The sequence below is a fragment of the Schistocerca cancellata genome, chromosome 6 (assembly GCF_023864275.1).
Source record: "Schistocerca cancellata isolate TAMUIC-IGC-003103 chromosome 6, iqSchCanc2.1, whole genome shotgun sequence".
NCBI classification, from domain to species: Eukaryota; Metazoa; Arthropoda; class Insecta; order Orthoptera; family Acrididae; genus Schistocerca; species Schistocerca cancellata.
The window spans coordinates 310,118,685-310,695,400 of record NC_064631.1 but is presented as its reverse complement, the minus strand read 5'-3'; the positions used below and the strand labels follow the sequence as shown (position 1 = coordinate 310,695,400).

Sequence of the window (576,716 nt, the reverse complement as noted above, 5' to 3'; positions counted from 1 at the left end):
CTCGCGCCCGCATCTCGTGCTCGTGCGGTAGCGTTCTCTCTTACCACGCCCGGGTTTCCGGGTTCGATTCCCGGCGGGGTCAGGAATTTTCTCTGCCTCGTGATGGCTGGGTGTTGTGTGCTGTCCTTAGGTTAGTTAGGTTTAAGTAGTTCTAAGTTCTAGGGGACTTATGACCACAGCAGTTGAGTCCCATAGTGCTCAGAGCCATTTGAACCATTTTGAACAGCGCTCGCTCAGTAACACATACAGACACATACACATACTTTGCACACACACACACACACACACACCACACACACACACAGTATTTTAATTTCTGAATGGGATTGCGTCCTCACTGAAGCACGACGTGCAGAGAGAAATTAATATGCTTCCAATCACCTATGTTTCGCCAGGTTTTCCTTGGTTGTAAAGTGTAAGCTGGAGCTACTGCCCCTCCCATTTGTTCCCAATTGTTATCGCCCATTTTCTCCAGTACCACCTTGTCTGATTATTGGCTGAATAAAACTGCAACTCTTTAATGGGCTGGGTATTAATATTATATATCGCTGATTTTCTGAGAGATGATCAAAAGTACAAACTAACAAATGCTTGTTACTTTCTGGCAGATTAAAACTGTGTGCCGGACCGAGACTGGAAATGCCGAGTTCGAGTCTCGGCCCGGCACACAGTTTTAATCTGCCAGGAAGTTTCATATCAGCGCACACTCCACTGCAGAGTGAATATCTCATTCTGGAAACAAATGATTACTACTTCAAAATAATTTGATCGTTTATTTAAAACAAAGAGTTCCATAAACTGAACAAGTCAGAAACGAATAGGTCCACCTCTGGCCCTTATGCAAACAGTTATTGGGCTTGGCATCAACTGATTGAGTTGATAGATGTCCTCCTGAGGGATATCGTACCGAATTCTGTCCATTTAGCACGTTAGAACTTCAAAATCCAAAGCTCGTTCGAGGGCTCTGTCTATAATGCCAAAAACGTTCTCAATTGGGAAGAGATCCAGAGACATCGCCGGCCAAAGAAGTGTTTGGCAAGCACGAAGACAATCAAATAGAAACTCTGGCTGCGTGCGGGTGGGCGTAATATTGCTGCAAAGTAAGCCCAGGATGGTTTACCATGAAGGACAACAGAACTGGGCTTAGAGTATCGTCGACATGCCGCTGTGCTGTAAGGGTGCCGCAAATGACAACCATACGGGTCCTGGTATAAAGTGAAATGTAATCCGAGACCCTCACTCATGATTAGCGAGCTGTATGGTTGGCGACAATGAGGGTTGTATCCCGCTTCTGTCTGGGTCGTCTCCAGATACATATTCGTCATGAAATCTCATTGACTGTAGTAGAACTGCCTTAATTGGTGAGTTCTGCTGATGAGTCCTGACAACCACCAAATTCCTGTCTGGAGACGCAAAATATCGATGATGGCGATGTACTGTATTACAAGTAATGATATCGTCGATATACACTACGTCATAAAAAGTATCCGGACACCTGGATGAAAATGACTGACAAGTTCGCGGCGTCCTCTACCGGTAATGCTGGAATTCAATATGGTGTTGCTCCATCCTTAGTCTTGATGACAGCTTCTACTCTCGATGGGTACATGTTCAATCAGGTGGTGGAAGGGTTCTTGGGGAATGGCATCCCATTTTCACGGAGCACTGCACTGAGAAGAAGTATCGATGTCGGTCTGTGAGGCCTGGCACGAAGTAGGCGTTCCGAAACACCGCAGAGGTGTTCTATAGGATTCAGGTCAGGACTCTGTGCAGGCCAGTCCATTACAGGGATGTTACTATCGTGTAACCACTCTGCCACAGGCCGTGCATTATGAACAAGTGCTCGATCATGTTGAAAGATGCTTTTCAACAGTGGAAAGCAAGAAGGGGATTAGAACATCAGTGTGGGCCTGCACTGTGATAGTGCCACGCAAAACAGCAAGGGGTGTAAGCCTCTTCCATGAAAAACACGACCACACTACATTACTATTGGCACTTCACATAGCGGCAGATGACGTTCACCGGGCATTCGCCATACCCGCACCCTGCCACCGGGTCCCCACATTGTGTACTGTGATTCATCACTCCACGCAAAGTGTTTCCACCGTTCAATCGTCCAATGTTTACGCTCCTTACACCGAGCAAAGCGTCGTTTTGCATTTGTCGACCTGATGTGTGGCTTACGAGCAGCCGCTCGACCATGACATCCACGTTTTCTCACCTCCTGCCTAACTGTCATCGTACTTGAATTGGATCCTGATGCAGTTTGGAATTCCTGTGAGTTGGTCTGGATAGATGCCTGGCTATTACTCATTAAGACCCTCTTCAACTGTCGGCGGTCTCTGTCAAAGACGAGGTAGGCCTGTACGCTTTTGTGCTATATGTGTCTCTTCACGTTTCCACTTGACTATCACATCGGGAACAGTGGACTTAGGGATGTTTAGGAGTGTGACAGTCTCGAGTACAGGCGTATGACACAAGTGATACTCCATCACCTGACCACGTTCGAAGTCCGTGAGTTCCGCGGAGAGCCCCATTCTGCTCTCTCACGATGCTTTATGACTACTGAGGTTGCTGATACGGAGTACATGGAAGTAGGTGGCAGCACAATGCACTTAATGTGAAAAACGTGAAAAACGTATGTTTTTGAGGTTGCCCTTTTGATCAAAAGGGTTCATATGGCTCTGAGCAATATGGGATTTAACATCTGTGGTCATCAGTCCCCTAGAACTTAGAACTAAGAAACGTAACTAACCGAAGGACATCATACACATCAATGCCCGAGGCAGGATTCGAACCTGCGACGTAGCGGTCGCGCGGTTCCAGACTGAAGCGCGTAGAATCGCTCGGCCACTGCGGCCGGCCATAATTTTGAATACGTAGTGTAGTGAAACTGGTTATCATCATTTGATGAACTAACGTTCCTTTTTAAATTGTATCTATGAAAGGTCGCTTTTCTTTATGTTTTGTCACGGCATTTGTTAAGTGTTATAGAAAAGTATCTTAAGACAATCAATCCAATTGAAGTGAAAAATAACTGCAACTAGTTTATTACCCTAAACTGGTGTTCAGTTTTTGATTTGAGACTTTAAAGAGCAAACAGCGGCGGTCATCGGCGTCCTATACACCATACAGACCCCCCCCCCCTCCCCCCAGGAAAGAAGAAGAGTACCCTATCCGTCTACGAGTAAATTCCGCATGAAAAGGTGGGTGAGCGTTTTAAATTGTTTGCGTTGCGTGTATCTGAGGTGGAACGTGAGAACTATCCGGTATTCACCTAGTGGGATGTGGGGACCTACGTAGAAACCACATTCAAAAGGTCGGCACGTAGTCCCATTGTTGGTCGTTTGCCGGGCGGATTCCGATTCGGGGCCGGTCGCGTTAACACGCGCGAATATCGGAGCGGGTCCGGTGGGTGTTAAGTCCAGTGTCAGAAGGAATAGCTCCATTAAAGTGAAAAACAGTATTCGGAAATAAATTACATTAACAATTTTTAGGTATGCTAAATGTCTGACTTCGTTACTGATTCAGATGAAAGACATTCAAAATTAGTTTAAATTTTTACTAAGCAAAAGCTATAACATTTATGAATAGATATGCCAAATGTCATGTAACGGGTTCTTCTAAAATAGAGAAGCTTTTTCTTGTTTTCAAAGAAGGTTCATCTTTATTTGTTATAAATGTGTTACGTCGTCATTGTGAATATTCTGTGACTTACACTGACAAATGGGATACGCTTACTCCTAGTGTATTTGAGGCCCTAACATAGAAAAGGGGGATTTGAAAAGATTGACAGACTGAGGTGAAAATAGCCTTTCAGTTGGGGTTGAGACGTATCAACATCCAAATACTAGCACAGGTGCTAGGAACGTTAACCGTACGTTATTGACAGTCACAGATAATGACACACAGATAAATGATTTTACTGATATCTCTTGAGTCAGGTGTTGCTATGCCTGAAGTTTTCAAAACATTGTTGCAATTTACATAGTTAGTACTTGGTACCAGGCTTTTTGTTCTGTTTTAAATGTCATAATACATTATTTTAAGGATTCCTGCCTCAACAGGACATTAGCCTGATAATTTCCAAAACGCTCAGTAAAGAATCAATAAAAATTTTAACAGGTCCTCTCATGATCTGCAAGCCAAACAACATTAAAACATCACACTTTAGTGTTGTGATCCAGTAGCCAGAATGGAGACGCTTCACGCAAATAAGATGCTTATCAACTTACTGCATTAAGATAGGCAGGAATTTACGGAATGAGCAGTTTCCAATAATTTGCAGACTAATAAGATCTTCCAGATTAATATAGAACGAAGGACACGAATGTTTGTGATACATGTAAATTAATAATTAAGAACACAGTTAATTATTCATGCATTGAGCTGTTACATGTTAACGTGATACTTGAAACAGACAATGAAGCATCCTTTTCCTAAGTTTATTTGACGGGATGTGCGAAACACCGTGGTTACTTACAGTCGATACCAATTAAAACTATATATAAAGCAATATTATGAAAATCTGATTCATCGGTGGAAAGGGAACGACATTGTCTATAAGTCTGGTACATCAATGTATCGTTATCATCTCTACATGAAAGAATACATTACATAACTCGCTGAAATACTGTGAGTGGATATCCTAAATCATTTAGAATCAAGCCCCGAAACAGAACATAGCCTTCGTCTCGAAAAGAGGAAGTGATAAAGTGGCAGTTTTTGTCCATTTACCATTCGCCTTTAGTGACACGACGAAGTATCACCCAGGATCACACCTTTCTGTTTGAGGATATGATATTCGACCCAGTAACTCTGTACTAAAAAGTGGTCAGCCATTCATGTGCATATGTCGTATTTACATTTTTAAAGCAACTGAAGCCATTTTATGGATTATGTGAATCACGTTTTGTTCACGAATAACAAAACAGAAAATTCTTCCAATCTCTCACTTTTAATCACTGCTGCGTCCCAGCGCCACCTCTTGAGGTAATTCTGTATTAGGCTTCATTACTGGCACACGACGCTGTGGCGCATTATGTTTACTACCTGAGCCCCCATCTTACTGTTAGTCGCTCCTGTGAACGGGAACGCGTTATGCAGATCTTGGTCCCTCTGGCGTCCATCTAGAAAACGTAATGATTTTACAGTTTTGTATTTCTAGTTTTTACTGAGTTTAACGAAGGCGATGTTGGCCTGATATATTCGACGATGCCCTTTGGTTACGCTGACTAATGGATTCTTCTAAGGAATACCAGATTAAGGTGTTTCCTCTTTCAATAGGTGATCTGTTTATACTTTCAATAGGTGATCTGTTTATATATGCTTATAGGTTATTCAAGTCTGCACAACGTGATCGCAATTCTTAAATAGATGTATTTGTTCTATTATCTATGTAGATAACTTGAAGATGCCTAAATAAAGTGAAATGCGTCGTTGAAAAATAAAAAGACTAAAATTGCAACCAAGACTGTTTTTAACCAATACTATCAACAGAAAATTGTTAAGGAAATCCAGTCGATCTCGAAAGAGTTTTGTGTTTCTTTTAAATCCCTCCCTCTTTACATTTAAAGCACTAATTGACAAGTTGACCATCTCACACTACAAAATGCGTTTATCCAAGTTACTGTCAGACGCGAAGCGTGTGAGGTGGGGTGGGGTGGTTTGAATGATTGGAGAAAGGGGGGGGGGGGATGTTGCTGTGCTTGCGTGTGTGTTTTCGAAAAATTTACGTTCATTCGTTCACCTTTTCCTTCGAACATTCATTCATTCTCTTCCGGAATGTCTCAAGAAGAACAATTCTGATTGCCGAGTCGCCGATAGTTGACAAAGAATAGCTGTTAGATATATTTAGTAAGAATGGAGACTTATTTACAATTAACACAAATTTAAAGTTAGTTATGGACCTATAAACCAATAATTTTGATCCGTTCACTGATTCGTAATTTAACTGCCATTATTGTGTTACCACTCCCCGAGTGCTGCAACACTACTAATTGTTTAAACGGTATCAACAACGGCTTCAAGTGCTAGGAATGGATAAGAGACATATGAACACTGGTGACGACTTGACGACTGTTGCTTTCAGGAGGAATGTTGAATACTTGAAAAATAAAATCACATAAATTATAGGAGTGGCAGATAAGATTACATTCAAAGCTTTTTTCTTTTTTTTTAATATGCTGAGATCCCCAGTTTTCAGTAAGATAAAATACGCTCAGAAATAAGCATGAAAACTCTAAGAATCTTTAAATAGCCTGTGCAAAGTGTGCAGTAGTTACCTATATTATAAAATATTATTTCTTGCTTTGTTCAGTAACTAAATAGTTTTCATTAGTAGCGTTGCTTCCAGTTCATTAAACAAGAAGAATAGAAACTAACTAAATAAAGTGACAGTCTCTTCTGTAAGTTTACAGACTTATTGTTTTAGCTGTGTCTTGATTATGTTTTAGCTTGCTATTCACCGGCACACAAAGGTATTTGAAACGTATAATTCCATTTATTGTATGGCAGTCAATGTATGTTTATGAGAATGATGATGCACTTAAGAAACGTAGTTAAGGTACAGTTTCTCGAAAAGCTCGCGGAAAAATGTTGTTTCCTCGTTAACTCTGTGACGTGATGTGCTTCTGATGCTGTGCGCCCGTTCTCTCTTGTCGACGTAAATGGAGAGCAGAATTCGTGTTATGGCAACACTGAGTACGGCGCTGCGAGCAAAGTGAGTGCTTTCGCATGCGCGTTTGAGAATTTGTGCAAATGTTTGTCGATCAGCCAGTGGCGTGATGGGGCCGGGATGAATTCATTTAATGTGTGGCACTGGTGAAAGCATTAGGCGGTTCTCCAACACCGTTCTCCACTACGCCTCAATTATCAACGCATCCCCTACGTTAAGCACTTCATTTCCAGTTCCAATTACGTGTAAGTTCTTTCACAGACATTTTGCTCTGTTTTTCCTTCCGTTAAGGACTAACTAACTGACCAGTATCTGCGCTAACTTTGTACTCTAGACACGGGTAAGTGTTTAAATACCTGACATCTGTAGCATCATTGTGACCGGTTTATTATATATTAATAAAATTGAGAAACACTTGAGGTTTCCAGGTCCAGAAATAATAAAGACAGGGAGTTCATGCTATGTTTATCCAGGCATTTTTCCTTAAAATTTGGACTACCTATTTTAAATAGAAATAGGTTCAGGTCAGAATTTTCAGTCGTTTACTGATGAATAGTTACGGTTAGTATCGTTACATTATATCATTACACGATATAATATGTAATTAGTTTCAGGTTCTGTTAACAGCCTAGCTTATGTTACGTAATCGAAAATTTTATTTTGGCGGCAAGGTTACTAGAAAATCTTGGACGGATAACAAAAACCTTTATTTTATAGAAATTTGAAAATGATTGCACGAAAAAGTCAAGATTATTTAATAATGCTATGATTTTCTTTTATTACAGTTCTTAAAGTAGCTTCGGCCCACAGTTAACTTGTAAGACTATTCTCTTGGTAGTTATTAATCTACCACGAAAAGACCAGAAAACATTATTTAGAAATAAGATCGGACTTCTAATACTAAACATTATTGCAGGTTCTAACTGATTTGATGATTAAATTAAAGCCACGAACAAAATCGTGAACCAAACGAGAAACTTCCGTATTCAAACTGTTCACTTTGACCAAAAGAAAAAAGAAAAAAAAAACACTTTTGTACAATTTTCAATGGAAAGAATCGTAATAACACGGAGTTATACCCAATAAAATATTTTGAGATTTTTTAATGTAAAACAATTAACCCACAACTCACATTGTCGTTAGAACAACAATAAAAGCAACAGCAGTCGCCACAGTCAAGAGATCAAAGATATTTTCATAACGGCATGGGTGTCACCAGCAATAAATTATTGTTGGAGGGGGTGGGGGGATTGAACAGTGACTCAGTAGATACGCTATAGATCTCGAAGGACCTAATCGGGAGATCCTCTTGAAAAGAGTTTAAGAAATTAGGTCCTAAATCCACTTTTTGGAGCATTTTGGATGCCTCAGAACATGTATTTCAGTGGCACTGGAAATTCTAAAGTGTGCCAGTTAAGCCCGAATTGAAAGGCATTTTGCGATTAAAAAACTAAACTCCGCACTAACGGGCCATGAATGGCCAGCAGTACCGACTGGCCGCCATGTCTTCCTCATTCCACAGGCACCACTGGATGAGGTTATGGAGGCACATGTGATCAGCACACCGCTCTCCCGGCCGTACGTCAGTTTACGAGACCGAAGCCGATACTTCTCAGTCAAGTAGCTCCTCATTTTGCCTCACAACGACTGAGTGTACCCCGCTTGCCAACAGCAATCGGCAGACCGGATGATCACCCATCCAAATGCTAGCCCAGCCCGACAGCGCTTAACTTCGGTCATCTGACAGAAACCGGTGTTACCACTGTGGCAAGGCCTTTAGCATTTTGCGGTTACCGAACATAAAAAGTTACATAATATTACCATATGAATTTATGTGTGTGTATTATTTTGATGTCATAAACAACTGCAGAAACTGTTCCTAAACAAATAGTTTTTCGGACTAAATTCCGCTTGATTTTTATTGAAAATGTAAATAAACACAGTATTACCTACTCGGTCTCATTTAATTTATTTTCCAAACGTTTAAATACATTCAAAACCACAAACGGAAAACTTTGAAAAGCACGAATAAAATTGTAAGTAGTCAAAAAGTCAGAAACGATGATTAAATACAACTTCCAGAGCGTAAGGTAAAGTAAACTATCAATTTTCATCCTCTACTGAACCACATACATTTCTCCTGTTGTTAAAATTGGATGTAAATATTCTAGCATCATTACTGATTTCTATTTGATCCAACAGCAGCTTGTGCTCGCTCCTGGCTGCTACATGATTGAGACTCTGCTGTGTCATCGTTGAACGCTGATAGTTCTTTAGTCGCCGTACAGCAATAAAACTGCATTCTGCTTCGCAGCTTGAAGCTATGCACACAAGTTTAAGTCTTAGAAATACTTCAACGTTAGCAAATAGTTTTCGAACCGAAACATCTTCTGTGTGTTTCATACACTTTCTTGTTTTCTGTATCTTGGATGAAGGAGTCCAAGTTTTGTTTTAAAAGTTTCAGTACCAGCTTCTGGGTACTGTGTTACCACATCATGTTCGTCCTTTCTCCAACGACACTTTTTCTTAAGAAAACGTCTTTCTTCATGCCAGGTTGGTGAGGTATCACATATAAAATCCTTGGACAGCCATATGAACGATTTCAAAACATTCCCGTCAGTAAAATACAACAGCTAAGAAATTCCTATTTTCCTTAAAAGTGTGGTGTGGTGTTCGACTGTTAGCCGTTCTGCCTCCTGACTGCATTCCTACTAACTTACAGCAAAACCAAGAAGATCTGTGCTTACCTACCCCGCTCCCTCATCGTCTGTGGTTATAACACAACAATTTATTTAAACTTGAAATACTCTCTTTTCAGTTACTAGTTTGACTTACTAGCACGTTAGTAATCCGGCAAACCATTAATTCTTACCACTCAAGAGCTTACAGCATGTGTAATTAGTTAAGCCTGGACATATTCGTTGAACGGTCTCATTTCTTGCCAACTAATTCTCAAAAAAATAGAAATTGCTTTCTCCCTCCCCAGCCGTGGCTTTCATGCATCTCGGTACCTGTATATTTAATCTACTGATAACAATATATTTGTATAGGGTTTTTGTCTTATCACTATAGATTACATACAGTGCAGAATTTCACAGCTGCTAATGCAAAATAAAATTTAATATTATTTCATTTATGCGTATTGTACGCGGTCATATAACGTATATTTTGAATGAGGTAAAATATTTCTTTTGGGTCCATCTCCGACGTCACATAAGCCTCCTTGAATGCTACCTCTGTATACAAACATGTATCTAAGATCAAGATTCTACTACAATATTATTTCACTTGGAACATAGAACACATACGGTTTGTCATTGGCAGTCTTTCTTGACAAGATATATTATGGCTCACATTTCATTACATTTGTTTGTCACAATCTCTGTTAGATACAGGTAATTTTTTAGAATTTCGTTTGTGAGGTGATTGATCACGGATCAAGGCAATTTAGTCTGTATCTTCAATTTTGACAATTATTCTCAATAATGATTGTTTCTGTCGCTTGATTGAGGTCTATGGTCTAAACTTGTGCCTAGAATGATTTTTGGTCGTAAACTATTTAGGGTCGGTCCACTGGAAAACAGAACAAACACGAGGAATCGACGGACAAGTCTCAGTGTTTGTTCGGTTCTTGTAGTTTCTCTAGACATTTTTAGGAGAATGTTACATATTTCAGGGAAACATTAAACCGATTTTATTAAATTTTTCTGACTTTGCGCTTTGAAATTTTTCATATTGTTTGGAAATCGTAGTCACATTCAAGTACCTTAACTCTTTTGTATAACTTTTTCACGATTTACATAAATCATTAAGTTCAACATTTCTTCACATTTTACTTTTCACTAAAACTTATATAGTTTGCTTTTAAGTAGCTGAAGGCACTATACTAATAACTGTTCTTTACCTTTCAATTTGAATGTTGTTAAAAATATTAGATATCAATTACACAAGTGAAAATGAGTCTAATGACGTTGAAAGTAGAATAGTAGCCTGAAAAAGTTCTGCCGAGCCGTCAGAGTGAACACGAATCACGACAAATCGCTGGATATGTTGTGGATCAAAGCCAGGAGTTTCGGATGTGAACAGGAAGACTATTGGGTTGGCCAAGATCTCGGCAGTGGTCGGCAGGGTATGGGACAGCCAGTCTGTGCTCTTCCAGAGGTCAGACATCTCACTGAATATAGGTACATGGAACATATCCATCTTGTATTAAAATGTAAATAATATGCCATGATGTTTCAGTTGCAAATATGTTCCAGAATTACAAATGCTTTACAAGGATGCATTTTTCATGTTCGTTTTATTGTCTGTGGTGAGAGATTCTAATTTCGATATGTTTCTTTAAATATATTTGCTTGAGTTGTCGTTTCTATCGGTGGCAGTGTTGCGCACTTTACCCAGCTTTCACTGTATTATATACACTATCGTTCGCGTTTTGGTTAATAGCCAATACTGGTCAAATATGATGACACCACACGCAGTTGTTGAGTGTCCTTTGTAGGGAAATCATGATTGACATTTCACTGTATTTAAAATACTGCACGATCACGTGACTGACATCCCACAGTGACAATCCGACGTCTAGTGTTTATCACTGACATCGACTAATGCTTTCATTTTGTCTGAAACGGTAGTTTGCTGCACACGCTGTGTTAGCCCGCGAGTGTAACTCGAATCCGGCACTACACCGTGGCTCTTTCCATACAAGAGCTGTTTCATAGAATGATGCACGCGCTCACATGATTCGACATATCACACTAGTATCGTCTTATAATTCAGTGTTCATTTCCTATACAGAGTCAGTGCACTTCCACTTTCCATGAAATTCTCTGATAATACTGACATCGACATTTACCTCCGTTCCTAACGATGTATCAATAAAGTCCTTTACTTATCTTGATGTAGTATCAAAACTACTCGCTTTATATAACGTCCAAAATAGCTCTTTCCGTGAGTTATGTTTAATTACTCACTGTATCATTTTGCTAAATAGTTCGTCTTCCATGCAATTCATCCATGTCATTAAAATACGTATATTATGTACAGTTTAATTCCTTGCCAGAACTCTCAATTTGCGCCTCAAATTTGTGTATAGCCTAGTTTAATTGAACTGTGTGCCTGTGCTTTACATATGTCTATCATAGGAAAAGTATGTAGCACCCAGTAAAATTCAATAATTCAAGGAAACCATTGTTCAAGAATTTTGTAAAATTGTTGCACATTTGAACAGTACAAATCACAAAAGAGAAGAAGACTAACTCCCTTATAACCATAAATCAATGTCCATCCCACCAAAATGTCCCTGACATAAATGCGCATTAATCAAATGAAAATCTCCAAAAGCTGATGACTCATACCCCTTGGTTTTCTAAATAAGATACATGCAAACTCACCAATTACTTAGACCTACAACTGGAAACTGGTTAATATTTCTACATACTTATACACTCCTGGAAATGGAAAAAAGAACACATTGACACCGGTGTGTCAGACCCACCATACTTGCTCCGGACACTGCGAGAGGGCTGTACAAGCAATGATCACACGCACGGCACAGCGGACACACCAGGAACCGCGGTGTTGGCCGTTGAATGGCGCTAGCTGCGCAGCATTTGTGCACCGCCGCCGTCAGTGTCAGCCAGTTTGCCGTGGCATACGGAGCTCCATCGCAGTCTTTAACACTGGTAGCATGCCGCGACAGCGTGGACGTGAACCGTATGTGCAGTTGACGGACTTTGAGCGAGGGCGTATAGTGGGCATGCGGGAGGCCGGGTGGACGTACCGCCGAATTGCTCAACACGTGGGGCGTGAGGTCTCCACAGTACATCGATGTTGTCGCCAGTGGTCGGCGGAAGGTGCACGTGCCCGTCGACCTGGGACCGGACCGCAGCGACGCACGGATGCACGCCAAGACCGTAGGATCCTACGCAGTGCCGTAGGGGACCGCACCGCCACTTCCCAGCAAATTAGGGACACTGTTGCTCCTGGGGTATCGGCGAGGACCATTCGCAACCGTCTCCATGAAGCTGGGCTACGGTCCCGCACACCGTTAGGCCGTCTTCCGCTCACGCCCCAACATCGTGCAGCCCGCCTCCAGTGGTGTCGCGACAGGCGTGAATGGAGGGACGAATGGAGACGTGTCGTCTTCAGCGATGAGAGTCGCTTCTGCCTTGGTGCCAATGATGGTCGTATGCGTGTTTGGCGCCGTGCAGATGAGCGCCACAATCAGGACTGCATACGACCGAGGCACACAGGGCCAACACCTGGCATCTTGGTGTGTGGAGCGATCTCCTACACTGGCCGTACACCACTGGTGATCGTCGAGGGGACACTGAATAGTGCATCCAAACCGTCATCGAACCCATCGTTCTACCATTCCTAGACCGGCAAGGGAACTTACGCTTCCAACAGGACAATGCACGTCCGCATGTATCCCGTGCCACCCAACGTGCTCTAGAAGGTGTAAGTCAACTACCCTGGCCAGCAAGATCTCCGGATCTGTCCCCCATTGAGCATGTTTGGGACTGGATGAAGCGTCGTCTCACGCGGTCTGCACGTCCAGCACGAACGCTGGTCCAACTGAGGCGCCAGGTGGAAATGGCATGGCAAGCCGTTCCACAGGACTACATCCAGCATCTCTACGATCGTCTCCATGGGAGAATAGCAGCCTGCATTGCTGCGAAAGGTGGATATACACTGTACTAGTGCCGACATTGTGCATGCTCTGTTGCCTGTGTCTATGTGCCTGTGGTTCTGTCAGTGTGATCATGTGATGTATCTGACCCCAGGAATGTGTCAATAAAGTTTCCCCTTCCTGGGACAATGAATTCACGGTGTTCTTATTTCAATTTCCAGGAGTGTATATATACTTTCCATTCTGCACAAGGTGCCTACGCAAAATGCTTCGAGACTCGCTTCTTGGCATTCATGCATTAACTTTAATAACTGACTTTTTATTCCTTACACTTTTATGTTTAGGTAGTTGTTGCTTTATTTACTATCCTACTTTCAATACTAAAGGAAAATGTAACCAAAGCAATTAATAAATACGCGCTCGTTATATTTCTGGTGTCAATAAAACTTACATACAATGGATTCTTTGACTTACAACTATTATGTACACTCTTTTTGCTTTGAGTATTACTGTGTCCCAAAACGCAATCTGAGTCGTTGATGCGCTTAATTTTCTACAGACTCAGAGGCAGATTATTCAATGAAGTTTTCTTTATCCAAGTTCTGAAAGCATTTTCAATACATATAGCAGTTCACTTCTAATATACTTGTATACATTCTTCAGTTATCTAATACACCTTTGAGTTCTCGTAGTTTAAATAGGTCATTCAGTGAAATATAATAACTGACAATACTTCCACATTTACACAAAAGAAACAACAAAATATATACCTTAATTCTACGAAATGAAGTATGAAAGCACAAGGAAAATCACATTGTTAGTTTACGTACTTCTTAAGCTTTTGTGAGGATATAATTCTCGTATTCTGTTTCACTCAGAGTACACTATTAGAAACCCTATGCCTAAAATTCTCCTGGCAGACAAATTATCAACGACCAGGAATATACTCTTAAATGCTCCATTACCTGTAATAACTTCTTCTTTACCTGTAGGTTGAATTCTTCGATTTGGCTCCAACAGCACCTATATTTCCACAGTTCAGATGAGTAATGTATGAGGAATATCGTCTCACATATTTATTTGTATAAGCTGTGTCTCATCACTTACACCTCGCCCTTCATTGTAGCAGATTAAATGGATTTGTTTTTCTGTCCTGTCTTCTACACAGTTCCCAACCACTATATAGTGGTATGATATGGTCGAATTCAGTTTGTTGTGTTATTGGCTGGTGAGTGTTTGTTCTCAATTACTCTTATTAACCTAACAGGGTGGTTTTAAGGCCTCCAGTTTGGAATATTATCGTTTGCTACTTACCTGTCTCTGGTTATAACTCTGTTGATCTACATTCTGTGGCATGGAATTTTGTTGCCAGTTATCCCATGAATTATGTCCCAAGTATTTGACATGTTATTGTCATTGTTCCCATAACCTGAGTTGCACCTGTTATAGTGTTTCCATTTCTTCTTGGATGGCGGCCAATTATCAACCTCATTGGCACGATTGCGATAGAAATTTTCTTGCAGGGTGACCACAGTGGCAATTATTATTGTGGTTGCGCACATGATTATTATTATGTTTACCGTAATGACGTTCATTACCTTTGTCCGTTTCGTTAACACTACCGTGGTTAAAGGTTTTCGTATCTTTGTAGAGCAAATCAGTTGAGTCTTTTATCGATGTAAGTTGCTTGACATCTATATCTGATCCACGTAATAACTTTCCCTTTATATATAGAGGCAGTTTCACTTTAAGTATACATAGTACTTCTATGCTTGGTATCGGTTCATACCAGTGTCGAGTCTTATTTATGTACTTTCAAAAACACGTATATAAGGTCCCTGTTTACTAATATTCTGGGTTGTATACCTCTTTTCTCAACCTTTCTTCTATACAGGCAGACTAGTATTAGGCCAGAATGGCTCCCTCAAACTGTTCATATGAAACACAGTGCAGCACGTGATTAGTCGAGTGGTCTAAGGCGCTGCTGTCCTGGACTGTGTGGCTGGTCCCGGCGGAGGTCCGAGTCCTCCCTCGGGCATGGTTGTGTGTTTGTCCTTAGGATAATTTAGGTTAAGTAGTGTGTAAGCTTAGGGCCTGATGACCTTAGAAGTTAAGTCCCATAAGATTTGACACACATTTGAACATCTGAATCACAGTGATCTATTATTTCAGATTCGCTAAGAGGTCAGTCAACCTGGTTGCGCGCTGCTACACATTAAATATTCCGTGTATGTACCAAGATCTAGGTAGTAACTTTATACAAATATCACAGGATGTGGACCTTTTTAGGGTACCATGCTTACGTCAGTAGAAACAGAACACTTGTGGGATCAATTTGTTGTCCATCTATCTGTCTGTCGAATTGTCGATTGTTCAACATGCCTTACGCTCAGGAACGCGTAGACGTAACAATTTAAAATTTATGTCACGTATGTAAACTTACTTCCTGCTCTTGGTGGTGTAAAAACGTTAAGCTTCTAAGTTGATACAATGAAGAGACATGTCCATTTATGTCACATATTTTGATACAAACTTACTCATCAAAACCTACGTGGTACTTCCCGTTGACCTAGAATCATAGTATTTGCCAAGAAGCAAGCTTTCACTCTACAACTAGAGGGAGAGATCCGAAAATTGTTAATCAAACATTATTTAACTAAAAAAAATTTCGGTCATTTGTTGTCGGACTGTTTCTCTCTCCATCAGTCTGTTGTTTTTCTAAGGAATGGGTAGACGTGCAACGTTGAAATTTATGTCACATACTGCGAACTTCAGTCCTTTGGTCTTGGAAAAATTTTAAGCTTCTAAATCAAAATCTATGGCCGCTTCTGTCACATATTTTGATACTCGCAAACTCACTCGCCAAAATCTAAAAGGTACTTCACGTAGAATCACGAAATCACAAATAATTGACACTACAAATAAAGGAAAAAATCCGGAAATTGTTAATTTGTAATTATATCACACGAAAAAATACCTCTTGTCATTCGTCATCCGACTTCAGATTTGGTATTAAACCAACCTCGAGAGTCTTGTAATCCCTGGGCCCGATATATTACCATTACATACGTCGATATCAGGCAAAAATCGTCGAGATCCTAGATTTCCAGAATAGATGAACCGTCTATATACATAATTAAGTTTGTACGGCACCCTCCGTGCGGCAGTCCTACTCGCACCTGTACAACTTTTTTTTTTTAGGTATGAAGACTTGGGGCTGCCGGTCCTTTAAATGGCTTTCTTGAATTAAATCACGACATAGCATTTGCAGCCCTCATCCCTCATTTCGAATAGTTTGCATATGGACTAACACTATGGCTTTCATCATGAAAAAACATTTCGGACTGCGACGAGGCAAGGTATTCATTGTTATTGCCACCGAACGAAGCAGATGTCTCACCCCGATTATTGTATACAGCTAATAATTCGTGTTCAGTTTGCTCATGCGAGCTACCACGCTCTCTTTTTAGTTAGGAACTTCGTCTATATGAACTGACTTAAGCACATACTCTGATTCAGTTCCTTTGCTACCTTCATTGTGATTAGAAGCAACATCTGTACTTACACTTTGCACTATGGCTCTTAGTTCATTCTTTAGACATTCGTTAACCTGTGTGTCTTTTTCGTGTAGCCAATGAACGAATACATTATTAATTTTGTTACTCTGAGTAGTTAGGCACTAACCTCTCATGTTTCTCATGCAGGCAGCTCATGAGCTCACTCTTCATTTGACTGCTCTGAGTAGTCAGTTGCTGTGCGGTGTTTTGTAGTTCTGAGTGAGAGTCTTTTATTTCCTTAGCATCTGACTTTAACTATATTACTGGCTCACGCAATCCCTTCCATGCATTCTTTAAATTCACTCTCTCTGTAGCTTTTTTTTCCTCTGGTGTGATAACCTCTTTATCTCAGAGCAGCACTTGCAACCTAAGTCCTCAATTATTTGCTGGATGTATTCAAATCTCTGTCTTCCTCCACAGTCTTTGCTCTCTACAGCTCCCTCTAGTACCATGGAAGTCATTCCCCGATTTATTCTTTACTTTAACTACTTCGTGACCATCAGTCCTGATGTTAAGATTCTCGCTGTTCCCATTTCTGATATTTCTCATTACTTTCGTCTTTCTTCGATTTACTCTCAGCCGATACTTTGTACTCATTAGATTGTCAGATTGTTCATTCCACTCATCAGTTCATGTAAGTCTACTTCACTTTCCATCAGGATAGCAATGTAATCCGCCAATCGTATCATTGACATCCTTTCACCTTCAATTTTAATTCCACTCCTGAACCTTTCTATATTTCCATTACCGCCTCTTCGATGTACTGACTGAACAGTATGGGCAAAAGACTACATCCCTGTCTTACACCCTTTGTAATCCGAGCATTTCGTTCTTGGTCATCCAGTCTTATTATTCCCTCCTGGTTCTTGTGCATATTGTACGAGAGTTGCCCAGAAAATAATTTACCACGTATTTTCAACAATTCTTTATTGAAGATAACAAAAATTACACATGCGAAATAAAGGTGTTTTATCTAGACACCCTATTTTTCCACCTAATATCCATCCCGTTCTATGCCCTTCCTACAACGCGAAACAAGGTCGTGCATGCTCTGTCGCCACCAGTCCTTGTCCTGGCGTCGGAGCCACGCTTCACTGTGCGAATCCCTTGCGGATTGACAAATGCCGTGCCAACTGCCGAGTCGTAATACGTCTGTCCTCGCGAATGACAACATCAGCTCGCAGCTACATGTCAGGTGGGACAGCTGTGGATGGTCTCCCCGACCGCTGCCAATCGTGGAGCTCCACCGAACCGCCATCTGATGACCTCACCCTCCGTGCCCACCGACTAACTGTACTTCTAGAGAACGTCAAATTAAACACCTTTCAGCCGTCAATTTTGAACCTTATTTTACTGGGCAACCTGTTTCAGCATTTTACTATGCCATCCTCAGGCTTTGTTATAGTGACCACTTCAACCATCACCTGTCGAATGTTACATCAGGAGACTTGGTGTACTGTACCTGTTAATGGGACAGTTCCTTAAATATGTTGCTAATAAAATCAAGCTAACGACGGGAACAACAGCAATCACATTCAACAAAATGTTTATCTAACATAAGCCAGGTGATGGTTGAAGTGGTCACTGTAACAAGGCTTGAAGAATGCGTAGTAAAACGCTGAAACTGGTTGCCAAATAAAATAGGGTAGAAAATTTACGGTTGATAGGTGTTTGACATCCTCTATCGAACAGCCGTGTCGCTAAAAAGATTGATATAGATATTGTACTTCTGTCGACAGCAGATACTCCATAGACTTTGCACAAGCATTTGTGAATATTCTACACAGTTTCTTTCTCCACAGAGAGAAATTCAATGACGGCACGTTGCTTGTAACGTACACCACCTACACACACCATTTTGGAACTGTCCTGTAGCTACGCTATCTGTCGGAAGTGAAGGAAACTTGGCTCCCACCCTCAGGAGGCTTCAGATACAGTAATACGTACGTTACGTTTCGCATACTTACCGTTGTTTCCGGCTGAGTTGTTTCCGCTTTTTCATGGTCGACAAACCCTATGAACGTTTCTTGATTTTTCTTTAGTCTTGCTTCTATTATCAACAAGAACGTCAGAACCGCCTCTCTGGTGCCTTTTTCTTTTCTAAGGCCGATCTAATCGTCATATAGTACATCCTCGACTTCGACTTTCTCTTCCATTCTTCTGTACGTTATTCTTGTCAGCAACTTGAGTGTATGAGCTCCTGAGCTGGTTGTGTGATGTTTCTCACACTTGTCAGCTACTGCAATCTTCGGAATTGTGTGGATGACATTTTTCCGAAAGTCAGATGTTATGTGCTCATACATTCTACACGCCAACGTGAATAGTCGTTTTGTTGCCAATCACCCAATTGATTTTAGAAGTACTGATGGAATGTTATCAATCCCTTCTGCCTTATTTGATCTTAAGTCCTCCAAATCTCTTTTAAATTCTGATTCTAATACTAGATCCCCTATCTCTTCTAACTCGACTCATGTTTCTTCTTCTAACACCTCAGACAAATCTTATCCCTCATAGCGACTTTCAATGCGTTCTTTCCATCTATTCGCTCTCTCCTCTGCATTTAACAGTGCAATTCCCGTTGCACTCTTAAGGTTATAGCCCCTGCTTTTAATGTCACCGAAGGTTGTTTTAAGTTTTCTGTTTGCTCAGTTTGTCCTTCCGACGATCATTTCTTTTTCAATGTCTTCACATTTTCCCTGCAACAATTTCGTCTTAGCTTCCCTGCACTTCCTATTTATTTCATTCCTCACCGACTTGTATATCTGTATTCCTGATCTGCCCGGGACATTTTTTATTTTCCTCCTTTCATCGATCGGCTGAAGTATTTCTTCTGTTACCCATGATTTTTTCGCAGTTATCTTCTTTGTAGCTATGTTTCTATGTCTAACTTTTGTGCCTGCCCCTTTTAGAGATGTCCATTCCTCTTCAACTGTACTGCATACTGAGCCAGTGCTTATTACTGTATATTACTTATAGCCTTAGAGAACTTCAAGCGTATCTTGTCATTTCTTAGTTTTCCGTATACCACTTCTTTGCGTGTTGATTCTTCCTGACTAATGTCTTGAACTTCAGCCCACTCTTCATCACTACTATATTGTGAGCTGAGTCAATATCTGCCGCTTAAAATCCAGTAGCTCTGACCGTGATGTAAAGTAACTGAAATCTTCCCTTTTCACCCGATCTTTTCCAAGTATATCACCTCCTCTTGCGATGCTTGAACAGAGTATTCGGTATTGCTAGCTGAAATTTATTACAGAGCTCAGCTAGTCTTTCTCCTCTCTTATTTCTCGTCCCAAGCCCATATTCTTCTCTAAACTTTTATTCTACTATTTCCCCTACGACTGTTTTTGATTCCCCAATGACTATTATATTTTCATCTCCATTTACGCAGTGTATTACCCTTTCAATATCCTCATATACTTTCTCTGTCTTTTCATCTTCAGCTTGCGACTTCGCGAAATATACCTGAAATTTCGTTGTCAGTGTTGATTTGCTGTCGTTTCTGATAAGAACATCCCTACCATTGAACTGTTCGCAGTTACACGCTCATTGCCCTACTTTTCCTATCATAACGAATCCTATTCCCGCTATACCATTTTCTGCTGCTGTTGATATTACCCTGTATTCATCTGACCATAAATACTTGTCTTCTTTCCATGTCTCTTCACTAACCGCTACTATATCTAGACTGAGACTGTGCATTTCCCTCTTCAGATTTTCTAGTTTCCCTACCACGTTCAAGCTTGTGACATTCCACCCCCGCCTCGTAGAACGATATCATTTCGTTGATCATTCATTTTTCTCATGGTCACCTCCGTCTTGTCAGTCCCCTATGTCGCTACTGATTCCAAACTCGCATCCATTCTGGCGAGCTGAGTGGATTGTTTATTCGATAAACTCTCGAAATCATTACTCATTTGCAGCTGAATGCTGGTCCTGATTAGTACCGTTAGCTCATTTCCTAAACGTTTAAAATATTCGTTGATTTGTACCGTTTGTTCTTCCGCGAGATTGACAAAATGTTGTTTAAACAACGATGCTAAACTTTGTGCAATTCATCAAATGGGACTGATGCGGGCTCAATTAATTTTCATCAAATCCTGCAGGTAATCCTATATTATTCGTGACAGAACTCGTACCCTGTGTCGGCCGATCTGGAATTTGCTACTGTACTTCACTTACTGCCAGATGCCCCATATCCGCTTCTTTCGGATTTTGGTGAATATTGTGTACGTTTCCTTTTCTGCATTAGGACTGAATGATTACGTTTGAATTCTACTATTATTCTCTCTACCAGATGTACCATACACTTGAAAAAAATTTAATTTTGTTAACATGAAAGAGAGAAACAACCTAGCTGTTCCTCACCAAGATGCTATACACCAAACAACACACCGCCAACTTATGTCGCACAGCTTTAACGGAAAATTTCTAACAATTAAGATCCGTTCATCTTTATTCAAACAGCTGACAAGGAAGGAGACACGTTGATCTAGTTTGCGTTTTCCCACTCCGGAGCACAAAGATTTTAGCTTGAACAGCGGTCTCCTTCCCTGAAGATTCGCGATCTGCAACCTCGCATAATTAGACTCCGATTTCATAATTTTTTGATATTATTTGAATTGGCTTTTTCTCCTGATATTCCATATTCGCATTTGCTGTTGTTTATTTTCGACTCATTTGGTGGCAGACACAAGAAGAAGAGAATACATGAAAAAATTATGGAACGTTAGCTTGCACAATATTTATACCATTTACATTTTATTGCAATGTCAGTTTTATTGGCAGTCCTCGTCTGCTATCGGTTTTTATAACATTATCGACCCTGTGTGATTTGACACAGAACTTAATCTCAGATTCTGCTAATAGTCTAGTTTGAAATTATACACCCTAAATAAACCATCGAATATTCTGTCTTTGGTGGCAACGTTGTAAGAAAAACTGAGGTCGAAAATAAAACTATTTGTTATCTAGTATTTCATAAGTGGTTGCATAAAAAAGTAAAAAACAATTATTGATGACGCTATGATTTTCTTCTGCCGCCCTTAATAAAGTAGCAACTTCCGACAGCTCGTTTGGAAGACGATTTGTGTGGTACTTTTTAATCGACGGCTAAAAGAAGTAACGTTTCTCATACGGAAAACATCATTTAGGAAAAATATAGGACGACGGAAAAGAAAATTGCAGGTTCTAACGGAGCTGATCATTAAATTACAGTCGCGCACCGAATTTCTCTTAAAAAGGTCGCGAACCACAGGAAAAGCCTCCGTATTTAAATTATTCGCTTTGAGCAAAAACAAACTTTTCTTTCTGCGAATTTCAATGAAGGGTATCGTAATAAGGAGGTGTCTTATCCAACAAAATGTTTAGATATATTTTAATGTAAAACGGTTAACACACAACAGACAATATTGCTCCAGCAACACTGATAGCAACAGCAGTGGCAACAGCCAAGGGATGAAACGTCTTTTTTTAGACGTATGTATAATCTACTGATAACATGATCTCTGTATAGAGATTTTATCTTGTTGTTTACAACAGCTTACATACATTTCAGAACTTAATAGCCGTTAACACAAAATAAAACTAAATATTACTTTGTTTATACTTATTAAACAGGGCCGTATAATATGTACTGTTCATGAAACAAGGGCAAAAAAAATTTTTTTTAAGTCCAGCTGTGATGTAACAGCCAGACCAAGATTAAACGCGCTTAAACTTAAAAACAATCAGTAAAAATACTAGTAATTGGGCAGCTATCATAGCAAGTAAGTGTTAAGTCCCCTTGATTACTAAGCCTCCTCCCTAAGACAGTCTTATTCCAAAATAGTGTAAAAGTTCTTCATTAAACATAATAAAATATTATGTCTTCTTCTGGGACGGAAAACTAAAAGATATTTACTAACTTTGGGGATTTCATTTGACTTATAAAGACATATTAATGGAATAGCGGTGGTGCAGCGCAGAATAACTCTTGCTCGCACTTGATAGCCTCAACAACAGTAGGAGAACAGCAAGTTCACTGCATACGGAGCGACCAGCGAGCGCCACGGCGAAGGTTAATTGCCTCGATCGCTCTTCACGTAGCTTAGTTGTGACATTGTGTGTTCATATTCATTCGGTCTACGAAGAAAAACATACGCTGACATAATAACAGTAATGTTTGGTGTAATGGGCAATGATATGAAAAAGAAACAGATGAAAAACGCAAGTAAACGGTTTATTATTACAAAGGTAATCGCTGGAGCTCTTAATACGTATATCCCACTGTGAGACAAGCGGCTCAGTGCCTTATACAAAAACGTTTACGGCTGCCTTCGTAACCACGACTGTAACCAGTCGTGAACTGTTTAGTCCGGAAGAAATAGACGGCCAGGAATGTCTACCTTCAGTGCACCAAAAATATGGAGATCAAGTGAAGAGAGATCTGGACTGTGTGGAGGATTTGTAATGGCTTCCCAACAAAACATCTGCTAGTTGGTTGAAACGACCTTGGAGACATGCCCATGAAGAGTTGACCGTCTTGTCTCACATTGGAATACACGTTTTAACGGATATCGCTATTACTTTTGAAATAATGATCACTTTACTTACTTTCTTTACACCTATGTCATTTGACTACTCTTCACGTATATGTTTATGATACACCATCTCATTGCCCCTTATTCCTCGCACTTATACAGTGAGGAGCCAAAGAATCTGCTACACCTGATTAATGTCGTGTAGGGCCCCCGAGAGCACGCACCAGGGCCCCAACACAACGCGGCATGAACTCGACTAACGTCTGAAGTAGTTCTGGAAGCAACTTGACACAATGAATCCTGCAGGGCTGTTCATAAATCCGTGAGAGTACGTGGGTGTGGAGATCTCTTAAGAAAAGCGCGTTTAAAGGTATCCCAGATATGCTCAAAATGTTAATGTCTGGGAAGTTTGGCGGCCAGTGGAAGTGTTTAAACTCAGCAAAGTGTTCCTGGAGCCACTGTGTAGCAATTCTGGACGTGTGGGGTGGCGCAGTTTCTGCTGGAATAGCCCAAGTCTGTCGGAATGAACAATAAACATGAATGGAAGTAGGCAATCAGGATGCTTACGGACGTGTCACCTGTCCGAGCAGTATCTAGACTTATCAAGTGTCCCAGATTACACCAACTGCAGACGCCCCACATCACCACAGAGAATTCACCAGCTTGAACAGTCCCCTACTGACATGCAGGGTCCATGAAATCATGAGGTTGTCTCCATACCCATACACGCCCCTCTGCTCGATACAATATGTAATGAGATTCCGACGAAGCAGTGTTTTTCCAGTTATAAACAATCGAATGTCGTTGTTGACATGTCCAGATTTGTGTGGTGCAGTCATCAAGGGTACACGAGTGAGTCTTTGGCTCCGAAAGCCAGTATCGATGATGTTTCGTTGAATGGTTCGGCGGTCACACTTGTTGATGGCCCATCATTGCAACCTGCAGCAATTCGCGAAAGGGTTGCACTTCCGTCACGTTGAACGATTCTCTTCAATCGTCGTTGGTCCCGTTCTTGCAGGATGTATTTCCGGCCGCAGCGATGTAGAAATTTTGATGTTTTACCGGCTTCCTGATATTCACGGTACACTCGTGAAACGGTCGTACGGGAAAAACCCCACTTCATTGCTACCTCAGAGATGGTGTGTTTTACCGTTTATGCGCCGACTATAACACCACGTTCAGACTCACTTAAATCTTGATAACTTGCCATTGTAGCAGCAGTAAACCAGCCAACAAGTACGCCACACACTTGTTGTCTTATACAGTCGTTACCGACCGCAGCGCCGTATTATGCCTATTTGCGTTTCTCTGTAATTGAATACGCATGCCTACAACAGTTTCTTTTGCTCTTCAGTGGACATTAGCTTGGAACGGTCCTTAGGAGCGCAATCCTCCCTCCATCGTTAAGAAGCCTAAGAAAAACCAGATAGGCTGCACTTGCGTATAAAGGCAGGACACGACCGTAAAGTGTGGGATATTTCCGGCTAGAGCCGGATACCTGAACACTCTAGATACGCTGCAACCATATAAATGTTAACACTAAATAGTACAGTATAGGGAGGTAAACCGTATTTTACATAGGGATTATTTAGTACACTGCATCAAAGTAGGCAGCAAGTAGTAATTATGGCTCAAATGGCTCTAAGCACTATGGAACTTAACTTCTGAGGTCATCAGTCTCCTAGAACTTAGAACTACTTAAACCTAACTAACATAAGGATATCAAACACAACCATGCCCGAGGCAGGATTCGAACCAGCGACCGTAGCGGTCGCGCGGTTCTAGATTGTAGCGCCTAGAACCACGCGGCTACAAAAGCCGGCAAGGTGTAATTACGTCTCTACGGACATACAAGTGAAAACGTTTTTCAAGGAAGCGATAAGCCTAGTCATTATGTTTTAACCGCTGCTTATTCTTGATACGCTACACAACATTAACATACACACATGTCCGCCGCTCGTGGTCTCGCGGTAGCGTTCTCGCTTCCCGAGCACGGGGTCCCGGGTTCGATTCCCGGCGGGGTCAGGGATTTTCACCTGCCTCGAGATGACTGGGTGTTTGTGTTGTCCTCATCATTTCATCATCAGCCAGGAAAGTGGCGAAATTGGACTGAGCAAAGATTGGGTAATTGTACGGGCGTTGATAACCACGCAGTTGAGCGCCCCACAAACCAAACATCATCATCATCACAACATCAACATCCACCTTCAGCAGTCAAAGAAATGCTACTTATGCTGACCGGAGAAAGTGAGGGAATTCGGCTACCTTCGAAATAATGTTATGTATGCCGACGAGGCAAGGTTGATATGAGGGACAGGCCGGCAGAGAAAGAAGGCATTAATCACTAAAGAATGTCTACCAGTCACGGAATTTTTCATAATTTCAGGGATACATTTTCGAAAATGCATTTCTGTAGCATAGCAATGGTTGGCAGTTTATAATCTGCTGTGCGAAAAACCGGAAAAAAGAAAATCTAAGCATTCAAATACATTACAGAAAGATGTCAGCAATTCAGTAGACTGATCATATAAGAAAAGAAGGGGTTCTACGTGGAATCGAAGCTGACAGGAATATGTGGAGAACACTCATAAGATGTGACAGGATGATGGAACATACATGAAGACATCAGGGAATAACTTTAGTGGAACAGCTGCTCTAGTGGTGACAGAGACTGAAATATATGCAGCAAAATACAGAGGGCCCGAGGTGTAAGAGTTTCTCTGAGATGAAGAGGGTGCCCAGGAGATAAAGTACTAGAAGGGAGCTACAAATTACTCACAAAACCCATCAGCCCAAATTGTAGTGAAGAAAGATGACATACCACTCTGCCCAAATTCTCAGTGCCATAATGCCAGATAACAAAGTGCTGCCTACATATTCAAAAAGCAGGCAAGTGTCATTCCCGCTGAGTCAAGGGGACTTTCTTCGTAAGTCTTCCGTTAGAAGCGGGCCATACTAGGTGACAAATCCTCTCGAAATCCCCATCTGCTGCTCAGAGAAATGGCCACTGAATAAAGTTGAACAACAAACATACTCCGAATTAACCTTGATGAATCCGACAGACGATAGCGGTTGAAGAGAGGGACATCATCAAAAGTTACTGCAATAACAGGGTCATCGAATTTCGTTTCCTCGGATCGACGTAAGAAATCTACTGAATTCCTGATACGATGTGCACAATACCCTAGTAGAGGGCGCAAGAGTGTGGCAGGGTGTTTTGCCGCACAACAGATCTGAGCACCTGTATAACTGAAGATAAGCCGAATCTAAAAATTACCATGCATATCGATCTCTTGCTGCATTCGTGTTTTGAAATGTGTAAAAGTGTTAATATGTCGAGGCATCGGCGTGTCTCAAGGACGCTACCAGACTGATTCTTGTGTATTATTTTAATTTTCAATATGTCAGGATATACTAAAATACCATTTTCCACCCCACGACAATATTCAACCGTTTACATCTCACCTTCTGTGTCCGTGTTCAGTTACCCCTCTACGTGACCGAAAAATGCTAATGTCATCCTCAGTCGAATTTTGTTGTTAAAGCAGATACAGTTTCACATTGATAATATTCGGTCAGCCAAGAATTTTCTTTCCTCTAGTAAAAATTACAAATATTTACCGAAGTATATGTCGCTTTAGAGAAAGTGTACCGGCGTTTTATTACAGTAGCTAACGCAGAGAGGATGAAAAAAAAAACAGCTAATTCTGAGTGTACCGTGTCGTCTGAGAAGCATATTAATTTTTGATGCTCATAAACAATGTAGAGAGCGTGTATAGCTTTCAAACCACATATACTTCGGTCTGCAGTTAATAACTCCAACCTTTACTACATTTACCACTAGGTTATTGTATGGAGGACACTGACTGACAGAACATGCCAGAGAAATGATCGATTAAATTTTACTGTCGAAAAATGTATTTCAAATAAGACATTAAACTTCAAGCCTATATACAGGCACAAAATCAAGCCTGTACACAGGCATATTAACTCTTTCTGTGTGGCACTCTGAAGAATGCGAATACCATAATTATAGCAAATCTGCATCCAATATTATGACTCGATGCGACGATCATAGTAAACTGGGGTGACGTAGATATTAATGCACGGAACTGGCATTTGGGACTGTCATACAAGTCCCAACCATCACTAGAGTAGGGGTGGTCCAACATAAAGTTCTTTATATTTTCTTGAACTCTACACTATTAATCACAAGGCTAACTGAACATATGTGTACCCATAAATATGTTTATTTTCTACATCAGTTCCAAACTCTTAGACGCTTTGTAGAATATTTTTGCCCTATAAGTGTAATTATGTCTTGGACCTTTTATTTTGGAAGACTACTTAAAGACTAACTAAACACTGGCACCGAAAAATGTCATTGAAGGAAACATTTATTGTGGAACTGTTGGGAGAATAGCATCTTAGCGGGAGAGATCTGGGTACAGTATTAAAGAATAAACACCAGATGAAGTTCTCACTAAGGAATCCTAATTATACTTCCGCCAAGAAAGCTATTACATTGCTTGTTAGTGAACGTAATATGCAAATTAAAGTCATTTGTCACGTGTGATAACAGCGTACTCTTGATGTTACTTTAGGACTACATACAAACTACAGCCTGACATATACTTCACAATGTTATTGCAGTGACACTATAGAAGTTCCACGTATTGTCCTGCTTTCGATCCACGGTTCACAAATGTCTGGGACAGGGGAGGGAGGAACTAGCACACAAATGGAAGTGAAATGCTGGGAACAACATCCAGCAAATATACTGACTAGCACTGTGGAAACATTCCATATATTGAAACTAATATTTGATTGGAAGAACACAAATGCAATTGATTTCTCAGATAATTGAGAGATTGCAGGGCACTCTCACTTCTGATTTGGTGTAGGGAATACGATCTATGGCGATTTGACTTCATACATTGTGATTAAATGGTGGGCAGCAGTTTATGGTCTTATTTGCATGCTCTAGGGAAAGAAATATGGTAAACCTTACCTGCGTTCAAAGGAACAGGGTGCCAACTTAAACGACTGCAGTAAAAGCACAGCATTGGTGTGGGGACAAAGCGCATTTTTTCTGGAGAACGATGAAGAGACATTTCCACACAGCCCCGTGCTGCGGCCATATTGTGCAGATACACATTAGCTTTGGCGCCAGACGTCCAGGTTTATGGCGTAGCACCGAAAAGTCGCCAACAGCGCATTGTAGGCAATGTTAGCGAGCAAGCGGCCAAAAGAAATGTAAACGTTCTGCAAATGTCCGTGAGACAGGGAAACAGACATTCAGACTCTTCTGTCAATGCGAGTTTATGGCCATTCTTTGCTAACTTTGAAATGGATGAAACAGGGGAGACAACAGGTTGTTTATGGAGGGCTGTGCTTCCACCCTGATTTGTGTTAGCAAAAGACACGGCAAACGTGTGGGGAAGAGGCATTGAAGCTGAATTTTTTCCCTTTTCTGCCAATTAACTTTGAGTCTCTGATTGGTCAAATCGGTTTGCAGTGCAAAGACCATTCATCGAACGTAGAATGCGGGGCTCCAGCTAGTGATTGGCTTGTGTGAGAATAGGAGAAGTCAAAAAAGAGAAATGTGCTTTTGCAACCGAGCTGATGAGGAAACGGAGAGAAAGAGAGATCGACAGTGTGGTACAACACTCTTGTACAAGTCTCTTGTACTGGCGCTTCGTTACTGAAGAACTGCAGGTCTCTACCTAAACAGTGAGACTTTTGTCCTTTGCTAGGGCGCGACTTAGAGACTGTGCCAGTCACCTTCTGAACCATCAGAGGTACAGCTTATATAATCACAGTCACAACGAGTGATGCGTGGGTGTACTTATTTGTCTTGAGTCGGCTACCTAAACATTTGACGTATTCCGACATGCACAGTCGTGGCACGGAATCAAATTGGTTTGGCAGACCAGCAAATGGGTCCACCTGCACACAGGAATCCGTCAGGGTTTCAGAGGCTGTTAGGGAAGTACCTGCGTTCTGAATTAACCGAATGCGAGACCGCGTCCTTGCATTTTTCGGTAACACGCATTTATTAACAGATTTCCGCCGTCCATGACTTCAGTCGCCGAACGCATCGTAGTGTGCCGCCTTGACCAGCAGGATGGTGAAGTATTCGCTGCTGCGACATAGGGCTATAATATCTATTTCTCAGCACCCTGTTTTTTGAAACCATATTTTTCCTTTTTTTGTAGAGTAAAGATATTTGTTGGTGACGTAGTTTGATGCCATAACCTGGATTCACGTGTATGAAGTGAGATAGAGGAAGTAGTGTTCGGGTTAGTGTCATTTGCCGATCCCCAGCAGATCACTTTGTCCACCACAGATCCCATTTTAGTAAGGCTTTTGTTAAATAAATATTTTTTGTATGATGTTTCTTCAATAATTTTGTTGTCGTGTCTTGTTTAAGATCAATAAATCGATTGCGAATTAGACTACAACTTCTCCCTGAGTTCTGATTAACAGTTCCTTCAAATTATTATGGCAGACTAGATCAGAAACATAAGGAGTAGTTTTTTCATTTGGTGTCAACTGTGTGGATCTTTTTCTTCATTAACAGTAATCATCCTTCACAATAATGACAGTAAATTTCTGCCTGCAGAGATCGCATTAACGGCGACGTCAGCATGTAAACATTCATCACATAGCTGATAGCTTTGTTTTAATAACTAATATTTTTTTGACAGTTATATAATTGGTTTTTGATTTGCCATTATCACTGTTCTTCCTCGATCTGACTTTTGACTATATTTTTAGACCTGAAGCCCGGCAGTGCTTCCTTTTCAAGGGAGCTTTGGGAAACATCCACGTAGACTGATGAGCCAAAGCTTTACTACCAAAGCTCACCTCAAGATTGAATGTCACCTGCTTGCGGTTCAGAAACATGGTGCTTGAAGGGAAGCGTGTCAGTGGAACAGAGAAGAATAGGGAATAATTCTATCCACGATACGGGCTGAAAATGGAGATCTTAATTGACCTCATATAGTTCATCAAAGGACAGGTCATTATGGCCTGGCGCATGAAAATGAGCATCGCAGCAATTCGTGTGTTAGTGTCGCGAGTATCTGTGGACGGTGATTTGAGGGTTATGAAACCCTGAGTAGGCGACTTGAACCCACATCACACAATGTGGTGGTCGGAGGCTTTCCTCCTCTGTAAAGCAAGATAGGTATAGAACTGTGGCGGATCTGATGACAGAATATTAGGTCTGTGCATGCGCATGTGTTTCAGGAGGCATCATTGAGCGCACAGTGGTGAACATTGAGTTCTGCAACAGACGACCTTTTATGTGGCCTCACCTTGGCCCAATGACATCGTCAGTTATGACTGTAGTAGGCAATGGATCATCGATACTGGAGCGTAAGTCAATCCAATCGTATCGTCTACTGGGATGAATCGCACCGGTTTTTTTTTTTTTCACCAGGTCTGTAGCCGTGTCTGGATGCGCCGTCATCCATGAGAACAGTTTACTCGGAGCATGCGCTACCCACGGACGCAGGCCCGTGAGTAGCCGTGTTGTAATATCGGAGACATTCACCTGGACTGCTAAGGGACCTGTGAGCGTGGACTTCGTGAAAGTTACTGGGGACTACCAGCACCAATTCTCGCTTCATGTCTTCCGTAGCGGCAGTTGCACCTTCCTGCGGGATATCTATCTCAAAAGATCAAAATCGTGTTAAAGTGGTCAGAGGAGTAAGGTAGTAAATTAATATTGACGTTATTGCCATGAAATTCGCCTGAAGAGGACTGCAGCAAGCCGGTCGAAACGTCGGCAAACTAGTTGCTTTAATGTTTTACAATGACGCGGCCTAATACCTAAAACTACTTCTATGTCCCGGTCTAAAGCAGTGCTTAGCTACAGGCCTCCACTTTTATTGGGAGTGTAGGCAGAAATTTTTTGCTCGAACACTTCTTTTACGACGCTTTTTCACAAATAATTCGTCCGGTTAATAACAGATGTCACGTCGAAAGGAATTACACGTCCGTTTTCCAGAGCATGTTCTGCTACCAATGACTTATCAGGATAGAGTACATGCAAACACAGGTTACACACAGCGCAGTTCATCAACACCCACAGTCTGTTCGACATAAAACTGCACACATACATTTGGTATTGTATTTGCCCCTGACATTCTGAGCTCTACATTACTTTTTGAATTGTGGGATTAATTGTTGGATATTTGCTGAAAGGAATGGCTGATGTTTCCTGTTACTAAGCCAAGGAACGGCGTGCTCGGTGGCTTTCTACTTACGTGTCTTTGGAGAAAGCGCAGCTCTAAAACCAGGATAACAGAAATCACACGACAACGGCCGAGGAGGATTCGGCCGAAGCGTTCATGGAGATTCAACCATTTGACGTGGCTGGAAGCTACACATCGCCGTGAAGACATGTATTCAGAATGTTTATGTTTTTGGAAGTTTTGCGCCCTGGCAAGCTAATTCTGCGAGTGAAGCAGTTGATATTTCAGAGAAGGTCTGTCGTACTACTCCTGCGTGAGCTTTTTGTGACCGTGTGCCGTTGCCTTTGTCGTCAGATAAGCAGTGCGATGTTTATTCACAGACTAATTTCTTTAATTAGCCGATAGGAACTCTAATGAGCTGTGCCAGAGCCACCAGTGACAAAGGGGAGGGGGAGGAAGAAGGGGGTGAAGGGGCGGGTGCGAAGGAAGGGAACGCGTTGACAGGTCACTGACACATCAGCAGAATGGGAGCTGCTCGACACAGACTTTACTATTCATGCACGAATAAGCACGTTTTGTAAAATTTAAATCCTTTGTTGATTATGAAACAGTGTTAATGAGCTGACAATTTTCGCGAAAATTTGACATGAGCAAGTACGTTTATACATTAAAATGCAGTGATCAGCGATAAATCGCGTGGAATGTAGCTGAATTTTTCTTCTAGTTGCATCGATTTACTATTTTTGCTATTAAAACTTATAAATAATGTGCTAGAGATGACAATTTGTCGATGACTGTTACACGCTCCGGCTGGCTCATACGTCTGCTTTACGTCTTACCAAGATACAAAACTGCTTGACCTTAATAAGCTCTAAACTTGATTACGTTAAGCGGTGTGTGTATGATAATGTCCAATGCAGTTGAAATTTTCTAATTTCAAAGTCTTGTTACGAGAATATGGTAGAACACCTAACAGAAAAAGATTATCTGCCCGTATCGAATATTCTGAGTAAAAAGTAGACTAGTGGCTCGCTTGATCATTCACCTTAACGCTTGCTCTCTGACATGAATTGTTGTTTACAGTCACTGAGTTGTCATCACTTGTTCCAGGTTATGAGTGTGCACATAATATGACGAACAGAGACTCCTGTTCTGAGAATTTCCCTGAGGAGCTCGCCCATATGCAAACAGCCTTCTGGGATGTGTATTCTCCGCCCTCGGGATTAATACGATATTTTTTTTTTTTTAGGTATGCTCCATTAAATGTCAGGTTGAGGTGGTACTCGTAGACCATATAGCACTGCAGACTTCGCTTCGGCGAAGAATGATTTATTTGGTGGAAGTTTGGAGTATGTAAAATACTTTACTAATAAAGTAACATTTACAGTAGTTTCTTATACTACTTTTCCTACACCTGTTTACTGATCTGAAGATGGTTGTAGAAAACATCCGAAACTTGACATCTGTCGCTGAAAATAGCAGTCTAGGCATAAGGCGCTTCTTTCTTTAAAACATTTACTATTTAATAAAACACATGTGATTAAAGTTGGAGGAACAGGCTGGCTAGTCCTTTCAGTGAATATACTGTCGGGCCAACAGCTCCTCCACTTCTCCAGTTCGGCGCTGTAATGCACTGTCATACATACACACCCGACTAAGAGCCATGTCTCGCCTTTTTCAGTATCCAGAGGGCCATCAAAATACCGATAACTTCAGTGTAATTATTGTCTTTGAATGAAAATGTTATTTCTGTTCATGTCATTGGGTGCTTCCTTCCGTTACCTTCCGCATTATCCTAAAGCACTTCCTCCGGTGTATGGTCGATCGAGCTATGATACTTGACAGTAATACAGCATGCGGAATTTACATTCGTCCTTAAGTTTAGCCCACCATTGCATGTGAGCTGTCTTTGTGGTAAACGAATCCCAGATAAACAATATAGTAATGGACAACAAGTGGATTTCCATTCAAATAACATATTATGCCAATTTTTTTTATCAGCTTCTCATTTCTGCCATGGATCTACTTGACATCTTGTGCGTGAGGGTCTGCGTAAAATGAACATATTTTACAACAAGAAGATTTTTAAAATCTGAAGAAGGCAGCAAAGCCTATTGTAACCTCTTGCCTTAAATAAAGAAACGTGTTATGCGAGCTTAGCTGTTGAATGGTTTTTAACAATTAAAACAAATCGCCCTTCACTCAAATTAAAACAAGTATGTGTCAGCAATACGTATGTGACATGGCATTTTGCACAATGTGCTTTGTGTTTTTAAATATATCAGCGGTGACAAATCTTTTATAATGTGCTGATTTTTTCCCAGTTGACATCTTGTGCTTCAGGTTTAGCGTAAAATGTACATGTTTTACAACAGAGAGGTTTTTAAGACCTGAAGATGACTGCAAAGTAAGTCGAAACAGGTTTCTTAAATAAAGTTATATTTTACTCGATCTTGGCCGTTTAATGGTTTTTAGGAATGAAAGGAAACTTATATGCTACATAAGGATTTTTTGTGGCACCAGAATACCGGTGCGCCTGTTCCGTCTGAAACAACAGGGCGACCGCAGACAGACGCGTGTCTGGAGGGCAGAGCGGCGCCAAAGTATACTCCGTCTCCACCGCCGCCCCCATCGATCGCAGTCGGAGGGCCTGGGGGAGCGCTCTCCTCTGAAAGCTGGCGGACCGCGCCACACACCATATAGCAGAAACACCCACAGGGTCCAAAATGTTCGGTCACATAAGTCCGAACTCACGAGAGCTGCACGTATGCAGAAAGAAATTCTCTGCAGAGAATAAAGGAAGCATAATATCTGTTCAAATATACGACCAGGCTCCAAAGTATGGGGTTGGACATCAGGTTAAAACGGTATCTAAAACAAATAACATGGCATAAAAATATCAAGAAATAATTAAAATTTTGAGTCGACAGGCTAGTACCAGTTTCCCAAATAACTAGCGATAAGAGTATCATATTCCACGAATCTGAATTCTTATTAAACGAGGGGTTTGTATCTACCATTCAATACTAATAATTCATTCCCACCTAAGGAATATGTTTTGAAAAATTAAATTTGAAAAGACAGCAACAAGTCCGTAATACTCAGTGATTTCATTTTTACTTATTGGTGTTCGAAGCATCAACCATCTTCATTGACTTACATTTTTTGTCTACATTTTTGAAGCTCTAAGAAAACTCTATCAATGGTTCAGAATGGAGAGCTTCGGCTGTTAAGAATAGCAAGTTTGTGGTGCTGTAATTAAATTACTATGATGTTGTGTAACGATGATTCTGTTGAGTAAGACGGAGAGGTACCAAGTGTAACTGCTTACAGTTAAAAGCGATTAGTTATTCCCATCGTACGCTGAGAATATCTCTTGGACTCGAGCCGTTGTATCACATTTTGTTTACATTTATGTTTACGAACAACTGCCAATTGAAGCACAGATTAAATAAAAATAAACTTGCCATGAGTGCTCACGTACGTTTATATGCGTTGCATATTCTTTTGTGAAATATCTCATTAACACTCACTTATACAAGAAACGTCTTAGTACTCTATCTGCAAATCGGATATATCAGAATAACGTAAATAAGACCCTACCTGTCTAGAAGAATTTGAGAAAGCGATTGTAAACGAAACCAGGAATCAAACCAACGGACCTCAGTTTTGTAAATTATAGGTAAAAGATAAAGGTAAACCGCTAATCTGCCTTTACTGTACATTCAACACCAGGCACACTAAATTTAGAGCTCAACCTGTTTTGAAAGTAAAGTACGCCGTGGATGTAATGAAACGCTTGCTTCCTCAACTCGATCAGTGCATGCACCAGACCAGAAGTATTGAAGTGTCGTACTGATAAATGGGCTCATACTGCTAAGGTCATATATAAATCACTACCCTCTCCAATCGGAAAGTTTGATTTTGCTTCGTCCTCAACATCTTGGTACTTAATTTATAATGAAGAAAATCTGATGCAATCATTCTGTTAATTTTACCATGTCATCTTTTCTTGGTTTTAGTTATTATGTTGAGAGATGCAAGACTGGTGCTCTAGTCGGATTGGGTGGACTATGAGCGTAACGTATTTCATCTACCTGGCGGTGCGTGTGGAGCGGGTCACCTGAAAGCACGTTCCTCTAGGTATGAAGAATAGTTTTGAACCCTGCCAAGCGTTAACAACAACGAATCTGATGGTCATTGAGCGTAGAACAATTATCGCAAGCAGTCTCCCAGTGAGAGTTTTAGTGCCTCCCATCTGGCTTAGTCGCTAAAAGGCCCACATAAGTAGGATTTCCCTCTTTTCATTCTGCAGACTACCACGGATCAGTTCCTTCATCTCTGAGCAGACAACTTGGTTTATTCATACAGCCATTCACATTACGTTTCTTAGCAATTTCGTTGCTGTTGCGTAACGTCCGTTTTCCGCTCTACTGGAAACATATATCTGTCAGTTTCACTGTAGGCATTGCTTCAGATATCGAGTGATGTTTAGTTTCACAGATATCTGCAGCTTACGTTCTCACGTTGACTTGTATATGTTTTAGAGTTTTAGAGACCTTCAGCCGTCTCCACTGTAAAAATATGTTCCCAGCAGGCCAGCATTCTGCATGCCCTTATGGTCTGTAAAAGTATCATCCAGTGACTTCCTCTCCCTCTCTCCTAGGCAAGATTACTGTCTTGTAGCACACTAATACTAGAGAAAGAAGGCCAAAATGTATGCCAGCAACCTTAACGCGCTCAACATTGAGCGATATTGGGTCTTATGCAGTTAGAGACGTATGACCTCTTATTATCGTGACATGATGGACCCGATATAATTATGGTTGCTTTCCGCAAGGATTCGCCAACTGCAGCAACCATTTTACGCTCAAGTTTCTCCTCCAATATGTCTAAGATGTTAGTTGTTCCGTATACCTTTAGTCGTTCATCACCAAATGCTGCTCTAGCTACAGTTCGTCATCGAAGTATGATGTTGACAACAAAAATCAAGGTTCCACTGGTGTCAGTGCAGACAGTGGAGTTACCCACCAAAAAACTCAAACACGCACACCTATAAAACTATTGAAATGACAACAATTCTGTCTAAAAAATATATATATGTATAAGTAGACTGTTTAGGTTTTTATGTTGGTAACACCACATAGCACTCTGTATGAAAATCACTGACTGTGCTGTGTGCCGTCTGTGGCTAGTTGGCATTGTTGAAATATTGGCTATTATAGTGTTGGGCAGTTGGAGGTGACCCGCCAGCAGTGGTGGATGTGTGGAGAGAGATGGCGGAGTTTTGAGAGTGGATGATCTGGACGTGTGTCCATCAGAAAGAGTAAATTTGTAAGACTTGATTTTATGAACTCATATATATATATATATATATATATATATATATATATATATATATATATATATAATGACTTTTGAACACTATTAAGGTAAATACATTGTTTGTTCTCTAACAAAATCTTTCATTTGCTAAATATGCCTATCAGTAGTTAGTGCCTTCAGTAGTTAGAATCCTTTATTTAGTTGGCAGTATTGGCGCTCACTGTATTGCAGTAGTTCGAGTAAAGAAGAGTTTTGTGAGGTAAGTAATTCGTGAGAGGTATAGGTGAATGTTAGTCAGGGCTATTCTTTTGCAGGGATTATTGAAAGTCAGATTGCGTTGCGCTAAAAATATTGTGTCAGTTAAGGACAGTCATTTATAATTTTTCTAAGAGGACGATGCATATGATCCTGGCAGGGTCGCCATATGTAATGTCCCCTCAGAAAAATTATAAATGACTGTGCTTAACTGACACACAATTTTTTAGCGCAACGCAATCTGACTTTCAATAATCCCTACAAAAGAATGGGCATGACTAACATTCACCTAAACCTTTCACGAATCGCTTACCTCACAAAAATCTTCGTTATTCGAACTACTGCGATACAGCGAGCGCCAATACTGCCAGCTGAATAATAGATTCTAACTACTGAAGGCACTAACTACTGATAGGCATAGTTAGCAAATGAAAGATTTTGATAATGAACAAACAATGTATTTACCTTCATAGTGTTCAAAAGTCATAATATATACAGGGTGTCCCAGCTATCTTGTCCACCCAAAATATCTCTGGAACAATGACAGCTATTGGAAAACGACTTTCACCGGTATCAATGTAGGGCTGGGGCCCATGAATGTACTTATTTGGAAACATTCTAAAACGAAAGCATATGTGTTTTTTAACACCAACTTATGTTTTTTTTTTAAATGGACGTCCTATATTTTTTCTTCAGCAATCCATAGCAAGACAAAACACATTCACAATGGCGTTGATTCCATCGCAATATTCCCATTACATCCCAAGATATTAAGACGCGAAGTTGACGCTTGAAACATCCGACATGCGCTGCTAGCGCACGTACTGAGGCGCGGGCGTGAACCCCATGCTGCCCGTAATCGCGATGTGATTGACATGTGTAATCACACCTCCATACTTATCAAGAGGTCCGAAACGAATAATACGGTCTGCTGACATCCTGCATTAACGTCGTACATTCCAGCAGGTATTTATCCCATAGGCTAGGGGTGATGCGGTTCTGTAACATATCTGTGTACCGCAACGTTAGTCACAAAGTTAACTTCGTTTATCGTTAATCAGTTACTAAAAAGGTAATGCCGTTCAACGTTAAAACTTTACTTTACTGTAGATCTAGCGCAAGTGACAGTTAATCATTCACTACTAATAATAAAATTCATGTTGATGGTTTTAGTGAAACGAGCAAGTGGACTAAAAGTTTTACCGTTGTTTAGGTAAAAATGTTTTGATTTGGGAAGTTCAGGTAGGACATAGAAGATGAATGTAAACGTGTTTAACCAATTAGTTTTGTTATTACATAATTATTAATGTTTTGTTTATCTAATGCGTTAAATGACAAATCGTAGCAAACAGATGTTTCTTAACATCACTAGGTGAAATGGCCCTTTGTGGAATCTTCCACTGTGATACCAGCACTACATACTAAACATAGCGTTCACATCTCATGCTCAAAGAGATGCCCATTGACTTGCATACATAGGATCACTCTGCGGATGAAGAATGCCCTACTTCGTGCTACTGTTTCCTCTTTGATGGCTGTACAAGCATCAATAATGCGTTGCTTCATGTCCTCTGGTGTTGTTGGTTCATGTTGGTAAACAGCATCCTTCACTGCTCCCCAAAGAAAATAATCCAGCACTGTAAGGTCCGGAGATCGGGCAGGCCACCTAACTGGGCCACCTCGTCCAATCCACCTACCAGGGAACTTACGGTTCAGAAGCCGTCGTGCTCGTAAGGCGTTATGTGCAGGGCATCCGTCATGCTGATACCACATGACCATTCTCCGGTTCAGAGGTACGGTGTCCAATAGAACAGGAAGATTTTGTCGTATAAATCTGGAGTATTGTCTGCCATTTTGGATGCCATTTATAAAGAAAGGTCCGATAATGGTATCTCCAATAATCCCACACCAAACATTAACTTTCCACGGACGTTGATGCTCTGCCTGACGGAGTCATTTTGGATTGTCTGCGTACCAATAATGCATATTCCTCATATTGACAATTCCTTTGTTGGAGAATGATGCCTCGTCGGTAAAGAGAACATCTGCAAAAAAAATTGGATTAGTCAGAAGATTTTGCTGAGCCCACCGACAAAATGTTACCCTGTAGCAGAAGTCATTTCCATGAAGATCCTGGTGTAAATGAACATGGTAAGGATGAAATTTATGACTTTTAAGAATACGCTGTGCACTTGATTTCCACACACGAACTTCACGTTCAATTTGACGTGTGCTGATTTGAGGATTCACAGCTATGGTAGAGAGCATAGCAACTTCAGCGCGTTCATCTGTGCGTGTTCTAGGACGATGTCGAGGTCTTGGATTTAAGCTTCCCGTTTAACGTAGACGAGATGTGAGACGACCAAACATCCGGCGCGAAGGCGATGGCTTGTCAGGGAATCGTCTTCTGTAGAGTCGTTCTGCCTGAACAGCATTTCGTCCACCTACAACGGGGTACAGTACAGGTATGTAGAGTAGGGTAGAAAACAGACATATTAACTTAATAATCACCATGTTCGCTAAAAGTACTATCAACAAACAAGCAATCTCATAACGTATTTCCCGTCAACGTACATTCTACATAGATCAGCAGTATTTCTACCATATCTTCATGTGTGTACACTATACTGTACAGTATAAGTTCCACAACACAACGTTTATTCACAATGTGTACTACCTCCGTGCCGTCACTAGATTACTCTGATGCACGACTACACTGGCAAGCGGTGTACTGCACGCCAAAGCAACATCAAATGGGATGCTCGGAGGGTGGTGGAGTACAGGAGTTTGCATGGGTCGCAAATCATAAACAAGGCGAAGTGGTAACTGTGGCAGTAGTGGGAACTACGTTGGACACTTGACTAGGTAGAGCCAGGCCCTGCGCGACAGGCACAATGGATCATATAACGCATTAGATAAAACTTATTTTGGGTGTGCAGGATAAATAAGACAACCTGACGGGTGTACACCGATCGGTACTGGTTCATATTGTGTACGTAGATACGTAAAACGTGCAAGAGGGAAACCATTATGTGCCTATGAGAGTTGATGGCAGCAGACCGTGTTATACGTTTCGGACCTCTTCATAAGTATGGAGGTGTGATTACACATTTCAATCACATCGCGATTACGGGCAGCCTGGGGTTCACGCCTGAGCCTCAGGACGTGCGCTAGCAGCGCATGTCGGATGTTTCAAGCGTCAAATTAGCGTCTTAATATCTCGGGATGTAATGGGAATATTGCGATGCAATCAACGCCATTGTGTATGTGCTTTGTCTTGCTATGGATTGCTGAAGAAAAAATATAGGACGTCCATTTAAAAAAACATAAGTTTGTGTTAAAAAACACATATGCTTTCGTTTTAGAATGTTTCCAAATATGTACATTCATGGGTCCCAGCTATACATTGATACCGGTGAAAGTCGTTTTCCAATAGCTGTTATTGTTACAGAGATATTTTGGGTGGACAAGATAGCTGGGACACCCTGTATATCACTTCATGACATCTAGTCTTCCAAACTTACTCATTCTGATGGGCACACGTCCAGATCATCCGCTCTCAATACTCCGCCAACTCTCTCCCCACATCCACCACTGCTGGCGGCTCACCTCCAACTGCTCAACACTACAACAGCGAATATCTCAACAATGCCAACCAGCCGCAGACTGCACACAGCACAGTCAGTGACTTTCATACAGAGCGCTACGTGGTGTTACCAACATAAAAATCTAAACAGCCTACTTACATATGATTTCAATGACACTTAAGTAATCCTTCTAGAGACCGTTGTATAGCATTTCTTGCCAGTGACAGTGTCGTACTGAGTCCAGATAGAACACTACGCGTTCCTGTAGCTTTCACACCTCAGATCAGGAGGTCAATGGGTGACGAGGTTGGATATATGTGTTTCAGTTACAAGTATCTGAGGCGAAGCTCTGAGAGCTGGTGAGTATTTCAATCTTACATCCGAGGGCGTCAGTGAAACTGTGGTGCCGGCCGGGGAAGCCGAGCGGTTCTAGGCGCTACAGTCTGGAACCGCGTGACCGCTACGGTCGCAGGTTCGGATCCTGCCTCGGGCATGGTTGTGTGTGATGTCCATAGGTTAGTTAGGTTTAAGTAGTTCTAAGTTATAGGGGACTAATGACGTCAGAAGTTAAGTCCCATACTGCTCAGAGCCATTTCAACGAATTTTTTGAAACTGTGGTATCTGTAATAATATTTTACTAACATCACTGGTACAATGAATACTGTCTTCTCCAGCGTGCAAGAAACGGGACTCGCTGCTCGCTAAGGCTTTCGTGAGGGATGCTAGGCAGTACCTTTGTGGCTCAAGTGGCTTGTGGTACGTGAAGCACGTTGTCGGACAGCCAGGCGAAGCTGGGTGCGGTGAAACTGGCTAGCGACGTGGCCCGGGGAACCGCCTCTGTAAATACGGTGGGTCTCAGTGGGCCGCGCTGGTTTAGCCGAGCGGTCTAAGCGTTGCCGTCATGGACTGTGCGACTGATCCCGGCGGAGGTTCGAGTTCTCCCTCGGGCTTGAGTGTGTGTGTTTGTCCTTAGGATAATTTAGGTTAAGTAGTGTGTAAGCTTAGGGACTGATGACCTTAGCAGTTAAGTCCCATAATGTTTCACATTTTTTGGCCTCAGTGGACTCGAAGATGTGCGCACGTTTCACCTTACTCACAGCAAATTCCGGCTGATGGCTGCCTTGAAGACGGAACCCTTAGGCTCCCTCAGCACACACAGCGTACAGCCAAGAAGGTGATACACCTACAGCATGGGAGGTGGCACTTAGGTGCCTCCCAGCATGCAGAAGACGGCAGCTAGCAGTCGGACGGTGTGGCTCTTCTCCAGAGGAAGGCCCAGTTGGTCCGTTTCCATCAGTCACTGCTTGTGACCCGTCAGTTGCACCTGTTTGGAGCTATGAAGTTCCACTGCAGCTGACAGGCTGCGGTCTTAATTGAAGTCTTGAAACACGAAGCTAGCATCACACCACAGTTCGCCAGCAAAGACTGGAGAGAGTGTCATTCCGACAGTAACAGTGATGCAGGTGGAACGACCGTTCACTGAGGAGGAGATGTCTGAAATAGGGATATTTAAAGACAAACATCACGTCATTGTAGCAAGTATGGCGGCCATTTGCCCTCATTTAACCAGAGGTGTCAGCGGTTCTATCTGCATCGTGGTGCCGCAGTTACGTTTGTTTTTCCTGTCTCTGCATTTCTCATCAGCACTAGAACGCATTTCAGCAGTAAAGGTTTGATTTTGACGTTATTTCTCAGTGTTACGAAGTTTATAGAACGACGTTCTTGATGCCACCATACCATTCCGTTTGTGGTAGTTGTGGCTTTACTCACTGTGTTGTAGTGAGTTACTAGTTTTTATCTGCTTTTGCCATATTGGCACTTTTTTCTTGATCTAAATTATGATTCTGTCACACGGTGTGAGTCGATCTAGGTTCTTTTGGATTCGGTGCCGAACAATGGCTTGGAAAATTTTTTATTGCATCAGGTTTTGTTTATTTTGTGTAGTTTTATGGTGCGATAACAAGTGACATCATAAGCGCCCATGTCGGAACCTTAGATCATCAAGAGGTAAAAGATCTTAAAAGCTACTATACGTTAAGCCCGATTGACGGAAGCAAAGCGAGCTAAGTAAAAGGACTTCCTCCCGGAGAAAAGTCCACAAAATAAGCTGAAGAGACAGCGGAGGTCGCGAACTAAAGATTAAATGTCCTTCACCATATTGCTATGAGGGATAAAAAGTAAAACGCCGTCAACAACACGCGCGTCGTTCGCAGATAACTTACACGGCATACATACATTAGAACGTAAGTGGTTAAAAAAAAGGGAATTCCGTCAAGTAATGGCGAACCGTCGAGGGTTGACGACGTGAACACAAAGTGGGGGTGGATGAACACTTAACAAATGGCGATGGCTAAAACGACAATGCTCTCAGCTTCAGGCGCAAGAATAGGTCGACAAAACCGCTAGGACAGCTTTAATTCCCTGGAGCTTGTTCCCGTGAAGACCTGTGGTGATACCAAAGTGACAAAACCTGCCGACAGATGGCACCACGGAGATCATCCGAAAGGGCGGAAGAGCTAGCGGACCGAAGGAGCAGGACTGCAGCCTTAGCAGCAGCGTCAGCAGCCTCATTCCCCATCAGACGGACGTGACAAGGGACGCACGTGAACATCACAGCGACTCTCTCAACAGTGAGGATGTGGGAGATTTCTTGGACCCGTTGCACTAAAGTACGAACTATGTCCAGCACGTAGAGTCTCTGAAGGGCACTCAGAGAATCGGAGCATACGACACAATTAAAAAGCCTGTGTCGCACGATAAACTGGGCGAGATAAAGGGCGAGGAGCTCTACTGCAAGTATTGAGCAGTGTTCCAGAAGCCTATACTTAGTATCGTCGGTGGCCGTGTCGAAGGCACACCGTCACCACTTTTAGTGCGAGAGCTAAGTTCCGTCCGAAGGTCTAGAGACCTACATCGATAGATCGAATCTGAAGTAGTTTCCTTAGGAAGCGAATGAAGTCCAAGGTGAACGCAGGTCGCCGCACGAACCCAAGGTCGTAAAGCGTTCACACTCATCGGGAAAGTGGAAGGTGGCGTGAAGTTAAGCTTCCGGAGCAATAGCCGAAAGTGAACTCCAGGAGGTAGCAGAGAAGAGGTATAAGCCACATATTGGCGGTCAAAGGAGTCATCGAAGGAGGAGGCTTAGGATGTGTGGTCGGGCATGGCAGACAAACGGTATGTGTACCCACTGAAGAGAACGTCACGCCGGTAAGATAGCGGTAGTTCGGCGGCTTCTGTATAGAGGCTCTCAACTGTGCTAGTGTAAAAGGCGCCAGAGACCAAACCGATTCCACGGTGGTGGACTGTATTTAGACAGCGTAAGATGGATGGACAGGCAGATGCATAAACGAAACATCCATAGTCTAGTTTCGAATGGACAAGAGATCGGGACAGACGGGGGAGGATGGTCAGATCTGCAGGAAATACGGCTTAGAACACGTAGGACACTGAGGGACCATGTGCAGAGGGCCCAGGAAGGCACATGGGAGGATCAAGAAAGTTTTCTGTCAAGCATGAGCCAAAGAAATTTCTTAGTTTCAGCGAACGGAAGAGCGACACGTCCAAGATTGAAAACGGTGAAAAAAAACTCATGGTGCAACCACAAATTAATACAAACAGTGGTGTCAGTGGAAAAGCGACAGCCATTGTCGATTCTCCATGCGTAAAGACGATCGAGACCTCGCTGAATATGCCACTCAACGAAACAAGTCCGTGGAGATTATGCCAGTACACCCACCGTCGTCGCGACTGCACAGATATCACTTCGCCGTTTTCCCCCAGGCAGTGGAGCTGATCTCAAAAGTTTGTGCATATATTGTCCCGGTTAGTTAAGAACCATTCCCTGCCGTGTGGGTCGGGCATAAAACATCTCTGAATCACGTTGAGAATCTAATCATGTGTACTAGCTGTTGAAGATTGATCGCGTTTTTCCAGAGGGATTTCATACACTTTCAAACACGACGGATCCAAAGATAGTTTTTATTTATTATTACCCTGGACTAAGATAATTGTGAGTATTTCGTATCGAGCAACGTAACCTCTTACCTGTGTTTACATTCCGCGCTGATCAGTTGCAGCTATAGCGGCGCATCGAAAGCTAAGTACTAATTAATTGTTTGTGTATAGTGGTTTATTTAGAACTTTAGTAGTGTTCAACAGGAGTTTTTCGTGTTTTGTGGTGAAATAATTTCAGAAGAACCTTTTGGGAACTGTTTTCAGCTTCGTTACTGTGTCATGAGACTTTGATTCTCTTTCTGTATTAGTTTTTTGTTATATTCACATTTGTTGTTTATTAATTCTGTTAATAATAGTGGTTACTTCCCTTGTAGAGTAAGTTTGTGATTATTGTACTGAGGTTTTTAACATCTTCTTATTGTAGTAGCGGAACTTAGTAAAAGTAAAATTTTACCATGAGCGAGAAGTGTGGGCTTTGCCGTAGGTTCGTGAGTAGAGGATTGCGGTGTGAGACTTGTTCGAAGTATTTTCACTGGGGGGAATGCAGTGGGGAAGCCAGTGGGCATTCTGGTGAGATCCTCTCCTGGAACTGCAGGTTATGTAGCAAGAGTAAGTTGATAGAGGAGCTGGAGCGTAAGATCTGTGCCCTTCAGGTGCAGTTGAAAAACGCACAGGAGAAGCTAGATACGATGAGGAGGGAGAAGGGGTTTGGGAATGGGAGCTGGCTGTTGGCAAGAGATCTGCTAGGAAAAGAAGATTTTCAGATAGTTTTACTATTGGTGTTTACAATAGATATGACCAACCGTCAGAGTCTAGTGGAGAGGAATCTCTAGTAGCTGTAGATGTAGGAAGTATGCAGCAGACCTCAGTAGTTACGGTGGCTAGAACAGTTGAAAAGTAGAAGAGGAAGAAGAAGGTTCTGCTGTTAGGTAATTCTCATGGCAGAGGTGTAGGCCAGCAGTTGCAGGAAGTGCTTGGGGAGTGAGTACCAGGTCACGAGCATTGTGAAGCCTAATGCAAGATTGGCTCAGGTGACTGTTAACATTGGGGGGTTATGTAGGGATTTTACTAAAGAGGAACAGGTAGTGATTGTGGGTGGGGCTGGTAATAGTATTGATAGGGATGGGGAGTATGACAAAGATGGTGACCTAGAAAAGATAGCCACTCAGACTGGCAACACGAATGTGCATTTCGTGGAACTGTTTCAGCGTTACGATCGGCCTCATCTTAATACAACCATCAGGCGTAATAACATGAGAGTTGGGGATGCGCTGATGACAGAAAGCATGGGTCACATTTCAGTGGTGTCGGTGGAGTCTATCAGCAGGACGGGTTTGACTTGACATGGCCTGCATCTCAACAGGTATGGGAAGGGGAGGTTGGCAAAGCTTATAGGTGACAGGATAGGTGGGGTGGGTGGGACCACTCATGGGAAAATTTCTACAGTAGTGGGTGTTACCAGCTGCACTTATTTTAGATTGAAGTCAGCTGATAGGTATTCCTGCTTAAGGGAAGTCTCTCTAACAAAGGAACCACTTTCGACAAGCTTAGGTATCCGAGTAATGAGGGAATTAGTATATTTCATCAAAATATACAAGTTATTAGAGATAAAGTTAGTGACCTGCTTATAGGTGTTGAATCTGAAATTATTGGTATATCTGAACACTTCTTAAATAAGGAGATAATTCAGAGGCTACCTTTACCAGGATACAGGTTGGCTGGCAGCTTTTCGAGGAGCTCTTTGCGGTGTGGGGGAGTAGCCATGTATGTGAAAAACGGCATCCCATTTGAGTCAATTGATGTTTCAAAGTACTGCACTGAAAAGTTGTTTGAATGTTGTGCAGGTGTGGTTAAATTTAACGGAGCTAAACTTCTAACTGTTGTTATTTATAGATCCCCAGACTCCGATTTCACAACATTTTTGCTAAAGCTAGAGGAGGTTCTTGGTTCACTTTATAGGAAATACAAAAAGTTAGTTATATGTTGTGACTTCAATATTAATTGTATAAGTGATTGTGCAAAGAAGAGGATGCTGGTACAACTCCTTAATTCATATAATCTTATGCAAACCGCATTCTTTCCAACGAGAGTGCAAGGGAGCTGTAGAACAACCATAGACTACATTTTTGTTCATTCCTCATTACTAGAAGGGCATTCTGTTAGCAAAAAGGTGAATGGCCTTTCAGATCATGATGCACAAATTTTAACTCTAAAAGATTTTTGTGCTGCAACACGTGTTAAATATAGTCATCAGCTGTTTAGGAAAGCTGATCCAGTTTCTGTAGAGACCTTTGTAAACCTTATCAAGGAACAAGAGTGGCAAGATGTTTATAGCGCTGATACAGTAGACGGTAAATATAATGCTTTTCTCACGACTTTTGTCGTGCTCTTTGAAAGTTGCTTTCCGTTAGAACGTTGAAAACAGGGTACTAGCACAAACAGGCAGCCTAGGTGGCTGACTAGAGGGATAAGAGTATCTTGTAGAACGAAGTGGCAATTATATCCAAATGTTATAAACAGTCAAAATCTAAACGCAGCAGATCATTACAAACAGTATTGTAAGGTGCTTAAAAATGTTATTAGGAAGGCAAAAAGTAAGTGGTATGCAGATAGAATAGCTAAGTCTCAGGATAAAATTAAAACCATATGGTCAGTCGTAAAGGAAGTGGCTGGTCTGCAGAGACCGGTCGAGGATATAGAATCAGTGCGTAGTGGAAATGTCCGTGTTACTGATAAGTCGTATATATGTACAGTATTTAATAATCACTTTCTGAATATAGCAGGTGAACTAAATAGAAACCTAGTCCCGACAGGGAATCATATAGCGCTCTTAGAAAAAAGTGTTCCGAGACTGTTACCTGAAATGCTCCTCCATGATACTGACAAGGGGGAGATTGAGTTAATAATTAAATCACTAAATACCAAGAACTCTCATGGATATGACGGGGTATCTAGCAGAATACTGAAATATTGTTCTATGTATGTTAGCCCAGTACTTAGACATATCTGTAATTTTTCCTTTAGGAGTGGCCGGTTTCCTGACCGATTAATGTACTCGGTAGTGAAGCCACTATATAAAAAGGGAGACATTGATAATGCTGACAATTTTAGACCTATTTCTATGCCATCGGCCATCGGTGTTTGCTAAAGTTATCGAGAAGGTTGTATATACAAGGTTACTGGAGCATTTAAATTCACATAATTTGCTGTCAAATGTTCAGTTTGGTTTTAGAAATGGTTTAACAACTGAAAATGCTATATTCTCTTTTCTCTGTGAGGTTTTGGACGGATTAAATAAAAGGTTGCGAATGCTAGGTGTTTTCTTTGATTTAACGAAAGCTTTTGACTGTGTTGACCACAAAATATTACTCCAGAAGTTGGACCATTATGGAGTAAGGGGACTAGCTTACAGTTGGTTCGCCTCTTACTTTAAGAACAGAAAGCAGAAGGTAATTCTCCGCAATATTGAGAGTGGTAGTGATGTTCAGTCCCAATGGGGCACTGTTAAGTGGGGCGTTCCCCAAGGGTTAGTGCTGGGGCCACTGCTTTTTCTTATTTATATAAATGATATGCCTTCTAGTGTTGCAGGTGATTCAAAAATATTTCTGTTTGCTGATGACACCAGCTTGATAGTGAAGGATCTTGTGTGTAATATTGGAACAGTATCAAATAACGTAGTTCATGAAATAAGTTCGTGGCTTGTGGAAAATAATTCGATGCTAAATCACAGTAAGACTCAGTGTTTACAGTTTCTAAGTCACAATTCAACAAGAACCGATATTTTGATCACACAGAATGCTTATATTATAAGCGAGACGGAACAGTTCAAGTTCCTAGGCGTTCGGATACATAATAAGCTGTTGTGGAAAGCCCATGTCCAGGATCTTGTTCAGAAACTAAATGCTGCTTTATTTACCATTAGAACAGTATCTGAAATAAGTGACACTTCAACACGAAAAGTAGTCTACTTCGCATATTTTCATACGCTTATGTCGTATGGTATTATTTTTTGGGGTAATTCTTCTGATTTAAAAAGGGTATTTTTGGCTCAAAAACGGGCTGTTCGAGCTATATGTGGTGTAAGTTCGAGAACCTCTAGTCGACCCCTATTCAATAGCCTGGGAATTCTGACATTGCCCTCACAGTATATATTTTCTTTAATGTCGTTTGTTGTTAGCAATATTTGCCTATTCTCAAGAGTTAGCAGCTTTCACTCAGTTAATACTAGGCAGAAATCCAATCTGCATGTGGAATGCACTTCCTTGACTCTTGTGCAGAAAGGAGTGCAGTATTCTGCTGCATCCATTTTCAATAAGCTACTACAAGAACTCAAAAATCTTAGCAGTAGCCCAAACTCTTTTAAGTCCGAACTGAAGATATTCCTCATGGCTCACTCCTTCTATTCTGTCGAGGAGCTCCTGGAAGAGCTAAAAAATGAAGCAAATTCCAGTGTTACATTGTTGATTTTCTTTATTTAAACTTACAACTTGTCACCTGAATATTTTTTTTTTTTTGTATTTCATTTTATCTGTTTCTAATATCGTGTTATAGTTTCATGTATTGACTCGTTCCATGACCATGGAGACTTTTCCTTATTTTGGTCCCACGGAACAATAAATAAATAAATAAATAAATAAAAATAAATAAATATCAGTTGAATTCCAGCCCATTTTTACTAATTAGGTTCCCTAGTAATTTGATTTAGTTACTTTAGCTGTCTGTATGCATTCGTTGAATCCGATTTAAATCTGCCTGTATAAAGGTTTATCAGCTTCCTTCAATCAACCTGAATGTTCACAGATATTATTGTCTATGTACTAGCTGACATGGAATTTAGCAAACACTCGAAATGTCTTCTATATTTCTGTTTTATTGACTCAATTAAGTTATCTACATTTATACTCCGCAAGCCACCCAACGGTGTGCTGCGGAGGGCACTTTACGTGCCACTGCATTACCTCCCTTTCCTGTTCCAGTCGCGTATGGTTCGCGGGAAGAACGACTGCTGGAAAGCCTCCGTGTGCGCTCGAACCTCTCTAATTTTACATTCGTGATCTCCTCGGGAGTTATAAGTAGGGGGAAGCAATATAATCGATACCTCATCGAGAAACGCACCCTCTCGAAACCTGGACAGCAAGCTACACCGCGATGTAGAGCGCCTCTCTTGCAGTCTGCCACTTGAGTTTGCTAAACATCTCCGTAACGCTATCACGCTTACCAAATAACCCTGTGACGAAACGCGCCGCTCTTCTTTGGATCTTCTCTATCTCCTCTGTCAACCCGATCTGGTACGGATACCACACTGATGAGCAATACTCACGTATAGGTCGAACGAGTGTTCTGTAAGCCAACTCCTTTGTTGATGGACTACATTTTCTAAAGACTCTCCAAATGAATCTCAACCTGGCACCCGCCCAACCAACAACTAATTTTATGTGATCATTCCACTTCAAATCGTTCCGTACGCATACTCCCAGATATTTTACAGAAGTAACTGCTACCAGTGTTTGTCCCGCTATCATATAATGATACAATAAAGGATCCTTCTTTCTATGTATTCTCAATACATTAGATTTATCTATGTTAAGGGTCAGTTACCACTCTCTGCACCCAGTGCCTATCCGCTGCAGATCTTCCTGCATTTCGCTGCAATTTTCTAATGCTGCATCTTCTCTGTACACTACGGCATCATCCGCGAAAAGCGGCATAGAACTTCCGACACTATCTACTACGTCTTTTATATATATTGTGAAAAGCAGTGCTCCCATAACACTCTCCTGTGGGACGCCAGAGGTTACTTTAACGTCTGTAGAAGTCTCTCCATTGAGAACAACATGCTGTGCTTGCCTTTAATTTAATGAGAGATGGCACGGGGGGATCAATGAAAGGAGAGTTGATCCTAGTGTGTATTTTTTCGGTATGATAACCGTCAGTCAGCATTACATTCCTTCGTGTACCTATCACCAAACGTAAGCTTTCCCATGAAACTGTCCTTTGCCATTAGTGTCGGATAACTTATAAATATGTCTCTGGGCCTTACACTGTCTAAGCTACTCAATTCTCACTACATGATAATAATTATGGGTTCGAATCCTTTCAATGTCTGTTCAGCACAGTTTAGTCTTTTAACGGGCACTATTTGTCACTTCTCGTTTATTAGCGGAATCACCTTGCAAACGAGCGGCAAAGATAGTGTGATAAGGTCAAAACTATACTCTTTAATAATTCGCAAACAGCGAATAAAGTACTAATTAAACATAAAGTTTCCATATTGTCAATAAATCTTTTCACAACCGTAATTATACGATCGTAGCGTTTCGTTTAACACATACAGTCACTGTCCACTTGAATATCAATGTTCGTACACCCAACTACCTCTAGTTGCCTCCGTCTCTGAATTTATCCCAAAATCATGTATTCTGCACCACTCCAGTGTCTAACCTAGTTCTAAGAATGCAATTCAATTAGCTTCTAGTCCCAAAATTCCAACTAGTACAGAAGAACTGCGAACACACTCGCCACCGCTGAAAACAAACACTCAAGAGACCTTACAACGCTGCACATTGGTTTATATATAACATTCAAAACAAAACGCTGCTCTGTTATGTCTTCCTTGGATTCCCTTTGTACTACTTTGCGTTACTCTTCGAATATCTACTCTACGTAAAATGTTAACCTTCACTTCGAAATACTACTACCTCTTTTTGGCTCTTAGGTCATTTGGTTTTACAGAATCTAATCTAATACTCGTTTCTGTATAACCAAAGTCGTCGACGAAAACGGAGTTGGAGATGGCTGGCTGGAGACAAGCCACAATAGTGTTCATGGCTATAACAAACAGGACAATATTCAGGACGGAAACTTGAGACATCCCGTTCTCCTGGATGAAGGTGTCCGGCAAGGTTGATCCCACACGATCTTTTAAAAATTCCTGAAGGAAACGGGGCAGGCGGCATCGGAATCCCCAGGTGTAGAGAGAACAGAGGATGCTAGACTTCCAGCAGGCGTTGTAGGCTTTATCCAAATCCAAAAACACGGTCACAGTGTGGCACTTCTGCAGAAAACCGTTCATGATGTTGGCTGACACAGTGACGAGATGGCCAGCTGCAGAACAGCGAACTCGAAATCCACCTTCTGCATCCGAGAATAGCGTTTCCGCCCAACGGTCGTCTACCTGGAATAGGTTCTGTGGAAAAGGGAAAACCTAACTCAGACAGGAGAGCTGCGACGACTAGAGCCGTGGCGGTGACTGCGACTGGAGACGAAACAGGCTCTAGCTGTAAACCTCGCTGGAATTCTGGAACAGACTGTCGAAGGCACTCTGCAGAAACTCCCTGCCGGTAAAGCTGCACAGCGCGACTTATGTAGTAACGGACAGTGACATCGACATCTACGTCTACACGGATACTTCGGAAATCACATTTAAGTGCGTGGCAGAGGGTTCATCAAACCACCTACACAATTCTCCATTATCCCCATCTCGTATAGCGCGCGGGAACAATGAACACATATATCTTTCCGTACGAGCTCTGATTTCCCTTATTTTGTCTTTGTGATCGTTCCTCCCTATGTAAGTCGATGTCAACAAAATATTTTCGCATTCGGAGGACAAAGTTGGTGTCTGGAATTTCGTGAGAAGATTCCGTCGCAACGAAAAACGCCTTTCTTTTAATGATGTCCATTCCAAATCCTGAACCATTTCTGTGACACTCTCACCCATATTTCGCCATAATACAAAACGTGCTGCCTTTCTTTGAACTTTTTCGATATACTCAGTCAGTCCTATCACACAAGGATCCCACACCGCGCAACAGCATTCTAAAAGAGGACGGACAAGCGTATTGTAGGCAGTCTCCTTAGTAGGTCTGTTACATTTTCTAAGTGTCCTGCCAATGAAACGCAGTCTTTGGTTAGCCTTCCCCACAACATTTTCTATGTAATCCTTCCAATTTAAATTGTTCGTAATTGTAGTTCCTAGGCATTTAGTTGAATTTATGGCTTTCAGATTAGTCTAATTTATCGTGTAACCGAAGTTTAACGTGTTCTTTTTAGCACTCATGCGGATGACCTCACACTTTTCGATATTTAAGGTCAACTGCCACTTTTCACACCATTTCGTTATTTCTTCTAAATCGTTTTGCAGTTTGTTTTGATCTTCTGATGACTTTATTAGTCGATAAATGTCTGCGTCATCTGCAAACAACAGAAGACGGCTGCTCAGATTGTCTCCCAGATCGTTTATATAGATAATGAACAGCAAAGGGCCTATAACAGTACCTGGGGAACTCCAGAAATCGCTTCTGTTTTACTCGATGACTTTCCGTCAATTACAACGAACTGTGACCTGTCTGACAGGTCATCACAGATCCAGTCACATAACTCAGACGATATTCCACAAGCACGCAATTTCACTACGAGCCGCTTGTGTGGTAACGTGTCAAAAGTCTTCCGGAAATCCAGAAATATGGAATCGATCTGAAATCCCTTATCAATAGTACTCTTTAATTCATATGAAAAAAGACCTGGTTGTGTTTCACAAGAACGATGTTTTCTAAACCCATGTTGACTGTGTGTCAATAGACCGTTGTCTTCGAGGCAATTCATTACCCTTCGAACACAATATGTGTTCTAAAATCCTGCTGCATAACGACGTTAACGATATGGGCCTGTAATTTAGTGGATTACACTAAGCTCCTCACTATTTTCCGATGTGTTGCTTGAAGTGAAAGGTTCCGCGCCGCTAATGACCTCTGAAGCAGGTCTCTAAAATTTCCTGGTGGACTCGCTTTTGCATGGATGTGCAAGCTGTCCCGTTCACTCTCCCTTGATGAAGGAAAGTCTGTCTTGCTAGGTTTGCGACTTGGTGTCACAACAATACCGTATCAGAAATTTCTGTGTTCAGGTTATGGGTGCAGTACACCGACAAAATTTGGGTTGCCATCCAGCCATATTTTCCAAGTCTCCAGTGTAGTAATAGAGTGGTTCAAATGGATCTGAGCACTATGGGACTTAACGTCTGAGGTCATCAGTCCCCTAGAACTTTGAACTACTTAAACCTAACTAATCTAAGGACTTCACACACATCCACGCCCGAGGCAGGATTCGAATCCGAACCCGTGACCGTATCGAACGCACGGTTCCGGACTGAAGCACCTAGAACAGCTCGGCCACCGCGGCCGGCGTAGTAATAGCGTAATTACGATCTAACCAGTATGTTACCCTATTATCTGTGAAGAAACTTTCACAATAGTAGAAAAAGTGTGTTAAGTGATCTGCAGTATGTGCCAAACTAATCACAAACTATTGCAACGATCTCCAGATGCAGTGCTTGCCGTGTGAGAGCTTGCCGTCGCTACGGTGGGGGGTCAATATATCGTCCTCGTGCCGCTGTTCCATTGCATGCAGCGAACCCATACACAAGGTGCATATCGGCCAACCCATCAACAGTTAAAAAATGTTCAAATGTGTGTGATTTCCTAAGGGACCAAACTGCTGAGGTCATCAGTCCCTAGACTTGCACACTACTCTAACTTACTCTAAGAGCACACCCATGCCCGAGGGAGAACTCGAACCTCCGGCGGGAGGCGCCGTGCAGTCCGTGACACGGCGCCTGAGACCGAGCTGCCACTCCGCGCGGTTTCAACAGTAAACGTAACCATACTGCTATAGAACTTAGAGTGTAGGACCAACATTTCCACGAAAACAAACCCGACATATTGCCGAGCAATAATAAATACGGGCTTGAGTGGAAAGAGTGGAGTGGACATAATGTTGTTAACAGCAAGTAAGATTCAAATGGTTCAAATGGCTCTGAGCACTATGGGACTCAACATCTTAGGTCATAAGTCCCCTAGAACTTAGAACTACTTAAACCTAACTAACCTAAGGACATCACACACACCCATTCCCGAGGCAGGATTCGAACCTGCGACCGTAGCAGTCCCGCGGTTCCGGACTGCATCGCCAGAACCGCTAGACCACCGCGGCCGGCAACAAGTTTCCTACAAGACACACATTGCATACACTCGACATTTTCAATTTTGTCCAGATATTTTCACTGATTTACCGACAAAAAGATATATAAATAAATGTCGTGTGACTAGGGCCTCCTGTCAGGTAGACAGTTCGCCGGGTGCAAGGCTTTCGGTTTGACGCCAGTTCGGCGACATGCGCGTCGATGAGGATGAAATGATGATGATTAAGACAGCACAACACCCAGTTCCTGAGCGGAGGAAATCTTCGACCTACCAGGGAATCGAACCCGGGCCCTTAGGATTGACATTATGTCGCGCTTACCATTCAGGTACAGGAGGAAGACACAGAGATAAATGAGGGTAAGAAATAACACGCAAGGAAATTGAAGACGTCGGGCCCCATATTCCAAAACAGAGAAAATCTCTCTGAATAAATTCGGAAATTTTGTATCAATGCTTGGTGTCTGTTGTTCGGGCATGACGGAAAGAAAAATCTCTCTGAACTACTTCCAAAATTTTATATCAATGCGTGGTGTCTGTTCTTTCGGACATGTGAGAAACAAGACACCACGCATTCACATAATTGATTCACCTAGACGAGCAATGGATCCACCTTTTTCGGTGCGGATGCGGAAGTAATCGTATGTCGGACCTCTTTGGGAAATCTCATAACAGCGACCATGGAGTAAATGGACAGGGACGGCGAATAGGTGGCACTCGGTGGGAATGTGGGTCCGCTGTGGGTCGTGTAGAGACAGCTTCCGCAGTTGCGCTAACACTGCGTCCCGCATGGCTCAGTGGTTAACGTATCTACCTAGTAACCAGGAAATGTCGGAATACATTTTCACTCGTCGGCGCTGATTCTGCGTAGTTTTTTGATGCAACTGACATCAGCAATCCCTTTCCTTTCCTTTGTGCCCCCTCACCCATCAACCCCACCTTCAATTTACACATAACTTCTAAATTTCGCCAGTGGAATTTTGGTTAACATTGTGTATGATGCAGTAACCTATTTCAGTTTAGACAGGTCCCTTACAAGAAGTAAGTTCAGTTTCGAATTGAACTGTTACCGATGAACAGAAAATTCCTTTCCAAAGTGACGTATAATAACGGTGTGGTATGTCTGTTTCTTCATTTGCAGAAGGAATCGTAAATAGACATTATGTCTACTTTTAAAAGCCCTATAAAATACGAGGTTTCGAACTTTACTAGCGGCAACTTTTTATTTACAGCTCGTACAAAATAGATACGAGTTTCAAGGTTTTTTGACTTTCAAAGTAGTCACCAGCATTATGTATAACCCGTTGCCAGCGATGCGGAAGTCTTAGGATACTCTTAGTAGTGCCAGTTGCATTGAAGTTCGAGCGGCTCGGTATATTTCCCGACGAATTTATAGCACTCCGTTCATTTTTGGAACACAATCTACGACCAGCTTAGATTTAGAAGTGATGACACTTTCTGCAGGACCTGACCATCATTTTGCAGGACAACGCTCAAGCGCGTACAGTGCAAGCTGTTACTGATTTGTTTGACTGATGGGGCTGCTAAGTTCTATACTACCTACTGCACTCCCCTGACTTAAGCCCTCCTAAGTTTAACTCGATTTCTAAACTGATGGAAACACTTCGCCACAATCACTTCAGAACTGCTACAAATTCTTCGTGCAGTAGACCACGCTGCTCGGACTGTCAACACAACTGGCACTGATAAGAGTATTCTACGACTTCCACACCGCTGGCAACAGGTTATACATAATGCTGGTGACTACTTCGAACTTCAGTAAAACTTTGAAACACGTATCTATTTTATACAAGCTGTAAATAAATAGTTGCTACTATTAAAGTTCCAGTCCTCGTATATTAGTCCCTATTTCAATGTCCATTTTTGAACAACAAATGTCGACTTAACAAGACAAAATTTTGTTGAGAGCAGTGATCTGTTTGCCAAGCCCAGTTACCGCACCTAACCGTAGCAATATCAACATTTATAAGTCTATTTATAACTTAAATTTTACTGTTCGTCTACTCATATTCTAGCCTTACCTTCACATTCTGGCTTCTGAAAGTTTCTGCAACAGAGGAAAGTCTGTCATTCACTTGCGATCGTCTAACGGCGTGCGTTACCAGCAAAAAAATTCCACTAGAGATTTATTTGTTCACAGAATCTTTATAAGTGCGCGTACATCATGGAGGCATCTGTAGCGATGAAAGAATACCCAGTTCGCTGCCAGAGCCGCAAGGTGACACACTCCAACCTCAGAATACTCCGTGCCTAAGCAGCATTTACGGGATGGATTCTAAGTGAACGAGCGGCCGAGTTAGCGTGTCGCGACAGTGAGCCCTCGCCCGTGGGCCGCGACCCCTCTTTGCGTCACTAATTGCTCATTAGTAGCCGCAGCGGAATGCGGAGGATCAGCAGCCACTGTGAGTGGAAGCCACGCCCATACGTTCAAACAAGGAACAAATCTGCGGGTCAATTCTGTTTCAGACCGGGCCACTGTACACTGAAAGAAGATACACCCTACGATGCTAACGACCGCAGAAACACACGGAGCATTCAAATCTGCTGGCATTCTCTTGTTAGCGTAAATCAATGTTTGGCTTGAATCTCAGATGTTGTATGCAGACATCGTAACTGGCGCCATTTTGGTGATTAGCGCACCGGCTTCCATGTTTACCCTTTGTATCACCAGGGCGAGCTGACCGGCAACCTCATAATTTATCATGTGTTCCACTGCTGATAGAAGTGGTTTACCAGCAACCAGAGCTGCAGATTTATTTATAAGAGATGTGACCTTTTTGCATTGACCCAAGGATATGTAGACAGCTCTGAGCAACTAACAACATGCCTTTTTTACCTTTTCTTCCACGACTTGGTGAACGTAACATTATCAATTCTTTCTTTGTTGTTTCGAATTTCTCTTGTAGTCTTTTATCTGCTTCCCATGTAGCATGTTTCTTTCACCTGTGTTTGCTGTTCGCAATTTCTTATTTCACCTGTCTCGAAAGCTCTCTACATTTAGTATTTCATTCTTAAAAAAGATTTATTTCTGTTACTTCTGATCCCTTGATTTGTTTCTTTCTAATTAATTGATTTCTGTAACCCAAGCTGCAATCGATTCATTTTCTCAGAAATACAGGAATATTTCTTTCGTTATCCTGTTCACATTCAGTTACTAGAGCTATACGAAAAGGACTAATCTTCACATTGCCGCTACTTCAGATATTTTCTCAACAATTTAATAAATCTCCTCATTACTCCTCATTTCCAAACCACTTGTAGTTTATATCGCACCCATTATTTTTTTGATGAACCGTTTTCATGTTTATCTAGTCCACCCACGTTATATATGGTTCATCGTTAAGCATTCACTGACATGCGAACGTTCCAGTCGCACCACTGATGTGTAGTGTTTTAGTTTTCATTTTGTAGACCTGCATTCCCTTTTAAAGAAAGGGATTTTGCATTTTATTAACTCATACATTTATTACTATTTTTTCAAGTCCAATCTGTTGTATGATTTTTCCAAAATGTTTAAATTTACCAATTAAGATTATTTTTTTTTTTACTTCTCATGACATTATTTCATTTGAAACTCAGAGACCTCTTGTTTCCATTATTGTTTCCAGAAGATTTGTTCAAGTAACTGCTATTGTCAGATTCTCTGAAAGTATTGCAAAATCTTTGGCAAAAGTCAGCGTGTTGGCCTTTGCTCAATTTGATTTGATTCCCTCAATTATTGTTTCAATCTACTCATTTCTGTCTACAAATTCCAGAGACTTACATTTTTCTTCGCAAATGCAGTTCAACAATAAAGGCGATAAGCAGTTCCCCTGTCTAACACAAGTTTTATTTCAAATGGCTGAGATATGCCTCCATGTATTTCACTATACATACCGAATTTTTAGAGTTGCTAATTTAGATTTAAGACAAATTATCTAATAACCTATTGCTCGTTTGTCTACAGAATTAAATACTTCCCTGATTTCAGTAAATGACACATTTATACCACATGCTGAAAGTACTGCTTCAGTTGTAAAAGCTTTTTTATTATCACACGACCGGTTTTCGGCTCATATAAGCCCATCTTTAGGTGACGTAACTTGGTGCTGTAACCCCCCAGCGCCACGGTGGACGTGCACTAGGCGCCGCGTGCTACCTACGAGCACAGAACAGGGAGTCCGAACGGGGACACTTTTACACATTTGCTGATAAACATTCTTTGATGAATAACTGATTGTAAGTTTAAAATCGGTTCTGTGCAGGATATTTCCTTTCTGCCAGTTGCTAATATAACACTGTCTTGAGCTGGTTCTTCAGGGTGATTTTTTATAATAGTTTCCATACCACTGGAAGAAGTGACATTCCTCTGTAACTGTTTTCGATTTAATTGTCTCCTTTTCTTGTCATTCAGTGCCTTAATATTATTTTATATTTATATTTTGACTAAAGTTCAGTCTTGATCACTCATGTATGTTTTAATGATACAGGTAATCGGTTTCGGTTCTTTCTACAGAACCATCATCAGACCTGTGGATAAATTTTAAGAAATACTAGATACCAATCTTTAAATAAAATGAAAGTGTCTAATGATGTTAAAATTTAACAAGATAAGATAAAATTAATTATACCCATGGCTCCCTTAGGATGGTAGGCGGAGCTCTCCTCGCTGCTACGCAGTTAACTGATGGTTTGAGTGCTGAGCACCAGCTTAAATATGCAGAGGCTCCGCCTACTTCCTTTCACACTACTTCACAACTGCCAATCAGCGTTCATAATATGACGCCATCGTCAAAGTATAAAAGTAGGATGTACACTAATAACATAAAATAGATTCATTTAAATGTCTGATTAAAAGATAGTTAGTATATCTACGGCTTATTTATATTTTGGATAAAAACAGTGAACTACGATGTGTAATAGTTGTGCCCTCTATGGGCAACCTTAGTACTATTACAGTGCCGGTTACATCATAGATGTGAAAGTCTTTGGCGTTGTGGTATATATCGATTATACCGAGTCACCTGCATCATAATTACATCTTTGTTGGATGTTGCATAATCGTCTTACTTTAACTGCAGTTTTTATAGCAATATTCTTTATAGTTGTAGGGTAGCAGCCAAGAGTACATTCCACATTATGTATATCTAAATAACTGATGAGACTGCTGATTAATTTTTTTTTTAAAAAACATCGATCTAAAAGTTCTTATAATAATCAATGTCAATTTAATATATTTTTTTTATGTTGTGCTGTATATTTTACATACATTGCTTTTGCCATGGGTATAACTAGTCTTATATTTTATAAAGAACAAAAGAGTAGATGCTTTTACTATAAAATTTCGTCAAAAAGGTCGTAATAATATTTTTCGCGAAAATCTAATTGTTCATTGAGCAGCACTGATGATTTGGTTTTCAAATGAGCATATATCTCGATTTCTTCTAGGATATTCATAAGTAATCCTTTATTTGCATAATGCAGAACTTGTAAATTCTGTTCTACTGTCCCCTCAGCATGATTATTGAATGCTATATGATGGCCAAATACAGACTTTGTTCGTGAGGTACCCGACGTATGTTCTTTGTACCTTACTGCAAAATTTCGACCTGTTTGGCCGATATATATTTTCTCACAGTCTCTACATTGGATCTTGTACACTCCTGATCTGGTAGATTTTCCATTGTCTTTACTTACTGTATGTCTTAATTTTTGTTGTAAAGTATTATCAGTTGTAAATGCTATTGTTATTCCATCAGTTAACTGCGTAGCAGCGAGGAGAGCTCCGCCTACCATCCTAAGGGAGCCATGGGTATAATTAATTTTATCTTATCTTGTTAAATTTTAACAACATTAGACACTTTCATTTTATTTAAAGATTGGTATCTAGTATTTCTTAAAATTTATCCACAGGTCTGATGATGGTTCTGTAGAAAGAACCGAAACCGATTACCTGTATCATTAAAACATACATGAGTGATCAAGACTGAACTTTAGTCAAAATATAATAATTAATTGATCACTGTTTCCAAAAATGTTTACCAAAATTTTATACTTCCTTGGAATCCTATCTCTGATCTAAATTTTCTGGAAAAGCTAGCGCAGATCACTTAAACATTTCTTTCTCACCGATTCTATAATCCTCTTTTGATAGAGTCTTCACAACTTGCTTTGTTGTGTTTGAATGGGTTCATGAATTTCTAGCTCAGTTGGTGGCAAACTTTGTGGAAGATTTTGTAATAATGCTAAAAACGATATTTCATGGTTGGAATTGAAGAGTTTCAGAGCCTGCAAAAACACGAATATTTCACAATTTTCTTTGTTATTAACTCATATTTTGCAATTTTAATCTTTGCAATAAATACTTAATGGTTGTTCGCCTTCTATATATCTTTGAGAGTCTGGCAAAAATTTCTAGTGTTATTTTGGTGAGATTTTCTTGTATTTCTATATTTCAAATTGTCTTTTAATTTCCAAACTATTTTTGATACGTCTGTTAAACAAGGTGTCCTCTTTTTGAACATGCTTCTTTACATTCCTCATTCCACCACGACAACGCCTTATTCTTGGCCATTTCTAACGATTTCTCTGTCATTTTAGCAATTTCTGTATAGAGTTCTAGCAAATTACATTTTTTAGTTGTGTCAGTTTCTTCTCTAAAATTTCCCTCACCACTTTTGGAATATGGCGTCTTCTAGAATTGTATCTCATTACAAATTGGTAAATGATTCAGATAATTGTATCTCTGAGGTTAGAGTATCAGTGATCTCGCCCAACTCATTGGAATGAAGACGTAGCTTCATACGCAGACTAAAATGTATATTGGTGCTGTGAGAAGGCAACAGAAGGCATGAAATAAATGAACATCTAATACACTAGGAAACTGGGAAACTGACTGTGGCTCCTAAAACCTAATGGTCTCCAGATTCATTTTACTACTCTCAGTCTTCAAAATGTGTATGTAACAAAAAGCAAACATAATATTTGCACAATAAATAAAAAGTGAACTTTGGGAGACGTTATATTACAATCATGGGGACAATAATTAACAACAAAAACGAAAGCTATGTATCTCTGACTGGCTATGGATATTACACTATTGTGGTAACATCAAATAAACATCTTAGCAAAAGCAAGAGGACTGTGACCTCTAAAAATAGTTAAAGGATGCATTAATGGTGTTTCAAACGAAAGATTTGTGCACACGCACAAGACTATCACTAAACAAGTTCTCGAACACTCAGCGTCTGTCTTGATAACTAAAAACAGTAAAAAATGTTATGCAGCACGGAAAGAAGACTTCTAAGAATAGCTACAAAATGTTGTGGACATACGCCACACGACGCTACAAACGAAATAGCCAAAATAAAATCTTTAAAATACCGGCTCATCGAGCTTGCTAGTGAAGTCTGACTGAACAGATACACTAACGGAGATCTACTTACAGACAAAATAATAACTTTTAAAATGTCAAGATATCAATATAGTTACCTGCTGCGTACACACAGGATGATACTACAACGCCTCAACGCGAAAAGAAAAATCAAGGAACAAGTTCATAAACAGAATCAGATTCATAATCAGAAGAGGACAGTAGACGATAAATTGAAAACTTTTGGTTGTGCTCATTTACAAGAAAGTGAGTCGAAACAGGACAACCAAAAAATATCTGAAGAAAGCTTAAACTCTTTCATCAGTTCACTCTCGTTCTTCAACAGAGAGAATGAAATAAAAAGTTCCGTGCCACCAGAGGCAAAGGTAACGTTAGAAGTGTCCCTGCAAATGAAACATATCTGGTCACTTTCCTTATGTGCATAAACGATGTATCACTTTTAGGTACGAGAAAGTGCCATCACTGTATTACTAGAGGCATATTCAGAATTGACCGGCTCTTTGGTGCGATGGCTGGCAACGGCTGCTTCAATTGAGATAAATATTAATTAATTAGGAAAGCTAGAAGAAACATTCTTCTGATATTCCACTACAGGACTGTTACTATTTATAACATACAATAGATGAAGCAGTGGATAGCGTCGGATGGTGCATGAACTTGTTTGCAGAGGATGCTGTTGTGTATACGCAGGTAGCAAGAACGGAAGACTGTAGCGATCTGCAGGAAGGATTTCACGGGATAGGTGAGCGGTGCAGTGACTGGCAGTTGACTTTGAACGTAAATAAATGTAACATAATCCGCGCACAAAGCAGAAGAAGTCGACTACTTTACAATGTCACTACCGGCGACAAATCGCTGGAAACAGTAACTATCGTAAAATACCGAGCAGTAAGCAATGTCCACATAAATCAAATAGTACGAAAAGCAGATACCAAACTGAGATAATAGGAAGAAGCTTAAAGAAAGAAGTTGGTTACGAAACACTTGTTTCCACGATTATTGGTCACTGGTCATCACTCTGGGAGTCTAGCAAAGTTGGATTAAGAGAACAGATAGGCAAGATCCTGCGAAGATTGGCACTTTTCGCCACGGGATTGTTAAGTCGCCGCGAGAGTGTTACGGAGATGATCTGCATATTTCCTCTTGCAGATGGTACAAAAAAAAAAATCATTTTGCATCACGTCAAGTTCACTACTGAAAATCCTAGACAGTTCGTTCCGAAAAGAGTACTACTTTCGGCCACAGGTTCTGACAAACGGACGACAACGAGAAAGTTCAAGACATTAGTGCTAACACAGAGGTTTAAGAGGTTTACTGGCAATCATTGTTCCGAAGCACCTTTGATATTTGTAACTGAAACGGGAAAAGGGAGTTCGGATTATGGTGCAAGAAGTACCCTCCGCCGCATACCGTAAGACGGAAAGCCGACAACAGATGTAGATGTAGCTGATAATTCTAGAAAGCTGCAGAAGCCACGGGTAATATGGAGAACAGCATATTGTTTTTTATTAACCTGATTTAACTGGCACAAGAAAATATCAGAAAAAAACAAAAGGCTCACATAACCAAACAGCTTATTAAATATTAATGGGACCAAGTAGGATAGCTCCTTCGAATCTAGTTTTTAAGCCGTAAGACGTTTTTCGTGGGGTTTTAGCCAAACGCGAATTCCACCGAACAAGGGGCACATTCTTCAATAACTAAAATAATACTTTATTGTTATGTAATGAGTTGTTTCGAACAAATAGTTTCTTGAATGAATCAAGAACATTTCATGAAGGTTGCAGTGTGCAACCGATAGCTTACCTATATATAGGGGCAATTGAGATATACCAGAAAATTGATTTTCAATACTACTTGAAAGAAATAAGTTTCCTGCACAGGATGCTACTCATTTTCGATTTTTGTTAACTTTTTGAGTGTGCTACCACGTTTCGGTTGTGTACAGCTGCTTTGTTCTTTGTTTTTTTTTTTGTTTTTTTTTTTTGTGTTGAGGCGGTGGAGTATCATGCTGTGTGTACGCAGCAGGTAACTATATTGATATCCTGACAACTTGATAGTTATTATTTTATCTGCGTGTATTTTGAAGCAATTGGCATGAAAGCTGCAACTGTGGTATTAGTTTCAGTACCAAGCAGCGCTCAGTCTACTCATTTATTAGTGCGCTACTCTTTGTGCTGTAACTAATACCATAGATATACTCTCAAGGGTAATGTATTAAAACAGCTGCACAGCCGAAACATCATAGTAGTACTAAAAAAAATAGTACAAAATCGTAAATACCCGTAATACGGGTAACTTATTTCTTTCGTAAAGTTTGTTAAGGCTGTGGACCCTTTTGCAATACATCTGCTGTTTGATACTTAACTGATAAGGTCATCAGTCCCTAAGCTTACACACTACTTAACGTAAATAATCCTAAGGAAAAACACACACACCCATTCCCGAGGGAGGACTCGAATCTCCTCCGGGACCAACCGCATAGTCCATGACTGCAGTGCCCTGGACCGCTCGGCTAATCGCGCGCGGGTTACGTGATATAATAAAGCTGACATATAATTACCTAAAGCTTTGTAGAAAGAAAAAGTAAACCGTAAAACTGATAGAATTTGCCATTTTAACACGCATGATAACATGACACAGTGCGCATAACTATTGACTATATAGGGGAAAGTCAGGTAAGATGACGACATTAAGGCATATTAATATTTTTCTGGCCCTTATGTAAAAATCAAATACTTTATTTACGGTAAAATGATTGCCCTTTAGATTGAATCCCTTGAAAATTTCCTAAAACTGAGGTTTTTCTAGATAGACCTTTTTTGTTAGTGATAGTACCGTACCTCAACTTACCCTACAAGGAGGGTATGATGACTTTGGGGTATGGGTAAGATGACGAAACAAAGACATTCTATTGAAACTTATCTACACTCCTGGAAATTGAAATAAGAACACCGTGAATTCATTGTCCCAGGAAGGGGAAACTTTATTGACACATTCCTGGGGTCAGATATATCACATGATCACACTGACAGAACCACAGGCGCATAGACACAGGCAACAGAGAATGCACAATGTCGGCACTAGTACAGTGTATATCCACCTTTCGCAGCAATGCAGGCTGCTATTCTCCCATGGAGACGATCGTAGACATGCTGGATGTAGTCCTGTGGAACGGCTTGCCATGCCATTTCCACCAGGCGCCTCAGTTGGACCAGCGTTCGTGCTGGACGTGCAGACCGCGTGAGACGACGCTTCATCCAGTCCCAAACATGCTCAATGGGGAACAGATCCGGAGATCTTGCTGGCCAGGGTAGTTGACTTACACCTTCTAGAGCATTGTCCTGTTGGAACAGCAAGTTCCCTTGCCGGTCTAGGAATGGTTGAACGATGGGTTCGATGACGGTTTGGATGTACCGTGCACTATTCAGTGTCCCCTCGACGATCACCAGTGGTGTACGGCCAGTGTAGGAGATCGCTCCCCACACCATGATGCCGGGTGTTGGCCCTGTGTGCCTCGGTCGTATGCAGTCCTGATTGTGGCGCTCACCTGCACGGCGCCAAACACGCATGCGACCATCATTGGCACCAAGGCAGAAGCGACTCTCATCGCTGAAGACGACACGTCTCCATTCGTCCCTCCATTCACGCCTGTCGCGACACCACTGGAGGCGGGCTGCACGATGTTGGGGCGTGAGAGGAAGACGGCCTAACGGTGTGCGGGACCGTAGCCCAGCTTCATGGAGACGGTTGCGAATGGTCCTCGCCGATACCCCAGGAGCAACAGTGTCCCTAATTTGCTGGGAAGTGGCGGTGCGGTCCCCTACGGCACTGCGTAGGATCCTACGGTCTTGGCGTGCATCCGTGCGTCGCTGCGGTCCGGTCCCAGGTCGACGGGCACGTGCACCTTCCGCCGACCACTGGCGACAACATCGATGTACTGTGGAGACCTCACGCCCCACGTGTTGAGCAATTCGGGGGTACGTCCACCCGGCCTCCCGCATGCCCACTATACGCCCTCGCTCAAGGTCCGTCAACTGCACATACGGTTAACGTCCACGCTGTCGCGGCATGCTACCAGTGTTTGCGATGGAGCTCCGTATGCCACGGCAAACTGGCTGACACTGACGGCGGCGGTGCACAAATGCTGCGCAGCTAGCGCCATTCGACGGCCAACACCGCGGTTCCTGGTGTGTCCGCTGTGCCGTGCGTGTGATCATTGCTTGTACAGCCCTCTCGCAGTGTCCGGAGCAAGTATGGTGGGTCTGACACACCGGTGTCAATGTGTTCTTTTTTCCATTTCCAGGAGTGTATTTATCTCAGAAGTCGCAAACATAGCATTTCTCCTTTGCTTCCCCGTAATTTAAGCCCATACACTGAGCATGAGTCCACTCTTGGCATCGAGAAAATTGATACCACATATCAGTCTTTCCAACTTCACCACAAAGGATACAGTCTCTTTCATCGACATAATCTGAGTCAATGTCGGCGTACTGCATCTTAAGGGATGAGTTCGCAGATGAGTCGCAGAAGGCCATTCCTTTGTCTCATTCCAGAACCTCCGGCGAACGCAAGTTTACGTATAGGACTTTTGTTCATTTTTATTGCCTCTGCATTCCCATTCGCTTTTAATTTTTTTATCTTTCTTCATTTTTCTGTCTTGTTTCTTCTTCTCTTTGTCCTATTGTCTTTGTCTCTTTTCTTCCAGAGCTATTTTGATGCTTATGCTTGTTATGTGTGGAGATGGAAACTTATTTTTTCGTTTTCTTGGACCTCCTTTAGGTGCAGCTTGAGGTAACGGAGGTGAAGCAGAGGTAGATCAGGAGTTAGTGGTGGATGAGGGCACTGATAATGCACGAAGTTCTGCATGGGGTAATGGAACTAAAGCAGAACAAGATGTAGGGTTAGATGACGGCCCTGGTAGAGATTCTATTTGGGGTAACGGGCGAAGTCGCAGAGTTAGATGAAGGACCCGGTAGTGCATCAAATTCTGGAGATGGGTTTGTGATCTCTCAGGTTGAGCATCTGTTTTGGGTGGAATTTCGTTGGCGTTGTTGTCTGTTGTTAGTGATGGCGCGAAGTCTTCATCACTAAATATCTGTGAATTTTATGGCTCGATTCCTGTGTCCATAAAACCCTTGGTGGCACTATTCACAGTCGCAGCTTTGCTAAAGGCAACGTTGAACAGTTTTGCAATGAATCGGCCTGGACGATTAGCAAGGTAGTCAGTACATTCTTTGCTGTAAGCGGTCTTCAGAGGTCCGTAAAGTGACACATCTAGCGGCTGCAATCTGTGGCTTGTGTGAGGTGGGAAACCTAGAAGAGTTATGAAATTATCTCTGCACAGAGTAATGGCTTTCAAAGTGAGATGTGAAGTATGATTACGCATAAACTAAAGGACTGGATTTCTTTCTGATGGTCTCACTTGTTTAATGAAGTGCTCCAACCTTTTTACAAAACTCTCGTCATTCATCCAGCCAGATTGATGTGCAACTCCAACAGATCCATGTGGTGCACCCTCAAGATATAGTGGCTGCATTCTAACCCTCGGGTAGATAAAAAATGCAGGTATAAACTGACCTTTGGCACTAACACAGCAAGCAACGGTGACGTTTGTTCCCCTCTCAGCAGAAGAAACCTTTATTACCCTTCTTTTACCAAAATGGCTCAGTACTGGAGATACCTTAGTGGGAACTGTAGAACATCCTGTCTCATCAACATTAAAAATCTGATGGGCCTCAAATTTGTATTTTGTTCTTATTTCTCTGTAAAGCTTAAAGAATTCCTATGTATTAACTGTATTAAATGTAGCCCATCTAGCTGCCGACGTAGGTTCTTGTTTACGAAAAGAAAACTTGAACCGTGTCATGAAATTTTCGATGAAATCTTTCCCTGCCATATTTTTAGCTTTGTTGAATCTGTGGTCTATATTCTTACATTCAGCATAATCGTAGACAATTCAAGCAAAATCAGACCTTGTCAATCCAAAAGCTCTTCTTTCCAAATCGATGATACATAACTGTTCATCATTAAATGTATTTTTAAATCTGCCTACATTTTGCGGCAAATCCTGAAATGAAATAAGGAGCGTGAATTGTTATGTTCACGATGAGATTTTTAAAAGATTAAATGACGAAGTTCATATTTTTAATGAAAAATAAACAACATAATATTAATTTAAAATAATATTTTCAAATATATTTAAATATGAATGAAAGAAGAGCTTACTTAATCCACATGTTTTTTACATAGCGACGTAAAGTAGCGTCAGAGAGGTTGAACTTCCTAGCAGCGGAATGAACAGGATTCCCATTTCTAACAAGCTGCATTGCCTCTTTCATTGATTCCTTGCTCCATTTATATATATTTTCCTTGCTCCATTTATATATATTTTCCTTGCTCCATTTATATATATTTTTCCCATGTTAATTACTTAGACTGTAATTAAAATGACACGACTATACAATAACAAAGGGAATAGAAGGGTAGCAACCGAGAGAGGCGGGTAAGATGACGAACTCGCCATCTTAGCCTCTGCATAATTCGTCATCTTAACCGGAGTTGACATTTTGGATACGAACTCTAAAGGTGCGTTTACACTGCCATTTGTATCGGCACATGTATGAGATACATGTGTATGCGACTTTGCGACATGTATCGCGACTTGTTTGAGTTGACAAGTATCAACCTCATACATGTATGAGTGTGAGTTTACACTGGTTGATATGTATCACTGTGCGATAGCTTTCGACGACGATTTGGAAGATTTCACATTTTTATGTGCTGGTACACTTGCTCTTTTGGAAGATGATAGGAAGAAAAGGCGGAGGAAGCGTAGATGGTGGCAGAGAGAGTTTCTCGCAACTTAACGCTAAAGGATGGTGCATATTTTAGAAATTATGTTAGGATGAGTATGGAGGATTTCCGCGGTTTGTTATCACTTGTGGCTCCTCTTGTGTCCAAAACCAACACAAACTTTCGGGAAGCGATTCCACCAGAGGATCAGTTGGCAGTAACACTCCGTTTTTTGGCCACTGGGGATTCCTCTTGAAACGAAGATTTCATTGCAAAACATTTGCATTGTCGCGCGATTGCTAATGCCAACGTCTCACACACGATTGTCGGCATCCGTTGTCAACATTATCACGCGAGGCCGCCGGAATAATAGCAAAAAATTGATATACGTGCCAGATGCATGAAAAAATTATAGAATGTATTACATACTCTGATATATATAAAACTTTTACCTTCACTTCTTGGAATAAAACTTGCACAATGGCCTCGCAAACACGAAGAATAATGTTGCCCATGGCACTTTTTGATGTTCTATGCAGATACATTAACGTCGAAACGATAGTCGGCACCTCCAAAACTCAAACAGCCGCCAAAAAGAGCCTGGTACTACGCATGCGCTAATCGTCAAAATAAGCGGCAGGCGACAAGACGATAGGAAATGATAGTACTACTGCGCATGTGCGAGTTCAAATGTCGCTCATACATGTCGCGTATATGGCCAAAAAGCGATATACAAAATGTATACGCGACATGTATGAGCTCGAGGGTCCGCATACATGTTCCGTGAATTTTTGTATGAGGTGATGTATCGCGACTGGACAAAGTCTCACAGAATACATTCATTAAACCATTATCAAAGCATCAATAAATCAATAAGGCGTAAGAGGAACCAACTATTACTCATTAAAATAAAAGTATTACTTACATGAAACTTATTAATACTGAAGGAAAAATTGTTACGAAAACAGCGTCCACTTCCAGGCCTCTTTTGTCAACGAAACAAAATGACGAAGCGGTTCTAGTTAGACAGGGATGCCTGCAGTGCGCGCTAAGGAAGCAATACCATAGTGCACGTAGCACCATCTGTTGAGTTAACGGATAAATTCTAAATTCGTTATCTTAGACTCCTCGTCAACTTACTCGACTCTCCCATATGCAGCGGTAGTTTCTGTTGCGATATGATGATAATTATGTTTGTGGTGACGGGTTTCTAAATCCATTACTGTAAGTAATTTAGACTCGGCTCCCCTCTCTTGGCGTCCCCCTTAGTGTGAGAGGTAAGCTGTCTCTGAGGGACGTAATTTCACGAGGAGATGAGCGGCAATTTACGTTGAACATTTAGAGGAAAGATCCAGAGGCAGAGTGTCTGAGCGCGCCGTTTCCATTAACTGTAGATGTCTCTGTAATCCTGAGAGAGAGAGATACAGTGCCTACGAGGACAGGGCTACAGTGAAATACGTCGCTACACCTAGAGTACAGGTAGTAAATTACGTCGCTATTTCCGTTAATCTTTCCAACAGACGACGTGCTTAGAAAGTCTATGCGAGTTCCTAACACCGATATATCGTCTGCAGCCGTAAGATGTATTGAAATTTTCTTAGCCGGTCGTAAAATGGAGATGTTACTAAGTCTCAAGGAAAATGCAGTGAGATTACAAGTAATAATTTATATTCACTGTGGAATTGCGTAGCTGACATATCGTATTCTGTGTAGTTCAGAGGTGCAGGAACAAACGATTATGAAATTTATAAACAAGGCTGTTGAACCTCGCGCGTCCATCACTATATATAATACACATTAAAGATGATGCGAGAATCATCTGAAGCGACACAGATGTGAAATTCTACAGTAAAATTTATGTTGAGAGTAATTCGAAACCTTGTATTTGTACGAGTCGTGTACGTAATGAACCAACCTTTTTCTTTTTGTTTCGATATGCGTTAAAACTAGCAGCCTTCAAAAGACTAGTAGCACAGATATCGATTACCTGGTTGGAATTCTGATGTTGACTTAATTTGGTGGGTGACTCAGGCCTTAAGGGAAAGTACTTCCCAGAAAGGCCGGCAAACAGAGATCAGTACAAAACAATTAAAAGAGAAGTGAAAATAATTGTTACCCAAGTTGAAGAGGAGTCCTGGGACAAGAAATGTGCCGATGTAGAACATTTAGTTGGTTACAATAGGGCTCAGAAGTTTGGTAATTTGTGCATCAAGTGAAACCTCCTGATAAAATTAGAAGAGGAACTAGAATGTCTGCCATTTCTGAGTGAAAAGCACAGTTTAAAAATCCCCCTTCAAAAATCCTGGAGGTACAGTACTGTAATTATTGAAGTACGAAGGACCTAAAGTGGTAGCAGCACTGTTTACCATTTTTAATGAAGTGATTCAAGGAGATAAAGTACTTCAACACTGGAAGATTTCGTACGTTACCACCATATATAAGAAATGGAGCAGGGGAGATCCGAACAGTTACAGGGGAATTAGTGTCGTGACTCCAGTGAGTAGATTGTTCAGTTGTTGTTGTTGTGGTGTTCAGTCGTGAGACTGGTTTGATGCAGCTCTCCATGCTACCCTATACTGTGCAAGCTTTTTCATCTCCCAGTACTTATTCCAACCTACGTCCTTCTGAATCTGCTTAGTGTATTCATCTCTTGGTCTCCCTCTACGATTTTTACTCTCCACGCTGCACTCCAATGGTAAATCTGTGATCCCTTGTTGCCTCAGGACATGTCCTACCAACCGGTCCCTTCTTCTTGTCAAATTGTGCCACAAACTCCTCTTCTCCCCAAATCTATTCAATACCTCCTCATTAGTTATGTGATATATCCATCTAATCTTCAGCATTCTTCTGTAGCACGACATTTTGAAGGCTTATATTCTCTTCTTGTCCAAACTATTTATCGTCCATGTTTTACTTCCATACATGGCTACACTCCATACAAATACTTTGAGAAACGACTTTCTGACACTTAAATCTATAATCGATGTTAACAAATTTCTCTTCTTCAGAAACGATTTCCTTGCCATTGCCAGTCTACATTTTATATCTTCTCTACTTCGACCATCAACAGTTATTTTGCTCCCCAAATAGAAAAAATCTTTTACTACTTTAAGTGTCTTATTTCCTATTCTAATTGCCTCAACACCTCCCGATTTAATTCGACTACATTCCATTACCCTCGTTTTGCTTTTATTGATGTTCATCTTATATCGTCCTTTCAAGACACTGTCCATGCCGTTCAGCTGCTCTTCCAAGTCGTTTGCTGTCTCTGACAGAATTACAATGTCATCGGCGAACCTCAAAGTTTTTATTTCTTCTCCATGGATTTTAATACCTACTCCGAATTTTTCTTTTGTTTCCTTTACTGCTTGCTCAATATACAGATTGAATAACATCGGGGAGAGGCTACAACCCTGTCTCACTCCCTTCCCTACCACTGCTTCATTTTCATGCCTCTCGACTCTTATAACTGCCATCTGGTTTCTGTACAAATTGTAAATAGCCTTTCGATCCCTGTATTTTACCCCTGCCACCTTTAGAATTTGAAAGAGAGTATTCCAATCAACATTGTCAAAAGCTTTCTCTAAGTCCGGCTTCTACCAGTTTTTCCTTTCGTCTGTAAAAAATTCGTGTTAGTATTTTGCAGCTGTGACTTATTAAACTGATTGTTAGTTCCATGTTTTTACCTACACTGTCACTTCGCTGAATGTGTATAAGGCTCTGTCGCATCATTCAAACACAGCCAAATTGTCGCACTAGCTGAGTATCTCTGACAAAATCGACGTTTGTCCTCACCTCGGTGGCGATTAAACACGTGACAGTTATCGTAACCCAAGTCCTAAATCTAGTCCCTTCTTCTCGTTACTATCCTAGTTACTTCTTTCCACGCCTATTCTGCAAAGAGCCTCGCCATTTCGTGTATCAATCCATGTAATTATTGTCATATTTCCGTATTTTTCAACCGAAACGTTTCCATTCGTTTAATCTGTTTATTTCCACAGACCATGATCCAGATTAACTCTGTATTCCAAACGAAAGTTCTCAGAAATTGAATTCTGAAGTGAAGATTTATTTGACACAGGAGGCCCCATTTGATCAGTGAGGCACCCTTTGCCAATGAAAATCTGTTTCTTATGTCCTCCGTGAGACATTTATGGTTCGTCAGATTTGCCTCTATGGTAGCAGAATTTCTTCACGTCGCCCGAGTTCCTCAAATTCTACACAAGGCTTGCTTCATGTACACTTCTCTATAATTCCATCTTTGGTATCACACAAACGGTGCCCAGCACACCTTTCTATTCAAAATAGCCTGCAGTTCTTCATCACATTCACAGAGGACAGCAGTGTCACCAGAACGACTTAACTGGTGTGTGAACCTTCATTAAGCCCCTATACCTCCCTCTTATTTCTATTTGGTGCATTTGATATGCCAACGTACTTGCCGCAGTCATCACACCGTTTCCCGTTAGATCGCCGAATTTAAGGACTGTCGGGCTTGGCTAGCACTTGAAGGGTCACCGTGCGGCTCTGTCGAGTGATGTGGGCAAGCGGGGTGCACACAGGCCTTGTGAGGCCAGTTGAGCAGCACCAGTCAGGAAAACGGACAACGGCCGGGAGAGGGGTGTGCTGAGCATATTCCCCTCCGTATCTGCTTCCTGTGATGCATGAGGGCTGAGGATGACACGGCGGCCGGTCGGTACCGTCAAGGCCTGTTCGAACGGTGTGTGTGTGTGTGTGTGTGTGTGTGTGTGTGTGTGTGTGTGTGCCTTCAATATAAAGGTTGCCTAGTAATGGGAGAAGATTGCATAGCTGGTTGAGTTGTTATTGAGCCGAAAGAAAATATCGCTGCCCGGCGATAAAGAAGAGGGCCGCCCGTAATTCGTTTCGGACAGCAGCGGAAATCTTGCAGATGTGTCAGCCAATTGTTGACTGGCCATCTGTATTAGCTTGCACAGCTGCAACACTTCCGATGTTGTCTGAAACGAATAACGGCGTGGTCCTCTTCTTTATCAAAGGGCAGCGATATTTTCTTTAGGCTCTTGTAGCGGCGTTTTGACGTACTGTGGAGAGGGGATTCAATGTGGATCACGATCACAGAAATGTAACTGCAAACAAATAAAAACTCAATTTCGTAACCTCATTTTTTTCGATGTATAAGTCTAATTAAATCGATGTGACGTCAGTGTGCAATGAACTCAGAGAACAACGAAAGGTATGCAGTTCTATTTACACTGCTGTTAATAGACGTCATGTTAAAAATAAATCATTTGACTGTGGCAGTTGACAGTAAAGACACCAGATGCATGCGATGTAAGCGTGTAGCTCTATGATCTGTCCAGGCAGCTACATAGTTCCTTGGCCCGTCGGGTACCTGCGTTCTGAACTCGATCAAAAGGGCTGAAGACGCACGTCATGTCTAACATTGGCTCGACTCTCAAGATGACTGCAAAAACAAGGCATCTTAACAAAAGAAAAAAAATGGTTCGAGTTGCTCTGAGCACTATGGCACTTAACATCGGAGGTCATCAGTCCCCTAGAACTTAGAACTACTTAAACCTAACTAACCTAAGGACATCACACACATCCATGCCTGAAGCAGGATTCGAACCTGCCACCGTAGCGGTCGCGCGTTTCCAGACTGAAGCGCCTAGAACCGCTCGGCCACACAGGTGGCATCTCTTAACAGGCGTGTGACTCTCCGATGTAGTTTATTGGCCGCAGCTGCAGAAGCATGCACTCTCACATGAGTAGACCGGAATGATCGCTAGTGCACACCAGTGCACGATGCGCAAGGTTTGCTGTTAATCCATATCAAAACGTTTTAGTTAGAAGAGATATAGCAACATTGCACCGGAAAATGTGTAAGCCCTCGGAGCTTTACTCTTAGTTTCGTGTTTACGTGCGTTCCTGTGTACATGCTACACTCTCACACAGTGAAATGTAATCATAATAAAAGTTTTTTGTAGAACGAAAAGCTATGTAGCTAGTTATTGCAGTTGAGAACTATGTAGTACTGTCATGTACTTCTATAGAAATACCTGAAAATGTCCTTAAGTTAATGTGTCATTTATCTCTAATTACAAACTTCTGTGTAGCAAACTGTCAATAAAGTTTTCTACTTAATAACATGTTTCTTTATGTGGATGCAGAGAATTCTGCCACTTTCAAAGCTTCGTCATCAGTAAACCATTTTAACGACTCGTAAGTAATAGCCATTTCCAGATAATGCATCTGATTTTAAAAAATAATTTTCCTTTCCACCATGAATGACTATTCATATCAAACAAAACGCACTATTTGTCTCGTTTAGAGTGTGTATGGAGTCTACTTTTGTTTAATGGAACACACGAAGTAATATAAATTATTGAAATGTTATTACGAGAATGAGAAATCTTCACATTGTTGCCGGCCATTGTGGCCGAGCGGTTCTAGGCGCTCCAGTCAGGAACCGCACTGCTGCTACGGTCGCAGGTTCGAATCCAGCCTCGGGCATGGATGTGTGTCATGTCCTTAGATTAGCTAGGTTTAAGTAGTTCTAAGTTCTAGGGGACTGACGACCTCAGATGTTAAGTCTCGTATTGCTCAGAGCCATTTGAACCATTTCGACTGTGGCATAACTGTTGCATCAGGAGGCGTTATCAGAACATCTTGTGGCTGGATTTCTTACGTCCTTTCTTGTTATACACTCTTTCCTACAGTTTCAGTGTCGTTGCTGAATATTCCTCGAGAAGGTCCTCTTTCTCTGCTATCTGCTCCAACTTGATTGCAGGCATTATTGTCAGCTCCTGCAGAAGCACCACCTTTGTCAGAAGATATGGCCTCTCCCATATTAAAAGAAAAATGTGGTTATAAAACATGAACTGACTGTGAAAGAACTATAAGACATTGTTATCATACGTGTAAGCTCAGCATCGCAGTCTATTAACTCATTAGTTATTTATCATTTGTCGAATGTACAAAGTAATTACTGGCTTACCTCGGCTAGAAAACTAATATTTCGATGCTTTACTTGCCATGACTTCAGAGGACTCACACATAAATCAGCTCTAATTAGAGCTCACACACCAAAAAAACTAAGCATGGAAACTGTGACAATGGGCATGTTCCCATTGTGTTCTGGACAACGGATTGCTTCATTTCATGCACAACAGTATCACCAGTCCTACAGCAGTTATTTATAATATCTCGACAAGAATATTTTATGCTCTGAAAGCAACATTGTAAGTCCAAAATGATCAGAAATGGACTCCATTTTATTGTGCCCTGGATGCTCCTAATATCAGTGGCATGTATGAGACATGGCTGGCTCTTGTTATGCTTTGCATTAAACATTGGTTGCTATTCTGTGATTAGTCTCCTGCGATTATCGTGATTATGCTGCTACCCTCTCTCTGTGCAAGTCGCAGCAGCAGCGTGTATCGATATTCGCACCCTTGTACTATCTTTGGCCTCACGCTTATAGTTTTCGGCTGTACCGTGTGTGGGCAGTCGGTCGGTTGCCGTGGAGCAGCGAGGAAGTCTCTGTGGCGCGTATCTGGCCGGGGCAGCTGGCGGCGTCCACGCACTGTCAGAGTGTGAGGGGCTGTTCCCATTGCTACGAGGTCCGTGGCTCACTGATCCTGTACACGAAAGTTAAGTCTTTACTTAATCTACCAGCCAGCCCCAAGTGTTCACATTGTGTCGTTTCAATTTCGTTGTGTTCTGTTGGGACATTCCCGCAAGCAACAACGTGTGTTTTCAAGAAGGAGAAATTTAAGGCACTGTCCTGTGGAGTTTAACTTAACTTGATTATTTTGGAATTGAAGTGCACCAGTTGAATCTTCTGCCATATGGCCATTAACGTTCTGGTTACCTGCCCTGGCCGCTAACGTAAAATCAGGCAGTGTATTTTCCTAGTTGTGTTGTGGCTGTCCAGCATCGCGTGTAATTTGACAGCTGAATGTGTAATTCGTCGTGAGCGCCGATACTTTCTACGTTGTTCCGTATAACTCCCTGTTGTGTTGGTCGGGTGGAGCAGAAGTTATCCTGTCGCTTGGTCCGTTGACTGTCTGTCGGTTAGCCTGCCATCGGATTGAGAATTGTTGGGCCGACTGCCTGTCTCACTAAGTGAGCGTAAGTGTCTGAATTCCAGGCCACCCTTGGAAACTTCTGTGTACTGTTTGATGTGCTGCCTTTCCTTATTTGTCTTTGTTGTTTATTCATGTATGCCTTCTAGCCGATTTTAAATTAAAGTTGTTTTGCTATTAAGGCGTGAGGTTGTTTGGGCCTTCCGCCTAATGTAGAGAAATGTTTTAAGATGAGGTCTTCTGTCCCTAAAAGTTCAAATTCTTGTTTTTAAATCTTAAGTGATTGGCCTTCTAACAATACCACCACTTGCAAAGTAGGTTAGAAATCAGATTAATGATGTTGCTCACGCAGCATATTTTCGCTTTATCGGGCAACAACTAAGTTATTGACTGTGGATGGTATCGTCAGAATGGACATAATGAAGTCACTGTAAAAAAAGTCATTAATTTTGGCACTTATCTTGAATGAATTCCCACGTAGATTTCGTCGAAGTTGTTATGGCTCATCTTGTTGACTCTAGGGTGATTCCACTTTGACTGCTAGAAGGTCCAGATCTGTATTGTAGCAATATCTGAAGACCTAACAAATGCATTTTTCAGGAAATTCTTAATGATGAAACAATCCCAGATCAGAACAATGATATGGTAGAAATAATTTTTGAATTGGAGTTCACGATCCGTATTTTTATTAAAATTCTTGTAAATTCACATACAGTTCTTCTTAATTGTCACAACATCAAGAAAACAGTTTTGTATCAATCTTCATATATTTAATTTCCACTTCAAGCAAACACAAGACTTCACCGTTATTTTACAAAGCGAAATACCAACTTAACTTCTGCAAAGTGAAACAAAGACTGCTGTGTGCACATTCGCGCCAAAACGGTTACAAGTAAGTCAAAGATTATGACAGTCTCACAGAAATGTATACACAAGAACCATATCACTTTAATATATGGATACATCGGAGTACCTATACATTACTAAAACCAAATGTGAATATTGTCACAAAGATATGTCTGTTACTGCGCAGAAAATTAGTACGATATTACTGGTATCGAGAACTGGAGTTGGTGTGCCGTAATAGTCACGTAATTAAAGAACCATTACAGCAATCAGCCGGTTTTAAATTAAAATTGTTTTGCCCTTGTGGCGTGATATTTAATGACGCATTTAGCCGGGAATTAAGTTCTAAAAGTAATGCTTGACTTTCTCTGTTTTTGATGTTTTCTTTACTCTTGAAATGTTTGTAAAATGAATAAAGTAGTATGTTTGAGTGCAACTGACAGCCACTCATTTGACCCCTTTCCACAAATTAAAATACGAGGGCTGTCGAGAAAGTAAGTTACGATTGATTGCGAAATGAAAATCATAGTGAAAATTAGAAGTGTTTCATTTGTAACAGTTAGCTACACCTTTCAGTTACTTCTCTACGTAGTCGCCGTTCTGACTCAGACATTCGTCGTAGCGTTGTACCAACTTTCCAATACCCTCATCATAGAAGGCAGTCGCCAGTGCTTTCCGCCAATTCTCTACGCTGGCCTAAAGCTCGTTGTCTGTGCCAAAATGTTGTGTTCATAGCCAGCGGTTCGTTTGAGCAGAGATGAAACTCAGTGGGAGACAATTACGGGCTGTATTGTGGGTAACCAATCATTTCCAATTGAAACGATGCAGGAACATCTTCATTGCCCCTGCAGAATGAGGCTGAGAATTGTCTTGAAGAAGAAAAAGCGCACGACAGTTATGTAATGTTGGATGCATAGCTTCAGAGGAAAACTCTCACCAGGCCCTCGTACCTGGCGGGAGACACTATTTTCTATAACATCATTACGCGCTCACTAAGAGCTCAGGAATGAAGAGAGCGACGTAATTCTACCTGGAGTCATATTACAGACTCTGCCCAACACATCTTTGCAAAGCTTTATCGGATTTTCATAGTCGTTTCCATTTCGCGACCGATCGTAACTTACTTTCTGGACAGCCCTCGTCTCTGTCCTGCCCTGCATGTATAGCAGGGGATTGGTTGGTTGGTTTTGGGGAAGGAGACCAGACAGCGAGGTCATCGGTCTCATCGGATTAGGGAAGGACGGGGAAGGAAGTCGGCCGTGCCCTTTGAAAGGAACCATCCCGGCATTTGCCTGGAGCGATTTAGGGAAATCACGGAAAACCAAAATCATATAGCAGGGGATCTCAATGTAAAATAAATAGGGTGTTTCAAAACAAACACTGCGCATTGCTTTCGGAGTGGCTCTCGCACCTTAGTCTTTTTTGTAGGAGGACAGTGAAGGTATCAGCAGAGCAGTTGCGGCAAACAGGATTCCCGTCCGCCTGCAGCTAAGCGGCGACCCCGGAGATGGGTTACCGATAAACTGCTGAGAACAGCGAGGCCCCCTCGGCGCGGCGCGGTTCTGCGGTGATCTGGAAGTTGCGCAGGGGGCGCCGCTGATGAGCGGATCGCGTGTCCGGCGGCCGTCCAGCACGGCTCATCGGCGGGACGGCCCACTCTGCGAAATCCGCACGCGAGGCGCCCCTATCGGGCGAGCTCGTTTGGCGAACGGCACGCCATCCTGTCAGGGGCGCACCCGCCCCACTCTGCGGCAGCCACGGCGCGGCCCCCTATTTCCAGCGGCGTACCTCGCCGGGATATTGCGCTCTGCACACGCGCAGAGGGGGCCATGAGATAAACCTAAAGTCCGAGGTGGTGTTTTCCAATAGGAAATTGGACTGCTGTTCTGCCACTACTGCAACCGCGCCGTAAAGCGTCACCGAACGGCGTTACTCAGAGGATGGTTATCGGAAAAACGCTCTCCCAGTCGCAAATACCGACAGTCGAAATCCGGGCAGGTGATAGTCCATCGCGCTCTCTAGACGCTCATGGGGAAGATAGTGGCAGTGGTAGAAACTAATTTTCTATTAATCTCCTTTAGCACATTAGGCTACCACAGTCATTCCAGTTGTACATTGAAACTAGCACTTTACAACGACCACCTTATGCCTGCATGCGACTAGAACGAATATATAGTGATATGTCCAACCTAATGACGTTGTAACAGATCCAGAAAACTATGCAGTGATTCATGTTGAAACTTCCCCTTGGGAAAATTATGTATTACTGTGCTGGTAAATCTCTTACGTCATTTGTTTTGAAACAGCTGAGCAAAACTGAACGTACTCAGACATTTCTCTCTTTACATATTCTGATCATCACTAAACTGACACACCATATTTTTAGCACAACGGAATCTGACTTTCAATAATCCCCACGAAAGAATGGCCCTGACTACCAATAACCTATACCTTTCATGAATCAATTACTCACAAAAATCTTGGGCACTCGAACTACTGCAATACAGCGAGCGCCAAAACTGCCAGCTAAATAAAAGATTATAACTACTGAAGGCACTTACTACTGATAGGCATAGTTAGCAAATGGAAGAGTCCGATGTAGAACAAACAATCTATTTACCTTAGTAGTGTTCAAAAGTCGTAATATATATATATATATATATATATATATCAGTTCACGACATCCGGTCTTACATATTTCCTTTTTTTTTTTTTTTGCGGACACATCTCCAGATCGTCCGCTCTCAAAACTCTGTCATCTCTCTTCCCACATCGACTACCGCTGGCCGTTCACCTCCAACTGCCCAACGCTATGCGCTGTTCACATCCAACTGCCCAACACTACAGTAGCGAATATTCCAACAATGCCAACCAGCCACTTACTGCACACAGCACAGTCAGTGATTTTCATACAGAGCGCGATGTGACGTTACCAACATAAAAACCTAAACAGCCTACTTACAATGCCAGCATGTCAGACCTGGTAGTCTAATGTAAGGCGCGTGACGAACGTACAGGAATTACGGCCAAAGTTTTAACTGGTTGTAAATCACGCTATGGAGAAATGTGGGCCGAGAAATAGTTTGAGTACGGAAAAAACACAGTGTTGTTTAATAAAAAAATTCGGAAAATACTCAGGAATCAGAGACTGTCTGTGTCCCGGTTAAAAGACCGCAGCTGTTTAGTCGTAAAAAGGCTAGTGAAAATTCGTGTGTCTGTAAGAAAATCGATGCACCAAGCATACAACTTCCAGCGTCATACCATGACAAAAAATATTCGCGAAAGCTCCAGAAAACACCCATGACAGCGATTACAAGTCATTTTTTATCTCCGTCGAGTAAGTGTGTGTGTGTGTGTGTGTGTGTGTGTGTGTGTGTGTGTGTGCTTTTTGTGATGATCATCAAGATGAGAGAAGGGAGAGGGTGAAACCCAGTGCCCGCACTTAGCATACTCCTCACGAATAGCACCGAGAGACCGCCAAGCTTAACGTCCCCATCCGACCGACAGATCACCGTCAACAGTGTCGCTGGCCTTCACTTCATGAGGCACTGCTAAGAGCTTAATGCCAGCACCTCTCCTCCAAATGCCGGCCAAATACTGGATTCGAACCGGTTTACCCCCAGATCGAGTACCACCATACAAGCGTGCGTTAGCGACCACAGTTTCCTCTTTTTTTATAAAAAAAAAGAAAAAGGAAAAACATCTACGCACCCAAAGAGAGGTGTGAGGGCAAAGTGAGCGGGGGTCACCACCCGCTACCAAATCCCGTTCCCTCCCCCAACAACCAAGGAAAGGTTAGGGCAGGTGGAGTACAGGTACACAGAACATAAATGATTTATTTCTTTAGTTAGCAATTTCCTTTGTTTTTTAAAGTTGATGTTTTCTTTTTCTTGTGTGAACATTCCAGTGACCAGAGAATAACTAGTACTAAGAGTGGGAATGACGCCGATCAACTTGTCATTGTGGTAATACCCCAGTCTGGGGTGGGTTAAGAAAGACACTACGAAGAAAGTTCGAGAAAAGTTGTCTGTATTTGGGATTGTTGACAACTAAACTATTGCATTCATAAAGGAAGCGCCAAAGAGGAAGGTTATTTTTCTCACAGTCAGTAGACATCTACTATACTACGTGTCCACAAATCTACTTCACAGACTTCGTATTTGCTTGCAGTCTTCCGCGTCCGGAAAGAGGAGCTCGTAAGGATTTATTTGACGTGGAGCCGTACGTGTAATTAGGGCCAGCATCAGTCACACCAAGAACCACACACCTATCGCCGATCCGCAACCAGGCGATGCTCGTCCTTATCCAGAACGTCACAGGCGACACTTAACGGGGTGTATGCAATGAGAATTCCATGAATGCGTGACTGGCATACTTGCTTCCCATTGACGTAAGGTACCTTATGACTGGATGTTAGCGGCAAGATAAGGAACCCACACCGATCGCCAGAACGCAAGTGAGTCGACGTGCAGATGCTTCCTGTCAACCGCATTCGATGACCTTTGCTGCAGAAGAAAGCCGTAGATGGCCTTCGCGGGTACCTACCGCGTTGGCATTATCGCAGTACGGACTTAGCTCAGTTCCAGGAAAAATTGGCGGAAGTAAAAGAAAGGTGTCTGAACGCCCGAAAGGATAGGTGCTGACAGAGAGTGTGTAAAAGACCTCCAGCAGCAAGCCGTTAAAGCTCGTAGGACAATGACGCCACAGCACCATGTAAGAGCTGACAAAAATGGCTACCGCCAAGTCAGGGATATAATACAGACCTATGCCGCACCTGCACCACGGGAGGGTGAGGATCTCATACTGTATCTTGAACAGCAAGTTGTGGCAAACATACGACTACAATGCCGCTAGCATGTGGTGGGTCATGGACCCAGAAAGAGAAGGTGTCCGCGCCATGTGGGGGATACGTAACGCCAAATGCACATTTATATATTGTGTCCGCTGCAGAAGATCGAGGGCTCGTAAACGTGATCTAGGAGCCCAGCTCGTAGTTGGGACACTAGATGCCGGCAGTTGAGAGCAATCGTGCTCCGAAATCGAGTCCTAAGCATCGAACTGTAGCAGGTATACGCAATAGAGCAGCGCTGTCTGCAGGAAGCCCTGCGTCTACACCGCATCTACAGCCATGGTGATCGGTTTGCAGACGTTAAGGCAGCTACCAGAAGCTTCGCCGTAGGTGGTAAACTATGCCAGTGACTCCCTGAGCTCTGCATCGCCACGAAGAATGATTACGACACCGTCCACATAAGCAGTGTAGCTGTAAACACGGTCACAGAGAGACATCCCAGACAGGCGTTGACAGAGGCTGCAGGGTAGTGGTTCCATGGCGAAAGCATACAACAGTGCAGAGAACGCCGGATCAAGATGAGAGGAATGATGTGACCATTGTAGAGAACACGGAACATAGCTCCACGAAGGAGACACATTACAACACCGACGATAGTATCAGGGTATCACATATACCGGAACCCCCCTTCGAGGTAGTCGTGGTCGAATCTCCTGGCTGAAGTCAAGAGCTGCCAAAAATCCAGGCATACGACGAGCATGAGCAGAGCCATTATGACCCGATGGTGTCAGAGGGCACTGCGGAGGTTATTGGCACCTCGCAGAGAAGTTTGATCAGGGGAACCTAGGTACCGGGATGGCCGTTGTAGCTGTACAGCCAACAGTTGGATAAAGATCTTTGTGTCGCTGTTGAGCAACTAAGAGGGGCCATAATGGCATATCCGCGAGGCTTGCGGATGGGATTGATGTGACCGACGAGGAAGTCGGAGCCATTAGGCTACGAAATGTCCGATAAATCTCCAGTGGGAGGCTATCAGGGCTAGGCGACATCTTCATAGAATCCACCTGGATAGCACCATGGACTTCGTCCTCTGTGCCGTTGAGAAGGAGATCCATCGTTGAATCAGTTAGAACCGAGTCGAAGCAGAGTCGGATGACCGCCACAATGCGGGCAAAGTGGCGACGTTGTGCAGAGTACGTCATAACATAATGTGCATAGCGGGCAGACCATATATTTCGTTGGGTATCTTACCGTCGCCCATCATCAGTCCTAAGAACATTAACTAAAGTCTTCCGTCGGTGGCACCGTTCCTTTATCACATGATACATAGATGGACGCTCTTGCGTTAACGCATCGTGTGTACGCGCCCTGACTGTAGCACCTCCAAGCTGACAGCAAGGTGGGAAGATACAAAAGGAAAGTGTGAGGAGGCAAGTGGAAAGGAGTAGGAACAGTGGGGCAATCTAGATGGAAGAGGGTGAAAGGATGTAGGCAGAAGAGGCAAAGTTTGTGATGTGGAAGAGAGAGTGTGAGTGGAAGTGGGCGTGGTTGTGAGGGCACGTGCAATGTGGACAGGTACTGTGGAGGAAGGTGGAAGATGAACTCTGAACAGAACAAAATAATGCTGAAGGAGGGATCCGGTTTATACATCAGAAAAGGCTTGAGAAGTATATAAGTTTAATTTAAAAGTGGCTAACATACATGGCAATAATATAAAGGGAGCACTAATTAAAGGAGCAATGTGCAGGAGTCATGGTTCTGGCTGATGCAGATAGGAACGTAGACTACAAAATGTTGGGGTAACTACAGGATGCAATTACGTATTAAGTACAGAAAGACTCCAGGATGCGATAAAATCAGTACAGGACTGATAAAATATCTATCAAATATTTCATTAATAAGAGAACTCCACTTTATGCATAGGCGCTGACAATGTAGTTATTGTATATACCGTATATACAGTGTTGCAACCAAGTAACTATCTGTCAGAATGAAAATCATCTACAGGAAGCTGTTTTTAATTTAAGTGCAATATCAAGAGGATACATTCTGTGCGATGAAAAAATCAATGGAATTTTTATGGCATCTGGCGAAGTGACTAAAGATCAAACTTATAGTAAGATCGGAATAAATTATCCCTGTTGAACTAATTCTATGAAATTATAAGCAGAACGATGGCCAATAAAGTTCACAGAGATACTCTACTGAAGTTCAATATCTTCATGCCTATAACTACATTGCTGCTTGGATGAGAAAAAAAGGACTGTTAAGAAAATATATGAAAAAAGAATTACGTATGTGCAATGAAATTATTTAAATACGTGGTTGGACGTACGTTAATGACTAAAAAACGAAATGACGACGTTAGAGCTTCACTGAATGTACAAATCATTATTGGTGCAATGAACTTATATCAGTTAAGTTGGAAAGAACACATTCCAGATGCAAGACTCACCAAAATAAAGATAACAAAGAGGCAAAAGATTTCTAGGAAGACCAACGAAGACGTGACTTGACCAATTTTGCAGACAGAATAGGCGAAATGATCTGACTCTTGACGTGGACGATAATGATACCTATAGCAGGTCACAGGAAAAGTTAAACATATTTGTTATTAGCCTACATAAGGGGCTATAGCCAATATGTTGAATTTGGTCTCTTTTCAATTTCTTTTGTGTTGTTAGGACGTTAAGTAGTACAGGTGGTTTTCTATTGAAGTAGAGGTATTCTTGCTCGGAGTTATGACGGGTGCCGTTTAATCTGTGTGAAAAACGGAACAAGCGTTTAATGGAACTGTTTGTTAGATTGATCAAGCTGCTTATTTAGATTGTAGTGAGAAAAACTGAGGGTGTGAATGTGCATTTCCATTTTCTCTAGGAGGACCATTTTCTTGCCTTTCGTAGTTATATGCAACATTGTAAGTCATCTTCAATGTTTCAAACAGAGTCACCTAGTTGATCCATATGTTTGGCAGTTGTATTACTTTAATTTTTTCCTCTAAAGGGATTCATGTGTTAACGGCATCTTTAAATGAAATGCCAGTCTGACCAAGATAAACTAGGGCAAGTGTCACAGACGATCTCGTCTGTTCCTGACATTGCAAGACCTAGGCTGAAAGTTTTGATACTATGAACTACATTCTGTTAAACAGGTATTGGCATGGTAACTTTTTCAATTCCTCCATCGTTTGAAATAACACTGTAACTTGTTATGAGTATGTGTGTCTCTTTGTGTGGGTGTGCATGTTTAGTCCCTCGCAATAAAGAAAAAAATCCGTCTACAGCCAAGCAGCTTATGAATGTGGCTTCTGAATGGAAGAAGTGCATGTAAATGTCGACACAATTTCTGACCGTTTCAAACCATATATAATTTCACAGATAACGTTTCTTTCTAGTCCTGGTAGACATAATGATAATGAAGTTCATCACCGAACAAGGTTGCGCAGTGGTTATAGAAATAATCTGTCTTAGTGAAGGATGATGAAATTAACAGTGTTATTGTAATGTATGAAAATGACTGTGTTGACAAAACTATGGAATTTTTCAACAGTAATAATATAACCGAAGTAGACTTTGAGACAAGTTCTGCGTTCCATGCCACAATTAAGGTAATACATAAGAACTGCCTCGTCCTGCTTATTATATGTGACGTGTGTGACTACATTTCTATGAACTCAAGTGCTCCCCTCTCCAGTCACAGCCTAAATGCATTAGAAAAATTGTTCCATCAGTTCCGTTGTGAATTCTAGGAATAGCACATCATATATATTAAATAGTAAACAACTAGCTCTTGTTAACACCAACTATACTTCCGAATACAGCTTCGCCACTATGGGTATATGTGCAATCATTGACAAAACGAGAGATGTGCATCTTTCAAAACTGTAAACTCTATAACAGCACGTTCTGTAGAGGACACTATAAGTACAATATTTAAAAAATACAAATACAGGAAACAGAGCTTGGCAGTAATATGTGAGCTCACTGAATTCATTACATTGATATTGTCATACAGATACTTTATTCTTAATAATAAAATATACAAACAGAAAAATGGTTTGGAAATAGGCACCTGCCTACCTGCCAAGGGAACGCGCGAATACAGCTCTGTGTTGCGATACGCAGTCGAGCTGCAACTCATAGAGCAGCACAGGGATGTCTCGCACAGAGAACATCCCAAAATGCTCCCTGTGACCTATAACACATAGAATCGCTTCTCGGCGTTTGGCAAGTGCTACGTGCACTTTTTTTGGGAGAGTCGTGCGGGAGGGGTGAATCAAGGTTCTTTATTAATGATAATATACAGTAAAACCGCACACATGATAATGTTCTTCCGAAAGTCAGTCTGTATATCGCCATATCCATACATGCTACACACCAACATGAATAGTCGTTCCGTTTCCACTTCCCCTAATGATACTAGATATTCTGATAGAATGTTATTACCCCTTCTGCCTTATTCGATCGTAAGTCTACCAAAGCTCTTTCAAATTCCGATTCTAATGCTAGATCCCCTATCTCTTGTGTACATATACTGATTCTTCTCTTATGCCCCCATCAGACAAGTCTTCACCATGACAGAAGTCTTCAGTGTACTGTTTCCTCCATTCCGCTTCCTCCGCTGTATTAAAAAGTGGAATTCCCGTTGCACTCTTAATGTTACCATCCTTGCGTTTAATTTCATCGAAGGTTATTTTGACTTTTCTATACGCTGAGTCAGTTCTTCCGACAATCATTTCTTTTTCGAATTGTTCACATTTTTCCTGGAGTAATTTCGCCGCACTACCCAAGACTTTGTTTCATTCGTAACTGACTTATGATTCTGTATTTCTGAATTTCCCAGAACATTTTTGTACTACCTTCTTTCCTCGACCATTTGAAGTATTTCTTGTGTTACCCACTGTTTCTTCGCAGCTTCCATCTTTGTACCTACGTTTTTATTTCCAAATTCTGTGATTGCTCTTTCTAGTGATGTCCATTCCACTTCAACAGAAATTCCAACTCAGCTATTCCTTGTAGCAGTATCTATAGCCTCAGAGAACTTCAAGCGTATCCCTCCATTCCTTAGTACTTCCATATCCCACTTTCGTGTGTTGAAACCGGTCATCTAGTAAACAGTATTTAAGCGATATTGGCTTTCGAATTATTTCTACAACAGAGTGATCGCCCCGCAACACACTATGTGTTCACTGTAAATGAAATGTATTGCAAAGCTCCATTAGTCTATCTACTCTCTCGTTTCTGGAACCAAGCCCATATTAACTCGTAACCCCTCCTTCTACTCTTTCCTTTATAACCGCAGTCCCTTCCTCGAGATCTGAATGCAGACTGGTCTGAAATCTTTTCCCAACGGAGCGATTACCATGACACATTTGGTTACGGGACACATGTCCTGTGGATATATAGTATGTGTCCTTAATGCAGTGGTTTCAATTGCCATCTGAATCCTCAAGCCTTTGGTCATTACTGACACTTCCGCCCTTAGGGGCTGTATCCCATCCCAAGGGAGAGAGAGTGCTCTGAACCTCTGTCCGCTATTCTCGCCTCCTTGACAAGGCCGTTGTCAGATTGCTGAAGGTACCTGGACGTAGAGTGTGGCAATCGTCATAACTTCTAAACGGTTTATGTTAAGACGTTCAAACTGCACCATTGGCCGCGAGGCTTGATGTGAATTAGTATGCGTTGTATGTTGTGGTTTAGCGATGAAGACCACATTCATTTGGATAGGTTCGTCAGTAAGCAAAATAGTCGCATTTGGGGGACTGAGAATCCGCATTTCGAGATCGAGAAGTCTCTTCACTCTCAACGGGTTACAGTGTGGTGTGCATTGTCCAATGACGGAATAATCGGTGCTACATTCCTTGATGGCACGGTAACTACCGAACGGCAGGTGAAGGTAATGGAAGATGATTTCATCCCCATTATCCAAAGTGATTCTGATTTTGACAGGATGTGGTTCATGCAAGACAGAGCTCGACCCCATCGAAGCAGAAGACTGTTTGATGTCATGCAGGAGCGCTTGGGGACCGTATTGTGGCAAGGCCACTGGCATGGACCACGATTGGCTGCCATATTCTGCGAATCTGAACACATGCAAGGACTTTTTGTGGGGCTGTATTAAAGACAAGTCGTACAGCAATAACACAGCTGAAAACGGCCATTAAGGAGGCCATTCAACAGGATCGATGTTTCGACACTTCAGCGGGCCATGCAGAATTTTGCGTTTCGTCTGCGCCACGTCACTGCTAATAATGGAAGACATATCGAACATGTCAGACCTCAATCCAAATATCTGCTGTGACGTTTACATATAGAATAATGTATGTACACGCCCTAGTTAGTAACTAATTTACGTTTTTCTTTTTCATATAATTCAATAACTGTCTCCCTGTATTTGGCCGCCATTGCCGTTGGTTTCTGTTCAAAATTCAACTAGTGGCGAAAGTCGACCCGAGAATGTGGAAGTTTTGTTTCGTAAACGAAGACGCTATCTCTAGACAACGGGTATGAAACGTTTATCCAGGCTCAATACGCTATGGTCAGAACTAGTGTACATTTCGTAACATGAGTGAGAATGTTATACAGCACTTTGTTACTGTTCTTATGACATTACCAGCTTTATATACGCTCATCCATGAGGAAAAACTCTTCGGTGTATATGTGATGCTCTACAGTACTAGCATATTTACATATCAAAAAGCGCTTCATGTACTTTTTTTCACTATTTCTTATCATGCAGCCTACAAAGCCACAAAATGACGAGGGAATTCCAACGTAAGAAACCCAAAACTAAAACAACTCTACTTTAAAGATTTGTTTGTATTGTTTCCAATCGTTATTAGGTACAGTTAGAGTTAAACAGGCCATTTCTCAGATTGCTTCCTGCTGTATAGTCCCCCATGGACTTTCGCCACAGGGGGAAAATAGCCGACAACTTACGTAAACAACAAATGTAATCTAAATGTTGACAGCTGTCTGGGGATGAACTTGTCGATTAGAAACCAACAACGGCGGTATTTGTGTAAATATATAGAACGGTTAACACCGGCTGGGTGATATTTCCTTCTTTGTAAGAATCAACTTGAAAACTGTACATAGCCATAATCTCAAAATGTAAGTTTTTGATAAAACAGCATAAAGATATAATTTTGAAAACACCTAAAATTTTCAGTATATTATAAATTAGAATACATGTCAATCATTTGCCCCTAAAACATCTGTGTATAATAAGTTCCAAATTTGGCACTGTCGGTTGTAGCTGTGTTAAATATTTCTAAGAACAACAAACGTCTATGGTATTTCCTATAACCTCATATAATTATACAATATTAGCAGTTGCATGAATGTGCAACATACATCATTAAAATGTAACGGCCATGCGTCAGTGACAAGGGTCATCCTAAAAGAACGTTTCAGTCTGACTGATAATTCTTCCTTCCTCCCCTCCCGACACCATGTCATAGAGATTCAGATTCATTAATGTCAATGTGACACTAAAAGCGAGCTGAAATGGTCGTGATCTGTTTATGTGCGCTATCCGAAAATGTATTACAAAATTAACAACTCCTCTGGGTGTGAGTTTCGAAATGTAATTCGTCTTCTGAATGGAAAAACAGTCCACCATTTCGAAATTTATAGACAGGTGACCGATGTTTATGGGAGTTGCCATAACGAATCTTCGGTTCGAAAACGGTACGTCATGTTTAGTGGCGAACGAAAAAATATTAGTGATTAAGAACCGTTAAGATAACTTTCAGTAGCAACTGACAAACCCAAATCAAGAACTGAGGCAAATTTTTATCAAGATGAACGTTTCAGTAACAATCGACCGTGTTTTGCTAAAATTTCTTGATAAATTCCTTGTCAAATAGGAGGCAGTGACTTGGGGTATAGAAAAGTGTATTTCAGATGGGTTCCTCGGCTTTTGACAGACGCGCACAAATAACAGCTACACTGATTTTTAAAACTCGGTATGACAAAGATGAAGAATAGTTTTTTTTTACCAAATTGTGGTGACGAGACCTTATTTTCACATACTAGGCGAGAAACAAACGCCAGCCAACGGAAATTCTGAGAACCAAAATGGTTACGGTTTGTTGTGCTACTTTTCGGTAAGCCAATAAATCGCCAACCGTGTGAACAACACTGTACTCGGACGTCGGGTAAACATATCTAAATATCACAGGCCTTGTGAAGGTCTTTCTCTGAGTACCTGCTATTCTTTGATTTAGTTGTTACATGGTCAGTACTTTTAAGCGAAAACATGGACACTGTACATTAGCATGCTATGCGTATCGAATTACGATTGGCATCCTTATTTTTTAAACAACGGTTTTACCGAGCGTAGTACTAAACTATGTTCACTGACTGCATCACAAACACTTCTCTAAGAAAGATCTTTTACTTAATAATGCGTAATCCACCGAAGAGTTCATATAGCGCACATGTAGTACTTCAGCACATACTTTTATTGATTGATAACGTTGTATTTTGGGTTACTAACGTCACTCCGTTTCGCTCATGCAAGTAAATCAACGTTAATCAAAATAGAGAGAGCTTTCGCAGATGTTGTATTAAAACAAATCTATTGATTCCAAGACTGTGTTAACTGAGGCTGCTGCAATCCTATAATGTGCACTTGAGTACTAACCACACGAACTGCGAAAGTAGCATGTTCATACTACTTCCGTAACAATGAAACGCTAACTCTGTACTGACAGCTTTTCTATTAGAAGATTGCAGGACCTTGCCACGCTATCGCCCCTACAGTCCCACTATTCCAGTGAGCGTGGCTACTTCCCTTTTAGCCTTTTCTGTGCTTAGCTTTCAAGATAAATTCCGCGTATATTGTGCTTCAGAACTTACACAGTTTGTCTAATAACTTCGTAAAAATTTTAAAAAATATTAACACACTACTGAAAAAAATTATGTGCTAGTAACTACTTTTGTAATCTAAAACCAGAATGTCGTGGGAAATTTTTCTCATAATGTTATACGTTCCAGACGAGTGAAATAATAATTTTACGATAATGTGATCTGTCAATGGAAATTTCCATCTACAGTTTCCCCCCATAAAGCCCATTTGGGGACAAAACAACTGAATAAACGCCAAACTTAAATGGCCATCACCTTCCAGGAAGGATTATATCCCTGTAGATTCATTTCACATAACTTACTGACCCGCGTATAACATATTCACAAAATCCTGCGCCAGTAACGTAATGCTCTACAATGAAGCAAGACAGATATTTTTATTCCAATGTTCAAACGGCAAATCAGTATTATATATATATATTCCCTCTTAAAGAGACCAAATCTTTTTTCGGAGGCCAGCGATGACTGTAATTACACGATAACTATGCAAGTCTTGTCAGACTGGTACCGATAATCTCATTCTTTGCTGCCATTATAAAATTTTTCGTAATTTTGAGTATTCTAAATATTATTTTCAGTTCATAAGAAGAAAATTATTCCTGATCTTCCATTCATAATTAATTTGCATTACTTTTCTGAATCTTATTGACAACTTTGCATCTTTTAGTAGTCAATAACACTTTTTTTATATCTCTTGTAACCTAAAGTTTTACGCTTGAAACCTCCGACGTTCAGTTGCGTGTTGTAACAAACACGGGCCACGGTCAGCGAGCAGCATCTGCAGGGACATGTTTACGATGACGACCGTGTTTACGAGTGTGGCTGTAGTGTACTGTTGTGGTTTGGTCTAGCTGTCGCAGTTTCCGCATGTAGCGCTTGCTGCTATTGTTATTCTGCATTCGTCTCCGTAAGGAGACCAACTGCAGTACACCGTGTTACCAGACGTCTGTGATAGTATAGTGTTGTAGGAACTGTGACCATGGTGTATTCGAACTCTGAAAAGGCGGAGATGACACTCATCTATGGCGAGTGTCGACGAAATGCAGCTGAAGCCTGCAGGGTGTATGCAGAACGGTACCCGGACAGAGAGCATCCAACGTGCCGCAAATTGCAAAACATCTACCGCGAACTGTATGCAACAGGTATGGTCGTAGCACGCAAACGGGTCCGTAACAGGCCCGTCACAGGAGAAGCGGGTGCAGTTGGTGTGTTAGCTGTTGTTGCCATGAACCCACACATGAGTACACGGGACATTGCGAGAGCCGTTGGACTGAGTCAAAGTAGTGTCATGTGCATACTGCATCGTCCCCGCTTTCACCCGTTTCATGTGTCGCTAGATCAGCAATTACATGGTGATGACTTTAATCATCGAATGCAATTCTGTCAATGGGCATTAACGGAGAATGCGTTGCAGTTCTACCTGTTTACCGATGAAGCGGGTTTCACAAACCACGGGGCAGTGAATCTACGGAACATGCATTACTGGTCCGTGGACAATCCTCGCTGGCCCAGACAGGTAGAGCGACAGCGACCGTGGACTGTAAATGTATGGTGCGGAATCATTGGCGACCACCTCATTGGTCCTCACTTCATTGCAGGGGCCCAAACAGCTGCAACATACATCGCGTTTCTACAGAATCATCTGCCAACGTTGCTCGAAAATGTCCCACTGGAAACGCGTCGACGTATGTAGTATCAGCATGACGGTGCACCTGCACATTCCGCAATTAACACTAGGCTGACCCTTGACAGGATGTTCGACGGGCGTTTCATAGGACGTGGAGGACGCATAAATTGGCCAGCCCGTTCTCTTGATCTTACACCTCTGGACTTCTTTCTGTGGGGTACGTTAAAGGAGAATGTGTATCGTGATGTGCCTACAACCCCAGAGGATATGAAACAACGTATTGTGGCAGCCTGCGGCGACATTACGCCAGATGTACTGCGGCGTATACGACATTCATTACGCCAGAGATTGCAATTTTGTGCAGCAAATGATGGCCACCACATTGAACATCTATTGGCCTGATATACCTGGACACACTCTATTCCACTCCATAATTGAAAACGGAAACCACGTGTGTACGTGTACCTCACCCCTCATGGTAATGTACATGTGCGTCAGCGAAAAAGACCAATAAAAAGGTGTTAGCATGTGGACGTAATGTGCTGTTCTAGTCTCTTCTGTACCTAAGGTCCATCACCGTTCCCTTTGGATCCCTACGTAATTCGGTGCTCTCCGATACACACGATCGAACAGCGGAGGAGTGGTGCTCAAGCGTCAACTTTAGGTTACAATATCTCCGGATGTAATTGAGATTTTACAATGCAACAAACGGCATTGATTACGTATTTGTTTATATGTTCAGATGTGCTAACAAAACTAACTGGGTTCCATTTAAAAAACGTAGGTTTGTGTTAAAAAACTTACTTCCGTGCATATTTTTATGGTTTGTATTAACCAATTACACTACCCGTCCTCACAGCTTTAATTCCGCCAGTACCCCGCCTCCTTCCTTCCAAACTTCGCAGAAGCTCTACTGCATAACTTGCAGAACTAGCACTACTGGAAGAAAGGATATTGCGGAGACACGGCTTAGCCACAGCCAAGGGGATGTTTCCAGAATGATATTTCCACTCTGCAGCGGAGTTTGCACTGATATGAAACTTCCTGGCAGATTAAAACTGTGTCCACTTGCACGAGGTCCCGAGTTCGAGTCTCTGTCGGGCACACAGTTTTAATCTGCCAGGAAGTTTCATTCTAGCTTCTGTTTACTAGGAATTCTTAAATTCTGTCGTACCATTGGTAGCATATTCTGCAAGTTCGTATTTTGTTCATTAGGCGGCAAAGTAGAACTGTGTCGAACGCCTGCCGGAACTCAAGTAACACGGCATTCAACCTTATCGGTCACTGTCGGCCTGTTGCAGGCGGAATGGCGTCGGCGCTGAGTGCGCGTGCAGCAGCGGCGGCGGCGCGGCCGGGCGGCGGCGGCGGCTGTGCGCGCGTGCTGTGAAGTGATGTGAGGGAGGCGACAGCCAGCCAGGCCGGCCGAGATGCGCTGCGGCCCGCTGCTGCTGGCGCTGCTGCAGTGGCTGCCGCCGCCCGCGGCCGCGCACGTCGCCTGGACGCCCATCTACGTCGACGGAAACAGTGAGTCGAGCACCTGCCTTCTCCTGCCCACTTCTCGCGCCTACTGTCTTTAGTCCAGCACCAGTAACTGCTGTGTCCTTTCAGAAGCCTTATAGATTGCGCCTGAGGAAGTGTCTGTGTTCGGACCAAATCTAATGAGTGTTTCAAGAGCGGTAGCAAAGATACGTCAGAGACTGAAGTATATGTAAGGCCTCATATCGTCAGATGAGAAAGTCTGTTCCACAAGGGTCTATGTTCGGACCAAATTTACCGTGTGTTTCAGAAGCAATAACAAAAATATTAGGAGAATATAGTATATGTAAAGCCTCACATTGTCCGATGAGGTAATCACAGGGATCTTTGCTACCTAAGATAAGGGTCCCTGATATCATCCCCACAGCCCTCTAGGAATTTCCAGTTTCCACTGTTGTTAACAAATGCTTAGCTGCGCATGCATGTGTGATACAATGCCATTACTTAGTTGAGAGTGTTTGTTGTGTGGAGCACATGTAACTTGCGTACAAGTGGGAATTAAATTTCCTATGTTGAGGTGAAGTCAAAGTAATAGCCAGCAGTTCCTAATGTGAGTCATGATTTGTGCTGAAATACTGGGCTGTATTTAGGTCGTGTGTTGTAGTTTATCGCGTGTAATCGCTGTAGCCAAGGACTTCGCCTATGTCGTTGTACCGTCGATTATGATCTGTGCATGGTCGTAATTTCGTCTCACTTGGGGTTGCTATTTTCGTCCTGGAGACAAAATTTGGAACTGTTATTAAAACTAAATTTTATTTCCTATTTATAAAGATTACTTAAATTTTTGATATGGTGTAACTCAAGGGGAGAGAAATGGATTAATTGCCGGGAATGCTTAATACGTGATCACGAAACATTCTCTTCATCTACACATACATAGAAATTCATATGCCGGACGTAGTGGCAGAGCGGCTCTAGGCGCTACAGTGTGGAACCGTGCGATCGCTACAGTCGCAGGTTCGAATCCTGCCTGGGGAATGGCTGTGTGTGTTGTCCTTAGGTTAGATAGGTTTAAGTAGCTCTAAGATCTAGGTGACTGATGACCTCAGAAGTTAAGTCCCATAGCGCTCAGAGCCATTTGAACTGGTTCGCAGGAGAGCTTCTGTAAAGTTTGGAAGGTAGGAGACGAGATACTGGCAGAAGTAAAGCTGTGAGTACCGGGCGTGAGTCGTGCTTCGGTAGCTCAGATGGTAGAGAACTTGCCCGCGAAAGGCAAAGGTCCCGAGTTCGAGTCTCGGTCGGGCACACAGTTTTAATCTGCCAGGAAGTTTCATATCAGCGCACACTCCGCTGCAGAGTGAAAATCTCATTCTGCACTATAGACTAATTGAAATAAAACATACAACATAACAGTGTTCAGTTTACATTGGTTATAGCGATACACCTGTTTACAGAGATAAGTTTCCATTTCGGGTGTAGGTGATGATGATAGGTTTACCATTTCTGTATTCAAGTATAAATTATAAAGTGTGTTTCAGCTTGAATTTTTCGACTTTGTTTGCGACTATAAGTTGTTCGCCAATTCTGCTGTATTGTTTAAGCATGCTTCACGTAACTACTAATACTGGCAGTGCCAACTGGTAATTTTGTAGTATTTTTGTACTGCTTTTGTAACGGATACATTACATTTGGATGCAGGGAATATGGAAAACGTCTTCCTAAGCGTATAGCACCAGACTCGAAAACTTATAGTACAGTGCCTAGCAAGCACATTTCATCTGAAAGTGCAAATAAACGGCAGGATGGGATAGCAGACATTAACCAATATGTGGAATATAATACTTCAACATCCACGTGAAAAATACCTACACGTACCAGCGTTTGTAAATAAGAACATGACGGCGTCCATCCTCACCATTTATAGGAGTTTCAACATTTTAGGCGTACAGATACAGGTTGACAGTTGCAATTTGGTCGTTGGCTAATTCAAAATTGCTGAGTAATGCCAATAACACTATTTACAGATGAGGTCAATTTCGCTAGTAAAAGCACCGATAACTTTCATAACTGGTGACCTGACAACACACCTTTGTGGACACACAATTTCAAGAACATTTCTCTGTATACGTGTGCTGCAGTATGATACTCATTCGATCGGACATGTGCAGCCGTGTCGCCTCACAGGGCTACGTTATCTACATTTTCTCGAAAACGGATTTCTAGCATTGTTGGAGAAGATTTCTTTGGCTACAAGGATGTTTCTCCAGCATGATTATGCTCCTGAACCTTCTAAAATACCTACTGTGGCACTTGAAACACCCTATTCTCTTCATATACCTGGCTGGCTATCATCAGCGATAGCACAGATGGCGACTGTGTATCACATGAGAGGACTGTAATACACAGATGCCCGTATACCGCACTGTTGCTAGCTGACCAATGGACAGACTTAGCCTGTATGGAGAACTGCCTTCAGATAAGAACGTGGATGATATCGCTTGTATCAAAGTAGGAGCAGGTCTATACCCTGTTTCCTGAAGGGGAACAGTCTAACTCTGGATCTGACAAATATTAAAGAAGAGTGGACTTCATATTTCACCTTTACGTCTTTGTCATACAGCGTGTAATGGGTATAAGTGAATATTTCTATTGGTGACTAAGGTTGGAGCACTGAACGACGAGCCGGCCGGTGTGGCCATGCGGTTAAAGGCGCTTCAGTCTGGAACCGCGTGCCCGTTCCGGTCGCAGGTTCGAATCCTACCTCGGGCATGGATGTGTGTGATGTTGTTAGGTTAGTTAGGTTTAAGTAGTTCTAAGTTCTAGGGGACTGATGACCACAGATGTTAATTCCCATAGTGCTCAGAGCCATTTGAACCATTTGAACTGAACGACGTTCAGTCAGTGTTTACGGCATTGGCAGATTAATAATTACATCCATTACAAGTCGTATATTTTTATGTTGGTTCCTATCTCCAAGTACATGCACCAAGAATAAATCAGTAATTCTTATTTTTGCCTGGGCTGCAGGTCTGGTGTTGAAGTATGGACATATGGATGCAAAGCAGTTAGTATAAACTGACAGGCGTGGTCCGCTTAGTGGAGAAGTTACAGCTGTGCAGAAAACATCAGGTCGTACGGTTTGTGAAGTTTTCTGGGAAGAATGATTTGTATACATATTAAGGCACCAAATGTAAAAATATCTGCAATTATATCAATTATACCCTGTATAATATTTGAGACAAGCATTAAGATGTCTGCACTGATGGTTTGAATCGAGGAGACTCACTTTGCTTTTTGGTCAAGTTCTATATGTGTCCTCAGGATTCGCCATTCCTATAAATAAACAGTATTTATCGCAGAGCTACCTGCAAATCCTGATGGCACTGGGGCAGAGAAGGCGTTTTCAGAAGAAAACGTTTCACATTAGCCCTCGACTGGAATTATCAATGGATAAAGACACAGAATATATTTGACGCTTGAAGAGCTGCATTTTAGCTACCAGCTGTACGAATTTCTCTTTATTCTTTACTAGTTTCTATATCAACGACCATAATAATATGAAGAAAATTCATTAAATCAGAGGGATAAGCAGTTCCTCAGCATTGCAAGTTATTTACTTAATCACGCGCAATTCACCATGACTCTGAACTGCATAAAGTTTGCCTCACAATTAGTCACAACCGAATACGAAAGAAATACCGTAAGGACTGATCTCAGTTTGATTGATGAACTACCTTTTTCTCCTGTGATGATGGTAGCTACGACCGAAACAATAAAGAACAAAACATAATTAGCAGAAATACTCAATAAAAAGCAGTCCTTCAAGTTCCTGACAGCTGTAGCAAGTCACTCACTAATATACTTGACACTTTTCTCCTTCCTCTTTGGAAGGGGATTCTGCTATGTATCAGAGGGGAAACAAAGAAGAAGACGTATCAGCGAAGGAAGCTTCCAGGGAACGTTGAATATGGTGCCATTCCCTGCAGGCCGTGAACTTTCTGTTGAGTCAAAGGGTCATGCAACTGTGAGAGAAGGAGTGGCTGGCGGTGAGAAGACTATCAGCTGCGGTCGGTGGAGCCAGCTCTCATACAGATCACGTGACTGCACACTCACGTGAGAGGACCTCCTGTTCGCCAGTCTTTGATGGCTGTGGTGCTAAATTTAGTGTGTACCGCTTGTTAATTAAGCGCATTTGATCATGAGAGGTCAGAAACAAATTTTAGTGGAGATCTGCACTCTGTTTTGAAGGTCAACGAAATGAATCTGGTAAACCAGCTAAAATTTTACGTGGTGTCGAGGCTAGAGTCCAGGCTTTTAGGCTCCAGCTTTTAAATTATTGCAGAATGACTGAGATGCTTTATTTATCCATTGAGTATCAACCCACTTCTGCATGTTGTACTATTTCTGTTGATTTCACTCATGTTCTCTTTTGCATACTGAGTTTTAAATTCACTAAATCGTGATTACCTCTCTCTCTTTTTCTGTGTGTGTGTGTGTGTGGCGTGGAGAGATTTTTGTTTTTCGATTTTTATTGGATTTTTACTATTTTGCCTCTTTTAGGCACCCTCATGTCATAAAAAAGTAGTACGGTAGCCAAATATAATCTCTTGCGATCCAGCCAACAGCCAGAAAATTATCATCAGCGAAAAGAGTTCATTTAAACATTATGCGTTTCCTAAGTGTAACTGTGAATAATGAACACTGGAATACAATTCCAGTGCACCTCCGAGAAAGGGGAACATCTGTTCAGATGTATAAATTAGCCACGGTGGGGCTGATAAGGCGTGAGGCTATTTTTCATTACAATGTCTGCGATTATATACAACAATGTAAGAACGCTAGATGCATGAACTTCGACTGCGCATAGATTAAGTTCTTTTTACTGACACATTTATGACGATCATCCAGGACAAGGGCTTATTAATATTACCTGTATAGGAAATTTCGAACAGTGCCGTGATAACAGCAAATCAGAAAACTTGGACAGTGATTTTTAACCGAGAATAAGTTTGTTATTGTGTATGAAGCTATTCACTGTGCAGACGACATGGAAGTGAATAATCGAAAAACATTGTACTAAACGTGCCGATTCAGTAAGCGATTCCCACTAAAATTAAACTGGTAAATTGAACAGAAAAAGTTAGTGTATCAAGAGATTGATGACCAGTTATTGTAATATTTCTTTTAACATAAATATAAAGTGATGTAAAATAATGTATCGATGGATCAAAAACGGTATGAACTTAAGTATCATATTGCTGAAGTAGTCATGCTTCTCATCTGATACATCCTGTCGAAGAGAAAGTTCGCTGTTGTTGGACTATTATAGGGAATTATGTCTGTCACAAGACAGTTGATGTGTATATTATTATCGCTTAAATTATCACATCGATCTAATTTTCATTCCAGTCAGTTATACACTTCCAAAGGTAAAATAAATATCGTCGTTTGAATAGTGAATAGTGAATTTTATCGATAACAGTATACTGATTTTTGATATTCAAAATCTTTAAATTGAACGTTACATTTCAACGTTGAACGTTATTATACTGAATATTTATCCAGATAATCGCTGAATAAAATTTGGTTCCTTGTGTTTGTCGTACAGTCAGTCCATGAATTCACTCTTGCAGATCCCATCCCTTAGTCGTTCCCAGAAAAAAAAAAAAAAATCCGCGCCCCGTTGCGATGAACTGCAGTGGGTTCTGGGAATCATTAAACGTCATAGCTTTCTAGCAATTCAGGAGCGCGGCTATCAATTGCCGGGCGAGGCTTGGTGTTGCGGCCTGCTGAAACGAGAAGAAATTTACATTTATGAGAAATACGCCGCATTTCTGGCATCATCCCTGCATAAATAGAGCCGTGGAAAATCGGGACGCTGAACTGCACTTGGCGATCGCGACGGAGCGGCGGGAGCGGAAAAAAATAATACGATGAGCAGCAGCTGAGCCCGCCGGCGCTCCTGATTCCGGCAGCGGTCGTGTTTTACGTCCGCAGGGCCCATAAGCTGAAGTAATGTGGCCTGCGCTGTTGTCGAGAGCACGCTCTATGGCCGGTGCAAGTTCTATGCTTAGAATAACAGCTCTATCCGGATCAGTGAAAAACTATATGAGAGTCATTGTCCTCTGGCAATAGCGTAGGGACTAACCGTTGACAAATGCTAATTCTAAATAATTTAGAGATCGAGTTTAATACGAGAAATAGTGGCACATACATTATTTGGGACACTGGTATACTATCACTGAAGTAATTCATTACACCGTGTAAAGAATGAGTTTAAATTCAGTGAGAAAGATTGTGCTATGCACGTTGGTTTTGTTACTGCCGTTCCGAGGGCTGTTTTAATGCAGTTCTCCAAGATGGTCGGTTATGTGACTCTCTCGGTTGAACGCAGCATGACTACTGCAACCTATATCTGTTTTAACTTGCTGATTGTTTCACAACATTTATAGCGCTCTACAACTTTTACCCCTCATATTGTCCTACATTAAGAAATTACCAGCTGGACTCGCATTCGGGAGGACGATGGTTCAATCCCGCGTCCGGCCATCCTGATTTACGTTTTCCGTGATTTCCTTAAATCGCTCCACGCAAATGCTGGGATGGTTCCTTTGCAAGGGCACGGCCGACTTCCTTCCCCATCCTTCCCTAGTCCGATGAGACCGATGACCTCGCTGTTTGGTCTCTTCCCACCAAACAACCAACCAACCAATTACCAGCTTTTTGAATTCTCAGTATGTTTTCCGTCACATCCTCCCATTTTCCTCTAGTCAAGTAATGTCATGTAGCTCCTTTATCCCCGATGTGATTCATTATCTCTTTGTTGGTAATCCATTCCACACATATAAATTACAGCATTATACTGTATCGCAATATTTCAAAAGTAAACATTTTGTTTTCTGTTTTTAAGGGAGAGCTTTGCACCTGGAGGACAGGTTTCCTGGTTTTCCTGGTCTGCTTTTCAGTCTAATGACAGATTTTAGAATCCCATCAAGGAACGCGCATTAGTAATCACCAAACGCAGTTTCCGTCAGATACTGCTGTTTTTGTTACTGTGAGACATGAGGTTGTGTTTTGTGCAGCGTTTGTGAATAGGTTGAAAATCAAAGGAACTAAAATCGAAATTAGTGTTATTTGCCAGTAGCTTCTATTACAAAAATTATTTAACTTGGAACTGGATTTTGATCATGCTTCTTCTTAACTTCGTTTCACTTTGGGTTGGTACATAAGTTCGTAGCGTTTTTCCATAAATTTAATAGATACACATAACACACACTTGGGGCGGCACGGTTCTTTCCGTCCCTTTACGACGAACCTGCTCCTAACTGTGAACATTGTCTCAGCAGATCATCAGTAGAAAAGCCGAGTGAAACCTACTGCACTTCGACGTGAACCAGGCTGCAATTAAAATCACTAATATACGTTTCGGGGGAAACACGAAATGAAAAGTTGGAAATTTTGTCCTCAATTAATATATTCTGAGACTTAGATGAACAAGTATCACTGACAAGCCCGTGCTAGTCTTAACACAATCACTCAAAATCCCTTTCACTCACGTTAGCAAGTTTATGGTGTTGAATTTCCCGAAAACGTAATAGCTACAAAAATACTAATTGTTTTTGATTGAGAACGCTCGCCAAATATTAAGTCTGTCGGTACCAAATGCGGTCACAGTTTTTAGCCACCGACCTGCTTAATACGCCACGCGGAATATATTTTTTTTCTCGTCACAAAATTCACTTAAAAATTCTGAAATTTCTACACACATATCGGAATAATTATTCCGTCACTTTCCAACACTTTTGATGTATGAAACACTGCTACATCCGGCAAATTATCATTTCCAGCGGAACTACTACTGCACATGTCCGATCTCTTTCATGGCTAGGCTTCGACCCTTCTCTAGAATACTCTAAGTCTTCTCTACCAGCAGAGAAATGCGCGCGAAGAATATTGCTTTGCCATTGATCAGTTTACTCAACATTCTCCCGCGTCAGTCCGCGCTTTTCATCAATAACCAACCGCAAAATAGTAAACCTAGCGACTGCATTTTTTACCGACTTAATTATCTAATATGCTGAAGTTTTGCTTATGAATTAAGTTATTTACTATTATTATTTATACCTGAATTAACTTTCCCTTTACCATGAACTTACTTTACAAATATATTCTACAAAAATCCCCTTTGTCCATATCCATACTTCTTCGAAATGTTCCCACACTAAATCGTACTACATAACTCGTTAAACAATTATCTTCATATTAACATTAATCCACGCTCACGCATCATTCATACTGCTAAAACACATTTATAACATTTTACATACACAAAAAGACATAATAATACTTTATGAAAATACCAGAACAGTTTATGAAAACCATTCTATTATTTTAGTGCACTCTACTGGGCACAATCGAAACTAAATCAGCCCCCTATCGAATACTGTCCTTTATCGGCTAAAACATAAACTATGTGTCCATTCAGTCTCGCGTCACCATCTGTCACTATCCAGCTCTGAGACACATCTCCCACTTAACCGCCTCCACGGCACGATCGGTATACGGCGCTACGCCTCAAACTCCAGCCACCAGTAACATATTCTCCAACACTATTTCCAACAGTCTCCCAACGCTGCGATAACTTTCCGATGTAAAAATCACGTGGTGGGGCAAACAAGCAATCGAGCTCAAGTTCGTTGAAGGTTCTTGGATAGACAGCGTAAAAGACGAAAATCTGAAGGTACAAGGTCAGGTGAATAACTTGGGTACGGGATGACTTCCCCACTCAACTCCTGTGTTGTGCTTTCTGTCACTATAGCACGATGCAGGCAAGCGTTATCATGGGCTAGCATCACTTCACGTAGTCTTCCTGATACTTGTTCTGGGACTGGGTCTGCAAGACGTCTCAGTTGTTGACAATAAATGTCAGCAGTGGTGGTTACATCTCAGGGAAGCAGTTCGTAATACACGATACACGACAACGTCGCTGTTTCACCAAATGCTTAATACTATTTTTTGTGGCTGTGCACTTCCATGTAACAATATACTCCAGACAAATACCTCCACAAAATAGTTGCTAAAATTTGAATTTATGCGCTATGAGAATATATTTCTATGTATCAGATTTTTTTTAATACTGTCAGTTTACACTTTCTATGTCCACTACTTCTGTCATATTCAGCTATTTTATGCCTAAACCTTGTCTACTAATTGTACTATCATATTTCATCGTCTAATTTTCTCATCATCTCTTGACGATTCGACTACACATCTTACACGTTCATCCCCATAACCTCTATTCATGACGCTATCCATTCCACTCAAATGATCTTCCAAGTACTTTGATGTTCCTGAAAAATATACCGCCCTCAGAATTTGTCAAATTTTTCATTTCTTATCTATGATCTTCAATACCGTTGCCAAATTTATCCGTTTCCGTTATTGCTAGCTTTATGCGCGGACTGAATTACATGAGGATTAGATTATGCGCTTGCTTCATTCCTTTAATACATACTGGAATTCCCTCAAGTCCTCCGCCTCTTATAAGTGCTTTCCTCTCCTGCCTTAATCGAAACTGAAGGAAAGTGTGATTATAGAACATGACTAAAGTGCTTGGATTCCCACTTCAAGTAGAAACTGACTGTAAGAAGAGCGCTTGGGTATCAGTGAAAGTGGATGCATCGTAAAATGTTCTTAAGCAACTCAAAGGCCCATCAATGCAAAGGTCCATCATTACATTTCCTTTGACACCAATACAAAGAATTAGTTGATAAGCCTTAATACCCACAACTGTTGTCTCTTATTTCCTTACTGGCAAAGAAAAGGTGGCAGATTTCATCAGGACATCAAAGCGGCGGATGACGGTAGAAGGGCCTCTGAAGAGCCAATGCAAATGTTGGTCACTTCACCGAGACATACAACAAGCCATTATTAATCGGAGGAAAAACAATATTAAATTTGTTAAGAAGAAAAGACAACGGAAATGTACGAGGATCGATATATAATTCCTGTGTAATAAAGTGGTGTACCTATAGTTGTTATCTAATGCTCTCAGTTGATCGCGGAAAGGACCTCGGTCTCTCTATATTTCATGCCTTGTCCACAGCAGATTTCTCTGGCTAACTTAGCCTACTGTAAAATCTACATCCATCGCTTCTGTTTCTAACGATGAGACATGTAAGGTCGATTTGTCTCACATGGGAAAGAAGCTTGTATACCCCGCCTCCTTAGGTCCCGACAAATTTTCAGAAATCCAGTAATTGTTGGTTTCGACCCACAACCGGTACGACAGCATTTTATTCACAAGCGGCGTATTATTTGACATCCCACTTAAATATTAATTGTTTTTCTTTGGGTTTTGGTGACACACTCAAAAATCCAACTAACGTGCCAGTGAATCATTTCTACTTTTACGTTAATTACTGCGTAGACATACCTTTGTAACAGAAATAAATATAAAATCACCGAGCGAGGTGGCGCAGTGGTTAGACACTGGACTCGCATTCGGGAGGACGACGGTTCAATCCCGCGTCCGGCCATCCTGATTTAGGTTTTCCGTGATTTCCCTAAATCACTCCAGGCAAATGCCGGGATGGTTCCTCTGAAAGGGCACGGCCGACTTCCTTCCCCATCCTTCCTTAATCCGATGAGACCGATGACCACGCTGTCTGGTCTCCTTCCCCAAACAACAACCAACTAAATATAAAATTCTAAATTGTATTATAGGGTTAAGTGTTATTGTTTCTGGTTAAGATAATTCCTCAGGTCTTTAAGACATTTCAGTGAAAAAAGCATTATTTGTACAGGGTAAATAAAAATTAATAGCAGAGATCGACAATATGCTAGTATATGGAAACAGAAGCAAATACTTTCCGATAAACATGGTTTTTCCGTTTGCGAGACAACTGTGAAATTGTGTTTACGAGCTGCCACTGGATTCTGTATGAAAAATTGTATGATTTAATACAAACATATTTGAAAATTAAATTCCGACGTAACTGGGTTAGCCGGCCGGAGTGGCCGAGCTGTTCTAGGCGCTACAGTCTGGAACCGCGCAACCGCTACGGTCGCAGGTTCGAATCCTGCCTCGGGCGTGGATGTGTGTGATGTCCTTAGGTTAGTTATGTTTAAGTAGTTCTAAGTTCTAGGGAACTGATGACCTCAAAAGTTAAGTCCCGTAGTGCTCAGAGCCATTTGAACCATTTTTGTAATTGGGCTCAAATTTCACACAAGCTCTGCCTTACCTCGCACAAAGTTGGGGATTTTGGTTTGTGGATGATCGGGGACAGGCGTATTTTTCTGCTGATATAAGATGACGTCTAACGCGCGTATGTGGTCCATGGTGGAGAGGTGAAACACAGCGTGTACCTTGGTCTCCAAGAACACCTGACCTCGATCCCTCTTTTGTTCTTGTGGTATCTCAAACGTGAAATGTACAGCTCTCCGTTGACACTGTTGAAGAAATGGAGCTCGAATATGAATTGTCTTTTCAGGATATACGATGTGACCCAGGGTTGTTCGAAAGAATTCATAACTCACTGCAGAGATGAATGCACTATGACCTCCAAATGTAAGGACAAAGCTTGGAACACATCCTTCAACAGACACGATTGTGTAGAGTCTTGTACTGTAAGGAAGCAAGGGAGAGGATGTTGTTAATGGTGGCCGGTCTCATCTTTCTACAACACAAATTCACACGTGGATTAATACTGTTCCTTTTTTACAAGTCGCTGCTTCTTAACTTGAACAGAGCCCATGTTCCTGGTACAAGCTCATCAGTAACAGTCCTCTTGCAGACATTATCGGTAATCTTCCTGTTGTCACAATTCTGTTCGCTGTGTACTATCGTAACCTGCGTTGAACTACACCCGCTCTGTGACTGAATTGACAGACGCAAAACTGGAGTTTGAGTCAGTGACAGTCAGTGCCAGCGACTTGATGAGGCCCTCCGGTAAGCGACGACACATATTGTCGAGAGGGTGTTGGCGACATGTTGTTTGTCGGTGTGTCTGTGCCCTCTCTCGTGACAGGCGCGCTTTATCCATGGCCTACCATCGATCTTCGCTGTACATCTTTACCGACCGGTGTGCTGGCGACATCTTACGCCAGCACATTCATCTCCCGCCGAAATGCTGCACCATTGTCGTGTAGGGAAGATAAAAACGACAACAGGGAGGGAAGAAGGTCGCTGGATGTAGACCTGAGCTGGTAGCGGTGACTGTGGATGACGGCGTACTCCCGACCATACCCCGCCATCTGGCTCGTGAGGCAACAGGAACATCTTCGGAAATACTGCAGCCACGGCACACATCCAGGCCTGAAGGTGCGTCCTGGGGCGATGACGGCGACGGCGGGTCCAAGTCATCGGGTGTGCGAGCAGGGACGGCAGAGGCGAGGGGACATGGTCCATCCGCTCCTCATGGGACGGCCTGGTGGCCCCAGCGGGGGGCTGCGAAGGCCGCGCGGTCCCGTGACTCCGTGAATCTGGGGGAAGAAAAGCAGCAGAATTGCGAGGCAAATGAAACGCATGAACTTGGTTCTCGTGGCGGCGCTGCGAACCATCGGGACCTGCAATCAATTGCATAAAAGAGCCAAGGCGTTCCTGGATCACACGTCTTTCCCAGAGCCCACAGTTGCCATAAACCCTGAAAAGAACGAGACCGCGCGGCGCAAAGCGATACTTGTTCACCACCTGCGGCGCTCGATTCTGCGGTGGGAGTAGCAAGTGTAGCAGCGTCCAAAGGCTTCGATGAAGAAGTTCCGCCGATTATGGTCCGTCTCGTGGGTAGGAGTGATAGGAGTCGAGGAAGAGTTACACCGCCTGTTCCCGTGCGTGGTTGGTGCGAAGCGTGGCCATCGGTTGTTTAAAAGTGCCTTTGCAGCGTTCTGCTTTTCCATTGGACTGGGGGTGAAACAGAGCACTCGTTAGATGACGATTGCCATTTCGTTCACAAAACTGTTCGAAAGCACATGAAGTGAACTGTGGTCCGTTGTCTGAGACAAGAACGTGTGGCAAACCTCCTATACAAAATATGGAAGACAATGCTTGAATTGAGCTATGTGATGCAATAGAGGCCATAGGCACCGCAAATGGGCACTTGCTGAAAGAGTCTACCACTGTGAGTAAACTAGTCTTCCAAAATAGTCCTACAAAGTCAATGTGCACTCGTTGCTATGGCGGTTGAGTCTTACGCCCACCTGAAAATACCTGTAGCGGAGCGGATTGGTTTTCCGCGCATGCGCGACGTTTTGAGATCATCTCTGCAACGTGGGCGACCATGCCCTGCCAAGTACAGTGCCGGCGCGTGAAGTGTTTAGTGCGAACAATTCCCCAATGTCGCAGGTGGAGCAATCGCAACACATAATGTAGATAGCATTTCCAGAGAAACACTGAAACCCCAAAACAAAAACACCTTACCTTACTAATACGGTGTAGGAAACCCATTGGCTTTCAACGCAGCTTCCAGTAGTATCGTAATGCATAAATACAAATTCTGTATGGTTTTAACTTCGTCATGTAAGGTTTTCAAAGAAAGTCTTCCTGCAAAACTGTGTCAAGTTATGTGATCAGAGTGGAGGTTGATAACGATCACGCACCCTGCTCCGCAAAGTAGACAAAAAGGACCAATAATATTGAAAACTGATGATTGTGGCGGCCAGAGGAGATGTGATAGTTCATCCTTTTCCTCAGAAAACCAGTCCTGCACGATGTGAATAGTGTTAACAAGAACCCTGTCTTCTTGGAACACAATATCACTATTGCGAAACGAACATTTTATCATGGGATGCACGTGGTTATCCAAAAGAGTAACATTATCCTTAGTAGTAAAGTGGTCCTGCTGAGTAACCGGATATGACTACTCAAATCATCACCGAAAACTCACCAAGTTTCAATATTTGGACATACACTCAGCCAGAATTCGGGAACAGGGTGCAGCGAGACTCATCCGACCAAGTGACGTTCTTCCGTTCCTCCATAGTTCAGGTTTTATGGCTTCGACACCCCGTTTTCCTGTTACGGGCATTTGCTTCATTCACTAGTGGTTCTGGAATTACAGATCACCCTGGGATGTGCATTAACATCTGCAGGTTTCTGTAGCTGTCTTCCTCTTATTTTTCGTCACAACCTTTTTCAGTGACTTTGCGCATGATGTTTATCCGTTTCATGTATGCGGTATAAGTCTTTGATACGGTGCCTCTTGAAATATGAAACGCTTCGGTTACCTTGAGTACAGAAGCATCCACCATACGAGAACCAGCAATTTTTTTCCCTTTGTTATTTACTTAGCTCCGTCATAATGCACCCTCAAATACTCAGGTCGCTGTCGATTGCCTCCAAGTCTTAACGTGATCAACCTTGATCTAGTCATACAAAAAAATTTGTGCTACTAGGAGATTAAATAAAATTTAAATTTGAAAAATCAATTTTTTTGCGGAATTTCTCACGACTAACATGTCGGCAAGAGTGAACATAGACATTGGTTTTTGTGGAATTTCATCGGCCGGTATAAAATACTGGGGCATTGAGAGAAATATTTATCGAGTCAGTCAAATATTTTCAAAAATACTTGTATTGTCGTATCTTAGTGAATAATCGACTATGCAGCAAAGTGTCGACCGCTTGACGAAATGCGGGAAGACGAAGTCTACCTATACACTTGAATGTTTTATTAGCAAGAAGTCGTGTATAATTAAAGCTAAGTTTCAGACGACTGCTGTTTTTCTTAAACCGAGCTGATTCTTTTAGAGAACTTTGTTCTTTCCCAGGAAACTCATTATTGACTAGAATATTCCTCAGGTGCCTGCAAGAGGCAGACTTCAGCAGTTCTGTGCATCCGATGTATTATCCTTTTCGTAAACCGGAGTGACATGTGGTCTCTTCCTGTCACTCGGTGCTATTCACCTCGCAGACCCGCACAATGCATCAGTCTTCCCAGTAGTTCTGTATGTTGGTTGGAACGGTACATCAGAGTGCGACTTGGACTCGCATCCCTCTTCTTCAGCTCAGAGATTTAGTGGAAGTAAGTGATGATTACTCATTTAGTAGGAAGTAAGTGATCCAGCCCACAGCCGGACCACAGGTGGCAGCGAAGCGAGCAGCGGTTTTCCCGGAGGAGCCAGGGATCAGTGGCGGCAAACGAGAAAACCGACTGTCATCAATCAATTACCGGCGTAACAGATTACGGCTCGCGGCCGCTGTCCGCCTCCATCTGATCCTGATGGATGGAGGCCTCTGGGATTCATTAGTCCACGGCCGGCCGCCTGCTTACGGGTTACCATCAACTCGGGCGACCTTTGTTCCCTACTGGTCTATCGTGGAACTGTGGGAAGGACGCTCAAGCGATGGACTTCCCTTGAGCTGCCGGTGTAATCAACTGAAGGAGTGCTGGCCGCGGACGGTGCCCTTTGTGCAGCTTGCTTTCTCCACTGGAGCGTACCACTCTCTGGCCAAAGGTTACGAAGCATACTCCGACGAATTCATTGTTTTGGCAGAACTCATCATAGTAGCACATTCTTTTGCAGAATCTAAAGTTAATTGAGTGACATACTATCTGGTCGTCTCAGCTTTCTTAAGGCTCTTAAAGTTTTTTCGTAACTGTACGGTTTGAAATTCAGTGCCTGGGCTTCAGTACCCCACAGCAGTACAATACGCATATATATATATATATATATATATATATATATATATACACCGTGAGTAGTTCGACGTAAACGGAAGTTGGCAGACCTTGTTAGGCGTGTTTCAGTAACTGAAAGATTATTCAAATTTCGCACCAGTTGCCTTTTGAGGATCTAAATTAGTTTTTTTTTAAATGCACGCTGTAACAGTTGTGAGTGTTAGTTGCCTTTGAGATTAGACGTGATCGGTTGACAGTAGTCAAGAAAGCGTTTAAGGCGACAAAGACGCCATTATGAACGCCTCACTGAGTTTGATCGAGGTCGTGTAATAGGGCTATGAGAAGTAGGACATCCCTTCTGCGAAGCTGCCGATAGGCTTAGCAATAATGTAGCCACCATACATGGTTGCTGGCAGAGGTCGTCAAGGAAATGAACGGACGCGAGAAGACCAGTGTCTAGATAGCCACGTGGCACAAGCGAGGGGGAAGATCATCGTGTTAGGCGTGTGAGACTGGTGCATCGTACTGCAGCAGTTGAAGCAGCATTGGCATCAGCGTAACGCAACAAACTATTACAAATCGGTTACATCAAGGGCTGTTCCGAGCCAGATGCACTATAGTCTACAATCCACTGACCCCACCAGCGCTGTTTGTGAATTCAGTGGTGTTAAGCGAGAGCTCATTACAGGGCAGGCGGTCCGTCTGTTCTGGTGTCAAGCGAGAGCGCATTACAGGGCAGGGTGTCCGTCGGTTCTGTTTCCTGTTGAAAGCTGGATCCGACTCGGTGCCGGTGATGGCCGTGTGTAGGTTGGAAGGAGGGCAGTTGAGATCCTGCAACCAACCTGTCTGCATGCTAGGGGCACTGGACTTACCCCTGGAATTATGATTTGCGGTGCGGATAGTATGATCGCAGGAGCTCTCTCGGCGTTATCTGACGCACCACGACTGCAAATTCTACATTAGTCCTGTGCTTCGACCTGTTGTCATGAGCAGCATTCCAGGGAGTGTTTTCCAGCGGGATTACACTCACCCACATACAGCTGTTGTAACCCAACGTGCTCTCCGGAGTGCCGGCGTGTTGCCTTAGGCTGCTCGCTCACCAGATGTGTCTCCAGTAGACCACATGTGGGACATCTCGGACGACAACTCCAGCGTCATCCACAAACAGCATCAACGGTCCCTGTATTGACTGACTAAGTACAACAGGCACGGAACTCCATCTCACTAACTCACATCCGATACTTGTACAATACACTACATTGACGTTTACAAGCTTGCATTAAACATTATGACGACTACCAGCATTTCACTTCTGCAGTGCCTTAACTCGCACTTACATTAACCTAAGATTATGCAATATTTAGCACTTAAATAAGTATCCTAAACAAATGTATTCGAGACATTTTATTAATTCACATTAATTATTTGTCGGAGTTGTGATGTTTCTTCCTAGAGCGTCTATATAAACAGGAAAAAATCGCCTTTGAAAATTAGATTTCTAAGCTCTTTTAAAGCCAGTCATTTGCCATTAGTCAATATATTCACCGATAGCTTCCCGCATTACTGCTTTTGGTTTTTAATTCCTTAGGTAAAAGCAATCTGAAGCATATATTACTAACGGTTGATTACGCCTTAACATTAGTAAAACTTTTTATTATATAAACAACATAGTTTTAGGGATCAGACACTGGTCTCAGTTCAAAAAAATTGTTCAAATGGATCTGAGCACCATGCGACTTAACATATGAGGGCATCAGTCCACTAGAACTTGAGCCTACTTGAACCTAACCATCCTAAGGACATCACACACGTCTATGCCCGAGACAGGATTCGAACCTGCATCGTAGCGGTCGCACGGTTCCAGACTGAAGCACCTAGAACCGCTCGGCCACATCGGCCGGATCTGGTCTCAGTTAGTGACTATTTCTCATAATTTTCATTATTTGAGATTAGGAAACAGAAAAGCGTATCAAGCGCTCTAATATGAAGAATGGGTTTGAAAGATACTTCAAAAAGCGTCAGAAAAATTCGGTGAACTATCTCAGGAAATAAAGAAGTTCTGAAACAAAATACGTTTACTGGCCTTCAAAGTAATCACCATCAGCTATCATACACCTCTGACAACGGCTGTAAGTCTGTTGGAAACCGTCAGGAAAAGGTTGTTGTAGAATCGCTGGGAGCACGATGCTCACACAGTCGTGGATGTCCGCAACGTCTGCGAAGCGTAAGCCTTTAAGTTCTAATTTAGGTTGGGGAAATGAAGTCTGCCGGTGCCAGCTAGAGAATAGGGAGAGTGCTGAAGAACAGTCCCTTGCGTTGAGCTAGAGAGTTCAGCACCCAGAATGCAGTGCACGGACGGCCGTTGTCGTGAAGAAAATTCCACTGTCCCCTCTGATGGAGTTCTGACAGAATCCGCTGGAAGTGTTCCAGGAGCCGTTTCAGAACTCCCTAGTAAAATGCCGCTTCGGAAAATTGAACCTCGGGTAGATATTTGGGATGATTAAACCTCTTGCTGTCGTAAGAGCCGATCAACATCGTCTTAATCTTGGATTTCGTCAGCCGAGAATTCTGGGATGCGGGGGAGACGATGAACACCATGCCATCGACTGACGTTTGGTGTTCAGATCGTATTTGTTGCACGTTCACGGTCGATCTGAATGCGGTTCATCCTCGACTCCGCCTTCTTTTGCTTATCTAAAGCGTGCAAACCACTCAAACATATACATTTCACTCACTGTTTCAACGTTTTACACTTGCACTCTAACATTCCATGAATATCTGTCCCAGTTTTGTTTCATTTGGAGCAAAACGTCCGATTAACGCTTTGATCCAAACAGGAATAACGCGTGTCCTCACACTGAATTCGTTAGCTTCGTCGCAGACTTCGGTGATTTGCACAAGGGGCGTACGCTTGCACGTCTCTCACAGCGTAAGCGCGCGGGCGCCCTATCCTAAGCAGCACAGTTTTCAAAATATGCGGCCATCCATCAACTTTTCAGACGCACCTTATACTTTGAAGCACAGCTCGTTCACTTTAACTATAGGTGTGTGGCAAACGAGCTTTCCTGTTGCAAAACCACTATTATGTATACTGTTTGTAGTCGCCTGCACCTCAGTTCAGTTTTTTTATTTGTCCAGTAAAAGGACGTTATGTCACCGTTTCGTAAAGAGTTAGATATCCGTAAGAGCAGATATAACATTTGCGAGATACACGTCAACTTTCGGTAAACTATAACACATTACTTATTTCAGTCGAAGTTGAACATTAATATGGGCGATTACCTGTATCGCCCTTAGCGATCATCGTCGGATATTTTTAACTTCATTTCAATGTAATACATCATCGCCGTTGTCACGAATGGCTGGCTAAAAATTAAACACTTTTCTTATGCTGAGACAGCAACATACGGTAATAGGGTTGACAGATAACACAGTAACAAAGCTACATAAAACTATGCTTAGAAGTTAGCATGCAAGGCAATGCTTCTGTCAATCTGAGTAGCAAACACTTTAATTTCCTTTCATATAAGCTTCTTCTTACTATCTTTGTTTATACACTCCTGGAAATTGAAATAAGAACACCGTGAATTCATTGTCCCAGGAAGGGGAAACTTTATTGACACATTCCTGGGGTCATATACATCACATGATCACACTGACAGAACCACAGGCACATAGACACAGGCAACAGAGCATGCACAATGTCGGCACTAGTACAGTGTATATCCACCTTTCGCAGCAATGCAGGCTGCTATTCTCCCATGGAGACGATCGTAGAGATGCTGGATGTAGTCCTGTGGAACGGTTTGCCATGCCATTTCCACCTGGCGCCTCAGTTGGACCAGCGTTCGTGCTGGACGTGCAGACCGCGTGAGACTACGCTTCATCCAGTCCCAAACATGCTCAATGGGGGACAGATCCGGAGATCTTGCTGGCCAGGGTAGTTGGCTTACACCTTCTAGAGCACGTTGGGTGGCACGGGATACATGCGGACGTGCATTGTCCTGTTGGAACAGCAAGTTCCCTTGCCGGTCTAGGAATGGTAGAACGATGGTTTCGATGACGGTTTGCATGTACCGTGCACTATTCAGTGTCCCCTCGACGATCACCAGTGGTGTACGGCCAGTGTAGGAGATCGCTCCCCACACCATGATGCCGGGTGTTGGCCCTGTGTGCCTCGGTCGTATGCAGTCCTGATTGTGGCGCTCACCTGCACGGCGCCAAACACGCATACGACCATCATTGGCACCAAGGCAGAAGCGACTCTCATCGCTGAAGACGACACGTCTCCATTCGTCCCTCCATTCACGCCTGTCGCGACACCACTGGAGGCGGGCTGCACGATGTTGGGGCGTGAGCGGAAGACGGCCTAACGGTGTGCGGGACCGTAGCCCAGCTTCATGGAGACGGTTGCGAATGGTCCTCGCCGATACCCCAGGAGCAACAGTGTCCCTAATTTACTGGGAAGTGGCGGTGCGGTCCCCTACGGCACTGCGTTGGATCCTACGGTCTTGGCGTGCATCCGTGCGTCGCTGCGGTCCGGTCCCAGGTCGACGGGCACGTGCACCTTCCGCCGACCACTGGCGACAACGTCGATGTACTGTGGAGACCTCACGCCCCACGTGTTGAGCAATTCGGCGGTACGTCCACCCGGCCTCCCGCATGCCCACTATATGCCCTCGCTCAAAGTCCGTCAACTGCACATACGGTTCACGTCCACGCTGTCGCGGCATGCTATCAGTGTTAAAGACTGCGATGGAGCTCCGTATGCCACGGCAAACTGGCTGACACTGACGGCGGCGGTGCACAAATGCTGCGCAGCTAGCGCCATTCGACGGCCAACACCGCGGTTCCTGGTGTGTCCGCTGTGCCGTGCGTGTGATCATTGCTTGTACAGCCCTCTCGCAGTGTCCGGAGCAAGTATGGTGGGTCTGACACACCGGTGTCAATGTGTTCTTTTTTCCATTTCCGGGAGTGTATATCGCTCACATTTTCTTATTTTTCATCAAATCGTAATATTCCTTGATCTAGCTCCGCCTGCAGTTCAACTCAATTTGCCTGTAAATAATATCATTTAGTTCTCTTAGACGCATAGCTAAACCCGCAGGACATGACCGGTAGTTTAAGTTGTGGATAGGGGCCAAAATTAGCGGCCGTCAGTTACACTCGAACATACAACCTTTTATTTAATGAAACATTACAAGAACAAAGAAAAATTTAAAAAAAAACACACAGCCTTATATTTGGAACTTAATCAGCTGCTGAATGCGCCGTACAATATCATGCTTTAAGGTCTAGATCAGTTTAATTTAAAAACGGTTGAAAGCCAATAACTTAAAGCTCAACCAAAATCAGAAATTTAAAAGGCAGAGCCTTTGCTTAAAACAGCTCCTTAATCAGGCTGAAGGCCCAAAGAATCCGATACTTTAACAGCAAACAATTTAAATTCAAAATTGACTGAAGGCGCAACACTTAAGACTCATTAATTTTAAAAATGCCAAAAGCTTTACATAAAACATTTCTTAAATTAGGCTGAAGGCCCAAACCAACTGACCGCACTCAGGCAGCGACTGTGCGTTGCTATGCCGGTAGCAGTCAGCGAAAGCCACAGCTGTGCTGTGGCCGCTGGAGTACTCGCTATTCTGCGAGTTTTACTGTCGTTGTTAACACATAGTGATACAGCGAACATCACACTACACTAATTTCGGACAAATTTACCAGATTGGTACATAATACCCAGTTTTAGAAACAATTTTTTTTTGTTACTGAAACATAACGACGCTGTCCGCCGACAATGGGCGTCGCATGATAGACGTGATTAGCAGTGTTTGCTTGGGGTGACTCCAGCTGAACGTTGCAAATATCTGCCGAAACATCGGAGATATTACTCCTTACAACTTTTAGGAGGGGCGTCCTCTGTATGATGAATAAAAGTGTTTGTATACAATTCCAGTTAACTTGGACCCAAAATCTGGGAAGCCAAGCTGTGTCTGTTACAAACCAGGACAAAATGGCAAGTAATAGAGAAGTAACACCTTTCTAAAATCCTTTCGTTCAGCTGCCCCAACTGGTAGTAAAATAGACTAAGTTCCAACGGTGGATAAAGCAGAGGAACTATCTTGAACCTGCAGTGTTTGTACCTCAGTTACCTCCGTGAGGCGGCTGCGAAAGGCGCCTATTCTCCAGAGGAGCGGTCTGTCGCTGATTCTTGTCAGCAAGTACAAAATACCTCCACGCAGTTGTTTCCATCACCTCAAATCAGTGCGGGTTTATCAAAGGAAGTGAAACCACAGATGGCACTCATTCCTCTCGGTTACTTATTGAGAATCAAGTTGAGAAGAACAAGGATATTCATACGTCATTCCTAGATTTGAAAAAGGCCTTCGACTGTGTCCCATATCATCTTATTTGGCATGCAATGCGATCTGACAATGTCCCTGAAGGCTATGTCCGATGGGTTCAACTGCTGCATCGAAATGTCTTCAGCAATTTCCGATGTGCAGTGGGAACATCAACCCCTTTTACTATCAACATCGGAGTACATCAGGGTTCAGCACTGTCAACTCTACTGTTTTGACATTGTGACATATGACCTACAGTCAACCCACCTTCTTCATCCCTATATTGCTTTACTGGCAAGTGAACATCGTGAAACCACCAGGAACAGACAAAGCATTAGACTCAACGACTTGGTAAACTTTGCCTCCAACTGAATATCAATAAGGCAGATTACACGGACTGTGGTTTTCAGACCGATGGAACCATCAAAGTCGGTGGAGAAGACCTGACGAAAATGGAACATTTCAAGAATCTAGGCTCACTCATAGGCAGTGATGGTAAAAGTCTAGCGGATTTCCGTGCCCGTGTTAACACAGCCTGAATGAAATGGTGTCAGGTAACCGGCACTTACGTGATTACCGCATGCCTTTACCACTTAAGTTAAAGGTTTGTAGGACTGTAGTGTGCCCAGTCGCACTTTATGGTTCATAGCGATGGACAACGACAACGAAGCATGAGCAGGCTGTACATTTGATGGAAATGCCTAAACTCCGATGATGCCTTACGCTTACCCGATTTGACAATGCAACAAACGACGACTCCGACTGCGACTTGGATAAACTATGGGAATACAGGTTACCATGTATCAACGTGAAGTGCACCAATATATACATTTTTTTAAATTCATTCTTTTTCTTTTCAAGATTGATACATAGATCAGTTATTGAATACATCTTAAGCTTGAGTGACAGCAACACTAATGTGAAGAACACGGAGATCAACACCAGTGATATCAGAAAGTGGAAGCTACTTGGTGCGTTCCAGACTGAATACTAGAGGTGTCATAAAATTCAAAACATTCCGTTCGCTATTTTAGACAGTCGGAAATACATAATTTGTTTAATTCAGGATAGTATGTGGCAATATGGGTGTACGTATACATATACACTAACTAATGAGACACCACTTGTCGGTCTGGGTGTTCCATATATTACAATCACCATAAACATTATGATATGGAACGTGCGAATAGTCATATTTTTAAAAAACGAAAACTATTTATATGGCTACACGCAAGCCATTTATAGGTTTTTCTTTGGTTGAACGGCTACTTCCATTCAAAAATTACTCTACGGTACAGAAGGAAGTATTAAGGATAAATATATCTGATTTACTTTTGAAAAGACGTACGTTCCGTCAGACACTTTACACTGAGGTGGCAGTAGTCAGCAGATATCTACATATAGAGACGGCGGTAGTATCACATACACTAGTTATAAAAGTCGAATGAATTGGTGGAGCTCAGATTTGTTGTGGAGCCAAGTTAAGGGATTTTCCGCGAGAAATAACAGGACATTTAAGCTTTGAGACGTAGTGGAACTTATAATAGAAGCTTTATCTCACGTTACTGACGAACTCTGGCGGAATACAAAACTGCGTTTCATAAAACAAGTGGAGGAAAGGTGGTGCTTCGTTGGCTTAATCGATTCTCTGTTTAATCGCGTCGTTATGAACGCAACAGGAGGCATTTCAAGTATTGAAATGTATTCCTGAGATTCGGATATGAAAGGAGTTCAGAGATTGTCATATGACTGAATTACTTTCAGTGGTTTCAACATTTAACAAGATCAACATCTACATCTACATCCATACTCCGCAAGCCACCTGACGGTGTGTGGCGGATGGTACCCTGAGTACCTCTATCGGTTCTCCCTTTTATTCCAGTCTCGTGTTGTTCGTGGAAAGAAGGATTGTCGGTATGCTTCTGTGTGGGCTCTAATCTCTCTGATTTTATGCTCATGGTCTCTTCTTCACGAGATATAAGTAGGAGGGAGCAATATACTGCTTGACTCTTCGGTGAAGGTATGTTCTCGAAACTTCAACAGAGGCACGTACCCAGCTACTGAGCGTCTCTCGTGCTGAGTTTTCGACTGAAGTTTATCTATCATCTCCGTAACGTTTTCGCGATTACTAAATGATCCTGTAACGAAGCGCGCTGCTCTCCGTTGGATCTTCTCTATCTCTTCTATCAACCGTATCTGGTATGGATCCTAAACTGCTGAGCAGTATTCAGCAGTGGGCGAACAAGCGTACTGTAACCTGCTCCCTTTGTTTTCGGACTGCATTTCCTTAGGATTCTTCCAGTGAATCTCAGTCTGGCATCTGCTTTACCAACGATCAACTTTATGTGATCATTCCATTTTAAATCACTCCTAATGCGTACTCCCAGTTAATTTATGGTATTAACTGCTTTCAGTTGCTGACCTGCTATATTGTAGCTAAATGATAAGGCATCTATCTTTCTATGTATTCACAGCACATTACACTTGTCTACATTGAGATTCAATTGCCATTCCCTGCACCATGCGTCAATTCGCTGCAGATCCTCCTGCACTTCAGTACAATTTTCCAATGTTACAACCTCTCGATATACCACAGCATCATCCGCAAAAAGCCTCAGTGAACTTCCGATGTCGTCCACAAGGTCATTTATGTATATTGTGGATGGCAACGGTCCTACGACACTCCGCTGCGGCTCATCAGAAATCACTCTTACTTCGGAAGACTTCCCTCCATTGAGAATGACATGCTGCGTTCTGTTACCTAGGAACTCTTCAATCCAACCACACAATTGGTCTGATAGTTCATATGCTCTTACTTTTTTCATTGAACGACTGTGGGGAACTGTATCGAACGCCTTGCGGAAGTCAAGAAACACGGCATCTACCTGTGAACCCGTGTCTATGTCCCTCTGAGTCTCGTGGACGAATAGCGCGAGTTGGGTTTCACACGACCATCTTTTTCGAAACCCATGCTGATTCCTACAGAGTAGATTTCTAGTCCCCAGAAAAGTCATTATACTAGAACATAATACGTGTTCCAAAATTCTACAACTGATCGACGTTAGAGATATAGGTCTATAGTTCTGCACATCTGTTGTAAGTAGGCTGTTTATGTTTTCTTATTGGCAACGTTACGTAGCGCTCTGTATGAAAATCACTGGCTGTGCTGTGTGCAGTCTGTGGCTAGTTAGCATTGTTGTCTGCCATTGTAGTGTTGGGCAGCGGCAGCTGGATGTGAACAGCGCGTAGCGTTGCGCAGTTGGAGGTGAGCCGCCAGCAGTGGTGGATGTGGGGAGAGAGGTGGCGGAGTTTTGAAATTTGTTATACTGGATATTATGAGCTGCTATGTATATTATGGTTTTTCAACACTATTAAGGTAAATACATTGTTTGTTCTCCATTAAAATCTTTCATTTGCTAACTATGCCTATCAGTAGTTAGTGCCTTCCGTAGTTTGAATCTTTTATTTAGCTGGCAGTATTGGCGTTCGCTGTATTGCAGTAGTTCGAGTAACGAAGATTTTTGGTGAGGTAAGTGATTTGTGAAAGGTACAAGTTAATGTTAGTCAGGGCCATTCCTTTGTAGGGATTTCTGAAAGTCCGATTGCGTTGCGCTAAAAAAATATTGTGTGTCAGTTTAAGCACAGTCTTGTATAAATGTTCAAAAGGGGACGTTTCACTGTTCGATGTGCCTTCTTGAAAACGGGGATAACCTGTGCCCTTTTCCAATCCTTTGGAACGCTACGCTCTTCTAGAGACCTATGGTACACCGCTGCAAGTAGGGGGGCAAGTTCCCTCGCGTACTCTGTGTAAAATCGAACTGGTATCCCATCAGGTTTAGCGGTCTTTCCTCTTTTGAGCGATTTTAATTGTTTCTCTATCCCTCTGTCGTTTATTTCGATATCTACCATTTTTTCATATGTGTGACAATCTAGAGAAGGAACTACAGTGCAGTCTTCCTCTGTGAAACAGCTTTGGAGAAAGACATTTAGTATTTCGGCCTTTAGTCTGTCATCCTCTGTTTCAGTACCAACGTCATGAAATCCCCTTAGTATGCTTTTACGTTACACATAACTCACGAAGAAAAATTACTCTGTGTTTAATTTAACCAATTTAGTCACTCTTATTATTTTTATTGTAATGCTATGTTATCTATGAACGGGAGCATGTTACGTTTTCCGTCCGATCCCCTAAGAAACGTATTCCGGAAGTTTTTCTCTTTTATTACATCATTATATTTAAAAATTAGATGATATTCGGATATATATTATCTCTCTGGTCGTCTCCCTTTACTTCTTGGCGGCAACTGTTCAAGTCACTGCGGGTTAATGGGACCAGCTGGCTGGCCAATGCTGTCCGAGATAAACATACCGTTGAAGTTGTTGCATCGTATATATTTGATACGATGTGCTGGTAACGCACAGTATAAAACGTGTGCTTACTATCCTATAAAAGAAATCCAGTGATATTCCAGCGAACGCGGAGGAATATGTGTGATGGTAGCGCACAGCATAAAACGTATCCTTATTATCCTACAAAAGAAATCCTATGAGATTGCAGCGAACGCGGAAAAACACATGGTGTAATGTTTACATTAGGTTTACTTTTATGACTAACGCAGGATAGCACGCGCACAATCCATGAGCTTGTAGACCTTCGTAAGTCATATGATTATCTATACAAAGGCTCTGGAAAGTATAACAGAACTCAAACGTAACTTACACTTTCAAGAGGTTTCTTCGGAATTTGTATACTGGTCATCAAGAAAGGAATTTATTGACTTCATGTCGTAGGGATTTCCTGTCAACAAGAGCTTGAATCAAGGATGTTGGGTGTGACCTACACTTTTTAAAACATACGTGGCAAATGCTCCAAATCAGTGGTCAGGATAATGGAGAAGAGTGTGAATAGATATGTGTGGTGTCACCGCCAGACACCACACTTGCTAGGTGGTAGCTTTTAAATCGGCCGCGGTGCGCTAGTATACGACGGACCCGCGTGTCGCCACTGTCATTAATTGCAGACCGAGCGCCACCACACGGCAGGTCTCTTGAGAGGTACTAGCACTCGTCCCAGTTGTACAGCCGACGTTGCTAGCCATGGTTCACTTAGAATTACGCTCTCATTTGCCGAGACGATAGTTAGCATAGCCTTCAGCTACATTTGCTACGACCTAGCAAGGCGCCGTATTCAATTGCTATAATACTTCTGTATCATCAAGAGCAATGTTCTACAAATGTGGATTAAAGTTAAGTATTCCAGAAGCTACGTATTTTTCTTTATAGCATTCATTACGTATCCTGTTTCAGACCTCACGCCAGCGTGCGTGAGCTTATAGCGTGCATTTCGGTCTCCTCCAACAAAACAGTGTTGGCACGTCTGCCGACACTTCAATATGGATGCAACCTACTTGTATACACGGAAATTTTCTAACGATCAAGTCCTGTCTGCCAACGAGAAACCTGATCTAGAACACATGGACGAAAACTACGAGAGGAATATAGACGATGCGTCTTTGCATGTAACATACGTAAAAGAAAAACAAAAGTCCTCCAAAAGGGCCACAATTATTCAACATCCACGTCAATATAAAGGAAACAGCAGATTGCAAATACCTAGGAGCAGAAATTTATACCACAGGTGAAGATCAAGATATTACAGAACGAATAATTCTGGCTAGAAAACTGACTCACTGCTTAACAGAATATTTTTGAGTACTGAAACAGGATAGGAGTTAAAACAAACTATCTGGAAACTCTAAGTTTCCTGTTGTGCGGGATAGAGCAAAGGATAGTTACAGAGACCAAAAATAGGAGACTGGAAGCCGGCAAAGTGGGTTTGTTGAGACAGTTACTGGGAATATCAAAAAGAAATAAATTACGTACCATACTAAGAGAGTTGAATGTGGATGGCAGTAGAATAATCATTAACATCTACCATCTAAGAGTCACAATTAACATGGCATGATCGTAATTAAAGGATGGATGAATGCTGGTTACGCCGGCCGAAGTGGCCGTGCGGTTAAAGGCGCTGCAGTCTGGAACCGCAAGACCGCTACGGTCGCAGGTTCGAATCCTGCCTCAGGCATGGATGTTTGTGATGTCCTTAGGTTATTTAGGTTTAACTAGTTCTAAGTTCTAGGGGACTAATGACCTCAGAAGTTGAGTCCCATAGTGCTCAGAGCCATTTGAACCAATGGTCGTTACATAAGAAGACAACGTTGTACGGATGCCACCGAAACGTAGAAACGAAGAAAACGGAAGAATTGGCGGGCAGAGGGCATTGTAAAGGCAATGGCATCACGAGATTTAGGATAAGGTCAGAAGGACGACAAAGAATCGTGGAAACCAAGCATCGGACAACGCCCGAAGCTTTTCTGAAAGTGACGTGCAGGATGATTATTTGATGTTCCAAATATTCGTTGATGGAGAAGAAGGGCCAACTTGAGGTTTGGGACAATAGTCCTGATGCGACCGCGCCGAAACTTATAAGCGAAAATCTTTCTGGTACTTCAAATAATTGAGATACTTGTGCCGTTACTGCTGCCGCTAAGATTGTGGGGTGGGGAATCCCGACAAATAAATCGCACTTGTTATTGTTCAACTTATCCGTTTTCAGCATCATAAAGTCCTCCCCTCAGATTGGACTGAGGGGTCGTAAAAACGTGGGTCAGACATTTCGTGAAAAGTGAATAGGCAGAGGACATTCTGTTTTGGGACCAGAAGGCTCACCTCCTCTCACGCCACTTGTTTTCTTCTTCTGGTGAAAAGTTAAGGGTACGAACAGCCTATCGCGACAGAACATGATGTCCTTGCAGTAATTCTAACTGCCTATGACACTGCTCAAATTACACCGGATGTACAGTGAACAGCCAAAGAAACTGGTGCACCTGTCTGATGTCGTGTAGGGCCCCCGAGAGCTGCACAAGTGCCGCAACACGACGTGGCATGGACGTGACTAATGACTGAAATAGTGCTGGAAGGAATTAACACCATGCATCCTGCAGTGCTGTTCATAAATCCGAAGAGTACGGGAGGTGGGGCGGGTGGTTGGGGGTGGAGAACTCTTCTGAACAGAACTTTAGAAGGCATCGCAGATATGCTCAATAATGTTCATGTCTGGGGAGTCTGGTAGCCATCGGAAGTGTTTAAACTCAGAAGAGAGTTCCTGGAGACACTCTATAGACTCTGTAGCGATTCTGCACGTAGGGGGTGTCGCATTGTAGTGCTGGAATTGCCCAAGTCCGTCGGAATGCACGATGTACATGTATGGATGCAGGTGATCAAGCAGGATGATTACGTACGTGTCAGCTGACAGAGTCGTATCTAAGCGTACCAGGGGTCCCATATCACTCCAACTGCACACACTCCACCCCATTAAAGAGCCTGCACCAGCCTGAAAAGTTCCCTGCTGACATGCAGGATCCACGGATTCATAAGGTTGTCTCCATACCCGTACACGTTTATCCGGTCGATACAATTTGAAACGAGATGCGTCCGACGAGGCTACATTATTCCATTCATCAACAGTCCAGTCTCGGTATTGACGGGGCCACGTGAGACGTAAAGCTTTGTGTCGTGCAGTCATCAAGAGTACTCGATTGGGCCTTCGGATTCGAAAGCCCGTATCGTTGATGTTTCGTTGAATGGTTCGAAAGATTACACTTGTTGATGGCCCAGCATTGAAATCTGCAGCAGTTTGCGGAAGGGTTGCACTCCTGTCTCGTTGAACGATTCTCTTCAGTAGTCGTTGGTCTAGTTCTTGCAGGATCATTTTCCGGCCGCAGAGATGTTGGGGGTTTAAGTTTTTACTGGCTTCTTGATATTCAACTGCGCACTCGTGAAAGGGTCGTACGGAAAATCCCCACTTCATCCCTAACTCGGAGATGCTTTGTGCCATCGCTCGTGCCCCGAGTCTAACACCGCGCTCAAACTCAGTTAAATGTTGATAGCCTGCCATTGTAGCAGCCGTAACCAATCTAACAATTGCCTCAGACACTTGTTGTCATATATATAGGGGTTGCCGACCGCAGCGCCGTATTCTGCCGGTTTCTATATCTCTCTATTTGAATACGCATGCCTACACCACTTCCATTGGCACTTCAGTGTATTGCAACGTGTACGATGACCACACATGGTGTAAGGGTAGCATCGTTGACTACTAATGAAAACTTTTTGGGACCCGAAATAGAACCGCGCCACTGCTTAAATTTTCAACAAAAATAATCAGCAAAGATGACCGAAGGCTTGCGGCACAGGAAGTTACCCTCGTTTTGCTAGAAGACTTGTCAAAGATGGAGGAGAAACGGACAGTTATTCAAGGAATTCTCTTACCAATCGGGTGGAAGAATCAGCAATGATCAACGACATGAGGATGCAGAATGCTGTGGAAACCAATCAATGAAAGTCACGTAATGCGTATACAATCGATATGCGGCCTGGAATTGCAAAAATTTCATCATGATCACTCCATCGGCGGAATATTTAGGGCTAGTCCACATTCGGATGTCTGGAAGGGAACTACCAAAAGGGAGATGACCATTAGAAAAAGATTGAATAACCAACAAAAGGGTAACGGTCTACAAGTTAGGGCGTGGAATGTCAGAAGATTTGAGTGCGCTAGGAAATCTAGAAAATCTCAAAATAGAAATGGTAACTTGCAATCTAGATGTAATGGTGGTCAGTGAAGTTAAATGGAAAGAAGACAAGTATTTCTGGTCGGACGAGTATAGGCTAATGTCAACTGCTGCAGTATAACGGGAATAGGCTTCGTTATGAATAGGAAGGTAGGGCAGAGAGTGTTACTGTGAACGGATCAATGATAGAACTGTTCTTGTCAAATTCAACATCAATCGAATTCAGTACACAAAGGGATATCAAATCTAGTATCAATGGGTGATTAGAATACTGTTGTAGGGAAAGGAGTAGGTGAAAGAGTCACCGGGATATGGTTAATTGAATTTAGGAGTAAATTTCAGCTAGTGATAGCGAACATTCTGTTCAAGAATCACAAGAAGAAGAGGTATACTTAGATAAGGCCGGGAGGTACGCGAAGATACCAATTAGATTACATCTTGGTCAGGCAGAGATTCGGAAATCAGATATTGGACTGTAGCTCAGCAGTTGAATTGAAGAGGAATTGGCAACTACAGAAGCTAGAAAGTAAAATACAAGTACAAGGAAGCACCAGAGAAGAAACCATGTGTAACGGAACAAGTATCTCAGCTGATCGACGGAAGAAGGATGTACAATCATGTTCAAGGAAATTCAGGTATACAGAAAACAAGTCGCTTACGAAAGAAATAAATAGTAAGTGCAGGGAATCTAAGGCGAAATAGCTGTTCGAAAAATGCGAAGAAAACGAAAAGGGATGATCATCGGAAAGGCATTATAAAACAGGCTGAGATATGTTTTCTCAAAATTTAAAGATAGTTCATTTGTGCATAACTGCGCTTGGTTTCACGACAATACTTGTATCATCCACAAACAAGACCAATTCTGCTTCCCGATTCGAAACAAATGGCAGACAATTGACTTAAAGGAAGGTCAGTACCCGGCCAATGGGACGAGCTCTTTGAGATGCCCATTTTAATATCCCCCCATGAATATGAATGACTTCCCTCTTTGTTATTACTCGAACAGTCAAGGATGAATTTTGGAAACGGCCTTGCCGCAGTGGATACACCGGTTCCCATCATATCACCGAAATTATGCGCTGTTGGTCTTAACCGGCACTTGGATGGGAGACCATCCGGGCCGCCATGCGCTGTTGTCATTTTTCGGAGTGCACTGAGCCTGGTGATGCCAATTGAGGAGCTGCTCGATCGAACAGTGGCGGCTCCAGTCAAAGAAAACCACCATAACGACCGGGAGAGCGGTGTGTTGACCACACGCCCCTCCTATCCGCATCATCAGCTGAGGATGTTACTGCGATCGGATAGTCCCGATGGGCCGCTTGCGGCCTGAAGACGGACTGCAAGGACAAATTTTTGCTTGTGATTCTTAAATAAGTACCAAATCAGACTTGTCTGAATTACATGTTCCATTAAACTTATTTTGTCTAATAGAATATTTTGATCGACGCAGTCGATAAAACACAGGAGACACGAAATGATGATATATATTTTATGCTTGGTAAATTTATAAAACGTTGTCTGAGAATAGTAGCATTTTTGAAATTCTAACTTTGGTTTGCGTTGTATCCCATCACTACATAGGACTAAAGTCGCGAGAATCTATGCGAGAATCTTGTAGGACGATGAAAGCATGAGTAGCGCTGAGCCTCCATGGCTCATCACAGAACTCAGAGACTTGCTCGCTCTCTGATGCAGTATAGGCGACGATCAGTGGCCGCTTTGGCGACAGAATATAATGCAGATGCAGTCACGATTTCTGAGCACATCTATCAGAGCGCGTTGTATAAGCGGGAATTCGGCAACAGACGACCCTTACGTGCTCCCGTCCTGACGATTGTAGTGAGCACGGTATCAGCGGTATTGGACACTGGATCAAAGGAAACCCGTCGCTTGGTCGATGGACCACGTTTCTTGATAGGCCAGGTGTACGGACAGGCCGTCATCTAGGTGAACGTCGGCTTGAATCATACACGATGCCAAAGACCGAGACTGGTGGTGGCAGTATTATTAAAAATTCACATATGCCGCCATCGGACGTGAGGTGGTAATCAGACACCATGACGGCTGTGGATTACGTGGACATTATTGTGGACCACCTGGATCACTGCTAGCTTGATGTCTTCTCTGACAGCAATGACAACTTCTATGAGGAGAACCGCCCGTGTCAGAGGGCCAGGAAGAGATTGGTAGTGGACTCATGTTGATAACCTGGTCACCAAATTCACCTGATATGAAATCGACGAAACAAATCTAGAACGCTATCGGGCTCCAGTTAAACGCCCACTAACCACCGGATATAAATTTACGGGAATTACGTGAGCTCTGCGTAAACTTCTGGTAAGAATTATGTCCGGAAACCTATCTAGGACTTGTTGAATCCATGCATTCACGCCACCACCTAGAGCCGCTGTGGTACTGCATTCCAGAACTGTGCTAAGACGCTACGATTTCAGTCATCTTATATATATATATATATATATATATATATGTGTGTGTGTGTGTGTGTGTGTGTGTGTGTAGCATAAGGTGTGTCGTGGTAGGTAAGACGAGTAATATTATCGACTTCTTCTTAATTATAAAAGCTTTGCTGGAATATCAAGTGATTAATTCTGTATATCCCTTATGAAGATTTGAAGGACGAACAGATGAACCGACTCTTAAGGGGAGTATAAATGGCCATTTTGTTGAAAAATTCGAATTTTTGCTTTTTATGTAGAAACATTATTTGGAATTTTCTAATAAAGTTGGTGTGTAATATATTAAATTTGGTTGACTGGAAGAATATTTAATTTAATCAGTCGCTAGGACATTTGTAGGATTTCATAAACTATTGCTCAGTTAAGAATTTATATCTGAAGAGTGTGGTATGATTTCAGTTCTAGTGGAAACCTTGCTGTGTAAGTTGTTGGGCCTGGCGTAACACTTGTGATTCATGCGATATCCTTGGTATAATTGGAAAGCGTAGCTGTTGAAAACACCACTATATGACGGCAGTAGTACTAGTAGTCGTCTGCTAGACAGTACCATCTCTCTACTATTAGAATACTGTGGTCACGCCATATGTACCAAATAAAATAACTGACATGTTATGAAAAAATCTGCGTAGACAACCTCTCTCAATAAAATATCAGTAGATGACGAGGCGATTCGCAACATTCGTTCGTGAGAGTAGTGTAAATATAAAAAAGCTGATTCATTGGTAACTTTAGATAAGATTATTCACTGTCACTCTTTACCTGAAGCCTCAGGCACAGAGATTTGGAAAATTCAGTTCTATTGAAGAAATGTCTGACAGGAAAAATGTAAAACGTGAATAACATTTAACAATGTAGTATGCGCAAAAGTATCTAATAAGGTATCTCTGGGGTTACATACATTGAAGCTTGTGTGTGTGACGCTGTCTTCACATTTAATGAGACCTTAGGTGGTAATCAAAGATACCATGAATGCTGTGGATTACGTGGACATTCTTATCGACCACCTTCATCCTTCGCGGCTTAATGTCTTTCCTGACTGCGAATAAATCTTCCTGAGGAGGATTATCCACACCAGAAGGCAAGGACCACGCTTCGGTGTAGTACTGGTAGAGCGAAAGTCTTGGAGGGGTTGAGAGTGAAAACTAGTTGGAATACGCGCACCATGGTGCGTGAACTGGACAAGCAGTGAGTCGACAGATCTGCGCTACAAGCTCAAAAAGTGTTCAAGGAGCCAAAGTCTTTGAAAAGTTGGCAGAGTATGCATTCAGTCAATGGAGAAGATGACGAACATTACAGTGCTGCTGCGTTTTATACGTTGTTTTTATTAAGGTTTGTGATTTTATTTAAATTAATTTGTAGTTACGATACCTGGAAAACTAAATTTTCTCAGGCAAACGCCCCGTTGTATCAGGTAGCATAGAAGATATACTCTTTACTGTTTTACGTTTAATTTAAGATACCATTTTGATGCTACACCTCTGGAATGGTAGAGGTCATCTGTGTGAAAAATCCAGCAAAATTAACAAAAATCAGAGAAAAATTGTAACAAAGAAGACACAAAAGAAAACATCCAGTGCTGTCCCCAAGAACTCTTAATTCAACCAAACTAGAACAATAAGTACATTAAGCTTGTATCAGTAACCTGGCATTAAGTAGTTCTTGAGAAAATCTATCATTAATTAGCAAATTTAACGCATTATAAACCATTCATACTCACCTTAAGCAAATCAACCATATGAAGAGATATGACTCTGTTCCATTTGGTCTATGATTCCAATAAAATATTTATAGTAGCTAATCGCCATTAAATTGTAAATGCCTTTGTGGTGTACAATGATTTGTACTAATAAACAATCGTCTGACAGTATAGTAGACTGTTGAGAAAAGACACCAAATGCATACGGGCGGCAGACTTCACCGGAAGCTCTGACAATTGAAAAAAAAAAGCAGTAAATCATTGTGACTATTCGCAAAACTGAAAACAGATTATCAGTATATTTCCTGTGTAAAATAAGTGTCTAAAGCGAAAAAGTGCCTTATCTTTGACACTGTACGTATCGATACAGCGAAGGTGCTCCGAGATCACATAAACGGCCGTTTTAAATTACATCGCTCACTCTTCAACTGCAGGAATTTTTAGTTTACATTTAAAACAGTGAGAAAATATCTTACCCGGCTGTGAATGTCTAGAATTTTTACAGGAATTCCATTGTAGATTTTAAGAAGAAAAGCGTATTTAGTGTCAATTATTTAAGCTGAAACGTAGATATTTGAAGGTTGTAAGCATTTAAATGAGAGATTTGTCCATTAGTAGAGAATTAATTGGGTCCGTTTCCAGCAACAGTTTTGTAAATCAGTATGCAAAACCTTAACTGTCTCACGGCGTAGCTATTACAGTAATTTGTGCGCATCTGTTTCGAACTGTAATCATCCTAGAGCAAATTTCCGCCGGCAACAGCTGCAAACATGTTAAACGGAACGATACGGTAAAAAATTCAATAGATTTAGAATAATTCTTGCGGTGTTTGGGATTGGAATAAAGCAAAAGCATTTATTTTTTTTTTTTAAAAAGGAGAAATACAGTACTGCAAAAATTTAAATGATTCTGTCGGACGTTAACTACCGAGAATTGCACTTATTTTTTTCCGATACCCTAATTCAATGGCTCTTTTGTACACAAGTTCATTATTATGGATTTAATTTCACGCACTGCTTCATTCAAAAAGCTGATCTGAAAGCGTGGGATTAAAATCTAATCCGACGCATCGAATAAATACTGAATTGAGCTCGAATGTCATCATAAATAATTTTTTAAATTGTTAAATCAGTGTAAATAAATTTTGACGTAGCTACACTGGATGTGAATATGAAAACTTTGGTGCGAAGTGGGTATCTGACCGAGCGAACGTTGCTGAGAAAATCTTGAGAGCAATTGAAAAGGTCCCCTGCTTCTCTTACCGCTTTCTTACTACTCCACTAAATCGAGTAATGGTTATTTTATTAGTGAAGTGTTATTTAAGAGGTTAAAAGTTTAATGCTCCAGTGTATATCATTAGCAAAAGTGATGACATATTATAAAACCCCTCAAATGACACGTTTCCCTCCACTAGTGTATAATATTGTAGTTCAGCATAAATATGGTCTAATGGAACTGTAGATGTGTTGTCATTTTATCAACGATTTTCATTATGCAGTGTCAAAACGTGGTTATTGTTACTCTACGCACAATATAACTCAAAACTCAACTGCGATACTTACAATACTTGATGGTCAGTTATAACTCTCGTCTCACACCGCGCCTCAAGTAATACATTAGCGAAGTTCGTGGAACCTAAAGAAAAGTAAACGACAATAAACTTCAAAATCTACTTCACGCTATTATTCCATTACCACAGTAACATAACTGGTCAGTACATGTACGATACAACTCAATAGGTCGCTCTGTACGCATTGTACTGGAGCTATCCCTAGTTTCTGGAGTCAAAGAGAAGTTCACTCATCTACTCCCAGAATTATTCCATATCCCATTTAAATATGCCACATTCCGGTAAAAGACCAAGAATTATAACTAGGGCGCTAACAAAGATAAGTATTTCACGCTCGATCAGGCCATCTTCTCAAGCTGAACCAATGTCAGACATGGTGGAAGGGTGAAAGGAAACTGCGTGGTATTCGAGAAGTAATGCAATATATGGGGAAATAACTAAGATACAAATGAAGCTGAAAGTAGCCTCGATTATGTGATTCACATAATTCAGAATGGAATTGTGTGTTATTAAACCCTTTTCACATCGATTACCATCCGCACTGCTGGAATAATGAGAGGGCGAATTCTGTATCTGGACAAGGAAATGTGGCCATAGCTTAAATCAGTGAGCCTAGTAATCCAAAATCCCCTCGAAACTACTTGTCCATAAAAACACTCACCCACCCACAGCTGTTGGCTGTATGAGCTGTGGTATTGTCATGACGAAATTGCTGCAACGTAACAAGTTCAGGTGTAGTGTTTGCGAACTGTTGCACCATCTGTATACAGCAAACAAATCTCACTACGTCACGAGAGATTATTTAATTTTTTTAAGGGACGTCATTTTCACCATTGATTAAAAATAATTATATTCCACAAATGCAGTTATGAAATAAATAATTTCTCCAACTTACAGCGATTATGATGTCCTTTAAGAAATTCTAGAGCACTGTGAACACAAACCATGAGAAGGTAATAGGGGAATGTGATGAGATTGGATAAGTGGCATTGCACACCAAACATTCGGTTCATATGCGTAAAAATAAGATTTGAATTTAGTACACTCATATATTCTTCAAGATGTAATTTATCTCGTTATACCTAAACCAGTCACCAGGATCTTCATCATCTCGCGTTACAGACGCCGTGAACCAATGAGAGGATGTAGAGTCTCGTAGCTTAACACTGAATAAATTTTTTCGATTTTCTACCCGCGTCGGGCTGCCAGTTGTGACGTGGTTGGTGACACACCGAATAATCCGCTTTAGCTGAGCGTACTCTAGGAAAAGGACAGTGGGTTAAATTTGACGAAACCTTGACAATGGCCAGGTAATGCTTGGTTGAAAATTCATGGCATTTAACCACCTGATGCGGCTAGGAACCAGAGATTATTTTGTTCAGGGGGCTACGCTTTTTCCATTGCCTTCTGGTGAAAATACAGCAAAAATTACTTTATATGGGTCTTCAAACAGCAGCACAGTACCGTATGGACCATACCTACAGCGAGCCCACATTTGACGTTAGAGTTCTTGATACTCAAAGGATATACAACGTGAAACATCCTGGCAGATTAAAACTGTGTGCCGGACCGAGACTCGAACTCGGGACCTTTGCCTTTCGAGGGCAAGCGCTCTACCGACTGAGCTACCCAAGCACGACTCACGCCCCGTCCTCAAGCTTTACTTCTGCCAGTACCTCGTCTCCTACCTTAGAAACTTTGCAGAAGCTCTCCTGCGAAACTTGCAGAACTAGCACTCCTGAAAGAAGGGGTATGCGGGGACATGGCTTTCAGGAGTGCTAGTTCTGCAAATCAAAAAATGGCTCTGAGCACTATGGGACTTAACATCTGTGGTCATCAGTCCCCTAGAACTTAGAACTACTTAAACCTAACTAACCTAAGAACATCACACACATCCATGCCCGAGGCAGGATTCGAACCTGCGACAGTAGCAGTCTCGCGGTTCCAGACCGAGCGCTAGAACCGCTAGACCACCGCGGCCTGCGCTAGTTCTGCAAGTTTCGCAGGAGAGCTTCTGTAAAGTTTGGAAGGTAGGAGACGAGGTATTGGCAGAAGTATAGCTTGAAGACGGGGCGTGAGTCGTGCTTGGGTAGCTCAGTCGGTAGAGCACTTGCCCACGACAGGCAAAGATCCCGAGTTCGAGTCTAGGTCCGGCACACAGTTTTAATCTGCCAGGAAGATTCATATCAGCGCACACTCCGCTGCAGAGTGAAAATCTCATTCTGGATATACAACGTGCACGTCGATATGTTTATAGTGTTACACGACCACTCTTAGCTTCAGCAGCCACATTTCCTGTCCTTTGGATCTTGTCATACTGTCACTAGTTAGTGGGTGGGTATGACACAAATGGTTCAAATGGCTCTGAGCACTATGGGACTCAACTTCTGAGGTCATCAGTCCCATAGAATTTAGAACTACTTGAACCTAACTAACCTAAGGACATCTCTCACATCCATGCCTGAGGCAGGATTCGAACCTGCGTCCGTAGCGGTCGCGCGGTTCCAGACTGTAGCGCCTAGAACCGCTAGGCCACCCTGGCCGGCGGGTATGACACATCCTCACCGTAATTTTTTAGTGAAGCCATTCAGAATCTCGGCACAGCTGGTACATTTGGTTGCGGGTAGCCTCACTTGCACTTCTGAGCCAGCCTGATCACGTCCGAGTAGCATTCAACTCACACACAAGGTAGGTTCGTTGATTCGGGGGAGAGGACCAAACACCGATGTCATAGATCCCTTAAGATAAGGGAAGGATAGGAAGGAAGTCGGCCGTGCCCTTTCAAACGAACCATGCCAGCATTTGCCTGAAGTGATTTAGGCATATCACGGAAAAACTAAATCAGGTTTGCTGGACACGAATTTAAAACGTCGTTGTCCTGAATGCAGTCCTGAATGCGTCATCTCGCTCGGTTACTCACAAGGAGCCCATTGAGTACGGGCCGGCCGGAGTGGCCGAGCGGTTCTAGGCGTAACAGTCTGGAACCGCGCGACCTCTACGGTCGCAGGTTCGAATCCTGCCTCGGGCATGGATATGTGTGATGTCTTTAGGTTAGTTAGGTCTAAGTAGTTTTAAGTTCTAGGGCACTGATGACCTCAGCAGTTAAGTCCCATAGTGCTCAGAGCCATTTGAACAATTTTGACCCATGAGTACGATGTCCTTATAGACCAATGACGCCTAAGGCAGTCGACGCCCCACATATCGTCTACCACGCAATCACAACACTCACTGCTGATGGTAACAGGGGCTGGACTGCAGGTATCCAGTGGTGAGCACAGCAGCATTATACCTACACCAATTGTTGCCGGTTTTAACTTTTCCTCAGAAATGAACCCAAGGAATTTCCAGGACTGAGAAAGAAGTGACAGATGAAATATTTACGTTTTTACAAGATGAGGCAATGGAACGCGTGGTGTCGTACACGCTCAACTGTGCGGACAACGCACATGAGGAGTACAATGATGACGATACGTGCTGAAAAAGAGAAAGCGACACTGAAAAAAGTGTCGAGCCACGTAGTTCACTATCTTTGTCACACAGAAAGCCACAAATCCTGCCTTCAGTGAAACTTAATAGAGGACAATCGTTGTCCATGGAGCGGGTACTGAACATAATTACATACATGGAAGATCATCCACAGCATAATAAAAAAACAATTACGAACAGTTTTCGAATAAGTCTTCAGCAGTATGAGCGTACATTGCTTAAGAAAAACTTCGGGTATTCAAGGCAGGACAAGGTGCATTTTTTACAAAAACTGGTGTCTGCGCATTTCAAGAGTGCTCAAGACAATTTAGAAGATGTGCATGGCACTGACCTTCTACGTAAAGTGCGCGGTGTGCATTACAGTGATTTCAAGGGAAACAGTGAATGGTTGCATAACTTCAACGAATGATACAGAGTTACAAGACGTAAGATAACAAAATATTCAACGAACTGTCACCTTGACGATGCACAGCAAACAGCGGATTTGGCCGAAAAATTTGTCGATGAGATAGGCAAACTTATCCAATCGTTCAGTAAGGAATTTGTTTTCAGCTCTGGCCAATCGGGATTTGAAGATGAAATGCGCATGAAAGAAACGCTAGAAATCAGAGGTGTCGATTAGAAATGTACTAAGGTCAACTAACATCAGTGCCTTAAGCCAATCGTATACAAATATACCGACTGTTACTTTGGCTATTTATTATGCTTAGAGGAGCTGTAGGTCCTCTGCTCCCTACAATTCATTCTCGTGTGTGCGTTCTTGCAAGGGCAGTAGGGAGTATTTATGTCACATCAAGCAAGAGTGTGAAAATGTGCTCAAGAGAAATACAACTATGGTATGAGCACCGCTTTTTGACAATAGCTGGTCAAATTAACTTGCTTTTCCTTGATTCCTGGTCTGCGCATAAAAATCATACTCCATTCGAGAAAACTATACCACCAGAAAATTGTGCGATATTACAGTTCATACCACTTGGAACCACTGGAAAAATTCAACATCTGGATGTCTGATTTGTCCGTGATTATAAAACATATTAGCACCCTGTCTGCAGCTACGCCTTAAAGAATAGCCACTTTCACAATAAGCTCTACGAGAGACTGTTTCACGTTCGGCTGCATGCCGTCACATTTCATCAGTCCTCATCACCCCGTTGCACCAATATGATTGCATATGCATTCTTTAAGAGTGGCGACCTAGCTGAACGTCCTGCAAGTTTTGTAACTCCAAATGAATTCACATTCGATCTTGATGGTGCGAACCTTTGTGATCAATGTGGTGTGCTATTTTTTATTCATGGTGGAAGTTAACAGTTTGTTTTTAATATTTCTTAAATGCCGACGAGGTCCATTTTATCAAGTGTAACACATACACCCCATAGAAGGCGGATCTCTGCATCTCCTGGACACTTATTTTCTTTCGCCCTCGTGATGCACAAGTTGAGTCAATTGCCGCTAATATTTATCCTGTCATTAACACAATACCTTCAAATAAGCATTACTAAAGATTGAACTTGGGATTTCGCAGTCAAGGGGTACTTTGTAAGTTATTTTTTGAATATATTGCAGTCCCCCTCTTTCCCTACAGTTTTTAGTCTCTGCAGCTCTATCTGGTACCACAGAAGCTATTGAGAATAGACTGAGACACAGCTGAAGCCTATCCCCGATGTTATTCAATCTGTATATTGAGCAAGCAGTAAAGGAGAAAAAGATAATTTCGGATAGGAATTAAAATGCAGGGAGAAAAAATAAAAACCTTAAGGTTTGCCAACGTCTTTGTAATTCTGTCACAGACAGCAAAGGATTTGGAAGAGCACCTGAACGAAATGGACAGTGTCTTGAAATGAGGATATGAGATGAACACCAAGAAAAGCAAAACGACTATATGGAATTTAGTAGAATGATATCAGGTGCAGCTGAGGGAATTAGATTAGGAAATGAGACGGTTAAAGTAGTAGATGAGTTTTGATATTTGGGGAGCAAAGTAGCTGATCTACATCTACATCATCTACATCTATACTCCGCGAGCCACCTTACGGTGTGTGGCGGAGGGTACTTATTGTACCACTATCTGATCCCCCCTTCCCTGTTCCATTCACGAATTGTGCGTGGGAAGAACGACTGCTTGTAAGTCTCCGTATTTGCTCTAATTTCTCGGATCTTTTCGTTGTGATCATTACGCGAGATATATGTGGGCGGTAGTAATATGTTGCCCATCTCTTCCCGGAATGTGCTCTCTCGTAATTTCGATAATAAACCTCTCCGTATTGCGTAACGCCTTTCTTGAAGTGTCCGCCACTGGAGCTTGTTCAGCATATCCGTAACGCTCTCGCGCTGACTAAATGTCCCCATGACGAATCGCGCTGCTTTTCGCTGGATGATGTCTATCTCTTCTATTAATCCAACCTGGTAAGGGTCCCATACTGATGAACAATACTCAAGAATCGGACGAACAAGCGTTTTGTAAGCTACTTCTTTCGTCGATGAGTCACATTTTCTTAGAATTCTTCCTATGAATCTCAACCTGGCGCCTGCTTTTCCCACTATTTGTTTTATGTGATCATTCCACTTCAGATCGCTCCGGATAGTAACTCCTAAGTATTTTACGGTCGTTACCGCTTCCAATGATTTACCACCTATGGCATAATCGTACTGGAATGGATTTCTGCCCCTATGTATGCGCATTATATTACATTTATCTACGTTTAGGGAAAGCTGCCAGCTGTCGCACCATGCATTAATCCTCTGCAGGTCTTCCTGGAGTACGTACGAGTCTTCTGATGTTGCTACTTTCTTGTAGACAACCGTGTCATCTGCAAATAGCCTCACGGAGCTACCGATGTTGTCAACTAAGTCATTTATGTATATTGTAAACAATAAAGGTCCTATCACGCTTCCTTGCGGTACTCCCGAAATTACCTCTACATCTGCAGATTTTGAACCGTTAAGAATGACATGTTGTGTTCTTTCTTCTAGGAAATCCTGAATCCAATCACAAACCTGGTCCGATATTCCGTAAGCTCGTATTTTTTTCACTAATCGTAAGTGCGGAACCGTATCAAATGCCTTCCTGAAGTCCAGGAATACGGCATCAATCTGCTCGCCAGTGTCTACGGCACTGTGAATTTCTTGGGCAAATAGGGCGAGCTGAGTTTCACATGATCTCTGTTTGCGGAATCCATGTTGGTTATGATGAAGGAGATTTGTATTATCTAAGAACGTCATAATACGAGAACACAAAACATGTTCCATTATTCTACAACAGATTGACGTAAGCGAAATAGGCCTATAATTATTCGCATCTGATTTATGACCCTTCTTGAAAATGGGAACGACCTGCGCTTTCTTCCAGTCGCTAGGTACTTTACGTTCTTCCAGCGATCTACGATAAATTGCTGATAGAAAGGGGGCAAGTTCTTTAGCATAATCACTGTAGAATCTTAAGGGTGTCTCGTCTGGTCCGGATGCTTTTCCGCTACTAAGTGATAGCAGTTGTTTTTCAATTCCGATATCGTTTATATCAATATTTTCCATTTTGGCGTCCGTGCGACGGCTGAAGTCAGGGACCGTGTTACGATTTTCCGCAGTGAAACAGTTTCGGAACACTGAATTCAGTATTTCTGCCTTTCTTCGGTCGTCCTCTGTTTCGGTGCCATCGTGGTCAACGAGTGACTGAATAGGGGATTTAGATCCGCTTACCGATTTTACATATGACCAAAACTTTTTAGGGTTCTTGTTTAGATTGTTTGCCAATGTTTTATGTTCGAATTCGTTGAATGCTTCTCTCATTGCTCTCTTTACGCTCTTTTTCACTTCGTTCAGCTTTTCCTTATCAGCTATGATTCGACTACTCTTAAACCTATGATGAAGCTTTCTTTGTTTCCGTAGTACCTTTCGTACATGATTGTTATACCACGGTGGATCTTTCCCCTCGCTTTGGACCTTAGTCGGTACGAACTTATCTAAGGCGTACTGGACGATGTTTCTGAATTTTTTCCATTTTTGTTCCACATCCTCTTCCTCAGAAATGAACGTTTGATGGTGGTCACTCAGATATTCTGCGATTTGTGCCCTATCACTCTTGTTAAGCAAATATATTTTCCTTCCTTTCTTGGCATTTCTTATTACACTTGTAGTCATTGATGCAACCACTGACTTATGATCACTGATACCCTCTTCTACATTCACGGAGTCGAAAAGTTCCGGTCTATTTGTTGCTATGAGGTCTAAAACGTTAGCTTCATGAGTTGGTTCTCTAACTATCTGCTCGAAGTAATTCTCGGACAAGGCAGTCAGGATAATGTCACAAGAGTCTCTGTCCCTGGCTCCAGTTCTGATTGTGTGACTATCCCATTCTATACCTGGTAGATTGAAGTCTCCCCCTATTACAATAGTATGATCACGAAACTTCTTCACGACGTTCTGCAGGTTCTCTCTGAGGCGCTCAACTACTACGGTTGCTGATGCAGGTGGTCTATAGAAGCATCCGACTATCATATCTGACCCACCTTTGATACTTAGCTTAACCCAGATTATTTCACATTCACATTCGCTAATAACTTCACTGGATATTATTGAATTCTTTACTGCTATAAATACTCCTCCACCATTGGCGTTTATCCTATCCTTGCGGTATATATTCCATTCTGTGTCTAGGATTTCGTTACTGTTCACTCGATGCTCGAAGTAGAGAGAATATAAAATGTAGACTGCCTGTCGCAAGAAAAGCGTTTCTAAAGAAGAGAAATTTGTTAACAGGAGCATAGATTTAGGGGTCAGGAATTATTTTCTAAAAGTATTTGTGTAGAGTGTAGCAATGTATGAAGTAAAATATGGACGCTGAATAGTTTAGATAAAAAGAGAATAGAAGCTTTTGAAATGTGGTACTGCAGAAGAATGGTGAAGGTTAAATGGGTAGATTACGTAACTAATGAGGAGGTACTGAATAGAACTGTGGAGAAGAGGAACTTGAATCACAACCTGACTAGAAGAATGGATCGGTTGATAAGACACATTATGCGGCATCAAGGGATCACCAGTTTAGTACTGGAGGGAGGCGTGGGGGTAAGAATCGTAGAGAGACCAAGAGATGAATACACTACGTAGATTCAGAAGGATGTAGGTTGCAGTAGCTACTCGGAGATGAAAAGCTTGCATAGGGTAGATTAGCAAATAGAGGTGCATGAATCCAGTCTTTGGACTGTAAGTCACCGCAACAACAACAAGAAAATTAAGATTAGTGATAATCTTAACAGGTCGTGCGGTAGCGTTCTCGCTTCCCACGCCCGGGTTCCCGGGTTCGATTCCCGGCGGGGTCAGGGATTTTCTCTGCCTCGTGATGACTGGGCGTTGTGTGCTGTCCTTAGGTTAGTTAGGTTTAAGTAGTAGTATGTTCTAGGGGACTGATGACCATAGCTGTTAAGTCCCATAGTGCTCAGAGCCATTTGAACCATTTGATAATCTTAACATAAAAAGTTGGACAGCGCGTAGCAGACGAAGTACAAAAACTCTACTTCCTTGGCAGCAATGTAAAGTGTGACGGACAAGTAAGGAGGATATTAGACTAGCACAGCCAAGAGGGCATTCTTTGAGTACATCAATCTACAACTATCGTAGATAGGCCTTAATTTGGTCCGGAGGACGAAATCGTGCGGTAGGGAAACATGAACTGCGAAATCAGTGAAAAAGAAATAGAATGAAGTGTTTGAGATTTGGTGCTGCAAAAGTATTTTGAAAACTAAAGCAGATAAGACATGAAACGAAGAGATATACTCTGGTTATCGAGGAAGGATATTTGCGGAAAATACTGACTGATTGAAGGTAAATGACGATAGGACATCTGTTACGACATCAGGAAACAGCTGCCACGGTGCTAGCGGAAGCTGTAGACGGCAAAAACTCGAGGGGAAGAGGGAGGTTGCTATATATATGCTGTCTGTTTCAACTAAATATCTCGAAAACGACGCATCGCAGGAAAAAGTGTGCTACATGAAAATATTACTAATCGGGAAATTGGCTGTCCTGTAACCGGCCACCTCCTAAACAGCCCTGCTGCGTCGGCATGGTCGACTTCGTATTTTAAAATGAGAGCCCCCCTCCATTATAGCATATTCGGACTCTATGCCAAAAAATATGTACTGTTTATTCGAACAGTTGTTTTCCATTCTTGCTAGGTTGTGCTGTAATCGAAAAATTTCAAGTGTGCGTGGTTTGTCAGTTAAGAATCGATGCATTTCATTCTACGTTCAGTTTATGAGGTAAATGTAAACCTTTGTGTTCTGACGGCTGATGCTGATGTTCAAACGTTTCCTGAGAAGTGCAAATGTTTTGTACAGTAAAAATTACATTGCCAGACATTGACATTTCTGACAAATAAACTACTTTTATGATGATGTAATTTTCTGTTCCCTACGGGATTTATATTAGCGAGTCTCCAAATCATCCGAATACTTGATTTACTTGGTCGCCCTCACATCGTTCCATCAAGTTGACTGATTTCTGTAAGTATTTCTGTGCAAAATGCCGTAACTCTAACCATAGTAATAAGGTAAAATGTTCATGAAGTGCTAGAGACAGACGCACCAGGTATGAATATTCACCAAGATCTAGCACCCCAGTGATGAAACGCAAGGGGACCTTAGCCATCTCAGTTTCGAGTGGCAAGGTGACTCACCCAAATGAACCACCACAATAGTGAGAGGCAAAGGGATTCACTTAAAGGAAACATCCCGATGGGATCATAAACTATTCCGTCTATGTTGTTGGCCCAGGATCACGATAAACGTAGTTCCTAAGCAGACAGTGAAAACATCTAACCATATTCTAATGTAAAATCAAATTATCAGCATTAAAGTAAATTAAGAGCGCAAATAACAACCGTCAGAACACTAAGGGCTACCATGTACACAGTAAATGGCATGTAGAATCAAATGTATCGGTTTCTTAATTCCAAATTCAGACACACTTGATATTTTTCGATTACAGCGGTATCTACCGCGAACAGAAAGCAATGTTTTTTGCTTAGAATCTGTATATGTTGTAAAAATGCGGCGTTCTCATTAGACAATACAATTTTCACATCGCCCACGCAAGAGATGACGGTGGGTTGTGACCAGATGTAGCACAGACAGATGTTCTCTTTGCTAATATTAACTTTTCAGCTAGAACAGTTTCTCCATACGAGGCGTCGCTTGCGAAGTATTTGGTTGTATAAAGCTGAAACAGGATGATGCTGCAAGTGCCCCATTGAGAGTTTGGCGGAGGAGAGGAAGAGCTGGCGAGCTCCATCAAACCAGTCAGAAGACTGCAATACTGCAGTGCCTGTTTTGTCCAGAAGTGCGATGCAATGTCCCTTCAGACAGGCGATCACTCGCGATAAGCAGAAAATCTGGGTTCGAATCCAGGACGGGCACAATTTTTCATTGTCTTCATTCCATTACATAGCTGATGCTTTTCCATATAAGGAACTTCGAAAACATTACATGTAGTCAGAACATGTTACGAACTCTCCCAAGAACGCCACGTGCAATGACGAGCACATGGATGGCTATACAAAGCCGGAAATAAAGCATGAGTTGAGAAGTAGTTAATGAATATTAAATCAAGGGATAGTTTCGAGACCTTTTGATGAGGAACAAACAGCTGCTGTATCCATAATTTTCGTGACAGTTTTTTTTTTTTTCGATGTACCTTAAAGCTGCATCGTGACCTAAATCAGCCAAATTATTACAGAAGGGAACCAAAGCTTATAATAATAATTGCCTACATACAGAGCAACCGAAATCTGTAAACATTTTGAGAGGAATTAATAATTGGTCCAGTAAGGTGAAAGCTGTTAAATAGCTTCAACTTTAAGTGAACCATCTTGTTGGCATTGAGAAACGCACGGATACAGAAAAACCCATCTCTTCAATGGCCGCGGCCGCTTCAAATTGGCAAACTTCTGGGGCAAAAAGAAAACGGGCAGTTCTGTGGCCCAGCAGGGGACAGCTATCCGCTTGACCAGCCACCAAATTGGCACCAGAACGACTTTTTCAGCCGAAGGCACACTAGCATGAGGTGGCGGGCAGCTAACAATACCCCTGACCGTCTTTACTCCAGCACATTCTGCTGCATCTTCTTGGAAGGACCATCAGCTGCCGTCTCACACGCGATCGTGTGTTGTCTGTAGGTACGCTCTGCCATGTTTCGATAAAGTTTAACAGCTCGTTACTTCAGCCAAGTCTAGTAATGACACTCGGATTCAATCGCTGTGTCGATCGTTTTGCGATCTCGAGCATTCTGTAATACAACGGCATAGCAGCGGAAGTGTCACCGAAGTCTGCCACCACCTTTTCGTTGCCTAAACCTTGTTCCCAAGATTCAGTATTCTCTCTCCTAAGAGTTCACAAAAACATGTGTAATTATAGCTCACTGACCTTCCTATACGTAGCTATGTGAGTGTTTTTGAGTCAATGGAAGCTGTCCTTGGTTGACAGGACACACCCCTGAACGAGCTGCATTTATAACATTATCTTCACCTTCATAAAGCAACTGATCTATAAATGAGAGACAGCTGAAAATTCATACCCACAGTTAGGGTAATTAGTCAAAACATTTTTCCCGAGGGCATGCAGCTTTACTGTATTATGAAATGATGATGGCGTCTTCTTGGGTAAAATATTCCGGAGGTAGAATAGTCCCCCATTCGGATCTCTGGGCGGGGACTACTCAAGAGGACGTTGTGATCAAGAGAAAGAAAACTTGCGTTCTACGGATCGGAGCGTGGAATGTCAGATCCCTTAATCGGGCAGGTAGGTTAGAAAATTTAAAAAGGGAAATGGATAGGTTAAAGTTAGATATAGTGGGAATTAGTGAAGTTCGGTGGCAGGAGGAGCAAGACATTTGGTCAGGTGAATACAGGGTTATAAATACAAAATCAAATAGGGTTAATGCAGGAGTAGGTTTAATAATGAATAAAAAAGTAGGAGTACGGGTAAGCTACTACAAACACCATAGTGAACGCGTTATTGTGGCCAAGATAAACACGAAGCACACGCCTACCACAGTAGTACAAGTTTATATGCCAACTAGTTCTGCAGATGACGAAGAAATTGATGAAATGTATGATGAGATAAAGAAATTATTCAGGTAGTGAAGGGAGACGGAAATTTAATAGTCATGGGTGATTGGAATTCGACAGTAGGAAAAGGAATTGAAGGAAACGTACTAGGTGAATATGGATTGGGGCTAAGAAATGAAAGAGGAAGCACCCTGGTAGAATTTTGCACAGAGCATAACTTAATCATACCTAACACTTGATTCAAGAATCATGAAAGAAAGTTGTATACATGGAAGAACCCTGGAGATACTAAAAGGATTCAGATAGATTATATAGGGTAAGACAGAAATTTAGGAACCAGATTTTAAATTATAAGACGTTTCCATGGGCAGATGTGGACTCTGACCACAATCTATTGGTTATGAACTGTAGATTAAAACTGAAGAAACTGCTAAAAGGTGGGAATTTAAGGAGATGGCACCTGGACAAACTGAAAGAATCAGAGGTTGTACAGAGTTTCAGGGATATCATAGGCGAACAATTGACAGGAATGGGGGAAAGAAATACAGTAGAAGAAGAAAGGGTAGCTTTGAGGAATGAAATAGTGAAGGCAGCAGAGGATCAAGTAGGTAAAAATACGAGGGCTGGTAGAAATCCTTCGCCAAAGGAGAATATACAAAAATGCAGTAAGTGAAACAGGCAAACGTCTCAAAAATGAGATCGACAGGAAGTGTAAAATGGCGAAGCAGGGATGGTTAGAGGACAGATGTAAGGATGTAGAAGCTTATCTCACGAGGGGTAAGATAGATACTGCCTACAGAAAAATTAAAGAGACCTTTAGAGAAAAGAGAACCACTTCCATGAATTTCAAGGGCTCAGATGAAAACCAAGTTCTAAGCAAAGAAGGGAAAGCGGAAAGGTGAAAGGAGTATATAGACGGTCTACACAGGGGCGATGTTTTTCAGGACACTATTATGGAAATGGAAGAGGAGGTAGATGAAGATGAAATGAAACATATGATACTGCGTGAAGAGTTTGACAGAGCACTGGAAGACCTAATTCGAAACAAGGCCCCGGGAGTAGACATCATTCCATTAGAACTACTGACAGCTTTGGGAGAGCCAGGCCTAACAAAACTCTACCATCTGGTGAGCAAGATGTATGAGAAAGGTGAAATTGCCTCAGACTTAAAGAAGAATATAGTAATTCCAATCCCAAAGAAAGCAGGTGTTGACAGATGTGAAAATTACCGAACTATCAGTTTAATAAGTCACAGCTGCAAAATACTAACGCGAATCCTTTACAGACGAATTGAAAAACTGGTAGAAGCTGACCTAGGGGAAGATCAGTTTGGATTCCGTAGAAATGTTGGAACACGTGAGGCAATACTGACCCTACGACTTATCTTAGAAAATAGATTAAGGAAAAGCAAACCCACGTTTCTAGCATTTGTAGACTTAGAGAAAGCTTATGACAATGTTAACTGGAATATTCTCTTTCAAATTCTAAAGGTGTCAGGGGTAAAATACAGGGAGCGAAAGGATATTTACAATTTGTACAGAAAGCAGATGGCAGTTATAAGAATCGAGGGACATGAAAGGGAAGCAGTTGTTGGGAAGGGAGTGAGACAGGGTTGTAGCCTCTCCCCGATGCTATTCAATCTGTATATTGAGCAAGCAGTAAAGGAAACAAAAGAAAAATTCGGAGTAGGTATTAAAATCCATGGAGAAGAAATAAAAAATTTGAGGTTGGTGATGACAGTGTAATTCTGTCAGAGACAGCAAAGGACTTGGAAGAGCAGTTGAACGGAATGGACAGTGTCTTGAAAGGAGGGTATAAGATGAACATCAACAAAATTAAAACGAGGGTAATGGAATGTAGTCCAATTAAATCGGTTGATGCTGAGGGAATTAGATTAGGAAATGAGACACTTAAAGTAGTAAAGGAGTTTTGCTATTTGGGTAGCAAAATAACTGATGATGGTCGAAGTAGAGTAGATATAAAATGTGGACTGGCAATGGCAAGGAAAGCGTTTCTGAAAAATAGAAATTTTTTAATACGGAGTATAGATTTAATTGTCAGGAAGTCGTTTCTGAAAGTATTTGTATGGAGTGTAGCCGTGTATGGAAGTGAAACATGGACGACAAATATTTTGGGCAAGAAGAGAATTGAAGCTTTCGAAATGTGTGCTACAGAAGAATGCTGAAGATTAGATGGGTAGATCACGTAACTAATGAAGAGGTACTGAACATGATTGGGGAGAAGAGAAGTTTGTGGCACACTTGACTAGAAGAAGGGATCGGTTGGTAGGACACGTTCTGAGGCATCAAGGGGTCACCAATTTCGTACTGGAGGGCAGCGTGGAGGGTAAAAATCGTAGAGGGAGACCAAGAGATGAATACACTAAGCAGATTCAGAAGGATGTTGGCTACAGTAGGTACTGGGAGATGAAGAAGCTTGCACAGGATAGAGTAGCGTCGAGAGCTGAATCAAACCAGTCTCAGGACTGAAGACCATAACAACAACAACAAAAAAAAAGTCAAAACATTTGCCAAATTGTTGAGATATTTATTATATTTTGGTATAGTCAACATATTTATAATAGTATAGAAAGCGGAACACTATTTCACTGCAGTACCATTTTCTTTGGAACCACTGACTGCACATCTTGGGAAAAGAGTCAGTGTACAAGAAACATTTTTATAAGTGTTTTATGCCTCCAGTTTCCCTGATACTGACCTGTAAAAAAACAAGTAATTCATTGTACTACAACAAAAATACTTAAAAAGGTAACTCAAACATAACCGACATCATCGAAATGTTATAAATTTTTCAGGAATAGTAGGCAAGCGAAGTAAAAGAGGACATTTCAAATATCTGTACTCATTTTTGTGAGTTTAACTTCAGTCATTTAGGAGAAAAGTGTAGCTGAATATTGAAAATTCAAGTTTCCAGTAACTCGCAAAACAATATTTACAGATTTATTAACTTACCACAGTGCTCGTTTAGAACATTCCAGCTGCATACTCCAGTTGTTCTACACTCTTTCTTTTCATTCTTTTCTTTATCCTTTACTCCTTGGTAGCAGCTTCTGTAGCTGTCACTGCTTCGGTTATACCCCGCTTATCAATAGCAGTTAGAGATGAAGCCATATTCCTTCCCTGTCTGGATGTTCAGTTTCTTTATAATCTTTAAATTGCAAGATCATTGAATGTTATTATGGCACCCATTACACCAATCCTCAGCACTGTCAGCACAGCAAATACAGTTTTGGGTATTCTCTCTCATATACAGCTGTTGAAACTTTGATTTGCATTCTGAGAGAGACCATGCACACAATTCCTAAGTAGATTCTTATTTGCCTGATCCCTATATATTGGCCTAATTGCCTCCGTTACAGCAGTTGGTAAGGAATGCTTGTGGGTATATTGTATGCCTGTAGCACAGCTCAACCAGTACTTGCACCACGAATCTTCCCCCTCCCCCCAACCCCCCCTCTCCCCAACCCCCCCTCCACCCTACGGGTCCCTGGGTTAGAATAGGCCCGGGGTATTCCTGCCTGTCGTAAGAGGCGACTGAAAGGAGTCTCACACTTTTCGGCCCAATGAGTTCAGGACCCATTTTATGGCTCGACTGCCAGTTTTTTTCAAAATTCTACAGATGTGTGGGCCATATGGGGAAGGCACCTTATGAGGTGCACGCGTTATCCTTAGTGCCCTTAGATTCCGTCTCTTGTCGTGGTTTTGCATCTCCACATGCAATTCAACTATTTGGGCGAAGACACTTCCCAGAGTATGTCTTCTTATTCCTTTGTCTCCTGTCCTCTTTAGCCCCCATGACAGTATTGGAGTTCTCTGCACCCACCATCCTGCACGGTAACCAGTCCGTTGTGGTGGGGCAGTCATGAACCCATTTGGTCGTAGCCCCCTGACACCACAGGGATCGCACTGCTGATGCCTGAGCTGTTAACTTCCCACGCATGGTAAGTAGTGGATGCCTGTCTTCCTGGGGGATCAGGATTCCAGGCAATGGGCATCATGCCAGTTGGCCTTTGCTGTGGCTGGGTGGCGCCCGTGGAGGGAGCCCCTGATCGGAATGGGTGGCATAAGAGCCGATGATCCGCAACGAAGCGGACTAAGTCATCTCTTGCTGGTAACCGTACGGCGCTAGCAGTCTGTAAGAAGGGCAAGATCGAATACAATGTTTACAGGTATGACCCTGAATCGTCTCCCTCCCTCGCTACACCATCGGAGGAACGTAAGGCGACAGAATGGAGAGAGCCATATTCGCCTCGATTTTTAGTCCGGCTGCGCAGTCTAGCCGCACGGTCTGGGGCGTCTTGTCACGGTCCTGGCGGCTCCCCCCGTCGGAGGTTTGAGTCCTCCCTCCGGCATGGGTGTGTCTTGTCCTTAGCGTAAGTTTATTAAGTAGTGCCTAAGCTTAGGAACTGATAACCTCAGCAGTTGTGTCCCATAAGTCCTCACTACAAGTTTCTAAATGTTTTAGTCTGTAGCAGAACTGATGAGCATTCCTTTCTACCTACGAAGCCTCAGTTTTTCGTTGAAAACATTGAGGATAAGTTTGGAGAAGTGACAGCACTGTGCAAGATGCGAAACGGCGCAGTCTTTATTCAGACAGCATCCCCAGCCCAGTTCCGAGCGCTACTCGTCTGTGACAAGCTGGGTGATATTCTTGTTTCCGTCAGTCCCTATAAAAACCTCAATATGGTCCAGGGGGTCATTTTCCATCGCAAACTCCACTTTCAGTCTGACGACGAGCTCCGCGCAAATTTAGAACGGCGGGGTGTTCATTTCATCCGGCGCGTTTACAGGAGACCCAAAGACAACAGGGTTGTTACCGCTGCCTTCATCTTGGCCTTTGAGGGTGATTCACTGCCTGAAAATGTCAAGGTGAGGTTAGACCGCTGTGACGCTAAACCATATGTCCCTCCCCTATGTGGTGCTTTAAGTGCTAGAAGCTGGGGCACATGTCTTACCGCTACATTTACAGTGCCACATGGCGAGACTACGGACGTCCACTGCACCCAGATACTCCATGTGCGCTTACTCTCACTTGCCGTACGGCTGTAATTAAACTGCAGCTACTCACAGAGGTCCAGTGTGTAGTGTAATTATCGTATCACATCGAAACTTAGTAGATATGCCAGTGACTTAATACGGAATCGATTTACGTTTGAAAAGAATCTGGCGTTGTAAATGGAAGAAACACATACGTTTCCATACGTAATGGATTAGGAGCAGGATGTGGGCAGGAAACGTCAAATAAGTAAGAAAGGCATAATTTTTCTTTTATTATTAACCGCTGGTTACACAAATTGTTCAATATGAGCACCAGAGAAGTCGGAGAGATGCTGTACAACACCAAAACTGTACCTGGTGACAAAAACTGGAACTATTTTTTTCAGCGTCAATCAGTTTCACATTAACGCATTAGCATATCAACCAAATTTCCCTCCCATATGACAACTCCAACATTGTACCTCCCTGAGCCGCTGCACTTTAATTGTAACCATCCGCTACGTTAGTAGGATACCGTCTGTTAGGAAGTCAGTGTGTCAGACCACTCCATCACGTAACAGTACCAAGTTCCAGGTCTCTTCAGTGAACAATGGCGGAAATGTGATTATCTTCAGCAGGGAGAGCGAGGCTGTTAACGTTTATGAGGAAGCAGTCCCCGTGCCGCGAGCTGTAATTACGGAGCCAGCGGCCGACGGCGGCGTCGCTGGGGCTGGCGGCGCCATCAATCTGGCCCCGTCTGGCGGCCCGCTAATGAGGGCGGCCGACCAGCCCACACGCGGCGACTGAATCCACTATGTCGCCATTAATAACGTCGCGAACTGTCCGGAAAAGAAGATTGTGCTAGAGAATTGTGAGTGTCATCACCTTTCTGGAGATACCAGGGGATTAAAAAACAAAGTAGATGAGCTTCTTCTTTGTATAGAAGATTTAGATACTGAGGGTGGAATAGATGTACTATGCCTGTCTGAACATCATATTGTCACAGGTATGGAAATGGTAAATGTAGGTCGATATAAGATTTCAGCAGATGTAAGTAAAGACACTGTGGAGAGAGAAGTCGCCATATATGTTAAAATCAGTCATAGTGTGAAAAATTTGGAAACTAAAGAATGTTGCGTAGAGCAACACATAGAAGCATGTGCATGTGAGCTTAAACTAAATAAAGGCACTTTTATAATTGTAGCCATGCATAGGTTCACATTGGGAAATTTTCAACTATTTTTGAAAAACTTGGATTCTTCGTTGTGCTACCTGTCAGACAAAGGAAAGCAAATTATCGTTTGTGGGGATTTCAACGCATATTTTCAGAAAGAGTCAGATAGAAAGCTTGACCTAGAAGTATTACTTGGGTCTTTAAATCTGACATCAGTTAGTGATTTTCCTACTTGGGTGGTACAGGAAAGCAGCACACTGATAGATAAAGTTTTTTATAGACCAAGATAAATTCAATCAAATAAAAACTTGTCCTGTTAAGAATGGTCTGTCTGATCACTATGCAAAGTTAGTTACAGTGTGTGATAAAGTTCCATACAGTAATACAAAACAGTCCTCCAAAGTAGTGCGTTCCATTAACGATTTAACACTTCAAAATTTTAGGGAAAGCTTGCAACAGTTATATTGGGATTCGGTGTACAATGAACATGATGCTAATTTAAAATGTAACATATTTCATGATACCTTTGTGAGTATATTTCAAAACAGTTTCCCTTAGAAAACAGTGGAATACAGTTATGAGAAAATACGTAAAAAGCCATGGCTTACGAAAGGGATGAAAATATCTTGTAAACAGAAAAGGAAAACACATCTTATAGCTAGTAGGAGTAATGATCCCGAAAAATTGAAACATTGTAAAAACTACTGCACTGTATTAAGAAAAGTTATTAAGTAGTACAGCAGTACGTGCATTATGTCTGAGATTAGCACATCTGATAATAAAGTTACAACATTTTGGAATATTGTGAAAAGGGGAAGAGGGCAACCGAAATCACAGGAAGACTGTATTTCTATCAAACACAATGAAAAGTTTGTTAAGAAAAAGTTACAACTAGAAAACAATTTCAGTTATCATTTTTAAGTATTGTAGAGAAAATAGGTTCCAGCTGCTCTTTAGAAATTACAATGCAGTATATGGAAGAGGCAGTACCTACGCATTTGGGAATATAATGATTTCACTCAAAAGTAAAAGCTCACATGGAATTGATGGCATTTCCAACAGAGTACTAATAGGTTGTTCCCAACAAATAAGTAGGATTCTCAGCGATATATGTAGTAGCTCACTGAAACAAGGAATTTTTCCAGACAGACTGAAACATGCTATTGTTAAACCATTGCATAAAAAAGGGGACAGATCTGATGTTAACAACTACACCCAATCTCACTTCTGACAGCTTTGTCCTAAATTCTTGAAAAATTAATATATTCAAGAGTAGCATCACATATTTGTAAAAACGAAGTACTACTAACAAAATGTCAATTTGGTTTTCAGAAAGGCTTTTCAACAGAAAATGCTATATATGCTTTCACCGATCAAATATTAAATGCAATGAATAACCCATTTGGATATTTTGTGATCTCTCAAAGGCTTTTGATTGTGTTCAAAAAATGGTTCAAATGGCTCTGAGCACTATGGGACTTAACATGTGAGGTCATCAGTCCCCTAGAACTTAGAACTACTTAAACATAACTAACCTAAGGACATCTCACACATCCATGCCAGATGCAGGATTCGAACCGGCGACCATAGCAGCAGTGCAGTTCCAGACTGAAGCGCCTAGAAACCCTCAGCCGTATCAGCCGGCCATTTTGATTGTGTGTATCATGAAATTCTTATATATAAGCTTATATAATGTCGTATGAGTGGGACAGTTCACAAATGGTTTAATTGGTTGGTTGGTTGTTTTGGGGAAGGAGACCAGACAGTGAGATCATCGGTCACATCGGATTAGGGAAGGACAGGGAAGGAAGTCGGCCGTGCCCTTTGAAAGGAACCATCCCGGCATTTGCCCGGAGCGATATAGGGAAATCACAGAAAACCTAAATCAGGATGGCCAGATGCGGGATTGAACCATCGTCCTCCCGAATGCGAGTCCAGTGTCTAACCACTGCGCCACCTCACTCGGTAAATGGTTTAATTCGTACTTAACTGGAAGAAAGCTGAAGGTTGAAATTCTCAGTACTGATAGTCCACAAAAGCCAGCAGAGTCCTCTAACTGGGGAGGTATCAAGAATGGTGTCCTACAGGGTTCAGTCTTTGGTCCCTAATTGTTCTTAATATACATTAACGACTTGCCACTCTATATTCATGAAGATACACCCAAGAAGCAAGAATAAAATTGAGAAAATGGCAAATAATGTCTTTCAGAAAATTATTAAGTGGTTCTGTACAAATGCGCTCCCACTACATTTTGAGAAAACACAGTTTATACAATTATGTACAGTAAATGGCATAACACCATTGATAAATATCGACTATGAACGGAAAACTGTTGCTAACGTAGAATATTCAAATTTTCTGGGTGTATACATCATGAGAAATTGACTTGGAAGGAACACATCGATGATTTGCTGAAACGGTTAGGCTCAGCTACATATGCTACAGGGTTATTGCTAATTTTGGTGATAAACATATCAGTAAATTAGCCTACTATGCCTATTTTCATTCACTGCTTTCATATGGAATCATATTTTCGGGCAATTCGTCATTAAGAGAGAAAGTATTCATTGTACAAAAGCGTGTAATGAGAATAATAGCTGGAGCCCACCCAAGATCACCTTGCAGACATTTATTTAAGGAACTCGGGATATTCACAGTACCTTCATCACCATCATTATCATCAGTGTTCTGCCAAAAGGCAGGTTTTCACATGGTAGTTCTCCAGGCTGTCTGGTCTTCTGCCATCATCTTCAGGTCCACCTTAAATATATTCACTTATGAAATTTGTCATTAATAACCCATCCCAATTCAAAAATTTCAGCGAAGTGCATAGCTACAACACTAGGATAAAGGACGATATTCACTATTCTGGATTAAATCACACTTTGGCACAGAATGGGTTGATTTATGCTGCCACCAAAACCTTTGGTCATTTGCTAAATAGAATTAAAAGTCTGACAGATAGCTAACCAACATTTAAAAGCAAATTAAAAGAATTTCTGAAAGACAACTCCTTCTGCTCAATAGATGAATTCTTTGATACGAAGTAGTAACTGTTAAAAAATTAATTAATTAATTACTTTCTGTAAAGGAAACTTATGTTAAAGTGACACATTCCACATAATTACGAAATGTCGTATTCGTGATTTATGGAATAAGGATTAATGTACACTACTGGCTATTAAAATTGCTACACCAAGAAGAAATGCAAATGATAAACTGATATTCATTGGACAATTATATTATACCAGAACTGACATGTGATTACATTTTCACGCTATTTCGGTGCATAGATCCTTAGAAATCAGTACCCAGAAAAACCACCTCTGGCCGTAATAACGGTCTTGATACGCCTGAGCATTGAGTCAAACAGAGCTTGGATTGCGTGTAGAGGTACACCTGCCCATGCAGCTTCAACACGATACCACAGTTCATCAAGAGTAGTGACTGGCGCATTGTGACGAGCCAGTTGCTCGGCCACCATTGACCAGACGTTTTCAATTGGTGAGAGATCTGGAGAATGTGCTGGCCAGCGCAGCAGTCGAACATTTTCTGTATCGAGAAAAGCCCATACAGGACCTGCAACATGCGGTCGTGCATTATCCTGCTGAAATGTAGGGTTTTGCAGGGATCGAATGAAGAGTACCGCCACGGGTTGTAACACACATGAAATGTAACGTCCACTGTTCAAAGTGCCGTCAATGCGAACAAGAGGGGACCAAGACGTGTAACCAATGACACCCCACACCATCACGCCAGGTGATACACCAGTACGGCGATGACGAATACACGCTTCCAATGAGCGTTCACCCCGATGTCACCGAACACGGATGCGACCATTATGATGCCGTAAACTGAACCTAGATTCATCGGAAAAAATGACGTTTTGCCATTCGTGCACCTAGGTTCATCGTTGAGTACACCATCGCAGGCGCTCCTGTCTGTGATGCAGCGTCAAGGGTAACCGCAGCCATGGTCTCCGAGCTGATAGTCCATGCTGCTGCAAACGTCATCGAACTGTTCTTGCAGATGGTTGTTGTCTTGCAAACGTCCCCATCTGTTGACTCAGGGATCGAGACGTGGTTGCACGATTCGTTACAGCCATGCAGATAAGATGCCTGTCATCTCGACTGCTAGTGATACGAGGCCGTTGGGATCCATCACGGCGTTCCGTATTAGCCCCCTGAACCCAGCGCTTCCATATTCTGCTAACAGTCATTTGATCTCGAACAACGCGAGCAGCGATGTCGCGATACGATAAACCGCAATAGGGATAGACTACAGTTCGACCTTTATCAAAGTCGGAAACGTGATGGTCCGCATTTCTGCTCCTCACACGAAGCTTCACAACAACGTTTCACCAGGCGACGCCGGTCAACTGCTGTTTGTGTATGAGAAATCGTTTGAAAACTTCCCTCATTTCAGCACGTTGTAGGTGTCGCCACCGGTGCCAACCTTGTGTGTATGCTGTGAAAAGCTAATCATTTGCGTATCACAGCATCTTCTTCCTGTCGGTTAAATCTCGCGGCTGTAGCAGGTCATCTTCGTGGTGTAGCTATTTTAATGTCCAGTAGTGTATGTATGTATGTATGTCTGTATGGAGACAACCGCCTCTACGCTGTTACCAGAATTACGACGGTTTAAGAAGAATTTTTACCAAAGAAAACAAAATTTTGCAGTTGCACGTTGTTCACTTAAATTTGCCATCACAAAAAACGAAACAATAAAAAGACAACGTTGGCCAACAAAATCACTGAAAATGAACAGAACAAGCCAGGTAGACAACAAAAACGTTCAAATGTGTGTGAAATGTTATGGTACTTAACTGCTGAAGTCATCAGTTCCTAAGCTTACACACTACTTAAACTAAATTATCCTAAGGACAAACACACACACACCCATGCCCGAGGGAGGACTCGTACCTCCGCCGGGACCAGCCGCACAGTCCATGACTGCAGCGCCCTAGACCGCTAGGCTAATCCCAAGCGGCGGTAGACAACACAGGCGGTACTGAACTGCCAGTGAGTTTTGCTATACACGCCTAGTGGCAGAATTTGTACTACAAAAGCTCCGCCCACAGCAATATTATTCCATGCAACTCAATTTTTATACTTTATGGCCACATAATAAAGAATATTAATGTCATTCGGGATGAAAGGGTTTGGGACCCGAAGAACATATTCAGCCGCATTATTGGGAAAGTTTGCCCCATTCGCGTGACCTCAGGCGCTGCAGCACATATCCGTCACGAAATATGAGAACTGTGTATTGATGCGTTTCCTTAACTGTAGATGAGTGTAACGGTGTGTACGAGTAGTGTAGTGCCGTGTTCGAAGTGGAGATAATGAAAGAAGGGAGACGGTGGAACTGCTGAGGTCATCAGTCCCCTAGAACATAGAACTACTTAAACCTAACTAACCTAAGGACGTCACACACATCCATGCCCGAGGCAGGATTCGAACCTGCGACCGTAGTGGTCGCGCGGTTCCAGACCGTAGTGCCTAGAAACACTCGGCGACTGCGGCCAGCAGTAGCACTAAAATAGTTCAAAACAAAGTATTAAATGATTTGATTTCCCTCTTGTTTGAAGAAACAGAGGTTGTTGGGGGTTTCAGAGAGAACAATCGGCAATGTCTATCTAAATCAAGCGAAAGGAAGACAATAGAAGACGAAATGGTGTCTTTAAGTGATGAAATAGCGAAGGCTGTGGAGGGTCGAATAGGTAAAGGACAAGGAGAAATCCTTGGATAACATAGGAAACATTGAATTTCATTGATGACAGAAGAAAATGCAAAAATTCAAATTCAGCAGATGAAGTAGGCGAAAGGGAATACCAATGTCTGAAAAATAAGATCGACGGGAACAGCAAAGTGGTTATGTGGTAATGGCTAGAGGATCAATGTAAGGATGTAGAAGCAGACCTCACTATGGGAAAGATAGATACTGCATACAGGAAAATTAAAGAGGCCTTTTGAAAAAAATGTGTATGACCATCAAGAGCTCAGATGGGAAACCAGTCCTAAGCAGAGAATGGAAGGCTGAATGCTGGAAAGATTATATAGAGGGTCAATCCAAGGGAGATGAACACGAAGGATATATTACAGAAATAGAAGAGGATTTACATGGTGAGGAGATGGAAGACATGATACTGAGAGGAGAATCTGACACTACACTAAAAAGGCGTAAGTCGAAACTAAGTCCCGGGACATAGTGCCCTCAAACTTCAAGAATAATGTAATAATTCCAGTTTCAAACAAATATAGTGCTGAAAAGTATGAATATTACCGAAAAAATGGTAAAAGTGGTAGAAAACGACCGCGAGGAAGATTAGTTTGAACACCGGAGAAAAGTGGGTACATGCGAGGAACTACTGACCTTATGAGTTATCTTAGAGGACAGGTTTAGATAAGGCAAACCTACGGTTATATCATATGTAGACGTAGGGAAAACTTTTGTCAATATTGAGTAGAATACCCTTTTTGAAATTCTGAAGGCAGTGGGTGATACATAAGGAGCTAAAGGCTGTCTGCAACTTTAACAGAAACGAGACGACACGTATAACAGACGAGGAGCACGAAAAAGAAACAATGATTGTAAAAGGAGTAAGACATGGTTGTAGCCTATCCTGGACGTACTCAACATACACATTGAGCAAGCAGTACAGGAAATAAAAGAAAAATTGGGAGTATTGGATGAGCTTTTCTGCTTCGACAGTAACATAATTGATGATGGCCGAGATAAACAGGAAATATAATTTCGACTGGAAAAGGCAAAAATGCATTTCTGAAGGGGAGATGTTTTTTTTTTTTAAATCGTATATAGATTTAAGTGTTAGGAAGCCTTTTCTGAAAGTACTTGTATGAAGTGTAGCAATGTATGAAATTGAAACATGGAAGATAAACAGTTTAGACAAGAAGACAATGGAAGCTTTTGAAATGTTGTGCTACAGAAGAATACTGACGATTAGATGGGTAGGTCACGTAATTAATGAGTAAGTACTGTAGAGAATCGGGAAGGAAAGGAATTTGTGGTACAGCCAGACTACAAGAAGGAATCCGGTAACAGGACACATTTTAAGACAACAAGTGTTGGCCAATTTAGTTTTGGAGGGAAGTGCGGGGGGTAAAAATCGTAGAGGGAGATGAAGATATCAATAGATTTAGAAGGATGCAGCTTTCAGTAGGGAGATGAAGAGGCTTGTTCTAGGTAGTTGCATGAAACCAGTCTTGGGACTGAAGACCATAACAGCAACAAAAACAAATAATCATATCTTTCGGTCTTTAGTGTAAACAACGTATTATGTAATTGAATAATTTTTATAACATTTTACGTAATTCATTGGGCCATAACCTAATAAATGCTATACATTGGGTTTTCGTATTGTCATATGATCACTAAATCCCTTTTCCTAGGTTACAGTTTTAATATTTTAAACGTGTTAAGCGATTTTAGTGTCGTTATTTTCACTCACCCCGCGCATACAAGTACTGCCTTCCCTCTTTCGTTAACCTAAGAGACATCGGCGCTACGTCAGCTCACTATTTACATTTGTGGACTACTGTCTGATGACGATCAGCATGATTTTGTGTGGTTCTACTGTTACGGAGGTGAATTTGGTCCTCCGTTGGTGCCTTATGGCTACAACGTTAACGCACCAGCATAACATTCTGTAATCAGTAAGTGCAAATACTTGTCGTTTGGTACTAAGTTGTTTTTCACGTTTTCTGTGTACCTATACTTTAGCAAGTATATAACGTTAACTACCGTAGGTGTAGCCATTGATCCTTCTGAAGATGCTTTTCAAAGACATCGAAACCTTGGTCAAAGAATTTGATAAGCCTTTCACTCCTGCAAGTGATCGGCTGTATTACACTTAATCCTCACTAAGTTTCCACTCCACAGTTGCTGCATCTAGCCACGTTCGAGATTTTAAACATTTTAAGTCACCTACACAGTTTAGATTTTGCGGCATGACATGTCACGAAAGTGACCACCTTATTTATGTATAAAAAGGACTGTTTTAGAGTCTTGTTCTCCTCCCCCTCCACCCCTCCCACTTCCCAGCGATATAAAATTTTTGCGGACGATGACGACCCCGTGAAAACTCGTAAGCCCTGTACCTCCACGAGACCCAGAGGAAAGCAAATTCCGGCACCAATTTTCTTTTACTTGTGGATGGCGTTCGACCCAGATCACACCGTCTTATCCAAATGTCTTCCTCAGCTCTTCCTGTCCCAGGCGACGAAGATGAATGGAGCTTTATCCATGCTTTGCGGGCCTGTATATATTAATAAACCGTAAGGAATTCAGATGAAGACCGCTCATGCTCTTTTGTATACTAAGTACATTATCAAATCACAGCGAACTACTATTTCATGTTCTTCAAGTAGGTGAAGCATACTTTCTTTCTTCTGTATGTGCATCTTCTCTAAATCGTCTTTTCTACTTTTTTTGGGTCATCAGTCTCATGGTCATGTTTGGCTATTACCGTTTCACTTTGAATGCTCAGTCTAAAAGGGTTCGCATGCTCTTTATAATTTATCGAAAATATTCGCTAGTGTGTCCCACATATTTCGCATCACACGACGCAATTGATATTTTATAAACATCTACCTGTTCTGATTTACTTATCCTATTTCCAACTTCAGACATTGTACGATATCTGATTAAGAGTTTTTTTTTCTTTTTTTATTTTGCTGTGGATGCGGACCAGGCAGTTTATGAACTAAAAATGTTTGCCATTTTCTCTGAAATTTTCCCAAGATATGGTAGAGTAACGATCTTGTTATCCTTAGCCATTTCTTCTATTTGATTCTTCTTGTCTTTGTGGATAAGACGATATACCATCTTAGATCATCCCCGTTATTTATTACTGACAATTAATAATATTTGCTTCATTTGACCTATATGCTGCCATCAGTGGCACATCAGTCCTCTGCTTACGAGGCTTCATGACGATGCCTTATTATAAATCTGTGGGAGGCAAGACTGCTTAGGAATCACAACAGTTGTAGTTGTTGGCATTTTAAACATCTTGAAGGCATGCGATTTCGTCTTGCCTCGTTATCTCCAATTCCCAAAACGAAATACTATTACTTTCAAATTATAAAGTGAAGTTTATTTTATAGTCAACCCATTAACTTTACTAACTAGTTCATGAATGTCACTACTATTTTCATTAAAAGATCATAAGACTGCTTACAAAGACATTTGTCATTATGTCCGAAATGCTCGATCGCATAGCCAGCCAATTTTCTGTATGTAAAATCTGTTTCTATCTAAGAAATAGTTCAAATCAGTGACAAGCCGCTGCAGCTCTATAAACCCAGTCATTTCCTATCTCGACAGTTTGTGCTATGGATGAATAAGTTATTTTTAATAACAGCGATCATCTGATGCACCGGAACGTTAGCATACATGTTTTTAATGTCCAGGAAGATTGTTGAGGGGTATTCAGCCATACTACTACTTCTTAAGTAGTTATTTAAAACATAATTTTCTCTAACGAAGCGGATGAGTTAACTCGTCAGTTTGTAAGCAGAAATTCCTCTCGGATTAACAATAGGCCTGACAGCGTTATTTGGTGCGTGAACTACAGGGTGTTTCAAAATGAATGTACCGTTTTTAATATTTTGTAGCATTTATTGTATTCTACTTAGAATTATAAATATCAGATCAAACGAACCAGCAGCTCAAACATTTTTGTTTGTAAACATGGAAGAAGCTCTAAAGCCTAAAGACTACGGCTTACATACGAACTCTGCAAACAAAATATTTGTGAGTGAAAATGGAGCTTTCCTGGATGCTGTCGTCTTCAGTGATGGCTCTACATTTGACCTAAGTGGACATGTGGACTCATGTAAGGTGCGCATCTGCAGGTCACCAAATCCCCACGAGATGGTACAGTTTCAAAGTGACTCCCCTGAATTAAATGTTTGCTGTGTCATATCCCAGCGCGAAGTTTAAGAGCCTTTCTCTTTCGGTGCAGCAACTGTAGTTGGTGCTTCTTATCGTGGTGTGTTAAAACTGTAGCTCTTTCTTTATACTGGAAGAAGCTGAACCAGACCTCTTTCATTTAATAAATTTTTATAATGAAGTGAGCTGAATGCAATTAATGCTACAAAGCCTCTAAACCGGTATGATCATTTTGAAACATCCAGTATAATTGGGATCTTAATTTACGTGCTGTGCGACCCATATGTAGATATTTATAGTTTCTAGTGACTGTAAAAAGGAAACACGTAAGATTGAGCGGTCTGTTAACTTCTTTTTTTAAATTCATCTACTTAATCTTTAAGTAATTCGGTAATGCTATTTTGAACAAAAATTCTTCAACTGTGTTCTGTATATTTTTAAGGTGAGCGTCAATAAGGCATATGCGAGCAGTTTTACCTAAGTAACAATTTATATGTTGTATCTTAACATCGCTGGAATGCTATGAAACGGCTGATGGCTCAGTGCGGTCTACTGGATCCATTAGTGTTTACTGTGATATCCAGTGCATGGAAAGGGAGCTGATTGGACTTGTAACAGATGTCACTGGTACTACCATTATACGAAAGGATGGGCGGGGGTATAGGTAGGCGCATCAAACAACCTGGCGCTCCCGTTTCTAACGTAGGACGAATAACTTTATATGTTTTAACTGATGATTCTGTGTGCTTTTTAAGCACACCTTTACGTAGGATTAGCACAGAAAGCTAGATGATGGGAGCGTGTCTCCGAAACGTGTTGCTGGGGATTGATTTCTAACAACAATGATTGCATGCTACATTAATCGTACCAGTAAAATTACTGACAAGTAGTCATCTAACGTAAATGTTACTGTGAACAAGGGAAAAAGGTTATCTATCACACAATATGTTTTACCTTCTGTGCAGGCCGTGTATTTACTTGTTTGGTTCCTCACATAATTTATTATCCTTCCATAGCGAATGTGAGTACAAAAAAGTAAACAAAAGTTTGCAGTACGTCAATAAATACCTTTCATTGTGCTAGGTTTTTCCTTAAGACTGACCCCTGTCATTCTAAGCCTTCACAACACGTCGGAAAATACGTAAGATAACAGAAACTAGAAAAATCCTCTGCACCACGTCTCAGGTGGGTTATATCTCCAAAAACCGCTTTCATCCTACACTCTGTACTATTTTCCCAATTTATTTGTCCAAATGAATAATTATGCTACGGCGAAAACACGCATGATAAAGAAACACTCACAAAGATGTTGATGTATACGTTTAATACACCGTTAAACGTTAGTTCTAAATCTGAAAGTAATAATGAAACTAATTATTAAGCTATAAATTAATACATTTACATACATATTAAAAAATGGACGTGAAATAAAGATTTTGATTTTCTTGTAATGTTCAAGGATGAGAAGCTGCTGCTACTTGAAAGCATATCAACAATCACTAAACAAAGGTAAAATAACATATTTTGTAAAATTTCCCCATCCCGGCTACATCTTTATCTATGAAAGAATCTTCTTATACACTCCTGGAAATGGAAAAAAGAACACATTGACACCGGTGTGTCAGACCCACCATACTTGCTCCGGACACTGCGATAGGGCTGTACAAGCAATGATCACACGCACGGCACAGCGGACACACCAGGAACCGCGGTGTTGGCCGTCGAATGGCGCTAGCTGCGCAGCATTTGTGCACCGCCGCCGTCAGTGTCAGCCAGTTTGCCGTGGCATACGGAGCTCCATCGCAGCCTTTAACACTGGTAGCATGCCGCGACAGCGTGGACGTGAACCGTATGTGCAGCTGACGGACTTTGAGCGAGGGCGTATAGTGGGCATGCGGGAGGCCGGGTGGACGTACCGCCGAATTTCTCAACACGTGGGGCGTGAGGTCTCCACAGTACATCGATGTTGTCGCCAGTGGTCGGCGGAAGGTGCACGTGCCCGTCGACCTGGGACCGGACCGCAGCGACGCACGGATGCACGCCAAGACCGTAGGATCCTACGCAGTGCCGTAGGGGACCGCACCGCCACTTCCCAGCAAATTAGGGACACTGTTGCTCCTGGGGTATCGGCGAGGACCATTCGCAACCGTCTCCATGAAGCTGGGCTACGGTCCCACACACCGTTAGGCCGTCTTCCGCTCACGCCCCAACATCGTGCAGCCCGCCTCCAGTGGTGTCGCGACAGGCGTGAATGGAGGGACGAATGGAGACGTGTCGTCTTCAGCGATGAGAGTCGCTTCTGCCTTGGTGCCAATGATGGTCGTATGTGTGTTTGGCGCCGTGCAGGTGAGCGCCACAATCAGGACTGCATACGACCGAGGCACACAGGGCCAACACCCGGCATCATGGTGTGGGGAGCGATCTCCTACACTGGCCGTACACCACTGGTGATCGTCGAGGGGACACTGAATAGTGCACAGTACATCCAAACCGTCATCGAACCCATCGTTCTACCATTCCTAGACCGGCAAGGGAACTTGCTGTTCCAACAGGACAATGCACGTCCGCATGTATCCCGTGCCACCCAACGTGCTCTAGAAGGTGTAATTCAACTACCCTGGCCGGCTAGATCTCCGGATCTGTCCCCCATTGAGCATGTTTGAGACTGGATGAAGCGTCGTCTCACGCGGTCTGCACGTCCAGCACGAACGCTGGTCCAACTGAGGCGCCAGGTGGAAATGGCATGGCAAGCCGTTCCACAGGACTTCATCCAGCATCTCTACGATCGTCTCCATGGGAGAATAGCAGCCTGCATTGTTGCGAAAGGTGGATATACACTGTACTAGTGCCGACATTGTGCATGCTCTGTTGCCTGTGTCTATGTGCCTGTGGTTCTGTCAGTGTGATCATGTGATGTATCTGACCCCAGGAATGTGTCAATAAAGTTTCCCCTTTCTGGGACAATGAATTCACGGTGTTCTTATTTCAATTTCCAGGAGTGTATATGTTAGAAAAGTTGGAAACGTATTAATCCATTTGTGACCAAATTCGTTATTTTTCATTATTTAGATTTATTGGTTTTACATTCTTTGCTACATAAAACCACCAGCGACTTTTACCTTTACAGTTTTAACACACTGTACTATATCATGTATGTAACATAAAGCACAATTGCGAGAAAACCTTACATTTGTATGAGAAAGTTAAACTATTTTGTAATGAATGAAATAAATAGAACAGGAGTAGAAATTCAAAATCAAAAAGAAGAACAAAGAATTAACTGGTGTGATAAATTGTAAAATATCCACCACAGAGTCCTACATTATATTTCTTGCACTAGGTACGTACTGATATCTTATAGTTTATTCTAACATCTGGTCTTCTTTTTTGAGTTCTTGCAATTTCACGATCATGTGCTTCATCCAATGAAACAGGAATTCAGCTGCTAAGTAATGGAGCGAAGGTTCCGTTCACACCCTTTCAGTCGCGTCGCGTGCTACCTTAAGCCAGCTGCACAGCTTCGTTCGAAAGTATGCATGAGAGATTGTTAATCCCATTTTTGCAGCAGAGTGTCGTAGCATTATGTACAGTGACGTTCAATAACCAACTGAAACGAGTCCAGTACTTACTATTTCTTGTTAAGGATATTTTTCCTATACTGATTCACATTTTGTTACATTTCATCAGTTCCACCTATGTTATTGTATTCTGTCAGAATGGGAGGTCGAAGAACTTTAATGTGTTTCCTCGAATACTGAAAAGATCTCTTAACGTTAGTTAGTGGGTTCACAGAAGTTTTATTTGATGCTGCAGAAACAACGAAGTTGTCACACCAGTTACACAGGAAAAGACCATTTTTGTTTCGCTTGGCAGAATGAATACTTTCTCTTTACCATTTCTCTATCTTCTTCATCTTGGAAGAGCGCTTTTGGAGGTACGATTTTCTCTCAGAGTTCTAGTGCACCCAATATCTTGTTCTCCAAGAAAAATTAGCAAATTAGAAACTGTAAACAAGTTATCAAAACAAAAGTTACAATTAATAAAGTGTTCTCATTAGTGCTTAGCGTTATTTTTACATAATGATGAAATATAGCTCGTGTCCAAGCGACAAAATAATTTTGCATCAGTTTCAATAAATGACATGTAAGTATTAGTTTAATAATGAACTATTTAGAAGTTTTCTTCAACTGAAAGATAAAATATTTTAATTATTACATTTTATCTAAATCCAAACACGGTGTAATGATACTCTGGCTGTAGTAGAAATGTTTAAATTATATAGTCATTGCTCCCAGTGGTCGACTGCTTCTGGAAAGTACTAAAACAAGACTGAAAGAACAGATGTGAAGCAGTTCTTCAGTAAGCGTAACAAGAATACAGTAGTTTCACTGTTGTCGAAAAACCAATAAAGTCCAGTCGTGTCACTTGTATCATTAATGTAACGTAGGACACTAACAGGTTAAATGATTTTAATGATGGGCTTTCGGGAGCACAGGATGTTGTTGATTCCAGTTTTCTGCACCCTATTTGGATGATCAATCCAGTTAGTCCACGTTAGATGCTGCCAGCTGTGTAATGTGTACTTGCTGCATTGACTTCACATAGAGCGAGTGCGCATGCCACTAAAACTCTCAGTATAGTAAGCAGACGTCAGGTCCTTGTAGAGTCTCATTGTATGTAAAGGAAATATTTGCGTCAGTCGTCGAAACATCGTGCAGAATCATTGAATCAAGAACTTGACTAAATCCCCAAAATAATAAGAATGGTAAATAATGCTTAGAAAACCTGAGAGATCGTATCATAAATAGAGACTTTGCACAGTGGTAGTATGGGTAGAGTGTTAGAGTAGTTAAGCTGTAATTAATTAATAAATTGTTTTTCTATATTGCAGTCAGCTTTTTGGCTAACTATATTTGATTCGCGTGTTCGCTTTCTAAATTTTACCGTGTTATCTGCATACCTGTAGCTAGCGAAACACTCTGGCTTTGATCAGGTAGCACTAACCTGTATATTATCTCTGGCTCGATGACTTGTTTGTAACATGCAGCTGTGTAGTCAAACCTTTCTCGTTAATGTGTCTGTTAGTGAAAACCGTATCAAAATCCTACAGATGTTTCTGGTATTAGCCTGCATATACAGAACGAACAACAGACAAGGGACTTTAATTAATAATATGTGTAGATATACACAAACCTCCTTCGTGCATATCTGTTAGCGAAAACAGTATCAAAATACTTACGATAATTTCTGAGATTAGCATTAACATGGGCGGAAAAGCGCAGCAGGGGACATTATGATACCTATAGATTCTCGTCATCCTTCGCTTCTCTCTGGAGTAGTAGCAGCTCTTACTTTACAGATTTTCGCGGCAAGTACCACTTCCTCTCTAGCTGACCATCCTGAAACCTCGTATTATTACAACGAGATTTCATACCAAACGCCAATTAAATATAGAACAGATCATAATGCATGTACTAAACAGTCACAATCACTATATTTAATAAATTATATACACAAATCTTCCTCATGGTACAGTGTATTAGGGAAAACTATCACGGTTGGCCATAACATACAGACATAAAAACGTGGCAGTGGAATTTAATTTACAATACGTATAGACAGTGAACATTAATGCATTACACTCCATCAGCATACAAAAGTCTCAAAAGCAATCATGTCAGAGGGGAAGTTAACGGCAACAAAGGTAAGCGGCTTTGTGGAGTTAACTAACATGGTGTTGTTATCGTATTGTGGTCTCCTCATCATGTGCAAAGGCAAGTCCGTAGGCCTTCCAACGGAAAGATAGCCAAACATAAGCGTTTGATTTGTTCATTATATTAAAATTAACATGAATAACAATAGTTATCCAAGGTTTTTTGGCTACACTTATTTGCGATGGTATTTGGTATGTTGCTACATTTAACATTTGCTAATGTTATGTACACTGCTGGAAAAAATTGTATAGCCCTTTAGAAGTTTCGAGTTCATTCAAGATTCATTGTTACAACAGCCCATACGGACTACACGAAATGATTACATTTACAGATAAATGTCACAAGAGGCTCTGAGGTATCAGGTATCGACCCATGCTGAAACCCCCATGTTGGTACATGATGTAGTTAGTCTCCATGGGTGATAATGCAGATGCTGACTCTGGCATCCACTCGATCGTACAGATGGCGAATACTGCCCTGGGGTACACGTTATGCCACTCCTGGTAGATCTCTTCTGCAGTAGCTGTTGGCTGACGAATCACAAGAGTCATTTCTCGCCCCATCATATCCCATATGTGCTCAACTGGCGTTAACTCCCGAGATCGTGCTGTCCAGAGAAGTTGCTGTACGTCTTGCAGAGTACGTTGAGTTTCACTGGCAATGTGTGGGAGAGCACTATCCTGTTGCAACGATGCAACACTTTCATGTTCCAAGAACGATAAAAGAAGTGGTCTACCAACATTCTTAACGTATCGAGCGTTGATTAGCGTCCCCCCAGAAACACCAGAGCTCAATCACAATTGTAGCTTATCCCACATACGACCATAAGGTCTAGGGTGTGGCTAGTGTGCCTTGCACTAATGCTTTCTACGACACAGCGCTCACCAGGTCTACGTCGTTTGTAATACACGAACATCATTTTCGTGCAGGCAGAATTTACTTTTATTGCTGAAGATCACAGAGCGCCATTCCACGTTCTAAGCGATCCTCTGATGGAATCAGTCGAGCCGCGCACGTCGATGCAGTCTGCATGTCGATGCAATGGCGTGAATGGAAGACAGGCTAGAGATGTGAGTGCTCATAGTCCGAATACTAATAAGTGGTTCACTACAGTTCATGTTGACACGTCTAGGCTCGCAAGCCGTTATCAGTGCTAAATCTGACACAGCACGTGCTGTTTGAGTGGTAATTTTCCAAAAGCACAACTCGACTCCTTTCAAACGCGCTCTGTTGATTGTAGGACGTACGAGTACTTCTCCATTGCTTGGTTGGCTGCCTGCTTCACAGGTTTGCACCACTGAGCCCTTCTGTCTGGGAGTATTCCCAATAAAAGGACCGACAGAGATGGCTCTCTAGTAGGTATGCCAATACACTGTTGTTATATGGCATTGAAACCATCATCAGTACATCTACTAGCGCACAGGTGACATGCACTCATCGGGTCAAGGTCGAAGTCGTCTTTTCAGGCGTACTAATTTTTTTCCAGCGTTGTGTTTTGCTTATGGTAGATCTGAAGGTGAAATTTAATTACATACCATCTACAAAACACCACAAAGCAGTCACTTTTCCGTTTCTGCTGTAGCATTGCGTATAGTAAGGAGTATCATGTCACATTTTAGGTGTTGTCTAGATCTAAATTTTAGTGCCTGACACGGTCGCCACTTTGCGCGTGCCGGCAGGCCAGGTGGACCTGTGGACGCAGAAGGCGAGCGGCTGCGCGTGCCCGTGGGACGACTCGGCGGCGGAGTGCGCGTGCTGCGTGCGCGAGGGCGCCTGCCACTGCGGCCGCGCCGCCCCCAACCGCTGCAGCCAGTGCGGGCTCGAGCAGCACTGCAACAACAGTGAGTACCCAGCAGCCACCCCCACTACTCTAAGTGCAAGGCCAGTCATTTTATTTAACACACCAAAGAACGTGACATGGTCGCCATGTTACTTCTTTCCGGCTTTGATTACCATTATTGGGCCACCTTGAACAATATTTTCTCACTTCCTGTTGCAGCAGTCATCGAATACCAGTAGTGGCCTCACTGCATCTGTTTGTAATATCTTGTTGTCCGAAGACTACAGAAAAATTTGTAACTTCTTTAGTATACTGAAAATTCTTGATCGTAGTGCCTCGTAGAACATGAATTATAGACACTAAAACTATTGCAGTTTCGTGTTACTTCCATTTTCTTATCTAGGAAAAGTTTTGAATTAAAGAATCACTTATTAAAATATATTCTAGTTATTCGACTTTGCTCAACCTGAAATTTTATTTCCTTCTTTAGTTACACGGAGAGCTAATGTTGATCGAATTAATATTCAGTAAATGGTATGCGGCCCCTTTAATACGACCTTGCACCAATCCATACAACTACTATTATCAGGACGGGAAACTGGATGGCGAATCATTGTTGGTAGTCGTACTTTGATTTAAACATACTTAATTTATTAACATAAGTTTCCTGCAGATTATTCCCCACAATCTTCACTACAAGCAGCAGTTACTTAGTATAAGTTCTTATTTAAACAAACTAGTATAACCATAAAATGCATGTAAAACAGTTCAGAAACAACTAGGAAACCCAGTATTTCCGTGGCTTCGCCACACTTAACAAAAGCTTACAAGTAACAGTTCAGTTACTATCAGAGTGGGCCAGCCACTTAATTGCATTTAAATACTACAAGGCCCAAACAAAACTTAAATCTTACATGGTTAGCCACAATTTGCTAGAGCATAGAGATGTAACAGAAGCAAGAAAGTCTTCCATTAAACAAACCCAAATTACATTTGGTTGCAGGTCTATCATCATGTAACCCAAAAAACATTTGTTTAAAAATCAGAAAATCACAAATTAAAAACGCGTTTTACCTGCCTTGGCGTAAGAAAAAGATACACTAATCTGTTTGTATGGGGTCTTTGCCCAAATCAATCCAGCCGTGGCAGGGTTACGTAAGCACAGCAGGACCCAGGCTGCGGGTTACACCTCACTCCTTGCCAAGGCGTTGGCGCTTACAACAGCTTTTGACAAACGCAGGACAATTGCAACTCCCTGAAACACACGCAAAATACAGGGCAGAATCCTTGCATCAGACATACGTGAATCAGTTTACAAAATGTTCCGTCCACAGCAATCACTACCCTTTAAAATGCTACCATTTAAAGGACGGTTCACGCATAATAATAATAATATCACTTAGCTGCAGTTTTCAATCACTTAATACAGTTATCACTAAGACTTCACTGCGAAGCCAACATTTAACCAGCTCACACGGAGCTTATCCACATACTTTTCGATTAACGGCTGTGTAAGTTCCACAATTATTTAGGGAGTCAAACGCCTCTCATCGCTTTCGCTTAGACACATACACAACGGCCAACTTACTTGATGTCTGCACACAGCACAACTCAGTGGCTCACGCAGCTTAACCACATTCCATCAGGGACCTTTCCTTTGATAGAAATCACGAATTTTGAATCTCCGAGCTGCCCCAAAACGCAGACTTCCCGACCAATACAATTGCGCGGTACATCACACGAATAGGGCACATCCCGTCGCAATCGACACTCCTTTCTCCGGAGACGTCCCACGTCTCTCCATGTTTACCTTTTGATAACTAACGGCCGGATTTTGAAGCCCACCAACCCGAAAGAAAGCCACACGATATGCAAAGACCTCATATACCCTCCAAAATCGATCGCAACGATATAACGAGCGTACCCGATGCTGGTGCCAGTCCGCCACGGCTCAGTAACCTTTCCAACAGGTAATGACTGCCAGTCGCTGTACAACTATCCACAAGCATTAGAGTTGAAACGTATACTGATTGTTCTAGATTATGCCAAATGATTAAGAATTTCCTTTTTTTCTGTCCACCACAACAGTCACTGTAAATCGGAGACCATTGTGGTAACATTGTAACATTGTATTGCTGTCGCCTTCAAAATGACTATGTGAATCCTCACCATTAACAATAGAATGGCATACAAAGTAGATTTCAAATTCTAAGCGCATTAATTTTTGTCCGCTTTCAGTGTGCAACATGACGATCGACTCGCGCTACCTGAGCGCGCGCTCCGGCAAGACGTTCGGCCAGATCAAGTCTCCGTCGCTGGAGGGCCCCGGCTTCTGCTGGTACCTGCTGCAGCCGGACTCGGGCCAGCGAGTCGAGATACAGGTCTACCGGCTCGTCAGCGTCGGACGCTTCAACGGCACCAGGTGAGCACCAAGTGGAACAGGTCGCGATGCCTCCCAAAACACGTTTCAACAGCAAATGTATGGTATCCTCATCTGAATGACAATGGACGAGGATGCACGCATCTTTATTTTCAATGTTTTTGAGCTACATCTAGATTCCTGGTACCCACCTTTACGGTAAAATATAAGCAATAGTTCATTTTATAAAACGATAATACTGTAACTAACAAGGAAACCCTCCATACTGTAAATCACGAATTTCAATATGTTCTAGAGACCTTTACGCTGAGTACGTGCTATCCGTTTTTAGCGACGGGCCTTGGTTTTTCAGAAAATCTATTTTGAGGTTCATTGCGCACTTCATATACCCGTACCTTTACATGTATTCTTAGTAAGTCAGCGTAGCGCAACGGTAAACGTTCAGTGCTACCGTGCTGGGGGCACCGAGTTCGATTCCTGCTCACGGAGTAGATTTTCGGCGTATTTAATGGCATTTGTGATTTCGCCATTTGATTCTTGGTTCAACTCCTTTACTTGTGGAGGTTCTTCTGGCTGCACTAGTGCAGAAACACTTGGTTCTTTCATTTCACAGAATTTTTCCAACACACGGCGCTAGAGACGCTTTGTGAGCAGCTGACGCCGTAGTTAGATGCGAACGTAAAGGAATGCAACTCGCATCCTCATTGGCCTAGAAGCTGGGGTTCCCGTTACGGCTAACGGTATTCACGGGAGAGGGGACGATAATGGGCGGAGATCGATTCCAGATAACACAAGAAGCGACCGTTGTACGAACATTTGGAACTCCAACTGCAAACCAAAAGCGAAACGAATATCTGAAAAAATTAATGACTGCATATATCTTTATAATTCTGCTCACCTTACACTGTTTGTTGATATTCTTTGAAATAAAATTGAAAAATTCGATCGATTTTGAAAAAAAAAGAAAACAGTACACGAGTAGGATTTGAACACGGTACCCCCAGCGCGGTAGCCGTGAACCATTACCACTGCGATACGCTGACATGATCGGAATATGAGTAATGTTACGTGTGTACAAAGTACGCAATGAACTTCAAAATCTATTTTCTCAAAAACCAAGGCCCGACGCTAAAAAGTCGGATAGCCAGGTACTCAGTGTCTCTACAACGTATTTCAAGCGCATCAAATCCGTGATTTATAGTATGGTGGGTCCCCTTGTAAGAGATATAAATAGTTACAAAAATTACATACTTGTTTTTGATGATGATTACTATGATATGATTACGGTCATAGGGTCATGGTGACGTTATAGACGGCGGTGGTAGTGGTAGTAGTGGTGGTGGTGACGATGGTAGTTATCCTAGTGCTGAAAGATGATCCATGCAGTGATATGTATGCTGGCAGTTTTTCTAACTTAACGACCTGCTCGCAGATGTGGTCATCATCATCATCTTGGACAGTTTCCAGCCTCCGGCCGGGTCTGTATGGAACATAGGCCTCTCCATCGTCTTCTGTCTCGCCACCATCTCTCCGTTTTCACCTTGGTCCAGTCTTCTCCTTTCTTCTGGACGCATTCCTCTACTCCTTTCAGCCATCTGCCTCTCGGTCTTCCTCTTCGATTCTTTCCTTCCAGTTTCACCTCATGTACCTTCCTGACTATCCTCTTCTCCTCCATTCTCTTAACGTGTCCATACCATCTCAGCCTTGATTTCTCTATCTCCACCTGTAATTGTTCCACCTTCATTAACTCTCTGCTCCTATCATTTCTTAACCTGTCTATCTTTGTCACTCCACTACTGTTTCTGAAGAATTTCATCTCACTAGCTTGCTCCCAAGTTTCTGATGCATATGTCAGGATCGGGACATAGTATGACTGTTATATAACCCTTTTACACAGCCGGGGTCCGTGGGCGAAATTGGGGCACTGATGAACCAAACCATTATGAACACTTGCTTCCAACTGCTTCGGTCGACATTTAGATCGCAGTGTTGCAGAGATACCATGTGGACTCCCGAGGTATGTGACACAAGATGTCTAGGCACCGATCTCGCAATTTCCGCATATTACGGGACTGAGATTTTTGTCCTCGGAGCTGCCACCCAGTAACGTCTTAGAATTGCTCCATAAGGAGAATTAGGTGGTCAAGACTTAAGGGTGAGTTAGCTACCATGCGTCTCTATCATCTTTAGCACGATTCTGGCCTAGTGACATAACTATCCATCAGGAAGATCCAGTCACCATCTGGAAGACATGAAACAGGAAGGGATGCAGGTGATGCACAGTATTGAGCACATAGGTCATAGCAATAAATGTTTATGTGATTACTACAACAACTCAATGGAATCCCAGGAGAGTATACCCCATAGCGTACTACTGTCGCCATGCGCCTACGTTCGTGTTGGGGTACATATTTCGAGCAGCTTGCGGCCGAACCTCTGAATCTTTCCATCAGTAAATGGGGTATGTTCTCCACTGACTCGGTTGTTTTAACCCCCTCCACTGATGGAATGACCCACTTCCCAATTCCATATGTATAAAACCAATACGGACTTGTAGCTGTCACGCCTTTGCGCTTACTGCTACGTATTTTAACTGTAAATAGCTCAGTCCCAATGGTAAGAGGCAGTAGCGAATTCACGTAGTTAATATTTGAATCCAGCACAGCTGCCACAAGCTCAGCTCACTTTTACTCCACTCCTACCCTCGCCATTGCACCACATTAACTAGGTGCTACGTGGACCTTGCTAAATTCACTTGCGTATACATTTTTGACCGTTACTCGCCAGTATTTACCTAATGAATAGTACACTCCTAACCGGACTATTTCCCTAAGAGCTGTGATGATTGAACGGGTTCGATCCAAGGCCTACAGTGCCCTACAGTTCACACGGTAACACTGCCTACCTGACCCACTTAACTTGGTAGTGAGCTTATGTATCCAATCACCACTGCTAGCAGCAGTGGATAATCCTATCAGCACGACGAGAGCAGCAGACTTACCATCGAATCCTCCTGAAAATACTTATAACTACGGTCGCCAGCTCTGAAGGAGCAAAAGAATAAATCAGTTTTTGGCTCGTTTCAAAGTGAAATGGCTTGAGTTGAATTTAAACTTAATTTTGAATATTACTATTTCTGATCATTCTAGATGATTCTACAAACCAAATACTCTCTCAATTTCTGTGAGTTGGCTTGGTAATTGCTACCAAGACAGTTTATGCAACTTCGGTTAACAAAATTCTATCCTTCAACTTATTTAATGATTTTGGATATTACTCTTTGGACCATTGATACAGAATTAGTTAAGTGACTTTACTTGAAAGGTTGCTCAGAAAAATTTAAGTAACTATAAATAGGCGACTCATTCTGGTGTGACCATTGCTCTTTTCAACATTCTTATACGCTAAAGTATTCTACAACCAAAAGAATTGTAAATGAAAGAGGCGATGGTGGCCTCAGTCTGATTTCACTATACTTAGTTTGAGGTTACTACACTTTACAATGAACAACATGCGTCGTAATTTTACTCATTACTATATTCTGTCCTCTGCACTTGCATAAAAGAAAACTGGTATTCTCCTTTTACATGTATACAAAGTTCGACTTAACAATTGCAAGCAGTCTTGCCTTGGGTAGACGTTCGGTGCTGGTGGTGAGATGCATGTGGATAACGCAGCTCTTCACGCCTCATGCCCTTAATGGCGGCTGGAACTATGAGCTGTAGCACTCGTATAAGATACTGCACGTCCGCCATAAAATCTGGGCACAGGAACTCTTACAATCAGCCCCAGTGGCATAGAGGCGGCTTCAACAACCATTCGTCGCGTTTTACTCCAAAAACGGCGACGATATTCGCCTCTTCGCTGTTGCACAATCACTTTTGCGTGAGCACAGTTACGCACGTCCGATCACGTCAACACTCCCCAGGCCATTCCATTGTTCAGTCCCTGTGTCTCCAGCTACCCCTAGCTACGCTCGTATCACCAAGAGTGGGGGCGTTCCCCTACCACCTTTTTACCAAAATCATTTAGTATTTAAGAATATTTATATTTACTACCCTGGAGTTCATACCAGTCATAATAATTTACTACTAGCGCTTTACAACATTAAATTATACAGTAATAACTTATAATTACCAAGAAAAAGAATACATTTGACTCCGAGAGCTTAGTGCATTGTCTGACAGGCAGCGCTAATTCCCAGTTTCGCCAATAGATGGCATCAGGGTGCACTCCCTGGCAGTCTCACACAAGCGCGCCCGTTTCCGACGCGCGGGCTCCATATTACTGTCAGCCCACCATCATTTCAGTTCTGTTACAAGCTGTACTCCGTCATGTCGGCGTCTCGAGAAGTGACCAGCGACCTTATATAACCATAAACGTGATTCTTCCGACTATCAGACGCGTTTCCACTGATACATGGCACACTCGTAAATGACGATGTCTTTGAGTCAATATGGGAACAGGTAACGCTCGTCTACTGCAGAGCGCTGAACGGTAAACCGGCCAAACGTTTGTGCCTGTACCAGCATTATACTTGTCATCAGGTGTGACAAGGATCAACATTTTTTCTCCGAGCATGATGCATCTGACTTACATGTCACGTTATAGGTTGAGACGTGAACGTCTGTTATCTTGTCGCCTACTGATTGTGTCACCATCCTTCAACTACTTGCTGTACATACGACTATAGTATGTGAACAGTCGAACACGTTATTCTGCTCCTAAATTTCCATATGAGGTGCTGGGCAATAATATTCTACCCCTAGGGAAAAGTCAGCAACATCTTTGGGAATTCACGAGTAGGACATTGAATATTTATGTTCTGTGTGCAGGCAAGTGGGTGGTTAATGCCAGTCTCGGATGCATAATAGCTGTGAGTTTGACTTCTCAGGTTTGCACTTGGAGAAAGGAATAGCTAACAGTAACAGTTATTTCCTACCGTCTTAATACCTTTTCAAGGTTTAGATAGAGTGATGAATAACCGAATAAACAGTAGCGTTAATTGAGCGTGAAGTATGATAACGAATCATTAGAAGGTAGGTATGGGGGTAGCGTCTTTGATTACTAATCAAAACGTCCTCGGTTCCGGATTCGAACCCACAACCGCTTGAATGTTGGGTAAAAATTTTCAGCAATGGTGGCCGAAGAGTTCCGGCTTAAGATGTTACCCTCGCTCAGCAAACGGCCTTGCAAAAGAGGGAGATGGAACGGATAGAGGTTCAGGACAGTCTCTTGTTGTTGGGGTTGGAAACTGCAAGTAAAGGGGGAAGAATAAGCAATCATCAACGGCATGAGGATGCAGAAGGCAATGGAAGCCACTGCACTAAAGACACCTAAAGTGAATTTGCAGGACATGTGCCATGTAATTGAGAAGTGTCAGGACGATCTCTCTACTGGGAAAAGGATCCGGACTAATCCCCCATTCGGATCTGCAGGAGTGGACTGCCAAGAGGGAAGTGACCGCGAGAAAAAGACTGTATAACCACCGAAAGAATAATGTTCTATGAGTCGAGGCATGAAATATCAGCAGCAGTAGGAAAGCTAGAAATTCTCGAAAGGGAAATGCTAAGACTAAGTTTGGATGTAGTGGAAATCAGTGATATGAAATGGAAAGGAGATATGGATTTCTGCTCACATAAGTGTTGGCTAATATCAACACCAGCAGAAAATGTTATAATGGGGATGGGATTTGTTACGAATAATAGGGGTGAGAGTGAGTTACTGTGAAAAGTACAATCATACGGTTGTTCTTATCAGAATCTACAGCAAACCAACATCGACAACGAAAGTTCGGGTGCACATGCCAACATCACAAGACGAAGATGAAGAGATAGAGGAAGTGTATGAGCATACTGAACGGGTAATTCTGCACGTGAAGGGAGTTGTAAAGCTAGTATTTGTAGGGGATTGGAAAGCGGTTGTAGGGCTAGTAATAGAAAAAAGACTCACGGGAAACTATGGGCTTAGTAGTAGGAATAATAAAGAAGAAACACTAATTCAGTTCTGCAATAAAATTCTGCTAGTAATGGTGAATATGCTGTTCAAGAATCCCAAGAGGAGGAGGTATACTTGGAAAATATCGGGAGATACGGAAAGATATCAGTTAAATTACATCTTCGTCAGCAGAATTTCAAAAGTCAGATACTGAATTGTAAGGCGTATCCAGGCTCAGATTTAGACACAGATCACAATTTAGTAGTGATGAAGACCGCGTTGAAGTTTAAAAGACTAGTGAGGAAGAGTCAATGAGCAAATTAGTGGCCTACGCTTGACGTTGACGCTTGACGTTCTCAGAGGCTACAGATTCTGCGACAAGATTCGCTCAGTTGTTACTTCAGTTGAAGAGGAATGGGCATCTCTAGAAACAGCAGCCACAGAAGCTGGAAAGAGAAACATACAAAATACAACAAAGGTAACTGTGATGAACCCATGGGTGGCAGAAGAAATACTTCGCTTGGTAGATGAAAGAAGGAAGTACTAAAATGTTCAGGGAAATACAGGAAAACTGAAATACAAGTCATTTACGAATGAAATAAATAGGAAACGCAGGAAAGCTAAGGCGAAATGGCTGTATGACTAACGTGAAGAAAGCTAAGAAGTAATGATTGTCGAAAGGCCTGACTCATCATACAGAAAGGTCAGAACACCATGATGAAATTAGAAGCAAGGGTGACAACATTAAGAGTGCAATGGGAATTCTACTGTTAAATGCAGAGGAGAGAGCGGGTGGTTAGAAATATTACATTAAAGGCCTCTATGAGAGGTAAGGCATGTTTGATAACATGATAGAAGCAGAAACAGGAGTCGGAATGGTAGAGACAGGAACACCCAGTATTAGAATCAGAAGATAAAGGAGCTATGGAGGACTTAAGATCGAATATGACAGAACGGGTTGCTAAAATTTCATTATAATGTCTTAAGTCGTCTAGGGAAGTGGCAACAAAACGACTGTTTACCCGGGTGTGTAGAGCGTATGAGTCTGATCACGTGGATTTTGGTAAAATACCATCCACACAATTCAAAAGACCCCAAAATATGACAAATGAGAGAAGTGGCACACCATCAGCTTAATAGCTGATGCATCCAAACAGCCTACAATAATTCCAGAATGAGATTTTCACTCTGCAAAGGAGTGTGCGCTGATATGAAACTTCCTGGCAGATTAAAACTGTGTGCCTGACCGAGACTCGAACTCGGGACCTTTGCCTTTCGCGGGCAAGTGCTCTACCAACTGAGCTACCGAAGCACGACTCACGTCCGGTAGTCACAGCTTTACTTCTGCCAGTACCTCGTCTCCTACCTTCCAAACTTTACAGAAGCTCTCCTGCGAACCTGCAGAACTAGCACTCCTGAAAGAAAAGATATTGCGGAGACATGACTTAGCCACAGCCTGGGGGATGTTTCCAGAATGAGATTTTCACTCTGCAGTGGAGTGTGCGCTGATATGAAACTTCCTGGCAGATTAAAACTGTGTGCCCGACCGAGACTCGAACTCGGGACCTTTGCCTTTCGCGGGCAAGTGCTCTACCAACTGAGCTACCGAAGCACGACTCACGTCCGGTAGTCACAGCTCTACTTCTGCCAGTACCTCGTCTCCTACCTTCCAAACTTTACAGAAGCTCTCCTGCGAACCTGCAGAACTAGCACTCCTGAAAGAAAGGGTATTGCGGAGACATGGCTTAGCCACAGCCTGGGGGATGTTTCCAGAATGAGATTTTCACTCTGCAGCGGAGTGTGCGCTGATATGAAACTTCCTGGCAGATTAAAACTGTGTGCCCGACCGAGACTCGAACTCGGGACCTTTGCCTTTCGCGGGCAAGTGCTCTACCAACTGAGCTACCGAAGCACGACTCACGTCCGGTAGTCACAGCTCTACTTCTGCCAGTACCTCGTCTCCTACCTTCCAAACTTTACAGAAGCTCTCCTGCGAACCTTGCAGAACTAGCACTCCTGAAAGAAAGGATATTGCGGAGACATGGCTTAGCCACAGCCTGGGGGATGTTTCCAGAATGAGATTTTCACTCTGCAGCGGAGTGTGCGCTGATATGAAACTTCCTGGCAGATTAAAACTGTGTGCCCGACCGAGACTCGAACTCGGGACCTTTGCCTTTCGCGGGCAAGTGCTCTACCAACTGAGCTACCGAAGCACGACTCACGTCCGGTAGTCACAGCTCTACTTCTGCCAGTACCTCGTCTCCTACCTTCCAAACTTTACAGAAGCTCTCCTGCGAACCTGCAGAACTAGCACTCCTGAAAGAAAGGGTATTGCGGAGACATGGCTTAGCCACAGCCTGGGGGATGTTTCCAGAATGAGATTTTCACTCTGCAGCGGAGTGTGCGCTGATATGAAACTTCCTGGCAGATTAAAACTGTGTGCCCGACCGAGACCCGAACTCGGGACCTTTGCCTTTCGCGGGCAAGTGCTCTACCATCTGAGCTACCGAAGCACGACTCACGTCCGGTAGTCACAGCTCTACTTCTGCCAGTACCTCGTCTCCTACCTTCCAAACTTTACAGAAGCTCTCCTGCGAACCTGCAGAACTAGCACTCCTGAAAGAAAGGGTATTGCGGAGACATGGCTTAGCCACAGCCTGGGGGATGTTTCCAGAATGAGATTTTCACTCTGCAGCGGAGTGTGCGCTGATATGAAACTTCCTGGCAGATTAAAACTGTGTGCCCGACAGAGACCCGAACTCGGGACCTTTGCCTTTCGCGGGCAAGTGCTCTACCAACTGAGCTACCGAAGCACGACTCACGTCCGGTAGTCACAGCTCTACTTCTGCCAGTACCTCGTCTCCTACCTTCCAAACTTTACAGAAGCTCTCCTGCGAACCTTGCAGAACTAGCACTCCTGAAAGAAAGGATATTGCGGAGACATGGCTTAGCCACAGCCTGGGGGATGTTTCCAGAATGAGATTTTCACTCTGCAGCGGAGTGTGCGCTGATATGAAACTTCCTGGCAGATTAAAACTGTGTGCCCGACCGAGACTCGAACTCGGGACCTTTGCCTTTCGCGGGCAAGTGCTCTACCAACTGAGCTACCGAAGCACGACTCACGTCCGGTAGTCACAGCTCTACTTCTGCCAGTACCTCGTCTCCTACCTTCCAAACTTTACAGAAGCTCTCCTGCGAACCTGCAGAACTAGCACTCCTGAAAGAAAGGGTATTGCGGAGACATGGCTTAGCCACAGCCTGGGGGATGTTTCCAGAATGAGATTTTCACTCTGCAGCGGAGTGTGCGCTGATATGAAACTTCCTGGCAGATTAAAACTGTGTGCCCGACCGAGACCCGAACTCGGGACCTTTGCCTTTCGCGGGCAAGTGCTCTACCATCTGAGCTACCGAAGCACGACTCACGTCCGGTAGTCACAGCTCTACTTCTGCCAGTACCTCGTCTCCTACCTTCCAAACTTTACAGAAGCTCTCCTGCGAACCTGCAGAACTAGCACTCCTGAAAGAAAGGGTATTGCGGAGACATGGCTTAGCCACAGCCTGGGGGATGTTTCCAGAATGAGATTTTCACTCTGCAGCGGAGTGTGCGCTGATATGAAACTTCCTGGCAGATTAAAACTGTGTGCCCGACCGAGACCCGAACTCGGGACCTTTGCCTTTCGCGGGCAAGTGCTCTACCAACTGAGCTACCGAAGCACGACTCACGTCCGGTAGTCACAGCTCTACTTCTGCCAGTACCTCGTCTCCTACCTTCCAAACTTTACAGAAGCTCTCCTGCGAACCTGCAGAACTAGCACTCCTGAAAGAAAGGGTATTGCGGAGACATGGCTTAGCCACAGTCTGGGGGATGTTTCCAGAATGAGATTTTCACTCTGCAGCGGAGTGTGCGCTGATATGAAACTTCCTGGCAGATTAAAACTGTGTGCCCGACCGAGACCCGAACTCGGGACCTTTGCCTTTCGCGGGCAAGTGCTCTACCAACTGAGCTACCGAAGCACGACTCACGTCCGGTAGTCACAGCTCTACTTCTGCCAGTACCTCGTCTCCTACCTTCCAAACTTTACAGAAGCTCTCCGGCGAACCTGCAGAACTAGCACTCCTGAAAGAAAGGGTATTGCGGAGACATGGCTTAGCCACAGCCTGGGGGATGTTTCCAGAATGAGATTTTCACTCTGCAGCGGAGTGTGCGCTGATATGAAACTTCCTGGCAGATTAAAACTGTGTGCCCGACCGAGACCCGAACTCGGGACCTTTGCCTTTCGCGGGCAAGTGCTCTACCAACTGAGCTACCGAAGCACGACTCACGTCCGGTAGTCACAGCTCTACTTCTGCCAGTACCTCGTCTCCTACCTTCCAAACTTTACAGAAGCTCTCCTGCGAACCTGCAGAACTAGCACTCCTGAAAGAAAGGGTATTGCGGAGACATGGCTTAGCCACAGCCTGGGGGATGTTTCCAGAATGAGATTTTCACTCTGCAGCGGAGTGTGCGCTGATATGAAACTTCCTGGCAGATTAAAACTGTGTGCCCGACCGAGACTCGAACTCGGGACCTTTGCCTTTCGCGGGCAAGTGCTCTACCAACTGAGCTACCGAAGCACGACTCACGTCCGGTAGTCACAGCTCTACTTCTGCCAGTACCTCGTCTCCTACCTTCCAAACTTTACAGAAGCTCTCCTGCGAACCTGCAGAACTAGCACTCCTGAAAGAAAGGGTATTGCGGAGACATGGCTTAGCCACAGCCTGGGGGATGTTTCCAGAATGAGATTTTCACTCTGCAGCGGAGTGTGCGCTGATATGAAACTTCCTGGCAGATTAAAACTGTGTGCCCGACCGAGACCCGAACTCGGGACCTTTGCCTTTCGCGGGCAAGTGCTCTACCATCTGAGCTACCGAAGCACGACTCACGTCCGGTAGTCACAGCTCTACTTCTGCCAGTACCTCGTCTCCTACCTTCCAAACTTTACAGAAGCTCTCCTGCGAACCTGCAGAACTAGCACTCCTGAAAGAAAGGGTATTGCGGAGACATGGCTTAGCCACAGCCTGGGGGATGTTTCCAGAATGAGATTTTCACTCTGCAGCGGAGTGTGCGCTGATATGAAACTTCCTGGCAGATTAAAACTGTGTGCCCGACCGAGACCCGAACTCGGGACCTTTGCCTTTTGCGGGCAAGTGCTCTACCAACTGAGCTACCGAAGCACGACTCACGTCCGGTAGTCACAGCTCTACTTCTGCCAGTACCTCGTCTCCTACCTTCCAAACTTTACAGAAGCTCTCCTGCGAACCTTGCAGAACTAGCACTCCTGAAAGAAAGGATATTGCGGAGACATGGCTTAGCCACAGCCTGGGGGATGTTTCCAGAATGAGATTTTCACTCTGCAGCGGAGTGTGCGCTGATATGAAACTTCCTGGCAGATTAAAACTGTGTGCCCGACCGAGACTCGAACTCGGGACCTTTGCCTTTCGCGGGCAAGTGCTCTACCAACTGAGCTACCGAAGCACGACTCACGTCCGGTAGTCACAGCTCTACTTCTGCCAGTACCTCGTCTCCTACCTTCCAAACTTTACAGAAGCTCTCCTGCGAACCTGCAGAACTAGCACTCCTGAAAGAAAGGGTATTGCGGAGACATGGCTTAGCCACAGCCTGGGGGATGTTTCCAGAATGAGATTTTCACTCTGCAGCGGAGTGTGCGCTGATATGAAACTTCCTGGCAGATTAAAACTGTGTGCCCGACCGAGACCCGAACTCGGGACCTTTGCCTTTCGCGGGCAAGTGCTCTACCATCTGAGCTACCGAAGCACGACTCACGTCCGGTAGTCACAGCTCTACTTCTGCCAGTACCTCGTCTCCTACCTTCCAAACTTTACAGAAGCTCTCCTGCGAACCTGCAGAACTAGCACTCCTGAAAGAAAGGGTATTGCGGAGACATGGCTTAGCCACAGCCTGGGGGATGTTTCCAGAATGAGATTTTCACTCTGCAGCGGAGTGTGCGCTGATATGAAACTTCCTGGCAGATTAAAACTGTTTGCCCGACCGAGACCCGAACTCGGGACCTTTGCCTTTCGCGGGCAAGTGCTCTACCAACTGAGCTACCGAAGCACGACTCACGTCCGGTAGTCACAGCTCTACTTCTGCCAGTACCTCGTCTCCTACCTTCCAAACTTTACAGAAGCTCTCCTGCGAACCTGCAGAACTAGCACTCCTGAAAGAAAGGGTATTGCGGAGACATGGCTTAGCCACAGCCTGGGGGATGTTTCCAGAATGAGATTTTCACTCTGCAGCGGAGTGTGCGCTGATATGAAACTTCCTGGCAGATTAAAACTGTGTGCCCGACCGAGACTCGAACTCGGCACCTTTGCCTTTCGCGGGCAAGTGCTCTACCAACTGAGCTACCGAAGCACGACTCACGTCCGGTAGTCACAGCTCTACTTCTGCCAGTACCTCGTCTCCTACCTTCCAAACTTTACAGAAGCTCTCCTGCGAACCTGCAGAACTAGCACTCCTGAAAGAAAGGGTATTGCGGAGACATGGCTTAGCCACAGCCTGGGGGATGTTTCCAGAATGAGATTTTCACTCTGCAGCGGAGTGTGCGCTGATATGAAACTTCCTGGCAGATTAAAACTGTGTGCCCGACCGAGACCCGAGCTCGGGACCTTTGCCTTTCGCGGGCAAGTGCTCTACCATCTGAGCTACCGAAGCACGACTCACGTCCGGTAGTCACAGCTCTACTTCTGCCAGTACCTCGTCTCCTACCTTCCAAACTTTACAGAAGCTCTCCTGCGAACCTGCAGAACTAGCACTCCTGAAAGAAAGGGTATTGCGGAGACATGGCTTAGCCACAGCCTGGGGGATGTTTCCAGAATGAGATTTTCACTCTGCAGCGGAGTGTGCGCTGATATGAAACTTCCTGGCAGATTAAAACTGTGTGCCCGACCGAGACCCGAACTCGGGACCTTTGCCTTTCGCGGGCAAGTGCTCTACCAACTGAGCTACCGAAGCACGACTCACGTCCGGTAGTCACAGCTCTACTTCTGCCAGTACCTCGTCTCCTACCTTCCAAACTTTACAGAAGCTCTCCTGCGAACCTGCAGAACTAGCACTCCTGAAAGAAAGGGTATTGCGGAGACATGGCTTAGCCACAGCCTGGGGGATGTTTCCAGAATGAGATTTTCACTCTGCAGCGGAGTGTGCGCTGATATGAAACTTCCTGGCAGATTAAAACTGTGTGCCCGACCGAGACCCGAACTCGGGACCTTTGCCTTTCGCGGGCAAGTGCTCTACCAACTGAGCTACCGAAGCACGACTCACGTCCGGTAGTCACAGCTCTACTTCTGCCAGTACCTCGTCTCCTACCTTCCAAACTTTACAGAAGCTCTCCTGCAAACCTGCAGAACTAGCACTCCTGAAAGAAAGGGTATTGCGGAGACATGGCTTAGCCACAGCCTGGGGGATGTTTCCAGAATGAGATTTTCACTCTGCAGCGGAGTGTGCGCTGATATGAAACTTCCTGGCAGATTAAAACTGTGTGCCCGACCGAGACTCGAACTCGGGACCTTTGCCTTTCGCGGGCAAGTGCTCTACCAACTGAGCTACCGAAGCACGACTCACGTCCGGTAGTCACAGCTCTACTTCTGCCAGTACCTCGTCTCCTACCTTCCAAACTTTACAGAAGCTCTCCTGCGAACCTGCAGAACTAGCACTCCTGAAAGAAAGGGTATTGCGGAGACATGGCTTAGCCACAGCCTGGGGGATGTTTCCAGAATGAGATTTTCACTCTGCAGCGGAGTGTGCGCTGATATGAAACTTCCTGGCAGATTAAAACTGTTTGCCCGACCGAGACCCGAACTCGGGACCTTTGCCTTTCGCGGGCAAGTGCTCTACCAACTGAGCTACCGAAGCACGACTCACGTCCGGTAGTCACAGCTCTACTTCTGCCAGTACCTCGTCTCCTACCTTCCAAACTTTACAGAAGCTCTCCTGCGAACCTGCAGAACTAGCACTCCTGAAAGAAAGGGTATTGCGGAGACATGGCTTAGCCACAGCCTGGGGGATGTTTCCAGAATGAGATTTTCACTCTGCAGCGGAGTGTGCGCTGATATGAAACTTCCTGGCAGATTAAAACTGTGTGCCCGACCGAGACTCGAACTCGGCACCTTTGCCTTTCGCGGGCAAGTGCTCTACCAACTGAGCTACCGAAGCACGACTCACGTCCGGTAGTCACAGCTCTACTTCTGCCAGTACCTCGTCTCCTACCTTCCAAACTTTACAGAAGCTCTCCTGCGAACCTGCAGAACTAGCACTCCTGAAAGAAAGGGTATTGCGGAGACATGGCTTAGCCACAGCCTGGGGGATGTTTCCAGAATGAGATTTTCACTCTGCAGCGGAGTGTGCGCTGATATGAAACTTCCTGGCAGATTAAAACTGTGTGCCCGACCGAGACCCGAACTCGGGACCTTTGCCTTTCGCGGGCAAGTGCTCTACCATCTGAGCTACCGAAGCACGACTCACGTCCGGTAGTCACAGCTCTACTTCTGCCAGTACCTCGTCTCCTACCTTCCAAACTTTACAGAAGCTCTCCTGCGAACCTGCAGAACTAGCACTCCTGAAAGAAAGGGTATTGCGGAGACATGGCTTAGCCACAGCCTGGGGGATGTTTCCAGAATGAGATTTTCACTCTGCAGCGGAGTGTGCGCTGATATGAAACTTCCTGGCAGATTAAAACTGTGTGCCCGACCGAGACCCGAACTCGGGACCTTTGCCTTTCGCGGGCAAGTGCTCTACCAACTGAGCTACCGAAGCACGACTCACGTCCGGTAGTCACAGCTCTACTTCTGCCAGTACCTCGTCTCCTACCTTCCAAACTTTACAGAAGCTCTCCTGCGAACCTGCAGAACTAGCACTCCTGAAAGAAAGGGTATTGCGGAGACATGGCTTAGCCACAGCCTGGGGGATGTTTCCAGAATGAGATTTTCACTCTGCAGCGGAGTGTGCGCTGATATGAAACTTCCTGGCAGATTAAAACTGTGTGCCCGACCGAGACTCGAACTCGGGACCTTTGCCTTTCGCGGGCAAGTGCTCTACAAACTGAGCTACCGAAGCACGACTCACGTCCGGTAGTCACAGCTCTACTTCTGCCAGTACCTCGTCTCCTACCTTCCAAACTTTACAGAAGCTCTCCTGCGAACCTGCAGAACTAGCACTCCTGAAAGAAAGGGTATTGCGGAGACATGGCTTAGCCACAGCCTGGGGGATGTTTCCAGAATGAGATTTTCACTCTGCAGCGGAGTGTGCGCTGATATGAAACTTCCTGGCAGATTAAAACTGTGTGCCCGACCGAGACTCGAACTCGGGACCTTTGCCTTTCGCGGGCAAGTGCTCTACCAACTGAGCTACCGAAGCACGACTCACGTCCGGTAGTCACAGCTCTACTTCTGCCAGTACCTCGTCTCCTACCTTCCAAACTTTACAGAAGCTCTCCTGCGAACCTGCAGAACTAGCACTCCTGAAAGAAAGGGTATTGCGGAGACATGGCTTAGCCACAGCCTGGGGGATGTTTCCAGAATGAGATTTTCACTCTGCAGCGGAGTGTGCGCTGATATGAAACTTCCTGGCAGATTAAAACTGTGTGCCCGACCGAGACCCGAGCTCGGGACCTTTGCCTTTCGCAGGCAAGTGCTCTACCATCTGAGCTACCGAAGCACGACTCACGTCCGGTAGTCACAGCTCTACTTCTGCCAGTACCTCGTCTCCTACCTTCCAAACTTTACAGAAGCTCTCCTGCGAACCTGCAGAACTAGCACTCCTGAAAGAAAGGGTATTGCGGAGACATGGCTTAGCCACAGCCTGGGGGATGTTTCCAGAATGAGATTTTCACTCTGCAGCGGAGTGTGCGCTGATATGAAACTTCCTGGCAGATTAAAACTGTGTGCCCGACCGAGACCCGAACTCGGGACCTTTGCCTTTCGCGGGCAAGTGCTCTACCATCTGAGCTACCGAAGCACGACTCACGTCCGGTAGTCACAGCTCTACTTCTGCCAGTACCTCGTCTCCTACCTTCCAAACTTTACAGAAGCTCTCCTGCGAACCAGGTTCGCAGGAGAGCTTCTGTAAAGTTTGGAAGGTAGGAGACGAGGTACTGGCAGAAGTAAAGCTGTGACTACCGGACGTGAGTCGTGCTTCGGTAGCTCAGTTGGTAGAGCACTTGCCCGCGAAAGGCAAAGGTCCCGAGTTCGAGTCTCGGTCGGGCACACAGTTTTAATCTGCCAGGAAGTTTCAGCCTACAATACTTAGTACAGAAGAATAGCAAAGAAAGTTGAGGATGTACTCGCTGGTCGTTAGGAAAGCCAATGGTACCAAAGAGGCCATTCTGACGTTGCGGTTGCTAACTGCGACAAGACTAAAGATAAAGCAAGACATGTTCGTAGGGTTTTTCGAACTGGAAAAAGCTTTCAACACTGTAAATTGGTGCAAGATGTTCGAAATTCCTACAAAGAAGGGGTTAGCTATAGCGAAAGACGGGTAATACACAATACGTGCAAGAGGCAAGGGGGAACAATAAGAGTAGAAGACCAAAAACGAAGCGCTTGCATTAACAATGGTGCAAGAGCGGGATGTAGTTTTTCGCCCCTACTCTTCAATCTAAACGTCCAAGAATCAATGACAGAAATAAAAGAAAGGTTCGAGAATGGAATAAAAATATGAGATGAAAGGATATGAATGATGAGAGTCGATGTTGACGTTACTATACTCAGTGAATGTGAATAATAATTACAGGATTTACTGGATGGAATGAAAAGTCTAATGACTACAGTGTACTAATTGAGAGTAAATCGAAGAAAGGCGAAAGTATTGAGAACCATCAGAAATGAGAACAGTGAGAAACTTAACACCAGGCTTGGTGATCACGAAGCAGATGGTGTTAAGGAATTCTACTGCTTAGACAGCAAAATAATCCATCACTGACAGAGCAAATAGGACATAAAAAGCAGACTAAAGGTGGTAAACGAGCATTCCTGTCTAAGAGAAGTCTACTAGTATCAAGCACAGGCCTTAGTCTGAGGAAGAAGTGTCTGAGAATGTACGTTTGGAGCACAGCACTATATGGTGGTGAAACATGCACTATGGGAAAATCGGAAAAGAAGAGAATCGACGCATTTGAGGTGTGGTGCTACAGAAAAATGTTGAAAGTTATGTGAACTAATAAGATAAAGAATGAGGAGGTTCTGTGGAGAATCGACGAGGAAGGGAATATATGGAAAACATTCACAAGAAAAAGGAACAGCATGATAGGACATTTCCCCTTAAGATATGACGGAATAACTTCCATGGTACTAGAGAGAGCTACAGAGGATAAAAGCTGCAGAGGGATGCAGAGACTGGGATACATCCAGAAAATAACTAAAAAAGCAGGTAGCATGTGCTACTCTGGGATGAAAATGTTGTCACAGTACATGAATCGTGTGCGGGCTGCATCAGCCTGTCAGGAGACTGGTGATTCAAACATATAAAATTATAAGTCTACATTTTCTCCGACATCAATCCCTTAAATTAACTATCAGTCTCAGAAAGAGAGGACGTAATTGTCGATGGTGGTATTTCACTTCTTATCCAATTTAATTGGAAAGTCCATGATTGTCATTGTCGTAAAACAAGACTGCAAATCGTCCGATCTTAGTTGGCGCGTGCTTGAATACGAACGGAGAGACAGTGAAGCTGTTTGTGAGCGGTGTATTAGACTCTAATTTGGGCTTAGCATTTGGCTAGCGAATTTAGTCCTAAGTTCTCATTAACAGTTTTGTTACACAGTTGGTTGATTTTTTCTGTGCATCCGTATATCAGTGTGTGTAGCTGTGCATTTTTTTTTCATTCGTCAGTCTTCTGACTTGTTTGTTGCGGCACACAAAAATTACTCGCCTGTACCAACCTTTTCATCTCAGAGCAGCAATTGCAGCCTACGTCCACAGTCATATGCTGGATTTATTCCAGTCTCTGTCTTTCTCTACAATTTTTACCCTCTGCAGTGTCCTCTAGGACCACAGAAGTATTTCCTTATGTCTTAAAAGATGTCCCACCATTCTGTTCCTTATTTATATTCGTGTTTCCCATGTAATGCTTCCCTCGCCGATTCTGCGGAGAACCTCCTCATTCCTTGCATTTCCAGTCCACCAAATTTTCAACATTCGTCACTTCTCAAAGGCTTCGCTTCTCTTCTTTTCCGACTTTCCCACCATGGGTAGCGATTTGGTTCTAATATCATTATTCAGAAAAAAGTTATAGTTGCGAATGAAAAGGAATCTGTCTTAACTGATTCTGATACGCAAGCTGCGTGCATTTTATGAGATTATGATCGCCATTACAGTTCAGAATGACAGTGTTCCACATAGAAGCACATAAAAATCAAGGTAGCATTTCATATCTCAGAACTTTGCCGAGAATAACACCGGATTTGTAGATGATATGAGTCTTTTAATCCACTGAGCTCGAATGCGATAGGTCAAACATAAAACAGTCACCTGGTGTTTCTGACGTTACGTCTCGTTCCCTTTTTCAACCCTGAGAACTGACATAGTTCAAGTGTTTCTTAGCTTCTTGGAGCGTTTGTTAACGGTAAGTTCACTGGAGGAGGGCGAAACAGGCGTTCATATACCTACATGGAAAAGGACCTTGGTATTGACTCCCATACTTTTGGATGAACATAAACCGACTTCTGATTCCACGACCCGGTACTTGTCGACCACTGACAATATTCCCTGCACATGACGATTGAAAGTTTCTTTGACCTTGAGCAACTCTAGAAATGAGTTCCACATTCAGCTAAACAGCACTTCAACGACAAAATTTGCACCGACCGCTTTGGCCGAGCGGTTCTAGGAACTTCAGTCCGGAACCGCGCTGCTGCTACGTCGCAGGTTCGAATCCTGCCTTGCGCATGGATGTGTATGATGTCCTTAGGTTAGTTAGGTTTAAGTAGTTCTAAGTCTAGGGGACTGATGACCTCAGATAGTAAGTCCCATAGCGCTTAGAGCCATTTGAACCTTTTTCGTCTTGTCCTTCTTCTTCTTGAATTAGTTACATTTATCTGCTTAGTGCTGCCTTTGGGGAGAAAATTCTTGACGGTTATAGCCACCCTGCGAACTTGAAAAGTCATGAGGAACATTCTGTTATGTGTAATCTTTCCAAAAACTTCCTCAAAGCCACATATATTCTATTGAAAGGAATCCACTCTGTTATACTGATGTCAGATTAAACATAACATGCACTTTAGAATTCCTCATCAGATGGATAAAAAAAGTGGGACTTCCCTAAGGTCAACAAAAGCGCATAATAATACTGGGTTTTACAAAATACGGGGCATTACAAAATATTCAGTGAAGTTAATCATACCAATCAGCATTAGGTTTTCATCTGCCACCGCAATGCACTCGTTTAGCAGATGAAATAGACATCAGGATAAAAATGAGCTACACACTGACATAAACACAGTACACCTTAAAATTACATTCACATTGAGACAAAAGCATACATACAACTAAACTGATACTAGTCAATATACACAGAATCATCGTCAAACACAGTTTTGGAATATAGGGGAAATCCGTAAGCACAATAGCAACCATTCACAACTATTTCAATCACTCACAGACTTACAAATATTAAAGTCTTATAAATACACTACGCAGACTTAACAGATTCTCCCCCCCCCCTCAGACACATACTCAATTGTACACATTAACTAAACACAATATCGAAATCATCAGACAGGATGGGTACCACATACGAGTAATAAGTGAGGTAAGCAACAAAATGAAAGAGCAAATTAAAGAGGCACAAACCACGGATAAATTACTGCCACAACAAAGAGCCAGGAACAACAACAAGTAACAGTCACAGAGAACACATGTAACAGGAACACATTTCAACAAACACTGCGTTGCAACTGTTAGCATACAGAAACATGAACGACATCATGGTGGGGAACACTCTGAAGAAACAAAGGCTACAGAGTATGATGTCACACGAACAACACAGTTCAGAAAAAAACTCAACACAAACAACACATCTACAGCCTCATCCAGCAAAGCTAGACTCTGTTAATTAACTTGACGTTTATGCCAGTCTGTTGAAATAGGTCAACAGTAAAGAATTTTTAGACAAGGTATTGTAAGTACCTCAAAATGAAATTGATAATGATCTGAAGGCTGGTTCCCTCTCTCTCTCTCTCTCTCTCTCTCTCTCTCTCTCTCACACACACACACACACACACACACACACACACACACACACACATTTCTTCCGTTTACTTTGCAGATGATACGCTGTCAAGGCACGAAAAGCCGTATTAGCAAGCCGAACTGAGCAAGTCCACTTGCAGCTGAACAATCAAAACAAAATTAAAACTGGACACAGTATAGTATTTAAGGCCACAACATAGGAAAACATATATGAATTTATTAATGGGGCTGCAGAAGGTTCCATATAGGTGTCGAAAACGAATGAATAAATAGACAAAAGGAACACATTGTGTTCTACAGTAAATGTACAAAAAAGTAAACAAAATTACAAAATGATTACCCGATTTTACAAGACTATTATCTCTTACATGAATGAAGATAGAAACTTGAGGTATATTTTAACCTCATATCGAAACTAAAAACTCATTCTTTAACGTTTAGTTTTTGTGGCATTCAACAGCCAGTAAGTAATTCGAAAAACGCATTTTAACCATCACTTGTTTTCAATTGAACCTTCTCATCTATCGACCTCGGTCGTGGACTATCTTCACACAATAGCTAACAGAAGGACAAAATAGAACAAGTAACGGACACGAAAAAATATAAAATGCAAAATTCATAATAGGTGCATAGGCATAATCTGTTCATGAATTTTTACATGGTGAAGTCGTAAGAATAAACTGTACATAAACACTTACGAGGCAAAAGCAGATCAGGTGAATACATAAATCATTTTCTTTTCTGACTGATAGAAAATCCAAATCGTCATAACAGGTAGAAGAAAAGGACACCACATGTTCCATCAAAGCCAAATAGAGATTTTTTCAAAGTAACAATAGTTAACGTAATGACGTACAAAAAGATAAGGATTTAAGAGGTAAGAGCTGTGCAGTGTACACTCTGTAAGTCAAGGACCATATTAAAACAGTCTGTCGACATGTATCAAAGTTCACATCTACACTCCTGGAAATTGAAATAAGAACACCGTGAATTCATTGTCCCAGGAAGGGGAAACTTTATTGACACATTCCTAGGGTCAGATACATCACATGATCACACTGACAGAACCACAGGCACATAGACACAGGCAACAGAGCATGCACAATGTCGGCACTAGTACAGTGTATATCCACCTTTCGCAGCAATGCAGGCTGCTATTCTCCCATGGAGACGATCGTAGAGATGCTGGATGTAGTCCTGTGGAACGGCTTGCCATGCCATTTCCACCTGGCGCCTCAGTTGGACCAGCGTTCGTGCTGGACGTGCAGACCGCGTGAGACGACGCTTCATCCAGTCCCAAACATGCTCAATGGGGGACAGATCCGGAGATCTTGCTGGACAGGGTAGTTGACTTACACCTTCTAGAGCACGTTGGGAGGCACAGGATACATGCGGACGTGCATTGTCCTGTTGGAACAGCAAGTTACCTTGCAGGTCGAGGAATGGTAGTACGATGGGTTCGATGACGGTTTGGATATACCGTGCACTATTCAGTGTCCCCTCGATGATCACCAGTGGTGTACGGCCAGTGTAGGAGATCGCTCCCCACACCATGATGCCGGGTGTTGGCCCTGTGTGCCTCGGTCGTATGCAGTCCTGATTGTGGCGCTCACCTGCACGGCGCCAAACACGCATACGACCATCATTGGCACCAAGGCAGAAGCGACTGTCATCGCTGAAGACGACACGTCTCCATTCGTCCCTCCATTCACGCCTGTCGCGACACCACTGGAGGCGGGCTGCACGATGTTGGGGCGTGAGCGGAAGACGGCCTAACGGTGTGCGGGACCGTAGCCCAGCTTCATGGAGACGGTTGCGAATGGTCCTCGCCGATACCCCAGGAGCAACAGTGTCCCTAATTTGCTGGGAAGTGGCGGTGCGGTCCCCTACGGCACTGCGTAGGATCCTACGGTCTTGGCGTGCATCCGTGCGTCGCTGCGGTCCGGTCCCAGGTCGACGGGCACGTGCACCTTCCGCCGACCACTAGCGACAACATCGATGTACTGTGGAGACCTCACGCCCCACGTGTTGAGCAATTCGGCGGTACGTCCACCCGGCCTCCCGCATGCCCACTATACGCCCTCGCTCAAAGTCCGTCAACTGCACATACGGTTCACGTCCACGCTGTCGCGGCATGCTACCAGTGTTAAAGACTGCGATGGAGCTCCGTATGCCACGGCAAACTGGCTGACACTGACGACGGCGGTGCGCAAATGCTGCGCAGCTAGCGCCATTCGACGGCCAACACCGCGGTTCCTGGTGTGTCCGCTGTGCCGCGCGTGTGATCATTGCTTGTACAGCCCTCTCGCAGTGTCCGTAGCAAGTATGGTGGGTCTGACACACCGGTGTCAATGTGTTCTTTTTTCCATTTCCAGGAGTGTATAATGAGCTGTCAACTGATAAGAGGTATGTTGAATGTCTTTGGCAGCCAACTTAGTCATTATAAGACACAAGCAAAAGTGAACGTGACGTCACATTTTAGAGACCGTCTTATATTTCACTTCCTACTTTGTTGGCGTTTCATGTCGAGTAATGTATCTTCCAGAAATATTCACTGTCAACTGTTCCTAGATATGAACTTTGACCACATGTCCACATATGGTTTTGATATGGTCCTTGGCTACACTGTACAACTCTTACCTTTTTCGCTTTACATCTTTTTATACATTAGGTTAACTGTTGTTACGTTGACCATGCTTATACTAGACGTTTGTGGAACTTGTGATGTTCTTTTCGTATATCTATTATGACAGTTTAGGGTTTCTGTCAGCAAGAAAAGAAATTGATTTATGTATTCAGCCGATCTGTTTTTGCCTCGTGCGTATACATGATCAGATTACGCCTGTGTACCTTTTACGAGGTCTGTATCTGTTCCATTTTGTACTGTTGGTAGATATCCTGTGAAGATGGTCCACGACCGAAACCGATAGATGTTAAGGTTCAAACTAAAATAGCTGATGGGTGAAATGCGTTTTAGTGAGCCTTTGTTTGCCCGTTGTACGTTGGCGGACCATGGAGTGCCTGTCTCACTCGCTCGTTCATTACCCAAAGTGCATCGAGTCGACTTGGCGTTAACACGGAAATAAATTGCGTTTTGCACTCTCCGTTTCAAACAATGCGTAATTCAGCTGTACCTGTACAGTTCGACATAAGTACAGCACTGCCCCTCCTGATACAAACGTATTAAACCACTAAGCAATGGTACCGTTAGTTTCAAGGTTGGCTCTTACGTATGGTCGCTTGATCTTACGGTATGGGGACGCCGTCTATGTAGCTCCTCTTCCAAAAATAATTGACCTTCAACACCTTATGCAAGTGGAAGCGAAGGCTGAAAAGCTGCAAACTGTATGTTCGTAAGAGTATAGGACAATTTTCAAAAATTTCGAATGTTCTCCATGGGATCGATGGAGTTAAATTCAACACTTGTGAAATATGAATCAAAAGCTTACCCCTAACGTAATTGTAAAGAGTATTACAAAGCTGCATGTACGTGCATACCCTTGCAAAGCGAGTGGTTCTCCTGCTGACGATACTTTTGTTGTCTGACCTCTTGACAGTGAGAATTAGAACGACTTGTTTGAGAACCTGAATTCAATCCACCCGAATATTAGTTTCACGATTTGGTGGAGGGAGGAAGGAACGGCTACCTTCACTTTTTGGATATGATCGTCAGGGAGAAATGTGTTTGTACGTTGGGTCATGGCGTTCATAGGAAACCTACTCAAACTGACTTGTTTCTACAGGCTGATATTTGGTCACCATCAGGTTCAGCGTGAAGGGAAACTTCATATATTGGTCCACAGTGCCCACGTCATTTCAGACCATGAGAGTCAGTCAGCTGAAAACCCATCTGGAGGTCACCTTTCGTCAGAAGGGATATAGTGGAAGATAAGAAGTGCGTTGCGCTATCGATCAACCGTGCACCGGGTGAGTAGTGATCATACCGATTGGCACCATGATTTGCAGCCTTCCTTCTGCCTTAGGCAGGGAACATTTACAACAAGACTGGTCGTGTGGAAATATAATGTGAATTGCGTTTTCTGGCTCCCTAAGATTACAGTCCTCCTAGGTTCCATTAAAGATAATCTAGATTTTCTTAAGGTTGGTGTCTATAGTATTTCTTGGAATTGGAGCATATCATATGTTGGTCAGACCATCAGGACTATGGCAGACCGGTGTAGTGAGCATAAGCGTCACACACGCTTTCATCAACCAAGGAGATCAGTTATTGCAGAACGTTCTCTTGGCACCGGTCACCTTGCGGAATATAACAACGCGGAGAGTCTAGCGAGCACATCCACTACTGGCTTAGTGTTATTTAGGAAGCATCTGAAATTAAATTATTAAGTAACCTCTTAAATAGTGAGGAAGGTTTTTCCTTAAATTACGTGTGAAATCCTATTGTCTCCCTTGTGGAAAAAAAAACAACAAAAAACAGGACGACAGAGTTAACGCTACCTGCCCCGTTGTGTACTAATTTCCACCATAACTTCCGGCGTCGATTATCTTTGGTTGTTTGGTGATGCTAGTGTTAAAAGCATGTGTGTGTGTGTGTGTGTGTGTGTGTGTGTGTGTGTGTGTGTGTTTTATCTTTCCCTAATTACTGAGCAAACCAATGTTTTAAATTCCCTTTCGCAGCGCTTACATGCTACAGTTTTGTCTTGAATATGGAGGGATGGTCACCTGTCGAAATATGTAAAAGAAAAGGCAATATTGCCTTAAAAATGACAGGGTGGCCACCTCTCAACCTGGTTGTGACGACGTCACCCTTCTGCATTCTCGTTACTTACCTAAACACTGTATATGGTGAAAGAAACTCAGGTTTCACGTTCTTCTACAAGCTCTATGTACATATTAAAATTTACTCCAAGTTTTTATCATTCTCGTGTAGAAAAAACTGTCTTATGAAACGTGATGATTATTTTTTTTTAAATTCTATGCAACTGTAACTTCTAAACGATAAGACAATCTGCCGCAATGTAGCACCTCCTGCATCTCTGCGAAGGAGGGGGAATACCGGGTGATCAAAAAGTCAGTACAAATTTGAAAACTTAATAAACCACGGAATAATGTAGACAGAGAGGTAAAAATTGACACACATGCTTGGAGTGACACGGGGTTTTATTAGAACCCAAAAAAAAAGCAAAGTTCACAAACTGTCCGACAGATGCGCGTCGTTTGGTGATGATCGAGTGCTTAGCAGCCACTTTCATCATGCTTGGCCTCGCAGGTCCCCAGACCTCAGTCCGGGCGATTATTGGCTTTGGGGTTACCTGAAGTCGCAAGTGTATCGTGATCGACCGACATCTCTAGGGATGCTGAAAGACAACGTCCGACGCCGATGCCTGACCATAACTCCGGACATGCTTTACAAGGCTGTTCACAACATTATTACTCGACTACAGCTATTGTTGAGGAATGATGGTAGACATATTGAGCATTTCCTGTACAGAAAATCATCCTTGCTTTGTCTTTCTATGTTATGCTAATTACTGCTTTTCTGATCAGATGAAGCGCCATGTGTTGGAAATTTTTTGAACTTTTGTAATTTTTAGGTTCTAATAAATTCCCATGTCATTCCAAGCATGTGTGTCAATTTGTACCACTCTATCTACATTATTTCGTGATTTATTCAGTTTTCAAGTTATACTGACTTCACCCGGTAGATACAGTTTCAACACAGTGGTTCGATCTCCTATGTACGTGATCCCTGTCAGAGCATGATTAATCCACATCGCCCCTCAGAACATAGAGTTAAGGCATATCAAGAGTGCAGCTGGTTTTGACTCTGGAGGCGCACCCGTCGTGTTGCAGCTGCGACGGCGGCTTCTTGCAGCTGGTGGATGGCCCGCGGCCGGTGCCCCGGGCGACGCACTCGCAGGTCTGCGGCGGCAACGAGCGCTTCACACCGCCCGTCGTCCTCTTCGCCGACAAGGGGCCTGCCTCGCTCATCTTCCAGTGAGTACCCCACACAGATCCTCACTAGCAATGTCTGCTCAAGGCATCTTTCAACAAAGAATAAATGTAGCCTCCAAGAAGTAGACGCGCGCTTCGGGACCGTACATTTTGTTGTTCTGGGAGCATCAAAAGAGCGGAAGCTACGCTGATTACTTCGATCCTTTTACCAAGAAACGTCACTGCTTGTGTATTCTGGGGTAAATCATATGAGGCAAGGTAGAACGGAATGAATTTTCACTCTATAGAAAAATGTACCCTGGGTTGAAACTACGTGGAAAATTAAAATTTTAAGCCGGCGTGGGACTTGAAATCGGGACCGCTGGCTTTCGTCGGCAAGTGCTCTACCGACTCAGTTCCCCAAGTGCGACTCACTACCCGTTCTTGGTATTTGTAGCAGAGTCAGAAGAGCAAGTGATCGCAAAAGAAAAAAGTCCCAAGCTCTAATATCCGTCGGGCACACAGTTTTAATCCACCAGGACGTTTCAAAACAGCGCACACTCCGCAGCACAGTAAAATGTAATTGCGTAGGCATTGTGCCAGGCTGTGGCTGATCCACTTCCATGAAATATCCTTTTTTCAGGAGTGTTAGTGCCTCAAGGTATGTAGGGGAACTTGTGAAGGTTGGAGGGCAGGAGTCGAGATACTGGCGGAAGTATACGTGTGGGGACTGGTCGTGAGTAGCACCTGGATATCTGGATCGTTAGAGCACTTCGCCACGACAGGCAGAGGTTCTAAATTCGAGTTCCGGCCATGAATACGGTTTTAATTTGCCAGAATGTTTCGAGGTGGAATAACTTATAAGGAGACGACGAGAAGTATGGAATTCACGAGTAGACCACAACAGCTAAAAGAACAGATCGTAACAAACGTGAATAACAAAGAATACAAAACTACGATTCATATCTAACGACAGCCTATCTTTTTACTCTGTTGGTCGACTTGTGTATGGATGAAACAATGAAATGAAGGAAAGTTACAGAACCGAGATTATAGCTCACGGTGAAAAGATATCAATGATAAAATTATCTGTTGAAATTGCCATTCTAAGTGAATGTGAGGCAGAATGACATGACATGTTTAACGGAATAAACAGTAGTCCATTGAACAGCAAATCATTTTTCTAGTACTCATGTGGAGGACCCAATACTTTTGCTGTTCACAGGTAGCAGTCAGTTTTCACTCCATGCATGCAATCGAACTCATTTTACAATTCATTTCGATCTTCTGATGACATTACTGACGATACGCGACATCATCGTCTATAAACAATATATGAGTGGTGCTAAGATACTCTCCTAAAAAGAAATTATTGATTAAGAACAACAAAGGGCGTAACATATCTGTGGAAGATACAATTTCGCTTTCACTAGCTGGCTTATCGTCAGATGTATGAACTGTGACCTTTCTGACAGGAAATCGCAAATGCAGTCGCCCAGCCGAAACGATACTCCAAAGGCACGCTGTTTCATGAGAAACCGCAAATGGCGAGCAGTATCATCAGGCTTCTGAAAATCTAGAAATATGCAATCAACTGGAGATTTCCTTTCGATAGCGTTCTTAAATAAATGGGAATTTTATGAGCCAGCTGCTTTAGGTTTCACTTGAAAATTTGTGACCGGATTGCGACTCAAACCAGCTTCTCTAGAACACTTGGCTCAACCACCTCGGCCACTTGGACACGCATCCCGTCGCACTCAAAATCCGATTTGCTGCTCCCCACTATGCTGTGAACCCATCCATTTTTCCCGTTCCTTGCAGATTCACAGAATTCACGCAGGGGCACGGACTGTGGTATGCATCCGCATTGAAATAGTCGTATGCCCGACAAAGCGTATATATACAATCACCTACATGGCGTCTATTCTTTCGGACATGAAACTCGATAGCAATCTTAATCTCATGTAAATTAAGACCTCTTTGTGTTACACAAGAACAATATTTTCTCATTACGTGCTGGTTATGCGTCTGTATATCGTTTTCTTTAAGTTATTTCGTGATGGTGGGACCGAAATCAGCGTCAGAGCTGCAAAATACTGAGCCATGTCAAGAACCAGAAGTAGGCCCCTACATAGTACAGGCACAGAGAACATCTCTCCCAAAAAGTAGTAGTCAGAAACACTTCAGAATTGCGGATGTGGAGTTCGTCACTGTACGGTAAAAACTGAACAGTATGCAAAACCTAAAAAGTAAAACTCAATGTTGAGCGACTTTTTGTATAAAGAGAGAAGCTTGCAAGATGAGTTGTTATAAAAGGGTGTTGAACTTACTTATAAGAATCAGGGACAAAAGGCATCTGCTGGAAGCACTAATTAAAAGAAAGGACAGCGTTAAATCTCCAAGAATTATCTTCTGCGGCGTTACAGGAGCCGCTGAGAATAAAATTGGTAGCAAACAAGATTGGAATATATACAACAAATAACCGAGGTTAAGAGATTATCAGAGACATTAAAAGTGAATTGAGGTGATACTCGTTGAGGTATACCAATTCACGAAATTTGTATCACAAAGTTTCTCCCCCAAATGCCTAAATTTTTTGGTTTCTCCCATCTACATATGTTTAAATGACCACTGTAAAAATTAAGAGACAATGAAGCCCACACCAAAAGAATGTGGATGCTGATTTTCCATTTGTGCTATTTTGGAGTACAACAATCGAAAAACTGAAAGTGGATCCACGAACCCTAATACAAATACCTAAGTGTGAATTGTTAAGTGATCATGTAGGTGTAGGAGCAGGCTACGAGAATTAGGCAGCCATACGCTGTAGGTTTTTCTTCCACTTCACAAGTGAAACTCCTGGATTTCCGTGGATTGCTTCCGTCCGCCATCCGCGCTGTGTGGCTCCCGCCATGCGCGTCGTTACTTCTCCTCACAGAGATCGAGCCCTTGCAACATTCATGTCGCGAGCGCTACTTCCCGTAGCAGTATGTGGATGTGCGTGACACACAGCAAGCGGCACTGCATAGTTCATTTTGTAATGGAATTTGTGAACACCTCAAAGGCGCCTACGGGACTCGGGAGGTCTCCAATATTCACCTCGCGCCGACTCGCCGCATTCCTCAGACACCGCTCCCTAGTCAGCGGGAGGGTCCGCGGAGGGCACACGTACGAAAAAGAAGGCCTTGTACCAGGTATTCCTCCGCAGCGTGTGCGCAAAGCAAACACGCGAGGAACGCCCCCGTCAGACGATGATCTGCAAACACGCCAACCCCGGCGCGCACCTCTTTTTCCCCTCGCCTCCCCCTTCTGAACGGTCTCACTCGCGCAAGTCACCTCTTTCTTTGTGACGCATACTTGCATTCCACACAGTCTTCCTGTTCGTACCCCTCGCAAGTATGTAACGCAAATTTCGTCAGCATATACACTGGCTCTTTGCAGTTGTACCTCGTTCTTTCCCCTTCTCCATCTATTTATTATGCATGCAACTCATTTACGTGGTGTACCGATGTACGTGAATATCGATATTTCACATTAACAAACTGCCTACATCTGCATACACTGACAAGGCAAAAGACAGCGGAAACTGATCTACTCCTGATGGTGTCACCAGCACGTGGCGTGCTAAGGGTAATAAACTATATGATCCTCAGTATCTGGATACCTATTAATGGACAAAAATGTAGGGTGTGGTAATGGTAGGGTGTGTTCATGGATTCAACTCTTCTAGAGACATTTCAAGTGAAGTGTTCAAATTTCTGTGGGGGCAGTCCATTCTTACTTAAGAACATAAACCACAGACGGTATTCACGTTGATCGCTTAGGTCCAAAGCGATGTCGACGTTCTAACTCAACATGGCGTTCTGACTCATTCCAGAGGAGCTCCATTTGGTTCAGGCTGGAACTCTGGGAAGACCATTCTGTTTTGGGATATTATTTACTACACTTCACTGACTCAGACACTGCGTCGACAGAGTGCTTTGTTATGTTGATACAACCATTATCGCTGAACTGTTCCTCTACTTCACGCAATATACTTTCCCAACGACAAAGAGGAAGTATATCCTCGAAATCTGACGTGACCAGCACTCCCAATAAAGTAACTCAGAATTAATGACAGAAAATTGAAACAAAAAATGTTCAGATGTGTGTGAATTCTTAAGGGACCAAACTGCTGAGGTCATCGTTCCCTAGACTTACACAGTACTTAAACTAACTTAAATTAACTTATGATATGAACAGCACACACACCCATGGCCAAGGAAGAAACGAACCTCCGACGGGAGGGGCTGCGCGATCCGTGACATAATGCCTCAAACCCCACGGCCACTCTGCGCTGCAAAACTGAAACAAAAACCTATATGTGCCAGTAACCTCCCTTCCACGTTCAGCCTTTTCTTTAGTGGAATAAGGAGCCACATCATATGCACATAAATCAGTGTCATACCGTAACATCAACTCCTCTATACTTCACTGACTATCAGCACGAAATGGGTGTGTGTATCTGTCCTTAGGATAATGCAGGTTAAGTAGTGTGTAAACTTAGGGACTGATGACCTTAGCAGTTAAGTCTCATAAGATTTCACGCACACATCAGCACGAATGTCACGTAAACTTTTCTAGGCATGCGCCAAACCCAAATCCTTCCACGGCGTAGGCTAATTCATCACTCATTCACCTGCTATCTGGTAGCGTCGCTCTGTAAAACTTTTAAAGCCACGTTTAGCACTGACAATGTGTGGCTTAAGAGGAGCTACTTCACCATTGTACTCCATTCTCTTTAACTCCCCACTCACGGTCATTGTTCTAGCTGGATTAGTAGTAGCACTTTGGAACTCTCAAGTGGTATCTTCTGTTGATTTCATGTAATTTTTTAGAACCATCCTCCGCAGCTCTAGAGGGTCCCTGTTAGCCTGTACATGAGATCTGCCTATTCTTGGTTTAGATATGGCTGTTCGTATTTGAGTTTTAGAGTCACATTACCGACAGTCAGCTTGGGCACGTTTGGAAGGGTTGAACTGTTCGTAAGGGGTTTATTACTAATGCAACAACCAAAGACCACTTTGTTTCAAAGTCACTGAGCTGTCCTGACCGATCCATTCTTCCGCCTCTCTACTTACAATACAATCATCCCGCCTCCGCCGACTGTCTTGACATCTAGTGGTCATTTCCGTATTAAATGCTATTGTCCGGATACTTTCGATCAGACAGTGTGTAAAGGTAGAGAAGAGACGAATGAGGATTCAGTCATAATTGTAACCACAAATTATTACCTGGTGCATGGGACTGAAATTTCGGAAACACTAAAACTGGTTGGTTGTTCGCGTGAGACGTCGATTCCATCAAAGAAATCTGGTTGATGGACAATGCACCCACGAGTAGCCGACAAAGTGTTGTACGTGACGCTTCATGCCCTGGTCGCAGGTTTCGACCGCTCTGTAAAGCGGAGTAGACGGCTATCGTTGGCAAATCTGAAGACAGAGTACAAAGCTGTTATAGACACAAGTGTTGCGGAGCAGACTCTTAGCTCCCGTCGTTAAACGTGGAGCTCTACGGGGATAGATCTCCTGCGTGTTCCCATTTTCACCTATTGATATTAACAGTTACTGTTGCATTGGGATCGGAATAATAGAGAGTGTAACGTTCCTTAATGAAGACGTGTCATTTCTTATTACACAAAGTCGATTCTCGCGTCAGATACGCCGTCAGTCAGGCGAACGCCTGCACGAAACATGCTATAAGGCTCCATACCAACTACGAAGTATATGAATATTATCTCAGACCACCCTTCGTGCTTGATATCTTCCCCCATGGCGATGGTATCTTGCAGCAGGAGCGGCTCGCTCCGTCGGAGGTTCGAGTCCTTCCTCGGGCATGGGTGTGCGTGTTGTCCTTAGTATAAGTTGGTTTCAGTTAGATTAAGTAGTGCGTAAGCCTAGGTAGCGATGAGCTCAGCAGTTTGGTCCCCTATTACTTACCACTAATTTCCAGATTTTTCCAGCAGGATAGCTGGTCGTTTCACAACGCCAGAATTGTGCTACGGTGATACGAGGCGCATGAAGTGAATACACGGTGACATCTTGGATACCAAATTTTACTAGTCTGAACCCGATAGAATACATCTGCGACGCTATTAGGCGACGGCTCCGCCCCCAGACACCTCTGGCCCTTTTGTGCCCGATAGCCCTGGGAACCTACCAAGAACTTTTCGAATCCATCCCACTATTAAGCAGATGGTCATAAGGTTTCGGCTCATCGGCATGTGTGTGTGTGTGTGTGTGTGTGTGTGTGTGTGTGTGTGTGTGTGTATGTGTGTGCGTGCGTGTGTGTGTGCACCCGCGCCCGCCCGCATGCGTTTTGCTTGGTGCCTGATTGGTTAGGATTCACACCGTAAATCATAAGGTTATTCAGTACTAGGGGTTTTTCCTGTTACTTACCGCTCCTTTCATCTATGACAGTGATTTGTATACATCAGCTCATCTTTATGTCAGTCATAAGGTGGGCCATTTGAAACGTCCGAGAAAGCAAAGCCGTCCACCTCTCGTGGAACCATATCTAGTAAGGTATTCTAGTATTCAGACTATTCATCGGGTTGAGCACTGATATCCCCGCATCGACATCAACATAATCTTTTGAAAGCCAGTCTACAGTCTATAGCGAGTGGGGTGGGCGGTAACTCTAACCAGTATTGGCGTTTTGTATCATAAGCGTATCATGAACGTACACGTTTAGCCGAGGCTGTAGACCATTTATTCCGGTGGCGGTTTTCTCTCAGATGGCGAAAGTCTAGCACGAATTTCGGCCCTGTTGTTTCGGAACGACAGTGTGGGTTAGGGGTGCGAGGCGCGTGGTTGCATTCGAAATGAAAGTCAACCAAGTAATTTCATACAGTTCACGACAGGTGAGATATAGAATAAGTCGAGTGAATGTAGATGATTTAATTTTCCGTAAAATTTTGTATTACAATGACATCGAGTACATAAAATTTGAGATGCAGCAAGCTGTTAAGAATAAGCCGAGTTTCAGTGGTTTTGATCAACATATTCATCAACGTGTGCACGCTTATCATGGCTGTACGGTGTTTTTTGAAGATATCTGGACCACTCACTGCCAAATTTTGCAACTGCAAGTGATAGGAACAGCAAACCAAACTCATTTCAAATTACCTTTGAGAGGACTTCTGGTCTGGTATCTCGAGTAACGGACCGCCCGTAGGAAGAGAACTGTGATATCGAGGCCGGGTGTGTGTGATTTAGAGGATTAATTCCAGAAATTATAAAATTTAATATTTCAACTGTTCTAATTTCAAGATTTGAGTTGAAGTAGTTGTACGTATTTTATAACAAGATATCTGATGGTGATCGTATTTGTTCATGAACAAAGTCATATTTGGCAACACATGCGATCTATGGATATGACCCACTACTGTACTATGTCCACCGTAAGAATGATTCATATAATGACGTAAACGTTACACTAAGTATTCTTCCGCATTTGCTGAAAGCTTGTTGGATTTCGTTTCACATTGAGTGGAAGCCAAGCTGTCTGGACCACTGTCAAGTAGGATTCCAAGAATCTGTCGTATGCTGTGCGTTACGGGCACATCGATTCATCGATAATACATGAACCAATTTTATTGGCTCCTTTAAATCAGACAGTACTTGCCAGCCAGGTGGTCCAGCTAACCTCCAGTTATAAGGATTGTTTTAAGTTAATACGTAAAAACATAACAACATTGCAGAGAACAATACAGCTTCGAATGACGTAAACATAATAAAATAATATATGGCAACACTCCAGCAATTCGCTTCTTAGGGGACCTGACGAAAAGCATTACATGCTGTCGTTCTTAGCTAACATAGTACTGTAATTAAAAACAAGAGTAATGAAAATCACTAACTTAAAAAAGATTCATTTTTCAGTGTATGCTATGTTTGACGTCAAAGCGTGTTGCAGGGCTTTCAATGTGTAGCTGAAGCCAACGAAGATATCAGTTACAGTCTGTCGTGTGATAAGCTCAGATTTACTTCCATATCCGAATGCGAGGAGTGCATTTCAGTTGTCATCTGCTACGTTGCTAACGAGGGAATGACAACAGAATCCACGAAGCCACCCAGTCGCCATGATTTCTCCTGTCCTTTTATGACGTGCTGTTCCGCATCCGGCCACCGTTCGGCAGTGATGTGTTACAAACCTCCAGCATGTCATTTCACGTGACATATCCCTTAACTTACCTTCAGGTCAATTTTATTAAAAATCACACCACTGTATCTTTCGGCTAATGGTACAGCAACCTCTTCAGATGTTCACGAAGGAAAATGCAGTCTCCGTTTCAAAGTGGTTTTTTATTTATTCAGTTTGTGACGCGATTCACTCTCAAAGGAGCATCATCAGGTATCGTGTAAAAACACTCGGGGACTACTCGAAAGTGTACAGAAAGTCCCGCAGTCACTTGCCCGTGATCCTCGAGAGCTTTTACTCGATGTCTGATGATGATCCTGTGAGACTGAAACGCGTGACAAATTAAATAAATGAAAAACCATTTTGTAGCCGAGACTGCCTATTCCTTTTCGATCAGATCTATAGGTTTCAGATTGCAGTTGTAGGGTAGGAACTGTAAAACTATTATTTTTACGGTGTGATCGATGCGGACAAAATTATTGTTTTCCATGTTTCCACGACCCTTATCACATTGGCTTGTGTAAAACCACATATGTTGTAATAAGGAATGGAAATAGCCCAAATAAAGACTTTATGAATTTTAGTCACAAAAGTTTAATTTATTACATTTTCTCAATTTAAACAATCTGTATTAACCATCTCTTATAAAGTGTCGATAATTGTAGACTTAGAGAAAGAGTTTGACAATGTTGGCTGGAATACTCTCTTTCAAGTTGTAAAGGTGGCAGGGGTAAAATACAGGGAGCAAAAGCCTATTTACAATATATACAGAAACCAGATGGCAGGTATAAGAGTCGAGGGACATGAAAGGAAAGCAGCGGTTGGGAATGGAGTGAGACAGGGCTGTAGCCTCTGTTATTCAATCTGTATATTGAGCAAGCAGTAATGGAAACAAAAGAAAAATTCGGAATAGGTACTAAAATCCATGTAGAAGAAATAAAAACTTGAGGTTCGCCGATGACATTGTAATTCTGTCAGAGATAGCAAAGGACTTGGAAAAGCAGTTGAACGGAATGGACAGTGTCTTGAAAGGAGGATATAAGATGAACATCAACAAAAGAAAAACTAGGATAATGGAATCTAGTCGAATTAAGTCGGGTGATGCTGAGGGAATTACATTAGGAAATGAGACACTTAAAGTAATAAAGGAGTTTTGCTATTTGGGGAGCATAATAACTGATGATGGTCGAAGTAGAGTCGGCCGCCGTGGCCATGCGGTTCTAGGCGCTCCAGTCCGGAACCGTGGGACTACTACGGTCGCAGGTTCGAATCCTGCCTCGGGCATGGATGTGTGTGATGTCCTTAGGTTAGTTAGGTTTAAGTAGTTCTAAGTTCTATGGGACTGATGACCTAAGATGTTAAGTCCCATAGTGCTCAGAGCCATTTGAACCATTTGTCGAAGTAGAGAGGATGTAAAATGTAGACTGGCAATGTCAAGGAAATGTTTCTGAAGAAGAGAAATTTGTTAACGTCGAGTATAGATTTAAGTGTCAGGTAGTCGTTTCTGAAAGTATTTGTATGGAGTGTAGCCTTGTTTGGAAGTGAAAAATGGATGATAAATAGTTTGGACAAGAAGAGAATAGAAGCTTTCGAAATGTGGTACTACAGAAGAATGCTGAAGATGAGATAGGTAGATCACGTAACTAATGAGGAGGTATTGAACAGAATTGGGGAGAGGAGGAATTTGTGGCACAACTTGACAAGAAGAAGGGACCGGTTGGTAGGACATGTTCTGAGGCATCAAGGGATCACAAATTTAGCATCGGAGGGCAGCGTGGAGGGTAAAAATCGTAGAGGGAGACCAAGAGATGAATACACTAAGGAGATTCAGAAGGATGTAGGCTGCAGTAGGTACCGGGAGATGAAAAAGCTTGCACAGGATAGAGTAGCATGGAGAGCTGCATCAAACCAGTCTCAGGATTGAAGACCACAACAACAACAACAACAATGGAAATTAGAAATAGTTGTGTGATATGCAACTAGAAACAAGAAGACACCGTTTTCACAAAAAATGGTGACAAGATATATATTAATTAGCATATATTTAATGATTTTTTAGTTTTAAGAGATGCGGCTATTTGAACTAAACTAGAAAAGAAAACAGGGTGATGTTCGAGCCAGTGATGCCAGAATACGCGAGTATCATTACCCAACATTACCGATTGAGACCGGGATCTCCTTTACAAAGTGTCCTTATCATTATGTAAGAGAAATAGTTCCTCGAAAAACTTCAAAGCCAATTAGCTCTCTAAACTAGCCAAAAACATTAAGAAGACGTTTTTCTCGCCATTTTGAACGGTGTTCAACGCAGTTGTTTCACAACGATGCAGGAAAAAGTGTGAGCTATTTTTACAGTATGTATCAACAGCGTGACTATCACATGCACCGCACAATAATAGCGTTCACCGACTCTGCAACTGCACACTGGATTTCAAATAAAAATTACGTAGCTATAGTATTTTTAAGAAATACATAGACGGCTGTTAACACATTAGAATATCTTCAGGTTTCATTTGCAGTCGCAAAAGTAATAAGATATCTAATACGTCTGTGGAACCTACTTCCGAGAACTTAAAAACACCAGTGTACGTGTGCTAAGGCTGCTGACCAAGCATCGCGTTTGTTTTTGCATACATCAGGTTATTCCTTTGATGACTGATGTTCTTTTTATACCCAGTCTGACAGACGTCTGTATATTAAGAAACTATAACATTACAAAGTTTTAAGGAGCTTACACTGCACTGTACCATTTGCATAAAAATTATTGTTCATATTTCTCTCGAACTATTTCCGTATGACCATTGGCTCAAAGCTGGTTTTATTTGTTGGTCTCATTTCTAATCGCTTCTTGCCGGCCCGTGTGGCCGTGTGGTTTTATGCGCTTCAGTCTGGAACCGTACCATTTAGCACTAATCTTGTAATCGGTTATTATCGGCTCTTCCTCTTGCATCTGTTCATGTTTAAAGAGCGGTCATAAATACCAACAGGTGGTAATTTCGTCCAACTCTCACTGTATTTTCTTACGATCTTTCTCTTATGACTGCATTTCGAAGTAATCATCAGCATCGTTAGCGAACCATCTAAAACTGATGTTGACAGTCTATTATAAGTAGTACATGTCTATTGACAACATCTGTAGCTCTGTTACGGTTCCATAGGGCACACCCGATTACTCTCACTGTGTGATGTAACGTACAGTGTTCTATGAGTCAAAAATTCATCAGGCCCGTCTCTTATCTTTGAAGATACTCTGTATAATGAGATATTTGTTGTCATAGTACACCGTGGTACAATGTCGAAAGCCTTTCGAAAATATAGATTTATGAAATGAGTGTCCACCTGTATTTACAGTTTGCTTTACTTACTACCTATTAATCAAATGTGTAGTTTGTGATGTCTTGTGGGATAACCACGGACCGTTTGTACTTATCAAACTTCGACTTTATCTCTTAAGGAAAACATACATGCATCCACTCTTAGATTTTTGACTACCTTTTTGCTCTCGGTTATCATAGTACATGCAAATACGTGCCGAGTAAGTGGATTAAGGACAGAAAAGACGCACTGCGGTTTAATAACAAAATTTAGTAAATGCTGGGAAAACAGACATTGTTGGACTCTCCGTTGAAAAATCTACAACAGAAATGTGGACAAACAAACGCTAGTAGAAATTCTTGCGTCAATAAGAAGGCCAATGCGCGAGACACACAAATTCCATCGTCACATTTTTGCGAAAGATCTAGTCGAGAGTCCTAAGAAACTCTGCTCCTATGTAGAATCGTGGACTGATTTAAGACGCTTTCAAAAACTCTTTCACGCAGGTGGATCGTACAGACATACCATCGGTTAAACGTCGCAGACTCGCACACGGAGGACCTAAAAGTAGGCATCCCTGGCGATGAAAATCATTAGAATAGGTCGTCAGGATTAGGTGGAATCCCAGTTTGGTTTTACACAGAGTAGTCTTCGGGTATGGCTCCATACTTACATTATACTTATCATGAACCTCTTGCCAAGCGAAAAGTACCAAATGGGTGGAAGAAAACGCATATAAATATGATACAAGAACGGATCCGCAAAGTTACAGACCGATATAGCTGCAACATTATTCAGCAAGTTCTAAATTCGAATACAATAAGTTTCTTTCACAGATAAAGGCTTCTATCCATAATTCAACGTGGATTTAGAAAGCATCGCTCCCGCGAACTCTTCTTGACGTTTTCTCACGTGATATCCTACCAACTACGGATGAATGGGAACAGATACGGTCCCTATTTCTAGATTCTCTAAAAGCGTTTTACAAAGTGCCACACTGCCGATTGTTAACTGAGGTCCGAGCATACTGAACAGGTGGGCTCGACGACTTCTTAACCAGCATAGCCCAGTACGTGGCTCGGGGTGGCAAATGTTCATGGGAGACGAAAGAGAGTCTGTAGTGCCCCAAGGCAGTGTGATAGGACCGCTTTTGTTCTCTACATACGAAAATGCTCAGACGGATGTGGTGAAGAGCGATCTGATACTGTTTGCTATAGTGTACAGGAAATTACCGTCTTTGAGTCACTGTAGAAGACTGGAAGTGCATTCGGACAGAATCTCTATCTAATGTTATGAATAACAATTTACTCTAAATGACGATAAATCAATTCACATGAGTAGGAAAACCATATATAATTTTCGAATTCACTGGTAGTGGTGCGCTTCTTACACATTCAAGTCGATTATATTTCCAGGCGTAACGTTGCAAAGGGACATGAAAGGGGACAAGAATATGAAGTCGGTTCTAGGGACGACTAGTAAGTGAAATTTAACGAGTTGAGGAGAGTGTAAGAACTGTCTCTGTGCACCTGGTAACGCGTTTGCCTGGGGAAAAATAGCCCTCACTCCGTGTTGCAGGATTTCGGACCAGACGCTGCGGTCGCAGTTCCTGGCATACTTCAGCTTCACGCCTTCCAACAGCGCACAAGCCGCCGGCTTTCAAGCTCGCGGTGGGCGCAGGATCGAGCACACCGGTGAGTACAGGTAGACATGTGTTCTCCACCCTCTTACGTCCTGCTGGTTTGTTGGCACGTTATAGAGAGCGATCCAAAATGCTTATGACTGGAATCGTTGTTCTAGCTGTCGTCATCAGTCCGAAGACGAGTTTGATGCAGTTGTCCCCGCTATGTTCCGTAAAAGCTTCTTCATCTACGAACAGCTACTGCAACCTTCATTCATTTCCAACTGCTTGTCGTAGCACTACGGTCGTAGGTTCGAATTCTGCCTCGGGCATGGATGTGTGTGGTGTCCTTTTGTTAGTTAGGTTTAAGTAGTTCTAAGTTCTAGGGGAATGATGACCTGAACCATTTTTTTTATTATTGTATTCGTCCTTTGTTCCCCATATGCAAATTTTACCTCCCACAGTACTACACCAAATTGACGTTTCATTCATGCCTTGTAATTTGTCCCGTGAAATTATACCCTGGTTAAGTCAAGCAGTGACTAACGTCATCCCTCCCACTCCTCCCACTTCGATTCCGTAACTCTTTATCGGTTAATCAATTTGCCCGTCTGATCATCCCCATACTTCTGTAGCACAAAGTTCCAAAAATTTCAACTCTCTTCTTGTCTGAATTGCTTATCATCCTCGTCTCACTTCCATACAATGCTACACTCCAAACTAATACTTCAATGGAAGACATAATTTTATATAAGATATTAGCAAATTACTCTTTTTAAGAAACGCCCTTCGTGATATCGATAGTCTGCATTCAGTGTTCCTCCTACTCCAGCCAACATCAATTATCTTACTGTCCGTATAGTAGCACTCATCCACTTCTCTTACTTTGTCATTTCCTAATTTTTATTTCCTTCAGAATATCCTGATTTAATTCAAGTACACTCCATTATCGTTATTTTACTTTTCTTGTTGTTAATCTTATAACCACTACTCAAGATGTAATCGTTCCGTTCAACTGCTTTCCCAAGTCCTTTACCATCTCTGAAAGAATTGCAGTGTCATCTATGTGCTTCTTTTTTAATTCTCATTCCAAATTTCTCTTTGGTTTCCTTTACTGCTTGTTCCATGTACAGACTGAACACTGTAGGGATTAAGCTACAACCCTGTGTCATTCCCCACCACTGCGCCGCTTCCGTGTCCCTCGAGACACATAACTTCAGTCTGGTTTCTGTCTTATATCTCTGCTACCTTCAGCGTATTCCCATCAACATCGTAACATTCCTTGTCTAAATATGGAAAAACGTTATAAACGTAGATGTGGCTTTCTTGTGCTGCTTCGCGTGTTCTTACAGCTCTCCAAAATCCAAACCGATCTTCCGCGAGGCTGCCGTCTACCAGCTTTTCCATTCTTCTGTAAATAATTTCTATCGATACTTTGCAGTTACCAATTATTATACGAATACTTAATAACATACGCACCTGTCAGCACCTACGTGCTTTGGAGTAGGAATTATTACAGCGTTCTTGGGGTCTAAGGGTATTTTGCCAGTTGGAATAGTTTCGTCACTGCTGCCTCTCCCTGGGATCTCAGTAATTCTCAGGGAATGTCACCTTCTCTATATGTCTTGTTCTATTCTCATGAGCAAAGTGGTCCAGGCAGTAAAACTGTAGATAAAGCTAGGTGCCACAAACTCAAAGGTTGGTCTCAGAATCAGGTTTTAATAAGTCTGATCCTATTCAGGATCCTGACTTGATCATTTTGCGTTAGAGAACGTGCGTTCTGAAACGGCGACTTCAGGCGGTGTGAGGTCCTGAGAGAACAATGCGCCTGAGGCACGTATTTATAACTGCTTATGTTTCACAACAAACAGCTGCCTGCCGCATCGGCGTTGGTGATTCTGCCTAGAGAAACAACATCCAACAGACTTTGAACCTAAACTGGTAGTTGGAGCTAGACCCATGGGACATTCTATTTCGGAAATTGTTGGGGAATTCAACATTCCGAAATATACAGTGTGAAGAGTGTGCTGAGAATGTCAGATTTCAGGCGTTGCGTCTCACCTCAGACAACGCGGTGATCGACGGCGTTCACTTAACGACTGAGACCAGCGGCGTTCACGTAGAGTTGTCAGTTAAACAACTGCAGAATTCAATGTGGGACGACCGAGCGAGGTGGCGCAGTGGTTAGCACACTGGACTCACATTCGGGAGGACGACGGTTCAATCCCGTCTCCGGCCATCCTAATTTAGGTTTTCCGTGATTTCCCTAAATCGCTTCAGGCGAATGCCGGGATGGTTCCTTTGAAAGGGCACCGCCGATTTCCTCCCCCATCCTTCCCTCACCCGAGCTTGCGCTCCGTCTCTAATGACGTCGTTGTCGACGGGACGTTAAACACTAATCTCCTCCTCCTCATCCTCAATGTGGGACGCATTAAGAACGAATCCGTTCGGACAGTGCTGGGAAATTTCACGTTAAGAGGCTATGGCGGCAGATGGCCGACGATGGTGCCTTTGCTACAGCATGACATCGCCTGCAGCGTACCTCATGGGCTCGCGAACATATCGGTTGATCCTGGGCGACTGAAAAACTGTGACCTGATCAGATGAGTCCAGATTTCAGTTGAGAAAAGATGATGGCAGGGTTCCAGTGTCGCGCAGACCCCATGAAGCCACAGACCTATGTTGCCAACAAGGCACTATGCCCCAATGGACTCTGGTCCAGCTGAACGAATCACTGACTGGAAATGGTTATGTTGAGCTAGTTGCAGACAGTTGGCAGCCAACGATGCGCCATGTCACAGGACAACTATGCGCGATTGATTTGAAGTGCATTGTGGACACTTAGAGCGAATGATCTGGGGATCCAGATCGCCCGTTATGAATCCTAGCGGGCATTTATAAGACATAATCGAGAGATCAGTTCGTGCACCAAATCCTGCACCGGCAACACTTTCGCAGTTATGGACGGCTATAGAGGCAACACTGTTCAATATTTCTGCAGATGACCTTAGATTATTTGTTGAGTCCATGCCACCTTGAGTTGCTGCAGATGGCCGGGAAAAGGATATCTGTCACAGGTATTAGCAGGCATCCCATGACTTTTGCCCCCTCAGCGTATGTTTTGAGCTGCCACCAGTTACTTTAAGCATTTACTCTGAAGTTTTTGTCATCTCGAATTTGAGCAACCGATATACCCCCGTCCTTTGTCTAATTCACGATATAATCATACAAACTGTCAACCAGATGTGTGTATGATTTTGTTCTGCATGGAAGATGGGAGTCTGGTCAACAGACAATCATGCCAGCGATGACGTCAGGGCACCCATTAAACGAGGTAGTGCTTGCCGGGTAGTAGCTGTGTACATAGTCACAGACGGTGCAGTACCGCACAGAGAATATGCCTACCAGATTCTCTGCGGTAGAGGGCCATAGAAAAAACGGAAGCAAGACGCTACCAAACTGATGTCGTCCGATAGTTAGGTGTGAATCGTTCTGTTGTTTGTCGGATATGGCGACAGTTTATAGAGACCGAAACTGTATCCCGAAGACCAGGGTAGAGCCGACCACGCGTCATTTCAGAATAGAGGACCGTCATTTAGCTGTAAATGCTCGACAGTATCGCCTTAGTATTTCACGGCAACTGGCATGTGAGGTCGCAGCACTGGACACACGAGGCATACTGTATGCAGAAGGCTTCGGCAGAGTGGCCTTTCTATTGATGAACGATAATGCTCGACTTTATAGGGCACAAGTGGTTAATGTTTTCTAGGAAACGGACAATATTGCACGTATGGCGTGGCCTGCTAGTTCTTTAGATTTTAATTCCATAGAGCATGTATAGGATGCACTAGGAGATGTCCACCTCTGAAGCGTCTTCACAGAGGGGAACATCTAGTCATCAACATGCTACCTGGGTGGTCGAACATTGGGCCGATGTTGTTGTCACAGGTAAGTCCCGATTTGGCATGGAGAGAGATTCTCGATGCATTGGCATCTGGAGGTAACGTGGAACATGTCTTTTGGACTTAAACTTTGTGGAAAGAGACCGATATCGAGGAGGATCCCAAACGGTGTGGGCAGGGATTATATTTACCATTCGAATCCCTATTCATGAAACCGAACAGGTAATTCGACAAGGTTTAACTGCTGTCAGGTATAGTGACGAGATATTGGGACCTCATTTGCGGTTGTTGCGAGGTGCTCAGATTTTCTATTGATGGACGATAATGCTCGACTTTATAGAGCACGAGTGGTTAATGTTTTCTTGGAAACGGACAATATTGCACGTATCACGTGTTCTGCTAGTTCTCCCGATTTTAATTCCCTATAGCATGTATAGGATGCACTAGGGAGACGGCTTGCATAACGTCAGCACCCACAACAATTCTCTAAGATTGCGAGCAGACTGATGACTTCAATCACAGCATACCCATCGTTGTCAGGCCTTTATTGCTGTCAGAAGTGGTAACACCCCCATATTGATCACATTAGACAGTTGTCGGAATGCGTGTGCAAATCCGTCAAGTTGAGAAAAAAGATGAACTTTTTAGTCTGCGTTATGCATGCTGCAGTTGTTTACGTTCTGAATTCTTTGCATTGTTTTTTCTTTGCTGTCAACTGTGTACATTACTTGGTGGTAAAATAAAAGCATCCTCGCAAAATTTTTGTTGTTGTTTTAATTTTGGTCTCCAGTGTATATAATGAAAAGGAGAAAAAGACAGAAAATTGGGGTTTAACATACATGAATGCTGAGGTCGTTAGGGACGGATAAAAATTTTGGAAGGACGACGACCGAAACGGACGATGGCCTTACCTAAACGAACCATTTTAATGTTTTGTTTATTTCGTTAGGAGCAGGCACATAAATACATATACCGATAGCCGAACGGAAATTTGAACCACTGTCCTCTAGAATACAAGTCTCGTCTTGGCATTCCTCCAACTCGCTCGGAATCAGGCTGTAGCAGAATAGTTTCCTCACCACCCTTTTGCTCTGTTTAGCTAACTTTACGCGTACAAATATTGTGACGAGAAAAGGAACGGGAACATCTTACGTACAGCACTGAATAAGTTCTTTGTTAACCCTTGATTTGGAACCGTGCACAAGAGTGATTCTCCGCGATATGGATTCGACAAATTATGGATAGATTTTATAGGTATGTGACTCCAGATGTCTAGGCGTAGGTCAAGCGACTTCGGTAAATTACAGATGGTGATACATGGTGCGATGCTACCGCTTGATAACGTAACAGATGTGCCGCACTGGGTTCATATCACGCAAATTCAGTTGCCACGACCTGAATGTGAGTTCACTATCATGGTCCTAAGAACATTATAGCACAAGTATGTCTTGCGACATAGACATTATCCTGCTGAAAAATGCCATCGCTCTCTGGGAAGACGTCAAGCACGAAATGATGCTGCTGGTATGGAATAAAGTTTATGTAATCCACAAACGCAATGGTACCTTCCATTATTACCACAGATTCCATGGACGCTCAGGTAAACAGCGCCCGTTTGAAGCAGCTGTTCATTTAGACAACGGCATATCACGTCACGAAGACCGACCCGATGTAACAGTTAACGTTATTCATACGACAAGGTGTCATGTTTTCACTGATCCACGGTCCAATCTAGAAGATCGCGTTCTCATTGCAATAGCGATTGACGATGTCGCTGGGTCAGAAAGAGAACAATTATGGGCCGTCTGACGCTGCGCCCCATGTTCGACATTGTTCGGTGAAAAACTTGCTTTGAGACACAGTGTCAGCAGTAGCACTGTTCTCTGCCGTCAGATCTGCACAAGATCGCCGCCTATGCTGCTTTACAGAAGGGATATTCCTCCGACTTAATGTTCGTTGATGAGGCGTGGATGTCAAACACCTTGTCACCCACACGTGGGTTCGTTATCCTTCAACTTCTTTCCATAGATGCGCAAAGCGGCAGCACGGAAAAAGACGAACAGATTGCCGTTTTTGAGATTCTCGTTCCCTGGTCTTGGGCTATAGCTATCTACCCTTATGATAGTGAACTTCCACATCTGCGACCCTTAGACTTATGTGAACGATTCACCATTCATCTCAGATCTGTTTATATATGGGGTCCGGGAAAAAGACCTCTCGTATTTCATAAGGTAGATTGAAACCAACAAAGTAAGGTACAGAGAAACTACTTTTATTTCTGACCAACAAATACTATACCATTTAATGTCTGTTCGTTTTAAAAATCATGCCTGGTAAATGGCGTACTCAATTGATGACATATTGTCGAAGTCCTTTCTAGAATTTATCCGTAGTTTTTCGTGTAATTTTCGCTGAAATGGCAGCCACTTCTTGGGCGATTACCTGCTTAAGTGCTTGCAGGGTTGTGGGGCGATGTTAATACACGAGAACCTTTAAGTGTCTCCAAAGAAAAAAAAAATCACAAGATAATGAAAGGGAGATCTCGGTGGCCCGCCGATGTCTCCTTGCGAAGAGAGAAGACGTCCAGAAATAACTACCTCAAAACTTCTAGAGATTGCCTAAACTTGTGAGCTGTGGCTACATCTTGTTGGAAGTAGACCTATCTCTTCATGGGCCCCCATAAACCGGTTTAACTTAGGTAGGAGGGAGGTCACTGTCATGTAATAGTAGTAATGTAACCATTACAGTTACCTCATCCGCCTCGTAAAAATACGGACCTCACGGATGAAATACTACGAAGACGTGTAAAAGTGTCTCACAGTGGGTCAAAGGGGACCTTGGTAAAGTTTGTAAGGGTTTTTTCTGCCCACTACAGGAAATTTTATTCAGTTACAGTATCTGATATGTGCAAGTGGACGTCATCAGAAGAAACTGAAACAGCGCCAGGGGGTATGTTCTGAAGTATTTCCTCAAGCACAACTCCATGAGTCAGAAAATCTCTCTCATTTAATTATTGGGTAACCCATATTTTGTATGGATTCAGGTGAAGATCTCTGAACAAGATTCTTCCTACATTCCTATCAGACAATCCAAGGGTATCTGTATGTTTACGTGCTGAACGCCTTGGAGATAGCTGATGGGACACTTCACACGTGCCATATTTTCCAGTGTTTTTTCAGTCCGAGGTTAGCCAACGGATTTTCTTTTCGGTGCGCAACCCAATGCTCTAAGGTTTGATACCCAAACTCGAATAGTTTTCTTCTCAGAAGCAGATGCACGTCAATCAAGCTTGAACTGAATGCGAAATGTTCGCTGAGTGTCAATCGCAGAACCACCATTAGAAACCTACTCCTCCACAACAGTTGCACGATGCTCACCCAACCCACCCCTTTCGCCTACTGACAATGGCACTTGCACCGCTATCGATCGATATTCTCTCCACATCAGTATCTCCAACACAACGCATTCAGCGACCTCTCCAAATACGGGAGGTCTATTTGCAGGACCCTATTCTTCCCCTCCATCCTCGGAAAATCACCAGGCAGCGATCAGTCTGGTGATGGGCAATGGTTTTGACTTATCATTCGTTTTAACTACTCATTCTAATAGCGTCCATAGATTCCTTTGGAAAAACAAAAAAGAAAAATCAAATGTCAGCATACAATCACTGAAGTATTTTGAAAAACTTATTCAGTAACCTTCTTTATACTGTAGAATACAACGGTAAACTGGGAATCAACCATCGAACAGTGGCTGCAATAAAACGGGTGTCTTCATATTCAGTATCCTCATGTTACGTTCTGACTAGTTATGTCAACTTAGTATCTGAATCGTATCGCCTGGATACGGTTCAGTTGACGTCTGCTCTTTAGTCCTTTGAGGGAGACTAATTCCCGCCCCTGGCACGTGATCCGGCGAGAGTATGAAAGGGCCCGCCGGGCGCACAGTTAACGTGACCGCGGTGGCTCGGGGCCAGCGACTCCACCCTTCTCCAGCCCTTCCTCGCGGCTATCAGGGAATGGCGGAGCCGGCCCTGGCTGCCGTCCAGGGCCCACGGCAGCTTTGCTCTCCGCCCCCACATCGCCATCCATCGAGCGCTCCTGCGCTGCAGACAGCCCCTTCTCGGACGCTGCGGTGCTGGCTGGCACACACACGCACACACACACACACACACGCACACCAACACACACACACACACACACACACACACACACATACACACAGTGAATCCTTTCTTCTTCCCTCATTTTGTGTTTGTACTTCTTTCTCTGTCCTTCATGGAGGAGACAGAATGCCTGTCCCGACTTAACATTCAGAGTTGTCCCCATTTTTTTCCTTGGTGTTCTAAAGTCTCTTCTTCCTGAAGGCATTTCATAGAGCCTTATATGCTTTGGCAATCTATCTTCATTCATTCCGTTAATACGTTCTTTCGACTATCTTCTGTAATCATTCACCTTTTCTCCAACGTTATAAAAATTATCATGTGTTCCCATGTCTTCCTTACGTATTATGTCTTCCCTTGAGCGTCCTTACGCTTTCTTAAAAATCTCATTTCTGTTACTTGGATGCCGGCCGGTGTGGCCGAGTGGTTATAGGCGCTTCAGTCTGGAAGCGTGCGGCCGCTATTGTTACTTGCATTGTGTACTTTGACTTTTATGACATCACATGGTCATGTGCACAAGATGCTGTCTGATTTTATATGTTTTATCTACGACAAACCTCTGTATAATGTGCTAAATTCTATTCACTAACATATCAACTTGACGTGATGTTCCGACTCAAAATAAACGAGTTTTATATCAAAAACTTTTGAAGACCTGTACATAACAAAAAAGTTTGTCGCTATCGGTTGTTGCAAATAAAGATATATTTATGTGATCTTGGCTTTAGAAAGTTTTTACCGAGGAGAACAGATTGTTTCCTCTGATTTCTCAACTTGCGAAAATTCAATCTGCACGTTAAAACTAGTATTGTCATTACTTTACAAATTTTAATTGCTATGTCCTTTCTAGTCTTGTTATGCAACGTTCTGTTCATAGCACCACACAAGTGTACTAAACGTTCAACTTTAGTTCCCATATTTCGATGTTTATTATAACTTATTTGCTCCTAGGCATCATAAATGGAAGATTACACCGGAATTTAACATTTTTCAATGTTTTATTCATATCCAGGATGCATTTCGGACCCTGGATCCAACTTCAGGTGCACATAGTCCTAATAGACAATTTAGTTCGGTTCTTGAGTGGCACAAAATGTATTTTCTTGTTATGAGTAGTTTAGACGTTGGGTTTTGTGTTTCGCGAAAATATGGTGAGAATCAGTGAAATATTTACCACACAATCAAGCAAGAACAGTTTTAACCTTTTCACTGCAGCAGCCGTTGGTTTATCATTTCGTCACGTCAGTGAAGCCCCCTATTTTGTATGACAAAAAAATTTATCACTTAGTGTCTACAAAATAACTATTAACAAATTGATATATATATAAGGAATAAATTAAAAATAAATCTTTAAAATTGCTTAAATAGTTATGTCTAGTGACATCTGTCTGTTCATTTACATAGATGCAGGCTTTTTGTGATTCTGTGGAGGTAGATTTCCAGTTGTTCTAAGATATTTAGCGTCTTGTCATTAACTTCAGTGTGTAGTACTACCAAATTGTTTTTGTTTTATTGATAATGCACTCGTTTTCATCGGATGTTGTTCAATACCTAATTTGGTAAAGCGGTCGAGTCTGAAAGAATTAAAGGTTTCTCGGAAAATAAATTTTGAAATTCTTCCTTGTTTTCTCTACATAGAAGTCAAGAGAACAGGGGCCTGTACTGTATTAACTCCACTGCTCTTGAATTTTTTGCAGTCTTTTTCTATTTTGCGGCTAGTAAGTGTACCAACTTACTGTTAGTCAAAAATTCAATTGTTCAACTGCTTTTCTTTAAACAGGTTAGAAACTTCTTTGTGATATGAGGCCTGGGCATAGGATGCAGGCAAATATTTTCTCCTCTTTCGGGGTGCGGCAATTTTTTATTTTATTTTTCGTGCATTTTAGCTTCTAAATTATCAACTGCTTTTGCTATGTAAGCAATGTTCGTGGAAGTTCGTCCTATTGTGTCCAATGCTATTCTGAGGCTATTTTCATGTGAGTCCAGTGAGTGTGCTCTGTGTATCATGCACCTAAGGCCAGCGTGTTAGTGTGAAGTGGCATTACTTGATGAATTATCTATTGTTATGTCTGTAAATGTCTTTTTTCTGTGCATGTTGAACTTTGTTGGAGATGGTGATTCTAAGATTCAAGAAATTTATCCTTTTTTTCACTCTACTGCGAATTCAATATTTTTTGGAAAGAATTAAGTAATGGAAGTACTTATTCAATCTTCTTTTTTGTTGCATCACGTTGATTTGGGGTTTTCTGTTAATAATTATCTTACAACCGACTGTGTATTTTCCCTGAAATGCCAAGACAACTAGAGCGCAGGGGAATGGTAGCGCAACAATAGACAACATTTTTGTTCTAAGTAGCAGGCAACAGGTTGACTGACTGATCGGATGGGGACATCATGTGCGAATCATGTCTTATTTATAGAAACAGTCATAATTCAGTTGCAGTAGCTCATCACGAACAGTATTCCAAGACGCTTAAAATGTTGTCAGGAAGACAAGTATGAGCCACGCAAACAGAACAGCTTATTCAAAGCATAAAATCCAGACAATATGGTCTGTTGTGTACAAAGTGTCTGGTAAACAGAGCAAGTACAAGAATATAAAGGTGTCAGTAAGGGTAGAGATAATATTTTTGTTACTGTTGAGGCAGGTATGTGTACAGTATTAATGTATGACTTCCTGAGTACAGGTGCTAAATTAAGGGAAAACTTAGTTCCTATAGGTAATAATGTAACTCTCTTAAAAGTGGGTTTCCAATACTACTATTTGAAATATATCTGATTGAAACTGACAGGAGGATGACTGATTTAACTGCTGAAGACTAAGGACTCAAAGGACTCTAATGGATATGATGGAATATCTAACAGAATATTAAAGCACTTGCAGCATACGTTAACTCAGTAAACGGCCACTTTTTTAACTTTTCCAACAGGAATGGTCAACTGCCTAAACGATGGACGTACACAACGGCGAAACGGGTTTATAGAAAAGGTGAAAGAGATAATGTAGACAGCAGAGACCTACTCCTATAGCATCTGCGTTGGCTAAAGTTATTAAAAAGACTACATATATAAGAGTAACTGATCGTTTCAATTCACATAACCTACTGTCACTCATACAGTTTGGCTTTAGACGAGATTTAACAGCTGCAGATGGTTTATTCTCTTTTCTCTGTGAGGTAGTGGACGGATTAAAAGACAAGTTGTGAACACTAGGAATCTTCTTTGATTTAACTATGGCGTTTTAGTTTGTTAATTACAAAATAGTACTGCGAAATAACAGGAGTGATTCACAATTTGTTCCTTTCATAGCCAATTCTCCACAGAAACGAGAACGGCTATGATGTGGATCCTGATTCGGCTACAGTTACGCTGGGAATGCCCAAACGGTCAATGCTGGGACCACTACCATTCCTCATATATATATATATATATATATATATATATATATATATATATATATATATATATATATATATATATATATATTGACATGCCGCCTGATATGATATTTCTGTTGGCTAGTGATGCTATCTTAGTAGTGAAGGCCGTGGAGTGAAACTTAGGCAATCTAAGAAATCGTGAAATTCAGTTATTATACTAAATCGCTGTAAGACCGAGCTTTCGCAGTTTCTGACACATAATGCAATTCAAACAGACATTTTGATAACACAGAATGGGAATATTATTAGTGAGCCTGATAATTAAAATTTCTAGATGTTCAATCAGATGGTAAGGTGTATGTGATGTTGTTCAAAACCTGAATGCTGCTATATTTGCTTTTAGAACATTGTCTCGTAATAAGCTATAGTGTGACGTGAAAATTATTGTACTTTGATTTTATCATTCGGTTATGACACAAGACTTTGTATTCTGGCGTAATTCGTCCCATTCACAAAAGGTTCTTTTGGCCCAGAAACGGGCAGTTCGAGCGATACATGGTGTAAGTTTATGAATCTCTTGACGATCCCTGTTCAAGAGGCTTGGAATTCTGACATTTAATTCTCTATATGTATTATCTTTAACGTCCATTGTTGTTAACAATGTGAGCTTATTCCCAAGAATTGGCAGCTTCCACTCAGTTAATGCAAAGCAGAAATCAGATCTGAATTGGGATTGTACCTCCCGATTGATGTGCAGTAATGCGTCCACTATTCTGCTTCACCCATTTTCAATACACTACTAAAAAGAATGAAAATAATCTTATCAGTATTCCACGCACTTTCAATCCCAGACTTAAGAATTTCCTGATTGCATACTTCTTCTAATCTGTTGGCGAATTCTTCGAAAATAATTAAGCAGTATTGTATTGTTTATTATGCTAGTAGGCCTATATACTCAGTAGGTTTTCTTAATCATAGGATTCGTGTCAATTTTATTTTCTCTGTTATTAGCCATTACGATTATTAATTCATGTACCGACTCATTCTATGATCATAGAGATTCATCGATGAGTTAGGTACAAGAAATAGATATGATAATATTTTATAGAATCTGTAGAACAAATAACTTTAATTTTCATACTTAAATAACTAACAGCCAAATGTAATGAATGAGAACGAACAGGGCATACAGCAGTCGTAGACCCAGAAAAGGCATATGACACAGTGAAAATAAATCAGTTGTGACAGAGCATGAAATTATATGGTATTTTATTACCATCCATTTATTCAGTTAAAGTCTTTACATGAGTGCTGCACAAGGTCAGTGAAAGTGAATTCCAAATTATCAAAGAACTTCAACAGGTCTTTCCTCTGCTGACTATGTTGTTTCCAGTTTATGTAAAAGTAGTGTTAAAGACACTGAAAAGGAAATGTAGCCTAATGGGAGAGCTAGTAGACGCTCTTTGATGGCCAGGTAAGCATTGCCAAACTTAACAACGACTTCGATTTTCTACTAAGCAAACTATTTATTGAATGAGACAATCTGAGCAAGAAAACGAACGCAAAGGGAACAGAGTGCACTTTAGAAATGAAAAAAGGTAATGCATTCCAAAGGAATTGGTAAATGTGATGTACATGTACAGACAAACTAATGATTATAAATCCAGAAAATTGGATGATTTATTCTAGAGAAGGGGCCTCACTAATTGAGGAAGTCGATAACAGAAAAGTCAACCCCTCGGCCTTATATAAGCAGATTTTCGGCTTGGGAATTATTGATTAGCTGGTCATCGCGGTTCAGTTCGAAGCGAGACACCCCATTGAAGACAACCCCACTGCAGTCAATAAAATTCCTGTCCAAATAATTTTTCGGAAACGCTTTGGACAGCACTAGGATAACAACCTGACTGCCGTGGACCATGCGACCCGACAACCAAGAGTGAAGGCCTGGGTGTCACTTCTTTTCACAGCAGGATCACTTTGGTTCTCATCCGCCGTACCCTTACAGAACAGCGGTACGTCGAAGATATTGTGTGCCCCGTTATGTTGCCCTTCACGTTAAGAGAACCTGGGCTTTAATTTCAGCAAGATAATGCCCGCCCGTACACAGCGAACGCTTCGGCTGCTTGCCTTCCTGCTTGCCTTGGCCATCAACGTCGCCGAACCTCTCCCTAACTGAGAACGTTAGCAGCATTATTTGCAGGGCCGTTCAACCATATCGGAATTCTGATGATCTAATGCAGAAATCGGAAAACATGTATCAAGATGTCTTTCAGGGGGACAAAGAAGCCGAATAGCTGCTTGGCCCAACGCTTTATTAACTTTCTAGAATTGTGGAGCTCATTCTCTCGAATAGATCATCCAATTTTTCTGATATCGTACCCGTTTGTTTGCCTGTACTATACATCAAATCTGTTGACGTGTGTCCCATTCGGAGAATTCCTTCGTCGTTCGTCGTTTTTTGTCGTAGAGTGAATGTAATGTTGTTGTCGACAAGAGTTAATATCCATCTAGATTTCCATCATGTTTTAAATGACCAGTTTCGGTTCAACATGAAACATCCTCAGAATAGACAATTGTGAAATAACTAATTAGTAAATAATCTACAAAATACGGAATGTTACCATACCATGCCTACAGCAAACATTAAATGCACCAGAAAGTACATGAATGTATCGGCCACAAGAGTAACCTATTTCCGTAGTAGGAGGTTTGCATGGGTTGGATAAAAAGTAGTGGCAACAGGGTTGTAATCCTTTCCATGCTTTTGTGACAGGCGTTCACTGTATTACTTCTCCTTAATATTATCGCCCCACATCTAGATCACCTGTCACTCCCCCGCAGGAGCTCCTTAACGGAGTTCATAGTGTAGCACCGTGCACTGTAGTGTCGGATGATGGGATGCAGTGTCAGAACCAAACATTGTTGAGCTCTCCACTCGAGTGTCACGTGAGTCTTGACCGACGCCCATTGCTTGTGTTTCCTAAAGATGCAGTTAGGGCGCTTGAACTGGCCTTCCGCTCCTTCAGACAGTACAGACAGCAACTGACCCAAACAGAGTCAAAAAATGGCTCCTAGAACTATGGGACTTAACATCTGAGGTCGTCATCCCCTAGACTTAGAACTACTTAAACCTAACTAACCTAAGGACATCACACACATCCATGCCCGAGGTAGGATTCGAACCAGCGACCGTAGCAGCAACGTGGTTCCGGACCGAAGCTCCTAGAACCGCTCATCCACAACGGCCGGCCCAAATACAGCCATCGACGCTGACTCTACTGCTTCAACTGACCTGCTGCTATCAGCTACGTACAACGGGCATGCTACGTGATGCATATCCTTCGTGTTACCTCAGAACTGGCAGTACTTTTTATCCAACCAATATATATGCTACCTAACACAATAAAACAGTGGTGCGGTACATTCCACGTTATTAAGGTAGCCCATGAGGCTATTGTCGACAGTTGGCGTCCGGTTCATTTGTCTCATTTGAAGAAACATAACAAACATATTGCATTAATACTAATTTGTGTTTCTTTGGTGAGAATACTGTTATTAGGAGTATTTTATTGGAATTATAATATGTGGTTTGTCAAAGTTAAAATACACTATAAAAATTGTAAAGTATTTGTAATTTAAAAGCCGTTGCTGTAGGTCTGCCTTCGTCGTGGTTTGCTTCCTCAAGCGATCCCTGTATTGGTGCTGTGCTGCTACCCGACCAGCTATCTGCTGACCACCGCTGTTGACAGATGACAGCACAGAAATGCACCTTCACGGATTTCGGGCGCAGTACACATGTTACAAACGTCCGGCTGCATATTTTCACTCCTCTATCACCCTGAACTTCCATATGCAACAATGATCGCCCAAGTAACTCGTCATAACGTTAAAATAGGCGTTATGATTCAGTTTCCTGTGCTTATTCAGGATCAGATTCGGATCTTGCTTTTCTGTTTCTGTGGAACTTTCTCAGTGTCGCTATTGTCGTCGTCGCATAATAAAATCGAATAATCGACATATTTCTTTTAATATATGATTACCGGATTATCGTCCAATGTTTTCTTTCCAAATAACTTTTATCCACTGCCAGTCCATCTATCAGTTGATAAATGGGAAAGAAAAGGAAGTTAACACCAGTGACGCAGCACATAAAATGAGTTCCGAACTCCTGAAAATAAAATTCAGTACGGGCTTCGAGGAGTGCAACCACATAAACTACTTTCAACTCACAGTGATGAAGAATGACGGAAGCCAGCAATTAAGGATACGTGTGTAGATGCTATTAACGCCACTCTGCACGATACAGGTGGGAATATTTTAATGTAGTGTTGTTTGGGGTATTAAGATTGCCAATAATTCGACAGGAAACGAATGAACGTTTTAAAGAAAGTGGCCGTGGTAAATAGGTGCGGGAGCAAGAACATGGTGAAAATTTATAATGAACGAATTAGAAGCAACTGAAACAAAAAATGGAAGTCACGTCGCAGCTAAGAACGATGAAACCATTTGTACATACCTTTCACATAAAATGCGAAGACATCCGTCAAAATTGCAACATGTTTTCGTATATCAAAGAGAAAAACTGGTTCTCGTATCAGTAACATATTAAATTTCGAACTCCATCATAACTTCTGTAGTAGTAAGTTTCAGTATACAGGTATGTACATGATGATATGCAGTGATTTCAGTGAAGAGTACGTAGGAAAAACGGAAAGAGGCTTCGAGACTAGATTCAGGAAGCATACTTCCTCTCGGAACAAAACAACGACTGGAACACGTACGGATAGCTTAAAGCTGTCAATCATGAACTTTGAGCAAACTGAGACGTCCTGCAGAGGGCTCAAAAACGACGATCCCTTAACATCCTGGAGGAACTTGAAATTTACACTCACAAAAAGCAAGATCCGAATCTAATCCTGAATGAGCAAAGCGAATTCAATCATACCGAATATTTTGACATTTACTACATCAGCCTAAGTGGCTGTGAGGTCATCGAGGCTGATGGCTAACCAAAGGAGGCGAGGCTCCATTCCCAGCCAGGTCGGAGATTTTCTCCGCTCGTGAATTTGGTGTTGTGTGGCTCTTACCTTTGTATCCTCATAATTGACACGAAAATCGCCTGCGTGGCGTCACATGGCAAGTCTTAGCGAATCTAACTTCGTACCAAGATGTGGGTTTGTCCTAATAAATGATCTGATTTATCGAACCACGAAAACAGCTGTGACAACTTATTAAGGTGTTGCTGTGATATTTGTGGCAAATAGATGTGAGAGAAAGTATGCGGTAGGACAGGTGAAACGTGTGTGTTGCGCCTGATATGCGTGAAGGGTCCACCCTGTGCAGTCGTCTGTCCATTGTCAGGAGATAGCTGGTCGGCTCGTGTCGCAGCACCAAAACAACAACCACATGAGAAAGAACGCAACGACAAAGGTAAGCCTGCAGCAACGCCTTACATACGAGCGCCGTCCGTCTCATAAATTACAAATATTTTATAACGTTTTATTATGTATTTTAACATTGACAGATCATGGATTTTAATTTTACTTAATATCTCCAAGAACAGTATTCAAAACAATCAGTCGCTCGAGTTAAATCAAAGAAAGTTCGTCATTTTCTCTGTTTTCCGTCTTTCTTAGTTGCTTTCAATTCGTGGAGTTATGTTCCATCTATGCAGCTAATTGAGAGCAGTTTGCTTATTGCCATATGCGTTTCACTTCTTTTATTTGGGAAGCATATTCAGTGGCAATCTAGAGCGCTGTTAACTGATGCATGTGTTTCTGAAGATGAGTTCGTTAGGTTCCACATCCAAGCCGGTCGATTTCTGGCGTTCTTTCACCCACATTTTTCACATGGCATATAGCACTTACACTTCCCATTTTTTGATTAACGTAGCGTGTGTAGGGATTAGTGAAGTCCGGTGATAGGAGGAACAGGACATCTGGTCACTTGAACACAGGGTTATAAATACAAAATGAAATAGGGATAACGCAGGAGTAGGTTTAATAATGAATAAGAAAATAGGAATGCATGTAAGCTACTATGAACAGCATAGTGAACACATTATCGTAGCCAAGATAGATACGAAGCCCTCACCCACCACAGTAATAAAGATATCTTCCAAATCAGTTCTGCGCGCTATAAAGATATTTAAGAAATGTATGATGAGGTAAAAGAAACTGCTCAGATAGTTACGGGCGGAGACCCTATAGAGATGGGGGCTTGAATTCGATAATAAGACGGGGAGGACAAGGAAAGATTTTAAGTAAATATAAACTGGGGTAAAGTAATGGAAGAGGAAGACGCACAAAGCATAATTTAACCACAGCTAACACTTGGTTAAAGATTATGAAAGAAGGCTGTATACATGGAAGAGATCTGGAGACACCCGAAGGGTTCAAATTGATTATATGGTCGTAAGAGAGAGATTTGGGAGCCAGATTTTAAATGTGCTAAACGTATAATAAATCTGTTCGAAAGCCAGTGACTTCAAATTAGTCCTCCTTGGTCATTATGTAATTTTTTGTAATGTTGCTGACTTTTTAAATACCCGAGAGTAACTACACCTGAGAAAAGAAATAATGTAGAAGAAATTAAATATAATTCTTGCCAAAATAACTTTGTTATTCAACAATAAACTTATTATTTAAAGCGATAAAGTAACAAATTAATAAATTGTTTATATAGAAAAATACACAAACATAAAGGTACACAAGTTAAATGGTTGTGAAATAACAGGGAGAAAGGAGTAATTGCTATCCATGCAAACGGATTACTCGTGACGAGGTACTAGAGTTTCACGATTGGACCACATTAGAAACGAAAAATGGGAAAAATAATGGAAACGGAAACATAATGGTAACTATTTCATGATACGCCATTTAGACTGAATCAATAATAATATAGAGGGCAAAACATGGAAAGAAGATGACTGACGGATGTTAAGTAAGTTATCATCGGTAGCAATTTCCGAGAAGGGAATCGTGAATACAACAAATTATGAAGGTTGGGAAGCGAGGAACGGCATTAACTGTTAACACATCGCGTATGAAGGGTTTTTCACTATTTTTATCACAGGCTTGTAGGTGTTGTCGGGGAGATTCGATAGATAAACTTTTGGTTACGGACCCATGTCTGCAAAAAAATGGGAAAAATAATGGAAACGGAAACATAATGGTAACTATTTCATGATACGCCATTTAGACTGAATCAATAATAATATAGAGGGCAAAACATGGAAAGAAGATGACTGACGGATGTTAAGTAAGTTATCATCGGTAGCAATTTCCGAGAAGGGAATCGTGAATACAACAAATTATGAAGGTTGGGAAGCGAGGAACGGCATTAACTGTTAACACATCGCGTATGAAGGGTTTTTCACTATTTTTATCACAGGCTTGTAGGTGTTGTCGGGGAGATTCGATAGATAAACTTTTGGTTACGGACCCATGTCTGCAAATGCACCGTTTGGATATAAAATAAGTTTGAAGATCAGATCAATTTCAGATCATCCGCTTTACAGTACGCACACAAACCTAGAAGAGACCACCATCATGAGTCCCTATTGCACCATACGAACGAGTAGGACAATGGCAGCGAGGAGCTGGTACGTTTGCTGCTACGACTGTACGGCCGCAGGGACGTGCTGCCCTTTCAACCTACCGAGAGAGGTGACGCAGCGGTTAGCACTCTGCTCTCGCATTCGGGAGGACGTAGATTCAAACCCGCATCCAGCCATCCTGATTAAGGTTTCCCGTTGTCTCCCTAAATGGCTGCAGGCGAATTCTGGGATGGTTCCTTTGAAAGGGCACGGCCAACTTCTTTCTCAAGTCTTTCCTAATTCGATGGGACACATGACCTCGCTGTTTGGTCCCCTTCCTTCAAACAAACCAACCAAACAACCAACCCTCTTGACTTTGAAGAGGACGTCCTTCTTCACGGAGAAGCAACCCGACGACGAGTTATCAAAACACATTCCATACCATGCCCAGAGCACGAAGATCAGAGCTCATTGTCTCCTCTACAATGAAGAGAGATATTAGAAAATGATACGATCGTCTTCTAACTTACTTTACTTCGAAAGTCTACATTCCTCGACAGGAATTCCCTATCGAAACTTTAAGCTGACACTACAGCTCCTTAAAACCTGTAATATCATGAAACAACTTGTATGTAACGTTATTAGTGCATTTTCATCCTCACTAGCATAATAAGTTACAAGAATAACTTTTTCATTCAAGCAGCATTATCCACATACATTCAAGTTCAGTACTGACACACACCCGTCAAAAATGCCCTATAGTCTCCGGTACATCACTATGTTACTGATATTTGTATACCGATCCGCACCAACCGACATGCAAAACTGAAAGAAAGCGTGATAGCCTAAATGATAGAGGACGAAATATTTCTGCTTACCCCTCCATTTATAATACTAAATTTTCACTATTTGTCACTGTTCACCTGTTATTCCTTTTATACCATTAAACTCGCTATATGCAAGCGCTCCTCACAGGAATTTTTTGAAGTGCCTGCACATACCGTCGTTATATCGGTTAGTGTTTTCTTGTTCTCTTACTAACCATTGTATTAATTTCTGCTAAACTATTCGTCTACGGGCCAAAACATACATACGACTTTTGCAGAAGTCTGTCGCAAAACATGAAGATAGATCCAAAAAACATAATGGTTACTCCGATGCCTTTTACTAGGGTGCCTGCTCATGACCAGCTGTCTCTTTTCTTTTCGTCAAACAGTCTCCATTCTGTTTGCTAAAACTTGCAGCATCGCACTGAATTTTACAAGAACAGATCTATGGGAAGATATCTCCCCCTCTCTAACTCTTGTTCTTACCGTCGTTCGCGAATTACTTTATGCAGTATTTCGGGGAATATGGTCTTAACTCTTCGATGTTGCTTCCTATGTATCCTCGGATAGTTAAAGACTTCTGCTTGATTTGGACTTACGGTAAGAATTTCACAGGAGCGGGTCGTGGTCACATGAATAATTTACTGTAGAAATGGAGAGAGATGCATGTGATAGTTGAGCGGAAGGCACGCGATCGTCTTGGTTATCCAGTGTATGGTAAACTATCCTAAGCCTATCGATATCCGAATGCAAATAGTTTTCACCGTTTTGTGCACAAAATGGAATCCTGAAAAAGTTCATACAGTTGAAAGAAGGTAATATCTGATGACGACCATCTATAATGTGAAGAGCAAAATCTGAAAATTAAAAAAAAAACTCCATCCGAACAGGACTTGGAAGGCCAAACGGTACCGACCGGCCGCCGAGTCATCCTCTGACTACAGGAGTCACAGCATTCGGATGTGGAGGGGCGTGTGGTCAGCACACCGCTCTCCCGAACGTATGTCAGTTTATGAGACCGCAGCCACTAATTTTCAGTCAAGTAGCTACTCAGTTTGCCTCATAAGGGTTGAGTGCAAACCGTTTGCCAGCGCTCGTCAGACCGTATGGTCACCCAGCCAAGTGCTAGCCCAGCCTGACAACGCCTAACTTCGGTGATCTGACGGATACCGTTGTTATCACAGCGGTAAGCCCGTTGGCCAGCAGTCGAGAATAGTGTTAAAAAAATGGGCTGTAGAGAAGCAAAAATTTCGAGCGCCTTCAAATACCACCCATCAGGACCGCTTCGGAAGAGAGCAGAACAGGCCAACTTGGCAGTAATTTTTCCTTACTGTCGCGCGATAACTAGCAAATTCCGGCGTTTTCGGTGAGAATGAGACCTATGCTGAAGCCTATCTTCAAATTCCTATAAAACATTATATCTCAGAAAAGTGGATAAGACAGGAAAGGAGATGGAGTGCACGGGAACCTCTTCGCTTGTTCCTACGTACCTAGGGTAGTTACACATTAGATGCTGATTCATCATCAACGAATCGAACGGCACAGATCTTCCGAAAGCTGGCGTCCTTCATACCATTGTTCCAAGCACAGTTTGCTTGTCTGATAAAGACTTTCCAGAATAACGTCATTCCAAGTAACAACGGAAAGTGTAAGCGTTTTCACACTTTTTTCAGGTCAAATGGGAAGAGCATTCTGAATAACTGAGGATCCAAACAAATTGGTACACTGCCTAATATCGTGTATTGCCCCCTCGAGCACGCGGAAGTGCCGCAACAGCAACATGAAGTGACAAGAGCTCGACTAATGTCTGAATTCTCTGTCGGTCCGTTATGGCCAGAGGACATCGACTGGTACGCATTTTTCAGTTCAATAAAATTTACCAACAGACGTACGCTTTAAAATATTTTATTTTGAACGCAGCCTGTTTCGGAAATTCATTTTGCCGTCTTCAGGCCCCATACGCATTTCTCGAATCAGCCAGATTATCGTATAGCGCCATAAAACTGGATATCGTGAATCCCAACTGTTATGCAGTTGATTCATTCGAAAGTGTGACAGCAGTTTTATGGCGCTATACGACAAGCTCGTTGATTCTATAAACACCTATGGGGCCTGAAGATGGCAAAATGAATTGTGAATTGCCGAAACTGGTGCGCGTTTGAAATAAAATATCTTAAAGTGTACAGCTGCTGATAAAGTTTATTGAATTGAAAAATATCTGAAGTAGTACTGGAAGGAATAGACACCATGAGTCGTGCAGGGCTGTCCACGGAGGGGTGGAGGTCACTTCTGAACAGCACGTTGCAAGGCATCCCAGATATACTCAATAACGTTCATGTCTGAGGAGTTTGGTGGCCAGCGGAGAGGGTTCCTCGAGCCACTCTGTAGCAATTCAGGAAGTGTGGGGTGTCGCATTGTTCTGCTGAAGCTGCCCAAGCTCGTCGGAATGCACAATGGACATGAATGGATCCAGGTGATCAGACAGGATGCTTAGCGTATCACCTGTCACAGCCGTATCAACATGTATCAGTGGTCCCACAACACTCCAACTGCACACGCCCCACACTATTACAGAGCCTTCATCAGCTTGAACAGACCCCTGCTGTCATGTAGGAGCCATGGATTCGTGAGATTGTCTCCATACTCTTACACATCCATCCGCTTTGTGCAATTTCAAACCAGGCAAAATGTTTCCAGTCATCAACAGTCCAATGTCGGTGTTGACGGGCCCATGCGAAGCATAAAAAGCTTTGTGTCGTGCAGTCATTAACGGAAAGCGAGTGGGCTTTCATCTCCGAATGTCCATATCGGTGATTGTTCGCACACTGACTCTTGTTAATAGCCCAGCATTGAAATCTGCAGCAATTTGCGGAAGGGTTGCACTTCTGTCACTTTCAACGCTTCTTTTCAGTCGTCGTTTGTCCCTTTCTTGTAGGACCTTTTTCCGGTATCAGGAGATTTGATGTTGTACCGGAGTAGTGATATTCACAGTACACTCGTGAAATGGTCGTACGGGAAAATCTCCACTTTATCGCTACCTTGAAGATGCTGTGTCCCATCGCTCGTTCACCGACTGTAACACCACGTTCAAACTCGCTTAAATCTTGAACATTATAGCAGCAGTAACCGTTCTAGCAACTGCGACAGACTCCGGTCTTATACAGGCGTTGCGGATTGCAACGCCGTATTCTGCCTGTTTACTTATCTCTTTATTTGAATACGCATGCCTATACCAGTTTCTTTGGCACATCAGAGTATTTATGTAGGGGAGTGGACATTGCAGCTATGCACTCAATGCAATTTAGCTTTTCAACTATTATTACTCCTAGGCTATTTGCTAAGGTAGAGAAGTTCATATTTATCCCATTTAAGATTAAAAATGGCGCTGAATGCCGATATTTATGGCTATCGAACCTAGAATAATAAACCAGTGTAGCTTGTATTTTGGTTGGGTTGAGCTTTAAGCCTATATTCTGTGCCCGTTTTGAAAGAGCACCAAGGTCAGCATAGAGATTCTCAATGGCTGTATTCAAGTTTATTGGTTTTGGAATTAGATGCAGCTGGATGTCATCAGCACTATGTGGTATTTACAGTAGAAGAAAACTGATGTGACAGCATTGATAAGCGTATGAAGTAATACCTAACGGGTGGTGGGTGGTGGGGGGGAGGGGATACCTGATGCTACGAGTTTTCATTGCGACTTTGTGTTGCCGCACATGATGCATTGTTGGAGAGACTCCAGGTACTATCGAAAACATTGCACTGCGCTTGAAGAAAAATTTAGGCTCTTAAATTTGGTTAGTAAACTGACCTGTTGTCTATCCTTGTTAGTTTTATTAAAGCAGTTGTTGGACGTCGATGTGTTGGAAAACCGATTGGTATTCATCTAGAAGGTTGTTTCTAGTTAAGAGTTGGCTAGCTATTCGTGGGCTATGTAATCTTGGATATTGTCAGAAGAATGAAAATAGGCCTATACTCACAGTGTTGGGTGACAACGTCCTTGTTAGGTAGTCCATATTTGCAGGCCAAGGGGTGGTTGAAAATATCTCTTCAAATGAACAATACTTGGTCAGCCACAGACTTCATTATTTGGATGCCACCATGTAGAAATGACGGTCTTCTAACACGCTTCATGAAATGTTTGGCAGAATTGCTAGTAAAATGCTGCAGACAGAATTTTTCTTGGGTAGCATCGTTTGTCCCCAGGAAGTAAACAAGTCTCCGTTTTGATTGCTGGTCCATTTTTGTTTTGTTCAAGTACCAGTTCAGCACAAAGGGATGAGCTGCACATTTTACTTTCCTGTATCAAGGATCAACAGGATTTTCAATACGATAGCTAATTTGTATCTCTTGTCATTTAATGCATGGACATGTCTGAGTGAAGCATTTCTCACACCTTCACTGATTCTGTTCCGCTTCTTTCCTCAATCCGTATTATTTCGGATTTATGACATAACATATATGTCCGATATGCATCCTCTCTTAGCTTCATTAATTGTTTTAGCTCATCAATAAGCCAAATTCCTGATTCCCTTCTCGGTGTTCCGTCATATAGGAGAGCGTGTTTGTCACGTTGAATAAGTTTGTTATTGTACCCAAGAACGTTTCGTTTATATCCTACAAAGTATTGAAAGTCGTCTATCCAATTAATTCCTACGCCTCAGCTGCAAGCTCAGGTACTTTGATGTGTTTGAAGTCTCTGTATGCAGCCAACAGTCATTCTATTATTGGACATTCTGTTGAGTACGTCAAGAAAATTATGTCATGGGAAGACATGCCAGGTGTATGTGTTTGAAAGATACAAATTACTCTGGAGATTTCGTTGCAAATATGCCTATGAGAGTGTAACTACTGGCTGTGTGATGGGTAGGTGGTATCTGAAGCAGCATCATATTTAAAGAAGAAGGTATAAGCTAGAATTTCTCATTCTAGCTGCTGTCCTAGAGAAAATTAATGCAATTGTAATAGGCGATTATTATATGTTTGTATGTCGATTCGACACTTGCAAGGGAACAATTGGAACAGGCCATTCAGCTCACATTATCAGCTTTTTTAGATGAAACAGATCAGTCACTTGCTGTTTAGGGATCTGATCTCTAAGAACATACATTCCATGCATTTATTTTCAGTATTGCTGGAGGTGTGCAGCACAGAGCGTTTATACGCTCCTAACCCACCCCCGAGGACTGTTATGTTTATTATGTGTTAGAAAGACATAACCGTGTAGATTTACAGAATTGGTAAGGTTGATCTCTTTCAGTCAGTTTTAAATGGATGTATATACACTGAAGAGCCAAAGAAACTGGTACACTGCCTAATATCGTGTAGGGCCCCCGCGAGCACGATGAAGTGCCGCATGGACTCGATTAATGTCTGAAGTAGTGATGGAAGGAAATGACACCATGAATCCTGCAGGACTGTCCACAAATCCGTAAGAGTACGAACGGGTGGAGGTCTCTTTTGAACAGTCGTTTCAAGGCATCCCAGATATGCTCAATAATGTTCATGTCTGAGGAGTTTGGTGGCAAGCCAAGTGTTTAAACACTGAGGAGTTTTTCTGGTGTCACTTCACTCTCTAGCAATTCTGAACATGTGTAGTGTCGCATTATCCTGCTGAAATTGTCCAAGACCGTCGGAATGCCCAATTGACATAAATGTATGCAGGTAATAAGACATGAAGCTTACGTACGAGTCACCTGTCAGAGCCGTATCTAGATGTATCACGGTTCCCATATCACTCCAAAAGCACACGCCTCACACCATTACAGAGCCTTCACCAGCTTGAACAGACCCCTGTTGACATGCAGCGTCCATGGATTCATAAGGTTGTCTCCATACCCGTAAACGTCTATCCGTTCGGTACAATTTCAAACGAGACTCGTCCGACCAGGCAACATGTTTCGAATTATAAACAGTCAAATGTCGGTGTTGACATGTCCAGGCGAGGCGTTAAGCTTTGTGTCGTGCAATCATCAACGGTACGCGATTGGGCCTTCGGCTCCGAAAGCCCATTTCGATGAGGTTTTGTTGAACGGTTTCCACACTGACTCTTTTTTGATGACCCAGCAATGAAATCTGCAGCAATTTTCGGAAGGATTACTGTTCTGTCACGTAGAAGGGTGCTTTTCAGTCGTCGATGGTCCCGTTCTTGCAGGATCTTTTTCCGGCCGCAGCGTTGTCGTGAAATGGTCGTAAGGGAAAATCCCCACTTCATCGCTATTGCGGAGTTGCTGTGTCCCACCGCTCGTGCGCCGACTATAACACCACGTTCAAACTCACTTAAATTTAGATACCGGCAATTGTAGCAGCAGTAACCGATCTAATAACTGCGCCAGATACTTGTTGTGTTATATAGGCGTTGCCGACCGCAGCGCCATATTCTGCCTGTTGACATATCTCTGTATTTGAATACTCATGCCTATACCATTTTCTTTGGCGTTTCATGATGTCTCGAAACACACAGTGGAATTCGGTGAGATGAACTGGCAGAGATTGGCCATATCCGTGTGCGATTTTGGGCATGGTGTGTTCAGGTGCAGCACGTGAGGGGATAACGCTGGTTGATACTACATTCTGCACTGGGTCAGCGCCCTCACGGGTACATAGCATGGGGAATGCGCTTTGTTGGGAAAGCGGAGGAAACAGAAGGCGAAAACGGCTAAGGTAATGACAGGGAGCAGGGTGGTATTTTTGTCTGTGTCAGCTTGGCTTGCAGCAGTTGTGGGAGCTACGTGGGCTTTCCGACCGTCGTGTTTTCGACCCTTTTGTACGTGCTGCAGTTACCGTGGAACTTTCAACGAAACAATTTAGCTCCGTGGGTTTTTGGACCAGAATCTCCCCTGCTGCTGATTTACGCCAATCGTTCACCAGTAGTTGACTTGTTGTCACCTTCACTTGGGCAGAGTTCACGCCGACGGCGTTGTTTCCGTATAGTTTCATAGATCTAAGTTATTTGAGTTCTATATGGTTCAAATGGCTCTGAGCACTATGGGACTCAACTGCTGAGGTCATTAGTCCCCTAGAACTTAGAACTAGTTAAACCTAACTAACCTAAGGACATCACAAACATCCATGCCCGAGGCAGGATTCGAACCTGCGACCGTAGCGGTCTTGCGGTTCCAGGCTGCAGCGCCTTTAACCGCACGGCCACTTCGGCCGGCTGAGTTCTATAGTCCGTGAGTAAAGGAAATAATTACATCAATGAAACGCGATCCGTATCTTTTCAAGAATGTTCATCGATACGATGTGAACAGAAAATGTGATGAGTGTACAAGAGGCTGTGCGTAAATCTGACATGACGTTTAAAAATTACTAGTAGCGGAATCATGGCTATACAGCAAAGTTCTTTCTTCCCTGTTGAACTGGATGCGCAGATTAGGATACGAAAGTATAACTGCATAAAAACAGTCCGCAAAGGAAAGACAGTGCCAGTTTACACATTTTTAAAGAGTATGCAAGACGTAGGTTTTGATTTCTTTGCAAATATGCCAGATTATGATAACTCCAAGAATGCATTGTGTAAAGCAAAAATGGAAGCTATTGTGACGACACAGTTTGTAGATTCTACTGAGCGAAGACATTTTGCAATTAACAGAAGATGATAGTGTTTCTGAAGATTGATGATGGGTCTTGCCTTTAGAAAAGTATTCTGATGTTCGTTTGTGAAGAGGTGTAGAACATCCCATGTGAAAATGGAGCTGTTCTTATGGCCGAGACATCTGGCAGTTGTTCGAAACAATTCAACACCATAATTGTCGACTTCAGAAGTATAATAGAAGAGACGGAGGTAGCTCCTGTTTTATTTGCTATGCACCCAGCAAAAGCCAAAATTTATATTAAATACTTTTTTCGGGACTAAAATATAAGATGCCTGGATGGTCACCGAACTGCTAGACTTTCAAGTGGCTACAATTAAAGCTATGTAAACGGTATTCCTCAAAATTTCTATTTCGGGTTCCCAGTTTTTTCTTCAGCTAGTGACTGTGGAAGAAATTAATATAAATGAGATTAATGGAAAAATACAGGGATAGAGTAGAAGCCGCTTGTTTCACCGTATGTGTGCTACAGTGGCACATCTTTCAATAATGTTGATTAACTGTGGATGGTAGTAGTGATGAAATGCAGGAAAGGTAATGAAATTCGCAGACCGTCTGGCCAATCAATGAATGGAAAATCCTAGCATGCCGACTGGAATGTGTAATATTTTTAACCAGCGACACCGTATTACAAATGCTGTCGAAGGATGGCATGGAAGACTAAGGTCCTCAGTAAATCAGAAAAATTCTAATAAGCTGAAGAAGGAAACTGTAACTGCTGTATCTGAAATTTACACGAAAATATCGGGTGATCAAACAGTCAGTATAAATTTGAAAACTTAATAAAACACGGAATACTGTAGGTAGAGAGGTAAAAATTGACACACTAGCTTGGAATGACATGGGGTTTTATTAGAACAAAAAAACAAAAACGCCCCATATTGCTAGACGCATGAAAGATCTCTTGCGCACGTCGTTTGGTGATGATCGTGTGCTCAGCCGCCACTTTTGTCTTGCTTGGCCTCCCAGGTGCTCAGACCTCAGTCTGTGCGATTATTGGCTTTGGAGGTACCTGAAGTCGCAAGTGTATTGTGATCGACCGACACCTCTAGGGATGCCGAAACACAACATCCGACGCCAATGCCTCACCATAACTCCGTACATGCTTTACAGTGCTGTTCACAACATTATTCCTCGACTACAGCCATTGTTGAGGAATGATGGTGGACATATTGAGCGTTTCCGGCAAAGAACATCATCTTTGCTTTGTCTTATTTTGTTATGCTAATTATTGCTATTCTAATCAGATGAAGCGCCATCTGTCGCAAATTTTTTGACCATTTGTATTTTTTTGGATCTAATAAAACCCCATGTCATTCCAAGCGTGTGTGTCAATTTGTACATCTCTATCTACATTATTCCGTGATTTATTCAGTTTTCAAAATTATACTGACTTTTTGATCACCCAATATATTTCATTGGCATGCCTCTTCCAAAAGGAATAAATGGATCCATAGATTTTGACAAACGGTCAAAAAACATTATAAGAACATGTGACATTTCGGAGAATTTAGTAAGATGTTGAAAAACCCTGTCTTGCTTAAAAATAATTGAGTGTGAAATTAAAGTTCTTAAAATAAGGCAAGAAGTTTAATCATGTGCCTTAGTGATGTGGAAAGAAAGAATGGTATAAATAAAATTAAAATAAAAAGTTAAAAGGAAAAGAATAAAAAAACTCCCTTAAATATGAGTATGTAATATGTGCATGGACAGTCCTATGCCTGGATAAAATGTGAAGCGATTTTCTTATTACAGAACAGTCGACAGAGCGTCAGAGCCGTGTGTTTGATCTTCTTCCAAGGTCTGTCGCCATCATTTGTCCAAACAACTTGTAGCCCAAATCTAGAATCCACCCTTCAAAACTTCATATTTGTGCAGAAATGCTACACTTAGGATGACTTAGGGCGAGACGCAGCAGCCTGCTAATAATGCGCCAACCGGGATGCATCCAAACCGACTGGGCTGAAAAGGCGGTTGGTTGCATACCATGTATGTACAAAAACCGTATTTGTAACAAAGCAGGCGGTCCGGAATGTCCTACAGACAGACAGTTACTTGAAAAACTGATCGCTAACACAGACTAATAAGATCAAAACTATGTCTACTAGGACCACGACATGTCAAGAGGACCTTAATTCCACATACCTCTACAGTGCATACGAAGACATTCACCACCAGAAACGCAAGTCTGCAGCTACCCGGGTGAGGCCATGGCGTCGCGCAGTTGCGTGGCGGCAGCAAATGGGATTCCTCCCAGGGACATTCGATGATACTAAAATCCTCCCGTCATTGGTTGGCAGCGACGTGCTCCAGCGTCTTTACTTACAGACAACGGAACACATCGACCTACTGTGCATGCAAGGTGCCATGGACTATGAGCTAGCCTAATCACCTACAACATGAAATGTACCAATGGGCTGCATGCAGACATGCTTATTGTTAGGAATAGAAGAAACCGAAATAGAATTACTAATGATCGTGGAAAGCGTAGACATCACAGACAAAAAACAACATGAAATTAATGAAGAAATGTGCACAAACAACCACACAGCTCACGAAACTTGCACATAAATCCAAGGATAAAAAATGGTTCAAATGGCTCTGAGCTCTGTCGGACTTAACTTCTGAGGTAGTCAGTCCCCTAGAACTTAGAACTACTTAAACCTAACTAACGTAAGGACATCACACACATCCATGCCCGCGGCAGGATTCGAACCTGGAACCGTAGCGATCACGCGCCTAGAACCGCTCGGCCACTTCGGCCGGCAATCCAAGGATACAACCAAAACACACACATATGCAACAGCACTGTGACATAACACAAACATGACACACTGAAACACAACGGGATATGCAACACCAAAAAGTACAAAACCTACATCAAACCAGTGAAGTTCATCTCAGGAGGGTTCACAAACACAAATAACACAGCACAAAATATCACAACGCTTGATGATCGTGTGCATGGAAGGAAAAAGTGAAAACTTAAAGATTGCAAAGGAACACAAACAAACAGACGACGCAACAGACCTTCAACCACATAGTCTCGAACGTAAACAAGGACACGACACAAAAAAAGGAAAAACAGACACCCACAACATACTCGCAGCCCGAGGAGACAGCGAGAAAACGATCAGACCCAGACAAAGAACTTGGGGAACAGACGACATTTTAAAGCTGAAAGAAAGTACAAGCCTTTCGAGACTAGAAAACAGAGACACCTTCTCAACAGCACAGCGGCATGTAACCAAAATTTGCAGCTCAAAAGGTGTCACTATCTGCTATCCGACGACCGAGCAGACAGATAGACTTTTGCTGAAATCAGCCAAGATACCGACAGACGTTAAATAAGTGACTGCTCTACTACACAAAGCCTGCACAAGAAGGGGGGAAAATCTCAATCTAGAAAACATGTACAAAGACCGTGCGAGTGCCCACGGACGAGTATACTTCGATTACAATGAAGAGGGATCTAAATGTTTTTCATATACCTGACATCCACGAAACTCTTGCAGCTGAATGTGAATAACCAAACATCAGTTAGTATGGAACTATCTAAACTAGTGGTCCGCTTGCAGGAATCCTAAACCAGGAACGGCAAATTAGTAGATGTTGATCACAAACAAATCATCGTAACAGGTACATCCAATGCGAAAACTGCGATAATTGTCACAAATCGAAACTTTACACAGTCAGAACCAGCGGCGCAGCTACATTGCGCCATCGAGAGCCAGCAGCAGGATTGACATAACAATGGCAAATGCAAATGCTCTGCCATATATAATGGAGTGGGAGGTCATGGATGGAGCTACTCACAGCGACCACAACGCTATTATCGTGAACACAAATAGACAGCACAAACATCAGACAGGCTAGGCAAAACAGACATATTATTGAGGCGTTCACCCTACAAGCACTTGAGGAGTCAGTGGACTATACAGCACATATTTTGATTTACTACAAAAAGCACAAAGGGCTATAATTTCGAGCATCGACATAGGACGTAAGCTAAACATACCATTGACTATAAGACTACCAACGTTGCGCAAAGAAGCAAGAAACAAACGATAATGATATCAAAGAGTGGCAACAGCAAGGGACAGACATGTCAGACTCATACAGTTCAAGGAAGCAAAATAACGTTGCAGACTACAGTTACGAAAAACTCGAGAAGAGCATTGGTACACACACGTGCAGAAACAGCTCCAAACCAACATTTAAGGGAACCTTTCAAAATATAAAGCGAGCGTCTGGAGCCGCCGTTAGTCTTAACAAGGTGAGACGAGATGACGGTGCCTTAACAGAAGGATGGAGAAGTTCTGTGGAATTCCTGCTAAAGAAAGTCCTCCCCGATGACGAGCAACAGTCGGATGAACAGATTCATATTGGACAGCGAACAGTAATGAACTTTTTCTATGAATATGGTGCCGTCGTTATTCCATCTTCAAGTGAGGATGTCGAGCTTGCGATTGCCAAGTACAAAACAAGCCTTTGTGCCACATGGTATCCATTCAGAGACACTGAAAATTATTGCTCCATAGATTGTTCCGTACCTGACGGATCTACGCAACGAAGCATTACGGCTGGAACGGGTATTTGCGATTTGGAAAACAGCAATTGCCCTCATAATTAAACAATTAGAGGTCAAGGATCCTTCAGATCCAAAAAACGTATAGACATATATGCTTAATTAACACCGTGGCCAAGGTCCAGAAACTACTTCCCAGCGATCGCTTGCAAACGCCCAGGTAGAGGCTTGGCCTTACTCCGCATCAATTCGGTTTCAGCGGCGGAAAATCTATAGATGACACACTAAATAAGGTACTAGCCATTCTTAATATCATAGAAAACAAATATTCAGTAGCTATTATTACAAACATTTTGCCGGTCCTTAGTAATCTCTGGCGCACCGCAATGTTTGCAACCCTCATAGAGATGCAGGTACCTAAGGCCGTGTGCGGTACCCTCTCGGCCTGCTCTAGAAACAGGATGGTTGAATGGCGCGCAAGAAATCAGAAAGCCATTAGAAGACTCACCGAAGGTTGCACGCAAGTATCAACGTGTTGCCCCGTCTTTTGTGATATCGCCTCTGAACCCCTCCTACATCAACTGGATGGGTATAACAATACGAACGGGACGACAGCGTCAGAAGATGACATTCTGGTGGTTGTCCCCGCGGAGTCAAGAGCGCACCAATCAACATACCTACTCACAAGCATCAGCCAGTGATCAAGCATAATAAACATCGGATGGATCTACACAAAATACACTACTGGTCACTAAAATTGCTACACTACGAAGATGACGTGCTACAGACGCGAAATGTAACCGACAAGAAGAAGATGCTGTGATATGCAAATCATTAGCTTCTCACAGGACTCACACAAGGTTGGCACCGGTGGTGACACCTACAATGTGCTGACATGAGGAAAGTTTCCAACAGATTTCTCATACACAAACAGCAGTTGACCGGCGTTGCCTGCAGAAAAGTTGTTGTGATGCCTCGTGTAAGGAGGAGAAATGCGTACCATTACGTTTCCGACTTTGATAAAGGTCGGATTGTAGCCTATCGCGATTGCGGTTTATCGTATCACGACACTGCCGCTCACGTTGGTCGAGATCCAATGACTGTTAGAAAATATGGAATCGGTGCGTTCAGGAGGATAATACCGAACCCCGTGCTGGATCCCAACGGCCTCGTATCACTAGCAGTCGAGATGACAGGCATCTTATCCGCATGGCTGTAACGGATCGTGCAGCCACGTCTCGATCCCTGAGTCAACAGATGGGGACGTTTGCAAGACAACAACCATATGCACGAACAGTTCGACGACGATTGCAGCAGCATGGACTATCAGCTCGGAGACCATGGCTGCGGTTACCCTCGACGCTGCATCACAGACAGGAGCGCCTGCGATGGTGTACTAAGCGACGAACCTGGGTGCACGAATGGCAAAATGTCTTTTTTTCCGATGAATCCAGGTTCTCTTTACAGCATCATGATGGTCGCATCCGTATTTGGCGACATCACGGTGAACGCACATTGGAAGCGTGTATTCGTCATCGCCATACTGGCTTATTACCCGGCGTGATTGTATGCGGTGCCATTGGTTACACGTCTCGGGCACCTCTTGTTCGCATTGACGGCACTTTGAAAAGTGGACGTTACATTTCGGATGTGTTACTACCAGTGGCGCTACCCTTCATTCGATCCCAGGAAACCCTTCATTTCAGCATGATAATGCACCACCGCATGTTGCAGGTCCTGTACGGGCCTTTGTGGGTACGGAAAATGTTCGACTACTGCCCTAGCCAGAACATTCTCCAGATCTCTCACCAATTGAAAACGTCTGGTCAATGGTGGCCGAGCAACTGGCTCGTCACAATACGCCAGTCACTACTCTTGATGAACTGTGGTATCGTGTTGAAGCTGCATGGGCATCTGTACTTGTACACGCCATCCAAGGTCTGTTTGACTCAATGGCCAGGCGTATCAAGGCCGTTATTACGGCCAGAGGTGGTTGTTCTGGGTACTGATTTCTTAGGATCTATGCACCCAAATTGTGTGAAAATGTAATCACATGTCAGATCCAGTATAATATATTTGTTCAATGAATACCCGTTTATTATCTGCATTTCTTCTTGTTGTAGCTATTTTATTGGCCAGTAGTGTAGTTTATACAGGCCTATTACGCAAAGTAACACTATAAAGTAACTCTACCATAAAACTACACGACATAGCGTACGCACTCACGGAAAACGCGATATCTTGGAGTGCAATTCGCCGAACGACTGTCATTTGACGAACACACCAGATCGACCGAGAAGGCTGCCAAGTTCACGCACAAGTTAGCTAGAGTCGAAATAACTAATTTCAGGGAGCCATTGCATACACTGAGAAGTTACCATTGTGGGATTTTTCAGTATGTAGTCTGTCCTGCAGCCAGTGCATGGGCCCACCGAGTACGTCTGGTGACCAATCGGAACATCGTGCGATGAGGGCAGAGAATGCCCTGGTAAGGCTGTCAGGAGCTTTCAACAAGACGACAATGGGGCTTGGAATCCCTCCCTATCGAAATAACCATTCGGTTTATAGCTGCGATGTACTGGCTCAGAAGGGGGTGACAGGAGAACGTAATCGTGATTGCCGGACAGGACGTTACGGAGAAGGGCCAGCTCGTAAAATGGCGGTGAATACCTGGCAAAGCTGTTGGGAGTTAAGCGATAAGGGCAGTAGCCTGCATCAGTTCTTCCCGGAGATCATGGAATGTCTGAGACTGAACCATATCAATCCCAGCCGCGGTATGGTCCACTTTCCGACAGGTCACGGTCCTCACCCTGCGCACTTACACAGCGTAGGCCGCAGCCAGAGTGCTGCTTGTACATGTGAGAAACATGTGTCCCCAGAAAACACACTTTTTCACTGTCACCAATACAGAGCAGAACACCAGACACCAACGCAGTACAACGGTGTCATGATACGGGCAATAAGAGACAAAGGCTAGAGGGAAATAGTAAATAAAATCGCTGATCATGTCTCAAGGACATTATACGACGAATACAGACAGACGCGGCCGTATAACAGAACACTGCAACACACACGAAACATGCAAGACAGCAGTTCTAATTCGAGCACCAACACACACAGCAGTAACGAAACACACACACTCAAATTACAAATACTTTCAGCAACACATTCCACAGACAACCTTAGACAACGTTTAAAATAATTAAACTGTATCAGAATAAACAGTGTAATGCAATCAACCCCGTAAACCAGTTCTAGCTTATGTATCAACAGCAGGCATATCCATCCCGCGGTCATTACACCGCTGTTGGGATGTAGCATTTGTAACTGAACACTTAGTATACAAGCTACGTAACTGGTAAATATCAAGACACATAATGTAGAAACTGAAGCTTAAATAATAACCCCAAGAAATAACATGCTGTACACTCACACACCACTACGCTTTCCACAATCTATATATAATAGTTGTATCCCGGGTTCGATTCCCGGCGGGGTCAGGGATTTTCTCTGCCTCGTGATGGCTGGCTGTTGTGTGCTGTCCTTAGGTTAGTTAGGTTTAAGTAGTTCTAACTTCTAGGGGACTGATGACCATAGATGTTAAGTCCCATAGTGCTCAGAGCCTATAATAGTTGTAGTGCCTTTGTAAACAGTGTTTAGAAATATTAATCCGTAAATTAAACTGTAGCGAACCGGAACTGCAAAACTCGAAGTAGTTCCGACGCTTTCAGACCAGGCTGGCTCACATAGAGTAACATATCTCTCTCTGTCTCTCTCTCTCTCTCTCTCTCTCTCTCTCTCTCTCTCTCTCTCTTACTATCCTAGTCTTTCCTATCATCTATCACCAAATCTTCTTGAAATCTCAATATTTTTGCGTTTTTTCTTTCAATTTCTAATGTGTTTTTAATTAATTATTACTTCCATTGTAATTTCTGAAAACTTTAATCACTACATGAAAAACTGTAAAATGTGTGACCTGTTATAAAATATGAGGCAACAGCTATCTAAATGAGCAATAAATCAAATCAAATGTTCAAAATGTTGAATCTTTCAGAGATGAGGTATTCGCGTATTGCCGGTCCTCCTTCAAGGGTTCCTTCATCGCTCTGTAGATTTCTGTTCTTTACCTGCACGACATGAACTCCACTGTTGCAGGTGATTATTTCGTAGAACCCTCTGCCAGGCACTTTATTGTGAATAGCAGAGCAATCATGTAGATGTAGATGTAGATGTATCCCAAGTCGCATTGCGTGACTACCGTCAACCTCACTGTCACCTACACCCCTAGCTTCTCTGAGCCAGGATTCACCACTAATTCATTTGTTCTATCTCTGCCGTACTTTAGAATCCCATAGAGTCTAGATTACCGCGTGTCTGATATTGTTCAAGACCATCCGATTTCACGATTAGCTTCTGTGCGAGCAACTGTGCTTATTCTCGGGATCTTTTAATGAGTTGTTCGGAGCACAGACCCAGCGTAGCTCGCTTTCATCTCTTGGCGTTTCCTGTATTTAGTCCATCACTGCTGCGGTGACAGCGCCAGTGATGGTCTGGACAAAGATGCCCAACAGTGTCTTCTTGTTGGAGTGTGGCTCTCTAACCTCACCTTCACTATCGCAGCGACGCGAGAGATGCTGGGCTGTGCAGTTTCAGCTCCCGATGCCTGCTCGCCCTCAATGCTCTCGCCAACTTGGTAGTTGACGGCGTTGCGCATTATTCGACGAATTTCCTTTTGAAATGCAGTTCCACCATAAATGTAATCAAAATTAATTGCAAATGCAACAATAAACACACATAACACTCGGTTCTAAATACACAGAGTGTTCAAAAATTTGGTTCCCAGTATGACAGGAGTGATACAGGAGACAAAAACCAAATATACCTCGTGAAGCAACCATCCTTTAACCCACGCTTGAGCCACTGAGGATCCGTAGGTAATACACGAGTGGAGCAGATAAAAGATGTTGCATCTAAAGTTGTTACACCAAATCTTAGTTTGAGATGTATAGTATGTTGTGATGTAATCTCCTTCCATACTGAGTCAGTAAACAGCGGATAACCCTAATGCCGGCATGGCTGTGGTAGTGTCAACAGGAGCGCTACATATGAGGCCAGCTGAGGGACATGCACTTTGTTTACGGTGTGGCTGAAGAACACAGTGGAAAGGCCCAGCGAATGTACCGCGAACGTTACCCCTCACGAAGATGTCCACATCATATTTGCCAGTACCTCTGTCATTCGGTGGATCGTCTGGGGAAGACCTGAACTTTTGACCTGCAAGATCTCTATACCTCACCCTATTATACATTTTTTTTGGGGGGGGGGGGGGACTACATGAAAGTCGAGGTGTATTCTATCCTGTTGACTTGCAGGCGGGATTGGTTGTAAGGATTCTTGCAGCAGCCACAGGAATACAGAACGCACCACTCATTTTCTAGCGAAGATGGGACTCCCTACCACGTCACTATCGGCTCTGCGTTTGAGGTTAATGATGCTCATTTTGAACATTTATTGTAATTTAATAGTGATTACAACAATAAAGAAATGATAAACATTTAACACATTTTTAGTGAGGCATAATTACCTCTTTCATACTCAGTACTCCAACAATGTGCATTCCGTCACATGGTTGCTGTACGAAATATGTTTTAGTTGTCTCTGTAATCATCTCTGTTAGTTTGAGCATTGAATTCTTTAACTGTGTATAACAATCAAACTGCATAATAACTCCTCCTCCTATCCAGTAAACTTTGCTAGCCAAATACGCATGTATCACTCACTGGCCGTCATGCTACTCATACGCTGAAAATAACATAGGATATGTCTTATGACTATCAGAATAATATGTGTGTAGATCGTGACAACCCGTCAGGGAATTGTAGGGGATCAGGGATAAAAAGACGACAGGTTCGCGAGGCTTCGACCTGAAACAGATCTACTGACAGGAACATTGCACAAGTTACTTGCCACCTCTCCTGACTTCTCTTCGCTTTTGGCTCATCCTGTGAGTTTACGGCATACATGAAAACTTGTAAAGATGATGACACCGTATATCGCAAGGGAAATTTCTGGAAGAACAGATTCCATTTCTCAGTTGGATCCGCAGGACGGACATAGAATAGGTTCAGAAACGAGGAATTCCAGTCTCTGCCGTATTCAGGCGACATTAGAATACATTGGCGACACAACTTGTACGAAGACCAAGGCTCGAACCCGGCTCTTCTGCTTATGAAGCAGATGCGTTAACCATCTACGCCACCGTGGCACAGTGTTTGGACACAACTTCACGTACTATTCAAGCACACCTCCCCCCTCAGTCCAAATTACCATCTGCCGCTCACTACCAAAGTAGCGTCTGCTATCCCTTTTTCCTTTGTTTGCTCGTCGCATCACACCGAGTCCTGAATGAGGTTGGGCAAAGAGTGAACACCATTGAGTGACCATACATGCCTTCACGGCGCTTGTGTATCCATATGGGTGGTGTCTATTCTTCCGGATATGTCACATTCGTTTAAGGAGAATTAATTTCTTTTCTTTTCCAGCAGAATATGTGATCCTGGTATTACGGGATAGAGACAGAGAAACGGGCAAGCCACGCATGTTAAGTTTTGTGTGTTCTTGTGTTTCCGAATTAGACAGTTTGTGATGGAGCGCTTGCATATATGAGTTGTCATTGCCCCCCTTCTAACAGCCGTGTACCGCAAGTATCTAGAGGAACGGAAGGTTCCAAATGATTGGAAAAGAGCACAGGTAGTCCCAGTCTTCAAGAAGGGTCGTCTAGCAGATGCGCAAAACTATAGACCTATATCTCTGACGTCGATCTGTTGTAGAATTTTAGAACATGTTTTTTGCTCGAGTACCATGTCGTTTTTGGAAACTCAGAATCTACTATGTAGGAATCAACATGGATTCCGGAAACAGCGATCGTGTGAGACCCAACTCGCTTTATTTGCTCATGAGACCCAGAAAATATTAGATACAGGCTCCCAGGTAGATGCTATTTTTCTTGACTTCCGGAAGGCGTTCGATACAGTTCCGCACTGTCGCCTGATAAACAAAGTAAGAGCCTACGGAATATCAGACCAGCTGTGTGGCTGGATTGAAGAGTTTTTAGCAAACAGAACACAGCATGTTGTTATCAACGGAGAGACGTCTACAGACGTTAAAGTAACCTCTGGCGTGCCACAGGGGAGTGTTATGGGACCATTGCTTTTCACAATATATATAAATGACCTAGTAGATAGTGTCGGAAGTTCCATGCGGCTTTTCGCGGATGATGCTGTAGTATACAGAGAAGTTGCAGCATTAGAAAATTGTAGCGAAATGCAGGAAGATCTGCAGCGGATAGGCAGTTGGCGCAGGGAGTGGCAACTGACCCTTAACATAGACAAATGTAATGTATTGCGAATACATAGAAAGAAGTATCCTTTATTGTATGATTATATGATAGCGGAACAAACACTGGTAGCAGTTATTTCTGTATAATATCTGGGAGTATGCGTGCGGAACGATTTGAAGTGGAATGATCATATAAAATTAATTGTTGGTAAGGCGGGTAGCAGGTTGAGATTCATTGGGAGAGTCCTTAGAAAATGTAGTCCATCAACAAAGGAGGTGGCTTACAAAACACTCGTTCGACCTATACTTGAGTATTGCTCATCAGTGTGGGATCCGTACCAGATCGGGTTGACGGTGGAGATAGAGAAGATCCAAAGAAGAGCGGCGCGTTTCGTCACAGGGTTATTTGGTAACCGTGATAGCGTTACGGAGATGTTTAACAAACTCAAGTGGCAGATTCTGCAAGAGAGGCGCTCTGCATCGCGGTGTAGCTTGCTCGCCAGGTTTCGAGAGGGTGCGTTTCTGGATGAGGTATCGAATATATTCCTTCCCCCTACTTATACCTCCCGAGGAGATCACGAATGTAAAATTAGAGAGATTAGAGCGCGCACAGAGGCTTTCAGACAGTCGTTCTGCCCGCGAACCATACGCGACTGGCACAGGAAAGGGAGGTAATGACAGTGGCACGTAAAGTGCCCTCCGCCACACACCGTTGGGTGGCTTGCGGAGTATAAATGTAGAAGTAGATGTAGATGTGAAGTTTGTGAATGCTTTGAGACGGACGGCGGTTTTCTGTTTGCATTGAGCAGAATGCGACTGGCTGTACCAGGACTTCTCGTGCGGGGACCCAGGATCGTGCGTCCTGGCTAGCCCCGGATACCCGGGCCTGTACCCGCCCAACAGGCGCTGCAAGTACCTCATCACAACCAGCTCCATACACACGCGCGTCCACATCAACTTCACCAACCTGCTGCTGCCACACAAGTAAGTAAATGGCTGTATTTCTCTTCGGTTTCTAGCCCCATATCTCTGCCTATATCTGTCTTTCACATCCACCCAACCACCTACACACACACACACACACACACACACACACACACACTCACACACACTCATACACACACACGTACACACATACGCACAAACTCAGGTAAGATTGTCATTATGTAAAAATAATCGCGACTTGCATAGGTCTTTACTCTCGCCGGCCGCTGTGGCCGAGCGGTTCTAGGCGCTTCAGTCCGGAACCGCGCTACTGCTAAGGTCGCAGGTTCGAATCCTGCCTCGGGCATTGATGAGTGTGATGTCCTTAGGTTAGTTAGGTTTAAGTATTTCTAAGTCTAGGGGACTCATGACCTCAGATATTAAGTCACATAGTGCTTAGAGCCATTTGAGCCACATGAGCCACTTTATGTTGTGTGCTCCAGGCTACTTTTGTCACGAGTGTCATTTTGCCCCCTCTCCCTTCCTTTAACAAGAGGCGCGTTGGATTAACGATTGTCGATAAAGCTCAGTATGGGAGGAAATAATATGTAGCCCTACTCTTCCTAGAACGCATTCTTTCGAAATATCACAATAGGATTCGCTGTCGATATTTCGAAAGCAAGCGTTCTAGGAGAGTCCGGCTACATGTTATTTCCTCCCATATACGTTTTGCGAAATGATCACAAAAAACAGTGAAATTAAATGTCATACAGCACTCTGTCGACAATCGTTCATCCAGCGTGCCTCTATTACGTCTACATTTGAGTTATTTGAGCATCTCCGTAATTCTCCCGTGCCGAGTAAATAACCCCGTGACAAAGCGCTCATCTCTTCGTTGGATGTTCTCTATCTGTTTTATTAATCCTCCTCGGTAATGGTCCCAGGCTGATGACCAGTATTCGAAGATTCTGTTGAACAAGTGTTTTGTAATCCACTCCTTTCGTGGATGAATTATATTTCCTTACGATTATGTTTAAATCTCGTACTGGTACATAGCATATATTTTAGATCAGTGGATTCTAGTTTGCATACTTATCTCGTGCAGTAGCTTCCGGGTAAGCAGGGTTTCTAGTAACATGTAACTGTACATACGTCCACTTCAGTAGAGATATTTATTTCTGCTTAAGAGTTTGCTGTCTCAAAGCATACTGAGAAATCTACCGATCAGTTTTTAGTGTTTCTTTATTCTCCTCGCTAAATTTTGCGTACATTCCAAACTCAGTAGTGCCATTTGAGGTCTTATATCTATTTTTACATACTGCGATATGGCTAGGAACTGTGGTCCTTGTGTACGAACACAAGGAGAATTGGCTGCTGTCCGTAAACATCTGGAAGCAGTATTGGCTACCGTCGACAAGCTTCTGGTTAATGTTCAAAGTTGCGGTGGCGTCGTCGGGGCACTGGAGCGAGACCTGCGAGGCTTTTGGTGCCATTGGAATTCCCTGGTGACCGTGGCTCGCTGCATCTTCTGATTCGCAGCGTCTGACCGGCCCTTCCAATCTACAGTGGGTGGCAGACGAGTGTCACTGGACTGAAGACGGAAGAGGGAGCAGGTCGCGCGGCTGGCTCCCTACGCCTTAGCAACAGCTTCGAGGTGCTACCCACTGTTGATGAAAACTCTGAGCCAGCACAGGATGCCTCTCCTGTTGAGCCAATCTTCCTGCCCAGTCAGGACAAGTGCAGTGGGTGGGTATTCCTGTCATTGGGAGCTCCAATGTTAGGCGGATGGTGGAGCCACTCAGGGAAATAGCAGGCAAGGCGGGAAAGAACGCCTGTGTGCACTCGGCATATTTGCCGGGGTGGGGGTTCTCGTCCGTGATGTGGAAGAGGCCTTGCCGGCAGCTGTCGACCTCACTGGATGCAACCGGCTGCTTATAGTGATGGCACATGTCCGCACGAGTGACGTCTGCCGCTTGGGTTCTGAGGACTTCCTCGGCTCCTTTCGACGGATGGCTAATTTGTTGAAGGCAACTAGAGTCGCACGCGGGGTGCAGCCTAAGATGACTATTTCCAGCATCGTTCCCAGGGTTGATCATGGACCTCTGGTTTGGTGCAGAATGGAAGGTCTAAACCAGAGGCTCAGACCACTCTGCGACGGTATAGGGTGCGATTTTCTCGACGTCTGCTATCGGATACAGAATTACAGAATTCCCTGTAATAGGCCAGGCGAGCACTATAATCATGAAGTGGATACTAGGGAAGCGTAGTACGTGTGGCATGCACATGCTCCTTTTTTTAAGTTAGAGAAACCCTCCCTCGTCGTCTTAGGCGATTTGCTTGATAAATTAGTCACGATGTCCTCAGAGAACGTTCGTCGTCGCAGATCAGAGATAGAAAAGTTAATATGACTTTAGTAAGCTGCAGTAGCATCCAAGGAAAGGTGCCAGAATTAGTATCGTTTTTTAAAGGTTGTAAAGCACAGATAGGAACAGAAATTTTGCTGAAATTGTACGTTAAAGACAACGAGACCCTGAGTTCAGATTAGAATATTTATTGTAAAGATAGGTTAGTCGCCAGTGGTGGCGGCATGTTCATTGCAGTAAAAATAAAACACAATCTAGCGAGGTTATCACGGATTCCGATTGCGAATTAATCTGGGTGAAGTTAGATATCAAGGATTTGTCAAAAATGGTAATCGGATGCTTTTAGAGATCACCTGGATCAGGGGCTCTAATGGTAGATCGCTTCAGACAAAATTTGCAGAAATTTTCCTGACCATGCTGTTGTATTAGGGGGTGACTTCAACTTGCCAGTATAGATTGGGTGTGTCATGGCACCAAACCTGGTGCAAAAGACAGGGATTCGTGTGACGTTGTTGTATATGTCTTCTCCGAAAATTACTTTCAGCAGACAGTCAGATAACAAAACCGTGAAGATAACGTCTTAGAACTCTTGGCAACAAACAGACCTGAACATTTTGAATCAGTTATGGCAGAGGAAGGTATCAGTGATCATAAGGCTGTGACAGCATATATGGCAATCGGTTTGAGGAAGAATTTTAAAAATTTGGGAAGATATTTTTGCTTAGCAAGAGTGACGGATCTTCGAGTCCTCCCTCGGGCATGGGTGTGTGTGTTTGTCCTTAGGATAATTTAGGTTAAGTAGTGTGTAAGCTTAGGGACTAACGACCTTAGCAGTTATATCCCATAAGATTTCACACACATATGAACATATATGAAGAGTGACGGGATACAACTTTCAGAGTGTCTGAGCAGTCAGCATTCGGTGATGAAGAAGAAGATGTGGAGAACAAATAGAAACAATTCAAAGGAATCGCGCAATATGCCCTAGGCAAATAGTTCCGAGTAAGGTCTTAAGGGATGGGAAAGACCCACCGTGGCATAACAGCCGTGTTAGAAAACTGCTAGCCGCGCAGGGTAGCCGCGCAGTCTACGGCGTCTTGCCACTGTTGTGTGGCTCATCCCCGTCGGAGGTTCGAGTCCTCCCTCGGGCATGGGTGTGTTGTCCTTAACGTAAGTTAGTTTAAGTTAGTGTAAGTAGTTTGTAAGCCTAATGACCGATTGCCTCAGCAGTTTGGTCCCACAGAACTTACCACAGATTTATAGAAATCTGCTACGTAAACAAAGAGAACTTCACCTCCGATTCAAGTGAACTGAAAACCTACCTGACAAACAAAAGCTGAAAGAAGGGAAGAAGAGCGTGAGGAGAGAAATGAGTGAAGCTTTCAATGAGTTTGAAAGTAAAACATTGTCAACCGATCTGAGTAAAAACCCTAAGAGACTTTGGCCGTATATAAAATCAGTAAGTAGGTCAAAATCATTTGTTCATTCACCCCGTGACCATACTGGCACCGTAAAGAAGATGACAGGGAGAAGGCCAAAATACTGAATTCGATCTTCAAAAATTCTGTCACCTCGGAAGATCGTAACACGGTCCCTCCTTCCAATGGTCGTACGAACGTCAATATGGGCGATACTGAAATAACCAATCGCGGAATAAAAAAAAAAAAAAACCTACAGTCGCTTGGTAGAAGGCGTCAGGGCCAGATGTGATACCTAAAATATTCTACGAAGGTTATGCGGAAGAGCTTGCTCCCTTTCTAGCAGTAATTTCTCGTACATCGGTTCAAAAACGAAAGATACGTAGCGACTGGAACAATGTGCAAATCATTTCCGTTTTTAAGAAGGGCCGTAGGACACATGAACGCATTTATAGACCTAATTAAGCACATCACTCCGTTTCAGGTCACAAGTGGTCCATCGGGCCTATCCGACCGCCGTGTCATCCTCAACTGAGGATGCGGATAGGAGGGCGTTTGGTCTGCACACGGCTCTCCTGGTCGTTATGATGGTTTTCTTTGACTGGGGGCGCCACTACTTGGCGAGTAGCTCCGCAATTGGCATCACGAGGCTGAGTGCACCCCGAAAAATGGCAAAAGCCCATGGCGGCACGTATGGTCAGAGCCACAGTGCCGTAGACACTGGCGCTCAGGTTACTGCCCTATTCCTTCACTTCAGGTAGGTATTTGACACCGTCCAGCACTGCCGTTTAGTGAAAAAAATGCGAGCTTACCGAGTATCGGAGCAGATTTGCTACTGAAATCATGACTTCCTTGCAGCGGAACTTAATACGTCGCTCTTAATGGAACAAAATCGACAGATGTAAAGATAATTTCCAGTATACCACAAGAAAGTGTGTCATGACCGTTACTGTTTACAATATGTGTAAAAGATCTAGTAGAAAGCGTCGGATGCTCCACAAAGCTGTTCGCAGTTAACGCGGTTCTCCATAACAAAGTAGCACCGCCAGAAGATAGTAATTATTTGTAGAACGACCTCCAGAGAATTGATTAATGGTGCAGGCTCTGGCAGTTGACCATGAACGTAAATAAATATAACGTACTGAGCTTACATAGGAAAAGAAGTCCACTATTGTATAGCTACACTATTGACGACAAAGCGCTGGAAACAGTATCTGCCGTAAAATATCTAGGAGTAGCCATACGAAGCGATCTTAAGTGGAATGACCATATTAAACAAATAGTTGGAGAAACAGATGGGAGACTCAGTTTTATAGGAAGAATTTTAAGGAAAGGTAACTCACCCACTTGTTCTACCCATTCTTGAGTGTTGTTCATCTATCTGTGATCACTACCAGATAGAACAGATTGAAGAGAAAGAGAAGATCCAACGAAGAGCGGCACATTTCGTCACGGGATCGTTTAGGCAGCACAAGAGCGATACGGAGATACTCTACGAACTGCACTGGCCGACGTTATAAGAGAGGCGTTGTGCTTCACGGAGAGATTCACTATTGAACCTTTCCGGGAAGAGTCCGACAGCGTATTACTTCCCCTACATACGTCTCGTGTAATGACCATGTGGACAAAATTCGACAAATTAGAGCCAATACAGAGCCTTACCAAAATTGTTCCTTCTTTCGCGCTATTCGAGAATGGAACAGGATTGGAAGGCTTAGTTAGTGGTACAAGAAGAATGTCCACCGCACGCTATTAGGTGGCTTGCGGAGTATGATGTAGATGTAGAAGATACTCTCAAATAAATCTCACTCAAGCATTTGGTTTACCTATTCTTACTTTTATTTGGTCGTTCCACTTCAGGTCGCTCCGGATGACTTCTCCTGGGTATTTTCCTTGTTGTCACTGCTTCCCACTGACTTGTCCACACTAGTGTTAACGTACTGAAGTAAATTCCTTCGCCTGTTTAAGCGAAATACGTTACGTGTGTTTACAATTAAGGCCAACTTACAGGCCTTTATGAATTTTGCCATGGTCTTCTGGTGATGTTTTTTTTTTTTTTTTTTTTTTTTTTTTTTTTTTTTTTTTTTTAATAGGCAACAGCAACGTCAGCGAACTTGGATTGAGGTGAGAGACGCGCGAGGGCAATCCGTGCGATTATGCAAAGCTACCATGTCAGGGTGGTGCAGTGGTTAGGGTATCAACCTATTGAGCAGGAGACCCGGTGTCGAATACCGGGCATGGTACAAATTTTCATTCATCGCTCCAATCTGCATATATACATGATAGTAAATGTGTCACACCTGGAAAGACTCTGTAGTAGAATGGTTGAATTTCATAAATTTATCTTTCTCACAGTTTTACCCCCATGTGTTTCCATATTTGTGTCTATTGTGGTTAATTCTTATTGACATAGCCGGCCGGTATCGCCGAGTGGTTCTAGGCACTTCCGTCTGGAACTGTGCGACCGCTACGGTCGCAGGTTCGAATCCTGCATCGGGCATGAATGTGTGTGATGTGCTTAATTAGTTACGTTTAAGTAGTTCTACGTTCTAGGGGACTGATGACCTCAGTGTTAGGTCCCATAGCGCTCAGAGCCATTTTAACCGTTTGAACCATCTTATTGACATACATACGTATTGGAGCCGCATCCCTAGAAATGCCTTTTTTGTTACTTAGTACGAGCTCATACTCCTCCCCTTCATATATGATGGAGAATATTCACTTAAGAAATTGATTACATGTTGAAAGTAACAACGGGCACAACTGAGTCCACGTGAGACCGTTTCAAATGTCTTCGTGCTGACATCGAGGCACTTGTGTGTAAGCCGTAACAGCAGCTGTCACTTCAATTCCAAGGGCGAGGATCAGAAATAAATTTTTGATTAGCTATACATAGCCTATTCAGGCGCAGTTGACGTTTTCACACACTTCCACATTCTTTTCATTTTTTTTCAGCTGCCCTTCGTGAAACAGCCCGCAAAGATTTCGCAGAAGCGTCTTTTATGAGTTTGAAACAGGGCAATTTCGACTATAACCGAGTGGATTTATTTATGAGTAGAGTCTCAAATTTACATCATCGTCAGAAAACAGACGAAGAATATACGGTCAGTCTGAAAGTGATGATTTCTATCGGTCGTTTTTGCATAGCAGAAAGTGTCACAGAAAATAGGTTTGCAGTTTTAAAAAAAATGCAGCTATGTAATAACTAGACGACTCTGCATTTAACTGCATTAGTGAATACATCAGTGATGTGTTCGCGCAGGAGAAAATGGAGTGTAATTGTGTGGACAATGGATACAAGTGACGATGTAATCCAGCACGTGGCCATCTGAATAATAAGAAAAGCGGCCTGTAATTACTAACGTACTCGGCTGCAATAGCAACGGATTAAACAAATAATGGTGTTTGATCTAGAGTTATTCTTTCTGATCGTATATCAGCTGCAGTTGTAGTGAAATTTACTGCCCCGAGAATAGATTAAACACGTGCTAAATGTATGAGAAAATAGCTAGATCTTCTGATGCTCCTCCATGGACGATCTAATTCGCCAGACTCCGCAGACACGTTTGCGTTTTTATTAAGGACGTTGTCACACGGTCTGGTCTTAAAAAACTATTCGCCGTTACTTCTCCTTCTCCTGGTGCCCAGAAAAGTTCGCACCCAAAATGAGATTCTAGAATCCAGAAAACCTCTGATTCCGACGTCATCCAATTCAGCAAGTGCTCATTACATCTTTTGGCTAAGGAAACGAGTAAGTTTTGCTACCGTAATTTAACAGTGAAACAGTTTGTAATTCTAAATGTAGATATTTTTAAAGAACTCCAGGTAATGGACAAATACTGATTGAGGAGAGGTAGAGTATCACAGTAGCTGTGTCACTGAAATCTAACCTGACGTTCTGGAAAATGGTTTCGCAACACCTAAAGAGAGAACATAAACGAAATAGTTATACGGTAAAAGGAGATGGTTTGTCTTCACTATCTGCTTTAACTGAAAAGTAGAGACATCCCAGGTACCCTTAAATGTCTCTTGAACCTGTAACCGGTACCAACGAAACTGAACCTATGGATAAAATCATTAGAAAAATCTTATTCGGAAATGTCATAGTTACAAATGAAAGTCGCTAAAGAAGTTTTGTCATTAGTGGAAACAAAATTGTAAAGGAAAAGAAATGGGAATATGATATAATTGGCAAAACTTTGACGGATATCAGATAGAGAGAAAAACTTTAAACTTTGTGTTCTGCCTTACGGCAGAGCTTGTCAAAGCGGAAATCTCGTCAGAGAGGTACACCGCATGAGCGTCTGAGGAAGTGATTCCCGTGGTGGTTTCCCGTTGCCTTCCACTGGTGGTGATGAAATGATAATGAGCACACCGCAAAATCGAGTCCCTGGGCGGAGAAAATCTCCCAACTTGCCGGTAATCGAACCCGGGCCCCTTGGCGTGACAGACCGCCGCGCTGACCATTCAGCTATTGGGTCGGTCAGAAAGAGAGAAAACAGTGATACAATAAGTCGTCAGTATCCAGCGGTCGTTCATAAGGAGCCAAAAAGAAAGATCGCCTTTTTAGGGAAGATAACACCAGTAGTATTATCACCTTCTCCCTAGGCGAAAGAGTCCGCATGTCAACAATAATGTCACCGTGCTTGTATTCATGTTTTAGAAACTGTAAACAAATAAAGTTATTCTCAAGTTAATACGACAATAAGTGTTTTACGTTACGTATAAGTAGCGAACTGCATGATTTCTTAATTAAATTAGCACAAGCTATGGCAAGGAAACGATTAGAGTGAACACGCTTTGTTTTACACCTGTTTGTTTTAGCATCGTGTTAATTCTTACTTATTTTTAGAGACATGATGAAAAGGTACATGTTGTTGTTGTGGTCTTCAGACCAGAGACTGGTTGGATGCAGCTCTCCATGCTACTCTATCCTGTGCAAGCTTCTTCATCTCCCATTACCTTCTGCAACCTACGTCCTTCTGAGTATGTTTAGTGTATTCATCTCTTGGTCTCCCTCTACGATTTTTACTCTCCACGTTGCCCTCCAATACTAACTTGGTGATCCCTTGATGCCTCAGAAGATGCCCCAACAACCGTTTCCTTCTTCTAGTCAAGTTGTGCCACAAATTTCCCTTCTCTCCAATTCTATTCAGTACATCCTCATTAGTAATGTGATCTACCCATCAAATCTCCAGCATTCTTCTCCAGCACCTTATTTCGAAAGCATCTCTTCTCTTCTTGTCTAAGTTATTTATCGTCCACCTTTCGCTTGCATACATGACTACACTCCATACAAATACTTTCAGAAACGAATTACTGACACTTAAATATATACTCGATGTTTACAAATTTCTCTTCTTTAGAAACGCTTTCCTTGCCATTGCTGGTCTACATTTTATATACTCTCTACTTCGACCATCATCAGTTATTTTGCTCCCCAGATAGCAAAACTCATTTACTACTTTATGCGTCTCATTTCCTAATGTGATTCAGGCAGAATCACCCGATTTAATTCGACTACATTCCATTATCCCCGTTTTTATTTGTTGATGTTCATCTTATATCCTCCCTTCAAGACACCATCCAATCCATTCAACTGCTCTTCCAAGTCCTTTGCTGTCTCTGACAGATTTACAATGTCATCGGTGAACCTCAAAATTTTTATTTCTTCTCAATGGATATTAATTCCTACTCCGAATTTTTCTTTTGTTTCCTTTACTGCTTGCTCAGTATACAGATTGAATAATATCGGGGACACGGTACAACCCTGTCTCACTCTCTTCCCAACCACTGCTTCCCTTTCATGTCCCTCGACTCTTATAACTGCCATCTGGTTTCTGTACAAATTTTAAATAGCCTTTCGCTCCTTGTATTTTACCGTGGCCCACCTTCAGAATTTGATTGAGAGTATTCCAGTCAACATTGTTAAAAGGTTTCTCTAAGTCTACAAATGCTAGAAACGTAGGTTTGCCTTACCTTAATCTATTTTCTAAGACAAGTCGTAGGGTTAGTATTGCCTCATATATTCCAACATTTCTACGTATCCAAACTGTTCTTCCCCGAGATCGGCTTCTACCAGTTTTTCCATTCGTCTGTAAAGAATTCGTGTTAGTATTTTGCAGCCGTGGCTTATTAAACTGATCATTCGGTAATTCTCACATCTGTCAACACCTGCTTTCTTTGGGATGGATTTATTATATTCTAATTGAAGTCTGAGAGTATTTCGCCTGTCTCATACATCTTGCTCACTAGATGGCAGAGTTTTGTTAGGCCTGGCTCTCCCAACGCTGTCAGTAGTTCTAATGGAATGTTGTCTACTCCCGGGGTCTTGTTTCGACTTAGGTCTTGAAGTGCTCTGTCAAACTCTTCACACAGTATCATATCTCCCATTTCATCGTCATAAATATTCTCTTCTATTTCTATAATATTGTCCTCAAGACAATCGCCCTAGTGTAGACCCTCTATATACTCCTTTCACCTTTCTGCTTTCCCTTCTTTGCTTAGAACTGGGTTTCCATCTGAGCTCTTGATATTCATGCAACTGGTTATCTTTTCTCCAAAGGTCTCTTTAATTTTACTGTAGGCATTATCTATCTTACCCCTCGTGAGATAAGCCTCTACATCCTTATATTTGTCCTCTAGCCATCCCTGCATAGCCACGTTGCACTTCCTATCGATCTCATTTTTGAGACGTTTGCATTCCTTTTTGCCTGCTTCATTTACTGCATTTTTATATTTTCTCCTTTGATCAGTTAAATTCAATATCTCTTCTGTTACCCGAGGATTTCTATTAGCCCTCGCCTTTTTACCTACTTGACCCTCTGAAACCCTCACTATTTCATCTCTCAAAGGTACCCATTCTTCTTGTACTGTTTTTCTTTCCCCCATTCTTGTCGATCGTTCCCTAATGCCTTCCCTGAAGCTCTCTACAACCTCTGGTTCTTTCAGTTTATCAAGGTCACATCTCCTCAAATACCCACGTTTACAGTTTCTTCAGTTTTAATCTACAGTTCAGAACTAATAGTTTGTGGTCAGAGTGCACATCTGCTCCTGGAAATGTCTTACAATTTAAAACGTGGTTCCTGAATCTCTGTCTTACCGTTATGTAATCTGTCAGAGACCTTCCAGCATCACCAGGCTTCTTCCATATATACAACCTTCTTTTATGATTCTTGAACCAAGTGTGAGCTATGATTAAGTTGTGCTCTGTGCAAAATTCTACCAGGTAGCTTCCTCTTTCGTTCCTTACTTCTATTCTTTATTCATCTGCTAAGTTTCCTCTTCCTTTTCGTACTATCGAGTTCCAGTCACCCATGACTATTAAAGTTTCGCGTCCCTTCACTATCTGAATAATTTCTTTTGTCTCGTCTTATATTTCATCAATCTCTTCGTCATCTGCGGAGCTAGTTGGCATATAAACTTGTACTACTGTGGTAGGTGTGGGCTTCGTATCTATCTTGGACACAATAATGCGTTCACTATGCTGTTTGTAGTAGCTTATCCTTATTCCTATTTTCCTATTCTTTATTAAACCTACTCCTGCATTCCTATATTTATTTTGTATTTATAACCCTGTATTCACCTGACTAGAGGTCTTGTTCCTCCTACCACCGAACTTCACTAATTCCCACTATATCTAACTTTAACCTATGCATTTCCCTTTTTAAATTTTCTAACGTCCCTGGCCGATTAAGGGAGCTGACATTCCACGTTCCGATCCGTAGAACACCAGTTTTCTTTCTCCTGATAACAACGTCCTCCTGAGTAGTCCCCGCCCGGAGATCCCAATGGGGACTATTTTACCTCCGGAATATTTTACTCAAGAGGACACCATCATCATTTAACAATACAGTAAAGCTGCATGCCCTGGGGAAAAATTACGGCTGTAGTTTCCCCTTGCTTTCAGCCGTTCGCAGTACCAGCAAAGTAAGACCGTTTTGGTTAGTGTTACAAGGCTAGATCTGTCAATCATCTAGACTGTTGCCCCTGCAACTACTGAAAAGGCTGCTGCCCGTCTTCAGGAACCACACGTTTCTCTGGCCTCTCAACAGATACCCCACCGTTGTGGTTACACCTATGGTGCGGCTATCTGTATCGCTGGGGAACGCAAGCCTCCCCACCAACGGCAAGGTCCAGGGTTTATGGTTTCTTGTTGTTTCCCTAATAACTGGGGCCTCAGATAAATATCTGTTTCTAAAGACTGTACACTTCATAAAGTCGGCAACATTTCTGACAGTGTACAGAAAAAATGTCTAGTCCCTCACATCAAACTGACAGTTGTACTGGCTCTTTGTCGTATGCTTTCCTCCAGCGTTCCTTCCCTATCCGTCTCTCTCCGGTTTTCTCTCCACCCCCCCTTTCTCTTTCTCTCTCTGGCATTCTTTCTTTATGTCTCACTACTCACTATTAGATTGTATGTATGTATGTGTGTGTGCGCGTGTGTGTGTATATATGTGTGCGTGTGTTCCAACGGTCGTTTGCTGGTGTAGGAGATATACACAACGAAAGAAAGAAGAGGGCGAGCTAGCCATTTTACCAGTCACGTTGTATTTGCCCGCAGTCACTGCGGCACGGACTACATCGCGGTGTACCAGGGTTCGACTCCGGCGAGCCCGCAGCTGACGACGCTCTGCTCCAACAGGAAAGCCGTCCTGCAGTACCCGGGACCCAACCTGCTGCTAGAATTCAGGTGAGCCTTACATCTACAGTGTAAGGTGGTGTTTCAGACAAAAGGAACGCTGTATGTGTGATTAGAACTTTCAAAAGAGATATCTGTATGAAAATCACGTACAAACATGTGACGTATGGAAAACGCTACAACAAAGAGCGTGTTGTGATCCACTTGTAACACAACCTATCAAATGTACCGGTACTGTTAACTAAAATAAGGACAGCATCCTATCTATAAGGATGATCGACTTAAAAAGGGAGACGTCGCAATTACAGGGCTGCCCGCAATTATTAGTGTGAATTAAGGTTCATTGTACTCGGTCTGGACGTTGAGTTTTAATGTTTTCGAATGTATTCTTCTTAAACACGGATATGAGGCAGTAGCCCCTCAGTCTCACAAAACTCATGTCGGTTTATTTCGTCATAGAACATACATGAGATACTGATCGTCACACTCCGCTCTTATTGCGCATATACATGGTGACCGACTTAAGAATCATCAGAAGCATTTTCACTAACGTTTCGGCAGATATTTGCAGTATCGTACTTGCAATGTGTAGCTGGAGTCAGGCTAAACATCTACTGCTCATCACGTCCTTCATGCGATGCCCAGTGTCGAAGGTAAACGTCGGTTTGTTTACCCGTTACAAATAAAATGATTTTTAAAGCAGAATTTTACGTTTCCATTCGATAGAGCGAGCACAAATTAGTGTAATGCCGTATTTGTTTTAGTGATACATATAATCAAGCTCAGTAAATCACGCGTTCCGTGCTGACTGATACCGCCATGCAGCAGCGTTGCTCGGTCGCTAATGCTGTGCTGGTCATTCTTCGTGTTTTAATGTCGCTAAAATGAATTTCGCACTACTCTAATCTGTGACAACTCTATCAAATGGGCACGTAAAATTATTGTTTAAATATCGTTTTGTCTACAGTCGAAAACAAATCGAAGCTTTTATCAACAATGCTCGTCTCCTGAAAGTCGTGATGAGGTGTATTTGTTTAGACTGACTCCAGTTACACGTTGGAAATACGATCTTGTAGACACCTACCAAAAGTAGAGAAAATACAGCTCTCGTCTCTTCAGAGGGATACCCAGTATATACAACACTTCAGTCCAAGATTCACTGCAATCACTGGACACCGAGAGAGGTGGAGCAGTGGTTAGCACACTGGATTCACATTCTGGAGAATGATGGTTCAAACCCTCGTCCAGTCATCCTGATTTGGTTTTTCCGTGTTTTCCCTAAATCTCTTCAGGCAAATACCGGCATGGTTCCTTTGAAAAAGGCACTGCCGACTTCCTTCCCCATCCTTCCCAAGTCCGATGGGGCTTATGATCCCTCCGTTTGGCCAACTCCTCCAAATTAACATACCAACCAACAGCAATCAGCATGACAGAACTGTAGTGGAGTTTGGTGAGGACAGACGATTTGCAAGTGTGTGTTTGCAGCTCAGGGCCTGCGGTGCCGCCCTACAACTACAACGGCTTCCTGGCGACGCTCGAGTTCTCCAAGGAGGTCGTCACGACGGAAGCGCCGTCTGCAGACGTGCACCGGACCACCGACGCCGCCGTCCTCAGTGAGTACCCGCAGCCGACGCTGGCCTGTATACCTTGCACTCTTGTGTCATATCCAGTTCGAGGCTACTGCCGAGGCAGCGACTTGCTCCTGATGATAATAAAGACCAAAGCTCACATACTGTTGCGTAGTAGTTAATGGAACATGCAGCAGCGTACACTAAGAAAATTTAGTTCCACCTCCAGTATTTTATAGATGTGCTCTCGCTTCCGTCGGCCGTCGTAATTTAATTTATTATTTATGTGTAATGATGATTGTTGCCGACTTATGTGGTGGGCATTCAGTTTTGATTTACAATTAAACGCTTTTGTGAAGTTCTCCTTTTTAACAATATTAATCTTAAATGATTTGTTACGGTAATGAATATTAGACTCGCTGAATCTTAAAATATGAGCATATAAGTTGAACAATGGAATAAACTTTTCATATTAATTTCCTCGGCTAGTCAGTTCACTTTGAAGCAAAAAGTCTTTAGTTATTAATTACAATTGCGGCCCAGTCACGCGCGAGCGTATTTTTCCTTACCTCCGTTGACCATTGAATTGTAGTCGGAGTCCTGGCTCTGGCTCTCGGCTGAAAGTAAGAATCTTAAAGCTACGTATTTTCTGCAGCGTCGGGCGGCTGTGGAGGAAAATGTATATTAAGTTAATAGCGGCCGAGTTTTCCGCTTCCGCTAATTTTTTATAAGTTAATATCGCCACGTAATGGCGTCGTTGGCTGCATCGGCCGCTGCGATTGTTGCACTGTAAATTACTCGAATGCAGGTTAATTCAAGGAAGGCGGATATGAAATCGGGATCACCTCTTACAAATTAAAAGTGAACAATAATATTAAATCAATATATTATCTGCTTAATTAGTACAAATATGCTTACATTTGCCAGCACTCGCAAGATATCCGTCTACACGCAACCAAGACGAGAGAAGAAGTGAAGACGACTAAAAAATTAACAAAAGAGCGTGTCTTGTCGTTTCTTTAGATCATTTTGTTATATTTCTTTGCCCTCGAAACTTACACAGAGAAATTATTATAATACGGATACACGAGAAAAATGTATATTATTCAATTTTTAAATGTCTCTTCGTTATAAATACTGTTTTTTAAGTCTTTTCTTATTATTTCGCTGGGGACGCTACAGTGCCCTCACAGCACGATAGCGTAGAACCTTGTTTGACTAAACTGACTTTGACACTATGTTTCCTTTCATCGTCAAGCAATTTTTTCTATACAAAACAGTTAGGTTTTCGTGCCCACTTGTTGACGTATTACTCGTGATCGTTGACCTTCGTCTCGGGATCTTCGACCGAAGTCAGAATAATAATTTTTGTGAGGTTGTTGCAGCACCAATGGCTGGCCAGTATTCACACTCAAATGGCTCTGAGCACTATGGGACTTAACATCTGTGGTCATCAGTCCCCTAGAACTTAGAACTACTTAAACCTAACTAACCTAAGGACATCACACACATCCATGCCCGAGGCAGGATTCGATCCTGCGACCGTAGCAGTCGCGCGGTTCCGGACTGCGCGCCTAGAACCGCTAGACCACCGCGGCCGGCATTCACACTCCATTGCTGATAGCGGACTGTAATCTAGACCGTGGCCAGACATTATGTGTACGAAGGGACTTTAGGAAGTAAGTTACACATGCAGTAACACACTAAGACCACTCAGCAACTAAAGTGGATGCTTATCAGAAGACAGTTCATGTTCAGGGTTTCCTGCAGGTACAGTTCTGCGCCGTTACGGATAGAGGGTCGACCCCAGGAAACAAAGAATTATTTACTTGTCTTTCTTTAAGTTAGTAAATGCAGTTAAACCTTAACTGTACGTTATTTTATTCGCGAATCAATTTTCTACCAACAATAGTTTGATACATTAGAGATTTATGCGCGCATGTTTATCGCGGGGTGCTATTAAAATTTAAATTTCTAGTTTCATCTTACTTTTTAGCACTTCAATATTTTTAGGCAACGATATAATTACTTTTTGAGCGATTTTTTCACAATCTATTAGCTCTGTGCCATAGTTAGTACACCGCAGTGAAACTTAGATTACATACTCGTCATTTTCTGGATAACCACTCCGATTCTATAGAAGTGCGCAGGGACACATACGTGAAATGCGCAGGGAGACGTGTGTCCCTATTAATCGAATTATTGATGTCAGATGTTTCCTAAAACATTATTTTCCCAGCACCACTGTTGTGTTGTTATGTTCCGTTGCAAATAAGACGTACATAAAAACCCTCTTTGCTTCTCCGATGTATATCATTCCTGTTGTTGGAACGTACAGGAAGTAAGAATATCAAATTTGCGTAAGTAACGGTTTTCCAACATGCTATATTTTGCAGCCCCGACTCTTACTTCGTTGTGTCAAAAGCCGAGTTCCACTTTAACCAAATTAGCTGTATTATTTTATTTTATGCCCGTTCTTCCATTATCAGCTATACCTTTTTATAAATACATCTGCTAGCAGATAACCACTACAATTGCTATAACTGCTCCGAAGTTTGCATTTGCAAAGTTACCAATGTAAACATATCAAAATTTCTCTTTTATCTTTCCTCAATTACATTTCGCTTAGACACCAACATAGTTTAGTTTCTTAAACGACGCCATGTTGGGTTTAAGCTTTGTCTATTTTCTTGCGCTATCAGAATTTCGCATTCTGTAAAATTTTCAAGCACCTAAAAAGACGTAATATAACTGTGGCGGTTCTAATTTTTTAATGGCACGAATGATTCGGTTTTACTGATTTATGTCTGACTTTCAGTTCCCGAGCGCTCAGTTCCACTAATCTGACTCCGGTGAACGGTCCATGAAAAGGGGACCAACACAAAAATCCCCCGTTACGTGCAACGGGTAAGTAGTTAGGGCCTATAGTCTTCTTGGGTCCCTAAATTCGCGTCTGACTGCCTAAACACACGTAATTCTTACAATAGTAAAAGTTCCGCCGCTCCAGGTGAATAATAATTTCGAGGAATAAACAGCGCAATCAAGGAATCATTCTCTCTGCACGTAACTGATCTCAGACTATAAATAAAATTTAAAATCACCTCTAATGAAAGAAATGGAAGGATACGTCACCACACTGTCACTGAAATACTTATATCACATGAAGGAAAACAATTAACTTCTGAATAAGGAGTCTTGAATATATTCTGAAACCATATGCTACAATCACAGCGCTTCGTAATATATGACTAACTTTCCTTAAGACAGTCAATTACGTTTAAGTTCAATTAGTTATTCTGGTATGGCACAGCTTAAGACGTGGATACAGTCGACATCAGCTAAAGAAGGAAACCCTTTACACTAGTTCGTGAAATCATCGCGCTTAATCCAAGCCGGTTGCAGCACAGTGTGTTCGGTAAAGGGGACTGAATTTAAAAATTCCTGACCAATCGATTTGAACTCTCTGATGCGTTACAAAACGGCAACATTTCGTCTTTTAAGTGACATAATTGTTTTATTCCCGTCATAATCTTAATGCAATTTAGGAGGAGGCTTTCTCCAAACGCGTTTTGCTTTTATTTGCTAATTTATATTTATGGGTTTCCTCATCTTAAGTTCACTGCCATTTAAAGGTAGTTTTTCACCATGAGCATTTTGAATAGTTTATAATTTACCACCTGTGGTCACTGGTATCTCTTCCTCTGGTTTACGCGATTTAAAGTCCTCTGTCTTTCCCTTCGTTGTCAGCGGTGGCTGGAGTCGGAAAGTATCATGTTTGTCCAAGTGCTGAGTCTAGAACATGTGAAACTACAGTTCAGATTCTACGAAAACAACTTCTATGAAATTTACAAAAGTTAAGTACACTGCAAGAATTCGCAATTACCACGACAGAAATAGCGAGTTTCTTACAAACCGAGAAATCAGAAATGGAAAATGTGCAACAGTATTTATTTTGTCTTCCATCTCAGCTAACAACTCAGAAAAAAGCACTGGAGTTCAAATCATGTAAACAAGAGGAAGAGACACCAGTGAACAAAGGAGATGCTTTGTAAATAAAAGTGAAATGCTTTTGATGGAAAACTTCTTTTCAGTTTCAGTAAGTATAAGACGGGGAAACACAATAATAATTAGAAATGATGAACTAATTGTTTTCATAGTTCTAATAGCCTCTCCATTCAAACGTCCCACTAGTTCAGGATGAGTAAGTCCGTTGTTATGAGAGAGTTACAACAGGTCTAGATAATAAATTTCGTGGAATTCACTGTATTCTGGTCAATAACTTCAAAGATTATCATGCATCGATTTACGGCTTATAAATAAAAATTCCATTGCTCTCGCTCGAATAGTTAGGAAGAGGGAATAAATTATTTTTTCTTAATTTTTACATTGTGGGAGATAAGAGAAATAATGAGTAGACTTCACCTGTTCTAATTATAGTTGAAATTTATAGTTTTATCACGTGTAATTTGGATAAAACAATGTTTATATGTTTATTCAATGCCTTCTTCATTACTGTAACAACTTTTACACTAGGGCTGGACATGAATCACGTATTTGTTACGGATCAGTGACAGATATTACAGTTCTCACAAAAAGTCCTTTACGGGAACAGGCTGCTATTTTAGTGATAAATAGGTCAAAAGTAGCAAGTAGATGTATATTTTAAGTATTATAATATTCAACAGTGTGCCCTCTGTTGACCGACACTCGCACTTCTTTCTAAGAACTTTGTGTCTCACGCTATGAATATGTAACCTAAATATGGTCAGAGAAATAACACATGAAACTAATTTGTTCTCAGAAAAGTCCTACATTTGATATTTTACCCGCCAGCACCACTAATATGTTTGACTAGAGTGTGAAGTGTGATATTGGATACGCGAACACTCAACCACCCACTCACACACACACACACACACACACACACACACACACACACACACACACACACACACACACACACACCGGGATATTTTGATTGTGCAGCATAGCCCGATGTCTATGTTAGGTTAAAATGTGATAACTCGCCTGATAATTGGTGAGGCCAACGTATGTGAATTCCTAATAAAGGTTGTGGGAACGGCCTGACCTATAGTGCCGGCAAATATTCACGTTCACACCATATTTGAACACACTGAAGCCACATAAACAGAAAATGCTAGGTGAAATCAGGAACCATTTCTTGATAATGCACGGATGAAATACACTTATGTCTACCTTCGGAAACGGAGACAAACGGATGTTAACTACAGTCTGCCATCTACCTTTTATAAAAGTAAGCTATTGATGTGCTCAAATACAAATTGTGCGCCATCTCGTGACAACGTCGAGAGCAACATCTACTGGTGCTTGTCAAACCTAAGGAGAGTAATGTGTTAACGAAATGGTGGTGAAAAAACTAATACTTACGCAGGTCGGTGTGGCCGAGCGGTTCTAGGCGTTTCAGTCTGGAACCGCGCGACCGCTACGGACGCAGGTTCGAATCCTGCCTCGGTCATGGATGTGTGTGATGTCCTTAGGTTAGTTAGGTTTAAGTAGTTCTAAGTTCTAGGGGACTGATGACCTCAGATGTTAAGTCGCATAGTGCTCAGAGCCATTAGAACCATTTTTTTGAACTAATACTTACCTAAAAATGGCATCTTACTTGAACTGCACTGGCCAAAAATTCAAGTGAGATATAAACATGTCCAACGTCTGAAGTGAAGCTTACAGACCTTACAGAAAGTTGCTTTTCAAAAATTAAATGGAAATTGTGATTGTTGGCGGTGTTATTTAATTCCTGTCAGAGTGCGGTCACTGTGGAAACATATGACAATCGACAAACTGAAGGTGTTTCTCTTGAAAATTACTAGGCACTCAGGCATGGAACTACCACCGCAGATTTTTCTGAGGCGATGGAGCATAAAAATACCAATGCAGTCCGTGGAAAAGTCATATTGATTTCAAGGAAGTGCGTAAACGACTCGATCTGCTGCTATAAGCTGCTGTGGACCTTACAATGCCGGTTTTCCGACATCTCTCCGACGCAAACCTTTCACAGTGGTGCCTCTGTTGTTGAACATGAATTCAAAATGAACATGCAAATAATGAAATGTGAGAAATAAATAAATAGGACACGTTGAGAACAGTATAATTGCTTTACATACAGGATATATCACCTAAAGCTTGCCCCGAAAATATTATGGAAATGGGAAGTGCTATTCATGTGCCATTTTGACAGAACTGAATCGAAGTCAGGGGCTCGTACTGTTAGCCAATACACAGATTGTAATAATACTTAGAAAGCGTACTTTTTGCATACATACAGTTTTTGAAATGGAATAATGCTTACTTTCATTAAAGAAGGTGCGGCAACTTAGAATGTCATTGGTGTTTGGTGCAAGATTCTAGTGCGAGTCGTTTACAACATATCTTATTTTGGAAAGTTCCAAAAGCGACACCTGTTTGTGTTATTTACCTTGTGTAGCTCCTAGGTAAGATATTGTTATGCTTGTTTACGGTGTGCTTGGTGTTTCTTGATGGCATTGCGACTTGGTAGTCAGTTACCATGTGGCAGTCGAAGCAGTAGGTTGTAAGTGGACGATAAGATTTACCTATGCAATGTAAGCTGACATGCTCGTGGTGTGTGGAGAGCGTAGGAAGAATGCAGTTCATTTTTGTATGGTGTATGTGGCAAGATATCGTAATAGACCTCAACGATTTCGTCAGCTGCCTATCGACATCTTCAACCTGTTACGTTAAAGTGGTAATGTAACACCTACACAACGTAATAGAAGGGAACAAGTGACGACAGGGGAGGCGGGAATTGATGTACTTGCTGCTGTTGCGGCTGATTCGCACGTTACGTTAGCTCCCGTGCAATGGCACGGTGAAGTGGCATGAGTCAGGCAAGTGTCCTACGCGCCCTTCATTGCTTCATTGATAGGTGCTCCATACCCAACAAGAACAGCATGGGAACGGTTGTGAGAATCTTGTTGACTTCTGTACATGCACATTAAGACAGGATTCCTCACACGTATCACGTATCTTGTGTAGTGATGAAGCCACATTTACCAATCGTGGCCAGGTAAACCGTCCAAACGTACACTACTGGTCTGTTGATAACAACCGTCGTCTTCTTCATGTGGAATACCAACTTCCATTGAGTGTAGACGTGTCGTGTGAGATAGTGAACCATCAGCTCACAGGCTCAATTTTCATAGACGAACATTGATCGCGAACAAATATCACAGTCACCTAAAAGAACATCATCCACGGATGGTAGAAGACATCGTTCTGCAGACTAGGAGAATTCTGTGGTACCAACATGATAGCTTTCCAGCCCATAGTGTACGAAGTACTACGGCATGTCTTCACAGATTATTTCCATATCGTTTGATTGGACGCTGAGGGCCTGTACTTCCCCCCCCCCCCCTCCCTCCTCCCACCCAACCTGACGTCTGTAGACTTTTATGCTATAGGGAAAGAGGAAAGACGCTGTCCACAAGGACATACCAACTACACCCGATGATACGCAATGACGTATTATTGCAGCATGCTTGGACATATCCGCTGAAATGCTAGCATGTGTGCAGTAGTCGTTTCATACCAGGCTGGAAGCGTGCATTGCCGCTGCCGGTGGTCATTTTAAACACAACCTGTAATGGTCAACTGTCTCGTTATTGGTCAGAATCCGCATAACTAGTGTATGCATTAGCGTTGTTCTTCAGTGTGTGCTACCATTGACATGTACAAGTGTCGGTGCGGGAACTTTTCAAAACACGGTATCTCGTAAACGAGTCACATCCTGCAATAAACACCACTGACATTCTAATTTACCAAACTTTTGGTTTGTTAATGCCAATAGGCAATGTTCCATCGGAAAAGTGTATGATTGCACAAAAAATACACTTCCTGAGTATTATTATAATCTGTTTATTGAATAACAATACGAGCCCCTGACAAGGAATCCGTCGGTCCGTGAAAACCGGACAAGAGTAGCACTTTCCATTTCAGCAGTATTTGGGGTACAAGTTTAAGAGGTTTCACTCTATAAAGTTAGTGTCCTGCTTGAGGATTCCGCAGGACACTCAGAGCAAATACAGTCTTGGGGAATGAACACACACACACACACACACACACACACACACACACACACACACACACACACACACGAGCGAACGAGCGCGTGTGCGTTCGCAGGCAAGCAAGAACGCATTTACAGTAAACACGCACAGAAACAGTCCATAGAAGCTATAGTAAAAGAAAGACATTAATTACTACAACTTGTGGTTTATGTAGCTACCAAAAACGTCTGTGTTTCTGTGTTTTAACTATTATTTCAAAGTCAATATTTTAATTCATACACAAAAACTGATAGTGTGAAGAAAACTACAACATTGCCTATTATGTGCTGCATACTAGCAGAAATATACCCTCGCAGCTATTTTTAAACAATTTAATAACGGAAAGTCTTGCACACAATTATTTTCAAACGGTTTAATTGTGTGGTGGTGAAGAAAGTGAAGGACACTTATATTTCCCTGCAATTCATACCCAGGAATTAAGACAGTGTGCAGAAGAAACTGATAAGATATACTTGTAACTTTTCACTCGTGTCTTCACCGATTTTTTTTATATTCGTGTGTCTTGACGGTATATGAATCCCTAGAAATAATAAAAAGTTCCTGTCTTTCCATTTTCTATTTCACCTCCTTATGCATTTTCTTTTTTGTGGAACTTTATCAACATTTTTAAAGAAAAGTAGTTAGCCTAGTTGTGCATTGTAAGATCAGAACTATTTTCCGCTTAGACTGTTATGCACTGAATTACTAACATGGATTTCGAACATAAGGTTGCTACAGATAGCGTAATTTATGGGAGATGTGCTAATTTGGCAGCTACTCGTAATTTAGTTACGGAATTTCTTGTCGCTTTTCACCAAGAAGCTTACTGAAAGCTTTTGCAGCAGAAACAGAACTAAATACTGCAGCTAGATCGACAAAATACTAAAGAGGGAATGTAGTGTCATGTTAACGTAAGGAAGCTAACGTTCTAGAAGAAGCATATGCATAATTTTCAATTAGAATGAACATAAACTGTACTCTTCGTCATTAAAATTTACCTCTCTTAACAACCGAAACAAAACAAAAACTCACCATAGTGCTTGAATAAGGAGTAAACTTATTTTTGTAAATTCTTGATAACGATCTTCCTCATTGCTTCATCCCACAGAAATTTAAATAAAGTAATTTTTGGGCCTCCGTCTTAATTTCTTCAGTAAGTCTACATAGAACAACGAAACTCTATTTTGGCAGTAAAGAATATCACACATCTATCGAACACACACAAATCCTCCAGAAAATAAACAAAAATAGCTCGCAGTCACGTAATAATTACTGCGTTCACAAACGAGCTCAGTTACGATAAATAATGGTAACCTTCCCCTCTTTCCTAGGTACGACTTCTTCTTGTGACGTCACCCAGTGGGTGTACAGGCTTTCATTTTGTAGGAGGTGCTGATACAAGTAAACGATTGGCACTAACGACTTCTTAGAAGACTTTCGCCCTGTTCATCCACAGTTCCTGAATACTATGTACTGGACTAGTCATTATGGTGTTACCGTCACTGCTCAAGCATGAACCGACCACATACTCCATCCCATGGCAGTTTGGAATACTGCCTGACGGCGCCGTACTCAACATGAAATATATTTCTAGAACAATTAATAAACATGGTTATCGCCTACCTGCAAGCCTAATTCCATCTCCCAGCAAATTTCTTTACTGCACTGAACTAGCGTTACTACTTTAAAAGGGAAAGTAAAAATATCGCACTCACGGCCGATGTAGACGGACCGTTACACCACCATGTTAAGAAAAGCATCCAATCTGAACAAGAGCATGTACAACAAATTTGCAATTTGTTAACATTCACATGCTTACAAGATTTATGTAGCAAAATTAGGTTAAAAATAACGTTCTTGTAGGATTGTCTCACTCTTCGTGGCAATATAGTCAGTGTTCGTTATCAGTGACACGATTAGATGAGTTATTTAAATGCTGGTTGAAGTCGGTCAGCATAGGATACAAATAACAATGCAAGACTTAAGTATGTACAGCAAAGGGTACCTGGTTTTATTACTGTAACTACCTACGAGTGTACTAAATGAGGACTTACAGTTGTTGCTTATATATGGGTGCATTCTGCACCGACTTGTTTGCACCTCATAGAAACTTTCGCTTTCATCACATTTGATTCTATAAGTTCCCGGTATCATAAATGGTTTTGTCCTGTCGGTGATGTACATGACTCTTTTCTCTCAATTGTTGTCCTTGCTGAACCCAACTCGCACATTCGGTTTACGAAAATTGTGGGCTATTCTATCTCCTAGGGCACCATATTAAGGTAATGTAATGTACATCGTTTATTTTGAGTACAGTTTCCGCAGCAGTGTCATATCGTTCTCTATTTTGCCGTTCTTTCTCTCTAATAGCATACATTTTACCTAAATTATTAGCATTGTAGCAGTTATTAGTTGCTACATGTGTTCACACGCAAAACTTAGATAATTTCGTTTTGTTCTAGAGGGAGCTTAACCATTCCGTTAATCATAAAGTTAAAAACGCTCCAAACGTGTCTCTTTGTGGAATGGATAAAGATGGATTTACAGTACATTACGAACTTATGGGTCCATCGTAAAGTCTGAAAAAGTTATGGAATACTACTTCATTAGTTCCACAGTAAAAGCAGTATTTGGATTCAGCAATCGTGTTCGTAATGAAAACAAGGGTATCGTCAAACTCTTGTAACCAACGATCTTGAGAGTCAAATTAGTAAATTTTTCGAAGAGCTTGTTCCCTATAGGATTTGCGAAAATATCTGCCGGAGTCCTAGAGAAACGACTTCCCATGGCGACACCGTTTGAATCTGAATATGTCTCACCTTGAAACCTAAAGTAATTGACGGACACGACTAATTCTACGAACGCGACAATCTGATAAGTGTGACTAATCGTTCTCATAATGACAGTGATTTCTATTGTCAGTTTGTTAGTCAACAGTTTAGTTTGTTAATCGTTAATGTACTGGACACGAAGCTTTTCACTAAACGTTTCTGAGCCAAATCCGCTTCATACTTATTTCAAAATTATGTTGATGATTCAAAATACACTTTCTGATTCTTTAAGGCCGGCCGCTGTGGCGAACGGTTCTATGCGCTTCAGTCCGGAAACGCGCTGCTGCTACGGTTGCAGGTTCGAATCCTGCCTCGGACATGGATGTGTGCAATGTCCTTAAGTTAGTTAGTTTTAGGTAGTTCTAACTCTAGAGGAGTGATGACCTCATGTTAAGTCCCATAGTGCTCAGAGCAATTTGAACCATTTTTTTTAATTCTTAAAGCTCCTGGAGCATTAGTGTAACTTAACTCAGCTGGTCATATAATTACGAACGAAAAATCTATTTCACTGATAGCAACTTCATTTTTCGTGTCGAATTTTCTTTCAGATCGTTTAGTACATACTACAATATATGTAGTGCTTTGACTTCTTCGTTTCATGCAACGCAATATCAGAATATTCTTCGATATATACAGTTATAACTCGTTTGTGTGGTGTGTGTGTTTGTGTGTAAGAGAGGGTTTCAGTCTGTGTGTGTGTGTGTGTGTATGTGTGTGCGCGCGCGCCCGCGCCTGTGTGTGTGTGTGTGTGTGTGTGTGTGTGTGTGTGTGTGTGTGTGTTCGTGTGTGAGTGTGTGTATGTGTGTGTGTGTCTGTGTGTGTGTTGTGTGTTTAAGACCAGTCGCGTCCTTATTAAATTAAGGACAGATTCCTTATCTAAATAGTCATATCGTACTACAGTTTTAAAGGAGGTAACTATAAAGAATTATAATTGCTTAAATTAGCAGGTACTGCACTGTGGTGTCGTACGTTCTTTCGCAGAACATTTTCTTCTGAAATCAACATCTATGTTCTTCAGTAGGTAAAATTAGAAAGAGCAGTGTTTTGTTTCCCATCACAGACAACCTTCTCAATAAAACAATAGATCGGGCACAAGCACTGTGGGAGTAAACGAAGAATGCTCGCTTTCATTTCGGTGTTATGTGTTCGGCCTTTCTGCGATGGAATGATAGGATGGCAGTTGTTCATCTCAGATGCTACCTCTCGTTCCGTAAAGACTCGGAATGGCGCACAGACCGTAAGCTTTGGACTTGACTTCGTGATTAAGAAGGACCTCGCTTCTGCTGCTTTACATTTTATTACTGTCCCAGTTACAAAATAAATAAGATGAAAAAAAGCAAGTACTAGCCATAAATAGTAACACGTGTAACATTGGTATATAGATCTATTTGATCTATTTACAGCGATATTACATGGTTTGGTCACCGCTGTAGACTTGTCTTTAGTTATCTGCATGCCTTTGTGCACTGACATTATTTTTCGTAATATTTATACCGACAGCTGACCTTTACAAATTCATCATTATGCTATATCTGGAATGTATTTGCATTGATAGTCAATCATAAATTCTTCCAAATTAACATTTCATTTCGTTGTTGTCTCTGTACATAAATTTCCAGCACTCCACATCGCTGCAGACTAACAGATTACACTGCACATTCCGTTGAAACTGGAAGAGAATTTAGAATGTTTCCAATGCTCAAATATGATTTGCATTGGTGACGTTATCTTTAGAAATTTGCGAAACACACGTATGCCCCTCCGAAATAATCTGCTGACGCGTCGAAACGGCTGATGGAAAATAAACAAGTAATATTAGTATATAAAACAATAACAAACAACACGCCATAAAACTGACCAGAAAACATTCGATTTGAAATGAAGTAGCGTTACAAACAACGATGTGGTGGGCAAACAAGTGAAATTCGCTTACGAAATAATCATGGAAATAACAAACACTCGAACAGATCGCTTTATGTGTATTTCCCTGTGCAGCGCTCCACACATATTGCTTTTCACTTTCGTGTAACATTCTGTAAAAGTTCTTTCGAACGTTGTTTCATGATTTACCTGAGCTGCGTTTGCTATGTAGTCCGGCGACAATAATTAAACCCTATCTATAATAACGTTACCTCTCAGAATTTCCTAAATTTCCTCACCAGCATCGTCAAACATGGTATTAAGCTGTTTCAGTTCGTCAAAATACTGGCGACTGAGCTTATTTGTACAAAAGCGTCATGTTACGTATGCTGATTGACAACAAAAGTTTCAGTACAATGACTCAAACTTGATTACCCGTTCACTCAATTTTTCCACAAACTTCAATAATGCTTAGTTTCTCTGCGTGATTTGCACTTTTGAAAGCTGAATCATCTTGTCATTATTGTGTTAGTGTCGTCAATCTTCTGGAGTCTGCCAAAACTTCCTCTCTACTCCCAACCTCTTCATCTCAGAGTGCCATTTCCATTCAACGTTGTTAGTTATTCGTTGAACGTATTCCGATCTTTGTCCTCTGCTACAGTTTTCACCGTCTATAGCGCCTTTTAACACGACAGAAGTTAATCCCTACTTCTTAAGACACGGTCCATTATTCTGTCCCTTTTCATTCTTGTTAACGATGTTCATCCAAATACTCCTGTATTTCTTCACTGCAGATTCTATGGAAAACATTATTTCTTACCAGTTCATATTCCTACCAGTTCATTTAACTTCAGTATCGTCTGTAACACCACGTCTCTATCACTTTTATCATCTTCCTTGCCGGCCGCTGTGGCCGAGAAGTTCTAGGCGCTTCAGTCCGGAACCGCGCTGCTGCCAGGTTTGAATCCTACCTCGGGCATGGATGTGTGTGACGTCCTTAGGCTAGTTAGGTTTAAGTAGTTGTAGGTCTAGGGGATTGATGACCTCAGATGTTAAGTCCCACATTGCTTAGAGCCATTTGAACCATACTCTTCCTTTTCGATCTTCCCATAGTACATTCAGTCCAGTGTTCTTGACGTACATTCTTAGAAATTACTTCCTCGAATTTAAGTCTATTCCCGATAATAGCACACTTCTTTTAGTAAGGAATGAACTCCTTCCAAGAGCTCATCTACTCTTATTTCCTCCTTGCTTCGTCTTTAACTAGCGGAGTTTATTCACTTCTTTAAGAAGTAGCCTAGCTGAACAACAAGTCAAACCAACTAACTGATGGATGGTTGTGAGGTCCAGACCCTTCTCACTGTAATCAGCACCTGCAACGAGACCTGTATGGAAGCTTTGAAAGAGACAACGCTGGTCTTTAGCACTTACCATCCCATGTGGTGCTTCCGTTATGTGGATGATATTTTCCTCTTACGTCCATTAGGAGAAAATTCACCAATTAGCTCCCTCAAGAATCTTCATCACCACCAATTAACGGCGTAAATCCAAAACTTACGCTGTGTGCCACAGCTCACTTCACGGAACATGGCCATAGCTCCAGGTGATCAACTAGAACGGATTCACAGTCTCATAACCTTCCAAATCATAAAAAACCCATGATTTATACATTAATGGTGTGACATCACAGAACCAGAAACCGTGATTCAGGAAACGAAAGATCTTAATCGCAGAAGCTACAAACTGATTCCCGGGCAAACTGATCCAGTCAGTAAACTGTTGACAAAAAGACAACGCTGGGGCCGTTAAAGTAAAGAGAGATTACAAATAAGTGCGTATTACAGATCGAGGTATCACAGTCTATATACTGGAATAATAATACAAACATATACCTACATTAAGTTACACTAAGGGTACGAACGGTAAAGGTTACGCCGCATGAGTTCTCGATCATAACTATGATTGCAGTCTAGCTTACATCAATGAGCTGGACGTCTCCTTAACACACCTATAAAAGAGTGTGAGCGTCTCCTACAATTAGAAAGACAAAGCACATTGTGGCTTTAAAAGTCGACAAATCCTCAACATTTAGACATGCGCGAAAGTCAATGTCAACATCTACAATGATGAGCACGATCTTTACAACCATCTGCTTAATGGTGTGTTTGTCCACATCTGGAGGGCAATACAGCGTGATGTAGGAGAATAAACAGAGTGCTAGGACAAGTTGCATTTTTGCAAAATTTATTCAAAATGGCCGTTCTGCCTAAGCGCTCCCATTCTCTCTCCATGGGGGAAAGATGTGGTAACACTGCACCGCACGTCCATCATTCCCCTCTTCACCTCTAATTCCTGTCCCCTCCACCACTTGTGAATTGGCGTGAAAAGACAGTCTGTGCTGAACTTCTGGAGAATAACGATGTAAGCTGCTGTCTTTATTCAGTTACTTTATTTACTCTGTTGTTGTTGTGGTCTTCAGTCCTAAGACTAGTCTGATACAACTCTCCATGCTACTGTATCCTGTGCAAGCTTTTTAATCTCTGAGTAAATACTGCAACCTACATCCTTCTGAATCTGCTCACTGTATTCATCTCTTGGTCTCCATTTACGATTTTTACCACCTCCCTCCAACCCCCACTTCCCTCCATTACTAAATTGGTCATCTCCTGATGTCAGAGAACGTGTCTTACCAACCGATTCCTTCTTCTAGTAGGGTTGTGTCACAAATTTCTTTCCTCCCCAATTCTGTTCAGTACCTGATCATTGTGCTATAGTTGCCTCTCCCCAACACCTGTAATTGGGGGGGGGGGGGGGTGTTGGGGGAGGATGGAGTTGAAAAGTACTGTAATTTTGATTGGAAATGTGTTCAATTGGTGAGACATTGGTGTTGGAGAGAGGAGTTTAATTAATGTATTATCGTAAGTAAGCAGCTGAGGACTGCATCCATAGTGTCCTACATGAGGAATGGAAGCGGTGATAATAGACAAGCATAACCGGAATGCTTTTCAGCAAATAGTGGTGATGCAGCAGGATGAATTGAAGATGACTTTTGCAACCCATAGAGACTATTGCCTGAGCTGGAGCTGTTCGTGTTTATTGATGAAATGGCCGGTAAATCCAGAGCGCAGGAGACAACTTCATCCTATTCCACTACCGCAGAATGAATGAAGAAGAGACTGTCTCCTTGGTGTACGGGGCTCGACTGTGGACGCTTGAAGCAGGTTTTGTTCACATTTATGATCACGTGTGTGCATATCTTCAACTTGATGTGTGCTGTAGTCCACAATACCAATCGAAACTGACAGGAAACTGTCCTACAGCCGCTGCTGGAATAACTACATCGAACGAGTCTACATGTGTGTAGGTGTTGACGAAGTTGTGTAGATATACGTGGTGTGAAGGGATAGGGCAGAAAACTATCACTGAAGTGTAGTAAGAGTTGGCTCCTACCATCTAGAAGTGTAAGGTGCATGAGGAAATTGTGCACTGATGTACGGTATGAAGCGATAGGGAAGTAAACTATTACTGAAATGTGGATAGAGTTGCCCCCTACTGACCTACAGGCTTAGAGGTGCTGAGAATCTTGAACTCAGATCCATGCTGAAGGAACAGGACAGCAAACCACTACCCACGTGTAGGAAGGGTTGTCTCCTATCGATTTGCAAGTATATAGCTACTGGGGAAATTGTTCACAGAGACGTGGTAAGAAGGGATAGGACAAGAAACTACACTCAGTTGTAGGAAGAGTTGCCTCCTACGAATCCAAATGTGCACAGCTGCTGAGGAACGTGTACACAGGCACATGGTAAGAAGGGACAGGGCAGCATACTGTCACTGAAGTGAAGGAAGGCCAATAGTGGTCACAAAGCAACTCACACACTGGGAACTGGGAAAAATAGTTATAACACAACTATCACAAAAACCGACCCAAACAAATCTAGCGAGGAGGCAGCTGCATGTGTGTTCATCTGGTAGCGTGGATACAAAGTATGCAGCTTAGAACCAATCTAACCTTCCCTCCTACTTTCCTTCTTCCCTTCCTCACCTCTCTCTCCCCACCCCCCACCCCTCCCCACTGTAGGTAAAGACACTGGTTTTCCAGGCCTGTTCTAATCTGTCACTGATGGTACACAAAGAGAGATAACTGCTGGCAGTGATATAATGTTTCCAGTCGGCAGAAATTACTCACAGGTGGTGTTAGTGGAGTAAGGGAGTGAGTGAGTGGTACGTCCAGCTTTGTGGATCCAAAACATAAAAAAGAGTAGCTGTGTCTGCTATGTGTCTAGTCACAACAGAATAATATCGAAATCCTGCCTCACTGCAGTATAACTTTTACATGCATGTGTGTTTTCGCGGTAGTTTGTAGATACCACGTTTGGTTGGGCGGCTATGAATCAGTGTTGGATGGTATAAATAGAAATATCAAACCACATCTGGTAAGCAATAAGTGTATATACATGTGGATAAATAACGTAATTATGCAAAACGCCATAATATCTAAAAATTCTACTACAAAATGTTCTTGCCATTTATACTTAGAATTTAGTGGAAACGTGTCTGTTCATAGTACGTGTAACTGCTTGGAATTTTACCTGTTGCACTGCATGTATGGGTTGTGAACGAAATCTTGTGTAGGTGCTGAGATGTTTGTACGCAGATACTTGGTAAGAAGCAGTAGGTCAGTTAATTATCACCAAAGTGTGGGGAGGTCATTAAGAAACACACACCCACGGAATTGAGAAAAATCGCTGCAATAACACAGTTATTGCAGAAACGGCCCCTAAAACATCTTGTCAGGGGAGAGTGGAGACAGTTGCATGAGTGTTGACCTCAATGTATGGGTACAGTCTATGCAACTTAAAACCGGTCTTACATCCCCTTCTCCTTCCCTTTCCTTCCATCCACAGATAGGGATACCGGTTTCTAAGGCCTTTTCCAATCTGTCGCTGATGGTACACAAAAATACCCATCTGCAGGCAGTGATACCCTGTTTAAGTCTGCGGAAATGAGTCACAGGTGCACGAAAGTGTCAGGAACAGGACACATCCTGCAAGCCATAAAACGTCTTTCTCGGAAAGACTGGCACCCCTGGAACAATAGCGAATTGTCCCAGTTGTCGTGGATGAAGAACTGTGCAGTCATCTGCGTCACGCTTTCAAACGCTCTGCATGTGCCAGCACAGTCTGAAATTGATCCACAGCTAAGTAAAATCGCTCTCATGTAGAGAAAATACGACCTGTGTGAATGTGATACACATTGATCTTTATACTAGTTGTCTAATTGTGCGCCGATCTGCCCGCTCTGCCCCCGGCTTGTGGGGAGCCGTGTTCGCACTCGGTACCCACCACTGCTTCATGTGGTTGTAAATTGCCACAACTTGCATTTATTCTACATCATACACTCTCTCCAAAGGCTATCAGATAGAGCTTTCAGACGCTCCACTGCACCGAATAACAGCTTTGCATGTATATCTATGTGGGTACTGTGGAAGAATGAGAAATTCCACCCACCTCATGGAATATCATTTGTATCTCTGTTAGCTAGGAACTTCCACCTCAGTAAAATACTTTGTTGACAATGCTCTAGGTACATCCATGGTTGATTGACACCTGCCACGGAAAGAAAACTCACACACAACCATTCCGGGATGTTGGTGGTAAAATAGAGGCATTCCTGCCCCCCACACGGTGGAGGAATAGATGGTGCAGGAATTTTTCACGGGTCCCTCGCCGCTCAAGGAGTAACACATTACTTGTCTGCTAGGAGTGTTGCCGTACTTGACAGCCCAACAGCTGTAGTGTCACCTCATTTATTTGTAAAAGTGATTTAATAAAGATGAACACTCATTTGCTGCATGAAGTATTACCATCATGTATTCTCTTTTTCCTATGCTTGCTACAACGATTATTGCAATGACAGACCTCACCTCACATCGTGTAAAGGGTGCAGTCTTACCCTTTTAAAATGAATACTGTGACGACAACTGTGCAGTTAGCGGATATAGTAGTAAAATCATGAAATCTCAAGCTAGATAGTCCGCAGCTCGTGGTCGTGCGGTAGCGTTCTCGCTTCCCACGCCCGGGTTCCCGGGTTCGAAATGGTTCAAATGGCTCTGAGCACTATGGGACTAAACATCTGTGGTCATCAGTCCCCGAGAACTTAGAACTACTTAAACCTAACTAATCTAAGGACATCACACACATCCATGCCCGAGGCAGGATTCGAACCTGCGACCGTAGCAGTCGCGCGGTTACGGACTGAGCGCCTATAACCGCTAGACCACCGCGGCCGGCCCGGGGTTCGATTCCCGGCGGGGTCAGGGATTTTCTCTGCCTCGTGATGACTGGGTGTTGTGTGCTGTCCATAGGTTAGTTAGGTTTAAGTAGTTCTAAGTTCTAGGGGCTGATGGCCATAGATGTTAAGTCCCATAGTGCTCAGAGCCAGAGCCTCAAGCTAAATAGGTGTAAACACACTCTCGTGGTTAGGCCTGCTACAATTAATATTGCACGAAGAACATTGTATCTTACATTGAGTACACTACAAAATAAGTACTTAACACCATCTAACAGTCTTCAAACATTCATTCAGGTAGTAAGTTCCCCAAACTATGGTGAGTAGAAGACTTCACCAATAACGTAATGCTGACAGGACCAAACAACAACCAAAATTTCTTCAATTCCATCATCTCGGCTGATACAGTAATCGGTGCAAAGTATGAGATAAAAGTACAGTCTTGGTTGAGGTGATCCCCCTCCCATTCCTAGGAAGTATGTCTTATGACCTAGCCAAGTTTTTTCGGGGTGCAAACGCACATATAGCTTTCACTGGTGGTACCAATAGACGACATCTACTTCTTCATAATGAACAGGCACAGGAAAATAATTTTGATAACTCAAGTATTTACAGTCTAGACTGTATCCAATGCAGCGCTGAATATGTTGGACAAATGGGAAGAATGTTTAAAATAAGGTTACAGGAACACGTGCTCACAAAAAGAGGGCTAATAAAACCACACTCGCCATTTGCAGAACATGTAAAGGTATCAGCCATTGGCTGCTTACTATGAACAATATGCAAATGTTGCATTTTGCCCATAATGGACGGGAACTCAGTTTACTTGAGTAATCTGAGATCGCTAAACGCACGTTCTTGGTGTTGATAGCCCCCTCAATGATCAGATGATCAGCAAGAATCAATCTAATGACCCTATTGTTGTGAAGTATGCTGGTTTATACTTTGTTATTTATTTCACTCCCTTATCTTTAAGACATAATTTTAACTTTATTATTGTATTTATGATGAACGTTTCGTAAGGTGTAATTATCTAACTGCTCAGATGCCAATTAACTATACTCTTATTTTTAGGACTGTTATTTTAGAAAGTATGATTTATAGGGCTAAATATGTTCTGTGTGTTAAAACGATCCTGTGCAGTCGCTAATATAACAGACTAGCCAATGCCCTTGAGGCATGGTTATCATACGTTTCCACAGTCTATGTTTGTCAGCAGTGCACTCTTAAGCGTTGTGCTCCTACTCCATGACGCTCAGCTGTGCATGTGTTCCGAGATTGTGCCGCGTTCTTTATACATGGCAAGGAGTAAGATAATTAAAGGATTTTTCGGTGTTCATTTTCACGATCTCCTTACTCGCCTTTTTAAAATCTACATACTTCCAGTATAAAAGAAAATTTTTTTTTGGCTGCAGTTTCTCATCGTTCAGGTTCCTCCCAGAAACCTTGTTGACATGTATCGTCGACTTTCAACATTTTGATATCCCAATCGCATTTTGTCGATACATTGACATCGTGTAATTATTTTCCAGATGGCGCGAGCCGTGACCAGTTTCTGTACGTTCAATGAAATCTTTTACCGTAGAGTACAGTTTTGCACAAGATGGGATGATTACGTTTGCTCATAGTTATTTTTATATATATATTTTTTTTGCTTTGTATATAATCTGAAGATGCTACCACAGGCGACAATAAAAACCAGCGGAACTAAGACTGGCCGGCCGCAGTGGCCATGCGGTTCTAGGCGCTCCAGTATGGAACCACGCGACCGTTACGGTCGCAGGTTCGAATCCTGCCTCGAGCATGGATGTGTGTGATGTCCTTAGGTTAGTTAGGTTTAAGTAGTTCTAAGTTCTAGGGGACTGATGACCTCAGATGTTAAGTCCCATAGTGCTCAGAACCATTTGAACCATGACTGTATTTTTATCAAACATGAAAACCAGCACAGAGCGAACATTTCCGAATGGACAGACCTGATTTCCTCGTGAGTAGCTCTAATGTGACTTAGTAGGAGAGAGGGAAAATCCCCTTATAAGCGAGCTACTATGTAAAAAAAAAAAAAAAAAATCTACAGAAATTATTATGTTACGCGATGAGTCCTCATGGGCTTGCTTCTAGAGGAAGATGAAACACTGTAATAACATCACACAATTGTTGGGAAAGAAACCTTCCACCGTAATAGTACATGTCTCTTCACCTATATACAGGGTGAGTCACCTAACATTACCGTTGGATATATTTCGTAAACCACATCAAATACTGACGAATTGATTCCACAGACCGAACGTGAGGAGAGGGGCTAGTGTAATTGGTTAATACAAACCATAAAAAAGTGCACGGAAGTATGTTTTTTAACACAAACCTACGTTTTTTTAAATGGAACCCCGTTAGTTTTGTTAGCACATCTGAACATATAAACAAATACGTAATCAGTTCCGTTTGCTGCATTGTAAAATGTTAATTACATCCGGAGACATTGTAACCTAAAGTTGACGCTTGAGTACCACTCCTCCGCTGATCGATCGTGTGTATCGGAGAGCACCGAATTACGTAGGGATCCAAAGGGAACGGTGATGGACCTTAGGTACAGAAGAGACTGGAACAGCACATTACGTACACATGCTAACACCTTTTTATTGGTCTTTTTCACTGACGTACATGTACATTACCATGAGGGATGAGGTACACGTACACACGTGGTTTCCGTTTTCACTTACGGAGTGGAATAGAGTGTGTCCCGACATGTCAGGACAATAGATGTTCAATGTGGTGGCCATCATTTGCTGCACACAAATGCAGTCTCTGGCGTAATGAATGTCGTAAACGCCGCAGTACATCTGGTGTAATGTCGCCGCAGGTTGCCACAATACGTTGTTTCATATCCTCTGGGGTTGTAGGCACATCACGGCACACATTGTTCTTTAGCGTACCCCACAGAAAGAAGTCCAAAGATGTAAGATCAGGAGAACAGGCTGGCCAATTTATGCGTTCTCCACGTCCTATGAAACGCCCGTCGAACGTCCTGTCAAGGGTCAGCCTAGTGTTAATTGCGGAATGTGCAGGTGCACCATTATGCTGATACCACATACGTCGACGCGTTTCCAGTGGGACATTTTCGAGCAACGTTGGCAGATCATTCTATAGAAACGCGATGTATGTTGCAGCTGTTAGGGCCCCTGCAATGGACCAATGAGGTGGTCGCCAATGATTCCGCACCATACATTTACAGTCCATGGTCGCTGTTGCTCTACCTGTCTGAGCCAACGAGGATTGTCCACGGATAAGTAATGCATGTTCCGTAGATTCACTGCCCCGTGGTTTGTGAAAACCGCTTCATCGGTAAACAGGTAGAACTGCAACGCATTCTCTGTTAATGCCCATTGACAGAATAGCACTCGATAATTAAAGGCATCACCATGTAATTGCTGATGTAGCGACACATGAAACGGGTGAAAGCGGTGACGATGCAGTATGCGCATGACACTACTTTGACTCAGTCCACCGGCTCTCGCAATGTCCCGTGTACTCATGCGTGGGTTCATGGCAACAGCAGCTAACACACCAACTGCACCCACTTCTCCTGTGACGGGCCTGTTACGGACCCGTTTGCGTGCTACGACCATACCTGTTGCATACAGTTGGCGGCAGATGTTTTGCAATGTGCGGCATGCTGGATGCTCACTGTCCGGGTACCGTTCTGCATACACCCTGCAGGCTTCAGCTGCATTTCGTCGACACTCGCCATAGATGAGTATCATCTCCGCCTTTTCAGAGTTCGAATACACCATGGTCACAGTTCCTACAACACTACACTATCACAGACGTCTGGTAACACGGTGTACTACAGTTAGTCTGCGTGCGGAGACGAATGCAGAATAACAATAGCAGCAAGCGCTACATGCGGTCACTGCGACAGCTAGACCAAACCACAACAGTGCACTGCAGCCACACCCGTAAACACGGTCGTCATCGTAAACATGTCCCTGCAGATGCTGCTCGCCGACCGTGGCCCGTGTTTGTAACAACACGCAACTGAACGTCGGAGGTTTCAAGCGTCAACTTTAGGTTACAATATCTCCGGATGTAATTAACATCTTACAATGCAACAAACGGAACTGATTACGTATTTGTTTATATGTGCAGAAGTGCTAACAAAACTAACGTGGTTCCATTTAAAAAAAACGTTGTTTTTTTTAAAAAACATACTTCCGTGCATTTTTGTATAGTTTGTATTAAACAATTACACTAGCCTCTCTCCTCACGTTCGATCTGTGGAATCGATTCGTCAGTATTTGATGCGGTTTACGAAATATATCCAGCGGTAACGTTAGGTGACTCACCCTGTATATGGATACGTACTAAGCATCTAAGAACCAATCTTACCACCCTCCCCTCCTACCTCACCCCCTCCCTTCCCCTCCTGGTTCTCCTGGCCTGTTTTAACTTGTTAACGGTACACAAATAGATCCATCCACTGATGGTGCTCCGCTTTGGTCAGTGTTGGGCTGATAATAATACCCTGTTTCTTGTGTGCTGCTGGGCCCTCCAGCAGGCAGAGTCACTGTTTTCCCATGACTGTTGTAACCTCTCAATGATACTTCACAAAGAAATCCGTCTGCTGACGATGCTCTGCATTTTTTTACCAACGGAAGTCCCCAAACAGCTGTATGTTTTGAGGAGTTATTTTATTTGGCATCTCAGTAATGCCTTCCTCAAGCCCCTATGCACTCCATGTATAGTACCGATCGATACGGCATATAGCCAGTTCCGCTTCGAGCTCCGAGTGGGAAGGTTCTTGTTTATTTCACCTGCCGCAGCGTCGCTTGTGTGAAGTTTTCCTCGTTAGTTCCTCGTTTGTTCTGTCCGCCGAGTGAGTCGTTGCGCCTCCGTTCCGCCTTACTGTCTGCTGGTTTTCGTATACTTGCAGCAGCGTCGGTCGCTCCGCTATGGCTACCACGTGTATTCCACGAAAAAGTACTGCAATCTTCACTTTCGACAAAGCAACGCGACATGTGCAGCCGGGGTCTCTAGATATTCAAGATTGGCTTGTCGATACAATTCATATGAACTCTGATCAGGTGCACACAGCTTATTTTGATGCAGACGAGTACGCGGTTTACGTGAAATTTCTGAACCCCGTTCGCGTTGATAGATTATTGTCGCGAAATGGTTCTCAAGTCCCGTGCAAGCATCGCGATATTTCCGTTAGTATGGTGTCACTCGCAGATGTTGAAATTGACTGTACCTATGTTCGAGTGTACAACCTCCCGCCGGAGGTTGATGACAAATTTCTAAAGGACATATTGACTCCTTATGGTAACGTGAATAACGTCCGTTGTGAACGGTGGTCTACTCAGCACAGAATACAGTGTTAAAGAGGAATTCGTTATGCGGAAATGCATGTCCAACAAACATTCCGTCACATTTACTGGTGTGTGGTTATCGCGTTCGTGTCAGGTATACTGCTCATGACGGAACCTGTTTTCTGTGTAATGAAAGTGGTCACGTTCGGTCTCATTGCCCGCGGAGTTTTTTTGTATTAAAGCCGTCATTAAAACAACGGTTGCTAATCTTGTTCCTTTCACTCCCGACGTCGGACCTGCTTCTGCCTCAGATCATAATGAATAAAAATTCATTTCTGATAATCGTGTAACTGAATTTCCGCCTTTACCTCTGCACAGGTTCAGAATCCTATTGCCCACAGGATGGAACCCGTACAAGTGACAAACAAGCGACGACGCACTCAAGATGGTAAGGATAAGGATTTGCCTGTGCCTGCCGGCCGCGGTGGTCTCGCGGTTCTAGGCGCTTCAGTCCGGAACCGCGCGACTGCTACGGTCGCAGGTTAGAATCCTGCCTCGGGCATGGATGTGTGTGATGTCCTTAGGTTAGTTAGGTTTAAGTAGTTCTAAGTTCTTGGGGACTGATGACCACAGCTGTTAAGTCCCATAGTGCTCAGAGCCATTTGAACCATTTTTGCATGTGCCTTCTGCCCCAACCTCCTCCACATCAGTTGTGTCCCCTGCTCCTCTCATTGCTACGATACATCCCACCCGTGGTACGGTGAGTGGCGAAGAAGTTATCTCCAGCATCCCTCCTGCTCGCGAAGTGGCTCCACTGAGCGGCCTGTGTGTGGAGAGGGAGCGGAGTTCCCCTCCCCCCCCCCCCCATTTTGTGTTCTCCCTTACAGTATGGGATAACACAAAGTCCTCCTGCTCCTTCGTCTTCAGTCTCTGACGGTTTCCCAAATTTGCCACCTCCAACAACTCCAATTAGCGACCAAGTATCACCTGCCGTATTGCTAGTTCAACAGAATGCTTCCGCCTTAGTGACTAGACCTGCAGCACGTGACCCTTGTTCTGAGGGATAGGCGGTTGTTCCTATAACCCACCCACACCTCCGTCTGCAGAGGTCGCCATGCCACGTAGCAGACAGAAACAGCGTATACGTCCTGACCGTACGGTGGCACGTAAGAAATCTAAGATAAAACGTTTTGATGTTGGGGCTTCTGGTCCACCGATGTCTGATTCATCTGTGGACTACACTGTGGACCTTGACGCTTGGCTGTCTACCTAATTCTGCTCAATACGTTGTGTTCATTTCTGTGTAGCTGTGATCAATGACCCAAGCCTGCACGTTCATTTCCTTAAATGTTAACCGTGTGGAATCAGAATTGCGATTGGCTTCGATGCGTAAGTTAATTTATGATTCATGTGAGGACATAGTCTTCTTGCAGGAACATTTAATAATTTCTCCTTACCCGGTTTTCGTATGATCTATAATGAAGCACCCGAATATTCTACGGAGACTGCCTTATTCTTTCGCGAAGGCATTCCAATTTCTGTGGTGGATACGCTGGATTCTGGCAGGGGCATAAGTTGTCAACTTTTTAATATTACCTTGGTACTTGTGTATGCCTCTTCTGGCACTGGTCGCTCAATGTATCGTACGCGTTTTTATAAAGAGGATATGGTTCATCTGTTGCGTAAGAGTCCTCGGGATATTCTGTTGGGTGGCGATTTTAACTGTGTTTTGCGTCCTGCAGTTCAATCTTCAAATTTTAATTTATCTCGTGAATTAAATGAACTGGCCCACTCCTTGCCCCTAAAAGACGTCGGGATATATAAAAACCAGACGTTAGTTAAATTTAGCCACTTTACTCCGACTGCTTTACTTATAAGACTGCCTGAGCGATAGTATTCTTCATGTTGAAGTTATCCCAGCTTCCTTCAAGGATCACTGTGCTGTGGCCACAACTCTGTCTTGCACAGCAACCAGTCAAATTATTTCACCCTCCGTGGATGTTAAACATCGACGGCCGTTGTGGCCGAGCGGTTCTAGGCGCTACTGCTTGGAACCGCGAGACCACTACGGTCGCAGATCCTCTTACTTTTTTCTTCTCTTTTCTGCCATGTCAGTCTGAAAAGAAGTATAAAGAAGAACTTAGAATTTAAGAACTGAAATTACTGCTGGCCGAAATTGAAAGACAATAGAGTGGCCGTAACTGCACGACGAACACGCAGTAGGATCAGTTCATATTTTATGTTTTTTTATAAAAGCTCTCATGAAACATTTGTTGCATGTTATTTAATGTGTAACACAGATAACTGTAATCTAGCAGCGAAATTAATCACATACCTTAAAAACGTTACTACAGGCTTCAGATTGTAAGGACGCACCGTCAGGCACTCAGAGAAGTCAAAGCACTGAAAAGAGGAGGAAGATATCCGAATCCAGTACACAAGGATAAACACACAGCGTTGCAGTTGCTTATTGTACACATCTGTCATCTGGAGGCGGAAAGAAAAATTACAATAATCGCTTGTACTGTAAGTGGTCTATACTGCAAAACTCTCCCCTACTTCTTCGATGTATAGTGCAGCAAATATGTAATGCTGATTGTGGGACAGATTTGACGTTTCAGCTTTACCTTTACTTTCACCTTTGACTTTGACCTTGACTACATTATGTAGTCATGCCCCTGATCTCTCGCTTCCTTCCCTCCTCTCAACCAGTAGAGGTTCAAGGCTCCACTGGGAGCTAAATAAGCAAGCATCTCCAGCTTTAACTCCCTCCCCTCGCCATTTAACCCTCTCATCCTGTATACAAAATGAGTTGGATTCCAGTAACACATAATATAGCAGCTGCAATGGCACGTCATAAGAAATCTGAGTAACGAGGGCTTCCTGTATAAGTAACCGAAGTATTGAGAGTTTTCGGTAAATTTCTTCCTGTTACATGCAGAATTTGTTAGAGGTTACTTCAATGATTTTGTTAGGATACTAACTTTTATATTATCTTCATATAATTAAAGTTTAATGTCTCATCATGTCCACGTTTTGATGGCTTGGAGACTATTATCAAGCTTTCTTACAAAGAAAGGCAACCTAAAAAAAAACACGAAATAAATAGTTAAACGTGACAAAACAGATAATTAAGCAGATTATATTATTGTAACACATCCACAACTAACACTAAATGTGATGCAGAGGGGAAACTTCGTTCCTTTAAAAATAAGCTAGCATTTGGGGTCACTTGTTTCTTGGTTTAAAGCATTTCCACAATAGTTCTCTTTTTGCTTTTTCTTAACAATGTACGTCACATGACTTTCTATAGTAAGATGTCCCGTAAAGAAAATGTCATTCCCAATTTCCAGCTTCTATCATGTTCAGAGAACCTGATTGCTACGGCTCTGACTGATTGACCAACATTACTTTCATAAACACAGAATGGTAGCTTAGTTTTAAGTCAGCGAACTCAGTTTATTTCTTCCACTCTAGTAAATAAAGCTATGGTTTCAGTCATAAAAATGAGATAAACTGTATTATCCATTTGTGAAATGTGACTTTTTCTGCCGTATTTTCTCTATTTAATGTTTTCGTTTGTAGGTACCCTAGTCTGTATCACTAACACCTCTTAACGTCACACCATTTTATGATTACGACATTCCCATTGGCATCTGATGAAGATGTAACAAGTCGAAAGCTGGTTTATGAGTTAATAAATGTCACAGAACATCAAAGTGTTGGTTTCAGGTCTTCTTCAGTTGCTGCGATAGATTTGTCTTGATGTGAGTTTCCACAAATTTTATGGCAGTAATGGTTTTTTACATAATTTTAATAAACCTATATAATTCATTTTACGAGTTTACTTTTTTCTCCCTAGCCTAGACAAAACATTACAACATTTCGAGCTGTTTTTACTTTTTTCTTACTAGCCAAGACAAAACATTTCATCCTGTTGCTTGGGTTCAGTCACCCAAGCAACGTGGCGTGACTAACTGTTAAACGGACGTTTATATAAGCATTAAACCTTTACTGAATTTTGTAATATTTCTGGCTTATTCAGCTAACATATTAGGCTCCAGGCAGCTATTCCCAGAGCAGTGAAGATGCAAGAAGCATAGAGATGACGCAATGTGGGATGAGCTACCGGTGACAGATGTTAGATTCGGTATTATTCCCGTGAGAAACACCGCCTGCATGATGCTGCAGCTCTGTGATTGGCTGCTGAGTTCGGCGGTAGGGCGCCCAATCGTTAAACTTTAGTTGCTATTATTAATTAAACTTGTCATCCAAATTACTTCATTTTTTAAATAAACATCTCTCAACAGCCAGCTATCAATCAGGCATTTCAAAATTATTAAAATGAAAGTATTACTAAAACAAAAGACTGACGATATTACTGCCGATGCACTTCGGTGGCGTTCGGGTCACGCCTTGCTGGCTTGGCGCGCGAAGTTTCTCGGGCAGTCCGGCTCTCCAGTTCTGACCGTTGGAGTAGACAGACATGTTGCCTGTTATAGCAGTATTTGTTTCATGCAATTTTATTTACTACAGTTCCGACCGTCGCTAGGTACAGACATGTTGTCTGCAATAGTAGTATTTGATTCATGTAATTTTATTCTCCAGTTCTGACGGTTCCAGTGGACAGACATGTTGTCTGTCGTAGGATGTATTTCATGTATTTTAGCCAGATATAATCACTGTGGAAAGATATGTTCAATTAGTTGTGATCAAGAATAGGTTCTCGTGTCTATATCAATAAAAACGCGAGTGGCATCCCAAATGAGTTATAGTTTATTCGTAGCAGTAGTTCCTTGCGAAGTTAATTTCAGCCTCAAGAAAAAGAATCCACGACCTGCGTGCTGTTTTCTGCGCTGGGGACACCATCATCAGCAGGTTATTGAAGTGTACAAGAACTTATGTATTTCACACATGGCAGTGGAAACAACTAGGCACCTCACGTGTACTGCACGCACAGTACAAATGTTCTCAGTGACACGTCATCTGCAGTAATGCAGAAGAGGTAAAGAAGGATGAAAGTATTAACACTATCTCACTTTTATTCCTTTTTCCTGCCTTAATATGTCCTCCGCAAATGGGTACCAAACGTCGCGTTTCTGAATAATTGCGACCGTTATGACTAAGTCAAGCAGGGAGCATGAACTATTGCGGCCCGTCGCGGTCTCTGCGCTGCGAGCTGTGCTGTGTGCAGTGGCACAGGCAGTCATGTCCTGTACCAGCAGCAGGTGGCAGCCGCGCTAGACCATTCTTCGTAGCAGGGGTGGCAGGTTTCAATTTTCTGTGTGCATCGTGACGGGAAAAGAGTGAGACAAACGTAAAATTTAGTCGCAGTTACGAATATGGATAAAATTCAGCTGTATAATGCGAGGACAATACTGTAATTTTGTGCCAAACCAGGAATAGAATTCGGATTCCCCGTCTTTCGCGAGCGCTCTCCTTAACCAATTCGGTTTTCCGAGGACGGTCACGTCTGCATTCAAAATTTTGAATGTCGTTGTCCATGTGTCTACAATTAACAAAAAGCTGAAATGATTGTAGAGACACGACACATCGAATCGTAAAATGCATCTAAAAGCCGGCAACATGAAAGTAAATAGACGCAAATCTGAATCTTAGGTAATTAAATAAACTGATGTATAAAATTAAATCAACAAACCACTATTTCCCCGTCCTGTGTTTAATTCACAATGCTCTGCAGACTAACACCTGAAGATGCTACATTTATTAGAAGACGCCACCAACCGTAAGCTTAGTCGTGATCCCACACAGGTCATTGGGCCATTGTCAGGAAGACGGGGAAGTTATTAAAGGATTCTGGTTTACCAGATGAAGAGGTGAAGAAATTAACTCCTCGTGCCGTCAGACCTCCCAGGCTTTATGGATTACCAAAGATAAACAAGGAAAGTGTTCCTCTGAGGCCCATTGTTAGTGCAATCAGTTCGCCCACCTACAGACTTCCTAAACATCCGTCAGGATTATTAGCACCAAAATAGCGACATCGTGAACACCATGTTGTCAACTCGCAGAAATTTTTTTTAGACACTCAAGAGAATGAAGATAGCCCCAACGACCTAATGGTTAGCCTCGACTTTGTGTCACTTTTTACGAGAGTGCCAATACAAGATACGCTGAATCTTTGGGCCCAACATTTTCCATCTGGAATCATTAAGTTGTACCGTCACGTCCTAGCGAGAACTAACTTTTTGAACTGCGATGAATATTATGAGATGACGGACGGCACAGCCATGGGATCACCACTGTCACCAGAGGTCGCAAATATCTTCATGGAGCACTTTGAGAGCAGCCTTTGTAAACTGCGACATTACGGCCGTCTTGCTTTCTACAATACGTTGATGACACCTTCCTGATATGTCCTTATGGTGAAGATACACTACAGCAGTTCGTCGATCACATGAATGGTGTCCATCCCAACATTAAATTTACCGTCGAGATGGAGAAGCACGGCAAGCTACCATTGTTGAATGCTTTGGGTGAGCGGAAGGCAGGGGGCCAGCTTGGTCATTCAGTGTACCGGAAACTAACACACACTGATCGGTACTTGAACGTCAATAGTTTCCACCACCCTGTAGACAAGAAAGCGGTCTTGGACACGTTGGTTCATATAGTCAAAATTATCTCTGACTACGACCAGTTACAGTCTGAACTGCAGAACTTAAAATGTGTTTTCGGGGAAAATAGATACAGCAAAAGAGACATGGCAAACGCTTTCAATGGCCGACGACGAAAGAAACCTGGTGAATCAGTAAAAGAGGCCACACTGACTGCATTCCTGCCATACTGTGGAGTAACTAGCAGCAGGTTAGGACGTCTGCTTCAGAAACATGATAAGATCAGAGATATGAGGCTCCTTGTTAAAGACGAAATTGATGTACCCTGTGAATGCGGCAGCATGTATATCGGACAAACAATTCGCACGGTTGCGGAGCGTTGTACTGAGCATTAGCGCCATATAAAAAACAAAGGGAGCTTGACAAGTCGGCCATAGAGGAGTATTGCCTAGAAAACGGACATAAAATACAATCGAAAATACAAAAGTGTTGGCTCATGCATCTGCATATTGGGACTCCGTTATAAAGGAAGCGGATGAGATTCGTTTGAACAACAACAATTTCAACGGACATCAGGGGTACACACTCAGCAGGGAATGGGAGCGGGCGTTGGACACTGAAAGAAAGCAAAAACATATGCGCGACGCGGGAGCGGCAGTTTCAGACGTGGCGTTTACATCTGTCACCACCTGACGTCACGAGTGCTGCCACGGCCAATAGTTCCGCTAGCTGCCTGGGTCGACCTACTCGCACGCGCCACATTGGATCTATCTTATTGGCTGTTGACGATGTCATCATGTCTATATAAGCGAGAAACCGTAGCAGCCCCGGCAGTCTGTGAACTCCTGACGACGATGGCGGAGATGGTCATCGAAAGCTGGAGGATTTTATTCGAACTGACGCCGCTTGGAAACCGAGAACATTTTATTCGATCATACAAAGTCAGATTCTCTGATGACATTGCTATCCTGAGTGAAAGTGAAAAAGAATTAAATGATCTGCTGAACGGAATGAACAGTCTAATGAGTACACGGTATGGTTTGAGAGTAAATCGGAGAAAGACGAAGGTAATGAGAAGTAGTATAAATGAGAACAGCGAGAAACTTAACATCAGGATTGAAGGTCACGAAGTCGATGAAGTTAAGGAATTCTGCTACCTAAGCAGTAAAATAATCAATGACGGACGGAGCAAGGAGGACATCAAAAGCAGACTCGCTATGGCAAAACAGGCATTTGTGGCCAAAAAAAGTCTACTAATATCAAATACAGGCCTTAATTTGAGGAAGAAATTTCTGAGGAACGTTTGGAGTACAGCATTGTATAGTAGTGAAACATGGACTGTGGGAAAACCGGAACAGAAGAGAATCAAAGCATTTGAGATGTGGTGCTATAGACGAATGTTGAAAATTAGGTGGACTGATAAGGTAAGGAATGAGGAGGTTCTATGCAGAATCGGAGAGGAAAGGAATATGTGGAAAACACTGATAAGGAGAAGGGACAGGATGATAGGACATCTGCTAAGACATGAGGAAATGACTTCCATGGTACTAGAGGGAGCTGTAGAGGGCAAAAACTGTAGAGAAAGACAGAGATTGGAATACGTCAAGCAAATAATTGAGGACGTAGGTTGCAAGTGCTACTCTGAGATAAAGAGGTCAGCACAGGAAATGAATTCGTGGCGGGCCGCATCAAACCAGTCAATAGACTGAAGACAAAAAAAAAAGAAACAAAAAAAACATTGTCAAGAGATGCCCGTGCGATCGTGTCCTGCACGGAAGATGGCATTCTGGTCAACGGACAACACGCCAACGTTGGGGATAGAGTTTGCCGGGTAGTCCCACATCCAAAACCACTGTGTACACATTCGCAGACGGTGTAGTATGGCACAGACGCCTAACAGACTCTCTGGGAAGAATGAGAATGGAAGCAGGACTGTCATATACTGACGTGGCACGATGGCTTAATGTGAAGCGTTCTGTTGTTTTACGGATGTGACGATAGTTTATAGAGATCGAAACTGTATCCCGGAGACCAGGAAAGGGCCGACTACGTGTGACATCAGGAAGAGTGGAACGCTATTTGGCTGTAAGGGCACGACGGTACCGCCTTAGTACTGCACCGCGACTGGCATCTGACTTCGCAATATCCGCTGGACGTGTAGTATCGAGGCAAACGGTGTGCAGAAGATTCCAGCAGAGTGGCCTTTATTGTTAGAGTCCTGCTGTCTGTTTATGTACGGCGTGTCTTCGCAGAAGGGAACGTCTAGAGAGAAGCCGTCAACATGCCACCTGGACGGTCGAACAGTGGGCTAATGTTCTTTTCACAGATGAGTCCCGATTTGGTCTGGACAGTGATTCTAGAAGGATTCGCACCTGGAGCGAACGGGGAACACGATTTTGGGATCCAGCAATTGTGGTAAGAGACTGATATCAAGGAAGATCCCTGATAGTGTGAGCAGGGATTATGTTGACCACATGAACACCTCTTCGTGAAACTATACGGTTAAATCAGCAGCGTTTAACTGCCGTCAGGTATTATGACGAGATATTGGGATCTCATGTGCGGCTGTTACGAGGTGCTGCGAGCGCAGACTTCATAATCCTGGACGATAATGCTCGACCTCATAGACCACGGGTGTTCGGTGTTTTCCTGTAAACGGTAGATACTGCACACATGACGTGGCCTGCTCGCTCTCTCGATTTGAATCCCATAGAGCCCGTCTGGGATGCACTAGGGATACGGGTTGCATCACGTCAGCATCCACCAAACACTCTCCAAAACTTGCGTGCAGCGCTACAAGAAGAAAGGGCATTGCTGCCTCAACATGAAGTTAATGACATCATTCACAACATACCCTGTCATTTGTCAGGCCTGTATTCCTGCCAGAGGATGTTACATCCCATATTGAGCGCATTAACCAGTTGTCGGAATGTGTGTGTAAATCCGTGAAGTTGGAAAAAAGGGAGGACATTTTTGTCTACCGCTATGCATGTTGTAGTTGTTTACGTTGTGAATTTTTTATATTGTTTCTTCTTTACCATCATCTGATTATATTCTTTTTTGGTAAAATGAACCTCACCTTGCAAAATTTCTGTTTGTGGCATTAGTTATGGATACAAATGTATATATGTGATAAATTTATCGGGTGACTCCGCTAAGCTGTTCACCTCAGTTATTTCTCGATCCGTTTAAGATATTGTAATTATGTTTTAATTTGTGCAAACGTCCTCACTACATATTGTGTAGTCTCTTTTAATAGCAATATTAGATACAACGACATGGGTAACAACATCGTGTTTTAAAAGAGGAAGTGCAGTAATTTCTCCTTCTACTTCCGTAGTTCAGAAAGAAAGGAATTCAACAACGGTATACACTTCAAAATCCGCTTTGGGTTTTCTTGTTGTGAACATCAAACCGGTCAACTCTTATATGGAAGGGGCTCCATGTGGTTGGACCGATACAGTAACTGAAAGGCGGAGGTGGCATCTAAGAACGGTTCACCAGTTAATTACGGTAATATTTCTGTTCTAGTTTCTCCCAAACATCGAAAAAAATAAGTGCGCCAAAAAAATTGAATCTATTTGTAAAACAGAAAATTTAAGTATGAAGATTGTTAAATATGACTTCCCCTCTGATTTTAATGTCAAGATACGTACTTACACAGGAAAATTTCTCAGCACTAGCAACAAGAAGGAAGGCTCAATAAATATGGTAATAAATCATTTGGCCGGCCGGTGTGGCCGAGCGATTCTAGGCACTACAGTCAAGAAACGCGCGACCGCTACGGTCGCAGGTTCGAATCCTGCCTCGGGCATGGATGTGTGTGATGTACCTAAATTGGTTAGGTCTAAGTAGTTCGAAGTTCTAGGGCACTAATGACCTCAGAAGTTAAGTCCCATAGTGCTCAGATCCATTTGAACAATAAATCATTTGTCACAATTCCTTATTTGTGAGTAAGTGTTTGAATTGCACCGAAATATAAGTTTTCAGCTGCTGGTGCAAAGACTTTTGGAAAGAAGGAAGGGATTCTTTCCACATGTACCTGCAATAAGATTTTTGAATTCTCTTGGGGCGTCGGAATTTATGCATACACTATGTCTTTCAGTTTATTCCAGAGAGAAATGTCCAGTGGCTTCATAGACTTTTGGAAAGAAGGAAGGGATTCTTTCCACATGTACCTGCAATAAGATTTTTGAATTCTCTTGGGGCGTCGGAATTTATGCATACACTATGTCTTTCAGTTTATTCCAGAGAGAAATGTCCAGTGGCTTCATAGACTTTTGGAAAGAAGGAAGGGATTCTTTCCACATGTACCTGCAATAAGATTTTTGAATTCTCTTGGGGCGTCGGAATTTATGCATACACTATGTCTTTCAGTTTATTCCAGAGAGAAATGTCCAGTGGCTTCATAGACTTTTGGAAAGAAGGAAGGGATTCTTTCCACATGTACCTGCAATAAGATTTTTGAATTCTCTTGGGGCGTCGGAATTTATGCATACACTATGTCTTTCAGTTTATTCCAGAGAGAAATGTCCAGTGGCTTCATAGACTTTTGGAAAGAAGGAAGGGATTCTTTCCACATGTACCTGCAATAAGATTTTTGAATTCTCTTGGGGCGTCGGAATTTATGCATACACTATGTCTTTCAGTTTATTCCAGAGAGAAATGTCCAGTGGCTTCATATCAGGACAACGTACAGGCCAAATAAAACTACTTGCATGTCCTATCCAGCGACCAGGAAAGAATTGGGTCAGTGCTTTCCTAGCTAATAATGAGCCAGGCACCCGTTGTGTTGGTATGGCATACTCCTATGAAATTCAAATGATAAGTCCTGTAGGGGAACCCGTACCACATTGGTCAGAATTTGAACTCCTTGAGCTTTCTTCACTGAATTAACGACGAATTACATAACCTACAGTAATCCTACACTAAACGTGCACACCCCATAGTATCCGATGTTAGATCTGCCTCAGCCAGTGTGAATTATCAGCAGCCGAATAACGCATATTTCTTACATTTGGCTTCCTGTGATTTGTAAAAATTGATTCATCAGTAAGAAAGAATTATTCGAAGAGAGAAACTACCGTTCCTATGTCGCATCAGAACCGGACGATGGAGTTCCATGAGCCTTCTGCAACGCTGATGGTCAGGTTCTCTTGAAGTAACACGACGATTATGAGCGGTAACTGCCAGAACGTCTCCGTTCGTTGCAGGCTAGCTACTTACTATCTACGTAGCATTCCCCTCCAATAACCATTTTATCCACTTTCGCTAAATTGTCATTCTTGTTGGACGGTCTCTGATGACGCATCTGTATGAATAAAACTCAAGTGGTCCCTTTGCCTGTATTCTCCTCAGGGAAGTCACACACCTTGTTTCTCCCGGTTTGTGAAAGACGTTTATTTTCTGAAACTGACCAGCACTCGACATCTACCTACACTCCAATCCGAATACAACATCACGTACACCAGCGTGCCACTGGTGGTCTAACTTTCAGGCTAGATCTGATTCTGCGCGGGCGTTTACACGCTAGCTCGATGATAACAGTACCAAGTAGCAAGCCCGCGCAACAATACATACAACGCGGTTTCGTTCCAATCGACGACGGGAGGTGCTGCGAGGAAGGGAGTATTTTTCTCCGCAAGTCACTTGCCAGAAAGGAGTCCGCCCTGTATACCTCCGCGTCGGCAGTACTTAAGCCGGCGCATGGCTTCTGAGGAGTGTCTCAATCAATCGCCTGATCTTCACTTGCTTATACAAGGGGTATTCCGAAAGAAAGTTCCTATCTGCCGAGAAATGCAAACCACTGTGAGAATCAAAACTGTTTTATTTGCATCAGTTAGCTACAGCCTCCAGCTACTGAACTACATAGTCGACGCTTCGACTATTGTCGTAGCGTTGTACCAAATTTCCAATATCCTCGTCACAGAATGCAGACGTCGGTACTTTTCGCCAATTCTCTACGCTGGTCTACAGCTCATTGTCTTCATAGCCAGTGGTTCTTGTGCGCAGAAGGAGACAATTACGGGCTGTAAACCAGGTCATCAAACACTTCCCATCTATGACGCTGCAGGAGCATCTTCATTGCAATTGCAGAATGCTGCTGATGATTGTCTTGAAGAAGAAGAGCCCGCATCTCGTGGTCGTGCGGTAGCGTTCTCGCTTCCCACGCCCGGGTTCCCGGGTTCGATTCCCGGCGGGGTCAGGGATTTTCTCTGCCTCGTGTTGGCTGGGTGTTGTGTGCTGTCCTTAGGTTAGTTAGGTTTAAGTAGTTCTAAGTTCTAGGGGACTGATGACCATAGATGTTAAGTCCCATAGTGCTCAGAGCCATTTGAACCATTTGAAGAAGAAGACACGTGAAAGTTATGTTATGTAGGCTATATACCTTCAGGCGAACTCACTCACCAGTCTCTCGTACTTGACGGTAGACGCTATTTTCTAGGCGTCTTTACATGATTACTGTGCCCTCAGAACCGAAAAAAGAGCGACTTGACGCGATCTGTGAGCGTACTAGAGACACTACCCAACGCATCTGTGCAAAGCTTCATCGAATTTTCACAGTGGTTTCCATTTCGCGACCGATCGGATCTTGCTTTCGAATAGCTCTCGTATCTTCCTGTAACCCACATAAGTTGTACATTTGCATGACTGTAATATTTTCGTAGCGGTATTTTGGATGAAAGTGTTATTATTTCCAGTCTTCTTGACTTTTGCTAGATATGTATATAACAGAACCTTGTCCACATCAGATATACTAGAATGACACAGAATGAAAGCTACATTACAACGGTGCCCCATTTAAACTGATACCGCTGTGGTACAACACTTCGTTTCCTCCTTATCCGACGTCATGTATTTCCTCATTATGTTACGGAATCACGAACTTCTACATAATACCACAATTGGATTTAATATTCAAAATAAGTAACTTTTAAGTGGCAAATATAGTGGTTACTCAGAATCTAGTAAACGGATTTTCAAAACTGAAAGGCATTTGTATTCGTCTCGTTTAGAACTCTGACATTAGCAGCTAAAATTACCACAGTTCCATTAGAAAAATTGTAGTTGATGCCGCTACCTCTATAATTAATACCGTTACCAAGTGAGGCTGTACGTGGATAAGTAAGGAATTTCTGAAACTTCGTGTGAATGGAAACATATTTATGAGATCTTAAACGCGTCTTGAAATTTTTTTAAGTGAACAGCTTAGCTGAATGACCCTGTTGATAGTTATATAAACACTCGGTTTTTATTGTATTAATCGTTGTAATGTCTCTGTCTCTGACTAGTAACACAATAAACCATTGAAACGATATAATTATGTTGTTCTCCCACGTAACAAACGAATCATGAAAAAGTAGATGGACACGGAAGGCCCAGCAGGATAGTTATCCGACAGAATACCACGCGCTCAGAAACAAGACCGAGTTTCCAACGGAATCAAAGACAGAGCATTACAACCAGTTCCTTAAGTATGGACTCACACGGCTTGGAGGACATCTTCACTTTGCAGTCTTGAATGTACTGGAAGAGCATCCACTACTGTTAAAATATACTTATCCATTTACAAGATTTCTTATTCGACAAAGACACACCGATTACACCACTGCTATAGTACTAGCTGAATTACGGTCTGGATTTTGGATTTTAGGGGGAATACAAACAATAAAGTATGTCTCACACATATGCCTCCCTTGTAAGATAGGCGTAAGCATCCACCGATGGGAGACAGAACCTCCTCAGCCACCTGATGGCATTAAATTCACTAACTCACTTTCGGTAACAAGTTTAGATTTTGCTAGACTACCTTTCGTAATACTCGGCAACATGTTGCAAAAGTGGATCATCGATTCTTTCTCGAAACAAGCTGAGTCTATGGACCGCCAGAAATATATAACTTACGTGTATTCACATGTGCTATACCAAGAGATCGTCACCTCGAACTCGCATTAGATATGAGCACCGATAAAGTTTTGAAGGCATTCAGAAGGTATACTGCAAGAAGAGGATTGCCAAACACTGTATATTCGGATCATGCTGAAACGTTTCAAATAGCAGATACGTTACTGAAGAACATCGATCATTTCTTTGGTGTCAGTATCAGCCAACACTTTGCAATCAAAGGTGTCTTGTGGAAATTTGTTACACCACGGGCGGCTTGAGAAGGGGGCAGGGAACATGGTGGGAACGCATGAATGGAGCAACGAAACGTTACATCAGGAAACTTGAACAAAATCGCTAGCAGATTAAGAAACCTTTAAGACTTTATTATTACAAATAGAAGCCACCATCAACTAAACTATCAGACATGGGAGATCGGAAACACTGACTCCAAGCCCTTTCTTAACGGGAATCTGTTAACTACATTACCCACCTTTCCCCTGTCGAGTACACAGAAAGATTTGCAAAGAGGAGTGAAAATTATTTCTACGATAAGATGGAACAAAGAATATTTGCTAGAATTGAGAAACATTCAAGAAGTCAGCAACCTAAGAATAAAATGGTCAAAAGCCGAGAGGAACATAACAGCAAAACACATGACAAAGGAGAAAGAGGCCTCGCATTACGGTAGCAAAGACCAGGGAGAGATGAAATGGTGCGTACCTTAATTCCTCTAACCCCGGAGTGAAGAAATAATATTTGGTCAGTATAAATGGATGACCCACTGGAGATAGAGCAAGGTGGGAAAGACCAGGGAGGGCAGGCTCTTGAAGGTTAAATTATTACTCTGTTTGTGTTGTACTAATCACTCTAAAATGTATAACTCAACTAAAGTGAGCGTCATTTACGACGACGGCCGAGTTTAGGTTCGTTCTGCGCATCTGACGTCACAAAACACAGTCAGCCAATGGACAGAAAACGACATTAGCAGAGCTCGACTGCAGTGCAGAGCACAGACGAGTGTCTTCAGTTACAGAAATGTTCAGTCATAAATAAAGTAACTGAACAAAAACAATGTCTTGATAGCAGACTTTCTTTTATAGAAAGTTTGTAAAAAGCATTCTTTATACCAATTGATTCATATTCTATTAATTAATTAAACCAAACCAGCAATAAGCCTCCTAATACAGGCGATAGCAAGGAAAGGTGTTTGTATCATTCTCACTAACCACTTTTTCGCAATAAAGAACAACGGTAATTATTTATTTCCTGTTGTACTTCGACGAAAGGTGAGTAATTCATAGACATACTGAAACGTCCCCTTAGAAAAATTATATATGACTGTGTTTAAACCGACATACAATATTTTTTAGCGCAACGCAATCTGACTTTCAATAATTCCTGCAAAAGAATGGCCCTGACTAACATTAACGTGTACCTTTCACAAATCACTTACCTCACAAAAATCTTCGTTACTCGAACTACTGCAATATAGCGAGCGCCACTACTACCAGCTAAATAAAAGATTCAGTCTACTGAAGGCACTAACTACTGATAGGCATAGTTAGCAAATGAAAGATTTTGATAGAGAACGATCAATGTATTTACGTTAATAGTGTTCAAAAGTCATAATATATATAGCAGTTCATGACATCCATTCTTACAAATGTACTGTTTCTGATGGACACACGTCCAGACCATCCGCTCTCAAAACTCTGCCATCTCTCTCCCCACATCCACCACTGCTGGCGGCTCACCTCCAACTGCACAACGCTACACGCTGTTAACATCCAGCTGCCCAACACTACAATAGCCAACAACAATGCAAACCAGCCACAGACTGCACACAGCACAGCCCGTGATTTTCATACAGAGCGGTATGTGGCGTTACCAATAAAAAAAACCATACAGCCTACTTACAATACCAACAGTGTTTGTCGGTATTTTACGTGATATTTTAAAGTCCTCAGGGAGGTCTATTGAAGGACGAGCTGCGTTAGTGTTATGGTTGAAGTGAATAGCTGCTAAGTGAAAAGTTCCGAGTTCAATCCTCGTTCAGTGCTTAATATTTTCTTTATTTAAAAACAATATCGAAGTGTCTTACTTCATGAATTTTATTCATTTGAATGTAATTTTTTGAAATTTCTAGTGGCAACTAAAATCGACCATACGGAACGTATATGCTATGGACGTTTACCTATGCAAATTCTTCAAAATTTCGTGCAATGATTTACTACATCTAACGCTGCACAATACCTGCGTTCAACATCGAAACAAAATTAAGTCATTTATGGGGGGGAGGTATCAGTCAAGAAGATGTGTAAAAATCAAATTTTTGGGCCAAATAGTTTTTGTGAAATCGAATGATAAAGAGTGTCAAAGCAGTCGAAACATCATGTGTCTGCACAGGCGAGCAGTGCAGTGATGACAAAATCGCGCACAGCACGGAATGCGGTGAGGACGTCTCTGTAGCAGCGAAAGGGTTAATGCGGTCGTGGTGGCTTTACTTCATAAACTGCGCTTCTCCCCCCCCCCCCTAAACGTAAATTTGCGAACTATACTATGGTGGTGCTTATCTTGGCGCGTACAACTGGCAACGCAGCAATCTCCCGCGTCTGGGCGGGCTTGCGCGAACCGCCAAGATAAAAGAATTGAACTATAGTAACATGAAAAAAGCTTTAAAATGATTTTATGATGTCCTGCCAGTTAATATACTGTATGTAACAAATCTATTACAGTACCACAAGAACACTGTGGCGTGAAACGCACTTCATTGCTATATTTATATGCTTGCACGAACATGGGGCCTACGCTATCATAACTGTTCCTATGCATAATACAGCTATTCCTATTAAGTGACAAGGTCTGCACACAGTAATGTAGGATCATGTAACATAATTCTGTGATGTCTATTTTCCCTTTTCGTCTTCTAACTGGATGATTAACGATGACCGTGTGAAGAAACGGGCTTCATAAAAGTACTGCTTGCAACCAATGTATAATTCACCATAGTCAGTAGTCTTTGTTTACCTCTAGTATCTCTAACAACTACTTCACTTCCTCGAAGCAAGTAAAAAAAAAAAGCGACATCGGGTTTGGTACTCGCACCTACGGCACAGCAACCGATCAACCTGCTGTGAGCGTCAGTCTACAACTGGATCACTGGGAAAAGAAAAACTAAGACCGTCTGAGTCAAATTTTATATTTATTTCACTTTGCAGTTCCGTCTCCTGACAGATGTCATATTAAGACCTAAATGTAATAAAAGAGGAGAAAGAGCTACGACAGTACAACGCTGATCGTGAAACAAGATTAAAATATACAGGGGAGACCGGGGGAACACTGCTCCCTTCAGAGATTTTTCTTTTTGTTTTCTATTCTGTCACTAGCATGATAAAATTTGTAGCATCCTCTACGACGCGGGAGTGTTAGACGTATAGCTGTAACAAAAAAATCGAAAAGTGTGGAATACTTTCTGAGATATATAAACATTTTCTCAAGTCTGCGACCTGTCAGTACTGCCCCGAGTGACTTTGTAGTACCGACATTCTTGCAGGGTAATATCGACAGTATGAAATACAGAAGGAATGAAATTCATGATCTAAGAAACTAACACATTTTATCATCTTAGTATATCTCAAAGTATGTACAGCATACGATTTTCGCAAATTGATTTAAATTGTAAAAAAATACATCAGTATCAGCTTTACTGGAACTTATAACTGTGTTGATACTTGTTGTTGATGGTTTTCTTAATCTTATTTTAAGATTTCTCTTCTTAAAACCAGAAACCCAGTCTTCTCCAGATATTTTGGTACTTTTATTGAAATTTTGCTTCCACAGTTTTTCGGCAAGGTAATAGGCATTTGTCGTAACTCAACCAGGAAGTGCCATAGTACAGTATAATGTGCCAATGTTGTCACACGGTTGACTAATTCTAGTTATTGTTCCGGAGAAAGAGCAAATATTAGCCAAAAGCAAAATTTCTTCTCTGTATTTGATGGTAATCAGTCATAATGTGTAATTTTCAGTACGGTCAGCGCCTCTGATACGTTGTTCAGGGCTCTTAGACACTTCACTAAACTTAATGCCTTTTTCAATGTTTCTATAGTTCATTCAACCCTCTTTGGTTTATTGATTGATTTATGTATTTTTTCTCCCTATAGAAAATTACATGTAATACATTACTTCCTGAAGTTTGGAGCCATGGTAAATATCGACGTGCAATCGACATTGTCCAATAGTCATCTGTCGATATTACCCCACTAAAACATTCTAGAGAAGACCAGACTTTAATAGCTTTACTAATGCCCTAAATGCTGCAAAACTCATGTTTAAAGACTCACAGATCAAACATACTATATACGTACGTTATAGTTGTTACCGCTAAAAATGGACTGAATTGCTTCCCTCAAAATAAGCATAAACCAAAATTTAAAGGAATAGTTTTTAACACCATAAAAAAACGGTCATTTACAAGTACTCACCGCCCTTGTGCCCTGCATCTTCCATCGTTCGCTATGTTGCAGCACTATCTCCCACTGGCAACAGCACTTTTCATCGGAGAATATTGTTGTGTCCGTATTGGCTGGTACGTCACTGTTTCCCCGGTCTCTCCTGCAGTGACAGCCTACAATGAAAACACAAAATATCAAATTAATTCAAACATAATTACAGCGACTCGGAGCTCAACATCAGGGAGCAGCCACATTCACAATAAATTAAAATTTTACAGTAAAAGCTGACCAAAATAAAAATTAAAATTACATGTGTTCCAATTATTACAATTAATGCAATTTAAATATAACTAGAACAATTAAAACACGCAGGTATAAAGAAGAACAAATACAGGTAACCTTTACTATATGACGGTACAGGATTATGGTGTCATCCACGTGACAATATGTATAGCAATTTGGATATTTAAATTTGCCCAGAGTCTGTACTTTTCGCTTCAACTTCGGTCAGATGACGTCTAGGTTCGTAGTACTAAGGTGTGATTTTCTCTATGTTTTATTTTTAATAGTCTATCCCGCTGCGTGTGTTGTCATATCGCAGTCCGATGAGCTTTGTACTGATGTACCCCTTTCACCTCTTATATTCGATATGGATCTGCAGTTGGCCTCTGGCAGTAGAGGAAACCGTTTATGCAACTAGTCATTAACAGTGGCAAGAACGGTGTTTGTCTTTCGGTATGAGACTGTACAGGGCGTGATTATTATAGGTACATACGAAAGGGGGAGTAAAGCATAGCGAATCAAGCACGTATTCGCAATAAACATAGATCCGGAATCCGATCATTTCCTCGATATGACACATGGACGAGTGCAGTCATAACAATGTTACGACACTGTTATTAACTAAGAATACGTTCATGTTGAAAATACGAGGGTTGGAACTTTAATAGTGACAGCTATTTATTTACAGCTCGTACAAAGTAGATACTTATTTCAAAGGTTTATTGACCTTCAAAGTAGTCACCAGCATTGTGCATAACCCATTGCCAGTGATGTGGAAGTAGGATACTCTTAGCAGTGAAAGTTGTGTTGACAGTTCAAGCTGCGCGGTCTATTGCCCGACGAATTTTTAACAGTTCTGAAGCGAATGCGGTGAAGTGTTTCCATCAGTTTAGAAATCGAGATGAACTCATTTTTGGAACACAACCTACTACCAGTTTGGAGACAGAAGTAATGACATTTTCTGCAGAACCTGACCATCGTTTCGCAGGACAATGATGAAGCACGTACAGTGCAAGCTGTTACTGATTTGTTTGACTGTTGGGGCTGCTAAGTGCTATACTACATACTGCACTCCCTTGACTTAAGCCCTCGTGAGTTCAACTCGATTTCTAAACTGAAGGAAATATTTCACGACACTCTCTTCAGAACTGCTACAAATTCGTCGGGTAATAGACCGCGGCGCTCGAACTGTTAATGGTTCAAATGGCTCTGAGCACTATGGGACGCAACAGCTTAGGTCATAAGTCCCCTAGAACTTAGAACTACTTAAACCTAACTAACATAAGGAGATCACACACACCCATGCCCGAGGCAGGATTCGAACCTGCGACCGTAGCAGCCCCGCGGTTCCGGACTGCAGCGCCAGAACCGCAGGGCCACCGCGGCCGGCGAACTGTTAATACAATTGGCACTGCTAAGACTATCCTACGACTTCCACATCGCTGACAACGGGTTATACACAACGCTGGTTACTACTTACAAGTTCAGTAAAACTTTGAAACACATATCTATTTTGTACGGACTCCGTCTTCAGCCCACGAGTGGCCTACCAGGACCATCCGACCGCCGTGTCATCCTCGTTGGAGAATGCGGTTATGGGGGAAGGGGGGGAGGCGTGGGGTCAGCACACCGCTCTCCCGGTCGTTATGATGGTATTCTTGACCGAAGCCGCTACTATTCTGTCGAGTAGCTCCTCAATTAGCATCACGAGGCTGAGTGCACCCCGAAAAATGGCAATAGCGCATGACGGTTTGGATGGTCACCCATCCAAGTGCCGACCACGCCCGACAGCGCTTAACTTCGGTGATCTCACGGGAATCGGTCTATCTTGTACGAGCTGTAAATAAATAGTTGGCACTATTAAAGTTCCAACCCTCGTATTTGGAGAATGTTTCTCATAACTGTTCACGGGCATAATTGTTCAGGAATATGTTGCACGAATATTCGACAATAAGTGTATCGGCCATGGCTCGCAAATGTGATGGCCTTCAAGGTTCCCTTACTTGAACCCATTAGATTTTTCTTTGTGTAGCGATATTTAAAATAGCTTTGGTGTATTCCAGACCTGTTGACAGTGTAAACGAATTCCGGCAACGCATTATGGATGGTTGTCAGTGCCCTCGGAACAAGACGGAGCGAGGTGGCGCAGTGGTTAGACACTGGACTTGCATTCGGGAGGACGACGGTTCAATGCCGCGTCCGGCCATCCTGATTTAGGTTTTCCGTGATTTCCCTAAATCACTCCAGGCCAATGCCGGGATGGTTCCTCTGAAAGGGCACGGCCGACTTCCTTCCCCATCCTTCCCTAATCCGATGAGACCGATGACCACGCTGTCTGGTCTCCTTCCCCAAACCAACCAACCAACCTCCGAACAAGGCCTGTGATTCTTGAACGAGTTTCGATAAGGATACATGCTGCTGCTGTCTTTCACATAAATGGTGACAATGTGGGACACGTGTTGTAATGGGTATGTCGTCTATTGCATATGCACAGTTCTGATCAGGGACTCTGTTATAAGGTTTTCACAGACAGTCGTACTATCTAGTATCGGGGAAAGCGACACAGGTGGCCATTCTGCATTTTGCTGAGCCTCTTCCGGTAGCGTTCTCGCTTCCCACGCCCGGGTTCACGGGTTCGATTCCCGGCGGGGTCAGGGACGTTCTCTGCCTCGTGATGACTGGGTGTTGTGTGACGTCATTAGGTTAGTTAGGTTTAAGTAGTTCTAAGTTATAGGGGACTGATGACTATAGATGTTAAGTCCCATGGTGCTCAGAGCCGTTTGAACCATGTTTTTTTTTTTTTTTTTTTTTTTGCTGGGCCTTGACGGCCTTGGAAATCTCATGTTTTACAATTAGCATAAACATACCGCCAATGATATCATCGTTCATGTGATGGGTACCTTAGCTTAGACAGGAGGGTCTTGGTTGCTGTTTTGCAGTGGACGGCACGAGCGCGCCGCGACCGCCGCCGCCGGCGCCACCGGCCGCTGCGCCGCAGCTGCCGGGCTGTGACGTCACGTACTCGGGGGCGGAGGTCCGCTCGGGCTACTTCGACACGCGCCAGCAGCCGTGGGGCGCCGCCTGCCGCGTCACCTTCGTCGGACGTCCCACGGACATCGTGCACGTCTCCTTCTTCAATTTCCTGCTCAGGTGCCTTATACCGTTCCAAAGACAACACCACTTATGTATAGAAGTTAATGTGCCTTTGTAAACTACATCACCCTACACCTACATACGGCTGGAGCAGACTGCCTAAGGGAATATCTCAATCATATTTATCAACAATAAAAATTTACTTAAATTGAAAGGGGCATAGCGTGGTGCTCATCACTTTTTCACAGTTGGAAGGGTACAGGAGATATGATAGTCAACTCTGTCATTTTAAATGGTTGACGTGTTATGTCATTTACTATTTAATAACACATCTGAAGACGCGTACAAATACATTAGGTTGAACAGTAATAATATTAGATCATATCATGGTTTTAACATTTTAAGAAAGCCCTGGCAAACGCGTACAATAAGATTAGAATGAAATGTACTGTAAGTAATTTAATGAGATCAGTTAATGTTGTTATAATACGTGTTCAAAATGGTGACCATTTCAGTCATACATGGTGCAAAAGTTTTAGATGTGGGCAACACAGTGGTTGAATTTCATTCGAAATGATAGCAGAAAAAGCTCGTGTAATATTAACTTTCATGTCTTCGCGAGTGGTTGAAATTTCATGGTAAATTCGTTAGCTAGTCAGTTACATGAACCAGGGATCATTCATCACGAAAGAGCGTAACGATGTGGTACGAGTCATTTGACATTCACATCTCAAATTAATTTGGACATACGGTTACATTCTGAACATTTCTAAGATATTTTTTTCCGAATGAAAGAAAGACATATACAGATTTGAGTTAGTAATTCCTACCCATCACCTTTTACACATTTCAGTAATAGGAGTTTTTCTACAGCGTAGGAGGAGATATGAAGAACAAACTTTCTCAAATTTTTTTTGTAATTTTTCTTTGCTGTCTGCTAGACATTTTATATTGGCGGGTAAGTGATCAAAAATCTTTGTTGCAGAATTGTGCGCCTCTTTTTCTTCTAAAGACAACCTTGCTGTGGAGTAATGAATGCCATTTTCCCTTCGGGCATTGTGATTACGTACACCATTGTTCTTTTTGAACTGTAGAGAATTATTTACAACAACCTTCATGAGGGAATGAATATACCGTGAAGCAGTAGTCAGGCTACCCAACTACTTAAATAGGTGTCTACAAGATGATCGTGAATCTGCACCACACGTTAGTCTACAGCAGGTTTTTGCACAATTAATACTTTCTTTCTTAAAGATGAGTTGCCCCAGATAATTAATCCATATGGGAGTATTGAATGAAAATATGAAGAATATGTCAACTTACTGATTTGTGACCCCAAGATTTCCTATTGTTTGAATCTGAATGTGAATAAACTAAGTTTTTTAGGAGTTCGTAAATGTGTTTTTTTTCCAGTTTAAATTTTCGTCGGTATTGCCACCTAAGAAATTGGAAGTTTATACAATATTTATTATTTCTCTACCAGACGTAACACTTACCATTATTGTAGCACCCCTAAATGTGCAAAACTGAATATGTTGCAGCCTTTTTAAAACTGAGGATGAGGTCAATCGCAGAAAACCAGTCAATGATACTTTTAAGAACTATGTTTACTATTTCTTCTCTTTGTGTAAAATCGTACTGTGAACATGATATTATCAGTATTTCAAATAGCACCACTATTAAGAATACAGGAACTCTGATTATGACTATAAGGGGGCTTTGACAGGCGGTAGCAGTTTCTATCATTTCCAACTAGTTTTGGGTAGTTAGTCTCTCTGTTATTCTATTGTTAGTGGAGAGTCTATCCACTTCTGCTCTGCCTTACTCGACTTCTGGTGGTCTGACAGTACTATCTGTGGACTTACAAAGGGCGTCGGAGTTTTTATTGTTAGCAGATTTGGTCAAACTGTGAACATATGCCTTTCCTGGCTAGAGTGGTCTCTGCAGGTGTTCATGTCGCAGACGTAATCGACGTAGGTATCCGTCACCTAACAAAATGGTGAGATCCTGTGTTACACATAGCTTGTAATTTCTAGCCTGTCCAGCAGTTATCATATTCTTAGTTTTCGTGCCAAATTTTCGTCCGTGAGTCAGCTGAGAAATACATATAGAGGTGGAATATAAATGCTTTTACTTCAAATGCCTATTTTTTGTTGGGTATGGGTCAGGACCTCAATGACATCTACTCTGATGCCTGCCTAATTAGCCGCTGCACAGCATGTGGACGAGAGAGACTGTACTACAGTATTGTCGATTTGCTGGCTTGTTACATTCGCTTGCAGAGTAAGAGAAAAATTGCTGTCAATATGCTTCTAAACGCTAAAGCTAATCTCTCTAGCTCTCATGATACCTACGCAAGTTACACGACAGGCCATATTAAATTTACCCACCAGTGTTTCGCGAGAACAGCGTCGTATTTGTTCCAAAGATTCCCAGTTAAGTTCCCGCTAATGCCTGCCACACTTTGGTATGCGGTTATGGCTTATACCGTTCTGGTACTATCCCGGCAGGGTATCTTCAATTTATTTCTGCCTCTATTTCCTTGCCTATTCGATAAGCCAGTTGTTCACAAGTTTTCTAAGACCATTACCCTCGAGTGGAATCATTATTAGCTAGTACCCATCACTATCACGAACATTAGCGCCTAACTAAACTGAAGAATGAAAACAAATGTTATTGGAACACACTTATTTCTTAAAAAGCCGAAAGATGAATGGTATTTACTTTTCAGTCGGTAAGTAATATTCCAAATCCATTCAGTTCCTTGTCTTTGTTTTCATTGCTATCATAGTCAAATATCTACTTTCACTTCATAAATATTGAATGCCACTCGCTTTTCTATGTGCTGTGTTCGAGTGGTGTGTGTATGTTAGAATGAATTATGAATCAATTCCCTATACATTGTGAGTGCTATCTAAAATTCCTTCTCAGAAAAGAAAGCTACCTACCCACAGTGGGGGTAGCCACGTGTTAGAAAAGCACGCTTCCTCTGCATTACTCCTGTTCCTAGCGACAGTTGCTTCACCACCCAGCCGGCCGAAGTGGCCGTGCGGTTAAAGGCGCTGCAGTCTGGAACCGCAAGACCGCTACGGTCGCAGGTTCGAATCCTGCCTCGGGCATGGATGTTTGTGATGTCCTTAGGTTAGTTAGGTTTAACTAGTTCTAAGTTCTAGGGGACTAATGACCTCAGAAGTTGAGTCCCATAGTGCTCAGAACCATTTGAACCAACCTTCACCACCCCTGCACCTCAATTTAAAATCTACAAAGTTAAAATGCCTGCAACAGATTTACAGTTTGTAAATTACGTGATTACAGGACTCCTTACTTATGAACTTGTGAACAGTGACGGCTAATGCTTTGGTCTGACTACTGATCATAGGAGCTATCTACAACTTCGAGATGAAATTTCCATGAAGTATTTAGCATTTGTTACTCGTCTCACTTTTATTATAGATGCACAGTACAAAGTACGTGTGTAATGAGTGGGTATTTGATGAAAATGGTGTTCATCCATTCGCTTCACTAGCTGCTGTATAATCTCCACTGCATCGTGTCATGCGTTAATGATAATATTTAAAAAGAATAATTAATCTACCTAATGTAATCAATATTAAAATCTTACAATATGTATGATGATAATAATAATAATAATAATAATAATGACTTTTCAAAAATAGTGATTGAGACACAAGAGAACCTTTGGTTGCTACCCCTAACATAAGTTAATATTACCCCTCAGTGGGCAACTGACCCCAGGATGAGAACCACTGCGATGAGGAGTCCTAACACTGGAACAATGGTCAAGTTATGAGGAAAATCATTTTGGGCATTATGCCGTATCATTACGAAGTTCTGAAACAAGTAAAATGCCAACGTTTCGACTGACTCTGCAGGAGATCTCTCCAGGTTAACTAACTGCTGGTTAGTTGAAGCGTCGGTACTTTAGTTGTTTCAGCGTTTCGTAATGACTCGACTTAAAGCCCAACTGGCTATGTAAGCATACGAACTTACAATACACTATGTTCTTGCATGAGACTTCCTTTGAAACTCATGCATTTTGCTTTAACTTTCCTACAGATGTGACATTCACTAAGACAATGGTTTGCATCTAAATACAGCTTGAGACCGGACCACTGGAATGTAGAAACTGAAGCAGCGGGCGCGCAACGGGAACATCCATACATTTTATAAAAGTGTATGTATGCATGCATGTACGTATGTTCCACATCTCTTCCTAATCCACTGGAATGGTATCAGTCAAACTTAGGACACATATCACTTATATTGTCTGGAAAGCATCACCTACCTCGCAAAGGATGGGGTGCGGGTGGAACAGAAGCGTATCTCACGACGCTGTAATAGCCAGACCATATTCACCCAATATTTGAGAATGAGACCACTTAGTGGGTTGCATCCTACTTCACATTATCTAAAACATTTACCAGGCTTTTTCCCGCTGACGAAATGATGAAAGGAAAATGGTTTCTCTGTTACTACAGCTTCGCTATCCATGCAGTAAAACTGTCGCATCAGGCATGACCTTTTAATTTATTGCTTCATTACTACTAACGCTATTTGCAACTCATTTGCAAACAGTATTCACATATACCACTGAATGTGCCTATAAGATTATATCATTGTATGACACACAGTTTAGGAGACATCACGTCATAAACATTGAGCTGCGTGAAATCAAACCTACAGGGCAAAATTCGCCACTCGGGAAAGTTCATGAGTGAAAAATTGCTCCTAATCCCTCGGATAGAGTCCAACTAAAGGCCTTTCTGTACATATTATTATCAGGAAAGAATTGCTTTTGGGGTAAGACAAGAAAACCTCCTACTGTGGTTGGGCTGGTAACCTGGTAAGGAAGGAAAGAGCAAATGGGCGGACAGAGAGAGGAAAGGAGGAGATGGGCACTGATGGTGGGAAGAGGAGGTGAACAGAAAGGGAAAAGGAGGACGCACATGGGGAGTTGCGAAGATGTACAGAGAGAGGGGCAGAAGATGGACTTACAAGGAATGAGGAAGAGGTAGGGAGGAGAAGATGGAAGTGGGAGGAGGATTTAATCTTACCCTTCCACACATCACTATTAAAATTCCCTTTCTTTGCACAACTTTTGAAAGCCTGGAGAGGGTTAAGATACACAAAAGAAGACCTTTTTACTTATCTTGATTATCTTGTTGTTGCTGCTGCTGGCTGCTAATCTTGTTGTGTCTAGGTGTACATCCTTGCTGCTGGAACTTTGATTAAACGTTCTGGGTTCCTGAAGAAGAGATATCTGATGAAGATTTGCCTCTTGCTATTAATATCTTTTTGTTTTATCCCACTCTTCTAAATCACAACGACTTTACAATTTTCACTTTTAACACATCAAAAATTTCATTGTTGTTGTATTCCAAAGACCTTAAAAAGCAAAAGAGCTTACAAAATTTCTTTACCAAAGAAGGATATTCGTTAAAATATATCTTTATTTTATAAATGAGACCAAAATTAAAAATTTATTAAGTAGCGTTAGATTGTCCAATTAGTAACGTGAATTTCAATTATATTTAAAAGAAGAGAAATTTTAACTGTTAGTACATACAGATTGTAACACATTAACTTCTTTTTATTTATTTTAGCCTGAAATATAACACTTCCTATACAAAATCATGTGAATTCTTTTAGTGAAACAGCTCAGATAATTTTAACCTACGCAAGAATCGATAGTATACATGGTATTGGTTATTCCTGTAAAAAAAAATAGGTAAGATAGAGGAGGATGACCCATTATAAGGAACAGGATAGAGAGTGGAAGAAGGATATTAACAAAGAGAAGCTGGAGAAGCAGGTAGAGGAGGAGATAGAAAAGAAGGATGAGAGCACTTCAGTGAGGGAGGAGGAGATGGACGGAGGGAAAAGGAGGATGTGGACGGAGATGAGGAGGAGACGATGAACAGAAAGATTAGGAGAAAAAATGGGCAGAGAAAAGAACAGGCGGAGGTCTAAAGAGTGCACTGGGGAAGGTTTAGGAGGTGAACGGACGGAGGGGGTAGGAAGAGATGGGCAAAATTAGATGTACAGAGAGAGGTGGAGAAGAGATGGACTGACAGAAGATTGAACTCTACACATATATGGGAAAATCCGGGCACTCAGCTAGTTACTATACATACGCTAGACTGAGCACTACTGACATAAAAAGTAGTAGCACTACTATATAAGGACGGCAACATCAATCACACGACAGTCACCACTTGGCAATAGCCGAGGAGCACTCGGCTGAAAGTTAGTGGACATTTAACCACTGTAGACAGCTGGAGGCTTGGGAATGTTATATCACCTTATTGTGCTTTCGATACTCGCTTGATACAACTGTTGCTCAGATGTATATTCACCTTCCTTAATTCTGCTAATTATTATATTTGAACCTCAAAAGTAGATTCACTGACTTAGTGTGATCATCCTGTTTCATATCGTTTCTTAGTATTACCTCTACTGACACAGTGCAGCTTGCCAAAGATATTCCCCACTTACGTTGTAATCTAATGCAACCGGCTCATTTCTCGTTGTTATAGGCATTGTCATTATTTATCCATATTTAAAAAGTCACATACCGACGATGATATTCCGTGTAGTAGTATCCACCTAACAGCATTAGCAAGGGGATATTGCGTGCACTAAAAGGCTCTCTGGCTACAAGCCACTGTGCAGTGTGTAGTGGAGGACGCACAGTGTCCCCTCCGTATGAGGCCGAAGTTCTCTAATTTTAGCGTTGTAAAACGCGAAGCATATTTCGAAGGAAACTGCATATTTGTTGACTATTTTCCAAAGGTGTGCTCCAGTAATTCCTTTGAAGCACGTCGTCTCTCTTGTAACGTCTCGCATTGTTGATTCCGTTTTATCTTTTCCGTGAATTTAATTTCGGAGCGACCCCAGATTGATGAACTATACAGTTAATAGAACGATGGTCTTGTAAACGAACGCTTCTTTCCGCAAATTACATTTTCTCTGAATTTCACCAATAAATCTAACTGTAGCCGTTGCATTCCATGTGGCTATTTTTGTGTGACTGTTCCCTCTTAAATCTCTCCCAATAGAAACTCCTACATACCGACGGTTGTGGGTGACACCATGGAATAGTCAAAAGTGTGCAAGTCCCTCAGCATTTCATAACACATTTATGTAGGCCCACATAACTGTCGTCAGTATGTAGTAGAATTATGGAACATATTTTATGCTTAAGATTACGACTTTTTCGAGAAGGAAAGTCTCGCCTATAAAAATTGCGAAGTTCAGCTCGCTCTGTTCCTCTATGAGATATATAGCGCTGCAGACAATAGTAATCAGATTTCCTCCGAGTTCCTTGATTTCTGGAAGGCATTTTACATCTTTCTACACAACCGTTTAGTGAGACGGTCACGAGCCTACCGAGTAGCGGACGGGATTTGCGACTGGATTCAAGACTTACTTGCAGACAGAACTCAACACTTCAATTTTACCGGAACAAAATCGATAGCTGTAAATGTAATTTCCAGAATACCGCAATGAAGTGTGATAGGACCTATATTATTTACAATGTATATACACTGGGGTGAGAAAAGTCAAGGGATACCGCCAATTATGGTATCGGGACTCCTTCTGCCCGGCGCAGTGGAGCAGTTCGACGTGGCATGAACTCAACAAGTCGTTTCAAGTCCCCTTTAGAAATATTGAGCCATGCTGCCTCTACAGCCCTTCATAATTGCGAAAGTGTTGCCGGTGCAGGAGTTCGTATACGAATAGTCCTCTCGATTACGTCACATAAATGTTCGATGTGATTCATGTTGGTTGATCCTAGTGGCCAAATCATTCACTAGAATGTTCTTCAGACCAGCCACGAAGAAGAGTGGCCCCGTGACATGCGCATCGTCACCCTTAAAAATTCCATCGTTGAGAACATGAAGTCCATGAACGACTACAGTGATCTTCAAGTAGCCAAACATAACCATCTCCAATCAGTTATCAGTTCAGTTGGACCAGAAGGCCCTGTCAACTCTATGTAAACACATCCCATACCCATTATGGAACCACCACCACCTTGCTCAAAGCCTTCCTTGTTGATAACTAGACTTCATGGCTTCGTGGGGCCTGCGCCACACTCGAAACCTGCCATCAACTCTTAAGGAATCGTGGTTCAGCTAACCAGATCACGGTTTCCCAGTTGTCTGTGGTCAAACCGATGCAATCACGAGCCCAGGAGAGGCGGTACAGGGGATGTCGTATTGTTAGCAAAGGAGATCACTTCGATCGTTTGCCGCCATAGCCCATTAACGCCAAATTTCGCCGCACTGCCCTAACGGACATGTTCGTCGCACGTCCCACATTGATCTCTGCGCTATTTTCGCACAGGATTGCTCGTCGGCTAGCACTGACAACTCTACACAAACGCCGCTCCTCTCGGTCGTTAGGTGAAGACCATTGGCCACTGCACTGTCCATGTTGAAAGGTAATACCTGAATTTGATATTCTGAGCACACTACTAACACTGTGGATTTCGAAATATCGAATTCCCTAACGTTCCGAAATGGAACGTTCTTTACGTCTAGCTCCAACTACCATTCCTTCTTAAATGTCTGCTAATTCCCGTCGCGCGGTCATCTTCACATCGGAAACTTTTTCACATGAATCACCTGAGTAAAAATGACAGGACCGCCACTGCATTGCCCTTTTGTCCATGTACACGCGACACTACTGTCATCTGTATATGTGTATATCGCTATTCCTCGATTTCTGCAACCTCAGTGTAAATGATCTAGTAGTAAACGTCGGAAGCTCTTTAACATTGTTCGCTGAGGATGCGTTCTCTATAAGAAAGTAACAACGCCAGAACGCTGTATCTGTTGTCATAATGACCTACAAAGGATTGTTGAATGAGGCAAGCTCTAGCAATTGACCCTGATCGTTAATGTTACTTGCGCATACGTAGGAAAAGAAATCCACTGACGAAAAGTAACTCATCCACGAAACAAGTCTGAGCTTATTCGACAGATTCCTGAGTATTGTTCATCAATCTGGGACGCTTAGGTGGTGAGACTGATAGAAGACATAGAGACGATCGAACGAAGAGTGTTGCGTTTCGTTACTGGATCGTTTGATCGGTTCATAGCATCACAGAAATGCTCAACAAACTTCAGTGGCAGACGATATAAAAGAGATGTTGTGCATCACGAAGAGGATTACTACTGAAATTTCGAGAGATTACTTTCCGGAAAGAGTCGGACAACGTATTACCTCCTTCGTCATCAATCTCAACGAGAAATTTCAAGAAATTAGAGCTAATAAAGAATTACTGACAAACCTTCTTCCCACACGCTATTAGCAAGTGGAACAGGGAAGGGGCGATCAGTTAGTGGTAACAGAAATACCATCCACCAGACACCGTCAGGTGACTTGCGGAGTACTGATGTACGTGTAGATTTCGCCCTATACGAAAGCTCATGAACTTCAGGATGAAACACAGTCCATATGCGTTACAAGAAAATTCCTACACTGATAGAAAAGTACCATCGCTACAGAATGTAGCCATTGTGGAAAGCAGGAAAAGCGACAAGAAAATTCCTACACTGATAGTCGTCCCAGAAAGCTGAAAAATAAATTATAATAATAGTCTGCTCCTACTATAGCACATCACTACGTTGCAATACAGACTTTGCCACAAAGGACTCTTTCAGCAAGATTGGCTGTGTTGCAAAGATTACCAGAGGTGAGCCATAAACAGTTGCTAACCCGCCAAGTGTCCTAGGGCCCACTCAGGCTGAAAAAAAACTATACATTCGCCGACGAACACGGGCCTTTGTATGGGGAGAACGCATAAAATGGGTCACCAAACCTGCAGGGTAATCACTCGAAGCAGGATGCACAGATTCTGAAGGGAGATGTGTCTCCCAGACCATGTCGTGAGGTCTCTAGCCAGGTCAGGTGGACTGAACTGGGTTCTTAACATAACGATTCGGGTGCAAAGGTGCAGCATGAGATAGACCTAGCCTGTACTGCTACTGAAGGTTTCTTCTCTCCTGGAATTTAGATCAAGTTCGTGGAATGGTCCTACAGGCACCATTCACCTCCGGGTCCAATTCTTACTGACAGTTAGTCGTGATCTAATTTACTAATTAGCTGATTACATACAGTTTCAGTATTTGTTTGGCTATGGCACATTGTTCTTCTTCGTAGATATGAAGAGATCTTACTTGTGTACATGAGTGTACCACTAAGACGACATAGGTAACTGATAAGCTGTATATTTTAGCAAGTCTGTTTTACACGCTCTTATAATAAACACGCTCTCTTTCAGGTCCCCTTCCTGCCAGTCTTCTGTGGACGTATATGATGGATTAGCCAACCCTGGCTCTAAGCCAATCAACAGGGTTTGCAGTCCCAACACTCGACATGCCAGAGATCCTAGTGGAAGGTACGTTCTTGATAAGGTCCGAGAAAACTGTATAAGCGGTTAGTAACACGAATTCGTCTCAGAGGTGTAGAGTTCCCATTTATGATCTACCTACATCACATTAAGGAAGATCAACACCATATTGACAGCAACAATTTTATTTTCACGAAAAGTATCACTTCGATCTGCAACAGAGGCACTATTATTACGAAATTCATGGCTCTCGAATGCGTCAAATCATTCCTACGACAGTTGAAATGAGTACACGAGTCACTGATTTTAGCAGGTTAGTTGTTAACAGCTTTTAATTGTTAACCAGCCGCTCGAACAAAATAATATCCAGCGTGGTTCTGTGATATTAAAAACTTTCAGGGACGGTTGACAAGAGTAAATGTAACGATTTTAGGTGAGGGACCCTGGTAAGGACACGACCTAGTTGGAAGTTGAAAATTGAAATCGTTCTGATACCTCTAACAGTAGACATCTTCTACTGCACGCTCCTTACTATCTGTACTTTCGGAGGAGGTCGCGTGGACCAAAGCAAAGGAAAAAAGTGCAGTAAACACCAGCCTTGATGTTCATACATTAAGAGAATGAGCTCTTGTTCATCTTTGCTGCTGTAAAACACATCTTTTCTAACGAACAAGTGCTAATAGCTCTCAGGTATGATATTTAGAGCCCACGTTTACTGGAAATTTCTTTCTTGTTACTGTAATTAAATCCGCCATAGTTGTAAAATACTTTTAATGGACGAAGCTTTAGACGACAGAAGTAGCTGTATACTACAACATTTTCGGTGTCTCAGGTGTATCTGAAATCTAAAGTAACACAATAATTGTAATCTACTCCATTAAACAATTAAAAATTTAAAGAAATTAAAACTTAGAAATTAATGGAATAGTTAAAAAATAGCCTAGTAGCACTAGTAGGATATCATGTTTGCCCACTAGTTGTTTCGGCCTGGACGTAACGTCCTCCTACTATTGGGTATACTAAGTTTTAATCATTTCATTGCCCGCCCTCGGTAGATGAGTGGTCAGCGCGGCAGACTGTCAATCCTAAAGGCCTGGGTTGCATTCCCGGCTGGGTCGGAGATTTTCTCCCCTCAGGGAATGGATGTTGTGTTGTCCTCATCATCATCATTTCATCCCCATCGACGCGAAAGTCGCCGAAGTGGCGTCAAATCGAAAGACTTGCACCAGGCAAGCGGTCTACCCGACGGGAGACCCTCGTCACAAGCCATTATTATTATCATTTCATTAGCTTGTAAATTTAAACTTTTTAAATATTTAATTGTTTAATGGAGTAGTTTACAGTTTTAGTTTTACTTTAGAGTTCAGATAAACCTGATGCTGGGCCTAAGACCCAGAAACAGTGGCAGTGAATAACGACTTCTGTAGTCTACGTCTTCGGTCAATAAGAGCGGATTACAGCTGTGGCAGATTTGTCTACAACGAACATATGGCAGAACAGTTGTAGATGCATTTTTCCTTGTGTTGGTTCACACTACCACCTCAAAAAATATGGAAAGCAAAGAGGTTGCAGAAGAAGAGCGCCACTTGGAGATATGAGAAAGATCTATGTTTGTATCTTTCCACTCGATCTTTTCCAGACCAAAGTTCCTCACCACAAGTTGATACATTTCACTTTCTGGATCGTTCTCTAAACCTTGTAATATAATCACGAAATCGCCTGTTCCAGTCCGAAACCGTCTTTCGTCAGATTACATATTTAACAGGGCACAACATGTTCGTTGGTAGTGGTAGTAACCTTTTGTAGTTCAGTTAGTTATACCAGATCTGCAAGTAAGCTGATGATGCCCGATCTCAGAACGAAACCATTTGTCTAACAAAGATTATTTTGGCTGAATGGCTGAGCTGTGCTACCATAACATAAAAAATACACACACTAAATTAAAAATCTATGAGCTTTTAGCACCCAGAAAAAGTCTCATCAATTTCATGTAGTCACTAGTTGCCATAAATTCATTTTACGAATGCTGTTGTCGTTATAATCATAAGTTATTCGTTCTCCACTAAGCACTTGTAATCTAATTCGTGATCAGAATGTCACTTATGACCGTATGACGGAATGTCAAGGCTAATCTGATTTGTCACAGGTTTCTGGACCAGCAGGCGTTTGTCTCGACGCAAAGCTCGCTGACGCTGGTCCTGAAGCGGCAGCTGCCAGCCGCGACAACCACAGAGAACGAGTTCGTTGACGGTGCCTTCCTCTTCCACGATGGTGAGTACCTAGCTGCATCCGCTCAGCATTACTTGCATTATCTTATAGCGTGTGGATGCGTTTCTAAACTAAGATACAAACTGATAAATTTTTGTCGAGCTTCCAGACAGCCACGTCTTCAAGCTTTCGGCTGGGTGCTAATAGGCCATTGTCAAGTGTCGACTGTCGTGAGATTGCAATGTCAGTTTAGCTGCGAATTTCTCAATTTATTGAGAGTGTTGTCAGAAATTTTTATGTCCATCACTTCTTCTAGAACCATATTCCTAAAACCATATATCTGTGTAACTAACAGATGCCTAGTGGCACGGGATTCAGAGTCCTCATTCATAAGCATCTTCTACTATTGATAATACCCTGGGATGCCAGACGTAGAAGAACGTCTTATGTTCTATACAGCGCCATTCAGTAATATGCACAGTCTGTCCGACATTAATAGTCATCTTTCCTGTCATTGAAGAACAGAACGGCAAAAATGCTAGCTCCGTTGTCTCCTCCTCGAGGGCCTTCTGCTTATGTGTCTTCGGTGAATTTACACTACTGCTCATTAAAATTGCTACACCACGAAGATGACGTGCTACAGGCGCGAAAATTAACCGACAGGAAGAAGATGCTGTGATATGCAAATGATACGCTTTTCAGAGCATTTACACGAGTTTGACGCCGGTGGCGACACCTACAACGTGCTGACACTAGGAAAGTTTCCAACCGATTTCTCATACACAAACAGCAGTTGACTGGCGTTGCCTGATGAAACATTATTGTGATGCCTCGTGTAAGGAGGAGAAATGCGTACCATCACGTTTCCGACTTTGATAAAGGTCGGATTGTAGCCTATCGCGATTGCGGTTTATCGTATCGCAACATTGCTGCTCGCCTTGGTCTAGATCCAATGACTGTTAGCAGAATATGTAATCGGTGGGTTCAGGAGGGTAATACGGAACGCCGTGCTGGATCCCAACGGCCTCGTATCACTAGCAGTCGAAATGACAGGCATCTTATCCGCATGGCTGTAACCGATCGTGCAGCCACGTTTCGATCCCTGAGTCAACAGTTAGGGACGTTTGCAAGACAACAACCATCTGCACGAACAGTTCGACGACGTTTGCAGCAGCATGGACTATCAGCTCGGAGACCATGGCTGCGCTTACCGTTGACGCTACATCACAGGCAGGAGCGCCTGCGATGGAGTACTCAACGACGAACCTGGGTGCACGAATACCAAAACGTCAATTTACGGATGAATCCAGGTTCTGTTTACAGCATTATGATGCTCGCATCAGTGTTTGGCGACATCGCGGTGAACGCACATTGGAAGCGTGTATTCGACATCGCCGAACTGGTGTATCACCCGGGGTGATGGTATGGGGTGCCATTGGTTACATGTCTCGGTCACCTCTTGTTATTTTGAAAAGTGGACGTTACATTTCAGATGTGTTACGACACGTGGGTCTACGCTTCATTCGATCCCTATGAAACCCTACATTTCAGCAGGATAATGCACGACCGCATGTTGCAGGTAATGTACGGACCTTTCTGGACACAAAATGTTCGACTGCTGCCCTGGACAGCAAATTCTCCAGATCTCTCACCAATTGAAAACGTCTGGTCAATGGTGGCTGAGCAACTGCCTCGACACAATACGCCAGTCACTACTCTTGATGAACTGTGGTATCGTGTTGAAGCTGCATTGGCAGCTGTACCTGTACATGCCATCCAAGCTCTGTTTGACTCAATGGCCAGGCGTATCAAGGCCGTTATTACGGCCAGAGGTGGTTGTTGTGGGTACTGATTTCTCAGGACCAATGCACCCAAATTGCCTGAAAAGGTAATCACATGTCAGTTCTAGTTTAATTTATTTGTCCAATGAATACCCGTTTATCATCTGCATTTCTTCTTAGTGTAGCAATTTTAATGGCCAGTAGTGTACTTGCGTGATCTGTCCGCTGTTGTCGCCGATGTTGAAGTTCATTGTTTTTAAAGGCTTTCGTTCGATTCACTAAGGTCCTCAGAAAGGAACGTTTTTGTGCTGGGTGGTGATAGCTGGTGTTGTACAGATACTGGCTCACGTGACTGGGTTTCAGATAAACAATGAGACTCCCACTCACATTTCGGCAGACAAGAACATTAATGAACGCAACGCATTACCCGTCAATGCCACAACCGTGAACTTGATGAGATCATGTTGTTTATGTGGTCCTAGAATCCTAGCAGCTTTTCACACGCACGGGACCAGACTTCAGAATTTATTACGATTCGGCAATAAATGCATCAACACTTTGCAGGAACCGTCTCCAAAGCGATGTTCTGATAGCACTTGGTAAAAAGGTTATCACTGTCTGGAATGAATGCGATTCCTATCGCGACACCCTCCATCTGGTTAAAATATTCTCCATCGTATAGAATGAAGCGACGTCAGAGTGTGCTTAAATAAATCGACAACAGAGTCATCAAAACTACAACACAGCCACAGCGCGTAACAGCAGAACGTACCGTTATCAACATGGTAGCGAGAAACATCGACGTGGATATCTGGAGAAATCAACGGTAGCATAACAGGCTCTGGAAAACGGATATCTAATTGCATTAGACGAGGTATGTATTAGTAAAAGGGAAAAATGTTTTCTGAGATAGCATTGTAAAAGAAGCGACCAAGGTAGAAACATCTGTCAACAGCCTCAATAAGAACTACGGTTTGCTGCTAACAACAGCTTGGGACTTCGGCACAGGAAAATAGGAAGGTTGAAGTGGACGCAGTGGATCCCAAACGAAAAACGGAAATCTTACCATATATGGTGTTGGAGAGATCGTCAGTGACGTCAGAGGCATTATCCCCGAGGCCCACGAGATATAGGGGCCCTGCAACGAACTTATGACGTAACACTAGTCAGCTTACCCCCACACTTCGCGAACGCTCGGCTCCGTGCAGAGCCCACGGGAAATCGGTGTTTAATTACAAAGGTAAACACTAAAGGTCTTAATTTTGTCGTATGCTGTCGTGATGAAGTGTCCCTCCTCACACAGATGATAAACTTAGACTGACTTCGAGATACATTAAGATGTTCTTTAAATCTAGTAGAGAATCTTCTGACTATTTGTACAGTATATCTCACAGAACAATAGCCGTACGTAATGCGGTAGATACCCTAGTATGTCATGAGGTATAAACAAGGTTGGTTGCATGGTGTTTTCTCGTAGTCGCGGCCCAACTTTCACCGAAATCTTATACATGTATGGGATACAGTGATAGGAGCGTCGTCACGCATCCAAGGTTCCACGTTAACCAAAGCGATTACGTGGTTCTTCTTTTCTCATAGATTAGAATTATTTCCTTTTATCATAACTTCTTTGTTAAATGTGTCGGTGAAGCTGGCTTCATAGCCACGAGAGAATGCAATGTACTGAATCAGCTGATGTTCTTTATCCCTAGCTCCCCTGAAAAAGGGAATGTTGAACATTATGCATAGTAATGCCATAAATGAGGCCATTTTATATGGCACGGGATGTTTAGATGAACTATGAACTACCAAATCTGTGGTGGTGAACTTCCTACAAATCTACTAATGGATATTGAATTGTACTGAAGTAATTATGAGGTCGAGAAAGGGTAAAGCTTCATAAACATTTTGTTGCATAGTAAACTGAATGTTATTACGGTAACTTGCATGCAAGGACAACGCTTCTTGTCACAGAATCCCATAAGTCATTATGGGCCGGCCGCTGTGGTCGAGCGGTTCTAGGCGCTTCTGTCTGGAAGCACGCGACCGCTAAGGTCACAGGTTCGAATCCTGCCTCGGGCATGGATGTGTCTGATGTCCTTAGGTAAGTTAGGTTTAAGTAGTTTTAAGTTCTAGGGGACTGATGACCTCAGATGTTAAGTCCCATAGTGCTCAGAGCTATTTGTACTGTCATTATGGATTCGGAGAAAATTGGACCAGAACTACGGGGAAAACATTATGCAACCAGCCTTTATTATACCACATTAAATCGGGAAGGAATATAGGCATAAAGGACGCTCTATCAATAGAATATACAATACTACAGGTATCTACAGCACTACGTAAGGTAACTGTCCTATGAGATACATTCAAAAACAGAAATTTCTGTGCGGATTCAAAGAACATCTTAATCCGTCTACCTCCAAGTCAGCCTGAAGTAACCAACTACGTGAGGAGTGACACGCCATTACAAATCTGCAAAATAATTTAACAATTCTTCACTGGGGAAGAACAGTACATAAACTCAACATTCTCAAAGAAATCGAGATATTAAGAGAGAACAAGTGTCTCCAATGCATGGAGTTGAATGATCACAACATTTTATCAAACTTTGACTGCTTAAAATGGATAATCTAGTACTTATATTCTGTCCACTATTTTAAACCATTTTTAAAAGGTGTTATTTGACATTTTTCCATGTAGTCACTATTGTCCCTCTAGCATTACCGAGATTGACGTCTACTATGTTAACAGCCATGAAATTCCTATAGCAGAATTTATGTATTTTCTTTGCCTAAAGAAGTTTTATTAAATTTCAACTTAATACTTTTCATTATAGTTTTATTTTATTAGGCATGGTTGTGCCCAGATCTACGTAATGAAAGAAGTTTTGTAAACAATGTTCTCCTGTCTATCACGGTAGAGGTATTTGTAAAGATTTTGGATAAAGTGATTTTGGGTATTGGGCAGTTCACTGAACCGCTCTGAAGAGACTGCAGCAGTTCTGTTGAAACACCGGCGGTTTAGTTGTTTTACAAGACGCGGCCAATACCCAGAATTATTTTATCCAAAATGACACCAACCATGGAAGGCTAAGAACTTATGTTTGTAAAAATGCTACCCAACTTTCCCTGCCATATTCTATGACTCTGTTCCTATGTCGCCACTAGCTGTGTAACTTCTTACGTGGTTCGGATTATTTATCGCTGCTGTCTTGCCGGCCTCTGCATGTTTCATGTGGTCACGACGATGTTACGTCTTTGGTGTGTCTATGTAACATTTTTGTTGTCCTTTCTCTCCAGTCTTTCTTATACTCAAAGACATTCTGCATCCATAACATGGCATGGTCGACAGTTGCTTGCAGCATATCCAATTACATGAAAGCGATACGTCATCGTACGCTATTCCTTCACATATACCCACAACCACCGTCAATTGGGTTTAGATCGGGGGATCTGGAAGATCACTCATTTTGAAATTGCGTGGAGATGAGTGGTTAATGAAGGCTTCTCGAAGCAAATCTTTCACCTGGGAAGATCTATAACATGGAGGTCGTTATAAGGTGCAGTTGTCACTATACACGCAACAGACCAACGAGGTGTCATCTCCTCGAAGAAAAATTGACCGAGAATGGAGGAGCTTGTGAAACCACACCAGAGTCACATACGATGAGTGCGGCAGATGTTCCTTAAAACACGTGGCGGAGTAGAACCCCGTATGCGACAGTTCTGTGCATTCACGTTTCCGTTCAAAGTAAAATATACCTCATCCTCCAAATAATATTCTCGTCACAGTGTTGTAGCATGTGTTACGATTTCATGAGTGCACATTCTGTATCTTGCAGGTATACCAATATGAATGCGATACAACTCGAGCACTAACTGCAGAATTTGAGGCATGTGCTGTACATTCGGCTATAGCTACAGAAATTTCAACAACTTCCATGGAGAATGAGTTGCCTACCACTCCCTGCTGCACCACGTAATTCAGCTGTTTCTTAGATATCTTGATCGTATGCTTCAGTCGATTTGTTTACAAGTGGCCTCTTCACAGCTGCTTCTGTAGTCGATATTTCCAAAATGCAGTGCTGCTGTTGCGGCCGTTCTGGTAAAACAACATTACCAGAAGTGCACGGTGTTTCTTCTCAATGGGACTGCGATTCGTACGGAAAATGTCGACCTTCCCAACGCTTTTTACTAGCTTCTCATCAACAGGTATCGCCAAGCGTCGAACAGCATACTGACGTCATAACAGTAAACATTACACATTCTGACTGCTTCAGCGCCACATTTCACCTGGTAACACCAAGTGGAACGTTTTGTTTTAAGCATACTCTGAGAGAACAGCGATTATTTAACACACCTGGGATAATTAACCATCCTGCGATGTTCACAGCACGCGCTGCGTCCTCGGAACAACGTCAATTTAATTACAACTACTCTGTATACCCAATATCATAATAATTTGCCTGCTGAGGAATGGACAACAAATAGGAAAATGTCAAGTGTGCGATTTAACAGTTCGGAATTCACTTGCTGTATATATGTTCTTAATTTTTTCAGTGTCGTTGCTATTTTGCACTGGACATTTATTTTACTATATACAGCAGCGTCTGTTGAAAACTTCCACACTTCGACCAACTTTGATGTCGTCTTCCAGTATAATAAAATTAAAGTGAACTGATGGGGTAAACTATAATTTTTTTAAGCTGTTTTTAGTTGCTGATGGTCACAAGCGCCACCTTTGTTTGGCCTGTCACGTGGTCAGCCGTGGCGATGTGGAGGGACACCATATGCAGAACTTTCTGGAATGGTGAAGAGAAAATAAAAAAAAAAGATAAAAAAATTCTCATAACGGAATAATGAGCCAGTCCTATCACATAAAACGCAGCCCTACTAGATGAAGTAAAACACGCAGCTGAACAATTATCTCTGTTGGTGTAAAGCGACAATGTGTAATAACGTAGGAAGACGATCCCATAAATATCCTGTTTGCGAGTTCACAAGAAAATAGGCGTATTCCATGTGAAACACTGCTGCATGCATTCTCTGTGTGTTAAAAGAAATGTTCAAATGTGTGTGAAATCTTATGGGACTTAACTGCCAAAGTCATCTCATCAGTCCCTAAGCTTACACACTACTTAACCTAAATTATTCTAAGGACAAGAACACACACCCATGCCCGAGGGAGGAATCGAACCTCCGCCAGGACCAGCCGCACAAACCGTGATTGCAACGCCTTAGACCGCTCGGCCTGTGTGTTCACCATCTCCCATAAAATAAACGTGCAAAGTATATCGTAACACTTGTTGCATGTGGTATGCTGAACTGACTCATACGCAGTACACGCAAAATTGTCAGGAGTTTATGAGGTGATCAGTGAAGAGAAGACAGTCGGCAAAGGCAGTAACATTTCTTAGCTTCATCTCAATATCTCTTGTGATTTTTACCTGGCTGGTTCGCTGAAGGTTTCATTGAACTCAGATAATCCCAACGCAGTAGAAGATCTGCAGTAGATAAATGAAAATACTGTCCGTGTCATTCTTCAGGCAGAGATCCTACGCTTGCCTCACGGTTTGATAAATCGCCGACAGAGCTGCATCGATTCGACTGCGGCCACTTACGGCATCTTCTGTAAAGAGCATGTCTCCTGTTTGCTGTGTAGGGTAATTTATTTTGTGTGAGGCTTGTAAACCTTTTCCCGAGGTAGTCTGTTATGGCTGCCTTCCGAGTCTTTGCCATCGCTGTAATATTAACATGCTCTGTGGAGAGTAAGAGTATAGGATAATAAGCACACACTTTCCTTTTTATCAACGACGTCATTATCGCCTTGGAGAAACCACATCTCTTTGTTCCTGAGGGCATTCGTGGTAGGTAGTGTCATGTGAGATGTCTGACTTGAAGGAGAAGCTTTTCAGAGATTCGCTAACGAGCCATCAAACAGCTCTCATGGCAATGGCCTTTCTGCGAGCTGCATAAGGACGCTAGCTAGCTTAACGGCAGCAACAAGAAACAAACAAAATGCGGCAGAGATATTGTTAGCAAATACAGACTTTCTTTCTGATCATCTCTGTATTTCGACCAGCGAAATTGCTTATCGTGACATTTCACAAAAGCCGGCCGGAGTGGCCGAGCGGTTCTAGGCGCTACAGTCTGAACCGCGCGACCGCTACGGTAGCAGGTTTGAATTCTGCCTCGGCCATGGATGTTTGTGATGTCCTTAGGTTAGTTAGTTTTAAGTAGTTCTAAGTTCTAGGGAACTGATGACCTCAGATGTTCAGTCCCATCGTGCTCAGAGCAATTTGAACCAATTTCAAAAGACAGAAATTGTTTTCGATCTCTGCATGCTATTAGTTTACAACACGGATCTTACCAAAGCTGCTGTATATTAGCTAAGAGGATGTATTCGACTTCGGAAGACCTGTGGCTCTAATACCGACCGCCCATGCAGCATTAGGATATCCGTTATCTTCCTAAACCATCGGGAGAAAATGCAGAGATGGTTCTTTCGAAAATGATTCAACCTCTTTCCCTTTCCCAGTCTTACCTAATGCTAGCTTGTGCTACGTCTTTCATTACCTAGTCCTCCAAAAGACGTTAACAACGAACCGTTCTTTCCTGACCAATATTCAAAACTGAGAACGGTCTCATGGAGCCACACCTTGAAAATATTTAGGGAAGACTGCTGTACTCATCTCAGATTTTAACTATCCGAAAAAAATTGCCACCTTGGCTCATGTTAATCAGTCTGTAGCAAGAAGTCTATGAAAGCAAGAAGAAATTTGGAAAAGTAATTACGGTTTACAGAGACGTAATAATGACCTAGAGATTGACTGATTAAATTCTAATTTTATCGGTTACGGAAAAATGGCTAAGAAGATGAGCTGAACAAAATGTACAGACGAGACATAACGTCGACAACAGTAAAGGAAGGGCGAATGAGTCAATTTCAGTTACATGTACTGATACTAAGGGAATTCGATAAGGAAACGACTCACTGAAAGTAACTGATGAATTCTGTAACTTTGCCAGAAAAATAACTGATGATGGCTAGGATGACATAAAATTCAGATTGGTAACATCTGGAAATTTGTTCGTGAAAAAATAGCAATATCGAATATAAAATGTTCTAATATACTTTCTAAAACTCAATGTTTGCCGTGTACCATTATATACAAGTGAAACGTTGACTGTAGTCAGAATGGACAAGAGGTGAATGGAAACTTTAAATACATCGTGTCACAGAAAAATGATGAGGTTTAATTGGGTAGATAGAGTAACTAATAAACTGGTACTGAATCGAATTGACGAGGAAAGAGGTTTGTGTCACAATTTGAATAAAAGACTGACAATACATTGAACCTTTAGGGTGCGTCACATCGATTTATTCAATATGATAATTGAGGCACACTTGGGGGTTAAAATTGAGGACTTAGATGACAGTCTGGGCTCAATAATCAGGTATACATTGATGTCAGTTGCAGTAGCTATGTAGAGGTGATGAAACTGGCATAGTGTGAACTTACGCTCAGAGCTGCATCTTCGTTCTGAGCAGTAACAACCAAAGTGGCTGTGTCTAGCTTCTGTAAGAGGTCATGCATAAGAGATAATAATTCTACAGTTGTTAAGCCCTTTTACTGAAGACATTTTCCTTGGGATTTGTGATTTTAGTTCACAGTGGTTGCCTGCAGGCGTAACTGAGCAATCGTAGCAAGATACATTCAGATGCGGTGCATTGTTTTTGAAACTCGAGCGAAATAGTCCGCTTCTGCTTGTTGTCTTAGGCTAGCGTTACCATCCCACGATTGAAGACTAGTGCACTTCTTCTTCAGTAGCGAATGTCAAAATACCACAAAGCCTTTCTCTCACTCACTTAAACTGTCGTCGCTTTTAACAATTTCTGTGGTCTCTCTCGCCAGTCCCAGTATCCGGCACTGAGAGATAGGACGTGGTTCCATATCAAAGTGAATCCTATGGTTTCCTCAAAGCTAAGTATGTTCCTCTGAGATAGTCTATTTCTACCCTTCGACGCCTTTATGCTCCCATTTTCGTTTCTCTACCATTCACTTGGTAGTGCTGACGTACACTTTTCTACAGATAAAACTATTCCGTTCACTGATGGGTTTCCCATCAATTGGTAGCCATCGTTGTATAGTTTTTAACATCCCTGTTCTTTTCTATGTAGATTTGTTAATCACACTGATACACAGTTATTTCAAGATATTTCTTATATGGTCAGTGACACCTTTCTTTAAGCATAAAAATATCTCTTATTATAAGATGACTGTGTGCTCTAATCACTTCTCCATGACCGCCGTAATGCCATTCATATGTCTAGCTACGAATAGACAATGATCTGATGTGATTTTAAATTTCTTCTCCAAAGAACTCTGGACGAGTTAGTGAAAGGGATAGGTAAAGCGCACTGGAGCACTCTTTGCAGTCAGTAAGCTACAGACTCAATTTGAAAAAAGTCACGTCCTGGAAATATAAAGTGGCGCTACATTTTGCCAAAAGGGGAACGAGCTATGTTGAATTCTATCTGGATTCTTGGGCAGAAAAAGAAATGCAACAGTTTTACACCGTGGGATGATAGCTGTAGGGCACTGCAGTAACCGGAAACAGCCATATACTCTTAAATTCCAAAAATAAGTGACATCCCAGTCTGGTGAGGATGTACCTCACTACGAAGTTCCAGTGAAGTCAGCAACATTTGATAACAGGGAAACGAAGCCACAACCTGCCACTGACTCAAGCCCCTTCTCTCTGCTGACGTCATTCGCAGGGGAAGACGAAACTTTGGGCTTAACTTGAACAAAACTAACCGGTCTGGATATTTTAATAACAGTAACATTGCTGGCAATGAAAGCTTACATTTTTCGATAACCACGCGAGAGTAAAGTGACAGCAATAACTTTGTGTACGAAACTCGATACGCAGAGTTTTGTAGGAACACAGCCGCCTTGTACTGATGAGTAGAACTATCATGACCATGTGCTTAATACCGTTGCTCCGCCTCTAGAACCCAATGCAGCAGCACAGCAATTATCCATGGCAGGGACACGGTGATTCCCTAACAGGTTTCCGGAGGTACCCAACATCAGATATCTGCACACAGGTTATGCAATTCCCGTTAATTACGAGCTGTTAATTTAAGAAAGCGGAGCTGGCGATCGGTATAATTTCCAGATGTGCACCATCAGGCCAATTCGGTGGCTACGACTTCAACTTTTTTTTTCAATTTTATGCTCCTCAAATCATTTTAGCACTCCTGTTGATTTGTGGCGCTGACATTTGTCGTAGTGGAAGAGGTCATCGCCATCGGAGAAGATGTGAGTTGTGAAGGATGCAGATGGTTTGCAGTAATGTTCAGTAGTCCAGAGGTATAATGATGCCGTCGATTAGTACCATTGGTTCCCTGGAAGCCCAGTTGAATGTCCGCGTAACAAAATACCGCCCCCACCGACGTGGGTCTGTGGCGCGGTGCATGTTTTCAACAGTCATTCGAGTGGATGGTGACGTGTTGTATTAAAAAACATTACTCATTCGACCAAGCGCACGTTGTATTGTTCCACGGCCCTATCCGAATGAGCCGTGCTCGACGCGGCTGTAACTAATGGTGCTGTTGGGTTAACAGTAAAAGGTAATTTCTGTGTGTTGGGGAAGCGCTTCCCCAACAACGTGAGCTAAACGATGTGTTTAGAAACACATGTCCCTGAACCAACATTGTAATATTCCTACAGACCTACCGGAGAACGGATCCTGTACAGCGTTCCAGAGTGGTCAAGCTTCCGAACTCCACGTCATGAGATGAGGTGTCTCTGTTGCCTACTTGTGGAATCGCTGCTTCTCAACCACTTTCCTTGTACTTTCGCGAGAGAACCATGAGAACACAGGACCAGCTTCGAAATTTCTTTGCTTCTCTTAGCCAGGCGCCAGGTCGCAACAATCAGCCCTCTGTCGTTGTCGCTTACGTCAGTTGATTTCCCCAGTTTCGGACCATATCATCGCAAGAATGATTCTACATTGGTGTCTTGGTGTCTCCCATTCTTTCTCGAGCGCTTATTTTCTTTCATGGTTTTTTTTTGGTCAGTCTTCTGACTGGTTTGACGTGGCCCGACACGAATTCCTCTCCTGTGCTAACCTCTTCATCTCAGATTATCTCTTGCAACCTACGTTCTCAATTATATGATGGATATATTCCAATCTCTGTCTCCCTCTACAGTTTAGGCCTCTAAAGCTCCCTCTAGTACCACGGAAGTCATTCCCTTATGTCTTAACAGATGTCCTATCATCCTGTCTCTCCTGGTTATCAGTGTTTGCCACATTCAATTCCTCTCCGATTCTGCGCAGTAACCTCCTCATTCCTTACCTTATCAGTCCACCTAATTTTCAACATTCGTCTGTAGCACCATATCTCAAATGCCTCGATTCTCTTCTGTTTACCTCGGGCATGGATGTGTGTGATGTCCTTAGGTTAGTTAGGTTTAATTAGTTCTAAGTTCTAGGCGACTGATGACCTCAGAAGTTAAGTCGCATAGTGCTCAGAGCCATTTGAACCATTTTTTCTCTTCTGTTTCAGTTTTCCCACAGTCAATGTTTCACTGCCATGCAATGCTGCACTCCACACGTACATTCGCAGAAACTTCTTCCTCGAATTTAGGCCGATATTTGATATTAGTATACTTGTCTTTTCCATAACTAGTCTGCTTTTGATGTCCTTCTTACTCCGTCAGTTATTGGTTATTTTACTGCCTAGGTAGCTGAATTCCTTAACTTCACCTACTACGTGACCATCAATCCTGATGTTAAGTTTCTCGCTGTTCTCATTACTACTACTTCTCATTACCTCCGGCTTCCTTCGATTTACACTCAGTCCGTATTCTGTACTCATTAGACTGTTCATTTCGTTCAGCATATCATGTAATTCTCCTTCACTTTCACTCGGGATAGCAATGTCATCAGCAAATCGTATCATTGATATACTTTCACCTTGAATTTTAATTCCACTACTGAGCTTTTATTTCCATCATTGCTTCCTCGATGTACAGATTGAACAGTACATACATTTTAATACGAGCTCTTCCTTCTTGGTCGTCCACTCTTATTATTCCCTCTTGGCTGTTGTACATATTGTATATCACCGTTGTCTCACTATAGATTACCCCCATTTTTTTTCAGATTTTCGAACATCTAGCTATTTTACATTGTCGAACGCTTTTTGCAGGTCGACGAATCCTATGAACGTGGCTTGATTTTTCTTTAGTCTTGCTTCCATTATTAACCGCAACATCAGAATTGCCTCCCTCGTGTGCTTACCTTTCCTAAAGTTTAACTGATCGTTATCTGGAGTATCCTCAATTTTCTTTTCCATTCTTCTGTTTATTATTCTTGTAAGCAACTTAGATGAATGAGTTGTTAAGCTGATTGTGCGATAATTCTCCCACTTGACAGCTCTTGCCGTCTTCGGAATTGTTTGGATGATGATACTGGTCCCCTATCTCTTCTAAATCGACTCCTGTTTCTTCTTCTATCACATCAGACAAATCTTCCACCTCATAGAAGCTTTCAGTGTATTCTTCCCACGTATCTCCTCTCTCCTCTGCATATAGCAGTGGAATTCCCGTTAATGATATCACCCTTGCTTTTAATGCCACCGAAGGTCGTTTTGACTTTCCTGTATGCCGAGTCTGTCCTTCCGACAATCATTTCTTTTTCGATGTCTTCACATTTTTCCTGTAGCAATTTCGTCTAAGCTTCCGTGCACTTCCTATTTATTTCATTCCTCAGTGACTCGTGTTTCTGTATTCCTCAATTTCCAGGAACATTTTTGTACTTCCTCCTTTCATCGATCAATTGAAGTATTTCTTGTTACCCATGGTTTCATCGCAGGTACCTTCTTTGTACCCATATATTCCTTCCCATCTTCTTCTGTGATGCCCTTTTTAGAGATGTCCATTCCTCTTCAACTGTACTGCCTACTGAGCTATTCCATATTGTTGTATCTATAGCCTTAGTGATCTTCAAGTGTATCTCGTCATTCCTTAGTACTTCCGTATCCCACTTCTTTGCGTATTGGTTCTTTCTGACTAATGTCTTAAAATTCAGCCTTCTCTTCATCATTTCGTCATTGTGATCTGAGTCTATATCTGGTCGTATGTACATCTTACTATCCAGTATCTGATTTCGGAATCTCTGTCTGACCATGATGTAATCTAATTGAATTCTTCTCGTATCACCTGGCTGTTTCCAAGTGTACCTCCTCCTCCTCCTGTGGCTCTTGAACAGAGTACTCGCTGTTACTAGCTGAAAGTTGTTACAGAACTCAATTAGTCTTTCTCCTCTCTGATTCCTCGTCTCAACCCTTATTCTCCTATAAACTTTTCTTCTGCTGCTTCCCCTACAACTGCAGTTCAGTCCCCCTTTATACAAGGTGTTACAAAAAGGTACGGCCAAACTTTCAGGAAACATTCCTCACACACAAATAAATAAAAGATGTTATGTGATCATGTGTCCGGAAACGTTTAATTTCCATGTTAGAGCTCATTTTAGTTTTGTCCACCTACGCTCAATGGAGCACGTTATCATGATTTCATACAAGATACTCAACGTGTGCTGCTAGAACACGTGCCTTTACAAGTACGCCACAACATGTGGTTCATGCACGATGGAGCTCCAGCACATTTCAGTCGAAGTGTTCGTACGCTTCCCAACAACATATTCGGTTACCGATTGATTGGTAGAGGCGGACCAATTCTATGGCCTCCACCCTCTCCTGACCTCAACCCTCTTGACTTTCATTTATGGGGGCATTTGAAAGCTCTTGTCTACGCAACCACGCTACCAAATGTAGAGACTCTTCGTGCTCGTATTGTGGACGGCTGTGATACAATACGCCATTCTCCAGGCATGCATCAGCGCATCAGGGATTCCATGCGACGGAGGGTGGATGCATGTATCCCCGCTAACGGAGGACATTTTGAACATTTCCTGTAACAAAGTGTTTGAAGTCACGCTGGTACGTTCTGTTGCTGTGTGTTTCCATTCCATGATTAATGTGATTTGAAGAGAAGTAATAAAATGAGCTCTAACATGGAAAGTAAGCGTTTCCGGACACATGTCCACATAATATATTTTCCCTCTTTGTGTGTGAGGAATGTTTCCTGAAAGTTTGGCCGTACCTTTTTGTAACACCCTGCATACTGTATTACTCTCTCAATATGCTCATACACTTTCCCTATCTCTTCATCTTCAGTTTGCGACGTCGGCATGTATACAGAGTGTTTCAAAAATGACCGGTATATTTGAAACGGCAATAAAAACCAAACGAGCAGCGATAGAAATACACCGTTTGTTGCAATATGCTTGCGACAACAGTACATTCTCAGGCAGACAAACTTTCGAAATTACAGTAGTTACAATTTTCAACAACAGATGGCGCTGCGGTCTGGGAAACTCTATAGTACGATATTTTCCACATATCCACCATGCGTAGCAATAATATGGCGTAGCCTCTGAATGAAATTACCCGAAACCTTTGACAACGTGTCTGGCGGAATGGCTTCACATGCAGATGAGATGTACTGCTTCAGCTGTTCAATTGTTTCTGGATTCTGGCGGTACACCTGGTCTTTCAATTGTCCCCACAGAAAGAAGTCACAGGGGTTCATGTCTGGCGAATAGGGAGGCCAATCCACGCCGCCTCCTGTATGTTTCGGATAGCCCAAAGCAATCACACGATCATCGAAATATTCATTCAGGAAATTAAAGACGTCGGCCGTGCGATGTGGCCGGGCACCATCTTGCATAAACCACGAGGTGTTCGCAGTGTCATCTAAGGCAGTTTGTAACGCCACAAATTCACGAAGAATGTCCAGATAGCGTGATGCAGTAATCGTTTCGGATCTGAAAAATGGGCCAATGATTCCTTTGGAAGAAATGGCGGCCCAGACCAGTACTTTTTGAGGATGCAGGGACGAGGGGACTGCAACATGGAGCTTTTCGGTTCCCCATATGCGCCAGTTCTGTTTATTGACGAAGCCGTCCAGGTAAAAATAAGCTTCGTCAGTAAACCTAATGCTGCCCACATGCATATCGCCGTCATCAATCCTGTGCACTATATCGTTAGCGAATGTCTGTCGTGCAGCAATGGTAGCGGCGCTGATGGGTTGCCGCGTTTGAATTTTGTATGGATAGAGGTGTAAACTCTGGCGCATGAGGCGATACGTGGACGTTGGCGTCATTTGGACCGCAGCTGCAACACGGCGAACGGAAACCCGAGGCCGCTGTTGGATCACCTGCTGCACTAGCTGCGCGTTGCCCTCTGTGGTTGTCATACGCGGTCGCCCTACCTTTCCAGCACGTTCATCCGTCACGTTCCCAGTCCGTTGAAATTTTTCAAACAGATCCTTTATTGTATCGCTTTTCGGTCCTTTGGTTACATTAAACCTCCGTTGAAAACTTCGTCTCGTTGCAACAACACTGTGTTCTAGGCGGTGGAATTCCAACACCAGGAAAATCCTCTGTTCTAAGGAATAAACCATGTTGTCTACAGCACACTTGCACGTTGTGAACAGCACACGCTTACAGCAGAAAGACGACGTACAGAATGGCGCACCCACAGACTGCGTTGTCTTCTATATCTTTCACATCACTTGCAGCGCCATCTGTTGTTGAAAATTGTAACTACTGTAATTTCGAAAGTTTGTCCGCCTGAAAATGTACTGTTGTCCCAAGCATATTGCAACTAACGGTGTATTTCTATCGCTGCTCGTTTAGTTTTTATTGCTGTTTCAAATATACTGGTCATTTTTGAAACACCCTGTACCTGAACTATCGTTATCGGCGTTGGTTTGCTATCGATTGTGATAAGAAAAAACCTGTCACTGAACTGTTCACAGTAACACACTCTCTTCTCTACCTTCATATTCATGACGAAACCTACTCCCGTTATGCCCTTTTCTGCTGCTGTTGACATTACCCTAGACACATCTTTTCACTTGACTTCACTGACCCCTACTACACCTAGATTGAGCCTTTGAATTTCCCTTTTCAGATTTTCTAGTTTCCGTACCACTTTCAGGCTCCTGACATTCCACGCCCCGACTCGTAGAGCGTTCAATAATCAATAACAATCGCCGTTGCATAGGTTTATTTCGAAGCAACCATTCATCGCAGAATGTTATTCTTTCGTTGATTATTCAATCTTTTTCTCATGATAACCTCCCCTTTGGCAGTCCTCTCCCGGAGATCCGAATGGGGGACTATACGGGAATCTTTTGCCAATGGAGAGATCATCATGACACTTCTTGAATTACACGCCAGATGTCCTGTGGATACACATTACGTGTCTTTAATGCAGTGGTTTACATTGCCTTCTGCATCCTCACGCCGTTGATCATTGCTTATTCTTCTGCCTTTAGGGGGTGTTTCCCACACCTAGGACATGAGAGTGCCTTGAACATCTGTCCGCTCCTCCGCCCTCCTTGACAAGGCCATAGGCAGAATGAGGTTGATTTCTTATGCCGGAAGTCTTCGGCCACCAATGCTGATTATCAAAATTAACGCAGCGGCATGATTTGAACGCGGGACGGAAGACGTTATGATTATGAACCACACTCGCTACCGCTACACCACGCTTGCATCTTCTGTAAGCGGTCATACTTGTTAGGATGTCAAAGTGTAATCTTTTATTACTTTCGTTCGTGACAGGATGCAAGGATGCCATTCCTGAGGCAGCAGTCTTAAGGGAAGGAAGTCGCGTGCGCCGTCTGACTGTAAAACGTGCGAATTTCGTTTTGTTTGTGGTGGTATTTTAGCTGTTCGTGTATTGTGATCTGCTAGGCGGAATTTCGGGAGCAGCCAAGCATTTGCCTAAAAGAGTGTTGGAAACTGCCTAAAAACCAGTGACAGACCGGTGTGTCACGCCACAGACGTTATTTCGTCGCACGGATTCGATCAGTATATGACTCACCTTCCTATTCCTCAAGACCGTGCCCTGCACGTTACGCTATATTTTGAAAACAGTTGAACTGAATTTCTTTGTGTACTGAAATACAATGAATGACAACGTCTTGCAAATATTGATACCTAGAGCAGGTATCCCCCCTTTCGTCTGCTCCGCTTACATACTATTCTTATCGCCTCATGTGTTAGCAACGCCATGCGGCATTCAGTGGTGCGGTGCGCAGTGGACAGATTCTGTTTACTGCTGGCGCTAGAGTACAATCTCTGATGTCCTACAAATGCCTGCTTGATGTGTGCAGAGCACGTGGAAGGCACGCTGCAGCCGGACTCGCTGTGCGACGTCGCGTACTACGGGCTGAGCAGCAGCCGGGAGGGCACCGTCACCAACCCGGGCAGCCAGCAGATCTTCTGGAACATCGAGGGCGCCCTCCGCTGCTCCCAGAGGTTCGTGCCGGCCGCCAACCAGAGCGTCACACTCACGGTGAGTTGAATTTCTGGTCTATATTACTCAACAAGTACCCAGTGTTCCTAAGCATTTGTACCAAAGTAACAGCCTGAATGCATTACACCAGTGTATCAGTCATGCGACAACCATGAACAGCGTTGCATTCATTTTATATAAACACTCCGACACCGACTTGCGGAACTCTTAAATGAAACCTGTTGAACATCTACACGAATGTAATGAATGTGGAGTGGAGTTCCATGTCGTTGATTTCTTTAAATTTCATATACCGGGTCATCAAAAAGTCAGTTTAAATTTGACAAAAAAAAAAAAAAAGATTGCTAGGCGCGTGAAAGCTATCTTGCGCGCTTGGTTTGGTGTTACCTGAAGTCGCAAGTGTATCGTGATCGACCGACATCTCTAGGGATGCTGAAAGACAACATCCGAAGCCAATGCCTCACCATAACTCCGAACATGCTTTACAGTGCTGTTCACAACATTATTCCTCGACTACAGCTGTTGTTGAGGAATGATGGTGGACATATGGAGCATTTACTGTAAAGAACATCATCTTTGCTTTGTCTTACTTTGTTATGCTAGTTATTGCTATTCTAATCAGATGAAGCGCCATCTGTCGGACATTTTTTGAGCTTTAGTGTTTTTTTTTTTTGTTCTAATAAAACCCCATCTCATTCCAAGCATGTGTGTCAGTTTGTACCTCTCTATCTACATTATTCCGTGATTTACTCAGTTTTCAAATTTATACTGACGTTTTGATCACCCGGTATATTTCATTGGTATATTCCAAAAGGAATAAAGGGATCCATCGATTTTGACAAACGGTCAAAAAACATTATAAGAACATGTGACATTTCGGAGAATTTAGTAAGATGTTGAAAGACTCTGTCTTGCTTAAAAATAATTGAGTAAGAAATTAAAGTTCTTAAAATAAGGCAATAAGTTTAATCATGTGACTTAGTGATGTAGAAAGGAAGAAAGGTATAAATAAAATTAAAATAAAAAGTTAAAAGGAAAAGAATAAAAAATACTCCCTTAAATATGAGTATGTAATATGTGCATGGACAGTCCTATGCCTGGATAAAATGTGAAGGGATTTTCTTATTACAGAACAGTCGACAGAGCGTCAGTTAACGTAGCGACTTCCTTTAACGGTCGGAGAACCAACGGCTAAAATATTTGTGATCGGAAACACCATACTGGCGATACGGATCGCAAAGCCAACAACAGGCTAAAATAATCCTCAAGCAGCTCAACCGGCCGTGTGTTTGATCTTCTTCCAAGGTCTGTCGCCATCACCCTGTATATCGCACAATATGACGTCCAGGACTGTTAGTTAATGTCGAGAAACGGAGCAGTTCATTGCTAAACAGTTTCTTGTATAATCGGTTTAATAAACTTTTGGGTGCAAAATTTTATTGAAACTTGTCGGATGTCGGCCAGTAATAACAAAATACAATGGAAATGCGTATTCAGACGGACTGAGCTAAAGACTGATTCGCATCAGTGGCTTACATCACCCAACGGTTCGTGGTTCAAAGACAATGAATGTACTAGCCTACAGATGCTCCTACTTTACATTAACGGGTCGATCTGAAAGATAAAAATGAAATAAAGAAGTCAGAGTCAAAGGAGAATTAACAGCAAAGAAAGAATAAGTATAGCCAGTACCAAAACATTGATATCAGTGACTAATAAGCCAAACCAAAATTAAACTTTTTTTGATGATTTATGTGGCAGGTTGTTCACGAGTTATGTCCCAAGAACGTTGATACACGAACATATCTGTACAGTAGGTCGCTACCTTTTTGCTCCTGGCGGTCAACGCCCGAAGTACACTATAAGCCAAAACTATGAGTCGGTTTTCACGTGACTACGCCATTATACTTTATTATGTTAGTTGATGAAGGTGCTGGATGCGTAGGCTATTGCTACACTCTTCCTTCTCATATGACTGCAAACGTGGCGTTATACATTCGGACGAAAACTCGGTTAATAAATAAGTACAATGTTTGTTTTTCTACATGTTACGTATGATGATTTCAGAATAATTTTTTACTTGCAGTGGAGTGTGTACAATTAAAACTGTGGGCCTGACCGAGACTCTAGCTCGGGACCTTAGCCTTCTGCTGGAAGTGCTCTACAGACCGAACTATGCAAGGATGACTCACAACCTCTCCTCAATGCTTCTGTTCCTCCAGTACATCATCTACAACCCCCCAAACTTCTCAGCAGATCTCCTGCATACCTAGCGAGACTGGCGTTCCTGGAATGTAGAGGATGAGGTTCTGGCGAAAGTGAAGCTCAGTCGACTGACAAATTTTCCTGGAAAATCAAATGTTCCATTATCGAATATCGGTCTGGCACACAATTTTAATCCCATCAGGCTGTTTCACTATCGTGAGCTATCCACTTAGCTGTTGATCAATTTAAGTTTATTTAAAGTTTACTCGTTGTTTACATGGTTTTAAATCTTTGACAATGGTGCCAACTTCGAACCCGGCCGGTAGCAAATGAGTTTAACATTTAAAAACCTGTAGCTAAGTAATTGTGTGGACCTCGACATAAGATGCATCGTCTTAGGAAGACGTTCTCATATAATTTCCGTAGATCGCAATCTATGTGCGCTGGCACTGTTCTCTGCGCTCTTTCCTATAGCGCGACATGTTGCTATCCGCATATTTTCCAGTGGCATAGTAACAACAAGAGTGAAGATCATTGGTACATTCAGCCATCTCTGTAGCATGGGTCATCCGTTAAGATCATCATGGAGAATGCCACACTACGTACAGATTTCCAACAGGTACTACTGAACAGCGATAAAAATACCAATGGTGACTGTTACGTAATTTTATGATACCGTTAAATCCAAATAAGCAAAACATACATAGGGGGATAATTATTTTGTTCAGTGCCTTTGATTCAATGTCTACGCGTTGATGGGGCCACATTCATAGTAACCCCTTTCCTTGCTTTCATTCTAGTAAGCCCTCAACTTTCTTTCAACTAATTATAAACACTCAGTACAAACTGAGCCAAGACCGATACCTCACTAAACGCGTGGGTGGTATTTAATTTATGGCGCCAGAAGTAAATTAAGAGATATGTTGAAAAGTGTACGAAGTTGACACGGCTTAAGCTTTTTTTCGAACAAAACGCTATCGACCAACTATGAATCGTGTGTCACAAAAATAGCGATATGACACCTACGTCTAAGGTCTCTTTCTTTTTTTGCCTTGAACAGGCAGCATTTCCTAGAGAATTGGTCGTATTATGCGGACACTGGCTGTGAAATATGTTTTCCGACAACCATCTAACATTAGGGTCATTTTAGAGCCTGTAAAGCATTATCTTAGTTCGCGTATGGCAATTGTTTTCGGTATCCTTAACAGCTGTTGCAGGACGCACTTACGTCAGACCATCAGCCATCTACATCTACATACATACTCGCTAGTCACCACCAGTGTGTGGCAGAGGGTACTGTTCGCGCCCAAGTCATATTTCTCAACCCCCCCTCCCGGTCCACTTCCGGATCGTGCGAGGGAAAAACGACTGTCTGAACGCCTCAGTACGATCTCTAATTTCCCTTACCTTTGAATGGTGATCATTGCGAGATATGAAAGTTGGTGGGAATTTAGTGCGCAGCCCCTTCCGTTTAGCGCGTCGTCTATCTGCAAGTGTGTCCCACATCGAACTTTCTGTGAGATTTGTGGCACTTTCGTGATGGCTAAGTGTACCAGACACGAATCTTGCCGCTCTTCTTTCGACTTTCTCAATCTCTTGAATCAGACCCAACTAGCCAGGGCCCGCTACAGACGAACAATACTCCAAGACTGGACGAACTGAAGTATTGTAATCAATTTCCTTTGTTGAAGGACTGCATCGCTTCAGTATTCTACCAATATAATGCAATCTAGAGTTGGTCTTACCCGTTACTTGCTTAATCTGATCAGGACCATGCAGGACTAATGTATCGAGTATAAGCGTCACATACGCTTCCGAAAGTCGAGCGTATCTGCCGATGCTTTCCTTCTAACCACATATAAGGCAACGGTTTCTTCTGAAGAAGGCGCCCCTAGCTGACGTTTAAAACTAGTTACAGAATTTTAAATTCTGTTTGCAACCGGTTGACTGGAAGTTTGTTCATATTGACTTTATCAGTCAATGGTAGGCCGAATAACTGCTTGTATAACGGCCAGAGATGGACCAATACGTCATTGTCTTGCTCAATTAGTGAAACTCTTACTCCTTAATAAATTACCAAATTTTTCTGGAATTGTAATAAATTGTTTGTTAGCACATGTACAGTAGCCATACCGATTCTGACAATTCCTACGTGGTCTTAGAGTGGATTTGAAGCAATTCATGTTACCACCATAATTTTCTTGTAGTTAATAATGCTCCTGTTCTCAACAGAACGAATGGTTTGAACAACTTGTACATTACCACAGCGGTACGAAATCTGAAATACATCGGGACTCCTTGGTCCCACACCACATCTAATGGAGCACAAAAGAGGATGAATCCTTCCGAAAAATCGAAGCCCATTTTTTGTGTTAAATTTCCGTAAAATTCCCCCAGTTTTTGCTGACATGCTCCCAGCCATTGTAGGAAGCAGCTCATGTACTACCGGTGATGGTCCGAATTCCACGGCAGGACGGCCTGCCCCTCCCAGAATCCGTTGCGGCTGAATACATACTTCAGATATTCAGTGTTGTGTGGTAAGCCTTCCGTATCAGATATCGTATACGCTCTTAAGATCTAGAACTTCAAGGCTTTGGTACGATGGATAACAGATAGTAGCATGCAAATACCGTTTAGTGTATGCAGGTTTGTGGTAAATTCTGTGCCCTAGAAAACCATCATTCCGTTCGTAGACGAGAAAACAAATAAATAAAAAAGTGAGGCTATCTATCAATATGCCCTTTCATTGTAAACTACGAAGAGCCGCGGAAACTTATGAAGTCACATCACTTTACATCTACACATGCAGAGAGATTCAGTTGCCCTGCCCATGGTTTTTATGCAACCCGAAACGCCTTCAAACACCACGAGCGAGATTTTCATATTCTATCGTTTCCTACATGCGAAGTACCTGCCCTGCAGGGAAAAAGAACAGGACCCTTTTGTAAGAAATTTAATATAGTTAATTTTTATACTGGAATGCATTTTCACTGGAGGCCGCGGATTTCGAGTTATTCAATAAAAACGCGTTTGATGTTCATTTTTGTACGTGTTTCTTGAATAATTCGAAAACCACGGCCTCCAAGTGAAGACGTATCCCTCTAAGAAATTAAAGCACCTTAAAATTCCTACGAAAATGTCCTGTATATTTTTGTTTTTAGGACTAATAGTTTGCCGATAGTGAGAAAGAGAACATGAAAATTTCCGCATGGCATCTGAAGGCGTTACGGGTTGCATAATACTCTTACGTAGGGGCACCTGAATCACCTTCTGTACTCCGCAAGCCACCGTGTGGTGTGTATTGGAGGGTACTTAGGTACCACTGCCACTTCCCCTTTTCTGTCCCTGTCGTGAATGGTCCCTCGGAACAACGATTGGTGGTAGGCCTCCGGGAGCGCTCGGGTCTCTCGAATGTTATCCTCATAATCTTTCCGCGTGATATACATAGGAGGAAGCAATATATTGCTCGGCTCTTCTAGGTACGTACGCTCTCGTAATTCTAATAATAAACTAAATAGTGATCCAGAAAGTCTTTCTCGCAACGCTTGCCACTGGAGTTGGGCGAGCACCTCCGTGACGTTTTCGCTTTCCCTAAGTGAACCTCTAACGAAAAGCGCTGTTGTTCTTTGAATATCCTCTGTGTATTACGGAGGTCCTTTCCGTGAAATCAGGAGCTTGAATCCACTTGTACACCTGCACCAACAATAGACTTCCTTTGCAAGCATTCGTCCGTTTGCCTCGACATACACTGTCGCGACACTGGCTGGCTTCTGTTGTCTTGCAGGTGAACTCGCTGGCGCGGCTGACGCAGGACCCGCACTGCCACACGCAATGCGGCGACGGCGGCTGCCGCTGCGTCACCAACTTGCTGCCGCTGGCGCAGATGGACCACCTGCTGCTGGCCACCGACGACGGGCAGTCGCTCGCCTGTCTCTGCGGCGACTTCCAGGTGGGCCTACCACACATTGTGTTACTGAAGACAATAAAGTGCTATTATGCTAACACATAGAAGTATTTCTTTAATTTAATCGTACGGCTAGGGCCCCCAATTTGGCAGTCCGTTCGCCGGGTGCTGGTCTTTCAATTTGACGCCACTTCGGCGACCTGCAGTCGATGAGGATGGTAGGATGATGATGAGAACACCACAACACCCACTCCCTGGGAGGAGAAAATTCCCCGACTCAGCCGGGAATCGAACCCGGGCCCAGAGGATTGACAATCCGTCACGCTGATCATTCAGCTACCAGGGGCGGACAACACATAGTAGTGAAGGGGTATAGTGAAGACATGACACATAACGGAAAGTGGCCACTTTTGAGGTTTTGTTTATTTAAGACTAAACATTAGGTTATAAAGTAGTTTAAACATCATCAGCTGTAGGATATTGTTCTTGTTACCTGAATTAAAAGAATAGAAACTCTGAGCAAAATATACCCACTATAGGATTAAGGTTCCCTGACTTGTACCAATATTATAAGCTGTATCCCTCAGCTTGAACATATTTAGAAGTCTACTCTTAAAGAAATTTTATATACAGGGTGTTTGAAAAAGAACTCCCTAATTCTAATGTGTCCTAGAATCTTCACAAAGTGACATACACTCTTCTAGTTTGTGGTGTTTGATTCATCAACCCTCCAAGTTTGGTTCGCCTGCAGTTGGCATATCTGCTTGACCTCGAGACGGCACCGGTGCTGTTTTTTCCCTCAGTTCAGTCCAGGCGTGTGTGCAGTGCAGTGCAGCTCAGCAACAATGTGTACTCTGCAACATAAAGTGCAATGCGTTATTTGGCTTGTGAAAACTGAGTCAGCTGTAACAGTGCAACGTAATTATAGATGTCAGTATGGTGGTGAAACACCTGCAGCAAAAATGTCGATCATTGGCTAAAGTCTTTCAAGGAAACCGGTAGTGTTTTAAAAAGCAGAATCACCAGGTAGGCCGACAACTTTTGAAGATATTGTTGAACAGATCCGTGTTTCGTGTGTTCGGACGTTGCCCGACGTAGTCTACAATTAGGAGTGTCTGAAGGTACTGTGTATGATGTTGGGAGTAAAATACTTAAGTTGCAACTGGTACATGAAATAAAATCCACTGATAAAGTATGAGTTTGTTGTTGACTTTCTACACAGACTTGATGATGATGTGCACACTGAAAAGATCAGAGACATCAATCAATTAAGGGAAAGAATCGTCGTGGCGGTTGGGACAGTTACACGTGAAATGTTGGTGAACTCCTGACGAATAGTGGAATATCGACTCGACGTGTGCAGGGAAACAAATGGATCCCACGTTGAAGTCTACTAACGTTAAACAAAACTTGAGGGAATTCTCTTTCATAATAAGTACTTACTATTGTAAGTTTTCATTAATTTCCCCACTAAATTTATAATTCAGACTAGGGATTTCTTTTTCAAACACACAATATTTTACTCCTGGCTTCCTATATTGCTGTCATTACAATGTACCTTTTCCACCCCCGCTCGCTTTACATCAGTCCACATTTTGCTCTTCAGGCATCTGATCATTCTTCCATTTGATTTTCCTTGCACAATATGCAATACCATTTCTTTGTTTTAACGTTGAGTTACTGTGGTGGCTTCTCTGCAGTCTCCAAAATACCTAATTTTCGCAGATGAAGATCTAATTGTAGTTGTCTTCTACTTTTCGTCGATCAACTGATTTTGTATAGGCTATTCGTCAGCTCACTGACTTCTTAAATGAGCCTTGAAGGTTTGCTTGGAGCTTTCATCATCTCCTTCGGATTCAGTGATATTTCTTAGATTGACACCTTTAGACCACTTTGTGCCTACTATGGTTTCTTCTGCAATGAAATTATAGGACAATCCATTTCTATCTGTAATGTCGAAATCAAGTTTTTACTTCCAACACGCATAAGCCGAACGCCATCTCTTGAAATTTGAAATATGCTCTTCCAGTTCCTTCTCATCTTTGGTGAAAACACTTTACGGCAACCAAAATTTTTTCCACCAACGTTTACTTTTCTGTTTTTACATACATCTTAATTATTGCCTAAGGCACATTAAGTGAGTGTATACATTCATTTATTCCATTTACAGGGCACAGTTAGAGCTAAATGCTATTCGTCTGTGGGTAACTTTCCATAACCCTCTCTGTTGCCTAACTTTAATACAAAATAATTATTTAGATAATAACTTTTAGTAACGAACACATTGAACTTCGCCTCATCGTTCTATTCATTATACTACACTTATTATTCTAAACGAATTTTTCAGTCTCACTATAGCAGCAAATTACTTAAACCGAACAGTTGCATTATCAGAAGCTTACAGCGGTACGTGATAGTGACCATTTTCCCTTTGTCAATTTCCTACAAGCGAATTACAATGAACACAGATTCGCGACAGTCTGAAAAAGATGATTGTTTCATTCGTATCCTACCATAGATATAAAAAAAAATAGTGTAAGCTCTTTCCTTGCTACAATAATTCACTTCAATCAGCGCTGTATTCACACGATCTGTTCCACAACACACATAACATAAGAGAGCTCCAAGCAACACGTAATTCACACTCACTTTTCTAAAAATGTCGTACAGTACCAGAGGTATGAATTTTATACTTGTGGTACAAATTAGGTTCTGGTACAATAATGTCAGTTGACCTCTACAGGAAAATTTATTTCTATAAAACCTTGCACGTAATTATAGTCACAGAATTATGCCTTTGGACTCATTGTCTTGGACAACACTGTCAGTTACACCCAGTGTCGTACTAACTTCTTTTTAGCAGTGGTGTGCCCCATTTGGCTTTGGCACCTCTAGCGGCACGCTGCGGTACTATGTGGTGGAAAATCAAACGTCTACCTGGACCGCTGACATGTAACTCGAAACAAATAAAAATTAATAATGCAATATTCGGTATTCGAGGAAAACTTACAGCTTTATGTCTAGCCTTTGTATGTACTCTAATTTATCAATGGACGTGCCATTTCATATTGTCTCGTATAGCGGCGTTTTATGGGACTGCAGCGCGGGGATTCCCCTGCGTACTAGGACTACGGACATGTACGCGGAAACACATACAAAACTAATTACGCAAATTTCTCCATCTTGCGCCAAAGCTACGTTCCAATTTCAATTCTGAATGCTTTGTTACTCTTTCCTTTCCTTCCAGTATTCCTTCTTTGCGATGGTGTCCATTCACTTTCCGAACTTTATCGCTTGAAAATCTCTTTCCAGCATTTGTTCTTCTGTTATGTTATTGCTTTCAAAGTCCTTCTTAATCTCCAGAATCCGGGTGGATTTTCATTTCTTTTCCGTAAGGTAATGAAAGATCTGCTGCGTGAGTTTATTGTCTCCATTCAGTAAATATGTCCAAAAGTTGTAATTTTCTACGCCTTTTTGTTTCTGATATATTTTATGTGTTCTTATAACATTCATCCCTGCTCTTGATTTCCACAATTCTGTAGTTTTCTGGAGAGATTTTATTTATTTTATAACGTTTCGGTCTAATATACGTAATATTTGGAACTTGTAATTTAAATGTAGGATTCCCTTAGGAAGCAGACATTCTGGTTTTACTACTGTGTTGTACTGCGTAATTTTAAGTTTTGTATACAAACATTTCCTGTCATAGGTTTCAGTAGTTGTACTATACACTTTTTCCACCTTGTGTATCCTTTCATATGAAGTAGGTCTTTGTAAACCGTTTTTTAGAATAACCTTTCATCCGCAACATTATTTTTTCGAGGTGACAATTTTAACTTTACGGTCAGTACTCGTAGAGACGATCACGCAGGAGTCATATGTCATTTAAGATTTCACAATACAGCCATTTCATGTCCCATGTACTCAAGGGATATTGCGGGTAATACAGCTAAACCAAATGCCACACATGCTCAGTGGATACAGATGCTGGCTGGGAGAGTTGACATCCACTGATCTGGTGCAAGAGTATAACTCCATGCCGCTGCAGGAATGGATGGTTCCTGTACAGTACAGTGGCCCTCAACGAGAACCGCAGGTGCAACGCCGCTGCCAGAGTGCGTGTCCTGAGCTCCGTTTCCGCTGGAGCGTAGTTTTACGACGGCTGAAAAGTGTGAGAAAGAGCAAAAGAGAAAGAGAAGAGGGAGGGTGACATAGCCCGGGGGGATGAGGATGAAGAAGAATTGGAGATGTTTGAAAGAAAATTATGAGGAGATGCGGATTGGACTATGTTAAGTGATATTTTTGTGAGGCCTTCCTCGTCCTGTAACGGAGTTGCTAGCGTCTTGTTCTCAGCTGCTAGACGGAGTTACTGCTGTTATGCCAAGTAAGACAAAACAACGTATATGTTAATAGTATGTTTTGCGTTTGTTGTTTTCTTTTTACGGTTAACACTGGTGAGCAATAAAATAATTAAAAGCGAATCGTGAATCTGTAGCAAGCGTTCCGACTATGGACTGCTTGTGTTCCGTGCTGCGAATGGTATCATATAAGCAAGAATTATAGAAATTATTGTCTCCATTGTAAACTTATGTTGATCTCAATAAACTAATCAACTGTTCAAGCGACAACGGGAATTAAATAGCAACAAGGAAAAAATTGTAAATTTGGAGATCGTCCAGAGAGCGATCTGGTGACTCTAGCTTAAATCAATTGTCCAGATCACAATATTATATTATTAGTGACCGGTTTCGACTTCATGTGGAATTCGTCTTCAGAAAATGAGCAACACCTGCCTGCTCCTGCTGGCGACACCTCGGACGCTCCCGGGGCAGCACGACCGTAAACTATTCAATTTAAAAATCGTGTTGCCGCGTGAGCATCCGAGGAGCTACCAACCGTATCCACATGGAGCTCATTTCCCGAAGATTACAAGCTACAAATTGTCACTATTAAAATGACTGCATACAAAAAAGTAGACTAAATGAAATCGAGGAAGACGTCAAGAAAAATAATACGAGAAATTTCTACAGACTATTCAGGGAAAATATCATGTTTTATCAGCCTTCAAATATCTGCTTCAGAAGAACAAACGGATCTCTAGAGACAAACAATTAAGAATATTGCAATAGTCTTAAAGGATATTTTGTGAGAAGCCCAAAGAAAAATTACACTTCACGAAAACACTACCAAACCCAGATTCGAAGCCGCCTACAACCACAGAGGTTGATTAGGTTATGAAACAACTAAAGAACAACAGAGCCCCAGGGGAAGAGTGCATTATCGCTGAAATCTGGAAACTCGCAGACCACAATATTACAAAGAAAATTCATAAAATTCTCTTGGAAATACTGAGCACTGAGAAAATTCCACGGGAATGGAAATCCGCTCTGACTCACCCACTCCACAAAAAGGGAGACACGACAGACCCTAATAATCACAGAGGGATCTCATTATTACTGTCACTCACAAAATTCTGTCCAAGGTGTTATTGAACAGACTGGAACCAAAAGTGGATACAAAGATAGGTGCATACCAGGCAGGGTTCAGAAAGGGAAGATCCTGTATTGAACAGATTCGGAACCTGCGAACGCTCTTGAAGGTCAGACGGGCGAACAACTCTGTAGTTACATTTGTGGACTTTAAGAAGGCCTAAGACTCCATTGACAGGCAGACTCTCTTTGACACACTGGAAGAATATGGCAGAGCCATTTGAGACACATACAAGGGACAGACATGGTGATGGTCTCTCACCACTTCCATTCAACATAGTCCTGGACAAAATTATGAAGCAGTGGAAAGAAAAAGTAGAAGGAATTCAGTTAGGAACAACACGTGCTAGCAATACAATCATAAAATGCCAAGCATTTGCAGATGACTTGGTAATACTCAGCAATAACAGAGAAGAAGCCCAAGAAGCCCTGGAATATTTACATGAAGTTGCTGCTACAACGGGGTTACACATATCGTACGAGGAAACACAATATATGGAAAGAAAGAACAACAATACACAAACCATGCACACAAAAGACGGATTGGTTAAAAAAATGAAAAACTTCAGGTATCTTGGGGAATACATACAAACAGGAGTATCAAACAAGGCCTCCAACACAGAACGAACAGACAAACTTCAGAAAGCGGACAATAAAAGAAGCATCTCAAGACAGGCGAAACTCAGGCACTACAGTACAACTGCACTACCATATGCCCTCTATGCAACAGAAACGACCACAATCGGGGCATCAAGCATCACACAGACAGGAAAAATAGAACGTAAAATCCTTTGAAAAAGTTTAGGAGCAGTACATAGAGATGGTGTATGGATGAAGAGACCAACCAAAGAACTGTACGAACATACAGGCAGACTTACAGACACAATCAGAAAACGTCGGTTAACATTCTTTGGGCACATACAAAGAATGAACAACACCAGACTCACAAAGAGGATTTTTGATGTAGTCAGCAGCTCAATCGAAAGAACCAACTGGTTTCATGAATTAGAAAAAGATCTAAAACAAGCAGGAGTCAATAAAGAAATGATAGAGGAACGAGACAAATTCAGAAAGAAAATTATGAACACGAAATTGAAAGTAAAAGAAAGGAAGAAACCGGGAAAAAAATGGACAGAACAAAGGAAACACGAACGCAGTGAAAGAATGAAGAGGTTTTGGGAAGACAGAAAGAAGAAGAAAACATAAAAACGGGAAGATTGAATAATCATGTATTATTCAAGTTCAGTCACTGTCTTAAGGACAAAAATGTATAGCAACATAATAATAAATGCCATCTAGTCCGTTGTTTCAATAGAAAGAAAGGGATATGTTAGATGGGCGGAAAGGACGGCGGAGACGGTGAAGGAAATATTTACTCCGGCTGAAGCGATCCTAGTTATGTCCTGTTATAGGTGTACGGCTGTTGCAGGTATATCTTTCCAGATTCTGTTCCTTAGAGTTGTAAAAGCGTGATGTTGTCTTGTTTAGCCTTTACTTTATTATTATTATTATTAGCCTATTATTGCTTCTATTGTTACTGTTATTATTACAATTACTTTTTCAAAAAAAAAAAAAAAAGAAAAGAAAAGAAAAGAGCCGCACAGAGGTACAGTGGCTTAAGTTTAAAAAGCTGGCATCCATAATGCTGTTGCAAACCACGCGTCTTTGTAAACACATTTCAGTGTAAACAAAAGGTGTCCTTAGTACTCACAATGCATCGGCGACTAGATTGATCCAAACCACTTTCACTCCGGTTCTCGGAACAAGACGACATGTGATATTTAATACTTAATTAACATAAAAGTAATAAATGTTCCAGATACATTCGGTTGGTTGTCACACTGCTTCGGACACCTTACTTTCGAATGTGAGATAAACTTACGCTTATAGCATTTGTAGACTCAGCGATAAAATAGAGTGAGAAAAATGATGCAAGCTCACCGTACAAATCGTTAGCCACCTCAGTGCGCATGCACAGATGGTTCGTTAAGCCTTCACAGATGGTGCAGTGATCGAATCACATGCTCAAACACGTGTGCACTGCCTCTGCGTGGGCATAAAATAATAGCGATCGATGAGACATTTATGTTTCTAGCCGATATTGAACGTAAACATGGGTAGATGTAGCGACGTGACAAATAGGAATAAGTGGCAGTCGTGTTTGGCTGCATCAGTGGCCATTCTGTATGTGAAGTTGCTATATTTGTTTGTGTTTCGCGGCGGACTGTTCAACATAACTGTGAGCAGTAACGTAAGGCACGTGGCCACGAAACACATCGCAATTATGGTCGAAGAAAGGACGTGACTGAGAGGGACCGGAGAGGCGTTTCATGGCTTTTGAGTTAAAATCTCTTCCAAACGCGACAGGAATTGCCACAGACAGTGAATGAATGTCCATCTGTATGTGTTAGTGAGAGAGTATTGAGGCAGAAACTGCATGCAGTGAACATTTTATCACCTCACATGAGGTCGTTACTGGTACAGGCACATAAAGACAGCAGCAAAGTTCATTGGGCTGGGAGAATTTGTGACTAGTTTTCTGGACACTTCCCCACCGTATTACATCCCGACTGTCCTGCCAAATCATTTGACTTGAACAATAGAAAATGAAATGAAATATCTGTGTGACGCCTTGGAACAGCGGATAAAACGCAGACAACAGCATCCACGCAATATGGTGGAGTTGCGTGATCAGATCGTCAGCGAGTGACTTAACTGGATACGACGTATCAGCACAATCTTGTAGACTAATTTCGTAATCGAATGCAGACGGGTATCAAGTCGAGGGTAGGGATTACACGGCATTAAAGGATGCTTCTAATGGTTTCCCGGTGGCTAACTAATTTTTTTTGTCTTGTAAACTTACTGTCTGTACAGAAATCAGACCTTTGGTGTAAGAATCAAAGTATATGGAAAGCAAGCAGTTGCAGAGATGTGAGTGCGGTTGTACTCCGTCTACCACGTTATTTGATCTGTTCGTGCAGCAAGCACTGATCTAGCGGGCCGGTTGAGGTGCGGTAGGACACCTAACTGTTGGTCAGACTAGGAACGTATGCACGCAGCCCTACATCCATGGCAGTTGCTACTCTGGTAGACGGAAGTGTACACATCAAACTCATTATGAACGTGTGGAAGAAAGAGCAACATTGGTGTTAGAAAGTACTGACATAAACATACAGGTTGTAATAACTCAAATGAGTGAGCCAAAGTTAGGGGACGAGGAACATCCCGAAATATCAGAGAACCTCTTATAGCCTGAACTACACCCTCTACACACGGCGGCTTATATACATCATTAGATCGTCGGTGCAATGAACATCCCACTTCATTTGACAGAAAGGCAATATCGCGACGTGACAGACCACACTATAGGAGTCCAGTCAGCAGCTCAAACGCTTTACCTTTGTCTGACAACATGATGGAAATTTACATGCTGCTGTGAACAGTGGCTTTTCGCGAGGTACCCGCCTTCAAATATTCACTGCATTGAGATCCTTTCCCTACATTCGCTCCGAAAAAGATTGGGATGAACCTGCATTTAATGTCAGTAGCAACTCGTTGTCGGCTTTGAAACCGATTGACAAGGTAAGGCACTCGTCTGAGCTTTCTGTTGTTATGCCGTGTAACATGGCTGCGACTGGTACGTCATTCCTTGTAGACTCTATCGACTGTATGCATTGATATACCAACAACACAGTAAAGTTCATTCACGGAACGCCAAAACGCGATAGTTAATTACATAAGTCAGTAATTCTGTGGCCGTTGTTATTCACCGTAAAATCTGACCATCTAGGTCGTCTCACTTACTTCTTAAAACTTTCTCAATGCTCGACTTCTAGATTGTTCCGCTGGGAACTTCTTCAGGATTCCACTGGTGCCCCTCGATCGCTGAACATTGTCGAGAGACAGTGTCGCGTTCACTTGTAAAAGGGTTTTTTCCTGCGATTCTTTGGAGAAGTGGAGTTATTTGGTAGACATCTTCAGTCTGTCATTCGTGGACCATCGCAGTTGGGAAAATGCTGCAAGCAGATAATGGGAAAGCGCAGGAAACGATAATATTATTGTTATTGTGTTTTCTCTGTTGTTTCTTGGCAGTTCTTTAAATTTCACGTTCCCCGTGACTGCGCTTTTTCTTTTTTTTCATAGCAGCATTACGAAGTTAGAAGCCTTTAGCGTCATCTCTGTGAAAATAGTACCGAGTCTTCGGTAATTCAACTACTTCACGGCCTTTCCCTCTATAAATACTGCGGGAGAGTGTGAAGTGACGTGTGGTTGTGGCAACGTAAGAGGTCGTGCTGGAAAGTAATGGCTCCGAATTTATTACATGAAAATTCGTGATGTTTTTTCAATAACTTCGTTAGCAATCTACATTTTTTCCTGTTGCTGTATATACATATATTCCTCACCATAGTCACACGGGAGACGAAAACGATTCTCCCTACGAGAGGCCGGTTTGTAGGTACCGCCACTGCAGAATGTTTTACTTTCTTGATGTAACAGCGCATCACCTCCGCTTGCCCTGTTTCATCACTATCATAGAGAAGTCCTCGAATGCATTCTCTTACATAAGGAAACAGATGAACATCGGATGTGATCAAGTCGGGACTATATGGAGAATGATTGGTGGTAGTGAACGCAAGGTGTCGCATTGTAGCAGATCTCGCAGTGCTCGCGTGTGGCCTGGCGTTGTGCTGAAGCAGAAGGGGCTTCATCTGTGGACAAACTCTTCTGCAGTTAGATAGTCATTTAAAGCACGCTATTTCTCACACACCGACATATTCACGTAACACACTGCTACGTTACATTCTACAATCCGAGCCGTGTAGTGGCCGAGGGTTGGAACTTGCGTCAAAACAGTGGGAAAGTCGATCGAGTGATGTGCAAGAAGTGTAATACCTCAACCGATATTGAGGAGTAAAAAATTCGGAGGCATTATTTTCCAGCACGTCGTCGCACATTTTGTCGAAACTCAAAGCAGTATAAAAGAATGAGTTAAAGAGGACGAACACCTCACACCCTTGACTCAGAATATAACATCAGTGATAGCAGATAGCGAAGAAGAATATTAATCAGAAGAAGCAATATCTATAGAAGTAGAGTCGGTGAAGCAGCTGAAAATGTCGAAGAATGGGTCGAATATCAATGGAGGTGACGGCACCATGCCTCCGGCTCCATGGCTACCCACTACCACAGAAGCATACGCGTAGCCACAGCGTGCGAGAGATATTAACGTGCACGAGACAATTAAGGCGGCACAACAGCCTCAATACTTAGTATTCCCCCCCCCCCTTTCAGTATCTGGCTTCAGCATTAACTGATTGTCGATGGTCCGCCAATGAGAGCCTGAAACCATTTCTCCCTACAACCCCAGTCCTCCGGAAATGTGCCAAAAATATCCTGTGACAAGTGAACGCGACACTGTCTTGCGACAGTGCTAACCCATTCAGGGACACCACTGCAATCCTGAAAAAAACCAGCAGAGGGTTATAAATGAAATAGTTTTTAGGGGAATATGATGCGGCTTAAAGAGTAAAAATATTTTTCATATGAATGTGTGGTGTCTGTTCTTTCGGACATGTCCGAAAGGACAGACACTACGGGGAATCTGCAGCTGTGATACATTATATGTAAGTTGAAGGTGGAGAGGAGAACAATAAAAGTAAAGGAAAGGGATTACCGATATAAGATGCATTGGGACATTATGTAGAATCAGCGATAACGAGTGAAAATGTGTACCAGACTCGAGATTTCCACCTGGCTACGCCGGTGCGTTAATCACTGCGGCACTAGGTACCCTGTGTTTATCAAAACTCTACAGACTATCTCGGCACACCTCACAACCGACCCACCCATCCATTCACCGTTCATTTCCACTATGGTCGCTACTCTCAGATCCCCTCAGGACGTCGGACGTATTTGCGCATCCGCACTGAAGAGGATGGGTCCATCGCCCATTTATGCGAATAATTTGTAATAATTCATGGCGGTGTCTGTGCTTTCGGACATGCCCCGTTGGAGCTTACATCAGTGATCATTTCGATTTCCTTTCCTTTCTCCCCTCTCAACCTTCAATTTATAAAAAGATTTTGCCATCAACTACAGCTCCTACTGCCATTCTTCGTGTCATCCAATGTGATTCCGTTGCATCTGTACAACCGATTTGCCCGTTCACATCACTTTACTACCAATACGTTGCTCAGCGTTTGATGGTCACGTGGCAGCCTTGTACCAGTTCTAGAAGCTCTAGAGCGTTTCAGAGTGACCTTTGTGCTCTTGTGATGGGGTGTCTAATATTTTGCACCATGTCTTGCAGTAGCTGCCTGGCGTTGAGCGGGCCTGTTGTGATGGTCGTGGCGTTTGTTTCAAGCAAGAGTGGCTCCCCGTGAGCGTGCGGTCGTGGTCGCCGCTGCGGCTCGTCTACTCGGTGCCGCACTACAGCTGGAGCCGCAAGGGCTTCTCCTTCGGAGCGCTCTACTCCTTCGTCAACGACGGCGTCTGCGGCCGGGCCGTGCTCAACAGGCCCTCAGGTGAGTGCTTCCTCACAATCAAATCGGCTCTCGCCGAAGTGAACAGTCTGCGAAAAAAAAATGTATAAAATTTTTACTCATACTCTCAGCCCTGCAACCTCACACACAAACTGCTCCGTAAATAACTCTTCTGGAAAGACGTGTGACCACTAAACTGTCTAGCTGCTGGTTGTCTAGGGAAGCGACCACACATGGCCGTACTCTGGTCAACTCAATGTCAAATTTTCTGGTTAAAGCACACCTGCGACTAACCAATTATAGCAAGTGGGAATCAACAATTCTGGCCGACACACAAGACTTTGTTTTAGTTCCGTTCAATAGCTCAAAGTCGGCAATGAATATTGACAATATACTCCACAGAATGGGCACATATCTAGACCACCATAACGTTGAGAAGGTGGGAAAGGGGGGAAGGGGGGGGGGGGTTGGGGCACATTTCAGATAAAGACAGAAGTCTTGTGCAAAGTAATTCCTCTGTTATTAGCACATTAAACGGAAGACAATCACTAAGTAACAACTAAAGTTCAAAGTAACGACTCTTTGCGTTAAATCACTAAAGTTCAGTGACACTGCGTGGCATTTATGCTAAATCCAGCGGGAAATTCCACATGAATAATTCAGAACTTCGTATTACTGGCCGCTCAGTTTTACTGTCTAAAGTTGTGCTTTTGCACCAGACCGACGAAGTTAACGCTTCGGCACTACAGCAGGCCACAAGCTAAATCTGTAACTACACTAAACTTCCCTACCGAAACAACATAATAAACCCACTCATCTAACCACTGGTTTACACACCGTCCCCTGCTCGGTGCTCCCAGACGCTACATACTCGCGTTCGCACTCCGCCTCCAAATTCCACAACTTTAGTGCCCAGATATAGAATAATGACGAAAAAAACTTAAATCCTACATTAAAAATACTGGCACCACACTGTGTATCCAGTAACAGCAAACATGGCGGTGTTTGCACCAACTGTTCGTCCTCAGCGTCCATTAAGATTTCACTTGTTATAAACTACCAAAATTTGCTTAATTTACAGTAAACATTAGAACAAAGAATTGAGTCCATTCAGTTCCAAAGGACTTTTGCCGCCCTTCCAACTCGTGATGCAAGTAAGTTCCTTACTAGGTCCCACTAAATAAAATGAACGACATTTTCCGACGAAAAAAAGTTAAGCACCCAGAAAGCATGGTAGAAATTCACTGTAACTTCGTACACGTAAACAGTAACAGCAGGTATGTAAATGACTGAAGTTTCAATTCTCTATGATAGGTAGAGCGGTAACCAGAGTGCATTACTGTTGTTCATGTTTCAAGTTTTTGCAAGCGTCTTAGGCTATGTAAGGGACATTAACATCGTCACATGATGGGCAGTCACTGTGCAAGAGATGCCGCATGCCCGTCTGAGACAGTATTACTAGCTCCCGACAGAATTTTAATAGGTCCTCACCTGGGCCACTATTTGGTCGGTTGGTGGAATCGTGGTAAGTTCAGATTTGTGGGGCATTGGGATGTGACAGTGGCTCCATGTTGAATTGGCTGGAGACGTGAAGGCAGTCATGCTCGTCATCAAGATAGCGGTAGGTCAGGTTGGTTCACCACAAGAGAAGATAGCCCTGTTGTGTATGAGTCAAACAGTTAAACCTTCACATCAGCCCCTCCCATCCGAGAACATGGACTCCGTGCAACATTCTGTGTTATTCCGCACCACTGGTCGAAGTCAAACTGCAGCCGAAGTAGGGAAATCCCGTATCATGCATAGGCTGCCACTAACACAACACAAATGATTGAGCTTGAAGAAGTGCAGTGACCTGTAAGGCTGGGCTGCTGATGAGTGGTGTCACACAGTGTTCTGCTCTGAGTCGCAGTTCTGCACTACCCCAGAGGACCATCACCAGAAAGCGCTGGAGCCACCCAGGGAGAGATCCTGGTCTTTGAATGTTTCGAGGCGTCATTGCGGTGTTACTCCTGGCGTTGTGGTATGAGGAAATCAATCCATATGACTTCTGGTCACACCTGGTAGTGACTGAGGGAACTTTAGCAGCAGAGGATACATCTCGACATCCAGCGTCCTTGTGCATGATCTCTCATGCCACACTATCATGGTGCCATTTTGCTTCCGCACATTACTTGTCCATACATGATACAAGTCTTCGTGAACTGTCTGCCTGATTCTGAGGTACTCCCGTGGCCAACAAGATTCCCAAATCTGTGCCTCATAGAACATGAGTAGTACCAGCTGGAATCTCAACTCCGTCCTAGTGCTAGTATAAAGCAAACAAAAAGCCAATTACAGCAGCTGTCTGACAGGTTGCCTCAGAAGAGGATATAAAGGCTTTCTGACACCCTTCCAAATTGAATCAGAGTATGCGTCTAGGCCAGATGTAATATAACTTTGTATTGGAAAGTTGGTATTGCAGGACAGTTCTTTATAATTTTAATTTGACTTTGTAGTCACTGAAATAACAAAACATACCTTCTCAACCCGTTTTGTAACATTTTCAGCTTCTAAGTGCCTCGTTTTTTTTTTTTTTTTTGTCAGGCAGTGTATACGTGCTGCGACAAGAATATACAGGGTCATTACAAATGATTGAAGCGATTTCACAGCTCTACAATAACTTTATTATTTGAGATATTTTCACAATGCTTTGAACACACATACAAAAACTCAAAAAGTTTTTTAGGCATTCACAAATGTTCGATATGTGCCCCTTTAGTGATTCGGCAGACATCAAGCCGATAATCAAGTTCCTCCCACACTCGGCGCAGCATGTCCCCATCAATGAGTTCGAAAGCATCGTTGATGCGAGCTCGCAGTTCTGGTACGTTTCTTGGTAGAGGAGGCTTAAACACTGAATCTTTCACATAACCCCACAGAAAGAAATCCATGGGGTTAAGTCGGGAGAGCATGGAGGCCATGACATGAATTGCTGATCATGAACTCCACCACGACCGATCCACCGGTTTTCCAATCTCCTGTTTTAGAAATGCCGAACATCATGATAGAAGTGCGGCGGAGCACCATCCTGTTGAAAGATGAAGTCGGCGCTGTCGGTCTCCAGTTGTGGCATGAGCCAATTTTCCAGGATGTCCAGATACACGTGTCCTGTAACGTTTTTTTCGCAGAAGAAAAAGGGGCCGTAAACTTTAAACCGTGAGATTGCACAAAACACGTAAACTTTTGGTGAATTGCAAATTTGCTGCACGAATGCGTGAGAATTCTCTACCGCCCAGTTTCGCACATTGTGTCTGTTCACTTCACCATTAAGAAAAAATGTTGCTTCATCACTGAAAACAAGTTTCGCACTGAACGCATCCTCTTCCATGAGCTGTTGCAACCGCACCGCAAATTCAAAGCGTTTGACTTTGTCATCGGGTGTCAGGGCTTGTAGCAATTGTAAACGGTAAGGCTTCTGCTTTAGCCTTTTCCGTAAGATTTTCCAAACCGTTGGCTGTGGTACGTTTAGCTCCCTGCTTGCTTTATTCGTCGACTTCCGCGGGCTACGCGTGAAACTTGCCCGCACGCGTTCAACCGTTTCTTCGCTCACTGCAGGCCGACCCGTTGATTTCCCCTTACAGAGGCATCCAGAAGCTTTAAACTGAGCATACTATCGCCGAATGGAGTTAGCAGTTAGTGGATCGTCGTTGAACTTCGTCCTGAAATGTCGTTCCACTGTTATGACTGACTGATGTGAGTGCATTTCAAGCACGACATACGCTTTCTCGGCTCCTGTCGCCATTTTGTCTCACTGGCGGCAGAAACCTGAAGTGCGGCTTCAGCCGAACTAAACTTTATGAGTTTTTCTACGTATCTGTAGTGTGTCGTGACCATATGTCAATGAATGGAGCTACAGTGATTTTATGAAATCGCTTCAATCATTTGTAATAGCCCTGTAATTAGTTGTAGGATAGATCTTCCTCAGTTCCTTAATGATACAGATGTGCAGAACTATAGACCTATATCTCTAACGTCGATCAGTTGTAGAATTTTGGAACATGTATTATGTTCGAGTATAACGACTTTTCTGGAGACTAGAAATCTACTCTGTAGGAATCAGCATGGGTTTCGAAACAGACGATCGTATGAAACAGCTCGCGCTATTCGTCTACGAGACTCAGATGGCCATAGACACGGGTTCCCAGGTAGATGCCGTGTTTCTTGACTTCCCGCAAGGCATTCGATACAGTTCCCCACAGTCGTTTAATGAAAAAAGTAAGAGCATATGGACTATCAGATAAATTGTGTGATTGGATTGAAGAGTTCCTAGATAACAGAACGCAGCATGTCATTCTCAATGGAGAGAAGTCTTCCGAAGTAAGAGTGATTTCAGGTGTGCCGCAAGGGAGTGTCGTAGGACCGTTGCTATTCACAATATACATAAATGACCTAGTGGATGACATCGGAGTTCACTAAGGCTTTTCGCGGATGATGCTGTGGTATATCGAGAGGTTTTAGCAATGGAAAATTGTACTGAAATGCAGGAGATCTGCAGCAAATTGACGCAGGGAATGGCAATTTAATCTCAATGTAGACAAGTGTAATGTGCTGCGAATACATAGAAAGAAAAAACCCTTATCATTTACATACAATAAAGCAAATCAGCAACTGGAAGCAGAGGGAGTACGCATTAGGAGTGATTTAAAATGGAATGATCATATAATGTTGATCGTCGGTAAAGCAGATGCCAGACTGAGATTCATTGGAAGAATCCTAAGGAAATGCAGTCCGAAAACAATGGAAGTAGGTTACAGTACGCTTGTTCGCCCACTGCTTGAATGCTGCTCAGCAGTGTGGGATCCGTACCAGATAGGGTTGATAGAAGAGATAGAGAAGATCCAACGGAGAGCAGCGCGCTTCGTCACAGGACCATCTAGTAATCGCGAAAGTGTTACGGAGATGATAGATAAACTCCAGTGGAAGACTCTGCAAGAGAGACGCTCAGTAGCTCGGTACGGACATTTGTTGATGTTTCGAGAACATACCTTCACCGAGGAATCAAGCAGTATATTGCTCCCTCCTACGTATATCTCGCGAAGAGACGATGAGGATAAAATCAGAGAGATTAGAGCCCACACAGAGGCATACCGACATTCCTTCTTTCCACGAACAATACGGGACTGGAATAGAAGGGAGAACCGATAGAGGTACTCAAGGTACCCTCCGCCACACACCGTCAGGTAGCTTGCGGAGTATGGATATTGATGCAGATGTAGATACCAACGTTTAATGTCACTATTCTCTGTGGCATTCTATAGTGTCCTGTTGTGATTCGTTGTTAGTTTACTCTTACCTCTGTAACTTAACTGTAACTATAATTACATCAAATAAACGCATTAATTTTAAATGTAAATCATGTATCATTCGTTGATAGATGAAGTGCATCTTCGAATGACCCCCTGATTAAAGCTGCTATAGTTTTTTTCTAAGAGCGTTGTTAATTTTGGTAGTAAAACGGAATTGCAGCAGACGCGCTAGCCCAGTGCCTGCATTTGTGTCCGCTGACTGGCCCGCACAGGGCTCTCACCAGCGACATTGACATTCGCTGCCACCTTGATGCGCTGGCCGTCAACTCTCGCCTATGCTCAGGCTCGCCTGTAGTTAATTCGTGATGCACGCCATTAGGTCATGTCTAATTCTTCCACGGCATCATTTATAGGTTAGCCACTCTAGGCCAGAAGTTGAACTAAACTCTTTCGAGTCATTCTTTTATCAAAATTTGTTCGTTCTTAAGTTTCTGTATCCCTAATTCCATTACGGGCAATGCCGTAATGTTACCTTGAAACGAACACAGTTCATTTCTTTGCACCTCGGTGTGCATTACTCCCGTGTCGCTAATGTCCTATTCGCTGATGGCTAAAAAATGGCTCTCAGCTCTATGGGACTTAACAGCTATGGTCATCAGTCCCCTAGAACTGAGAACTACTTAAACCTAACTAACCTAAGGACAACACACAACACCCAGTCATCACGAGGCAATTCGCTTATGGTACGTTAAATCATTGTACTGGACGTTTCAATAATATTCACCAGGTATCTCATGATATATCTCCTGAAGAGATAAAGAATGAATATTCATTTACCGATGGAAACTAAAACTTTACGTTGATGCGGTTTGTAATTCGCCAGTTCGGGCCGAGCTAAGTGACGCAGTGGTTAGCACACGGGACTCTCATTTGGGAGGACACTGTTTCAAATCGCCGTCCGGCCATCCAGATTTAGGTTTTCCGTGAATTGTCTAAATAGTTTCAAGAAAATAACGAGGTGGTTCCTCTGAAAGGCAAGACCGATTGCATTCGCCATTATTGACACAATCGAGATTTGTGCTCCGCTTCTAATGAACTCGTTGTCGACGTATTGTTAAACTCTAATCCTCCAATATCCATTTTGATAATTCGGTTCCACGTACCTGGATATGTTGGAATTTTCCACGGTTCTGAGAATATATTGAACATTTAACCTTTTAATACGCATGAGTGCCACCACACATTGACCTCTTCATCTACAGAAATTCCTAACCAATACGCAGCACCAACCATCTACACCTCCTGCTCAAGAAGATGAGATACCCAGAAGAGCAGGAGGAAACAATACGGAACTATACAGAATGAGAGGATAGGAGAGGTTATTTCAGTGATTACAAAATCAAATCAAATCCACAAATAACTTGGCTATACGACCAGCTTATCAGTACGAACTCATATCACATCTGGCCAAAATGTATGCACTGATTCGATTTGAGAGGGAAAGTCAAAGGACCTCCTTTTGTCCGGCGTAGTACAACCACTAGACGTGGCATGGACTCAACAAGTCATTGACAGTCCTTGCTACCTCTATAGAAATCCATAATTGCAAAAGTGTAGTCGGTGGAGGATTTTATAAACTAACTGACCTCTCAGTTATCTCCTATTGATGTTCGATAAGATTCATGTCGGACAACCTGGGTGACCAAATCGTTCCCTCAAATGGTCCAGAATCTTCTTAAAATCAAATGCCAACACTTGTGACCCAGTGATACGGGTCATTTTCATACATAAAAATTTTCCACCGCTGTTCGAGAACGTGACGTCCATGAATGGCTCCAAATGGCCTTCAACTAGGCGAAAATCACGAGGACCCAGTCCATTCCATGTAAACACTGCCCGTACCATTACTGAGCCACGACCACCATGCATAATGTTTTATTAACAACCTGGGTCCGTGGATTCGTGGGCTCTGTGCCACATTCGAACCCTACCATCAAGTCTTACCAACTGAAATCGGGACTCATTTACGCAGGTCATGGTTTTCCAGTAGTGTAAGGATGAAATGATATGGTCACGAGCCCAGAAGAGGCGCTACAGGTGTCGTAGTCCTGTTAGCAAAGGCACTCGCGTCGGTCTTCTCCTGCCATTCCACATTAATGCCAAATTTCGCCACACTGCCCTAACAGAGATGTTCGTCTACGTTCCACATTAATTTCTACTGTTATTTCACGCAGTGTTGCTTGTTTGTCAGCTCTGACAAGTCTATGCAAATTCCGCTGCTCTCGGTCGTTAAGTGAAGGCCGTCGAGCACTGCATTATCCGAGGGGAGAGGTATTGCCCTAAAGTTGGTATTCTCAGCAGACACTTGACATTGTGGATCGTGCAATATTGTATTCCCTAACGATTTTCGAAATGGAGTGATCCATCCGTCCAGCTCCAGCTACCATTCCATGTTCAAAGTATGTTAATTCCCGTCATGTGGACGTAATAATGTCGAAAATATTTTCACACGAATCGCGTGAGTACAAATTACAGCTCGGTCAATGCGTTAATCCTTCATACCTTATGTATGTTATACTTCTGCAATCTGTATTTGAGCGTATCGCCATCCCCTGACTTCTCAGTGAGTGTGCTTGATACTAGAACTGGGGCGAAGTGACGCACCCAGAAGGGCAGAAGTAAACAAAACAGAAAACTACGTGGATTGAGAGGCTATGAGGAATTTATGTGTCGTGACGTACCTTTAAGCAGCCAAAGTTCCCCAAGAACTTCTTTGGAGCAGCTACCAGCTCGAGCTTGTTCCACACGTGTTCTCTCGGGTACAGATCTGGGTGTGTTTATGGTGGGGAGTACCTCAGAATCACGCCGACAGTTCACACAGGCATTTGTAATGTGTGGAAAAGTAATGCGCCGTTGAAAATGGCAACACTATACTGTCGCAGTATTAAAAAACAGTCTTAATCGCGATTTTTTATTTATTTAGTGCGGACCGATTTCGCACTGATGGTATGAAGCCGGTCGGCGCTAAATAAATAAAAAATCACGATTAAGATTTTTTTCTTAATACTGTATTAATTTATAGCAATCGATGTTTCTCTACACCATGTTGTCCGAACAACTATACTGACGCATGAGAGATAATGCATGACGAGTTTGGTGTCTTGATGTACCTTTAAGAGACCAAAGGTCCCTCAGTCACTACCAACTGTGATCAGAAGTCGTGTACGATGATTCCCCACACCATGAAATCAGGAGTAAAACCTCTGTACCTCCCCGAACAACAGGAAGACTGGGACCTCTCCCCGAATCGCAGCCTTACTTGCTGACGATCGGCTTCCGAGATAGAGCGGAACTGAGATTCGTATCTGACCACAGTGTAACACCATTCATCAGCAATGTATGCTTCCCGGTAATGGCATCCCTTCAGACTGAAAGGTTTGTGTTGTGCCAACGACAGCATAACCATGGGACGGGAATTCCGTAATGCGGCTGCTGAGGGACTTCGGTCAATGGCGCAGGTTAATAGAGAATGTTGGAGGAAGTTCGTTACTTGTTCTCGGATGGCAGGTCCAGATGTGAAAGGAGTTAAGATTTGCTAGGTACACAATAAGCCGGCGAGTATTCCTGCCCTGATGTTCCTATGTACTCCAACATCGAGCCACTGTCACATTCGAATGCCCAACTTGTCTGGAAGTTACACGATTAGACCAGGCAGCTAAATGGACCCGCAATGAGACTCCTTTCTAATTCTGTCAGGTGCTTATAGTACTGCCTCACTCGAGTACGTGACACCCCTGCGTCTTTCACGGTAAATCACTCAAGGTCTGGCGTTGTTCACCACCATTTTGTACCCGACCAGGAATGTTAACAACTATAAACACGAATAACAGTGAAGCACTCTAGTTGCCGTTCTATATTTCGGGGAGGTACAGAGGTTTTACTCCTGATTTCATGGTGTGGGGAATCATCGTACACGACTTCTGATCACAGTTGGTAGTGACTGAGGGAACTTCGGTCTCTTAAAGGTACACGAATAACAGTGAAGCACTCTAGTTGCCGTTCTATCTGTCACAGAAAACTGCCGATAGCATGTACGTTTACGAAGTTCACATATGACCATTAGCTCCGGGTACTTGCTGCTGCTGCTCGTAGATGTCGACGTTATCGGTTCAGAGGACATGATGTGCTGTGCTCCAAATCACCCCCCTTATGTACTAAAATTCGAGTACAGCCGGTTAAAACAACTCCTGTTATCAACACGTGTCGGGCAACCTTTTGCTGGCGTGGGTGCTTGCTCAGATAATTGTCCTAAAAGGACAAATTATCTCGGCGGGACAGTGACGCCGCCATCGCGACCTTGGGACCTCGGGGGCCCCATTTTTTTATCAGTTTCTGACCCTCGAATCATGAAACGACGCATGCAGTCATGTTTCGATTCATGAGGGTCAGCAACTTATTTTTTCAGACAGTGTGTAAGTGATATTCTAGACGTATTGGCGGTCAACACAACGACCAAAACAATCATAAAAAATTGGTTTGCTTTGGTCTGTAGTCGCACTTTAATTTTTCCTAATGGCTACAGGTTACCACCATCGGGTTATCCTCAAAATATAGGCAGCCGTTTACACCTGACACACACTCGTCAAGTTGCTTACGCGGGTAGGTGTGTATTATACAAGACTGCCAAGTTAGTTCGATTTTTTCTGATGTATCAGGCTTACGGCTCCACATATTGCTTCTTTAGCCTCCGTGATGGTCTGGTCTCACGGTACATTTATTCATTTTGTTTATTTATTCATTGAATTTCATCAGATTATGCCTTCAGGCCCTCTCATATATTCGACCAGGGTTTTACACCTAAAAATTTTTCGTCTATCATAGTTACCTAAGAAGTAGCAGTAATTTTAATCTGAGGTATAGTTATAATGTAGTATCAATAGAAACAAAAAATATTTGAAGCTTCATACAGAAGTTGTGACAAATTAATACTGATTAAGAACTAATAAAGACTATGTTAACATTATTTCTACTACTGCTGCTTTTGTCGCCACTAACAATGGTAATAATAATAGTGATAGTGACATATACAAAATGTATCTATGGGTGCACGAAAGAGATAGTTTCTGGCATAGTAAGTTCAGAGGGAGTGTAATTTAAGTAGACTGTATCATCTAAGTAAAATGGGAAATGAGGAAGGTTTGAGGTAATCAATGCATACGGCGGATAGATGGTTGCATCGTTATAAATGTCATTAACTGTCTTTTGATGCTGGAGAAGCTATTCAGTTCACTCATAGACTGAGCGTGGTCCTTAAGGGGGCATGTTCCTGCTACTGAAAGGAATTCAGTAAAGCGGTTGACTAATGCGATGTGACATATATAATTTTTCTCTGTTCAGTTTTTTCTAGTGGTACTTTCCAAAAGACATCGTGTATTTAATTCACTTTATATATATTCATGTAAGAGATATATCCTCGTTAAGTTGGATGGTTTTTTTTTAATAAAAGCTTGTAGTCCCATCCGGTTGTTAAGATTCGCCCAAGATGGCTTCGTGTTTTATTTTATTTCACAGTAAATGGTTTCCATAGAATCTTGCTGTCACCATCGCATGTTCGAAAAAATCTTATTAACACGCATACATGCCACCACTACAGTGATGGTGCTTTCCACCCATAGGAAAACTCATCTCGTTGACTTGTCAAACAATGTACAAACAATGTATCAAATATACAATGTACGAGAGTTGACTGAAAAGTAATGCCCCCACCTTCGTAGCTCTTCAACAGCTGGTAGCATTGGTATGCGGCAGGTACTGGCTTGTTCCGTATCCTCTTCTCTGTAGCTCCAGTTGGTGGGAAGCCTTAGCATTGAACGGTTGTGTTGTTACAGTGTAAGGTATGGAACCCTGCTCAGACGGACGGTCGATGCGATTCAAGCAAGTTACAGTCATTGAATTCTGGACAGCGGAAGGTGTCACCCCAAAGCAGAGTCATCAGAGGGTGAAAGCAGTTTATGGTGACTGTGTTGATGTGACTACTGTGCGTCGTTGGGCGAGTAAGTTTAAAGATGTTGAGGAGGAATCATCTGACTTAAGCGACACACAAAGATTTAGACGTCCTCTGACAGCAACCACCGAATTTCACAAGCAGAATTTTGACAGATTGATTCAGGACGATCGTCGTATCACTCAGAGAGACACTGCAAGCACAACTGGTATTTCACAAGAACGTGTTGGTCACATTATTGCTTTCCTTGGCTTTCTTAAGATCTGTGCACGATGGGTACCCCGGATGCTGACTCCTGAAATGAGAGCGCACAGACCACCGTACAGCATCCTCATTACAGTCCATATTCAGTACCGCCTGACTTCCATCTGTTCCCGATAATGACAGACGATCTGCTGGGACATCATTATGCTTCTGGTGAAGATTTTGAGAGAACTGTGCGCCTGTTGTTGCAGAAACATATTGTCGACTTCTTCCGTGACGGCTTCAGAAAACTTGTTCATTGTTGGCAGAAATGTGTCCAACTGGCTGGTGATTATGTGGAAAAGTGAGTATTGGTAATTCTAAGGGTTATTTCTGCGTCTGATTTACTAAAATATTCCCATCCAAACCAAATTAACGACGGTGGAGGCTTTACTTTCCATTCACCCCTCGTATACAAAGATTTTTAAATGAAACAAACGTTATTAACATTCTTCATGTCTACATATTTGCAGCCCTCTTCCACTAGAGGACTCGGAACTGTAGTACGTAACATGGCGGTGTGTAACATAACCATGCTGGTGCGGGAGAAACAGCGTACTGTATACGAGTTTCGATTTCTAAGAGTTCGTCCACGCAAAGAGAACCCTCTACTTCAGCATGACATTGCCAGGCCACCCACGAGCTCTGCGACATCTGCAGCAATCCAACGCCCTGTTCAGCGTCCCTCAACGAAATCGAACATTCTAAAGTGACGGTATCCATGATCTGGTCCCTCGTTCGGCAAAAAAATTGTGTTTGTCACCAGGGTGACTATGTTGAGAGCCGGCCGGTGTGGCCGTGCGGTTCTAGGCGCTTCAGTTTGGAACCGCGTGACCGCTACGGTCACAGGTTCGAATCCTGCCTCGGGCATGGATGTGTGTGATGTCCTTAGGTTAGTTAGGTCTAAGTAGTTCTAAGTTCTAGGGGACTGATGAACTCAGCTGTTGAGTCCCATAGTGCTCGGAGCCATTTGAACCATTTGAACATAATTCTCGTACCAAGTGTATTGTCATCATCAGTGATGGAACGGAATAAAGCCAGGTATAGCCACACAACCAGTTCCTCTCCGATGGCTCCGAGGATTGCCCCTGGGATTACCTTCACGAATGTTATGTACTCTCATTTAATGAGAACCGCAGAATTTAGTCTATATCATGGGTGCAAAGTCTCACGCTCAGGAACTTTACACTATCAGCTCGCTTCCCCTTGTCGGTCAAATACAACAATTCCTTTATCTGACAGGATTCTAACAACCGATCTCGAATTCGACTGTTAGTGACCTCGACTATGGAGGAAGGTGGTATTGTTATGGACCTTATTGAATAGTAAGCTGATGAATATTTATCTTGTTCCAGACGAAAATGCATGTGGAAAACATGACGGTACCGTTTTCTGTTACGCAGGTATCAATCCAAGTCAAAATTGCACAGTTAAGAAACGAAAAAGTGTCGCAAGAATTGGTAACCGTAAGACTAGAGCTTATGCCTATTGATAGGCATCATATGCTTAAGATTATTACTACACCAGATCTGTACTAGTTTTAAAATGATGGTTGGTGGAATACCAATGTTGGCGTGTTAAAATGAGAGATTATTTTGGGAATTAGTTACTCTTACCTTTCAATGATTTCGCAGTAAAACTATCTCGCCAGAAATTATGATGAATGACGGCATCAGCTTTTATAGTTTATAAACTTCATTTCAATCATAAAATTAGTAACTTATTTAATATCACTGTTAACGGTTGTTTGGTGGCGCTATACTCGGAAATACTCATTTCGATTTCCAATGTTAGAAAAAAATCGACCAATAAGAAAAGAGATGCATAAAAAGCGTGATCAACTGAATTTGCGCCTTTGTTCTACGTTTGGTCAGAATCCTCTCACGTAGTGAGAGCTGGTTACACTTTACGGTGAGCTGCCCATCCGTTGGGTTGCTATTCGAAAGAATTTGCATCAGTGTAATTATCAAGCTCCACCCTCTTCCTTCTACCCAATCTCCATCAGCGGCCTAAGTCGACTGTTTTATACTATACTGAGAATCAGTGCACATTGTTTAGATACATTATGGACTCCTTTTGCCTTAATCTGTAATTGACTTTCGAATTTGAGGTTCAACAAGTAAAACACTGCTACAGTAGACGATACACACGGGAAATACGATATGTAATTCCCACTTTTGTAAGATAACAGATCGCAAATTACAGTTATATATTATAACGACGTGAGTAACGTTCTATAACTCCGTAGATAAGGAAGATGTCCGTAGATAAGGAAGATGTCCTACAGAGTGGAGCAAATAAAAGTTGCCCGGAGAACACTTACAAAATGCAGTACTAACCTAACTATAGCAGATGTTAAAAGTGACCACTACTCATTACTTGGCACTTTTGAGCCCTCGTCACCAAGAAGCTAAAGACGGATGGAAGCTGGACTACCGAAATTGCAGCAGCCTCATCCGAAATGCTCTCCTGTAGTTCTTGAAGACGTGAGGATTGTTGCGACACACCTCAGACTTGAGGGCTCCCCAAGCAAAGTAATCGCACACCGATACATCAGGTGTCGTGATTGGCCAGCTGAGGCCGCAACCAGGCTGAACTTAGCTAACATATCTGTCAGGCTTGAAGATTGGGTAAATGTACTCCACGGTTTGGCCGTCTGTATGGTCACTTGTTCCATCCTATTTAAAGTACCTGTAGGTCATTTATTCCTCCGTTAATGCCGCCACATATCGTATACGCTCGTTCGGGCCACGTTTATTTGCTCCATCCTGTATATGCGTGTGCAATGCTGCCCATTGTTGCAGTTTTTGGAGGCTGATTATATGAGCACGTGCGGAATGAAAACTAACATTGTGGCGAGATTTTAAACACCGTTTGATTCTGTTTCCTCTTCCTCAACGCTCATAATGTTTTCTTCGAACAGTTATGTACTTCTCATCGGGATAGAGTACCTCGTTTAAAATAAGTTACACTCAACACCTATCATATCAAAAAATGTAATATTCAGTTTCATTTTCAACTGAAAAAAGAACACAGCTGAAAGGAAAGACTTTTCGTACGGTAGTGTCACTAGGACCTGACAAGCTCATGGTGTTCCTGCATTTATGTTAGAGCCTGTTAAGTAAAATGTATGTGTTTGAAGCAGTGTTGTTATTTTCCACAGGTGAGATACACTCGCGCAATGTGTCGTCTCCGGGAGCAGGTCTCCGCCTTAACTTCTACTACCACCTGGAGTGTACGTGGATGCTGGACTCAAAGGTGGAACGCCAGCTCCTCATCGAGATGGCCACAGATCAGAGCCGTGAGTCTCACCCCGTTCTACTCTTCTTATCAATTACTCATTGCCTTAACTTCTTTAGTGTTAGTTGCGATTCATGCTAAGCTGTAAATACCTAGATATGCATATATGTTGTTAATGACAAATCAGTATTTGTGAACCTGAAATTACGTGCCATGAAACATAACTCATGGTGTCTACTACTTTTGGTGCTATTTTGAGCTCCTCTATTTGTTTTGCTCTTCTCGTGGTGACATTTCTGATACCCTCCTAACGCTCCTAGCTGTGTCGGATTGATTCAAGTGATCAGCATCGCTACGCCAACTCACAATTAGATTGCAACCTTTCAAACTCATCTAGACCTTGTACTGTGCTGCAGATCAATACGTCACCACATCTGAGACTTTGAATTCACACTCGTTTGCTTCGCCATCTCACAACCAAGCTGTCACCTCCTATTCTAACCTAGACTTCGGGATATGTTACAGTCAGTCTGTTACCTCGTCCTATTTCCCAACACTAATTTAGGCGTGGAAGCATTGTCAATGTAATTTTCTCTTACTGCTTGAGTACATATGCCGTCTCTCGCCACATCATCATTACTGTTCGTGAAAAGGCCGACATCGGGTATCGGTAGGTTCACTTGAGCACTTTTGTCTGCCGACAGGTCCGTGCGCGGCGTGGAACGTGAGCGTGCACTTGTACGACCCCACCAAGGACGGAGGCGTTGGGGAGGCATTGCACACGTTCTGCCCGAGGGACAGGACCAAGCAGTACTCTCTGCCCTGGAAGACGAACGCCGTGCTGCTCAGGTGAGCCACAGCACGGAACAAAGCGTAGTGCCTCGTCCACTAGTAATGTGTACATAACAGCTCTCACACTTACGATACATTGATTTTAATTATAGAAATAGTGATCACATTAACGGAAACGTAATAAACAGAGAACTTTCGAGGTATGCAGAGGTCTTCATTCACAAAAATTCGTATGGATCGCAGACATATTTACTGGCAAGCCAGTGACAATCAAAGACGGTAAGGCTAAAAGGTTGGCTGAATACTAAAAGGATCTATATCAGGGAAAAAACTTGAAGACAATGTTGTAGAAAGTCTAAATGAAGTAAATGAAGACTAGATTGGAGATATGAAACTAAGTGACGAATTTGACGGAGCTCTGAAAAACCTAAGGGGGAAAAGTCCCCTAGTATACACGAGTATCTCTTAGAGTTATTCAGACCTCTGGCAGAGCCAGACTTCACAAAACTGTAGCACTTTGTAAGGAAGGTGTAATAGACATGCGAAGCACACTCAGAATTCACGAAGACTGTAATATTTCTTATTTCATAGAGGGTAAGTGTTAATAATTCAGTAACCTTGGTTGTAAATTTCTGAAACAAATTACTTTCGGAAGAAAGGAACAACTGGTAGAAACCGACTTCGGGAATATCATCTTTTGTCCCGGAGAATGTTGGAACCCATAAGGCCGTATTGTCATTACGACTTATCTTAGAAGGCAGATTGACGAAAAGCAAATCTATGTTTATAGAATTTGTGTATTTAGAGAGAGCTCTGGAATACACTCTTTCAAAGAGTGGAAGTAACTGGGGTAAGATATAGGAGGGAAAATTACGTGCCACGTGAACGGAAACCAGATTGCAGTTACAAGAGTCAGTGGGCGTGAAACGGAAGCAGTGTTTTAGAAAGGAGTGAGGTGGGGCTACAGCCTCTCCCCAGTGTTAATCATTCTGTACATTGCGCAAGCAGTAGAGGAAACCAGCCATAAATTGGAAAAGTAATTAAAGTTCAGGTTTCGACGTTTGCCACTGACATTGTGATTCTATCAGACACGGCAAAGAACTAGGAAGAAGAATTGAACGTAGTGGACTGTGCCTTGAAAAGGGAGTACTAAATGAATATCAACAAAAGCAAAGCAACGCTTACTGAATGCAATGGAAGTAAATCAGGCGGTGGTAGTAGAATTAGATTAGGAACTGAGTCACTAAAAGAAGTAGATCGGTTTTGTTACTTGAGGAGCTAAACAACCAACGACGACCGAAGTAGGAAAGATATGAAAGGCAGATTGGCAATGGGAAAAAAAGCAATTAAGGAAAACATTAGCATAGGATGAAAATTTGAATGTAAAGAAAACTTCCGTGCAGGTGTTTTTATGGGGTGTAGCTTTGCACCGAAAGTGGCATGTGGACGATAACAGTTCAAAGTAGAAGAGAATATAATATTTCCAAAGATAGCGTTACAGAAGTACCCTGGAGGTTACATAGCTAGACTGTATCACTAATGGTAAGGTTATTTGGGCAGACAATATATTTATAGCACAATTCGACCAAAAAAGATTTGTGTTGATGGGGTACACCCTGGGGTATCCAGGAATAATGTGGTAATTTAAGGAAGTGTGTCAGTGTGTGGCAGAAGGGAGAGGGGGGGTTCAAGCCGTAAAGAGAGATATAGGTCTGAATTTAATAAGCAGGTCAAATGGACTTTGGTTCCAGTATTTATGCAGAGATAAAGAGGCTTAGACAGTTTAGTGTAGCGTGAGAAACAGCACCAAACCAGCTTTTGAATTGAAGACCACAACGACAACATTGATAAATCTAAGATATATTGTTAATTATCAGTTTTCCTTATCACTGTAATCATCATCAAGTGGGGTCCACAGTGGTTACGTACACATGTAGCAGTACATAAGGCCTTTTCGCAAGGAGGTTGTGCATCATGATGCAGAGAGCTGAAGTGAATCGTTTAATATTGTTACTCATGTGTCATTTCACACGATAGGTACAGACTAGTCCCTTTAGCTCACTGTAAATTGAGTATGGTTTATGAAGTAAATCACCGTCAGATTGATCTCTGTTCGTAGATTTACTCGGGGTTAGATGAAAATCTCTTTTAACAGCTACTAGGTCTGCGTTGTTACCACAGGGTGACTTTTGGTGATTTTTATGCATGTAACCATTTGGTAATGGTAATATTATTAAATATAACACGCTTCGCTCGTATGCTGCAAAATATTTCGGCTTGTTAGGCCATTCCTGGATGACAAATAAATTTAGGAGTTACAGGTAAGACAAGATGAAACTTACTCAGATGTTACTCACACAGATGTACAGGATGCATTAATTGAAAAGTTGTGGAGTGTATTTATTATTACTTCACGCAGAAATCGTAACATTTAATTGAAAATTAACACAGAAATTTGTATGTTTATATTGTTACACTGAATAACTGCTGAAAAATTAATGTTGAATTTAAACTATAATAGAATATTTGCATAGCTGAAACTTAATTTAACAACAGCATATGTAAATTATTATTCAATATTGAAGAAGAAATGAGATATTTGACACTGAGTCGTATGTATAAACTGATGTGCTAGCGCTGTGGAAATTTGTGTGATAGTCGATCATGCATACCTGTAGGACCTACTTGTAGTTTATCGGAACATGAGAGAATCTGGAGACTAGGAAAGACAGATTCAACCTCTGAGGAACATTTTTAACTGAAAATCACCTATACTATGTAGACTGTGAAGAAAAGCAGGAGGATGACTCTACTGCAAATACTTCATACCAATAAACATAAGACCATATTAAAAATGACTAGATACTATTTCCTCTTTACTTTCTTTGACTCTTCTATTAAATTAAGTTTCACAGAATGAAAGGAAACTGTATGCTGTTTTGATTGAGAAGTCAGTAAAGTGAACTTTACATGTTTAAGCAAATATAAGCTTGCTATATTCTACGTATATTCTACGAACTTTGATTAACATAACATTTGAAAGAAGTGCAGTTCTGATAATAAAACAGAAGATTTTTTAGATGATGGAGTTCCCAGAAAGATCGCAAAACTATAACATATTTTGTCAGTGTGTGTAACAACACGGAGTGTAACAACTTATCCCATCTATTGTAATAACATGCATGACAGTAAATAATAAGAAGTCAGTGAAATTCCAAATAGCTGAATATAATTCAAAATTATAAGTATATTATAATAGTGCTACATTATAAGGTACATCGCAGTAACATAGCTATAAAACTTTCTTGTACAAACATTACTGTAAAAACTGTAACAATAAGCCCCAGTCTCTCCTGCTATTAGCTCTCTTGTAACTAAAATGAATGCAGTGATTTGGAGATGTGTATAACCCAAAGGTAATGACTCAGTCATATATGAATCTTAATCAGTGAGATAAGTCTTGAAATGGTGTCGATACAAGAAGTTATTACAATGAATTGGCTGGCAGCAGATTATGAGAAATTGTGTAGCACTTGTCTTGTAAATTTATGGCCATGCAGTATAATTAGACGTTTGTGCTTCATACCTATGAATGTTACTTTCTCTTCTTTGACGAATTTCGATTTGCATCTACAGCAGCTAAAATGCAACAGTTTCGCTGTTATTAACAAGAAAATACTAGGAAACCGGAGAAGTAGGTCTAAAAGTACAGTTTATATCTTTGGGAAAATGTAAATGTAATTGGAACTAACGTTGTCAGAGTCATGTAACTCTTCCAATTTTTTTTTTTTATTTTCGACATCGCAGTTTTGGCAGAGACAGCAAAGGACTTGGAAGAGCAGTTGAATGGAATGGACAGTTACTTGAAAGAAGGATGCAAAATGAACATCAACAAAAGCAAAACGAGGATAATGGAATGTACTAAAATTAAATCAGATGTTGCTGAAGAAATTAGATTCGGAAATGAGACACTTATGGGAGTAAAAATGTTTTGCTATCTGGGAAGCAAAATAACTGATGATTGGCGAAGTAGGGAAGATACAAAATGCAGACTAGCAATGACAAGAAAAGTGTTTCTGAGGGAGAGAAATTTGTTATCGTCGAGTATAGACGTGGCAGAAAGCTCGTTCTGAAAGTATTTGTATGGAGTGTAGCTATATATAGAAGCGAAACATGGACGATAAATAGTTTCGACAATAAGATAACAGAAGCTTTTGAAATGTGGTGCTACAGGAGGATGCTGAAGACTAGATGGGTAGATCACGTAACTAATGAGGAGGTACTGAACAGAATTGGGGAGAAGGGAAATTTGTGGTACAGCCTGACCCAAAAGAAGGGATCGGTTGGAAGGACAGAGTCTCAGGCATCAAGGGATCACCAATTTAGTAATAGAGAGAAGCGTGTGGAGTAAAATCGTAGAGGGAGACCAAGACATGAATACAGTAAGCAGATTCAAAGGAATGTACGTTGCATTAGTTACTCGGACATGACGAGGCTTGCACAGGATGGAGTAGCGTGGAGAACTGCATCAGACTAGTCTTCGGACTGAAGACCACAACAACAACAGCAACAGCAATATGTGACTGCGACATTTAATGGTCACTCAGCGATGGCTCAAGAAGCTTAAAGCAGGTTCATGATCAAATAAGTAACACCATTATCATGTTCTGTCACGAACAGGTGGAAAATTCAGTTAATATTACTAGTAATATTACTCTTTATTCATTTTTTGCTGCATACAAACTAAACCTGCAGTTTTGTTGCCCTGAAAGATTAACTCATGCGTTTATAAATCATTTTTCGGTGTTGAACAAGTTTTCTGTGGCTACAATAATCCATCCTAAGACCACATCGTCTTACTTCTTGAAACTTTACTTGGGGCTCCCGTGAGTTTAATTACGTGTGCCATTTTATAAAGGAATTATAACCTGTATTTCTGGAACAATATGTGTGCTCTGGTATTTATAATCTTTACTCAGCCATTCAAGAAAATCTACGCACAACAACTCACTATGATTATAACCTACTTTACTACAATCTGACCAGTTCTGACAAACGTTACATTATTAAGGCCACGGGATGTCTTTCTGGAACGAAGTCTTTTTTCTCGTGTTCTGAGATGATTACCTTGTCACTTGGTAAGTATTCCTGGCATAACATCAGTGGCCCTGCAGCGTAAGAGTGGTGGAGTGCCAGTATCGAACATAGCACCGGATGCTCGACACCGCCCCTCTGCTATACTCACAAAAACTTTCGTTTTGTAGTTCTTTTGACACTGATCTTCCGTAGACACCTGACTGCTCGCATCGGTGGAAATGCCACATCTTCATCCTATCATAACTCCAAGCCATGTTCCTCCACCAGCAACGGTCTTCAAAAGTTGCTGGTCTGTAATTCCTAAAGAACTGTGTTGACTGCTACTGAATTCACTTTCCTGGTCTTGTTCAGCTTAGAGATATACTATTCAGCAGAGTGTATTGTAGTTGCTACTTTTCTACTTTATAGACTTTGCCCTATATACTATCAGATCTCGTGTCCACTGTTTACCTAAATTCAGTATATTGATCACGTTCACACAAAGTATGTTCAGGCGTGCCTACCTGTCTACAGTTGCACTCGAATGTCGTATTATCAATTCCGCATAAATACGCAACACATTGGCCATACCCGTCACAAAACATGTATCGTCCCTTTGGAGGGATTTATATAAGTCTGATGCTAGTAAAGAAACCCATGGACCAACCATACAATACTACCCCCGTTCCGTTTACGCTATCATTCTGCAAATATGTATGACACTAATTGTTTCTTGTCAGTGACTGGTCCGTAAAATCTTGTAGCCTACTTTTGTCAGATTGTCTGTGCGCAGCCAGCGACAGACTCCCAGCTATCGTACTTTTATATCTGTGGGGCAAATTACGAACAAGATCAGGAGTGCTTCGATAGGGGTTGTACTAAAACAGCAGTGAGCCTCGGGAATATTCCTCTCAGTTTGCGATGCATTCTGACTTCGACATGTTCATTTTGTAATTTAGTTCCCACACAGTTGCGGCGTAGTTACTATTACTGTCAAAATACCACTCTGACATATTTTAATCTCAGTTATTGGTAACCAGTAATCGTTTGTAAATAGTTCCACAGTCCTCTGCATTTCTTTGTTTCTCTCTGAATCATATCCATAGTATCGGCCAATAAATTACGCCTGTCGTCAAAAACGACCTCCAGATTTATAAATGGTTCACTTCCTCGAATGGAGAGGAGGAGGAGGAGATTAGTGTTTAACGTCCCATCGACAACGAGGTCATTAGAGACGGAGCATAAGCTCGGATTAGGGATGGATGCGGAAGGAAATCGTCTGTGCTCTTCCAAAGGAACAGCGCGACATTTGCCTGAAGCGATTCAGGAAAATAATGGAATACAGGAATCAGGTTGGCCGGACGTGGGTTTGAACCGTTGTCCTCGAATGTAGACACGGTCCTGATTTAAAGAGGGATTTCTAAGTAACTCAACTTTAAGTAAAATTTGTAATCGATCTGCGTCGTGTTCAGACTATTAGCGCATGTAAGAAGGACTACAGAAAACTGCCCTAATTAAAATGCCTTTCTGTATCTGTGAACATTGACACATGGAAGTATCTAACCTTATTTCAAGAAAAGTTAACACAGGTACCTACTTTGTGCGACGGTTAATCAATGGGTGTAAAAGAATAATTGAAAGCATTTCAATGAACCAACTTCTTGTCAATGAGTCCATCACATGATTCACAAAACGTTCAAAACGCTCCACCATATAGACTAAACATGCGCACTGAACATGCATGGCTCACAGATATAATTTGGACCCCCTTCAACGAAGAGACTGAAAGTACTGGATAATAATAGCACATTGGTCTTAACTTGATATTTCATTTGCTGCTCTGAAGATCATGAAGAAGACTTACCTCCTGGAACCTGAAAGAATCATATGAAAAATGCTGCTAGTAATTCTTATGTTAAATTGTGGTGTGTGTACTGTAAGACCTTTGGTATACACACCATCAGATTATTTGACTTGTCGCTCTAACGAAGTAGGCGAGTGTCAGCAATGTACACTCGTTATAATACTTCGAGCGTTCAGGTATCACTGGGCGAGTGTGATCCGCGAGGAGAAAAGGTTCTACGTTAGCAGCAATCTCATTGGCTGCGTTACATATTAATACGCGGATCGGCGGGAGCAGAACTTGGTCCGTCTGTAAGACAGCGCCATCTCATAGAACGGAGACGGACGAGCACTGCGCCTGCGCTGTTGTGCTTAGCGGGGCGCGCCCTATTGGGAAAGTTGTTTACGCCCTGACTACGCGGAACTGTGTACACAACATAAATTAAAGAGTGCAATTTGAGTACAGACATTCCCACTGAATAATACACTTGCGGAAAGCAAATGGTCATGGTAGAATCTCCACTACTGTATAATTCACTTGTATAAGTCTAACGATATGACTTGTTGAAAAGAAACGTTACATGAACTCTCTGAGTTTGGTAGGGGAAGGACCATGAATAAACCTAGAAAGATTATACATCGATTATTGATTATTTCAGTACAACAATATAGCATAAATTACATAGATGAACTGCGTTATGAATACATGAACCACGTAGTATCTACACCATTGTATAACGAAGACCTCCCTCTGAGAGTACTCATGATACCGACGAAAATATGATGAACTTATGTTCCTCACATACGATCAAATGCATAGGACACAGAAAACAAATTCTGAAGAAAATTAATCGAAATTGGGTGCCCGTAATAGACGTCATGTCGAATAGTGTCATAATAGCCGTACATTCCAAAATCATTTCTACAGTTAGCTATTGAGTGTTGTTTGTTTCTTAGCACTGACAACACTATAGAAACACCGATGCTCGTCGGCCACTGGATTGTCTGTGATGAGAGGTAATGCCTGAAATTTGGTGTTCTCGGCACAATCTTGACAATTTGTATCTCAGAATACTTAATTCCTTACCGATTTCCGAAACGGAACGTCCCATGCGTCTAGCTACAACTATCACTCCGCGTTCAGAATCGATTAATTCCCGTGGTGCGCCCATAACCACGTCGGAACCTTTTCATACGAATCAATTGAATGTAAATGACAGCTCCGCCAATGTAGTGCTGTTTTATACCTTGTGTGCGCCATGCTACAACTATATGTGTGTTTAGATATCTCTGTCCAATGGCTTTGGTCAGCTCACTGCACAGCACAATTACAATTAAAGTTCCACTTCGAAAACGCTGTAGAACACGAACCACAGTTGCGAATAACGTGTAATTTGAAATGAGTGTTGTCGAAGAAGGGGCAGAGGTTACAGAAACAAAAACTAGATGGCGCTGTAAATGGAAGAATATGACACCAGGCCATAGTCGTTCGCGATTCGTTTGAAGAGCATTCTAGACAATTCGAGCGAATGATGTGGTCATCCAGATCATCCGACATGAATTACATCGGACATTTATGGAACATGTAATGCATATATGCATTCCCTTCATGTGTTTAAGCCGAGTACTATGCATATTTATGCGACAGAGAATGGAATGCTCAGTAGCAAGCCAGGCTACATGTACATTTAACAATTAAGCATCAGCAAGGAGCATTAGTGATGAAATCGTAGGAGGCAATGTTGTGCAACCTTAGTAGCGACAAGATCCGACTATTCGGGAGTAGCATCTTGCAATCTCAGACAGTGTTCCGAGACAAACTTCAGTCGCAATGTCCGCAAACGTGACGTCAGATCCGCCTAGGAACAATGATCTGAACGCCCATTAGCTGAAGGTTTATATATATATATGCAGGATGTTACAAAAAGGTATGGCCAAACTTTCAGGAAACATTCCTCACACACAAATAAAGAAAAGATGTTATGTGGACATGTGTCCGGAATCGCTTGATTTCCATGTTAGAGCTCATTTTAGTTTCGTCAGTATGTTCTGTACTTCCTCGATTCACCACCAGTTGGCCCAAATGAAGGATGGTAATGTTGACGTCGGTGCTTGTGTTGACATGCGACTCATTGCTCTACAGTACTAGCATCAAGCACATCAGTACGTAGCATCAACAGGTTAGTGTTCATCACGAACGTGGTTTTTCAGTCAGTGCAGTGTTTACAAATGCGGAGTTGGCAGATGCCCATTTGATGTATGGATTAGCACGGGGCAATAGCCGTGGCGCGGAACGTTTGTATCGAGACAGATTTCCAGAACGAAGGTGTCCCGACAGGAAGACGTTCGAAGCAATTGATCGGCGTCTTAGGGAGCACGGAACATTCCGGCCTATGACTCGCGACTGGGGAAGACCTAGAACGACGAGGACGCCTGGAATGGACGAGGCAACTCTTCGTGCAGTTGACGATAACCCTAGTGTCAGCGTCAGACAAGTGGCTGCTGTAGAAGGTAACGTTGACCACGTCACTGTATGGAGAGTGCTACGGGAGAACCAGTTGTTTCCGTACCATGTACAGCGTGTGCAGGCACTATCAGCAGCTGATTGGCCTCCACGGGTACACTTCTGCGAATGGTTCAGTGCAAATGTTCTCTTTACGGATGAGGCTTCATTCCAACGTGATCAAATTGTAAATTTTCACAATCAACATGTGTGGCCTGACGAGAATCCGCACGCAATTGTGAAATCACGTCATCAACACAGATTTTCTGTGAACGTTTGGGCAGGCATTGTTGGTGATGTCTTGATTGGGCCCCATGTTCTTACACCTACGCTCGATGGAGCACGTTATCATGATTTCGTACGGGATACTCTACCTCTGCTGCTAGAACACGTGCCTTTACAAGTACGGCACAACATGTGGTTCATGCGCGATGGAGCTCCTGTACATTTCAGTCGAAGTGTTCGTACGCTTCTCAACCACAGATTCGGTGACCGATGGATTGGTAGAGGCGGACCAATTACATGGCCTCCACGCTCTCCTAACCTCAACCCTCTTGACTTTCATTTATGGGGGCATTTGAAAGCTTTTGTCTACGCAACCCCGGTACCAAACGTAGAGACTCTTCGTGCTCGTATTGTGGACGGCTGTGATACAATACGCCATTCTCCAGGACTGCGTCAGCGCATCAGGGATTCCATGCGACGGAGGGTGGATTCACGTATCCTCGCTAACGGAGGACATTTTGAACATTTCCTGTAACAAAGTGTTTGAAGTCTCGCTGGTACGTTCTGTTGCTGTGTGTTTCCATTCCATGATTAATGTGATTTGAAGAGAAGTAATGAAATGAGCTCTAACATGGAAATTAAGCGTTTCCGGACACATGTCCACATAACACATTTTCTTTCTTTGTGTGTGACGAATGTTTCCTGAAAGTTTGGCCGTACCTTTTTGTAACACCCTGTATATATGGGGAACGAGAGAAGTGTCCTTATTGGCTGAGGGAGAAAGGGGGGGGTCTCATGTGTCCTTCGGGAATACAGGGCGAGTTAGTCGCGAGGAGCCAAGGAAAACGTACGGACGAGTAACTGGGGCGTTTCTAAAAGAACGGTCGCGAGTGCATATTTCAGATGTGAAACAAGATATAAAGCGAAGTTATTAGTTATAAGAATGCCACGTGGCGTGGGCAGAGTCAATCGTTATGTAATATCAGAAAACGGGATTAATGTGTGTAAAGGGTCGAATATAATGGCGTAGTCCAGAGCCGCCATATTGAAAATGCTGATTTTGTGACGTGTGCGACAAAGCAATTTCTATATTAAAATAAGTACAGTACAAACATTGTTGGCAATTAACAACTGGCATCCCTAAGTACTCCACTTCAGTAGGATCACCACCTACATGGAACCTGGCGACTCAGCGCTACTTCTGTGCTACGAGGGACTTACCGAAGCAGCAAGACACCAGGTTAGTGATACCGCCCAAAAAAGCACTTCATTCTCGCTACAGTGCCCATGAGGGTGTTGTAAACATAATCAAGAGGCCAGTTCGTGCACAGAATTCTACAACAGTAACACTTTCGGATTACGGACGGCTATAGATGCTGCAGCATTGTTCAGTATTTCAGCATGGAACTTCCAACGGTTTGTTGAGTCCGTGGCACGTCGAGCTACTGCGATACGGCGGGAAAAGCAGCTCTAACACAGTCTTAGGATGTATCCCAAGGCTTATGTAAACTCAGTGTATCTTGTTTTCTACACCACTGGCCATTAAAATTGCTACAACAAGAAGCAATGCAGATGATAAACGGGTACTCATTGTACACATATACAGTATTATACTAGAACTGACATGCGATTACATTTGCACGCAATCCGGGAGCATAGATCCAGAGAAATCAGTATCCAGGACAACCACCTCTGGCCTTAGTAACGGCCTTGATACGCCTGGGCATTGATTCAAACAGAGCTTGGATGGCGTGTACAGGAACAGCTGCTCATGCGGCTTCAACACGATACCACAGTTCATCAAGAGTAGTGACTGGCGTATTGTGACGAGCCAGTTGCTCGGCCACCATTGACCAGATGTTTTCAATTGGTGAGAGATCTGGAGAATGTGCTGGACAGGGCAGCAGTCGAACATTTCATGTATCCAGAAAGGCCCGACCAGGACTTGAAACATGCGGTCGTGGATTATCCTGTTGAAATGTAGGGTTGGGCAGGGATCGAATGAAGGGTAGAGCCACGGGTCGTAACACATCTGAAATGTAACGTCCACTGTTCAAAGTGCCGTCAATGTGAACAAGAGGTGACCGAGACGTGTAAGCAATGGTAACCCATACATCACGCCGGGTGATACGCCAGTATGGCGATGACGAATACACGCTTCAAATGTGCGTTCACCTCGATGTCGCCAAACACGAATGCGACCATCATGATACTGTAAACAGAACCTGGATTCATCCGAAAAAGTGACGTTTTGCCATTCGTGCACCCAGGTTCGTCGTTGAGTACACCAACGCAGGCGCTCCTGCCTGTGATGCAGCGTCAAGGGTAACCGCAAGCATGGTCTCCGAGCTGATAGTCCATGCTGCTGCAAACGTCGTCGAACTGTTCGTGCAGATCGTTGTTGTCTTGCAAACGTTCCCATGTGTTGACTCAGAGATCGAGATGTGGCTACACGATCCGTTACAGCCATGCAGATAAGATGCCTGTCATCTCGACTGCTAGTGATACGAGGCCGTTGGAATCCAGCACGGCGTTCCGTACTACCCTCCTGAACCCATCGATTCCATATTCTGCTAACAGTTATTGGATCTCGACCAACGCGAGCAGCAGTGGCGCGATACGATAAACAGCAATCGCGATAGGCTACAACCCGACCTTTATCAAAGTCGGAAACGTGATGGTACGCATTTCTCCTCCTTACACGAGGCATCACAACAACGTTTCACCAGGCAACGCCGGTCAACTGCTGTTTGTGTATGAGAAATCGGTTGGAAACTTCCCTCATTTCAGCACGTTGTAGGTGTCGCCACCAGCGCCAACCTTGTGGCGATGCTCTGAACAGATAATCATTTGCATATCACAGCATTTTCATCCTGTCGGTTAAATTTCGCGTCTGTAGCACGTCATGTTCGTGGTGTAGCAACTTTAATGGCCAGTAGTGTATGTAGTAAAATTTTGCTTTCAGCATAGTTTTTGAATCAGAATGTGTGTCAGAGGCTAAGCTCTCCAGCTTATATCTCTGAAAGCGTGGGACATCGTCTCGATAATATCATCAGCATATTCTATAACGTCACCAGTCTACGCACTCTTGACGTATCTTTATCAATTGTTGTGTATGATATATCCAAAAAACTGGACCTCACACTGAACCCTGTGGACATCCTTTTGTCTTGTAAGTTGCTCCTTCTCTGTTTCCCATTGCTCTACTCTGCCTTGGCAGCAGTCAATAAAGTTGCCTTCCAGAAGAGCCATCTAGGAATATTCATTCAGTGCTACTGGCAGTGACAGTGACTGTTGATGACGTTTTCTTTGTACGGTGCGGCAGGTTGCGTGCCATGACGCGGACGCCGCCCGAGTACTCGGTGCGCTGGCGCTCGCAGGCGGTGCGCGCCAACACGCGTGTCTCGCCGCCCACGCAGTCGCCGGCGGCCGCCGGGCCCACCCCCGCCGCCCGCGCCGGCCTCCCGCTGCTGGCCGCCGCCGCCGCCCTCCTGGGCCGGCGCAAACCCTGAGGGCCGCAGGGCGCCACCCGGTACGGCCCTCCCAGACAGCTGCCGCCGGCAGCCACCCGGCGGCTGGCCGCGACGGTGGTCGTAGCTTGCAGCTGGCGTCGATACCGCGGGGCGGCCACTCGCCGACACTGGACAGCCGTTTCCCGTCGCAGACAGTGACCGTCCGTTCCTCGTTGCAGCCGCGCGCGACCGTTTGTAACCATTGTCTCCTCCGACACACGCTGGTGTCCTTCCTCGGTGCCTTGCAGTTGTTCGGATAGTGGTTTCGTAGTCTACGTCCTGTTGTACATAAACTTCTACAATGAACTTCTTCGCCACCAGGCGTCGTGTCAGAGCATTGGAATCCTCCTTACGAGATCACGTTTAAATAGGACTCAATTTTGTACATAAATGACACTCAAGTGTCCGGGAATTTTTTTCCAGAAACCACTGTTGTATATACAAAAAATATCACTGCTGCCCGACGCGATTAATTCACTTTCTTATTTGAAAAAATAGTGGCCATTGAAATATACAGGGTGTTCCAATAGAGGGAGGCAATATTTCCGGTGCTTTACCTTTTAAAAAGAAGAAGTTCGTCTAGATATATGCACTGTTTTCAAACGTTCCATAATTTACCGACGTAAAATTTGTCATTCTTTATTTTCAGAGTAAGCCATTATTTGATTGGCGACTCCATGGCGTGTTGTGTGCACCACGACCTAATTGTGGATAGAATTGGAAGTAAAATCAGCATTGGCCGTATTTTGTTGTTTTATTATGAGCAAAATCGATTTTCGGTCACTTAGTGACCATTCTCGGTGCTGTAATATACAATTAAAATTGGTAGGCTCTGGTATCAAGCGATAACCACAAGCTTAGAGCGATCACATAAACTCAATCTGACCGCTCTAAGCTTGTGGTTATCGCTTGATACCAGTGCCTACCAATTTTAATTGTATATTACAGCACTGTGGATGCTCACTGAGTGACCGAAAATCGATTTTTCTGACAATAAAACAACAAAATACGGCCAATGCTGATTTTCCTCCCAAGCCGTTACTTGTTTTTCAGGGTACAAACGATCAGCAGTACAACATAGTTTTCCAGTAGATCACAAAAAATTTACAGGTTTATAAAATCCTTAGGGGTCTCCAACACTTATTTGTATGTATCTTTTTCACTGACATCGTGTAGAGCAGCTTTAAAAGTAGCCAGTGTACGGGACATGTCCCAGTAACTCCTCCCACGTGTTAGTTCCTGCATTTGTCCGATCCTATAGACAGAAGTCAAAAAGTCTCGAGATCCTAGTGCCGAGGTGATAGAGGAGTTCCTCTACTCATGATCTTTCTTCATTACTTATTTACTTTCCTTACTTGCCACAAGTTTCTGGATCTTAGCCCCACTCCAAGGTAACACACCTCGCATCAGCCAAGCCATCATCGACAAGCATTGCTAATCCATGAACTAGGAAAAGTGTTGTTATGGTTTTGCACCACACATTATGATATAATGTGGTCTCTAACGTGGTGCAAGCACTTTGCAACCAAGTGGCCAAAGGAATGTCATCAGGCTGTGAAACTATATTCCATATAATGCTAGTAACTGTGACCTATAATTGTTGCTTTAAAAAGCAGTATACTCGTACGTTACACAGATTGTAACTCGGAAACCCTTGGAAACAGTGAATGTGACTATATGAACTCTTTAAAGTTATATGGCTAACTTTGTTCGCTCCTGAAATATTGACCTTTTTATTGAGACACTATGGCCGAGAGGAAACCCTAATGTAACAGCCATTGTTTGTAATCGCAACATCACCAGAAACGGATGCACCGTGAGCGTCAAACTTATAGCTATTTGAACAGCTTTAGATTTTCCCCTCACACCTCGCAAGCGCATCACATCAAGTTTCCTTCTTTCTTTTCGCTTTCGTTTCTGACAACGATCGACTTCATCTATCACATTTCACTGCACGCTGTAAATTACACTGGAACAAAATTGTGGGCAATAATTAGAGAGGTAAACGTGAGTCTGTAGATAGCGTAAGTGTGCACTAGTGTAGGAGACGTAGAGAAACTCGTTTTACACGGAAATAGGAAATTTGTAATCAAATGTATGCTCAGGGAGCGCCTAGAAGAATCGACAGGGTGATTGTACTGTGACGCTGAAGTGATAAAGAGAGGACAGTTTTTGATAAGAAGTGTACATAAATGAACGTTGTTCACTTGTTACAATAAAACGACACAGTGTGGGCAAGTGCTGGAAATGCAAGCGGAGCTTTTTTGCTGGAGCAGCGTACATACTGTCATAATGATTTTCTGCGTCAGTCAGTTTTATATCAGTTGATATATTGATAGACTATCGGTGAAGAGAATTTATATGAATTATATTGAGACCTGATACTGAATGGTGCATAACAGAATTGTAATAATGTTGGAAATAAAGACTTTGTTTCTCATGCGTTGGTACACATGACACGCTACAGTTTGTGAAAATTGCAACACCTGGAAGGAATGCTACGAAACGCTCCGAAATCGGCGGATTTATAGAACAGTTGAACCGTAATAAGGGATGAAGACTGCTGCGATATGGCGTGGATGTAGGCCGAGTAGCGTCCTCTTTTGAGTGCTGGGATACGTCAGTGGTACGCCATACCCATTCGGCAAAGAACCAACAAAGCGGAAACGTGCAAGCAAGTGCCGGTATACCTCATCGAAGTCAAAGGACCCATTTCAGCATCTGAGTGATACCAAATAGGGCAGAATGATTGGTCTCCCGGAAATAGGTTTGACGTGATGCTATATTGCGGCTCACACAAAGTCCGATGTTTTTGTCGAAACAGAGCATTGAAGAGTGTAATGCTCACCGACCAGCAAATACTAGACCACACGGTATGGCTACAGCAAGAGATGGCCGCCATATTGTAGACGTTGGCGTAACTGATAGAAATGCCTCCTCCACAGCGTTGAATAGGTGTAGGGGCACTGCAATGAGTATGGAGGGGTCTGCATCGACGGCTCGACGCATTCTGCTAATGAGTGGAGGACTGGACTGGTGACAAGCATGCCACTGCGTCCTCTTTCACTGTACAGAAACTACCAAAGCATAACAAGGTAAACTCGCCATGGCACTCAGGTTTAATGGTGAGAGAGCCCAGTGGACAGCCCGTAAAAATTGAACACAGGTAAGGCATGAAAACAGACAGAAGGTCTATTGAACTGTAGGAAAAAATCAAAATAGAAACAGTTAACGGTCCAAGAATAACAAGTTCAATATACAGGGTGAGTCATTAACTATTGCCACCTACAATAACTCCTAGAGTATGATAGTAGTTGAAACGTTTGTGGGACAAATTTAGCATGGGACAACGGGGACCATAATATGATGTTGGTTTTTTGTTGCTAGGTAAGGTCGCGTCAGTCATATGAAGGTCAACGTTGTTTTTTTTTTTTTAATGGGATGCTATAGTTTGGTATTTATTTTGAGATTGTGGTATCGAAACGAACCCAATGATGTGTAACAGTTAAATCTTTGAACGCCAACGAAGGTCAAAAAAGGTGGCATGAACGTGTATTTACAGAAGGTATTCCAGGTAATGACCATTGGTATCAATGCAGTGCTGCAATCTTCTTATCATGGATTGAGTGATATTCGTTATCACTTCGGCACTACTTACCGAAGCACATGATCTGACAGTTCTCTCTCGCATGTCGTGAAAAAAGTAAATATTAGCCGAATACGGCGTATCCATCTAAAGTGCCATTGACATGTAAACACCAATCGACGGTTTCGCAATATAACACTAATAGGAACAGAAGACTAGTATCGTCAAATCAAGTGAATGTGAATGATGGATTCCTTCGAAGAACGAGTCGATACGCTTCTCATTTATGGACAATGCCAATGAAATTCAGTGAGAGCTAGCGACTTCGTACATGTAAATATGTGTCTGATAAATTGAGAACAACCGGATCTTTAACTCACCGGAAACATATCCGGCAAAGGAAAGTTACTAACGAGGAAACGGAAATTCATACTCTCGTCACCGTGGTTTGAGATCCTTGTGTTAATTCGGGTCAAATCGCAAGGGAATATGGCATGAGCCGGAGTAGTGTTGTTCGTGTTCCGCATCGCCATAAATATTATCTTCATCATATCAGTCTCAATCAAGAATTTACTGGTACGGATTGTATGCGTCGCATTGAATTCTGTGAATGGGCTCAACTTCATATTCAGAGGAATGACACATTTATTAATTTGATTTTATTTACTGATGACGCTACATTCACGAACCGTGGAAATGTTTATTTGCGTAACATGCATTATTAGGCAACTGAAAATCCATGTTGGTTGCGGAAAGTGGAACACCAAAAACCGTGGTCGGTGAATGTATGGTGTGGGATTCTGGAGGACAGGATTATAGGCCACTATTTCATCGAAGGAAATCTTAATGGTTGAAAGTACACAGCAATCCTCCAAGAAACATTAGGTCTGTTACCGGAAGAAATACCTTTAGGAACAAGGAACAGAATGTGATATCAACACGATAGGTGTCCGGCACATTTTTCGCTGATGGCTAGAGATGAGTTTCCGAGAAAATTCCAAAATTGTTCGATTGTTCACGGAGGAGTTGTGTCGTGGCCGCTCATTCAACACACTTGATGCTTGTGGATTTTTTCTTGTGGGGATTCGTAAAAGACATTGTTTATAAAGACTTTCCGACTACGCCTGAAGATATGCGAGAGAGAATTGTCAGAGCATATGCATCTGTAAGTGCCGATGTGATAAAGAATACCACTCAATTCATGATAAGAAGATTCCAGAACTTCAATGATACCACTGGTCATCACTTCGAACACTTTCTGTAAATGGACGTTCATGCCACCTTTGTGACTTTCGTTGACCTTCAAAGACCTTACTGTTACACATCATTCGATTCGTCTCCACAGCCGCTATCAGAAAATAAGTATCAAACTATAGCATACCATTTAAAAAAACAAAGTTGACCTTCATGTCTCTGAATCAGCCCCACCTAGCAACAAAAAACCGACGTCATATTATGGCACCCCTTTGTCCCATGCAACTTTTCTCCCACAAACGTTTCATCTCCTATCATACTTTCGGAGTTATTCTTGGTGGTAATAGTTAACGATTCACCCTAAAGAGCAACCGGAAAGAGAAATGGCGTCGAGGTAAAAAGAATAAATAAACAACATTGGTTTTACGGTGTTGGACATCATACGGGTGAGCAGGGTTCTAATCTCAATCGTGCCATGTCTTTTTTCTTTCGCTGTTCGCTTGATTCAAGTTTGTTTAGGTGTGATGTAACGTCAATATGCAACAGAGAGGTGTAAATTAGGGACCTATAACGACAGTTGATTCTGCACAAATACTCTCTTAGCAGCCGAAAGGAAGTGGCTTTCGAATGGGAACCACAAACGTTTGCTGACAAGACGATAAGTCTGTTGAATCCTCCACCGGAAAACGAACCACTCAGGCCTTCTTTGATTCCGTACCACCACTTCTAGAGGCTCCGGTTTCAGAACGTGATGATTTCTCATTGAAAGAATTCTCATGGTCAAAGTGCACGTACAGTTCTCAGTTGTAATAAATATTATCGCTTCCTTAACCTCTGGAGGAAATTTCATTGTAATCTCGTTTCCTTCTTGGGTTGCAATTTTCACAACCAGTAGTGTACTTATATTTCATACCCATGTAGAATAGCTTTATTCCTAAATGATACCATAATTTTCTATATGTACAAAATATTACGTTTTAATTGAATGCAACAAAGAATATATCCTAGTAAATATCATGTAGTCGAGGATGACACATGGTTAGATTTCAAGAACTTACGACATCAGTTCTGAAATATGTGATGTGGTGTCATAACGTGTGTTAAACGCCCCTACGTCACTGGCTTTTCCTTTCTTCCAGATGGATCCGCTTTGACTACCAACGCGACGAGTGTCTAAGTGCTTCCACTTAGAAGTTTGAGTTCATTAAACTGTCATAGACAACATAGTTCAATAAATGATCTACTACGTTTCCTTTACAGCACAGCTGCTGAATCAGTGCTCCATATCCCTCCATTAAAGCTACGTAACTTAAGTAACTACATATACAGCAAATAATGTGATAAGCGTTAAGATGTATTCTTATTTTCCTCTAGAATGAAAGAAATTCGACTAAACAGCATGGAGACATAGTGATCATTTTGCAAATAGACACGACTATGACGCCCCAGAAAAGTAAAACAAGAAGTCATAACAATTTTAAACAAAAATTTGATAACACTATTGTGTCAGCTACACTAATTAACCGGTTAACGGAGAGATCGGCTAAGAATAGTCTAAACGAGAATAAGGATGCCAGCGGAACGTACATAAATATACAGTTCTAGGATAGCACGGATCTTTTGAATGATATGAAGGAAGTTACTGACCGGCCACTGTGGCCGCGCTGTTCTAGCCACTTCAGTCCGGAACCGCGCTGCTGCTACTGTTGCAGCTTCGAATCCTGCCTCGGCTATGGATATGTTTGATGTTCTTAGTTTAGTTACGTTCAATTAGTTCTACGTCTAGGCGACTGATTACCTCAGGTGTTAAGTCCCATAGTGGTCATAACCATCAGCCTGGTCTCTTCGTCCATAAAACCCGGAAGGTAGTAGACACCGGCGCCCAGATTGATGTTGTGTTCTTAGACCTAGGGAAGGCGTTCCGTGGAGCTCCTAATTGTCATGTAACGAGCTAATTACGAACGTACCGAGTATCAATCCAGCTTTGGGGCCGATTTCCAGAGGTACTAGCAAACAGAATACACCACGTAATTCTTAACAGAGATTTATAGAGGTGTATTAAAAGGTATCTTACAAAGAATGGAAGTTGGTAGGTCGGTACCTTGTAGCCGTATTGTGATACTAAATTTATGTTCGAAAACACTTCGTTTGCGTATTATCGTCTCTGAGATGTGAAGAAGAAAGTTGGCAGTTTGAACCACACAATCTAGGCAAAGTGGGCAAGTGACAATATATTTCACTGTCAGTAAAAACCAGTTTAATGCACTTACAGAACGTCCTCAAATATGATCGCCGCAAACTTCGATAAATTGTATGCATCGTCTAATGATGTACTGGTGAATATCTGGAGAGATGCTCGGCATATCATGAATTTCTCCAGCTGCGACTTGCATTCATGCCACAAGAACTTTGGTTATTCCAAGTATGTCTAACACACGAGAGCTCTTTTGTATCCCCAGTGTTGGTTCCAGGTCCAGTAAGCGAGGGATTGGGCCTCCACGTCCAGTTGCCAGAGGTGTTATTCAACTGGCCACGTAGCGCATTGTCGAGGCAAACTAAAGCGCCATCCTGCTGGAACCACATGACACGACGGACGTCGAAAGGCACCTCTCGTAAAAACCCGAACAAGACTTCTCACATAAATAAATGATAACTGGGACATCAACACACAAGGGAGTGATGTGCATGGTCACCGATGAGACCTGCCGACAAAAAACTCGACGTTAGAGGCCTAAGATACACAGGCGTGAAGACTTTCTTCCATATAAATATGTTTCTGGTGGTGAACATGCCGTCCGTCATAACGGCACACATCAGAAAACAGGATACGCCTTAGGAAGTGATGGTCCTACGCACTTTGTTCTAGCAGCAGTCGGAAAAAAATGACACGACGAGGAAAATCATCTTGAGACATGCAAGAGTTTTCTGGATTTTGTAGGGATGAAGGCGCTCATCGTGCAATGCATGTCAGACTAGCAGGTAGTTCACAACAATGGTGTGTGGTACAGTTCGGGTACTTGTACAAGACTGCTCTGCAAAATGCTGAAGTACAGCTTGTTGCGGCGTGACCATTGGGATGTATGCTGCCTGTATTACGTAAGCACTTCTTCAGTATTGAAAAATGGTGTGGGCTAGATGAGTCTCTCTTGCATTCGTTTGCGCCTCCACGTTCATGAGAAAAGTGTCGGAGTACTATAATGCCCTGGGACAGTATCACCGGCAGACTTAAAAAAATAGTCCACGTTCTACCGTGGCAGCTTCCAGAAGCCGATACATCTGAGTCAATGACCAGCAGGCTGCTAGCTAGGGAGAAATGCTGAACGACTTGCAGCAAACATGGAAGCTATCGCAACATGGGGGAACAACTGAGCGCCCAAGTCTGCACGTGAATCGTAATGACATCATGGAACCCAAGAGAAACTAAAGACAAAGCAGCATTTCATAAGGAAGGCTAGTTCCAACGCAGCAATAAGTATTCAGGTGTTGAGGCACCAGAAAAGAGGTTCTGAAAGGTGAAGCTGCAAAAATCAGACGTTGCTGATGAGGACACTATTTCATAGTCATCCCCACCGCCACAGAGCGCACGGGAAGTGCGAACATTAACACTCCATCCTCTTAACGAATGTTTGATTTCTGACTGACGAGTGCTCATTGCCGACTGCCAAGTGCATGGTCTCAGCCCTTGTGTCAGTTGCATCTGTCCAGTGAGAGGGAAGGGTGTGGAGGTCGACCCTCAACACGCCAGTCTCCTGCCGTCTATGGAACCACAACTCTGGCTGGATGGACACTGCTGTTGCCAGCCACACCGCCAGGGCCACAGTCATGGGGCGCGGAAGTCGCCACTACCCTGCAGGACTGTTGGAGACTTGACCTGCGTAACCTCAACTCCGTCCTTCATCCGCCTTTGAGTAGGTGGGCACCACTGCTGCCCGTACCATCCCTGTGGCAGTGGCAGGTACCGACGCTGCCGGCTGCTGTTTCCTATACGGGAGCCGAGAGCCAACATCTGCCTGCCAGCGAGTACTTCAAATGAATATAGGTCGAGCCTCCTCGGTGCAAATCTTCGACATCGAAAAGAGCTCTTTGAAGATCGACACGCTGAGCTGGAGGCCACCACATTCCGCGGTCGACGACCGTCTGTGACATAGCAGCCAGCATTTGATGTTTCACCGTACTGCCGATACTGCGATTCGAGTGTCTGCCAGCCTTCCACAGCTGACGTGGCGGTACCCCGGCAGACGCCTGTGACACAGAGTTTAGAAGACAGTCATGTATTACTGCCTAATAAATGTATTATTTTCAGTGATATTTCCTTGGCGCACTCACGCGTAATTAGCTCAATACCACTGTATTCTACCCGGCTCTCTCCTGACGACTATAGGAGTCTGGGACAAGACCCCTATTGTACTCTGCGTCTGTGTACATCTCTACCATTTTTCATTCCCCTTTTACGGCTGCAAATATAATCACTGAAAACTATGTACTGTATGAAACTACAGAACTTAAGATATTACTGTACTTTACCTTTGCTTATATAAGACAGTGCGGATGGCCAAGCGGTTCTAGGCGCTACAGTCTGGAACCGCGCGACAGCTACGGTCGCAGGTTCGAATCCTGCCTCGGGCATGGATGTGTGTGAAGTCCTTAGGTTAGTTAGGCTTAAGTAGTTCTAAATTCTAGGGGACTCAGGACCTCAGAAGTTAAGTCCCATAGTGCTCAGAGCCATTTGAGCCATTTGAAGTTCTGTGTGTGTGATGTAACAAATAAAGCATTACCACTGGTAAACATTCCGACTCACGGTACACATTATGCCATTGTTAATTTGTTTACCTGGAGTTCCGCTTCTGAGGCCATAGCAGGTCAACAGTGTCTGAGTGATTGTAGTTTACACTGCCTCGTTTACTCCTTGCCTTGCTTGTGTGGTCAAAACAGCCTATGTCCTCTTCCACATTTCAGAGACGCTAACACGGGAACGAAAGCGTATTTGATGGTATTTTTATTAATGACGTGCTAACTCCCTCCAGCGACCTACCAGACCCCCATTGCTTCCATACCACGGCACGTCGCTGCTGTTATCCGTAGCAAAGGTGCACATACCGACTATTACATAGCTACCGAGCGAGGTGGCGCAGTGGTTAGCACACTGGACTCGCATTCTGGAGAACGAAGGATCAAACTCGTCTTTGGCCGTCCAGATACAGGTTTTTCGTGATCTCCCTAAATCGTTGCAGACAAACGCCGGTATCTTTCCTTTGAAAGGACGCGGCCGATTTTCTTCACCGTGCTTGGCACAATCCGAGCTTGAGCTGCGTCACCGATGACCTCGATGTTGACGGGTCTTGAAACCAAATGTTCATTCCCACCCTTTTTATTGGATAGGTGGTAATAACGCTATGGCTGATTAGTGTATATATTGCATGATTTTTAGATATGACCTTTACATAAGTTTCTAATCAATTTTTCATATTACTTTTTTAATTCAAAAAATATCTTTAGTTTACTTACTTGTTAACGTTTATCAGAATACTGGTTTTACTTGAGTGACAACAGAAAACATAAATAGATGCAGGGTACGTTGTTGTGCTACCACCTCGCCTATGTTTCCCCCCACCCCCTCTCCCTCTTATTCCTCTCTTCCATATTCCGGTACAGGGTGATCAAAAAATTGCAAAGGTGGGTCTTTGTAGGCGTAGTGACATGACGATAGCGTAATCACTTCATACAGCATGAAACAAGTGCGATATCAGTCCTCGGACCAGCTTATCTACCACGTGAGATTCTAGTCTCACTACCTGTAGCCAAATCAGACTTGCAGCATCAGGGTAACGCCACTGCTATCGATAAATATTGTAGGCGGAGATACTAAATGAGGAGCTCAAATTCGACGAGAAATTTCGAAAGATCATAAACACAAGGCTATCCGATGTTTTGCCATTAGCTGCAGTCGGTATGGAATGTATGTATTGTAATCCTTCTGCCCTGTGTATTTGCATGGTGAATGTCTGACATAATTTGGTTGACCCGAATCAGAGTAAATTATTTTGCTATTTCACCACAGCCATCCATTCCGCACATGGCTAGGCTCCATACCTTCAAGACATGAAACAACTAAGTGAATTGGACTCTAACACGTGCGTCAGTGCTACTTTATACCCACATCTAGAAACTGCCGTCGCAAAAGATGATTGCCTCACAAACCACAGGCAGTATCCTTCTAAGATGGAACAAGGTATGAAAACAATCAGAATAAACATCCATGTTAAATATCTTATACAAATGCAGCAAAACTACCACATCCAATAAGCCACTGCGAGAGCAAACATGTGATAAATGAGTAAATACAGTAATTATGAAACAATACATACTCTCTACTAAATTTAATAAATGAAACGATAAGGTAAAAATCATGCACTTGTAAGTGCAGACACATTAATATAAATACATAAACCCTCTCCCTCTCCCTCCCTCCCTCTCCCTCTCCCTCTCTCTCTCTCTCTCGCTCTCTTTCCCTCTCTCTCTCTATTTATCTATCTATCTATCTATCTATCTCGTGGCGTGCGCACACACACACACAGCCACACACGCTCAAAGAGAGAGAGAGAGAGAGGGGGGGAGTGAGAGAGGTGGTCACAAGTATCACAAAAACACATTCAGTAGTTGGCAGTAACATTGTAATTTTGGCCATAACATTCGACAGTAGGCAACACCAATGGAAACACATCAGTTTCTAGCGCTGCAAAGTCTGAAAAACAAAATTTCAAATGGCACTCATAAGAACAGCGTTAAAAGCAAAGAAAATATCATGTACGACAATATCTGCGAAAGCTGTAAGTAGGATTATAAATTATTAATATATCATAGAAAACAAAACTGCTAGAACTGTTTATATATATATATATATATATATATATATATATATATATATATATATATATAACGTCCAAGATGTAAAAAAATATTATAGACAAAAATTTTTACATCGTTCAGGTCACTGACGATGTCTTCGAAAGACATATAAATATATATATATATATAACGTCCAAAATGTAAAAAAATATTATACACAATAATTTGTACACCGTTCAGGTCACTGACGATGTCTTTGAAAGAATAAAGGAAAATGCATGTGGCACAAAACTTTTTTTTCATTAAGTTGTAATGAGACAGTCCAAAACTAAAAGTTATCAACATACCGTAATGTGGCTTAGAAGATTCTTTCTTAGAAGACTCTGTCTTTAAAATGTCTTCTAATGCAACAGATTATGGGAAATCACGTTGCTGAAATAATATGCAGACATTAGTCACATCTTAATTAGTAGTAACAGTGAACATCGAAGACAGCTTCATCACATGATTAGCTTCAGTTTAAGTTTAGACTTGTAAATGTATTCGGAAAAGCCTCGTTAATGAAATGTAACACCATTTAAAAGACAGTCAAAGTTTAGTAAAATAAGCAATGCACCTTTAAAACTCACGCACTAAGGGGAAATATATACATAAATACATTAAACATTAAGTTTAAAAGAGTTAGGTAATGTAGGATTAAATATACTGGGTGTCTCTTCTAAGAGTCATCAGGCTCATATTTTCTGCTGTTTCGGCTGGTATTTGCAACTTCATTTCTGCAACATGTAGATGGAGTGAGCTCAAACATGTACTGCTCAACAAATGTTTCATGCGATACACAACGCCAATGGAAAACATCGGTTTGTTTCCAGTTACAATGAAAATGGTTCTTAAAGCGGAATTTTACTTACCCTTAGTGCGATATTCTTGTTATTGTCAAGGATTAACAGAAACAACAAAACGCGAAGAATGATCAGTTCTACAGCAACGACTGAGGAGCGCTACTGCATGCTGGTGGTATTGCTGTTTCTGTCGCTGCTGGAGTAGTGGTACTTCATAATGTGTTAACTGTCGCTGTTAATACATACCGACAAAAAGGACCCCCCTTAAGACTAATTTGTGACCACTCTTACGAATCGGCACATAAAACTGAACGTAAGAAATTGTTATGTTTGTAACAGGAAACAAACCGGCGGGTTTCACTGACACTAGCGACACGTGATAAGCAGTATTTGTTGGGGAACACTCCAGCTACGTATAGGAATAATTAAATATCAGATATCTGACAAAATACAGGAGAAAATGCTGCTGATGACTAAGAAGTGGCGCACGTTATTGTCCGTACATTTGGAATAAGGTTGATATTTGGTGACGAAGCAAGTGTAATGTTAAATTACAAAGTCTATTTGCGAAGAAAATAAGTCGCGGGTCCAGATGGAATCCCAATTTGGTTTTACAGGAAGTAGTCTACGGCATTGGCCCCTTATCTTGACCGAGCGAGGTGGCCCAGTGGTTAGACACTGGAGTCGCATTCGGGAGGACGACGGTTCAATCCCGCGTCCGGCCATCCTGATTTAGGTTTTCCGTGATTTCCCTAAATCGCTCCAGGCAAATGCCGGGATGGTTCCTTTCAAAGGGCACGGCCGACTTCCTTCCACGTCCTTCAATAATCCGATAAGACCGATGACCTCGCTGTCTAGTCTCCTTCCCCAAACCAACCAACCAACCTTATCCTGCTTCCATTTATCGCGAATATCTCGCCCAGCGCAAAGTCACAAGCGCTGGAAAAGAAGCGCAGATGAGTCTTGTATATAAGAAGAGCAAAAGAATGAATCAGCAAAATTAAACACCAATATCCCTGCCTTCACCCGCCACCAGGTCTCCAGGCATTTCATCAGTTAGAGTAACTTCAGGACTTTTTTTTCATGGAGTATTTATGTCTGATGCCTTACGGTTAGAAAAGACCGATAAAACAAAATGATAAGCCATTTAGTGAGGCCAGCCGCGGTTGCCGAGCGGTTCTAGGCGCTTCAGTCCGGACCCGAGCGACTGCTACGGTCGCAGGTTCGAATCCTGTCTCGGGCATGGATGTGTGTGATGTCCTTAGGTTAGTTAGGTTTAAGTAGTTCTAAGTTCTAGGGGACTGATGACCTCCGATGTTGAGTCCTATAGTGCTCAGTGCCATTTCATTTAGTGACTTTAGCGCAGACGTTAAATTCAGGCGTATAAGGCAGATCTATACGGATTAATAGCCGTCGGTACCTTACACACAGATAGTTTGGATACAGTAGCCTAGAGTTATATGGCCTACACGAACTTACTATGGACGTCAATGCTTCGACAGCGCATACATGTTTGCGGCTTTGTTACTAGTGTGCTTGGTTCCTAAGATAAACGTTTTTGACGTATTTATAAAGACAGTATTTTCAGTAACAAAAATTATATCACAGGTAGGAACATACACCTCTTGTTCTCAAAAGTAAGTAGAACGAGGTGTTTGAACATATGATATCGCGGATGTGGCTGAACAAACGCTTCTTAGCCTTCCAGCAACGTCAAATACTTATCTATCCTTGACCCAAAGTTTCCTTCTCAGACTACGGGAGGCAGTAACAGGCATCCATGCGAAACGTCTTGGCAAATTAAAACTGTGTTCCGTTCCGAAACTCAAACTCGGGTCGTTTGGCTTTCACAGGCAAGTACTCTTCGTCTGACATATCCCAAGCAAGAGGCATCCTTATGATTGTTGACCTCCTCGTTATATAGCTGTGATACTGGCCGTGATGTCACCGGTGCTCAGTCCATTGCGATGTAAGACAATGTTCACGTAGCGCGACGGCCGCTCACGCAGTAGCCTTGCCGTTGCCGGGTTCCAGAACCCATTCAGCTGAAAATCATCGTCCTTGTCGGTGGGGCTAACAGGTATCTTGGTCTCTATAGCCTTGTTTACTCTATCACTGAGGCTGTGATCCTACATGATTGTTTGTTTTGTTTTTCTTGAAGGCGCAAGAAACAGCCACGGCCAAAGGCACCCAAGTCAGAACTAATCATGCATGATGTTAATAGTGTTGTTGATTACAGTTATATGTCAATTTTCCACTGTTAAATTACCGCCGATTTCCCTGGACAACACAGTTGCTGACAATCCGGCATTGTTACATCGTGAGATCAAACTTCCAGACGTAATGCTGTCCACATTCAACGGGATATTCTGCGAATGTCGGGAGTTCTGAAGCCTACATTATTTTTCATTGTTTTTCCTGGACGTCAGGACTTGCCTCAACTTAGCTGGAGGCTTCAAGAGAGACCTGATATTATCTTTCTGGAGATGTAGGGTAATTATCCCTGCCTCTGAGCTACGGAATGACAAAATGCACAATCTTTTACGCTCTTCACCAGCGGTGCTTATCTTGCGAATAACTTTTGAGATTACTTGATGTATTTGTTTGTTGTGCAGCCATTCTGAAGAAAGATTATGCGTTAGTTGTGTTGTTTTCGGTATCGGAGGAAGCTTTCGCCCTATGGACTGATGTCTATAGCACAGTGCTGTTATGGGCCGAGTGATAGTATCTTAGTGCATGCTGGAAGTTTGTTACTTACACTATTAGGTTTTCTACAGACGAAGACTTCGAGACAGTATGACGCACCTTCTTCTTCAGTCTCCATCTCAAACATGTTTTGCTCATGTATGTTTCTCAGGTGTTCCACGGACTCTACCAGAATTTTACGCAGGCGTAACGATTGTGCGATCGACAGCGGAAAGAAAGCAACGGCTTTACGACCGCCCTGTCCAAGCCTAGATTCTCAAAGGACTTCATGTACAGATTAGTTGTGCTTGTAGCTAACAGATCCTTTCACAAAACCATTCATTGTATCAGATTACTCTTTGTAAAAAAAAAATAAATAAATAAGTAAATAAGACGATGTCATTGTGTGCTGTTAGTGAACTAAGAGGGCGGATCTATCGAGTCTTTGACAGGATAATATGAATAATCTGATCATTTCCAGTTGGCCATAATAAAGCGTACTCCAGTAGCAACACCAGGCACTCGGTTAACAAATACGTCCATATTTCTTATGTCACGAGCGCATGATGCACGCGCTAAGTAAGTAGACTGGCAAAACGTTTCGCCAGTATGTACATCGGGTGTTGTGATGTAGATTACCGCGGACTGAGAACAGCCTCTTTAACTAGTACCAAAACGCTGTGGGTACTGCGGTCGATACGTCACTGCTTAAATTCTGAAAGAAATCCTGTAAAACGAGTCATCCTTTTCTAGAAATGGCAATTTCAAAGAGATCGGAGGAGCAGACATAGGCTAAGCGCACCCTCTTGCCCTTGTGGTGGAAAATTTCCCCCGTAAGGTGAAAGAATTAGTAACGACTTGATATGACGAAGCAAAAGATAAAGGAAACCGCAGCATTCAAGAAACATAATGTGTATCCACAGGACACGTGAAACCTAAGTGAAGAAGTCGAAGAGGTGTTCGTTAGAAGTCTGATTGCGTTATTGGTGTAACAGGAATGGTATTGGTCACGAATACGAAGGTAGTTCAGAGAGAGAGTTGTTCCAAACTGCTCAGTGATAGGATTATTCTCATCAGAATCGACTGAAGACTAATGCCAACAACAATAGTACTAGAATGAGATTTTCACTCTGCAGCGGAGTGTGCGCTGATATGAAACTTCCTGGCAGATCAAAACTGTGTGCCGGACTGAGACTCGAACTCGGGACATTTGCCTTTCGCGGGCAAGTGCTCTATTAAGTACTACCCGAGCACGACTCAAGCCCCGTCCTCACAGCTTTACTTCTGCCCGCGAAAGGCAAAGGTCCCGAGTTCGAGTCTCAGTCCGGCACACAGTTTTGATCTGCCAAGAAGTAACAATAGTACTGGTATACATGCCGACGACACATGTTGAATATGAAGAGAAAATTCGGTATGTAAGGAAAATCGATAATCTAAAAATGTCAGAGGATAGGAACACGATTCCAAGGGAAGCTACAGAAGATAAGAGTTACGGGAAATATGAGTACGGTAATGAGAATGACAGATTAGAAAGACTAACTATGTTTTGAAATACATTTCCGTCGCTAATAGTGAATACTCTGTTCAAAAATCACAGGAAGAGAAGCTGTGCTTGGTAAAATCCTGGAGACAAGTGAGTATTCCAGTGGGATTACACCACTTCCTGACAGATTCAGTGACATGATACGATGATGATGTTGGTATTCTCAGTGAAAGTGAGGAAGAATTGCGGGACCTTTTAAATGGAATGAACGGCCTGACAAACACACGTTATGGACTAACGGTAAAACGAAGAAAGATAAAGGTGTGAAAAGCGGCGCAATTGAGATTAGAGATAAGTATACCATCATAATTGCAGGCCACGAAAGGGACGAAGTGAAGCGCTTCAACTACCTTGGGAGAAACATTACGCACGAAACAAGGAAGATAAAAAGGAACAGGCTAGCACAAACAATAATGTCATAAGCTGGACAGAAGAGATCTACTGGTGTCAAACATCGTCATGAATTTCAAGAAGAAATTTCTTATAGTGTACATTTGGAGCTCAACGTCAGATGTGAGTGAATCATGGACCGTATAAAAACCAGAAGGGAAGAGAATCGAAGCCTTTGGAATGTGATACAAAAGGATGTGGAAATTTAAGTGCATTCATAAGAAACAACAAGGATCTCCGCAGAGCCGGCAGTGATAGACACATGTAAAAGGCACTGTCAAGAAGAATGGACAGGAAGATACACGTGTTATCACAGAATAACTTACATTCTACCTGAAGGTGCTGTAGAGGGTAAGAACTTCAGGAGATAAAAGAGACCGGAATACAGCCAACAAATAACTCAGGACTTTTTTAGATGCAGGTGCTCTCTGTGATGTCGGCAAGGGAGAGGAATTCCTTTCGGGCCGTGCCAAACCTGTCAACAGACCGATGACACAAACGAAAACAAAACAAAAGAAAACAAAATAGTTAGTCCATGTGTCTGAAAAAGAAGATTCTTCATAATATTCTCTCCCATTGACGACCATTTTAATACTTCACTCTTTTTTCTGATAATTCTTGTGGTTATTTCCTATGGCACTTTTTGATATTTGTCGTCTTACACCACCAACGGCATACTCGCGTCGTAGTTTCCTACAAAATCACGCCATCAATGGCCTTGCCAGCTGGTAGGACAACGGTGAGATGATCTTTAGAAAGTGGGGAGCACGATGGTTCCGATTTTCAACGGACCAGACTCATTTCACGGATAATTTAATCGGCCGTCACAATGGCCACTCTGAAAATCGATTCAGTTGAATCAGAGGACCCCAGTCTATTCCGCGTATACACAGCTCTCACTACCACGGAGCCACCGCCAGCTTGCAAAGTGCCTTGGTGAAAATCTGGGTCGATGGTTTGTGAGGTCTGCACCACTCAAACCATACCGTCAGCTCTTACCAACTGAAATCCAGATTCATCTCAATAGGCAACGGTTTTCCAGTCTTCTAGTGTACAACCGATTTGATCACGAGACCTGGAGAGATGCTGGACGCGATGTCGTGCTGTTAACAAAGGCACTTGCCTCGATCGTCTGCTGTCACAGCCCATTAACGCCAAATTTCACCGCACGTTCCAAGGATAAGTTCGTCGTGCGTCTCACATTGATTTCTGTTGTTATTTCACGCATTGTTGCTTGTCTGTTACCAGTGACAACTCTACACAAACACCGTTGCTCTCGGTCGTTAAGTGAAGGAAATAAGCCACTGCGTTGTCCATGGTGACAAGTAATGCCTGAAATATATTATTCTCGGGACACTCTTGACACTGTGGGTCTCGCAATATTTCGATTTCCGAAATGGAATACCCCCTGCATCTAGCTCCAACTACCATCGGCGTCCAAAGTCTGTTAACTTCCGTCGTGAGGCCACAATCGCATCGGAAACGTCTTCACATGAATCATTCCCTGAGTACAAATGACAGCTCCGCCAATGCCTGCACCTTTATACTTTGTGTAAGCGTTACTACCGCTTCATATCGTTATCCACACTTTTGCCACCTCTATATGCATAGTTTTAATACCATTCAGAAACGTAAACTCTGAGTGCAGAAAGTTTATTGATAATTATGTGCGTAACGAAAGGACGAATATATACTTTTTTTTAATCTTGATACTGACTTTCTCTAAATGTGTCCTGTACTACCAGGCTGTCGTACGAACAAACCATAATCTCTAAGTTAATGTAAGGGAGTCGCTATGATGACGGAATTCATTGTGAGATGTTAAATAATATATAAAGCGAATAGATATTTGTCTATTTCAATTTATATTTCTAAATGTCAAACAATGCACTACTGAAATAGGCACAAAAATTGAAGCTTCACATTACACAGCCACTGAAAATCGTTCTCTTAATAATTTATGTTTTATCTCCGCAGTCCACTACCACTGCCGGCCGGAGTGGACGAACGGTTCTAGGCAGTACGGTCTGGAGTCACGTGATCGCTACGGTCGCAGGTTCGAATCCTGCCTCGGACATGGATGTGTGTGATGTCCTTAGGTTAGTTAGGTTTAAGTAGTTCTCAGTTCTAGGGGACTGATGGCCTCAGCAGTTAAGTCCCATAGTGCTCAGAGCCATTTGAACCATCTGAACCAGCACCACTGGAGGTACCAAGTGTTGACTAATGCTGTACAAGGATACCTGCTGCTCCTTACTCGGCGACGTCGGCATTGTCAGATGTTGGGAGGGAACCCCTTTGGCATTCGTACTCCACGGCGGAGAGAATGGCGTATTCAGGCTGACAGTTGACGTTTCAGCAAGAGCACACAAACTTATCGTTGTCTCCACCCTTTAACCGTCTTCCACCCCCACCCCTCCCCTCTCTCCCCCGTTCAGCTTTTTATGTCACTCGTTCTGGGTTATGGGTTATTTACAGGAAGCGTTTACTGAGTTGACTACAGTCTACTACAATATTTCTTTAGTAATATTGCCAACGGAACATAAACATACGGACCATTTCATTGTACTGCCTAGGCTGTTACATAAAATTGTCGCAAATAAAGTGTTTATATGAAAACTATGGCCAAAGCGTGGATAGTCCTACAAAACGGTGGATCATTAAGAACCTCCTGAGTGAGAATTCAGTATAATCAGTATTACAAGCTCTACCTTAAATACTCGTAGGTATTGGACGCGGACTACTCGTCCACCAAAAAACTCTATCGTGCTGTATTGTAGTTAGTATTATGTGCTTCTATTTATTTGGCGTTTGAAATCACCCCAACTGTCACCACAACAGTTTCTGGTAGTGCACTTACATCCTTCTTCCACTCATACATACTATCTCAACTAGTACATCACGCCGTAGGTTATTTGGTGCTCCATTATAGTCACATTTCATCGGCTCGTTTCTTAACAGAGCTTTCTCAATCGAACTTTAACTACAGTATCCATGTCTGTACCCATTTTTCTCTATGGATATCATCTGCGGCTTAGGGAAGCTGCCAGTTCAGAATTAAAGTTCATTAGTGATTTTAAGATATTACTTAATTTTTGACACATTGTCATTGGTTTCAGTTCATCTTCGAGTACCTGCACATTCAAATCTTTCAAGAATGAATACAATTGTGCTCTATTTTCAGTGACATCATTTCGGTTCCCAAAGCTACCGGAATAAGAGCTTAACATCTGGGAAACTCGGGGCCGAGAATCCATTTACTTTCCTCCTTCGCTGGTTCTATCGGTCTTGGAAATATTTGTGCCGAACAGTACATTTACATTTATTCAAGCATAAAGGTAGTTTCTGAAACACTTGATTTTTGAACAGTCAGCTATGTATTTAGTAACATTTGGATTCACACTTCTTATTTTAGAAAAACAGATATATTCTACATTTTAATGGTGCAGTGATATATAATGTTTGCAAAGGAATTGAAACGCACACAACTTTGTGTTTTTCATACAGATGCATTATCTTTAAATGTCACATACCTATGGGAATAACAGTAACTGTGGCTGATGTTGTGTGAACTGTATGTACAGTCTGAAGCCCACTGAAGGTTGTCAACAGAGCTGAAAGTCTGTTCATAATGAAATATCAAATATATGCTATTATGGACCATTAATAGTGTATATTCCAGTTTTTAATGTGCAGTTACACAGAGTGATTCAAAAAGAAGGAACAGAATACCACTGTTTATTACAGTCAAACAGTAAAAGATTGAAACGCATTCCGTATGTCACCTGACTGAGGAAGATTCAAAGTTTTATGTTCGCACAGGCACTACACCATATATTCAGCATGAGCTCCATGCGTTGTACGAGATACACCAAAACGGTAGTCCATTTCATTCTACACACGTGTAAGCTGCTCCTTGTTTACTAAATTGACTGTTTGAACAATTCGATTTCCCAGATTTTCATGAGTAGCCGTCATAGGTAGGACAAGGACTATGTCCTTTATGTATAACCACACAAAAATCCGCAAGGTGTGAGATATGGTGACTTGGGAGGCTCAACACAATGATCAAGATAGTTTCCACGTGTTCCAGCCAATGTTGTTGAATGGTGTTGTTAACATAGCTGGAAGTGAGGCGGAGCCCCGTCATACATAAAAATTAAGTACTTGGACTTTTCATGAAGTTGAGGAAACAAACGATTTTGCGGCATGTCCAGGTGTGAGATTCCTGTCACAGTTTTTTCCACATGGAGGAAAGGTCCACAGACTCTGTGAACAGACACGCTGAGACCTTTCATGTTCGACAAGGCCAGGATTTTGTGACCACGAAATACTTACATCATGGTGGTTTAATTCACCCACACTTAAAACATCGGTTTGACCGAAAAGATGAGTGGTTATTCTGCGACACCCTAGAGAATCGAAATGCAAGATACGAACTTTCTTTTACAGCCGCCGGAACGGAATTTCTGCAGTAACTGCAACTTGTGAGGCTTCATATGCAAGCGTCGTTTCAGAACCGCTGTTTGAAGAAGTTGAGGTTCTTGCTCTCTTCGTCTTGGGGACTTCTGAGTCTTCATATAAACTGATCTCGGATAAACCAGACATTTGCAGGAGATGTGCATGACCGACCAGTGCTATTCCTCTGTGTATGCAACCAGCTTCCAAAAAATTTTTACGCCAGACATAAATCTGTTTGTGCGGAGGCGACTTCTTGCTGTATCGACGGCGGAATACACTTGCACTTGGACAGTGTATTAGCTCCGCTCAAATTCCTAGACACCAAATGATTTCTCTTGTAGTGTAGTCGCCACGTTGCTACAAACAAGCAATAATGCAGTTGTGTCAAATCTTTGAACCTTTCTCTATCTAGTGACATGCACAATGTGTTCCCAAGTTTTATAGTTTTTCTTTAATAAACAACGAAGTTCGTTCTTTCTTTTGGCTTCAGCCGGTATTAAAAAGCCAGGCAGTTGCGAGTAGGCCCTGCATCTGAGGGTTGCATACAAACTTCGTTATGTACACGGGTAGTTAATCCATAGGTTTTGATGAATGAGTTCGCAAATATCAAATTGTGTGATATAAATGGCAGTATGTCTTAACTGCTTTGACTTAGAAGCTCAAATAGTCTACACAGCCTGGAGGCTGTAAACACACACCTTCAACTTGATATCTATGCCTGTCACTGAACAAATAAGGCCTTAATAGTCGGATAAACACATGGACAACAACGTCATCCTAAAGGATTCCATTTTTGCCGATTTTGGTACGGTACCCTAGAAAGCAAAAACGATGAAATTATTAGGCAATTATTAATGCTAAGAAATGTTTTACACATCAGGAAATTCACCAGTCTTTGCTACAAAGCAGCGAAAACTACAATCGCATATACACTCCTGGAAATTGGAATAAGAACACCGTGAATTCATTGTCCCAGGAAGGGGAAACTTTATTGACACATTCCTGGGGTCAGATACATCACATGATCACACTGACAGAACCACAGGCACATAGACACAGGCAACAGAGCATGCACAATGTCGGCACTAGTACAGTGTATATCCACCTTTCGCAGCAATGCAGGCTGCTATTCTCCCATGGAGACGATCGTAGAGATGCTGGATGTAGTCCTGTGGAACGGCTTGCCATGCCATTTCCACCTGGCGCCTCAGCTGGACCAGCGTTCGTGCTGGACGTGCAGACCGCATGAGACGACGCTTCATCCAGTCCCAAACATGCTCAATGGGGGACAGATCCGGAGATCTTGCTGGCCAGGGTAGTTGACTTACACCTTCTAGAGCACGTTGGGTGGCACGGGATACATGCAGACGTGCATTGTCCTGTTGGAACAGCAAGTTCCCTTGCCGGTCTAGGAATGGTAGAACGATGGGTTCGATGACGGTTTGGATGTACCGTGCACTATTCAGTGTCCCCTCGACGATCACCAGTGGTGTACGGCCAGTGTAGGAGATCGCTCCCCACACCATGATGCCGGGTGTTGGCCCCGTGTGCCTCGATCGTATGCAGTCCTGATTGTGGCGCTCACCTGCACAGCGCCAAACACGCATACGACCATCATTGGCACCAAGGCAGAAGCGACTCTCATCGCTGAAGACGACACGTCTCCATTCGTCCCTCCATTCACGCCTGTCGCGACACCACTGGAGGCGGGCTGCACGATGTTGGGGCGTGAGCGGAAGACGGCCTAACGGTGTGCGGGACCGTAGCCCAGCTTCATGGAGACGGTTGCGAATGTTCCTCGCCGATAGCCCAGGAGCAACAGTGTCCCTAATTTGCTGGGAAGTGGCGGTGCGGTCCCCTACGGCACTGCGTAGGATCCTACGGTCTTGGCGTGCATCCGTGCGTCGCTGCGGTCCGGTCCCAGGTCGACGGGCACGTGCACCTTCCGCCGACCACTGGCGACAACATCGATGTACTGTGGAGACCTCACTTCCACGTGTTGAGCAATTCGACGGTACGTCCACCCGGCCTCCCGCATGCCCACTATACGCCCTCGCTCAAAGTCCGTCAACTGCACATACGGTTCACGTCCACGCTGTCGCGGCATGCTACCAGTGTTAAAGACTGCGATGGAGCTCCGTATGCCACGGCAAACTGGCTGACACTGACGGCGGCGGTGCACAAATGCTGCGCAGCTAGCGCCATTCGACGGCCAAAACCGCGGTTCCTGGTGTGTCCGCTGTGCCGTGCGTGTGATCATTGCTTGTACAGCCCTCTCGCAGTGTCCGGAGCAAGTATGGTGGGTCTGACACACCGGTGTCAATGTGTTCTTTTTTCCATTTCCAGGAGTGTACATTGATGAAAAAATATTGCAACACCAAAAATTGATTAATGTAGTGTAGTGAAATTTCGGGAACATTCCATGATCACGAGTTAATGTAAGCACGATATAAGCCATTGCAAATGAGAAATGATGGCACATTAATAACCGTTGCAACCGCCACACAGTTGTATGCAAGCAGGGAAACGTGCATGCATTGTGTTCCTCAGGCATCGGATGTCAGTTTTTGGGATGCATTTTCAAGTCTGTAGCACTTGGTCGTACAATACAGGAACGGTTAATGCTCTTTGTGGTTGCGGCTGGAGTTGTCGTCCGAGGAATCCCCATATGTGTCGACTGGAGACAGATTTGGTGATCGACCAGGCCAAGGCAACATGTCGACAGTCTGGAGGCCACATTGGGTTACAACAGCGGTATATGGGCGAGAGTTATCTTGTTGGAAAATACCCCTTGGAATGTTGCTCATGAATGGCAGCCCACAAGTCGCATCAGCCGATGATTCAATTTTGCAGTGATAATCTTTGGGATAACCATGAGGATGCTCCTGTTGTTACACGAAATCGCACCCGACACTATAACTCCAGGCGTAGGTCCCGTGTGTCTAGCATGCCCAAAGGTTACACGCTGACTGTCAACAGGTCTTCTTCTAACGAACACACGGCTAGTATTCGCTCCGAGGCAGAACCAGCTCTCGCCAGAAAACGCAATTGATCCCCAGTTTGCCAGTCTCTCACTTTGCAATACTAAAGTCGTAAATGGCGTCGGTTTAGGAGCGGTAGAATGCATGCATCATGGGGTCAGGAATGGAGCTGTCCTTGAAGAAACACATTTGCAACAGTTCGTTAAGAGTATAGGGTAATGTCAACATCAGCAGAAAGAGGTATAACTTGAGGAGGATTCGTTATGAACAAGAAGGTAGGGCGAAGAGTGTTGCCATGAAGTGTCCAGTAATACGATTGCTCTTACCAGAACCGACAGCAAACCAACACCGACAACGATAGTTCAGGCATACATTCCGACATCGCAAGCGGAAGATGAAGAGATAGAGAAAGTATATGAGGATGCTAAAAGGCTATTCAGTACGTAAAGCGAGATGAAAATCTAATGGCCATGGGGCACTGGAATGCAGAAGTAGGGCAAGTAGTAGAAGAAAAGCTTATAGTACAATATTGCCTTGGGACAAGGAATGAGATAGGAGAAAGACTGAGTTCTGCAATAAATTTCAACTTGTAACAACGAATACTCTGTTCAAGAATCGCCATAGGTATACTTTGTAAATGTTCGAGTGATACGGGAAGATTTCGGTTAGATTACATCATGGTCAGACATAGATTCCGAAATCAGATACTGGTTTGTAGGGTGTACCCAGGAGCAGTAACAGACTCAGATCACAATGTAGTAGTGATGAAGGGTAGGCTGAAGTTTAAGAGAATAGTGGGAAGAATCAAAACGAATTAAGTGCGATACGGAAGTACGAAGGAATGACGAGGTATGCTTGAAGTTCCCTAAGGGTATAGGTACAGCACTAAGGAGTAGCTCATTGGGCAGTATAGTTGAAGAGGTATGGACATCTCTAAAGAGGGCGATCACAGAAGTTGGAAAGAAACACATAGGTGAAAAGAAGGTAATTGTATAGAAATGATGGGTAACAGAAGAAACACTTCAGTTGAAACATCTTGGAATATTAAAACTGTGTGCTGGACCGAGACTCGAACTCGGGACTTTTGGCTTTCGCGGGAAAGTGCTCTACCATCTTAGCTACCCAAGAGCGACACACGAGCTGTCCTCGCTGGTTCACTTCCGCCAGTATCTCGTCTCCTACCTTCCAAGCTTCATAGAAGCTCTCTTGCTAGATATACAGAACTAATACTCCTGGAAGAAAGGATACTGAGGATACATGACTTAGCCACGGCCTGGGGGATGTTTCCAGAATGAAATTTTCACCCAGCAGCTGAGTATGCTCTGATATGAAACTTCCTGGCAGATTAAATCTATGCGCAGAAGAGCTTCTGGGAAGTTTGGAAGGTAGGAGACGAGGTACTGCCGAAAGTGAAGCTGTGAGGACAGGTTGTGAGTCGTGCGTGGGTAGCTCAGATGATAAGCAATGCCCGCTAAAGGCAAAAGTCCCGAGTTCGAGTCTCGGTCCGGGACACAGTTTTAATCTCCCAGGAGGTTTCATATCAGCGCACACTCGGTGGCAGAGTGAAAATTTCAATCTGGAATACTTCAGTTGATCGATGAGAGAAGGACATACGAAAATGTTCTGTCAAAATCAGGAATTCAAAAACATAAGTCGCTGAGAAACGAAATAAATAGTGTGGCCGAGCGATTCTAGGCGCTACAGTCTGGAACCGCACGAACTCTACCATCGCAGGTTCGAATCCTGCTTCGGGCATGGATGTGTGTGAAGTCCTTAGGTTAGATAGGTTTAAGTAGTTCTAAGTTCTAGGGGACTGATGACCTCAGAAGTTAAGTCCCATAGTGCTCAGAGCCATTTGAACCATTTTGAAATTAATAGCAACTGCATGGAAGCTAAGACAAAATGGTTCCATAAAAATGTGAAGAAATCGAAAAAAACAGGAATGTAAGAAGGACTGACCTAGATATAACAAAGCCAAAACAACCACAGTTAAAATTAAAAGCAAGGGTAGTAATATTGAGATTGAACGAGAATTGCTCTTTTTAATGCAGTAGAGAAAGCTGATAGGTGGAAAGAGCACATTGAAGGCATGAATGAGGGGAAGATTTGTCGGAAGTGATAGAAGGAGAGCTTTGGAGGACTTAACATCAAATACGGCACAGAGGATACATAATATTTCATCAGAATTTCTAAAATCTGTGGGGGAAGTGGCAACAAAACGATTATTCAAGCAGGTGTGTAAAATGTATGTGGCTGAGGACATACCAACTTAGTTTTGGAGAAGTATTACCAACACAGTTCCGAAGACTGCAAGAGCTGACAAGTGCTAGAACTACGGTACAGTCAGCTCAACAGCTCTTGCAAGTTGCTGACAAGTATAGTAAACAGATGAATGGAAAAGAAAACTTGATACTTGTTAGACGACGATCAGTTTGCCTTTAGGAAAGGTAAAGGCGCCATGGAGGCAATTCTGCCGATGCGGCTGATAATGGAAGCAAGACTAAAGAAAAATCAACATACGTTCATAGGATATGTCGACCTGGGAAAAGCGTCTGATAATGTATAATGTGGCAAGATGTTCGAAATTCTGAGAAAAATTGAGGAAAGATATAGAGAGAGGAAGGTAATATATACGAGGTGCATTCAAGTTCTAAGGCCTCCGATTTTTTTTGTAATTAACTACTCACCCGAAATCGATGAAACTGGCGTTACCTCTAGACGTAATCGCCCTGCAGACGTACACATTTTTCACAACGCTGACGCCATGATTCCCTGGCAGCGGCGAAAGCTTCTTTAGGAGTTTGTTTTGACCACTGGAAAATCGCTGAGGCAATAGCAGCACGGCTGGTGAATGTGCGGCCACGGAGAGTGTCTTTCATTGTTGGAAAAAGCCAAAAGTCACTAGGAGCCAGGTCAGGTGAGTAGGGAGCATGAGGAATTTTTTCAAAGTTGTTATCACGAAGAAACTATTGCGTAATGTTAGCTCGATGTGCGGGTGCGTTGTCTTGGTGAAACAGCACACGCGCAGCCCTTCCCGGACGTTTTTGTTGCAGTGCAGGAAGAAATTTGTTCTTCAAAACATTTTCGTAGGATGCACCTGTTACCGTAGTGCCCTTTGGAACGCAATGGGTAAGGATTACGCCCTCGCTGTCCCAGAACATTGACACCATCATTTTTTCAGCACTGGCGGTTACCCGAAATTTTTTTGGTGGCGGTGAATCTGTGTGCTTCCATTGAGCTGACTGACGCTTTGTTTCTGGATTGAAAAATGGCATCCACGTCTCATCCATTGTCACAACCGACGAAAAGAAAGTCCCATTCATGCTGTCATTGCGCGTCAACATTGCTTGGCAACATGCCACACGGGCAGCCTTGTGGTCGTCCGTCAGCATTCGTGGCACTCACCTGGATGACACTCTTCGCATTTTCAGAACGTCATGCAGGATTGTGTGCACAGAACCCACAGAAATGCCAACTCTGGAGGCGATCTGTTGAACAGTCATTCGGCGATCCCCCAAAACAATTCTCTCCACTTTCTCGATCATGTCGACAGACCGGCTTGTGCGAGCCCAAGGTTGTTTCGGTTTGTTGTCACACGATGTTCTGCCTTCATTAAACTGTCGCACCCACGAACGCACTTTCGACACATCCATAACTCCATCAACACATGTCTCCTTCAACTGTCGATGAATTTCAGTTGGTTTCACACCACGCAAATTCAGAAAACGAATGATTGCACGCTGTTCAAGTAAGGAAAACGTCGCCATTTTAAGTATTTAAAACAGTTCTCATTCTCGTCGCTGGCGGTAAAATTCCATCTGCCGTACGTTGCTGCCATCTCTGGGACGTATTGAAAATGAACGCGGCCTCATTTTAAAACAATGCGCATGTTTCTATCTCTTTCCAGTCCGGAGAAAAAAAATCGGAGGCCTTAGAACTTGAATGCACCTCGTAATATGTACAAGGACTAAGAGGGAATAATAAGAGTGGACGAACAAGAACGAAGTGCTCGGATTAAAGAGGGGTTTGCGATAGCGATGTAGTCTTTCTCTAATACTGGTCTATCTGTATATCGAAGAAGCAATGATAGAAATATTAGAAAGGTTCAGGGGTGGAATTAAAATTCAAGGTGAAACGATATCAATAATACAATTCACTGATGACATTGCTATCCGGAGTAAAAATGAAGAAGATTTACATTATGTGTTGAAAGGCATGAAGAGTCTAATGTGTACAGAATATGGATTGAGAGTAAATCGAAGAAAGACGAAAGTAATGAGAATTAGCAGAAAAGGGAACAGCGATAAATTTAACATAAGGATCGATGGTCACTAAGTAGATGAAGTTATAGAATTCTGCTACCTAGGCAGCAAAATAACCAATGACAGATGGAACAAGGAGGACATCAAAAGCAGATTAGTCTTGGAAAAGGGCATTCCTGGCCAAGAGAAGTCGGCTAGTACAAACATATACCTTAGTTTGAGGAAGAAAATTCTGAGAATGTACGTTTTAAGTACAGCATTGTATATTAGTGAAACATGAACTGTGGGAAAACCGCAACAGAAGAGAATCGAGGCATTTGAGGTGTGATGCTATAGACGAATGTTGCAAATAAGGTGATCTAATAAAGCAAGGAATGAGGAGGTTCTGCACAGAATCGGAGAGGAAAGGATAATGTGAAAAACACTGACAAGGAGAAGGGACAGGATGATAGGACATCTGCTGAGAAAGCAGTGAATGACTTCCATGGCATAGAGGGAGCAGTAGAGGGCAAACATTGCAGAGGAAGACATAAGTTGGAATGCATCCAGCAAATAATTGAGGACGTAGGTTGGCAATGTTACTTTGAGATAAAGAGGTTGACACAGGAGCGGAATTCGTGGTGGGCCGCATCAAACCAATCAGAAGACAGAAGAGCACTTGCCCGCGAAAGGCAAAGGTCCCGAGTTCGAGTCTCGGTCGGGCACACAGTTTTAATCTGCCAGGAAGTTTCAATCAGAAGACAGATGACTCAAAAAAAGTCACGCTGGTGCCAACAGCTGCTCAAATTGCTGCTGTAGATGCAGTACGACGCACGAGACCCATACCCCGAACGGAAAGGTCTTTCGACTGTGTAGTGTCACTTGGGCGTCCGGAGCTGCGACCGAACATTCTCCTGACCACCGCTGGCAGCAGTCATGTAGAGTGGCTACATTCGTGCCAAGTTTTTCTACAGTATCACAGAGGGAATATTCACTTTCTTGTAGCTCTACTACACGACCTCGTTCAAAGTCAGTGAGTTGTTTGTCGCTTTAAAGTTCTCTTGTCCACCATCAACTCACCTCCTCCATTGTCAAAGATAACAAATGCTCAGGACTGTTACAGCGTGTATCTAAAGCGAATCTTATATGCATCCTCATAGTGGTGCTACTAGCGTCAATTACGCTACTTTCGCGATACTTGAATTGGCATAATCCCTCAGGTGTAGAATCACGGCTACCAACTTTCGTTTACGTCGTGCAACACCTTCTTGGCGCTATAGTTTTTGTTTCGTCAGTGTATTTAGTGGTGCTGTATTTATTTAGGGCGTTGTCCCTTGTAACGTATTAGTGGATAACACAGACAGTCAGAGGAGAATCAACGTTGACACAAGACGAGGGAGTTTAGCCTGCGGAGAGAGTGTGGTCAGCTGAGACGCGCCCGCTGCTGCTGCTGCTGGTAGCTGGGAACCGAGCTGGCCCGCGCCTGGACGTCAGTACGGGGCGCCTGCTCCTTCGCTCCTCACTCAGCCAAGTTTGCCCGCCTGCCACAGCCGCCGCCGACGCCGCCGCCGCCACCACCGCTGCCGCTTTCATTATTCACACAGGCCGGCCGCAGTGGGGACCGGCGTGTTGTGCCGCTTCTGGCCACCTCCTTCAGCGGCAGCACTGCTCTGTACTACACGTGGCAAGCTGGCAACTACTGCGGAGTTAGCGCGCTCTGCTTCTGCATGTCCGTGCGCAAATTGTGGAGAGCTCTGGAGAAGTTGCTCACGTCACTTCTAGTGATGAGACTACATCTGCTTATTTAATGGTTTAGCGTCTCTGCCCTTTGACCATAGTGACTATACGGTTAGGCATGATTCCGGCATAGAATCACGTGGCTATAGGAAAAACATCGGTAGAAGCTCAAATCATTACTTTTCCCCATGATTGCTTATAGTGTTAAATTTATCCTGAATTAACGGAAAAGTAGAGATAAACTGAAGGGACTGAGAGTGCTAACTCTTAGTTTAGTAAGGGATTATGGTTCAAATGGTTCTGAGCACTATGGGACTTAACATCGGAGGTCATCAGTCCCCTAGAACTTAGAACTACTTAAACCTAACTAACCTAAGGACATCACGCACATCCATGCCCGAGGCATGGTAGTAATCGCACGGTTCCAGACTGAATCGCCTAGAACCGCTCGGCCACACCGGCCGGCGTAAGGGATTATGTTTTCGAATGCACCACATACTGGTAAGAAATGCTTTCCTATATATCGGTAGAAAATATGTTCTGCTATATTCATTTTCTGATATCATCTGTTATATTCATTTTCTGTTTTGTTGTTTTTAGTGTTCCGTACACCAGTTGGTAAAAACGGAAATCTTACAGGATCACTTTGTGGTCCGTTTGTCTACCTATCTGTCTGTCTGTCTGTCTGCCTCTTCGGCGTATCAAGTTGAAATTTATGTCACATACTGAGGTTTGCCGTTCCCTGTCGGTGTAAAACACCGGAGCTTCTAAGTCAACACAATCAAAAGATACGGGCATTTATGTCACATATTCTAGTACTCGTAAACTCACTCATCGAAAACTATATGGTACTCCCCGTTGGTCTAGAATTATGAAAGTTGGCAAGAAGCAAGGTTTCACAGTATACGTCAAGGAAAACACCCAAAAATTTTCATTCTGTAGTCACGTCCCACGATAAATGTCCTTTCTTTTGTCATTTGTTGCGTGACGTCAAAATTGAAATTAACATATTTAGAAATTCTGCATTCAGACCCCTACTGGGTCACAAAGGTAAAAGTCGAACATCACGCATGGAATGACTTTCCTCTTTATATGACGCGTTTCGAAATTTATCCATCATCACTTATCCAGGAGCGATTACTGCACGTGGATATGGAGTTTGCACTTCTATGTGAAAGAATGCGCGGGTAGTAATCGCACCTCTCCAATATTTACGAGTACTTACTTTTTTTAAAAGAAAAATTTACCTGTGTGGGCTCTCCTACGCTTCGTCAGGTGCGTTTGCTCTGGTGTTTCAGCAGTTTCGTTTTCCGAACGTGTGGCTGGAGTTCAACGAAACCCTGCTGATACCGCCTTCATACGACGTCCAATGTTGACAGAAAGCGTGGGTTGGTTTTCTGTTACAAACTAAATGAATTCTTTTGTGGACATTCGATAGAACAGTCTCTAATTAGTCTAGCACGATATTCGTTTTACTGACATACACTCCTGGAAATTGAAAAAAGAACACATTGACACCGGTGTGTCAGACCCACCATACTTGCTCCGGACACTGCGACAGGGCTGAACAAGCAATGATCACACGCACGGCACAGCGGACACACCAGGAACCGCGGTGTTGGCCGTCGAATGGCGCTAGCTGCGCAGCATTTGTGCACCGCCGCCGTCAGTGTCAGCCAGTTTGCCGTGGCATACGGAGCTCCATCGCAGTCTTTAACACTGGTAGCATGCCGCGACAGCGTGGACGTGAACCGTATGTGCAGTTGACGGCCTTTGAGCGAGGGCGTATAGTGGGCATGCGGGAGGCCGGGTGGACGTACCGCCGAATTGCTCAACACGTGGGGCGTGAGGTCTCCACAGTACATCGATGTTGTCGCCAGTGGTCGGCGGAAGGTGCACGTGCCCGTCGACCTGGGACCGGACCGCAGTGACGCACGGATGCACGCCAAGACCGTAGGATCCTACGCAGTGCCGTAGGGGACCGCACCGCCACTTCCCAGCAAATTAGGGACACTGTTGCTCCTGGGGTATCGGCGAGGACCATTCGCAACCGTCTCCATGGAGCTGGGCTACGGTCCCGCACACCGTTAGGCCGTCTTCCGCTCACGCCCCAACATCGTGCAGCCCGCCTCCAGTGGTGTCGCGACAGGCGTGAATGGAGGGACGAATGGAGACGTGTCGTCTTCAGCGATGAGAGTCGCTTCTGCCTTGGTGCCAATGATGGTCGTATGCGTGTTTGGCGCCGTGCAGGTGAGCGCCACAATCAGGACTGCATACGACCGAGGCACACAGGGCCAACACCCGGCATCATGGTGTGGGGAGCGATCTCCTACACTGGCCATACACCACTGGTGATCGTCGAGGGGACACTGAATAGTGCACGGTACATCCAAACCGTCATCGAATCCATCGTTCTACCATTCCTAGACCGGCAAGGGAACTTGCTGTTCCTTCGGGACAATGCACGTCCGCATGTATCCCGTGCCACCCAACGTGCTCTAGAAGGTGTAAGTCAACTACCCTGGCCAGCAAGATCTCCGGATCTGTCCCCCATTGAGCATGTTTGGGACTGGATGAAGCGTCGTCGCACGCGGTCTGCACGTCCAGCACGAACGCTGGTCCAACTGAGGCGCCAGGTGGAAATGGCATGGCAAGCCGTTCCACAGGACTACATCCAGCATCTCTACGATCGTCTCCATGGGAGAACAGCAGCCTGCATTGCTGCGAAAGGTGGATATACACTGTACTAGTGCCGACATTGTGCATGCTCTGTTGCCTGTGTCTATGTGCCTGTGGTTCTGTCAGTGTGATCATGTGATGTATCTGACCCAAGGAATGTGTCAATAAAGTTTCCCCTTCCTGGGACAATGAATTCACGGTGTTCTTATTTCAATTTCCAGGTGTGTATTTTAATAAATGACGGGATGAGCCAGTATTTCTCCAGTAAGGATACATGGTAGGGCCGTATCATAAATCGACGTTCAAAACATGTAAACACTTACGAAAGCTTACATTGGGCAATTTCCGTCGCATATTTTATTTCTTTTAGACAACAGATACAATAATTACCAATGGGTACCTTCACTACCTCTTTTGATAATACACAATCAATGTTCAGAATCCCTCACCTGACTGTGATATAAAAACGAAAAGAGCATTGTATATAGGCAGAAAATTGACTTGCTACATTCTCCTTTTAATACTATGCAATTGTGTCTAAAGGAGGTAATAAGCTACACAATGTATGAAGGAATCTGACGTAGTTTTAGGTGTAAATTTAGCCTTATATGCATGTTAGCTTATTCTGAGTTCGCTAACGCGGTTACAACATTAGATAATATTTTTTCTTCTGATAATATCGCTATTCTTAGTGTACGAGGGTTTTTCGGAAAGTAAGGAACAATCGGTCCCGAAATGGAAACCATAGTGAACATCAGACGAAGTTTTGCACAGTTGTGTTGGGCATGTGTCTAATATGCACGTCGATCGCATTATGTCATTCTTTTTAGTTCTGAGCACACAAGGAGCACATAAAGATACCTAGAATAAAAGTGTCTACCGCCAAGTACTACGGCCTGATGAGAAATTTCGCCTGAAGCTACGCAGCCAACATTACGCAACTGTTGTGCGGTTTCTTCTTCGAGACAACTCTCAGCCGCATTCTATAGTGGCAATGAAGGTGCTCCTGAATCGATTTCATTTAGAAATGTTTGATTACCCACAAAACAGCCGTAATGGTCTCCATCTGAATTTCATCTCTGCTCACATCTACCGCTGGCTATGCATGCAACATTTTGTCACACACAGCGGGCTTCAGGACAACTTAGAGAATTGAGGGAAAGCACTGGCGGCTGTCTTCTATAACGAGGGTATTAGAAAGTTGGTCCAACGCTACGACAGACGTCTAAGTCGGATCGGAGACATTGGAGATAAGTAACTGGAAGTTGTAGCTAACTGTTGCAAGTAAAACCGTTTTGATTTTCACTTGGTTTCCATTTCGCGCCCTTTCATTCCTTACTTTGCGAACAGCCCTCGTAATACAAGCCGCAGATGTAGAATTCGTGAGAAAGCAAATGTACAGCTCTTGGTCAACTTGATCCATGCCAAAGCAGTACACAAATATTATAATTCCTCAGACATATTAATTTTTAACTGCAACCAGGGAATGCTGAACACGGAATTATTGAGTTTTAAACTCGTTAATAAACCTCTTTTAGAATAGTACGAAGTATAGTATTATGGGTGCAGTAGTTGAAATGTTCTGTAGCATAAATATGACGTCCGCGTGCGATGGTATACCTAAACATTCACCAGTTCTATTGACTAGTTGAATTTCGTTCTTTGTATCCCCAAGAGCATCATAGTTTTTCCTACTCACGGGCATGAATCAAGAATTCGGTTAGTTTAACTATGGGAGTCCAGGTGAAGAGGAAAGGCCATAACACAGTTATAATACTGACAGAGCCCAATTCTGACTAGGCGGTTGAAATATAAAGGGTGAAGTAAAAGTGCCGCACTGGGTGGTCGGCATGCGATTCCTCGCCACAGTTCAAAACAAAAGTATATTTAGGAAAACTTAGTCTCGTCAATATTTAATAGAAAAGCAGTTTAAGAAACTAGGCTCTGGCAACGCTGTAACTGTTCGCAGCCTGATCAAGAAGAGATACCATGAACTCTGTGTGCTGCGGGAGCTGTCCCACTGGTTCACTCAGACGAGGCGATGCCGAAATGAATTGATACGCAGACTCACCGATGTTCGTGTCGCGTTCTCGCTAAACATTTTTCCTTAAGCTAAAGAATTAAACGGTATCCAATAAACACCTCCACAATGCTTAATCTTGAGCATTTCTGTCTGGTAAAATTACCTTTATTTAAATATTAAGACATAACATAAACTTCCTAAGACCTTATTGGATATAGTAAAATCGCAGCCTACAGTAGATTGCAAGTTATGCAAAGCACAACAATTCCATTCTGTACGTTTAACGTCCATGCTTAGCATCATAGAGCCGGTACGTACAGGTACGAGCAACGTTCACTTTAAAGAAGATATGCAAGGCGACCAACTTGCATTTGCAAACACTTCCCCACTCTCCGGATCACTGACCGCTATACAACTCACCTGCATCCACTGTTGCTTAAACGGCATACACAAGACCTATTAGGTAGTGTACATCAATGGGTGGACTATGATAAACCTTTTTCTTTGGAAGGATAATCAGCCATTTGAACATTACTGTATTCATCTTCTGTACTATCTTGATTTCGGATTTTATGCCATTATCGAGTAAAATGCTGTAAGTTCTTTGATCATTAACATCTGGTAAAGTCAGTCCAAAGCAGGTAAACGAGATTAGCACATGCCTTCAAGATGAACTAGTAAAGCGCTGAGTACAAACGTGTTCCTTAAAGCGTCTCCACAAATCAAAATGTAGTAGAATAAGATCCAGGGATCTTGGAGGCCAGAACATTGGACTACCAGGAACATTCCCTTTTCCTGGATACGCTTCATTTAAATAGTGCCACGAGGTACCATCATGCTGAAATCATAGTTGTTGCCGAAAACCAAGTGGAACGTTTTCTACTGCTTCACGCAAAAGACTGCCAAGAAACGATGACACAGTGGCGCATTCCTCTAGTCCGGCAGTAGGTAAGGGTTCCTTACATTATTCCGGTCCATTGTTTAATTCAAATCTGTGCCTGAAAGCCACGTTCGCAAGCGACTTATGTTTTGCATTTCGAACAATAATGGCTGTTGAGGAGGTTGAAAATACCTTCACGAGTAAAGTCCATCTCACATGATTCAAAAATTATCAGTTATCTTCCACTTGGTGCAAAACTGTACTCGTCGAATGCAGTCTTCTGGCTCTTGGTGTTAACACGTACTGATATGGATGCAGTACCTCGTCGTGCAACACGTTAACATCCAGTCTCTGAAATAATAGGAACTGCCTTGCAATATGACAGGTAACTCGGCCAGGTGGTTGGCCTACTTTTTGAAGAATAGTGTCCTCTGTTGTGGAGTACGTCTAGACCTTGGGAGACCTCCGTCCATTACTTTTGTATGAAGATTATTTGTTTCCCGAAGGCGTTGCACCAAATGCCGAAATACAGTCTTATCTGGATGGTGTAGTGCAGAAAATGCAAAAACAGCGCTAGTACTTCGGTTATTGTATGTTTAGAACACCAAAAGCATGTCGACATATTCATCCTTTGTTTACATCCATCAGAAAGTGCTCGAGAAGTTCACAGGACCACTTAGGGTTGTGAATATGTACCTTTCAGACACATGCATGCAATTTAATGGATCCCACTGTCATCTCATAGGCTGTTGTCGCTTGACAAAATGATGTTCTACTTATTAACGGACGTCAAAAAAATATAAAAGGAAGATGACAAGTCTTCGAACCCTAATTCCGTGGCGAACATGGGTTTCATGTACCAGCAGTCTACTTTCTTTTTTTTTAAGTATCAACAGGAACTGCTTCGTGAATTAAAAAACATTAGTGAACAGCACCCGTATTCGTGGCTACGTTCCTCGTCGATACCACCGTACCTATGCCAGGCACGTCTTCGCATTTTCTTTATTTTGTTCTTTTTTTACAGTTCAAACATAGGAGATAAATCAAAACACTCTGAAAAAGAAATGACTCGTTGTATTATCGTGGAATAGGGGAGAGAGTGTCACTTAAAATGATATAGGATTTGGGTTGAACATCATTAAAACAAAGACGTTTTTCGTTGCGGCAGAATCTTCTCATGACATTTCAATCGGCCGGCCGGAGTGGCCGAGCGGTTAAAGGCGCTACAGTCTGGAACCGCACGACCGCTACGGTCGCAGGTTCGAATCCTGCCTCGGGTATGGATGTGTGTGATGTCCTTAGGTTAGTTAGGTTTAAGTAGTTCTAAGTTCTAGGGGACTTATGACCACAGCAGTTGAGTCCCATAGTGCCCAGAGCCATTTGAACCATTTGACATTTTAATCACGAAATTTCTCCTCCGGATGCGAAAATATTTTGGTGACGCCGAACTACACAGGGATAAATGATCAGCATAATAAAATAAGGGAAAAGAGAGCTCGCACAGAAAGATATACGTGTTCGCCTTTTCCGCGCTCTGTACGAGATGGGAATAATAGAAAATTATTGTGAAGGTGGTTCGAAGAACCCTCTGCCAGGCACTTGAATGTGATTTTCAGAGTATTTATGTAAGCGCAGGTACACCTTTATTTTAGTTAACAACGACATCATCCACTGGGCGCTCTTCACTATGGAATAAAAAGAGAGGAAAAGGGAAACGAAGTGAAATCCTCTGCTGATGGGTTAGTACAAGATGGATCCTCTCTGACGCTTCTGCCTCCGGGCACGTCACCTCGTAGAACAGAAGGAGATAACCGTTTCGTCATGGTCCTTGTATCTTCAACATCTGTTTTCCGTACCCGAGACATTCGAGCTGCTCGCAGGATCTCATAACACACTCCCCAGGAAATATGAAAAATGTTATTGCTATTTTGAGTTGCACACAATTGCCGTGCGTCGTTTAAGCCATTAATTCCCTAAGTCCAACACATTCTACGGGCCGTCTCGAATCAGTTAAATTACCGCTTGCGCTCGTATCTATGTCACCGCTTTCGTCTTGGCTCGTGGCTAGAAAATTCTCTCCGAAAAAAAACAGTCGTAGGGTCAATGACTTGTTGTTCTACACGAGGAACGAAGGTATTCATCTTCGTCATTATAGGCCACACTTCCACAGCGGGGCCGGACATAAGATGGTGAGCACCATCGTCTCTATTCTGACACTCTTGACATAACGGGTAGCTTAGCATATTGATGGTGTAGAGACGGGATCCGGTGACTTGTTTACCGTTAACTACCAGGTACCACGTTGTTCGCGTTCCTGTGTGAAGAGTGGTATGATGAATTGTCCGCCGTATCACCGGATAGCGGATTGTGGGGTGCCGTGCTTCCACTGGGTTGCCGGGGCGCCTGCTCTTGAGTATTCGATAAGATGCCTCGCACTGTCGGCGGTCTATTGGCCGACAGATCTGTCTAAAGTGGCTGTATTCAAGAAAAAAATGTCTGATATGATGAAATAGTTGGGAAATGTACTTCAAAACCACCGGCGTAATTCGAGAAGCTAGTGCCATTTCGTCTATCAAAGTCCCGACAGACTCGACTGTTTCCAGAATGAGATTTTTACTCTGCAGCGCAGTGTGCGCTGATATGAAACTTCCTGGAAGATGAAAACTGTATGCCCGATCGAGACACGAACTCGGGACCTTTGCCTTTCGCGGGCAAGTGCTCTACCATCTGAGCTACCGAAGCACGACTCACGCCCGGTCCTCACAGCTTTACTTCTGCCAGTATCTCGTCTCCTACCTTCCAAACTTTACAGAAGTACAGAAGCTCTCCTGCGAACCTTGCAGAACTAGCACTCCAAAAAGAAAGGATACTGCGGAGAATAGACTTTTCCCGGTTGAAAATACAGTATAACTTGGGTGAACGTTCATTTTTTCAGTGGAAATTGACAACCGACTTTCCTTCGGATCTGCAAAACTTGTCAAGCTTCTGAATGATAAAGGTTTTATACATTGGCATAGAAGTTCCCGGCAGTTTAGACACAAAAGCTGAGAAAAAAACATTGCGTTCTAGAAACGTCTTTGGTGCTTGGCAAGATGTACACTGCATATTTTCGTATTTTGAAAGCTTAAATACGAATTCCACCAAATGCAGGTGGATAGCTTCTGAAGTAGTGAACTCGATGCGCTTTTGTCAGTCAGCCACAGCTCATGTCACGTCATCTCGCCAGACAATGACAGCAAATATTCCCAGTATAGGCACGTGATGAATTCAGCCAGTAACAACATCATCGCTTAAGTAGCACGAACACATACGTACAGTGTAGCTACAATAAAAACTAACCTTTCACATGTAACATATGTCGTCAAAAAATTTATGCTGTTTTCTACCGAGGATCCTAAGAGCAAAGCTTAAATTGCAGCAGCTGTATATTTCAGAAAAGCACCACTATAAATTTCATTGCTGTGCATCGATCATTTCGCTGTTAACCTGGCTGAATACAAGTTCTATCGCGCACTTGGTCTTTTCCATAGAAAAGCAAAGTACGTATGAAATTATTCAAGAACCCACCTCACTCTTTTTCTTAACGATAATTATATTTCTGTCATCGTCATCGTGTAATTTATAATCTATGAAATTACTAAAATACCTATGAAAAACTAACCCTAAAGGCTTTCTTATTTTATTTTTATTTATTTATTTATTTATTTTGCTCAAGTTACCATTCAAGATATATGAAACACAAACGTGCGGGCTAAATTTTTAAAAATGGGATAAATGCGAGGTGTTTGTGGACCGTAATTTTTCGAAGTGACTTGACCTCAAGGTGTTCGATTTTTGAATAAGAACTAAATGCTCAGTGATTTAAGAAATTCATCACACTTTCTCATTGTGCGTAAAACGAAATTTACTTAGAATTCTCAAACCACCATTCGCAATACTTTCCCGCGACCTGTCAGAAACGTAAAAAGCTATGACGTCATGCTGTCCTAGCTTTGTTGTTAGGAAGTACTGCATAGTGAACGTCCTAAAGCCTTTGGCATGTTTTGCTGTCGGCACTCGCTTGTGTGTGGACTGGGTTTTGTTGTTGTAAATGGCGAATTTTCTTTGCAACTACATTTTATGTTGGTGCTATTCTCTCGTTTTCTTTATTGGTACAGTATTATTCTGTAGTAGGGTCCTTAGGTAAAACCCTTTCTTAGAGTATCGCTACTCAAAACTTGAAAATATAAAAATTCAACTGATAACTTAAAATAGAAGAATTCCCGTAATTATAAGTATGTCTCGGGTTTTTACCGGATTTTTCTGGATGAAAAAAATCCTCCATTTTTCTCAAATTTCCCTGTTGCTCCGGGGCGTATATAATCCCATATTACGGTGATGATTTTATTGCTGAAGGTGGTCCGGAGAACCGAAATACATTGTAAAATGTAAGCAGTTCACTTAACACCTGTCAGGGGTGCCTTTCATACAGTAGTCATGCCACTTACCAGAAATAACATCCTCGGCTGTTAAGGTAGGACGTAAGGAGTATTTTGGCATAGTAGAGGTTTTATTTTGTTGACAGCCCTACATTGCGGTTCGTCCAGTGTTACCATTCTGGCACAATATACTACATAGTGGAGTGCCCGGTAATGCTTATGTCTACCATTTCGTAAGATTGTTGATAGTCATATAACAGAATCAAAATTCAAAGTTACATTATGGCATCTACCCGTATTTACCTCCTTACACTGGCAGCGAATGTTCGCTCTGAAGCACACCGCGAGTCAATGCAGCCACTATATCAGAGGTCCGCTCTTGGTGGCACGGAAATGCAGATGGCAGCACGCAGTAGAGCGGTCCTACCTGCAGGTTCTGCTGTAATTTCCGTCATAGATAATCCCGCGTCCGCTTCCTCTGAACAATGCTGCAGTCGGAAGCAGCACTGTAGACGGCGAACTTCTGCGGGAGGCGGCGCGTATCACAAAGCCTCCCTAGTTTCACAAATATCCACGCAATGGCGTCGTACAAACTCATTTGTGATGGAAAATTTACGACCTAAGTAAGACACAAACGACCGTCATCCACTTGTATGGGAGGCGAACACTATTGTTCTTGGCAGTGCGTTATTCATCCCAGACAGGCAGTAACCTTGCTACAAGGAGTTAACATTGAATCTGGAGGAACAGTAGAACGAAACTTGAGCTGTCGTCAACAACAGGGGCGCTCGCTGAGTGCTTTCAGATTCTTCACTACTGTTTGCTTTCGGAAATTCATAATTATCTATTGTTCGCCGGATATCAGCTACATTGGTTCCAGTCCCAGTCTAGGATGAACATTGTCTTGTCACAGATATTTAGTGCAACATACTCAATACTCACTAAAGGTTATAACTATGTCATCTCTGCGAGGCTGTATCATTTCAATCTGCGTGAGGTAATTGTCTTAAATTACCACTAATTATATGAACAGAAACATACAATTTACTGGTTACTTCATAAAAATAACAGAATATCGCTAAACGAAGATGTTGCCTTCGAATTACAGATAACTGTTACGATTGTAATGAGTAGATTTTTGTTTAACAAACTGTTGAATTAGCCTAACTCACTTATGGAATTACAAAACATATTTCACTAATAATTACATATTTCATCTTTCGTGAAAGAAAATTCTGTCACCTTTACCAACATATATTTTGGAACTAGACGAAAAAAGAGCTGGAACGCAACAGTATATTCTATGTCCTATAATAGCTCCAACAAATTTTTTATGTTATTGACGTTAAATATCGATATAAAGAGACAGCCTTGTTACAGAACTCGTTTTCCATCTCCCTTTAATGATTGTTTATATAGGAAATACTATCATTTTAGATCAAGTGAAATTATTCTGCCAAATTTACATCAAAACGTCAGGTTTATTATTTTGTTAACATTTACTGAAAAGTTTAGTTTAAAATTGGAAATAACCACCAAGATAGCAAGATTAGTTAAAACAGGATTATAAAGTTAAAACTCGTGTACTTTAAAACTCTGAAATGTCGATGAAGCACATCATTTCATATGACAAGAAGAAAAAGTTATGTAAACGGCGAACGAATGCAAACCAATTCTCTAACGAAGTTAGAGAAGTATACATGTAACATTTTGTTCTAAATATTATATCGGCACCAAATTATCAGAGGTACGAGCCGCAGCCGTCAATACGTAGCATGAGGCCAAAGTAAGAGATCCTCAGGCAGTGAGACAAAGTCTATCATTTGTATCGATTGCAATATGTGAAGTTAACTGGTTTATGATTCCCTCACTAGGACACCCACAAGTGCTGCACAAATTATTCATGTTTCATACCATCCACATACAGTAATTCTATTTAACTTTATTTCCAATAAAAGGAAACTACAGCCATGTTTCAGGACGACAGACCCATATTGAGGTGCACCTGAAAAGTTACAGTTAAATGCGACGGCTATATACAGGGTGTAACGGATATAAAAGCAGATATTAATGTTTGTGGTACATTAATATGTACACACATCAGTGTACTAGTTGTTTTTTTCTCTGCATCGGACAGCATCCCAGCAGACACATCTCAAAAATTTCCTTACTTACCTGATGTTTTATGCATGGTCGTAGCTGCACCACTAAGTGTACTACCCCTGCCCGTATAGTTTGACCATCCTCACTGAAACACCTGACACACTGCTGAAGTGAAAATAAACATTAACTGCTCGCCATTGTCACATGTACTTGGAGGTACTACCTAACGTAAGAACAGACGACTTCTAATAGCTACATATATTGGGCTCCAAATGACGTAAATACTCATGTAATGTAGTTCACCACAACGACCTCAGACATCAAGGGAGATACCTAGATTTGTATCCGTAGCATCCTGTATATGGCCAAACTCTAAGATGACCAATAAAACTTGTGATACTATTATAATGAAGATACCACAATACATACAGAATATCAATACAAGTCGACTAAAAGGGGTTGTTATAATGATTCTCTGGCATTTGGTATCCAAGCAGAAAATTTATCTTACATAATCCATGACCACAGAGTAAAAATGGGACTGAATAAAACAAAATACATCCTCATGTATAAAAGAACATAAATTAAATGGAGACAGAAGTCGATAACGGTAGAATAACCCGTAAGCCGGTACCAGATTACGAAGGTACAGACAAAAGCTCTTCACTAACACGCGCCCAAATAAAGTGATTAGATTTTCACACACACAAGAGACTCTGACTGACGAATACCGCACACACGTCCCTGGAGTACCGTACCAACCGGACAACGATTTAAAATGCCAGGTGGCGGGCTGGGTAGTTGTGTCACGTTAGTGAGTACGCCGCAAGGGCAATCTCACGGTTAGCTCTAGCCTATCAGTATATCAATGACGTAAAATTTTATTTTTGGTGGTCCAAAGCCTCACCGAGTTTTGAGAATCTAAACATTGTCCAAGGAGGCTGTATTAATTTTACCATCTGTGCGAGCCGCCAGTTTCAAACTTAGGTCATTTTCATGCACATATCTTAAGCTTCTAGGTTCACTTATAACGTAAAATGCAGCTGGAAGCTTAAGATAAAGTATGTGCTTGAAAATGAGCCAAATGAAATTGGCCGATCGCACAGATAATAAAATAATATAGTCTACTTGGACCATATGTTTATTCTCGTAATACTAATACTTATGGGTGTGATTACTTGCATGCGGCTATGAAGATCTACAAATAGCCTTTGATGAATAACGTAAAGCTTACATAGCAGCTCCCCGAAGCGTTGCTCTGCAACGGCATACACGAACCTGAGTTGCATATCGTTACTCTATATAAATGTAAATCCACCCATCTAAGCAGAACTGAGGATATCGAGGAAATACTGAGTAATACAAGGGTTCAGCCACTAAGATGCAGACGAACGAGCGGAATCAGACTCTTTCTTCAATAGTGGCAACCAAAGTTTAATGTCTATTTTTCTGCCAGGCGATGAGTTTGCCACGCATCTAATACCGTGAGGAACCCGCAATAATATTACAGCGGGCGGTATAGTAAAGTGCGTTGCGATATCAGACTACAGTAAAACGTTGTTCCTGTAACTGGAGGAGGCATTAAGCAACAAAAATTATGGACGTAATTTTAGTAGAACACTACTGAGATGATTAGTATCATTTACATCTACATGTAAGTGACTGGAATTAATTGAAGTGTATGGCAAAGGTATATAGAACCATTTCCAAACTATTTACCTACCCTTGCACACTCGAATAGCACGTGGGAAAAAATTATCAACTAAAGTTTTTCATGTGAATTGTTATTCCCCTTATTTGGTCTCTGTTCGGGTTGGTGGTATTTTACTACACTGTTGATTGAGATGATGGTGAAACTTCTGTAGATCTCCCTTTCTTTTTGGCCAGCTGCCAAAGGTATCATCAACGTATCGAAGCCCGCAATCAGGGCGCAACTGCGCGGACTTAAGAGCTGTTTCTTCAAATGCCTCCATGAAGATGTCTGCGAGAGAGAGTACATCGTCCGTCTGTTCATAAAATTCCCCTAGCCACCAGAAGTAGGTAGTCGTTAAACAGTGGCGCGCTAGTTTGCAGATGTCAGGTGCCACACATTCCTCTAAGATGTTCATCGTGCCTGCCATTCGTGAATAGAGACTTCACGTATAAACTAACCATCAGATCCGTAGCTAAGACACACTTTTCTTTTGAAAGGTCACAAAATAAGTGGAGTCTTTCACTTACGAATGTGTGTGGCTCACTAGTTGTCGAAGTTTCGTGCCAGTTGTTTTGCTAGTTTGGGGGTCGGTGAATTAATACTATCCACTATGGGCCTTAAAGGAAAATCCTCTTTGTGGACCTTCGCTACCCCGTATGTCTTCGTGCCCATATGATGAAGATCATTCCAGTTCGCTTCAGCAGCGCTTGTGTCGATTTTATTATCTTGACCGTCGGATCAGCCTTAAGTTTCCTTTAAATAGGTTCTGCAAGGCGATCCTTCATTCGTTTGGTGTAGTCTGTTGTGTCCACTACCACGGTGCGTTACACTTGTCTGCCTGTATCACTACTAAGTGAGGGTTCTTCAGTTCCGCAATAGCATGGCGTTCCTCCCTTCTGATGATTTGTTTGCGTGGCTTCGCGTGAGTCAGGACTCGAATCGCTGCTTCTCGGATCTTCTCCGCTTCCTCTTGTGGTAGATGACGTACCGAACTCTCAACAGATTCTACGATTTCTTCTTTCTAAACTTGTTTTGCTGCGGGTGTGAAGTTCATCCCCTTAGACAGAATTTGTGTGGATGCGTCGCTTAAGATGTTGCCGGAAGAGGGTGACCCCTGTCCGTCACCGACTCTTCACCGTCGTTTGCGGTAGCAGTTCGGTGAACTCCCTCATCTGTCGGTCAGTTATACAATCGCTCGATGTTGTGGCTTGCTCAAGGGTTAACCTGTCGACCTCCTCCCAGTCCTCCATGTCCAGCATTTTTTGTAGAGAAGAGATGCAATTCACATAGTTTCCTAAGTACGCTAATGGCCATTTAAATTACTACACAACGATGATGACGTGCTACAGACACGAAATTTAATCGACTGGAAGAAGAAGCTGTGATATTAAATGATTAGCTTTTCAGAACATTCACACAAGGTTGGCGCCAGTGGCGACACCTACAACGTGCTGACATGAGGAAAGTTTCCAACCGATTTCTCATACAAAAACAGCAGTTGACCGGCGTTGCCTGGTGAAATGTTGTTGTGATGCCTCGTGTAAGGAGGAGAAATGCGTACCATCACTTTTCCTACTTTGATAAAGGTCCGATTGTAGCCTAGCGCGATTCCGGTTTATCGTATCACGACATTGCTGCTCGAGCTGGTCGAGATCCAATGACTGTTGGCAAGATATGGAATCGATGGCTTCAGGAGGGTAATACGGAACGCCGTGCTGGATCGCAACGGCCTCGTATCACTAGCATTCTAGATGACAGGCATCTTATCTGCATGGCTGTAACGGATCGTGCAGCCACGTATCGATCCCTGAGTCAACAGATGGGGACGTTTTGCAAGACAAGTATCTGCTCGAACAGTTCGAAGACGTTTGCAGCAGCATGGACTATCAGCTCGTAGATCATGGTTGCGGTTACCCTTGACGCTGCATCACAGACAGGAGCGCCTGCGATGGTGTGATCAACGACGAACCTGGGTGCACGAATGGCAAAACGTCATTTTTTCGGATGAACTTAGGTTCTGTTTACAGCATCATGATGGTCGCATTCGTGTTTGGCGACATCGCGGTGAACGCACATTGGAAGCGTGTATTCGTCATCGCATGCTGGCGTATCACCCGCCGTGATGGTATGGGGTGCCATTGGTTACACGTCTGTGTCACCTCTTGTTCGCATTGACAGCACTTTGAACAGTGGACGTTACATTTAAGATATGTTACGACCCGTGGCTCTACCACTCATTCGATCCCTGCGAAACGCTACGTTTCAGCAGGATAACGCACGACCACATGTTTCAGGTCCTGTACGGGCCTTTCTGGATACAGAAAATGTTCGACTGCTGCCCTGTCCAGCACATTCTCCAGATCTCACACCAATTTAAAACGTCTGGTCAATGGTGGCCGAGCAACTAGCTCTTGATGAACTGTGGTATCGTGTAGAAGCTGCATGGGCAGCTGTAGCTGTACACGCCATCCAAGCTCTCTTTGACTCAATGACCAGGCATATCAAGGCCGTTATTACGGCCAGAGGTGGTTGGTTTGGGTACTGATTTCTGAGGATCTATGAACCCAAATTGCGTGAAAATGTAATGACATGTTAGTTCTAGTATAATATATTTGTCCAATGAATACCCGTTTATCATCTGTATTTCTTCTTGGCGTAGCAATTTTAATGCCCTGTAGTGTATTTTTCTGTTCGTGTTGCGACATGAGATGGTGTAACCATGTAAGCCCTATGCCCCAATACCTTACGAGGAGGAAAGTTCTGCAGACTAATCACCGTTAAGCAGAGCCTGTACGAACAACAGAAAGAGTAAACCATGCTTGACCGTGTTTCAGTTCCACACCGGTCAAGGAAAAATCAACACTAGTGCCATAGAACATAGTTTCATGTTTTGATCGTGAATCATATAGGCTGAAAATTTTCTACACGCTCAGTACCTACTCATTGCAGTTTCACTAACACATTTTCTTCTTCTCGTACTTCTTCTTCTGCTTCTTCTGCTTCTACTTCTTCTTCTTCTACTTCTACTTCTTCTTCCTTACTGCCTTGCCCCAACGACTGTGTGGTCGATATTTTTGTATGAGTTGAAACAATAATGACACTGGTCGACCTGATGCCCTTCTTAATGGTACCCCTCAAAAATGGTTCAAGTGGTTCAAATGGCTCTGAACACTCTGGGACTCAACATCTGAGGTCATCAGTGCCCTAGAACTCAGAACTACTTAAACCTAACTAACCTAAGGACATCACACACACCCATGCCCGATGCACGATTCGAACCTGCGACCGTAGCGGTCACGCGGTTCCAGACTGTAGCGCCTATAACCGCACGGCCACTCCGGCCGGCGGTACCCCTCACAACTGTTCGAATTTGTGTACCTGTCTGTCTGTGTCTATAATAAAGCACATATTCAAGTGGAATATCGTTTTATAAATATTTGCCCATCGTGGATGTGAGGGAGGGACGTGGTAATCAGTCCGCTTTTACCTCGTCGGATTAACGAAACCGCCTAACAACGAAACCCAGGCTGGCTGGGATAACCACCCTAGTCGTTAGCCCGCCGGGCGGTTTCTACCCTTGATTGACAAGGCTCCCTGAATTTCGGAAACGGCAGGTTAACACGTTTTCGTATCTTTTTGTTTTTGTTATTTTTCTGATTTTTTAAGGGGAACGTAAGACGAAATATAAATTTTATTTCCAAAAAAAAAAGGATGTTAAATGAGCAGATAACGTCAGAAAGTGCTGATGAGAAAACTGACGGTTTCTTGTAAGCATATGGAGAGTAGGGATTACGGTAGATGTGCACGTCTGCGGCGACACCAGCTCAATGGGAGGCCGGGGGTGGGGTAGGCAGGGGCTGACCATATGAGGCCGGCCACGGTGTCCATAAGTCGGAAGTCGACAAGAAGGAACAGTCAAGGAAGGAGATATGTAGTTGTAATAATGAAATTCCAGGGTGTGACACAGCAGTAGTAGTAGGAATGGGAGAGGGGAAATGGAAAACGAGGACACTGCGTTGTCAGAGGCTGCGCCCGCCAGGAGCTTGAAGCAACGGGAACGGGAGGTATTGATTGTTGGTAGTGCACCTCGACAGCAGTCGAGCCAACCGCGCCAGGGTAATCCAAGCTGAGCAAAAAAGACACGGAAGCGTTGACGTCGTTCAGTCACTGCTTGTTCATCATGCAAGTATGTCCAAAGACCGACTCACGATTTTAACCTAATTCCGTAAAGTTAGGAGGTCGTCATCCCCTGATAGAGGCTGTCGCATGAGTTTTGGCTGCATGGAAGTACGTGTCCTCTGGGACAATGACAGCGTGCGGCTCTACCAAGAATGAAGGGACGTGAAGGAAGCAAGCGGCCATTGGCCGCCCCAATGTACAGACTTCTCGAACACTCGACTATCTGGACGTGTCAGCTTCCGTAACCATTTCGCTTTTATTTTATAACAAACGGAATTAATCGACAAAATCGTTTTATAATCGCATTTTCCCCGCAAACCAGTTGTTGTTGTTTTGTACAGTGGCTTTGAAAACCGATTACAAGATAAATTTGGTATGAAAGACCTGTCTCTGTATAACCAGTTAACATCTAGCAATCTGATAATTTTCTGATACCAATTCCCTGTTTGTGACGTGGAGGAACTGTGGTCTTCACTTGTTAGTGGAGCTTAAACTCACTCCTTGTCACCATAGATCCGATGATCATTACATTTACTGGTCCGAAGCTGTTATGGAAATGTTTTCTTTTCCGACAGATCTCTTAGTTCGTGGAATGTTACTGCAGAATTCAAGTCACCATAAAGTTCGAGTTTTGTTGTTATAATTGTCGTAATTACCATTTTTTCTTCAGATTCTGCTATAGTAGTGCTCTTAAAAAGCATGTGATGCTTTTACTTCAATTTTGGAAGTGACTGCCCATAAAAGTAAATATTCAGTAATATCCTCATCTATGGAATACGTTATTGGCACACATGGTTTAGTGGTAGCGTCTTTGATCAGTACCCAAAATGTCCTCGGTTCCGGGTTCAAAACACCGCCCTCCACCAACCAGCGCTTATACTTTGATTAACAATCAGCATACGGCCTTATCAAAGAGGACAGAGAAGCGGACAGAAATTTAGGGCTCTATCTTGTCCTGGCGATGAGAAACTGCCCTTGAAGGAAGAATCAGTAATGATCAGCAGCATGAGGATGCAGAAGGCAGTAGAAACCACTTTATCAAAGACACATCTACAAATACATGGTTACTCAGCAATTCACACATTAGGTGTGTCTCCTTTACATGTGGCCTGTAATTGAAGAAGTGTCATGATGATCTCTCTGTTGGCGAAAGACTCCATTATAGTCCTCCAATCGGATCTCCGATAAGGGACTGCCAATGGGGAGGTGACCATGAGAAAAGGCATGAATAACCAGCGAATGGATAATGTTCGACGAGACGGGGCATGGAATGTCAGAAGCTTGAACGTGGTAGGGAAGCTAAAAAATCTGAAAAGGGAAATGCAAAGGCTCGGTCAGATATAGTAGAGGTAGTAAAGTGAAATGGAAAGAAGACAAGAATTCCTCGTCAGATGAGAACAGGGTAATATCAACAACAGCAGAAAATGGCATAACGGGAGTATGATTTGTTATGAATAGGTAGGTAGAGCAGAGGGTGTGTTACTGTGAGCAGTTCAGTGATAGAGTTGCTCTTATCAGAATCGACAGCTAACCAATACCGACAACGACAGTTCAGCTATACGTGATGACGTCGCAAGCTGAAGATGAAGTGGTACAGAAAGTATATGAGGATACTGAAGGGTAATACAGTACGCGAAGGGAGATGAAAATCTAATAGACATTAGAGGCCGGAATGCAGTTGTCGGCAAAGGAGGAGAAGAATAAGTTACAGGATAAAATTGTCTTGGGACAAGGAATGAGAGTGGAGAAAGACTAACTGAGTTTTGTAAGAAATTTCAGCTCGTAATAGCGAATACTTTGTTGAACAATCATAATTGGAGGAGGTATACTTGGAAGAGGAGATTTCAGTTGGATTACACCAGGGTCAGGCAGAGATTCCGAAATCAGATACTGGATAGTAAGGCGTACCCAGGAGCAGATATATACTGACATCACAATGTAGTAGTGATGGAGAGTAGGCTGAAGTTTAAGAGATTAGTCAGGAAGAATCAATACGCAAAGAAGTGGAATACGAAAGCACTAAGGAATGACGAGATAAATTTGAAGTTCTCTAAGGCTGTCGATACAGCAATAAAGAATTGCCCAGTAGTCGAAGAGGAATGGAAATCTCTAAAAAAGGACAATCACGGAAGTTGGAAATGAAAACATACATACAAAGAATGTAATTGCGAAGAAGCCCTAGGTAACAGAAGAAATATTTGATAGATGAAGGAAGAAAATGCAAAAACGTTCAGGGGAATTCAGGAATACAGAAATACAAGTCGCTGAGGAATAAAATAAGTAGAAAGTACAGGGAAGCTAAGACGAGATGGCAGCATGAAGAATGTGAAGATATCGAAAAAGAGACGATTATTGGTACGACTGACTCAGTATACAGAAAAGTCAAAACTACCTTCGGTGAAATTAGAAGCAAGCGTGGTAACGTTAAGAGTTCAACGGGAAATCCATTGTTAAATGCAGAAGAGAAAGCGGATAGGTGGAGAGAGTACATTGAGGGCCTCAGTAGTCGGAAAACTTGTTTGATGTGATAGAAGACTGGCTCTGAGGACTATGGGACTTAACATCTATGGTCATCAGTCCCCTAGAACTTAGAACTACTTAAACCTAACTAACCTACGGACATCACACAACACCCAGTCATCACGAGGCAGAGAAAATCCCTGACCCCGCCGGGAATCGAACCCGGAAACCCGGGCGCGGGAAGCGAGAACGCTACCGCCTGACCACGAGTTGCGGACTGTGATAGAAGAAGATACACAAGTCCATTTAGAATATATACTGGATCCAGTGTTCGAATCAGAATTTAAGAGAGCTTTGGAGGTTTTAAGATCAAATAAGGCAGAGAAGATATAACATTCCACCAGAATTTCTAAAATCGTGGGGTGAAGTGGTAACAAAACGACTGTTTATGTTGGTGTGTAGATTATATAAGTCTGACTACATACAATTTGACTTTCGGAAAAAAATCATCCACACAATTCCTAAGAACGCAAGAGCCGAGAAGTGCGGGCATTGTCACACGATCAGCTTAACAGCTCATGCATCCAAAAGCTTATAAGAATAATGTAAAGAAGAGTGGAAAAGAAAATAGATTATGCGTTAGATGACGATCAGTTCGGAAGGGTAAAGGCACGAGAAAAGCAATTCTGACGTTGCTGTTGATAATGGAAGTAAGACTGAAGAAGAATCAAGACAAGTTCATAGCAGCTGTTTACCTGGAAAATGCGTTCGACAAAGTAACTTGCTGCAAGACGTTCGAAATTCTCATAAAAATAGGACGAAGCAATAGGGAGAGACTGGTAATATTCTATATGTACAAGAGCCAAGAGGAAATAATAAGACTGGAGGGCCAAGGTCGAAGTGCTCGGATTAAAATGGCTGTAAGATAGGGATGTTGTCTTTCGTCCCTACTGTTCAACAAGTATATCGATGAAGCAACAATGGAAATAAAAGGAAGGTTCAGGAGTGGAATTAAAATTCAAGGGGAAAGAATACCAATGATACGATTCGCTGATGACATTGCTATGCTGAGTGAAAGTGACGAAGAAATACATGATCTGCCGACTGGAATTAGATGAAGGAATTTTACTACTTACGCAGAAAAATAGTCAGTGCCGACGGAGCAAGGAGTACATCTAAATCAGACTAGCACTGGCACAAAGTGCATTCCTGGCCAAGAGAAGTCTATTATTACCAAAAACAGACTTTCAGAGAATCGAAGCATTTGAGATGTGATGCTACAGACGGACGTTGAAATTTAGGTAGACTGATAAGGTGAGGAAAGACAAGGTTCTGCACAGAATCAAAGAGGGAACGAATAAGTGAAAACAGTGACAAGGTGAAGGTACAGGTTAATAGGACGTCTGTTAAGACGTCAGCGAACGAATTCTATGATATTAGAGGGATCTGCAGAAGGCAAAAACTGTAGAGGAAGAGAGAGATTGGAATGCATCCAGCAAATAATTGAGGAAGTAGGTTGCAATTGCTGTTCTGAGGTGAAGAGTTTGACACAAGAGAGGAATTCGTGGCGGGCCGCATCAAACTAGAGAGAAGACTGATGAATAATAATAAAAAAAAGGAATGGAATACATCAGACATCAATCACTCAAAAAAAGGTATAAATGTTACACGGTATCATTGGCTGGGTTGTCCCATTTGCTGGTTTCAGCCACCTGTAGGAAAATTTGCTCTTTCTCCACACACACTGGCCTATTTACTAGAGGACATGTTGGAGTTGTGTCGCAAGTGCATTTTTGGAGCGTGGGTGAGTGTAACGGGCGCGTGTGTACTATAATGTTATGTATGTGTTGTTTGATCATGGTGGAGAAGGTCTGGCACAAGAGCGCTGCCGTGGTTAACGTCTCCATCTGACGGATCGATCACCATCAACAATGTCGCATGCCTTCATTGCACGAGAGGCTGAGGAGAGGTCTGCGATTTAATCCAATTTCTACTGGTGACTAGGCAACGAAAATTTCGTCTGCTACTAGGTTTCGAACCAGCTCAGCTCCGAACAGAGCAAAACCACAAAGGCATATTTTAGGGACAACAGTAGATAGGACGTTGCTTTATAACATACATTACTTAGAATCAATTCATTTACTTACCAAACAAAATGGCTATGATGTAAAGTCTTTCGTTAAATCTTGTGGCCATTGTTGCCAGAATGTTCACTATAATCAATTCCAAGTACTGTACTGAAACAAAATTATCTTTTCTCGTTGTAATTTAAATGCACCACTTGGTTCAATGTTAGAAACATGGAGGGGGAAAACATTCACCACTGTCGCAGAAAGTTGACTCCTGCGGTCCCTCGAATTACAGAAAATATTACAGTTTTTGGTGGAATCTGTTTCCACCTCAATAATGTAGAAAAATTACGCACATATCGAGGAATGTGTTTCCACAATTGGTGTGTTTATAGAATAGGCTCGCACACGCGGAGAACATTTTCCATTTAAAAGACAAGGCATTATATATGCGGCTCTCTTCTTCTTTCTGTCCGAGCGTAGTGGAAACTGAAACGCTTTTTCACCAAACATGATTCAAAAAATTGTCATTACTCAGGGATATGACAGGAACGATCAGCTGAAGCAAGAAGCTTCATGTGGACATATGCCCTGTACCGAATTATTTCTGAGACATATCACATTTGAAGTACGTCACTATTTATTTTATGTATTATTCAGTACATTTTCGTTGTTTACAGCGTACCACGGTAGTGTACTGGAAGTCCAGACGAACCTTTTGATAAACAACCAAGGCTATCTGATACATAGAAGTTAAAAATACTGCTTCAAACGCTTTACGTTTTTAGTAATAACCTCTCACTAAAATGACACTACGATGTACCTGAGTCGGTTAGACCTATTACCAATCCACATGGAGCAAGATTTGCCCAACTGACATTGCCAAGCCCTAAACAAACATGTCCGTGAATGAAACAATTGATATAATTAAGGATAGTCTTCTCACCCACAAAACATCATCACAGGGTGCTGTAGTGGAGCTTACGGAATTATCACTACAATTACTTTTCCTTGAACAACAAAATTTTTTGCGGAGAGAATGACTAGCGACGGGCTCTCCTCCTGATGGTACGATCGCCAAAACATTTATCAGTCATTGAAAACTAGTTCTTCAGTAAGCATTTACAAGAGGCAAAGAAACTGATTTATATTCAAAGATTTGTAGATCACATTCATTTTTGTATTTAGGATCTAAGGATGACACTGATCTGTTGGCTCATAAGATGAGCGAGCCTCATTCTAATATTCATTTTATTTTTCAATATCAGCAACATATGTCAGTTAATTTTTCGGATATATACATACCTAACGTTGACCAGAGCCATTCATTTAGTATCCATCATAAGCATACAATAACTACTGTCTTTATATTAAAAAGTCGTGCCACCCAGAGCGGCAAAAAAGCATTTTTCCAAGCCATAATATACTGATTACTTAGATTACTCCTTAATATTAGGTTGGTACATAAGCTTTTAGCTTTTTCCAGAAGTTTAGAAAAAACAACAGGTACACATAACACAGACTTAATCGTCAATAATATATTCTCATTCACTATTTACAAAAGTCTGCCTGCGCTGAGACCACTTTCCGATAACACGAATGTAGAAATCAGGGGGTTTTGAAGCGATGAACTCGTATTTTTATCCGTAGGTGGAGTTCCCTGAAGGTTGTCCGATAGAGAGCAGAAAAAAGGGAAAATCTGAGGGCGTAAAATCAGGTAAACAAGGCGCGTGCAGTTTGACGTCCCAATCCAATTCCTGTATAGTGTTTTAGTCGGTGTATCAGAACACGGGCGGGCGTGGAGTAGCCTCACTTTACGCAGTCTTTATGGTCGTTGTTCTCCGATTGCGTCTTCTAGATGGCTTTTTATTGAGAATAAGCGTCAGCATTTCTTAGTGCAGCGGACTGTAGCTGTCTAACACATGCGTAACATTATCTTTCTTGGAAGCCGTTCTAAATGTATTTGATATACTTTAATGTAATGTATTGTACCGCTCTTACGTCTTTTTACATATTATGGCAGGCCCATTTGTTTGCAAACACCAGACCAGGCTCAGTTCCGTATAGCTACATGTCGTATTAACATTTAGTTTGCATGCAGAGATTTCTTTTGCTTCTTCGTTTACAATCGTTGGTTCCCAGATAGACATCTCGTTCATCACAGGATTTCTAAGAGTCGTCTTCTATGCTTTCTTGCTTCGTAATAATACTTTCTGCACATATTTTTATTATTCATCGCAGTCAGTTATTTAATTCTCAGATGTTTTGTATTTTATTTAACTTTTAAAACATTTTCTCAGCTTTTCCATATCACTTGCTTCTCCCTCTTCAATCACTTGTCCCTACAGGCGCTACTTGTAACGTGTCTCTCTCCTATTTAAGTACAATAACTGGCACACCTCAGCAGTCATCCTACGCCCCCTCAGAATACAGAAGGGCAGAGGACGAAAGCAGAGGACAAATCTGCCTTTGTTTCTCACTTAGTTTCAAAACAACACAATGTCACTACTATTGCTAAGAACCTCACTATCTTCCATAAAATGGAGAAAGGTATCCGTATGGACATTTTGAAGCAAAGGAAATCGACAATCGTTTGGAAGACTGTAACAGACTTCCTACAATTTTTATGTCCTTTCTACGATGTTTATTGACAACTTGTCTTTCAACACTATTTAGGTTACGTAAAACACATCCATTTAGTAGTATACAGACTTCTTACTATTTTTATGTTATTATGGTATATTTATGATGTTTTTTGAAAAGCTATCTTTAAACGTTATTTAATTTACGTAATTTATTTGCATTTTAACTGTAGACGAGTTCTCACTACATTACGTCAGTTTGCTGCTTTTATGAAGCGTTTTGAACATTTTTGTATTTAGACTGTTGTTGACGATGCTTATTGGCGTCATTTGACTCAATTTGTTGAACTTTGCTGTTTGATACTATTTAGATATCATTAGATAATGGCCTGGGGGGCCAGAACCGGTCGTGATTTTAAATGAAAATAAAAGTGCACTGGTCGAGATATTTTCTTCAGAAATTTCATATAGGACAGTTGTGGTCTCTAAACTCAGGAGCCGGTCTTTGTGGCCGTAGGCGCTTCAGTCCGGAACCGCGCGACCGCTACGGTTGCAGGTTCGAATCCTGCCTCGGGCATGGATGTGTGAGATGTCCTTAGGTTAGTTAGGTTTAAGTAGTTCTTAGTTCTAGGGGACTGATGACCTCAGATGATAAGTCCCATAGTGCTCAGAGCCAGCCAACTAAGGAAACTATCTCAGACTGGCGTACAGAAATCATTAGTGCATGAAAGTAGCGCGAGATTTTCAATATTTTCTCTCCCGTCGGGCAAGCTTTTAGTTCTAAAGAAAAGATGGATGGAAGCCTTTTTTCAAGGAAATTTTGTGTAATTTAGTTTTGTGCTGCGATACGTTTTCACTAGAAGTTGCGGGTTCCCCGTTGTTTAAAAGAAACGTAGAATAGTGACATTAAATGTGTTCTGCTCGAAGACGATTATGATATAGAGCATTCGTCCACATGAAGTTCTTTTGCATCGAACGGGCATGCCTGTCAGCATTCCTCCTGGGAGACCCTGTACATTACGAGCTGGTGTCTCATCTTTTGATTCAAATGGTTGAAATGGCTATGAGTTCTAAGGGACTTAGCATCTGAGGTCATCAGTCCCCTAGAACTTAGAACTACTTAAACCTAACTAACCTAAGGACATCACACCCATCCATGCCCGAGGCAGCATTCGAATCTGCGACCGTAGCAGCAGCGCAGTTCCGGACTGAAGCGCCTAGAACTGCACGGCCACAGAGACCGGCTCATCTTTCGATCATTATATACTTAAAAATAATATTTCTTAATAAACTACTCTTTGGCACTATCCCCAAAACAAAGAAACACAAATGAAATGGCCACAATGCAGTGTTGCTTTCAGAACACGAACATCCACAGCTAAGGCCAAGGCCTTATCTTAAAACAGTTCTTTAATCAGACTGAAGGCCCAAACAATCTGACACCTTAAGAGCAACACAACTTCCATTTAAAAATCGGCTGAAGGCACATCGCTTAAGACTCAAACCAAAATAAATTTTTAATAGGCCAAAAGCCATCAATTAAAACTGTTCCTTAATTAGGGTGAAGGCCCAAACTATCTGACACCTTAAGAGCAAAACAACTTTAATTTAACATCGGCTGAAGGCCCATCACTTAAGACTCAAACAAAATTAAATTTTTAAAAAGACCAAAGGCCTTTCGGCTGAAGGCCCATCACTTAAGACTCAAACAAAATTAAATTTTTAAAAAGACCAAAGGCCTTTCAACAGTTCTTTAAATTAGGCTGAAGGCCCAACAATCTAACGCCTTAGCGGTAAAACAACCTTAATTTAAAATTCGTCTGGAAGCCATACAAATACAAACAACAAGAACAAATATGAAAAAGCAGTACACCCAACGGCGCTCAGAAGTTTCCGAGGGTCAGCCTGGAATTCAAACACTAACGCTCACTTAAGGTGATGCAGGCAGTCGGCCCAACCACTGACGATCCGACGACAACCCAACCGACAGACAGTCAACGGACCCACCGACAAGACAGACCAGCACACAACAGGGAGTTCAGTGGAACTACCAAGAAGGTGTCGGCGCCCACAACCAATTATACATTGAGCTGTCAAACTACACAATGTGCTGGGCAGCGACAACATGATGATGAAAATACACTGCCTGAATTTACGTCAACATCCAGGGCAGGTAACCGGAACGTTAACGGTCACAAGGCAGAGGATTCCGCTGGTGCACTTGAATTCAAAATAACCAATTACAGTTAAATCCACTAGAGGATGGCTAAAATTTGCCAACTTCAAAACTAACGTGGTTGCTCGCGGGAATGTCTCAACAGCCGACAACGAAATCCAAACGACACATTGTAAACAGTCGTGACTTGCTTGTAGATTAAGTCAAAACTCAACTTTCATGTCCAGGATCGGTGAGCCATGGACCTCGTAACGCTGGGAACAGCACCACACATTCCGACCGCGACTGGTCGCCGCCAGCGGCCTCGGCCAAACTACGTGCCGCGGAGATTTCCTCGCTGCTCCACGCCAACCGACCAACTGCTCGCACACTACAAGCGCCAGGCCAAAGATAGTACAAGGTGAGAATATAGATACACACCGATGCTGCCACTCACCGAGAGAGAGGCTAACAGCATAATCAAGGTTTAATCCAACGCATAACATGAGCTAGCCACGGCTCAACAAGCTAATTAGTGGGCCTTTTAATTGATAATTAACAATCGCAGCTTCATACTTACATAAGTGCTGTTACTATGGACAAGGTTAGCATGTTTAATATTCTACTCTACAAGTATACAAAAGTTGTAATATCTGCATTGTTACAGGTGTGCCAGAAGACCTTATAAACCTATAGTTACTGGCCTCCCCACCGAGCTAATCCCAGATGTCGTGCGCCTGGCATTGGGCTGGGCCCAATTACTTGAACTCACTGGTGTCAATACCGTTTTAATGATTGCTAATTGGTGTCTATATTCTATTCTAAACACTACTAGTACCTAGTAACTAATATATAAATGCTTGTTGTCAGATCGGTGTTGGTGACACACCTGCTTCGGTAATCCAGGAAACCGGTGGATCTCTACAGTAACGGCGATCAGCCATTCCTCTCCCGGCGGTACTGGGCAGGTGGATCTCAGTCTTAGTCGGTTCTTCTCATTCAGCGACCATTGTGGTCCCTAGAATCTCCCTCAGAATCTTTTGTGATAGCTCTTTTTCAAAGGTAATAAGTGTCTGAAAGGTATCGTCGCGTCTTAATAAGGGAAAGGTGTCACGGTATGGTAGTTGTCTTAGTTGCCACTTCGTTGGATATCGAGCACTCATGGATCACATGATTAGGAGTGCCTTTTTCAGTGACATAGCCACAGTCGGGTGTAGCCCGTTTCCCAAAACGACATACATATGTCGGATATGGTCCATTCCCTGTAAGGAGGCGCAGCAGACCCCTGCTCGGCTTAAAGTAACCCAACTGTAACCTTTCCCTAACGTCAGGCAACAGTAGAATAACCTTCCGACACGTTTTCTCATTTTCCCATGACTCTTGCCATAATTCCCCCCATTTTCTTCTGATTAGGAATTTCTTTCCCATCCGTACACGCATTATCTCCATACTCTTTTCAATTTATCCCTTGGTTACCCATTACCATGCTGCCTTTTCGCTGATTGTAATTTCTAGAGGACATAGCCCTATCAACACCAGCTAAGCCTTCCCACCCCCTCCCTCCCCAGGAACCGTTCTGTACGCGGCAACTGAGCGTAACACCATATTTCGCCGCACCCTCCTCACAGTAATGGCAGGCATCACCCTCGTGAGCCTGTCGCCAAACTCCTACCCCGTAATCTACTATAGATTTTAATGTGCTGTTGTGGTAAAGTCTGATAAAGTCGGGCGGCAAATGGAATCTTTTGTGCCTAATGTTATAATATTATTTAAAACTTCTAATGATCGTCTACCTACGGCATCTATGTGGACTGTATAGTTCCATTTCTCATCTATAATTACCGCTAAATATCGATCCTCGTGGCGCCGAAGAAGTGGTGTACGACCTGTCCTCACAGTGGGATTCATAATTAGGCAACCTTTGAGCAGCAAATATTTTGACTTATTTGGTACAGTTTTCATTTTGGGTTTGTGACACCATTCAGCAAGTTATGTCATGGCCTGTTCCACTTTAGGCTCTAGTCTTCACGGCCACAGCAAACGACCAGCAGGATGAGGTCGTCCGCGTAGGCTTTCACGTCTAGCACGTCCTCAGTGAGTCGTAGTTTTTCCAGCGAGGCCTCCATACTTTATCCCAGAAAAGTGGTCCCGGGAAAGAGCCCTTTGCTAATCGTTTTACTTATTTTTCCGCTAGGTGATGATAACGAAACCTCCCTCTCCTCACAATAGTTCCTCAGAGACCCGTAGAGCGGCCCTCGACACTCCTCCCGTAAGCAGGAGAAGGGCGGTGGCCACTATAGATTGTCAAAGGCGCCACCATGATGCCCACTACATAATTGTGCTGGGCTGAGCTGCAGACCTCGGCCGCGAGGGCGATTGCGTCAGACGCCGATCGCCCCGGCCGAAAGGCAAACTTTCTGTCGCTCATCCCGCACAGCACCCTGTGTGCCGCCAGTTTGTCAGTTTTCCCAAAACGTCTAGAAGACATATTGGCCCATATGTCTTGGCTTCCATTGGATCTTTATCTTCTCTCTTCATTATGATGACAACATTTGCCTTCCTCCTGATATTTGGAAATTTGCTAACGCTCAGGGATTCGTTATAGAGGCTAGTAAGAGGTGCAGTTAGCGGAGGGGCGAGGAACTCCACCACCTCCGCTACAATACCGTCTGGCCCCGGACCATCCCAAATTTATGGATTTTAACGTGTGCCGCTACTTCTTCCTCAGAGAAGGGAGTAAACCACGGTGTCGTTGGTGTATTCAGCAAGATCATCCCTGCGGATTTGACGCCGCATTTCCGCATCCTCATGCTCGTCATCATTTGGCAGCAGAGTCTGAAGGAGGAGCTCAGCAGTCTTCTGCCAGGACTCTGTCACCCAGCTGTCGTCCCTGATGGTCGACAGAAGCGTAGGAGATCTTATTTCTTCCCTGACCAGCTTTAGGGAACTCCCAAAGGGTCAGTAGCTAACTGATGCAGCACATATTTTTCCCACCTCTTGATTCTTACTTCCTTTAGTTCCTTCCCTGACGTCACGACACCTTTGTAGCCAGGACTGCTTTTCCTGCCAGACAACGCTGATAGTACCTCCTCACTCTTCTTACAGACTGACGCATACGTGCGAGGTCGGCAAACCATGGGGATCGGGAGGCTACAACGGCTCTCCTCCTGGTTGATACTGCAGCGTTCACCGCTCTAAGTATTGATCCCACCAGCTCTTCGGCGTATCTGTCCATATTTTCGTGTCCTTCTGGCAATGGAGGAACTTCACACTCCCGAGCTACGCGTTCCCAAATGGTTTTATTAAAAGTAAATATTACCTCCCACCCCATGTTCCAGCGGCACTCCTCATTTCTTAGGGAGAACACAATCCGGTTGTGGGCACTTGTTGTGACCTGATCAAGGACTCTCCAATTTCTAATATTACCAATCATACTGGGCGTCGATAGAGTTCCATCTATGTTGGTTCCCAGGCCTATTTGCAACGACTAGTTGTGAGGCCACTATTATTTCTTCACCTCTATCGCCATATGCATCTCGAGTGCCACTGAACCATAGGGGGGATTTAGCATTCATGTCAGATGTTATAATAACCTTGAGCTCCCTCAACACGATGCTGACTTATGTCAGGTGATCTAGATGACCTTGAAAATTACCTCCATATTGCAAGTACATATTTACGATGCAGACCATTCGAACAGGTGACCGAAGCTCCACGACACTGCAGTGCTATCTGACGACTGTGACGGGGCTGTGACACGTAATGCCCTATTGATAACAAATAGTGCTGCTTTAGCTCATCCCTAACGCTTATTACCTGCAAAGTGGCAGCCATGAAGTAAATTTGTCCAGCTTGGGAGTATGTCTCCAGCAGGCAAATTACATCCAGCCACCACTTCTCCGCCACTCTTCGCAGCTCCTGCATCGCCAAACGACAGTTGTTTGTATTTATTTGTCCAATGTTTATTTCGGGATACATTACGTGAAATAGGTATGTACATTGCACCCAGGCCAGTTCTTTTTCCAGTCTAGCGCAGTGCGCACATTAGATGCTATGGACTGTATGTAAATTTCATCTAAGTCACTGGGGAGATAATCAACTTTAATTGTATTCTGTCCACAGCCTCAGTTGTCGAGAAGGTGACTTTTCTTCCGTACTTTGTCCTACGTGACCGACATGTCTTAGGGCAGTTCTGAGGACAGCCGGCTGCTCCAAGCGCGATAACTGCATGGCGTGCTCTAAATTGGGGTATACACTCCTTGGGTCTGCACCTGGAGCTCACAATTCCTGTATTGGCGTCGTGCTGGTTACAGTCCTATCTTCAGTTCGTTGCTGTGGCTGTTCCATGTGTGTAGTTAGGGTACTGTTGATTGATCGAGAGCTGTTGTCTAATATTTCGCTTCCCTGAATTACCACTAAGCATTTGGCAGTAAGCTTATGATGGAAACCAAAATAGCAATAACAGCTTCATCTATCTGAACATGAAGCTGATTTGAATTGGGTGGCGTAGTTTGCTCTTAATTTATTTCTTGACGGTCTCAAATTAGCAACACTTCTAGGCTATCGGAATATTTAAATGGCAGCTAGTGAGGAATAATCGTTGCTACACGAAATGGTAATTAGTAAAATAATGTTTCACTTACTCTGCTAAAGAGCTGAATGCCATCAAGTCTTTAACATTGCTACGAGTGGTATTTGTTTACAAGCAGCGTCCCGGACAGATAGCAGGGATGGGAATTCGACGTACAGATGGGCATTAGGCGCTGTAATTTATGTGAGTCATTATCCCGAAAGCCAACCGTCATATAACAGCAGTCGCTGTCAGCCAAATTACAGCCAAATATCTGCCGTGAAAGATTTACCCAGCAGTGTTTGCAGAGCAACACTTCTGTGCTCACACTCAATAGAAGCCAGTCATATGCTAGTTAAACACAACGTTATGCCCTATGCTATACATATACGCATACCATATTCTTCCACCAACAGCAGGCTGTCATCTCGTTCCGGATGCACTACAACTCCGTACATCTACACCCCACCTTTTCCCCCCATTCCGCCACACCCCACCCACACAAAAACCGTGAACTTCTCATACCTTTTGATCAGGTTCCTGAATACATAATGGGTGATTCTTCAGCTCCTATCCAAGGTACCCCGACTCCGTTGCGGGTATATAAGCATCGTCATGTAGGCAAGAGATTAGTTTGAATCTGTGTCTTTCCGACGTATGTGCGGGAAATTCGAGTCGTGAGCTATGGCGATGTTATTACCACTTGCGTCCAAACGGAACCAACGTGCTGTTTTTCTTTTCTTGGCTGCAAAAGGAGAATCACATGCAAAAATCTATCATGTACTCAAAAATGTATATAGGACAGCATGTCTGCCGACAACCACCATTGTGAAATGGTGTAGTGTTGCGCGATAACGGGTGATGATGATGATGTACGTCCCCACATCACAAATGTCGTACCACAGAAGTTAGGCCAACTCAAGAGGGAGGTACTCGAGCACCCACCCTACAATCCTGATCTCATCCCACACAATTATCACTCCTTCAGACCCTAAAAAGGACAACACGATGTTTCACCAACGGATATCTTCAACCTGGTGCGCCGGTAAGGTGAGTGCCTCAACGATCAGGGTTATTTTCCCTGAGTGCCATACCGATTCTGGACCGCACGGCCTTCGAACGGGAACTTCTTGATCGCCTCTTACTGTTCTCCGCTCCAGCCAAAGGCCTTTGGTAAAAAGATACGGCCAGGAGGCTTGTCACTGATACATTAACGAAACTTTTTGATTCCAACTCTTGAAGTGTTCCACATGTTCAGTAGCAGTCAAAAACTAGCATCATGACTAAATAAATTATAGTTCGGTAATAATTACTCCTGTCAACACCTGCGTTCTTTGAAGGTACTTCGTTACAATGCTTTACTTGTCCATGTGTAGAGTGTTAGGTGTATAAGTGCGGAGCTTGTGATCATTGGTACTTTAATACATATTCACTTCAGTGTGTTAATTGGTTTCTTCTCTGCATCTAACAGTCCTCCTGCAAATTTGTCACATCATCTGCTACCTGATAATTTCTACACAATCGTGCCTGCACCATTACGTGGAGTACGTTTTTCGGTACAGGCTAACCGTTTTGCATCCACGAGTTCACCCTTCAGGGCTTACCTCCTACCCAAGAAAATATTAATGGCTCGGTCTTGCCACTTGTACCTGCCAATGCTAACCAACCTAAAAACCATACAACTCCTAATAACTGTACTTATCAGTTTGCACATGATGTAACTACTGATGCAACTTTGTTCATTATCATGTTCTCCGTCACCTGCAAAAATATCTGTACCTATACCGATGACAACCTACATTTTCCAACAGTATTATAAAATGTGCTGTGCTGGGATCCGACTTTTCATATGCCTACTGAAGCAAATCTGCGTGTAAACAGTGTTAGATGAGCTTCCCTTTTTTTTCATTGTGTAATCTAATTCAGGAAATATTCATCGTATCACTGTTCTAGTCGAAAGCTGTAATAAGCAGTAGAGCACAGAGAGCTGAATCTAGGCAAAGCCAACTTAATTTAAGCGTTATATCGGTTAGAATTATGGAGTCATAAATGCGTTGAGCACTCTCTCTCATCTGAGCGGAATTAGTTTACCGTTCTAACGACAAAAAAAAAATGCAATCCACCGGAACCTGCTTCGCAGCGTAGTGGTTGCAGATGGCTTCGTTTACTGCGTGCTTGGTTTGCCTGAGGGCAGGACTCGGCGGGTTGCCGGGACATATGCCAGAGGCAATCAGGATTCGTTTAAATTTCCATCAGAAAACTGGGGAGGGGTGACGCTGGGCCAAAGGCGGAGAGCCTCTTTCAAACGCCTCCACCACGGTCGCCATCCGAATCAATAGCTAGACTCGTTTACCTTCCAAATGCAGCAGTGACACAAGTCTACTGTGTCAAAGAAACAAAAAGCGACGTACACTGCATCACAAAGGCTGGTATAAAAGCTCTACGTGCATTTTATTCTCGATTTATGTACTGCCCTTTTGCATTCATGACCCGTATACTTATTCGACTACAGTTAACCATCATGTAACTGTCAATCGACTAACATTCAAAAGCCATATACGGTAACTACTAGATACTTTTATAATTCTGCCGCACGGAGTTTCTGTACACAATATGCAACTTTAATCTGCTGTATTAATATGCACCACAAGTATTTTTAAGTCTCATCTCACAGAATGGGAGTAACTTAGTACCACCATCTTCAATATTAGGATATTGTTGTAATCTGTTTTCTGTTTTTTTGTTTGTGAAGAGTGTTTCATTATGAGACTTTAACCACGAAACAGGTTGCTATGGTATAAACAAATTAGATAAAATTGGTTCTCTTTCATGCAGCGCGCCTGGTACAGCAACCAATTATGAATTTCTTGAAATTAATTCTGGTTTCAAATTGCTTTATCTATTTACTGGCAATGATGCGTCATTGCCAACAAACAGATAAAGCAATGTGCAACCAAGGTTGTCATATTTCAAGAAAAATTTAGGTAGTCGACTGCAGCAGTGAAGATTAACCGCTTTTAATCTTATTGCTTCCCATACTGCTTCGAGGCAATCGCAGTGATCGTCATTTTGTAAATATATTAATTTTTATTTATCAATCACAATCGTGTTTTATTAGTGTCACACCAGTTTCGCCACTAAAAGTCTGCCTAATGACTGGAGTAATTATCGAATATCTAGCAGTTAACTATAATTGTATTACTTTAATGGATGTACGATTTTCTCTAATTTTAACTGTGGACAGGAAACAATAAATTGCTTGACCCTTCTGTGAACGTACGGTCTCGAAATTTCATTTCCACGTGTTTACTGAACGAACCTTTGACGAAGTAAGATCTTTGGATCTTCTCTATTTACTCTGTGAATCCAATGTATTACTGGTGCCATAGTGTAAGTAGGCTGTTTATGTTTTCTTATTGGCAACGTTACGTAGCGCTCTGTGTGCTAGTTTGCTTTGTTGTCTGCCATTGTAGTGTTGGGCAGCGGCAGCTGGATGTGAACAGCGCGTAGCGTTGCGCAGTTGGAGGTGAGCCGCCAGCAGTGGTGGATGTGGGAAATGAGATAGCGGATTTTTTAGTACAGAATGGATGTCATGAACTGCTATGTATATTATGGTTTTTCAACACTATTAAGGTAAATACATTGTTTGTTCTCTATTAAAATCTTTCATTTGCTAACTATGCTTATCAGTAGTTAGTGCCTTTCGTAGTTTGAATCTTTTATTTAGCTGGCAGTAGTGGCGCTCGCTGTATTGCAGTAGTTCGAGTAATGAAGATTTTTGTGAGGTAAGTGATCTGTGAAAAGTATAGTTTAATGTTAGTCAGGGCCATTCTTTTGTAGGGATTTTTTATAGTCAGATTGCGTTGCGCTAAAAATATTATGTGTCAGTTTAAGTACAGTCGTGTATAATTGTTCTAAGGGGACGTTTCATATGTCGACCCTTAGCCGAGGATACCTCACTGGAATCTTCTGATTTTTCCTTGTAGTTTGTGTAGTTAGTGTAGATTTTGTTTATTGCTATTGCGTAATTGTAGAGAGAATCTCCTTTGTAGTTGCAGTCTTTCATTGTTGTACAGTAAAACAGTTGTGGCATGCATGTAGATTTGCACCAAGTATTTCGCAGCTACGCTTGCACTTAACTAGATATTATTTTCAGTGCTATGTTAATGTGTTCTCCTATTTTTGCTCTTCAAATTGTGTTTTTCTGTGTTATCGTGTGGAATATTGTGACAATAATGGCGTGTGAAAAACGTAACACTAGGCTCCAAAGTAAACTGAGAAATAATAGTGACGACGAGCGTAGCTTATCAGCACCACTGTGTAATGAAGTAACAGATATTCAAAGTAGTAATTTGGTAATTGTGCATAGGGAAATGGAGCGGGCGGCAAATAATGGTGTAGACAGTGAAACAAGTAATGAACAGGGAAGTATTATCGATCGATCGGTCGGCAACAGCTCGCCTCAGGAATCCGAAATGACAGAACACAATATTGCAACTACTGTAGACTCAGGTTTTGGGTTCTCACCGTTTTCTCAAATAAGTCAAGACACATTTTTTGATCGTCAAAATGTAAATGTTGCCGGTGCAAATGCACGGCCGAAAAGCATAGAGGAACAGATTCCAGACACTAATACATTACTATTGCAATTAATGCAGCAAATGAAACAAAATCAGAGACAAACACAGCAACAGTTAGACACAATGGAACAAAATCAGAGACAAACACAGCAACAGCTTCAAAAGTTAGACTCACTGGAACAAACTCTTGAACAAACACGTGATGATATAATTACTGAGTTACATAACATTGAATCGAAATGTCAAAAAGTCTGTAATGACGTAAAAACTCAAATTTGTGAGCATTTTCAACCTATTTTTTCGCGGCATGAAAATGCGTTACAGAATCACGAAGCAGCGATAAAAGAACTGCAAACTATTGTTCATGAAAATCATGAGACCTTGCAAGCTAAAACTGACTCAGTTGCATCTACCGATTCGGTTACGCAACTTGCAAAAACTCAGGAAAACTTAAAGGACACAGTAGATATTTTGAAAATTGGTTCAGAAAGACACATGGAGGAAATTAGTTCACTATCAGAGAAAGTAATCGAACTTTCGGATCAGCTAAATAATTTATCTACGAAGGTAGATGATAATCTGAATGACGCAAGACCTGTAGCCATCACTGGCACAGAAGAGTGCGAACAAATTAGGAAATTCAAACAAAATCAGAATCAAATTAATACACAACACCAAAGAGAAATCCGAGAAGTACAAGATCAGCTGACACAGGTAATACAAGAATTACGTATTTCAGAGGACACTCGCGCTCCAACACGGGAAGAGGAACTTAGAAATATGGAAAAGCCACAAAATAATAACACAGGGCATTTCGGAAATTATGAAAGAAATTGGCAAGATGCACCGAATTTTGAGATGGAACCGCCGACATGACGTAACAATGACCGATATGCTACTCGACGACACGATGATTTTGACTATAAGCTGTTCAGTACTACACGTAAATTCAAAACGTTTAAGAATTCTGGCAACGACATTCTTCCACAAGCATAGCTCCATCAATTCTCTCATTATTTTCCTCCCAACTGCTCATTAGAACACAGATTAGAATTTATGTGTGGCTACTTAGAGAACGAACCAGCTGTAAGGATGCGATAGGTCTTTCATGATTGCCACAGTGAAGGAGAATTTTGTCTCTCAGCATATTGGTCTCAAGCTACACAAGATCGAGTAAAACATAGCATCATGATGATGAAACGCTTTGAACAATCTGAATTTTCCAGTCTTGTCACATATTTTGAAGACATGTTGCATAAGAATCAATATCTTTCAAACCCGTACAGCCCTTCAGAACTCATCCGCATTTGTTTAATGAAATTGCCTGAACATTTAAGAAATATTATTTTGGCAGGACGTTGCAAAGACGACATTGAAGCTTTTCAGGGACTCTTACAAGAATTAGAAATTGACACAGACAGTCGCGGGATGCAAAAACAGGAAAACAATCACTACAGGTCACATCCGTCACAATTCCGTGACAAAGGAAGCAATAACTGGACACGACAAGTCTATTCTTACAACGCAAATCGTAACCAAAACAGACACCACCCATATGACAACCACTGGCAGAGTAATAATAGTTACAGAGAAAGATCGCATTTCTGTAGTAATGAATATGACAGAGATTACCTTAGAAACAAACAATATGGGAACCAAAACAATTATTATCAAGGGAGACAGAATAACTTTAGACGCAACGGTCCAGTGCGCAGCTACGACTCAGGAAGAAATTTTCCATCACATGACCGACAAGAAAGAAATTATGAAATCTACCGACATGACGACAGGCGAGGTAATCATAACGACAGACCTGAATTTCATCAGAACTGGCGGGATTGAAACAGAGCAGGGCACTTTCGACAACGTGAATTTGTAGAAGTTAGGTCTCCTAATCCCAATAACGACACGCGCCAACAAAGGAACAGACAATGACTCGCACCGCAGGCTGCCGCGAGCGCCGGCTGGCTCAGAGAAAAATAACATAGACGCTAACCTTGAGAAAAATTCCAGTATTCTTTCCCGACGGATACCACATGATAATTGCGTTAAAGTTGAAACTCTGCGTACTAGGAAGAGCAAAGGGTTACACCACATTTCACATGTGAAACCATTTATTGAGAGATAATCTGCTTTTTAACTTTGTCTTTCCCATAAAACACATTTCTAGTATGCTTTTTCAGAATTAGAATCTGTTACCATGCAACAATGTTTGAAGTTAAATATCCAGTCAAGAACCTAGAGAACTTATTTAAACAGAAATTACGAATGCATTGTTATTGCGAACAGACGACACAGTGTTATTGTGTGTGTACATTCTTGCTTGTTAGTTGCACGACTACGTAACGACTATAAGGCTCACATACTTCGAACATTTACCAGTACTGCAAATGAGATTTTAATGCAACATTTTGGTGTACTTGAAAATACATTCTGAATTAAAGTACTTTCTGAGAGATACCAGATGACACAGTGGTTAGTTTATGTGACAGCTACACGATTATATCACGACGTTACTAATGAGTGACAATTTACAATGTTGCTTTTGCGGTGTTTCTGTTTTATATCTGCACAGTTTTTCTGAATTATTCTGGAAAGTAAAACATGTTTTAGTAGTAATTTTTGTAGTATAGCTACAAGGAGACAGCCTTTTCTGTAGCACAACAATACGTTACAGCACAGTACTTTCTTCATCACGGCAATAAGCGTAATAACTAAGATATCTATACGCAAATCATTTCACTTTTGTTTATCATGAGGTAAGTACATTGGCTTCTGCAGAACTTAGCTTTCGGAGGACGATAACTACGACACTTCCACAGAGATTATCTTACAGCAAGACGCACATTTAGCGCTACAGGACACGTATTTGAGTGATTAATTTTGTACATAAATCATTTATTTTTAAAGACATTTGAAGTACAATGATACAAAGGTTTTCCGTAATACATTTCATTCCATTCTTGTAATCTGTAACACCTGAGGGTATAATTACATTCATGCTCAGAGGGTTACACGCTTACTTTGTGAACCATGTGTTTGGCAAGCCAAAGGAGCCCTAGCTAATATGGTATTTGCTTATACAACTTTACACATCGGTACCATATTTATCTAACACACAAATTACACAGCTATCTGATCATTTAACAGAGAAACAAACATCTTTTTACTACGTCAGTGACACATGTTTGCGTAATTACACCGTTGGATAACTTCACACTTATGAAGCAGTATTTTGTATGTACTTTGTGAACTGTTCATATTTTTTCGGAACCATTGTGATACTATGAGAGCTTTGAATGATGTATTTGGTATGAGATCATGATTTTTAAAGTACGTTTGAGGTAGATGACACTACTGAAATGAGCAGAGAATTTCTTTAGGTTTTGAAATTATTGCAGGAAGCTACGACGTTTTTGAGATTTGACTGAGGTGTTATGATGTTATTATTATTACATTGACGATGTGTATTATGCTGTTGAGGAATGTTTATTATGATAGGTATTTATTATGATGAATTGTTGAAGACGTGTTGATGAATATGTATATGTGTAATAAGGTAAGGAATAAGGAGTAGTGGTTAGGGACTCTGACTTGTGAAAAAGGATGTTGGAAACCGAGAATCGTAATTTAAGAGTTATGAAATGTGTGTAAATGCGTGAATGTATCACAATGCAGGCGAAAATTTTTAGGACACTGTTATATTTATAGGATTTTGTTTCTACAGATTTGCAATGCAAATTCTTGACCTGTGAAATATTTTGATATGAGACTGTCACTGTAGTGGAAACTGCTGTTGTAAACATTTCCGTAAGAAAGTTAAGTGACCACCTGCAAGTAATGCGTCATGGGCACCCAGCTGCGCGACAGACGCCTGGAAAAAAGCCATTAGTGCCTTTCAGAGGCACATGAAAAAAAAAGGAGGCCATTATCCTCGCTATTGACATTTCTTTGTAGAAAGCATCGCATATACGACATGCTCATTGCTTGGAAACATGATTACTCGTACTTTGTGCTACTTACTGAAATGCTTATGAATTGATGCGGAATATTCTTACATCTGCACACCTGATTATGACAAGTGACTTTCTATGAGAGTTGAGAGAATTTCTACTAACTTATGAAATGCCACATGACTATTGAATGATATTTTTATGCTATGCTTTTCATAGTTGCTTATTTCATTTGATATCTAGTTTCTAGCTGTACCGCAGCATTGGTTAAAATAAAATTTAATAGATGTACTAATATAGATATTTGATGCCTACAGATCCAGTAAATAACCGTTTTGTAATCTACTTCAAAAAAACGAGGGAGCACAAAAAGACTTTTCCCTTTACAGGAATTGCATACATAATTTTTGTCAGTGACTGGGTAACTTATTTAGTAGTGTAAGTTAAGGTGATGCATCACCCTAGTGTTAAGATGTGACATAGGTATTAAACATAGCCATTTTTACTGTAATATTTTTTCTGCTTGAGATTTGTCATGTTTGCTGCTGCTGTTTGCCAGGCATAGTGTTACTGAATTTGACTTTGTGTTACTCTGCTAAGCCAGTTTACTACTGATTTATTTTTCTTGTTTGCTGCTCATTGCCTTATATTAGTTGTAATATTGTTGCTTACTTTGCCAATTTGAATTTTTTTGTCATTGTTGTTCGTGTTAATTGTTTTATGCTGCTGCATTGCCTTGTCCCTTAGTTTAGCACCTGAGCTCAGTAGATTTAAGTTAGCTTAAGAGGGGGTAGCCTATAAGAGAATGTGTTGCGATGAATTTGACGAAATGCACTGAGAGGTTATACGAGAAAAATACAGAGAGCATGCTTGGATAGGATTTTTTTGGTGGAGCAAATATCGAAATAAGACGAACGATCTATGGAATGAAGTTTTTGGTTGGACTGCAGTACCAAATGTTACACTGAAAACGAACCCTGTCCTTTCCTTTTGTGTTATCCCACTACCCTTGTGTATTTGTTTTCTTCCTGTCTCTCTGTACTGTTTCATAGAATTTTTTTTTGCTCTTCTAATACTAAGCTACATTCACTATGATGAGGAATACTGTTATCCTCCAATATAACTGGCATTAATAATATGTTATTTAGTTTGTAAAGATGTTTAGACATTATTCATTCTGTTTTGTTTTAATGCTCATGTGTGAAGTTGATGTTTCAAAATTTATTCTGATTTTTTATGTATTTACTTATGTCATAATTCCTGTAACACTGATGTATATGTTGATTTCTGTTCTTTTGTAAAGCCTGTATTACTACAAATGTTATCTGTATTGGTATGTTTCTAATGATGTATTTTGTACTTTTGTTATTGTATTCTTATGTTATAAAATTGTAATTGACACCAGTTCATCAAATTAAGTAACTTGTAAGCATTCATTTCACTGCACACATTTCAGTTGGTCATAGTAATGGACAATATGTGAGAAGTAGGGACTGATAGTGTTTGCACATGTGTTAATAATTCAGCAAGGGACTGGATAACAGCATTGCTGGTTCTAAGGACAATTCCAAACACTTTGTGAGTGCACAAGTGGTGGTTATGGACTTGCTCTATTATCCGCAAGACTCTTCGATGGTGATTGGGCACCTGCACAGTCGCAGCAGATGGCTGCTGGCCATCTCTACAAGGACTACAGTGGGTCTACACCTCTGGTGGCCCACCAATACCGTAATCCCTACCAGGACTACAGTGGGTCTACTCAGTGATGACCTACCTACCAATATTCTACAAAATTTCGACTGACTCTGCTGTGGGTTTGCTCTGTTGTGGCCCATTACCTGTCAGACTGTCAAGAGTCAGCACTGTCTTTCTGTTGGAAGGACAACACTACTTCTTCAACACTGCATGGACATCCACTACTTCCGTGTGCATTGTGTTTTACTGCTCAGACTTTGAGAAAAGAAACGGCAGTTTTACTGTGATGAATGATCAGGACTGTCTTTATGGACTGTGAGAAAATTTTAGCTTTTGACCAACATTGTATTAATAAGTGTGTGCATTGGATATCTTTGTTATTGTAATTATGAAAAATTTTATCAAATCATTATTGGTCACTGCCCGAAACAATTTGTAAATTTTTTTGTGGGGAGCATGGGGGCTATGTAAGTAGGCTGTATATGTTTTCTTATTGGCAACGTTACGTAGCGCTCTGTGTGCTAGTTTGCATTGTTGTCTGCCATTGTAGTGTTTGGCAGCGGCAGCTGGATGTGAACAGCGCGTAGCGTTGCGCAGTTGGAGGTGAGCGCCAGCAGTGGTGGATGTGGGAAATGAGATGGCGGATTTTTTAGTACAGAATGGATGTCGTGAACTGCTATGTATATTATGGTTTTTCAACACTATTAAGGTAAATACATTGTTTGTTCTCTATTAAAATCTGTCATTTGCTAACTATGCTTATCAGTAGTTAGTGCCTTCCATAGTTTGAATCTTTTATTTAGCTGGCAGTAGTGGCGCTCGCTGTATTGCAGTAGTTCGAGTAATGAAGATTTTTGTGAGGTAAGTGATTTGTGAAAGGTATAGTTTAATGTTAGTCAGGGCCATTCTTTTGTAGGGATTTTTGATAGTCAGATTGCGTTGCGCTAAAAATATTGTGTGTCAGTTTAAGTACAGTCGTGTATAATTGTTCTAAGGGGACGTTTCAATAGGACCGATCGAAAGAAGACTTTGCAAGCTATTTCCTTCTATAGCTTTGATTAACAGCTAAATCCAGCAACGAACAATTTTTTTTAAAGGGCTCAGCAGAAAATGTAGATTGATACAAAAACAATTATTATTTGCTCAAAGCATTTATGTGATTTTCAGTATTCTGTATTTCGAATAAATACTGTACTTTTACTACTAACATCAAAAAGTTTAGCATCAGCCCGGTTCCAAGAACTCCTGAAGATAGACGTTGACTGTGAATATTGTATCACAGACACGGTCCCTTTGACTGATTAGAGGTGTCACTAACCCTCCCCCCCCCCCCAAAGATATAAACAACCAAGCATGAGCAGCGCTTTTAGAAAGAGGGGGTCCGACTACCGATCAGTTCCAGTCATTCCACCAGGAAGGAGATACACGGCTCGTGTTGTTTGTAGTTCAACCATGCCTAGACGGTCAATAACGCAGTTCGAAGGTCCAAAAGCATTCGCATTCCTACTTAGTGCCAGGGAAGGCTCTGAACAAGAGAAGTGTCCAGGCGTCTCGGAGTGTACCAAAGCATCTACATCTATATCTACATCTACATCTATACTCCGCAAGCCACCTGACGATGTGTGGCGGAGGGTACCATGAGTACCTCTATCGGTTCTCCCTTCTATTCCAGTCTCGTATTGTTCGTGGAAAGAAGGATTGTCGGTATGCCTCTGTGTGGGCTCTAATCTCTCTGATTTTACCCTCATGGGCTCTTCGCGAGATATACGTAGGAGGGAGCAATATACTGCTTGACTCTTCGGTGAAGGTATGTTCTCGAAACCTTGACAAAATCCCGTACCGAGCTACTGAGCGTCTCTCCTGCAGAGTCTTCCACTGGAGTTTATCTATCATCTCCGTAACGCTTTCGCGATTACTAAATGATCCTGTAACGAAGCGCGCTGCTCTCCGTTGGATCTTCTCTATATCTTCTATCAGCCCTATCTGGTACGGATCCCACACTGCTGAGCAGTATTCAAGCATTGGGCGAACAAGCGTACTGTAACCTACTTTCTTTGTTTTCGGATTGCATTTCCTTAGGATTCTTCCAATGAATCTCAGTCTGGCATCTGCTTTACCGACGATCAACATTATATGATCATTCCATTTTAAATCACTCCTAATGCGTACTCCCAGATAATTTATGGTATTAAATGCTTCCAGTTGCTGACCTGCTATTTTGTAGCTAAATGATAAAGGATCTATCTTTCTGTGTATTCGCAGCACATTACATTTGTCTACATTGAGATTCAATTGCCATTCCCTGCACCATGCGTCAATTCGCTGCAGATCCTCCTGCATTTCAGTACAATTTTCCATTGTTACAACCTCTCGATACACCACAGCATCATCTGCAAAATGTTGTTCGGACATGGAGGAGATACAGAGAGACAGGAACTGCAGTGGATGACCGTTATCTAAGGATTAAGGCTCGGAGGAACCCTGATATCAACGCCAACATGTTGAATAATGCTTTTCGTGCAGCCACAGACGTCGTGTTGTGACGCAAACTGTGCGCAATAGGCTCCATGATGCGGTACTTCACTCCCGACGTTAATGGCGGGCTCAATCTTCGCAACCACGACACCATGCAGCGCGGTATAGATGGGCCCAACAACATGCTGAATGGACCGTTCAGGATTGGCATCATTTTCTCTTCACCGATGAGCGTGCATATGCCTTCAACCAGACAATAGTCTGAGATGTGTTTGGAGGCAAGCCCGGTAAGGATGAACGCCTTAGACACACTTTCCACTCAGAGCAGAAACGTGGAGGTTCCCTGCTGTTTTGGGGTGGCATTCTGTGGGGCCGACGTACGCCGCTGGTCGTAATTGAAGGCGCCTTAACTGCTGTACCAAACGCGAATGAGATCCTCCGACCGATAGTGCAACCATTCGACAGCATATTGGCAAGGCATTCGTCTTCATGGACGACAATTCGCGGCCCCATCGTGCACATCTTGTGAATGGCTTCCTTCAGGATTAGGACATCGCTCGACTAGAGTGGCCTCCATGTTCTCCAGACATGAACCCTATCGAACATGCCGGGGATAGACTGAAAAGGGTTCTTTATGGACGACGTGACCCACCAACCATTCTGGGGGATCCACACCGAATCGTCGTTGAGGACGGCCGCTGTGTTAGAGCGGTTCTAGGCGCTTCAGTCCGGAACCACGCCGCTGCTACGGTCTCAGGTTCGAATCCTGCCTCCGACCTGGATGTGTGTGATGTCCTTAGGTTAGTTAGGTTTAAGTAGTTCTAAGTCTAGTCGACTGATGACCTCAGATGTAAAGTTTCATAGTGCTTAGAGCCTTTGAACCATTTTTTTCGCCGTTGAGGAGTGGGATAATCGGGACCAACCGTGCCTTGATGAACTTGTGGATAGTATGCAACAACGAATACAGGTATGCATAAATGCAAGAGGACGTGCTACTGGGTATTAGAGATACCAGTGTGTACAGCAATCTGGACCACCACCTCTGAAAGTCTCGCAGTACAGCCGTACAACATGCAATATTTGGTTTTCATGGGCCACAAAAAGGGCGGAAATGGTGTTTACGTTGATCTCATTCCAATTTATGTACAGGTACCGGAACCCTCGGATCCGATGTGATGCAAAACTTTCTTTGATGTGTGTGTATTGAAGGTATTATATGTGAGACCCGAGTTTCCCAGTGCGTATACAACGTTTAAATAACCTACGGAAATGCAGCCGGGTGAGGTCTTCGACAACCGCTGATATTTCAATGGGTGACCACCAAGTTACTTTCAAGTCAAAACTGCAGGAAGTGCAAGATATTTTAAGATCTCGGTTTGCTGAGCAAGTTCTAGTAAATAAAGCACATACACACACACACACACACACACACACACACACACACACACACACACACACACACAAACACACACATACACACACACACACACACATACTCATACACACACTGTAAACACTGGCGCCTCCACACAATCAAAAATGACCGACGCCAGAAATTATCGAAAGTGAAACTTACGGAACAACGGGATGAGCCAACATTAACTCTGTCACTCTGTTTTTTGACAAGTGAGAATTCTCGATTCCACGCAGAATTTACGAAGTAACAATCTCTCTACTTACTAATTTAATTTCAACTCGGCGTTCGCAGTTCCGTGCCGCGTGTCGTGCGGTTAGAGGCGCCATGTCGCGAATTGCGCGGCCCCTCCCGTCGGAGATTCGAGTTCTCCCTCGGACATGGGTGTGTGTGTTGTCCTTAGCGTTAGTTCGTTTAATTTAGTTTAAAATAGTGCGTTAGTCTACGGACCGATGACCTCAGCAGTTGGGTCCCTTAGAATTCACAAATATTTGAACATTTGAATTTCAACGCCTTGCTTAATAACACTACCCCAGTAGCTGGAAGTGCATGCCAGAATCTCCGCCTTGTTATATTCCATAGGGTGACCGATGCTAAGCCAATGTTCTGCTGTAGCCGATTTGCTCAGCTGCTGCATGCGTGTGTGACGTATGAGCTCAGTACACCGGTCCTCCATGCTCGTGGTAATGTGGCCAATGTATGACGTGCCACAACTGCAAGGAATACGATAGACACACGCCTTGTGCGAACGAAGATCATCCTTAACCGAAGCTAAAATAACCTTAATCCTAACACATCAAATTTCTGCATAACACGACCAACCATGCGGGAGATGGTGCCAACCAGGTATTATCATCACTCACCCGGTGTATGGTTGGTCGACAGCGCAACGATCACCTGATCTGTCTTTCACCATATGCATTCTACGAAAGGTGAGTTAACTCAGCTGACGAACACACAAGTCTGAAATGACGTTGGTCCTGTGAACAAAAGTACGAAGTACACTGAACTGGATGGTGTTAACTATCAGTCTGTAGATGCAAATCATGCTGTTCATGGCAAACAAAGTGGAAGTGACATTTATCTACAGCCTCATAATTGTCACCATCCGGCTCGGTGTGAATAGGTAGCTCGTACAGACCAGAAGTTGTTTGCTCTATCGACAAACCATGCAGAGGATGAATGACAGCAATACCGAGTTGACAGCCTGTCTATGGTCTTTCTGCATTACCCAGGGAGCATCTCCAACAAGTTTGGCCGTATTTTGCGGAAATATGATGCAAAATCCGTTTTCCGACTTCTATCTAAGATCAGGGTCCTTTTAGCTTACTTTAAGGATGATGTCGATTTGCGTAAGGCGCTTGTCTACCGTATTCCTAGGACGTTTATCAATGTCTTGTCACATATAGATCAGACTACAACGACCGTGGAGGTCGGGTGTACTGACAGCGAAAATAAGCGTCCCACTTTCAGTAGCTGAGCAAATCGACTATAGCAGAACATTGTCTTGGCATCGGTCATCCTATGGAACATAACAACCGGGAGATTATGGGGCGCATTTCTAGCTATTGGTCTAGTTTTATTAAGGAAACAGTTGAAATTAAATTAGCAAGTAATCTTGTAGAAGGAAATGGTGGTTTTTGTATAAGTTGTGCGTGGTATCCTGCTTTCTCCCTTGCAAAAGAACAGAGCGACAGGGTTAATGCTACCTCACTCGTAGTCCAATAATTTTGACTCATTGTAACTTCTGGTATCCGTCATCTTTTGCTGTGTGGAGGGCTATAGTTTGTAGCGCGTTTGTGTGTGTGTGTCATCTTTTATGAACTGCTCTGCAAACCGAGGTTTTAAATTATCTTTCACACCGCTTTTTTGCTAGTGTTTTGCTTTGAAACTGTAGTGGTGGTCACATGTTGAAATATCGGCGATTATCGACGACATCACCCGGCTGCATTCCGGTAACTTATTTCAACAGTTTTGCATATTTTCAGTGACATAAAAACAGTTCCAGAACTTGTAGGCTAACCAACTAAAAGCTAGACATTTATGTTATGTAAATATTTTGTTCACGTACGTACGATTATGATCTTAGTCTATGTGTGCACCAAAATTTGGAATTTTGTAATACCCTAGCCGAGCAGCGCAAATAAGCATCTAGCAGCTTTAGAACAGAATTAAGCCAATGTAATATTCCAGCGGGCAGTAAGTAGCCAAAGCTACGCCCCAGGACCGGGGAGATTATAAGCGTTGCCATTGTCCTCGCATAAATCGCACACGATTACGGAAAGTCTTTGTGAACAAACTTCTAGCTTAAGCTCTCTGGGGCCCACACGCTGTCCACGCATCCGCTGCAGAGTCAAATATTACCGCCACGACTGTTTCTTGAGGTTTACACACCTGAAGCTTTGTTCCCCTTTACATTGAGATCCAAAGACATACCTTCTGAATTTTTTGTCGAGCTTTTTACATTCATGCAATATAAGCCGGTTCTATATTAAACTTATTGATAGTTCGTAGAATATTATTGAATCTATGTGTGAAACAAGTCTGCTGGCTAACCTGGTAAACAGTGTAATTATTGTAATCACAGTGGATATTCTTTCCACGTTATTTAGGAAGTTTATCAGTCTCTTAGCTTTTATTTCTTTAACAAAAATCTGAAACAGAAACAAAAAAGTATTGCTCTCCTCCATGCATTTGCTTTACAACGGTAGTTCGATGAAAATGTCACCAGAGATATGCGACGTAGGATACATATTTTCATCGAAACATACTGCGAATGAATTTGGCACGAACAACAGTAAAATAAGACAGATTTTTATAGAAGTCCATCGTGAAACCACAAAGTCTGTTTCGGTAAAGCGGTTGTCTTCGAAAATACAAATGATTTAAGGGACGATCCTTGGCATCAGACATACAGTTTCAGCATCTGTGATATGAATCGTCGTCTACATCGGTGCTTCGCAAGCCACCTTGCGATGTGTGGCGGGTGGGTTTTAGGTGCTATGCTTGCTTCCCCCTCTTTCCCTGTTCCAGTCGCGAATGGTTCTTGGGGAGAAAATCTATAAGTAAATCACCGTGCGTGTTCGTATATCTCTGATTTTGCCTTCATGCTCTTGGAAATCTACACAGGAGAGTCAATAAAATCGTACTGGTTGATTTCTCTACATACATATGCGTTCGTAATTTAACAGTGAACCATACCTTATCTTAGAACGCCTAATGTGTAGCGTCAGCCGGTGGAGTTAGCTGCGAATATCCATGATGCCTTCGTACTTACTCAGTGAATCTGAAATGAAAAACACAGGTATTTTTTGGATCTATTTTGTATACCAATATTCAATCTGCCAGCGACCCCATACTCACAAGAAATAATCAAGTATTGGTCGAACGAGGGTTTTATAAGATGCCACCTTTATGAGTGGACGTCGCTTTTTGCGGATTTTTTCCCTGAATGTCAGTCTGGCGCTCCTAACCTGCGATTAGTTTTATGTGTTTTTTTTCACTTTAAATCGCGCAATCCTTATATTCTCAGATATTTAGTGAACATGGCTTCTTCCGGTAGCTGTTGTCCAATAGTATAATGTGCTTTTCTATCAATTCATGTTTAATAAAATGTTCAAATGTGTGTGAAATTTTATGGGACTTAACTGCTAAGGTCATCAGTCCCTAAGCTCACACACTACTTAACCAAAATTATCCAAAGGACAAACACACACACCCATGCCCGAGGGAGGACTCAAACCTCCGCCGGGACCAGCCGCGCAGTCCGTGACTGCAGCGCCTTTAGACCGCTCGGCTAATCCCGCGCGGCTCATGTTCAATACATTACATTTATTTATGTTGAGAAAAAACTACAAGTCCCCTCAAAAAATCGATTGCCTGAGGTCTTGCAGGTTTTCGCCACATTTTTTTAGTGTTGCGAATTATCTGTGTGCAACAGCATCATTCGCGAAAAGCCTCACTAAAGTTCCAACGTAATCCGGTAGGTTGGTTGGTTGGATGATTTTGGGATGGGGACCAAACAGCGAGGTCATCGATCTCATCGGATTAGAGGAGGATGGTGAAGGAAGTCGGTCGGTCCTTTCAGCGGAATCCAGTAGGTCATTTATATATATAGCGAATAGTAATGTTTCTATAACTCCCCCTCGAGCCACATCCGAAGATTTCGTCTGACGATTCCTCTCCGTTAAGAACGAGATACTGTGTCCTGCTTTCAAGGAATTCTTCAATCCAGTCAGACTTTTGTTCTTAGAGCCCAATTGGTCGTATTTTGCCTGTCAGGCGGGAGTTCGGAATTGAATCGGACGCCTTTAACAAGTAAGGAACGCGGCATTAGTATGGATGCCTGTATCCGCTGGTTTATGGCTGCTGTGGACAACCAGAGTGAGATGGATTTCACGTGATCGTTGTTTGTGGAAAGCATGTTCCTCTGCAGGAGAATGTCTGTCTCTAAAAATATTACAATATGCAAGCATAAAACACGTTCCACAGTGCTGTAACAAACCGGCGTCAGCGATACCTATGTATAGTTTTGTGTGTCTATTCTACGATACTTATTAGAAACGGAAGTGACCTGCGCTCTTTCAGACCAACATGAATGCTTCGCCCTTCCAACGACGTAACTCACGTCAAGTCCAGAGTCCTTTACTCTGCTGAGTGATTTCAGTATATACGTCTATTATATCGTCAGTATTGTACCAATAATCTGGTGATAGAAAACAAATAGCAGACGCATGTTTATGTATTTCACAACAAGGAATTTTCGTTGAAACTAGGTATAGTGTAAATCTATGACATGGTGATGGTTGCCAGAGTGAAACTAATTGTCAGGAAATACACATTACTGACAAACCCTGTATTTCCTAGGTATTAATTTTTCCCATTTTTTTTAAAAAAACGAAAAAAATGAATAGTCTTTGTAGTGATCAAAAAAATTTCATTTCCATTTATTAGTGAAAACGTCTTTGAAATCATGAAACATCCATCACAAAATATGCATAATATAAACGTGCGTAAGTACACTATCCAAATTAAGAAACATGATCTGGGACAGTTTCTGCACGCTGCGAGCAACTATCTCGCGTGTCTATAACGCTCTCTAGACGGCTGTCGTTTTCGCCTACAGTCGTTTGCCTTCAACGATTAAACCTGGCCGACCGTTGGTGGCCGAGCGGTTCTAGGCGCTTCAGTCTGGAACCACGCGACCCCTACGGTCACAGGTTCGAATCCTACCTCGGGCATGGATGTGTATGATGTACTTAGGTTAGTTAGGTTTAAGTAGTTCTAAGTTCTAGGGGACTGATGACCTGAGATGTTGAGCCACATAGTGCTCAGAGCCATTTGAATTTTTGACTAAACCTGTCAACAACACTGCCAGATGTCAGGGATTTACGTAGGTTGATTCGACTGTAGAAGTGTCTTAGTAGTAGAGAGCAAATGAATTACAGCTTCATGCGTGATATGGCATTTTTATTGTACCTGTATTTATATCGTCATACCTTTAGAACTGTGTTTCATAGAATGATATATTAGTGTAGGTACATTGGGCGACATATTTGAACTCTGTCTGAGAAATATGTTGCGAATAGAATGACGAGCAAAGACGTAATAAATTTAAACCCCAAGCACAATTTGACAGTTTGTCACGCATCTCAATGTTTATGACGTCATATCTCCTGAACTTTGCGCTATACCATGATATAATTTTATGGGTTCATTTAGCGTCATGCGTGGATACTATCTGCAGAATTTATTGCAAATGCACTTGGTAGCACAGAAGTAATAAAATTAAATATCATGCACGATGTGTCAGTTTTTCATGTATTTCTTTATTTATGATATATATCCTGATATGATATTATAGGTAGGTAGTTCTTACGGAGACTGAGACTTTTGTTTGATGATAAGGGACATTGGTACCAAGTTTTGTTCAAATCGGTTCAGTGGTTTACGAGGAAATGTGGAACACACAAACTTCTATTTTTATAATACTACGTAAGGATTTTGGTGTTTCTCAGTGTCGCTCTTTGGATGCTATTCAACTCTGTCTACAGAAAGGAAGTAACAAATTTCATGAGCTTATAGCCTCTTCGTATTTGCATACCATGGATATCTCCATATGTCTTTGGTCGGCTCACGAACAATGTCGCTTGTCTACTTGTCTACAGCATAGTTTAGACACTTTCATCCTACGTCACCTGACGATGCCGGTATCAGTAACTACAACGTGTGCTGGACGGGAAAGTTCTGTTAGGGTCAACGCTGAAATAAGCTTTCAAGCACTCGTACATGAGGAAACTTTCTTTTTCGACAATTCGATGTGCGAATGCATTCAAACAGCATAGTCTCCAGTACTTGATGCTAATTCGAATTTTGTTTTAAACGGGAAGGGGAATAGCAAAAAGTTCATTTCTGGATTCTCACCGAAACTCCACTTGTACAGTTTCTCTTTTAGAAAAACATAGAATCCTTAACGGCACAACCACTATTGTCTCTGTATTCACACTGAGATAATATTTATGAATTACGCTGTCATAATAATTTTGGGTTTCAACAGAAGATGATGATGTAAATTTTGTGTAATTTAATCTTGAGTAGAAAAGCAAGAAAACGGGTGGATTCAGCACTTACTGGCGATTTCGACTATCAGACATCCCAAATATTCTTTGAATCTGACACACATTTGCAGGTCTAGTGGGTAAGAAACTGGAAAGTTTCTTGTTTAATATTTTAAAGTGATGTCACGTACTTGTGGTTTCTATGAATGTTTAATATACAGCTTCTAGAAGGATGATCGCGTTACTATTTGTGAGTGGGTTTTGCATCAGGTTATATCGAATACATTCTCATGGCTATGGCGCTGATGTGACATGCTTTCGATCTCTTATCAGCGACTGTAAAGTGTTTCCTACATGTCCAATATGACGCGCTACAATCCATTCACTTAAAGAATGACTATAATCGAAGAATATCTCGTGAACAATTATTCCTCCTAGTAAACTCGAAGCTTTTACACTATGTACGTTAATCAGAGAAGAGTTATTGGCGGTCTATCTGCTTTACAGTCGGAGCACAGTGAGTTGGATGAACTGCCGGTTAATGAACAGATGTGGCACAATCATATCCTCAGAAAATAAAACTGGGGAACATTTCGCCTTTCTTACTATTGACCCTTTCTCTTAACTCTCATAATATTGATGAACAACTTCGTTTCCTATTTACAAACTCCATCGAACCATGAGGCGTTAAATTACTTGTAATTCAGGTACACGGGACAGGAAAGGACAGTGGCCACCAAATAATCGAAAATTAATGGTCTTAAGTTGCGTTAATAAATACAGCAACCTTATCTGCAATAAAAGAGACACAGCTGTAGGCATGCACAGCTCTAATAAATTGTACCCAAAAGTTAGCGGTGACGCGGATGGTATGACGAAAAATAACCAATTAAGTCTCAAGTTGACACATCGCATAGTAGATTCAATGATATTAGGGGAGATACTTCGTGGAAAAGTTCCTGCAACAAGCAACTCAGAAAAGGGTAACCAACGATATCTGGAGAAAAACAACGCGTTGTTTCTGTTTGGTGGAAGAACGGTCACGATCTACTATTATTTGAGGTGATTTAATTAAGCTTAATTGGTTTTGAGTAGAATCTTTGTCGTTGAAGAAGCAGAAATACAACATGGTTAATATACACAGCATAGTAACATTAATGTGACCATCTACCATAATCCTGAATGACCTCCGACACGGTTTATATACCCTCAACTGGTAGTGCAGCGCAGAAGTGCATGACGAAAAGCAGATACCGACAGAGATGTGGAGCTATGGAAATGAAATGGAAATGAGCGTTTGGCGTCATTGGCCGGGAGGCCCCTCGCGGGGCAGGTCCGGCCGCCTTGGCGCAGGTCTTATTACATTCGGCGCCACATTGGGCGACCTGCACGCCGGATGGGGATGAAATGATGATGAACACAACACAACACCCAGTCCCTGAGCGGAGAAAATCTCCGACCCAGCCGGGAATCGAACCCGGGCCCGGAGGACGGCAATCCGTCACGCTGACCACTCAGCTACTGGGGCGGACTGTGGAGCTATGCCGACTCTAGTGCCGTCAACAGTTGTGCAAGATTCTCGACTGAGGATCCATGGCGCGAGCAGCCCGATAGCGGTGGTCCCACAGACTCTCGATTACATTTAAATCCGGGGAGTTCGGTGGTCAGGGTAGTACGGTAAACACATTCTGATGCTCCTAGAAACACACACGTACGCAGTGGGCTGTGTGACATATGTCATTGCCCTGTTGGTAGACGAAAGGTGCCGAGGAAACCGCTGTGGTCGAGCGGTTCTAGGCGATTCAGTCAGGAACCGCACGGCTGATGCGGTCGCAGGTTCGAATGCAGCTTTGGGCATGGATGTGTGTGATATACTTAGGTTAGTTAGGTTTACGTAGTTCTATGTCTAGGTTGTTGATGACCTCAGATGTTACGTCCCATACTGTTTGGAGGCATTTGAACCATTTTTGAACCGAGGAAACAGGAAACTGCATGTTGCACTACACATGGTGCCCTAAGATAGATGCATACCTCTGTTGGTCGTTGTACCTTCCACAATGACGATATAACCTAGGGAATGCGAAAAATACATTCCACATACCTTAACGTTCCCGCCTCCGGCGGGACCCTTCCAGTGATTGTTGCGGCACCATACGTGCCAAATGCCAATTGTCGATGGAGTATAAAACGTGATTCATCTGAAAAAGTTACCTTTCATCACTCAGTGGAGGTCCAGTTCGGGTACTGTAGTGCCAATTCTAGCACTGGGCTCCGAATGAATAGCTGTCAGCATGAACCAGGCGCCTGCTGCGAAGTTCCATGTGCAGTAAAATTCGCTGAACGGTCGTTGAGGAGTCTCTGTTGTTAGCCCCTTGGTTAATCTGGGCAGCCAGTTACAGAACAGCTGCACGTCTGTTTTCGCATGCACATATCGCAGCTATTGTTCACCCCTATCATCCACCGTCCATGGTGCACCGAAGTTGCCTCAGCGTCTGTTTAGCACAGCGTCATTTTGCTATGCTCGGTATATATAAACCATGGTGGCAAAGAAGTAGTTTCCACTCTTGGTCCGAAAGCATGCCCTTTTCAGCACTCCGTCTTCAGGCCACAAGTGGCCCATCGGGACCATCCGACCGCCGTGTCATCCTCAGATGTAGATGCGGATAGGAAGGGCGTGTGATAGCACACCGCTCTCTCGATCGTTACGATGGATTTCCTTGACCGAAGCCGCAACTAGTCGGTTGAGTACCTCCTCAATTGGCTTCACGAGGCTGAGTGCACTCCGGAAAATGGCAACAGCGCATGGTGGCCCGGATGGTCACCCATCCAAGTGCCGGCCACGCCCGACAGCGCTTAACTTCGGTGATCTGACGGGAACCGGTGTATCCACTGCCGCAAGGCCGTTTCTCCATGCCCTTTTGAAGGTCAGATAAATGTCTCCGTTTCCTTATTATGACAACGATTAACGACTTTACTGTTTTCTGCGGCCTGCGACACGATTTACATACCCTCTACTGTTAGTGCTGCCTCTTGCCGCCTGGGGATGGTTAGTGCACGTGGACGTCGAGCATAAGCGGTGGTCACAATAACGTGACTGGAATTTCCCATTTGGTACCGTGATCTCGAATGCGAACCATTCTTGCACGTACTGACGACGAGTCAGCATCGTCTCAACAATTGCCAAATGATTCCTGTTTTCACATCGAGCAGCTCCCAAATTTGGAAGCCCTGAGTTGGAGAAGTGCGTCTCTTAAAGACTGCCGATGTTTGTGATCGCCTATGGTCACCTTAGCGTCTCTCTGAGCCCCAAAACCAGAAGCGAGACTCGCCACTGAACATAGCAGAACGCCATTTAATGTTCTAGCCCACTGTGGTTCCACACCATGCTAATGTCTGTCGTCTGTGGTATGGTGTCAGAGGTGCGTGGTGACTCGAGATCCAAGCCTAGTTTCCAGTTATCTCTTCGCGGCGTGGAGTGGCCGCGCGGTTAGAGGCGTCATGTCACGGATTGCGCTGCCCCTCCTACCGGAGGTTCGAGTCCTACCTCGGGCGTGGGTGTGTGCGTTGTTCTTAGTGTAAGTTAGTTTAAGTAGTGTGGAAGTCTGGGGAACAATGACATCAGCCGTTTGGTCCCTTAGGAATTCACACACCTTTGAGTTATCTCTTCCGACGGCTTCTGGTGATACTCTGCCCGTAACATTTGCCTAGATTTCAGCTGCTGGCTTCAGTCTGTGTCCGAGTCAATCGAGTAATCTTACGGTCTCTTCATGGTGTTGTCCTCCTGGATGGGCATGTGCCTATGCATGATGTCAAACCGCTGTCCTAAGTCCATCCTGTCCACACTAGTTCCGTAGTCACTGCACTACCAGCCGAATGTCTGTGCGCTCCGCAAATAAGATGCTGCTATGTCTCTCATGTCAACGATTTCTTTCTTAACATCCGAACGACTTCGATAAGCCGCACAAGCCCCTACTCTGGGCATTGTGATATCTACTTCAAAAGTTACAGCAACAGTAGACACACCCAACAGACTTCGTAGTAACATTTCGAAAGGTCTAAATTTTAGTCAATACATCCCATAAGCGTAAATATACTGGAGGGTCAACTGGATAACAAAGTATATCATAGTGTAAACTTTTCATTTCCGTCAGTGTATTAGTCAATTTCAAATAATTTCGAAGGTTATCAATAACATGTGATTCTCATTCTGATTAGGAGACTCTTGCCTCAAAATAAAACGGACGTGTTGTAGAACATATACCTAACACAGAGAGTGCATTAATAGCAAATTAATTCAAGCCGACTGAAAACCAAAAACTGAAATAATTTGAATTATATATTAATACGTTCAGCTGAAGACGGGCATTGATATATATCAACGGGGACAGGTGAAAATGTGTGCCCCCACCGGGACTCGAACCCGAGATCTCATGCTTACATGGCAGACACTCTATCCATTTTTCCACATAAGGAGCAGGACGACGGGTAGGGCAGGGGTCGACTCCCGAGGCCTGGCCTCCCGCCGCCACGTCCAAGCAACGTGTTCGAGGATCGAAGAATCAGGAAGAGGTTGTAGCGGGTTTGTCTCCCTTGTTTTATTTATTTATTTCTTTAATTTTTAAAACTTTTTAATTTTTTTATTTTTATTTTGTATTGTATTTATGAAATTATTTTTGTTTCATTAAAAAAAAAGATCCTTCAACTGCTGTAGCCGTGCGTCCGAGTCGTCTTCTCGTCTGTTGGTAGGGGTTCCCCCCTATTCCGTCCGTAGAGGAACAAAATGCTCGAGGATTCTTCATCATTTTCAGCGTCTCATACCCGGAACGCCCCAGTGATCAGGAGGATCCGCAAATAATGAAACTAAATAATTTGTGAAACGGGTTCTGTACTTCGGGTGGCGGCTGAAAGCTGCATGTGTCGTCATCAGTAGGGACCAAAAGTCGATTGTGCCTTTGTGAGCATCGCAAAATATGTAGTAAAAGGCCATGCCCTTTAGCCATTTAACGGCGTTAGTCCTGGTTGATGGAAAGTTTACGCCGTCCGGGCGCAATATATCATCAGGGGAGATAGACTCCGGCAATCGCCGCAAGAGTAATACCAGCATGCGCTGCGTCAGTAGCCAGCACTCGCTAGTCGCGGCACAAGTCAGGCGATGTGCATCCGAGTCAACGACTGAGCATGTCGCACACAAGGGGTCGTCTGTCAGATGAATGGAATGTAGCCTCTGACGAATAGCGAACTTCCCATTCACAACCACGTACCACGTACCACAATGAACGCACCGTCGTAGGCAGAAAAGGCGTGTGTACCGCTCGCCACACCGTGTTCCAGGCAACTTCAGGGTGTCTGTGGGCGACCGTATTTGTAGATTGCTGCTGTTGAGACAGTCGATAATAGTCTTCCGTGCTGGGCATCCATGTCGTCGGAATGTCTGACCGTAAGTAGCTGAAGTCAATCAAGAACTCTCATATGTGGGTGAGTGCCTGTGAAATGTGTCCTACAGAAACGGGAGATGCAGAGAGTGTGGTGCCACTTCCGCTATCAGGGTGCCCATCAGAATGGCGTGGCATGGCGTGCGACGCATAGTGTTGAGATAAAGCGATTGCGCACGGTTATATACATGAATTAAACCGATACCGCCCGCCCACTGCGGCAGTCTCAGGGTGGCGTATCGGACTTTAAAAACAAGGCCGGCGCTTACGAAATGTCCATATGCTCCTTGAAATCTGTAGGCCATCGTAGCCGTCAAGCGAAAGACATGCCCAAAATAGTTTGTAGACGAGATAGGAGCTGAAAATAAAGGTTTCTGAGCACTATCGCACTTAATATCTGAGGTCATCAGTCCACTAGAACTTAGAACTACTTAAACCTAACTAACCTAAGGACATCACACACATCCATGCCCGAGGCAGGATTCGAACCTGCGACTGTAGTGGTTGCGCGGTTCCACACAGAAGCGCCTAGAACCTCTCGGCCACACCGGCCGGCGATAAGTGTTGACATACCGTGTTCTGAGGAGCATGTCCATGCGACACAAATTGTTGTCCTGCAACAGAGCACGTGTCTGGTGTAGGAGTCGGCGGTACGTAGCCGCCGCCGTGCGGCGAACATTGCTATAGAACTGCACTCCTAAACGTTTGAGTACGGGCACCTTGTCAGAGGGTACCGCTGTTGCTTGGGAAAGCCCCCCTCCGACATCCATGTATTTTGTCTCCTTCACGTTGATGACGCTCCGAAAGACCGCCCCATACTGGCGTAGCCACTGATGCGCCATATGCATTTCATCCTCTGATCTGGCCAGGAGCACCACGTCATCGGCGAATCCACCCCAACAAAAGGTCACGCCCCGCATGGAAATGTCTGTTAATTGTTGCCGTAGACCATGTAAATCTGGTTCAAGTGCTGCAGCAAATACCATACCCGGCAAGGGCACCCTTGTCGCACTGACCGTCCAACAACAATGTGACCAGACTGGTAACCGTTGACCATCATGCGAGAACGCGCTCCGTGGACCGGTCGAAGGACCACTTGTGCAGACATAGGAGAGAGGCCTATGTATTGCAAAACTAAGCGTTGGGACCCGTGGTCGACGCGCTCGAATGCATGGTCAAAATCGACCGCGACAAGAGCGCCTCGTATTTTGCAGGCTGCCGTCAAAGCAATTACGTCGCGATATGCTCCTAACGCTGTATGAATTTTGCTGACACCACCTAAACGTGTCTGATCGGTGTGGATGGCTTTCCCGATAGCGGTGTGGAGACGCGCGCGGAGGATGCGGGAGAAGATCTTGTAGTCGTTGTTGCGGAGCGTGAGTGGCCGAAAGTCCTGCCACCTACGACCACAATTCTGTTCCCGTACTGGGATCAAGATGCCGCCTGTGTATTCCGTGGGGACAGTGAAATCAGGGCGGATCAGCTCTTGAGACATTGGGAGCCACTTTTCGCCCATAAGGTCGTAAAACGTGCGGTAGAATTCCAGTGTTAAACCATCCGGCCCAGTCGATTTGTTCGGTGCTCCACGTGCTAGGGCCGATGTCACCTCGTCGGATGTAATGGGCAACAGCGGAGTATCATCGTGTGCCACGTACCTAGGGGCGGAAAAATCGTGCAACAGCTCGTCATAATCACCTACGTTTCGCAGATATTCCATGTACAAGATCTCATAGTGTCAGGCGAAAGTGTGCGCTATGTCCGTTGGCGTCACCGCGCTGTCGCCCTCCTCCGTCTTTCCCACCATGATGAGCTGACGTTTGCGGTGGCGCCTCTCGCGCACAATATGATACACTGATGTCGTTTCGTTGGGGATACAGTCTTGCACTCGTCCACGGATGCGGACACCTTCTAATTACGCTGCCCTGATGCGAAGTAGACGAGCTTTGATGCGTTGTACAGACATCTGACGTGCGGGAGATGACGGTTACGTCGCCAGCTCACGTAATGCTGTATAGTAAAATTCTGATGTTGTCTTTGCCAGTTCGATCTGTCATGCCTGTAGGCCATCAGGGTCTTTCGGAGTGCAGGTTTGACACATCCCAGCCACCATAGAAAAGTGGAAGCATACGTGGGCAGGCGCCTGAAACAACGGCGCCACGTGTCAGTAACTGCTTGCCGACACGCTTCCTCGCGGAGGAGGGAGACGTTCAGCGTCCACGGGCCTGTGCTGCATCTTGTCAGTTCTCGGGTTAAAGTGATAATGCATATATACGCGAGATGATTCGTGAAGGCCGTCGAACAGAGTTCTGCATCAGGGGTTGCTTTGCGGAGGGCAAGCGAGACGTATATTCGGTCCAGACGACTGAGAGTGGCTGGTAAAGTGCATATATCCATGCTGGGTCCCATTATGTAAGAGCCATGTGTCGTGGAGCTCGAGGTAACGTGTCAGTGCTTGTAGAGCCGAGCATGGGACGTAATGCGATATCTGGTCCTCGGTCCGCAGAACAATGATAAAATTGCCGCCCACTATATAATGGTCCATATTTCGTTCCAAAATTGGGGCAACCTCCTCCGAATAGAAGACTTGCCTCTCATCGCGGTGCGAATTACCGGAGGGAGCGTAGAAGTTAACGAGGCGGACTGCGCCAAATGTGAGAGCGATGCCTCGCCAGTTCTGCAAGTATGTCACGTCAGTCCCATCTATGCCAACTCGGAGAAAGATGGCCGTTCGTCCTGCGCCATTACCAGAGGGTAGGCTATAGGTGGTATAGCCATATAGGTCTAAACGCAGCTCTGGACGGACCTCCTAGAGAGGGGCAATGTGTCTGCCGCTCTGGTCGTGTCGTGTTACATTCGGGTATTGACAGTGGAGTGGACACCATTGAGATTGACTGTTCCCACACTGTATAACTGAGGCATATCAAGTGGTGGAGGTAGTCTGCTGGTGGAATCCCACCGTGATCTCGCACACCAAACAGTCCTCAGGCCGCATGCTGTGCATTACTGTGCCATATGATCCCCTGACTGACACGGTCACGATCATCGGGAATCCCTGTGTCCGATCCCGACAGTGACGGCGGCTGGGTGCACACAGCGTCGTGGTGGGCTGAGGCTGCAGGAACCTCTGCACCCTTTGGCTGCGGCGTCGTCGTCGTCGTCGCCGGCGGCGGCGGCGGCGCTGACTCTCCAACGGAGATAGCACGTTTTGATCATCCATCACATCATGTCGTACCTCTTCCACATACGTTAGCGGGAGAGAAGTCATCGTGGGTCGTTGGGGAGGTTCAATGCGGTGCACATGAAGGAAGCGGCGCTGCAGACACTAAGTTCTAACATGGCCCTCCTGGCCGCAGCCCCAGCATGTCCTCGGCTGGCCATCATATATAACAATTGCACGGCAGCCACCAAGGGAAACATATGATGGAACGTGCTTCTTAAGTTCTACGCCCACTTGTCGTACTCCGTTAAGGACAGGGTACGTTTCGAATGTGTTCCATTTCTCCTCTGCGTGGCTCAGAACTGTGCCGTATGGTCGCAGCGCGTCAACTACAAGGTTGGCAGGAACTTCGAACGGTAGATCGAAGACACGCACCGTACGCACCCTCAGACCCATATGGTCAACCGCTGGTTGCAGGTTTGTTGCGTTCCGTTTTTTTTTTTTTTTTAAGTTAACTCTGGTTCAGAACCCACTGGGTTCATGGTTCAGAACAAACGTTCCGCCAGTTTTCATGAATTTTAATGAAGAGTCAGTACATGAAAGTCCTGTATACTGTCCTTCCTGACCGCAAAATATTTCGCAATGTACACTATTGCTAAACTGAACCACAGATCACGTTCTGCTTAGGATGTATTCTTACATAATGTTTTCAATCTAATGTCCTCTTTCTTGAGGGTGACAAGTGCATGCAGTTTCCGGTTTAATGCTGTGTCATTTTTTGTTGTATAGACCAAGCTACAAACTTATACACCAACGGAAAAAATCGCGGCGCCAAGGAGGAGTTGTGGGACATACACGGAAGTTGGTAAGCGTCTTTCTACACCATAAAAATGATGTCTTTTCTAATTTCGTGCCTGTCGCATAAGAGTGGCGCTAGTACATGACTCCTGGCAGTAATGGTCATGGGAATGTACGGTCAGAAAAAGACGGCCACGGGGAACCATCTAGAAGGAAGATAATCCTGTTCGGCGGATGGCTTCGGCACATCGTTGGCACCACAATGGCACAACTAACTGTTACGAAACGTTTCTTCAAGTACAACTCCGAACCAGACGTCCTGTAGCGCGCATTCCAATCGCTACAAACTACCGACATTTGCGACTTCAGTGCTTTCAAGCGAGAGCTCATTGGGTGGCAGAGTGGAGGTCTGGTGTGTTTTCTGATGAAAGCTGGTTCTGTTCCAAGTTGAGGGCCTGCAACCAACCTGTCTGCGTGCTAGGCGCATTGGATCTGCACCTGGAGCTATTGTCTGGAGTGCGTTTTCGTATGACAGCAGGAACACCGTCGTGGTTATCCCAAGCACCCTGACTGCAAACTTCTACGTAAGTCAGCTGATCCGACCTGTTGCGCTGCCATTCATAAACAGCATTTCAGGGGTGTTTTCTAAATGGATAACGTTCGCGTACATACCGATGTTGTAACCAACATGCTCTACAAAGTGTCGATATATAGTCTTGGCCTGCTTGATATCCAGATCTGTCTGTAATCGAGCACATATGGGACGTCATCAGACGACAATTCCAACGTCATCGACAACCAGCATTAGCTGTCCCTATGTGACCGACCAAGTGCAACATGCATGCAGCTTCATCTCATAAACTGACGTCCAGCGGCTGTACAACATAAAACACGCCAGTTCGCATGCTTGAATTCAACATTCTGGCGATAACACCCGTTGTTAATGTACCAGCACTTTACATTTGCAATGGCTCATCGTCAGTTCACATCAACTTGACATCTTGCAGTGTGTATCACTTAAATATGTTACCTACAAAAATATATTTTCGAAATTTCATTGCTCTACATCAGTTACTTTTTGGTGTTGCAATTTATTTCCGTCAGTCTATTTACTGCTTTCAGCAGTAAAGCAATTATGCCAATTCACTCGCCGTTTAGTCACATTACTATGTTGCATATGAAGCCCTAGACGACTTCAAAACTTTAGAGGAGCCCATTTGAGACAAACTACAAGAATGTATAGTAATCCATAATTATGTGCATAGATTTTTTGTAAAAAATTGCTTTTGTTCTTCTATAGGTGCTAAATAATTACGAAACATGGCTGCACTTCAAGAAAGAGTTCTGTGCCTGGCGTGATATGTGTAAACGAAATCGCTCATTGTTATGCAAAGGCACCAAACGTTAAGACTACTGAGGCTCGTTGTGTCAAATGAGAAGTCACTGTGAGCGTAAACAGGCTCCGGCATAAAAATCACATCTAATCAAATGGCAGAGGAAAATAAGAGACGCCTTCGGAAGAATCTTATCAAAGTTAGCTCACCGAGCGTCACGAGAGGTAAATATCCTCTTCTCAGCAGTTCACAAGGTGCTACATAAACAACTTCGAACTGCACGCTTACGAAGTTCAGACAGTGCAAGCCCTGTAGCGAAGTGTCTTTCAGCTTCGTTACGGTTTATTTTTTAAGATACTGGACTGAATCTGGCAAAACAAAATCTATGTAGCGAATGTTTTTCCTAAGAAACAACTTTCCTTACATGTGGGAAGGTTAATAGGAACAATATTGTCTTACTGGGTTTGGAAAACTCCCACTTTTCAGTATCATGTCAGAGACAACGTAAATGTTAAAGTGTTATGTACGCTGATGAAAGTCAGCATAATAGGACCATTTTTCTCAGTCGAGGAAACTGTTACATGAACCATTTATCTGAAACAGTTTATTGTCCCTCAGGTTCTTCATCATCAGTCAAATGGGGTTTTCGAGTACGATGGTGCCTCAAAGAACTGCAGTTTAGATACTTTTGACTTTCTAGACATAGCATATCCAGTCCAATGTTTACGACATGACAGACCAGCCATGTGGCCACCGCGATCTCTGAACATGTCCGCTCTCGATTTTTTCCTGAAGGGTTACGTGAAAGACTTTTGTATGATTAGCGCGTATGTGACACTGACGACCCCGCAGAAGAAATGGCGATGGAATTGCCTCCATCCATTCTGACATATTTCTACGCACGTGAATTGACAAAGTATTGTCCACGTATTTTACAGGTTCCGAAAGGAACCCATGTAGATATGTATTAATTTCATGTAAAAAAACATTATGAGTTACTTTACATGTTCCCGAAAATCGCAAGTATATATGTCTCATATTTCTTTCATTGCAGTTTGAAATCATGACGCTGTCATGTGGACATCTTGTAAAAATGTAGAGCACCAAGATGAGACAAAAAAGTCAACCACCTAGAGAGGGAAGATGAAACAAAATATCTTGTTATTGCAGTGATTACAAAACTGAGTGAAATTTACAAAATTTTGTCTGTAAGAACCCACTCGTAAGAGCACGTTGCACCTCCCACCCCCTCCGGCCTGGTTGTAGGCACGTGTTCGGTCGGGAAAGCTCCCATAAAACCGCTGTACCGTCTCCTGAGGCAAGCTGTCTCACAACTGTCTTCACTGGTCCTTAATATCGTGAATACTGGTTCTGGAACACAGTTGGCATACGAGCTAGTCCAACACATATTCCATGGGGGAAAGATCTGAGAATCCAGATGACCACTGGAGTGAACATCTCGCATTCAGGTCATAGGGAAAAGTGGCATACGAGAACGATGGTTGTTCTTCTCATCGTACAATACGTACGAAGTAATGTAACATCCAACCTTGTCTTCTGGGTGCTTCACCTTCGGATCAGGTTCATCAGTCTTCTGACTGGTTTGATGTGGCCCATCATTAATTCCTCTCCTGTACCAACCTCTCCATCTCAGAGCAGCACTTGCAACCAAAGTCCTCACTTATTTATTGGATGTTTTCCTGTATCTGTATTTTTTTTTTTTTTTTTGCATCCACTGTAGGTCCCCGAAGTACTAGTGAAGTTGTTCCATGATGCTTCAACATAGGCTCCAACATTCTGTCACCCCTTCTTGTTAGCGTCCCTTTATCCGCCTCCTCATCTTTCGTCTTATCAGTCTACTTAACTTTCAAAATCCCTGTATAGGACCCCATTTCAAACGCTTCGATTCTCTTTTTTCCTTTTTTCCCATCGTCTTTGATTCAGTTCCACATAATGTTGGACTCTAAATGTAGGTTCTCAAAACTTTTTTCTCCAAATTAAGAGCAGTGACACTAGTAACGTGCCATAGTTGCTTCATCTACTTTCTTTTTCCAAATTTTGATCTTAAGTTGGTCACTAATGCAGTTTAGTTATTCTTTACCACTTTATCTACAGTGTGTACTCATTAGACTGTTCATTCCATTCAACGCGACCCATAGTATCGCCTCACTTCTATTGATCAGCAAATTTTATGAAGGTAATCCTTTCTGCCTTAATTTCAATCCCACTTCTGAACCTTTCCTCTCTTTCCGTCATTACTTCTCCATTGTACGAACTGAACAGTAAGGGCGAACAACTAGATACCCATTCCATTTCGAACATTTTGTTTTTGATTTCCCATTGCCATTTATCCCTCGTCGTTCTTTAGCATAATACACTCCTGGAAATGGAAAAAAGAACACATTGACACCGGTGTGTCAGACCCACCATACTTGCTCCGAACACTGCGAGAGGGCTGTACAAGCAATGATCACACGCACGGCACAGCGGACACACCAGGAACCGCGGTGTTGGCCGTCGAATGGCGCTAGCTGCGCAGCATTTGTGCACCGCCGCCGTCAGTGTCAGCCAGTTTGCCGTGGCATACGGAGCTCCATCGCAGTCTTTAACACTGGTAGCATGCCGCGACAGTGTGGACGTGAACCGTATGTGCAGTTGACGGACTTTGAGCGAAGGCGTATAGTGGGCATGCGGGTGGCCGGGTGGACGTACCGTCGAATTGCTCAACACGTGGGGCGTGAGGTCTCCACAGTACATCGATGTTACTCGGGCGTGGATGTGTGTGATGCCCTTAGGTTGTTGTTGTTGTTGTTGTTGTTGTGGTCTTCAGTCCTGAGACTGGTTTGATGCAGCTCTCCATGCTGCTCTATTCTGTGCCAGCTTCTTCATTTCCCAGTACCTACTGCAACCTACATCCTTCTGTATCTGTTTAGTGTATTCATCTCTTGGTCTCCCTCTACGATTTTTACTCTCCACGCTGCCCTCCAATACTAAATTGGTGATCCCTTGATGCCTCAGAACATGTCCTACGAACCGATCCCTTCTTCTCGTCAAGTTGTGCCACAAACTTCTCTTCTCCCCAATACTATTCAATTCCTCCGCATTAGTTATATGATTCACCCATCTAATCTTCAGCATTCTTCTGTAGCACCACATTTCGAAAGCTTCTATTTCCTTCTTGTCCAAACTAGTTATCGTCCATGTTTCACTTCCACACATGGCTACACTCCATACAAATCCTTTCAGAAACGACTTCCTGACACTTAAATTTATACTCGATGTTAACAAATTTCTCTTCTTCAGAAATGCTTACCTTGCCATTGCCAGTCTACATTTTATATCCTCTCTACTTCGACCATCATCAGTTATTTTGCTCCCCAAATAGCAAAACTCCTTTACTACTTTAAGCATCTCATTTCCTAATCAAATTCCCTCAGCATCACCCGACTTAATTCGATTACACTCCATTATCCTCGTTTTGCTTTTGTTGATGTTTATCTTATATCCTCCTTTCAAGACACTATCCATTCCGTCCTTAGGTTCGTTAGGTTTAAGTAGTTCTACGTTCTAGCGGACTGATGACCTTCGATGTTAAGTCCCTTAGTGCTCAGAGCCATTTTTTGAACCATTTTTTTTTAACTGCTGCGGCATAGAAAAGAAGCTAACTGAAAGAAGCCACCACGATGCATTGTGCTTCCATGGACATTACAAAAAATGGCTCTGGGCACTATGGGACTTAACATCTGAGGTCATCAGTCCCCTAGAACTTAGAACTCCTTAAACCTAACTAACCTAAGGACACCACATACATTCATGCCCGAGGCAGGATTCGAACCTGCGACCGTAGCGGTCGCGCGGTTCCAGACTGAAAGGCCAAGAACCACTCGGCCACATCGGCAGGCTGAACATTACAAAAAGCACACCATGGATCTTGTGGACGGCAGTGCATGCTCCCAGGGTGCTCCCATGGCGGCTACAATGTTGCTAAGTAGTTCTTGTGTTGGCGCCTTCCATTCCTCCACCAGCGCTGTTGACAACAGCTGTACGGTCTTTGGTGCTTGTGCTCCGTAGGATCAAAGTCACGGGGAGGGAGGAGTGATGGGGGGGAAAGGGCAGGCCAGTCAGTACATTGAATGTCCTCTCTCTCCAAAAGCTACTCGTCCGCACTGTTCGACGCGGACGCACATTGTCATCCATAAGAATGAAGTCAGGGCCGAATGCAGCAATCAGTTGACGCACATGGGGCAGGAGCACAATGTAGCTATAACGTTGACCTGTGAGTGTACCGCTTTCATAGATGCGGAGGTCGTTGCATGTTTAAGTAACATTCGTACTCTACAGTAGTAGCTATATCTGTGCATTATCAAACTTCCCAGAGCTAAATTACTTGGCAGTGACACATCATGCATAAGTCGGTTTCGTCCATCAGTTTTGCTGCCACCGTCTGGTAGCTTTGCGGGTGCACAACATGGCGAGGAAGGTCAAACAGCGAAGCAGAGCGAATGGGGAGATATACTAGCGACGATACAGGACACAAATACGGAAATCCACTAACGTCAGGAATTTGGACAAATGGTAGATCGTTATGGGCGGTAACCTGGGCACGAACATCTCGGAGAAGCCGAAACTGCCTCCCTGTTCCTGTTCTACAGTCGTGAGCATCTATGAGAAGCGAGGGACGATGAAGGTGCTGAACGTGCAGACTTCATGACAGAATGTTGAGGTTCGATGTTTTCCCGCTCTGTGAAGCACGATAGGCTGTAATCTGTGGCAGATTTCACTTTGTAGTAAAGTGCTGTTGCAGGAACGTTTGATTCGGAGCTCACCATTCTGCGCTCAATGTCGCACATGGTCTCTGCTCCTAGGTGTTCCATGTTGACAGAACAACATCGTCTGTCATGATTGCAGTTACCACAGGTTCGTCGATATCAGACTGTAAATACAAGCATACGTATTAGCTAATCGGATGGATCTCATTTATTGTCACATTGCGTCAACGTTCGTGTCTAGACACTCCATCAGACAGCTGAAGAGCTGCGCGGAACAAGCACTGCCACAGACACAGGCCAATGGTGGCAGTATTGTGCTTTGCGGAGGGGGGGGGGATCTGTTTTAGGAATTGAAGGCACCTTGTTAACCGTGATCAGCGTGAACCTCATTTCAGACCACTAGTATCCTTACGCCCAATGTCTATACCAACGACTATGGTATATTTAAGCAGAATAACTGTGTAGCAGAGTCAAAAGGGCATTTAGGGCAACAGAGTGAACTATGAGTAGTCTTATGCTGCCAAATACTCCTGGAAACTATCAGAGGCTTACCAAATGCTCGCCTCGTAGACTGGCCGCTGTATTGCGTTCCTAATGAGGACTAACGCGCTATTAAGCGGGTACTACCCGACCACGATATTACTGCACTCGGTCTGCTGTAGCCATTATCGGAATTACGCGATGATATTGCAGTAAACAAGCATATCAGTGGCTAAGAAACAGCATCACATTGTGAATGATATCATGATAGTTGTGCATGTACTTTCAATTGGGTTAACATGTCCTCGTGAAATATCACGATTACAACTCACGATAAGCGGAGCGAAGCGCCCTCACACCCAGCTGCAATAATACTGTGGTCTACTAATATTTATAATATTCGGTCTCGTCAGTGTATATTCCCACGGGGAAGACAAAACAATAAGTCAACTACATTTTTCCTGATGTTCTCCATAAATAGTCACACAAAGCTGTTAGGAGGTAAAGTATAAAAGAACTCCTCATTACCTATATGGGAGTGCAGGTTGTGTATTTCTTGTAGCACTATGGTCTGTTCTCCGCATTTTCCAATATTTTAGACGTCCATCAATAGTAGCTTATTCATGGAATCTTGAGTTTACGGCAGTTCTGCAACCGTGTGTCTATGACACTGTGTTCAGACGCATTTTAAGGTTACCATCCTTGGTATTTATTATAGCTAACATTCCTTTTCAATGCATAAAATTTTCTCATAAAATTTTCACTTGCTGCGTCAGATTCGAATAAAATTCCAAGTTTTCAGTGATATCCTCAATGTAAGTTTCCCTCTTTTATGCCCCAGAACGACATCGGATTGGCTAGTTTACGTCATGACGGCGCGTAAGAGGTGGTGCGCTCTTCGTTCATAGATATGAGGGTATGAATGAGGGAAACCTGCTAGCTCACGACAATCAGTTTTAGTCTCTGATGAAGATGATGGTGGATATCATCGAAAGCTAAGGCAGCAAGTGAACAGACAAATTTTTATGCAAGGACTACGTCGCGAAAAGCTACGTAGCCATACCCCTTCATTCTTCACCTCTATACAGGGTGTTTTTATCAACGTCTTCAAGCCTTAAAAGTGGTGCAGATGACGCTGCGACAAATAATTTAATATGAGACGCACTGGGTCGTAAACATCGAAAAACAGCCCAAAAAAAGAGGATGGGAAATGTTGAACATGTGATGTCACCAGATAACGTACCTCGCTGCACATGCGGTGGTTGAGCCCGTCGGTCTGTCGCTCCTGGCCATTCGAACCCAAGTACTCACGTCTGTGTGGCTCTGTACTTTAGCGCGTTGAACTGATGTTTCGTGTGTGTACAAGGGGGTAAGATTTACTATATATTATCTATCGGTACAATATTCTGCATTCCCTCGTTACCAGTAAATGACCTACGTGTCCTTTACTAAATAATGTCTGTAAGAAAGGAAAGAAGAGGAAAAAAATCAATCAGAAAATAAGAACAGCTTCCACTTTGTTATAGTGTGGACAATAATTTTGTAACTTCTATGTTCACAACACATCACGTTCACAAAATGTGTTCGAAATTGGCACCGTTTTCTCGAATTCATGTACTGCTACGCTCAATCATCGATTTTCCATTGATTTCGTACGACGAACAATTAGAGCTAACTGAAGTGGTCTCACGTTGTGGGTGTACAATTTTTTCTTGAAGTACCTTCTGTCTCCAGTATTTCACAGCTTCAACTTTTTCTAAAAAAAGAAAACGCTATTAGCTTCAGCCAAAGGCTGCATTATTGTCTACTTTATTTGTCGAAAGCGTTGTCATTGACATGATCATCTCCAGCAGACGCAGCTTCCGCTTTTCAGCAAGGCTAACGAGGATATCCACTTGTACCCTTCGTTAATTTGGTAAGATCTCGTCCACTGAAGATAATCATGTGACTGAAACCGGTTTCGACGGAACAAAGTAGAAAGAAAGTAAGGTTGGTTTTGGTGAAATACAATGCAGTTTTTAAAATCTGTCATTAGTTCACCATAAGGATCTTGGAGGGTCACACCTTAGTAAGATATAGATCTATCACTGAAAAATATCCCTGAATGAAATGGTAATAATAGGTGCGTATACTGTTTTGATTAGCTGCAGTATACGTTGGAGACGTTCTTGGTTAAAATGGTTAATGTGGCTCTAAGCACCATGGGACTTAACATCTGAGGTCATCAGTCCCCTAGAAGTAGGAATACTTAAACCTAACTAACCTAAGGACATCACACACATCCATGCCCGAGGCAGGATTCGAACCTGCGACTGTGGCAGTAACGCGGTTCCAGACTGAAGCGCTTAGAACCGCTAGACCACAGCGGCCGGTGGAGGCGTTCTTGTTTCAAGGTATTCTCTGCGCCAGAAGGTAATATGGAGCGTTGACTGGGTATCAAAAGGTAGACTGACACTTTCAGATTTGCATTAAAACTAAACATTCACTAGTGATTTGAAATTATTAAATTAATACTCACAATATTGCTTTCTGGGTAAGCCTTTTGCAGCCTAGGTGTCCCAGTGTGTATTTAGCAAATAACTTTCAATTAAATAATGCACTAGTACTCGCAAGTAAATAGAACTACTTCCTTTTAACATTTTAATTTACTTGAAATTACTTAATCCGTAAAGTATAATCACCATTTAAACACTTAATGTACTTGAAACTACATGAGATGGGAAAACCGTAGTAGTATAACTATTCACACAACTTAGAATAACGGGTACAATTTTTTACTACCCTTGAAGTAATAATTAAAGAACTTTGTAGAGTTTATGTCTATGCCCCCACACCAGGCAATGAAAGTATTTCCCCATTGTCACAATGAAGTAGCATTAACTACCCCTTAGGTCACATTACATTACCAACACTTGACAAGGTTTAGTAAATTTCTTTTGACCGCAGCTTGATTGACAACGCTGCTGCCCCTGTAGCTACGTAGACAACGGCCAAGCAGCATACAGAAGCAAATGGCGCCTCATTAGTATTACTGGCAATATCCACTGGAGATCCACGAACTTTACTTTATATCATAATCTGAAAACAACAGTAATTAGTTCCTGGGAACCAGTATCACAAATGATAGATACCCATGGGATTTTACCAAGGTGAGAGAAATCTGCAGTGATAGCACTGAGAGAATACAGACAAATTTTTTCAAACAATAACGCAGTGGTCAAACCTTATAATTTAGCACTAGAACTTTACAAAAGTCTCAGATACCCCTGGACACAAAATTAGCTCCGATATTGTTTACTAACAACATAAGTAACACAAGCAACCCTTTTTTTAAAAATACATTAAGGACACCTCTTCTGCGTTCTTAAATACCAGTTTCTACGTCCACGTATAGCTGAATGTTTATCACTGTAATGTGAACCTTAATAACTTCTCTTCTTATAACACACAGAAATACCCCATTCCACATCCGTTTGTCTTGGCGTGGCATATATCAAACATATAATCAGATATTTCATGGCGAAATGAGAAACGGCTCGATATAACAAACGAATTACAACTGCTCCTAAGGGAGTCACTTTATGACGTAATCGCAACCGTAATGTAGCAGAAAAATGTCACAGAATACTGATTCGTCACCACTAGCATACATAATTGTTGTGTAACCATGGTGGCATGTGTGATAAATCAGAAATACAATAGAAGCCACGATTAGATTTACTGCCTTATTCTTTATCTGTCCATAGGTCACCCAGCATACAACTGTCGTACAAATTCGAACACTCTGTGCCTCAGGCGACAGTTGCATGACGTGTCGGTATGCATAGCCTACTGTGAAACGTGGATAATTACTTATCTTCCCCAATACATAATGAGCGTGTCCAGGAGGCCCCGGCTGTCTCCTCGTGCCAGCTACTGATGCCAGTCTGCGCCTTTAGCTCCGCTTTCCGGCACTGGAGTGCGCCACCGTCAAGCATCAAAGGCTCTGCCCATCAGAAATGTGCCACTTCGCAGCACATACTCACCCCAGTAATCATAGAGCGCGCCCTCCACCATGGCCCACTACTATTGAGAAGTCTTTAACTACCAGCTTTACCTGGGAGAGATGAAACTTATGGTCGATTTACTTCTAGCATCAAAGAGTAACAAGGTGACAGGTGTAATGAACTCCAAAATCTCCCAGGGCCCATGATATCAAGGTAGTAGCTTTTCGGTGACTTTGTCAATATGCTTACCCAGAAACTGTAGCATAATCTTATCGCCAGTTTAGTAAGGATTAAACCACCGGCCGTATTTACACTTTCATATATCGCGACTATGAGCACGTCTGATGCTATTGCTTGCTCTCCTTCGTTGTATAACCCTTTGCTCTTGCGAAACTTTGTCAGGTAACAAGTCCCCAGTGGACCACTGGTTGCTTCGTGAAGTAGTAGCTTTCAGCACGAAAAACAGGTCACCAGGTATGGCCCAGTGGCATTACCCGTGACAGAGATGCCACGGCAGAGATTGGTACCACGAGGTTTGGTCGCGACTGTGGTAAGCGATTAAGGCTGAACGCAAATTCATATTAATTCGTTATGCATAGGACGTCGTTATCAGGAGAAAGAAATCTGGAGTTCTACGGATCGGAGCGTGGAATGTCAGATCACTTAATCGGGCAGGTAGGTTAGAAATTTAAAAAGGGAAATGGATAGGTTAAAGTTAGATAGAGTGGGAATTAGGAAAGTTCGGTGGCAGGAGGAACAAGATTTTTGGTCAGGTGAATACAGGGCTATAAGTACAAAAATCAAATTGGTATAATGCAGGATTAGGTTTAATAATGAATAAAAAAAATTTGAGTACGTGTAAGCTACTACAAACAGCATAGTGAACGCATTATTGTGGCCAAGATAGACACGAAGCCCACGCATATTACAGTAGTACAAGTTTATAAGCTAACTAGCTCTGCAGATGCTGAAGAAATTGATGAAATGTATGATGAGATAAAAGAAATTATTCAGGTAGTGAGCCCGGGTTCCCGGGTTCGATTCCCGGCGGGGTCAGGGATTTTCTCTGCCTCGTGATGGCTGGGTGTTGTGTGCTGTCCTTAGGTTAGTTAGGTTTAAGTAGTTCTAACTTCTAGGGGACTGATGACCATAGCTGTTAAGTCCCATAGTGCTCAGAGCCATTTGAGCCAGTCAGGTAGTGAAGGGAGACGAAAATTTAATAGTCATGGGTGCCTGAAATTCGACAGTAGGAAAAGGAAGAGAAAGAAACGTAGTAAGTGAATATGGATTGGGGGTAAGAAATGAAAGAGGAAGCCGCCTGGTAGAATTTTGCACAGAGCTTAACTTAATCATAGCTAACACTTGGTTCAAGAACCATGAAAGAAGGCTGCATACATGGAAGAAACCTGGAGATGCTAGAAGGTTTAAGATAGATTATATAACGGAATGACAGAGATTTAGGAACCATTTTTTAAATTTGAAGACATTTCCAGAGGCACATGTGGACTCTGACCACAATCTATCGGTTATGAACTGCAGATTAAAACTGAAGAAACTGCAAAAAGTTGGGAATTTAAGGAGGTGGGACTAGGATAAACTGAAAGAACCAGAGGTTGTACAGAGTTTCAGGTAGATGATAAGGGAATAATTGACAGGAATGGGGGAATGAAATACAGTAGAAGAAGAAGGGGTAGCTTTGAGGAATGAAATAGTGAAGGCAGCAGAGGATCAAGTTGGTAAAATCACGATGGCTAGTAGAAATCCTTGGGTAACAGAAGAGATACTGAATTTAATTGATGAAAGGAGAAAATATAAAAATGCAGTAAGTGAAGCAGGCAAAAAGGAATACAAACGTCTCAAAAATGAGATCGACAGAAAGTGCAAAATAGCTAAGCAGGAATGTGTAGAGGACAAATCTAAGGATATAGAGGCTTATCTCACGAGGGGTAAGATAGCTACTGCCTACAGATAATATTAAAGAGACCATAGGAGAAAGCCGGCCGGAGTGGCTGAGCGGTTAAAGGCGCTACAGTCTGGAACCGCACGACCGCTACGGTCGCAGGTTCGAATCCTGCCTCGGGCATGGATGTGTGTGATGTCCTTAGGTTAGTTAGGTTTAAGTAGTTCTAAGTTCTAGGGGACTTATGAGCACAGCAGTTGAGTCCCATAGTGCTCAGAGCCCTTAGGAGAAAAGAGAACCACTTGCATGAATATCAAGAGCTCAGAAGGAAACCCAGTTCTGAGCAAAGAAGGTTCAAAAATGGTTCATATGGCTCAGAGCACAATGCGACTTAACTTTGGATGTTATGAGTCGCGCCGGCCAGTGTGGCCGAGCGGTTCTAGGCGGTACAGTCTGGAACCGCGCGACCGCTACGGTCGCAGGTTCGAATCCTGACTCGGGCATGGATGTGTGTGATATCCTTAGGTTAGTTAGGTTTAAGTAGATCTAAGTTCCAGGGGCTGATGACCTCAGAAGTTAAGTTCCATAGTACTCAGAGCCATTTGAACAATTTTTGTTATCAGTCACCTACAACTTAGGACTAATTAAACCTAACTAACCTAAGGACATCGCACACATCCATGTCCGAGGCAGGATTCGAACATGCGACCGTAGCAGTCGCTTGGTTCCAGACTGTAGCGCCTAGAACCGCACGGCCACTCCGGCCGGCAAGCCAAGAAGGGAAAGCAGAAAGGTGGAACGAATATATAGACGGTCTATACAGTGCGATGTTCTAGAGGACAATATTATGGAAATGGAAGAGGATGTAGGTGAAGATGAAATGGGAGATATGATAGTGCGTGAAGAGTTTGACAGAGCACTGACAGACCTAAGTCGGAACAAGGCCCCGGTAGTAGACAACATTAAATTAGAACTACTGACAGCCTTGGGAGAGCCAGTCCTGACAAAGCTCTACCATCTGGTGAGCAAGATGTATGAGACAGGCGAAATTCCCTCGAACTTCAAGTAGAATATAATAATTCCAACCCCAAAGAAATCAGGTGTCAACAGATGTGAAAATTACCGAACTGTCAGTTTAATAAGTCACAGTTGCAAAATACTAACGCGAATTCTTTACAGACGAATGGAAAAAATGGTAGAAACCGACCACGGGGAAGATCAGATTGGATTCCGTAGAAATGATATAACACGTGAGGCAATACTGACCCTACGACTTATCTTAGAAGAAAGATTAAGGAAAGGGAAACCTACGTTTCTAGCATCTGTAGACTTAGAGAAAGCTTTTGACAATGTTGACGGGAATACTCTCTTTCAAATTCTGAAGGTGGCAGGGGTAAAATACAGGGAGCGAAAGGCTATTTACAATTTGTACAGAAAGCAGATGGCAGTTATAAGAGTCGAGGGACATGAAAGGGAAGCAGTGGTTGGGAAGGGATTGAGACAGGGTTGTAGCCTCTCCGCGATGCTATTCAATGTGTATATTAAGCATGCAGTAAAGGAAACAAAAGAAAAATTCGTAGTAGATACTATAATCCATGGAGAAGAAATAAAAACTCTGAGGTTCGCCGATGACATTGTCAGAGACAGCAAAGGACTTGGAAGAGAAGTTGAACGGAATGGACAGTGTCTTGAAAGGAGGGTATAAGATGAACATCAACAAAAGCAAAACAAGGATAATGGTATGTAGTCGAATTAAGTCGGGTGATGCTGAGGGATTAGATTAGGAAGTGAGACACTTAAAGTAGTAAAGGAGTTTTGCTGTTTGGGGAGCAAAATAACTGATGATGGTCGAAGGAGAGAGGATATAAAATGTAGACTGGCAATGGCAAGGAAAACGTTTCAGAAGAAGAGAAATTTGTTAACATCGAGTACTGATTTAAGTGTCATGAAGTCGTTTCTGTAAGTACACTCCTGGAAATTGAAATAAGAACACCGTGAATTCATTGTCCCAGGAAAGGAAAACTTTATTGACACATTCCTGGGGTCAGATACATCACATGATCACACTGACAGAACCACAGGCACATAGACACAGGCAACAGAGCATGCACAATGTCGGCACTAGTACAGTGTATATCCACCTTTCGCAGCAATGCAGGCTGCTATTCTCCCATGGAGACGATCGTAGAGATGCTGGATGTAGTCCTGTGGAACGGCTTGCCATGCCATTTCCACCTGGCGCCTCAGTTGGACCAGCGTTCGTGCTGGACGTGCAGACCGCGTGAGACGACGCTTCATCCAGTCCCAAACATGCTCAGTGGGGGACAGATCCGGAGATCTTGCTGGCCAGGGTAGTTGACTTACACCTTCTAGAGCACGTTGGGTGGCACGGGATACATGCGGACGTGCATTGTCCTGTTGGAACAGCAAGTTCCCTTGCCGGTCTAGGAATGGTAGAACGATGGGTTCGATGACGGTTTGGATGTACCGTGCACTATTCAGTGTCCCCTCGACGATCACCAGTGGTGTACGGCCAGTGTAGGAGATCGCTCCCCACACCATGATGCCGGGTGTTGGCCCTGTGTGCCTCGGTCGTATGCAGTCCTGATTGTGGCGCTCACCTGCACGGCGCAAAACACGCATACGACCATCATTGGCACCAAGGCAGAAGCGACTCTCATCGCTGAAGACGACACGTCTCCATTCGTCCCTCCATTCACGCCTGTCGCGACACCACTGGAGGCGGGCTGCACGATGTTGGGGCGTGAGCGGAAGACGGCCTAACGGTGTGCGGGACCGTAGCCCAGCTTCATGGAGACGGTTGCGAATGGTCCTCGCCGATACCCCAGGAGCAACAGTGTCCCTAATTTGCTGGGAAGTGGCGGTGCGGTCCCCTCCGGCACTGCGTATGATCCTACGGTCTTGGCGTGCATCCGTGCGTCGCTGCGGTCCGGTCCCAGGTCGACGGGCACGTGCACCTTCCGCCGACCACTGGCGACAACATCGATGTACTGTGGAGACCTCACGCCCCACGTGTTGAGCAATTCGGCGGTTCGTCCACCCGGCCTCCCGCATGCCCACTATACGCCCTCGCTCAAAGTCCGTCAGCTGCACATACGGTTCACGTCCACGCTGTCGCGGCATGCTACCAGTGTTAAAGACTGCGATGGAGCTCCGTATGCGACGGCAAACTGGCTGACACTGACGGCGGCGGTGCACAAATGCTGCGCAGCTAGCGCCATTCGACGGCCAACACCGCGGTTCCTGGTGTGTCCGCTGTGCCGTGCGTGTGATCATTGCTTGTACAGCCCTCTCGCAGTGTCCGGAGCAAGTATGGTGGGTCTGACACACCGGTGTCAATGTGTTCTTTTTTCCATTTCCAGGAGTGTATTTGTATGGAGTTTATCCATGTATGGAAGTGAAACATGGACTATAAATAGTTTAGACAAGAAGAGAATAGAAGGTTTCGAAATGTGGTGCTGCAGAAGAATGCTGAAGATTTGATGGGTAGATCACATAACAAATGACGAGGTATTGAATAGGATTGGGGAGAAGAGAAGTTTGTGGCACAACTTGACGAGAAGGAGGGTTCGGTTGGTAGGACATGTTCTGAGGCATCAAGGGATCACCAATTTAGTATTGGAAGGCAGCGTGGAGAGTAAAGATCGTAGAGGGAGGCCAAGAGATGAATACACTAAACAGATACAGAAGGATGTAGGTTGCAGTAGGTACTGGGAGATGAAGAAGCTTGCACAGGATAGAGTAGCATGGAGAGCTGCATCAAGCCAGTCTCAGGACTGAAGACCACAACAAGAAGAGGATGGATTGGGTAGTAGGGGGTGAATTGTTATCATATCCCTAGTCCCACACAAAAGTTGTTAAACATAAATGATGTAAAAGATGTAGCACTATCCATAATTGACGTCCATGGCATACCTCACACAGAAAATCAGCTCTTCAATTCGTGAATCATTTCCGTGTTGGTAGCTACCTTGATATAAAGGAACCTCGTAAATCGTGAGAATGCATACAGGTATTGCCCTCCTTGGACCGTGGTAGTAACCAGACAAATCCGATATAAATCTTATCCCATACCTTTTCCATGAGTAGAGAGTCAAGCAGTCCTGCCATAGTGTTCTGAGCAGACTTGCTTTCTGCACATGGGCTACAAATAGCATTTCTGTTCTTTGTATCCTTGGCCATGTTGTGGCATGTAAATTTATCTGTCATCTAATTTCCTGTCTAAAACACTCGCAAAAGACTGCCAATCGGTGAATCACGGCAGTTCTAAAATTTTTATGGAATTAGTTCCGTTTTTATCATAAGTTGCAATACAACAAAGTACAGCCTTCTGTAATAAATAAAGTTTACTCACTTCACCGTTTTCATTTTTTCCTTAAAACCACGAATTTCCATGCCCTTATCCTGATACTCTTCGGTTCCTTTAAACAACTGAGACTCATCAGTTAACATAAAATTAATACTTGTAGACTATCGTAATGTTTATCCGTTTTCCGTCTTTCCCTTAGTTGCTCTAAATTCGTGGCGGTATGTACCGTGTAAGCAACTAAATGAAGGCATATTGTTTGTTGCCATACGCGTTTCGCTTCATTTATTTGGGAAGTGTCATCAGCGTCGATTCCCAGCGCTGTTAACACATGTTTGTGTTCCGGGGGATGTATTTGTTGGTTTTCATACTCCAGCTGGCCGATTTCTGGCATTGTTTCAGACACACTTGTCACATCGCATGTTTCACTTTCACTTCCATCTGGTGATCAACATATGTGTGTTTTCGAAAATACAAACAAACTGTCTTCAATTTAGTTGCATAGACGGTACATACATCCACGAATTGTTGTCTTCCGCTCCTCCAACACACGGTATGTTTCTGACGTCCTATAGAAGGTATGAGCTATCACATTATCAATTCCACGAATACTGAAGGAATCAAATTTAAGTGTGAATACCCATACATGCCATCTTCCTATACGCCCCGATTTTGTGGGTCTACCGAAGACACAGCTAAGTGCCTGGTCGTCTGTCTCCAGAGCAAAATGAGTATCTTACAAGTAGTATAGAAATTTTTCTAGGCCCAATACAACTGCTAATGCTTTTAGTTAATAGGCGAAATATTTATTTTCCTGATCGTTGAGGGCCGTAGAAGCATAATCTATTGGCCGACGTTAATCGGTTGGTTTGTTGGTTTGGTGGAGGGGACTTAACAGTGACGTCATCAGTCTCATCGGATCAGGGTTCAAATGGTTCAAAGGCTCTGAGCACTATGGGACTTAACATCAGAAGTCATCAGTCCCCTAGAACTAAGAACTACTTAAACCTAAGTAACCTAAGGACACCACACACATCCATGCCCGAGGCAGGATTCGAACCTGCGACCGTTGCAGTCATGCGGTTCCGGACTGAAGTGCCTAGAACCGCACGGCCACCGCGGCCGGCTTCGGATCAGGGAAGAAAGGGGAATGAAATCGACTGTGCCCTTTCAAAGGAACCATCCAAGCATTTCCCTGAAAGATATAGGGAAATCACGGAAAACCTAAAGCAGGATGGTGAGACGCAGATTTCAACCGTCATCCTCCCGAATGTGACTCCAGTGTGCTGACCACTGCGCCATCTCGGTCGGTTTGGTCGACGTCGTTCCTCACTATCTTGTCGAAAGACTTGTCTGATTCCTCCCATCTGTACATCTGTTGGTGAAATGAATTGTTTATTGAACTCAGGAAGCATCAAAATTGGAGCCGTACTCAGTATCCATTTTATGTCCTGAAATGTTGCACTTTTCGTTCTTCCCCCGTCTTACTCTATCTTTCACCAATTTTTACGTAGTTCATGCGTCGGAGCTACTCTGTTACCAAAGCCTGAAGTAAATTGTCGGAAAAAAGTCCCCATTTCGATGAAACGAGCCACCCCTTTAATATTCTTGGAACGAAGAAAATCTAGGGTAATTCTGTTTCTTCAAATGGTTCAAATGGCTCTAAGCACTATGGGACTCGATATCTGAGGTCATCAGTCCCCTAGACTTAGAACTACTAAACCTAACTAAGCTCAGGACATCACACACATCCATGCCCGATGCAGGATTCCAATCTGCGACCGTAGCAGCAGTGCGGTTCCCGACTGAAGCGCCTAGAACCTCTCAGCCACAGCAGCCGGCAATTCTGTTTCTTTTCAGGTCTATATTTACACCTCTGGGGGCAAGTGTTCCAGAAACTTCATGGTAGAAAATGCTAGCTTTATATTTTATGAATTTACGGTGGACGTGGTTTGTCGTAAACGAAAAAATACTTCATTCAAATATAGCAAATGCGCCTCAATTTCTGTACTGTAGATAACTACATCATGCAACAGTTTTACACATAGCTAAATTTTATATTTGGTATGAGGTACATCAATTGCGGAAGCACTTCAGCCGCTGTGGGTACATGAAATGGTGTTTCAATAAATTCGTACAATTTCCAGCCACTACTCTGCTTTCGCCGTTAGGCTTTGGTACCAAAAGTATAGGTGCTGCGTGGATTTAGACGGTCTAATGACATCTTTTGCTAACATTTTTTGAATTAATTGATACATATACTTTCATACTGGTTTGCGCCTTCATCTATAAGGTGGTCTTCGTTATGGGATACTGTCTATTAAATGAATCGTATATTCAATCAAGGATGTAACACCCAATTTGGTTTTGAGTACATCCAGAATGTGAGGGCGCAACTCTATAGGTTTACGTTCAACGTCTACTTGCAAATGACTAAACTGTCCTTTTTCTGGTGTGACATACTATCTACATGTTTGTAAGGTTTCTCTTCTTTGCTAGGAGCCCCGATACGTTTCCTTTATTAGGTTGACAGAAGGTGATTTTATAAGTAGCCGTAAATCTAAGGCGAAATCTGAAATAAGCCTAATCTTCCCAAATGGTCAAATGTTGAAACGCACGAAATTGCGAGCCCCTTAATGGTTCTCACCTTTCTTTTCCATATGTCCATGTGTATGGTCATACCTTAAGTTTTAACTTTGTACATCCCATTAGAACCATTCTAATTTTATTGGCTGCCGTATATGTTTCCGGTTCCTTATACACACACACACACACACACACACACACACACACACACACACGTCAGGCCGCTTACAGTGTGCACTAGGTGTCATAAAAATTTTTCGTCACAGCTGTTTGCGAACTTTCTGAATCAACTAAAGCACACGCGGGCTCCTTATTAATAGCACAACATACAAAAGGTACATTGCTTTGTTCTCTGTTAGCAGTTCCCTGTATGAATTTGATTTGAAGGTCACGTTGGATATTATTCCTAACGGTCCTCGTTTGCCACCAAAGAAAACACCAATGAAAGCTCTCTTGCCGTTCATTTATAGTCATTCAACTTTTCTCCGTATGAATGTGTAATTTCTATTCCGCCGCTCTATTATAACTTAGCATTATGTGTCCGATAAAAGCCTGTACCGCATTTTTAGTAATAGTGTTATCCTTATTCCACAGTCTCCTTTCATCTACATATGAGACAGCTAGTATGTGGCGAACTAGGTTGCTGATTAATGAGAGAGTGTTGAGAAAACTGGTGTCTTTCTGTCTTGTGGGTTAATACCATCAACAATGTATCTAATTACTTCTATTCCCCTGTAGAGGAGGCATAATGCCTTTACTGTCTTGTGTATTATAGTTAGGTATGCGTCAATGGATTCATCCCATCCTCGCTCCTTCCCACATCGTGCACATACTAATTGCTTACAGGCCCATATTATTATAGATGATCCTTAGAAGATCGTCAGTTCTTTGCTTGTATTCAAATCCTTATTACCCACTCCCTGATGTTTCCTTCCAAATTAACGGTTCATACTCTTAACAATTCTGTCTCCGACAAGACCATTACAAGTCCCCGTTCTCGGACATCTACTAATAATTCTAGAAATTCTCTTCTATTACGGGAACGAAGTTACCCGAGAAACTTTTACACCTCAGAATACAGTCCTGTAACTGAAATGAGATTTTCACTCTGCAGCGGAGTGAGCGCTGATATGAAACTTCCTGGCAGATTAAAACTGTGTGCCAGACCGAGACGCGAACTCGGGACCTTTGCCTTTCGCAGGAGAGCTTCTGTAAAGTTTGGAAGGTAGGAGACGAGATAGTGGCAGAAGTAAAGCTGTGAGGACGGGGCGTGAGTCGTGCTTGGGTAGCTCAGTTGGACGCCGGCACGGTAGCTCAGCGTGTTCGGTCAGAGGTTAGCTGCCCTCTGTAATAAAAAAAAACTGAGTTAATCGATCAACAGCGAACTTAAACGGATATCATACGACGTCCGCCCCGAGCATATTCAACGAACAAACGCGAACAAAATGAGATTAAAAAATAAATAAATAAATAAAGTTGGTAGAGCACTTGCCCGCCAAAGGCAAAGGTCCCGAGTTCGAGTCTCGGTCTGGCACACAGTTTTAATCTGCCAGGAAGTTTCACTCCTGTAACTGATTAGATAACTTAGTAAAATTATTCATGTCTTCCTCCTGATCCTTCGACAAACTTTCCGTCTCAGTTTTTTGTATTAGGGAACTTTGATACACACCTATCCAGTTAACCGTTGGCCAGTGATTCGTGGATGTAAACTGGAATTATCATCGTTCACCACGCCCACCAAATCCGCTAACCTGTCTTTATAATGTTCAAATCGTGCTTGTAATAGCATGAGTTGGCCAACAATATATCTCGTTTCGCAAAAGAAATCTTAATGTACTTCAAATTCCTGAAGAGCTGTCTGCAATGCATCGATGGCCTGCCTTACCACATCTTGGCGGAACTTCATTCCGACAGGGTTTTCCAACATTTTGTCGTATTTACTTCACTGATTCATCCACCGTTCCTTGAAGATCCACACCTCTCTTTCTAATTACATTTCTCTGCAACCATGTAGCGTCTCTCACTCTCGCCATGGCCCCATTGAAACAGCAGACAAAGAACAGTAACCTGAACAGCAATATGTCAATTCCCCTATCTCACCAGACCTCCTTTGTCTGAAACCATTTATGAACCAGAATGTAATATGGAGCAAGCACTGGCTGTTAAAAGGCGGACTTACACTATCAAAACTTTAATTAAACTAAGCGTTCACCTGTGATTACAAATTATTGAGCTATTAATCGCAATCTTGGTTTTTTGTTACAGATTCTGTGGATTATACTACATCCCAGCGGATATTCAGCAAGTAAGTTTCAATTAAATAATTCACGGAAACTCGTATCTAACTAGAAGTATTTCATTTTAAAATTTTAATTTACTTGAAATTACTTAACCAAAGAACTGTAAAACATAATGACAATTTATGCAATTAAAACTCACCTGAAATTGCTCGACTAGGAGAACTGAAAGAATAATAATTATTTACGTAAGTACTATAACCGGCAGCGCTTTCTACCAACCATAAAATAGTAATCAAAGAATTTCTTACAATTTACGTCGATGGCTCGTACAGCAGCCAACGAAAGCATTTTACGAACTGACACAACGAGGTCGCATTTACAATTATTAAGGTTACATTAAATTACGAACACTCGACAAGGATTTGTAAATTTGTTTTCAGTTCAGCTTTGCCGATAGCTCAGGCGCCCCAGTAGATTCATACCCACTACGTAAACAACCGCCACGAAGCATACAGCGGCAAATGGTACCGCGTCAGTGATACTGGCAATATTTACTGGAGATCCACGGACGTTACATTGTGTCAGATTTCTCATCAGGAAATATGGATACAACTACAGTTAATTAGTTCCTAGAAAAAATATCACCAAGGGAAAAAACCACAGAATTTCATCAAATTACAGCACTCAGGGACTGTTCACCTCCAGGTATTTTTTTTTCAAACAAAATCACTGTGGTCAGATATAATTTAGTAAGTCATACAGCACCAGAACTTTACACAAGTCTCAGATACCACAGGCACCCTCAATTTTATTAAGAATACGCCTCCAGCATTGATACTTAAATACTAGCTTCTACATACATGTATGCCAGAATTTTTGTCTCTATAATGCGAACCTCTTATGTCACTCTGCTTATATTACACAGAAATACGTCATTCCACATCCGTCTACCAAGGTGTGGCATATAACAAACATACACTACTGGCCATTAAAATTCCTACACCACGAAGATGACACGCTAGAGACGCGAAAATTAACCGACAGGAAGAAGATGCTGTGATATGCAAATGATAAGCTTTTCAGAGCATTCACACAAGTTTGGCACCGGTGGCGACACCTACAACGAGCTGACATGAGGAAAGTTTCCAACCGATTTCTCATACACAAACAGCAGTTGACCGGCGTTGCCTGGTGAAACGTTGTTGTGATGCCTCGTATAAGGAGGAGAAATGCGTACGATCACGTTTCCGACTTTGATAAAGGTCGGATTGTAGCCTAACGCGATTGCGGTTTATCGTATCGCGACACTGCTGGTCGCATTGGTCGAGATCCAATGACTGTTAGCAGAATATGGAATCGGTGGGTTCAGGAGCGTAATACGGAACGCCGTGCTGGATCCCAACGGCCTCGTATCACTAGCATTCTGGATGACAGGCATCTTATCTGCATGGCTGTAACGGATCGTGCAGCCACGCTCGATCCCTGAGTCAACAGATGGGGACGTTTGCAAGACAACAACCATCTGCACGAACAATTCGACGACATTTGCAGCAGCAAGGACTATCAGCTGCGGTTACCCTTGACGCTGCATGACAGACAGGAGCACCTGCAATGGTGTACTCAACGATGAACCTGGGTGCACGAATGGCAAAACGTCATTTTCTCGGATGAATCCAGATTCGGTTTACAGCATCATGATGGTCGCATCCGTGTTTGGAGACATCCGGGTGAACGCACATTGGAAGCGTGTATTCGTCCTCGCCATACTGGCATATCACCCGGCGTGATGGTATGGGGTGCCATCGGTTACACATCACGGTCACCTCTTGTTCGCATTGACGGCACTTTGAACAGTGGACGTTACATTTCAGATGTGTTACGACCCGTTGCTCTACCGTTCATTTGATCCCTGCGAAAGCTTACATTTCAGCAGGATAATGCACGACCGCATGTTGTAGGTTCTGTACGGGCCTTTCTGGATACAGAAAATGTTCGACGGCTGCCCTGCCCAGCATATTCTCCAGATCTCTCACCACTTGAAAACGTCTGGTCAATGGTGGCCGAGCAACTGGGTCGTCACAATACGCCAGTCACTACTCTTGATGAACTATGGTATCGTGTAGAAGCCGCATGGGTAGCTGTACCTGCTCTGGTTCACTCAATGCCCAATCGTATCAAGGCCGATATTACGGCCAGAGGTGGTTGTTCTGGGTACTGATTTCTCAGGATCTATGCATCCAAATTGCGTGAAAATGTAATCACATGTCAGTGCTAGTTTATTTGTCCAATGAATACCCGTTTATCATCTGCATTTCTTCTTGGTGTAGCAGTTTTAATTGCCAGTAATTTATAATCAGAAAGGATATGGCGAAGTGACAAACTGCTGTGTCTCACATACATATTACAACTGCTCCTAAGAAAATCTATTGTGTGATGTAATCACAACTGTTAGCTGAATCAGATATGTAGATACTCGTTATGCACCTGATATAAAGGGGTGGAGCACACGATTAGACGCACTGCGTTAATACTTCGCTGTCCATAGGCTTCCAGCATACTACTGTCGTACAAAATCGAACCATCTCTGCCTCAGGTTACAGTAGCACGACATCTCCATATGCAAACCCGACCGGAAGATTGAGACAAACATTGATTTTGCCCAATGTCCACTGAGTGCATTTGGGCGGAAAAGTACGCACGCATGCGGCCGGAGTGGCCTAGCGGTTCTAGGCGCTACAGTCTGGAACCGCGCGACCGCTACGGTCGCAGGTTCGAATCCTGCCTCGGGCATGGATGTGTGTGCTCAGAGCCATACGCACGCATTCCGTACTAGCGTGACCAGGATGAACTAGCCGTCTCCTCGTGCCAAGTCTAACCGACTGCTACATTACATATCGACCAGGGTAGCACACTGGTTATCAAAGTCGACTCGCATTAGGGAGGACGACGGTTCAAACCTGTGTCCAGCCATCCTGATTTAGGTTTTCCGTGATTTCCTTCAATCGCCAAAGGCAAATGCCGGTATGCTTTGATCGAATGGGCACGGCCGCTTTCCTTCTACATCGTTCCCTAATCTGTGCTTCATTTCTAAGTACCTCGTCGTCGAGTGGACGTTAAACACCAATCTCTTCCTACTGCTCCTGCTGTCTACACCGTTAGCTCCGATTTCCGGCCCAGGGTGGCACAACCGCCAAGGCTCAGAAATGCTGGCCATCACAAATGTGGCACTCCCTGCTACATCTCTTGGTACTAATAATTTGGCCTTTAATTTTCTAAGAAGAGTTTTGCCACTTCGATATTTGATGCTCATGACTGTGATATCAAACTGTTGTATTTTTGTCTGCTCCTGTAGCTTTAAATATAATTTCATCCAGGCTACATCAGTTGCTCAATAGCTGCTTATCCCACTAAAGTTTTATAAATAATTTTTTTGTCCTTTACTAACGTATTCAGAATAAAAACGTGTGCTACACGAATTGACAAAAATTTTGGGTTTTGACATCCTACAGTGATCAGCCTATTAATTATTTCATGTTACACAAACTCGTAATGAGTAACATTATAGAGCCCCCAATGCTTTTCAGGGCAGCTGTGAGCTGGGATAGAGCAAGTGGGTGGTGGAGACGGGACGGAGCACCAGAGAGAGAGGGCTGCAAACGTAACAGTATCTTTATCGCCCCACCCGTGCTGCTTGCTACGCCGGGTGAGTGGCTGGTTGGCCACTGAATACTACTGCGTTGGCCGCCTGCACGCCCCACGATGATGACGCAGATACGACACTCATTAGGGACTCTTGAGGGCGATGTCCCAAGTTCAGAATACAATAAGGCCAATTTTTTTGAAAGTGTTTCTGCTAATCACTGACCATGTGCATCAAAAGGGCGACATTAAATGAGTGTCCACGAGCTGCAGAAATGAAGCTTATATGGGATTCACAAAATGGACATCGTTGACATTCATGAAATGTTGAGAACAAACCGGTAACTTGCACCATGAACACCAAATGAAAACTGGCAAGGCACAGTAATCACAACTGTTCGAGCAATCAAGATCGAAGGGGAACTCCTTGAGAGTTAACAATCAAACAAAACGGTAAGTAGGTATCCACTCTTAAATAATGCGCATTGAATTATGTTGGTGTAACGGGGCGCCGAAAACTAGTGGAATGTGATGGCATACAACCTAATACGATGGTGTAGCTTGAGGTAGTGCGATAAAATGTTTAATAGGTTCAGAAAAAACTAAACATTCAAAGTGTGAATTTGTCCAGTGGTTCCAGGTGGTGTAGACTGCAATGTCGCACACTTTTTCAGAAGGCACAGTCTGCTCCAAAGGAGTATGATTTCTATACGCATACTAGGAATCAAGCAAAAGCAAGTTATTTTGACTAGCTATTCGCCAAAAGCAGTGCTCATACTCTAGTTGTAGTTCTCTCAGCCCATTTTCCCCCTCTTGCTTGCTTTGACGTTAATATTCCCTACTATCCTTAAAAGATCACGCACACAAGAAACATTGGGGGGCTGAGCATTTCCAGGTTCTCACAGCACAGAAATAACTTTCCAGCTAATTTACTATTCTACAAATTCAGTTTGGTCAGAGTTGAAAACATACTCCTTACTTAACGGAAGGATAACTTTGTTTATCTCATCTACAAATGTTTGGGCCTATTACACAATTTGCTGTGCATCGTCAAGTTGGCGCTTTGTTTGAAATTTCGTTGAAATTTCGTTATCTTACGTCTTTCATATGTGTAGCAGTGTTGAAATTTGTGCATCCATCTAATGCTTCACTTGAAATCGCAGTAATGCACGTGGTGCTCAATTTGATGTGTATGAAGTTGTAGGTTATATCAGGTATCTCGTGCAAACTGTATCTTGCATCCTTGAAACACGCAAACAACAGGTCTTGTAACTAGTGCACCTTGTCCTCCCTTGAGTATCGGTGGTTTTTCGTGTGCTCAGCGCGGTCTTATTGCTGCGGATTTATTTGAAATTGATCATAATTGTTTCCTTACTGTGCTGCAGATGATTTTCCATGTACGTAATTATGTTTTGAATCCGTTCCTTGGACAGCGGTTGCCCTTTACTACGTTTGACGGGAGGCGGGATTTGTGGCTTCCTGTTCAACGAGAACGATAAAGTGCATGGTTCGACACCAGTTTCAATATCACTTTCACATCAGTATACTTCTTACGTGCATTGTCCACACTGTAGAGCGTATGCGGTACCACACATTCTACTCACTCGTTCTGCAGAAACGCTCATATTTCATCAGCCACTTCTTTTTCACTCTGTGAAATTCCTTGTGTTCCTTTCTGACGAAATATCAGCTTCAGTAACTGCTGTGAATGTTTACTTTGTTGATCGTCGTAATTGCTCTGCTTTGGATCAACGCCTTCAGCACAGTAGCACTCCATAACCCCATGCTTTGCTCACCATTGGTTTCCTCCATTCCTTCAACCTGCACCCATTAGCAGTCAACACTGTGGTTGCGTGGTGGTTAGTATATGGGGCGTCGAATGCCATAAACTCTACTGCCCTTTCGCAACCTCGTACTCTAGGGGTACCTTGTAAGAGTGGGCATCCTCATGAGATAAGCCGGCTGTGGGGCCCCCATGCCAGCAGCGTGTATTCGATGAATTTATATCTGCTACGCCCCAGGTGACAGCCAGCTGCGTCACTGTCAGGGTATGCCTACGACACTTCTGTTCGTCCGGCGACGATGGGCTTCTTGCATGCATGGGCTGCGACATGCTACCCACTGAATGGGAGTCAGCCTTGCCACTGGTGATGGCATGGGGTGGAAACTGTGCCAAGGCGGTAAGTTGGTGAAGGACCTAGTGTGTAGGGCTGATGCTCTGCTGTGGCCTTGAACAGGTAACTTCTTCCGATCGGTTAAAGTTACGTCGCCGTCCGACACAGGCCCACTGAGCTGTCCAGTAGTTATAGTCGGCAGTGGGTTGCTTGTTGGGCGTATGCGCCATCACCAGTCATATACCCAAAACACTACATCCACTCCCATTGTGGAAATCTACTTTGCCTCTTCCTGCACCAGTCTGTGCAGTAATGCTGAGTTTGCTGTTTTAGCAAAGTAACCTGCTTCACGGCACTGATTTGCCTTGTAGAATTATTACAGTGACATCAACCCCGTGCTCATATGCCGTCGATGCTGCTATAATACACAGCTCAGGTTCTCAGTTATATGCCCATATACAGGGTGTTACAAAAAGGTAAGGCCAAACTTTCAGGAAACAATCCTCACACACAAATAAAGAAAAGATGTTATGTGGACATGTGTCCGGAAACGCTTAATTTCCATGTTAAACCTCATTATAGTTTCGTCAGTATGTACTGTACTTCCTCGATTCACCACCAGTTGGCCCAATTGAAGGAAGGTAATGTTGACTTCGGTGCTTGTGTTGACATGCGACTCATTGCTCTAGAGTACTAGCATCAAGCACATCAGTACGTAGCATCAACAGGTTAGTGTTCATCACGAACGTGGTTTTGCAGTCAGTGCAATGTTTACAAATGCGGATTTGGCAGATGCCCATTTGATGTATCGATTAGCACAGGGCAATACCCGTGGCGCGGTACGTTTGTATCGAGACAGATTTCCAGAACGAAGGTGTCCCGACAGGAAGACGTTCGAAGCAATTGATCGGCGTCTTAGCGAGCACGGAACATTCCAGCATATGACTCGCTACTGGGGAAGGCCTAGAACGACGAGGACACCTGCAATTGAAGAGGCAATTCTTCGTGCAGCTGACTATAACCCTAATGTCAGCGTCAGAGAAGTTGCTGCTGTACAAGGTAACGTTGACCACGTCACTGTATGGAGAGTGCTACGGGAGAACCAGTTGTTTCCGTACCATGTACAGCGTGTGCTGGCACTATCAGCAGGTGATTGGCCTCCACGGGTACCCTCCTGCGAATGGTTCATCCAACAATGTGTCAATCCTCATTCCAGTGCAAATGTTTATTTACGGATGAGGCTTCATTCCAACGTGATCAAATTGAAAATTTTCACAATCAACATGTGTGGGCTGACGAGAATCCGCACGCAATTGCGTAATCACGTCATCAACACAGATTTTCTGTGAACGTTTGGGCTGGCATTGTTGGTGATATCTTGATTGGGCCCCATGTTCCTCCACATACGCACAATGGAGCACGTTATCATGATTCCATACGGGTTACTCTACCTGTGCTGCTAGAACATGTGCCTTCACAAGTACGACACAACATGTGGTTCATGCACGATGGAGCTCCTGCACATTTCAGTCGAAGTGTTCGTACGCTTCTCAACAACAGATTCGGTGACCGATGGATTGGTAGAGGCGGACGAATTCCATGGCCTCCACGCTTTCCTGACCTCAACCCTCTTGACTCTCATTTATGGGGGCATTTGAAAGCTCTTGTCTACGCAACTCCGGTACCAAATGTAGAGACTCTTCGTGCTCGTATTGTAGACGGCTGTATACAATACGCCATTCTCCAGGGCTGCATCAGCGCATCAGGGTTTCCATGCGATGGCGGGTGGATGCATGTATCCTCGCTAACGGAGGACATTTTGAACATTTCCCGTAACAAAGTGTTTGAAGTCACGCTGGTACGTTCTGTTGCTGTGTGTTTCAATTCCATGATTAATGTGATTTGAAGAGAAGTAACAAAATGAGCTCTAAAATGGGACGTAAGCGTTTCCGGACACATGTCCACATAAGATATTTTCTTTCTTTGTGTGTGAGACATGTTTCCTGAAATTTTGGCCATACCTTTTTGTAACACCCTGCATATCAGTGCATTACCCCCCACCCCCTCCCCCCTCTCTAGAAAGAAGACCCAGCCCCTTTGGGTGACGATAAAAGCTGTTCCATATTACACTACAAGTCCGTGGAAAATATTGAGAAATTTGTAACCAAACCAACTGACATCTTACGCACATTCAGTCGTACTTACTATGCTGCTTATATTGCTTTATTTATGATTCTGTTTATCATTTTTGTCTTGTGCTTCTGGCAATTCAACCTTCATGGCTTCTCCAGTTCCTTCCCTTTCTCTTAAACCTACATCTACATCTCTTCTGCCTTCACATTACAAGGTTACACTCACTCCCTTATGCTCTAGGGATCCGACCAATGAGGTGGTCGCCAATGATTCCGCACCATACATTTACAGTCCATGGTCGCTGTCGCTCTACCTGTCTGAGCCAGCGAGGATTGTCCACGGACCAGTAATGCATGTTCCGTAGATTCACTGCCCCGTGGTTTGTGAAACCCGCTTCATCGGTAAACAGGTAGAACTGCAACGCATTCTCTGTTAATGCCCATTGACAGAATGGCACTCGATGATTAAAGTCATCACCATGTAATTGCTGATGTAGCGACACATGAAACGGGTGAAAGCGGTGACGATGCACTATGCGCATGACACTACTTTGACTCAGTCCACCTGCTCTCGGAATGTCCCGTTTACTCATGTGTGGGTTCATGGCAACAGCAGCTAACACAACTGCACCCGCTTCTCCTGTGACGGGCCTGTTACGGACCCGTTTGCGTGCTACGACCATACCTGTTGCATACAGTTGGCGGTAGATGTTTTGCAATGTGCGGCACCTTGAATGCTCTCTGTCCGGGTACCGTTCTGCATACACCCTGCAGGCTTCAGCTGCATTTCGTCGACACTCGCCATAGATGAGTATCATCTCCGCCTTTTCAGAGTTCGAATACACCATGGTCACAGTTCCTACAATACTACACTATCACAGACGTCTGGAAACACGGTGTACTACAGTTGGTCTGCGTGCGGAGACGAATGCAGAATAGCAATAGCAGCAAGCGCTACATGCGGACACTGCGACAGCTAGACCAAACCACAACAGTGCACTACAGCCAAACTCGTAAACACGATCGTCATCGTAAACATGTCCCTGCAGATGCTGCCCGCCGACCGTGGCCCGTGTTTGTTACAACACGCAACTGAACGTCGGAGGTTTCAAGCGTCAACTTTAGGTTACAATATCTCGGGATGTAATTAACATTTTACAATGCAACAAACGGCACTGATTACGTATTTGTTTATATGTTCAGATGTGCTAACAAAACTAACGTGGTTCCATTTAAAAAAACGTAGGTTTGTGTTAAAAAACATAGTTCCGTGCATTTTTGTATGTTTTGTATTAAACAAATACACTAGCCCCTCTCCTCACGTTCGGTCAGTGAAATCGGTTCGTCAGTATTTGATGTGGTATACGAAATATATCCAGCGGTAACGTTAGGTGACTCACCCTGTATACGCCGGCTGGCAGTGCTGGGGTTTCCGCGGAAGTGGCTTAGGGGTGGGCGCGCCTGCGCTGTTAAGCGACGGTGGGCTGAAAGTTGTTTGATTCCTGTCCGCGAAACGCTCTGCACCACAGTGCGGTCATTGATGATACTGCAGCTGCTAACTTCTGAAGTTAATAACACCCCTCATATACCCACATGCACCAATTTTCCAAGAACTCCCCACTTCAGTTAGTAAATGTGAATGGCTTAACGCTGAAACTATACACGTCTCCTTTTTACAGGGAGTCGAATTAGATTATACGATCGTTCTCGTCGGTCGTCACTTCTGCTGACTGTACGTGGTACTAGAAGTGTAGGTTTCGTCTACTGCACTCAACAGATAGGAGTAACTCGGGTGGCAGCTCGCTCCTTGCTTTCTGTAACCCCAACGATTATTGTTCAGGTGACAAGGTGCAATACTGCTTTAACTTCCATTCTTCCCCTTGGCATATTGCAACCTGAAGACGGGTCAAATGACACCATTTCTCTCTCCTCAGTAGTGTACTGTCTACTAAGCCCACTCAGAAACAACAAAGTAACAGAAAAAATCTCTGTACTAACGTAATTTATTCAGTGCAATGCTATACAAATGAAAACATATACAAAAAAGAAGTATTTTATCTTGATATTAAACCAGGTCGTATTTCGTGTACAGCCTCAACCACATCCTCTCGCCTCTTCTGCTGATTCCTCCCCCTTGTATACTTCTCTGGCTCCATCCTAGAAACTCAAAAAGTCGTAGACTTCCAACTTGTACTATGGTCGTTATTTTTGGCAATTAAAGCTTCACTTTGACTGTAGAAGTAGTCTCCTTCACTTGAAGGGGTCCTAGATGCTGATTAACACCTTCACCTTCTTTTTTGGCATATATGGTCCTGATAACATCACCACTGCCCTTCATCCATCAACAAACTTACCATGCATTTCACTAATTATTCCTGCTCCCCCAACGCCTTTGTAGTCGCCTTCTGTACTCGTTTCCATACCTCTCATAGTGTTTTTGTAAACTCGCGTGCTGAATCTCCAACTTTATCTTTGCCTTTATCAAATCAAACGGTGATGGCATTTTCTGACAATACACTACTTCATATGGGGAAAACCCAGTAGTTTTGTGTACTTTCGAATTATATACTGACACGACATACCTAAGGTAAGTACAACAGTCAATGTAATGTTTATTCACATAGTAACTTAACATTTCCAAATTATTCTTTGTACCTGATCTGTTCTACCATTAGCCTATGGATGATGAGAACTAGTTCTTAACTCCTTCACGCGCAATAATCAACACAGCTCCTTCAATAAGTCCAACATAAAATTTATAACCTGGCCTTTAATTACCATATCTGGTACTCCGAAGTTCATTGTCCATCTACTAACCATTGAAGTACATCATCTTTACGCCAGTGACTGTTATAAGGTTTTTATTACACACTATTGCAATTTCAGCCTTAGGCCATTATCGAGTGATATTACGGCTCAAAGCCATGTAAACGTAATGCAAGCTGACACATTTGCATGTCGTTGTCAGTCCTGTAATGACATGCAAATATGTCAGCTTACATTACGTTGACATGGCTTAAAGCCGTAATATCACTCGATAATGGCCTAAGGCCGAAATTGCAGTAGTATGTAATAAAAACTTATAGCAGTCACTGGCGTAAAGGTTATGCCCTTTAAAAAGTTTTTTATGACTGTGAATCCCAGCTACAACAAGTGTTAACCATTGCTTGTGTGACTGTCACTCCCTACGGGTTTGGGTTAGCAGTCATCTACATTTACCAGGAAAAGTATTCTATTATTGTTGATATGAATCAGTTTCCTGAGGGTTTACTATCGACTGATCCCAACACATAAATCCCACTGTGCTCCTTTCACTTGTCTCCTGTGTTATCCTGTCTGTTTGATAAAATATTCCATAATAAGCAGCAAAGACTAAGGAATTCACTATGGTTTCTGATACAATGGAACTTTGTACACTATTGATATTCGGTATTCGGTGTTGAGGCACAGGCATTGCTGTCAATGGACCCCATGGAAAAACAGGAAATCCTCAAAATATGGTTTCGCTTCTCCCACTAGTTGCAGTTTTGTATTCGCAACAATTGACTGTCAGTCCTAGCACCCAGCTCTGCCAATGACTTAACGTCCTCTAAGAAGAACCACATTTCCTCAGATGATTTACCAGAAAGAAAAAAAAATCAAATCTGAAACAGCTGAATCCATATGATTTTGTGGTACCTGAAGCAGTGCTGTTTGTCCTTAGCTGCCAAACAGCATAGCTGCATAATATCCACTGTCAGCCATACTATCATTTGTAAAAATATCTATACTGCTTACAGCTCGAGAAAACCTTTCATCTCTGACTATGCCACTGCAACACACATTACTATCAAAACAAATTACAACTCCAAAGGATCATCACAGATAAGTGGTTCCATCATATCGTGGGTAACCTATACTGCCTTGAAATATGACCATACCGACGTCTTGTATAACAAGTTAGAGGCGCTGACTTGACTCTTCACATGGGACCTTACGCCCAAGTACGTTACATGGTTACATCTGAGAGACACCAAATATACTCAGATAAGACACCTCTGGTCAGAACAAGGTAACCTTCCAGTTAGGACGACAGTCACACTTCACTTCCATGTCTATTATAGCCTCCAAAACATAACCAAATGGTTCCTCACTCACAACACCATGCTGAGACTGTAGGTCATGTTCCAGAAGCCGTGCTGTGTGAAGACGATACCACGACTTCTGACTCCTGGCTTTAGTGGCCCCACTGTAGAGTGGAACAGCTATGTGCCAAGATGGAGCGACAGGTGGTGGGAGTGAATTGTGAACACAAGAGGCTCCAGAGAAAGGCAGCTGCAAATGTATGGCGTGGTTCAAATGGCTCTGAGCACTATGGGACTTAACTTCTGAGGTCATCAGTACCCTCGAACTTAGAACAACTTAAACCTAACTAACCTAAGGACATCACACACATCCACGCCCGAGGCAGGATTCGAACCTGCGACTTTAGCGGTCGCGCGGATCCAGACTGAAGCGCCTAGAACCGCTCGGCCATTCCGGCCAGCGTGCAAATGAAAAAAGTTCTTTATTGAGATGCGTCTGCACTGGTCACTGAATTTTGATGGGCTAGCTACCTAAAAGCCCGATAATGCTCATGTCGATACTCCATCAAGCACCGAGGGCCCCTTACATTAGCTGTAGGTGCAGTCCCCATGCCAGCAGCACGTGCTCGCCGATGGAGTACCTGCTACAGCTGTGGGCGATGTCAAGTGGCATCACGGCGAAAGATGCCCATCATGCTGAAACGCCAATCCAATGATGGTGGATGTCGGTTGGTGTGCCCATGGTATGAACTGCCGCTGCCGGGCAGGAGTGGGACTTGCTGCTGGAGATGACAAGGGATGGCCTGCTGCGGCATATCACTCTGTCAAGGGATGGACTTAGTGTGAGAGCTGTTGCTCTGCTATGGCCTCGAACTTATGATTTTCTACTGGCAGGACCCTGTGGCGTCCTCGTCCGGCACAGTCCTACTCTCCACATAGGGCTGCAAGTATAAGAATTCCTTTATAATAAAGCCCAATAGTTACATTCTGCACCAGCGTGCTTGTAGTGCCTATGTACCACTTACAGTCATGTGATGTAAAACTGCACTGCCACACTGTCAGCGTGGCAGCGGTGTGACTTGCTGGACTAGTCTGTTTAGCACCTCTGAGTTCGCTGTTTCAGTAAGCTAATATGTACTGTAACACTGCAATGGCCTCATTGAATTGTTACAGCGACAACAGCCCACTTTTGCATGCTGTCAATGGCACTGCAATGCACTGCTCAGGCTCACATTAATACGCTCATACATGGTCAGTACGCTACAATGTTGTTAGTCGTTTTAACATGTTTATTTTCTAGAGAAAAGTATAATGCATAATTACAACGCTAGTAGTTGTTGTTGTTGTGGTCTTCAGTCCCGAGACTGGTTTGATGCAGCTCCCCATGCTACTCTATCCTGTGCAAGCTTCTTCATCTCCCAGTACCTACTGCAACTTACATCCTGCTGAATCTGCTTAGTGTATTCATCTCTTGGTCTCCCCCTACGATTTTTACCCTCCACGCTGCCCTCCAATACTAAATTGGTGATCCCTTGATGCCTCAGAACATGTCCTACCAACCGATCCCTTCTTCTGGTCAAGTTGTGCCACAAACTTCTCTTCTCCCCAATTCTATTCAATACTTCCTCATTAGTTATGTGATCTACCCATCTAATCTTCAGCATTCTTCTGTAGCACCACATTTCGAAAGCTTCTATTCTTTTCTTGTCCAAACTATTTACCGTCCATGTTTCACTTCCATACATGGCTACACTCCATACAAATACTTTCAGAAATGACTTCCTGACCCTTAAATCTATACTCGATGTTAACAAATTTCTCTTCTTCAGAAACGCTTTCCTTGCCATTGCCAGTCTACATTTTATATCCTCTCTACTTCGACCATCATCAGTTATTTTGCTCCCCAAATAGCAAAACTCCTTTACTACTTTAAGTGTCTCATTTCCTAATCTAATTCCCTCAACATCGCCCGACTTAATTCGACTACATTCCATTATCCTCGTTTTGATTTTGTTGATGTTCATCTTATATCCTCCCTTCAAGACACCATCCATTCCGTTCAACTGCTCTTCCAAGTCCTTTGCTGTCTCTGACAGAATTACAATGTCATCGGCGAACCTCAAAGTTTTTATTCCTTCTCCATGGATTTTAATACCTACTCCGAATTTTTCTTTTGTTTCCTTTACTGCTTGCTCAATATACAGATTGAATAACATCGGGGAGAGGCTACAACCCTGTCTTACTCCCTTCCCAACCACTGCTTCCCTTTCGTGTCTCTCGACTCTTATAACTGCCATCTGGTTTCTGTAAAAATTGTAAATAGCCTTTCGCTCCCTGTGTTTTACCCCTGCCACCTTTAGAATTTGAAAGAGAGTATTCCAGTCAACATTGTCAAAAGCTTTCTCTAAGTCTACAAATGCTAGAAACGTAGGTTTGCCTTTCCTTAATCTTTCTTCTAAGATAAGTCGTAAGGTCAGTAGTAAGTAAAGAAATCTCCATGTACAGTCAATATCAGTACAAAAAAGAGTCAGCAACATACACTTATGCTCATAAATTAAGGATAATGATGATACATGGTGAAACAACGCTCTGGTGGGCGGTTTGCGGGTTTAAATCACCTCGGGGTGTTACCATGCGATGCATTTGACCTGTGGTCGTCGCACTGTGGTGCTGGCAGCAGTCCACATACACAGAGGTGTGTTGGTGCATGTCAGAGTACGATGCAGCGAGTAAGTGTGCAGATGTTTTCAGATGTGGTAATGGTGACTGTGTGTTGAAAATGGCTCAAAGAACACATATCAATGACGTTAAGAGATTACTCGGGCGGCTGGAGCTGGTCAAATATAGCAGATCGTAGCACGGGCCCTCCGTGTGTCACAATGTGTGATCCCAAGACACAATGAATGTATCATACAGCACTCCTTGAATCCATGATGCGTTTCGCAGTATGTGCCTCGACACATCGACTGTCACTCACGACCCAAAAACCCATTGTGAGGGGTGGACACAGAGGTGTATTGCTCAGAATGTCAGGGACATTTGGCACGACGTCGGTGGAAAACCCTATGTGTCAACACACCCTAATGATGGTATAACCATTAGACGCAAAGCAGCAGCATACTCGTTCAAATGGGGAGGACTGTATAAGGTATATGAGATAACAGGGGATCATATTACAGGAAAACGCCAGTTAAATGTTTGGAAGGTTGAGACATGGCAAAAAGAATGGGAAATATCTGACAAGGGCTGTCGGCTTATCTTCTTCTTCCGCGAACATCCAGGATCGGTTGAGTCTCAGAGACGTTGACCCAAGTGGCGGCATGGTACAGCTCCTCAGGGGCCACGGCCCCTACCCAACACACACGCATCGCTTTGGCCGTAGACAATGTGATAGGTCTGAATGATGTCAACAAAGATCCCCCTAACACATAACACTAAAATGTGGCACAATTACACATGTAACGCCAACGTCAGAAATTGAAGGTGTTTGGCAAGCTTTAAGAGACCCACATAACTATAGCATGATCAACCACTGAAATATCATGTGGGCTACACAAGACTCATGATCAGCAACGACCGTATACAAGATCATGATTCGAAACACACCCCACACCATAACATGATGCATGGAACAACAGAAATTCAAACACTGATGCGGAAACAAACGAGCATATAGTCACAGATGATGACATGAACACTCCAATGTGACCGGATATATGTTGGGCAAAGTACCAGATCACACGACTTCAACAATACTACAAGCAAATTCATCAGAGGGCATCGTCATGAAATTGACACCTCAAGGACCTGTACCGCCAAGACTTTATGTACTCCCGTAAGTCCGCAAAGAAGGGGTGCCGTTACTCCCAATTGTCAGCAACATTAGGGCACCTACATATATGCTGGTCAAATACCTGGCAGAATTACTAAGCCCTTATGTGGGTAAAAGCCCTCATCACGTTCGTAATTCTGTGGATTTCGTTAAACTTCTCGAGAACTTCAAGGTGAAAGACTCACATATCATGTTGAGTTTTGACGTTGTTTCGTTATTCACCAGGGGAGTCAGTTGAGCTTGTTGAACAGAATTTTGACGAGAAGACGACCGACCTTTCCAGGCACGTTCTGACCTCCACGTACTTTCTCTTTAATGGAGAATACTATTAACAAACAGGAGGAGTCGCAATTGGGAACCCACTCTCACCTGTGGTCGTGAATTTCTATGTGGAGTACTTCGAGGAGGAAGCTTTGGCGTCATCCAAAAGGAAACCTACTTGTTTTCTCCGTTATGTGGATAACACACTCGTGATCTGGCCCCATGGAAGGAACAAGCACCTACACTTCCTTACACACGTGAACTCGATGCATCCGAACGTCAAATTCACTATGGAGACCGAAGCAGAAGCAAGATAACCATTCCTAGATGTAATGGTCAAAACAAGAGCGGGTGGCACTCTGGGCCACGAGGTATGCAGGAAGAAAACGCACACCGACCTGTATTTGCATGCGGATAGCTGCCACCACCCTTCGCTTAGGAATGGGGTGCTAAAATCACTGGTGCACAGGGCGCCCACCATCTCTGACGCAGAGAGTCTGCCCCAAGAGCTGGAACACCTCAAAACTGTATTCCGGAAAAACGGGTACTTGGAATGGCAGATCAGACGCTCTCTCCGCCTCACCTCTACAGTAGAGCGGGTTTAGACGGAAGAAGTCACGGAGGAAGAGATAGACACTGCCTATATACCGTATACTGGCGCACTATCGGTTAAAATAGGACGAATGTCGACGAACAACGACTAGGAACTGTCTTTTGCCCACCCTGTAAAACACTAGCATTACTGGGAAGTGTCAGACGATCTCGGTTTGGGAAAGGCCGGCATATACCATATTATGTGCCAGTGTGGGAATACTTAAATTGGACATACAGTGCACACCAACGAAGACCGTTGCCGAGAACATTAGAGGCACACTCGACATAGGTACCACAACAAGTCTGCGGTTGCAGAGCACTGTTTGTCCGAAAATCACGAAATGGACCACCACCATACCGGTCTTGGCACAGACGTCTAAATACTGGGACAGCGTCGTTAGAGAGGCTATCGAAATTCGTACCAGGGACGGGCTCATCAACCGAGATTGCAGCTATAACCTCAGAAAGGCATGGGAACCAGCATTGAGTCTAATTAAAAAGACACTCAGCAAAGAAAAAGAACGGGCGACCAGGCCGGACGATGCAATTACGCCGACGCCACTACAGACGCCGACGCCAGCGCCTCAGCAACCACCGACGCGCGGCCGCGGGCGCCGACGGCGGAGAGAACGCCTCGCAGAGGGAGGGGATTTATGACGGCGGCCCGCCCCCACCCTCTGGAGCTCAGTTCGTCAGCTCACCTCGATGGCGACATGTCTGACCGCCGAAATATTGTGCCCGTTGGACACTATGGACCGGCAGTACACCCGTGGACTGTTCGAAACTGAATTTTCCTGTTTGTACATGTAAAACAAGTAATTATCTAGTTCCTTGGATCATTATTTTCAGACATTTAATTGTGTAATTTGTGAAATGTACTGGATGCAAACTCTCGGCAACAACGACCTTGATCTCTCCTTACTTTTTCCACAATGGCGGAATAAAAGGCAGTTGTAGTAATCGGCTCTGTCCGCCGAGTCACGTGCCATGGTGTGCTAGATAAGCAGCCAAAAAGAGTAACTCAATGGCCGGTGCTCAGAGAGCGTCTGGCTCAGGTGAGGGAAAGCTATAGACAGTTCAAGAAAAATCAAACGATTCTTTGTAAATAATTTCTTAGGGTGAATCTATTACGATAGTTGAGGATGATTACCATATGTCCGTACGGGATTTAAGGTAACAGCTACGGACAGGACCACTAGGACGTGTAATCGGGGAATAATCTGAGTCCCAGAAAAAAAATTAACGAGTACTACGTCGGTCAATAAGATAAGTTTAAGGCATAGAAAAGCACCAATGGACTAGAACAGGAACAAGGAGTGGCAACAGTATTTTTTGGTTAGATTTGCTGTCTTTACAACGTGTTACATTTCCTAGAAACAGCAATTCGCCGAGATATTTCAGGATACGAGATGTCACTGATCGTGACGTCATCAACTGGACCACTCCAGGTCTGTCGAGAACCAGTGTTCATGATAGTGTTAGATAAAGCAACAATAGCCAGTCAAGCAAAGGTTGTGACGTAGGAGAGTGTGTAAGACGTTAGGACGATATGTGGCAGACTATTATTTTTTTGAGTCATCGGTCTTCTGAGTGGTTTGATGCGCTCGCCACAAATTTCTTTACCGTGCTAGCCTTTTCATTTCTCAGTAGCACTTGCAACCTAAGTCCTCAGTTAATTAGTGGGTATATACCATTTCCTCTCTTCCTCTACAGTTTTTAACCTCTGCAACTCCCTCTAGTACCATGAAGGTTATTCCCCAGTCTCAAAAGTATGCTACCATCCAATCACTTCGTCTTGTCAGTGTTTGCCATATATTCCTTGCCTCACCGATTCTGCGGAGAACCTCCCCGTTTACTTTATCAGTCCGCATAATTTTGAACATTCTTCTGTAACACCACATCTCAAATGCCTCGACTCTCTTATGTTCCAGTTTTACTACAGACCATGTTATGCTACCAACCAATGCTACACTCCAAACGTACATTCTCAAAAATTTCTTCATCAAATTAAGGTCTGTGCTTGATGTCAGTAGACCTGTTTCGACCAGGAATGCCCTTTTCGCCAGTGACAGTCTACTTTTGACGTCGTCTTTGCTTCGCCGACATGAGTTAGTTTGCAACCCACGTAGCAGACTTATACTGCCTCATGATCACCGATCCTTATGTGAAGTTTCTCGCTGCTCTCATTTCTGTTACTTCTCATTACTATCGTCTTTCTTCGATTTACTCTCAGTCCAAATCCTGTACTCATCAGACTGTCCATTCCATTCAGGTGAACCTGTAATGGCTCTTCACTTTCACTCAGGATAGCAAGTCACTAGCGAAACTTATTATTGATATCCTTACACCTTGAATTTTAATTCCACTCTTGAAACTTCGTATTATTTCCCTCACTGCTTCATCGATGTACACAAGGTGTAAATTTTGACAAACCAGAATAACTCGAAAAACAAGCTCCATACGAAAAAATGTGTAGAATCCAAAGTTGATTATTTTCGTGGGGGACATCTGCTGGTGCTAAAATTAGCCTACCACCCCAGCCCCCTGGGGGGTGGGGCGGAAGGCGACCTTAAAATTTCAAATGGGAACCCCCATTTTTTACTGTAGAGTCAGATTCTACATAAAAAACTACGTAAATTTGGTCTTAAACATTTTTTTTGATTCTCGGTAGTTGGCGCTGCAATTCAAGAAAATCCTTGTTCTCATTTTTGCGTGGAAAATGGTTACGGATGGATGAAAAATACCTATTTACTTCGTAAATTTTGATTCTCTAAAACTAAAGCTCTCCCTCTCTCCCTATAGGGTGGGGTTTGAGAGAAAGGAATTAGAGTTTTACAAATGTTGACCTAAATAATCTGTGCCGGCCGGTGTGGCCGAGCGGTTGTAGGCGCTTCAGTCTGGATCCGCGCGACCGCTACGGTCGCAGGTTCGAATAATGCCTAGGGCTTGGATGTGTGTGATATCCTTAGGTTAGTTACGTTTAAGTAGTTCTTAGTTCTAGGGGACTGATGACTTCAGATGTTAAGTCCGATAGTGCTTGGAGCCATTTGAACCATATTTTGAACAATGCTTCCAGAAAACAAGGAACACGGTGTCAATCTGAGCGCCATTGTCTACGGTGCTGTGGATCTCATGGGGGAAGAGAGCATGTTGAGTTTCGTGGGATCTCTTTTTGCGAAATCCATGTTGATTTTTGGAGAGTAGAATTTCATTCTCCAAGAACGTCGTAAAACTTGAGCGAAAAGTATGTTCCACATTTCTACAACAGATTGACGATAACGATATAGGTCCATACTTGTGAGCGCCTGTCCTATGGTCCTTCCTGAAAACGAGAATAACCTGCGCGTTCATGCAGACGCTACGTACCCTTCGTTTCACAAGCGATCTACGATAAAAAAAAAAAAAAAAAAAAAAAAAACGCTGGAAGAGCAGCAAGTTATTTAGCATCATGTTTGTAGATTCTTATCGCCTATCGGTGTCTCACTTGGTCCTGACACCTTTCCACTACAAGGCGATTGTAGTTGTCTTTCAGAATTTCGGCCTTTTATCTGTAATCTTACGTTTAGGTGTCATTACGATCTCTAAGTGAATGAACAGATGATTTTGACCCAGAAGCTGATTTTACATACGCCAAGACCTCTTACATTTTTTATTCCGCTCCGCTGACAAAGTTCGACTTTCAAAGTCACTGAACGCTTCTCTCATTGCTCTCCTTACGGTCATTTTCGCTTGGTTCAACTTTTGTTGGTCAACTAGATTTTTAATTGCCTTGGATCTGGCATGCACTTCTCTTTGCTAACGTAGCAGTTTTCTAACACCGGTATTAAACGATGACGGGTCTTCTCAATCCCATAAGACCTTACTCGGAACACACTTGGCTGGGGCACATTGCACAGTTCGTTTGAATTTTTTGCATTTGTTTTTCACATCTTCGTCCTTACCATCGAATAGTTGATTCTGATTGCTCACATGCTCTGATATTTGTATCCTGTCATTATTTCTAAGCAAAAATTTCTTCCTGCTTTCTAGCAGCGCGAGATAGCCGTCTGGTCTGAGGAGCCTTGCCACAGTTAGCCCCCCCCCCCCCCCCCCCCCGTCGGACGTTCCCGTCCTCCCTTGGGTATGGTTGTGTGTGTTGTCCTTAGTGAAAGTTAGTTTAAGTTACATCAAGTAGTGTGTAAGGCTAGGGGCCGATGACCTCAGCAGTTTGGTCCCATAGAACTTACCACAAATTTTTTCTTCCTACTTTTCTTAACATTCTTTGTCAAACCCGTTGTCATAAATGCCATAACAGCCTTATGATCACTTATACCTTCCTCTATGTTAATTGATTCGATAAGTTCACATCTGACAGTCGCTAGGAGGTCTAAAACGTTACCCTCACCACTTTGTTCTCAAGCTATCCACTCAAAGTAATTTTCGGACGATACATGCAGAACAATGTAACGTATGAAATTCAAATTAAAAGCAGAGGAAAAAGGTAGGGGCATAACAGTTAGATGAGAAAACATAAAAATAATTAAAAATACCGACAATCAAGCAATGTAGGCTCATTCATAGCAGAGACTACAGTTAATGATGGATAAAGTGGTAAATTTGAGAAGAAAAGTGATAAATGTGTGTAAGAACAGGAGAAACTAATGTAATGACAGTCAGCAAACATGCAGGTTCTGCAAAAATGATGGGTCGTGCGTGGCTCGTGTTCGTGGCATCTCTTATTAAACATCCTGTTTTTGCCGTACTGCCACCTCGTTATGTTAATTTTCAATTACTCGTGTCACTGAGTTGCTGCCTTGCCTGCCAGTAAGCGGCAGCAGCAGCGCTTATCGATATAAGCCCTGCCTTGTTATCTTTGCTGGGCTGCTATTACTTTCCGATCGTTGTGTGTCGACAAGTCGGTTGGAACGTGCCAGCAGTTAGTTCGGACCTGGCAGTGTTTGAGTTGGCACGTGGCACAAGTTCAGTCGAGGCGCAGCAGCAGTGAGGTCCGGACCGCCATGACTCGCCCGACGACTGCCGACACATGATTGGAGTGGTGACGACTTTGGTTGGTGGTCGGTCGGTCGTATTGCCGGACGACGTGTATTTGGCCGGCGATCACTTCTGGGTTGGCTGTGTGTGCCGACTCGTGATTCGTCCGTGTTATTGTACAGTCACTGCTGTTAACACTGTCTGGTTCTTCGTGCAAGTGTTCGTGAGACTGTGTGTAGTTTGTGTGCTTTTGAGTGACAAGTTATTTTAAATGTTGTCTGCGTACTGGCTCTGAGAGGTCGGTCGATTGGCGTGGAGCAGTGAGGAATTCTCGGCGGGGCGTAGTTTGGCCGGGGCCCGCTGGCGGTCTCTACGCGGTGTCTGAGAGTGTGGCGCTGTTCCCATTGCTACGAGGTCCGTGGCTCACCGACCCTCGACACGAAAGTTCAGTTTTGATTTAACCTACCAGCAAGTCAAGACTCTACCATTGTGTCGTCTGCAGTTCGTTGTCGGCTCTTGGGTTATTTCCACGAGCAACGACGTGGTTTTCAAGCTGGAAAATTGTAGCCACCTTCCGGTGGAGTTTCACTGCATTTGGTGATTTGAATTGAAATGTACTAGCGGAATCTTCTGCCTTGTGGCCATTAACGTTCCCGTTACGTGCCCTGACCGTTGACGTAAATATCAGGCAGTGTAGTTTCGTCGTAGTGTTGTTGCTGTCCAACTTGGTGTGTAGTTTGACAGCTCCAGGTATGATTGGTTGTGGGCGCCAGTATCTTCTACGTTGTTCCGTTGAACTCCCTGTTGTACCCTGGTCGATTAAATTGGAAGTTATCTTGTCGGTGGGTCCGCTGACTGTCAGTCGGTTGGGTTGTCGCCGGATCGTGAACGGTTGGCCCGACTGCCTGTCTCACCTAAGCGAGCGTTAGTGTTTGAATTACAGGCCGACCTCGAACATCTGGGCGCCCTTGTGTTTACTGTCTTACATTTTTATAATTTGTTCTTGTTGTTGGTACTTGTATAGCTTCTATCCGGTTTTGTGTTTTCAATTACAGTTGTTTTACACTTAAGGCTTACGGCCTAGTTTAAAGTACTGTTTGACGTAAGCCCCTTGGCATTTTTTTAAAATTAATTTTTATGTCTTTGGCCTTCAGCTGATTTCAGTTTGTTTCCTTAAACCTAGTGAATATTTAAGTCTTCGGCGTTCAGCCAGTTTGAGTTTCAGTAGTTTGTTCTTAAGGCCTTCAGCCTAAATTAAAGAACCTTTTCAAGTAAGGACTTTGGTATTTAAAAAAGTTAATGTTTCTGAGTTGTTTACTTCAGCCTAACTAAAGAACTGTTTTAAGATGAGGCCTGCCTTTTAAATTCCTGATTATGCTTGCGTTTTAAATTATTGGCCTTTAGCTAATAATTAAATCACAAAGATTAAAGTTGTGTCTTTAAAAAACTATTTTGTGCTCTTGTAATGTTTGATCAAATAATAAAGTTGTATGTTCGAGTGTAACTGACAGAACCCCTTGCCACAATTTATTCTATCTGTCCAGTCCTGTGGGTTAAGGTCATTTCAGTATTATTGAAGCAAATAAAGTATTTTACGCATTTAACATGTCTGACGAGATAGAATGGAAGCTGTGTGGAGGAATAACTTTTATAGATAAAAGCGGTTTAGAGGAAACACAAGAGTTGTTAAAAGAAGTAGTTGTGTCATAATTAAGAAAGAGGTTAGCCAAATGTGTTATCTGTACCGCAGTATGCTATGGTAGCGAGTCATTAGCAGTCAAAAAGACAAAAAAAAACATACGTGGGTAGTTGTGAAATGTAGTTGAGGTGAAAATTGGTAAAACTGAATTCGACTGACGCAGTGACGAATAAAGAAGCAGAGTAGGTGAAGGAAAAGAAAATAGTAGAAATAATAGGAATAAGAACAACAGCTGATGCAACATATGCTTCGAAGAAATTGACTGCAGCTAAGAGCCTTTGTAACAAAGATTGCAGGGAAGACAGGGTAGTGAAGTAGAACACTTGCGTTGCTTGATGACATTTAATAAACCACAGCAGCAGATTAAGAGATGCACAAGAAAGAGGGAAGTGAACAGCATCCAGTCAATACCAGTCATTAAGAGAGACTTACCAAAGAAGATGAATTACAGTATGGTAAAGCTACGATCAAGCCTTACGTAAATGTGCCGTGCTATTTTCGACATGTAAATTTTGTGCCCCTAATGTGCTAAAATTCAACGTAAGCCCAGTGTTTAATTTGTTCCAACTTGTCTTTCTACACTTCAGAGAGCAGTGAATGAATAGCATTTCACGGAAAGTCTGTGTTGCAATGTTTTGTGAAAACGCTTTCAGTTGTGGTGGCAGGGTCGGGGAATTCGCTGCACGTGCGCCCGGTGCAGCACCGAATATTTGCTCCCGCAGGGGAGGAACTACATGCGGAGCCGAAAGTTTGCCCGGTGTGGGGGCCGCGCGGCGCGTGGACGGCAAGTTGCCGGTGGCTTCTGGGGAAGGAAGGCTAGGGTTATGGGCGGCCTGACGGAAAAGTTCCCGCCGCGTGTTCTGTCTGGAGAATATAGGGTGCGGAATAAAGTTGGCGTCACTGGGTGGCGACGCTGGCGCTGCTCACACTTCATAGAGGTGCGGCCAGCAAAGTTGGCAGCCGTGGCGGGGGAGGTACCGACGTTACCGCCAGTTCAGCGGCGTGGTAGTAGGAAGGGGGAGGAAATTCTCTCTAGCGAGAGGGGTTAACAGCGGTGGCCGTGTGACAAGCGCAAAACTGATCAATCATTTATTGCAGAATTCGGTGGAGTGAACACCACACACAATCATTACGGAAATTTACAAGGTAAGTTCCTTCGTGAAGAGATCTGCACTTAAGGGTAATTAGACTTTCGACGTGAGCTCTGGTTAATAAGCAGAAGAAGGTCTGCTTCCGGTGTTCAAAACTGTAAAAATGAAGTACTTGTTGAGTCATCAATTATTATCGTTTACGATGAAACACAAACACCCCATATTGATTATACACAAAGACAAGAAACAGTGCATTAAGAGAACGTTTTATTATTAAGGAGTTTGCCAGTATCGAATGGTGAAATTCATGAAGCGAGGCATGTTTCTCTTCACTTACTCACATAGCCATATGACCTCAATCCAACAATTATAAATGCACAAAGCATTCAAGATAGTACCTTGTGATACACAACAACGAATTACGTTAAACTTCGAGTGCCCTTAGCAGTATGCTGACTATTGCAGTAATACAGACAACACAAAAACTGTCAATCTGATGTGCATATTACTCCATTAAATATAAATTTTTGTATGAGGATACCATGATTTACGACATGTGGAGCCTTAACGAAGTAAATATAGCCTTTAAAGTTAACAAACGCACCTGAAAGCCAAACGGATTGCTGCTGGCAATGATTTTTTGCACTATGGCTTTATAAATGAAGTTGTATATAATCTTCACAATTATTTTGGATTCATTTTCTTCTTGTGAGATAGTTTGATGACAGTCTGTTTAGAACTGTCTGAAAACTGCCAGTACGGAAAGACTCGTTATAAAACTAACTTTTAGCTTGGGGCAGGCGGCACAGACATCAATCGACACGATTTGTAGCAGTTTAGATGGAAATATTGTATGTAGATCTGTTTGACAGCATTTGTTTGACGGTTTAGTCTTCTAGCATATCATGCAAGTTCTCGAAAGTTGCTGCACTTGTCTGTACATTCAACCGCAGTTCAGCAGCGATAGGATGAGCACACTTTGAGTAACCGTTCATATGAGCCGTGTGTTACACAGTGGACCAATTGGAGTGGGCATTTGTCAAACTCAAATTCTCTATTGGTTCAGCCTCCCTCAGTGCGTTCATCGGAGGAAATAGCCCGAAAATCGCAACTGTAAAATTAAGTTACGTAAACCGAAACGTAAGTTCACAGTTCTGTGTTTGAAAATAAAAATGACGGTCGATAGACAAACCCGTGGTTACTAGAATACCAATAAACGAAATAAAAACTTTGTAACCAACTGCATCTCTGTAACCATTTACCATTTGACAAATGTTATGTTGTATATTTTACTCGAGCTAGTCTGTATCTCCTTTTTCTTTCCTTGGCCTTAAGCCGTTGCCCTCCATCCCTTCCTTCCCCCCTCCTCCCTCCCCCAGCCCTCTCGGGTGGAATTTGTGTACCCCGTCTATCTGAATCAAGTGTTACCCCCAAGGGAAAGTGTGAGCGCGCTGGAAATATTTCGAATCGTGCAGCTGAGGTGGAACTTGGGAACCAGCCCGTTATTCACCTTGTCGGATTTGGTCAAACCACCTAAAAACTCCATCCAGAGTGGCAGGTACCCTAACCCTCGTTAATCCGCCGAAAGAATTCGATACGGGACCGGCGCTTGTCCCCGCCGAATGTCGGAAGCCGTGTTCTAAGTCACGCAGCCATTTGTCTGACAATGTTTAGAATCTTGTGCCAGGTAGCGAACAGATTACTTTTCAAAACTAACTCCTTATCTGGAAATGCGTACTTGAAGTCGTGCGAGCCAGGTACTTTTCATTTTTTTAATAATCTGGAGGCCGCACCAAAAAGTGGGAGGCCACACGGAATTCAACAACATGGTTGTTGTGAGACAGTGTGTAGGGAAACCATCCAGCTTACAGTCAGGTGACAGCTCTGTAATTGTCGTGAGTCAGCCGCATAACGGTAATTTCGACACTTCTGTACATAAATTACTTCAGTTGCCCCAACTACTGAACTGATTTCCTAATCAATGTTTTGGAGTACCACTGCCGACTGAGACATTAACTGGCACACACTTCCTGCATAACGACCTCAGCAGAAACATCGAATTTCGCGCGGGCAGTCATGCCTGATCGTATTGTAGGATAATACAGGTAGATGCCGTGTGTTTTGACCTCCACAAGGCGTTTGATACAGTTCCCCACAGTCGTTTAATGAAGAAAGTAAGAGCATATGGACTGTCAGACCAATTGTATGATTGGACTGAAGAGTTCCTAGATACAGAACGCAGCATGTCATTCTCAGTGTAAGAGTGATTTCAGGTGTGCCGCAGGGGAGTGACGTAGAACCGTTGCTATTCACAATATAGATAAATGACCTTGTGGATGACATCGGAAGGTCACTGAGGTTCTTTGAGGATGATGCTGTAATACATCGAGAGGTTGTAACAATGGAAAATTTTACTGAAATGCAGGAGGATCTGCAACGAATTGACGCATGGTGCAGGGAATGGCAATTGAATCTCGATGTAGATAAGTGTAATGTGCTGCGAATAGATAGAAAGAAAGATCCTTTATCATTTAGATATAATATAGCAGGTCAGCAACTGTAAGCAGTTAATTCCATAAATTATATGGGAGTAGGCATTAGGAGTGATTTAAAATGGAATGATCATATAAAGTTGATCGTAAGTAAAGCAGATGCCAGACTGAGATTCATTGGAAGAATCCTAAGGAAATGCAATCCGTAAACAAAGGAAGTAGGTTACAGTACACTTGTTCGTCCACTGCTTGAATGCCGCTCACCGGTGTGGGATCCGTACCAGATAGGGTTGATAGCAGAGATAGAGAAGATCCAGCGGAGAGCAGGGCGCTTAGTTACAGGATCATTTAGTAACCGCGAAAGCGTTACGGATATGGTAAACTCCAGTGGAAGACTCTGCAGGAGAGACGCTCAGTAGCCTGGTACGGGCTTTGTTTTAAGTTTAGAGAACATACCTTCACCGAGGAGTCAAGCAGTATATTGCTCCCTCCGATGTATATCTCTCGAAGAGACCATGAGGATAAAATCAGAGAGATTAGGGCCCACACAGAGGCATACCGACAATCTTTCTATCCACGAACAATACGAGACTGGAATAGAAGGGAGAACCGATAGAGTACCCTCCGCCACACACCGTCAGGAGGCTTGCGGAGTATGGATGTAGATGTAGATGTTGACGTACTTTATTTCTCTGAAGTAGAATGGCGTTAGCTACATAGGTCGACACAAAGTTGCAAGTGTCTTTTGAAGACCGATCTGAGGGGATGATTTGGAAACTAACGGTCTTGAGTACATGAACTCGTCCGATGTAGTCTAGTTCAAGCTACATCTTCTCCATTATGCGCAGATACTCCTATACTATCAAGCACATGATCACTCCCCTTAAATGTAGTTATGAAATGTCACGAGGGTACGTAAGGTGTCTGATCGGAAATGCCTTATACACTAATACTGTAGGTGACATATTCGAACTATTTATAAACAGAATGTAGATTTTGGCACAGTGGGGAAGTCTACAGAGCCGAACACTTCTCTGTTTCTCAGGTGCCATGGTTAGCCAGATCATTTATTCACATTCCACGTCTGTACGTTACTCACGCTTCCGCCTCTTAATACAGCAAACAAAAAGCATAATATCCAGCCCATGACGATATCCCCTATTCCCACTGTCCCAGCGCATGAAAAGCGACTTCGTCGGACATTTTATTACCAGTACAAAATTCTTAGTTTTGGTCGCTACATCTAGCATCTATCTTGACAGTTTTCTGTGTCGTTGTTAGAACAATTAACACGATGAGTGCAAAAACTGTCGGATACGATCATAGCTGTATCCGAAAGACAAATGTTCCTCTGACAACTGCCGGCAAACGTGACAGCGAACTGGAGCGAACCGTCTCCACAGCGACGTGCCATATTGACATTTTCCGACATAAAGTGAGCTCGTATCTGCAAAGAGGAAACTCCTGTGTAACTGTGCCGTTCCGCTCACATACCGAATACCGAAAGCAGAGCAAAGTATTTATTGATTTCTCATCTCAGAGACAATTCAAATACAATCAAACTGCGTTTCACCTTTTAATCTCACCAGTCTATTTGAAATTTTATTCTGCTTCCCCCCTACTGCTGTCTCGTTCGTAATATTCAGCTAATGAATAATTGTCAGATTTGAATTTAGTTAAACCAGATGTACCTGTTTTATGGTTCAAATGGCTCTGAGCACTATGGGACTCAACATCTGAGGTCATCAGTCCCCTAGACGTAGAGCTACTTAAACCTAAGGACATCACCCACATTCATGCCCAAGGCAGGATTCGAACTTGCGACAGTAGCAGCAGCGTGGTTCCGGACTGCAGCGCCTAGAACCGCTTAGCCACCGCGGCCGGCGTACCTGTTTTATGTGAACGGGTATATATAGTACCTAACGCCGCAGCAGAGCCTTACATTATTTACAAGTACGAACTGTTCTGTTAAATTATAACGTGAGAGGTGATGCAAGCGTCAGATACGTTCGTAAAAGCAGAGTTAATTATGGAAGACATTACTCAGTTTACGATCCTGATACTGGTCAGAGGGAAAGGTTGGAAATTACAAAAAATAAATAGCGTGAGCCCATCTTACACTCAATAACCCACTGTATCATCCGCAGTAAAAAAAAAAAAAAAAAAAAAAAAAAAAAAAAGTAGTATATGATCCTTAGAAAAGTAGTTTTTTCTGACTGATTTCTAAATAAAGTAGTTTTTCAAGTGTCTTACGTTTTCCTGATAGTGTATTAACAGTATGTACTAATACCAGGAGATATGCCATTTATTAAACACTAGAAGTAATATATAACATTAGAAATGAGCTTAAATCTAAGGTGCATATTACCACTGCGAAATAAAACAGTTAACAGTCACAGAGTCGGTTGATCCAGCGAAATGAAACTGTCACGTGCGCTAAAGCACGATGAAATGAGAAACTAAGTGAAACTGGCATCCCATAAAAGCAGCCATCTAAGGTTTTATTTAAAAGATAACTAATAAAGTGATTAACTATAGCCCAAATTGTACACAATTTCAATGTCATTTTTTCTGCCAATGGCAGAAAATCTAGGTTAGGAGCTTTGATTAATGGCATACAGATTATAAAAAAAATGTTTGAAAAAATATTGTTCAAATTCCATTACGTTCTACGTCAGTAAAAGACTTTTTCAGTGCTATCAATTCTGTTAAATAAAAATGCTGAAACAGGTAAGATAAAATCAGCAGTAAAATAATAGAATGTTGTTCAGCAGCGATCTGTAATATAAGATACCGAGCGAGGTGGCGCAGTGGTTAGCACACTGGACTCGCATTCGGGAGGACGAAGGATCCAATCCCGCGTCCGGCCATCCTGATTTAGGTTTTCCGTGATTTCCCTAAATCGCTTCAGGCAAATGCCGGGCTGGTTACTTAGAAAGGGTACGGCCGATTTCCTTCCCCATCCTTCCCTAATCCGAGCTTATGCTCCGTCTCTAATGACCTCGTTGTCGACGGGACGTTAAACAGTAATCTCCTCATCTCCTGGAGTAATACACTTTTCGATATCTTTTCTAAATATATCATGTCTCACAGAACAAAAACTCCCACAGCTGTACCTATTACTAAAGACTAATAAATGACTATATAACAAGGATTGGTAAGCCTGACGCATTACTGTCATACAATGCTTCTGACCTTACTAGTGCCAAATGGAAAGGAATCCTGCGAGAACAGCAGACTAAACATATTTAAAATCTACTAGGTTGTTATGCCGCATCATATTTCCTTTAATATTGTAGAGGAAATCTGACGCTGTCTAACAACCCAGAGGATTTTAACTTCAGTGACAACGGCCACGAAAGCCTGCAGATTTACATAAACAAACTTTAATTTCAAGATTTCATCTGGAGACAAACCTCGTGGTATTGTGTCCCTGGTGCAAACTACCAGATGGAAAGTTAGGATTAATTACAACTTAGAAGATTTACGTCTACTGTACTCGTATATATGTACTTAGTGGTGAGAATGCTACACAATAAAACTCTTTTAAACTACTTCACGTGGGAAAAGTACTCTGCTATAAAAGGCTAACCACAGTACTATTGATAACTGTGTCTATATTAACAGTTCTAACTAATTCACTGAGCTATGAACATTAAAGATATTAAAAGATTTTCAGTGGAATACGTAGTTCTACAACATATCCATGTGATTAATTAGAAAACCACAAAAAATGCTAAGACAAAGGACAGTATGACTTATTATGTAAATTTTCAAATGGTTTTTAGAGCCAAATGTATTTTTATTAAGCTAGTGGCTGACACTCATTGAGATAACCAATGCAGTGAACAAATGAATCTATTTATGGTGTACATGGTATAAAATCTGTGCTCCATGAGTAACCATTGACACACGGTAAACAGGCAAAAGAGAATGTACAGGGTTAATATAGAATAACTACACACTTGAAGATTCTTCATATTTGTATACAGGTTGGTCAATTGATCGTGACCGGGCCAAGGATATCACGAAATAAGCGTCAAACGGAAAAACTACAAACAACGAAACTAGTCTAGTTTGAAGGGGGAAAGCAGATGACGCTATGGTTGGCTCGCTAGATGCCATAGGTCAAACGGATATCAACTGCGTTTTTTAAAAATAGAAACCCCCAATTTTTATCACATATTCGTGTAGTACGTAAAGTAATATGAAAGTTTAGTTGGACCACTTTTTTCGCTTTGTGACACATGGCGCTGTAATAGTCACAAACATATGGCTAACAATTTTAGACGAACAGTTGGTAACAGGTAGGTATTTTAAATTAAAATACAGAACGTAGGTACGTTTGAACATTTTATTTCGGTTGTTCCAATGTGATACATGTACCTTTGTGAACTTATCATTTCTGAGAACGCATGCTGTTACAGCGTGATCACTAGTAAATACCACATTAATGCAATAAATGCTCGAAATTATGTACGTCAACCACAATGGAGTTAGCAATACGTGTAACGACATTCCTCTCAAAAGCGAGTAGTTCGCATTCCATAATGTTCGCACATGTATTGACAATGCGCTGACGCATGTTGTCAGGCGTTGTTGGTGGATCACGATAGCTAATATCCTTCAACTTTCCCCACAGAAAGAAATCCGGGAACGTCAGATCCGGTGAACGTGCGGGCCATGGTATGGTGCTTGTACGACCAATCCATGTCATGAAATATGCTATTCAATACCGCTTCAACCGCATGCGAGCTATGTCCCGGACATCCATCATGTTGGAAGTACATAGCTATTCGGTCATGTAGTGAAACAACATGTAGTAACTTCGATAGAACATTACGTAGAAAATCAGCATACATTGCACCATTTATATTGCCATAGGTAAAATGGGGGCCAATTATCCTTCCTCCCATAATGGGCCGGCCGGAGTGGCCGTGCGGTTCTAGGCGCTACAGTCTGGAACCGAACGACCGCTACGGTCGCAGGTTCGAATCCTGCCTCGGGCATGGATGTGTGTGATGTCCTTAGGTTAGTTAGGTTTAAGTATTTCTAAGTTCTAGGCGCCTGATGACCTCAGAAGTTAAGTCGCATAGCGATCAGAGCCATTTCCTCCCATAATGCCGCACCATACATTAACCCGTCAAGGTCGCTGATATTCCACTTGTCGCAGTCATCGTGGATTTTCCATTGCCCAATAGGGCATATTATGCAGGTTTACGTTTCCGCTGTTGGTGAATGACGCTTCGTGCTAAATAGAACGCGAGCAAAAATCTGTCACCGTCCCGTAATTTCTCTTGTGCCCAGTGGCAGGACTGTACACGACGTTCAAAGTCGTCGCCATGCAATTCCTGGTGCACAGAAATATGGTACGGGTGCATTCGATGTTGATGTAGCATTCTCTACACCGACGTTTTTGAGATTCCCAATTCTCGCGCAATTTGTCCCCTACTGATGTGCGAATTAGCCGCGACAGCAGCTAAAACACCTGCTTGGGTATCATCAATTGTTGTTGGCCGTGGCTGACGTTTCACATGTGGCTGAACACTTCCTGTTTCCTTGAATAACGTAACTATCTGGCGAATGGTCCGGACACTTGGATGATGTCGTCCAGAATACCGAGCAGCATACATAGCACACGCCCCCTTGGGCAATTTGACCTCAATAGCCATTCATCAACACGATATCGACCTTTTCCGCAATTGGTAAACGGTACATTATAACACGTGTAATGTATCACGAATCGAATACCATCCGCACTGGCGGAAAGTTACGTGATACCGCGTACTTATACGTTTGTGACTATTACACCTCCACATATCACAAATCGAAAAAAGTGGTCCAACTAAAATATTCATATTACTTTAGGTACTACATTAATATGTAAAAAAATGGGTGTTCCTATTTAAAAACAACGCAGTTGATATCCGTTTGACCTATGGCAGCGAAATCTAGCGAGCCAACTATAGCGCCATCTGGTTTCCCCCTTCAAGCTCGACGAAATTCGTTCTTTGTACTTTTTTCGTTTGATGCTTATTTCGTGAGATATTTGGCCCAGTCACTATCAATGGACCATACTACGTATGGTAACTTCGGATTCTGTTGTAAGGAGTGTTTTCTAGTTCGTACCTGTGAACGTTCGTAGCCCTGGGGATAATAATATCCCACTGGCACTAGTTTGTAAGTACGACTTATTTATTTTTATCGTTCTTGAGATTATGGTCCACCCCAACAACTCGCTCCGCCCTCCACCTACTGCAGAGGACATCATCCGTTTCATCACCATTGTGCTCCAAAACATCCACCCCTTCCAGCGCTCCCATACCCTTTCCGAAATCGCCCTCGCTGCCCGTTCCATCTTCCATCTTACCACCTATGCCACATAATCCCACAACCAGGCCCACTTCACCTTCACCCCCGTCACAACCCTCGTCTAACTCTCCCCTCCCATGGTACAACAACCCTACCGTATCCTGTACCACAACATTTGCTCCCTGCCCACCCACAAACTCCTCTTCCTCCACACCCTCCGTCAGCACCGCGCGGATGCCTTCGTCCTCAATGAAACCTTCCTTTAACCCCATATCTCCATCTCCACGGCTCCTTACACCCTTCACCGTACTGATAACCCGTACCCTCTGGCGCGTGGCGGAGTTGCTATAGGCCACTTCAAGCACCTCCTTGTCCGGCCCAAACCTCTCCTTAACAATCCTGCCGAGCATCTCACCCTCAGCCTCTTCTTCTCCACCCTTACCATCACCTGTGCCACCATTTATGTCCGCCCTCGCACCCCTATCCCGTACGATTTCCTTGCCCACATTGACAGCACCTTCTCCACCTACGTGATTGCCGCCGACCTCAGTATCCACAGCCGTGACCCTGCCGACCTCCAGCGGTGGCATCAGTTTCTCACCACCCTCCAGGGAGACGTGGTTCCCCTGCCTCAGCACACCCGACCCGAATCCAGCACCATTCCCGATGTAGTCCTTGCCTCTCCCAACCTCCTTGGGCGCATCACCGCAGATGTCCTTGACCTCATTGGCAGTGACCATGCTCCTGTTCTCCTCACTATCTCTAATGGTCGCCATCCCCGCAACGCTTCTCGCCTCACTGTCCCTCCTAAACTTGTCCATTATTACTCCCGTGTCAACTGGGATGCCTACGGAGACTCCATTGACACCCAGGTTGATGGCCACGACCTTACCCTCCAATCCCCTGATGACATCTCTCACACCGCTGCCTTCCTGCACCAGACCTTGTCTGACGCCGTCGCCACCCATATCCCCACCAAAGCCATCCACCCTCACGGCCCCGCCCTGCCTCCACAGGCCGTCCTTCTCCTTCGAGAGTCCCGACGCCTCTACCGCTCTTTTCTCCGCTTGTCCCGCCGCCTCTACCGCTCTTTTCTCCGCACTCGTGACCGGGATACACTTACCCGCCACCGGCAATTACAACGGCACATCCGCAACTTGCTTACTACGAAGAAACGCCGGGCCTGGCGCCAGACATATACACAACTCAACACCACGCTCCCCATAAACTCTTCCAAGTACTGGTCTGCCTTCCACCGCCTTACTGGGAACCGCCCCACTCCTCAGTACCCTCTCCTCCTTAATGACCGTCCCTTTCCTGACAACCTCTTTGCCTCTCACCTCTCCGATGTTCTTTCCATCCCAGATGATCCCCAATTTGATTATTCCCTCTTCCTTGACGTCATGGACCATGCGAATACCTCTGTTCCTCCCCTTGCTCCTAGCTTCCAGTCCTTTGGCCACACACCACCAACTGCCCTTAACATTCCCACCACTACATAGGACATCACACTCACACTCCACACTAAACGCAACACTGCTCCCGGCCACGACTGCATTACCTACCGCCACCTCAAACACTGCCCTCCCTCCTTTCTTTCAGTCCATGCCACCGTCTACAATGTCATCCTTGCCACTGGCTTCTATCCCGACCTGTGGAAAACCTCCCGTATCCTGATGTTCTCTATACCCAACAAGCCTCCATCTGATGCCTCTTCCTATCGTCCTATCTGTCTCACATCGGTGTTCAGCAAGCTCTCGGAATCCATCGTTTCCCAGTGCATCCATCACCACCTCTGCCAAAACCACCTCCTCCCCAACACCCAATGTGGCTTTCGACCTTCCTTCTCTGCTGATGACCAACTCCTTCACCTCACTCATCTCCTCTCCCTCCAGCTCACCTCCCGTCGCTTCGCCATTTTTGTCTCACTTGACCTCGAAAAGGCCTATGATCATGTCTGGCATCCCGGTCTCCTGTTTAAACTCCAAACCTACGCCCTTCCTATCAACTACATCCGCCTGATGGCCTCCTTCCTCTCCCACCGCCCCTCCTATGTTACCATCCATAATGCCAATTCCCACACCTTCTACCTCTCTGCAGGTGTGCCCCAGGGCTCTGTCCTCTCCCCTCTCCTCTACCTCCTGTACATGGCAGATATGCCCCAACCCTACCCCCCAACCAGTACACCTCTTGCAATATGCTGATGCCACCGCATTCCTCGCCCTCACTCCTACCCTCCAACGGTCCCAACGCCTTCTCCAGATTCACCTTGAACTTTTTGCTGCGTGGTGTAACCAGTGCCTTCTGAAAATCAATCCTTCAAAGACCCAGGCAATCATCATAGGTCATACCACTCGCTCTTTCCGGCTCCTGGATTTGTCCCTTATTGTCTGCACCCGTCCTGTCCGCCTCAACCCCACCCTCACCTACCTCGGCCTCACCATTGACCGTCACCTCACCTGGATCCCTCATCTCCGCTCCATCCAATCCAAAGCCCTCAACCACCTCCGACTCCTCAAACTCCTCTCTGGTTGGACATGGGGGTTGCACCCCTCTACCATCCTCCACCCCTACAAATCCTTAATCCATCCCATCCTCTGTTATGCCAGTCCTGCCTGGATATCTGCCCCCCCCCCCAAATTCTATAAGTCCCCCAGATCCTTGAGAGTCATGCACTCCGCCTCGCCTTCCGTAAACGCCTCCCGTCCCCCACGCGGATCCTCTATGATCTCATTCCTTTCCCCCATGTGCTCCTATTGCTCGAACATATCCGCATTCTCTACACCTCCCGCCGCCTCGATCTCCCTCTCCCCCTGGTTGCTCCTCTCCTCTCCCATGCCCGCCCCCGGCCACGTCTTCACTGTTGTGTCTCCCATACCCTCCATCTGTACACCCTTCATCTCCTTTCCAAGGTGGCTTCCATCAACTCCCCCTCCTGGGTGATGCCCTCTCTCCCTCAATGTATCCCTCCTAACAACTCTGATCCTCACTCCTCCTCCTTTCCTCTGTCCTTTTCCCAGGCTCCCTCGTCCCCCCTTCCCTCCTCTTTTTTCCCCACCTCCCCCCTCTCTGCCCCCTTCTCACCCCCGAGTCCTTTTGCATTTCCCTCCTTTGCCTCTTCTCATTCCCTCTCGTATCTGCCCTGCCCCTCCCTCCCTCCTTGGTTCCCCCCCCCCACCTTTTCGTTTTTTCCTCTCCTCCCTCCTTGTTTTTCCCCCTCCTTCAGGTCCCCCCCCCCATCTGCCTTTGGCTCGGGAGTGCCATATTTCTGCCGCCATTTTCGTGCAGTGTTGTACAGTGTGTGCTTTTCCAGTGAGTGTTCCGTGTTGTGTCTTTTGGGAAGTGTAGCGAACAGCCATCATACTGTCGCTGGGTGTGATTTTTTTATCTCTTGCGAACAGAAACCAGACTGCCGCCATGTTTTTTCAATTGTGTGTCTACTATGTTACTTGTCTGATTTCTGTGTATTTTATCAACATTGCCAACCCGTTTTGCCTTCTGTTTTAACTTACCGCATTTTTACGCCATTTTACACTTTAAGTCACCATTTTATCGCCTGTTTTTCCTTGTTTCTTTCTTCTTCCTTTTTAAAAAAAAAGGCTGCAGGCTGTAGAGCAGCGTACTAAGCTGCTGCCAGCCCGCCCCATTCGGGGGAATTGAAAATCAATAAAGGAAGAAAAAAATTGAGATTATGGTTGTTTTTGCTTTCGCGTAATTTGAAGTCTGCTTCTCATATTCTGAAGTAGGTTTAGTATATGCAGAGACTTATACTTTTGAAAATAAACAGTGATATCCTAGATCTTAAGTCAGTGATTAGGGGTGATCAAAAAGTTTCCATTTGAGGGCATTGCTGCACCGTGTATGTAGAGTAGCGTGACTCTGGTGCGGATCTGTAAGCGGCCACATATAGTAGGTAAGTAGTGTGGCATTTTAGATGCAGTGGACATTGGCATTTATTAGATTTACTTGTGAAATACGCTACAGGTCGTGAATTACAGACAGTAAGTAAATCAGCATACAAAATATACATGTCGAGGAACAGTAAATAGACCCACAAGCCTGAAAGAAATTAAAACATGTTCCCAACGAAACCAAGGATTTATTTAATACAGTCAAATCATTAACGAAACCAAGGATTTATTTAATACAGTCAAATCATTAACGAAACCAAGGATTTATTTAATACAGTCAAATCATTAACGAGTTGTATTCACCTGAAGAGAGGTTTTGTTCCTCCTGTCACTAAACCTTACCAGTTCCCATTACATCTAACATAAACTATCCGTTTTCCTTTTAAATTTGCTCATCCACTTGTTGCCCCTGCAACTACTGGGAAGGCTGCTGCCACTCTTCAGGAACCACACGTTAGTCTGGTCTCTCAGCAGATACCCCTCCGTTGTGACTGCCCCTACGGTACGGCTATCTACACCGCTGAAGCAAACATGCAACGCCGAGGCGCGCATGCCACCTTACTGATGACAAGGTGTATGGATCATGGGGGTTTCTGATTCATACTATTTGTAATTACGAATGACGTTAATGCCTGAAGGCCCTGTCCCGGTTTTTACTTCACGTTCCTCATGAACTGAGTAGGGTGGCAAACCTGTTAAATATGATACTGACCATCTGTAAATTAATCCTGAGTTTGACAATACGCTATGATCTCTAATTATCTAGCGAAGATATGATCGTATCTGTAAACAATGGTGGAAGCCAGGTTACGATAATAAACACTGCCTTCACTATTCGAGATGTCTGTGACACACCTTCACATAAAACCATAAATGGGAGCTACTGAGATTGATTGGAAGTTCCTTAATAGACATGATAAAAACAAAAGCGTCAAGTGATACTCGTCATTGCGGACTCATATGTGACAATATATAGGTCTGTCTTGGTTAAAATGTTTTCGAAATTATGACAGCTGCATCGAGTGATCAGTCGACACATAAATTCTATTAACTGTAATTATAAAACAGCCGAGTGTGTGCTGATATGAAAATTCGTGGTAGGTTGAAACTGTGTGTCCAACCGAGACATGAACTCGGGACCTTTGCCTTTCCCGGGCAAGTTCTCTACCAATTGAGGTACCCAACACGACTCACAACCCGTCCTCACAGCTCTCCCACCGGCAGTACCTCATCTCCTGCCTTCCAAACTCCACAGAACTGCATGACCAGCACTCATGGAAGGAAGGATACTGCGAAGATGTGACTCATTCACAGCCTAGGAGATGTCACCAGAAGTAAATTTTCAGTCTGCAGTGGAGTGTGCGCTGACATGAAACTTATTGGCAGATAAAAATGGTGTGTCGTACCGAGATTCGAATTCGGGACCTTTGCATTTCGCGAACTAGTGTTCTCCGACTGACTCCGACTGAGGTATTCAAGCACGACACACGAACGTAGAAGATGCAGTACTGGCGAACGTCCAGATCTGAGGACGGGTTGTCTGGGTAGCGGAGTTGGTAGGGCACTTGCCTGCAAAAGGCAAAGGTCCTGAGTTCGAGTCCCGATGCAGCACACAATGTTAATCTAAGAGGAAGTGTAATACTAAAGCTCTACTCACGCAGCGACAGGCCCAAATCATTGACACAACTCTCAACTAACAGCGGTAAGTTGGGAAAAGGGAAAGAAAGGATGTGCACCAGAAAATAAAGTAACACAGATGCGCCCATTCCTTCTCTAAATGCTCTTTGTACTTCCTCAGATTATTAACTTGACAAATGTGTCTTTCATGTTGTAATCACGTTGTACCATCAGTGAAGAAAATGGGACGTTACTAGTAATACCGTCTCAGTATCGGTTATCAACGGACCGAAGGAAGGTAGGAACGCTAAGTTTTTCGAAAGGTCTTTCGTAGTGACCGATGTTTACATAATAACGCCAGGCATTATCTACAGCAAGAACGACAAAAGAATTTACGCATTGAAACATCTACACTCCAAATTAAAGCATGTGCAGCAGCCTTTACAGAAAAATGACTGCTCAGGAAAAGAAGTGAATGGGATTGTACTACCAAATAATAATATGCCGATAGCAAAGATGAAAAACTACGAGTTATTAGAGCCGTAGATGAGCAGACCGGTAAATTTTACAGAAATATAACATGAAACCAGTTCTTAGATCAACAAAGAAAACATGTGAAGCCCTCAGGTCTGTAAAGGACAAAGACCCTCCTCTGTCGGCATGCGAAGTAAATTCGAATACTCGTACATACGGTGAAGTCTATATTGTAACTGCAAGATGAAATTTGAATGCACGCCTGATACGATACAGCCGGCAAGTGTGGACTGTGGTAAGCCGGCCGGGGTGGCCGAACGGTTCTAGGCGCTACAGTCTGGAATGGCGCGACCGCTACGGTCGCAAGTTCGAATGCTGCCTCGGGCATGGATGTGTGTTTTGTCCTTAGGTTAGTTAGGTTTAAGTAGTTCTGAGTTCTAGGGGACTGATGACCTCAGAAGTTAAGTCCCATAGTGCTCAGAGCCATTTGAACCATTTTGATACGATACAAAATAGTCAGTTAAATTTTTTCTTAGAGGAGACTTACCTCTGCTCTTAAGTTGTAAACTCCTTTGGGTATTTATGTCGCTCTCCGATGTCGGACCAAACAGTCGGCAACAACTCTGAAGATGTCCAACGCAGATCTGGGCGAAACGCAGAAAAAAGAGTGTCGCAAACCACCGCAGTACAACCCTAACTGTGTTTTGTCAGGCAAGCCGGGCTATATACTTTATTTGTGGCCATAGCACGGTCCCTTGCTACATCAGGAACGGTCTAGATCGCCCTCGTACCATCTCCAGCACTGACTTACGAGAATAATCTCAACAACATCCCCTGTATTTGTAACATTAAAATTTATTCAGCTAGTTTCCTCGTTGTAACGCAATAGAGAAACGATCTTCTGAAACTATGCCAAGACAGGCAGGTAGTGAGTACTAGTGAATCTAACCTCCACCGCCTATCAGCGGCGGAAATCGATTGCTTTTCGTGGGTGTGAACGTGCTGATGGCACCGGCCGCCCGACATTTGTCTTCACGCTAACATTCGGTTGCCGGGATCAATCCTACGCCAGACAGATGAAGATACAGAGATAGAAGTCAAGGGGTCAACACCAGTTTCATAACCGTCTATCGTGGGAAACAATGCAGAAATACCAAATGTTAGTCTTTCGTACTGTTCTCTGGAGTTTTACATGTCTTTTCATTCCCCTCACCTGAAGTATTCGAAATGTCAGCAGTTTATATGTTTCGTGTAAATGAGTGTGATGAGTGCAGGTGTTCCCTTTTGTTTTGTTTGCGATGAACATGGAATGGAAGGAAGGCGTACGTTGAAGACTCGTGACGCCATGTAAACTACTAGAATATATTCAAGGAGGTCGTTCGTACGACCATAAAACTGGTAGGTACTGCACGACGACTTTAGGGGCCGGCCGCTGTGGCCGAGCGGTTCTAGGCGCTTCAGTCTGGAACCGTGTGACCGCTACGATCGCAGATTCGAATCCTGCCTCGGGCATGGATGTGTGTGATGTCCTTAGGTTAGTTAGGTTTGAGTAGTTCTAAGTTCTAGGGGACTGATGACCTCAGATGTTAAGTCCCATAGTGCTCACAGCCATTTGAACTTTGGGGCGTAGTGGCACGGGCTGGTGATTCAGATCTTCGGATCACTAGCTGTCTCCAGTTTGGCGTCCAACCTTCAGTAAGGAAAATTTCCTGCACAATCAGGTAAGAACTATCACCTGTTCGAGCATCACCGCCCTGCTGTACTTCATCTTCTGCTGAGCTGGTTTCACAGACATGAAGCTCTAACATTACTTCTACCTATTTAATTTTCATTGATTCGACTGCAAGTTCGATCCTGTTGTCCGTTTAAAATCTATTTTCGTATCTATATACAATTCTTTAATAATGTGACACTACCACATGGATTGTTTATCTACCGCAAGAGATCTTAGAACTTTTTGAAATGTTCTTAGGCATGAAAACTTAAACTACAAAATTAACATGAGGTTTGCAACTGAAAGAAGAGTTAGAGACAAAAGTATTTTTCATCATGAAGTAATTTATTTTATTTACGAAGCTTTGCGACAAGTATACAATGAAATTTCTCTTTAAGAAATCTGCAACAATAAATTAGATCTTTAATGAAGGTTGCCGTACGAATTATATCCGTCCTGACAGGAAAACACAAACATGACTGTGATCGCGATACGCTTAGCGAATCGTGTGTGAAATATTCCTCGTGGTGCCCGTCCGTGGACCAGAGTTTTCTTCCCTGGGCTGCATGAAGACTTACTCGTATGAAATGATTAATTACGGCTACTGCGTTTCGCTCTTTGTGAAAACACTTTTCCTAAAATGGTTGGACTTAGCTCCTTTAAATTACTGTGCTCCTTTAAATAAAAGCGTTCCTTTTGAAGCTTTCATCCACGCAAAAAGGTTTCAAATGAGGTATACCGGCTTAACTTCTGTGTTTGACACCACTCTGTGCTTGTTGTATGTCGAGGAAACCGCTGCAGCATGTACGCTTAAAGCTACAAAATGTTCGCCTCTGAAAAATGGGAGAAAATTCTCTCATTAACTCGTTTTTTTTTTTTTTTTTTTTTTTTTTTTTTTTTTTTTTTTTTTTTTTCTCAATTCACTTTTCCCATGCAACTCTGCGTTGCCTTTCAACGCAGGCAGGTTTCTGAAATTCTGTTTTCCTTTTCCATTTCGTGCTAACGCTCAGCTGGTGATATTTTTAATAATTTTAGAATCCGTCACCATTACTGACATAAAAAGTCACAGGTTGGGTCTGACGTATAGTGTCGTTAGTCATCGGTGTACCATCAGGGAATTTTTAGCAGAACGACGTTTCAAGGGAACTATAATGTAACACATGCAAATGTGAAAGAAGAGATGTCAGTTGTCTAATTGATTTGTGTTTTCCAATTCCCAAAGACACAGAAAGAGGTGCAGACTTTAATACAGTAGTACAATCGAAGCACAGAAACAACTTATTTGATGGATGCCTGACATAATCCTTAGCTAATAAGTTCTGAACGGAAATGTGCTAAAAATTTAACAAAAATTTATATAGGTTTCTTACATGAGAAACAAAGCCGGAAATTTGACTAATTAATAGGTACCGAAGTAAATTTCAGGTTACTTCATTTTTAATGTAAGTCCTCTAAAATCATGATTATTAATTTTCATCGATGGTGACTATTAGATAGGTGTTTTGTGCGTAGGAGGAAGCTATGAATCTCGGGGTGTGTCTGCAGGGAGGTAAATGGATCCGTCACGTACAGGCAAACCAACGGATGCATGGAGTCTTATCAGAACTTACTGATAGAAATGTTGTGAGGAACGTCCGTTCACGGGGTCAGTATGAAATAATGTCAATCACTACAACATGAACAAACTTGGTTTTACTTACGACATAAGTTGGTACTGGGGGGATTACCGGTGCTTATTAGCTATGAATGCGTGGACGTGTTTCATCAAATCGATATAGAAATGATTTATTTCCCACGTGCATTGATTATGAAATATGTATTCCGAAATCGATAATGTGCGTTGCATGAATAATTAACATCAATAAAATGCAGCCACAGAAAGATTGCAGTCTTTCACAGAATAAAATAACTAATTATTAGAAGAGTGAAGTAGTTTCTTAATAACTAGTCCACCTTGCTCGATGATTACGGTAATTATGATGCATGAATTGTTAAAATTTGTGATTTATTTAATACAGAAAATCAACATGTTTCAGAATGACATATTCTCATTGTGGAGTTCTTTAAATAAGTAATATATGAATAATTAGCCTGCATACCTTCAAAGCATTATGCAAATTTGGACGGTTAAAAATAAGCAAGTAGCAAATATGTAGCAATCAACACGTAAGACTCTCCACTATACATGCCATGGTATAACGATCGTAGTCACTCGCGGCACTTACATTCACACAGATGTCTATTTACCAAGGAGGAGAGCAGGAGATTAGCGCTTAACGTCCAGTGGAAAACGTGGTCATTATCTGTTAACTGAATAATGAAAGACAATTGCCATACCCTTCAGGATGGAAATAATTCTGTTTCCTCTAAATCTGTAGGTAGCGAGGGTATTTTCAATGTGGATCAAGCGTCGGTCATGAGGTATCGATTAGTCTCTAAGGTTTCCGTCTATGGTAAGGTATTACTGTGATTACTGGAGTCTTTTGTCATACTCTTCTGGCATAAGTCATTCTCATTAGGCCAAAGGCCTTGCAAAAGAGGGCGGAGGAGCGAGCGGAGGTTTAAGGCACTCTCTTGCCCTTGTGGTGGGAAACCGACCCCAAAGGCGGAGGAATCAGCGATGATCAACCGAATGAGGATATACACTAAAAGAAACTGGTACTGGTACACCTGCCTAATCTCGTCTGGGGCCCTCGCAAGCACGCAGATGAGCCGCAACGCGATGTGTCATGGACTCTGAAGTAGGGTTAGAGGATACTGACACCATGAATCCCGCAGGACTGCCCATAAATCTGTAAGAGCACGAGGAGGTGGAGATATTTTCTCAACAGCACGTTGCAAGGTATCCCAGATATGCTCAATAATTATCATGTCCGGGGAGTTTGATGGTTAGCGGAAGTGTTTAAACTCGAAAGTGTGTTCCTGGACCCACTCTGTAGCAATTCAGGACGTGTGGGGTGTCGCATTTTTCTGCTGGAGTTGCCCAAATCCTTTGGAATGCACAATGGACATGAATGGATGCAGGTTATCAGACAAGATGCTAATATATGTGTCACCTGTCAGAGCCGTATCTAGATATGCCAGGGGTCCCTTATCATTCCAGCTGCATCTTTCCACACCATTACAGAACCTCCTACAGGTTGAACTGTCCCTGCTGACACACAGAGTGCATCGGTGCATGATGTTGTCTCCATATCCCTAAACGTCCATCCGCTCGATCGAATCTGAAACGAAACTCATCCCTACAATAGTGGGCCTTCAGCTTCGAAAGCCCATATTGATGATGTTTCGTTGAATGGTTTGCACGCTGACACTTGTTGATGGCTCAGCTCTGAAACCTGCAGCAATTTGCGGAAGGGCTGCACTTTAGTCACGTTGAACGCTTCTCTTCAGTCGTCGTTGGTCCCGTTCTTGCAGGATCTTACTCCGGTCACTGCGATGTCGGAGATTTGATGTTTACCCGGATTCCTGATATTCACGGTATACTCGTGAAACGGTCATATGGGAAAATCTCCACTTCATCGCTACCTCAGAGATGCTGTGTCCCATCTCTCGTACGCCGACTATAACACCACGTTCAAAGTCATTTAAATCTTGATAACCTGCCAGTGTAGCAGCAGTAACCGATCTGACAACTGCACCAGACACTTGTTGTCTTATATAGGCGTTGTAGAACGCAGCGCTGTGTTCAGCCATACCTTCGTATTTGAATACGCATGCCTATACCCCTTCCTTTGGCCCTTCAGTGTGGAAGACAATCGGAAGTACTGCATTAAAGACAAATAATGCGTATCCACAGGACACGTGGCCTGTAACTGAAATAATGTGTCATGATGGTACCTCCTGTGGCAAAGGATTCCAGACTAGACCCCGATTCGAGTATCGAGGAGAGGACTGAGAAGGGGGAGATGACCATGAGAAAATGATTCGTTAAGCAACGAAAGGATAACGTTCTACGAATCGAGGCGTGGAATGTCAAAAGACAGAAAGTGGTGAGGAAAGTATAGAATCACAAATGGGATGTTCTAAGATACATTCTAGATGTAGTGAGGGTGAGTGAAGTGCAATGGAAAGGAGTCAAGGATTTCTGGCCTGGTAAGTATAGCGTAATATCAACAGCGCAGAAAATGGTATAATAAGATTAGAATTCGTTATAAATAGGAACTGGAGTAAAAAGTGTGTTACTGTGAACAGTTCAGTGGTAGGGATGTTCTAACCAGAATTGGCAGCAAACCAACGCCCGCAGCAGTAGTTCATGGAACACACTCAGACATCGTGAGCCGAAGATGAATAGAAAGTACATGAGGGTATTCAGCGAGTAACGCAGTACGTAAAGAGAGATGCAATCTAATGGTAATGTGATACTGGAAGCGGTTGTAGGGGAAGGAGTAGAAGGAGATGAGAAAAACTAATTGAATTCTGCAATATATTTCAGCTAGAAATAGAGAATACACCTCTTAAGAATATTAAATAGGGGAAGTATACTTGGAAAAAGCAGGGAAATACGAGAATTTTCTAGCTAGATTTTATCATTATCAGACTGAGATTTCGAAATCAAATATTCGTGTATAAGGTGTACCCAGCAGCGTGTACAGACTCAGATAACAGCGAAATTGTAATTAAGAGTATGCTGAAATGTGAGAGACTATCCAGGAAGAATCAGCGCGCGAAGAAGTAGGATACGAAATACTAAGGAAGGAAGCGACACGCTTGAAGTTCCGTGAGGCTATAGATATTGCAATAAGTAATAGCTCAGTATTCAGTTCACTAGAAGAGTAATGAACATCTCTGAAAAGCAATTGGAAAGAAAAACATAGGTATAAAAAAGATAACTGCGAAGAAACTATCGGTAACAAAAGAAATACTTCAGCTTATCCATGAAAGAAGCAAGTACAAAAACGTTCATGGAAATTCATGAATAAAAGTCACTTAGGAATGAAATCAACAGGAAGTGCAGGGAAATTAAGGCAAAATGGTGAAATGAAAAATATGAAGAAATCGAAAAAGAAATGGCTGTTGGAGTGAGTGACTGAGCGTATAGAAAAGTCAAAATAATCTTCTGCGTAATTAATAGCAGGACTATTAACATTAAGAGTGCAAGGGGAATTCCACTGATAGGCGCCGGGTAGGGAGCATATAGGTGGAAAGCGAACACTGAAGACCTCTCTGAGAGGGAGACAGATACAAAGAAACAGAAGTCGTTATAGAAGAGACAGGGGATCAAGAATTAGAATACAAATGACGTTTGGAGAAGATCGAACAAGGCAGAAGGGATAGAAACTGGCTCCAAACTGTATAACTTTCGGGCCGTCCGGGGTGGCCGTGCGGTTCTAGGCGCTACAGTCTGGAACCGCAAGACCGCTACGGTCGCAGGTTCGAATCCTGCCTCGGGCTTGGATGTGTGTGATGTCCATAGGTTAGTTAGGTTTATGTAGTTCTAAGTTCTAGGGGACTGATGACCTTAGAAGTTTAGTCCCATAGTGCTCAGAGCCATTTTTTTGTATAACTTTCGGAAAAACATTATCTGCACAGTTCCCAAGATTGTAAAAGCGGAATTATCGCAAGATCAGCTTAACAGCTCACGCATCGAAGTTGCGGACAAAAATAATACACAGAAGAAAGAAAAAGAAAATAGAGCGTGTATTAGACGACGATCAGTTTGGTTTTATGGAGGGTAAATGCATGTGAGAGGCAGTTCCGATATTGTGGTTGATAGTGGAAGCAAGACGAAGAGTAATCAAGACACGTTCATAGAATCTGTCGACGTGCAAGAAGCGTTATACAATGTAAAATAGTGCAAGATATTCGAAATCCTGAGATAATTAGGGGTAAGATGTAGAGAAATGTACAAGAGACGAGAGGGAACGACAAGAGCAGAAGACGAAGAAGAAGGAGTTCGAATAAGAAAGGGTGTAAGACAGGAATGTAGTTGTTGTGGGTTGGCAGGAGAGCCAACACCGTGATACTAGAGGAAGCCGAACGGCACGCGTTTTAGCTCACGCAGGCTGGTGTAAGGTCTGGAACAGGACAAGGAAATTAGAATTTAGAAAAAACGGATGTAGCTGGTGGAATACTTAACTTTAATCCGTTAAAGGTGAACGTCGCTCTTGACGGTACATAATTACAGTATCAATAGTAACTGGTAATGGCGCCTTGCTAGGTCGTAGCAAATGACGTAGCTGAAGGCTATGATAACAATCGTCTCGGCAAATGAGAGCGTATTTTGTCAGTGAACTATCGCTAGCAAAGTCGGTTGTACAACTGGGGCGAGTGCTAGGAAGTCTCTCGAGACCTGCCGTGTGGCGGCGCTCGGTCTGCAATCACTGATAATGGCGACACGCGGGTCCGACGTATACTAACGGACCGCGGCCGATTTAAACGCTACCACCTAGCCAGTGTGGTGTCTGGCGGTAACACCACAGTAGTCTTTCACCGCTGCTGTATAGTCTATACTTTGAGGAAGCAATGACTGAAATAAAAGACTGGTTCTAGAGTGGCATAAAAATTCAAGGGGAAAGGATGTCAGTGATAAGGTTTTGTGGTAAAATTGCTATCCTCATTGGAAGCCAAGAAGAATTATATGATGTGCTGAATGAAATGAAAAAGCTAATGAGTACAGAATACGGACTGAGAGTAAATCGAAGGAAGACGAAATTAATGATAACAAGCAGAAATGGAATAAAGGGAAACTTAAGGTCAGGTAGATGATCATGAAGTAGATTAAGTTAAGGAATTGTGGTACATAGGCAGCAAAATAACCTATGACAGACGGAGTGAGGGCATAAGGAGCACACTAGCACTGTCGAAATGGGAATTCCTGGACAGGAGAAGCCTGCTATCATCAAACATTAGCTTTAATTTGATGAAGAAATTTGTGAGAATGTACGTTTGGAGCACAGCATGTTATTGCAGTGAAACACGTACTGAGGTAAATCCTGGTTAGAACAGAATCGAAGCATTTAAAGTATGATGCTACAGAAGAATGTCGAAAATTAGGTGGACTGATAACGTAAGGAATAAGACGGTTCTCCGCAGAATCGGCTAGGAAAGGAATACATGGAAAACTGTGACAAGAAGAAGTGGTAGGATTGAGGGACATCTGTTAAGACATCAGGGAATAATTTCTGTTGTACTAGATAGGTGTGAGGAGGATAAGAACTATAGGGTAATACTGAGATTGAAAAACATTGAGCAAGTAAACGCAAACATTGCAAGTGCTACTCATAGATTAAGAGATTGGCACAGGGGAGAAATTCGTGGCAGGCCGCATCGAACGAGGCAGAAGAGTGATGACTCGGAGAAGAAACAACGGCGGCCGCGGTGCTCTAGCGGTTCTAGGCGCGCAGTCCCGAACCGCGCGACTGCTACGGGCGCAGGTTCGAATCCTGCCTCGGGCATGGATGTGTGTGATGTCCTTAGGTTAGTTGGGTTTAAATAGTTCTAAGTTCTAGGGGACTGATGACCACAGATGTTAAGTCCCATAGTGCTCAGAGCCGTTTTGAAGAAACAACAAGCAAACAGGTACCGAAACGTTTTTACGTCAATGCTTGTTACAGTCTTTGGTGAGTGAATATCACTACTCTTCCGTTAGTCATGAACAGATGTCTGCGTGACTTTTGAGCGCCACCAGTAATTACAATCGTAATGACACGTCATGTACACTAATAAGCCACACCATTATGACCCTGCCCATCGCCACGTTGGGTGCCGCCTGCTGCTGTTGCAGCCACGTGACGCGATAAGAGAATTACGCAAACAAAGCAAACATGGATGTGGGAACACCCAAGCGAATTGGGTAAATCCAATGAGATAAGCGACTGTGGCAAAGGGCAGATTATTGTTACGCAGAGCCTGTGAAAAAGTACCTCGAAGACGGCTAAGCTTGTCGAATGTTCACGTGCTACTGTCGCGAGCATCTGTGGAAGGAGGTAGGACAGCGAAACTACCACAGGGCGCTATATGGCTGGACGTCCACGACTCTTCACAGAAAATGGTGTTTGGATGTTTGTCTGGTCTGTGAAGTAGAATAGATGGTGAAATCACGTTGAAGTCTCAGCAACCAAATTGCCTGGTGTACATCCAGAGACGCCCATCAGGGTCTCAGTCAGGCCCCATCACCGTGTATAGAATCAGCGGCCAGTTATTTACGCGAATTACATGACCTATGCGTAGACTTCTAGTGCCACATACCTCCACAAACCTGCCGACAAACTGTCGGATCCCTGGTACGTAGAATCAATGAAGTATTTCTTTCCATGATAGACAAACAAGTTACTAATGGGGGAACCTCCCCATCGCACCCCCTTCAGATTTAGTTATAAGTTGGCACAGTGGATAGACCTTGAAACACTGAACACAGATCAATCGAGAAAACAAGAAGAAGTTGTGTGGAACTATGAAAAAAATAAGCAAAATATACAAACTGAGTAGTCCATGTGCAGCATAAGCAACATCGAGGATATTGTGGGCTTAGGAGCGCCGTGGTCCCGTGGTTAACGTGAGCAGCTGCGGAGGGACAGGCCCTTGTTCAAATCTTCCCTCGAGCGAGAAATTTAATTTTTTATATAATCAACTTCGCTCTCCAAAATTAAAGGACATGTTCAGATTTGCTTGGACATATGCAGGATTTGACGGTCTACGCACGGAAAAATTTGAAAACGTTAAAAACATATATTTTGACAGAGCACAGGGAAAACTGTGCGACTGTGAAACTGTTGGATTTATTTGTTGCAGTTTATGTGACAAACTCTTATGTTTTCATCACTTTTTTGGGAGTGATATCACATGCACAAGAAAACATAAATCGGGCTATGTAGAAGAATCTTTTTACCCATTCGCCAAGTGTACAAGTTAGGTAGGTCGACAACATATTCCTGTCATGTGACGCACATGCCGTCACCAGTGTTGTATAGAACATATCAGACGTGTATTCCTGTGGAGGAATCGGTTGACCTATGACCTTGCGATCAAATGTTTTCGGTTCCCATTGCTGAGGCACGTCCTTTCGTCTACTAATCTCACGGTTTTGCGGTGCGGTCCCAAAACACAGACCCTTAACTTATTATAGTGAACAGGGACGTCAATGAACGAACGGACAGATCATAACTTTGCGAAAATAAAGAAAATAAACTTTTCACTCGAGGGAAGACTTGAACCAAGGACCTCTCGTTCCGCAGCTGCTCAGGCTAACCACGGGACCAGTGCGATCCTGCGCGTACATTCTCCTTGATGTTGCCTATCTTGCAAATGGACTACTCAGTTTGTATATTTTCTTATTTTTTCCATAGTTCCACACAACTTCTTCCTGTTTTCTCGATTGATCTGTGTTCAATTTTTCAAGGCTTTTCCACTGTGCCAACTTATATCTAAATCTGAGGGGGGTGCGATGGGGAGGTTCCCTTGTAAGTAGGTGGTCATAACGTATTGGTTCATCAGTGTATAGTGGAAATGTTCATCACTCGCATAATCGCGTGATTTTGAGAATGCCTAAATGTATAATTGTTATTAGATGCCTCACACGACAGGTACAACATAGGTAAATATCAATTGCATTTATGTGAAACAATGTGAAATAAACTTTCATGTTTTCCACGTTTACAGAGCTTGATAGTAGGATGCAACATATTTTACATACTATTATATATAGTCATATCGCGAACAAATTTTCACTTCATATCAACACCACGACCACGAAGAAAGAGGCAAATGTTACCATCATGACCAAGTTTACAAGACTTCCTCGTCCTTACACACAATGGCTTATCAATGAAAAAATTTGTTGATGTTTCTTCAACACCACGAACTTGAGACATAGTAATCATGAACGTCTGATAACCCGAAACATCACGAGGAGGTACCTGCTCCAAAGAAGTTGCTGCAGACTTCGTAGTTGTATCAATACGTATTATTGCAACAGTGATCCAACATTGATTAACAGGATTGTCAGTAACAGTGCGGTAGCGTTCTCGCTTCCCGCGCCCGGGTTCCCGGGTTCGATTCCCGGCGGGGTCAGGGATTTTCTCTGCCTCGTGATGACTGAGTGTTGCGTGCTCAGAGCCATTTTTGATTGTCAGTAACAGAAAATGAAAAGTCAAAACGACCTCCTCGAAACACAGTCTGTCCTTTGAACACATCAACCAAAATGGACGAACTGACGTTCATATTATATTCAGCCTCGACGTCCAAAATAGACTTGTAAATAGTAGGCCTCCATCGGAAGACACGATGTATCCGGCGACGAGGCATACTGCCGACTGCGCGCCAGCTACCGGAAACACGCTAGTTACCGCCGACACGTCACCCAAGGTCACGGACTTGTAAGAATTCGCAGCAGTAAATTGCGCTTATCCCGGCGTCGCGATCAGGAGCTCTAGACGCGACGCCAGCGGGTCTCGGAGACTAATTAAAGCAACATATGTTGCTCTTTTAAATGAAATAATCATATAATTGAACAATTTGTGCCCCATAATCTCTGTACTGGTATGGTGGTTCAGCCACAGTACGGTTTCGCAACAGGCAAGGCTGAAATGCTACCCATCGTTCTCCAGTCCAACCTTACGCTCTGTCTTTAGTAACTTCGTAATCGATGGGAGACTGAACTTCAAAGTTTGTTTTTCGAATAATTTAATGTCCCGATGAAAACCTCTCCCCTATCCCCATTTTATCACTGCCGCTTACATTCAGCTTACTTCTAGTCACACCTCGCGGTTGCACGTGTCGCATGCTATCTGCACCAGGATGTGCTTTGAGTTAAATGTCTAAAGGATGTCGAGGCGTCGTCGGGTACGAGGAGAAACACACTGTCGCGAATTCGCGCCAACAGCTCGCTACGACGCAGTTAATTGAGTCTGGGCGGAGTTGGCAGCCCTGGAGAAGAGCAGAGAGCGGCGCCGTGTTTACGTCGCCTGGGAGCGCGTGGCCGGGCTCTAGACCACGGATGCTCGCTCTGAGCGCCGCTAATTGCTCATTAACGGCTCTGGCTCGGGCGGACGCTGCCCTAAGCGACACTCGTGCTTACACATGCATAGCGAGGCGCGCGTGCTCAGAGACACACACGGGCTGCAAGTTTGTCGGCGCACGTTGGCAAAAGCACCCAGATATCTAGCCGCTTACCCCGCCTAACTGCAAACGGCGGCGTAGGTTTTACTTCTACAAATGCCAACAGTGAGGCAGTAATTTGGGACCCAGACTGTGTAATAATCTTTTACGTCATATTTACGCTTTTGATTTTTGCGTAGGAAGGAAGGAAGGAAGGAAGGAAGCAAGGAAGGAGGAAAGATCATGACTTAACTTCCCATCGGCAACGTTGTTATTAGAGATGAGACCAAGCTACGATTGCAGACGGATGAAGAGTATATCGGCCATGCCTTTGAAAGGAATCATTACGGAATTTACCTCAAGCGATTTAGGGACACACCTGAAAAGCTGAATGCTGATGTCCGGCCATAGATTTATACAGGCAGCCTTCAAATTAGGTGTCCAGTGTGCCACCACTCCGCCACGTCACTCGGTTTCTCCTTGCATAAGAAAAAACTAACACTTTCTTTTATTTAAGTGTAAGAGACTCAATTGGCCTTATCTATGACCCCTGTCCCACTCGTGCAGTTGAAAATATAGTCATATTTGTTATCAGTCCTACAAAACATACGTCCTTTCAAAAGTTCTCGAAAGCTACACAAATTCTCCATCGCTGACCGGTCTGTTTTCCAACTATACGTAAAAAAGCGCTCCCAGCTTGGAGACGCCACAGCTTTGCCTCCAGAAGTTAGCGCCAGCACTTTGTTTCTCTCACACCTATTTACTGCCCATGTTTCTGCCCCATACGCAGCTGTGCTTTCAACAACTGATCAATTTGTCATCTGTTTGATCTTTTTTTTGTTTTGTTATTCCAAAGGACAGATTCGTCGGTCTATTTGCCGCACGGCCTGTCTGCTCTTCCCTATTTTATTATTTATACAATAATCAGTTTTTCCGTTTCGCTATCTAATAATCCCAGATACTTAGTATACTTACCCTGATCATAATGGCTCCGAGCCCTAGATCCCGTATGGCACTGCCGCCCAACTTCAAATATTTGTGTCTTGTCAATCTAACTGTGAGAGCTCATCTTTCTTATTCCACTTTTAATTCCAAACCATGTACTGAGCATCATTTTGGTCTTTTACTATGATGATCTTGTCATCAGCCAAGTGTTTACAAGATTTCATCTCTCACAGGGATTCTATGTTTATCAGATTACAGTACTTTCATAGTTTTTAACTGTCATAGTCTTCAGTAGCTTCCATGTTCTGCTTGCAGTAGTACGATCGAAGTTTCCCTCTATATTCTCTCCGACTTTTTACCACGCCTAATATTTAGCTTTAGGATGAAAGAAAGAGAAATAAAAAAAACTTCCCACATGCCGATTCCTATTGACATCGCATCAACATAATCTTCACAAACTAAACATCATCACCTATTCTTATAGTCTTAAATTATTTATATCACCTAATCACTGAAAACTGGCTGGCAGGCCATCCACAGTAAGGAAAATGCAAATAACTGTTAACATAAAAAAGTGTAACAGGTTTCTCCACGTCCTTTCACAGTGCAGATTCAACTACTTCTCTTTACCCAATATGAAATCTGCCGTGTCATGTGTCTCTTATCAGCGTTTTGGAGTTCATATCCAGGCTGTAAACAATCGCGTAATCTATGTTCAAGGACTCAGGAAATGGTGTTCCCTAGAATTAGTATAGCTTTGTAATATGGGGAATGCACACAATAGCGTTTTTGTCCCTGAAATGAAGAAAAAACCATACTATATGTTTTCGCTTTATATACATATAAAAAAATAAACAGTGACATAAGTCTACAACTAACTGGGCACATACTGTACAATAAAAATTCGGGGACTATACGCAAAGGTTGAATCGCCATAAAGAATGTACTAGCTTATATGCTAGATTTCATGAGATATAGTTTGCAGCAGAATGGCCAAAAAATTTCGCTTTCGCTACACTGAACTGGATGTCTGAGTTTCACGTATACGTATTACACCGGAGCGTGAAACGGCTAAGACGCGATTCACAACGATAAGGCGAACCATCCAGAAACACCAACCAACCCACTATGTGGCACAGAAGCCATCACCTCCACATGTGAACATTACTCAACACACATCGTACACCTCAGATATTAGCGTTTGCTTGGAGAGACGTGGTGGAATGGTGAAAGTCACTGAAGAGGTCCGCTGAAACGACGCTGCCGATTCCTTCCCCGGACATTACTCGTCCGTATTTTTTGGATAAAGCTGTCTAGACTGCTTAACACGTTTATTGACTTATAGTGTTGTTTTTGCTGCTGCCATCGTCAGATTAAAACTTAGAAATGGGCACACAACGTTCACTGGCAGTGTCAATAAAATCTATGTCTAAGAGGACCACTGTTTCTCCCCACATTTTTCTGATCTGTCTTATTTCAGTAATATTTCTTTCATTCTAACAATATTTAGCATTATCAAACAAATATCTAGTAATAACTTCAGAGCCTCCGAAAAAGCCTCTTGTTAACAGGAGAACTAAATACTACAAAACTACGGGTATGAAAAGTGTAGTGCTTGGTAGCAATCTTTGGAGGAATTATCTAGATCTCTTAACTAGTCGTGACATGTGATAGAGTTAACTTTCACTTATTCATCTGTAGTATCTACTTACTATTTCTGATTTTGATACAATATGGTCGGACCAAATAATATCGTAAATAATACTCACTAAATGTTGCACATGTAACACTAAATTTCTCATTGAGTCTTGATACATATTTGACCAACAAGTTTTTCATTTAAAACAGTGTACTTATAGCACTGAAAAGTTATATCTTAAATCTGCATTCGAGTACCAGCATAACGTATTCTTATGGATGGCTATTGCCTTCATATATGACTAGAACGTAACTTGTTACTTATGACGTTTTGTTGTCTGTTATTACAACACGTTACATCAGTGTATTTGTCCTTAGGCCGACATTATGTTTAAATTATAGTTTTAACTTCTTCCATAATCCATTGACAAATATTTTATTCTCACTAGATCTTAAAGAATCAAGTATGAACTGGTTCACTGATCCACTTTTTAGAGGTTTCTTCAAAACGTTATCTTTCATTTGCTAATTCTCTTCTAGCAACCACTTTAGACACAATATTCAGGCTCGATTTATTTACTGTTTTCACATTGGAGTTACGTGATTCCAAGATGGTAACGCTATGGTTCTGTAGCAGGGCAGAAAATGACGCATATTTTAGTAAAATATTATAATTTGGGAGAACCGCATGAAATCCACGATAAGATCACGAGCCACGTCACGCAGCTAGTTTCGAGAAAAGGCTGTCAACTGCAGGTAAAATCAGCAATAACCGTGTAAAAAAGTTAATCCTTTACAATGTAAAAAGTTAATGCCCTCGAACTGAACAATCATTGTCCTATTCTACATTCAGTCCTCTACATATTCTGCTGGAAACGTTGAATTCACACAGTTGTTTCCCTCTGCACATACTTTCTTCCATCATCTGGCGCAACCACGGCGTATTGTTGTGTTTACTGGGAGATATAGGTCGGCATGTGGGCGCACTGTTGGTGTAAGTCATTAGTTCGCTGCGATAGTTGTTATTTCTGCGACAACAACAGCAAATAGCCAAATGCACAGCTGATATTTGCTGTGTGGCTGATTAGTCCGAAGTTCCCCATCGCATAAACATTTTTTCAGTAGACAGAAGAAAGAGGAATGTATGTGTGTAATTCGTCCCCCGGTTGTTCAGCGCTAGGCGGGGACGCTTTAATGCAGGGAATTAAACTGCCGTTTACTGTTTTTGTGTGTACATGTGAACAAAGGGATACAATAACCGTGATTGCCTTCCTCAAAAAGCGCGGCTCACGTCATGTGGTACGTCTCAAATAGAAGAAGGGTGTGCTCGTAACACAAAAGCCTGCAATTCGCTCGATGGCTCACCGCTCTCACTGAACCTCGCTGATGTAGCCTCATTTTCAGCGCCATGGCTGACCAAGGCCCACCAAGTCAGGTTTTGGCACAAGCGAAAGTATTGCTAAGCGAGCAGGAGTGTTAAAAATCAACAAAAATGCAGCCAGAAAAAAAATCCAACATGTACAGGAGAAGCACAAACACTGACACAAAAAGACAAAACTTATCCTTCCAAACCATCCGTAACATGCAGCTTTTAGGACCACGCTATACAGAGCCTACTGAAGTATGAATCAAATGGCCTTAGCAAACAGCGTGACACAGAAAAAACAGCAGATATAAATAATGACAACGGCGCCAAAACGATTGTCAATTTAACCACAAAAGTACACTGACGGAAAAAAGCAACTCCAAAAAATAAATACTGTAAAGAAATTTCTGGAATACATTTGTCTAGATAACATATATAAGTGATTAACATTGCAAGATCACAGGGTAATATAAGCACAGGAAAAGCCATTGAATATGTGAAATGCTGGAACTTTAATAACCGATGTAACTGCCAGGATGTTGAATGAAAGCATGGAAATGTATATGCAATGTGTTGTACATGAGCCGGATGTCAGTTTGTGGGATGGAGTTCCATGCGTGTTGCACCTTTCCGGTCACTACAGGGATGCTGGTTGCGGTGATGCTGGAGTAGGCCGATGATGCCCCATATGTTCTTGATTTGGGACAGATCTGTTGAAGGAGCAGGTCAATGCAACATGTCGACAGTCTGTACAGTACGTTGAATCATAACTGCGGTATGTGGACGAGAATTATGCTGTTGGAGATACCCACTGGTATGCTGTTCGTGAATTGCAACACAACGGGTCGAATCAACAGCCAGACAGACATAGCAATTGCAACACAACGGATCGAATCAACAGCCAGCCAGACATAACAATTTTACAGTCAGGGTGCATGGAATAACCACGACATTGTTCCTGCTATCATTCAAAATCGCACTCCAGAGCATAACTCCAGGCGTAGGTTCAGTGGGTCTAGCCTGCAGACAGGTTGGTTGCCGGACCTCAGTTGGTCTCATTCTAACCAACACACGGCCATCGCTGGCACAGATGCAGTACCAGCTTTCTTGAGAAAACACAACAGACCTCTACACTGTCCTTTGATACGCACTCGCTTGACACCATTGAAGCCGCAAATGGCGGTGGATTTGGTTCACTGGAATGCACGCTATAGGGCGTTTAGCTCGGAGCTTTCCTTGAAGTAAGCACTTTGTGTCACTGAGGTGTCAGCTGTTGCTCAAATTGCTGCTGCGATGGAGTATGACGAGTCATAACCAGTCATCGAACAAAATGGTCTTCCCTCTCGGTAGTGCCACGTGGCCGTCTGTAGCCAATTCCTCTTGACGCCGTACATTCTCTTGACCACCGCTGCCAGCAATCATGTTCAGTGTCGCAGAAGGAGCATCCAGCTTCTCGCAGCTCTAGTACCCAATCTCGTTCAAACTCAGTAGTATGTTGATAAATGTGTCACTGTCACCTCGAACAAATTCTTGACTAACGTCAACTCCCCTATTCCAATCCCATCAGTGTATGTAAAATGAACCACAACAAGGAAACAAACCATATTACAGAAAACGAAGAGAAGCCGTATGCCTGCATTCCCTATGTTAGTCCCATTTCAAAAAATTGTTTGTTAATCTGTTAAAAAAAACATTGCTGCTATAGCATTTGCCCCCTAACAATACGTTGGAGTACTTTTAAGGCCAAAAAATGAAAACAAGCAAACGATTCACAAATAATGAACGATATAACATTTCATAACCCAGCTATTCCCCCTATTATATAAGAAAAACAGGCAGAGTTCAGATCCGATTCCAAGATTACACGAATGCTTTCTAATAGAGCCATATTGAAAAAGCAGCTTTCGCTGAGCATATTCTCCACAGCAAAGATGTCAATAATGAAAAGAACCTGGCAGTTCTGCACTACCAACCCAATGGTAACAACATAGATTTGCACGAACAAATTGAAATATATCGCCACAAATTTTGAGAAAAAGAGAAAAAGAAAAAAGAATGAATCAGTCCTAAACGAGCAGTTATAACTTTATACCCATAACTTTTTCAATAAGTTTAAACACTCATTCTTAACGTAATAGCTGGTGACGATATAAAGACATATTCCTAACGTAAAATGTCGTATAGTTGTAACTCTGTGGAAATATCAACATATTTCCATCTTTGACACCAAAAAAGGTAGCCAAATCTGTGGTTACCACTAAATACATCATATCTGTGAGCTGTTTACATCAATTGATAAACAAGCGCTGCTTGAATGTCGTGAAGTAATCATCATTATCATTAAACGACTGTTTAACATACAGTGAGGTTCTAATCCGCTTATATAGTATCTTTCAAATGTTTTCTTAGTTGTTGTCATATTCACTCGCTTTCTTTTTTGGCATTTAAGTGATTTCAGCATTTAACTTCCTAACAAGAGAAACGCACTATTCCGATGTGACAGCTCTCTGAAAAGCACGAGGATTAATGTAACAGCCGGCCGCGGTGGTCTAGCGGTTCTGGCGCTGCAGTCCGGAACCGCGGGACTGCTACGGTCGCAGGTTCGAATCCTGCCTCGGTCATGGGTGTGTGTGATGTCCTTAGGTTAGTTAGGTTTAAGTAGTTCTAAGTTCTAGGGGACTTATGACCTAAGATGTTGAGTCCCATAGTGCTCAGAGCCATTTGAACCATTTGAACCTTTCCGAAGAAAACATCGAACTATTTCACTAGAACTGAACGCTCCCGTCGGAACTGTTCTCAGCTGGTGTTTATTAGTAGATCACAATAGTAGTATATCGCTGGGTATATAATAAGACGTACCTTCTTGAAATGAACAATATTTTATTGTTCTATTAACTGATTTCCTTCCATATGCACTTATATTTTACAATGTGAATCAAAAACTCGCAATGGCGTTGATTTTTTACATCACAAGAATGGCTCTCCCTCCTCAAATTACTCTTAACAAGAACAAACAAAAAACTATATCCTAAGAATAATTATGTGAGCGCTGACCGCCACAGAGTAATAAACAATATCTTTGTCTCTCTCTCGCACTGTCACAGCAAGTTACGCTGCATGATACGTCATATATGCCAATCTTGTGGACGAACGTTTTTGGGCAAAACAAACACGAGCGTTCACACAACACTATATCGGTGATTGTTTAAGACGCTGTATTAAAGTCCACTAGAGTATTAATGTCCACTGTATTTCTTCTGAAATTTGGTATTAGTGAATGACTATCTAAATGTAAATTATAGATTTGGGTGCATATACTGCTGACAAAGGCTGTGCTGAATTCCTGATGCATAGCTTACATGCTTGCTTTTATTCATTTGTCGAGGATGGCATGAGATGTGATCAGAAACCTTTTTTATCATCACTCAAAGCTTCTGTCACTCGCCTTGGGATGTCTCAAATGGATAATCTAGCCATTCGGCCAAGCCCCACAAAGGGAAACCAAGGAAAACCTCGGGGTAGATTTACCATCCTCGTATTTCTCATTTGCAAAGATAATTAATTTATTACAATATTTACAATATGGATTTTTTTTGTTGAATGAATCTAAACACTGTTCACAAAAGAAACAACACTGTGAATCTTCTGTGTCTTGAGGTGAACCGTCGACGCGTTGGTTTACGTCCATCTACGATTCCCTTCTATCAGTCATCTCCGGGTAACTGATTGAATTCTATTCCCATTTCACCGTCTCCTAGTGGGTATTATGGTTTTCCGGATGTGACAGCTCTCTGAAAAGCACGAGGATTAATGTACATCTACATCTACATTTATACTCCGCAAGCCACCCAACGGTGTGTGGCGGAGGGCACTTTACGTGCCACTGTCATTATCTCCCTTTCCTGTTCCAGTCGCGTATGGTTCGCGGGAAGAACGACTGTCTGAAAGCCTCTGTGCGCGCTCTAATCTCTCTAATTTTACATTCGTGATCTCCTCGGGAGGTATAAGTAGGGGGAAGCAATATATTCGATACCTCATCCAGAAACGCACCCTCTCGAAACCTGGCGAGCAAGCTACACCGCGATGCAGAGCGCCTCTCTTGCAGAGTCTGCCACTTGAGTTTGTTAAACATCTCCGTAACGCTATCACGGTTACCAAATAACCCTGTGACGAAACGCGCCGCTCTTCTTTGGATCTTCTCTATCTCCTCCGTCAACCCGATCTGGTACGGATCCCACACTGATGAGCAATACTCAAGTATAGGTCGAACGAGTGTTTTGTAAGCCACCTCCTTTGTTGATGGACTACATTTTCTAAGGACTCTCCCAATGAATCTCAACCTGGTACCCGCCTTACCAACAATTAATTTTATATGATCATTCCACTTCAAATCGTTCCGCACGCATACTCCCAGATATTTTACAGAAGTAACTGCTACCAGCGTTTGTTCCGCTATCATATAATCATACAATAAAGGATCCTTCTTTCTATGTATTCGCAATACATTACATTTGTCTATGTTAAGGGTCAGTTGCCACTCCCTGCACCAAGTGCCTATCCGCTGCAGATCTTCCTGCATTTCGCTACAATTTTCTAATGCTGCAACTTCTCTGTATACTACAGCATCATCCGCGAAAAGCCGCATGGAACTTCCGACACTATCTACTAGGTCATTTATATATATTGTGAAAAGCAATGGTCCCATAACACTCCCCTGTGGCACGCCAGAGGTTACTTTAACGTCTGTAGATGTCTCTCCATTGAGAACAACATGCTGTGTTCTGTTTGCTAAAAACTCTTCAATCCAGCCACACAGCTGGTCTGATATTCCGTAGGCTCTTACTTTGTTTATCAGACGACAGTGCGGAACTGTATCGAACGCCTTCCGGAAGTCAAGGAAAATGGCATCTACCTGGGAGCCTGTATCTAATATTTTCTGGGTTTCATGAACAAATAATGCGAGTTGGGTTTCACACGATCGCTGTTTCCGGAATCCATGTTGATTCCTACATAGTAGATTCTGAGTTTCCAAAAACGACATGATACTCGAGCAAAAGACATGTTCTAAAATTCTACAACAGATCGACGTCAGAGAGATAGGTCTATAGTTTTGCGCATCTGCTCGACGACCCTTCTTGAAGACTGGGACTACCTGTGCTCTTTTCCAATCATTTGGAACCTTCTGTTCCTCTAGAGACTTGCGGTACACGGCTGTTAAAAGGGGGGCAAGTTCTTTCGCGTACTCTGTGTAGAATGGAATTGGTATCCCGTCAGGTCCAGTGGACTTTCCTCTGTTGAGTGATTCCAGTTGCTTTTCTATTCCTTGGACACTTATTTCAATGTCAGCCATTTTTTCGTTGGTGCGAGGATTTAGAGAAGGAACTGCAGTGCGGTCTTCCTCTGTGAAACAGCTTTGGAAAAAGGTGTTTAGTATTTCAGCTTTACGCTTGTCATCCTCTGTTTCAATGCCATCATCATCCCAGAGTGTCTGGACATGATGTTTCGAGCCACTTACTGATTTAACGTAAGACCAGAACTTCCTAGGATTTTCTATCAAGTCGGTACCTAGTATTTTACTTTCAAATTCACTGAACGCTTCACGCATAGCCCTCCTTACGCTAACTTTGACATCGTTTAGCTTCTGTTTGTCTGAGAGGTTTTGGCTGCGTTTAAACTTGGAGTGAAGCTCTCTTTGCTTTCGCAGTAGTTTCCTAACTTTGTTGTTGTACCACGGTGGGTTTTTCCCGTCCCTCACAGTTTTGCTCGGCACGTACCTGTCTAAAACGCATTTAACGGTTGCCTTGAACTTTTTCCATAAACACTCAACATTGTCAGTGTCGGAACAGAAATTTTCGTTTTGATCTGTTAGGTAGTCTGAAATCTGCCTTCTATTACTCTTGCTAAACAGATAAACCTTCCTCCCTTTTTTTATATTCCTATTAACTTCCATATTCAGGGATGCTGCAACGGCCTTATGATCACTGATTCCCTGTTCTGCACTTACAGAGTCGAAAAGTTCGGGTCTGTTTGTTATCAGTAGGTCAAAGATGTTATCTCCACGAGTCGGTTCTCTGTTTAATTGCTCGAGGTAATTTTCGGATAGTGCACTCAGTATAATGTCACTCGATGCTCTGTCCCTACCACCCGTCCTAAACATCTGAGTGTCCCAGTCTATATCTGGTAAATTGAAATCTCCACCTAAGACCATAACATGCTGAGAAAATTTATGTGAAATGTATTCCAAATTTTCTCTCAGTTGTTCTGCCACTAATGCTGCTGAGTCGGGGGGTCGGTAAAAGGAGCCAATTATTAACCTTGCTCGGTTGTTGAGTGTAACCTCCACCCATAATAATTCACAGGAACTATCCACTTCTACTTCACTACAGGATAAACTACTACTAACAGCGACGAACACTCCGCCACCGGTTGCATGCAATCTATCCTTTCTAAACACCATCTGTGCCTTTGTAAAAATTTCGGCAGAATTTATCTCTGGCTTCAGCCAGCTTTCTGTACCTATAACGATTTCAGCTTCGCTGCTTTCTATCAGCGCTTGAAGTTCCGGTAATTTACCAACGCAGCTTCGACAGTTTACAATTACAATACCGATTGCTGCTTGGTCCCCGCATGTCCTGACTTTGCCCCGCACCCGTTGAGGCTGTTGCCCTTTCTGCACTTGCCCGAGGCCATCTAACCTAAAAAACCGCCCAGCCCACGCCACACAACCCCTGCTACCCGTGTAGCCGCTTGTTGCGTGTAGTGGACTCCTGACCTATCCAGCGGAACCCGAAACCCCACCACCCTATGGCGCAAGTCGAGGAATCTGCAGTCCACATGGTCGCAGAACCGTCTCAACCTCTGATTCAGACCCTCCACTCGGCTCTGTACCAAAGGTCCGCAGTCAGTCCTGTCGACGATGCTGCAGATGGTGAGCTCTGCTTTCATCCCGCTAGCGAGACTGGCAGTCTTCACCAAATCAGATAGCCGCCGGAAGCCAGAGAGGATTTCCTCCGATCCATAGCGACACACATCATTGGTGCCGACATGAGCGACCACCTGCAGATGGGTGCACCCTGTACCCTTCATGGCATCCGGAAGGACCCTTTCCACATCTGGAATGACTCCCCCCGGTATGCACACGGAGTGCACTTTGGTTTTCTTCCCCTCCCTTGCTGCCATATCCCTAAGGGGCCCCATTACGCGCCTGACGTTGGAGCTCCCAACTACCAGTAAGCCCACCCTCTGCGACTGCCCGGATCTTGCAGACTGAGGGGCAACCTCTGGAACAGGACAAGCAGCCATGTCAGGCTGAAGATCAGTATCAGCCTGAGACAGAGCCTGAAACCGGTTCGTCAGACAAACTGGAGAGGCCTTCCGTTCAGCCCTCCGGAATGTCTTTCGCCCCCTGCCACACCTTGAGACGACCTCCCACTCTACTACAGGTGAGGGATCAGCCTCAATGCGGGCAGTATCCCGGGCAACCACAGTCGTAGTCCGATCGGGGGATGCGTGGGACGAGCTGGCCGTCCCCGACAAACCCCCATCCGGACCCCCACAGTGATGCCCATTGGCAACAGCCTCAAGCTGTGTGACCGAAGCCAACACTGCCTGAAGCTGGGAGCGAAGGGATGCCAACTCAGCCTGCATCCGAACACAGCAGTTGCAGTCCCTATCCATGCTAAAAACTGTGCAAAGAACGTCTGAACTAATCTACAGAGAGCGCAAACAAAACGACACAAAATTGAAGCGGTTATTAAAATACAAGATTGCCTAGTAAATGCAGTAATGCTGCCACTTGTGCACTGCTGACACACTGCTCGGCGGCGGAAGGAGACTACGCGATTTAACACTATTCGAGTACTAAAACGTGATGCTACAACTCTCAAATACTATAATACGCCCGAAATTTATGAATTAAACAATGCAAGTACCAAAAACACGCAAAGAAATTAAGAATTAAACTATGTAACAAATGAGTGAGCTAGGAGTATACGACTTGCTGCTGCAGCTGCTTATCCAACGGCGGCAGGGAGCACACTGACTGTGACCAACCGACACTGGCCGTTCAAAACAAAAACAGTTGACAGACGACTACGCGAATTTACACTATTCAGGTACTAAAACGCGATGCTACAACTCTCAAATACTATAATACGCCCGAAATTTATGAATTAAACAATGCAAGTACCAAAAACACGCAAAGAAATTAAGAATTAAACTATGTAACAAATGAGTGAGCTAGGAGTATACGACTTGCTGCTGCAGCTGCTTATCCAACGGCGGCAGGGAGCACACTGACTGTGACCAACCGACACTGGCCGTTCAAAACAAAAACAGTTGACAGACGACTACGCGAATTTACACTATTCAGGTACTAAAACGCGATGCTACAACTCTCAAATACTATAATGTAACAGCCGGCCGCGGTGGTCTAGCGGTTCTGGCGCTGCAGTCCGGAACCGCGGGACTGCTACGGTCGCAGGTTCGAATCCTGCCTCGGGCATGGGTGTGTGTGATGTCATTAGGTTAGTTAGGTTTAAGTAGTTCTAAGTTCTAGGGGACTTATGACCTAAGATGTTGAGTCCCATAGTGCTCAGAGCCATTTGAACCATTTTTTTGATTAATGTAACTACCTAGGATAACTAAATACGGGTCCACAGGACCGGAAATAGATAATGTAATGAAAGACGAATATTATCGATTGAAGATGTTTTCTCGATATAGTTTCAGAAAATTCAGAACAGTCACGTCCGTTACTGCAAATTAAGCGTAACGTTGTAAGTAGGCTGTTTATGTTTTCTTATTGGCAACGTTACGTAGCGCTCTGTATGAAAATCACTGGCTGTGCTGTGTGCAGCCTGTGGCTAGTTTGCATTGTTGTCTGCCATTGTAGTGTTAGGCAGCGGCAGCTGGATGTGAACAGCGCGTAGCGTTGCACAGTTGGAGGTGAGCCGCCAGCAGTGGTGGATGTGGGGAGAGAGATGGCGGAGTTTTGTAATTTGTCATCTATGTGATGTGAACAGCGCGTAGCGTTGCACAGTTGGAGGTGAGCCGCCAGCAGTGGTGGATGTGGGGAGAGAGATGGCGGAAGTTTTGAAATTGAACTGCTATATATATTATGATTATTAAGGTAAATACAGTGTTTGTTCTCTATTAAAATCTTTCATTTGCTAACTATCCCTATCAGTAGTTAGTGACTTCCGTAGTTTGAATCTTTTATCTATCTGGCAATAATGGCGCTCGCTGTATTGCAGTAGTTCGAGTAACGAAGATTTTTGTGAGGTAAGTGATTTGTGAAAGGTATAGTTTAATGTTACTCAGGGCCATTCTTTTGCAGGGATCTTTGATAGTCAGATTGCGTTGCGCTAAAAATATTGTGTGTCAGTTTAAGTACAGTCGTGTATAAATTGTGCTATGGGGACGTTTCAACGTTAAATTGACGCGTCTGCTTTCACCTGTTTTTGTATACTGTGTACATGTACCGTGAATATCACACCTGCATACTCTTTATGACACAATACAAGATTAATCATGTTACGTTATTCATTGACATCTCACCACTAGTCAACGCACACATTGCAAGCGCTGTACCAATATAGTTGGAGTTGATTCAGGGCGATGATGAAATCCTGTCTTTCTATTACATTTCTTCTGTCTAAGAAACTAACGAATCATACGTCCATGCTGAAGAAGAATAGCTCAGGAAGATGTTAACTATTAGTCATCACAGATTATCAGGCATCAGTTTTCCAATGCCGCAACTCTACGATGAAGACATATTGTGAAACGAATCTTGTTTCATTATTCATTGACACTACATTTTTAACCACTCGTGTTTTTTGTTGATGACATTCTCATTAACAATAAGAAAGGATTTTTAATTTCTTGTTTTAAATGTATTTTTTATAATCGCCTTGTTATCCTCCTTCAGCAGTTTAGAACACACTTTACACCCCGATAAAAAAAATATCATTTTTAATTTTTCCTTCAAATTTTCTTAGTAAACGTAAATCAAGGTTGAGTATTAATTCCTCATCATGCATAAAACTATTGTAGTAATTGTTTTTTTTCTAATTCTACGTAAAATTGTGGTCTCCATTATTTAGGAGCAGAGAATTCAGAATCGAAAGTGCAGTCAGGCAAGATTATTACATACCTCAAGACGTCAGTAACTCTAGAGAAAACTTCGAAATTGAGAATAAGCGGAAGGTATATGTCTTAGAGGAAGATACCTAAACCATTTACGTTTCACAGATGACATTACATTCTTTGCCTGTAGCACAGAAAGAACCTCAATAACGATTACGAAAAATTAACTGAACGAGACAGAGGTCTCAAAATCTCTTACGACGGCTATTCTAAAAGAAAGGAACGTTTCTTTTATTCAAGACACTAGAAGAAAACTTATTTTACAGCACATTTTCATATTCAGCTGTTTTCCTACTAATAGCCATTCAAATTTAAACATCTGTAATATCGCTACACAAACTTTCTCATGCCGTCAACGTACTCAGTTTTTGCGATGTTTTTGAACCAGTCATTAAAGTCCTCTTTCACTTCTCTGTCATTTCTGTAGTGCTCTCCGCCCAAGCAGACCTTAAATTTAGAGAAAAGTTGGTAATCATGCGGGGCAAAGTATGCTCTTTGAGTCGTATGTTATGAGATTCACCCTTATAGGGCCGAAGCAAGTGATTCGTCAACGCAGCAGAATTCACGCGATCGATATAGTACAGAAGCACAGTGCTGCTGGAGGACAATCCACGCTCTTTATTTTGAATGGTTCTGCGTAACAGGCGAGAGTTCGTTGGCTGCTGCATTTAAGGGCTCTCCTCTAGGCATAAAGTCGATGATTATCACGCCATTTGCATCCCAAAACACTGTGTTTAGAATCATTTTGGTGCTCAGAATTTGTTCGTCTCTTTCATGTTTTGTTGGCGTCGTGAATGTTGCGTTTCCATTGACTGTCACTTTGCTTTCGAAATTTTATGTGGAACCCAGTTCACGTCACCAGCATAAACGCTTTATCCTTGCCATCCCTTCCAAGACGTCGTGAGTTTGAAAATTTTCCTCAATCCTCTGTTTAAGTTTTCCAGTCGCAACTGCCTGATCGTTCTACACTATGGATAATCTTTCGTCCGCTATTAAAAATGATGCACCATTTTCGAATTAATGCTTCATCCACAACATTTCCATAAAATTCGATTATCTGAAACTTTCGACAGCGCAAACTTCTTTTTTTTTAAATTAAGTATCCGTATTTTACACTAAGAGCCTCACATCTGGCAGGATCGTTAATTTTCCTACACACTTTAAAATTCCCTCTAATGAATAATAAACGAGCGTTCCTTCTCGCAGTTGGCATCATACTGGCGCCAACGATTCTGAAGTCTATGACATGGTGACGGGGCGGAGGTTGGAGATGGGGGAGAGTTGTACGATTCGTCGAATAAAAATGTTTCTTTCTTTCAGAACGACCCTCTTATAACTGAATATTTTTCGGCAAATCGAAAAGGAAGCTACAGAAATTAACTATGAGTCAAAGTTTAGAGCAGATAAGTACAGTTACACGATGGAAAGCAACAGAAGCAAAGTGATGAATTATAACGTCCAGGCGTGTTTTTGTGATATAAATAGAGAATTAAAAGCCAAACTATAAATTTGGTAGGAATAGAAAGCACACACAGGCTGCGTATTACGACTTCTTACGTATGGCAGTCATACACAGACTTTTAATGCAGAAACTGCAATAACCTGAGGTGAACAATGGTGAAAGGCTTGTTGGGAATTACCAGAAAAACGGAGGAAACAAATAAATGTATTTCGCAGTTATAACTTGTTAATTCATGAAAGTGAAATGGATGTCAACAGCAGATACTAATAGACAAATGGGCAACCTGTGGCTCAACAAAATTCATTGGTGGAATCCAGAAAATAAAGAGACCGAGAAGGCGGCCTAGTGGTAGGCAGGTAAAGAGCTGTATAAATACAGAAGCAGTAACGTAGTGTTTTACGCATGAAGGCGATAATGCATCGAGAATTCAGGATGAGGTTCATACACAGCAGTGAATGTTAAATCATTGCTGATGATGATGATGCATGTTTATTCGAACTTCATTTATATGTCAGCTCCCATGTAGCCATGCATGCGAGAAATAGAAGGTAGGAGACGAGATACTGGCGGTACTGAAGCTATGAGGGCGGATCGTAGTCTTGCTTACGCAGCTCAAATGGTGCCGGCACGGTAGCTAAGCGTGTTCGATCAGAGAGACAGTGGTCCTCTGTAATCAAAACCCGAGTAAAGGAACCGACGATAAAATTGAACGGATATGATGTGACTTCCGCCCAGACCAAACCCAACGACCAATACCGAAAAAAAACGAGAAAATATCGGTAGAGCTCATACCAGCGGAAGGCAAAGTTCCCGATTTCGAGTGTCGGTTCGTCACACAGTCTTAATCTGCCTGGAAGTTTCAGGCGAGGAATACTTCGTTGTGGAACAAATTATAGAGTACTGATGAATAACGGACATGAAGACGGCCCCTTTAACGGGAGCGTCTTTCACAGTCTCATACTCACGTGCCACAAAGTCACTTGTCAGCTCAAAGACGATCGACTCCACTCAACCCTGTCTGCTGAAGCGTTGCATCTTCGCAAAGAAATCGACAGGTATCTCTCAGGATACAAAGAAAATTTGTGCGGAGCTGGCCAATCAAAGCACTCAGTGGGTATTTTTCAATTGGAAAGTCTCGTTCAGTTTAAACACAAATATCTCTGATTCCTAGCTCATTGAGCGGATGTTTACTAGTCACTTGTGCTTTCCAAGTGGGTGGCGAAGTTTGTCCGCCATCTTTCAATGCTATGTTGAGAGTGCAGCATGCACTCAACATTGGTATTGCATTAATGTAGCTGGAATTCACATGCGGTTGGACGATATGTAGTATTGTGTCGTTTACGCGCTGCATTTTGTATTCAGTCTTGGCATGGAAAAAATTATGCTTTTTTTGACTCTTTTGATCTCTTCAGAACACCAAGTGATCGGTATCCGTTTCTTAGTTAACCATCCGTAAATTCAAATGACCTAAAAACAATTTCTCTCACTCACAAGACGATGATTCAGCGATTTGTAATTGTATTTTGCATCTTCTTGTGCTATGATGTTCGAAGGGAGTGTTAAAACGGCTTAATCCGATACTTGTATTTCTCCATCACTAGTAACCTTATCTACGTTGTCTCTAAGATTATTCTGAATATATCATCCGTTTTGAAGCCGCGAATTTACTGTCTCGGAAAATTAATTCCACCACTGACCTACTTTCTCAGGTTATTAGGCAGTGACATACACATTTGTCCCACACAAACTAAACCTACGAGGCATGACTTATTACACTCTGAGTTAGTATAGTACAGTGTTCACAGTCAATTTTCTAATCAAATTTCACCTGAGTTACTTCTGAGTAATCCTTCAATGACTTCATTGCGTTTTGCGAATATCTTCTCATACTTCCTATTATGAGTTCAATCACGTTATTATTAGTGGGTCATGCTTAAAGACAGGGGGTACATTTCAAGACAGAAAAAACACATTTGTCTAGGAACATATTAAATCAGTGTTTTAAGGATTGGCATGTTTTCAAAGTTATAAAAAAAGAAAGTATAGTGGAACACGAAAAAATTATGAGAGAGTGTACAAATAAATAACACGTAATACAGGAAAGGTCTGAACTAATCCGAAGAACTGTACAGATTAAAAGCAGTGTGCCACAAGGAAACCTTTCAACTCTTGATTTGAAACTTCGGGTTTATCACTCGTTCGTTTCATTTCTGCAGGAAACCTATTGAAAATTAAGTCAGTTGCACAGTACACACCTTTCTTTACAACCCTTAAGCGTTTTGTTACCAAAGTAGGTGTCGTTTTCCCGTCTAATGTTCAACGTATGAATTTTGCAGTTTTTCGTGAATGAAACATTATTGTTAACAATAGATGCTAAAATGGGTTATACTGATAGGAAAGGCAGACTTACAGTTTGGAGCCACCTGAAGAACGTAAAAGTGAGTGTGCTGTCTGTGTTGTTAGCTTTAAATGAAGAACATTTGTTGTTGTTATGATCTTGCGAAAGGAAATTCAGTTTTTAATCTTTCGAAAGGTCATAAATTAATTATTGAATGACGATCTTGTGCATCACAGGAAGATTTCTTATCTTTAATCTGTTATTATTTGGATGGCGAATAGCTATGTGATGCATACTTCGTATTCATGGTAAGCCTTCTGATGTAATGGACGTCAACTCATGAAGAAATGTTACTGTTTCGTCATACTGGCCATTTGCTGTTTTTCTGTATAAGTGATTAATTACTGCCATTCGAGTAGTTCTTTTGAAATGTGGCCTCTCAGTAGATAAAATTCTACAATTGATAATTTTCCAGTTAGACGACATTATGAAATGCGCATGGTTAAAGGTTTCGTGTGCGTACTTTTGTCGCACCAAGAAGGCCCATTCCAGCAGCGATGAGATTTGAACTATAGTTTGAACATGGCATTAATATCTTCCGTATGCACTCGTCCGAATTCGGTAAAAATGGGAGCTATCATCAACTGTTTTCATCCCCACCTAAAAAGGAAGTTCTTCGTTTGAAGCCAACATGTTTTGGTTGCCGTCATTGTTCAGAGGCGCTTGACCGCGGAAGTTTGATAAAATCCTTATTCTGTAATAAAGTAGGAATTATGATAATCAGACTTATGTATTGACGATAGTTCCTTCCATTGTTAAGAGAAACAATAACGAAAGACCACAAACAATGCTCAGATCTCAGATGGTTTGGGCAATGAGCAATCGGGCTCGAACGTTTTTAAAAAAATGGCCTCTGAGAACAAAAATAACACATTTAAATCAGAAAATATTGTATCAAGTAAGATATGTGAGCTGACCTCAGACAACTAGACAAAATTGAGAAGTTAACTCTCAGGTTATTATTTCATAAACGGGAGTCTAGCGAATTTACGTTGCCTCTGCAACGGACCGGCAGAAAAAAATGAATATATAAGTGAGGAAAGATAAATTTTCACAATACAAATGAAGGTGCGTGTATGTAGCCTTTCAGGAATCTAAACTGAAGGACATGAAATGGTATTGAAGGTTTTTACATTTTTGTATCACGGATAGAAAAAAATTAATTTCGTGTCAAGTTTTAAGTTGTGTTTGAAAAAGAAACGATATAATCTATTTTACTGAAGAACTTGTTTAGGACAAAAAATATTTGACATACATTTGAAACAATTTACCTATTAATTTACATCGTGTCAAAGAGTTCTAAAAATGCATATTTCTCCCCCTTGCGTGTCAAAGATAAATTCATTAAAGTGTAATGCAGATAATAGTGTACTACTTGTGAGTATCCCTGTTACTCTCAAACTCAGATGGATTCTTCGATATACGTTTCGTAAGGCAATAATGGTACTGTGAGGCTGTTGTTAATATTCTGAGATGCCAGCAAAACGCACGCGTGCAAAATCCCTAAGTAACCCGAATTATTTTCTTTTCTGCAATGAATACTTTTCGTCTAAGTGATGAAGTATCCCAAAATAATATCTCGCAAAACAGTGAATGGAAATATGAAAATTACGTTAACTTTCAGTCTTTTGCATCCCCAAAGCTGGCAATCACTCTTACGGCAGAAGTAGCTGGATGTAACTTTTTAGTCAGTACACTGTTAGGTTTTTGCAGTTTTTCATAATTATACTGATGTAAGATCTTCGAATTTTATATACTCAGTATTGAACTGATCCTGAACACCGTCCGGAAAGGCCTCGGAAGGTTCAAGTGTACCGACGGCCGCTGTGTCATCGTCAGCCGTTAAGCATCATTGGATGCAGATGTGGAGGGGCATGTGCTCAACATATTCCTCTCTCAGTCGTTGTCAGTTTTCATGTCGGAGCCGCTGCCTCTGAATCGAGTGGCTCCTCAGTTGGTCTCACAAGGGCTGAGTGCTCCCCCACTTGCCAAAAGTGTTCGGCATATGTAGACTGTCACCCATCCAAATGCTAGCCAGTCCGCAGCTCGTGGTCGTGCGGTAGCGTTCTCGCTTCCCACGCCCGGGTTCCCGGGTTCGATTCCCGGCGGGGTCAGGGATTTTCGCTGCCTCGTGATGACTGGGTGTTGTGTGATGTCCTTAGGTTAGTTAGCTTTAAGTAGTTCTAAGTTCTAGGGGATTGATGACCATAGATGTTAAGTCCCATAGTGCTCAGAACCATTTGAACGCTAGCCAAGCTCGAAAGCTCTTAATGTCAGTGATCTGACGGGAACCGTTCTTACCACTGCGGCAAGGCCGTTGGCGTACTGTTTACTGCTTTTCGTTTATACGAGGGCTATTCAGAAAGTAGGGAAGGTTTTGGCATTAAAAAGAAAGGACTAAGTACAAGAAATACATTTTATTGTATACATCTGAAAGAGTGACTGACATACTACTTTTCCACATAGTCTCCAAACACATTGAAGCACTTATCATAGCGGTGGACAAGCTTTGAAAACCTTCCTAAAATTCTGCTGTCTGAGACTTCAGTCACTGAGTCTAACTCGCCTGGAGTTCCGCGTCGTCATCAAAGCGCTGCGTTGCAAACCAGTTCTTCATCTTGGGAAACAAGTGGAAGTAGCTTGATGCAAGTTCGGATCTGTAGGGAGGATGAGCGAAAATTGCCGATTTGAATGAATTAAAGAGTTCTTTAGTGCGGTTTACCGTGTAAGGTCGGGCATTGTGGTGCAAAAACTAATTTTTGGATGTCACCTTTCCTCGGCGTTTGTTTTGAACTGCCCTTCTAAGGGTGTGCAAAGTTTGACAGTACCGGGCAGAATTTATAGTTTCTCCACGTTCGAGAAAATCAATAAGAAGCGCACCTAGCTTATCCCAAAACACTGTCGCCATCAACTTTCTTGCTGACAACGTTTACAAGCATTTTCTTGGTTTTTCGGGGGATCTTGTGTGCCCCCACTCCAAGGACTGTAATTCTGTCTCCCAATTGACGTGTTTCACCCAAGTCTCGTCACCGGTTACGATTCGATCCAGTAATGAATCTCCATGTTTGTGGTAGGCCTCCAGAAATGTCAACGTTGCCCCCATTCGCTGTTCTTTATGGTGATCTATAATCATTTTGGCACCCATCGTGCATTAAATTTGTGGTAGCCTAGGTTTTGAGTGAAAATTTCAAACGAAGTCCGTGAAACTTGTGGAAAAGAAAGCCAAAGCTCCGTTGTTGTGAAGCGACGGTTCTCACGAATCGTTTCATCAACTTAAGCGACAGTATAATTAGTCACAATGCTCCAGCGTCCACTTATCTCTTCGTCATGAACGTTGGTTCCGCCATTTTTAAACTGAATGCACCATTTCCGGACGGAACATTCACTCATTACGTTGTTTCCGTACACTTCGTACAGTTCACGATAAATTTCTATAGGTTATAGGTTTTTTGTCAAGAAAAACCGTATCACAGACCGAACGTCACAAATGGAGGGATATTCGATCTTAGCGCACATTTCAAATTCAAATATCGAAAAACCAGACGCGCAGAGATGTTCCCGCTGTCACTACTGGAGGCTGACTGGGCTGCCGAGCACGCACATACCAAAATATACGCGATCGGTGCGCGCCTAGCGGCGTCAGACGGAAAAGTTCCCTACTTTCTGAATAGCCCTCGTATACTGGGTTAATAGCAGTGGGGATATTTTCGACCGTAGAAAAGAGGATGAACCAGGGTTGATTAAATTTTAAAGTTGGCCCATTTGGCTTGCCGTGTTAATGTTTCTTAACTTTTCGTGACGCCGGCCGCTGTGGCAGTACGGTTCTAGGCGCTTCAGTCCGGAACTGCGCTGCTGCTACGGTCGCAGGTTCGAATCCTGCCTAGTGGATGGATGTGTGTGCTGTTCTTAGGTTCGTTAGGTTTAAGTATGTCTAAATCCAGGGGACTGATGACTTCAGATGTAAAGTGCCACAGTGCTCAGAGCCATTTGTACCATTCGCGACCAATAGAACAGCCGTGTTTCACGTACAAATTTATCTCCCTGAAATCACAGGGGTACGAAAGTCCCACATGTGTATGGTGCCACGAACTAGCGTTGAATGTATCAACTGTCTGAAGCAAACGGGATTATTTTTTGTCTCCTAATGCGTGGGACATTGCTTAACTGATTCATTTGTGCGTTGTGTACACTGTTTTTATGGTTTTTATGTAATTTTTTCCTGTCTGCAATAGATAAACTCAGTAAAGGTATTTATTGTCCTTTCTACATAGACTTATTTGCGCATTATTTTTTGATAAATTAATTAGTTTAATGGATTTGCCTTATAGCAATGTCACGTAAAGAATTTTTGTTTGTGGAGTTCATTCATATTTGTGTCTAAATTTTTACTTTTTTTTGGGGCTGTAGCCGCATTTTATTTTCCTTGTTTTGATGTGAAAGAGTAAACTCCTCAAACAAATGGTCGGTTTTTGTGACGAATGCTTGCGTTACCTTTCTCTTTATATTTCTTACAGTTGGAGGAAAATGAAGGTGAAAATACAACTGGTTACATTTTCCTTCATTAGTACAGTTCCACATGATGAACTCAAAAAAGGGTGATGTCACCATTCGAGTGACCTACTGTTAGTAGCGTAACTTTTTGTCCACTGGTCGAACCGGTTGAAACTAAGCAAGCCTTTAATTCTTTTTATCTTTTAAACACTGACCACGGTATTTTCGCAGACAAAGACAACTCAGACCTAACCTATTCATTTATTATCCAAAATATACAAGCCCACCGCAGTCTGACTGCTATACAGTGACAACATGACACCCAATAATTAACGCAAAAGAATGTCCGTGAATTGCAAGAAATCCTAACAATAATAAAAGTCCAAAAAATATGAAATTTAGAAAAAGGATGAAACTACCTCCAACTCTGTTAATTGCCTAAATTCTTATCAATCACGAATCTCATTTTTTATAGGTCACTTACCTCACAGAAAATCTTTCATAACACGTACTACAGCAAGCAGCAACTACAGCCAACTAAATAAAAACATTCTAACTACTATAGACTCTAACTACCAAGAGGCATATGGTTAGCAAAAGAAAGATTTTGTTGAAGAGCAAACAATGTGTTCAGAAACTTTTACCTTATTCATATGACATCCAGTTCCAAAAATTATATAGTTGCGAATAATTCCACTACGCAAACACTGCCAACAACATCCATCCTCACTTCCTTGCGTCTCACTTTAAAATACATGCCCTACCAACACAGAGTCTCCACTAAGAAAAAACATGTCCACACACTTCTCTATCCACTCACTAACTGCTATTCCGTCCAATGACAGAATGTCTTAACCAATAAATCAAACACAGTCTTAACCGGATTTATTATTATTATACCGCCAACCGGTTTCAACCCGATGTGAGGGTCATCTTCTGTGCGTTTACACGATTGGCCGACTGCTGGTGGTGTCACTACTGTCTACATAACGGCAGGAAACTATATCATATCATATCATATCACGTAGTTTCCTGCCGTTATGTAGACAGGAGTGACACGACCAGCAGCCGGCCAATCGTGTAAACGCCCAGAAGATGACCCCTACGTCGGGTTGAAACCGGTTGGCGGTATAATAATAATAAATGAGATTAAGACTTTTTTTGAATTATTGATTAATCATACTAATCGCTGCTTCTCTCCACAACCATGTTGTCCAAAAAACAGAATATCTTCCGACAGCGCAGAGCACTGTCTGCGACTTTAACACAGTCTATAGCACTGTCAACATA

The 576,716-nt window shown here is 42.8% G+C and overlaps 1 protein-coding gene, 1 non-coding gene and 1 pseudogene across 2 annotated transcripts; 1 reads left to right on the top strand and 2 right to left on the bottom strand.

The window, feature by feature from the left end:
* Nucleotides 1–94,382: 94,382 nt before the first annotated feature.
* LOC126088306 (uncharacterized) lies at nt 94,383–417,600 on the top strand. Its single transcript, XM_049906436.1, has 20 exons — nt 94,383–94,398; nt 94,479–94,600; nt 166,915–167,071; nt 169,249–169,432; nt 195,389–195,532; nt 208,544–208,659; nt 248,668–248,842; nt 261,127–261,255; nt 262,690–262,817; nt 309,294–309,504; nt 319,760–319,876; nt 321,975–322,099; nt 340,079–340,260; nt 346,211–346,375; nt 358,187–358,346; nt 373,000–373,137; nt 373,781–373,925; nt 386,840–386,942; nt 387,062–387,217; nt 417,253–417,600. The coding sequence occupies exons 1-20, from the start codon at nt 94,383–94,385 to the stop codon at nt 417,598–417,600; spliced, it is 3,021 nt and encodes a 1,006-aa protein (XP_049762393.1).
* Trnas-cga (transfer RNA serine (anticodon CGA)) lies at nt 132,448–132,522 on the bottom strand. Its single transcript has one exon. It is a non-coding gene; the product is annotated as a tRNA-Ser (tRNA).
* A 55,204-nt stretch (nt 417,601–472,804) lies between the features above and the next one.
* Nucleotides 472,805–472,922, bottom strand: LOC126089813 (5S ribosomal RNA; annotated as a pseudogene).
* Nucleotides 472,923–576,716: the final 103,794 nt, after the last annotated feature.

Coding starts and splice junctions, on each gene's coding strand:
- LOC126088306 (XM_049906436.1), top strand. Junction 208,660..248,667: donor GCGCAGGATCGAGCACACCG/GTGAGTACAGGT, acceptor TGCATTGAGCAG/AATGCGACTGGCTGTACCAG. Junction 346,376..358,186: donor GTCTCTGCGGCGACTTCCAG/GTGGGCCTACCA, acceptor GTTTGTTTCAAG/CAAGAGTGGCTCCCCGTGAG.